The 576,716-nt window shown below is 35.6% G+C and overlaps 7 protein-coding genes and 8 long non-coding RNA genes across 34 annotated transcripts in view; 5 read left to right on the top strand and 10 right to left on the bottom strand.

The window, feature by feature from the left end:
• Positions 1-11,197, bottom strand: part of fam107b (family with sequence similarity 107 member B) — a 50,954-nt gene extending 39,757 nt beyond the window's left edge. The window contains 1 exon segment of the mRNA NM_198372.3: positions 11,022-11,197. The gene's annotated coding sequence lies outside the window, so the exon portion shown is untranslated.
• An 11,980-nt stretch (positions 11,198-23,177) lies between these two features.
• Positions 23,178-38,118, bottom strand: LOC147832766 (uncharacterized). The gene is made up of 3 exons (XM_087292724.1): positions 37,230-38,118; positions 30,438-30,507; positions 23,178-23,314 (listed from the first exon to the last, which is right to left on the bottom strand). Exons 1-3 carry the CDS (start codon positions 37,611-37,613, stop codon positions 23,178-23,180), a joined length of 591 nt encoding a protein of 196 aa, XP_087148850.1. The 5' UTR covers positions 37,614-38,118.
• A 5,624-nt stretch (positions 38,119-43,742) lies between these two features.
• Positions 43,743-45,572, bottom strand: LOC147839665 (uncharacterized). The gene is made up of 2 exons (XR_015514794.1): positions 44,248-45,572; positions 43,743-44,211 (listed from the first exon to the last, which is right to left on the bottom strand). It is a non-coding gene; the product is annotated as an uncharacterized LOC147839665 (long non-coding RNA).
• A 1,612-nt stretch (positions 45,573-47,184) lies between these two features.
• si:ch211-1e14.1 lies at positions 47,185-137,391 on the bottom strand. Of its 5 annotated transcripts, XM_087292996.1 has the most exons (23): positions 137,204-137,391; positions 135,529-135,690; positions 99,987-102,146; positions 99,688-99,776; positions 98,602-98,770; positions 95,671-95,801; positions 93,260-93,452; positions 92,972-93,031; positions 90,023-90,168; positions 83,368-83,545; positions 81,206-81,390; positions 74,573-74,737; positions 73,121-73,288; positions 68,812-69,017; positions 63,265-63,401; positions 58,234-58,439; positions 57,852-58,081; positions 57,483-57,627; positions 54,264-54,590; positions 52,158-52,210; positions 50,530-50,675; positions 49,820-49,947; positions 47,185-48,742 (listed from the first exon to the last, which is right to left on the bottom strand). In XM_087292996.1, the coding sequence occupies exons 2-23, from the start codon at positions 135,620-135,622 to the stop codon at positions 48,503-48,505; spliced, it is 5,556 nt and encodes a 1,851-aa protein (XP_087149122.1). In that variant the 5' UTR covers positions 135,623-135,690; positions 137,204-137,391; the 3' UTR covers positions 47,185-48,502. The 5 variants fall into 5 exon arrangements, with proteins under 5 accessions (XP_087149122.1, XP_087149120.1, XP_087149118.1 ...); XM_087292994.1 differs by lacking the exons at positions 73,121-73,288; positions 74,573-74,737 and adding an exon at positions 59,487-59,501 and having other exon boundaries at positions 47,185-48,700; XM_087292992.1 differs by lacking the exons at positions 73,121-73,288; positions 74,573-74,737 and adding an exon at positions 59,487-59,501.
• On the bottom strand, positions 103,738-107,048 carry LOC147839666 (uncharacterized). The gene is made up of 3 exons (XR_015514793.1): positions 105,468-107,048; positions 104,791-105,198; positions 103,738-104,642 (listed from the first exon to the last, which is right to left on the bottom strand). It is a non-coding gene; the product is annotated as an uncharacterized LOC147839666 (long non-coding RNA).
• A 3,071-nt stretch (positions 137,392-140,462) lies between the features above and the next one.
• hipk2 (homeodomain interacting protein kinase 2) lies at positions 140,463-338,128 on the bottom strand. Of its 5 annotated transcripts, NM_001443906.1 has the most exon segments (17): positions 140,463-142,549; positions 142,588-149,247; positions 149,639-149,802; positions 151,479-151,726; positions 153,783-154,103; positions 155,036-155,215; positions 159,672-159,802; positions 168,449-168,570; positions 171,180-171,402; positions 178,970-179,132; positions 179,219-179,403; positions 186,844-186,930; positions 190,842-190,961; positions 202,639-202,762; positions 230,457-230,584; positions 295,672-296,818; positions 337,773-338,128. In NM_001443906.1, coding segments are annotated over 13 exon segments (2,475 nt in total). In that variant the 5' UTR covers positions 202,717-202,762; positions 230,457-230,584; positions 295,672-296,818; positions 337,773-338,128; the 3' UTR covers positions 140,463-142,549; positions 142,588-148,794.
• LOC141378728 (uncharacterized) lies at positions 202,439-218,865 on the top strand. Its single transcript, XR_015514782.1, has 3 exons — positions 202,439-202,557; positions 214,065-214,187; positions 218,447-218,865. It is a non-coding gene; the product is annotated as an uncharacterized LOC141378728 (long non-coding RNA).
• On the top strand, positions 219,910-225,814 carry LOC141378729 (uncharacterized). Its single transcript, XR_015514796.1, has 2 exons — positions 219,910-220,770; positions 225,390-225,814. It is a non-coding gene; the product is annotated as an uncharacterized LOC141378729 (long non-coding RNA).
• LOC147839667 (uncharacterized) lies at positions 237,645-245,194 on the top strand. 2 transcript variants are annotated; one of them, XR_015514779.1, is made up of 4 exons: positions 237,645-239,755; positions 239,927-239,979; positions 240,061-241,253; positions 243,268-245,194. It is a non-coding gene; the product is annotated as an uncharacterized LOC147839667 (long non-coding RNA). The 2 variants fall into 2 exon arrangements; XR_015514778.1 differs by lacking the exon at positions 243,268-245,194 and having other exon boundaries at positions 240,061-242,369.
• Positions 338,129-339,862: 1,734 nt separating the features above from the next.
• On the top strand, positions 339,863-519,835 carry tbxas1 (thromboxane A synthase 1 (platelet)). 2 transcript variants are annotated; one of them, NM_205609.3, is given in 14 exon segments: positions 339,863-339,908; positions 343,230-343,361; positions 388,621-388,714; positions 409,625-409,677; positions 420,158-420,254; positions 430,389-430,505; positions 460,944-461,032; positions 461,121-461,269; positions 461,460-461,590; positions 464,101-464,424; positions 513,569-513,657; positions 514,407-514,544; positions 517,195-517,357; positions 519,161-519,835. In NM_205609.3, coding segments are annotated over 13 exon segments (1,641 nt in total). In that variant the 5' UTR covers positions 339,863-339,908; positions 343,230-343,260; the 3' UTR covers positions 519,257-519,835.
• Positions 395,221-398,756, bottom strand: LOC147839668 (uncharacterized). Its single transcript, XR_015514765.1, has 5 exons — positions 398,657-398,756; positions 397,919-398,107; positions 397,514-397,671; positions 396,906-397,001; positions 395,221-396,170 (listed from the first exon to the last, which is right to left on the bottom strand). It is a non-coding gene; the product is annotated as an uncharacterized LOC147839668 (long non-coding RNA).
• On the bottom strand, positions 445,622-450,255 carry LOC147839669 (uncharacterized). The gene is made up of 6 exons (XR_015514769.1): positions 450,205-450,255; positions 449,258-449,354; positions 448,497-448,673; positions 447,421-448,103; positions 446,812-446,904; positions 445,622-445,746 (listed from the first exon to the last, which is right to left on the bottom strand). It is a non-coding gene; the product is annotated as an uncharacterized LOC147839669 (long non-coding RNA).
• LOC147839670 (uncharacterized) lies at positions 494,363-497,476 on the top strand. The gene is made up of 2 exons (XR_015514783.1): positions 494,363-497,197; positions 497,274-497,476. It is a non-coding gene; the product is annotated as an uncharacterized LOC147839670 (long non-coding RNA).
• Positions 519,836-523,600: 3,765 nt separating the features above from the next.
• Positions 523,601-543,584, bottom strand: parp12a (poly (ADP-ribose) polymerase family, member 12a). 4 transcript variants are annotated; one of them, NM_001082852.2, is given in 13 exon segments: positions 523,601-524,427; positions 524,470-525,219; positions 525,326-525,477; positions 528,385-528,515; positions 529,461-529,548; positions 529,631-529,727; positions 530,436-530,556; positions 532,966-533,149; positions 535,904-536,036; positions 539,566-539,679; positions 539,812-540,076; positions 542,051-542,186; positions 543,168-543,584. In NM_001082852.2, coding segments are annotated over 12 exon segments (1,992 nt in total). In that variant the 5' UTR covers positions 543,482-543,584; the 3' UTR covers positions 523,601-524,427; positions 524,470-524,962.
• Positions 543,585-548,364: 4,780 nt separating this feature from the next.
• Positions 548,365-576,716, bottom strand: part of srgap1a (SLIT-ROBO Rho GTPase activating protein 1a) — a 197,388-nt gene continuing 169,036 nt past the window's right edge. For 2 of the 7 annotated variants that reach the window (XM_087292999.1, XM_087292998.1), the window contains exons 19-22: positions 574,543-574,723; positions 567,307-567,444; positions 556,876-557,224; positions 548,365-553,710 (exon numbers count right to left, since the gene is read on the bottom strand). In XM_087292999.1, coding sequence (XP_087149125.1) covers positions 553,324-553,710; positions 556,876-557,224; positions 567,307-567,444; positions 574,543-574,723 — 1,055 coding nt within the window. In that variant the 3' untranslated portion in view covers positions 548,365-553,323. Of the gene's footprint in view, positions 553,711-556,793; positions 557,275-567,254; positions 567,445-574,542; positions 574,724-576,716 lie in introns of all 7 variants that reach the window. The other 5 variants (XM_087293002.1, XM_087293000.1, XM_087293003.1 and 2 more) reach the window with 3 other exon arrangements.

Genomic DNA, 576,716 nt, shown 5'->3' on the forward strand with positions numbered 1-576,716 from the left:
GAAACAGGTACTACTGAACAGCTGACTATCTAAATACCAAAACCAAAGCTGCATTAAGTGGAATGTGTGTGACGTATGTGGTCATTTTAAGTACTTGGATAACAAAATAAATGTTATACAGCTCATTTTTTAGGTGCAACATATTCCAAAAGATCTGGGGTTTTTGACAATACATCCTCCCCCTTGCAATGCCACTGTTCTGAAATGACATGAGTGTAAGTGAATGACAGAACTGTCACTCTTGGCTAATTATCGCTTTATGCCAAATGGTGCACACTAAACCTAAAACCAGCATCTCTGTGCTTAGGTCACCATTAAACCCTCTGTCCACATGGAGATGAGATCAGGGGTGCAGCAACTGTCCAGAACTGGTCAGGTGTGTGTGAGTGTGTGTGGATGTATATATGAGGGATCCAGCAACTGTGTGCTATAGAACAAAGAGAGCGGAACAGAGAGGCCATTGATTCTGCTCAGCTGTGGTCAGCACCTGCTGGGTCACAGCTTATGTTAAAGGGTGTGTGAGAGGTGCAGATGTATATTTGGGGACGTGTGTGTGAATGTGTGCAAACGGATGTGACATTTAGGATTACTAACTAATGATTTCAAGTAATGAAACTAGATTGGCACATTGATCCGTGGCACTCATGTGGGCAACATCTTCAAATCTATCTATATTATGCACAAATTTAAAAGCCTGACCTTTCATATTAGGCTCTGTCGTTTCATTTTGTGAAGTCACAAAATACATTGTTTACTGTAATGCTTTTTTCACCATTTATATGAGCGCAATATTACACAGCAACACCTTACGAATGCGGACAAAAACATGAATAACAGAATTATGAGAAATTGTAATCTTGAAAGTACATTTTACACTTTATTTAGCCATTTTTAATGTTGTAACTGCACTAATTTTTGAAAAAGTATTTTTAATTTATTATTTCTACATTTTTAATCAAACATTTAACTTGAGGTTCTTAATAAAGTGAGAAATATGATCACATATGAATGAGTACATCCTTTAAAGATGCTGCTTGTAAGTTTTAATGAAACAGCAACCTCCCGCTCTCCCTTGTGAAGCCAATACGGAAGTAACTGAAACTGCAATTTAAGGAAATTTTGCTATTCCTGGCTCCATAATAGACCAAATTTCTATCAAGCCCAATGTTGAAATGGCTTTATAGCAGAAAAAAAAATGTTTAAAGCCTGGTACAAAGAAAGATTTTGGTTTATATAGCTAATATTACCCTTCATGACAACTTTGAGGGGGTGAATTTTTTTTATAACTCATCCATTTCATTTATATTAAGTTATACATTAAGTCTGCATGATTAAGGGCGGGGCCACTTGAGTGACAGCTAGGTCTTGCTGGTTGCCGTCACTTCACCTCCGGCTGATTAGCTGCTGAACTCAGCATATACATCATATGTTTATTTTGTTTTATGTGGCTTTACACAGTCAGTTGTTATTTGGAATAATTTCTTCCAATTATCAGATGATATGGCATGCTGTGTGCACTTAATTGTGCTTACAAACCAATCACGTGGCTTCCATATCCTAGGTGGGTGATATTATATACTTGTATACCATCTCTATAAATGTATTTATTTTATTTAAGATCATTAATCATTTGTATTTTTCTTTAGACATGTAATGCACTACAGAATCTGACAGATTGATTAGCTGTAGGCTCTAAAACAGTCATCTGAAACGTTGTCATACAGTTTTATGCCTGGATTTCATGAATAGCCTTGCATTTACTAACACAGATTATATATGAAGTGTTTGGAAGTTATTTGCATTTTCCTCCTGTTGAAAAATGTCATAGGAACAATGTTTAGTGGCTAAATGTTTTACAGCAGTGTTTTAAAAAAAGACTAAACACTTTATTGATATAGTGTACAACCAACCACATGTGGTCGTAACACAAACGAGTTGCAGGTAATAAAGTATTAAGTATAAAAACCAGTCTAAGCAAAATGCTAGCAGGCGCCTGTAGCTCCACTCATGCTCCGCCTCTTTGCCCTGGTTTTTGTATCCCCCGGTTGGTGCGATGACGTACATGGTTGGCCATGCCTACTTGTAGCTTCTATTGCATTCTTCAGAAACCTATGTTTGACATCACGGATACTACGTCCTTATCTTTTACAGTCTATGAATTTTACTTTACTAAAGCCTAAAAACACCATAATATGTTTGCAGATATTTAAGAAAAATGCAAAGTGAATATTCTTGTTTATCTGAAACACAATGCTGAAGTCCGTTATTCTGCTTTGAAAATGGACTTTCCGTGCTGAATCGCGGTCTTGTTTTTGGTTTATTTAACCTGCCCAATGCCAGCTTACTCAATTATAATTTAGCACCCCAAATTGCCTTGTTGGAAAACAACATATTTCATTCATTCAGTCAGGAAGACTTAGCATATAACACTCAATAAAGCACATGAGGTGTACATGAGGTGATCAGTTTCCCCTTTTGTTCACCTGTGAGAAATAGAAGCTCTTTCTAATATATCAATTTGAGTTGTTGGTTAGAACAAAAACTCCTTTAATATGGAAAATATTCTTTCTATCGTGTGCTGTTGCTTTTATTTAGAACACTGTTGGTCGTCAATCAGGCAACTTGCGCTTGCTTTTGTTTTGTTTAAGGAGTGTAATACCTAGTATAATCACGGAGTGTCAAACTTATATACTGCACTTTTAAAATGTAGGAAAAATAAGTCATTTAAGTCCTTTTATATCTATTAAAAAACAATATTATATTGGTTGATTAAATTTACAAACTATATCATGACAAATATTGTTAATAGGATATGAGATCCTATTTCTTTATCATTGGTCGCCTTTTCTCTGATTTACTATGAATGAAGCCAAAACAAAACACAAATTCTCTCAAAAAACTGATCTAAATTGAACTAAAGCCTGCATTTAGACTGAAAGCATCAATTTAACACAGAGGGTGTTTAAAACTGGTACTGTCTAAAAAGAAAACGCCAACTGCTGCCTTCATAATGAAGACAATAAAGCCATCAAAGAGACTGCTGACCTAACACTGTCTGTCCCCACAGACAGGTGTATTTAACCCGAATGAAGAAAAAACTACAGGTGCCTGCATGGCATTTGTGTCTCTGCTTACAAACAGACAGTAAGTCTCTCAGTAGATTTTGTGAAGGGAAGTATTGCTAGTACTATTACTCATCTGAGAGGAGTATCAGTATTACTGTTGCTCATGCAAAGGTTACTAGAGACCTATACAGACTTCTTCTAAACTCAAGTTACAGTACTTAAAAAGAGATCAAACAGATTTCTGCCTGATAACATGGGTGCAAGTAACCACCTAGCAACCACAAAACACTAGCAATCACCAGGATGTGTGGTTACAGGTTGCTAGGGTGTTCTGTGACATTGTTATGGTGTTTTGGGTGGTTATTAGGATATTGTAGGTGGTTGTTATGGTATTCTAGGTGGTTGTATGTTGCTAGGGTGTTTCAAATGGTTGCTATATTTTTGACTGCTGGTTGCTAGGGTGTTCTATGTGGTTGTTACGGTGTTATGATGTTTTGGGTGGGTTTTAGAATATTGTAGGTGGTTGTTATGGTATTCTAGGTGGTTATAGGTTGCTAGGGTGTTTAAGATGGTTGCTATGGTTTTCTGAGTGCTTCGACTGCATGTTTCTAGGGGGTTCTATGTGGTTGTTAGTGTGTTATGATGGTTTGGGTGGTTATCAAGATATCGTAGGTGGTTGCTAAGGTGTTCTAGGTGGTTGTAGGTTATTAGTGTGTTTCAGATGGTTGCTATGGTTTTCTGGGTGCTTTGACTGCAGGTTGCTAGGGTGTTTTATGTGGTCGTTAGGGTGGATATTAGGGCATTAATACTAGGGTGAGTGGTTGCAGGTTGCTAAGGTGTTGTGTGACATTGTTAGGATGTTTTTTGTGGTTATTAGGATATTGTAGGTGGTTGCTATGGTGTTCTTGGTGGTTGTAGGTTGCTATGGTGTTTCAGATGGTTGCTATGGTTTTCTGGGTGCTTTGACTGCGGGTTGCAAGGGTGTTCTATGTGGTTGTTAGTGTATTTCATTTAGCTGCAAAAAGATAGGGTGTCCTGTATGGTTGCTAGGGTATTAGTACTAGGGTATTGCAGGTGGTTAAAGCGTTTTGTGTCATTGTTATTGTCATGTGTTTTGGGAGGTTATTAGGATATTGTATGTGTTGCTATGGTGTTCTAGGTTGTTTTAGGTTGCTAGGGTGTTTCAGATCATTGCTATGGTTTTATAGGTGTTTTGACTGTAGGTTGCTAGGGAGTTCTATGTGGTTGTTAGGGTGTTTCATGCAAATTGCTAGGGTGTCATGTCTGGTTGCTAAAACTATGATCTACGTGGCCGCAGTTTGCTAAAGTGTTGTGATCTTGGTTAGTATTAGACTAGCAGTAACCTAGAACACAACACCTTAGCAAACAAGCAACCACACAGGACACCCTATCAACTTACAACAGTTTAAAACATTTTACAGGCAACAGTATATAGAACACCCATTCAAAACACCCAGAAAACCCACAATCATAAATAACCCCATAGCAAACAACCACCCACAATTTGCCAATAACCACCCACAACACCACAATAATGCTACATAACACCCTAATAGTTTTAAACCAGCAAACTTTAGCAAACCATCCAAAAACACTAGTTAGAACACCCTAGCAATCACGAAGAAAACATCTTTAAAAAATGCCTGAGGTTACCAATGTAACCATGGTTCCCTTATTGGAACCAACTACACCACCTAAGCAACTAAAAATCACCCCTAGTAAAAAAACAGCCACCTGACTAGTACTAGTAAATCCAATTTATCCAATTCAACTATACCCCATGTGCTTGGACTCCGGTGGAAATCGAAGAACCCAGAGGAAACCCAAACCCAACCTGGGGAGAACATTTAAACTCCACACAGAAATGCCAACTGGTCCAGTGACAGAATATAACAAAAATATTTGATTACACAATAGGCACGAGACGATAACCATTTTCGAGGTATATTGCGGTTTTAAAACAGTCAACAATTTCTGCAATAAGGTATTTGTTCGTTTTTTTTTTTTTTTATGTTCGCTTTTTTTTAGGTTTAAGGACAATAGTATCTCCAGCAGAAAAGATCTCCAAAGATGGTAAAAAAATCTGTTTTTGAAACAAATGAAGACAGCAGAAGTCAATAATTCATTTAGCCTGACATGTTTTTATTGATTCATTCATTTTCTTTTTGGCTTAATCCCTATATTAAATGGGGGTCGCCACAGTGCAATGAACCACCAACTTATCCAGCATTTGTTTTATGCAGCAAATGCCCTTCCAGCTGCAACCCATCCCTGGGAAACATCCTTAAATTCTCATTCACACACACACATACACTACGGACAATTTAGCTTACCCAATTCACCTGTGCCGCATGTCTTAGGACTGTGGGGGAAACCAGAGCACCCAGAGGAATCCCACACGAACGCAGGGAGAACATGCAATCTACACAAAGAAACAACAACTGACCCAGCTGAGACTCAAACCAGCGACCTTCTTGCTGTGAGGCGACAGCACTACCAACTACACCACCACATCGCCCCTGACATGTTTACTCTTCCAAAATACTTTAAATGTTTCTTAAAATAAAATATATTGCGTTCAAAAGGGAAAAAGGTTTTTGTTTTTTACCCAGACATTTGAAAATATATTTTTAACGCAGTAACCACAATTCTGTGATCCTGTGAAACCGTGATTTTTTTATCCAAGGTTATCATACTGTCAGAATCTTATACCGGCCCATGCCTATTACACAATATATCTATATATTTGCACACTTTCTGACTAAACAAAAACCTGATGTAGCATTATTATAGATGCAATTGTAAACATACAAAATCTCACATTATCACACTACACCTCAAGTATTAGTTCATCCAATAAAACAAAAAAACAATGCTACATAACACCCAAACAGATTCACACCAGCATCCTTCAACAAACCACCCACAAAACCCTAGCTAGAACACCCTAGCAATCACCTAGATTACATCTTTAAAAAAACAAATATACCACCCCAGCAACTAAAAAGGAACCTCGGTAAAAAAAAAAAAAAAAAACAGGTACCTAGAACACCCTAGCAGCCATCTAGAATATCTTATCATGGCTAAAAACATTTATTTATAAATGCAGAATATCTAGTCATGATACCATGTTGCATAGGACAGAACATATTGTAATGTTTCATCCAAGTCTTGACATCCTCATTTAGATCTAAGATTTATCTTGTGGTCATGAATCAGACACAATGCCCATTAGTCCAGCCTTCTCTCTCTGCCCTGTGAGCTTTCCTGGACCTTGTGGGGCGAGAGAGAAGAGGAGGTATCTGATTGTCATGTTTCTTTGTTCGATTTAAATCGATGCCAGCAACAGAATGCCAAGCAGCTATTGGTCAGATCTGACTAAAGGATTTACAGACAGCTGTCTGTGTCTGGATTACACTACAGAGCTATAATTCACACAAACATACACCACTACTCATGAGAAAACAACATGCAAATGCTACAGATTAAACAAATGGCTTCATAAATAGGACAAATTACAACAACAGCAAGACAAAAAGAACATTTCTGCACACAATTTCCAACATCCTCATAGCTCAAATTTGATATCAAACCATGTTAATTAGATGATGCAACTGTCAAATGTTCACTTAATGAGTGCCAGATTTATTCTACTGTTCATTTCCCAACCCCAAATGCATGTGTTTATTCAAAACAACCCCTAATATCTTAACCAACGTCCTAAATCACACAAGTAACTGTATATTATCTCACTTCTCCTTTCTATTCTTTCCCTCACCTAATATTAACTCAAAGACATTAATAACGGGTTTAAGAGAAAACTCTTTGTTCATGCCCCAACAGAAACACAGCATGTGATTTATTTGACCAAATAATAAACGCACATCATCTCTTCAACGAATTCCGATCTTAAACCATCAACCGAACAACACATCCAAACATCGACCCATTTTTAAAAACACGGCCTCAAGCCGTTTATCATAACAACTCAAAAGCCAGCCCCTCGGTGTCAACGTCACCGCTAAAATCCATGGAAACGAGAAACAAAAGAACATAAACATGCACTCATGCTTGATGATTTCAAACCCTACATGAATATTGCATCATGCTTTAATGAGCAGATACAGCTCAAAATCATTTCGTGTGAAAGAACCACACATGCAGTCATATTAACATGATGTATCACCATAATTTGGAATATGTATATGAGATACAAAAGAAGGTATGTGTAATAAACGGGCAGGCAAGGGGAAACAAAGAGACCTGTCAAAGAACAGCTCTGCTACAAGCGAACAAAGCACGCTGCTGAGAGTGACTGAGTTGCACACGTGCTCATACGGACCAAAACAAAGATCCGTATCAATGCGTATCAAGTGTACAGAAGTGGCACAGTCGCATGGCAGAATGAAGTTCCTCTACAGCAACATGTTCATTAGGTTAATCAATATGCTGCGTATAAATGCACGCCAGCATGCACTCAATATGCAGTGTAGACAAAATTCAGTCTAGACCCGAGCCTGCTGCTGACTCACAGCATGTTCAGATAGCGAAAAAAACAAGGTAATTCCAGCAAAAGGACATTCCCAGTGTACCAGGAAGAAAATCAGGAAGCATGAGTATTTAAATGTACTACTTTAAGCACTTTATTAGTCAACATTTTTTGCTTTACATGTCAAAGAAGGGCGATATGACAAATATCACAGTCTGTATTTTGAGACCGCTATGAATAAAGGTCTTCTACGTCCTCGTCATTTTTTTCTTACAACAAATATCACAATGTAAGTCTGGATTTCTATTTCTATAAGTCCATTTCTTTAAATTAATCAATCAATTAATAGATTATGTATTGTATATTAGGGCTGTACGATATTGGAAAAATGTGATATTGCGATATTTTATTTTTTGCGATAAATATTGCAATTTGAATATTAGGGTTGGGCAATGCCGAGCAATTTGGTATCGTACGATGTCTAATGTAAAACTTCATGATGTACGATGGCATCGTCGTCGGAGGCAGCGGTGAATTAATTATTTATGAATAATTAGTTAATTCAGAACAAATTAGTTATTTGTAGCCTACCGTTTCAACTACCTGACCCACATGGTCTTTGTTTTATCCATAACCAAATCAAAAATAACTAAAGTTAAGTTACACACAAATTACCACCTGTCAATCACTTTTTTTCGCGGGACTCTGGCATGAATAGGCAGAGTGATCTTTGTCAATATATTGGTGTCGACAAACTTGTTGCAGCTCATGCCTGTGTGTATGTTTGTGTGTGTGTGGTCACATGATGTGCGTTTTTAGCATCGTGATGTCTATCAGCCATCAGAGATGGATGATGGCATTGTCTATCGACCCAACCTTTATAAATACAGTTTTAAAGGATAAGTTGAATAGCATTATCTTATGGTTTTTGAGTCTAAGCCTGGTTTATTCGTTTGCGTTGAGTGACCGGCGTAAACCACGGCGAATGCTTAGCGCATTGTTGTTCATTTATATTTCTGCAGGCTGTTTGTGTTGCTCTGCAATAACACTTGCAAAATACTAGCAGTCAGTGAGATTTTTATGTTCTTCTGTGATGAATTGCTTCGGTGGTGTTTTTTTTTTTTTTTTGAACGCTTCAAACTTGCTCATTTTTAGGCGGGAACCAACGGGTTCGCGTGGCTCTCAGTCTCGCCCACACTCGTCAATGCTACCAAGCCATCCAATCAAAGAGTTTGTCATTGCGACGTGTAGTTACATTTTTTGAGAGGTGCGCGTCGGCCATGGCGAGGGCTATGCGACTACGCGCAGGCTGTGCCAGAGCATACGCATGCGCTTGGTGCAGAAGTATAAATCTGCCCTTAATAGTATTTAGCTACAGATATTGAAGTACAATAAGACTATATATATATATATATATATATATATATATATATACTTTTTCAAAAAAATTCTATAGAAATACAGTATTTAAATACAATTCTGTAGCTCCGGGTCAACTATTGACCAGCAAACTAATTGAGACTCAACATTGCATAACTTGCGATGTGACTATTACAGATACACACATTGCCATATTGATGCATATACATCATAAGTGAAATTCATTATACTCGATGTACTCATTTATATGTGCTCATATTTAAAATAAATTCATATTTCACTCATTTGTATGAGCTCATAAAATAAATAATTATATTAATAAAATATAAAACACTTTAAAAAAATTAAAGATGAAAAAAAAAATCACTAAATAAAATGCAAAGAGTAAAGATTGTACTTGAAATATTGCAACTTTCGCACCATGCTGTTCATTTGTTTTGTCAGCATCCTTATAATAATGAAAAAGCATTACTGTAAACAATCTGTAATACCACTAAATAAACAACAGAGCATAATATAAAATGATAGACTTCTTATTTTGTCCAAATCAAAAGTACATCCATTGTTTAAGTCGAAGACAAGAAACTGAATAAGACATGTAAAATTAAGAGAATTGCAATGTACCCTGGGTTGACCCCCATGTGTAAGAGGTGATGTGAGAATACTAGTCAGAACAGTTGGACAGGGTGTTACTGCAACACTACTGTAACCAACCAATGACTTAAAGCACTATTTTGTCAGACTGAGGACATGGTGTTACTACCCAGAGACGCTCTAATCACTCAGTCCCTCTGTCCTACCCATACACGGGGGACGAGCATCATCGCATACGGGAAGTCTGAAGTCATGACTCTATCTCACTTTCTCTGTTGCATTCGTAGTTATACCGAACGGAAACCACACAACAGAGAATGATAGCATGGGTGTGAGAGGAAGACACAGATAAAGAGATATGCAAACACAAATAGGAAGAGTTCACTAGCACTAGTCAAGGGAACTGGTTCAAAGATCAGAAAACAGATGTAAAACGTTTGACAAAACAGCCTCCAAATTGCAAACACATGTAGTCCCGATCCAACCCCTCCCTACCCCCAACATCCCCTCCAATACAGAAAACCCAGTTCACTATGATCATACTGAACATTAGACAACATATACTGCAACATCTTTATGAACACGCTGATCTTGATCACTTTGAATATTGCGCTCAGATTATGTGCGTATGAAAATGACTACAGCAGAAGTTATTTAAAATGACATGCATTTTAAAATATATTCAAATAATGTCAAGTTTTGTACAGTAAATGAAAAGGTCTAATGTTTAAATGAGACACAAAAAACATAAGAAATCTTGGAATGTAAATGAGAGACACTGTGTACAGTGAGGAAGACATGACAAGACAAGACAAGACACGTCTCAAGTATTTGGTATTTCTGCTAACTGAAACACTTTACTTTTTTGATCTGTAACTGCATGCGCTAAAATAATATTAACAATAATAATAATAATAATAATAATAATAGCCTAATAATAATAATAATAATAATAATAGCCTAATAATAATAATAATAATAATAATAATAATAATAAAAGTAGCCTAATAATAATAATAATAATAATAATAATAATAAGCAGTTCCATTTTAAAATGTAGCCATTGGAAAATAATGTAAAATTAAAATGAAATTGGATTGTAAATTAAAATATCTTTAAATTTTAAATGAAATAATTGTTTTTATTTATAAAACTATATATATAATTTTTAAGGTTCAAAAACGAATTAATAATTATTTTGACTTGAAAATAGTGCTATCAAACACGCCTACTTTCATTATACCAAACATTTGTTTGCCATTGTTCTGAAGCGCGTGATTTGAGCGCTGTATTGTTCTGTTTGCTCATTGTTTAATCTACTATATCACACATTCAATATATGATCAATGTATCATTAGTCGATGCACATAAACATTGTTTGCAATGACTCGCGTCGCATTTCCACTACTACAAATAGCGCGTTTCGATGCAAAGCGTCCTGAAAACAGACCCACAGTCAAGCACACACATACCTCGAAATCCGTCCTGAGCGATACTTCTCTGAGGCAAGTGACTTCAGATGAACCTCAGCAGAAAGAAACACATGAGTTCACCTCTCCCGTTGTGAAGGTGTGTCTGTTAAATCTGGTTTTTCTCTCTTGGAAACAGTTCAGTCGTAGACAGGACCCTTAGAAATGTAAATTAATATTTGGAGTGGGGGGCGGGCGGACTATATGACCCAACGCCTGAGTCACATGCGATGCTCCGCCTGTTTCCCCTCATGATTATTCATCAGCAAGGGAGACCCCGAAAACGGTCTGGGCGTGGCGCACGTTCTGTGGGCGGAGACTGAGGGTGCAGCGTGCACAAAGCAAATGGGAAAGTGTGTTAAAGATCACCAAAAAATAACTAATATATATTTTCCTATTTATTCACACATGTTGCTGTATTGCTTTCAAACAGGAAGAAGTATTAAGTTATTTCTCGTTGATGATCATATCTATGCTCACAGGAGGTGACAGACGTATTCTTAAATATCATAAAGATAATAAGCAAGAGTTGTTCTTTATATTCGTGTTTTAAGCCATATGATAGCAAATTTAACTCGTTTTCACAGAGAGTTTATAAAATTCATGAACAAACCCTGAACCATGGCATTAAAACGACTTCAAGCTAATTTTTCATTTAGTTTAACAATAACATAACAGTGTAAAATGGCAGAATTAGCATATATCGTCTTTATTTTTCAGATATAAGGCATTTGAGACAGTCATATTTTTACTTTGTTCACTGTTGTCTGCATGAGGATTATTTTAAATAATCGGCTTATGAAGGACAGCTGAACCTGGACCCCCGAAAGCACCACTACCCCCATCCGTCGACGGGGTTCCTGCTTTTTTCACCCCATTTTTATAGCACAGCCCCTACCTCGCATATTCACGTGCTCAAGTGGGACGTGTGCGGTGTGCTGTCTATGTGAAACACCGGACTTCCGCTTACTGGAGCGCGGGTGACAGGCAGCTCTCATACAGAAAGAAGTTTGGTAGTAGGCAAGTGCAGAAAGTAAAGTTTCCTGTCAGAAACATCAAGGGGGTTCAAGGAATGAAGATTCTCTCTGAACCACAAACATGTTTTATATTTAGACTTCTGATAAGATTTTAAATACCGTTGAAATCGTGTGTTTAGTTGAATAAAAAGTAGATCCATACAAAATAGGTCCATTATAAAAAAAATTGTCAAAAAAAAATTAAAAAATAACCATGTTTGTTTGTTTTTTTTTACACTTTTATCAGACAGACATCAGCATCAGTCCTGATGACAACTGCCTCAAATCCATTCATTTGAAAGTTTTTTAATAATTGAACAGTTTGTTAGCATAACACCACTGCTGTTTTTTTTAATAAAAGAATCTGTTATTTTCTATATAGTAAAAGCTATTTTAAATATTTTACACGCTAAAAAGGTTTTTAAAATGTAAACATTTTATTTTTATTTTATAAATATTTTGCTGCATCCACATTTGCACTCTATCCACCCTAAATAGTGTTTAAAAATATAGTAAATTCCAGGAGTTTTCCAGGAGAAATAATAAAACGGGAGGGTGGTGGAAGGTTGGTCTGAACTACAGGGGACTCCCGGGAAAAATGGGAGTGTTGGCAGGTAGACCTATGGTGTGTTTCTTAGTGATGGGTTGCAGCTGGAAGGGCATCCGATGCGTAAAAAATATGCTGGATACTGTAATTTGGCGGGTTATTCCTCTGTGGTGACCCCTGATTAATAAAGGGACTAAGCCGTAAAGAAAATGAATAAATGAATGAATGTCCCAAATAGTTTTATATTGAAAAGAGTCCACTCACTCACTCATTCACTCACACACTCACTCACTCACTCACTCAAATATAGTTAAAGGGTCATATTTCCCAGATATGGTTCACTATTTCCGATAAAAAAAATTAAGTGTAGAACCGTCCATACTCTAACCGCTGATATTGCCCACAATACATTGCGTGTTGGATGTGAATTTGATTAGAACTACAAACGTGGGTGAAAAGTGTAAGTAAACTACAAACATGGCGGACACGCGAGAATCGTAAAGTGGTAAAGTCTAGATCGGATTCCGGCTGGAGCTGTGATATGCACAGCAATATAGCAGCATTTTTTTATGACACTCTATAACAATAATTAATATTTTTACAGTACTGTGACAGTTGGGTTTAAGGTTGGGGATAGGTGTTAAAAAATACAGTTTATTGGGTAATTTAATAGATAACATAAATAATACTCGGTACAACTACTGTTTTTATGTTACTGTGAAGGTTGGGTTTAGGGTTGGGGTGGGGGTAGATGTTTAATAAAATACAATTAATAGGAAATTTAATAAATGGTATAAATAATTCTTGTTAACTTCCGGCCGCAACTGTATCCGATCTAGCAACAACCCCTTCGAGAGGCTTCAGTAAAGATGTTTGTATGACTGTTATTTAATATCTAATCAACTGGAACATGTTTAAACTGCATTTTCTGTGTTTTATATTTCATCTGCAACAACAACGTGAAATTATATAAAGATGTGTGTTTGGACATTAACATCTGAAAGCATGATTATTTAAAGACAGGAGGAGATTTCTCTGAATGAAAGACTCTTATCCTGTTGCTATTTCTGCAATAAGGTAGGAAATTAAATATGACAGAAATGTGGATGGGTGATAAGTGGATGATTGACAGAGCTCATAACAAAGCTACACAACGATCTGTTAAGAGGAAGTAGTATGTCCTAAAGCTTGCGTATTTGTTTGTTGCACACTCAAAAGTATTTACTTTTACTTCACAAGAAAAAGTTCATACTTTTAGGGCGTAGTGTAAGTATGCGAATTGGGACGCAGTAACATATTAATGACTGTTTCCTCAGAAGCAGTTTTGGAATGATGCATTGATGTAATGCATTCCTCCGCTGTGGTTCATGTGAGAGAGGCGAATGAGTCATAGCTACTCCAGAGGTTACACAGAATTCAGTCCCACCAGGCTTTCGGGGAACATATGCGAACTAGAGGTTACGGGAATTTGGGAGGGGTCCTAATGTTCAGATGGGGAAAAAAACAGTCAGGCAATCCCAGGCCATTGTTTCGCAATCTCTGAGTCCAATGAAATCAAAAGGACATTTAGAAAAACATTTATTTTTCCAAGTCTGTTTATTTATTCATTCATTTATTTTATTTTCGGCTTAATCCCTTTATTAATCAAGGGTCGCCACAGTGGAATGAACCTCCAACTTATCAAGCATATGTTTTACACAGCAGATGCCTTTCCAGCTGCAACCCAACACTGGCAAACTCCTATACACACTCTTTCACACACATACACTTCGGCCGATTTAGATTATTGAAATCACCTGTACCACATGTCTTTGGACTGTGGGGGAAACTGAAGCACCTGGGGGAAACCCACACTAACACGAGGAGAACAAGTAAACCACACAGAAATGCCAACTGAACCAGCCGGGGCTCGAACAAGAGACCTTCTTGCTGTGAGGCAATTGTGCCACCCACTGCTCCACCGTGCAGCCTAGTCTGTGTTTACACAGGAATAATAATTTTTAATTAATTTAATTTATAAAATATAATAATTTAATTTATAAATAATTTTTATGTACAGTTATTGCAGCTGAAAGGGCCAGAGTAATTGGTGGTTCATTTCACTGTGGTGACCCCTGATAAATGAGGGACTAAGCCAATGGATAATGAGTGAGTGAGTGAGTGAGTGAGTGAATGAGTGTATATGCATGTCTACAGTCAGATACTATTGAAGTGAGTGACAGCTACAAAGTGTTGGGAATAGCTGATTACATAGCTAGATTATGCAATCAGATACAGTATTTATAATTAGAGCAAGTTGCAATTTAAAATCCTCAAAATTTTAAACCTGAAAAACATTTTTAAAAGTTAGTCAGTCCCCTTTGACCTAAAATGTTGAGAAGGGTCTGGATGCAGACCTAGTGCAGTGCAATCTAAGCTGCATCCAATGCTTTTTAACGCGCTCACCTAACCCCACCCCTAACCCTACTCGTCACAGTGGTCAATAACTCCACTGAGTGCATTGCATCGCTGAGTGCATCCAGATACTATTGAAAATGTTTAGTTAAACTCCCCTTTAAATATATAGTGTTTTGTACAGAGGAGTTAGGTCAAACGTAATCCAAAAGTACTCCAAAAGTAATCCAAAGGCATCAAACAGTACTGTCACTGGTCATGTTACTGTCAATGGTTGTGTCACTAACTAAATTTTTCATCTAGCATATTACAATCAGTTAGGCCCACATAACATAAATGATGAGCCCACACAAGCGCAGATTTCCACATTTATTAGCCCATTGATTTATTTATTTACGTGTGTAAATGTGTGTAAATTTATATTCATTTAGTTTTTAAATAATGTCATTAATATTATTGACAAATATAAAAATGCTCATATGATTTATTTACAACAAAGTTTGTAAAGTAATATTTTCTGTCTTTTAGTAGATGAATTATTTATGATGCATTGCTTTGATTACCATTTAATTGGATCTAATTGGATTTGCATTGTAAACAATAAATAAAAGTTAAAAAGTTTTTTTTTTTTCATATAATATGTTTTTAGTCATACTCCCAAAATCATTCTGCTTAAATCCACAGATTTTTCCACAAAATTCTGCGGAGAAATGTCTGCAAATTCTGGCCCTAAAAATCAGTAATCCAACATGTAGCTTAATATGTAGCACATTTAGCTTTATATTAAAGAAAATATCAATCTACAGCCATTTAAACAACATAATTGGCCTTTTAAGAAATAGATAAATCATGAAACTTTTAGCAGAACAACGATACATACACAATAAATCAACATATTTGCAGAATATTAGTAAATAGATCAATCAAACACTCAATATTTCTGCCACTTTCAGCTTGATATCAGATAATAATTCTGTTATCACCGCAGTCCATCTGCATTATTCATCTGATATTTTCCTTGCGGTTGATTTCCTTCTGCCTTTTTCCACTGCTTTCAACCTGTTTGCTGTTAAACAGGAAATGACAGTTTTCTGAAACCATGGTAATGAGTCGAGCTTCCTTTATTGCAGAAGCCTAAAGGCATCACTTTGAAGATCAGTGTGCCTTTTTACTGTGCACACCAGTACGACAGACTCTAACTTAGTCTCTCTTTTATTAAGAGGGAGAGTAAAATCTCAATCTTGTTTAGTTGAATGTGTTTAGATCTGAACAGCTTAGTTTACACCTTAAGTTCATGCATTAATCATATTTAATGTGTATCCAACTCCACTATGCAGTTACAAAGTCCCTACTAGTACGTTAGCTAGAGTTTAAACATTAACTATATGTCTGCTTTGATCAGGTCGACTTGTTGTCATACAGAAGAACACGGATATAAAAAAAATGGCAATGGACATAATGAATGTCTATGACCTACTTTTGAACAGACTGGGGACACATTTCACCAATGAGATTACATCTTACAGGAAAATACGCCCATACTGGGAGTTCATCTTTATGTGTTTTCCACTGGAATGAAGCCATTTCTGCTGCAGAGCTTTGACCAACAGCATCGTCATTATAAGACAGAACTCACAGATGTCAATACTGTACATGTCATTGAACTTCAGTCAGTGCTGACACACATCTGTGTTTCACTTTCTTTTACTTATCTAGACCTGGGATGGGGCTAATGTGTTATAATGATTCAAGTCTTATTTTTAAAAGTCAGAAAAACGAACAGTTTTAGATAAACTACTCAATAAATATGAAATGAGGGCATACTTTATTAAAAAAAGAAAAAAAAGCAATAGGCTGTAACATCTGCAAACAGTTTTTGCACGAAACTGAGACACCATCTGTTTTAATGAGGCTTGTGTCTGAATCACATAATATCGAATGTACAGAGGCACAGATGTTAGAGCGGTTAAAAACTCTAGGGAAGACCGCGCTCTAGGGAAAATCAAAGCGAGTTGGGAATACTTGACTAGATGCAATTTTTAGAAAATATATTAGACTCTCTTATTGAGTTGTGCAACACTGAATGTATCAGTTTGGAAAGACAATTGTTTTTGCAGTTCAACAGTTTTTAGCGTTTGATCATTTATTTTAAATTATATTCTTGCATGCGGTATGGTGGCTCAGTGGTTAGCACTGTCACCTCACAGCTAGAAGGTTGCTGATTCTTGTTCCGATTAGGCCTGTTGGCATTTCTGTATGGAGTTTGCATGTTCTCCCTATGATTACGTGGGTTTCCACCGGGTGGTCCAGCTCACAGTCCAAAGATAGAGCTATAGGTGAATTGTATAAACTAAATTGGCCATAGTGTTTGAGTATGAGTGTGTATCTGCTTCGTAAAACATATGCTGGAGTAGTTGGCGATTAACTCCGCTGTGGCGACCTCTGAAATAGAAACTAAGCTGAAGGAAATGAATGAATGAATACTGCTATTTCAGATTTGCATTGTATTGAAGATTGTATTTCATGTGTAAAGAAAGCTTTGATGTTACTGAAATGTTTTAAAAGCATAAAAATCTTTCCTAACATGAAACCGCAAGTCAGACTGTATTTTTATTGGGTGCACAGAGAGAAATTAAAAGAAGCAATAAAGCAGGGTAACATGAAAGTTATGCATATGCTTTTCATTTGTTGCCCCAGTGTAATATATGATCAGTTCAGTTCTGTTTATTTAAAAAGAGTACTGCTGCAAAACATCTTGTGAAACATCATCCTGTGCCTGAGTTTTAAATCTAAATATGTGTTATTTTAGGGTGATGCAGTGGCGCAGTGGGTAGCATGTTTGCCTCACAGCAAGAAGGTAACTGGCTCGAGCATCAGCTGGGTCAGTTAGCATTTCTGTGTGGAGTTTGCATGTTCTCCCCGTGTTCACGTGGTTTTCCTCTGGGTGCTCCGGTTAAGTCCAAAGACATGTTGTACAGGTAAATTGAGTATGCTAAAAAAATTGGCCGTAGTGTATGAGTGTGTGTATGAATGAATGTGTCTGGATGTTTCCCAGCGATGGGCTGCAGCTGAAAGGGCATCCGCTGCGTAAAACATATGCTGGATAAGTTGGCAGTTCATTCTGCTGTGGTGACCCCAGATTAATAAAGGGAATATGTGGTATTATTTAAAATACATATATTTCTTGAATGCAGAATCAACATGGGACCTTGGATCACAAGACCATTCAAAAGTGTCCATTATACATTTCCTGAAAGCTAAATAAATATTCATTCCAATGATGTAAGGTTAGTTTAAGATACAACCATTTGAAAATCTGAAATCTGAGGGTTCAAAAAAATCTAAATATTCACAAATTTGCCATTAAAGTTTTCCAAATGAAGTTTTTTAGCTATGCTTATTATTAATCAAACATTAACTTTTGTTAAATTGAGGAAATTTAATGAAATATCAATGGATTTACTTAATATTCTAAAATTATTTTCAGAATAATTGCAATTAATCAAATTCAAAATAAAAGTTTTGGACACAAAATATGTGTGTATTATACATATTTATTATGTATGCACTCTCAGAAATAAAGGAGCTGTCATGGGGCAGTATCTTTTAAAAGGTACATATTTGTACCTGAAGGATCCATAATGATACACCAAAAGTACTTTTTGGGTACATTTGGGCACAAAAATTTACCTTTAAGGTACCACTGTGGACTCTTTGGGTACAAATATGTATCTTTTAAAAAGGTACTGCCCCAGTGACAGCTCCTTTATTTCTGAGTGCGTGATACACACATACATATAAACAAAATATAAAAGTTAATTATATATTTAATTAATAATATATAATTTGTATAATATACACATATACTTTATACCTAAATATAAACAAACATTTTCTTAGATATATGCATGCATGTGTCTATTTACTGTATATATACATAAAAATATACACACCACACACACATATATTATGTCAAAACAAACATTTATTTTGTATGTGAATAATCACTTTTCATATTTGCCCAGCACTAGTTTTTAGAATAAAAGAAAAGATGAAATGAATTATGATATAATGAATTTTTGGCTATTGCTAAAAATACACATATTTTGTTATCCGCAGGGTCACCTATAGAGAATGTGTGATAACAACTGTACCTTTGAGTTCAGTATACAACAAAGATTAGCAGGAAAACTAACAATAGTATTATTATTATTGTTTATTTGACAAAAACAACACAATTAGACTTGACAAACCAAATGCAGACTTGCTAATTCTCAACACCTGTTCAAGAGAAGCTTGAAATAAACTGAAAATAAAATAAATACATATACACAACATTATAATTCTTTACATAAAATTGTTATAAGGCAAAGGCAGCATGATCAAATGAATTAATAGTAGACTATTTGTATAAAGACTTCTGTTTTGTTTTTAACCAGTTTTTAAGTACACTATTAAAAACATTTACATTACTTTCTAATTTTAGGAAAATTAGAACAGGTAAATCATTCCACAATTTGGTTCCCTTAACAGAACCAAACGCCTTGTTGCATAGCCCAAATTAATCAATAAATCTATATAATCTATCCATATATCTTTTTTCTGCCTCTGTTGCTCCTGATAATACCATGAGCAGTGGGCATGCAGTGGATGTCGACTGTAGAGGAGCTCAGCGTCTTTTAATGTAATAAGCCAGCTCTGAGTCACGCTGCAGGATGGGCGGCTCCCACATTTCTGGATGACCCTGCTGCAGCCCTGCTCTGACATCATCATATTACAACCCTGCTGCTGAGCATATGCCAAAATACTCCTAGCATATGATTAAAAGTGCTTTCTCCGAGCCATCAAGCTAGTGTAAGTGCTTTCTTCTTCATTTGACTTAACCTGTGGATTTTATCATTGAAAAGAGCAGAGTGTGCTGATGCTAAAAGTTTTTTAGGGACTTATCAAATTTGTTGCAATTACTCTTTTAAAAATTGCTGGCTTGTTTCAAACCCAAATTTTGTTCAGTTGTGGACAAACCTATGATGGCTGAGAGATCTCAAATGTGCTACAGGTTAAGAAAAAACACATACTGTACAAAGTGACCTTCAAAGTGTGATCAATTCTGTTCTGAATGCACCAACTGTTCAAATTGCATTTTTTTACTCCCTTGAAGGACACTTCAGGAAAGGTCATTTGTATGATCCTTTTAAACAAGAGTAAACATCTGAATCTCTTCATGAAGGGCCAAATCACTGGTCTAATAGGGTAATAATTAGGTCTAAAAATATTTTTATTTGATAATAAAATTGTTTGGTTAGGATTTATATATGATACTTTTCATGCCGTAGTTCAAGATAAATCTTTTCATTACTGCAGCAGCCAGTTTTGCAAGCTTTGAAATCAGTTTTAAACAGCAAGCAAAAAGCAACAGCTCTTTCTGCACACTTAAGCTACAGTTTTGAGGACAGCTGAGGCACTCAAATGGAACTAGAAGCTTGAAATGCTCACTGGTGCTCTTGAATTAAAAACAATGAATGCATTAAAAGCCAGTGAGTGAATGTCTGACGTCTTTACTGTCTTAATTCACTCGATCATTTTCCTTCCCTGCTTCAAGGGGATCATAAAATAGGACTAATGTAGGAAACAGTGTTTGAGTATAGACTGCAGTTTCAAACACATCCCAGGACTGTGTTTTTACATAGAAAAATGTGCAGCCTCATTGGAGATACGTGGCTCAGCCTACTTTTTTGCAAAAAGTAAAATTCATAGCTATTTCTTTGCACTTTTCAGATGACAAATCCACTAGAGGGTGCTGTTTACATTTTCACGAATCTGAAATAGGTTACTTAGGGTACGTTTTTCTTGCATGTTTTAGATACACATGTCCATGAGATGGCAGAGTAAAGGCTGATTTATACGTCTGCGTCAAGCGCCCTCGCTGTGGCTGACGCCAATGCTAACCTCGCAAAATATTTAACTACACATCGCAATGACGTGTAGCGCAAGCTCTGTTATTGGTCGGTTTGGTAGCTGTGATGACTATGGGTGGTGCTGAGAACTGCGAGCCCGATGAAGCAAGTATTTACAAGTGTGGAGTCTTGTGAAAGAGCTCCAGATGGAAACTTTTGTTTAGTGTTTATCTTATGATTAAAGTTGTTGCCTGTCTTCTGGTTGCCACCTCTGAATAACCAAGCTTTAATAGCAAATTGTACATTAGGGTAGCGTTCAGAAAAAAAAACAGAATAAAAGAAAACAGAGAAACATAAAAACCTACTGCCATCTAGGGTTTCGGAAGTGTTATTGCAGAGCAACACAAACAGCATGCAGAAGTATAAATGCAGGACTGCATGCAGGTCAGGCACTGTGGTTCATGCCGATTACTCGACACAGAAGTATAAACTAGGCTTAAGGCTACATCTATACTCATCTGGATAAATTTGAAAATTGTGTTTTCATCTGAAAACTCTCCACACTTTTGTTTTCAATTATTTCCATCATCCATGCTAAACGACTGAAAATGCTTTCGTTTCAGTACTGCGCATGCACACAGATGTAAGCGCACAGACGTCAAGGTAAAATGCTACAACTGTCGTCTGATTAAAAAAAGACTCCCAAGTAAACGTTCCGTTCTTTGAAGAGAGGCAATATGAACTATGTACAAACTGACATTAATCTTTAATAAAGATGTCAAAACAGACAGCATTCAAAACATCTGCTTGAGGGGCCGATCACACCGAATGCGCTTTTACATTCCAAAAACGTGAGGTGCACCACACTGCCTATTTTGACAAGAAAAAAGAGGCGCGGTGCGTTTTTTTATGTTACTAGGCAACGACTAAATCAGCTGCATATTGTGCAAGAGTGTTGCTGTTGATATTGTTATAACTGTAGTATTTAATAATATTGTGATATTCAAGATTTGTACAGTCATACAGCTCTGGATAACTTGAAACAGAGACCACTAGTCTCTCCTCCATCTTTAAAAGTCTCTTTAGTCACCTTGACAAAACAAACACTGCTGCCGCCTCAACGGAAACCCCGCCTTTGCTTTCATTTGATTAGAGATTGAAAGAGACGCGACTGATGTAATGCGCTTTTTCCACTCAGAGTTGACTTTTCAACTGCGAGCTCGCAACGGCAAAAACGTGAGGCGCAGTAGGTGATTAAAACGCGAGGTGCACAGGATGCATAAGCAGGGCACAAAATGCTTGCAGCCGATAGTAAATCATTCAAAAAAGGCGCCTCTCACCGCAAAAAAACGCATGGGGAGAAAAATATGCGTTTTCAAATGAAAACGTATTAGTGTGTACATGGCCTAATTCCTTCACTAAACCCAACCAATAGTGTTTTCAAAAGCAAACTGAAGAAAAAAGTGCACTGTGACCATGGAGATTTACCTTGATTTAACATCACTTATCTATTTTGTGGAACCATGCTTCAACAGACTTGAACCTGATCTCTCTGCATTAAAAACAACACCAGGTGAGCTACTGAGCAAACTGACCATTCCTCAAAAGTCCCATTTGGAAATAGACAGGTGAGGCAAGCATATTTATCTAAGTTGTTTAGTGGCATTTATTTGGAGTTGTGAAAAGAACTCTTAAAAATAATCCTTTATTTTCGATGATATGTAATTACCATTAATGTGAAAAGGAATTAAAGTTGTTCTGCATAGCATTCGTTTAACCTAACTGCAGTCAAATGTATCTAAGTTACATGTTTGCAGTTTTAAAAAAAGCACATATTTCTTTCTGTGTTGAAATACATGGTAAATGTTAAAATGGCAACAGTGACATACATAAAACACCATTTTAGTCATTTTTAAAAATGGGTGTGAATGGAAATCACTTTGCTAAAGTGCAAATTATTATTATTATTTTCATTTTTAAGTGCATTGACATAATTTAAAAGTTGAATGAAAAGTTAATCATATAATAAAATTACATTTAAAAAGGCAGATGTTAACCCACCATTGTAACCGGGCACCTTTAGTGATTTAATTGTTGCTATCCAAATGATTGCCTTTCTGAAAGCAGCTCATTCAGCAATATCTGCATTTTTCTAAAAGGCTCATCCAATTAAAAGGCCTTGATGTCATCCAGAATGTACAATATATAAAACCAAGGTATTTACAGCTGATTGATCACTCAGTATTTCCAAAAGACAGTGCCCAGAATCTGCTGTGTGTCCACGCTGTATCTGTCACTCCGTCTTGGACTAGTCACACACAGAGTCTCTGCGCTTTCCGAGCACTTTAGCTAATGGAGCTGATTGGTATGAATGGACAGGCTGGTGCAGAGCAGAGCCGCTGCAGAGGTGAATGATGTAATAGGGCTTCTTTAATACCCAGCCAGCTAAATCAATGACAATCAATCAGGATGAAGCGCTGAACACACATTAGAAGATGCAGGCGTGGTTGCAGTGTGACTTTGGAGTCTTAACACACAACTAATACATGCAAAACCAGTCATAAGACACATATGTACATAACACATGCGCAACTGTAACTGTAACTGTACTCAAAATACTGTAGTTGAGTAGTTTTTCTCAGGAATTGTAATTTACTAAGTGGTTTAAAAACATGTACTTTTACTTTTCCCGAGTACATTTTCAGTGCAGTATTGGTACCTTTACTCCACTGCTTTCCTTCAACCTGCAGTCACTTCTTTATGTTGTCGTTTATGGGGATTAGAAAAATCAGTCCTGTGATTCCTGTCCAGTAGAATCGCACATAGAAGTAGAAGTAGGTAAACTGCATCATATTGAACTACCTCAAGACATGGGCGATTTATAATTGCAGCAAACTGTGTGGAAGCATTAAAAGTATCCAAGAAGATGTCCAATATCTTTACACGCATTGACCCAGAGACTGTTTAAATGCATGTCACTCATGAAAAAATTACAAATGTTTACTGTATAAAGAATGAAATGGCCTTAAACACCCAGCAGGCACAAGATGCCAACATGACGTTAGAATGACGTTGTAACCCATTGTTGTGGGGACGTTGCATTTTGTTTGGAAATGAAATTTATGTTGACTTCAGAAGTAAATGTCCAACCTAAAAATCAACCAAATATCAACGTCTAATGATGTTACAGCTTGACATTGTGTGGACGTTACCACTATGACGTCTATCAGATGTTAGATTTCGGTTGCCATACCTAACGAATAAATGTCTGTATTTGACGTCAATATGATGTTTGTTGATGAAATGCCTACTTTACTACATCCAATCATTTCCCTAGGAAATGTGTCACAATTCCTAGGCTAGGCGACTTTACTGAGTTGAAGCAAAGAGCTTAGAATGACCAAGAGGCGACACTCTAGTGTAATTTGGGAAACAGCCACTAGAGGGCGCGGCGGCTATTTTGGAATGAAAACTCTAATAGAACTACAGCATATTATAAGTCTGTAAAATAAACTATTAAAAGTGCTGATGATTGTGATAATAAGTGTTGTATTGTCGTCTTTCAGGTTGTATCTCAGCTTTAATGCACTTTTTAAATAAATAAATAAAAAACAAAGCAGCTGCTTGCCATCACGACAGTAATGAGATCCAATGGACGGCCGATCACTTTCACTCAAAAATGGCGGAATCCGGGGCTGTTGCTGGGCGCTGCTGTTGCAATGGAACGTTCTATTGAGTGTCGCCTCTTGGTCATTCTAAGCTCTTTGGTTGAAGTTCACATCACATTGATTCATTTTTGAACAAAGACAACTGTGGTCTCTTTATTGTGTACCATGCTACTCTGATAATTCGGTCTGAAATATGTAAGTATGGCGTAGTAATAAGTGTAATTCCTGCATACTGCAGTAACTACATTTCTAACTGGCGTGGCGAATGACTGTGTTTTGAAGATATTATGCTAACCGGTTAGCATTGTGACAGATCACCTACTGCACCTTTAAGAAGCATTTTCTAGACAAGAAAAACAGTCAAGCGTCATATTAAATGTGTAGCCAGTAGTAAATGTGCACCGTAATCTATTTGAAGAACAAATTTGTTTTTAGAGTTTTTTTTTTTTTGGGCACACAACAGCATTGTAACCCTTTTATTAAACACAAATCTCCTGAGCTGATATGAAGGAGCCAATGGTGAGCAATAAAAGCATACAGCATTGACTGGATTCAAATCAATTTTATTAATATTTTTTATAGCCCTTGACTCATATTCAGCTGACGTTTGCACACGTGATATCCCGCACACGTCAAAATCTGCCATGAGGTCAAAGGGTTTTGTCGACTTTGTTGTACTGTACCGTCCGCTTCCTCACAGATACTCGAGTGAGATATGACAAGAAACACTGAATTAAGGATGTCTGTTGAATCAACCACACACTGATTTCCTCTCATAAGGTTACGCAAACATACACGCTCAGACACGCGGCATAAACAAAGAGGTTTTGTAGGCTAGATCTGGCTCTCTGGGGACGCCAAGCATGTGACGCACTGGAGGTGGACAAAACCGGGGGAAAACAATAGAGCAGTCTGACTTACTGACCAGCTGACTATAAATATGCTGAATCAGCAGTTCCTCTGTCAGAGCGTGCACACACAGACACACAGATGGATACACTCCAACAACATAAAGGAGTTTATGCAGTCATGCCATAGAAGAGCCATTTTGGGTTCCTTATACAACTTTTCAGTGAACAGATCTTATAAGAGCTATTATTTTTCTTAGTGTGAAGAACATTTGTGAATATTTTGCGAATAGCCAAAGCACATTGTAAGAGTCTAAATTATGCAATTTTTTATTAGTAAAATGCATAGAAATTTGGAAAGACTTTACAGGTGATTTTCTAAGCATTTTGATTTTTTGAACCCTCTTATTGAAGACTTTCAAATAGATTTATCTCTGGCAAATATTGCCATATTCCGACTCACAATACATTACACCAATTGATAGCCTTCAGATGTTTTCAGGTGCCATATAGAACTCAATTTCCAAAAATTGACACTTATGACTGGTTTTGTGATCCAGGGTTACATTTTAAAATCCTTTTGTGTAAAATATGGATGTTAAAAGTTCTTCAAGGAACCATTGATGCCATTTAGAAAATGTTATTTTAAGCGTGTACATCTCACAGATACATATTGCTGGTAATATTGAAAATTAATTGGGAAATAAAAATGAAAAAAATTGAAAAAGGTAGTACTATAAATTGTTATTGGCAGAATTTGCATAAAGACTACATTACCCATGATATTGTACTGACAATTTCACATGTGTATATCAGCATAAATATACTATTTGTGTATATTAGGATAGTTTATGATAAATCTACATTAGTAATATATATATGAGCAATATCACACGAGTAGCAGTGCGATATGGCTGTATATCGGCACTGGTGGGAGGCGTGCGTTGAAATATGTTTATACAACAGTTCTGTCTGGTTCTCAAATCTGATTGGCTGATAGCTGTGCGATATTCTGCAATATCAGAACTAGTACAGCCTCTTTACCCTTTGTGTATTAATCCGCCCACATATAGCCAGCAAAAAGCAGACACTACAGATCTAAAGTTTAAAAGATGCTCGCTCAACTGTTTTAACTGTCAGCTTATGATTTGAATCCGGAAGAAAGTAGTTCCTCATACAAAAGGGTTTTTGAGACTCTTCATGTTTGATTTTGTTTTTATATACACAACTATGCCGTCAAACTGTTGTATAAACGCAATATCACACTCGTAGCAGTGCGATATGGGTGTATATCGGCACTGGTGGGGGCACCTGCGGCTTCGTGCCAACGCATGCCTCCCACCAGTGCCGATATACAGCCATATCGCACTGCTACTCCTGTGATATTGCTCATATATATATATAATATATACCAAAATCTTTTAATGAATACTTTTATAGTTTTGTTTTTAATTTAAATGTGTCATTCACAATGCTTCAAAGATTGTAGTTCCTTTCCTCATAAAAGCAATTAACTACACAGTCGTGTGCCTTTGTTTTTTTCCCAATTTCATATACTGTACTTTTTTTGCTTTGAATCAAAAATAATGTATAATGTTGTGATTCTCCTCCATACTTGTTGCTAATGCAATTGCTTTCTTCATGTAAAAATCTACTTAGATATAAGGTATCTATATAATATGCTAAATTGTGACCATATTATATATGTACGTTTATTATTTTTCCTTCGGGGTAGGCCGTTATATCAGGGATCGCCAGAGCGGAACGAACCGCCAACTATTCCTGCATATGCTTTCCACAGCAAATGCCCTTCCGGCAACCAAGCACTGGGTAACATTCATACACTTTCACATTCACACACACACTCATACACTTCGTCCAATTGAGTTAATTTAATTCATCTACAGCGCATGTCTTTGGACTGTGGGGGGAAACTGGAGCACATGGTGGAAACCCATGTGAACACAGGGAGAACATGCAAACTCCACACAGAAATGCCAACTGGTCTAGCCAGGACTCGAACCAGCGACCTTCTTGCTGTGAGGCAACAGTGCTAACTAGGCATGGGTATAAGATTCTGAGGGTATGATAACCTTGGATAAATAATCACGATTTTACAGTTTGACGGTATTGTGGTTACTGCTCTAAAATATATTATTTAAAAAAAAATTCTGGGTAAAAAACAACTTCTGTCTTCTTTATTTGTTTAAAAAAAACTGATTTCTTTACAATTTAAAATGGCATTTTTTGCTATGATACTGTTGTCCTAAAATAAAATAAAATAAAATAAAATAAAATAAATAAAATAAAATAAAATAAAATAAAATAAAATAAAATAAAATAAAATAAAATAAAATAAAATAAAATAAAAGAAAAGAAAAGAAAAGAAAAGAAAATAAAATAAAAAATGTAAATAAAAAATCGTACCTATACCTTAGGAACGGTTTTACAGAAAAGTTTGGCAGTTTTAAAAACCTTGACTTTTCCAAACCGCTGTATACCTTGAAAATGGTTATCGTCCCGTGCCTAGTGCTAACCACTGAGCCATCATGCTGCAAGGTCTTATTTTTGCTTAAACCATTTTATAAAATGTTTTGTCTCTCTAGTGATTATTGTGCTGCAGAATTAACTGAGCTAAAGCCACTAATGGATTTTCAGCATGTATTTCCAAAAACATACACCCACACCCACCCACAAACACACTCCACACTGAGACAGAAGAATGTATAGGTTGAGTTTTGATGCCATTAGTTTTGTGAGTGTTAATCAGGTCTTTATGAGGTCATGATTGTCTGCATGGCATGAACTGACCTATAAAAGTCTCTGCAGATGGATGGGACAGATGTATGTGAATGCTTTACTTTCTTTTGTTCCCTGCAGTTTGGCAAGACAAACACACAACAAATTAGCATAAGAAAACTGAGCTAAAGAGTCCTTAAAAATTACCTAAAATCTATGTAAACAATTTTGCGGTAAAAAACAAAAAATCGAAAGTTTAGTGCTTTATAATGCATGCGTAGGTTTGAGGTGGTGTATGCTGCTAAAATGTTTATTTACATTATATACATATTTAAGTGCAGTTTTGTTTTGGAGGCTTATTATAATTTGTTTACACTCTAACTCTAAAACTTTAATTATCTTAACATTTTATATTCTCAGTATCTAAAATGACTCATTCAAGGATACAGTCTCCTCAAATCCCTCCTTTTTGAGAGTTTACTTTGCTCTGATTGGTCAGGCGACCAAGTCTTTTGTGATTGGTCAACTACTTGCAGAGTGTGTTTGAAATAAAAAGCCCCTTATAGTATATGAACTTCAGCTCAGGAATCTTCCTTAGCTTTTGTGAACACAGTATTACGTAACAACTGACATCTTTACTGCTTAAAGAGAGTTCACCCAAAACCGAAAATTCTGTTATCATTAATCATGTTCTAACTTGTTCCAAAATTGTGTTAGTTTCTTTTTTCTGTTGAACACAAAATACATATTTGGAAAAATGTTGGAAACTGGTAACCATTGACTTTCATAGTATTTCTTTTTCCTACTATGAAAGTCAATGGTTACAAATTTCAAACATTTTTTAAAATAACTTGTTTTGTTTGTGTTCAACAGTCAAAGGAAACTCATAAAGGTTTGGAACATTTTTATTTTTGGATGAACTAACCCTTTAAATTTGCATCCTCATACTTCGCATATGCATGATAAAATGAATATTTTGCACCAAAAAACAGTGACTTAACAATGATTATAATATAGATAACATGAACCAAAGACTGAAAATAGGTAAATTTGTTAGAAACCAACAGTTCATAAGTTTGAGCAGGTGAGACTGACATTATTGACGATTCATTTCAGAAATACATCAATTTAACAGTTTTAATGAAACACGTTGGCAGTTTACATATATTAAAGCAAATTTCAAAAATAATTTTCTAAAAATTCAATTTGGGACACAATTTGTCAATTTTGTGAATTTTTGAACTACCTTTAACCTTTTAAAAAAAAATTTATTCTTCAGCCTGCTTTTAACCAGTTTGAGATACAGACAGCACTCAGACAGAATAAACGTCTTGTTATGCTGCTGTATGTCCTTAAAACATCCTCTCACAGGCCAGCCATAATGATACATGCAAGAAGAAGAAGGAAAAAAAGCACTTCCCCTTGTTTATTAAAGGTCCCTGACCAAGCGGCAGGCTCGGTCAGTTCTCAAAGCATTAGACAGCCCAAAATTCAAGGCCATGATTCAATGTCATTATATTTTCCACAAAGGCTGCTGTCTTTTTTCCACTGTGTGTGCTTGAAAAGATTTCCTCCCTAAATCTCCAACTCGGAGAGGAAAAGGAGGAGAGGAAACCTGTGTTGTGTTTTTGATAGCCGTTCATCCTTTGCCTCATTGTAATTATCTGTCCTTGAGTGTGTGTGTGTGTGTGCAGGTTTTTGCGGTTTACAAGTATGACATTTGCATAATAAAATGGCTATGGCCTAGGAATTACACTGTTGAGGTGGTTTATGAGGACATGTCCTTTGTCCTTGTAATTCAAAATGTTTAAAAATCATACTTTAAGCGTGGTAGGGTAAGGTTATATAATATGCATTTTTTTACAGTATAAAACACAGTATGCCTATGGGGAGAGTCCTCATAAACCACCAAAACCAACATTTGTGTATGTGCTGTTTTATATAGTTTACAAGGACAAAATCAGCATAATAACATGGCTATGACCAAGGAATTGCACTGTTCACATGGTTTACGAAAACGTGCTCTGTGTCCTCATAATTCAAAGCGCTTAAAAATCATACTTAAACACATGATGCCTATGGAGAGTCCTTATAAACCACCACAATAAACATTTGTGTGTGTGTGTGTGTTTGTGTGTGTGTGTGTGTGTGTGTGTGTGTGTGTGTGTGTGTGTGTGTGAGAGTGAGTGTGTGTGTGTGTGTGTGTGTGTGTGTGTGTGTGAGTGTGTGTGTGTGTGTGTGTGTGTGTGTGTGTGTGTGTGTGTGTGTGTGTGTGTGTGTGTGTGTGTGTGTGTGTGTGTGTGTTTGCAGTACCTGATAACGACCCATCTTCTGGCTCAATATAATCTGTTCTGCCTGGCAGGTTGTCTCGGATTGGGTGTTCCTGTTTCCAGAACACAGAGAAACAAACAACTCTGTCAATCAGTCGGATTTAAACACATGACTTTAATGCCATGAACCTAAGGGATATAAAAATCACAAGACTAAATAACAGTCCCCTAAAGACAGCCTAAAAAAAATACGACATTCCTGCTACAATAACTCAGCATGGCTCCAGAGTTATGACTTATGAAAAACTTTCAGAATTAGGAAGGAAACTCGCATTCCTGAGTGACTTGCTGTATAATTTTGCACAAGAAATATAATAGAAAACATGTGGATGAAATTGAAATAAACGCGTAGTGTATCTGAATGCATGTTGTTACAAGTTCAACATTTCCTGTGGCTTAAACAGTAAAACATGGTCCTAGCAATGCCAAGTTCTTGGGCTTGAATTCCAGTGAAAGCATGAACTGATAAAATGAATTATGTCCATTTGCATGAGAGGAAGAACACATATTATTGCATGGAGGTTGCCGTTCACAGGTCAGGACATAAAGACATAATTAGGCATGCAAAACAGTACACAAAATGAAAATAGTGAGCACACAAGCACATTAACTCACACAATGAGGCATGCACCCCCTCCCTCCGCACACATATATAGCTTTATAGGGACTCCACATAGACATAATGATTTTTATGCAGTTCAGATTGTATATTCAGTCCCACTTCCCCAACTTTAAACTCAACCCTCAAATGAAAACAATCTGCATTTTTGCATTTTCAAAATACTTAATTCTGTGAGATTTACAAGCCATTTTCCTCATGAGGACCAAAAGAAGTCCCCACAGGATCAAAATTTACTGGTTTTGCTATACTTGTGGGGACATTTGGTCCCACAATGTAAGAAATACAAGGCACACAGAAACACACAGGCACGTTCAGGATTCCCTTGTTTAGCATGCTTTCCCTCTTTCCTGGGACCTTCACACTCAGATTACTTCACTGGAACATTAGAGCGATCTGAAGTTCTGAATTTTACGACAATGAGATAAGTATAAATATATTCAATTTATATAGTCAATGCAACATATTCAATACACAGCCTATATTCATGTACTATTATTTCATGACTATTATATGAGGCACAGAATATACATACACAGCTTGATAGCTTGATAGCTGCAGCATGATATCTGAATCATGTTTCACGAGAGTGCACACACACACACACACAGGCAAACACACATGAAGCAGTCTCATGCAGAAAAGCGATAGCCCTTTAATAGCATCCATCCCCCCACATCTCTTTAATTGACACACACACACACACATACACACTTTCACTGCGTTTGAACTCGAGACCGTAACTGACCCATCTTTGTGGGTGCCAGGTGTCTTATACTAACATTTTATTTCAACACGAGTGCTCTCTTCAGCATGGGCTGCTACCTCAACGCCATTCGTTTTAAATGTTTATTCATTTGCGTTTCCCCTTTCTTTTTAAAAAAACTGGACCTATTATATCCCTTTTAACAAGAAGTAACAACATATACTGTAAGTCTCCACAGATGTCCCTATTATGTGTCTGCAAAGTTTAATCTCCAAATATCCCAGAGATCATTAATTATACCATGCTGTAGATGGTCTTTTTTGAGTGTATCTCTCTTTAAAATGAGCTGCTACTCTCCTCCCCTTTCCAAAGAAATGCCAACTGACCCAGCCGAGGCTTGAAGCAGCGACCTTCTTGCTGTGAGGCAAGAGCACAACTCACTGCACCACCGTGACGCCTCTAGGGCCGGGCCATATATATTTGCAAAATAAAAGAAAGTTTTCTTTCATTGCATTCGGAGCACCCGGAGGAAACCCACGTGAATGAGGGGACAACATGCAAACTCTACACATAAACGACAACTGAACCAGCCGAGACTCGAACCAGCGACCTTCGTGCTGTGAGGCGACAGCACTACCTATTGCGCCACCGCATCGCTAAAAGAAAGTTTTGCAAATAAAAAATAAAGTATTGAGCAAAAAAAAAATAAATTAATAAACAAATACATGCAAATCTTTAAAAATCATTAAGCGAAATAAACTTTTGAATAAAAAATTTATTTTGCTAACAAAAATAACAAACTACAAAGGGAAAATTATGTTTTGAGAAATAAAAATGAAATTTGCAAATAAAACAAGAATTGCAAATAAAAATCAAGCAGTGCAAAAAAAAAAAACTCAAATATTTGCAATTTAATTATTTGGTTTTTTATTTGTAAATATTTGCTTGATTTTAATTTGCAGTTCTTGTTTTGTTTGCAAATTTAATTTTTATTTCTCAAAACAATTTTCCCTTTGTAGTTTGTTGTTTTTGCTAGCAAAATTAATTTTTATTTCTCAAAAATTTATTTTCGCTTTGATTTATTTATTTATTTTTTGCTCAATACTTTATTTTTTGTTTGTAAAACTTATTTTATTTTGCAAGTATATATGGCCATCTATTGACTCCATACTCATGTTAATAGTGCAGATCATTGCCAATCATGGGCAGGGCTTGTGACATCACAGTAGGGGGAAATCTGGAACCGCATGTATTTAAAAGAGAAGTTGGTAGATTACTAATACACTGTAAAAATGCTGTGTCCCAACACAAATCAATGGGCTATTTGCACACAGGCTTTTAATTATCAGCCAGGCAGCCCAAGGGCTTCCAATGAACAGTCTTTCCATTACAAAATTCTCATGTTTAAGATTTGATTTCTTTAAAAATCTTCACTGCCTTGTAGATTTTCGATATGAAGTGCGTCTCAGATCGGACAAAAAGCACTGCATTAAATTTAATTTCCCCCCACCATGTCTTTAAAATATGACAGTTTATTTTACCCCAGTATTGGAATTTTTGCCCTAGCCTGTTGCTGTTGACGGCACTAGCGGTTACAATGGTCTTTCATCTCATTTTACGCTTGAACAACTAAATGAATGCTTAATTCTATTTAACTGATTGTATTGTGATTATGTTACAACATCGATACTGTAAAAAAAATCTTGTGAAATTGAAAATACTCACATTAAGCTTTCACCGGAAGTTTACAGTTGGCTTTAAAACACTAGATGTGCATAGAGCCCATTAAGTTGACTTATACAAATTAAAGTAGATTGAACAAAAACAATGTCCTGAAAAAAACAGTCTGAACAGTTTGAGGCTATCATAGTCTTGTTGTTTACAAACATCAATGTTCAATCTGTGAATTTTGTATAATACGTTCCCGTTAAATTAAAACACAAAGAAAAGTCTCATGGCAGAGAATCGGTGGTTCACCAGGAGACGTGAAGGACAGGCTGTGCACCCAGAGGTCAAACACAGGGAAGATCAATCTTCACAAGGAGAGACAACACACAGGATTTACGGGCAGTGATGACGTGGGACAAGAGGTATCCATGGAGGTCTATAATACCTGCAGAGAGCTATCCATTAGCATTGCCATTCATCTCAATGTCACAATGAAAGTACATGATTTAAAAACTTGCCTTATTTGCTCATGAACATTTAGTTTTAGAACCTCCACAAAAACACACATGAACACAAACCTTTCTCTAGAGGGGTTTCTGCACTTTGACGTCAAAGGTAATGGTTTTAAGTAAAACCCTGTTGTGTAAACATTCCCTTACACACTCAAATACTATGTGAGAGGGCATATTTGTAATACAGTTTTCTGGGTTAGGTTACCTAAATAATACCAAATAGATATTTGAAAGACAAAGTGCTCCCATTGTGTTTTTTTCTGCATGCTTTTCTGGATATCTTGTTTTGTGTTCTGCATAAGCAGTTTGAGCAATGGCTGTTACTCTGTTGAAATGATATTAGGAAATGTCTGATTAGCATCTTTACAAAAATGTATTTAAAAAAAAAAAGAAATGCCGATTTCACAATAAGACTTTGCATTAATGATCAAAACTGTGCTTTAGCAGTAATGATTTGCTAGTGTGGATTCTTTAACAGCTGTTAATGGACTGAGACCTCAATAAATCCCTAGCAAAATTAAGCTGGTCCTTTACATTAACTGAAACTCCCATTACATTTAAAGGCCAAGGTGACTGAAAAGCCTTCTTTCAATTTATCAAACCAGCTCGATCAGGGGTTACTTATAGTTATCATACGATTAAACTTGCTTAGGTGTAACCTGTTTGACTTGTGTGGAACGACTTGTCTAAACCTGCATATTTACTGATAATAAAGAACTTCATGAAAGAAGAATGAAAGTTTGTAAGCTTTGAGCATTAATTTTGAGATCAACAAATCTATAGAGTGATCATGAAGCCTGACTATATGATTTCTACTGAGGTTCTGTTGGTCAGATGAAAGAAAGCACACTCTTAGTATAATAGCAATAAGTGCATATTTTAATACATATTTTTGTTTGCCCTCAGGAGACTGTGACAGGTTTCTGTTGCACAATTCTATTCTGAGCAGTGAGCAATGCAGCCACTACTGTACATGTGTTAATTTCGTGAACAAAATGGCCAGTTAAAAGTTCTCAAATTTGGAAATTTAGAATTGACACACCCCAATGCAAAGACATTTGCAATGAACAAGTAAATAAGAGATTTAGTGACACAAACACTGTGAAGTCTGCAAGAAAATCATCACATATTTAAATTAGACAGACAAGAGCAACATCACTCAGCCTGATCCGTGCTATTTTGTAGTATAAATAGTGTGAGTAAGTAGTGTTTACAATGAAAAATCCAAATGGCTTTAATGACAGAAAACATTATTTTGTGTAACCAAAATTTTCCAATTATTTATTTTGGAAATCTTCCAGCTTCCACAGTAAAAAGAGAGCTACCGAGCAAACTGACCAGAAGTCATCAATTTGAAGATAAATATGTGAAGCAAACATATTTGATTGTAAATCATAGCCATTATTTTTGTGGTGTTAATTTGGTGTTGTGCAAGGAATTGCATGAAAAAAAATCCTTCATTCACTGATAATATGTGCCTGTAAATATCATTAGTGTGAAAAGGAACAAAAGTTGTTGGCATCAAACTGTCCCGTAACATTCATTTAACCTAGAGACTGGTTTTCATTTTATCTGTGTTTTAAAAAAGGTACTCTGAAGCGTGCATTTCCGATGAGCGTGTGTTGCATTTAGGCATTCTCTACAAGGATTCATCTTCTTGTTGATGGCATCATCCTGTTTAACAAGAATTTTTACCCAATAAAATGTCTAGAATATGAATAACATCTGCAGCTGACTAGCAAGGAACATGACTGTGGGGCTCAAACATCAGCCTAAACCAGGGATGGGCAAACTTGGTCCTGGAGGGCTGGTGTCCTGCAGAGTTTAGCTCCAACCCTAATCAAACATACCTGCTCATAGCTTTCTACTGATCTTGAAGACACTGATTAGCATGTTCAGGTGTGTTTGATTAGTGTTTGATTAGGACACCTCAAGCACCAAGTTTGCTCATCCCTGCCCTAAACCCTTAAAGTCTTTTTTTCTGAGTCTACATTTTTGGGACGTAATTTTCCCTTCAATGTCAGGTACCTGCTTGGAGCTTGCTTTAGTGGATGCAAAAGTGGGAGCTGCAACACCCTTTTGGAAGCAATAAGGATGAATAGGACACACTACAACCTGTTGAAGAAAGGGTCACTGGCCTGCAGAGTTTAGTTCAGACCCTGAATCAGCTAATTAAGCTCTTCAGACTCACTAGAAACATTCAGGCAAGTACATTTGGAACTGGCTGAAGCTAAACTCTGCAGGATGTTGGCCTCTCCTGCCCTACAATCTATACCTAATGGACAAGTGCATGGAGTGGCACGAATGCAAGGGTGCATAAACTCTCATTTGGGATATGGCATGACATAACTCATCAAAACTGCATGAAAGCACACTATTTATACCATATAAGCATATTATCTGCCACATAAATATTAATATTAGCTATGATGAACTTGTCCTAAAGACTAGTGACCATAAAAGTGATTATTATGTTCAACCCAAACTTCAAAACTTACTCAAATACATGTGCAAACATCAAGCAATTTTAGTTCCAACCATAATTAAGCACACCTGATCAAACTAATTGAGTCCTTTAGGCTTGTTTGATACCTACAGATAGGATTGTTGAAGCAGGGCTGGAACTAAACTCTGCAGAGCTGCGGCCCTCCAGCCATTGAGTTTGATGTAACTTTGCCTTCACTGTCAGGTATCTGCTTGAAGCTTGATTTAGCGGCTGCTAAAGTTGGAGCTGGAAACACCCTTCTGAAAGCAATAGGGATGAATAGGAAACACTACAACATTGGTGTCCGAACCTGTTGAAGAAGGTCACTGACCTGCAGAGTTTATGTCAGACCCTGAATCAGCTAATTAAGTTCTTCAGACTCACTAGAAACATCCAGGCAAGTATATTGGTGCTGGTTGAAGCTAAACTCTGCATAATGTTGGCCTCTCCTGCCCTACAATCATGACCCTAATGGACATGTGCATGCAGTGGCATGAATGTAAGGGCGCATAAACTGTGCAATTTGGGATTTGGCATGACATAACTCATCAAAAATGCATGAAAGCACACTATTTATACCATATAAGCATATTATCTGCCACATAAATATTAATGATAGCTATGTTGAACTTGTCCTAAAGACTATTGACCATGAAAAAGTGATTATTATGTTCAACCCAAACTTCAAAACATACTCAAATACATGTGCAATCATCAAGCAATTTTACTGACTGATTCAAGCTTAAACATACAGTTAAAATATTATTAATGCACAGTGCTCTTACCTTTTGTGGTCTAATGATGGATGGACGGGGAATATGTGGTCGTTTTGTGTCCAGAACAGGGCTATTATCCTGGACATCGTCTTCCTCTGAGAGCCCCTCTGAGCTGGGGTAGGAATGAAGCGTGTGCTGGTGGTCCGCATTTGGCTCTTTGGTTTTGGAGTGAGTCCCGTTAGTCTTGGTCTGGATGGAAATGCAACCCATTGAAGGCTGGCTGTCAGTCCTTGTTGGCTTTACAGGACCAGGCTGAGTGAGAACGACTGGGCCCGTAGCAGGATCTGACCCAGTTTTGCACAGTTCTGGGTCTGGATATGGAGCCGGGTCAGCAGAAACATCTGGAGGACCACCAAAACAGTGCTGCAGAGCTGAGCACGGGAGCCCATGCATCACGCCGGGAGCTACAAACCACTCCTTTTTTTAGGAAATACAAAGGCTTTTTGTATCCAAATCAGATGTTGAAACTCCAGTTTATGGATGAGATCCCAATACACCAAAGCATTTCAGGACACCATCATAGCTCCCAAAATTCCATGCAAATGATCCAAGAGACCTTGACCTCCAGAGACCTTCCTGCAGCTTTGCTTAAGTTTTGCAGACGAACATAAGCAAGTCTAGCCCCAGTAACTTTCTCCATAAATGCTTCTGGGAGACTTGTAAACACATCAACTGAATCCTGTTCTGGTTCTGTCTCTTCAGCTGCTCTCTCCGAGGATGAATGTGAGGTTTGGGGCTTTGCAAGCGCTGGGTTCATGGGGCTGTCCAAAGCATCTGGTAACCTGAGCAGGTACTCCCCCTGCCAAGGGCCTGTGGCATTGTCCTTACGCATCCCAGTGTGCCAAGCTGAGGTGTAGGGTTTCAGGGACACAGTAATTGATAGCCCCTTAGTGAAACTCTATTGTGACGGGTTAAGGCAAGGAGCAAAAGAGTGAGAAAGCGGTATCAGAGACAGCAAAATCAATGGAACAAAAACAATTAGATTAAAAAAAAAAGGTTGACATGGTTTAAGGGTCACTGAATTTGAAGTATTAGCATGTTAATAACATGAACTAGCATGACTAAATTAAACTCTTTATTTACATTTAAGATTTTTTTATAAACTATTAAAAGAGAATATTTTGAATAGTGTTGATAACCAACTGTCACTGACTCCTTAAGTAGGCCATCCTGGCCAAATTTGCCCACTGGCCTCTGTCATGCGATATTATGATTGGCTTCAGCACTCTGTCTCCACTCCACCAATCAGCTGGTATGTGATGTGCAGTCTGGTCTAATATATGGTGCCGTTGCGTTGCATATATATATATATATATATATATATATATATATATATATATATATATATATATATATATATATATATATATATATATATATATATATATATATATATATATATATATATATATATATATATATAATGTTCCTAATAAGTGATTTTTTCCTATACACTCACCGGCCACTTTGTTAGGTACACCTTACTATAGTTCCAGATTGGACCCCCTTTTGCCTTCAGAACTGTCTTAATCCTTCTTGGCATAGATTCAACAAAGGACTAGAAATACAAAGAGTTTGGTTCATATTGACATGATAGCATCACGCAGTTGCTGCAGATATATCTAAATCCCCCGTTCCACCACATCCCAAAGGTGCTCTATTGGATTAAGAATCTGGTGGTGACTGTGGAGGCCGTTTGAGTAAAGTGAAATCATTGTCATGTTCAAGAAACCAGTCTGAGATGATTCACACTTTATGTCATGCAGCGTTATCTTGCTGGAAGTAGCCATCAGTAGATGGGTACACTGTGGTCATAAAAGGATGGACTATATCCCCCACACCATTACACCACCACCAACTGCCTGAACCGTTGATACAAAGCAGGATGGATCCATGTTGTTGTTGTTAAATTCTGACCCTGCAGAACTGAATTTAACTGCAGCAGATCGTCTTGACCATGTCTACATAGCTAAATGCATTAAATTGCTTCCATGTGATTGGCTGATTAGAAATGTGTGTTAATGAGCAGTTTGACAGGTGTACCTAAAATTAGTGTAATTATTCGCTTTGATATTATTGCAATGCGTGTTAAGAAACATGGAAGGCTTGTATTTACCTAGTTTCTCAATATACACACAAGATCCACAAGTGACTACAGGTAAATTATAAGAAATATTCGCAAATCTATATCAGAAAATTGTAAAGATCAGTGGATATATTTATTCATAAGTAGCAGCAGCTCATACTAAAATGCATATTTAATACAGTTAAATGCAGAAAAGAGCAGTCTGAAATTCTAGCTGTTCACTTTAGCATTTTTTTGTACTTTTTAGAAGGTGCAATCTTGACATTAGCTAACCAGGGGGAAACTTGCTGGTTAAGCCAGCTAAGCATCATGGTCGTGCACTATAGCATCCAAAAACACAAGCGTGACCAGCCATATTATGTCTAAACATGACATGTGACCGCTATGAGGGTAAATATAGCTCAGTCTGAAAATATGTTCACATTTGACAAGGTAAATATTAGCACTCGCTCAGCACTTTACACAAGGTGGACAAATTGAACAATGCCGAGGCGCTGAAACATTAATGAGACCTTTTGTTAGAGAATGTAAACAGGGCTGGAGTTTCCACTCCACGAGGAGCCGAGGTACCATATGTGCACCAGAGAAACATGAGATCTAGTGTCCAAGCGTCTCAATCGTGATGTGAAGCCACTTTGACTTAACTATAATGCCTGCCTTTTGAAAGGTAGGCTGTGCAGACGGGTGGAATTTTCAGACAAAGCCTGGTTAGGCTTGCATAATTAAAGAAAAAAGCCTGAAGTTATTTTGGTTTGTCTGGTAATCTTATTCAACTGCTCCATCAAGACTAGTTTTTATTAGTGAATGGGGAAAAACCCAAGTAATGTACTAATTAATAATATACTAAAATCACATCCAAATAAAAGTTTGCTACATGTTATGTAAATAATGTGTGTGTGTGTGTGTGTGTGTGTGTGTGTGTGTGTTTTTAAACAACAGTTCTGCCTGGCTCTCGAATCTGAATGGCTGATAGCCGTGAGATATTAACATTATATCAGAACTTGTACAGCCCCTTCATCCCCCTGTGTATTACTCCTCCCACAAAAGTGGCAAGCAGAGGACTACAGTTTGACAAATATTCCAATAGTTAGAGAACATAATGTACATTTGAGGCTTTTTTAGGCGAGAATGTAGTTGTTTAGATTGCAACTATGTTGTTTATAAGAACAGTGCCTTTTTAAAATAATTATAATTTCAGGGGTATAGCACGTCGACATCCATCAGCCTGTCATACTGAGCAGAGCGAAGACGGTTGACACTCCGCCACATGGCGATAGAGACAGAATAATAGGCCCCTAGAGGAGGAAAAACTCAGCGTAATTTCAAACTACAGCTGATCAAATCATTATTAAACAGGTAAATGACTTTCTAAGTCAATTTTTCTCTTTTGTATGCTGTAGTGCTGTATTTGTACTATAGTCCAGTACTGTTTCTAAAAGTATTTGCTTTGGCTTTTTTGGGTTAATTAATTGTGATCTCCTGATTGCAATAGGGAAATCCTGGAAAATCTCTGTAGACTGATGGCATTTCATGCTGTTCAGCCTTCTAAATAAAAATGTTTTTAAAATATATGCATTCAAGTGTGTGTGTGTGTGTGTATATATATATATATATATATATATATATATATATACACACACACACAGACACACATACACACACACACACACACACACGTGAATGCCTATATTTAAAAACATTTTTATTTAGATTTAACTATAAATAAATGATTAACAAAAAACACAAAAAACACACACACACACACACACACACACACACACACACACATATATATATATATATATATATATATATATATATATATATATATATATATATATATATATATATATAAATGTACATACATACATTTACTTATTTATGCAAAAGTATTTCTAAAATTACATTAAGTGTGTTTTACGTATACAAAAGAAATTTAAGTTTCATCTATTGTCAAAACAAACTTATAATTTAGATGTGATTAAACTTTGCCCAGCACTAACATGTGTACTAAATATGTTGAATGAACAGCAAATAAACTTTAATTGCTTGTTCTGGATTAATTAAATTTACCATCTCCACAATCACTGTTCAAACATCAAGATAATAAAAAGTGCATCAACAGTATTTAAATATTGTATTATCAATATAGTATTTAAAATTTCTGTATATGTATGTTTGAACAAGAATATATGTATTTAAAGACATAAACAACTCCTTAAAAAAGGTTATATTTTGCTCATCTTCAAAAAGAAATGTATTGTTTGTACTTATTTTATCTTTCACGTTTCTGAATGAACTAATCTTTAAAGAGAAAAGCTTTTGGCTCCCTCTAAAGGTTATGAGCTGTAATTGCAAAACAAATTTGACAATTTTATTGATGCCTCTGCCCTGTGTATTATGTATATGAATGACAAATCATATAAAAATAAGCAAAAATGTTTTAGAGCAGTGTGTTTTGCATATTTCAGTTGCTATAAAATGTTACTAACACAATATAAAAACATTCGTTTTGCTCAATGCAATACCTTATGAAAGACGATCAGGACAAAAAAATTATTATTAAAGATGGTTTCACATTTGACACAAGTACAGTACATGCCAGTTTACCATTACAATATGCTTCATGAATAAGCACAGGATCTGTATACTTACATTCCAACGTTCCATATGCAATATGCAAATATAGTCCCAAATACAGTAATTTTATGGGCTGTTGTGTTTATTTACATGACCAAACAGTGCCTGTTGACATGATCAAGTTTTTTTTAAAGACATTTTTTGGCCCCGACTGCCTGCCATAACTCTCATTGTTAGTGAATGAAATAAACAGCAGCTACGTTTCATTCAATTTCCTTCCAACTATTCCAGCATGTTTTACGCAGCAGGTGCCCTTCCAGCCGCAACCCAGTACTAGAAAACACCCATGCAAACTGCAGCTATGTTTCAGTTCTGATAAATTAATGATGAATTATTATTTCTTTATTCAAAAGCGAGCACTTCCAAAGTTTCAGTGAACCAAAAAACAGTGGACCATGGTACTGTAATACTTTTTAATTGTCACTTAAATTAAGAATCAGCAGATGTTTAACTACAGGTCAAGAAAATTTCAACCAGACATAAAAACTTAACAAAATCGAAAACAAAAAAACTCATTCCAACAATTAAACGAGGGCAGATTAAGACACAAGGTAACAGAATTGTTCCTTTAGAGCAGATGATATGCTCCTGTTTGCAACATCAACACAAAAATAGTTTCAGCACAAAGGCAAGAACAAAACTTCAGCATGAAATAAAGTACAAGTAGCCGGGATCAGTGTTTCAGGAGTCTAGTACTACAGTTTTATGCTCTTCTAACACATCAAAAGCATGAAGTCACAAAGGAATATACTGCACCCATTTGATCAACAGTAGTTTAATGAGCAATAGTGCATTCTGGAACAAATATTCAAAAAAAAAAAAACATTAAAAAAAAAACCTTTGTGCTATGAAATGTTAAGCACTTGATGTCCATAGTCAACAGATGGCCTAAGAAGTACACCTTCATCATTTCTTTGAGTTTAAATCAGTCAAACTGTAATACCCTTTACACAGTGGTAATACTAAAAGTACTCAAGTGAGCACATTGTGGGTGTCATTTTTAATTTCAAGATTGTTCAGTTTGAAAATGAATACAAAAGAACAGTTTAAAGAATAAGCTCTTCAGCATCTACCATAATTTGTTAACTATCACAATGCATTCCTCAATTTTTAGTAAATAAAAATGTGTTGAGAGTAATGCACTTACAAAAGTGTTAAAAAATACTAATCGCCACAACTGTAATCAACACTGATATTCAGAAATATTCTTGAACATAAAATATAAACATTTTAATGTTTTTGTAACACTAAAGACTTATGTAATTATTCAGATTTATTCTCACAGGGATAAATGTTGTTTTAAAACATTTATTAAGAGAAAATGATTTTATTAAATTGTAGTATTTCACTGTTTTACTATATTTTTGATCAAATAATTGCATCATTTTATTTTGGAAAGCAAGACACCTCTATCATTTTGGTAATGCATTTCACTAAAGTGAGACTGATATTTTAATGATTGTGGACAATTAATTTATTATTATTATTATTATTAATAATGTATTTTAAAATTGGTCAATCACTTACTGTTTGAGAACAGAGAAGTCTTATGTAATTATTCAGATTCAACCTGATAGGGACAAAACATTTATTAAGAGAAAATGATTCTATAAAATTGTATTATTTCACTTTATGATCAAATAAATGCACAAGTTTAGAAAGAAAGACACCTGAAACATTTTGGAAATGTATTTCACTGAAGTGAGACTGATATTTGAATAAATGTGAACAAAATCAGGCATAATTTGATTCAAAATGATTAAATATTTTTGAATTTTTGAACTAATGTGAAGCAATTCTTCTTCTTCTTCTTCTTATTATTATTATTATTGTTGTTGTTGTATTTTAAAATCAATCCATCACTTACATAATAACTTGAGAACCACTAATTTTTTTGTAACACTAAAGACTTATGTAATGATTCAGATTCATCCTCAAAGGAATAAATGGCGTTTTAAAACATTTATTAAGAGAAAATGATTCTATAAAATTGCAGTATTTAATTTTTATTATAATTTTGATCAAATAAATGGATAAATTTGGAAAGTAAAATACTTGTAACTCTTTGGTAATGCATTTCACTGAAGTGAGACTGATATTTGAATGACTGTCAGCAAAATCAGGCATAATTTGATTCAAATTTATTAAATATTTTAGAACTTTATGAAGCAATTCTTAATTTATTATTATTATTATTAATATTATTAATGTATTTTAAAATCAGTCGATCACTTACATAATAACTGTTTGAGAATCACTATTGTACTATTGTACTATTGTACTATTGTACTATTGTATCACTATGTCTTTGTAACATTAAACACTTATGTAATAATTCAGATTCATTCTCACAGAGATAAACGGTGTTTTAAAACATTTATTAAGAGAAAATGATTATTGTAAATTGTAGTAATTCACAGTTTTACTGTTTACTTTGATCAAATAATTGCATAATTTTGGAAAGCAAGACACCTGTAACATTTTGGTAATGCTTTTCATTAAAGTGAGACTGATATTTTAAGTAATTGTCGACAAAATCAGGCATAATTTGATTCAAATTTATTAAATATATTTTTGGTTAAGCAATTCTTAATTTACTGTTATTATTAATGTATTTTTAAAATAAGCCCATCACTCACTTAATAACTGTTTGAGAAGCACTATTGTAAGTACATTACTGAAAATGACTTAGCATGCCTTTACAACCTGTCAAATCATAGTAATCCTGCCTCATTCATGTCAGCCCAGTTTCCTTTATATATAACAAACTGGATAAAACTGAAGCTGTATATCCAGCACTCCTGCAGACGCCAAACACAATAAAGGCAAATGAAGATGAAAAACATCACTACTTCAAATGCTATTACTGGACCCACAAGTAGGGTTCAATACTTGTATCATGAAGGCAATGTGTGCTTAATGGCCGTTAATGAAAATGAAAGGATCAGCATCGCAAGACCACAGGCAAAAAAGAAAAATGTACAGTATAACAAAAAAAAAAAAAAAAAAAAAAAGAAGCAGGTCAATCTGTAGATCAATTCAAGGTATCAAAAGCAGTTCAACTTCTCAGAATCTATACAAGAACCAGTGCAAGGTATAAAGTGATTCGGTACCACTTTACAATAAGGCTCAATTAGTTCATTTGAATATATTTGCTGACACAAACCAATAGTGAATGATTCAGAACAGCATTTATTCATCTTTGTTAACATTAGGTAATGGGGAAAAATCATTTACTGTTACCTTACAGTGCATTAGCTCCTGTTATAACACGACTGTCTGGAATACTTGATTCTGATTGGTCAGTCATGACATTTCAAGGTGTTTTATTTAGAGAAACCAACTGCTGAAACTAATAACACAGATGCATATGGGTACTTCTAATCATCCTGACCATCAGTGAATGTGTTCATATTTATAAGCATGTTTGTTACGCTGCTGTTTTGATTATTTGGCGCCATCTAGTGACTGAATAATATATAGATTAGTGTACGCTCCATTCAGCCGTTTTCATTAGTTTGTTGAAAAAAAAAAAACATTTACAGCTCAGAGCAATGTTTTGCATCTAGTTTTTAAATTTTGTGACAAGTAGTCATGCAAAAAGTAGAATAAAGTACATCCAGATGGCTGTTTTCACAGAAAAAAAGCCCTTCAGTCTTATAGAACAGACTTACAGTAGTCACACAACTGCCGATAAGCCTTTTAGCAACTTTATTCTGATATAACAACCATCTGGATGTACTTTAACCACTACTTAACAAGCACAATTTGCTATTTTTTTTATGCGTTAGTAACAAAGTAAGTGATCTATGATTAATAAATGCTGTACAAGTATTGATTCATTCTCAGTTTATGTTAGTGAATACATAAACTAATAGAACCGTATTGTAAAGTGTGACCAACGATTCAACGGTGAAGGCAGTGACACAGCAAATAAACAACACAATATGAAAAACACACACGCAAACCTTTAAAACAAGACTAATGCCAGGCTCAGACTACACATTGTTTGGTTTCTGAATGATTTTTGACTCACGGACAAGAAACATGGTCACACGACAAACAATGGCTACCAAGGCATGGGTGTTATGGTGTTATTAGTGAGAAAGACCCCTGGTAATTCCATTGCCATCTTTTTGAGTGCACCATCTTTGAAAGCTAATTAAATGGCTTTTGTGCTCCTTTTGTTTAACCTCACAAATATGACAAAGTAAAATTCAATGCTAGTCTTTCTGTTGGGATGTGATCAGATACACACTATTGGTATGTTTACACTTGTGTATTTTCATTTGAACTTTTACTAGGGTTATGCCTGGAATACAAACTAGTTAGAAGTTTTAGACCAGGGTGTCCTGCATAGTTTAGCTCCAACTTCCTACAACACACTTACCTGGAAGTTACTAATATACCTAGAAAGAGCTTGATTAGCTGGTTCAGGTGTGGTTTATTGGGGTTGAAACTAAAATAAGCACTCCAGGACCAAGTTTGGGCAACCCTGTTTTAGACACTCAAAAACTGAGACTTTTGAAAATGCTTCAGATTTGTTTTAATTAGAAGACTTAGTTAGGTTTCGAAGTAGATGACCTAAAAAGACGTGGCTTTATTGGTGCCAGAGGTGTAGTGGAAAGTGCATTGACATATGCACTTCGGTGTTTACAGCGACCGCGAGTTCAATTCCCGCCTCTAGGTCCTATGGCAATTCTTCCCCTCTCTCTGCTCCCCAAACTTTCCAGTCAATACTTTCTACTGTCCTATCCAATTAAGGTGAAAACCCCGAAAAATTAATTATAAAAAAGGCGTGGCTCCACAAATTCACTCCCTGATTGGCTCTTCTGGATTACTCCTATCTTGATTCGTTGAGCTCTGATCATATGATCATTACACAGAGTTTTGGTTTGTTTTTGTTAGATGTTTTGAAAAGATGGCAGAAAGTGCATCTAATATGTTCTCTTAATAATAAAATGTCATAATGTTTTGTTTTTACTGTGAATATGCATGCATAGAAGAAACCTTTACCATTTCAAATGATGTCTTGAAACTTATAGCTTGGGGCAACGCAGTGGCGCAGTAGGTAGTGCTGTCGCCACACAGCAAAAAGGTCACTGGTTTGAGCCTCGGCTGGGTCAGTTGGCATTTCTGCATGGAGTTTGCATGTTCTCCCTGCGTTCATGTGGGTTTCCTCCGGGTGCTCCGGTTTCCCCCACAGTCCAGTGACATGCTGTACAGGCGAATTGGGTGAGCTAAATTGTCCGTAGTGTATGAGTGTGTAGGAGTGTGTGTGATTGTTTCCCAGAGATGAGTTGTGGCTAGAAGGGCATCCGCTGTGTAAAACGTGCTGTATAAATTGGCGGTTCATTCCGCTGTGGCGACCCCAAATTAATAAAGGGACTAAGCCGAAAAGAAAATGACTGAATGAATGAACGTATAGCTTGTTTAAAAATAAGTTATATTTAATATATTTGAAATGATTGATTGTACAGTCTGTGCTACCAAATTATGACATTTTATGCGAATACTGGAACGCGAGTTAAGTACAAGGTCTTTTTTTTCCATAAAATGATTTGAAATTGCACATTTGGTTGCCAAATATTGTGAAAACCATTCCAATTGTTACAAATAGGATACATTTGTATAGCTTTAAATTCATTCAGCAGAACGATTATGCCTAACATGCATACTAGACTTATTATGTTTATAATGAATATTATTACAAATTTTCTATATTAGTTACTTTATATTTTTCAGTTTTTAATACATATAATATTTAAAAGACTTTTCCCTCTCAGCATGATTTAATAGTAATCCCATAAGAACCTTTGTTTTATTTAGTATTTGTATATATGCTGCAGTTTCGTACTTTATTTTTATAGATACTTTTAGCTTCTAACATGGAAAACTATGGGAACTCAACTATAGGTCAATGATCGCTTTCATTTTAAAATGCTATGTTAAAATCAAAACACACCAGTGTCTTTTTATGAAAAACAAATAAATAAAATAGATTTTTGTGTCCATTATCATTTACAAATCGTCAACCCCAGGGGTGTCCAACATCTGTTCTGGAGGGCCGCTGTCCTGCATAGTTTAGCTCCAACTTCCTTCAATGCACCTGCCTCAAAGTTTCTAGTACACCAAGAAAGAGCTTGATCAGCTGGTTCAGGTGTGTCTGATTGGGGTTGGAACTAAACCGTGCAGGACACCGGCCCTCCAGGACCTAGTTTGCACACCCCTGCTCTACACTAAACAAATCAAGCCAAAAATCTGGTAATGTGTAGTCTGAACTTGACATAAACAAATGTGTCGTGGCCAGATTTTGGCTTCAACATCCTGGTCTGCTTCCAATCTTTAAAGAAGGTAAAAAACATTAAACTTCAGTCTCGGCACACAACTTGGGGAACCGGAGAGGAAGATGGAAATTAAGGAGAAATGTCTACTCTTCCTGTCCTAATGTTTTCTGCCACCAGGGGGCAGCAGACGCTACATGACAGTCTTTGACCTCTCGAAAACGCCACTTCCATGGGAAGTACAGTGCAGTGTAGTGCAGTTTGGGCCAGTCTCAGCTGTGATAACTGGGAACTGAGGCCTGTTTCTGGGAGAGGCGCATCAGTTCCTCTCGGATGGCTTTGATGAGCGAGGCGGACGAGTGGTTTGGAGGTGAAGGCTCCTCGAGGGGAGCGGAGGGAGGGTAGCCCAGGCCCAGAGAGTCCAGGTGGGCCGGAGCAGCAGATGGCTCCTTCAGGCCATTTCTGGAAGTCTGGAATACAGAGATGGAGGTGTAGTCAAGAGAGCCAAAATCCTGAACAAAGAAATATGGGAGAGAAAGAAGGAAGGAGGGAAGAAATGAGGCAAAAAAGATTTGATAAGGTTTGGAGAGTTTGACAGAGCCTCTTATTGAGGAAGAAATAAGTGGGAAGAGCTATAGAAGAGGAATATTTGTAGCCTCCCAACTGCTGCTTATAATGTTCATCAAGATTTCAGAATCAGAAAGACACACAAACAAAAAATGATCTCAAATAGAGTAAAAAAATTAATTTAAATAATTAAAGATGAACACAATCTTTCCGTTAAACAGAAATTGGGAGGAAAAATAAACAGGGGGGCTATTAATTCAGCGGGGCTAATAATTCTGACTTAAACTGTACATGCATGCATGCATACATACATACATACATACATACATACATACATACATACATGCATACATACATACATACATACATGCATACATACATACATACATGCATACATACATGCATACATGCATACATACATGCATACATGCATACATACATACATACATGCATACATACATACATGCATACATACATACATACATACATACATACATACATAGATACATACATACATACATACATACATACATACATACATGCATACATACATACATACATGCATACATACATGCATGCATACATACATACATACATACATACATACATACATACATACATACATACATACATACATACATACATACATACATACATACATACATACATGCATACATACATACATACATACATACATACATACATAGATACATACATACATACATACATACATACATACATACAGTAGTAAGCAGTTGAAGTGGATTATTATAGTTTCTCAAAATGGTCCTAAGACAAGAATGTTTTTCAATAGTTTTAGGACAACTTTGATGAAAGGATTGATCCACTTCAAATGTTGACTACTATATAGCAAATTCAATTTAATAAATATTCTGTATAACATGTCAGAGCTTAGCATGAGAATAATAAAGTCTAAAAATAATGTGCAAAGAATATTTTATATATGTATATTTGTGAGTGTGCTCATTTAAAATGTATTTTGAAGAGTATTTTAAACTTACAGGCTCCCTGTTGTTAGCGAGTTTGTTGTCGTCCTCAGGATACGGGCTCCAGTTTGACCCACCGAGCTGTCGGCTGTCATTTATACGACCTGTCAGACCAACGTGACTTAGATGATGCAGCTGTGCACCTGTGAACACACATGCATGTTTCACATATCCATGCATCCATCACTACCACTCTAACCCTTCAGGAGGAAAATAACCATAAACGGTAACTAGGCATGGGCCAGTATAACATTCTGATGGTATGATACCCTTGGATAATAATGTCACGGTTTCACGGTATCGTGATTACTGCTCTAAATTAAGTTCTTTATAAATGTCTGGGAAAAAAAAAACAAAAAACTTTTTCCCCTTTCAACACAATACATTTTGAACAATTCTATTTTGAGACAGTAAACATGTCAGGTTGAATAATTTAAATAAATCATTGACTTCTGCTCTCTTTATTAGTTTCAAAAACACAGTTTTTTTACAACTTGAAAAAGGCATCTTTGGATATCTTTTCTGCTGGAGATACTGTTATCCTAAAAAATAAAACAAACAAAACTTGACTTTTCCAAACCGTGGTATTTCTTGAAACCGGTTTTCGTCCCATGCCTAATGTTAACTTCCTCATCATTGATTAAAACTTAAAAACCCTTTGTTAAGTCATGAAAGTTCAATAATCTTATAATAACCCCAATCACAATCCAGAGTTTTTCTCGTACCTGTAGTGCCCCCTACTGGTCGTGGTCTGGCAGAGGAGGGCAGCTCATCAGTGTGTGTCCCTCGACCAGGGTAAAGTGACTCTGGCTGTAGATGTTCAGCAGGCAGAGATTCTCCTGATGGCATATAGCTGGACCCCAATCCCTGTCTGTAGAGACACAAAAACATCAGATACCCACACTGCACTCCAACAAAAACAAGACTTCACCAATCTCACTACAATCAAGGCAAGTTTATTTATACACCACATTCTAGACACAATGGTAATATAAAGTGATTTACATAAAGAATAATAAAAGAAACGAAACACAATAAGTATAAAAAGTAAGAAAAATTAAAATGATTGAAAAATGTGTTAAAAAGGAACAACAACAATAATGGATACACTCATGCAAAGTGATCGGAAGCACTGTTACTTTCCAAAACATCCCCTAAAATATCTTTAGAGGACGAAATTTACACTAGTGCTTGTCGAATATATTGATAAGGCTGATGTACTAAAGAGCCCCTATTATGGGTTTTTGAAAATGAGCATCCATGCGGTGTGTAACACGGCTCTAAGTGGATAAAAACATCCAGCAGAGGTTTAAATCTAAAATTGGAGCAAAAAACAATTTTTTTTTAGCTAAATATTTGATTTAGAGTCGAATAAACGAATCGAGCTGTGTTCGGATGTTTTGTTTGATCGCATTGACATCGATACGGTACATCACCAAATATATACTTCCAGTTTCATTAAAATGTGCATGCGCTTTCCCTCCACACACTAGCGGAGCGCGCAGGGATCATAGGACTGATCATGACGCGAAGATGACGATCACTGTCAGATGAAGATTTGGTTGCAGGGAATAAAGGGTTAAAGTTCATTTTCACAACAACACCACAGTATAGGCAACCTAGTGCTGTGTTTGTTCCTGTCATTTTTCAGATTTTTGATTCAATAACCTACTCTGCAATGCGGGATTCTTCAGTCGTTTGCAGACTTTGACAGGGACTTTGTCAGTAACTTTTACAGTTCAAATGGGCCAGTTTCTTCTTCCTCCATATCATAACATGTAAGTGTTGTTAAAATTGTTCCTTCGTTTTGTGTAGTTTGCAAAATATGTGTTTAATTGTGTGTTATAAGTTGTAATCAGGGCTGGAGCAAGCTGAACTGGCACTCTAGGCGAACGACGAACACGCTGCCCTCAACCCAAAAGTGAAAAATTAAGTGACAGGTTCACGGATTAAAGGTGAGGACTGAGGGGGCGGGTCTAGGTTGCCTCTATGAACGCGACGACCCTGGTTGTAATCCCCCCGCGCTGCTTGTTATACCGTATTTATTATAAATCAGTGCTTGTACTCTATCTCTTAGGATAAATCTGTATGGGGCTGTTCACATATCGCGTCCAAAACCATGTTAAAAACGTGATTTTAAGTGCGTTTCCGAACTGGCAATCCTTTGCTATGGCCACCATCAGCCTTACTTACACACACGCAGCGCGGTAAATTTTCTAAATAAATCAACTTTTGCCACTCTGTGGATTAATACTGAATGTGTGTCGTTGTCATTACTTAGGTTTATGTTTAGGGGTTAGGTTTAAGAGTAGAGCAATATGCCACAAAAAAATTTAAATAAAAAAATACTCACCTATGTAGTAAACCTTGCACACTGGAAGGAGGCAGACCTAATTCAGCATATCTCTGCAAGAAATACACAAAACATGTGCAGTTGTTGAGCTTAAAACAGGTTGATGATTCTTGACTGGAGTTGTTGCTGTATCTACATATTTGGCTGTCCTACTGTAAGTGTTTCATTAAGGTCTGTGTGGACAGACAAGGCTTCAATTTTGAGTAGTTTATTTTCCATCTGTGGAAAACAGAGTATGGGTTTCTTTGATGTGATTTGCTTATATCGCTGTAATATACACATTTATAATGAAATCAGTCAATAACGGACTCCATTAAACCATCATCAAGTACACATGTTTAAAAATACTAGCAATTAGGATATGTATTTGTGCAGACAATTTTTTTTTAGATTGTTGCTGTTGTTCGATCTTTAAGGAACACAAATATTTTGACAAAAATTATTAAAATATTATAAAAAAAATATTTATTCATTAGTAGTATTTTACATTTAGAAATCAGCATTCAACAAACTGTGGATACTAAACTGCTTCTCATATGCTTGTGTCTCTGGTCTAAATGGCAGTGAATGGAGCGTGAAGTCTAGCGCAACCACAGCTTTAGACAAGGGGAAATCATACAAGTATTGGACTGTAGAAATGAAAACAATAATTCATCATGTGCTTTTTAATCACATGAATACGCATCATCTAGTGGTTTCTAAGACAGGATGTGTTCTCAAAAAACCGGAACATATGATTTTCTTGTGAAAATCATGTCCAATCGCTCAGAAAAGTAATAGTATCTCTCTTCTAAATAAACCACACAGTTTGAGGCATTCATGACTTCATAGCAGGATGATTTAAGATCAGATTTACTGTTTTTTTTTTCATACACAAACAGAACGTTTAAAATAAAAAAGTGCACACAATCTGTTAATGAATTTCTAAGTGATGAGGGAAGATAAAAGCCCAAAATTCTTCAAGTAAATTCGAAGAAAAATTTGGATATTCATTTGGATAAAATCAAGCCAAAAACAAGGGTTGTTGGGGGTTATTTTAGTAGTTGTAAAACAGTTTGCCCAAGCAAAACTTTCTCGAAAAGGTAAACACTTTCAACTATTAATTCATGGCGATGATGTAATAGGTGGGTGTGGCTCTGTAGCTCCACCTACTTTGTATTATAAATCTTTTTCTATTTCTTTTCTACTTTGAAGTAAGTCGAGATGAAACCAACTAAAACTGAAAGCTCCACTGGCATCATTTTTATTCTTTAACCAGTTTATATATATTTTATCTATATGTCACTCTATCTCTCTATCTATCTCTCTATCTCTCTATCTATCTATCTATCTATCTATCTATCTATCTATCTATCTATCTATCTATCTATCTATCTATCTATCTATCTATCTATCTATCTTTCCAGTATTAGCCAATATATTTGTTATATATACAGTGCTTAACATAAATAAGTGCAGCTACTTTTAAAAAACAAAATCTTTAATCCATTTTTTTGTGTTTACAGCCAGTATATTTTGATGCATTTAAATAAAACAGTTTTAGTTAAATCCATTAAAATAAAAGTTTAGTCACCTAACATCTTAAGGATTAGAAAGAAAAAAAAAATTAATTCAAACGAGTTATTGTAAAAAAAAATAAAATAAAAATAATAATAATAATACATAAATATTTAAACTAACCAAACTATATTGCATATTTCTTTATGTTTCTCTTTATTTTTCCTATTTATTATTGTTATTATTATTTAATATTTTTCCCCAACATTTTAGTTTGTGTGTACACATTTTTGGGCTTTCATCTTAAGCTTTTTTTTTTAAATTAGTTCCAGTTTTGGCTTTGGTACTGATTAATGTATATACAAATATATATATTATTGTAAATGATATGTAAATATTTGTTATTATAAAAAAATATTAAACATTCTATATAAAATATTAATTTGAAAGAGCGATATGTGAGGGGTGTACTCTTTTATGCTGGGCACTGTACATACAGTACACACCCACACACACCAAATAAAAAAAAAACTTAAATATTAATATAAATAAAACAATACCAAATGCTAATCAGCCAGTAAATCAGCAATCCGCTACAGTTAATCTTACCCCTGTGTAGGGATTCAAGGGCGGGTATCCTGGGCCCCAGGGCCGTGGTCCCCGTGATGGTGGGCTCAATGGAGGTGGTGGCGCAGGGTTGATACCGACCCCGGGCAGAGTGATGCCAGCGGTGCTACCCTGAGATGAGGGAGACACAAGGGCGAAGGCATCGTCCAGGAGAGAGTGCATCTGCTGCCGGGCCTCCTCTATAGAGGGCTGAGGAGGCAGGTAAGGGGGTGGTGGAGGAGGGTGACCAGGAGGAGGAGAAATCGGACAGTGAAAAACATCATCCGTCGGGGATGGGCTATTATGCTCGGGACACTGGTCTGGGTCCGACTGCAAAACCAAATCAAATGACAAATAATTATCATCTTAAAAACAAGTTACATGTTATTTTATTAAATATACAATTTTCCAGTCTTCAGTCTTCACTGCTTAACAGTTTTGTGGTGTAAGCCAGTGGCCATCAACCTCTTTATTACTGCGGACCAGTCAACGCTTGATAATTTTACCATGGACCAGGGGGGTTGCAGCGGTGGTTCTGAGGTTGCCAGGCGATCATCATTTGTTTTCTCAGAGGATGACAAGCTGACAAAACATTGCTGTCACTCTGATAAAAGTATTATTTATGGAGAAAGTTACAAAGCACTGCAGTGTTTGGGTCTTCAGTGTTTGTCGGAGATAATTCGTCGACCAAAATGTAAATATTCCATAAAAAGTATAAAGCTGATCGATCAGTTGTTGTCACAAGGCTCGCAACATTAATTCAACTGTGTGCGTCTGGAAGATGCGAGCGTGTCATGCCACTTGTGTGCGCACCTCGATTGAAAATAATAAACTTGTGCAAACTCTTAAAACAGACGTGAAATGTAAACAGCCCTTAAAGTCGCCGTCATTTGCGATCTCTACAGACATGGTGAATTCACCTGGTTTGTTGACAAATGGTATGCGAATCTATTCCTCTGCAATTCGCGGGTCCTTCAATGGGCCTTTTCCCCTTTAAGCAAAAAAATTTCCAAAGACTTCTGTTTCTTACTTATTTTTCTGCTTGTGGGTTAAATTTGGCCACTCAAGTGACCGAGATGTAAGCGAGAAAATGTGGTCATTTTTCAAAATAAAGGATCATTCAGACTCATATAATAAATAAAACAGAATGACTCCTTGTGTGGGCCGGTACCAATTGGTCCATGGACTGGTACAACCAGCACTGGTACTAATTAGGGATGTAACGGTATTGTAAATACCGTCATACCGCAATATTAAATTTTTTCGATATTACCGAAGTCGCATGACTCGGTAAAACTATAGGTCTTCTGAGAAAATTTGCTCAGGCGAATGAAGCAAACAGGAGGTAGCTGAAACTTCATTTCCCATCAGCCCCGGCGTGGCCATAATCCTTTGCGGTCTGTTGTCGCTACAGATCCAGTAATGCGGAAATGGAGTGTGCTGCTAGTAGCGGAGATGAAAAAAAGATGGAAATGATCGAACCTAAAGCGGGTGTTGTCGCCGCGCGCGTGCTGAATAGCGGTGCTGTCGCGCGCGTTCTGATCAGCTGTGTTGTGGCGCGCGTATTGAAAAAGCGCCGAGGGGGGGTTGAGCGCGCATACTCAAGAGAGGTGTTATCGCGCGCCTACTGAAGGGCTGGACTGGACGGAGGTTGTGTCGCGTCGCGGGGGCACTTTTGATCGTTTTGGAAGGGCATTTTCTATCCAAGACTAAAAAGGGCATGTGCACTGCACAGGTTGAGCCCTATGTGTGCACGTGCCTGCAAGTTGGGGAATACGACTAATAACAGTCATGGGGACTGCAGAAACACAGCACACTGTTCATATTGATGCAGACATTGACTTGTACCGCAAAGAGATCTCTATCTCACTCATGGTTTGTCTTCTCAAGTGGGGGAAAGACAATGCACAACGTTACCCCACTGCTGTCAACATGGACCAAGTCATATCTCTCTTGTCCCAGAAACCTCAGTCCCAAATGAGAGGGGTTTTTTCTGTTGCAGGGGACATTGTAAATGCCCAGAGATACCAGCTTTTACCAGATTGTAATTATATGATAATTTTCCTTTAAACCCATCTCTATCTAAGTGAGTGATTAAATGTTGAATGTGATGAGTTTTCAACAATACTAAATTGAAACTTTATTTTTTTTACATGGTTTAATAATTTTTTGTTATTAAAATTGAAGTTCCTGTTTCAAAGCTAACAGATAGATGACTAATTTGTATGTCATTGACACTTTTGGCACTTTTTTGGAGTATTTTCAAAAGTTTTTTTTTTCCTGTAAATGATTCAATAAATACCGTACCGTGACATTCATACCGAGGTATTACCGTACTGTGAAATTCTGATACCGTTACATCCCTAGTACTAATTGATCCATGGATTTTTAACCCTCTTGTGAAATATTTCTACATTGATATTTGATGGAGCAAAAAAATTTTAACAGTATGTCTGATAATATTTTTTCTTCTGGAGAAATTCTTATTTGTTTTCTATCGGCTAGAATAAAAGCATTTCTTAATAAAAAAAAAAAAACATTTTAAGGTCAATCTTATTAGCAATATTAGGCAATATTTATTTTTAATTGTCTAAAGAACAAACCATCGTTATACAATGGCGTGCCTAATTACCTTAACCTTCAAGCCTTTACATTGCACTTTAAGATGAATACTAGTATCTTGAAAAAGATGTAGTAAAATATTATGTACTGTCATCATGGCAAAGATAAAATAAGTCAGTTATTAAAACTATTATGTTTAGAAATGGGTTGGAAAAAATCTTTCAGTTGAGCAGAATGGGGGAAAAATAAATATAGGAGGTATAATAATTCAGAAACTGCTAATAATTTTGACTTCAACTGTACATATAAAGAGAAAATAGTAAATGTTTTTTGTCACTTATGAATAATTAATGCTTTCTGAAACAAACCTTTAAGTTAGAGTAGGGCAAATAAACCTTTAAATAACAAAGTTAATCAAATACAGTTAAAATTACAGTTATTTATATTAATACTATTATTATTTTTAAATTAAGAAAATGATCTTTCAAGGAAATTAGCACTTGCTAATTCGCTGCATGTAGTTGATTAGCAATGTCTTAAATTACAAACATGTGGAGAGATCAGGAAAGAAACAGCATGGATTTGATTACACAGTAACATGCAATTGCATTAAATATAGAGTGAGAGAGAGAGAAAAACAAAATACTTCAGGACACTGACCACATATGCTATGTTATTGACTCCTGGGTATTTCCTGTATGTCCCGTCGCTGTCTGTGGTTATGAGCCTGTCTCGGTCAGCATCTGTCAGCTCACCGTTCATCTGCTGTTTCCTTCTCTGTTTAGGAGAACGTTTCCCTCTGTTGCTGCAAAGTAACATAAACATACACTCTCAGGTGAGCGTTAAGGAAACTAATGGCAATTCAAGGGAATTTAAGTCAATGGCTACAGATTTCTTTAAAATATCTTTTTTCAAAAGAAACAATGCACTCATAAAGGGTGAATATATGTTGAGCAAATTTTCATTTTTGGGTGAACTGCCCCTTTAAGTTCTAAACTTTGGGTGAAAACAGGAGCGGGACATCTTTACCTCTTTTTGGGCTCGGTGTACAGCGAAGGCATGTGAATATCTGGATCGAGAATCTTGTCAATCTGCATCTGGGCCTTCTGATAGATTCGGTCCTGCTCTTTGGGGTCGCCGAGACCATCGATGAGATCATCCATGGCAGGGAAGTCATAATGGCCTTTCCTTTTGGCCCTCAGGCGGATCTTATTACGATGGTGCTCGATCTCAGACTTGTGCCTTAAGGCCACTTGAATCTGAAGGAGGAAGAACAGACAATGAGTAGCACATATTGATTATTGCTGATGCTGTGAATCAAATTTAAAATCAAAGCGGCCATAAAAATCGAAAAAGGGCCCCTAAGGAAATGCCTTGAGAAATGAATATAGATTAGATTCACAGAAGGTACCTCTTTGTTAAGCTTGGCATTTTCTGCCGCTTTGTCATTAGCTGTAGTGTTAGGTAGAGGCAGAGCTGGCATTGGCTGCATGGCGATGAGCTGGATTTTATTAGGGAGACGTTTGGGGCCATCAACTGGACGTGACATTCGGTCCACATGCTCAAAAATGGAGGCTGAAGATAATGGCTCATCCATGCCATTCATTGGGGGTGGACCTATAAAGATAAACGACAAAGTATGGAGATCAATATTCGCAATTACCTGATTAAAAGTAATGGTAAAGACTTTTACGATATTAATTTCAAATAAATAATTGAATACATTTTCTTTTCATTGCAGAATAATTGACAAACAAATGTATGATGGTTCCTTCTGAATTAATACAATCAAAACACTGATACAATTTTAAAGGTGCCATAGAGTGCATTTATTTAATATGTAAATTGTTGTGATATATACTGTACATATTAGGTATGTGAGGGGGGTGGGATACGTCATCCTCATTTTTAGAGACAGACTATTTAGAACCATTTAGAAACATACGATTAAGAATCTAAACTTTAGGATTTCATACAGCTGTCCAAATGGGGAAAAAAGAGATGCACTTGAAAATGCTCAGTTTCTCTGTTTTTACTGTATTTATTAGGTATGGATTGAGTATAAAATGTATATTTGTTTTATTTAAGAAAGGTCTGATAACATTTCTTTTATATTAAAAAAATAATAATTCAGAGCATTTTTTCTTCCACAAAAAGGCAACTGTTCAGAAAAAACTAATGTTATGACTTGTTGCGACTGAAAAATCAAGGTTATTCCTCCCAATATTTATATTTTAGCACTTCTGAAGTAAAAAAAAAGGTATTTTGCTGTCTAAAAATGAATATAAACATGAAAATGTAACTTTTTTAATTGTAAGCAACATCAAATGTTTTACATGCCAAGGTTTTTGAAATTCGGAAGAAATGTCATCCGTAGTTTATGGAATAAAATAAATATGACTTTTACTGAATATCAGCAAAACATATCAAAACTAACACAATAATCATAAAAATCCAGAGAAACTGAGAATTTTCATGTAGCCTATTATTTTTCCATCTAAAAAAAACTCTCTGAAGTAACATTTTACACCAGAAGGGGGCAGCATCAGCATCTTCCTGAACCTCATTTTACATCAAACATGAAAGACCTTAAGACTGGAGCATGATAAATCTTTTGAAAATAAAAACATCTAACACTACTGTACCACACAGCATTACTCTTACCAATTCTATTCTTTCCTGTGAGCCAGTAACAGAGGGATGAATGGATGGAAGGAGCATAAAAGAGAGAAAAAATAAATGACAGCTGAAATAATGGAGATGAAATAAAACAAGATGTTTGTAATGTAAAAGCATATTTGAGTGGAATATTTGACAGAGAAGTTAATCTTTATTTAAAAATTTAAATAAATGCAGACATGTAAGCAGAAGACACACAAAAATCATGAATAAATTTTACCAACCCTAATGTTTTGAAAAGTATTGTATGAGAAATTCCATGCAAATGTCAACCTTGCCATAAAACATTTTCACCAAAAAATGAAAACAGTTTCTACGTTTTTTGGGTAAGCAAGTATTTTACAGTACTTTAGAAATACTCAAAAATGCATCTGTCAATGTATTCAAACTATTATAATTGATTAACCAAAGTCACACAAGTGACAATTTCACATCTGTCACATCCATAACTTAGAGATGTCACATCCATTACGACAGTTTTCCTCATAAATGCAAAAATATTATATAAAATAAAATCAGTTATTTTTGTTCAATAGTGAGCCGACTCTTATCCCTTTGATTAGCATTGTTTTTTTAGGATTGAGAAGTTTAATTCACAAAATTTCTACAAAGCAGGTCGTATTCTGTAAAATTGCTAACTTTTTTGGTCACATCCATAACGCAAGCTTATTTTCCTTATTTAAAGTACAAAACATGTTTACAAATTAATATTTTTGTGACCCCTTAACTAGTCAGTTGTTCTGGAAAATATAAAGAGATCTCAGTGAATTTATGTTTTAAGTTTTTACTGCAAAAGTCACATCCATAATGCTGGAATTGCTCAAATATTACTAAAATATGTAAAAAGGATCCAGGGTACACATACACAGCAATGGGGAAAAAATAAGAGACGCACTTAAAAGGTTTAGCTTCTCTGCTTTTTCTGTATTTACAAGGTAAGAAAAAAAAAACAATCATAAGAGAAAACATTTATTTTATTCACTTTTTTAAACGCCATGCCATAATTCCAACGGAATAAAAAATAAATAAATAAATAAACATAATATACGTATTATTAACGAAGTTATAAAAATTTCTGTATTTTTGTGTTTGTTAGTTTATATATATTCATTCATTTCGGCTTAGTCCCTTTATTAATCAGGTGTCGTCACAGCGGAATGAACCGCTAACTTATCCAGCGTGTGTGTGTGCATATATATAATATTATAAATATGTGTATATTTATTTATATATATATATAAATAAATTATAAAAACAAACTTGGAACATAATCATGAAAAGAGGTATTTATTACTTTATTATTTGACTTGCCATTATAAAAACTACAATTATCTCAGATATCAGAGTAAAATATAATATGTAATTAACAAAGCTATAAAAGAAAAACAATCAGTATTTTTGTGTTATTTGTTGCTTTTCAACCTCTGTTTTCCTTTTTTTATAACATGCCATAATCTCCATGGTGACATCAGAATAAAATAAAAATAAAAAAAATAAAAAATAAATAAATAAAATAAAAACAAATAATAATTGTAAAAAATAAAATAAAAATAATATGTATCATATTATATAAAAATGTGTATTATATTATAGTATAAAATACATTTCAGTATTTCTGTGTTAGTAAGTTTATACATATAAAAAATTTAATAAAACAACAAATCTGGAGCATAATCATGAAAAGAGGTGTTTATTACCTTATTTAATGTCTTGCCATTAAAAAGACTCCAATTATCTCAGATCTAAAAAAAACTAACTATAATATTAATAAAATATAAAATAACAATTAAATATATAACTAACAAATCTATAAAAGAAAAAAAAACTGTGTTTTTTTATCTCTATATGCTTTTATTTTGATAAAGAAATTAATTTCAGATTTAAAACTCAATCAAAATTTAAAAAATTTATATACAAGATGATACCTAGGACAAAAGAAAACATTTAAATACACTTCTGAATAAAACCTATTTACAATAAAAGCAGTACTGTGCATTAAAACACTCTTAGCAGTCAGTTTAAGTAAAGCATGACGGTGAGAGGTGGATAAAAAAGTGATTTTCAAAGCAGAAGAGTGTTAAAATGAAAAGAAAGCAGACAGACAGAGAGAAAAAGAAAAAGCCAGGTGCTATGATTGAATTCTGTGTCATTTCTTGGCTAGTCAGACTGCAGCCTATTTAGTCTTCTAGAGCAGAAATGAGTCTTGAGAAAGGGTCATCGCTACAGGCACTGTTTGACAAGAGATGAACACACAGAAAAGGGGAGAGAGAGAGAGAGAGAGAGGGATAAAGGGAAAGAGAGTGACAAAGTGAAGAAGAAGAAGAAGAAAAAACTCCAGCAGCTAAGAGTAAGGACGAGGGTTAGTCATCCTTCACAAAGCAGATGGGATGAATGAGGCTGGACTGACTAGAGAGGAAATCAAGAGGAAGAGCCACAAATCTTCAGCTTTTTATTACTTTCCCTTTGCTGTAAAGCTCACATCACATGCTATTTCTCTACTGGCTATTATGGAGGACTAGGACTGACACTTAATAAAAAATAAAAAAATTAAATGAAAAAACAAAAATTATTTGACTTTATTGGCAGCTAATGTGAATTAGTGTTCAGTCTAAATGTCGTTGGCTGCTCCCACATACAGTGCTCATCATAAATGACTGCACCCTATTTTGAAAATGAATAGTTTTATCTATTTCTCAGTGAATATTGGCAAAACAGATTTATTTAGCAGATACTATATATTTAGTGAAATAATATTTTATTCAACAAACATATTTAGAAATAGAAAGATAATACAATTAAATTTGAATTTAAATTTAAATTTAAATATATTCCATTTGCAGTGTTACTTTAGCTTTATTTACCACAACAGTCTATAAATTACTGTAGTTTTTATTTACTTTGAGCTTTAGTCATTTGTTATTTGCATTTGTAATTTTTTATAAATATTAATTATTTTTTTCAATCAGTTTTTTTACTTTAACTTGATACAATTTGTATATTTAGCTTATTTTCAGCTTTTATTTAAATTTTAAATGACATTGATGGTTTTTATTCTAGTCTCCATTAATAACACTTTTATTGTTACATTTATGTCAATTCTGTCGATTCTTTTTAGAAGGCCTACCTAAATATTTAATCTAAGTTTTAAATCCTAAAAGTAATATGTTAAATATTCATAACTTATTAAATGCAAGTAAAAATGAAAGCAAAGTATAAAACATGTTAATTAAAATTAATAAATATTTTGGCGTTGTATTATAATCCTTAGGCTTAAAAAAATCTAATGATTTTTGTTCTAAATGTGCCTGATATGATTTTTTGACATTAAATTATAATTATTGAATTAAATTATGGTGTTTTTCTAGATTATTTATTCATTTATTTAATTTCAGTGATTTGTATTTATTTTTGGTCAGAGTAAAAGAAAATCAAACCAGACATTTCCGATTATATGAATTAGAAAATAATGCTGTATTTAACTGTATTTGATGCATGAAAACTCTCGTCTTTTAAAATCTTTTTTTTTTTAATAAATAAGGAATCCAATTAATAATTTTTGTCTTTTACAGAACACCATTGGTTACCAACTTCACAACATCATGCATACATACAAGGACTAAATGCTTCATATCCGTCATAAATTGTTCGCAACAGTGCTAAATGCAAAAGTAAGATAAAGTGTGTCTGTGAGACCAGTTTCAGTCTCTCTGCAATTCAATAGGACAAGAAAAAGTATTGTGATATGTGAACATTACAAACTTACCGTTGAGTCCGTTAGCAGCCGATTTACGTGTCTGCTTTGGATCGCTAGGGAGACCAGCGGGTCTCGTGCCCTCCTCAGGTGAGCCTCTTTCACTGGCCGGATCACTGCCAATAGAGTCGCCCTCAGATGGTGAAATCCTGACAAAAACACAAGAAAGATGCTTTCATTCTAAACCATTTATCTTTACCAAACATACATATATCTTTCCCAAACATACATATATCTTTACCAAACATACATATATCTTTACCAAACATACATATATCTTTACCACACCAATATCTTTGCATTATGCAATACAATTAATTTTTTGATAACATTTTACATGTGATAGAATAACAAAAGCAGCAACTCTATTAAATTATATTTGTACCAATAAAAATAAAGCAACCTAATAAAATTTAATGCAACTTTTCCAGAATATTTCAAAAACACTATTACAAATGAAGAAAAATCTTAGACATGTTAACTAAGTCGCAAAAATGCTCTGTTTCTTTTATTGTTAACTATTTTCAAACATTTGTTTTTCTAAATCATTTATTTCAAGAGTTCACACTTAGCTCATGACTTACGAAAGCTCATTTGGCATGCTGTCCCGGGAGAGAGCACTGAGCTCAAGGCATTCCTCGAGTCCAGGGCTTCCTCCCTTTGTGGGGCGAAGGGAGATTGAGCTCAGGGCGATCTCAAAACTCCCCCGCAGCTAGCCAAGGTGAACTTCCTGAGAGTGAGACGACTAGTAAAAGAGACTTAGGTTTAAGAGGTCTATGATGCAGAGCAAACATTTTTTTATTTTTTTAATTTTTTTTATGCTTTGGGAGAGAACTGAAACACCGGGGCGGGGGGAAAAGTGCTAGCACCATGCAGAGATTCCAGAAGCTCAAGTAGGGAGCCGGAGCTAATGGGTTTTGCTGCTGGTTGCTGGGCCGCCGAGCCACCTATTTTTGATAAAGGTGGAAGAAGGGGGAGGAGGGGGGATTCTTCAAGATGAAGATAGTTGTAAGTGGAAAAGAAGGAGATATATATAGGTACTAGGGACCCTTGATTGGAGGATCGTGATTAGCTAATATGAGCCAGCTGGTTTAATCATGGAGTACGTACTCCTCTCGAAATTAGTTTAATAAATTAAACTTCACTTATGAATGTGATGCTACAGATTTCATGTTAAAGACTTTAATGCCGATAAAGGTAAAACTAATCATCAAAAGCTCAATAGCCAATCAAAGTAGACCATGACTAAACCCGTCTCCATGTGAGGTTTGTGTCAAAATAGCGAACGAAAGATGTGCGAAGCGTAAGCAAAATCAGTTGCATCAATATCATACTTGCAAATAATAGCAAACAATATTTAGGAATAGTTAACGAATTCAATATATTGGAAGATTGTTTTATGTTTCTACTTTTTCATAATGTCATTTTGTTTTCCAATATCTTTCCACTATTTTTTAAATGTACATTTTTATTTGCACAAATATAATTCTACACATTTAAATGAATAGCTAATTCACACATATACACCTTTTAACTTCTTCTTTGTGTATAATTCTGGGATATAATTCACAACCCAATTCCTCAAAACACAGCAGACATCCTTGTCTGACAGACAACAATATTTATCACTCATCCAGTTTTGATGAGGCATGTGTCTCCAGGGTAAAAGCAAGAGGACGATGACCTAATCCTGTCATGCTCCAAAAGAGCACTTTCAGATCTAATGTGACCACACAAAGGGTCAGAATTTGGTCATGAGTCCATTACCTATTCACAATACGCTTGTAGTCTAGATAAATAACTAAAACATATATTAGAAATGTATTTATATTTTGTATTGTTTTAGTTTAGATTGGTTGACATCTATTAAAAGACAAAAATATCACTTTTTGCATTTTAACAATATTGAATTTGTAATTGTTTTTACACAATAAAAGAATGTGTACCGCGCATATTTATTTTGTAAATCTAAATACAAACATACATGTAGATATTTGAGTAAATGTTTATTTTTAGTTAAAAATTTATAGTTATAAAAATCAAATAAAAATTATAGATAAATATAAATGTAAAAAATTTGGTTTTGTATGTTTTGTATTATATATATATATATATATATATATATATATATATATATATATATATATATATATATATATATATATATATATATATGCACGCACGCGCACACACACACACACACACACACATTAGTTATGCACACTGAGTACATACACGTTTTGTAAATACAAACTTTTAATCTGAATGCATTTAATCAAGATTAATTGCTTGACAACACTAAAGTAATTTAAAGTAAAGTTATTTTATTCTAAAAATATATTTAAAAATACACATTATTCAATTTGAGCTAATATAATAATGAATGTATCAAAATGACATAACTTTCATGGTCTACATGGTTTCAGCTCTTGTAATCTTGGTAAGACATGAGATCTGTAGTAACTTCACCCCCAAGACCCTTTATTGATCAGAGTGTGAGATGTAATCCTCTTTAAAAGCTTTCTATTGATCACCAATCGACTCACTCTTAGCTAGATTTCAACATTTAAATAAATGAACAAATTATTTTAAAGAGGTTCATTCAGCAAAAAAAGCTACAAAAAAAAAAGAGGCTAGCTTGAGGTTTAAAAATAGTTTAACAAATTAACATTGTAATTCACTATTACAGTGTAAAGTATAAAAAAATGCTTTAAATTGTTGGTACTTTTGATTGCCATTAATAATTGTGATAAGTGTTTTGAGTAAAATGTTAATTTGGGTTTTATTACATAAACTACTGATATCACCTTTTTAATATTATTTGTTATCGTAAAATTTTAAATATCTATATTATTTATAGCATTACAGTATTTATAGTGTTATATAGGGCGGGCCATTTAGATACAAGATGTGCAGCACCTGAAACTACGGATACTGGAAGCCAGTGCTGCCATTTCTCCTGTGGTGTTGCCATCAGTGTGTGAAGAGTGGGAGAAGTGGGTTGCATTGACAATCCAACACAATGGGCAGCACATTGAACACATTTTATAAGTGGTTAGAAACTTGTAAATAACTCATGAAAGAATAAAGTTAAAACCAAGCACACCATTGTTTTTCTTGTGAAATTCCCAATAAGTTTGATGTGTCACATTACCTTCTTTCTATTGAAAAACAAAAGTTGGATCCAAGAAGGCCGACTTCAAAATGGCCACCATGGTCATCCCCCATCTTGAAAAGTTTTCCCCCCACACATATACTAATGTGCCACAAACAGAACGTTAATATCACCAACCATTCCCATTTTATTAAGGTGTATCCATATAAATGGCCCAATCTGTAGTATTTATTTGCAAAAAAAAAAAACCGACAAAAGGTCAAAATAAAACATTTTATGTTTTCACTTCTTAAATTTTGGGGAAAAAATTGTGTATCAACACATTTTATACAAATATAGCTGTGAATCAATTGGAAATTCCCAATTTCTCTGGATTAAGTGAGTATAGGTTTAGCGAAAATGTTTATTTTTGATTTACTCTATAACATTCTGGTAACAATTCTTCTTTTATTTCAAATAAAAATTGTCCTTTAGAGCATAACACATCTGAATTTAAAATATTGACATTGAACTGTCTTTTTTATTTTATGCAACAAAAAAAGCTCTAAATAACAATACTTTTAGTAAAAATTTGGAAGAAATGTAGTTTGCATATATCAAAAGAAGATGTTTCCAGACCTAAATACTATTTATTATATGAAAAAAAACACGTTTTCAGACCTAAATATTAACCCTTGTGGGCTCATAAAGAAGTTTTCATTTAGCACTGGGCGATTAATCGAAAAGTAATTGAAATCGACATTCAGAACCTACAATCAATCTAATTCTTTTAGGTCAATTTTTTCAATTACTTAATTAATTACCCTATCGCTTTTGTAGTCATGTGACCCTGCTCTGTTAAAACTTATTAAAACTTCTGCATCGAATGCACGGGTGTGGTCTGCTGCAGCCTTTGCATGGTCCCTTTCCTCTGCACCTCTCAAAAAATGTAACTACACTTCGCACATTTGCACTACATTGAAGATGATTGGAAGCTGCACTATTTACCATTACAATAAAATTATTATTTACATTAAAATATTTGTTTACAGAAGATACGCAAAATACACTGTTTAAAATATTACATACAGGATATACAAGAGTTTTTTTGTTTTGTTTTTTGTAGTGAATCTGCTATTTTCTACTTTTAATATGAAAAACTTTGAAAATAATTAATTTTGTTTCCAAAAGTGTTTTTTGTTTTCACTTTTTTAAATGAAAAAATTGACTGTTGGTTTTAGGCAATGTGTGTTTTACTTTCAGTTGTTCAATGTTGATGTTCAATAAATCATAATGAATTAGATGGTGTGTGTTTCCTTTAATTACTTTAAAATTAAGCAATGCACCCTTCATTCAGAAATCTCTCACTTGTAATATGTGAGCATATTTACTGTACAAAACTCATCAGTGAACTCTGAGAGCAACAAAATAAAATAAATGAATAAAATAATCGTTCTTTAATCGTAATCCAGTTACAATTTTCAATTAATCGAGATTTAGATTTTAGGCCAAATTGCTCAGCCCTATTTATCCACTCTGAGGTGATTTTGAGTATTAATTTGTTCACAGCTTTCTCTGTTTCAGCAAATGGAATAATTTTTTGGTGACAAATCTTATTTTAACACATATTTTGGGGAAATTATTTGAAAATTTTTACAAACTGAACAATACACTTTGAGCAAATCGACTGCCCTTTCATTATGTTAGAGGCAGTTTTTGCCCCACTGACTTCCATTATAATAATATTTTTTGATTGCAAAGCCATGACATGGTGGTTTTCCTTGTTGGGAAGACGTACAATTTGTAACTGATGCTGTTGATCATCAGTTGCAGTGCAAGAAAGCTTAGTTTCTGGCTATTATGTTGAGTATAGTGTGTGTACATGTGTGTGTGAGAGATACCTTTGTGTACTTAAACATATCAAGGTAAGAAAATCAAAATAAGCACCTCAGCTCTCAGAACACAGTAAACATAGTAAGTATACGTATGCATGCACACTATAATTTGTTGTTATATTCCACAGAACTCCATATAAAAGCCAAATTTAGTTTGCGCAGACCTGTCTAAAGGGTTAATGCTGCCAACTGATGAGCAACAGTACAGAGTACAAACTTGACCTCTTCCTAACAGGAAAAACCAACAATGAAGAATGCATGAATATATGGTGTCATGGCTTTGCAATCAAAAAATGTAATTATAATGGAAGTTAATGAGGCAAAAAAAAAGTCACCAACATAACAAAAAGGTGGTAAATTTAAACAATACACAAGGATTAAGGGGGTGGGGTAACTTATTATTATGTAATAAATAATATTAACATTTAAATCAAATACTACTGTAAATGTGTTGTTCATTGCTAGTTCATGTTACTAATAAAACAGGAACTTAATCTCACAGTGTTATCAAAAACTGAACTGTGGCTAAAACGGTTGATCCTGAACATCAAAGAAACCCATCAGACTTACTGTCCCCTGCGTCTTTGGCCACTGCGGGACGCTTTGGATGAGGATTTGGACTTTGGTGTGGGCACCTCTGCATTTTCAGCTGGGCTTTGCTCCTTTGCAGGGACTGGAAGTGGCAACGGGTCCTGAATGACCATGAGATCATCCTTACTGTGCTGTCCCATGTGCAGCTTGGCAAAGTCGAAACCTTTCACGCTGGGTGCCTGCAGCTAAAGACCACCACAACAAAGAGAGGAGGAAGTGTTAATTTAGATAATCAAAATTAATGCAGAATGTTTCTCTTTTTTTTTGGCAAGAATATTGAAGAACTGCAAAAAGTAGTGATAAAGGTTAAACAAATGAAGGTTTAATTATCACTATTGTGTTCTTTTTGCAATAAAAAACGTTCATGTATTGTGTAACATAGCTAGTTAAATAAACTAGCTAGATGGAAATGTAACAAAAGCCAAAGTAAAAGATAAGTAAGGGATAAAGTACATCCAGTTGGTTATCACAGAATATAGCTAAATAGGTTTATCGGCAGCCCCCAGCGAAGTGCTGTTCTATAAAACTGAAGGGCTATATTCTGCAATAACAACCACCTGGATGTATTTTCCCATTTATTACAGGACTACTTAATGCAAAACATGAAAATTAAGACTCAAAACATTGTTCCGAGCCATGGTAGTTTACTAATTCTTTGATTAAAGGCAAAATTGACAGAAACAAAGTCAGTTGAATGGAGCATACACTAACCTCCATTCTATTCAGTCACAAGATGGCGCAAAATAGTTAAAAACAATGGCGGAGAAAGACAAGCATAAACTGTAAAAAGCGATTAGATACTTTACTTTAAAAAGTGATTAAACCGTTACTTTTAAAAATATGTAAATTACTTTTTACAGTGTATATTGTCTGTAGACGAGAATATGTTCACTAATGTTCAAGTTAATTCAGAGTTCCCAGACGAGCCGATGCTATTCAGCAGTTATTATCTAGGAATAACATACTGGGGAACATCATCACTGACCAATCAGAATCAAGTATTTCACACAGCCTTGTAATAAATAGATTCATTGCCTCCCAAAAAAACAGTAGTCAATAATTCCAGTCTTTGAGCACAAAGTTTGTAGCATCTTTGCAAAATGCCAGTCAATGGTCTTCATTGGGTACTTTGAATGACTAACACTATACTAGTAGATGAGGCATGAAAGTTTGGTTTGTGTGACTGATATGTTGAGACACTGTGCTTTTTGTGCTGCAAAAGCCAATACAGTTCACAAGCACTTCCTAAAGATGAGGACTTGAATGCGATCTTTAATTGAACCATTTCAGACACAGTGAAAAAAGAGGTGATGCTGCAATAAATATTATTAAGACACATTTTTGTTTGGTCTTGAATGAATGTAAACCTATTGCAGAAGACCTCAAGAACAAACGCTGGAGTCTTTTGAATATCATAATAGGGGCACTTTAAAATGAATACAAACGTGTCTGACAAACACTATATTCAGAATCAGGTCAGGATTTGGTTCAAATTTCCTAAGAGACGGGCATGTGGTATGCAAAGCATAAAGAGAGAATATGAATTTCCCTAATCCACAGATTGTCACAGTGTCATTTAAATAAATTGGGCAAGAGGATAGTAATTGACTCTCAAAGAGACAATGATAAGACTGAGCATTCAAAATGGATGCACTTGATTAGAGGTCAGCAGACTGACCGCGGGCCAGGCGGCTGTAATGGCCTGTCTGTCTGCAGCACTCTGAAAGATTTAATGAAGCGAGCAAATACAACAGCAGAGTAAGCTCATTCAAACCAGCTCAGTCAGAGACCAGCAGCCACTGGAAAACCTGTGAAGTTGTAAAGGAAAATAGTTATGTTTAGTTACCTAATAATTGACATACCTAAAAATGTACATGTTTAGGTATCTTCAGGAAGTGAGGTAACCTTTTATTATTAGAAAATCTAAGAAATTTTCAACCAAAGGCTACTGGCACTTTGAGAATCAAAAAACATATATAGACAAAAAAAAGTTGTTTCTGACAGCACGTTAAAATGTATTGTAATGTAATATGTGTATTTATACAACAGTTCTGGTTCCTGAATCTGATTGGCTGACAGCCGTGCAATATTCTGCTAATAACAGCACTTGTCCAGCCTCTTCACTTTTGTGTAATACTCCGCCCACATACAGCAACAAGCAGAGGACAGTTTACAGTTTGACAAATATTGCAGCTGTTGGACAACATAAATGCACTGTTGGGGCTTTTTTTTAGTCAAGAATGTAGTTGTTTAGATTGCAACTATGCAGTTTATTTATTAGAATAGTGCCTATTTTAAATATTTATAATGTCCGAGAGACAGCACGTCAGCGGCCATTAGCTTGCCATTGATTAGAGCAAAGACGGTTGACTTTGTCCATCCACAAGATGGAGACAGAGACCCCATAATAAGCCCTTAGATGAGGAAAAATGGTGTAATTTCTAACTACAGCTGATCAAATCCTTATAAAACTGGTCAGTGACATTCTAAGTTGATCTCTCTCTTTTGTATGTTGTAGTGCTGTATTTGTACCATAGAAACTAGTGTATTGAGTGTGAGATGGGACTCACATATCAAGAATGTGTGTATTTTGTCTTGGCCACTCCTTGTATAACCCTGAGTCTGTTCCTGTTTTTATTAATGGAAACTAGTTCAGTAAACAGAAAGAAAGAAGAAATGCCCACATGTGTTTAGCGTTTTTCCTTATCACAAACACAACAGCAATCTGGTAGGGATTACGTTGCCTTGGCTTTTTGTGGGATAATTATTGTGATCTCCCGATTGCAACAGAGAAATACTGGGAAATCTCTGTAGACTGGTGGCATTTCATGCCGTTCAGCCTTATAATCTTAAAATGTCAGCAAAATCATCTTTTTTATCATCACTTTAAATATTATGCTAGAGAGTCATTCAAATACTAGCTCTAAAGTGAAGTTTGGGAAATAACAACGGTTTCTGCTGTTGTGAATAAATAGCGGAAGAAAGTAGTTTCTCTAACAAAAGGATTTTGAGACTTTTGTGTTTGGTTTTAATTTTTATACACACGATTATGCCGTTCAATTGTTGTATAAACACAATATCACAGCCGTAACCAGGGGCGTAGCAACCATGTGTTTCCATTTAGAATGGTTTGACCATTTAGAAACAGGTGATTAATAATTATATGAACGTAAAAATGTCTGCTACGCCCCTGTTCGTAGCACACCCAAAGCACTTTAAAATCAAGAGGGGGGTCTCTCCGCACCAACACCAGGGTGCAGCATCTGCTTGGATGATCCTACGGCAGCCACAGGACAATGGCACTAGTGCGTTCACCACACACTAGCTATAAGTGACACCAGTGACACCATAATTTACAGTATAAATTGTTTCAAACATGTCCACACTGTAAAAATTGTAATGACCAAAACTCAAGACAACCAATCAAGTTATATTATGAAGCTTAACTTAATATTTTTAGTCATTTTAGTTTGATTAATGTAAGTTGAGATGACTAGAAAACTAAAAACAATTAAGGCAGCAATTCTTTTTACATGCCAGTTTTGTTATTGTAGGACAACTGATGGTATATTTTAATCCTCCTAAACATGACGCTGGGCAAAATGAACTGCAATTGGCTACTAGACATGTCAGTTAGTCATCCTCTGGGTGGTTCTTAGCCAATGAAAGCTGCAAAAAAAATCTGGCTATGCAAATGACAGGATTTTCATTTCATGGTGACTCATTTATTCAATGCTGATGGATCACTGCTGTTTGTTTGACTTTCCAGATCAAACAATGGTCACGATGGGTCAAATTAAATTCTAGGTTTCATATAATGCCAGAAAACACAGACATTTTTGAAAAATGCATTAGCTGAGCGCTTGCAGAGAGCATGGTGGCACAACAGAGACCGATCCACTAAAATATGCTCATCTTCTGGGAGTACGTCTATTTCTCTCACATTCTCACATTCCCTTTCAAATGCAAATGAGGTTGTTCAGACAAATTCTGTTTTTGATAAAGAAAGCTCTTATCTCATTTCTGTGTGCCTGTACTGCTGCTGTAACCAAATCGAGCTCACAATGCAATGCACATGCTTAGACCAAATGGCCCAGACAGAGATTTTCATTGGCATATTCAAATAAATACACACATCTGTTGTTGTGATTACAGACTTTTTTTTCTTAACTGCTGGTTATCAGTGTCATAACAAGAGCAATTAGAGATACTAGGACTAACTGCTGCATTCTAGTAAACACATCACTACGTCACACTACTCCTATTAGATACTGTACAGATCAGATACCTCCGGCCGCCTCAAACTATAAGGCTGTGATTTCTTAACAGCTTTCTTGGGTTTTTCTTTGGCTTCTTCTTCCTCCTCCTCTTCTTCTTCTTCCTCCTCCTCCTCCTCTTCTTCTTCCTCCTCAAAACTTTCTTTTTTCTTAAAGGTTCTGGCAGGGACTACAGGTTTCTGATTTAGATAAGGGCGCCAAGTCAGATTGCAGTGGGTAACCAATATGTCAGACCTTTCATTCATTTGCATTACCACTTTAGCATTCAGGAAAGCGAACAATGCTTATTATTAAACTAATCAATGAACATTTCGAGGTCAAGTTGACTGATTGATTGATTGATTGATTTTTTAAAGGATTAACAATCTGATTGATTGATCGATTGATTGCTTGATTGATTTTTTAAAGGATTAACAATCAAAGACTGATTGAACTAAATAAAAAGTCACATCTGATTTATATTTCTAATAAAGGCTGCTTATTTAATAATAAACAACGCTTTTTGTATCAAATAGCACATTATAAAATCTAGGTTTATTTCTAATCTAGACATGACTTGCAATTCATTGAGATAATCTCAACCCACTCACCAAAGTGACAATAACAATTAAAATTGCAATATTCAAATAATTCTAATTCAAATAAAAGGCAAAACCCACTTCACAACTACTATACAATAACAATGGTATATAGGTGCTCAGGGCCTTTTAATATTTTGTGAATAATAAAATAATATTAAAATAATAATAATAGTCATAATAATAATAAGAGCATTCCTGGTTAGAATTAGAAGTGCTTGAGAATTTAAAGCAGCAGAAAACAAAACTGCAGTACAGTTAACATTACAGTTCTCATTCTTGGTGGAAACGGGCCTTAAAGGGAGAGTTCCCCCCAAAAAATTATAACTCTTTTTCAAAACCATTTTCTCACATTCAACTTGTTCCAAACCTGTTTGAGTTTATTTCCCATGTTGAACACAAAAGAAAATATTTGTAGCAATGTCAGAAATAATAGCCATTGACATCCATATAATAGTATTGTTTTTTCCCTCTACTATGGATGTCGATGGCTAATTGATTCTTTCAACATCCAACAACAACAACAACAACAACAACAACAACAGCAACAGCAAAAACAAACTCATAAAGGTTTGGAAACACTTGAGGATGAGTAAAAGGTAAATAAATGTACTTTTTTGACAGATGAACGCTCTGATTCAGTTAAACTAAGCTGATTTATTTAAATTAATCTCCTCAGAGTCAGAATGAGACGGTATACTCATAGAGATGATTCACAAAGAACCACAAACTGGTCCAGACACATCAGATTTTGACAGTTAAACTGGGGTGGCCATCTTCAGACAGCTAAAGGTCAAAGAGGAAGAGGATTCGGGTACTTGTACTAACTGGAGAACTATTCTATGAACTACAGGATACTGTGACGACTCCTCTACTAGCCTCTACCTTCTTCTCTTTCCTCTCTTCCTCTTCTTCATCTTCTTCCTCCTCCTCTTCTTCTTCTTCTTCTTCCTCCTCCTCCTCATCACTACTATCTAACACTTCTTTACTCTTGACAGGAGTCATTGACCTCTGGATTGCTGGTATGGATTTCTGTAATGAAGAGGTGGACTGCACAGGCATGGGGGAAAGGAGATTGTTAAGAAATGAATGGGTGTGTGTCAGGTAAAGAATAAAGAACAAAGTGAGAAAGAAAAGCTCTAATGTGTTTCAATCATTTGGAGCTATCAAAATAGGCAGCAAAATTAGAGACAGATGAGAAAGAGTTGCACAGTACGGTCCCTGAACAAGTGCACGGGAGAGAGGAAATAATCTCGTTTGCTTTTACAGTTATTTATTCAGCAGAAGCATTTATTTAAAGTGACTAAATTTATCATTTAAATTTGGCAACCACTCAACACTTTGCAGAGTTAAAATAAAAGTGAAGCTCTGGCACTGTTTTTTATTGTACACTATGTAATGTCTGTAGTCAGATTTTTATGGACTTCTTTTTCACCAGGAAAAACAAAACGATGTCACAATTTCTGAAACACATGAAACAAATCAAAATGTATTGTTTCTTTGATGCAACGCGTTGCAGACGCGGACAATTCGATATCGGTTCAATAATAATCATAACCGGTTATTCCATACTGACGTCATTTATCACATACTGTATGGTAGCTTACTATGGTGAGGGAGGAGAGCGTAATTAAAACGCTACAACTACTTAAAGAGCAGATAAATCTGCACAATTCACCGCTTATGTGTTTGCTGGACAGTCTCAGGGTGCTTTTACACCTACACTTTTGTTTCGGAACCTGTCTCGTTTGCCCAGTTAGTGTGGTTCGTTTGGCATATGTGAACAGGGCAATCGCGCTCTGTTTCGCGCCAAAGTAATCGCTCCGAGATCGCTTGAATGAGGTGGTCTCGGCTCGATTGAAACTAACCCTGGAGCGGTTCGATTGCAGTGAGAAAGCAATCCGATCCGAGCGCGGTTATATCACAGTGTTTTATGGATATGTAATAGGCATACGGCTATATGAAGAGAGAATTATGAGTATGGCGGGAAGTTTCGCGATTTTCCGGATGCCCGCAAACGAGTGATGATCTCCCGGTAATCTCGCATCTCCCTCCCGGTCCTCAATTAGGCATCGTCGCGCACCCTTCTCAGCCCACCCCACCGCATCTCTCCTCAGACACGTCGTGCGCGCGCACCCTGTCAATCACCACCAAACCACCACCTCTCCTGACAGCTTAGCGGGACGCTGCAAAATAAACCCTGACACTCTGACCAATGTAAGGAGAGTTTACTCGCACGTGACTTGTTTTAGCTCTTTTGGTCCGATTAGAAACTTTGCAGTGTGAAAGCGAACCGCTCCAAGAGCAAAGAGCAACAATGTAACAATTGTAATCTCTGTTTCGGAACAACTGAATCGATTCACAGGTGTGAAAGCACCCTGCCACATACAGGAAAGTACACCAGAACCCTACTAGGAAAAAATGAAAGCTATAAACTCTCACTCTCCATGGCAGCTTTGACCTGCTGGCGTGTTCGTAAGGTAACGTTTTATCTCCTCTCCCAGCTGTTACAACAATAATGTTACTTGTGGATCCAGACTCGAGCATGTCTGCAGAGCGAGTTTTTTCCACCGCATCTCCATGTATAATGGATCAGCTATTCGCTGCAGCCGTTTAACATCAGTGTCTGTGTCACTATTTGTTGAACAGCTTGAACAGAGCCGAGCTGACCATAAGAGCCAATCGCAGTCTTTTCTGTTGAGCGCATGATCAATCATAGGCATTTAAAAAACTCGCTTAACAAGGCTCAAAAAGCAAGTGGGATAATATTTACATTAGTTTATTTGCTATTAATGCTCATGTTGTTCTGTGCATGTACTTGAGTTTTTTGATGAGTTTAGAAAGAGTGTTTTCTTTAAGCAGGTAAAATTAAAGGTACAGTTCATACATCTGACTGCTTGTATTAAAGGACAAAATTGTATTACAAACACTATTTAAATATAAATACATTAATAAATTATAACATTTAATACAATAATTATTGTGTTGTTAAGTAAAATATCAAATTATGTGTGGAAAGCATCGCCAATGTACCGTGATATCGAACTGAACTGAATCGATGACATTAATCGTAACCGAACCGTGAGACCAGTGTAGGTTCACACCCCTACGGCAAACAATGCTATACTGTCCTATCCTGTCATTGTGTCAAAAGTGATTCATTCTATTCTAAAGCTTAGTTATAGTCTCAAATAACTTTATGGTCAAACTATCATAACAGCGTTTTATTTAATGATTTCATCTGTCGCCATTTGATGTTGGAGAATTGCAGATCTTGTGCAAACGTATCCATATAACTAAGATCAGATGTTTTCCTTACTGTGTTTTTATCAGCACTGTCCTTTTTTGTCCATTTCTTTGGTTATTGAGAGTAAAGAAAAGCAATTAATAGGTATTTACAACATTTTTTTAAACATTAAATTAATTTTAATTGTATGTTCCAACTGGTTTTCATATTACAGGAAAAAAATGACCTTTTTTAAAACAATATCTTGCACAGATATAGAGAAGACATATATAAGAAGATATTAGTTTAGAATAACTTGGGGGTGAACAAATGATGACAATTTAAACTTTTACTGTGACAAATATCTCAAATCCAGAAAGTATCTACTCAATTAAGGAATAAAGTTAAAAGAGCGTCAATTGAAGAAAGCAAGTACACTACTGTTGGGAATGTGGATGAGAGTGCGGGAAGTTCTAGAGGGCAGTGAGTATGCTTTTAAGAGCATGCATGAAGCATGTAATGACTTAAGAGTTGAGAGTTAAAGGGCTAGAGGCGCAGCTCTGGATAAGAACATCACTGCTGACAGTGAACCCAACAGCATTCATTACTGCTGTGATTCTCTGCATGACAGCAGCAGGATAGCAAGATTTAGAATGACTAGTCATGCCCCAATTCAACTGATTTTAAAGAAAGGGTACTCGTAAGCCGTGTGGGATATTATATAACAGCTAAAATCTAAATATAAAGCATGTGTGATAAGTTGTTGATATATATAACTGTATAATTGTAATTATTTTTCAGATTTTTCCCAAGTGCTGTTCAGCAGAGCAAGGATATTTTCACAGTATTTGTTTTCTTATCAAGAAGTATTTCTTTTAATTTCTTATTTCTTTTCATTTAAAAATGTTTTTCAAAGGTCGGTATTATTGGTATTTTTTAATTGGCTACAGAACAAACCATTGTTGTACAATAATTTGCCAAATTAATACAATTTTTAAGCTGAATTTTAGTGTAATAATACCAAGAACTGTCATCCCAGTAAATTAAAACAAAAAGTTATTAGAAACTACAGCGTAAAAAAAAAAATATATATATGAAAAGGACATATAAAAAGAGTCATGACAACAAATGTTTTATGCTACTTTCACTTTTTCAATAGATTAGTCATGTTAATAGATATGTAATATTTATTTTGTCAGTTTGACTGAGGTTGAAATGACAAGAAAAAGGGACTTCGATTTAACAAAAAAGTTTTTTTTTTGTTTTTTTTTTTAACCAGATTTGTTTTTTTACCAGGGTAATTATCAAAATAAAATCTTAAAAATATTCTCTGATCGGTGCAATAGCCCAGTTGTTAGTGCACTGACATATAGTGCAGAAGCACTCCCGGCATCCCAAGCTTAAATCCCAGCTCGTAGACCTTTCCCGATCCTACCCTCCTCTATTTCCCACTTCACTCCGTCAATTTACTGTCCTGTCAAATAAAGGCAAAATTCCAAAAATAAACCTTAAAAAAACTAACCCTCAACCCCCCCACCACCCACACACAGACAAAAAAAAATTATATATATAATATATATAGCAAATAATATTTAACTAGATCCTCATTCATTCATTTTCTTGTCAGCTTAGTCTCTTTATTAATCTAAGGTTGCCACAGCAGAAAAAAACGCCAACTTATCCAGCATGTTTTTATGCAGCGGATACCCTTCCAGCCGCAACCCAGTACTGGGAAACACCCATACACTCTTGCATTCACACACACATTTATACATGACGGCCAATTTACTTCATCCAATTCACCTATCGCACATGAAACCGGAGCACCCAGAGGAAACCCACGCCAACACGGGGAGAACATTTAAACTCCACACAGGAATGCCAACTGGTACAGCCAGGACTTGAACCACTGACCATCTTGCTGTTAGGCGACAGTGCTAACCATTGAGCCACCATCCCACTTTCTTACAAAACACTAATTAGTCAATTCTGAAACATGTAGTTTAGCTCAGGCTTACACTCAACTTAAACAAAATCCAGGAAAATTGGATATAGATAAACATCAGAAAGAATGGATAAACATTTATTTCACTACAAAGATGACGCAGCAACTTGTGGGAATGTTTGACTATTGACTTAATGAATGACTGAATCGAATTGCTGAAATGAACTGTCTGTTTGCTAAATGAATGAGAATTCCCAATGCCAAGAAAAACTGTGAGCCTGAATTCACGAAGTAGCAGATAGCCGACTACAAAACACATCCTCGCGTATCCAACTCTGATCTTTCACAGCTGGCTGGCATCCGGCGAGAGACTCATTTAAAACACTCTGGGAGAGACAAGATAAGCAGCTCAGACTCACAGGAGCCCACAGACTGATTAGCAATATCACTAAAACATCGGCAGAAATGGTGGACAGAAACAAAACCACAAAATGACCATTGATTTACCTCACAGCAACAAAAAAAGTCCCATGAAATTAAAATACTTTTTTTTTTATTTTATTTTATGATCGGTATGTTAGTCTTAAGGATATCTCAAGCTATAGTGTGCTCCAAAACAGAGACAAAATTCAGATTTCATCATCCAAAACTTGGAAGTTTATATCCAAGCAGTTTGTCACTAAATGGATCAAATGGATTTTTCATCAAATCTTCTGGCTAATGAAATGCTCTTTAGTATCTGACATGTCCAGCCCCCTTCAAGACGCTTCTCATTTGCTTTGTATTTGATGCCCTTGAGCTCTCACTGGCAGATCTGTGATAAAAGATAAACGCTATTGGAGGAGCTACCCTGTGTTCCATCCTGTCTTCATGTTTTAGGCCCAATTCTATTTTTTACCCATTCCCCTTCCCAGTACCCCTTGAAACAGAGTGTGAAGGGCAAGGGCTTTAAAATTGACCCCTAACAAATGGGACACCACTACAACACCAGCACACGTCATCAAGTGTAGTTGTGATCTCTTACTTTATATAAGATCGACAACGGCAACTGCTGCAGTTCTAGTTCTAATTCTAGTTGCGTTATTTTTTTTGTTTTTATCTTCAGGAAGTCAACGATATCATGTTATTATAACGATATAATGTGGCATAAGCTTGTAGCTGTAACATTACTGTGCATTTACACCATGGCCACATTCGTCTATGTAAACAGAAGGAAACAATGTAATACCAGACACTGTGAACAGGTCCTTCCAAGCCACTAGACTTTTCTGACAGTGTATTTGAGTGTCACCGAATGATAGATGTGAAAGTATGTTGTGCGACTGCTGTACAAGAGTTATTATTACTATGGATTATAGATAGAGAAATTTAGCAGATTTTTTATTACTTTTTTTTTTACAGCATGACAATAAAACACGAACGCTGTTATGAACGTATTCAAAACATAGACTTGTTTGTTGTAAAACTTCTTAATAATGCCAAAAATGCTAATTTGTGCATTTCCTGACTCGCGCATGCAGCCATGTTGCAGTTCTAGATTAAGTAATCTGGAAATTTTTGTACCCCTTGGTTTCTAGTGTGGTCCTGGAAAATCTCAGTTTCAAGGGCTATCTAACCCTTTGTCTTAGCTCTATGCCTTAGACCTAAAGAGAATTAGGACACCCCTACCCCTTCACATGAATGCGCACAACAAGGGGTGAGGGGAAAAGCTAAGGGGTAGAATTGGGATTGGTGGGGCCTTAGTTAAGAATACGTCAGCCAAAAAAAAAAAAATCTGAAAATCTTAACAACTGGCCCAATCAACCAAATATCTCCAACACAAAACCATGCTTAAGGTTTTAAAGTCTGTGTAAGCTGGAAGTTGCTAAGACTAATATTTCAATATTAGTATTCATTATTCAGTATTGATGTACTTGCAAATTAAACAAAATATTGAGTAGGGGGGTGGGGCTTTCTTTTTGCACATCGTTCCCTAGTAGGGGGGGCGTGGTTAAAAATAATGTGGCTAAATCCTCCAAATAGACACCAATAGAGAAAGACCAACAATTCAAACGGGGTAGATAATTTGAGTGAAGATTACCAAAACAAACTTTTTTCAGTGGATTAACTGGCAAAGATTAATTGTCCAACTGAAGAATAACAATGTGCACTAGCAAAACAAACATTGTACAATTAGATTTCACAAAGACTTTAACACTAGAAAGTGAAGAAATGATCTTAATTAATGCTTTTGCAATATTTCTCCATGGAAAATGACACTGAGAATAATCACAATTTTTAAAATAGTGTATTGAAGTTCAAAATCCCAGCATTGTGACAACACTACTTGTGTTTTCGCATCTCTCACCTTCTGTCTTTGCTGGACGGTGCTCACAGTGTCTGGCTGGAACTCCAGTTTGTCAGTGCGACACAGTTTCCAGTACAAGATGCTTATAATAATGACAACCAACAGCACTGGGACCACCACTCCTATGATTATCCATGTGTTGGTCTTCTCTGTGTCTGAAGGAGGTGAGGCCTGTTTCTCCACAGCTGGACATACATGAGGACAAAGAGGCATACATGTCAGTGACTAGGGACAATATATAAAAAAGAAGAAAAAAAGAAAGAAAAAAAAAACAAATAAATAAATTAAAATAAATAAATAAAATAATAATAATAATAATAATAATAATAATAATGTAAAATGCATATATAATATTATTATTAAAGTGAAGTCTAAAAATAGAAAAGCAAAAAAAAAAATTATGTTCCTCGTTAATATATGCTCCTTTAGCATTTGATTAACTTTTATTAATAATTAAATTAGAAAAAAGTATAATATACTTGTATGTAAATTGATAATTATGTACATTCTCCTTTTATATTATTTTCTTTAAAATAATTCTTTTCTCATTTAATTCTCCTTGTTAAGAAATGTGAAGTGATTTTGTTGTATAATGAAACTGTAGTGTACATGCTGGTTCTTGTTATTAAAGCAAAAAAAGGAAAATATACAGTAATATTATCAAAAACATTGTTATAAAATATTGTTCACAGAAAAATACTACTTTACAAGGAATTCAATTAATAAATTTAAACGATTTGCTTAAAACAGGATTAATTTAAAAACAAAGCCAGTGGATATCATAATAAATGATTTATTGACTTGTATCATAATTAATGATTTGTTAAAAATAGAGGAAAAGAGGAACAAAAATATTATCAGTAAAACTACTATCATATTGTAGTAAAAACCCAAACATTTGTTTATAACAAGCTACTGAAATGGTTTAAAACATCAGACAATTAAAAAACACCCATTTTATGTCTAATTAAATAAAAAAAAAGAAATAGTCACAATTCTGAGAAAACCCACCCCTTGGGGGTGCAAAAAATAAATAAATAAAAAAACAAGGCAAAGCAAAACAAACATAAAAAAACAACAAAAATCAAACAAAAAACAGAACAAAACAAAGAACAAAACAAACAAAAACATAACAAACAAAAACAAAACAACTAAACAAACAAAACTAAGATAAAAACAACAACAAAAAAAAAAACAAACAAAACAAACAAAACAAACATAAACAAAACAAAGCAAGACAAAACAAACAAACAAAACAAAAAACATTTCTGTCTCAATTCTGAGAAAAAAAATTACTGGGAAACACCCATACACTCATTCACACACATGTGCATGTCTTTGGACTTGTGCAGGAAACCTGAGCACCCGGAGAAAACCCACGTGAACACGGGGAGAACATGCAAACTCCACAGAAATGCCTGACCAAGCCGAGGCCTGAACCAGCAACCTTCTTGCTGTGAGGTGTCAGCGGTACCCACTGCGCTGCCCCCATATATATGTAATAATTTCTGGTATAATTTTTTTGAAATATCTGTCTCTTTTCAGTACTTTTGCTGTCTTTTTAAAAAACCAACATCCAAAAGAGTCTGAAAGTAACATGTAATGTAAGAGAAATAGTATAAACAATACATCTATTATCAACAGTACATCTAACATCAGACTGAATATTGATTTACATGAAAAAACATAAACCATCTACCAAAAACAAATAAACAGTATCATCGGTTTTGTGGTTTTGCGTCCACTAAACATCCATAATTTGGGTTAGTTCTGTTTTTCGCTCCACTTTAATTGAAGACCTATTAAGATTTAAGCTAAAGTTCAAAAATATCTATGTTATACAACAGGAAGCTCCTAAATTTAGTCTAATGAATCTAGTGTTTATGCTGTGGGTGATGCAGTTGCAAGCCCGCCACATATAAATGTTACATAAAAAGGCAGAGCTCTCTTGAGATGTCATGTTATCTGAACTCTCCTCTTTGAGGTTTCCAGCAGCAGAAATAAAGAAAGCTACAACAAAAACCTCTGCCTGCTATGTTAGCATCAAATCAAAAACATTACAATGATAACTCCCTCATCTTGTCTTACCATTATTGTATAGTTTATTGCAATTACGGTTTCTCTCCCACTGGTTATTTTGTAGTAAAAGAATGAATGCTCACGCTGTGCTAATATTCCCTGGATGCGGTATCCCATGATGATCGCTGCGTGCTGCACGTCAAGACTGTTCAGCATGTTGGCTGTGGTGGTGGCAGGAAGCCTCTGTCCGTTAGCTCCTTCCACAAAGTAGATGATCTCCAGAGGGTTGTCTGGCCCTACAAGATGGGTCGTCTGTACGATCTAAATGAAGTGGGTAGAAAAAAAATGGCTTGTTCACACAAAATTTATAAGGGGTTTAAACACAGTTGTGTGGCAACAGTGAGTGAATATATTCAGCCTCTAATGGTAAGAATTACTTATCTTTTTTATAATCACACATGATAAAAACAGTCTGCAGAAACACTTTGATTGACATTCTCCCTTTGTACATGTCATCAGAGAAGGAAAGCCCCGCCCATTCGTGACACTCTCTTCCTCATTAGCATAAACAGCCTCGAGTTAGAAGCAGTCATCCGCCATTAGAGTTTTGAATCTGTTGATATACTTATGCACAGGAATTTATAGCTCCGCCCTGTTTCTAAAATAGGACTGGGAACACAATCTCATTTGAATTTAAAGCGACAGTGACGAAAACAGAACAATTAGGATCAAAGCCTTAAATAGGCAGCTTCGAAGGGTTATAAAATATTATTTATGAGGTATTTTGAGCTGAAACTTCACATACACACTCTAGGGCAGGGCTATTCAATAAGTTTGTCATGGGGGCCGGTTCATGAAAAGCATCCCAAATAAAGGGCCTGAGAGATATGACTTGCTATCCGCTTGTTAACTGGTGACGTGTTGGTGACGTATGTGATACTTTTTCCGGGTCCAAGCCACCACTCATTTGAGTTGAGAAATCAATCGTTTATGATCACTTTTTATTCATATCTCACATTAAAGTTCATTTAATATAAAGTCATAGAGTACACAACAATCTCTGGGCTTCCTGCATCACAAACACCAACATTTTAACAATTTATTAAAAAAATTAATCACTTTCTGGCCATCGGATATTAGGCATGGACATATATATTGCGATCGTGATTTTCAAAAATATTAAATCGCTTTGTAAACGTTTATTATTACCATTTCACGAGTCTCCCCATTCAGTAGAATAGAGCGCTTGGACCCGGAAGCCGCTTCGCGTGACGTCACACTTAACAAGCGGATATGAGTGATAACACAACTGCATATAAGAGCACATATGCAGTATTTTTCTCTAAGACACCCACATTGGCTTTTTTTACATTAAAAATGTTAATATATTGTATCTTGAAACTACATAATCATTGCATTGTACAATAGACTTTTTTTTTTTACAAACATATTTAAATGTTGTATTTCAGAGCATAAAAAAAGCAGTGCTTTGTCTGTAGGCTTTTTCTATATTCAGACACATTCTTATGTTTTCCGGTGTGCGTGCGTATTAGCCTCGATGTACATACTTGGAAATTTAAACTAGCGCACAGTTGGCTACTTAGCATAACTTTGTTTAAATGCAGCAGTTTCGTTTTGTTCCGTGCAAGAGAAATGCTGCTTAAAAGCCTTTACGTTAAAACTGTGACGAATTAAAGCGCTGGTTATAGTGAAATCGAAAAACCGTTGCATCCCTATTATCAATGTCAGTGCACAGTATAAAAGACCTTTTCTACAAACACATCCAAATGTTTTTGGCTGCTTGCGTCACTCGCTTATGGTGACTCACGCTCTGTGAAGCCTTCTACTGCAGCTCATGCTGTATTGAACAGACGCACGTCACTTCATAACTATAGCGGCCATTTTTTGACTGAACTAAATTTATTTTTGATGTTTTGGTGATTATTTGGAGGGCCGGAATAAATTGCCTTGAGGGCTGGGTTCGGCCCGCGGGCCACTAATTGAATAGCCCGGCTCTAGGGACATCAGACACTTATTTTGTCTTGTAAAAAGATAGATAGGTCCCCTTTAAAGACCACTTAGATATTTAGATTAAAAAAATAGTTTCTAGTCCAAATATCTAAAAATTCCTAAATCAAGAAGATGATTGTTACGTTTATATGACGTTATTCAGTTTGGATGAGTTGCTGGTTTCGTTTTGCATTGTTAGGATGCGCGGGTTGGGTGTGTTGGATGTCAATGCCTTCTCGGACATTGAAGGTTTACTTTTAGTTGTATTTTGTAGTTCTAGGGGAGGAGTTTAATGGGTTAGTTAGATTTTTGTTTTAATCTTTTCGTTTGTTTGGCACAATCCCATTCTCTTTGTCCTCACTATGTCTGTTAAACTTGGTTACATTTTTTTGTGAAATTGTTATTTCTTATGCCTACTTTTTAAATATCCACAGCTTGTATTTAATAAACAAGTTCACTTAAATAGCACTTTTTATGTCTTGTTGTTCCGCATCCATTATAAATGGCAGCAATAATTACAACTGGCTTAATGTTTTCCTTTTTTCCTTTTTGTTTCCCTTCGACCATAAAAAAGTAACGAAAGGGATGTAACAGCGGGCAAAGCATTTCTAGATGAGCAAAAAATATAGTCTTGTTTTCAGAAATAATAAATCGCAATTAAATACATTTTTCATTTAAAACAAAAAGCTAAATAATCTGCCAATGGGGTAAGCAAGCGAATCTCGTTTTCACTTGAAATAACTTAAAGTTACGAGACAAAAACATTGTCATTGTTTACAAGCTGCTTTTTGTAAACAACACTGAAGTAAAACTAAAATTGTTAAATATAAATTTAATAGAATGCTAAAATAGAAACCAAAAACTACACTGGAAAAGAAAAGCTGTGTGACTTTTGAAAAAACTGAAAATTTAAACAATCCGAAATTAAAACCTAGAAAAAATAAAAACATTCCCAGACTCTTTTGTGTAGGAGTTTATAGAGATACCTAATTTACATTTCATAATAAAACTATTAGTTGAGTTTTGCCTGAATATGTCTTTTGGCCTCTAGAAGTGCAGATAGTACCTGACTTGTATTTATACAGGGAATTAGGATTTCTTTAATGATGAAAACATTACTTACATCTTTAACTCCCATTTAATTTAAAATCAATTCATTTAAGCTGAAATGAAAACTGAAAATATAACAATAGAATCTAATTCAAAATATGAATAAATACCAATGCTACACAGTATATAAATAGTAATACAATCTATTTTTTAAAATAATGGTAACACTTTAAAATAAGGTTGTATTAATTAACGTTCATTAATTCATTTATTAACATGAAAAAACTATAAATAAAACATTTATTACAGTATTTGTTCATGTTAATTCATGTTAGGTAATGAAAATGTAATCATTCATTGTTACTTCATGTTAACTGACGGTGCATTAAGTAACATAACAAGGATTAATTTGGCTTTTTAATAACGCAGAAGTAAAAGTTGAATTATGATTAATAAATACTGTACAAGTAATGTTCATGATTAGTTCATGTTATTATGTACATTAACTAATGAAAGTTAACTGTAAAGTGTGACTAAAACAATTAATTAACAGTGTCAATACACTTGCTTTTCATTCAAAGGAATGTCTGAGCTATTCTTCAGAAGTCAAACAGCTTTGAACTGTCAAAAGAGAGAGTAAATGTGAACTGTCTTTTGTGGTAAATTATTTCTTTAACCTTTACTTTAATTTTTTAACTGCTCTAATTAATTCTAACACACATAAAAACACACAAATCTACACACATATGAACCGGCTACAATTAGCCCTTTAAAATGTAAATGTCTTACCGGACAAAAACCTAAAAAGGCTTTTAGAGGGTCTAAGAAATGAATCTAATATGTTTCTAGTCTCCAGAGTTATTGGGGTGGAAAAAGAGAGTCCATGTGTTGAGCTTCACCTGAGTTTGACCTACATTAAGAGCCCTGAGTAGTGAACCCTCACCGGACAGAGATGTTAAAAGCTCATTTTGAAAAGTGCTGCTACAGTTCCTCATGGTGCATTACAATCATAATAATATCATAATAACATCCAGGTTTAGCAAACTGTCATCATCTACAGTATGTAAAGAAAAGACCCTAGACGTGATGTCCTCTCAAAAGAGCACTTTTAGAAACCAAACATTTGTTGTTTTTACTTTGTAAGATTTCTATAATTTGAGAGATTTTGTTAAATGACAATAATAAAATTTTGTTTATTTGTAAGTCTTGGTGATTTTCTTATGATTTATCTGTCATTACTTGTGGATGTTAACAAATAAATACAAATGAATTATAATTCCTCAAATTATATTATAGTTCCTAAAAATTTGGGCCGCGGGTTGATGACCATGGAAAAAATGTGGGTCCCATGGCCAAACCAGTTGAGAACCACTGCTTTGTCATATCAAACATGCACAAAGTACAGTGTTTGTGCAATGTATTTAGCTGGTTGTTCGGGTCATCACTCAGGCTGTCTATTACAGTGTTATGACAAATAAATCCTATTTATAAAATAAAACTTCATTTACATATTACTCTTAAATACTCACAAATATACTTAAATTAATTGTAGATGATATATAGTACAAACAATCCAATACAGATGCTTGAAATGCAGCTTTCTAATGACAGGTTGATCAAATATCAACCACAATTTTTTTTTAAACTGAACATCTATCACGGTTTAGACAATATTCTAGGTTTTTGCATGAGATATATATATATATATATATATATATATTTTTTTTTTTTTTGTGCAATAAACAAGCCTTTTCTGAATTTGGTTATAGAGTATTAACCATCCAATTATTTATATCAGTTAAACAATCATAGTAGTATTAGATGAACACATTATGTAGCATATTTCTCCCTATTTTTCGAAATAAAAATACTGCTTAAATTGCCAACGAAATGTTTTGCATTTTTTATGAATGGCTTAATTCAGTCATTCTCAAACATTTTTCACCAAGTGCACCTCAGAAAAACTTGTCTCTAAGTACCACCAATGACTGGTATTGAAATACATAGTCGGCCTAAGCCTAAAGCTTTGCACAGTTCACAAACGTGGCAGATTAATTCCTATTTTTATGAATATTTATTATTGTCAGCCACCTTAAACATAATAAATAGTTTGAACAATAAAACACTTACATGTAAAAAAAAAAGGTAAATAAAACTTTGGCGTTTAAATTAAAATGTGATTTTAAAATTTAAATAAAAATGTTCTAAAAAGTTAAAATAAAACTGCTGTACTTAAATATAAAGTATTATAAAGTAGCCTATTCATCAAAACCTTCAAATGGACCTCTTGGACAGTTTTAAATAAATATAGGTTATACCTTATATAGTATTTATATATAACTCTGTTTGATAAATTTTAAAATATATGTTGCATGTATATATGACTTATTTGTATATCTTTGAAATCTAAACGTTAACTTGTATTTTAAATATATTAATTGGATTTACATATTTAATTAGAAATTAGATCTGCGTACTGCTCGTTAAAGTAGGCTATGCGTGTCAGAAAAGCAAGTCATTAAACTGCACTTCTCAACATTTGGATATAAAAATACGGGATATGCCCCCAACAATCGTTACAAGTATGGGGAGGAAAATAACCTCAATATATAAAATACATAACAAACATTAGAAAAAAAAAAAAAGTTTTGCCAATTAAAATCAATTTCCTGATCACATCGTTGTTATTGTACGCGTGTCAAAGGGTTGAAAGGTTGATCATTTTTTTACTTGAATTATTCAGCAATTCCTCCGCATACCACTAGAAGGAAGCCTGCGTACCACTTGTGGTACATGTACCATAGTTTGAGAACCACTGCCTTAATTAATACGCATCGGACTCAGTGTGCAAGGATTGTGCAAGTCACTAAATGTTTGTATATTAATACAAAAAAAAAAAACACATACAAAAAATTCTCACTTTAGTGTGCAAAGACCTTAGGGAGGCTAATAAAATTGACCTCAAAATAGTTTTCAAATTTTCTTAAACTGCTTTTATTCTAGCTGAAATAATAATAATAAAAAAATATTAAGACTTTCTCCAGAAGCAAAAATATTATAGTAAAAACTGTGAAAAAATTCCTTCCTCTGTTAAACAATAATTATAAAATATTTGCAAAAGAAAAATCACAGGTTTATAATGGGCTTATAATTTTATATAATCAATATACGTCCAATTGTAGTTATTATATTTTGCAAACAAGCAATACTACTTTCATGATATTCCAGAATTCATCACCTCTTAAAATATGAAGCCACATCACTGAGCACCATTAACACAACTTCATTCTCAGCTAATTAGCCATCATTAACAGACTACGACTTGCCATATTCAACACATCCATTAGGTCAGTGAGTCTTCCATTGGGTCTCTATAAAATGCTCTCTGTGTAGGCAGAACGAGCAATTAAAGCTTTCAGAATCGCTCTAGCTGTCTGCGGGGCTGTGTTCAATAATTTATCTGTGTTTGCAGCTGGAGCAGGACGCGCCGGCAGCCGATAGGGGTGAAATGGTTGTTTTTAAGCAGCTCTGCGGGCCAGGAATGAATGGGATGGTGTTGCCATGGATACCCGTTGTCCCTGAATGATGATCCGCGGAGGGAGAGCAGGTGTGTGGATGTGCCACAAAGACAGAGACTGATTAAGAAGCCAGAGACGCGTTCGACACGCACACAGGAAGAGCTTTATAAATGAAGCCAATGAGCTCATGCGTGGAAAATAACACAGATGATTTACGAACCTGCAGGCTGTTGTTGCCCACACTGGTTGCTCTCTTAAAGCGGCGGCCCGTACCCAACACATCGCCCAACAGCAGAGCCAATCTCCTCTCAATGGTAATGTGGAAGACCTTGTCAGTCGCTCGCTGGTCCAACACTCCCAACAACACTGAACATAGTTTGTAAAAATATATGTTACTGCATCTCAGAGACAGATTCAATAAGATTCAGGTTCAATAGATGATTTAATAATAATGCTTCATAATAGTGCTGTTTTTACAGCATTTTTACTGGCAAATACATTTATTTATATGAATATATCTGAAGGCAATGCAAGTATTCAAATTTATTTAATGAAATTATTTATATCTTTTTTATTTTAAGGTGTCTTTGTTCCATACAGTTGAAGTCATTATTACCCCCTCTGTATATATTCCCCAATTTCTTTTCAATACATTTTTAAAATCATAATAGCTTTAATAAGTCATTTCTAATAACTGATTTATTTTATCTTTGCCATGATATTTTCCAAGATATTATCAGCCTGCCTGTTGGATATTTCACACTGGATGAAAGATCATCATCTTCAGCTGAACCTCGCAAAAACGGAAATGCTTGTAGTTTCTGCCAACCCGACTCTACACCATAACTTTTCAATCCAGATGGATGGGGCAACCATTACTGCATCCAAAATGGTGAAAAGCCTTGGAGTAACGATTGATGACCAACTAAACTTCTCTGACCACATTTCTAGAACTGCTCGATCGTGCAGATTTGCACTCTATAACATCAGAAAGATCCGACCCTTCTTATCTGAACATGCAGCTCAACTCCTTGTTCAAGCTCTTGTTCTCTCCAAACTGGATTACTGCAACTCTCTACTAGCTGGGCTTCCAGCTAACTCTATCAAGCCTCTTCAACTGCTCCAGAATGCAGCAGCACGAGTTGTCTTCAATGAACCTAAACGAGCACATGTCACTCCGCTGCTAGTTCGTTTGCACTGGCTGCCAGTTGCTGCTCGCATCAAATTCAAAACTCTGATGTTTGCCTACAAAGTGACTTCTGGCCTAGCACCTTCTTATCTGCACTCACTTCTGCAGATCTATGTGCCCTCCAGAAACTTGCGTTCTGTGAATGAACGTCGCCTCGTGGTTCCATCCCAAAGAGGGAAAAAATCACTTTCGCGAACGCTCACGCTCAATCTGCCTAGTTGGTGGAATGAACTCCCTAACTGCATCAGAACTGCAGAGTCACTCGCTATTTTCAAGAAACGACTAAAAACTCAACTATTTAGTCTCCACTTCACTTCCTAATCTGCAATTGCCTCTTTGAATATCACACTAACTGTACAAAAACAAAAACAAACAAAAAAAAAACAACAAAAAAAAAACAAACAAACAAAAAAAAAAACTACTAATACTTCCCTTCTTAGACTTTACAGACCTGAAACTTGCCTTTAGTACTTATTCATTGTTGCTCTTAGTTGTGTAAATTGCTTCCTTGTCCTCATTTGTAAGTCGCTTTGGATAAAAGCGTCTGCTAAATGACTAAATGTAAATGTAAATGTAAAATGTAGTATTTAGCTGAAAGAGCAATTTAAAGGCTTAACTAGGTTAATTAGGTTAACTAGGCAGGTTAGGGTAATTAGGCAAATCATTGTATAATGATGGTTTGTTCTGTAGACTATTGAAAAAACAAATACTTAAGGGGGCTAATTATGTTGACCTTATTGCCTAATACGGAGTTTTAAAAAAAGTGTTTAAATATATTTTATTTAATCTTTTTCTATTTTTTTTTAATACAAAAACAATACAAAGGCAATTCACAGGTATAAACATAGCAACCCCAGCTATAAATCAGAAAATAAAAATAAATCAAATAAAAGTGAATAAATAACAAGTAAATATTTATCAATCAAAGCAATCAATGTTCAAAGGTAATCATCAGAGAGAGTAAAATGATCAATTGTTCCAAAAAATTGTTAGTATAGCATTAATCAGTTTTGAGGAAATCCAGAGAAGGTTGAAACTGGTGTTTTTATTGGATATTTTGGTTCGAGCCGAATAATTTAATACAATTCACCTATCCTATCTTTGAAACGTCTTAATATGGTCTTTAAAAAAAATAAAAATGCTTTTATTCAAGCCAAAATAAAACAAATTAGACTTGCTCCAGAAGAAAAAATATTACAGAAAATACTATGAAAAATGTAGAAAAAAAAATATATGTATATTTTTTTTATTAAATTTTACAGAAGGGCGAATAATTTTGACTTCATCTGTATGTTCCATGTACTAACAATAGTAATTATAAATAATTATGCATAATTGGATGTAAATTACCCTAAACTTAATCCTAACCATATTACATAAATGTTAGTCAGTTTTTTAATTAATAGTATTTAAATAACTATAACACCTTAAGTAAAGTGTAACCTATTTAAAAAAAATACAAATATAATATTTTATATAATTGCTTATTTTTAAAATAAAAACCAAAGCCTCATATTTGGACAAAAAGCACAAAAAAACAACAACATTGTGAAGTGGTATGATAATATTATTACATATGTGTCTATTATTATTTAAATAAATATATTATTTATTATATATATATATATATATATATATATATATATATATATATATATATATATATATATATATATATATATATATATATATATATATATATTAATAAATATTAATTAATAAGTTAATTATATTAAATATAAGTATACAAAATATATTTGAAATGTATTTCTTTTTCAGAATAAATGTATTTATTCTCTAGAACTTATTTATTTATTTTTTTTAGTCTGACCAAGGTTCTCCTTACAATAGCTTATTTTACAATAAGCAAAAATAGTGATACCATTTGTTAAATTGTTGCAATTCCAAAATAACAGTTTTCAAAATCAACATCTTTAATGCTAGTTTATTTTGGAATAAAAAAGTGTTAAGAAATATTACCTGTTCTGACCCATGAGGAACGAAGCAGCTGGGTTGTGTTCAGCTCTGGGTAGTGGAAAGCTAATGATGAAAAGAAAAACAAGATGTCAAATATGAGCAAAAACTTGATTTCTAAGTGTTTAAATATGGTTGAGAAGTTTACAGGCTAGGATACCAGTAGATGGGTCAATACTGATAGCCTACTTTGTCACAGTTTAATCTACATACAGCATAACCACTTGTACACACAAGCACAGTTGTTTTGTGAGTATTTAAATGTGGTCCATCAAAGTGAGAGTGCATACTCACGTTCTGCGATCTGCCGTACAGGATAGCCAAGGTAATAGCTGAACTCAACCACACTGAGCTGGCGGAGCAGAGCACTGACCTCTGTACCGGGCACATACCCGCGCATATCATGCACAGCAAAGGTGATCTCCACTGGAAACTTCTGCTGTTGTGCCTTCACGTCCACGTCCTGATTTACTGTAATATTCAATATCTACAAAACAATTCAGTCTTTAAGGGTCTGTTTAAAATCAACCCAGGCACATTCTGAAAACTTACTTCTATATACATTTCTGGAAAGCGCCAAATACATCATAGGAGCTACGTCTTTTTTTGTTTTCACAAATCCACCAGAGGCTGCTGTGTATGCTTTTTCAGATCTCAAATTTCTTTGGCAAGTGCTATTCTTGCCTGCTGTTCTCACGTAAATACACCAGACGCCCCTGTCAACTGACTGACAGACCGATCAACTGACCCACCCTCTTCCTTTCCTAAACCCAACTAATAGTGTTTTCAAAAGCATCAATTGACCCGCCCACCCACTTCCCTAAACCCAACAACAGTTTTAAAAAGGCAATCTAGAAAAAAAAAGCCCTTGCCTGATTTTACCACGTTTTTTCAGATTTTACCACATCCTCAACCTGTAATTAATTTTTTAATTTAAATTTTTATAAATTTTTATTAAAAAATATTTGTAATATAAAAAAAAAAATTAAAAATTCTTCTGTTTTTGTTTTACCTGCTTTCTGGAACCGTTCTTTGCCAGACTTGAACCACATCTTTGTGGTCAACTCCTTTCTGTGTCTCAAATCCACCGGCATACATGGCAAGCCACTGGACAAACTAGTAATGGCGGGAAAGCGCAAAAAGGGACAGCGATATGCCCTATAGCGTTCATTTTAAAGACAAAATGCAGCCACACGTACTTCTGCCAACATAATTCACGATCTCCAGAAATGTATATAGAGCTACGTTTTCAGAATGAACCCATGTTGGGTAAAATAAAAGCTTTTAGCAAAAAAAAAAAAAAAAAAAAAAAAAAAAGCTTGTATGTGTTTTTACAGCCAGTTTTGTGTTTTGTGTTTTGTGTTTTACCAGACTAAGGCGGTTATTTTTTATTAATCTATTTATTTAATTAGGAGATGATGTCAACAGTTAGAAGTTTATTTATTAAAATGATTATTTTTAAATGTCTCACCAATATTTTGTTAGTTTAGTTAGTCCCTGAAGGGAAATATTATTTGCTGACAATTTTCTGACAATTCACATTTAGCATATATGTAAATAAATCATTTAAAAACAGGGTTCCCCTACTCTAAATAAATATCCAGTCTACTAGCCATCAACAAAATACATCAAACAGGAATACTTTGAAAAAAGTATAATATACTTATATAATATTATTCATATCTATTTAAAAATATTCAATAATTTGTTATATTTTTAAATAAACATCTTGCAGTGTATAAAACAATACAGTAAAAACGTGTACAGTAAAAATGTGTTGTTAAATAATAATTATAAAAGTCTAAATCGATTTTAAAATTCATTCATTCATTTTTGGCTTAGTCCCTTTATCAATCAGGGGTCATCACAGCGGAATGAACTGCCAACTCATCCAGCATTTGTTTTACGCAGCTGATGCCCTTCCAGCTGCAACCCAGCACTGGGAAACACCCATACACACTCTCATTCACACACATACACTACTGACAGTTTAGCTTAATCAATTCACCTGTCGATTTTAAAATGAATCATTCATTTTATATTGGATTTAAGCAGCACATTTTACATTAGATGCTCGATTAATAAAAATATTAAAGTTTTTGCATTTTATTAATCAAATGTCTAATATAAAATGTGAGTAACTAAAATAAAATAAAAATGAATAAATTAATAATTAAAATAATGAGATGCTGTATATATTAATACAATACTGTTATAATTGATAAACCTAAACAAGTAATCTTAATATAAACTCACACATATTCTCAGCTGAACTCTTTTCATTCTCATTGATCTCCTCAAAAAGCTTGTACACTTTCTGAACGTTGAATGAAATGAATAAGACCCATTAGTTTAGTTTCCTTGACAACGGTTGAATTGAGCAGTCCTGCTCTTTTCTTATCCAATCAGAGCACAGAGATGCAGATGACGTCACCCCTCTGCACTGAAGGCAATAAAGCCTTGAATTCACATCACACAACACAATTTAAAACCATCTTTCTAACATCAAAACACCGTATTAAACAGAGAATTAGTTCACATTTGGCTCATTTACATTAAACAGCACTTGTGTGTAATGCTAAAGAAGTCATTTAAGCAAATGACAATGAAACAAGAACTAATTAAGAGGATTTGAAGGGGTTCAGTGTCAGGTTATCAGTGTTTGAGCTTTTAATACCATAAGCTGGATAAAGAAGTCAACTTACATTCACAGTGAAGTTTGTGGACTCCTCTGAGTTCCGCCGGACTTCAGCTAATGCAGCAATTAGACCTTTTTCTGCTTGCTCACTGAAGGTACACATACGCACATCTACATGGCTTGGCACAAACTGAAGCACTGCAGACAAACAAAACACATGCATATAGACAAATGTCGATAATTCCATATATTGTGATATTGAACATGCACAATACTAATATTGTGGCCATTTCAAAATACTTCAAACTTTTAGAGCTCTATTTTAACAATATAGGCGCAAAGTAAAAGTGCATGGCGCAAAATAATTAAGGGCATGTCTGAATCCACTTTTGCTATCTTAAGGACAGAAAAATACACTCTGCGCCCCTGCACATGGTTTAACAGGGTTGTGCTTATTCTCTTAATGAGTTATAAGTGTGTTTTAAGCATAACTTGTATTAAACCAATCAGAGTCTCATTTCCTATTCCCTTAAAGAGTCAGTTGTGTCGCTATGGCACATTTACTATTTACATGGCGGACTTTGTAAGCTTCACTAGTGAAAAAACAGTTAAACCATCTGCAGCGAGAGGATAAAGAACGAACTTCCTTCATTCAGCCTTTTTACTTTCTCTTACACTTTACTTTTACTCTTTACTTTAATCCTTTACTTTCGTGGATTTGAAAACGTGTTGTACGCACTCCACTGAAGACATCTATTAGCCTACATAATTAATTTTCATTTCAAAGTGCAAAGAATTGTTTCAAATTCAGTTCTAATTTCCAGCAAGTAAAAAAAGAACAATAATAACAAAGTGTGGAGTTATATCCAACCATACGTTCTATTCTTAGTGATGCATCTGTCTTCAAAACCCGACAGTTGGACAAATCCAAAGTTGCTTTTATTAAAAACAAATATGCATGTAATAAATAATGCTGCTAATAATAATAACAACATTATATAAATGCAAATTGTCATGAATGAACTGAAAAAAGGGCATGAAGGCATGACGAAGACATAGAGGCAGTGGTTTTTATATTTACATAGTAAATAATAATTTTTGTAACATTTTAATCCTTTAATTTTTTTCATACAGTATGTAAAGATATTTGCGTATTGCTGTTCATTCTGTGTGCATTAAGCATTGTGTAAGCATTTGAATAGAAGCATAACTAATGCGCTCTGCTTTGGACTTTAGACCTGCTTAATTTCAGTTCCTTAAAATAGCAATGCGCCAACAATGTGCCTTAACACACCTCTATTTTAGACTAGCCCATCCATGAGTCTAAAAAGCAAGGAAAATGGATTTGCTAACGAAACAACATGGTGCAAACCATTCATATTACTGTTGTGCTGGTCTGAAAATAGCAACAAATCTCACCAAACACGCCTTGCGCCTTATTGCGCCGGGTGTATGATAGGGCTCAGAGAGTGCATTTTAAGAATATTCAGATTGTATTTAAAGGTGTTCAAATTCCTGGAGACTTAATTGTTTCGTTCAAACATGAACATTCACATGTTAATCTGGCCTATAAATGCTAAAATCTTAATTGAAAATTATTTGATCATGTATATAGGGCTATTGTAGGTTAACATTAGTTCATAGGGCTGCATGATTAATCATTAAAAGACTGTGATCTCAATTCGCTCTTCCACATGATCTCAATCCAGCATTTCTACAATTCGTCCAAATGTATTTAAGAACATGTTGTTACCTGCTTTCTACTCAGATGCTAAGCAATGCTGACAGACTCCAAAAGGCATTGAAAGAGTACTACTGTGTTTACTTCATAGGCTGTTAAAAATACTTATAAATGATTAATGAATAAATAAGTAAATTTACTTACATTCTGCCTTTATGTTCTACATTGCATAATGACTTATTGCAACTGTGAAATCACACGAGTTGACAAATATATGGTTATTTACCACAAAAAGCTTAACAAAAGTTCACCACTCCAAGTCTATACAAAATGTAGTAATTTAACCAACTAGGCCCAGGTTTTATAATACGAGAAATATTACAATAATAGAAATACCAATAATAATACCAATAATAAACGTTTTTAACACACACTATGGAGATAACATTGTATTGTGAGTTCAGTATTGAGATACATATCAAATTATGACTTGAATTTAATGTTCCTCCCCTATTTCTTGCATGTTAAATAATTTTTCAATAAATTTCTTTCAATTTAATTGAAAAAAAGAGTATTATATCTTATTTTATTGTCATTTTTTATTAAAATAAAATGTTCTACTGTACATATTTTTTTATTTGAAGAAAGAATCTTTATTTAAAGCTAAAATATAAAATGTATTGCTTTTTTTTTCAGAGCCATGAAGCCCTATTAGTTCATTTATCTAAACTCACAATGAAAACTACAAACGTTTTTATTAGTCTTAGTCTATATTAACTTCTTAGTTATTGTCTAATAGTGCATTAAAATCCTAGTCATAAATATGATTACAAGTTGTTTTAGTAAATTGAATTAATAACTAAAAAAGAACAGTTGTGTATTTGAACTAATATTACCATAGTAATTGTAATAAACCTGTGTTTTTCTCACTGATGATTTTAATCCATTACCTAACTTTACTAATGAGATTTATTTGTAAACGGTTACCTGTTGTACTTTATAACTCTGTTACTTTTTTTATATTTATATTTTAGAAGTTTTTCACCTTTAATTTATAGGACAGTAGAAAGGGAGACAGGATAATTTCTTTTTTCTAAACTTGTGTATACAACAAAGCAATACACACAGTATGTTTCACTATTATACCTGTTAAAGTAACCTATTGGGAAGCTCAATATTTTGATAATACCGAATGTGATGATAAAATCTTCAGCAATGAATCACAACAAAAGAAAATGATACCATCAAAGGATAACATGAATATAGTCAAAAGCAACATGTTTGATATTTTGCAATCAAATATAAACTGCAGTGTACCTGTGTGTACATGGTACTGCCGGTCTGGTTCTGGACTGATAGGAGACACGCTAATAAATGAGTTGATAGTCCGAGCAGAGTTTTTCAAGGCATTAATGACTGATGCGGCCGTGTAAACTGCTGTTCCAGACACAGCGCGAAACACAAAGTCTGGAGGAGCTTTCACTACCTAGTAAACACAAAAAGCGTATTGTAAACACATGATGTGAAGGAAATGTATAATACATCTTGCTTTTTTTTGAGGCACATTGGAAAATATCTCATAAATTTTGTCGTTTAATGAGCTTGTAAAAAACAAAGCTGATTCTGTATCGTTTTCAGATGCAGAGAATATGTTTCCATTGAGCTAAATTAGGTGTTGTTTGTTCGTGAGGAGGGCCCAAGAGATAAAACAGGAAGGGAGGACTTGATCTGTATGTTCACTGGATTAACAAACATGCTTAAAGTTTCTTCGACTCAAAACAAGAGAAAGCAGAATTAAATAAACATTGCTATGCTACACGTTTAGAAGAAACAAAAAACAAATGCTGCCTTATGTCTTTATAGCTCCTTCAGTCTGAAGAGTAGAAACTACTTTAGTTCTCTAGTTTAAATAGAGATTTTTTGAGAATTTGCTGGAAAGTAATGTGGATAAAAATAAGCATGACAATTTGATTCAAGACCACAATCAATGATTAAATGTTATGTTAATATGTAACTTAACATAACCTTGTGTGTGCAAATGTCCTACACTATTGTTTCCAATGTTTTAGATGAGGTAGAGATTCCTTTAAATGCTTAAAATCAATAATAATAGCTTTTTAACCTTAATTAGTTGTGTTTATCGATATTCTGTATTACGTAAAGTACTTAGGTTATGTCTATAGCTAACAACTTCTAGTACATGTATAGTTAGATTACCTGTTCACTATGTATAGGTTAAAACATTCTCTTATGTCCAGAGTTATATTCATATTTATGTTTATGCTTACTGTGGTAACAACATTTCACTCCACTTTAAGTCCACACATTCAGAGAAAAGACAATAACAACAACTTAAACTTAATAATAGTCAATAATAATAATATATCTATTTTTGCACATTACCTGTAGCTCTACTGAGCGGTTGTACTCTGCTTTGAGAATCTCTCTGACTTTGGCTTTAGCATATCCAACTGTGGAACCTGGAGGAAACCCTATAATACAGCAAACATGAGGCTTAATGTTATTCTTAGAGCCTTAAATATAAAATACCAACAAAATAAAGCAAGCATGGTTAGTAATCCAATTATTTCTAAAGACGGATCAGTGCCTTATGGATAAAGCTGCACACTGATCTTTAAAAACTGACAGGCAAACCTTGCTGGTGCAAATTACTATAAAGCAAATTGATTTGTATGTCTTACCAACTCTGGTTAAGTAGGTGTCAGGTTTAGTGATGCTGCAGAGATACTTCCGGGCAGTGGTTGTTGGAGGGGTTGTGCTTAGGATGGTAACTGTGGTGTTGTTGTCAGAGCTTGTGACGGTGAAAGGCGTTTCAGTAGTGTCATTACGCAATACAGTAGAGAACGTGGTTGTAAGGCTATCGAACGGTGTGGTGTTATCAGTAGCCATGGTGTCAGATGCCGTTCCAGACACGAATCCTTCGTCTGCCATCTCTGTTGCAGGAGGGGTGGAGGTGATGTTGAAGGTTGAGTTATCTGGGTATTCAGAAACACTGATAGAGGTGGTTGCTAAAACACTGGGAAGTACACTGCTAGGTAATACAGTCTCCATTGGGAGTGAAGTGGTAATCCATTGGCTGACATTAACTGAAGATACACTATCTGGCTCCTTGGTCGCCAAAGGTGGCGTAGTCTCCAGTAAGGAAGTGTTGTCAGCTATAAATGGTGTGGTAGGCCAAATAGTGGTTGAGTTCTTATCTCCTAATGAAGTTGAAGGATCTACTGAGGGTGTCAATGTGAATGACGGCTCCATGTATGACACAGTTATATTTACTACACTTGGTGTAACTTCAGAAGGATCCAGGATAGTGGTGTTAAAAGGCTCAAATCCAGAGGTGTCTGTTGAGGATTCTTCAGGCCAGGAGCTGTTACCTTCTGCAGGCTGTAGATCTTCATCAAACAGAGCTGTTAGCATGTAACTTGGGTCAACGGTGTAGGTTCTAGTGCTGACAATATGTGTGTTGCCAACCGGAATGAAAGAGAAAACACTAGAGGTCGTCTGATTGGCAGCGTGCTCTGGCAAGCTATCATTGTCCTTGGTCAACTGAATGGTGTAGTACTCTAAACTGTTCATGTCTGGTAAAAGGACATCCGTGGGCTGGACTGTAACAGTGCCTGGCCAATCAGATGCCAACTCGGAGCTCTCGTTCACAGACTGGTTCTGGTTCAAGACATCTGAAGTTGATGGAAGAAGAGGCAATGAATGGACTCTTGTTGGTTGGATGGCTGAAAGTGATGGAGAAATGGAGGGGCCAAGATCTGACGTCAAAATACTAGTGAATACTGGAGGTGGTGACGTAGTAAAGGGCACAACTGTCGTAGACTCTGAATAGACTCTAGTTAGTTGGATGGTTGAAATAGATAAAGAACTGCTGTTACCAAGATCTGATGCCAAAACACTGCTGAAAACTTCAGGTCTTGACGTGGTAAAGGGCACAACGGTTGTAAAACTTTGAAAGGTTGTTGTGTGAATGATTGAATCAGTGGTGGCTGCAATCGAGGTTGAAATACTATTAAAACTGGAACTGCCGACAAGTTTAATGGAGAAGGGACTTCTAACACTGGTGGAGGGGGTGTACAAGTGTTTACTGGAAAACGACATCACAATTCTTGAGGGGAATGCAGTGTCATAGGTTTCAGAGTTTGAGTCTTCAAAGTCATACGCATCAGAGGGGAGGCTGGTAACTAGTGAATAGTCATTGCCTTCAGATCCCATAAAGGACATAGTTTCCAAGTAATCTCCAGAACCATAGTCCACATCCATTGTATTGGTTGGGAAAAAGTCTTCAGGTGGACCCATAGTTGGCTCAACAGATGCTGAAGTCAATTGATGGTGTACAAAAACCACATGACTTGGCTCCAACTGCTGATATTGTGCTTGGATGTTTGGGTCATGGCTGGGTTGTAAATGAAGGTCCTGGATATTGCTGGACGGTTCCAAATTGTCTCCAATAGGAACTTTAGTGTCATTGATTCCCCCTGTCTCATACTGCACTTGAGGGGAAGGAACTGGAGGCTCGGGAACAGGAAAATCTTGTCCAAGTAAAGGCAAGTGAGAAGAAACAGATGAATCTGTAGCTGATGAGATTTGAGGATCTGGGCTGATAGCGGACCAAGATAAATGCACATCAATGGAGGTAGGCACTGGATTATTTAGCTGTCGAGGATGTCTGATGGAACCCTTATTGGTAGATCTAGTGTTAACATTGGGATTGGGATTCTCTGTGGCTTTGGATGGATCCAAACTATTTGAGAGAGAAGATCCAGGCAAGGCAGTGGATACATTATACAGCACTTCCGTTGAAAACTCATTTGGCATGATTGGAGTGTCCAAAGGCCGCACTGAGGGAGACAAACAACAATAAAATTACATTTTAATGAAATAATTTTATAACGCCAATTACTAAAAACTAGACATACACCAATAAGGAAACTATGGGCAATAATAGTAGGTAAGTAAAGTTTATTTATAAAGCACATTTACTTCAGTTTGGCACTGACTAAAGTGCTGAACAAAACCATAGCACACACTCTAAGAGTAAAAATAACAATAAAAGTAATAATAGAAATAAAAGTATTACTGCAACAACCACAATAAAGATTAAAAGCCTGGGAATGCAATAGAATAAAAATGTGTCTTAAGTCTAGACTTAAAAATAGAGAGAGAAGAAGCACTCGTAATATCCGGGGGCAGCTGGTTCCACAAACGAGGAGCAGCGACTGCAAAGGCTCTATCTCCTTTCAATTTAAGTCGTGACCGAGGAATTTGCAGTAAAATTTTATTTGAGGACCTAAGAGACCGAGGAGTTGACTAAGTTAACAAGCTCTAATATATATAAGAAGCTGCCTGCCCATTCAGTGCTTTAAAAACAATAAGTAAAATCTTGAACTGAATTCTAAAATTAACAGGAAGCCAATGAAGGGATGCTAAAACTGGTGAGATATGAACATGTTTTTTTGTTGTCTGTTAAAAGTCTAGCTGCCGCATTTTGAACCGGCATTAGTTATAATGATAACTAATAAATCTTTATATTTGGAGGTTGATAGGTGATATACAGGCTGATAAATATAAATATGCATTTTTTTCTGCATGAAAAAAACAAAACAAACAAATGTCAAACATATACATAGAACAATTGTTATTTTTATATTCCTTTATATTAGATTTTATTCAGTCTGCACTGGTAGCTTCTTTTGGGTTCTTCAGAAACCTATGGGTGACATCACGGATACTACATCCATATCTATTACTGTCTATGGTAAATATCAGCGTAATCGTTACCCAAGCAAGGTGGGAACACTCACTAGCAGTTTCAATCGCAACCGAGAGCGTCAGGCTTCTACAAAATCGCTGCTAGCGTGAATGAGGCATTAGGTATATCTCAGGATAATAGGTGATCAGAATTTAGCTGAACACAACTACAGTAGGTTAACACTGTTATCACAAAATACAGAATTTTTTTTTAATGTAAGACTTAAAAATCTATATTCAGCATTTATTATGCAGCAAAGAGTTCATAACGCATGTGATCCAAAAAGTAAAGCCATTGGAAATCTGATTGATTTTGAAGACAGACGACTGATAAAAATACAACACTTACCTACAACACAATACAACACAATCAAAGACTTAAGTATCCCACACACATTTTAAATACATTATGACATGATATTATCATACCTTTTGCATTTAAAAATATAAAGACACAATTGAGTTGATCAGAAACACTGTTGGACATTATTTCACACGGTTACATCAAACAGTTTGAGTGCTGAAGACTTTCATCATGCCATTGTGCCCATATGCTCCAAGGCTTTTTCTCTTGCAGAAGTCGCACTGCCATGATTACCCAAGTCACAATCTTGCACATGTGCGACTGGTTTGGAATGTGCCAAGGGTATGAAACAGGAGAGTATTTAAATAATTAAGCATGCCACTTTCAAGGAGGATTCCTGAAAGCAGTATCGGCCTGTCTGGTTTATATTCCGCTACACGTTTTATAAACTTTCCATTTGCATAGCTTTTTTACGGTGGGTGCAGAAGTTGAGCGTAAATGTTTGGCTTGGTATTCAGAAGCAGCTGCACAGTAATGAAATGATACATTCCGAGGCGAAGGATGAAAAGGTGAGGAGCTTCTTAATGAAGCATGAGTGAGCAAAACAGTCTTAAGCACTGTTTGGATGTGTCTAGTTTTTCCTTGGGAGAAATGATTTGATAAAGGTTAAAATAAATGAGGATAAAATTACAACCGACAACTGTCATTGTGTTACACGCTGGCATCTATAGAATATGGATTTAGCCCAATATACTCTCTCACTGTGTTGTGAGGAAAATTGATTGGGAATGTATGATAGAAATGTAATTAAAAAAATATGTGAAGCATTTTGACAGTACACAGATGATTATCTCCAATAATTTTGAAGATCGTGTATTTGCGCTATAGTAAACATACTCACTGGAACTGAAATCTGGCTATCCTTAGGCTTAGTGACACGATATCGAGTTTCATATAATTTGGTATCGATCATTTTTAAAATATTTTTTAACAATCCATTTAGGAATATTAGGAGGTTTATTTAACCACTTTTTTAAAATTTACCAGCATTATTAAGGCAAATAGTTTTAATATTACAATACAAAGAGAGAATTCAACAAAATATCTCATCTCTTTATAATAAAATAAACATAAGTGTTAAATAAACTCTTAAACTTAAATAAAATGTTATAAAGTGTGTGCAATAGTAAAGGGTAAATGGTGAACAATCAAAGCAAATTTTAATGTGTGAATAATAATGATATAGTGAACTTTAAACTCTGTAAACCAGGGGTCACCAATCCTGGTCCAGGAGGGCCGGTGTTCCTGCAGGGCTTAGCACTAACTTGCTTCAACACACTTGCCTGGATGTTTCAAGTATACCTAGTAAGACCTTGATTAGCTTGTTCAGGTGTGTTTGATTAGGGTTGGAGCTAAAATCTGCAGGACACCGGCCCTCCAGGAACAAGTTTGGTGACCACTGCTGTAATCAATACAAATTAATATAATAAAATCTGACCTTTCGAATAAAGGAACCAGCCATCATTATTCAAATACATACTGCAACATTACAAACAGTGAAGTTGAATGACTATATTACCCCCCATGGAAAAACATCTTTCAGATGGGGTGCTAGTGACAGGGATGCACAAGAAAAAAAAACAAAAAGCCACTTTTTACATCCTTTTTTATTTCCAATCTCCTCACTGCAGCTATACGGCACTCATTTTCATGTGTGTTGTTATTCTGACCTGAAGTGGTGATACTGATAACACAACCCAAAACTCACACGTGAAAAATGCGAGCAGGTGGCTCAAGTGATTATCAACCATTTTCTCAGAGGACGACAAACGGACAAACTATTGTTGCAGCTCTGATACAAGTTTATGGAGAAAATGAATAAGCACTGCAGTGTTTTGGTACGCTGTGTTCGTCATAGGTAATTAGTCTGCCGTTATTACTAAAATTTGTGAAGCAGATTGATTAGTTCAACCTACAAGAATCGTGGTGCACTTGCGGCATTCTGAAAAGTGCAGATATTTTTCCACTATGTGCACCTGAAAAATGTGTATGAGTCACGTGTGCGCCGCATGCATACCATTTACGCGTCACTCCCTTTTTGTGCCACAAGTTGTGCGAATCCATTGAAAATGAAATACTTACACCATAAAACGGATAGGCATTACTTCCAAGGTGCACGCTCGGCAGGTACATTTGAATAAAACTACTGTATAGTGCATCATACCAAAACTTCATACCAAACTTTTTTTAAGAGTTATTGACAACAGTGTTTGGTTAATAAATACTGACATCGTTTTTAATCGCAAATGTATGCGAAACGTTTGCAAAATTTTTCATTCATTCATTTTCTTGTCAGCTTAGTCCCTTTATTAATCCAGTGTCGCCACAGCGGAATGAACCGCCAACTTATCCACCACGTTTTTATGCAGCGGATGCCCTTTCAGCCGCAACCTATCTCTGGGAAACAACCACACACGCACACACATACACACACACTCGTATACTACGGACAATTTAGCCTAAACAATTCACCTGTACTGCATGACTTTGGACTGTGGGGGGAAACCAGAGCACCCGGAGGAAACCCATACGAACGCAAGGAGAACATGCAAACTCCACACAGAAACGCCAACTGAGCCAGGGTTTGAACCAGCAATCCAGCGACCTTCTTGCTGTGAGGCGACAGCACTACCTACTGCGCCACTGCTTCGCCTGCAAAATTTTTAAACAGTATATTTTCATAACCCAGATGATAATTTAATATCATTTTGAAAAATTCTGCAAGGTGGCATTGGCCAGTGTGTAAAACTAGGTCATTCCATATCCTCAAAAGACCCCAAACCAACCATAAAAAAAAGAGATGAGTCAAAACTGTTTCTTCTCAGAAACACGATGAACTGTAATTTGCTGATTTCAATTCATTAGATTTAGAATGAAAACAACCGATTTAGTTAATAGTTCACCAAACAACAAACAATACAAATGTCTTCATTAAATCAACCTCAATTGAATGAAACTTGTATGGGTTTTTTTTTCCTGTTAAACACACATTAATGGGATAGTATTTGTTTTCCAAAGTATTTACTATAGATGTCAATGGGAAAACAAAAATATACTTGCATATACTCTCATTATGGTTTGGAACCACATAAGGATGAGTCAATTTTCATTTTGGGGTGAACAACACCTTGAAGTTGTATAGATAAAACAAATTTTAGCATTAAAAGGTTACCTCTATAACTTTTGAATGTATCATTCATGCTACATAATATTCCAATTATATTTAAAATGCTAAAGCAGACTCATTCAGTCATCTGCAACAACTCACATTCAATGCAACTGAGGGCTCTAAGAAATTGCACAAGTAGACATCATAATGAAACTCTAAATATGATTCACAGAATACGTAATAATCATTCAGCATTGTCTTAGATTCAAAGCCAGATGGATTTGTGACTCTGCAATTACTAACATCAGTCAGCTTTCTGAAGGACCCCCCCACCCCAGACACATGGACCTCATACAGACTATTTAACCCACAATTCTATATTTAGTCTTTTGATCTGCCTAAAAAAAGAGAGACAGATATAAGAAAGAACACGCCTTCATATAAAACTCTGGCTCTGTTATCAAAAGAAACAGCATTACAGACAGTTCCATAGCATCAGCCAAGTTCACTGACCACTTTAAAGAAAAAAAAAGAAAGAAAAAATCTGTGACAATAGCAAATAAGAAACAGCTTTTTGGCATTAATTGTTATGTGATTGACTTCTTATCAAATATAAATCACACAAAAGCAGCAAACGAAAGGCATCTTACGCTACATTAATCAGGTCAATATGGCCAGTGTTTGTGCAGGTTCAATAGTTCTTTGATTGTGTATGAGTCGGTGTTACTCACTGCCATGCTCTGAGCCAAGTGTTTGAAGGCCCTATAAAGCAGACGGCAGCGTAAAACAGATGATCAACTAAATAACAGAGAAAGCTCGAAGCAGTAGAAAGGAAAACAGTTGTTAGACCTTAACAATGACAGCAAGAAAAAGTAAACAGTCCTAAAAGTCTTAGGTAAAATCTTAGGGTGTGTTCATAGCTTGGTTCACTTAAATTATAATGGCGTGCTTAGTGTGCTCAGTGATTTTCTTTTAACCAAACCTACAGAAAAAAAAGGCTTTTATGAGGTTTGGTTGCCTATTTTGGTACTACAGGCAGTAAAAATAGAAGTGTATACTGTATTATACAGTACCAACCCATACCACTCGGTGTTAATGAGCCATAACAAAGCACCAAAGTTTGTTTTAATAAAACCAAACCTGTGAACACACCCTTAAAATTCTATTTATTTATCTATTTTTTAACAATGCATAAGTTCAAATTATCATGTGATTTTAATAATTTTGTCTTGCCTTTATAAAAATTGTAATGATGGGTGTTACAACACGGGACAGATCCAAATGCAGCTTTTATTAAAGAATAGTCAGGAAGGTAAGGTTCAGTACTAGAGCAATCAAAAGCATATACAGTAGATCATCCAAAGTGTAATTAATATAACAGGCGAAAAGATCAAGGCGGGAAACAAAACAAACATAAACAGTAAAACAAACAAGAGTCAAAAACATTCCTGACTAGACAGGAAAACGCTTTGCAATGCTCACTACAGGAAAACAAGACTCAGCAAAAATGTGTGTGTGAGGGGTGTGTATTTTGTCCATGTCATCTGTCATGATCAGCTTCAGTTGTGTGTGTAATCAAGAGGTGAATTGAAACAGGTGTGTGATTGCAGGGCAAAATGGGAAATGTAGTTTGGGTGAATGATGAAGTGTATTATCACAACAACAATACAGTTTAAAGTATTTAATATGGACATTTTCTAACAATTATAGAACATTATAATACTTTATAAGCACGATATAAATATTTTATTTAATTTTTTTATAAAAATACTTCTATTTGGCCAGCCTTGACCCAGTGTTTTCTCTGACAGTCTTTATCAACAACTGGCTTTCCCAAATCTTACTCGGACTAGATTATTTCTTTTCACCTCACACTCAAGTATAGTTTTTGTGTTTACAGGCAGTTTAAAATGCTTTAACACTGGCAAAATATTAGCTGCAATTATAAAACAAAAACAAACAAACAAAACTTAATGAATACTTGATTGTTTGGAAATATACATCATGTTCACAACTGATTTATTTTGACTACCAGTTTTTTTTTCTCACCTTTGACTTACTTCCTCTCAATTTAGCATGAAAGAATTAGCAAAAAAGTGTAATTTTTTTTACACAAAAATTCATTCATTGAAATGGAATATTCCTCACCAGTTATATTTAAACAGTTAAACAGCTACAAACAACAAAGGGAAATGTTCACAATTACATGTTGCCTTCTGTTAACTTAAAGTTTTACCATATTATTTGGGATGCATTACCTATTATATAGCATGCAAATTTAGTATCTTGCTGTGAAAATCACACTGAGATGAAGACTTAACATTTAAAGAAGTTGTTGATTTATAATGCAAAACTACAAGCCTAATGCAACATTTATTTACACATTTCAGCTGCATGATTAATGAAGCTTGATGAAGCTCTAAACTCACAGGATCCTTCAAAATCCAACGCTTGATGTTTAAATCTCTTTGAGAAAAATCTCAAGTCATTAATTAGTCTTACTGTGGTAATAAGTGGTTTAAATGACACATGGATGAATGCTAAATCTGTTTTAACCAACTGCAGATCCACCATTTCTCAGGTCATTGAGCGAAACCAAAGCAAACAAACAGGACAGAAGAGGCACAGATTACAGCCTGACCTCTGAACTCATCTGATAAGAACTTGGACATTTAGATTTCTATTCCCTCGGGGGCCATTCAATACAACATTAAAGCCACAACCACTCATGTTTTTCTGTGCTAGGCCAATCAAAACAACTTGTTGACCCAGTTTTCAAAACACTACAACTGCAAGTTGTGTCACAAATCAATGAATGACAAGCCAAAAGAACTCTTCCTATAAAACAAGTCTTTTGTTTACAAGCCTGTTTTGTACATCTTTAATAAATTCCTAGTTTGGCAGATAGTATGTTATTTTGAAAGAGCGGCAGCTGACATATATAGCTCCAGGAGTACTTTAAAGATCCAGTCTTTGTCAGAGATGTTGTGCTACCAGTCATAATATTATATTGTATTTTCAATATTGTATAAAACAATATGAAAACAGTTTGACAAATTTTGACCGTCATGCCCTTTTAAAAACTTCCTAGCATTACCCATTCTTGAAGTTAAAGGGGTTGTATGCAAGTTTTTGACTCTTCTAAAGCAAAAAAATACCATGGCATGTTTCCTAAATATCTGCAAACATTTTAAGTAAACTATCTGAAACTATCTGCGTTAGTCAGATATTCTGCTTTGAAAATGTGCGTTGCGTGCCAAAATGTTGTCTTTGTTTTGGTTCTTTAACCTGCCCGATTCCAGTTTGGCTAATTATAATTCAGTGCCCCAGGTTGCCTTGGTGGAAAACATAGCATTTCATTCATCCTTTCAAAAAGGCTCTGAAAGTATGCATCCGTGACCAAAATGTGACCTCCACTGGACAGTAGCAGACTCTGAAATGAGACACGGAATCAGAGTTCCACATCAGATGGTTATTAATTAGCCGCGTAGCAACAACATGCTATGTGACGAGATTTGCAGTGATAAGCAATTTGGCTTTTTGCACCAGAGAAAACACAACAGAAATTTAAATACAGCCATTCAGAAGCACAGAATAGTGCACTTACTGTATCTCAACGAAATGGTAAGGTTTTAAATCTAATCAATACAAGGCGTGTGGCTTGCTTGTGCAATATTGAGAGCGACGTGCCTGGTGCGATGTGCTCATGCTTTCCAGGCTCACCTAGTTGAAAGAATGGTGCTAGTCACGTGACAGTCACTGTCCGGTCAGCTTCATACATTGTATAGAATATACATATTTCTACTCCAAAGGGAAAAAATACACAATACTTAATATTAATACTTCATTTTTATTTGTTTATTTATTAATTGTTCTGTCATTTATTTTCAGTGTAAATTTATTACTCATATTTAAATGTCAAAAAAGTTTATCATATATTTAAGTGCAAAGAGAATTGGACTATTGTTTGCTTTTTATTATTAATATTTTGTGCTGTATTAATTGGTTACTGAGCAACAATGAATAGGACTTCAAAATATAAGGAGTTTTCATGTGATTTTTCTAAACTAGTAGTGTTTTAAAATTAATGAATACATAATAATCGTGATGACCGTGATTATTTCTCAAATTATAAACGTACAACCAAAATCTATAATCGTTGCATCTCTAGTTATTAAATATTGTTTGAAATGAACCTGACAAACAATAGCAGTTTTGTTTGTTATTTTTGACCATCACGATTAAACAACACCTTTACTTGCATTACTTGGCTCTAACCCTACCATTGTTTCTTTCTTTTTTCTTTTTTTTTTAATATGCTGAATAGGTGTCTCATGATCCTGAAATTTATGCAGACAATAAATAATTTAATTTTGTGGTTATTCAGCATCTCCTTGTACTTTGTCAATAACCCTGAAATACTTAGCATTAGAATATTTGGCATGACAAAGTAAAATAAAAAATATTAATTAAAAAATAAAGAGTTTTTTTGGCCCTGAAACTTGGACTGGCATTTGCTAATGCACTTAAACGTGAAATCAAGGTTACCTCAATTTAATCAGACAGTTAATTTGCTAATTGTGAAAGGCCAAATGTAGATATCCTTTCGAGTTTAATCTATAAAACCAGCTGTCCAACAATACGATCTAGTTCCATTGTTTTACAAGCAAAACAACGACAACAGAAACTCTGACAACATTCAAGCAAAGACAATGAAGCAATTAATGATGGAGTGACTTAATATTGCTGAACGACGGACAAGTTCAATAATTAATTGCAAGCGGGTCACCTTCAGCCTAAATGAAGAGTGTTTATCGTGAGTAATGGGAGGCGTTCTTCTGTCTGACAGACGGACAGCAGGGGAAATACCATGAGTTTGCACATCCACTGCCTCTGCCACCTGCTAGAGAAACGCAACCGTGAAACGCATGAACAACCTGGCAACTGCTGGAGCTATCGCTTTCACAGACAGAGAGATCTACTTGAGAGATACATGTCAGATGAAAATGTAAACGTCAATGGAATGATGCTAAAGGTGATAAATATTCACAAAACAACTTACTAGCACACAGTAAAAAATGCTGGGCTCCACACAATTCCATTATGTTGACCCAACTCAAATCAATTAAGTTGGCTTAATTGTTTCTACTAATTTAGGTGGGTTAAACATAAAACCATTAAGCTTCCCCTCAAAAAAACTTACACTGTAAAAAATGCAGGGTTCCATAGAATTCCCTTGTTGTCCCAACACAAATCGATTAAGTTAACTTAATTGTTTTTACAAATTTAGGTTGATTGAACATAAAACAATTAAGTCGTCCACAAAATAATCTTAAGAATCGTGTTAATTCAGCTCATTATGAATAAGTAGTTTGAACAACTAACAAAAGTAATTTTTTTAAATTGCAGTTTCAAACAGCGGTCATAAAAGAACATAACTAGAGTTTTGGGGTCTCAAGTAAAATTTACATCATATTTAAATATCAAGCACAACCATACATCGTAAATCCAGGGAAACAGGATTTTCAAGTGGTCTCACTTTTTACCATATATTCAAAAGTAAGTACAGTATGCTTGTTCAAATTACTTGCATAAAATGAGCCGAAACATCGTGATTCTTGGGTATTTTTTGGGACAACTTAATTGTTTTATGCTCCATCCACTTAAATTTGTAAAACCAAATACGTTGGCTTTATCGATTTGTGTTGGGACAACATGAGTTAAGTAAAACCCTGCATTTTTACATGCATATATATTTGTGTGTGCAGTATGACACAGTATAAAAAAAAAAAGTTTGGCCGCATTATTGCCACCCTACAATTACAATTTCATCAAATATATATATATATATATATATATATATATATATATATATATATATATATATATATATATATATATATATATATATATATATATATTTATATATATATATATATACATATATATATATATATATATATATATATATATATATATATATATATATATATATATATATTTATATATATATAGATAGATAAATAGATAGATAGATAGACAGACAGACAGACAGACAGATAGATAGATAGATAGATTTCCTAAGAAAAGGAAATCATTTATTTTTGGCATATTGAACATACGTCTATGTAATCACCTGGCAATTTACAAATTATAGCTTTTTGCTTTGAGTAGACTATTCAGTTTTTTAAAAATCAGTTCAAACTTTTACGAAGTTGTTAAAATGAAATCAGCTGTAATAAATAAATAAATATTTTAAAATATTTATATTTATCAGATAATATATCGGTCATCAACCTTCAAATCTTAAAGAGTTATCGGTTATCGATATTGGTCAAAAAATTCTAATCGGTGCATCCCTAGAGTCAAACAAACTTTTCTAGTTATCTCAACTTACTGTACATCAATCTAAAAATCTAAAAATATTAGGGTTAAAACTAAGTAAAAGTAAAAAAAATGTAAACCTGATAAACTTTAAAAACATTAAAAATACATTAAAGTAAAACAAAGAGACTTTTTGACAACTTTTTGTCATAGCATTTTTTTACAGTACATTTAAGGATGTAATAAAAAACAAATGCTTACATGTCTTAGAACTATGGGAAAAAATGCCAATATAACTTTAAGTACATAAAACATAACAATATGATTAAGCACAGAATGCAAAATCACATTTAAAATTAAAGAACATTTAGAATAGATTCACATTTTCCAAAAGAAAAACTTTTACAATTATAATGTGATGGTAAAAATGTTGGGAAACATTGAAAGTCGGATTAACAGCGAAGCCATTTTTGTCAGTGAGACTAAAACCTACAGAGACAGAGAGGTAATTATCATTACAAAAGGAAACAGTGAGCTCCTCTATTTTGAGCTCTTCATGGCCACACTGTTAAAAAACGCTTATGACCAACTGACGACTTCCTTTATGAACAGCAGATGAAGTGTGTTGTGTGATGCTTTCAAAATAAAACACAAAGAGATCTAAAATTAAATGAAACCGTGGCAGCAACAGGATTATGGCCGATGTCAGCCTGTCCTTCTCTCTTTGTCTTTGTGAGCAGAGCAGGAATGACGTCTTAGGATGAAACCACAAGAAGGCTGAAAATGAGATCAAAGCCATATAAATGATTCAGTTTAGCACACCCAAATGTAATTTGCTCCTCCCTAAACTCCTGTCCGGTGTAAGTGGGAGAAATAATGCGATAAACCTGTCCTGAATAAAGCCAATCTGATTGTCTGCCTACCAATCACAGACTCCTGAATCATTTTTCACCACAGTAGTGCAATAAACAATGAGCTGGACAGTATGATACACATACACTCTTAGGCATTTCCTAGTCTCTTATTGTCAAACATTGTTTCAGGCTGATCACGTGGCAGAGTTTATTAATAAAGTCTTACAGATGACTAATTCAGAAGACAATTTAAAGTCAGCAAGAATTCAAAATGTATAATGTATATTTTGCTAGCTTACATTCTGACTTTTAGGGTGAATAATTATTCTGTGCAAGTTTGTCATTCATTCATTTTCCTTCGGCTTAGTCCCTTTATTAATCAGGGGTCGCCACAGCAGAATGAATCACCAACTTATCCAGTATATGTTTTACACAGCGGATGCCCTTCCTGCTGCAACCCAGTACTGGGAAACAGCAATACACTCTCTAATGTGCACACACTAATACACTACAGCCAATTTAATTTATTCAATTCACCAAGACCGCATGTCTTTGGACTGTGGGGGAAAGCGCAGCACCCGGTGGAAACCCATGCCAACACAGAAAGAACATGCAAACTCCACACAGAAATGCCAGCCGGCCCAGCTGTGACTCGACCAGCGACCTTCTTGCTGTGAGGTAGCAGTGATTTTCACTAAGCCACCGTGTCACTCCGTGCAAATTTAATACACACAAAAAAAGTTTGTTTTGGTAATCTTCAATGAAAGTCTGACAATTCACTACTGTGAGTGGTGGTCCTTATGTTGATGTCAACCTAAGGGCTTTCATAGCAACTGCATATTAATACCCTCTTGTACTGTTCGTTTTCTATGAGGTAATGTTGCGCAAAAGAAAGCTCCACCCCCTACTCAATATACCGAGTTTTAGGCAAGGCAAGGAAAATTTATTTATATAGCACATGTCATACATACACAGTGGCAATTCAAAGTGGTTTACATAAACAGGAATAAAAGAGACACGTATAAATAAAATAAAAACAAATAATATAAAAACAGATGTAAACAGCGTAAAGGCCTAAAGATTTTTTCATATTACAAAACACAGATGTATCATATTTTCTTATTTTACTCTGGGACTTACCCATTCTGATGATCATTCTGACGTCTCTAACAGATAAAATTTTTCACCTAGAATTGAAAAGTTAAGCTTTGCAGCTCTAATTACATGCCGCCCAATTTCAATTTCTTCTGGAAGTAAATCGCATGGCCTCTGATTTCTACCCCCTCCTGGGAGTACATCTCTTTAGCTAGCCAAAATAAATAAAAGGTATTGATCTCAGCCAGACGCCGGAGACTTTAACCCCCCAAAACTTTTAGTTGGAAGAATATCAACAAACTGAAATAAAAGTCTCAGCAACTTCCACCTCATGCGGACTTTAAGGAAAGCAACTTGTTTACATCCTGTTCAGTGCTATCAAACTCCCTTTCAGGCAAGTCATTTCGTTCGCCGTTCATCTCGAGCAGTATGCTCAGACATTCTGTCTCACTGGGGAAACATCAAATTCTCCAAAACTGTTTGTCAAGCTTATGATTATATTACATATTTGGAATCACCAATAAAATTAAACAACTGTCTCATATGTTTTGATTCTAAACGTCCAAATCAAACAAAATCTGCATATTTTCAGGTTGCCCCTGCAAGATAATGCGCGTGTGCACTCAAAAGTAACAAAATCACAACACCAACCTCATTTGAGGCTGTACATCCTCTGAATAAATGCTTTGTCAGATCACGCTGGTCTTCAGAAGTAATTTACAACTTGGTCTTGATGGCGAATATCCTCCAGAAATGATAATGACTCTTGGTTTACAAGTTTGTGGGCATATGAGTAGGTAGTTGCTGTCTTGTGATGTGCATTTGACAGGACAGATTGTACCTCGCATTCGTTTCATACAAATTAAAAAACAAAAAACTTGTTAATAATAGTTGCTTCATTTAAAAGTACAGACTTCAAGCTTTATTAATATATATTTTCTTATGTCTGAGGAGCAAGATTTCAGGGTGTTTGTTGACCAAAAAACTGTCGTAAAAACACACGTCTGGTCCAAGCTTCTCCCACAGAGAATCATAAGTCTATAGCTATCGATGACTGGCTCCTGTACTAGTAGGCAGGGCTTCATTTGCCATCGGACAGTCACACTTTTCCCCATTCAAAACTATACGAGTGACAGGTTGTGTATTCTATAGTCTTTGGTGCTATCTAGCATTTTCCAAATCTCCTAGTGCACCTGTAAAAATGTACTTGACGGCTCAGTACTCACTGAGAAATTTATGTGACGTCCTACCTGCTACTTTTAGGATTGAACTACACTGCCTGATTTAAAGAAAGCAGCTGTGAAACACACAAGTAAGACTACAGCCAAACTCTACTAGCTGCAGACACCAATTACAACACCCTAATGATGTCATTTCCTTTCATTTGCCAAGCTCATTCTGGGGAAACTCATTTGATGGTTGTTGCTATTCCAGAAAAAAGGGTAAAAGAAAAAAAACACAGAAAAGAAACGGTCTGTGGTATTAATTCAAACCCCTTTGCCCACACATGTTTCTGTTTTAAGCTGATCCCATTGCGTGACTGCCTCTGCCTAACGCTGGCACAGACTCCCAGTGAACAAGCCTAATCGAACAATCAAGGCAGAGACTGTGCTGACATTCATTTTTATCTCAGAATGCTTTTATGGAGGGACCACTCGGTAATGTAAGACAAACCAGCTAAAATAACATTGACAACATGCAGAAGTGTTTACTACATCAAATGTCATGGTTTTAGTGTACATTTGCATTCTTTTATATGCTAATACATTCAATTTAAAATAAGAACAAGCTATTTACACTAAATAATAGACGTTATATCATTTTGTTTTTAAAGAAATTTTTCTTTTATTGTAAAAAGCCTACATCGTAACGTCCACAAACCGGGATTGAAGCGTCTTCCTTTATAATTGTTCAGTGGGCGGGGGGACCACACTCCTACGTCAAGTTACAGTCGCTTTGAAAACCACTCCAATTGGTCCACCGTTTTTATGTTGTTAAATTGAAAAAAAAAAAAAACTGGGTGTGTTTATATCACCCTGATATGACGGTCTATACACTATCTACACACGTCTGTCCAAACAACTTAAAAAGTAGATTTTTCACCATAGGTGCCCATTAATTGTTTCTTTGATGCACCATGATGAAGACGCGAATAATTCGACATCGGTTCAGTAATAATCATAACCGGTTATTGTGTACTGACATCATTTATCACATATGCGTTATATGGCGGTAGCTTACAATGGCAAGGGAGGAGACCGTGAGTAATCAAAACGCTCCAACTACTTAAAAATCAGATAAAACTGTGCACAATTCACTGCTTGTGTGTTTGCTGGACAGTCTTACACTGACAGGGAAGTACATCACAACCCAGCTAGGAAAAAAGGAAAGCCGTAAACCCTCACTCCCTTTTGACCTGCTGGTGTGTTTGTGAGGTAACGTTTTATGTCCTCTCTCGGCTGTTACAACAATAATGCTACTTGTGGATTCAAACGAGTTTGTCTACAGAGCAAGGCCTAATACCCATTCTATTTTTGTACCCCATACCTCTTCCCCTTGGCCCTTAATACCGAGGTAAAGGGAAAGGGCTTCAAAATTTATCCCTAAGAATTGGGACAGCACTACACCACCTGCACACGTCATCATTTGTCCTCGTGAGCTCTTGCTTCATATGAGATCAGACGATCGTGACAGCTGTAGCTATTCCAGTAGCTTTATTTTTCAGTATTTATCTTTAGGAAATCACTGAAGGCATATATTATGTTATCAAAACTATCTAGCGTGAAAATGGGATCATAATACTGTGCATTTACACAGTGGCCATATTCATCTATGTGAACACACACAAAAACACATTAACAACATAGCAGACACTATAAAAAGCTCATTTACAGCCACTAGACTTTTCTGACAGGGTATTCGAGTGAGCCGATTCAATATAACAAAACGTTTTGTCTGTACAACAACACAGTCAATATTAATTTCCTTTTTTATTTCCTGCTGCATTTATGTTTGCACTCATACTGATATTTTGATCATGTATTATATTCCCAGTCTATAAAAGCAATGCAAATGTTTTCAGTTAAAAAACAGCACATAATTTAAAGGTGAATCCTATAATTTAGTCCATAATAATTTTGTGGTAACACTTTACAATAAGGTTCACTAGTTAATGTATTTACTAACATGAACTAATCCTAAACAACACATGTACAGCATTTATTAATCATAATTGAACATTTACTAATGCATTATTAACATCCAAGTCCATGCTTGTTAACATTAGTTAATGCACCATGAGTTAACATGAACTAACAATGAACTACTGTATTTTCATTAACTAACATGAACAAATACAGTAGTAGATGTATTGTTCATTGTTTGTTCATGTTAGTAAATGCATTCATTAACATTAATTAATGAACCTTATTGTAAAGTGTGACCAATTTTGTTTAACGTTTTGGGGCTGTTAATGGTGCATTCACACAGGGCTTCAGCGTCAATGCTTGATAGAGGGCATGTCTGATGTTGAGGCTGACGCGATCATCATAGTAGCGTCAGCCAATGAAATTAGTCAGCAATCAGCTACTTTCTGAGCTGGTGTATTTGCATACAGCGATCTGATTGGCTGAAGCTTATGTTGGTGCTTGAAAAGTTGAGAAATCCCAACTTCTGCGAGCAACGCCAGTGAATCGGTGGCGACTGATCCACAATGCAATTCGGCCATGCCTGACATTACCCATTCATAAGTGAATGGGAAGAGTTGATGCTGACGCCCTGTGTGAATGGGGTGTATGACATTTATTTTTAATCAAAAAAAGTTGTATGATTACATTTACTTTAATCATCAGTTTCAGAAATGTCTCATATGCTGATTTACTCAAGAATACATTTTTCCCCTCTTACTGAAGTTTTTTTTCTAAATATTTTGATGAAATTTTAGCATTTATGTAATCTGCATGCAATCATTTAAAGTATCTTTTTGTTTACTGTTACTTTTGATCCCTTGTTAAACTTGAACGAAATAATAAATTCCCTAAAAATACAAGCAGTGGTGTGAGAGAGCAGCGTGAGGAAGAGAATCGCCCCGTTTGACACAGAACAGAGCTCTGTTGTTTGTCTTATCGACGGCTAAGTGCTTGAGACGACTGAAATTTACCATGTTCAGCCACACATTGAACTACTGCACAGACAGAAAATAATGAGCAAGAGCAGCATAAACACAGCACACCAGTGGCTTTCCACATGTCAGGCAGTCTTATTATTGCAAGTAAAAAGCCTAAGACACTATTCCAAAGTGAAAAGGTACTATTAGTCAAATCCACCTGAACATCTGGTTGAATGAAGCTGACAGTATTTTGAGTAAATTCAGGCTGGAACGTGTAACCTAACATGGCACAAAGGCAGAGCAAAGTCATGTCAGGCAAAACATTTCTCTGATGGTTTCCATTGATCTGACTGAGATCATGTCTGGAGCTGCTAGTCACCATAAACACTGAAGTCTCTCCTGTGCAGCATTGGGCAAAGATGAGAATTTGTTTCAGAACCGGACAATTACCTTTTTTAGTTTGGGTTATTTAGACATATACAAACATATGCTGTAAACTTAAGACCATGGATGGTAGAGCTTTTCCGTTCAGTGCGCCTAAGCTATTGAATGGTCTACCCATCAGCATCAGGAATGCCACTTCTCTGGACTGTTTTAAGAAAGTTCTCAAGACACCTTTTTCCCGTTGCTTTCAATTAAGGTTGATTTTTTTTGTCAATTTAATCATTCAATTTTATTTTTCATATTTTGTTGTCTTATTGTAGTGTTTTTACTGTTTTTTTTATTGTTCTGCTTTGTTACTGTTTGCCTTGTAGCACTTCAAGCCTGAGAAAAGTGCACTATAAATAAAATGAATATTAATACTTTAAGACCCCACGGACACCCTGTTCATAAAATACCTAATTTGTTCCTTAATTAACATTAAGTTAGTTTAGGTATTAGATTGGGGACGTAGTTGCTAATAAGCAACAACTAGTTAATATAGGGAGAATTGGTCCCTAAAGTGTTACCAAACGTATTAATTTTATTTGACTGGGATTATTCTGTAGAGCAGTGAATCATGCATAAAATGTAATAAACAAGCTACAAGCATAGATAAATGCATCAAATCAAAGATAAAAGTAAACTAAGCAGTGCATGTTTTATGGTTTTGTATATTTAAATTTAAAAAAATACACTACAAAGTCAACTCAACATTGCATGTCTTGTGATGTGATTATTGCGGATACACACAATGCTGAAACTATATATTGTGCAGCCCTATACTCTATCCTGACTAGTTAGGGATTTTTCTTTTAAAAAGTTTACTTACATTTCTATTTCATAAGTAATCATTTAAAATAACATCCAAACAACATCACAAATATTATAAAAATAAATTTGGCTTAATAAATGGAGCTTTTGAGCTTTTCAATGACTATGGGCTTGGTATTAAACTCAATTTGAATTGGAATTCCAAAACAAATCAACTGTAAATGGTGTACAACTTTGTTACTGTGTGCAACACTGAAAAAAACCCAAACAAAAACAGCTGTAACTTGTAAACAACTGTAAACCTGATTGAGGAATACCCCAATTGTGAGGAAGATGAGAACAAGAAAAAGAAAGCCAAAGCAACCGTGACAGGAGGAAATGTGGTGACACACATTAACTCAACACTGGGATCATCTCCAGAGAAACAGACTTTTTCATAACTTGCATATTGTGTAATTCACTGGAGGACACTCAAGTTCCCTGTATATACATATATATATATATAAATGCAGTTAAAGTCAGAATTATTAGCGCCCCTGAATTATTAGACCGCTTGTTTATTTTTTTTCCCCAATTTCTGTTTAACAGAGAGAACATTTTTTCAACACATTTCCAAACATAATAGTTTTAATAACTCATTTCTATTAATGGATTTATTTCATCTTTACCATGATGACAGTAAATAATATTTGACTAGATATTTTTCAGCACACTTCTATACAGCTTAAATGAGATTTAAAGGCTTAACTAGGTTAATTAGGTTAACTAGGCAGGTTAGGGTAATTAGACAAGTTATTGTATAACGATGGTTTGTTCTGTAGATTATCTGTAGATTACATAATCTGTAGATTATGTAGATTAAGTAAAAATATAGCTTAAAGGGGCTAATAATTTTGTCCTTGAAATGGTGTTTAAATAATTAAAAACTGCTTTTTCTAGCCGAAATAAAACAAATAAGACTTTCTCCAGAAGAAAAAATATTATAAGACACTGTGAAAATGTCCTTGCTCTGTTAAGCATCATTTGCGAAATATTTTTAAAAAAGATAAAAAATGTGAATAATAATTTGAATAATGCTAATAATTCTGTCTTCAACTATATATATCCATGCCTAATATCAGAAGACCAGAAAGTGATCAATTTTGTATAAAATGGTAAAATATTGGTGTTTGTGATGATGCAAGTATAGAGACTGTTGTGTACACCATGACTTTATATGTGTGATATGACTGAAAAATAATATTTTTTCAATTCAAATGAGTAGTGGCTTGAACCCGCAAACAGTATTCCTCACGTCATGACTTAACAAGCGGACAGCTCGACTGTTGGAAAAATCAATCACAATTATTTTGGTCATAATTGTAATCATGATTAATTAAAATGATTATCTGTGGGCCATATGACCCACAAGATTTACAGATATATGGTAAGTTCATTCCACTTAAATTTACTGACGTCTGCTGTTTGTTCTTTCTACTTATTTAAAATGAACTGAAACAACACAACTTATTTGGTTTTAAGTTCATTCCACTTAAATTTCTTACATTAACTTGATCAATTTGTGTCGGGACCACAGGAATGGATTGTGTGGAATCTTACAGTTTTTACAGTGTAGTGTTTACATGACCTGGAGGTTTTTCAATACTCTTTGTCCTTACTTTTGATACAATCATTTTAATTGCATTTCAAAAGTGATAAATTAATTCACTATAAACGTGGCTGTGCTCAGATGTAGCCATCTGCTCCCAGTGAGATGATCCAGACGTGTGCTGAACCGTACAGATTTGTGAGCCCAATGCAATATGGACATCCATGTCAGCCTTCTGTCAGTTTACCTCAACTGACTTCGCAACACTGACGCATTAGGCAAAAAACACATTAGTAAATTATAGCTGACATGTGGGTGAATTTGGCACATTTTGTAGATTGCATTTAATGGGGCCAAGTTTACGGTGCAAAAAGGAAATGCCGATATGATGCTAATCAATCTGCAGCAAAGTTACATTCAAAACAAAGACAAGGAGATGAATGATGTATCATTATATAGATCTGTGGTGGAGGTCAACGAGGAATGGGTGGTCTAAAATAACCTGACTGATATTGTAATGGCACTGACACGAGCCCAGCAGTGCTATCTCAGCCTCACAGGCCTCCATTCACTCAGTTGCTTTGACTAAAACCGAAAATAGAGCTCTCTTATCTTTGGGTGTCAGTTTAAATGACTGCTCTACAGAACAATCCCTAGGAAACGTTAACCACAAGTTCATTTTTCATTCATTCATTTTCTTTTTGGCTTAGTCCCTTTATTAATCTGGGGTCGCCACAGAGGAATGAACCTCAAACGTATCCAGCATATGTTTTACGCAGCGGATGCCCTTCCAGCTGCAACCCCACACTGGGAAACACCTATACACTCTTGCACACACTCACATACACTACAGCCAATTTAACTTATTCAATTCACCTGTACCACATATTTTTGGATTGTGGGGGAAACCAGAGCACCCGGAGGTCCATTTTTTTACTCATAAAATTGAACCGTACCTTAGGGCTTATCAAATTTTCTCAAAAGGTATGGATATGGTCAACAACAATACTCAGTTGGTACTGATGGGCCCAAAGTGTGCAAAGAAAATATCCCACACACCATTATACCATCACATCAGCAGCCTGAACTGGATGTCTGAATCCATGGATCCATGCTTTCATGTTGTTGATGCCAAATTCTGACTACCATCCGAACGTTGCAGCAGAAATCAAGACTCATCAGACCAGGCAACGTCCAGTTTTGGTGAGCCTGTGCAAATTTTAGCCTCAGTTTCCTGTTCTTAGCTAAGAGGAGTGGCACCAGGTGTGGTCTTCTGCTGCTGTAGCCCATCTGCCTTAAGGTTGGATGTTTTGTGTGTTGTGAGATGCTCTTCTGCATACCTTGGTTGTAACGAGTGGTTATTTGAGTTACTGTTGCCTTTCTATCAGCTTGAACCAATCTGGCCATTCTGACCATTCTGATGCTCAGTGTGAACCATGTCTACATGCCTACAAGTATTGAGTTGCTGCCATGTAATTGGCCGATTAGAAATTTGTGTTTACGAGCAGTTGGACAGGTGTACCTAATAAAGTGGCCAATGAGAGAACAGGTTCAGAGTAAATTATTTCTGTTCAACCAAATTAAATAGCAAAAGGATTGTAAAGTTTAAAAGGTAACCCTTTACAATGAGGTTTCAATAGCAAATGTTGGTTAATTGAATAAAATCAACGGTTAGAAAACCCAGATGCATTAGTTACTATGGTATCAGTAAAAAAGGAAAAGTTATAAACCCCATTTAAAAAAAAAAAAAAAACGATTGACTTTTAATCAGATTATACCCATTTTAAAAGCATTATTAGACATTTACTAGGCTGCATGTTAGCGCAGTGAGTAGAACTGTTGCCTCAAAGCAAGATGGTCGCTGGTTCGAGCCTCGGCTGGGTCAGTTGTCATTTCTGTGTGGAGTTTGCATGTTCTCTCTGTGTTCCCATGGGTTTCCTCAGGGTGCTCCGGTTTCCCCCACAGTCCAAAGACATGTGCTATAGGTGAATTGGGTAAGTTAAATTGTCCATAGTGTAAGAGTGGGAATGAGTGTGTATGGATGTTTCCCAGTGATGGTTTATATATGCTGGATAAAATATATGCTGGATAAGTTGGCGGTTCATTCCGCTGTGGCGACCCCAGATTAATAAAGGGACTAAGCTGAAAAAAAAAATGAATAAATCAATGAATTAGACATTAACTAAGAATTAATAAAAGCTTTTGATGTTTTTATTGTGAATTTATTTAGTTAAATTAACTAATGCTAACTTATTGGATATATGATCAATAAAACTAACCAATTAAGTCATGAATTTTCTTAAAAAGTACTTTGTATTAGTGTATATATATTTTGTGCAAGTGTATTATTACAATAAATATAATTATTGAAATATTATGACTCATGTGCAATTGTGCATATATTTCCAAAGCACACTGTAAAAAAAGCTGGGGTGCTGGATAAAACTTAAAAATAAAAGATGTTAAATTAAAGAAATTTACAGTTAAGGAAATTTCTGTAATTTATTGACCGCTATTCTACGGAGCTGCTGGGGAAAAAAATTTACAGATTTTTTTTTTTACAGTGCATATTTAAAGAAAAAAAAGTGATTTTTCAAACAATGTCAATAGGGCTATTCTTAAAAAATAAATAAATTAAATAAATATGTAAATAAATAAAAAAATAAACAAACTAATAAATAAACAATCTTATCTTATCCGCAACGGTAGTCATAATGATTACATTTTTAACCAAAATCAGTTAGCTATGGTCAGACTGAATGTCTTATGTTGATTAAGTTTGCTTTGCTTTGTTTTGATGAAAATCATAATGAAGAAAAGCTGTTCACACAAAAATATGCTTCCAAAAAAACAAAAAAGACACAAGCTGTCTTCTCTGAAAAAAAAATCAAATAAAAAGAACAGGACAACTGATTCTTTTCATTAAAGACAAATGCAGATCATCTTTATTTTTGACACTTTGCTGGCTGAGGGGAACCTGTCAACACTGCATGCTAGAAACAAGCAGTAAAAACTCACTATGGATGTCAATACATCCCAGAGCTTTTAGATTTCTGCACGTCAACAAAAGCCATAAAATGAGAAAAAAAAAACTGTTCAATGAGCTTAAAAATCTGTGAGACTGTGGAAAACTACCTTGTTAAAGGGGTTTTACCTTTTTAAAAAAGGCAAATTACTTGCAGATGTTTTAAAACAAAGCCTTCTGCACACTTTTTTTCATCAATGAGAACAAAATGTTTTCATTGCAACTAATTAACATGAAAGTAGGTAAACAAATAGTAAATGTGACAAAAGTAAACAGATGTACAGGGAGGCTAACCAAGTACAACATCATGAAGTAACAATATCTTTTGTTTACAAATATTCCTCGCTGCAGCTTGTAGCGCAGTGATGTCATGCATGCAATACATCCTCATGCACATTGAAGTGTGCATGCGCAATGTAGTGTACTGTAATGTAATGTGTATTTGTATAGCGCATTTATTGTGTATGGCCATACACCCAAAGCACTTCACAATCATGAGGGGGTCTCTCCACACCACCACCAGTGTGCATCATCCACTTGGATAATGCGACGGCAGCTACAGGACAAACGGCACCAGTGCGCTTACCACACACCAGCTATTGGTGGAGTGAAGAGACAGTGATAGAGCCAATTTGGTAGATGGGGATGATTGGGAGGCCATGATCGTAAGGACCGATTGAGGGCCAGGATACCGGGATTACACCCCTACTCTTTACGAGAAGTGCCATAGGATTTTTAATGACCACAGAGTCTGGACCTCAGTTTAACATCTCATTCGAAAGACGGCGCTCACTGACAGTTTAGTGTCCTTTTCACTTTTACTGGGGCACTAGAACTCAAACAGCCCACAGTTTTAGCACCCCCTGCTGGCCTCACTAACACCACTTCCAAAAGCAACCTAGCTTTCCCATGTGGTCTACCTTCCAGGTACTGACCAGGCTCAGCCCTGCTTAACTTCAGTGAGTAACCGGTCTTGGGCTGCAGGGTGATATGGCTCTGGCAAACCATGTATGCAAGCACGATGTTCATTATGTAGACATTGTAACCCACATGCTTACTGTGATGGCTGGATTTAGGGTTGGCGTTGGTGTAGACATAAAGCCATGGTCACACTGCACTTTTCGCCCCATAGACTTCCATTCATATACATGCAAATGTGGTGAACCAGAAACGTAAGCTTATGCGACAAGTTTCGCAGTTGGAAAGTACAAGCTTGGCGAACTCTGACCTGTGAAATTGCCTAATAAGACCAATCGAAGATCAAAATATGACCTCTCTCTGTACTGAATATTAAAATATGGACCGCAATTTTTTTAATACGTCTAATCATCTTGTTTGTTGTCCCTTTTCACAGCAATGTATGACAGAATTTTCCAAACTCTAGTGTGACCGCAGCATCAGACTCAGGGTGCCTTCACACCTACACTTTTGTTTCGGAACGCCTCTCGTTTGCCCAGTTAGCTTGGTTCGTTTGGCATATGTGAACAGGGCAATCGCGCTCTGTTCCGCGCCAAAGTAATTGCTCCGAGATCGCTCGAATGAGGTGGTCTCGGCTCGATTGAAACGAACCCTGGAGCTGTTCGATTGCAGTGAGAAAGCGATCTGATCCGAGCGCAGTTATATCGCAGTGTTTTGTGGATATGTAATAGGCTTACGGGTTTATGAAGAGAGAATTATGACTAGGTCGGGAAGTTTCGCGAGTCTCCGTATGCCCGCAAACGAGTGATGATCTCCCGGTAATCTCGCATCTCCCTCCCGGTCCTCAAATAGGCATCGTCGCGCACCCTTCTCACCCCTCCCCACCGTGTCTCTCCTCAGACACGTCGCGCGCGCACCCTGTCAATCACCACCAAACCACCACCTCTCCTGACAGCTTAGCGGGACGCTGCAAAATAAACCCTGACACTCTGACCAATGTAAGGAGAGTTTACTCGCACGTGACTTGTTTTAGCTCTTTTGGTCCGATTAGAAACTTTGCAGTGTGAAAGCGAACCGCTCCAAGAGCAAAGAGCAACAATGTAATGATTGTAATCTCTGTTTCGGAACAACTGAATCGATTCACAGGTGTGAAAGCACCCTCAAACTCAACTCCTGGAGAGCCGCAGCTCTGCAGTTTTTCTCCAAGCCAATCAAATACCGCTGACCCATCTAATCAAGGTGTTCAAGACTACTAGAACTAGTGGTTAGGGTTGGGAAAAAAACTGCAGAGCTGCAAATGTGATAAAAAAAGATGTGTTTTTGGGGTAGATCCTGTTGTGACATTACACTTGGTTGAGTTGCTCTCCAAAGAATTACCATTAGTTTAAAATCCCATAATTTTTAACGCATATAAAAAATACACCTAAAATGGGTTCGAATTTGGGATTTTTGTGGTCTGGATACACTTCAAGCTAAATCATAGTATCAAAAAAAATTGTAGTTTCATTTCTAACAAAATTAGACCAAAATACAGTTATTTTGAAGGCTTAAAACAGCATAAAAAAACTGTTTTGCTCCTCCTGGTAAACTCTTTGCCATACCATTAATCTGTGATGATTATGTAATAGGTGAGTGTAGCTCTGAGACTCCACCTTCTGTTATTAAAACCTTCAGGATTCTTAAGAGCAGAAAATTGCTGCAAAGCTATTTTGAACATTTTTTTTTCTTTTTACCCTAAACAAGAACGAACTTTCAGAACAATAGATTTACTTTGCATGCAAGTAATCCTTAATTGACCTGACCTTGCCCACAAGCTCTGTGCATTCCCTATTTCCGAAGCCAAATCAGTATCCATCCCACACACACAAACAACTCCTCCTCAACAAATGCAAAGGTTCACCACCAAAGCAGCTGGAATCCAACCGTCCCGTTTTCTCAATGGGACTTTGTTCGCTTGTCCAGCAGCCAGTGGCCTCAGCATCCAGCTCCTGTGGCTTTTGATGGGCCCGGCGTATTGATCTGTTCCCAGTCCCAGAGGCGATGAATAATGAATGCACTCATTGTCATCCCTCACAGATCAGGTTTCACTTGTAAAAGAGGCAACACTTGTAATTAGCCAGTTGTGCACAGAACTTCATGCATTCGCAAAAAACTTCATGGCTCTTCAGGAGGCTCTGACAGCCTGTGTGTCCTTTTGAGAGAGCTTTTCATTTACAAGAATAAGTAGGGCTGCACCTGGCTGATAATGAATACAGTACTCTCATCTCTGCCTGAAGAACATCCTTTTACGCACAAGTTGCCATTGGTGACAAGTCAACAAAAGGATTCTTTCAAAGCCAAATACACAAATGCTTACTTCCATGTATAATTATGTTAACACTATGTTAATATTAATCTAATTATAAATATTAACAACATAAAGTATGTTGCGGGCGGGGCAGTGGCGCAGTAGGTAGTGCTGTCACCTCACAGCAAGAAGGTTGCTGGGTAGCTGGTTCGAACCTCAGCTTAGTTGGCGTTTCTGTGTGGAGTTTGCATGTTCTCCCTGCCTTCGCGTGGGTTTCCTCCGGGTGCTCCGGTTTCCCCCACAGTCCAAAGACATGTGGTACAGGTGAATTGGGTAGGCTAAATTGTCCGTAGTGTAAGAGTGTGTGTGTGTGAATGTTTGTGTGGATGTTTCCCAGAGATGGGTTGCGGCTGTAAGGGCATCCGCTGCGTAAAAACTTGTTGGATAAGTTGGCGGTTCGTTCCGCTGTGGCGACCCCGGATTAATAAAAGGGACTAAGCTGACAAGAAAATGAATGAACGAATGAAAAGTGTTGCATTAAGGGCTTGACATTAAAAGGAACACATCCCTTCACTACATTTTACAACTATCTTAGGGTAAAACTGTTGAGTTTTACCACTTTTTAATCCATTCAGCCGAGTCTGGCAAGAGCACTTTTAGCTTAGCTTAGCACAAATCCTTGAATTGGATTAGACCATTAGCATCTTGGTCAGATAAAAAAAAAGAGTTTTGATTATTTTCCTATGTAAAGTTTGACTTTAGTTACAGCCAGTGTTCTTCTTTTTTTGTAGCTTAGCTTAGCATACATAACTGAACTGGATTAGACCAGGGGTGTCCAAACTTAGTCCTGGAAGGCCGGTGTCCTGGAGAGTTTAGCTCCAACCCTAATCAAACACACCTGAAGCAGCCAATCAAGCTCCTACTAGATATAGAAACTTCTTGGCAGGTGTGTTAAAGCAAGTTGGAGCTAAACTCATAAGGACACCGGCCCTCCAGGACCGAGTCTGGACACAACTGTATTAGACTATTAGCATCTGGATTTAATAAGAAAGAGAAAGAGAAACTCCTATTTAAATGTGGACATCATTTACACCTTGTACTCCTTTTTGGTACTTTTACTTTTGAAATTCTAGCCCCTTCACACATACAGACGTTTCTGGAAAATTTTTAGCAATTTTCCGGAAAGGTCAGTATGTGTGAACAGGCCCTTTTTTAAAATACCGGTAATTTGCCGGAATGCTGCTCTGTGTGAACGCAGAAAGAAGAGTGCCTGAAGAGCGTTCACACTTGGAACACGCTGACATGAGACGTCTACTCCAGCCAATCAGAACATTCAGACGCATTCACATCTGTGCTGTTTATAAAAACAAAACCCTTGGAATATTTTTCCAGACACATGTAGCTGCTAGATGTCTGTCATATATTATATATTGTTTCTATCTTCCTTAATTAATACCAACTGTGTAAAAGATTATCATTAAAGTGCTTATGGTAAGCAGTTGTTTGTTTACCTTCAAGCTCTGCTTCCTTCCTTCCTTGACGCGTGTGCATGTGAAGCAGCCGGTAACACACACATATTATGTGCATCTCGACATGTTCCTGCATATCTTTTCATCGAAGTTGTTCACAATACTCATCCATCCACAGAGTTTGTAATGTAGTCAAATGTTTACAAATACAAGCTCAGCTGTTAAGAGCTCATTTCTGGTTAATGATGTCAGAATTTACCAGTATTTTGGAATGGATGTGTGAAAGATTCCGTAACGTCCTTGCCTGTTTTACCTGTGAACATCGCTTTTTTTAATTTACAGGTAAAGTTGTTCAGGAAATGTTCCGGATATTTACCCGTATCACTGTGTGAAAAGGGCTTCTGATAACGATGCTACTGGTCTAATCCGATTCTATTATTTATTCTAAACAAAGCTAAAAATGCTACATATTCAGAGATTTGCTGAATGGATTTAAACAACAGTAAAACTAAACTCTTTAACTCTTAGGTGTAAAATTAGCCTATCTCCAAAATAAAACCTTTAACACCATAACGATATGACAATGATGATGCCAGGTAACTTGTCATTGTGTTTTTTAGTCTTACTTGAAAAAAAGTGAAAATGACTTCAGATACCATAAAAGCCAAAAAAAAAAAAAAATTCAATTGGGAACCATTTATTGGACCACTTGAGCCACTTAATTCTTTCATTCATTCATTTTCTTTTCAGCTTAGTTCCTTTATTAATCTGGGGTCGCCACAGTGGAATGAACCGAACTTATCCAGCATATGTTTTACGCAGCGGATGCCCTTCTGGCCGCAACCCAGTACTGGTAAACACCCATACACTCCCATTCACACACATACACCAAGGACAATTTAGCTTACCCAATTCTTGTTTCAGAGTGAAGCTTCTGCTTGTTTTAAAAGCTTAATGGACTTGAGCAAACATCTGCCAACCCTATCTGGCATGGGGAAAAAGGCCACATGGATCTGTGGGGCCCAGTGACATATCCCAATGTACAGAAATTACTGCAATGTACAAACATCACTACTGCTTATCATTTAAAATAAATCCTCAATCATAATCATAATATCTAAACTTCTAATAACTAAACTAATTTTGACAATTTAAAGTCTGTGAAGATGTGGTGTGATATTCTGTTCCAAATCAATCAAATATCCAATTCTTGCAAGAACTCAATCTCCTAGAATTATTTAAAAGCGAGTTATTTAAAAAAAATCTGGTAGTAGACTTACAATCACCAACACTTTAAAGAATGCAGGGTTCCGCATAATTCATTGATGTTGTCCCAACACAAAGTTAACTTAACACTTTGAACAAATTTATGTGGATTGAACAAAAAAATCTATGTGTCCTAATGAAATCTCAAGAATTGTGTTGGTTCAGCTCATTTTAAATAAGTAGTTTGAGCAAGTAAAAAAAAAATTTTTTTTGAGTGAAGTGCAACCTAGCATTACTTCTCAAAACACTTTAAAAGCCAAAAAGCAATCACCTGGCAACCATTCAATGCACCCTAGAATCCTAGTGCCAGGTTAGATTGTGGTTATTAATTGAACTGTGTTACAATTTAATTTACATTTTTTTTTTATTTTATTTTTCATATCACACTCAAAAAAAAAAATAGACTTTTGCTGCTTGTTCAAACTGCTCATTCAAATTGAGCTGAAACAACACACTTCTTAATCGTTTTACTTAATCGTTTTATGTTCTATCCACTTAAATTTGTTGAAAAAATAAATAATAATTATTTAACTTAACTCCTTTATGTTGTTCCAGTATAAATCGGTTATTTAGAACATAGCCTTTTTTTTTTACAATGCATGGAAATTAAAGTGCCCTAAAACAAAAAAGAAAGAAGAACTTAACACTGAGATAAGTGACCAAAATTTTGATACTGTCACATATTCCTACATAATCTTAATAAGCAGCTCTGGTCTAATGGCTCCGCCTACCACACTCTTCTGCAGTGGACCACCAACATGTGCTCAATATATTGTAGTATACAGTCAGCTCTTTGTCACAGGTCTGTTTAATGCCATTGATGTTAATAGCCTCTCCCCTCATTTCTACTTGGGGGAAAAAAAAACCTGACCTAGATCACAGCTCCAAGATGAAGTATAAAAGTGATTATGTTGAACTATGTAAATGTCTCTTTATGTACAGACACAAAAGAATGAGGTTAATCACTGTCTGTCGCATCTATTTACTCATGCATGGTACATCACACACAAAAATAAATAATACAACCTTTTGATCATATATTAAAACAACTAAATCAATTTTGATGTTGATTAAAAATGCATGATTCAAATGATTCATCAGAAGCAACAACAACAAAAAACAGCTCACTTTAATACCAATCTCATGCTTTCCATCTTTCAGAGACACCACAGAACTGACGCTTATATCAAGTTGTGACTGACAGATCGAGACTGAATAAATTGATGCAACAGACTGACCCAATTGGTTTTCATGACACATTTTGATTCATTTGAATGTGAGAAGTCTCGATGACGTCTCCTGTTTTAAAAAATAGGTCATCACACTCATGCTTTTCCAAATCTAAATGCATTTTTATCTTTGACAAAAGAAGACATTAAGAAATGTATCTGCCCAACTAATTTGCTTCAATGTTGATATTATAATATTAATAATATTGATACAGGTATATATACAAAATATACATCACTGAAAGTCATACACATTTGAATCGACGAGGTTAAATCCATTATAAAAAAACTTTTACTTAAGGGTGAACTATCTCAGTATAAAAAAAAAACACTATATCATGTTTCTTTTGAACATCCAGAATAGATGTCATCAAGTCTTGTTATCAATCCCAGTTGTAAGAGCAACAAATAATAACTTGACTTCTAGTTAATCATTTGGAAAAGTGGCAGAAGGTAGATTATTTCGACAATTCATCTGTTAAACTGCATCCCAATCATCACAAATACTGCACAAGACCTATTGGAACCCGCATGGAGCCAAGATTTTCACAGAAAACAGTTAAGTTTGGTGAAGGAAAAATCGTGGTTTATGGTTGCATTCAATATGAGGGTGTTCGAGAGATCTGCAGAGTGGATGGCAACATCAACAGCCTGAGGTATCAAGACATATGTGCTGCCCATTACATTACAAATCACAGGAGAGAGCAAAATCTTCAGTAGTAGCGCTCCTCAAGCTTCAGCCTCCACATCAAAGTTTAAAGAAGCAAAGAAGGTCAAGGTGCTCCAAGATTGGCCAGCCTAGTCACCAGACATGAACATTATTGAGCATGTCTGGGGTAAGATGAAGAAGGAGGCAATAAAGATGAATCCAGAGAATTTTGCAAGAGTCCTGCAAGTCATGAGAGTCCTGCAAGACCGCTTTCTTTGCCATTCCAGATGACTTTATTAGTAAGTTATTTGAGACTCTGCAGAGATGTATGGATGCAGTCCTCCAAGCTCATGGGAGTCATACACAATATTATTTCTTTTTCCACTGCACCATGACTTTATATTCTTTACTGTACATTATTTCTGTTAAGTGACAAGACTTCTGTTCAAGAAAAGTCAGACCTAACTGTCATAATGAAATAATTAAAAATCAAGGCATGACCATATTTTATTTTGGTAAAATAATTGTAATCTAGAGGCCTCCTACAGTATAAGCCATTTCTGATACCAAATAATCAACTAGAAGTCAACTTATTATTTGTTGTTCCTAAAACTTGGATAGGAGACAAGACTTTTGTCAGGTAGTGTAAATGGACTGTCAACACCACACACTCTCAATGAAAACTGCATATTTTTAAATCTTCAGCACATAAAGGCAGGTAATAATGCCACCTAGCACTCAAGTTTACTCTGACAGCTGATCTACGATGATCTATTGAATGAATGAGCAACAATTTAAAATAAAGCAAATGAGAAACTTCAATAAGAATTGACAACACAAAACTAATGATTTCAGTCGTTTAAGCATATTTATAAGCATAAGCAGTTTTTGGTTCATAATTATCCAAACCAGCATACAGAGTCAGTGTGCTTCACTTAAAGCACAGGTGTCAAACTCAGTTCCAAAAGGGCCGCAGCTCTGCACAGTTTAGTTCCAACCCTAATTAAACACACCTAATCAAACTAATTGAGTCCTTCAGGCTTGTTTGAAACCTACAGGTAAGTGTGTTGGAGCAGGGTTGGAACTAAACTGTGCAGGGCTTCGGCCCTCCAGTAATTGAGTTTGGCACCCCTGACTTAAAGCATTAGTTAGAAAGCTAACCCCTGTTAAAAAGGTAGTGCCCTGCAACTTATCAAAAGAACAAAATAATGCTGTTTGACATTTCTCATAATCAAAGTAATAAGGCTGCTGTTCTACAGTTAAACACTCATTAAAACATCTGAACAATATTGTCAATTGTGGCAAGTATACAAACAAATATTGACTCTATGCTATTAAATGTACACCAAATGACAACATATTGAATTCAAAGCTTTAGATCAGGTGTTCTCAACCAATGGGTCTCCGTGATCCTGCAGGTAGGCCACAAGATAGCTTAAAATTACCAAATTATACAAAAATTTGGAGATTTCATTATTAATATGCTATATTAAAATGATTAAAGTAATGCACTTCCCCATGTTCACTGATTGATTACTTCAAACTCAGCACAAAAACAGCCTCATAATCACATCTGCAGCTAGTACACGCAAGTCTGTTCTTTCACAAACTATGCGTGAAGTGAAAGTAAAAGTCTCTCTCTCAGTATTTTTGTGTGAACTATTTAATATATCCACATAGTTGTCCAAATTAACGTCCTGTGAGTGTTTTATAACGGAAAAGCACCCATACAGGAGGATATAGCGAGGCTCAATGTGTTTCTGCTATAGAATGTAAAATAAAGTTGTATATGAGCTTCAGACATGCTCTAGCGGAGGTGTTCACTGTTCCTGTTAGAGATCTTCCAATAATATCAAGCTGCAAACTCAACCGCCATCAGATTGACGCTTTAGATTTAGGGTGTTTTACTGTATTTTACATTTGTCTGTATAGTTTTAAATAATAGATATTGATTAGTAGATTTTCAGTCAGTCCAAGTTAAAGCAGAAGCTGGCCTTTTGCAATATCCCTGTTGACCTGTGGTTCTCTCATAGATCGATTAATAAATAAAGGTTTAAATGAGCATTTCATACAAACATTTTAGAGAAAACATCAGACAGGTGGGCCTTCGAAAAATGATTGGAGAAAGAAGTGGGCCCTTAAATAAAAATGGTAGAGAAACCCTGATTTAGATCATTCTGTATGACGCGAGTCTCTTAGTTAAAAAAATCTACTCTGTATCTTTGTTTACAACATACAAAAAATAATTAAAAACTGTCACTAACCGTTTAACTGCATCTCAACTCATAGCTTCAAGTCTTTAATTTTTCATTTTCAAATTGAGTCAGTCACAAAGTATAGGGGAAAAAGTACAAGGAAATAACAAATTCTAATTTCCAGTATTATTGTATATAGTTATGATGATAGCAAAATGAACTTTCTAAAAATGGAAAAAGGTATTCTGTTTATAATAAGTTGTTTTTGATATGCAATAGTTATCCAAAAGCTAATCAAGATAAACATCTGCCGACCACAGTGTATTTTGCAGGAAACTTGCAGCTGTCAATAACCACAAAATTATCAAACAACTTAAAAAGCAAGATAAAACACACACAAACTATTCAACAAATGAAAAATATTGAGGAAAGATTAATATTTTAATAATAAAAACTCCTAAGTAAAAGGTTTTACAATAATCAACCACAAGAAAATGAAAACCCCACAGCTAAGAAAAGTGTTCACATCTAGTTTTTTATTTTTATTTTTATAATTTGTCATCATGCTATTATTCACAAAACACCTGACTCAGAACCTGACCTGTTTTCAGTTTCACCATGATGTGAGAAGGAATTGTTTAAGAGAAACACACACCTCCCTCAAACTTTGCATGGTATTAGAGCAGTTTTAAAGGTCTCTCGCTAAAGGCTAAACTCCCGTCATCTTGCCAATAAACACATCCAGTTACCGGATGCTGATCGCTGATCTCAAACGAAGCAGACCATGACATCACTTACCTGCAGCAGGTGAATCAGCGATCACCACGGAGACGAGCATCAGCAGCGCGCACGCGGTGACCTGACGACGTCCCTCCATCATTACACCCTCCATTTACTGAAACTCATGTTTCTTCCAAGGTGATCCGAGGAGATTCCACGCGTTTCACTAGTCGCTGTGAACTGCAGCAGACGAAAACAATACCACTGTTATATAGGTCATACTTTTCAGTGCTATTTTTTCAGCATGTCTTCATGAACACTCCTCTGACCAGATCTAACGATTTAATCACAAACCGAATAAACTGCATCTTGCACGTTAGGAAAAGTCTAAATTTAAATCACAGCTGTAGATTTTAACCACTGAAAAGCATTGCCATGCTGACGGAGTGACGCTCGTGCAGAGCGCGGACAGCACGGTTCCTTTTGTTCCTTAACTTGTCCGAATCATTTCAACGACTCGGTTCTTTAGAACGATTCGTTTCAAAGACCGAGGCGCAATTACGTCATCGAGTTGTCTGTCACTCATTCCATCGTGACAAACATTTCTTATATAGGCACTCACAGGTGTTCATTACATTTTTGTGAACAAGTTTTATAAATTAAGGATATCTGATGTAAATTACGAGCAGTTTGTGTTGCAATAATGTTTTTATGCGAGTCTGAGTCATACAAACAATGAGTTCGAGAGTAACGGTCGGTTAAGTTTTCTTACGGGGGGAAATATGTGAGGTAAGATAAATAACAGTAAAGTGTTCACTTTTAACAAAATACAAAATTGAATTGAATCTGATAACATACACAAACATGTAAAAGACTGACAGAATCCAGTGGTATAAACTACAATGTTTCTGACAAATACTTGCAGCTTTGAATCAAATTAGAGATACAAGATAAATTCACAACTTACATTAACATTCAATCTGATTAAATCAGTTTTTTTTCGATGTGACTTAATCTAAATTTTCTGTTTTTAACATTTTTTCACATTTTACCACAAGTGTCTTTCCAAATATAATTCACTTACAGGGAAAGACGATTCTCGTTTCAATGACTCGAATGAATCATTTAGAATGGTTCCTTAAAAGATCCAGTTCAAAATAACGATTCATTGACGACTCGGACATCTCTACTGTGAAATATCACACGATCCGAGTCTCCCACAACAAGATCCAAACATTGTTTGCATAATGTGCTGATTTCAAACGGCAAAACTTACATGCTAACACCAACTGCATATTTTAGAATCAACTTAAAGGGTTTGTGAACACACTAGTGAGCGTTAAAGCCCCGGTAAAATGAGGGTTGCACGAGGATTATCGGGATTTCCCGTAACTGTTCCTGATGGTTATGAGAGAAATAGTTGCTAGCCATACGATTTCACGAGGTTTTTATACGTTATTTGGTTAGCTGATAAAAATGAAAGGACGTAACTTAATATTTCCGAAATGGTGCTGTATGGTAACGTTGTATATGTAACAAAGTCTTTTAGACTTTTAACGTTAACGTTATTGATTGTAATCAGCCACCGTCTACATAACGTTATATGTGGTTAATTGATATGGATTTCACTCATATTAACTCGTAGTTACAAACACGTACGTGTAAGTTACTTTATCTTGCGGCCGAGTGTGGTTAAATTGAAAAAAAGATAGACTTTTAGCACATGCATTGGCTTGCAAAAGCAATTCCTTACCTTCAAAGCAGACAGTTACAGCGATGTGAAGTCGATAGCGTTCAAATCCAGGTTTACATAAGAATTAAAACTTCTGCTTTCCATGATTGCACGGCACAACGGGTGCTTTCTTTTTCAATAATGTCTGGATCCTGTCTGAGCATCACTCACTTTCTCAGATGCAACCAGTCTGTGCTCGGGATTGCACTAAATCCTCCCCTGACAGCAAGACTCGGAGTCTCTCGTATGGGCTGTACGGTCATTGGCTCCCCGCGCTGTCCTTCAGTAATCCGGGTTAGGTTGACACCTTCGCCGGCGTCGTTGGTGTCACGGCAACGCAGTTTGTTACCGGATCGTGTGTGGCTGCGTGTTGTTTTCCCCTGTGCTTGGTTAAAAATAGGCTGGGAAGTTTCCAGACTCTATATTTTTCTAAAGTGCGGAGATTTAGATGGTTATAAAATGATTTGATAGAAGTATTCAGTTGAGTTTGGTTATGTTGCAGCGACCTCTAGTGACTATTGAGGGCAACAACAGCAACAACAACTGGGCTCATGAAAAATGCATTTCATTTTTATTACAAAACATTTCTCAATATGCAGGGTCGAAAGACCCACCCCCACTGATACAGTCCAGAATTTGGCCTTTACATGGGCTGGTTTGTCCCAATTTTGACTGCTATGCCATCACAAATTGTAAAAATTACAGATAGAAGAAGGCTTTAAGACAAATTTAATGTTTAATGATTCAAGTGGTCAAATTCTGAAAAAGGAAAGATGAATGAAATGGGCAGGTTTTTAATTGCCTATAGGCTACACTTTTTAGTTTAAAACAAGTTTTACTAGATTCCTTTTTTTTTCTTCTTCTTAAATGATGTATGATAATAAATTTGTATTTAAAAAGAAGTATTTTTTTTAGGGATGCTCCGATCAGGATTTTTGCAGCCGATAGCAAGTAACGATTTTTTGACTCGGTGATCAGCCGATACCGAGTACCGATTCTAATGCTTCAATTTTATAACTATAAAGCTTATAATTAATAATATAACACAAAAAAAGGGTAAGAAAAATTACAAACAATGTAATTTGGAAACATTGTAAATAATGAAGGAATAATTTCTCTAATAAGAAAACATTTGGAGCGCAGATTTGATGCAAAACTGCACACCTATAAATCCACTGCTTCTTTACTAAAAGGAAATAGGCTTATAAACTACTGTTCATTGCAATGATTATATTACGAGAAGTTATATTATTAACTATTTAACCCCCTGTGATCGGTATGATTGGAGAGTACCGATCGAGTCATTAAATGTGATTATCGGCTAATACCGATCTTTGGCCGATCGATCGGAGCATCCTTACTTTTTTCATATTTCTTTATTATTATTTTTAAATTTAAAATGCTAACCTCATAACATTGTATCTAAAACTGTAATAATTTACAGTTTAAATGCAAATTTGTAAATAAATACTTCGTGATAAAATAGTATGGTAAGCGCATATTTCTACTACATCAAAAAGTGTGCTTATGATTACCATCCGACAAGCTGATCCAGCAAAAATTAGTGCCACTAAAATGCAGTATTTAAACCTTGCATGAGGTGAAGAACTGCAAAAAAGGTCCACTTTTTCAGAAACAAGAACAACCTCTTTCAATAGACTGGCTACAGGCTTGATATGGGTGTTGTTGTAAAATCAACGTTTGTTGACTGAGATCTTACATTTGTATTTCCATTTACATTTCATACTTTAATTGTTAAGGGCAACGCGGTGTAGTGCTGTTGCCTCACAGCAAGAAGGTCACAGGTTCGAGCCTCAGCTGGGTCAATTGGCATTTCTGTGTGGAGTTTGCATGTTCTCCCAGCGTTCGTGTGGGTTTCCTTCGGGTGCTCTGGTTTCCCCCACAAGTCCAAAAACATGCAGTATAAGTGTATTGGGTAAGCTAAATTATCCGTGGTGTATGAGTGTGTAGGGATGTTTCCCAGAGATAGGTTGCAGCTGGAAGGGCATCTGCTGCATAAAACATATGCTGAATAAGTTGGCGGTTCATTCCACTGTGGCAACCCCAAATTAATAAAGGGATTAAGCCGAAAAGAAAATTAATGAATGAAATTGTCCGTAGTGTGTGTGAATGAGTGTGTATGGTTGTTTCTCAGTGATGGGTTGCAGCTGGAAGGGCATCCGCTGCGTAAAACATATGCTGGATAAATTGGTGGTTCATTCCGCTGTAGCAACCCCAGATTAATTAAGGGACTAAGCCGAAAAGAAAATGAATGAATAAATGAATGAACTTTAATTGTAGTGTTAAAATTTAGCACCATTTCGTTTATTAGTTTTAGTTTTTGTTAACAGATTGAAATAATTAGACACCATGCTTCAAATCCCCAATAAAAAAAGCAAAATTATAATAATTATAATTTTAAAAAGTACAAATTTATTTAACAAATTATAGTCCCATACTGTCTGTCATTGAGAACCTTAACATTTCAGAACCTGCTGACTAGATTTTCAAAATGGAGAAAGAGACTTTTAGTATTCACTTTACATTTTCTTCTTCTATTTTTACCCATATATCTATTATATCTGCCTGTTTATTTATTTACTTTTATTATTATTTGTTTATTTATTTATCAGTGTCTTGATTAATCTTTGCATACTTCTAGAAGGCCTCAGAAAATAGCGAAGGATGTTGCTTTGAAAGGGTGAGAAATGTTTAGGTTTGATTTAAGAGTTCTACAGTTTTCTTGTTTTTGTTGTTGCTATATATTTGATGGCATCTCTTTGCTAACAGGACTTCTGTTTTTTCATATACATTTATGAGTTTGTAAATTATCTGGAAAAAAAACACAATAAAAATATTGAAATAGGAAAAAGAAAGGACAATAAAAAAAGAAGTATACCTTGAAATACTGCATCACACTAGCTTTGTGATACAAAGTACTGAAAAAGAAACTTACAGCAATCAACAAAAATCAGGGGTCAGATGCTTTCTGAGGTCTCGAAACATTGTAGAAAAATATTTAGTATTTACATTTTGACTGTGAATGTTTGCTGCCTGCATTCTTGCCAATCTGTCATTTATTAGTATATTCAGTAAAGGGAAATAAGATTTGTTTCACTATATTCATTTTTATTGTTGGTTTTCCTGTCTTTTGTGGTTAAATGTGTAGCTTTTTAATGTTTGGTGCACTTGAACGTGAGGCAACAAGAACATAAAAAAAATTCTCTGCATTAAACACAAGAAAGAAACTCACAACGACAGCATGAAAATACAAGACTGATGCCGTGACTTAACAGTTTAATGTAAATCCAAGACAAAGTGTGATTACATTTCTACACATATACAATATGCATATGTGAGCATACAAATTTCCTTTAATAACTCGATTCACCTTGGAGACCGAAAAATGATCAAAAGTAACAGTGAATAACAAGCTATAACATAGTTCACCACGACGCGAGCCCCTTCACACCCTACAGTTAGTAAATAGAACGATTAAAATAACTATATTCTTCTCTAACCCCCAGGTTTGTTAAAAATCCTCCATGAATTTACACTGCTATCATTAGTTGTCGAAGCCTAATAAAATTCACTCAGGTTTGTTTTTTTGCGTTTTTTTTTCTACAACGAAAATCATTAAGAGAAGCACACAACATTTGTAATGGTAACACAAGCGCTTAGAAGCAAGTACTCAATTTTTAGGAGTTAAATCATTCTTATTATTGTCATTATTATATTCATTTTAACATTCTATAAAGCCAGTAAAATATCCATTCTCATAGCATACTTAATAATATTAGCCTAAGGTACAGGGTACATATAATGCTACGTTAACAGATCGAAATAATTAGACACCACACGTCTTCAAATCCCCAAGAAACAAAGCAAAATGATAATAATTATAATAAAAAATAGGACAATAAACAAAGAAGTATACCTGGAAATACTGCAGCACACGATAGCTTTGACAACAACTAATGTGATACACACTACTGAGAAAACCATACAGCAATCGACAAAAATCAGGGGTCGGGGGGTCGGATGCTTTCTTAGGTCTTGAAACATTGTAGAAAAATATTTAGTTTTTACATTTCGACTGTGAATGTTCGCTGCTGTGCAAGTAGAAAATTCCTCGATGGCTGCACAAACGGCTACAGTGCATCACAGCTACATAACAGGTTACGGTGGCGACTCGTGGGATGAAGGACAGTTCTGCACAAAGTAGTTCACTTGCATTCAATGGTGTTTCTTTTCTACGTGCGACTAGGTTACGCTTTACACATCTGTAGTAATGTCACTCTGTAAAACACTCTTGACAGGGACTATGACTAAAAAAACGAGTGTTCTTGGGCATAACGAATATTGTTTAGCTCTTTTTTTGGTTCTAAAACAATATGCAGATGGCCGTGTTGTCGTATTTGGCCTCTTAGCACATTCAAACATAAATTCAATGATTGATTTAACCTCTAATGCTTGCGTATGAGCCCACACATGAGAGAAAAAAATCAGAAACTAGAAGAACAAAAGCAGTTTTACAAGTACTGTGGCCACTTCATTGACATAAAATACAAGCTTGCAAGCTTTAGTTCATGATCATGTGCTTTAAAAGTGTTTTGAGAGCCATTCGACAGGGCTTTGACTGGCAATGAGTGTTTAGGAATGTTTTTCAATCCTTATATTGGCAGAATCCATGGCTTTTCAGTCAAGTCGGAAGTTGGATTTTGATTGTACGTTGTATATTCAATGTGTGACAAAACCCTGGGCTTCACCAAACCACAAATAGAGCACATATTCATGGTTCCTTAAAGCTTTGTGCGTACGATACTTAAGGAATTTCTATTTGACATAACCCAGCAAGCATGTATTGTTTTTAAAAGATGTCTTATAGATGTCTAATAGACATCTAAAAATAGTCGTCTTTGCTAAAATAAGGCTACATTTTTCGGTTTTAGTGAAAATCTAATAGAAGTCTATGAATAGAGCAAAACTAGACTAGTCATCAAATAAACAGAAATGAAAGACTACACATATGAAGTCTGTCTAATCTGTCTATCTGACGACTAGTCTAGTTTTGGGCTATTCTTAGATGTCTATTAGATAATCACTGACTGCCCAAGTTTAGCCTTATTTTAGCCAAGCTGTCTACGTTTAGATGTCTATTAAACATTAGATTGTTTGCTGGAAAGTTGCAAAAAAAAAAAAAAAGGTTAAATGTTTGACAGTAACAAAATGACTGTCTTCATAGATCTTTTCATGATTTACACATCAAACACGATTCTAAACACATTAAAATGCATAATGTGGATGACAATTAAAATTGAATTATTGATTAAAGTAATTTCATTCTTTTGAGACTTTGCTGTGATTACTAACCATAGCGATCGTAATACATATCAGATTTTGTTTCTCTAATTGTACATTCATTTCATAATAGGGACAATTTCATTAAAGGTAACAGCACTGATTTAATTCATAGGCCACTATAAGGAGAACAAATGTTTTTAAATATTTTGGGAGTACGTTTACACGACATTACACTTTTCATTTTAAATACAGACGACTTCTAAAAGGTCTGTGTAGTGCATGCCAGGCAAGTGACAATGTCACATTGTAGTATCTTGAATGTTTCAAACATATTCCTGTAATCCTTAATTGAGTATGTTTACAGTACATGGACACCAATAATCGGATTTTATTAAGAGTCTACCATGTAAACAGCTATTTTTGATTTATTTAATCTGATTAAGGTCATAATCGAACAAAACAGAAATCGAATTGTGGAGTATGCAGATTTTAGAGACATTATTGAAGAGCAGTACAGACATGTAAACATCTTAAACTATTACTGTCATGTAGGATTTTCACAGCATTTTGCAAAAGGATATTAATATCAAATTCCATTAAAACTACACTATTCCAGCGGTTAATATCTTGTTTTTCAAGCGGGGCATGCATGAAATGTTCCCAAATGAAAGTTAAAGTAACGAAATGCAGTTAAAGTCGACAAATTAAGAATGACACATACAAAATTACATGAGGAAATGTGAATAGCGCAGTGACGTTAATTGAACTATGTGCTATAACATGTGAAACTCATGTAAACACCTTAATCATATTATTCTCTTATTCATTCTTATTCATTCATTTATTAAGGCAAACAATTCGATTACTGATGTCCATGTAAACCATTTTTTTTTGCACACACAGAAATTATATTGGTACTTTGAAGCCCATTTTCAAAGATTTCTTTTCAGACCCCAAAAAAATGCATGTGAATGAACGGACAAAAGCATAACAAATCTTCCGTTTTAGTTTCAAACAGTGTCGTGTAAGCGTCCTCTATAATTTAAACCAACATATTAAAGCTTGCAAAAGCCAAAACTTAAAGCTGCAGTATAATTTCTGCATCACTAGTGGCAGCAGAACTGCTAAAATGTTCAAAACGCACCCCAGACTTTCCAGTGGTCAAATAAAAAAAGCCACACCCCCATCTTACATGCCGCTGTGTCATAGTGAAGCCTCTTCAGTACGTCATTCTACATTTAACTTTAGTACAGAATCACACACGGCAGCTTTAATAAACAAAGTGTAGCTTTGACATTTTTCAAAAAACAACAAAAACAAAGGCGTTTTTTCCTACACTAGTCAGATCCAAAAACTGGGAGATTTGTACTCGCTAACACTGATAAAAGATATAAGAACGGTACAAAAACGATGGAGTACACTGTGCTAACAGCAACTGCACTAAGATCATGAGAGTGCATTATTTATGTCATCTCATTGTGTGTATGCCATCTACAGGATTCTTTCTGACACCGACCTGATCTGTTTCTTTTTTTTTTATGCTTTCCAAATATGACTCAAACTCAGTCTATCTTTTCCATTTCAGCAAGAGACACGTCTGTGCATCAACGACATGCTGAATTTCTTTGGTGGGAAGAACAAAAAAGTCCTTGAATGCCAGCGGAGTCCCGATTTGGTCGTACAGGCCGGTCCCTGTGAGGTGAGACAGACTGGAGACTACAGATCAGTGCAGTCAGAAACGGCTCCTTCCGGAATGGAATGTTTTATGCAACTAACATCGAAGGAGCCTTTCTCAACTGTGTGCTTGAATGAGCATCCAACTTAAGCTTAAGCAAACATACAACATTAACAACGTAAGTCTATTGGCATTCTACGTCATAACACGCAGCTTTATGAATCAATCTGACGAGCTCCAGTTGGAAGGCTTGAGTTACAATAGTGTCAGACCTTAGCCGAGCACATTGGACAATGCTTTCTACCAGATGTAGAATACTAAATATCACAATTACACAGTGACCACCAGAAATCAAAGAGACGATGCTTGAAATATATAAAAAAAGACAATTAATGAATAAACATCCACAAACATTATTGCAACACTCTATACGAGAACACATCATAACTAGCAACAGAATAACATAAACTACTTCAAATGCAAGTAGGGCAGACGGAATATACTGTAATTCATACTCTATAACAGGGATCACCAAACTTGTTCCTGGAGGGTCGGTGTCCTGCAGATTTTAGCTTCAACCCTAATCAAACCCACCCAACAAGGTAATCAAGGTTGTACTAGGTATACCTGAAACAACCAGGCAGATGTGTTGAGGCAAGTTAGAGCTAAACCCTGCAGGGAGCCGTACCTCCAGGAACAAGATGGGTGACCCTTGCTCTATAAGAATGTGCACGTTAGACAACATCAAAACAAAACAAGCACTGTGTCCTAACCAGATGCATAAAAAACGCTAAAGCAAAGCCAATCCATATCTGAGGTTTAGCTTTAAGTTATGCAAACTATTCTGAACCAATGAGATTTCAATGAGGGCGGGGCTAAACAGTAGATATTGCAGCAGGTGTTCTGTCTATTCTTGCTTTTATTTTTGTCACTTTATTATATTTATTCCAATCCATTAAATAATGATATAATATTTTTTTTTTTAGTTGTTTAGTTTTTCCTTTTCCTTATGGTTGTACTGATTTTCAAGTTTGTGGGTGCCACAGTTTAATTTAATTTTTATTTATTTATTTATTTATTTTAAGTTTCATATGCTGCATTTATTTGGCCAAAAGTACAGTAAAACAGTAATACTGTGAAATATTGGTACAATTTTGAATATCTGTTTTTTTGTTAAATATATAACATTCTTTTGTTTTCCTGCAATTTATTCCTAAGCAAAGCAATTTTTTAGCATCATAACTCCAGTCCTCAGTTTCACACAATCCCTCTGAAATCATTTTATCATGCTGCATTTGGCGAAGAAACATTTATTACAGCTATTATTATTTTTCATTAACTTAATATTTTTGTAGAAATTGCAACCCAGGCTCATTCTGATAATGTAACTCTGTATACAGCTTATTCCAAAGAGGTGCGCTATCTGCTCTTAGCCTAAATAGACACTTCAAAATCGGCATTTTAACCAGTTAAACTCTATAGTAAAAGATAACACACACAGCTGCCTAAAGAATGGCGTTTTCACACCGTTTACAGGTAGCTCACGTGCTCAGTATATTGGATCAGTTCAGTATGCTTACCATGTTACATAACTGCCCCCTGTTGGCCATGTATTTCTGGTGTAATACCATGTTGCAGGTTCACGCACTTTACTGTGGAGGTGTGTCGTGGATTCTCAGTAGCCATTTCTGTACATTACTGGAGACCGTTAAATACTTCCCAGGAACTACGTTTTTTTGCAGTTTTTTTTTTCACAAATCCACGAGAGGCCACTGTGTACGTTTTTTGAGATCTCAAATTTCTCTCGCGAGTGCCATAAGTGCCTGTTGTTCTCCACCAGAGTGCGCTGTTGACTGACTGTTTGACTGACTGACCCACCCCTTCCTTTCCTTAACCCAACCAATAGTATTTTAAAAAACACAGATTGACCTGCTCACCCTGTTCCCTAAAACCAACTGACAAACTTAAAAAGCAATTCAGAAAAAGAAAAGCCTGATTTTTACCATGTTTTACCACATTTTCACCTTGTTATTTACTTGTTCATTTAATTTTCATGTTCTGTTTTTGTTTTACCCGCTTTCTGGAAGCGTTTTTCACCAGACTCGAACCCCATCAACCTGGTCATCTCCTCTTAGAGTCTAAAGTCCACCGATGTACATGAAGAGCTAACTGGACGAACTGGTAACAGCTAGAAAGCCGTCCATACAAAGGTAAGCAGTAAGCTGGTAAAGGAACGACAACATACTGCCATGTAGTGTTTATTTAAAAAATTTCATGTAGTACGCATGAGTACTTCTGGCTACATAATTTCCGATCTCCAGAAATGTATATAGGACTACGCTTTCAGAATGAGTCTATGTTGAGAAATTGTGAGGCAGTTTTTTCATGATACTTTGAAAAATAGAACGTTTAAAAGAACAGCATATACTTAAAATAACATTTTGTAAAATTAAAAATGTCTCTATTTTCACTTTTGATCAATCAGTGCTTCCTGAATAAAAGCATAGTTTTCTTTCTTTTTTTAATTATGACACATAACACCAATATGTTTAAAGATAGAGTATATATAATATACTATATAATTCTTTCTTATCTTTTAAATAACTTTACTGCAGAGCACATGGTTAGGACACGGTGTAAATGATTGGCTAGCATATCAACTTTAAATTAAGCAGCAATAAGACAAGCATTGGCCCACAGTTTTCTACACTTTCATTATTTCTTTACTGACGTGACACCGGTAGCATTAGTGAGTCCTACAGTAAGACAACCAGTGAAAAAAAGACTAAGCCAATTTTGATTTCCGGTGCATGTTGTTCTTGACATCCTCATGCAGTGGGGCTGTTTGGACCCCTAAAGTGTACGTGAGAATCAAAACCCCACAGATCTTTGCAGAACCTCGACTGAGCACTTAACTCAGAGTGTGGTGTGCAGTCACGCTGCACGGCTTCCTTCAGCATCTACAATACCAACATGCTCAAAGCCAACATGCTAATTCTCATTAAAAATGTGGAATTCGCCCTCTCGCTTCCCAACAATTCCCATCAAAATCCACAAGTTCGCAACCTCATCCACTCCTAACAAGAATCTCCTTCTCGAACCCTCCCAGGTTTCTAAGCCATTTCTGCTTCTGGCTCAAGTCCAGCCTTCCATAAACAGACAACCTCTTTAGACCTGGTGTGTTTTATTTTAATATTAAACAAATTGTGCTCCCGATCTCAAACTGATTGAATGATACTTGGCTTTTTCCGTCAAATATCCTTTTAGTCTCCCTTTCATGACATGTACAGCATAAATCAGGTGTCATTGCATTGATCGCAAGGTGACTAAAACGCATAGCTACGGTATGTACAGTAAATACGCTATATATAATTATATCCACTATCCAGAACAAAAGTTACTTATCTTTAAAATGACGACTTTGGTTCATTACCCCAGGCAAGTACGTTTATCTTTAAATGTAAAAGACCTCATGCACGCTAAACGAGAAGCATTTAAATAACGTTTAGGGCTATCGCTTACGCCTGGAACTTAAAGAACAAAACAAAACACACACACAGGAAACAGCTCGGATGAAAATGTTCAACCTAGGAGCCAACTCTCTGACTAGCATCTGGTTCTAGAGGGTTTCCAGCCAAGTAAACTGTCGTAATATATGTAAGGCACTACGAGGTAACAATGATAAACCTAAGACTGTGGAGGAATACGTCGCACAGATGTGCTGAGCGCACACATGCACGCAAACGCACAACTGACTACCGTGTTGAACATGCCTATGTTATTGTAACCACTTTGTGCAATCACATTGAAAGAGGAAAAACGAGTATCTATTGGTATCAGAAAGGTTCTTCATTAAATCAACGGGTGCAGACTGCTACATTCTACAAAGAGGGGCCCAGCTAACGAACTACGGTATGACAAACATATTTCCTTTTCTAATTGTGAACACAAAACAAAGAAAAGTCTATAAATACACTAAAAAGTTTTGTCGTCCTATTTCCAGAAGATTCCTCCAGGTGTTTTTTTTCTTCTTTTTTCGGAGAGAGCGCAGCGGAGAATGCACAATACCGCTCGTCGCATTTAATTTGGAAACGTTTAAGACAGTTCAAGGCCATCGTTGTTGTTTTTTTCTTTGAAGAGCAGCAGATATCCGTATTTCACCTTATCCAAAAAAAAATCATGTAGGAATTCACAACATCCACGTCGTGACCTCGGCTCAACAGTCAGTGAATGATTTCAAGAAAGCGAAAAGCAAACAAAATCTCCGCTGAATGGAACTCTGTCTCTCCCAAACGGCCTGTTGATGAGACCTTGTTGCGAAAGAAAAACAAAACAAAACTCCTTCTGTTTTAAAAGAAACAAAACCTCCAGATCAAGAAATAAAACGTTAACTGGCCCTTTTGAGAAGGCGAAATAAAACTCATCTGAAAAGAAAGTTCCTCAGTACCCTTCTGTTCCCTCTCAGAGTACACTACCTCTATCCGTCGGCGTCTTCATTGTCTTCAAGTTTAAGCATGACAGGAACAAGGGGATGGGGTTAAGGGTCGATAGGCTTCAGCATGTCTCTCTGTCTCTAGGTGGGATAAGGGGAGAAATGGTAAGCAGCGATTGGCTGGGCTCCAGTGTTTCAGCTTTAGAGGTAAGGGTACTGGTTCATCTTGGTGGGGCTCAGCGGGTATCCAGTGTAGACAGGAGAAGCACTGATGTAGGTCTGGTGGGCAAATTGGGCCTGGTATTGGCCATGGTGAAGGGTGGGCGAGGGCAGCACGCGGTGACCCATGCTTACAGGCACCTGGTGGACAATGCCTGGAGGATAGCTGGCGTGCTGGACTGCGTGACGAGCTGAACCCTGCGAAGCGACCAGGTGGGCCACTGTGCCAGTGGAGCCCAGGGCAGCAGGGGCAGTGTAAGTGTAGAGGTGTGGTTGCCCAGGCAGATGTGGAGCGGCCAGGTGCGGGTGAACGTTAGCCGTGTGGGTGGGGCTGTTGTGGAAGGAGTACTGCGCCTGGGTGGCCATAGTGGGGGTGATGTATGCCTGCTGCCGCCGGTGACCTCCGTTACGCTCAACTGCCATGTGCTGCTGGGCCTAAATGAGGTGATATGACCGTATTACTTTTATAGATTAATATATGATCTATGGCCCCGTTTACACTACCAGTTAAATGTGACCCAGTTCTGATTTTTTGCTCATATGTGACACAGATCGGATCTGTTCTATGACCGTGTAAAGCAAGACAATTTCTTCAATCGAGGCTAGTGTGGCGCAGATGCTAAAACCCACCTTTACGCATGCACAACATTGTAATTTTTATGGTAAGTGTGAACACATGAATTGGTTATGGGTCACAATTACAAGAACGTGTTAATGGACAGGCAAAAAAAATTCAGATATAGGCAACAAATCGGAATTGGGCATCCAGACCTGACAGTGTAAACGGGGCCTAAGAAAGCTGATATAAGATAATCAATGGAAATACCTGGCTGAGATTTAGAGGCTGCTGCTGAAAGGGGTGTGGTCCTGTGCGCTGCTGCCGGTATGCCCCACCTCCTGTCACTCCTCCTGATGTGTGGTTGTTGCCAGAGAAGCCTCCATTGGAGGTTTTGAACTTGTAGGTGGAGTTCTGGTGGTTCATGACATCTGCTGGAATTGATCAAATATATTAAGCAATTTTTTTTTATGAGTAACAACAATAAAGCTGGCATCTCAATTATAACAGTTCCACTTCCTAAAGTAAATAAAAAAATAAACGATAATCGGATTAGAGATGTCTAAAGAAATAAATTGTTTTCTAAAGAAAATTAATTAATGTATTTATTACAATATACTCCTTATAATTGTTTAGATTTTATAAGGTAATAATGAAAACACAGTGTTGCCAGATTGGGCGGTTTTAAATTTGATTGTGCGGGTAAAAAATGGCATTGGCGGATTGACAAAATATGGGTGTTTTTGAAACGTAACTTTTATTTGCAACTTATTCAACAAAACATAACTCTTGTGCTCCTACTCCATTAAGTTAGTAGTGACCAGTGCATAGCGCAAACCACGTGCGCCCACCCACAAGAGGAGGTGAAGGAAAGTTGTATCAAAATCTGACTCCTTGGACAAATCGGTAACACTTTACAATAAGGTTCATTAGTTAATGCATTTACTAACTAATAATGAAATACACTTGTACAGTATTTATTAATCATAATTGAACATTAACTAAAGCATTATTAACATCCAAGTCCATGCTTGTTAACATAACTAGTTAATAAACCATGAGTTAACATGAACTAACAATGAACAACTGTATTTTCATTAACTAACGTTAACTAGCATGAACAAATACGGTAGTAGATGTATTATTCATAGTTTGTTCATGTTAGTAAATGCATTAATTAACATTAACTTATGAACCGTATTGTAAAGTGTGACCGACAAATCTAACTCCCCTCTTGTGCACGCACATCTCGCAACGCCTGCAGTAAAACTCACAGGGGTTCATCATGACATTTTATCAATTTTTTTCCGCAATTGACAGCAAGAACAAACTTAGAAGCATTGTCTGATTGACAAGCAGCACCTAATTATGTTCATAAGAATTTAAAACACCAACCGGGGAGAATTTAACCTATTTCTAAAGTAAAACATACTCTAACATTAAGTGCAGTTTGTGGGTGAGAGGGGGCCTGCTGTGGTTCTGTGACTGCTGGTGTTGGTTGTTGTATAGTTAAAAATATCACAGTCAAAGTAACTAGCTTAATTTAAATACATTACAATTAAATAAAATATTAATCTAATATTTTGGGGATTTTTTTGTGCGCTTTGGCGGGTTTTGGACAGATATTGGGCTGGAAAAAGTCCGCTATATCTGGCAACACTGAACATAACATATATTTAAACATATTTAGATTATATTGTGTTAAATATAAATTAAATAGAAGTGGAATATATACATTTAAAAATATAAAATACAGATTATATTGTGTTAATTGTAGTAAGTGTGTAAATATTATCATTAAAATGTATTTCACAGCAGAATGCTATGACTGACAAATTATAAAGTATTCCTGAACTCTGTATAATACTATTTAAAAAACAATAACAGTCATCCCACTTGAGCTTGCATTGTCATAAAATATTCCTCTGGCAAGCTTAGCTGAATTACCTCTCAAACTATATTTACAACCCATAGATTCTGAAATGCCACATAAATCTGCGCTGCATATCAGAGGCTGTCAGTGAATTGTCACTTTAAATTGATGCTTGATTCAGGCCCTGCCAGAATCCCCTTTTTCTCTGTCATCTTATCAGCCTTTCCCCTGTCTCACCAGGCAAGAGTCTATCACACTCTCCCAGATTTTCGCTGGTCTGGCTCTTCAGCGGGGGGATGATGATGGTGCGGGGGTTCCCATTGCTGTAGTTATCCAGGACTGCACCTTTAGAGTCGTAGCCATTGGCGTTGGGGCCATTGGTCCGGGAGTCCACAGCGTAAGGGCTGGTATTGCTGGAATCAGAGTCAGGGGAATCGTGAACGGTCACACAGCTGATGACATTCTTCCTCTGTTTGGATGATGTGCTGTAAACAACATAAAACCGTAGGTTAATTATAATGCTTGAGTGACTCGTTAGAAATACAAACAAAGTGGTTTGCTTGTGAGGTTATTCAAGCACTTTTTGTGTAATAATACTTCACTGTGTATTTGTTGAGCAGTACATAAAGCTCCCCAAACCCCATAATTCATTGTTAAGGCATTATCTAGTATTTTCCCTGATCTGAATAGGCATTTAAATGTCAAAATGGAGCCTGGACTTGTAGCTCATGATTCATCAGTGATTCCACAAATTGTTTTTTATAAACGTTCATCAAATTGTAATAGCTTTGCCTCTGAAATGACTTTGACAAAATCAAGCACACAGGATGGAAAAAAACATTAACAAATAACATTAATCAAGCTTACCTTTACTTATATAGCACATTAAACAATATAAATTGTTTCTTTTTCCTGTTGAACATAAAACACTGTATTTAGAAGAATCTTTGGCCCTGTTTACACTGCCACTACTTTAAATGAGTCCGTTTACTATACAGTAAACTGCAACTCCATTTCAGGAAAGACAGAGTTAAGATGCCGTTCTTTTATCCCACGTGGATGCTATGAGGATAAACACAGGACCAAGACCTTAAGCATGGGGAGAATCAATGAATGAATGAATGGCAGCTTCTAAAATTGTCTGAGAGGCATCTCCTTTTTGCCCAGTGAGCCTACCTTGTGTTTTATTTGCTATTTTAAGCTATTTTTAAAAGATAAATATAATGTATAAAACTATACATTATTTATATTACTTCATAATACCTATAAATCTGATAAGCTTTTTATAGTAATGCACAATGCACAGATATTGGTGTTTCACAATGTTTTTACACTACATTATTTGACTCTACCAAGCTTCGCTTACAAAATTTGCAATGTTTAAATTGTTTTACTTACATTAAATCCAAATCCTAAATATCAAAAATGACAACAGATAGTAAAGATTTAATTCATTTCAGTTTAATGTTATCGATTAATGCACTTACTTGACAGATTTCATTCATTTTCCTTCAGTTTTTTCCCTGATTTATCACAACAGAATGAACCACCACTTGCATGACAGATTTATATATTTTAAATTTCAGGTGGTTTGTGAAATGTGTTTAATGTTTGGTAAAATAATTTCTAATGGCATCTTCATTTTTAGCTAATTACACGGTCTTGTTCCAATAGGTGGATTTAGAGGGTTTTGCATAAAAAGCAGATGTGGATTTAGCTGGTTTTAATGGTTTATGCAATATTCCCTGTTTTGCGCAAAGTATAATTCGCGTCTTTGGATGGAAGCATAGCTAATAGCTACCAGTTTCAAACATTCTTAAAAATATCTTCTACTGTGTTCAACAGAAGAAGAAAACTCAAACAAGTCTGGAATAAACATAATGATGGGTTCCACACAATTGATTTGTGTTAGGACAACATAAAGGAACTAAGTTACCTTGTTTGTTTTTCTAAATTTAAGTAGATTGAACATAAAACAATTAAGTTGTCCTAAAAAACCTCAAGAATTGTATCATTTCATTTATTCATCCAATCATTTATTAATTAATTAATTAATTAATTCATTCATTCATTCATTCATTCATTCATTCATTTTCTTTTCGGCTTAGTTAGTGGTTCATTCGGCTGTGGCGACCCCAGAATAATAAAGGGGCTAAGCCAATAACAAATAATAAATGAATGATTTTTTTTAAAGCTAATTAATTAAACTAACAAGTAACTCACATTATATTTTAAAAACAGTAACTTAAATATTATTACTTAAAAAAAAAAGTAATGAGTTACTTTACACTTTGAAAATTAAATGATTGTTGATGCTGCAAAATTAATTAATCATTAAACAGCTTGGGTTCATATTCTTTAAATAAAGCAACTCTGCAGATGACAATAGTCTCCTCATCCAGCTAAGTTCTATTCAATAATCCAAACATTAACACAATCTAATCAATTCCTACTGGGAAAAAAAAAACAGATTATGCCCTACATCATTTCCCGCTTTAGCTCACAAATATGTCTCATTACAGCTCGACCCATTTTTCTGACCTGGTGTTAGTGGGTTGTTTGAGGTCATCCTCCTCATCCGTGTCACTGCTGATGGTGATGATGCTGACCGCTGGGCTCGGGGTGTCGGGGATGATGATGGTTTGGCGTGGTGGGTTGTGTTGACCGTGGTGGTCTCGAGTAGTGCTACATGCCTGTTCACCTCCCCATCCACCGCCTGTGCAGGTCTGTGATGGGACGCAGGTGGAGGGAGGGCCATTTTGAACCACGGCACAGCGAGGCGGGGTGTTCTCTTTCACCCGTTTGGAGCGCTGAGGTGACGTCACCGGCTGGGTGGAGGACACGTCGTACCCTGACACGTTCCTGTGAAAGAATATATATCAGTACTTTTGTAATATATTTATTTAATTAGGGTGAGTAAATGATTATTTCAGTTTTGGGTGAACTATCCATTTAAGTGAGCTATTTAGAGAAATAAAAACATTGATAAAAATGACAGAACACTTGTAAATGTACCCGCAAGTTGTTGCTGTTAATCTGGTGTCTGCTGCCAAATTCCTGAATTATCTGACAAGCCCTATTTAACTGGCAGCTTAACTTTCCAGTTTTCACTGACTTGGCAAGATGGTAAGCTGTTCTAAAGTGTCTGAAACCTAAAGCCATCCTAAAGGGACTACAGCAACATGTGGAGTCTTCCCTGTGCATCACTAATGTGAAAGACTAGTAATGTGCTGTGGCTGCAGATGTGCTGTCATTCAAGGGCCTGTACACTTTCTGCTCATGTTTGCCTCCAGTAGTGTAACCTTCAGAAATTTTAGTTGTGTATTCCCTTTTTATACTACAATTGCTTTAAAGGGATAGCTGACCATAAAACAAAAAATTCTGTCATCGTTTACTCTCCCTTCACTTGTCACAAACCTGCTTAAGTTTCGTTTTACTGCTAAAAATAAAAGAAGAATGCTAGAAACCAGTAACTATTGACTTCCAAAATATTATTATTATTATTATTTTAAGTGATTGGTTACCTAATTCCAGCTTTCTTCAAATACTGTCCTAATAGTTCATCAGAATTAAGAAACCAGAGCAGCAATTGAGGGTGAGTAAACAGTATTTTTTCATTTTTAGGTAAACTATCCCTTTAATCCCAGTGATCCTTGTGCCACCCCATCCCAAAAAAGGTTTTTTGTCAAAGTTGAACACTTAAAACAATATCCTGTCTGATTTCCACCGAATCTAAACACAGTAAATCTGGTGCATTTTTGTTGCTTGTTTGTATAAAGTAAGGGATATCTGACCTGTTGTTCATCTGGTGCTGCTTGTTCTTTTTGGAGTTTGATTGGTTGTTGGATGGCTGTCTCATGACATGAGCCACACCCACATTAAGAGGTTGCTGAGGGGGCAGGGTGACGTGACCTGCCAGTAAGGCTGGCTGTTGCATAATGGGATTGTAATGGCTGCCATGGGGATGGGAATTCCTGAAACAAACAAAACAAGCATGATTAAAAAATGTCCTTTTATGAGTGCAGAAATGTTCCAAAGTGTGGAATTGGCAAGATTTTGTAATGTTTTTATAAAAGGTAAAGCATCTTTCTCACCAAGGTTGCAGTTTTTTTTAAAAGACATTTCTGTCTGTAATAAAAAAAAGTAGATTTTTCAGTATTTCTTTACTCGCCAATGTCACGTGATCCAACAGAGATTTTTTCTAATATGCTGATTTGATGCACAATTCACATTTCTTACGATTTTCACTGTTGAAAATGGTTGAGCTGTTTATCCTATACAGTCTTCCACCAAAAAAACATCTTCACAAGAACAGCAGTTGTTGTAAACATTTAAATGTCATAAATGTAATGCATTCTTGATTAATAAAATAAAACCTAATCCCAAACTTTAAGCACTAACATTAAGAACACACTTAACTACAAGCTTTAATCAATGTTAGAAAAATTGAAATGAACTAAAAATGAACTAAAATACTTGTACAGCATTTATTATTAATAACACCTACTAATGCATTATTAAAATCTAAAATTGTGCTTGTTTACATTAGTTAATGCACTATGAGTAAAAATGAACACATTAACTAATGTTGCTAATTAATGTAGATAGAATAATGTCTGTATTCTGTCAACCCTCCTGTTTTTCCCGAGATTCTCCCGTTTTTTAGTTCTATCCTGCTAACATCCCGTAAAGGTATTTTCCCATATTTCTCCCGTATTTTCATTCTTTCTATGAAGGGTGGCAATAAACATTAAGAGCCAATCCTCCCTATATGCAACCCATACCGCTGAGCCACCAGGGGGCGCCCCTTGCTCTTCAATGCGAGTCTGTTCTGTGCATTCGTTTTATTTAGGCAAGAAAACACGAAAGAAAATATACAAATGGCACGATTCCCTTCTTTTTCATTACAGGAAAATGAAAACGCACCCCTCGACGCACTCTATAGTGATAAATAGACGTTTTTTCCCAAACAGATTCTGCACATACGATTTGAAGTGGAGCGAAAGTCTGGGTTTTGGGTGCATGTTTGAACAGACATATCCACATAATTAATAATAATAACATCTAAAGATGTCGATCTTGGTGTTTTTTTTTTTTTCAAAAATCAAAAATCTATATGAATGATATTTATTCGTTGCTGTTTGATCAGAATGTGTAATTTATACAGTGAGGAACAGATTAATGAGATTTGATAACTTGATTATATTTCTTTATAATAGCTATTAATTTTAAAAAGCTAAACTGTTTACTAATTTATTTGCTGCTAATGTATACTATTTATTTTTTCCTTTGTAAATAGTAATAATAAAACTTATCACTTACCATTTAAACTGTTTATTTACAATGAAACAGCTCCAGAAAAAAATATATTTATTGATTTGGGGAAATTTTATTTATTTATTTTATGGTGGGCATATCTCTTATTTTAACATCCCAATGTTGACAGGTATGATCATCATCTTGAATCATGTACAGTATCTAAATGAGGATTAAATGCAATGCAACATTTGGCCAAAGAGGGCAGCAGTGCCTGCAATAAACATCAGATAAGCAGAGAACAGAAGGAGATCTCGGAGAAAAGCTCTATCTCTGCAGTAAAAGTGCGACACTTTTTCAGCTCAGGACTACCGAGCCCTCCAGGCTGAGCTTAAGGCGCTGATGTGATGATCTGCAGATATCAGCACACATTCATCAGTGATACATTCACTTCATGCTGGTCAGCAAGACCTGACTCCATTATCCTCACCTAGCCAGAAAAACTGTTTTAATACAAAAAAACCAACATAAATTACATACCCATTTAGAATATAATGAGAATCAGACTTAAAATATTCTCTTTCCTTCCTTTCAAATGAATAATTCAAAGGCATGTTGGCTTTGTAGGTGCATTTGCAGACTAAGCAACCTGGATAATTCAATCTGCTTTAGTTCATAATCTAGGAGATTATTAAAACCCAGTGTTGCGATACCAAATCACAGTGAAATATATGGATCATCAGATCTGTTGAGTTCCACATGACCTGTTTATAATCAGCGTGCTACAAGTATGTTTTCGCGAGGATATAATAGATTTTTTAAATGCTAATGGAGTCTCTATTAAGCATGATGAAACTAGCAGATCTGCTTAGCTAAATAAAACAAACAAGAGAGGAAAGCTTCTGTGGCATCAACATCTCGAAATGGAATAGAGTGGAACAGTTGGGTTGCAGAAATAAAAAAACTCATTCATTTTCACAATAAAGAAATTGATTTTGTACATTCACATTTATAGGCAGACCTACGAGCTATGAGGTTATTTGATAGTAAGAGCTTTTGTTTTGCCTTTAAAGAACATTATTTCTTTTTTTAATAACAATCATGTTCAACGGTGCTAATGTCAAAGCCACTAAATCTACTTAAATATTTGCATATTTTTAATATTTGAATATTCAAAATATTTTGCAAACTACCAGTTTCAAGAAATCTATATTTGGCAGAATAATCCAGATTTTCAACCACATGAAATACAATTGTAATACAGAGCTATTCTATTTTTCAAAAAAGCTCTACACTGTAAAAAATTCCTGGTTACCTTAAATTTTTAAGCTGAGTCAAATTTCCATTAAACTTATATTATGTTAAACTGACCAAAAACTGCTTGCATAACTTATAAAATTAAATTTAAACACGATTAACGTAGTTTAATAAGTTACAATGAACTAAAAACATATGCTGGCAGGACTAATTGTTCATATATTTTTTTAACAGTGTAAATAACATTTTTGGGGGCAATTTGAAAGAAAATTAATTGAAATAGAATAAATTATAAGGTCAAATTACTGACTTTAGTTTTTCGAGATTTTTTTTTTGAATATTAAGTAAGGAACATGTTCTGTGAAGATATTTAGTATTTTTCCTTCAGTGAATATATCAAAACTAGAAATATGGATTATTAAGAACATAAGTCATTCATTAATTTCCTTTGACCTAGTACTTTATCAGGGGTTGCCAGGGTGCAAATTACGGGGGGGTTGGGGGGGATTGAACCCCCTATTTAACCCTTAATCCCCTCTAGAGGACATGAAAACAAGATGTATGGGGGTCAACCTTTTAATATTGAGAAATAGTTCATTCTGATCTGTGTTAAATAATCATTTTTACCCTTATTAAGGTTCATACCTTTGTGAATGCATAATCGCACCAATCAGTCTAAGAAAAAAAAAAAACAGTTTGAAACTACAAGTCAACTACAAAGCACCAATGGAAAATTTTCACAAATTTTCACCCCGTAAATTTTCACAAGACTTTGTTTGTTTCTACATATAGCCTGAAAGTAAAGTTAAATTAGACATATAGTTTGTATAGTTTGGCCGACAGTAACCTCTGAAATAGCTAATCAGAGAATACTGTAGGTCAGAATACATTAAATATCAAAACACTAAAAGCCTAAATATGTTTTATTAATAAAACAGATTTAACTTAAATAAATACATAAATGACTAAAGCATGTATTACACAAACTAACATTACTGGAAAATTTGACCCCCGCTGATGTATAATTCGCACACTGGGGGTCGCCACAGTAGAATGAACCGCCAACTATTCCGGCATATGTTTTACGCAGCGGGTGCACCCTTCCACCTGCAACCCAGTACTAGGAAACATCCATACACTCTCGTATTCACACACACACTCATCCAATTCACTTATAGCGCATGTCTATATGTGAAACACGGGGAGAACATGCAAACTCCACACAGGAGTGCCAACTGGCCCAGCAGGTGCTCAAACCAGCAACCTTCTTGCTGTGAAACGATATATATATATATATATATATATATATATATATATATATATATATATATATATATATATATATATATATATATATATATATATATATATATATATATATATTTGTATTTTTTGGTAACCCTCTAGATCTTCAAAAAGTTGTATCTCAGCTAAATATGATCATATACTATCAAAACATTATTTTTACAGCTTATATAAAATGTATAAATCTCAATTTCCATAAGAAGATCCTTATTACTGGTTTTGTGGTCAAGGGTCAAGCTTTACCTGAACCTAAAAAATCCACAAGTTTTTATTTAACCAGAATTGTTTTCATGGCTGTATGTATTTAGATTTTTTTGGGGGGAGTGGGTGGAGCTAAAAAATGACTGACAGGCTTTCTCTCAGATTGGGGAATTTTCTGCAAATTTTCAGCACAAATTCCACTATTACACAACAAAAGCATGTACAATCGATTGACAATATCAGAGCTCACAATAGGCCCTTCTTCAACAGTTTATTAGTCACTGTTAAAAATCAATTTCCAAAAGAGAAAATGACTGAAGAACTAATTTGCACTCTATTTTAAAAATAATAACGCTTTCTCAAAACCGAAAGGCAATGGTGGACAGTCAAATTGATGTAGTGCTGTCTCACCTCCAGTTAGCCAGAGGCTGTGAGCTGGTCATGGAGTCTGGGATGACGGTGGCGTGTTGCACTGAAGTGTGTGTGAGCTGCTGCCACGCTGGAGGAAGGAGAATCTGTTGAGTACCAGATGGCCAGGCCTGCTGCAAGGTCAGAATGAAGGAAAAACACAGGGTTAGCATACAGAGGTCAGAGATTCATATCCAGCAGAAGGTCAAAAATCTACAGATAGGAGAGCTTATGCGATCCAGTATATGAATGTCTACTGGCTACTATAATGGACTCCTAAATGGACTCGTGTGATTTAATTGGCATCAGTGTGAAGACCCTGAACGTTAACCTGCTGCATCATATGGCTATGCAGCTAAACAGGCCAGGGTACTGGAGCCACATATTTAGAGAGAGGAGAAAAAGGATACGGCTATTTAGAGAAATGACCGCTAGTAAGTGCTAAACTGTGCCAAACAACCACCAAAGGGGTCATTTAGTTATTTAAGAGACCGTAGCGTCAGCATTTGGGCCTAGATTCAAGAGACACCACTGTTATGAGACATCACACATGGATAAAATTGGTTAGTCTTGTTTTCCACGGCAAAAATCTAAACGTTTTTGATTTAACATGCATTTAGTGGAGACGTGACAAAATATGTTAATTTTTGTTATATTGCTGTTGTCATGGTCACCAGCGATTCAACCTGTGCAGATCGCTGCTAAACACAGATCACATAGAACTACAAATCCGCCAGTTACTGATCCTGACTAACTGCAAACTTACAGCTGAAGCTGCTCATGGACTGATTTCAGGACTATATTCACAGCACACAAATACACACACTTTGCTGGGTCTTTTTGAACTGTGAGTGAACATTAGGTTGTGTTTTCCTTGCCTTGCCGTGTTTTTGACCTGCGCTTTGTTTTGTTTGTTTACGTTTTATGCTGCCTGCCTGTACTGACCATCTGCCTGTTATTTTGACTACAACTCTGGATCGCTTTTACTGTGCGTTCACACCGAAAGCAGTGAGAGCGTCCAAGGTCACTCTGACCGACCTGTCTGCCTTCAGCTTCGTTGGCGAGAGCGTCAAAATTCGCTACATTGATCTCATATTTAAAGGAGCTGTTGCAGCTTGTCAGTTATATTCCTGCATAAAACATGCTATCTACTGTGAAAATGTTGCGCACTTCTTATAAATGTCTACTAATCAACTTCGACTTTAAATATTCTGCTCTTTTGATTTCTCAATCAAATTTAATATGAAAAAAATTATTCATTGCATTGTGTACATCATTAATTAGAGTATATTTGAAATAAATCATTTTAAATTGATTAAACCCTTAATATAGAGTATATATTTGCTTTTGAAAGAGCTGTTTAACATTCATTTAGTAATTTTCCTTCAGCTTAGTCCTTTTATTCATTAGGGGCACCACAGCAGAATGAATCGCTTATACAGCATATGTTTTACACAGTGGATGAACTTCCAGCTGCAACCCAGTACTGGGAAACACCTACGCACTCACACATTCACACACATACACTACAAACAATTTAGTTTAATCAATTCACCTATAGCGCATGTCTTTGGACTATAAAAGAAACCGGAGCACCCAGAGGAAACCCTCAACAACATGGGAGGAACATGCAAACTCCACACAGAAATGCCAACTGACCCAGCTGGGACTCGAACCAGCAACCTTCTTGCTATGAACTGACAGTGCTAACCACTGAGCCACTGTGTCACCCTTTCTGAATTATCAACGACCAAAATTTTTGCTAAAAACATCTGACAGGAAAGTCGTCTACATTTTGGATGACCTAATGGTTAGTAAATTAACATCAAACCTTCAATTCTTACTTGTCTTAAGAGTAAATAGAATCATTTCGGTTAGTTTGTCTTAATATTTTTAGATTTAAAATGTAGTCATTTTGTTCTCAAGTAAATCTTTCTAGAATTACAGTAAGAAAGTTTCAATATTTGTACTTAAGCATGACAAAAATACAGAGCAACCCTCCCAACCAACCAATTAACACTGACTGTAGGTATACATGTTGTTAATGAATACTACTCAGTACTTAAATGTACAACTATAGTGTAATAAAAAAACCATGAAATAAAGTGTAAGCAAACTATATGTGAATCTGTTCGAACAAAACATAAACAGAAGAGATCAATTATACACAATTTCATAACAAATCCATCTTCTGATTATTCTCTTGGTCTCATAAATAATGATGATGTGAGAAGGACGGTCTGAAGAAACAAATTACAGACCAAATAAAAAAATAAATAAATACAAATCTCCCTGTGAAATAACAAAAAGCTTGTGCCACCACTTCTGCAGGAACTTCATTCATTTCCCTCCCTCAATTTCTTGGCACCAATATCTAGATGACAGGGCCCTGCATACTGCATACGGCCTTGGCTCCTGTCTATAAAAAAAGATAAGACCCTGCCTTAATAAAGAGATGTGGCATCTCCCAGGCAGTGCTGATGTGTTAGACATTTTCCAAATCAGCTCCGACTTTAATTAAATTCAGGGGCCCCATTCAGAGGCTTTGTGAGGAGCTGCTTTGTATGGCGGGTGAGGAGTGCGGGGAGTGCCAGGCATAATTTGCCCAGAGACGTGAGCTTGAAGAAGACTGTCTGCAGCTCTAATAGTTTAATGCAGCCTTATTGATTAGCAGTTTAATGTACAACTAATGAATTGTTTCTTTAATACCCTTTGCACATCTATTTACCAGCCCATCAGTATGGGCCACAGCGCTTGCACAAAAGAGGGAGGGCGAACCGTGGAAAAATGCTTTTTAAAAAAGCATGTTTGCTTTTCGAAAGGCTGTGATTACGCATTCAGTAATACAAGAAAAGAAAATAATGGTATTTGTCTGGAATTTTAACTATTTAAGGGCAACTTTATCAGTAGACTGCAGTGCTTTCCACAGGTTTGAAATATACTAGCGGGGGAAACTGGATTGAAACACACCTTTTACCTACAGCCCATAAATCGTTAACTAAATGCGACAAACAAAAAATAACGTGATTTTTAACAATATTTTCATTCATTATGACACTGTTACTTTTTCTTTTCAATGGGTTAAAGGTTTTTTTCCAAAATGAAAAAAGAAATCCACTATTTCTCTTTACCATTCAGGAGCCATGTGATCTTATTGGTAAAAGCTGCTCTATTTCTCTGTCAAGTTCATTTTGTACAGTACTGCCAAAGCATTCAGTACATGTATACAATGTGTAATATATTTACACCATCAAATTATTCAAACATACAGCAAATGAGAAATAAATGACAAAAAAAAGGAATAAAACAAACAATATCTCTGATTATATCTGGTTAACCACTTCTAATGGTGTATATACAGTACATTTTGCAGTCAGTTTAGATGACATTTCATCCTCTGCAGTGTAAAAAGTCATTTTGTGGCCTTGTAGATTTGATTAATATTAATATGTACACTTTATTTAATAAAATAAATTTCCTGATTTTAGGGCTTTTTTTTTGCTTTGAAATTAATTAAAAATGTCTGTAATAAAATCAAATCAATTTTATTATAAGAATTTAGGTGTTATTTTTGAATAATTTCAAAAAGTGAAAATATCAATTAAATCCAACGTAATTAAAATGAGCATTTTCAAATTAGGCAGGGGCACACAAGTCAGTATGTTTAGCCGAGGACCAGCTGCCCTCGCCAGGTACACGAGCGATGAGCGCCCGTCATGACCTTGAGGTGGACATCTCAGCAATTGTCAAAGGACATTTAAAAATATACACAATCTTTAGAAATAAACTGCGCATTTGAGTTTTAAACAACTACATTCTTTAAAAAACGAATTAATTGTTACTCAATCCATATATGTTATATTATTTTTTACAGTGTACGAGTATATTGTAAATTTTTTCTGAGTCGTTCAGATTAAAGAATTCATTCTTTCATTTTCTTTTCGGCTTAGTCCCTTAATTAATCAGGGGTCACCACAGCGGAATGAACGGCTAACTTAGCCAGCATATGTTTTATGTAGTGGATGTCCTTCCAGCTGCGACCCATCACTGGGAAACACTCATACACTTCCATTTAACACATACACTATGGACTATTTTGCCTAGCCAAATCACCTATAGCGCATGTCTGTGGACTGTGGGGGAAACCAGAGCACCCGGAGGAAACCTACGCCAACAAAACTTGCAAAAACGCATAAATTTAACGACAGCTTTAGAAAGCAAAAGCAAAAGTTGAATCCCCGACATTTTAGGAGATTTACAAACCCTGAACGAATCAAGTCTCTGTAGGTCGATGCAGAGCACATGAGACTGTTGACGGTTCTCGCGCACACACAAAAGCGGTATGAAACGTGTAGGGTGAGAGAACATTTTCCACTACTTAATCGATCGTGGATGTTCGTTATCTTGTGCGGATGCAAAAAAGTGTAAAAAGATGATAATAATAATAATAAACCCTTATAATAATAATAATAATAATAATAATAATAATAAGTGGCATCAAATATACTTGGGCGGCCGTTAATATACCTGGGCAGCCAGCCAAAGTAAATTCAATGTGTGGGAAGCACTGGACCCGTTAAATTTCAGTGCGAACAAAGTTACTTTCAAACTACAGTCAGGCTATCATTTGTTGTGCTTTTAATTTGTTACATTTATTGTTATTTTAACTATTTATGTAAATTAAATATACCTTTATTTTTGATGTTTTTGTCAGAGAAGTCAAATAAAACTCAAGCAGTTTCAAATAAATAAAATAATTTGAATATTGGATATAACAAAAATAAAAACATATATAAATACAAAAATAAGTGCATAAATAAATACCCTGAAGGCATGTGAATTTTTTAATTTTAAAATTAAACTTACATTTAAATGTATAAATTCAGCAACCTTCAATCTTTACAGTTTACCTGTGGGGAAACTTTTTTTGTCACTATAATTGTAATTCCCTTTAGCAGCAATAATAAATAAAACTTCATAGGTCACCTGAAACTGAAAGTTTTTTTGCCTCTTACTGTTTAATTAAGAATCAATCAATCAATAAATCAGTCAATCAAATAAATCCAACTTAAGAAATGGAAATATATATTTTAAAATACACACTTCATCATTCTAACCTCAACAAAACAAACAAAACCTTACAGCTGATCTGATAGAAACTGAAAATTTACCAGTTTAACATTTGCATCTATCTCTACATTAAATTTTTCCAGATGCACAAGGCCTAAAAGTGCATACTTCAAGTACATGTCAACACCTCTACATACTTCTTCCTCTTGTGACACAAATAATTTCATCCGAACTATGTCCCTAAAGCCCTTTGCCTACATTCCTGACACTCTGCATCCTCCTTTCTCACTCTGGGCTGGGTTGTGTAATTGTACCGTCTGGCCTGAAACGCTAACCCAGATAAGAGTAGAGTTTTCCATGCGAGGCCATCTCTTCGACCACCCCTCTAACAGCTTTTCTGCCCTCGCAGGGTGAAAGCCTTTTGTCACCCCCAGGGCTCTGAAAGCACCGCCGCTCCATCGCCAATTGTTTTCGCATTTTCTGCATTCCTGTTCCAGATAAAGGCAGAGGCCTTCTAGAAACCCACTCCACTGGCACCAGGAGCGATGTGGCCAGGCTGATTGGATTGAAGGGGGAGAAAAGCCGCTTGAGGCCCTACAGTAGTAATGAACAAGCATCCCAATCCCCAACTGCTTTTCCCAATCCAGCACTGTGATAATCACCAGTGGAATTTATGCACAGGCTTTCTTGAACGTGAGGAACATTGAAGATGTACTCAAGCAACGGTTCCCAACCTTTCTTTGCCTGAAAACCCCCTTTTTTCCCCTGGAAAATATTGTAAGGCCCCCCTCCACATTTATTGACATTATCGCTTATATAAGTTTGCAGTATATGTATGACAACCAAATGTTGTTTCAAACAAATGGTGTGTTTATTACTATATCTAGATATGTTTCTGCACAAATAATAGCCTAATGTAAAATATAAAAGCAAAACCTCACTAAGCCATTTGTTTTGGGTACCCCTTGCGGTATTGGGGATGGGTCATCTACAAATGTCTTATTAATTTGGAGGGCCTCATGCATTCATTAGCAAAAACTTTAGTGCAGATTATGCACTGTGGCTGGGTCAGGGACTCTTTGCTTCGAGAAAAAAACAAACCAAAACAAAACAGGTAGCTATCTTTAATTTATTTTTATTCTATCTTTAACTATCTTGTATTTCCTGCATTTTGTGTTTACAGTATTACTAGCGCTGCGACCCGAAATGTTTGGATCTTCCTGACCTTGATCCAGTATGCTTGGCTCATTAGCTGCTGAAGGCGAATCAATGACTTTCTTTTTTATGGTGGACGAATTACAAATTTGTTCATTTTTTGGTCAGCCAGGAGATAAAATGAACCAAGACAACATGATCAATCTCCCAATTGTCAAATTAAATCAGTAATCAGTGGTCAAATCGAGTCCATTCAGCAAAAATGGTGTCAATTTATCATGAAAGTTGTAGATATGACTCAGGCACCATGTTTTTGAAGCACGCCTTTAAATTTGTTTAAATTAAAAACAACTCAAGTGCGGTTGCTGTTCATTTGAATAACTCTAGTGTACACCAAAAAAAAAAAAAGACTGCAGATAGGATGGCTATTAATTCTCATCCAATAAACTCAGCTGCAGTTCAGTTTAGGGTTGTCGCGATATCATTAATTAATCTTACGATACTAGACCAGCTTAAGTATCACGATACCAAGTAGTATAGCAATACTGTAATTCATAACTCAAATTATATAAAATTTGTCAGATATACTATATTTTATGTTATAATAGGCCTATTTGAATGTAACTCATAATTCCCTTAAGGTCAAAAAGTATTTTTTGCACCCCACTTAACCTAAAATGGATTCATTCTTTTTATTTTGCAGATAACTGACCAAAAAATAAATAAATAAATAAAAATACAAATACAAATTAAACCGAATTAAATTTGTTACAAAAGAGCATTTTCCAACAAAATTTGGCTATATGAAGTGGTCAAAATTATTTCAATGTTTCCTGTTGCTATTTTGGGTTTTTCATCTATTTTTTTCCTCAGTCTTATCAAGTAACAATCCAAAATAATTGCAAATTTCACTTTGTGAATAGTTCTTTTTAAGAGATTGTCGCGTTTGTTGTAGCTACTAAATTATATTGACAGAAACAGAAATGAACCGATTTAGATGTGCGTTAAAAAAATAGAAAACATGCAATAGGCTACCATAAAAGGTGCCAATTCTACACAGTTATGCAACCTTTAAGGGCTCCACAGACTATTCAAATAAAATGGTCTAATGTTGCACAAACGTGTGATCATTTTGGTGACTTTTCCACATCCAGCATTATCTATTCTAGATAAACCATTAAAGGGACTAAGCTGAAAAGAAAATAAATGAATGAATGAATAAATGAATGAATGAATGAATGAATGATAAACTATTAATGACGATACTACCGTTTACAAACCACAGTGGCATCGGCAGTATTTTTTTTTCAGCCATAGTAGTATTGTGATACTACCATAATAATGGTAAACCATGCAACCCTAGTTTAAATTAAAAACATTTTATAGGGGGTTTAGGCTTTTACAATACTTTTGTTTAGTTTTCAGTTCAGTCTACAGGAGCCATGCCTTAATGTATCAATATCTTTTTGGTTTGGATACAACAAACCTAGAAAACTAAACTGAACACACACTATAAAACCCATATAAGCTGACAAAAATAACAAAATTTAGCTTGGCATTCATTCATTCATTCATTCAATATTTTCATCTAGTGGATTCAGCTTGATTTGTTAAGATCTGTTTATACCCAGATCAGGTCACTTTAAATGCTAAAGCTCTTCACAGTAGGATTGATTCTGACTGGCTGTCTGACTGTCAATGATTTAATGTTGTGTAATGTTAATTTCATAATGTCATTATTAGCATTATAGACATTGTTGTGAACAACTAGAATTGATATTAAGAGCTTCAGTAAATATCAACTTAAATGTTTGCCTTTTTTCACTCAACACTACAAGATGTGGAAAATAGACAAATTTGCTGACGAGTCATTATGATTTAAGCAAAATGTACAGCTAGAATATTGTTTAATAAAGAAAGTCGTGTGCCTTCGGAATGGCATGAGTGTGTGTTAATATTCTTTGCCTGAACTAAGAGTATAATCTTCAAAAAAGCAACAAGCGCTCAGCTCAGCAGTTCTGAAAAAGTTGTAGATAAATTACAAATTGGCTAAACAGCTCTGAACGTCTCGAATTTAAAAGCCGTCTGGGCCCTTCCTTGTGGCTCCCGAGGGTCGACAAATCCCTCAGCATCTACAGACCTCATTTAAAGCCAACCTCAGTCTTGCTCATCAAAGCGTGACTTCCTGTTAACTCCAGGAAAGAAGCACAGTTTCCTAGACCTCAGTGGAGGCAGGAAAGCAAAGCATCATTGAGGGGAAAATCTCCGGAAGGGGAAAGGCAGGTCATTGCGTTTGCTACAGCAGAGCATGCTGAGATAAATCCAACCCGGCTTCAATTAATCTATTGGCCATGAAATGAGAGTGTCTTCTGGATTTCGTTGAGGGGAGAGTGAATTATACTTATATCATTAAAACAAAGTAGGTCATGCTAATTGCTCCTCGTCGGAGCCAAACTCGGATGTAATTGAGAATTTGGGAAAGGCTGAGGGGTGTAATTAGTTTTGGAAATGTGGCTTTGTGTTGCTGTGGCGATGGGGGCAATGTCTGGCTGTACCTGTGTCAGAAGGCCTGGCTGGATCTGCAGAGGTTGGGCACCGGGGGCCTGTGTTACTATGGGAACTGCGTTCTCCATCCGCACAGAGTAGCCAGTGTGTTTAGAGGGCGATGCTTGCAAACCTGGTAAGAAATAACAGCGAAGTTATTGGACGGTAAAAACATAGAAATTCAAATTCTGTTACGATTTGCTTATTTTGAGTTTGTGCGACTTTTAGTAGAATCTTTTAGTTTGGCAGCTTTCTTTCATACAATGAACAAATAAACTACCACGAAGAGTCCCTTAAGGCTTATTTATAGTTCTGCATCTAGCGTACATGTATAGTCCGGCGCTGCTCATGAAATGTAACTATATATATATATATATATATATATAAAAAAAACTCATTGGATGAACTCAATTTAATTGAGGGCAGGATTTCCATCCAAAAAAATTGTTTAACTAAACAAACTTGTTCCAACCTGACTTTATCAAATAAAAGTTTAAATACATTTTAAACATCCAGTTGAATTCAAAATTATTCACCCACTTTGAATTTTTTTTTTTTAATATTTCCCAAATGATGTTTAACAGAGCAAGGAAATTTTCACAGTATGTATGATACTATTTTTTCTTCTGGAGAAAGTCTTATTTGTTTAATTTCGGCTAGAAAAAATAACTTTTTAATTTTATAAAAAAACATTTTAAGGTTAAAATTATTAGCCCCTTTAAGCTATAATTTTCATGGAATATCTACAGATTAAATAATCATAATATAAAAACTTGCCTAATTACCTTAACCTGCCTAGTTAAACTAATTAACCTAGTTAAGCCTTTAAATGTCACTTTAAGCTGAATAGAAGTGTCTTGAAAAATATCTATTTAAATATTATTTACTGTCATCATGGCAAAGGTAAAATAAATCAGTCATTAGAGGTGAGTTATTAAAACTATTATGTTTAGAAATGTGCTGAAGAAATCTTCTCTCCGTTAAAACAAATTGTAGAATAAAAATAAACCAAATAATTCTGACTTCAACTGTCCATAAAATGCATAAAAGTTATCCTAAATGAACATTAAAGAGCTATTTTAAGCATATTTTATGAGTTACATCTACAGTTGATTGAGACTGATCTCAGATTTAATTTTAAAACAGCTATTGCTCACTGAGCAAAGCAACAAACTGCATTTTTGCTAATTAAGCTACCAACACCCAAAGCATGTGTGCTTCTGAAGGTGGTAATTTCAAAACTCAAAGCATTACATGAAAACCTACTCAAAACTAAAGTGAAGATTAAACTCTAACACGTCTTATCAACTTTAAACACCTAAGGTTACTTTTACTGTCAGCATTTTTTAAATTCAATCGCACTCAAATCTGGGAACTACACATGCCCTAACCATGTAGTTGGACCGGCCAGATTCCTTCATGTTGTCATGAACCATTGTTGTCAATGGTTAACAAATGTAAGTATACTGAACGTAAAACAAATAAATTGGCCAAAGAAATTACAAGAATTGTGTTGTTTCAGCAGAAGTAAACATTTTTGGAGTATACATGTCGCAACATCGTAAACGTCGCAATGTTGACGAGCGTGGACGTGCTAAGAGCGTGGACGGTGGAGCGATTGTTTACAAGTGTGGAGTCCCATGAAGGAGCTCCAGATGGAAACTTTTGTTTTGTGTTTATCTTATGATTAAAGTCGTTGCATGTCCACCAGTTCCCGCTTCTGTATGAGTAAGTTTTACAGTAGCTACTTGTACATTAAGGTAGTGTGTTCAGAAAAAACAAAACACCCACAAAGAAGAGGAACATAAAAACCTACTGCCAGCTAGCGTTTCGAAAGTGTTATTGCACAGCAAAACAAACAGCACGCAGAAGTATAAATTCACGACTGCGTACAAGGCAGGTGCCGTGGGTCACAGCGATCACTCGACGCAGAAATATAAATCAGCCTTTACACTACACTACTATTCAAAAGTCTGAGGGCAACTTTTTTATGTTTCCTATCTAAGCAATGCTGCGTTTATTTATTCAACAATAAAACTGTAAAAAAAATTACTGTTAAATTATAATTTAAAATAAAAAAATGCTCAATTATTATAATTCTAATATGCAGATTATCTTAAAAACTATTTATTATTTAATTCTGTTGTCAAAAGTTCCAATGAAAAGCATTTATTATGAATATAAACCTTTTATAAATGCTTATTGTCGGTTTTGATTAATCTAAAGCATTAAAACTTTTTATTATTATAGCATATTTAAGTCATTCAACTTTGAACTAAAATAATTTTTTATTGTTGTACCTTGGTCCAAGTAGTTTAAGTAGAATTTTATAAGTGCATGACTACATAATTTCAGCATGATCCTCACATAAATCTTCTGTTTGATGACTTGGAATAGAAACCACTTACTGTATGAATCATTTTTATTATACATAAATGTTGTTTTTCTCCTATTTGTTTAATGCAAATACTGTAAATTGCCATTACATGGAAAAAGCTGGCAGACAGTTTAGAAAACAGATAATTAACATCAAGGAAATAGTGACAGAATTTAGCCAAAAGCGGTTTAATCTTGCTCCTGGAGCACCAATATTCTGAAGAAGTTAGCTTCAAAACATTTTTCTAGAAGTTTCTGGTGAGTCTGAAGATGCAAATTAACATTAAGATTCAGATGTGTATAATTTAAGTAGGAGCCATACCAAAAACAGATTTGGACTATCAGAAACATTTTAACCTAAATTACCTTGGAAGCCAGGTGGGCAGACGATGAGGGCCTGCTGGAAGGGATCGGGTCGGGCGGCACAGAGTTGCGGTGCACCGGGCTGGAGGGGCATCGTCCTGGGTGCCACGGCAGCCATGGGGGCCGCAGAAGGCTGGTAGAGTGCAGATTGGTAATTTAGTATGGAGACATCGGGATTGGTAAGGGAAAGGGTGGCACTGGTGGAAGAGGGAGCCAGGTTGGTGGCCTAAAGGAACGGATGGGATCAAACAAACAAAAGACAAACAAACAAAAGCATGAGGAAGTGGGTGTGGGGATTGAGTGGAGCAACGATGAGGGGCAAAATTTCAAACAATATCAAATAATGAACAAAAATGTTTCTTGAAATGCAGGGTGGAGGTGCAAAAAAATGGTTAGCCAATGGAAACATGCAAAGGAAACATGTTTATTGTAAAATCTTGAGCAATTTCACAGAACGAATACCCAAACCGTGTTGGTAACGAAAACGACATTAGGATTCAGGCATGTTCTATAAAATGACTTATTGAGCGTTAGGGAAGAGGAGGTGAGAGAGCTTCAATCAATGCTCTTGTGTTACAGTCTCCATCAATGCTAGGACCCTTCAACTCATTGAATTTGCCCGGTCTCATTAGCAACAGATAATGATCCCTCTTTGCGCTAAAGCTATGATTAAACATACACACAGATCTAACTGGTGAGGGGAGCGAAAATCTGTTCTTCGAAGCCTCTGTGCTGGATTTGCCCTCCAGTGCTTTTTAATCCGGCCTGACTGCAGCACATTCATCTGTTTATTCATCTATCAATGTGGAATTTGCGCCGTCTAGGAGGTTTGATGAACGAGGGAACTCCCTCTCCTCCATCTAGAACGCTGAACTGAATGTGCTTCTCAAAAGAGCTGTGCAGGTCCTTCTATCATAGTCGCTCTCATTCTCAAACAAAAACGCAAGCCAAGAATATAGCCAGAAGTAAAAATATTAGTGCGGTAACACCGCCAGATGTAGGAAAGAGTGTGATTGCTGTTCAAAATGATAAAGAAGGTCTGGGCCATGGCTTAGCAGTCAGTGCACATGCTTCGCTTTTAACATTTTGAGCCAAAGAGCTTATATGGGAAATCTGAGGTCGAGTCTGTCCTGCTAAAATTATAACAAAAAAGTAAAGAACCATGACTTAGTGGCCAGTGTGCATGCTCAGACATCATTATTTAGAGCTTTGGAGCTCATTTGGAAAGTTTGAATCTGATATAGTAAAGTCAGGGTTCCTAAAGGCAGTTTGAAAAGTATGAAATATGATTTGAGTCATTTCCAATTCTGTAAACGTATGGAAAAAGTGAATCAAAGTATGGATTTGTAGTTTTCTAAATATAAATATCATACAGTATGATTTTTTTCAGGGTGTTTGGAGGAGCAGGCTGACAGTGATGACAAAAAGATTACACTCAATCTGCTGGGGGGACTAGTCAGTCAGGCCTTCAAATGACTTTAACGTTTAGCTGAAAGACTAGAAAGCGAAGCACATTAACTTCATCAAATGATCATCAAATCTAAAAATAATCAAAAAATCATTGCTATTGCTAATACATAAACAGATACAGGATGTTCCTTGTTTTTTAATTAACTTATCTTATTTTAAACATTCAACAACTCTGATGACAAACAGAGCCCTTCTGTGAGGTAGCTTGAACAATTAAGTAATAAATAACATCAATTCTTCACTTTTGCATTTTAGTGCAACAGTAAATATAAGAAATGTAATATAAAAACAAATAGCACCTCAACTTAAAGTACCTGGCAGGCAATCCCAAGTTTACATATCTCACAGTTTGCTTTGGCAATGTTGTCGTCATCAACTTTTTAACACCTCCAGACCGCAGACATGCTTACGCTTTCCGCTTCACGCTGCATCCGTGTTCTACTTTGATCAGGAGTTAACGTCCGATTCCGAACGAGTCTGAAACCGCATAATCAGGCCCCATTGCCGATCATGTGATTGGATCTGGACATACCTAATCCATTTCATTTTAAAAAGCTTCCTGTTCTATTTCAGAAATATATCAATAATAAAAAATATTACACCCAAAAAGGTGTAAAGCAACACAAGATTAAGGGTCAAGTCTGAATAGGACACGTGTAAATGTTAAGACTTTGTAAAAAGTCTTTCTAAATTGTCATGCTGAATTTATAAAATGTCAATTTTTAGTATCTATTTGTCAATTTCTTCTTTATACATTTATTTATGTACAGTTGAAGTCAGGATTATTAAACCCTCTGAATTATTAGCCCCCCTCTCTGTTTATTTTTTTCCCCAATTTCTGTTTAACGGAGAAAATATATTTTTCAACACATTTCTAAACATAATAGTTTTAATAACTCGTTTCTAATAACTTTTATTGTTTATTTCATCTTTGCCATGATGACAGTACTTAATATTTTACAAGACACTTCTATACAGCTTAAAGTGACATTTAAAGGCTTAACTAGGTTTATTAGGTTAACTAGGCAGGTTAGGGTAATTAGGCAAGTAATTGTATAGCAATGATTTGTTCTGTAGACTGTCGGAAAAAAATATAACGCTTAATGGGGCTAATAATTTTGACCTTAAAATGTTTTTTCAAAGAAATTCTAAACTGCTTTTATTCTAGCCGAAATAAAACAAATAAGACTTTCTCCAGAGGAAAAAAATATTATAAGACATAAATTTAATTGCTCAGTTAAATATAACTTGGGGAAAAAATAAAAATAAAAAAATAACTCAAAGGGGGGCTAAAAATTAAGATTTTAACTGTATATAACATTAGTACAGGTAAATAATAATATTGTAGAGTGAGATTAATCATCTACACCAGTGATTCCCAACCTTTTTAACAAATAGACCCATATTTTATCAATCAAAATCAATAATGACCATTGGTAGATTTTAAATTATTGCAAGAACAGGTAATAATTAAAACAGTAACATAAATAAATGAACAACACACATTGTTAACTAATATTTACTATGTTTAAATAAAACAAAAATCTTACTGTATTTATAAAAATATATAAATCCACAATTTTTTATTTATTTATTTTTTTGACTAAAATTTGCTTTTGTGTGATCCAGTCTACGGTCGGAACAAAATCTGCACAGAGCTTGAATGAAAATGTAAATCCACTTTCTGATAGTGTGTAGTACTTAAAAAAAGGCAGAAATGCTTAAAGAAATTAGCTTTATGCTGTAATAAATACACTTTCAATAATTTGTTAAAAAGACAAAACAAACGGTCAGTAATTTTTATCATCAAACTGGTATCTGTTTCAACCTTCAAACTATTAATCACCCCTTACGGATCTTTGGTGGCCCCCAGGCTGGTAACCACTGATCTAGACCACTGATCTTCAATGCTCAAAACTGAACAATACAGTACACAAAAAGGATGCATCCAAACTCTGGTGCAGCATTAAAACCTGTTTGTTTAATGGAGGATTGTGTTATTTACTTTCATCTGTTACCAAAGCAATACTGTTTCATCTCATGCCACCGTTCGTAATTATAGACTTTTCATTAAGGTTTGTAGAGGGAGAATTCAGTACAGGCTTTTCATTTTTCATTTTCCCGTTTAGCAAGGCCGACGAGCACCGGGGGAGAGAGTTAATCAATACACCGCCATGGCATTCATCACACAAAATAAACACTTCAGCCTCACAGCTGGCTAATGCTACACAAGCTTATACCCTTCCGAACACACCCAAGACAGTGTTCGGGATGTTAGAGAGAAGCCGGAATGCTATAACATTACAGCCGTCTGACTTTTTGACTTTAGCCATGTTTATTCGAAGGGGGAAAAAGTCCGGGCTTGAGTCGATCTAAGAAGTCCGAAATGAAGGCATTATGGGATTCAAGCCTGGGCCTCTGTCAGCAGTTTAGACAAACGCTCCCCGGTGAAGCTAAACTGCACTGAGGCAAAACAGGAGGAAACAAAAGGAGAGAAGGAAACAAAGTGGTGCAATCCTTAAGGCTGCAAAGTACTAAAATGCAAGCCAAGCAGGAAGTAGAGGCTGTCATGTTGTTAATCAGCACATTGTGACAGAGGGCTGCAAGGCTGGAGACACGCACTCGCGCAAACACACGCGCACACACACACAAACAGTCTTGTTCCTATATCCCAGTGGGGACTCTCATAATGATGCTTCTACAAACCGTATATTCTATCCCCCTACACTCTCAGAAATAAAGGAACACAATCTGTCACTGGGGCAGTAGCTTTTAAAAGCTGCTTTTTTGTTGCAGTTCAACAGGGTCATGAAACCCCAAAACATATTTTTTGAGCTGTTGACAGTCATATATATGTCCCATGTTGCTAAAAACGCTATTAGGACATATATATTTCACTAAAAAGTTGGAGCAAAAATTCGTTCGTCTGGTTTGAAAAGAAATTTAGAAGCTACGTCATGGCCATGAGATAATTATGTAAATTTCAGCGTGGAAACTGGATGTCTGTACTGGCTGGTACGACATGACATCTTTAGGTTTTTAGCAATAATTCATGAGAAAGACTTGGTTTAAACCAATCAGAGCGCTCTATTGTGAATGAGGTGCAACTTCATTAATATGGATGATATAACTTCGAAGACTTCTTTTACCTGTTACAGTGTTCAGTGAGATGCCACATTGTGTTGCCAACCGTAATTAATACAAGTGAACGAAGAGAAATTGTTCGGAAACATGGGTCGTCAGTGTTGTGTTTATAAATGTGCCGTAACGAAGCTGCTAACATGCGACAACAATATGTTTGTAAGGAACATTTTTTACTCGAGAGCTTTTCGAATATGAAAATGGTGAAATTCAGATTTGCCGCTCGTCTTCTTTTTAAACAACGACACGGCTCCATTGGTGTTGATTGTCCTGTCTCTACAGATTTGGTAGGTGTGCGATCAATGTTTTTTGTTTATGTTTATTCATATGCTAAGTTAGTTAGTATCATCAGGAGTACTCTTTCAGTTTTTTAAAGACATACCTTAGTCTAAATGATTTAGTTACTCAGTTTACAGTATGTTAATATCACTACAATAATATGGACTGAAAGATCCGCTGTAAATTCTGCTCTCCAAATGTGAACATGTAAATACCCTAATCAAACTATTACCGTAGTGTAGGATTTTCACCACATATGATTTTTGCCACATTTTGTTAAAGGATAGTCTATACACACACAGCTGTTTGATAGTTGTAGTGCACTTAATAAAACTCCCTTTTTATGCAAATCCTTCCCTTTGTCGCCACTCAACATTCCCACCTAAACAAAGCTGAACTTACCCACGTTCCTGTTTTTTGTTTTTTTTCAAACTAGAGGTGTGACCCTTTAAAGAGGCATACTTATACTTAAAAAGTACAAATCTGTACAAAATTGAACCTCAAATGCACTAATGTGTGGCTGTAAAGAACAAAAAATATACCTTTTAAAAAAGTACCGCCCCAGTGACAGCATTGTACCTTTAGAGTATACCCTAACCCTAAACCCAACCCTCACAGGAAACATTCTGTATTTTTACATTTTCAAAATACTTAATTCTCTGTTATTTATTAGCTTGTTTACCGGTGGGTACTTCGATTTTGGTCACTAAAGGGACACAAGTCCCCATGTGTCTGTATGGATTCAGGATTAAGTCCTCACCGGGTTATAAAAACAAGCGCGCACACGCAAGCATGCACGCACACACACAGCCTAAATGGCCCATGATTTGACTGGTGTTCTGTCCACTGAAGGAAGCCATCCGATACTGCCAGTGGTCAATGGGGCAATGCTACACTAATTTCTTTGGATTGTCCCGCTGCTAATGAGTCTGTGCGTGTAGTGTAATTAATTATCTGCAGCTTTGAGGGGAATTTAAAGGAAGTAGGGATCAAAGAGGGTTTAGGTTGCAATTGAAAGTAAGGCTTTTATTAACATATGGCTTGTCATTGTTTGGGCTCTAACCTAGCTGTAGATTTGAGGTTGATTTTGCATTAAAAGACATTACGTCATAGCAAGCATGAAGAAACATTTAGTTGTATATGCAATAGTGTTAACATGACAATTGGAAATGTTTTTAAATGCATAAATGTTCTGTCGATGGCTTAATTATTTGCAAATATTTATTTTACATTTATTTAAATACAATTCTAGTCACTTCATTTTTTTTTATTTGAATTAATTATATTTTTATCTTCTTACTAAAATACAATTGTTTTGATAAATTACTATACTGCAGTAGATAATAAGCATAAAAATACAATGCCCTATGAAATCATTTTCTGTTTAATTTAATATTATTACTATTAATTATTATTTTATAATATTTATTATTTTCCTAGATTGCAAGTAATTATTTTTTTTTTTTTACATTTTTTTAGCTTAATTGTAATTACTAAAATAAATGTATTTATCAAAAACATACCCAGTTAATAGAAATCTTCCAAAATTATATAATTAGATAATTTAAAGTATGGTGGTAACCAGAGAGTAGACAGATTCACGATGAGCAAATGAAGACTATTTTTTAATTTAGGATGCAACATACAATCCTGCAGGTAGAGTATTATGTATATATAAATACAAATACATGCATGCATGCACATATACAGTTGAATTATTAGAATGATCAGAATTATTAGCACCCCTGTTAAGTTTTTCCCCAATTTCTGTTTAACGGAGAGAGGATTTTTTTTCAACACATTTCTAAACATAATAGTTTTAATAACTCATCTCTAATAACTGATTTATTTTATCTTTGCCATGATGACGGTAAATATTATTTGACTAGATATTCTTCAAGACACTTCTATACAGCTTAAAGTGACATTTAAAGGCTTAAGTTATATAGACTATCGAAAAAATATACAGCTTAAAGGGGCTAATAATTTTGACCTTAAAATGTTTTTTAAAGAAATTAAAAACTGCTTTTATTCTAGCAAAAATAAAACAAATAAGACTTTCTCCAGAAGACAAAATATTATCAGACATACTGTGAAAATTTCCTTGCCCTGTTAAACATAATTTGGGAAATATTAAAAAAGAAAAAAAATTAAAAGGGGGGCTAATAATTCTGACTTCAACTGTTTAATTGTTTATTTAAGTGTTCTGACTCTATGTTGATTGAATTTTTTTTTTACATTTTAATAAGCAGAAAGATGCTCAGTTAATTGAAATCTTCCAAAATGTTATAATTAGATCATTTGAAGTATGTTGGTAACCAGAGAGTGGACAGTTTCACGATGATCAAATGAAGACATTTGGGTTGCGTCATACAATCATGCCAGTACAGTAAAGTCACTGTTGTAAATATAACTGAAAGTATGAGTAAAAAGTAGCCCTCCAGAGTAGTAGGTATTACACTGTGAAAGGTTAACGTGTTTACGTTCAATTTGTGCGTGTGAAAACGTAACATTCTGTAGTTTATTTAGTTATTGTTTAAGGCAATTTCAGTCATCATACAGAAGGCATCTGTCTAATGATTTTGTGTCTTCTGTGTCTTGAAGTTGTTCTATATGCTGCAATTTTTCTATCTTCAATTTGTTTGGAGGGGAATCACAGGACTGATTATTCTACTTCAACCAATCACCATAGACGAGAAAAAATAAAGCAGTGACTGCAGGTTGAAGGAAAACAGTGGCGTAAAAGTACCTACACAGCACTAAAAATGTATTCAAGTCATAAGTCAAAGTGCACATTTTAAAAATTACTAAGTAAAGAACAATTCCTGTGAAAACCTACTCAATTACAGTCATTTGAGTGTTTGTTTGTAATTTGTTGCTTGACAGCACTGGTGGATACTGACCTGGCTATGCACAGTGTTCAGCTGGTTGTTGAAGGTCATGGTGAGATTGGTCGAGGTGCTGGGGGCTACATGTGTTATAAAGGGGGTCTTGCTCTGATTGACTGTATCGTACATGTTCACCCGACGCTTGCAAATCTCCATGTTCTGGAAGCAGGATTTGACACTGCAACAATCCAAAAAAACACTCGGTCAGCGATTTATTCATAATCCATTTAATTAAACAAACATCACAACACAATGAAAACTGACTGTGTGCTGTGAGGGAAGTCCAGCAAGTGGGTCATGGTGACGAAGGGGTGGTTGAGGGTCTCGATGGGTGTTATTCTCTTGTCTGCGTCGATGGTCAGCATTTTGGTCAGCAGGTCAATGAACTCTCTTCTGTCTGCCTTTTCTGCCAACATATCACTGCCCTCCAGGTCTGTGGTCATATTCACCTGCAGAAAGCACAAAACAAAGGCGGAGTCAGAAACATCATGACTGATATACTGAGACGTGCTTTAGGTATCCTTAAAGGTATCCATGGTTTGCTTTCTTATCCTGGTGCACTATTAGTTATTGCATCACAATGTCAACACAGAATCTGTGTCATAGAATTTCTCAAACTTTGGAATGATTTGATTTATTTATCATTCAGCAATAAAACCGCAAAGTTAAAAAAATAGTGTTTATTAATCGCATCCAAAACAAAAGTTTTTTTTTTTTTTACATAATTTAAATATGCTTTCACAACTGTGGATTGATTCTTTTGTCCTGAAACAGGGATTAAAATGTCACAATGTTGCTTTGTGCTCTTGGTGCGGTTCGCTTTCACACGGCAAAGTTTCTAAACGGACTAAAATAGCTAAAACACATTGGTCAGACTTTTACGGTTTATTTTGCCCAGTCCCGCTAAGCTGTCATGCGTCCTCATTTTAATTTATGACAGTAAGACATTATAAGCGAAAAGCTGCACTTTAACATTCAATAGTGACACCCACAGACATCGTCTCTAGATATAAATCAGAGGTAAGATTTTTTTTTTAATAGAGTCATTGGCTAGAATTATGAATTATAGGCTTTACATTATATAGAGAAATAACAGATAAACCAAGATTGCAGTTCGGTCAATTTTCCAAATGGATAAACAGCTCTCGATAATAGTTCAGCACAGAATTACTTTCGTATGTGACATGAAACGCACATTTACCGGTAGAAATGACCTCCCGCCCTACTGATAATTCTTTCTTTATACCTAATATACCTTTATACCTAAATACATCACAGATATGCTCACTGAATACAAACCTAACAGATCACTCAGATCATTAGGATCATATAAACTAGAAGTTCCAAGAGTTCAGTCAAAGCAGGGTGAATCAGCTTTTAGCCACTATGCCCCTCGCTGCTGGAATCAGCTTCCAGAAATGATCAGATGTGCTCCAACATTAGGCACATTCAAATCAAGACTGAAAACACATCTGTTTAGCTGTGCCTTTACTGAATGAGCACTGTGCTGCGTCCGACAGATTTCACTATCATGTTTTTCTCTTCTTCTTCATTCTTTTATATCACATTTTACCCGTTTTTATGTTTTGTTTTGTTTTTACGCATTTTTATTATTTGTTTTTATTTTTATTTTACTTGTTTCTTTTATTATTGTTTATGTAAAGCACTTTGAATTGCCATTGTCTATGAAATGTGCTATATAAATAAACTTGCCTTGCCTTTATATAGCCATATATACAGTATGTCTATTCACTTGTTAAGTCGTGACGTATCGGTGACATATGAAATACTGTTTCCAAAATACTGTGTCCAAGCCGCAACTCATTTGAATTGAGAAAAAAATAGTTTATGCCCACTTTTTAGTCACATCACTATTTAAAGAGTTTTTTTTTTTTTTCAACAAAAGAACAGTGGTATTAGTATCTCATAACAAGTACAGCAGTTTTTATTAGTCATTCTAACATGCACACAAATGCTTTAAAAAGGCCAAAATGAAAGGACATTATAAAACAAATTTAAAAAAACATATTCACTGAGTACTCTCAAGAAAAATCCAGAAGGAGAACCAAATGCGCCAGAACACCTCAGATTATAGATGTAAATTATAGGTTAATTTTCCACTGGTAGAAGTCTGGTTGCCTGACATGAAATGTGATTATAATATTATTTATTACTATTGCTTACTATTAAATAAATAAATAATAATTATTTATTTAATTATTAATAATAATTAATTAATTATTAATAATAATAATAATAATAAAAAGTAATAAATAATACAATTTAAAAAAACATAAAATAAAAAATTATTTATATATATTATTATTATATATTATTTATTACTATGTTTAATTTATTCATTTAAAGGTAAGTAGTAGAAATAAATAATATTATATAATATATATAAAAATAAATTATATGATTTTTTAAAACTTGTTTTTCACTCAATTTAAATTGAATTTTATTATAATTTTTTCAAGCAGAAAGATGCTCAGTGCATTTAAACTTTCCAAATTAGCTGAATTACTTTGTTGACAAAAAAAATAAGATATTTTAAAGGATGTTTGCAATCACACAACAAATTAAGTTCCATAAACCAGCACAGAAAAATTTTCATGCAAAATATATTAAATTAATAGTAATAAATACTGTACATGTAATAATAAATAATATACAGATATAAATAAATTACACGCACACTCTGGTTTTACAATTTACAGTTACAGTAACAGTATGTTTGATAAAATCATACAATTTTTTTAAAGCATAATGATTTATTCCATAAATTACTGTTTCATGGGCCTCACGGTGGAGCAGTGGGTAGCAGTTTGTATGTTCTCTCCGTGTTGGCATGGGTTTCCTCCGAGTGCTCTGGTTTCCCTCACAAGTCCAAAGACATGTGGTATAGGTGAATTGGGTAAGCTAAATTGTTTGTAATGTATGTGTGTGTATTGATGTTTCACAGTGATGGGTGGCGGCTGGAAGGGCATCCACTGCATAAAACATAGACTGGACAAGTTGGAGGTTCATTCCGCTGTGGCGTGCCCCAGAAGGAAATAAGCCGAAAAGAAAATGAATGAATGAATGAATTACTGTTCCATAAATAAATAAAAACACCTGTAAGGCTCAAACAAAATTCTGAAAGGAAAAAAATCTGCATTTAATGTAAAGCGGCTTATTTGTAGATACGCTAGACTGTGTGCTATTGAATTCAGGAATTGAGAAAACTAGCAGCCATAACTGCAGAATAAGACATCTATAGGAAGTGAATGTGTGTACAATACAAGCCTGGTGGTCTGTGGATGAAGGAATCTGTCAGCTGTTTATTCTGATCCACCGTACGTATCTTAGAGCTCTGGTAAATAATGCATGTGCGTATTTGTGTGTGAAGAACTCCCGCAGTGCTTGACGTGTACAGCTCTATTAATATACACAGGTCTGCCAGTCATTTCTCAGAGGATAGCCATAACCTTTCTCATGTTTTCCAAATATTTGCCCTCGAATTTACAGCTATTCAGAGAGTCTCTGAGGAAAGCTTTAGATGCCGGGTCACATATTCCCATCTGCCTGATGGTCTCAAAATCTGAGACACAATCTTTACACCTTACCCCTTTTTTCAGGTTTTTAAGTCTAAGAGAGTTTGAGAGACATAAATCATACAATTATGAAAATCAAAAATGAATTGTGAGTAAACTGCAATTACATCACAATACTTTGAAAAATGTATTTACATGTGTTTATGTGTGCGTGTATATGAGATATATATTTGAATTATTAACCCCCAGTAATTTCTTTCCCCCAATTTCTGTTTAAAATAGAGAAGATTTTTTTCAACACATTTCTGAACATAATAGTTTTATTAACTCTTCTCTAATAACTGATTTATGTTATCTTTGCCATGATGACAGTAAATAATATTTGACCAGATATTTTTCAGGACACTATACAGCTTAAAGTGATGCTTTGTTCTGTAGACTATTGAAATAAAATTTAGCCTAAAGGGTTGTTTAGCTTAAAAAATGGTGGTTAAAAAGATAATTACTGCTTTTATTCTAGCCGAAATAAAACAAATAAGACTTTCTCCAGAAGAAAAAAATATTATCAGACATACTGTAAAAATTTTCTTGCTCTGTTAAACATAATTTGTAAAATATTTAAAAATGAAAAAAAAAAAAATTAAAGGGGGGCTTATAATTCTGACTAACATATAAATTACACAAACACATTATATAATATGAAATAAATACATTTTGTGTAATTAACTAAAACAATATCAATTTAATAAGAAATTACACAAATACACATTCTAGTGAAGAATAAACTTGGATAATAATACGACTAAAATAAAACTATAATATTATACATTTAATAAAAAAATTGCACAAACACAAATAAAATATTTGTAATATAAATAACTTTTGTAATTACCTAAAAAATGATCAAAATAATAATAAATTACACAAACACAAATAAAATTGAATAATAAACTTGCATAATAATAGGACAATAATATATGAAATAAATAACTTCTGTAAATATTTAAAAATATTTTAGTCAATAACAAATTAAATAAACACGAATAAGACGACGCAGTGGGTAGCGATGTCGCCTCATAGCAAGAAGGTCGCTGGTTCGAACCTCGGCTGGGTCAGTTGGCGTTTCTGTGTGGAGTTTGCACGTTCTCCCCGTATTTGCGTGGGTTTCCCTCGGGGTGCTCTGGTGTCTCCCACAGTCCAAAGACATGTGGTACAGGTGAATTGGGTAGGCTAAAATAGTCCATAGTGTATGAGTGTGTGTGGATGTTCCCCACAGATGGGCTGCAGCAGGAAGGGCATCCGCTACGTAAAACTTATGCAGGATAAGTTTGCGGTTCATTCCGCTGTGGCAACCTCAGATTAATAAAGGGACTAAGCCGAAAAGAAAACAAATGAATAAAAATGAATAATATAATCTATGATATATAATACAATATAATATAATATAATATAATATAATATAATATAATATAATATAATATAATATAATATAATATAATATAATATAATATAATATAATATAATAATTACTTATTTATTAAAAATAACATTAAATAAATGCAACATAAAAAACTACAACACTTTATTTCCAGAATCAAATATAAATAAAGAAGAAATGGAAAAGTTTGCAAGATTTGAATATGACCTCGATGTATCAAAGAAAAGTTCAAATCTGTTTACAAAAATCAGCTCTGGGACATAAAAGCGGCTGTATTTGTAGAAACACGCTGTTTTGCCAGAGGTGAAATGCAGTGCAGCACAGCTTTTTTTATTATTATTATTGGGCATCCCTGTCACAGAGGGCTAACGTGTTTTTCACAGTGCCATGCTGTTTATCTGTGTCCGAAACCTCCCTGAGCTATCAGATAAAGCAGTCAGCGCCGTAATTCATGCATGCTATTTCAGTCCATCACCCTGCTGCATGATAAAGAGAAAATCTCTGAAATAATCACTGAGGACGCTGAATATGAAGCACAGGCGACTGCAGAGCTGCTGTACACAAATCCTGCAGAAAGCACAGTTAGTGAACTGTCTGCTGAAGATGATGAAACCCAGAACAATCATTCTTCTTGCTCTCTGTTTCACATCTGACTGCTAGATTCAAATGAGCTCGATTCACAAGTGCTGCAACAAAATAAAGACAGGTGCAGATCATGGAGACAGCGGTGCAGACGCTCATCATATATACTGCACACACTCTCTCTCTCTCTCTCTCTCTCTAGTCATAGTTTCAAAAGATATAATGACTTATTTAATAAAGTAATACATAAACTGTAATGAATAATGAAGACCATCTTAAATAATTTTTCCTTGTTTGCAACTTTGGGATGAGATTCCTATAAATATTACTACAAAAAATAATAAAAATAAATAAATGAATATATAGATAGATAAATAAATAAATAAATAAATAAATAAAAATAATAATTATTGCTACTTTTTTCCTTGCAGCTATGTGAGATATACACACACACACACACACACACACACACACACACACACACACACACACACAGACAAAATAATTATTATTAGGGGGCAGCACGGTGGCAAAGTGGGTAGCACATTCACGTCAAAGCTAGAAGGTCACTGGTTCGAACCCCGGCTGCGTCAGTTGGCATTTGTGCGTGGAGTTTGTATGTTCTCACCGAGTTTGTGTGGGTTTCCTCATGATGAATAAGTAATAAATAATTAGACTTAAATAAGAGGTAATATATAATACAGTCGGATGTTGGATGATATATATATAAAATTTATAATCACCATCATAATACAATGATATACATAGTTATTGATATTAATGTCTGTTATTACTAGCTATTACTTTCCCCAAATTAAATTCAGATTTACTATTATATAAATAAATAACGATTGCAAATATTTTTCTTGTTTGATAAATAACATTAATACTTTTATTCTAATTTATTATGAAACGATAGTTTAATTTAAAATTAATATTGTTGATGTTATAATTGATTATAAAACAAACATAAAATGCTTTTTTATTTTTGTCCTTGCTTGTTTGCAAGAACTTCATCATGTTTTGTAAAATTAATAATTACCAATACTACTTCCACTGCTGCTAAAAATAATAACATCCACTACTAATTTACTACTGATGTCAGTAAAAAAATCATTAGAATGCATTATGAAACAAACAAAAAAGTAAATATATAACTAATTAAATAAAATGTGTGTTTTTTATTACTGTTATTATTATTATTAGGGTGACACGGTAGCTCAGTGGTTAGCACTGTCACCTCACAGAAAGTAGGTCGCTGGTTCGAGTCCCAGCTGGGCCAGTTTGCATTTCTGTGTGGAGTTTGCATGTTCTACCCGTGTTCGCATGGGTTTCCTTCTTGTGCACCGGTTTTCCCCACAGTCGAAACACATGCGCTATACGTAAATTGGCCGTAGTGTGTGAATATGTGTGTGAATGAGTGTGTATGGATGTTTCCCAGTACTGGGTTGTAGCTGGAAGGGCATCCGCTGCATAAAACATATACTGGATAAGTTGGTGGTTCATTCTGCTGTGGCGACCCCAGATGAATAAAAGGACTAATCCGAAGGAAAAATGAATGAATGAATGAATGAATGAATTATTATTATTATTATTATTATCATTATTATTATTAACAATAATTATATTTTATTTTATCATGCCTGATTCATCCTTGCAGCTTGCTGAACATTTTTTTTTTCATCATTGTATCTCACTGTGATCTTAAAACAGCTTGATGGTATAACAATGAACTAGACTAGTGTATGCAAAAGTGCACTAAGCACTAGTTTAAAATTAACCGTACACTATAGACTACAGCGCTAGTCAGTACTCAGACCAAAACAGCAGAGACCCTGGCCTGAAAATAAGCCTGTAGTTCTGATGTTATTCTACTAAAACAAGGCGTTTGTGAAAAACACGCCCATGAGCACATCACAGATTAGCATATTTCCATCAATTCATCTTAATCTCTAGTAAATTAGATCAGCCATTTTTATCTGATGAACCAGGATAGAGTCGGTTCTTGTGGGAAAACCCAAATTGAGCTTTGCGTCATTGTTGGCAAAAGCGTGACCCAGCCTGTTCAGGCATCTGACGTGCTGATTTCAATAACTCGCAATCAAACTGAAGGTCATAAGTCATGTATCTTATCGGTAAACGTCTCCTGAGGGGATACAGTTTCCATTGTGCTTTTCTGAGTCCTCAGTTACGTAACAGCCCAGTGTTTTTAGTGTGCTGGAAACTCTCCACACAGAGACAGAGACTAAACATTTTTGAGGGTGAGGAAGGTTATTATTAGCCATGAGCCAGATTTCTTGGAGAGCTGAAGAACAAAGGTACGAAACTCCTACCTGCGCCATATCATCCAGGCAGTTGAAGATGTATTTGCGAGCCTCTTTAGATTTGATGCCCGTCTCTGCCTCGTGGTCCTCGGGGGTCTGAGGATTCAAACATGATTATATTGTCAACATTATCCTGGTGATTTTGTGGTCAGTGTCAGTGTTTTAATTAATGAATGCTACAGATCTATTTAAATTTATGTCGCTATACTTGATATATTTAAATAATTGATACAAACATTAATAAAAACTATACAAACATTTAATACATAAACTTTAACTAATATTTCAAACAAAAATGAAAACTTGATGTATCATAATAATTAAAACAAAAATAATAAACACCACACAGGTGTATAAAATAAATAATAAATAAATGATTTACCAAAATAATTAAAACAAAAATAATAAACAGGCATATAAATAAATAAATAAATAAATAAATAAATAAATAAATACTTGATGTACCAAAATAATTAAAACAAAATAATAAACAGGCACATAAAATACATAAATAGATACTTGATGTACCAAAACAATTAAAATAAAAAATAAGAAGGCATATAAAAACAAACACACAAACAAATACATGAAAAAACAAACAAATAAATAAATAAATACTTGAAGTACAAAAAAAAAAAAAACAGGCATAAAAATAAATAAATAGATAATTAAATTAATAAATAATTAATACATAAATAATTAATTTACCTAAATAATTAAAACAAAAATAATAAACAGGCATATAAATAAATAAATATATAAATAAATAAATAAACAAACAAATAAATAAATAAATAAATAAATAAACAAAATTAATACTTGAAGTAATAAAAAAATAATAAACAGGCATGTAAAAACAAACTCATAACAAACAAACAAACAAACAAACAAACAAACAAACAAACAAACAAACAAACAAACAAACAAACAAATAAATAAATAAATAAATGATTTAAGTAAAAAAAATACTGTATAATTCAAAAAGTAACTGAGAACTTTAAAATTGCTGAACTCTAAAAGATTAACCTTATCTTTGGGAAGTACTTGACTACTTGAGTATTTCTACAGTCAGATCTAAGCATTGAGGGCCAAAAAGGTTTATGGGATTATTGACTACGCAGGAAAGAAACTTTTTGTAGTTTTATTGGATCTGTATTATATATTTATATGGGGGGTTGAGAATGAAACTTGCAGGATCACTGGGGTTCAATAACATCAAAGTTTCCCCATCTGAAGCTTTGTGAAGTTCACAGAAAGTTAATCTGAAGAGAAAACTCTATTGACTGTGGGCAAGCAGCCACCGGCCCGGTACGGATGGGGGAATGTGGAGAGAGACAAAAGGGAAGAAGAATGGGAACGGGACGTTAAGCAGGATTTATTCCACATCGCTCCGGTTGCCAAGTCTAACATAAAACTCGTTTAGCTCACATGAGCCTCTCAGTCAGTTTACAGTGTGTTGCGGACACATTAGTTTAGAGTAAAGATAATTCCCATAAACAATAGTCATTTAAATGTAATTAATTGATACATATTTAACCAGAGATCAGTGGTTACTAGTTTTTATAATTCATCCTCTATGGATGCACCAGCCCTAAAAATCAACAGTATCGTACATGTACACAATTGCAAACTGTTTGTGTTACTGTACGTGTGTTATTTAATTCCCAAATATACACAGAATTATGTGGATGTTACTGAAAATCTGGAGAATATGAAAAGGTCAACATTTGCTAATGAATGTTCGTAATATGCTGAAGGCCTATGCCATTAAGTTATAACTTATTAACCCACTCAAATGTTTCATTTTTATTTAACTTAACAAAGCTAAATATACCAGCTGAGTTAGATGATATGCTAATCCATTTAACATAATTAATCAATCTGATAATGGAACAAAACAACACACAAAACACGTACACACACACATACAGCACTCAGCATATATGAGTACACCCCCCCCCCTCAAATCTCTAATTTAACAAATGTTTTCTATAGGATGATTCACAATATTATATTTGTGCATGTACATTAGTTTAGTCAGTACTGAAGCCAAATCTGGAGCTAATCTAACAAAATAACTTTGGCTGCGTCCGAAAACGCATACTTCCATACTATATAGTACGCTAAAATTTGTATGCGAGCCAAGTAGTATGTCCGAATTCATAGAATTCGAAAAACAGTATGCAAGAAGTACCCGGATGACTTACTACTTCTGGCGAGATTCTAGAGTGCGCATCCCATGCATGCTGCGCTATCCCATAATGCCCCGCGAGCGAATTCATGAATGGGAGTAAAGCAACGCAATTGACGCAGGCAGATCATGTGACCATGACAAAATGGCGGATGTAATACGTCCGAATTCCATTCCTACTTTTCACATTCATACTGTATAGAACATACTTTTCTAACGGCCGAGTAGTACGTTTAAGTTCAAATGCAGTACCTACTGAGTAGTAGGCAGTTTCGGACGCAGCCTTAGAGTATTGGTTCAAAAAATAGTAGCCCAAATTTATTGCTAGGGAAAAATATTAAATACGATTTTCAAAAATAGCAGAAATCAAGAGAAGCAAAAAATATATAAATTTTTGTTGAAATTTTGTAGGTTGTAATTATTTTCTTTTGCAATATTTTGCATGAATTTAAATGTATTATCTTTCAATTTCTAAAGATGTTCTGTGACTTAAATACTATTTTAATAAATATGTCTGTTTAATAAATCTGTTTTCTTTAAATGCACAAATATATATTACCCATATTCACTGAGAAATGGATAAAAATATTAATTTTCAAAATGTACTCATATATGCTGAGCACTGTATATACCCTAAACCAGTGGTTCTCAAACTGTGGTACATGTACCACTTGTGGTACGCGAGCCTCCTTCTAGTGGTACGCGGAAGAATACTGAATAACGACAGGAAAAAATACTCAGTTTTAGGCTAATTTATCTGGATGTGATTCAAGTGTAGCGGGACACAGAACATATACTCAAGCAACTTTGCCATGCTTGAAGCTAGAATATAGCCTATTTAAAGTTAGTCTCTGTATGCGGTTAACACAAACTGCGGTCCACTTAAGATGAGATCTTAAAGCTGCACGTATGAATGGATAAATCACGTGTGAATTGGTCAAGCAGTGTATTTATGAATGTAATCGCTCACTTTTCTGACACACAGACTGTAAAAAAACGAGCTGGATCTAATTTCTAATGTAAATATCTAATTCCAAATTATTCATTTTAAAATACAAGTTAATGTTTAGATTTCAAAGATAAACAAATATGTCATGTGTACATGCAACATATTTCAAAATTTATCCAAATGGTTTTATGTATGAATATGATGACATTTAGCCAATGTTTATGAAGTCCAAGCAACATTTCCAGGTTTTAATAAATAGGTTACTATTTGTTAATATTTTACATTTAGTTATAGCAGTTTTAATTTTACTTTAAGAACAGTAGCCTACGATTTTCACTTTTAAAAGCACACTTTAAATATTGACTTTATTAATTTATTTAAATGTTTTACCTGTAAGCACACTAGTGTTAATGTTCAAACTATTTATAATGTTTGAAGTGGCTGACAATAATAATAGGAATTAATCTGCCTCGTCATTATGGTGGTACTTGGAGAGACAACTTTCTTCTGAGGTGGTACTTGATTGAAAAGTTTAAGAACCACTGCCCTAAACTAATTATCATTCATGCTTCATTGGCCGAAGAACCATATATGGTAACTTCATTGACATTGATTACAAAAATAATATTATATCATATCATATCATCAATATCACAACTCATAAAAGTTCAAAAGTCTTGAAATAATCTTTAGCAACTTCTACGTTTTTCCAAAAAAAAATTCTATGAGTGCCCTATAAAGGATTATTGATTAATATCTGGCATCTCTAGTTTAGAGAGAAAAAACAACAACAACAATACTGCATATCATATGTAAACCAAGTCGAAGACAGATTGAGGAAGTGTTAAAGAGCATGACAGAATTTACCTTCAGTCTCCATAGAGGATAGGTGGAGTCGGGGTCTCTGTTGAAAAACCTGGTTGTTTTCGTCCCTGCACTTAACAGATACTCTGCTGGCAAGCCCTGCGTTTGAGAGATGTAGCGGATCTGTAGGAAGACAAAAACACAGGCCATGTGAGATTTACACCTAATGTCACACATCTGCTGCTGCACTAGTCACCGCTTTAGATTTTTTTCTTGTGGTTTTATATATTGTGAGTATGTAGTCATAATGCAAGCTTTCTCCTCAAAGTCATTTTTATTGAAATTAAGCTACAAAAATGGGTTATTATTAGTCCCTGTCATAATGTCAAAGTCAACATGAAGTAATGACATTTTATAAATAATATTTTTTACAATCCACTTCAGTTCAGACTGTGGAAGTAACATTGGGCTGTAAACTATACATTTCATGTACACTGGGAAAAAAAAATTATATAAAACACTTTATGCAATAATAATAATAATAATAATAATAATAATAATAATAATAATAATAATAATAATAATTATTATTATTATTATTATTATTACTATTAATATCATTATCAATATTTGACCTTTTATCAAATTTTAACCTCATAAATTAATTTTTAATTAGTTTTAATGTTAATTTGATGAAAACCATATTTGTTAAATAAACATAAATATAATAATATAATATTAAATATTATTATTAATAATTTTTTTTGACCTTTTATTTTTCGTTTGTCTAATTTTTGACCTTATAAAATAGATTTTACTGTTAAATTGTTTGAATACCCTATTTTTAAAGAACACAAATATAATAATGTAATATTAGATTAAATTATTTTGTTATTATTATTATTATTATTATTATTATTATTATTAATGATGATAATAATAAAATAATAATAAAAACATCTAATATTACATTATTATATTTGTGTTCTTTAAAAATATTGTATTTAAACAATTTACAGTAAAATCTATTTTATAAGGTTAAAAATTTGACAAACAAAAAATAAAAGGTCAAAAAATATTATTAATAATATTATTTAATATTATATTATTATATTTATTTAAAAAATATGGTTTTCATCAAATTAACATTAAAACTAATTAAAAACTAATTTATGAGGTTAAAATTTGATAAAAGGTCAAACATTGATAATGATAGTAATAATAATAATAATAATAATTATTATTATTATTGTTATTATTATTAAATATTTTAGCTGTTTATAATTATTATTATTATTAATAATAATAATTATTATTATTATTATAAACAACGAAAATATTTTTTTAAAGTATTATTGTTATTATTTTTATTATTATTATTATTATTATTATTGATATTTTTACTATTATTATTATTATTATTATTATTATTATTTCATCCCTTTTCTAACACATAGTACAGTAGCAAGCCCCGCCCTACTGTCTTCTGATGATCAGGGAGTGATGGTGGAAACAGTCAAGGAAATGAGTTAATTCACTTTCTGGTGCAAGAAACCTTGGCTAACGCTGTGAGCCGACTTCTGGGAAAAGCAACAGTGAGCTGCGTTAAAACAGACTGATGACATTTTGTCTGCTCGAAAACATATCAGTCACTTGGCTGCCATTCTGATGACACAGCTTCAACATTCCAGCATGAGAAGCAGAGTAAACAGCATCTGTGATGAATGCTGTCTCCAGCAGACTGATTTCCCCTGCCAAAACCTCTCCTTACAGGTCTGCCCGTGCGCTGCAATTACACACAATGCCATTCACACACCTGAAAACGGAAATACAAGAACCTGGCAGCCCAAGGAATGACAAATAATAATGGTAATAACAATAATAATCTCTTCCACAGCCCCTGCCAATCTCATACCCTGAGACCAAACGCAAGAGACCTTGATGAGTGCGTTTGGCTCATTTGAGAAACCGAATCACACATTTGTTTCCATTCACTTTTTTAGCATCTTGCTGTTGATTTCAAAGTGCGGTAATTAGAAACGAGCCAACGGTGGCGCAAGTGCTGAAAATAACTTATCAAGCTTTCTGTTTTATTGGGAAGATCAAAAATATAGTGAGCAACCGAGGTTGAAATGCCAACCTGTGACATTTTAAATTGAGTTTTTGTTTCAGTTTTGGAGCGAAAGGTCCAGTTAGTGGTGTTTCAGATTTAGAAGAAAAAGATAAACAAGACTATGGTAATATTTCCGATTTGGAAATCTCTGCTTTATCATGTTTGAAAAAAAATCTACTTATGCTAAACTAAACCAACATTAAGGTTCAAGTGAAAGATCATTTTACTTGCCCTACTGGACAAGTAATCTGATTAAAACAAACAAACAAACTAGGGCTGTTGTGATTCTGATTTTATTAAATTTGGCCTAAACAGCATATATTAATAATTTAATAACATGTGGGACCATTTGTGCTTACATTTGTAAGACATAATATTGTAGTATAAACATAAAGAAATCATTAATATTCAATCATTACATAAATCAATATCATTTTAAAGCCTTCGTTTTCTTCTTTTTATTTCCTGGGACTGATTTTACATTGATATTATTGAGCAACAGTTATTTATTCAGTTGTGACAAGGAGTTGTAAAGGATTACTTTGCTACAGCAATCCACATCTAAAATCACAAAAAAAAACTGTTACCAAAGATAACTTTTATATATTAGAAAACAATGGCGTAAACATGTTTTAAATATTATGGACAAAACTTTAACAAACATTGCCACAGTTTTAAAAATGTCTTTAGAGGCTAAACTCGAATCAAATATCAAATAAACGGTCCATACTTTAGAATTTGAGATCTACTTCACAAATATTGTGAAAAGTATAAAAAAATATGATTCATATCGCTCAAGCATACAGAGGAATAGGGGACGACCCTTTTATGGTCACCAACGGAAACTGAATACCATCTGGTGGTCGTGTGTGGTACTGCACCCAAATTAAACCTTGCTGAAAGCTTTGTTTAAGCAACCCAGGCTCATTCTGAAAACGTAGTCCAGCGGACGTTTCTGGAGACCGCGAAATACATCCCGGGAGGTACGTATGGCTGCATTTCATTTTTTTAAGCGAATGCTACAGGGCGGTGTGATGCCGTTCCCTTTCACGCTTGCTGGCTGACCGCTTACCTCCGTGTGGAGGGCTTTCCCGCTGCAGTCAGTTTGTCTGGTCAGCTCATCGTGTGCGTTGGCGGACTTCAGATGCAGAGAGGAGGAGTTGATAAAGGAATCCGTGTTCGATTCCAGAGAATAAGCAGTTCCAGAAACCAGGTAAGACAAAAATAGAATCCAAAAAATAAAGCGAACGAGTTCATAACAGGGTGAGAACGCGGTGAAATCTGAAAAACAGATGAGGGTTTTTCTTTTTCTAGACGGCTTTTCTAAATTGTTGCTCGGGTTTAGGGAAGTGAGCGGGCAGGCCAATCGGTAAAACTGGTTGGGTTCAGGGAAGAAGGAGGGTGGGTCAGCCGATTGGCCGGTCGCGCGGTCAATCATTCGGTCAGTCAGACAGCGGCCTCTGGTGGGTTGACGCGAGAACAGCGCAGGCGCGAACGGCACTCACTAGAGACGTTCAAGATACAAAAAAGCGCGCACAGCGGCCTCTTGCGAATTCGCGAAAACAAAAACTGCACAAATACGTACCTCCCGGGACATATTTCGCGGTCTGCAGAAACGTCCGCTGGACTACGTTTTCAGAATGAGCCTGGGTTGTGTTTAAGATATCAATTTCAAGTTTGCAACCCCTTTGTTTAAACTAATGTGGTAAATACAATGAATCATTTATTTCAGTGTTGAGTTTTCGCTAATCTCCTGTAAGAAAGCATGAGAAATTCCTTATACGAAAGTGCTTAACATTTGATAGCTTCCCAAAAACACAAGACCTCATAAATGTGGCAAACGAGAGGCCAAAAAAACCTCCTATTACTCAGTAGAGCACATAAATGACTGGACACAAATCTGCAAAGTTCTCTCCGAGCGTAGAAGCTTGTTAAAGACGTTTTGGTTTGCTTAGAGGCAGAAGATTGGCCCTGGGCTGCTCTATGAAGCCACAATCATTTTTTAAGAGAAGCCCTCGCTGTAGAGCTCAGGATCTGGGCTAATTGGCCAGTTTGTGGCATCTGTCCAGAAGTACAGCGGGGCCAGAGAGAGATGAAAGTCATGCGGACACACACATGTGCACACACAAGCGCACACATACATGGACAACAGTCAGATTTGTTTTCTCTCTTTTAAGCACAAACTGTAATTGAGGGTTGTTTTCGCAGCCACTTCTGGAAGATGTCTCTCTCTGCAGGACCATACATTCATTCCAAAATAAAGACTTCATCTCACTTAAAGAACATTATACACAAGATGTTTCTTAACTCTAATTTCAAGTCATTTTTCCAGTTATAAGACATTATTTTTTTAATAGCGCATACTTGTGTCATTGCTGGCCACTGAACTGCTAAATGGAAAAAGCCCAGGATGGATTATGGCTGGGGTTAATAGGGCATGACACCTTCCAAACATAATGAACATCAAACATGATGTTTGTTTGAACTGTTGTATACAAGTTGAGACTATTGAAACGCATTACAATATTACAATATGATGGATGTAATTCTAGTTTAACTCTGTTTTTATTGAAATATGTTAGTCAGAGAGCCACAGCATCAGATACACAGAATCATTAGACATCAACTGATCCAATGTGGTGGTAGAATACAATTTTGCTCACGTTTTCTTTCTCTCTGAATAAAATATAGTTACATATTCATGCATTAAGGAAAAAAACAAAACAAAAAACAACAACAACAACAACAACAGTGCCGAGAATATATAAATACAAATACTCAAAGGGTACAGCAGTAGAAAATAAAATAATAATAAAATATATATATAAAAACAAAAAATAAAATAAATAAATAAAAAAACACACTCTCCACTCATAACCAAGCCAGGGGTAGGGAAGATAAGTCAGTTATATACTTGCATACAAATACACATACATATATACATGTTTATTTATTTATTATTTTTATTTTTAAAGTGTAAGAGGAATGGTTGCCAGATAGTGTCAAATTTTTCAGTATCACCGCAAACTGTATATCTAATCTTTTCTATTTGCATAGACTGCATCAGATCATGCATCCAATGTATGTAACTGGGTGGGGAAGGATTTTTCCAGTTTAGTGTTATAAGCCTTTTAGCAATTATTAAACAAAAAGCAAGTGCATTTGATTGTGTAGATGACAAAGAAACATTTGTAGGGTTAAGTCCAAATAATGCTACTAGGGGGCATGGCTCAATATCTAAAAGAAAGCATTCAGAAATTGATTTAAAAATTGATGCCCAAAAAGTGCTTAGCGCTGGACAAAGCCAGAAAGTATGAAGAAGAGTTGCTGGAGCTTGTCGACACCGATCACAGATTGGATCAAAACCAGGGTTAATTTTAGATATTTTTGCCTTAGTCCAATATACTCTATGCAATAATTTGAATTGTATAAGGGAATGACGAGCACAAATAGAAGAGGTTTGTACACGAGACAGAGCCTTGGACCATTCCTCGTCTGTGAAAACATGATTGAGATCTGATTCCCAGCTCTGCTTTATTTTTAAAAAGGATGAGGAATCTAACTGTCTAATAAATGAAAAAATTGTTTTATAAATTTTAGAGACTGCACCTTTACAAATTTTTGTATCTAAAACCTGATCGATTTCTTGTTTGGGAGGTGCAAGGGGAAAATGGGAAAAAGTATTTCGTATAAATTCACGTGTCTGAAGATATCGAAAAAAATGAGTTTTGGGAAGGTTAAATTTTTCTGATAAATAAGAAAATGTAACAAATGTATCATCACAAAAAAGGTCATTAATGCTTACAATGCCTTTTCTAAACCATGATACAAAAGATTGGTCTGAGATAGAGGGCAGGAAAGAAGGGTTTTTATATATGGGAGACAGACTAGACATTGTTTGAAAGCCAAAATGTTTTCTAAATTGTGACCAAATTCGAAGACTATTAAGTACTATAGGGTTAGAGGAATAGTTTGATGTCTTTAATGGTAATGAAGAGCATATTAACGCATGCAAAGACACTTGGGTGCAAGAATCGCATTCCATTTCAACCCATTCTGGGACCCAGTGGCAGAGTCCGTAGTGTGACTGGCTCCAATATAAAATACTGTGGATGTTAGTCGCCCAATAGTAGACTAAGAAATAAGGAAGTGCAAAACCACCTAACTTTTTGGGTTGTTGAAGAAATGATTTCTGTATTCTTATTGGGCCACCGTTCCAAATAAAATCCGAAATTACTTGATCCAAGGACTTAAAAAATGACTTTCGTATGAAAATTGGAATACTTTGAAAGAGGAAAAGAAATTTAGGGAGGATATTCATTTTTATTGTGTTTATTCTGCCTACAAGAGAAAGTGGGAGAGTTTTCCATTTAGCTAGATCTTGTTTTGTTTTCTCTAATATTACAACAAAATTATGTTTAAAAAGATCAGTATATTTTCGTGTTATTGTTATTCCCAAATATCGAAAATTTTCTGAGGCTAATTTAAATGGCAATATTGACACTGGAAAGGATCTTGGAGCAGGATTTATAAGAAAAAACTCACTCTTATGCAGATTTAACTTTTAACCAGAGACGTCGCTGAACTGTCTCAAAAGTTCCAGAACATACGGGAGACGAGTTTCTGGGTCTGAAATATACAATACCACATCATCAGCATAAAGAGAAATTTTCTGTTCTTTTCCGGCTCTGAAAATACCAGCAATCTCAGGATTATTGCGAAAGCAAATTGCAAGAGGCTCTATAGCTAAAGCAAATAAAATAGGGGAAAGTGGGCAACCTTGTCTGGTGCCACGGTGAAGAGGAAAATAATCAGAACTATTGCTGTTTGTTTTCACAGACGCCATGGGAGAAGAGTATAGGAGTCTCACCCAAGAAACAAATTTGTCACCAAACCCAAATTTTTTTAATGTGTAGAATAGATAGTCCCACTCGACGCGGTCGAAAGCTTTCTCCGCGTCGAGTAAGACTAAGGCCTCAGGCACAGAGGAGTCAGATGAGGTGTAAATTATGTTCATCAACCTCCTCAGGTTAAAAAAGGCCTGCCTGTTTTTAATAAAGCCGGTTTGGTCAGGGTGTATGATATCTTGGATAACAGTTTCTAATCTAAGAGCAAGAATCTTAGCCAAGATTTTTACATCTACATTAAGAAGAGAGATAGGACGGTAGGACCCACACTCCAATGGATTTTTATCAGGTTTTAAAAGAAGAGAGATTGATGCCTGGCGCAAAGAAGAAGGGAGATTACCACTATTTAAAGAGTCTTCAAAAACAGAGAGAAGCAAAGGTGAAATCTGAGCGGAAAACTTTTTAAAAAACTCTGTGGGAAATCCGTCCGGCCCCGGAGATTTTCCGCTTTGCATTTGTGCAATAGATTTTGAAATTTCATCTAAGCTGATAGGTTCATCCATTTTTGCTTTTAATTCACTACTTATTTGAGGAATATTAAGATTGTCAAAAAATCTACTAATAATGTTAGGGTCTTTAAGGGAGTCTGACTGGTACAATGAAGAGTAAAAAGATTTAAATGTATTATTAATTTCTTGAGGGTCTGAAACAATAATGCCTTCTTGGGTTTGAATTTGGGTGATAAAGTTTTTTGCTGTTTTAAGCCTGAGTTGCAGTGCAAGTGTTTTACCTGGTTTATCACCAAACTCATAAAAAAGGTGTCGTGATTTGAGCAAAAGCTGCTCAGCTTGGGCAGTAGAAAGTTGGTTATATTCAGATTGTAAAAAGATTCTTTCATTAAATAGTGATGTGCTTGGGTGTTGTGCATAAATTTGGTCCAATTTACCAATTTGATCAGAAAGTTTAAAAAGTTTCTTATTACACTCCTTTTTTATATAAGCTGAGTGAGATATTATTTCTCCACGTAAATATGCTTTAAGTGTTTCCCAAAGTAAAGATGAAGAAATCCCATCCGTTGAATTGATTTCAAGAAATGTAGAGATCTTTTCTGAAAGAAACTCAACAAAATGGCTCTTAGATAAAAGTAAAGCATTCATTCTCCAAGTACAAAATGAATAGCTTCCAGGAAGGACCAGTTCAAGAATTACTGGAGCATGATCTGAAACAGTTATAGTGTCATATGAGGAGGAGTTCACTCGAGAAATAAGTTTACTGTCAATGAAAAAATAATCAATACGTGTATAAGTATGGTGCACAGGAGAAAAAAAGGAAAAAACTTTAGAAGTAGGATTTAGGAAACGCCAAATATCAGTTATTCCACACAATTCTAAAAAAGAATTAATTGTTTTAGAAGACTGAGATTGAAGGGTTGATTTGGGGGATGATCTATCAAGAACTGTGTTTAGAATGCAATTAAAGTCACCTCCCATAATCAGTTGATAAAGATTCAGGTCCGGGAGTTTAGAGAAGAGTGTAGTAAAGAAATCTGGGTTATCCCAATTAGGTGCGTAAACGCTTACTAAAGTAACTTGACTATTATAGAGGATGCCTGGCACAATCACGTATCTGCCGTTGGGATCTGAAATAATATTGGAGGGTTTGAACTGTGTATTCTTATTAATTAAAATGGCAGTGCCTCTTGCTTTATTATTAAAGCCTGAATGGAAAACCTGTCCCACCCATGACCTCTGCAGGCTTTTTTGGCACGAGATTTTAAGGTGGGTTTCCTGTAAAAAACATATATTGGGCTTTAATTTGTTTAGCTTAGAAAAAACCCTCACACTCTTCACTTTATTATTTAAGCCTTTAACGTTCCAACTAATTATATTAACCCTGCCCCGTCTATCTTGGTAGGTATCATTTGACATTAATGTTAAACAATAACTTGATATTTCTCAAGTAGTCAAGAGTGTTTGAATGGAGAGCATAAACAAAATGAGCAGACATAACGAAATCTAAAGGAACCAAAAACAAACAAAAAAACATAAAAAGAACCCGTGTCCCCCCCACGTGACCAGAACGGTCACGGAAAGTAACGTTAGCATCCATAACAAACCTAACTGAAAAGAACATTACAGTCAGGTGAATAAGAAACCAGTAAACAGTTTCAACTTTGGCTGTCATTTCGGCAGCGCTCCGTGAACGGATATATGTATATAGAAATGATTCAATAAACAGTAGACAACGCATACATGTATCTGACTTAAATATAGAAATGATTCAATAAACAGTAGACAACGCATACATGTATCTGACTTAAAATCACATACGACTATAAAAAGTAAAGTATTTTTAACGCACAGAAACTGGGTAAATATGCTATGGTATTGCATATTTTATTTATTTTGAGGCTTCACTCGTTTTGCAAAGATGTCAGTTCAGTTCTTAATTTTACTTCAGTTCTTGATTCGGACCATTTAACTGTTACGTCGATCAAACCTGATTCGCTGCATTCTTGATGTTAGCAGTGAAGAATTCCATCGCAGCCTGTGGGGTTTGGAAGAAATGCCGTTGTCCCTTGTAATCGACGCGTAGTTTAGCAGGATGCAGCATGCCATAGGTTACGCCAGCGCTGCGAAATAAAGCTTTCACATCTTTGAACTCGGCTCGCTGCCTCGCCACTTCAGCAGACATGTCCGGGAAAATGCGAATCGTCGCACCGTTGAATTCCAAAGAGCCTCGTTCACGACTTAGTTTCAGAATGAGTTCTTTGGTTTGATAGTGGTGGAGACGGACGAGCATATGCCTAGGATATGCGTTCGGGTGTGTTTTTTGGCCGGTGCGATGAGCGCGGTCAATTTGTAGTGGTCTCTCAAAGGCACTGTCTCCGAAAAGTTCAATAAAAAGTGAAATCATGAACGTAACCGGACTTTGACCCTCTAATCCCTCAGGTATTCCAATGATCCTCAGATTTTGCCTCCGCGAGCGGTTCTCTAAATCATCCACTTTGAGTTTAAGGGAGCCGTTTTCTTTTTTCAGTGTGTTGCATAGTGCCTCAATCGCTGTCAAGCGGCCGTCCGAGTCATTAAGTGCGGTTTCAATGTCCACAATCTTCTGAGCTTGTAGTGAGAGGGTTGATTGCAGAGTGGACACGGCAGAACGGAGCTCGGATAAGAATTCAGTTCGTAATGTTGACACTTCCGTGCGAATGGTAGTCGTAATTATCTCCTTCAGAGAAGCAGGTGTTAGCTCATCCTCCCTCGGCGAGGCGTTAGCGGCCTGCTCGCCTCCTCTTTCAGCCAACATTTCAGCGATATTTCGTCCTGATTTTCCCGGTTTTGGCATATTTGCGTATAGATATGATGCAGCGTTGCTTACTTTATAGATTTAAGACAAAGATAACTGAGATTAATAGAAAAAATACACGAATGTTCACGGAGTGACTTCCACCTGCGTCTAGTCTCCACGAGGCATACCGGAAGTCCGATGGATGTAATTCTGAATATCAGGAATATTGTTCTAATATAATATAATATAATATAATATAATATAATATAATATAATATAATATAATATAATATAATATAATATAATATAATATAATACAATACAATATAATATAATATAATATAATATAATATAATATAATATAATATAATAAAATAAAATATTTTTATGTAAACTATATATTTTATATAGTTAAATATATTTCTATAAATCTAACTATATAAACACAGTTTTTAAGGTAAGTTAATATACATTACATTACATTAGCAAAGCAATTTTATACTATTTAAACTAGTTTGACTTTTTTTTTTTAATTATTTATTTATTTATTTTTTCAATTTTAATTTCTAATTTGCTTGGTATTGGTAATTTTTTATAAAGTCTTTTATTCTCACAAGTGTCACATTTATTCGATTAACAATGTAAATAATAATATTTACATCTAATATAGCTGTTTTCTGTTTTAATATATTCTACAATTACATTTATTTGTGTGATTAAAAGCTGAATTTTCAGCAGCATTATTACTCCAGTGTCACATGATCCTTCAAGAATCATTCTGATATGGTGTTTTATACTGTATATGTTGCACATATTCTTGCTGACAACAAATAAAAACCAAATGGTTTGGGGACAGTGGTAGTATAAAAATAAAAATAAAAACTAAGTAATATTTTGGTGGTACAATCTAATCCTTAAATAGAATAAAGTGTTGTCAATTTATTTAAATTTTATTTGTTATAGAAATTATTGTCATCTTATTGGTTGTCTTCTCTAAAGCATGCTTAAAAAGTATGATATTTTTGCTCATTAAAAAAGAAAACACTGTAAGACACATTGTCCTGGGGAAAAAGCTCTGTTAGTACTGTAAATAAATGAATAAATAAATAAATAAATAAATAAATAAATAAATAAATATAAATATATATATATATATATATATATATATATATATATATATATATATATATAAATATATATAAATATATATATATATATATATATATATATATATATATATATATATATATATATATATATATATATATATAATCAAATTAATGCATTCCTGCTCAATAAGGGCACACAATTCTTACAAACAACCTCCTGATGTGAAACCTCTGAACCACAGTGTACTGTATATACAGTAACAAGTCATATCTATCTTGTTTTGTTTCTATTTTTATGTTGCACAGGGGATCAAGGGAATGTTTGGGCAGAAGCTGGTGTCTCAGGTGTACCGATCCATTCCCTGGTAACAGCCGCATGGGAACAGCAAGGATAAAGTACAACAAAATTCCCTAAAATAGAGGTATGGTAGATGCCGGTGCATGTTTAAAGCTCAACTTGCGCCTTTATTATAATGCATTAAAGAAGTAGCTGAGTGTGTTACCTGGTCATACTCTGATGCTCCGGGATAAAGAGGCCATCCCAAAAACAGTTCAGCGATCACACAACCCAAAGACCACATGTCTATGGCCTCGCAGAACGGCAGACCCAGGATGATCTCTGGAGCCCTGCAGACACACATATACAGGAAGAGGATAAGCTTCAACAGCAAAAAACAAGTCAAGAATTATGCAGATAAAGTGAATCAGTTTGGTGCATTAATGAATAAAGTAAAGTAAAATAAAATCTAAAAAATTATTTGAGAAAATTAGTAAAATAAAAATGATAATAATAGTTCAATTAAGTAAAAAGATAAAAATACAATGTAATAAAGTATAAAAAATAAAATAAAATATAATGAAATTAATAAAAAAGAAGAGAAATTAAATTAAATTTAAAGAAAACAATACAATAAAAATAATAGTACATTTAAACAAAATAAAAAATAGTTAAATAGTACAAAAAATATAAAATAAAACCTAATATAAAAAATAAATAATTACCCAAATAAAATAATTATAATAAAATTAAATATTAAACATTTTATAAATAAAATATAATGAAATTAAATTAAATTAAACAAAAAATAAAATAAAAAGGAAAAGAAAGAAAAAAACAATAAAATAAAAAATAAAAAAGTAAAATAAAAAATATAAGTCAAATAAAAAAATTATAATAATAGTACAATCAAATAGTAAAATAAAAAAATATAAAAAATAAAATATAATGAAATAAAAAAAAGAAACAAAATTTAAATTAAAGGAAAACACAAAAAATACATTTTAGTAAAATAAAAATAAAGAAATAATAGTAAAACAAAACATAAATAACTAAAACAAAAAATATCAAATAAAACCAATTAATAATATAAATAAGCAAATAAGTATAATAAAATTAAATATAATTAAATAAATTAAATAGAATATAAATTCAAATGAAATTCATTAATTAAAAAGGAAAGAAGAAACTAAATTAAAACAAACAAAAAAATAAAAGTACATTTACAAAAAATAATAGTCAAATAAAATAACAAAATTACAACAATTTTTTTTATCTTGAATAAAATAAAACTTAAAACATTAAATAAATAAAATTTAATAAAATTTAATTAAATACAAAGCAAAATAGAAAGGAAAAGAAAGGGAAAAACAATAAAATAAAGAATAAAACTAAATATAACAAATACAATAAAATAAAGTAAAATAAAACAAATCCAATTATACTTTATTAATTAAATGGCAAGTAAAACAAATGAATAAATACATATTTTATAGAATAATAAATACAGACAGTAAGTAATAATTTAGGTTAAAATTACAATTAGTAAAAATGTTAGAAACTTTATTATTATTTATTTTTAAATTTCTTTTATATACAATCTTTAAAAGCACCCTTTTCCCCTATAACATTTGTGTATACATTTCTGAAGCAGTCTCATTGTTTATCTCCACCATGGAGACATTTTGGCCCAAAACCAGTTAATGTGCAACCTGTTCTATTGAGCCTGAAGCTGGCATGCGTTACATTGAAGCCGTAAGCCCTCATTGTACCCATTTAAGTTGACTGAGCAGAGTAATAAAGACAAACATCGAACACCGTTCACTGGCACAAACACAGCGGGTTAGAAAAGAGAGAGAGAGTTCTCCAATCTGAGGACACACACATGGTCAACACTTCTGGACACGGAGATGAAGAGAAATAATGCCAGATGGAGGAAAAACAGAGGAGGAAATGTGTGGAAAGACAAAGAGACTGATGCTCAGAAAGGAAAGAGAACAACACACATTTCAACAGGCCTTAAAAGTCCCGTGAAATTAAAGTAGCTTTTTTTAGATGCTAGTATCAGTATGTTAGTTATAAGGATATTTATAAGCTACACTGAAAATAGTGAAACTACTGTGTCTTTCATTCAAAGTACATTTTATATTGGATTAAGTGTAAAATGACAGCTTCTGATTTGAACCAGTGTTGTTCAATTTGGCTTAAAGCACTAAATTTACTCCCTCGGTTAAATTAAAAGCATTAGTATTAATCACAGTATTTTTTACTTTGTGATGACTTCTTGTTTATCAGGTAGTTTTGCCATCTGTCGTCCCTCCACTGGAATGTGAAGACAATGTGGCCAAAGTAAATCTCGTTTACTGTAGATAAGGTTAGCATTCAAACATCATTTTCATGTAACGTAAGCTGAATTTTTGCCCTAAGCATCTACAATTTTTTCAAAAAAACATGCTTCTATTCCTACTACTTAATGTTTAGAGCAACAGTAACGTTAGCTTACGCTCTTAGAAATAAAGGTACGCAATCTGTCACTGGGGTGGTATCTTTTCGAAAGGTACAAATTTGTACTTAAAAAGTCCATATTAATACCTCAAGGGTACATATTAGTACCTAAAAAGTACAAAAGTGTTCCTCTTAAAATTTAAAGCACTTCACGGGACCTTTAAAGATGGGAGAAATGTGACACACACACAGAAAGAGAGAGAGAGCGAGAGAGAGAGAGAGAGAGAGAGAGAGAAAAGGAAAGAGAGAAAGAGAGAGAGATAATAGGCTGACTCATCAGTTTTAGGGGTGTCAGTAAAGCACATCATATTATTAGTAAAAACAAACACTGGACATTGATAGAAAACAACCTGTTCCAGACTGTGTTGTTATTGCTAACTAACATCTTGCTTTAAAATACAACCTTGAATATAATAATTTTAGATATATTTAGAAAAACACACAATAAAACCGACAAAAGACATGATAAACTATGAAAATATTATAGTGGTCTATAGAGATGCTCCGGATTTTTGGAGCCGATAATGAGCCGATATCTTGTCATGACCGAAGCGGAGTACTGATTCTGATGCTTCAAGCTTCTTATAACTTTAACACTGCATAAAGCACATTTTCCATTTTACGTGTGATACTTAAGTGGAGATTTCGCCCTACCTAGAATAAATGAAGGATGTTGCATTTAATCCATTAAGCACGTATTTTAAAACCATTTAGTGTGGACATGTGATGGTCAGAAACAGCTTCACAGAAAATAATAGAAAAAACAGATAAAAAAACTTGGTAAGAAAAATGACCATCAATGCAATTTGGAAACATTGCAAATGATGGAAGAATAATTCAACGTGCATCAATGATGAAAACGTTTGGAGTGCATATTTGATGCATAAAAAGTTAAAATGCATCTTCTGCTTGTATACTCATAAACAAACACTTGCAATCTGTTCATGTGATCGGCCAAATTGGCGAGTATACTGATCGAGTAATAAAATGTGATTATCGGCCGATACTGATAATCCAGCTGATTAATCCAAGCATCCCTAGTGGTTAATAGTGGCACACACACACCACTATCTTTATGGGGGCTTCCCAAAGACAGAATGACTATTATGAGCAAAAAATATCCAACAAGATAAAAATGAACTGGTTTTGCTATACTTATGGGAACATTTGGTCTCCACAGTGTAAGGATATACAGGGTACATACACACACCCCTGCCACACACAAACACACACAATATTAATAAAAACAGCTTCACAATATTACCATTTAATTACCTTCTAATATTTTATTTTATTTGGAACAATAAATGGTTCAACGCCCAAACATCTTGACCACAACAGATACAAACCATCGCCACAAGTGCAAGAGAGACTCAATCTGGCAGTTTAATCTCTGATTGGCTCTCAGGCAAGGTGTGTGGCATGTGACATCATCTGTCATGATGTCATCACGCCACACAGCCTCAACCTCGATGTCATTCAAACAAGCCACAGCACAGCAGCCGAATGCATCTCTGTGACACGGAGGACACGCACACACACACACATGCAAATACACATCCCACTGCAGTCTCTCCCAATGCCAGATGCAAAGCAGAGCGACAGCTGCTGATGCAGGACTTTCACACACAAACACACACTGCACTAACCATCCTCCTCATTCCCTCACACATAAAACTGCTGCTTGAGATGCAAAAAAATAATAAAAGAAATTTACAGCCTGCTCCATGCAAACACGAGACCTCGTACAGGCAGATGTGACACATTTGGGTTCCTTTGTGGTGCATTTTGCATACCTTAAACGTGTCAGGATGTGACCCTGCAGGTGTGTTTGCGTGCATGTCATTGTGCAGATTACATATAGTGTAAGCATTGGTGATATTCAAGTGCAAACATCCGTTCTCACTGCTGATGTTTGCATGGCAGGACTAATGCACTAATGCTGCGAGAGGCTTATTTTTGTTTTATTTATGATTTATTTTTATTATTTTATCTATTTAATTTTTGTAAAGATTTAACTTATTGTATTTTTCCTTCACCCTCCATCATAAAAGGGTGAATGAAAAATACAATAAGTTAAATAATATTATTAATACTAATAAAAAAAAATAAAAAAATGTATACACACGAACCAATAAAAAAATAAACACAAATAAATAAATAAAATAAACAAACACAAACCAATAACATATATATAAAATATAAACACAAACAAATAAATAAATAAATAAACATGCCAATAAATTAATAAATAAATAAACACAAACCAATAAATAAATAAATAAACATGCCAATAAATGAATAAATAAACAAACACAAACCAATAAATAAATAAATACACCAATAAATAAATAAACACAAATAAATAAATAAATAAATAAACCAATAAGTAAATAAACACAAACAAATAAATAAACAAATAAACACACACCAATAAATAAATAAATACACACAAGCCAAAAAAATAATAAATAAGTAAAAATAATCAAATAATAATACAAATAAATAAATAAATATATGTATACACACCAACCAATTAATAAATAAATAAGTAAAATAATAATAATAATAATATAAATAAATAAATACGTATACACAAACCAATGAATACATAAATAAGTAAAATAATGAAATATTAATACAAATAAATAAATATATACACACAAACCAATAAATAAATACACACCAATGAATAAATAAACAAATAAATGAATGAATGAAATAAATAAATAAATAAATAAATAAATAAATAAATAAATAAATAAATAAATAAAATAGCAATACACACATTTAGGCTGATAATAGACAGAAATAAATTTTACATTTGAATGGAGACACTATTTACTTGCTGAAATGAAAGCGGTTAATCAGACAAATTAAAACTTCATAGTAGAGTTTGTATGTAAGCCACAAAGGACTACCGACTTTTATAAAATTAAAAAATTGAATATTATTATTATAAAAGTAATCAATTATTATAAAATTTAATGTAACATACAGTAAGCCATACTTAATGCACCAAGAGTGAGATAGAAGAGAAGAGTTTTTCCTGCTTTTTTAAGAAATTGCGAGTCATTTCCTGTACACAGTGCCACTTAGCACAGAATCAGCATGTGTTGTTTTCAGGAGGTCTTGGAGTCAATGGTTTTGTGAATGTGGAGTCATGGAAAGGTTATCACACTTGTTCAGCTTCTAACTAAAGCATCATAGTACTTGTAAAGTCCTAAAGCGCTCATAGAGGCCTGCACAGGCTCACTCTGTGGCTATTTGAGGCTCTGACATCATTCTGCGTGAACATGTCAAAAAGCATCGATCACAGCTGACCTTCAATACAGACCAGCACTCAGAAACACAGATGATAGCCTGCGTTTTCATCATCATCCAGGACACAACTCTACCTCTCCCAGAGCCATTATGTTTTTATTTAATAAAAGTTTTTTTCGTTAAGTTTTTTGCTAAAATTCGGAAATGTACAGTATATAAAAATGTACACTCACCGGCCACTTTATTAGGTACACCTTTTGACTTCAGAACTCCCCTAATCCTTTGCGTTAACGAGCAGTTGAACAGGTGTGCCTTATTAGCTTATTAGGTGCCCTCTAGTGTAAGAAATACCAGTTTCAAGGTAAAACACACGAATTGACTGATGTTTTTTGATTTGCAGTGAGTCACATTTCTGACTTTCATTTTTAAATCATTTGCTTGCCATTTCATTTTCAAGATCTGAGGTAAATGATCTGCAGCTGCTTTCAGTAGCATAGCAATAAATGTTGCATATAATAAATGTCAAATATAATATAATGCCTTATAAATGGCAATTAAATGCTCGGTTGTATTCCAAAAATAAAAAAGGAAATTAACTACATCGATTCTTAGCAAAACAATATTGATATACACCAATGAAACTGTATCAAATGATATTTACATTTTTTGCAGTCTTACTGTATCTAAAAATAAAACTACTATACAGTTTAAACATCACTGAATAACACAAACACTGAAATTAATATCCTATTGTTCAATTAATATACTGATGTTTTATTCAAATTTTGTATTTGAGACTCCTGTTGTTAAGCACTGTTTAAACTACACAATCATTTTATTTTTAGATAATATTACAAAGATTTAATTTCCATTTGATACTGAGCCTTGTCATTTATAAGGGATTTATAAAGCATAAATAGTTCTCACTTCAGATTAGGTCACATAGAGCATTTATTAACATACAACTATTACTATAAGCCTGAATAATAGGTTATATAAATGTTGATTTGAATAGTTTATTCATAATTTTCTGACTCATTCTAAATGATCTTAAAAACTACATAGTACTCTTAAATACAAATGCTTTGCAAATAATGCAATACTTAATTTAATAGTGAAACATTAATCATTATGAAAACACAATTATAAAGAACATTACACATGCGCTTGTAAGTCAAGAATACGGCATTTGTATTTGTTGTTATAAACTGCTTACTAACGTCCATTAACGTAGAGTTAATGCTTAACAAAAGATGAATTAACTATTAGCTCATGCATAAATGCTTAATTAATGCAGTTATTATAAAGTGTTACCCACAATCTGTACCTGAGGAGATGATTGCCAAAAAATTTGGCTCATAAAATTTGTTGAAACTTTGCGCATCAGTTTTTTTTTTGCGCAGATGGTAAGGACAAAAACATATTATAACATGAATAGGATACCCTTTGGCGGTACGGTGGTTAGCAAGAAGGTTGCTGATTTGAGTCCTGGCTGGGCCAGTTGGCATTTCGGTGTGCAGTTTGCATGTTCTCCTCGTGTTGCTCCGGTTTCCCCCACAGTCCAAAGATATGTGCTATAGGTGAATTGGATGAACTAATAGGTTAGTGTATGAGTGTGTGTGAATGTGAGAGTGTTTGGGTGTTTCTCAGTACTGGGATGCAGCTGGAAGGCCATCCGCTGCTAAAAACAAATGTTGGCATAGCTGGCGGTTCATTTCGCTGTGGCGACCTCTGATAAATCAGAGACTAAGCCGAAGGAAAATGGATGAATGATGAAGACACCATTTATTACACATCATAGTTTGGACACGCTGTTAAGTGTGTGTGAAATGTATACATTTTTTGGTCATTTTAACAAAACCAGGACAATATTAATAACAATGATATATTTGGCCACTATAATCCTGATATGAAATTTTCATTCCGTTACATCTCCAGTGGCCTCAATCCTGGGTGATTTTCCAGTGGTCAGCATCATCATTCTTTTCCTCTCCTCAATCTGACAAAAGCCCTGATGCTCTGAGCGCTCTCCGACTGGCTGCTCTCGCTCCAGATCACTTTTAATATTCATGTCACTGAAGCAGCCGAGGCCCAAAGTTCCTGCCGCGCTATTTTAATAAACATTGTGTTTGGTGGGCTCACCGAGGGGGACGTGTAGACATCTACCACACACACACACACACCTGCGACTGACGCAAACAGAGATGTAGAGAGAGGGCAAAAAGGACGAGGGAAAATGTAAGCCAGCGTGACAGAAAGACAGCCACAAACAAAGACCCCGAGAAAAGAGGAAAGTAAATGACAAGAGACAAAACCAAACAGTCCAGGAGTGTGAGAACAAGAGTGTGAGGGTGGAGAGAGGGAGTTGTTCACATTTCCATCTGTGTAGGGGTCATCGCTAATATAACTAGGGCTGCACGCTATTAGAAAACAACCGAAATTGCATATCTTATCTTTCTGTGTTTACACTTATACTCTTTATTACTCTATTAAACATCGCATAAAAATAAAAAAAAATCACAGGACTATGAATTTTCAACAGTATATTCATAAACAGAATGAATCTTCCCTAAAGTGACAAACATTATAATTACTTGTGCCTGTATGTTTTATACTGGCTTGAAATACGTGTTCAATCCATAGACTGTAAAATATATGGACGTAGTATCCGTGACGTCATCCATAGGTTTCTGAAGAGCGCAAAAGAAGCCACAAGTAGGCGCGGCCAACCGTCGCCATTTTGGTCACGCGTCATCACACCCACGGCGGGATACCAAACAAGGGCAAAGAGGCGGAGAGTGAGCGGAGCTACAGACACCTGCTGGCATTTAGCTTGGACCTGGTTCAGACACACTTTACTTTGGGAGAAATGCTTAATACTTTATCACTTGTGACTCGTTTGTATTCTGACCACTTGTGCTTGGTTGTACACTATATCAATAAAGTGTTTAGACTTTTAAAAGCACTGCTGTAATACATTGAGCCACTAAACATTGTTCTTATGACGTTTTTCAACAGGAGGAAAACGCAAATTACTTCCAAACACTTCAGATATAGTCTGTGTTAGTTAATGTAAGACTATTGATGAAATCCAGCATAACACTGTATGACAACGCATCAGATGACTGTTCTAGACCCTACAGCTAATCAATCTGACAGATTCTGGAGTGCATTACAGCTCTAAATATAAATATAAACGATAAATGATCTTAAATAAAACAAATACATGTACAGAGATGGTATATAAGTATATAACTTTACTCACATGGGAAACGGAGGCCACGTGAATGGTTTGTGAGCACAAATAAGTTCACTCAGCATGCCATGCCATCTAATAATTGTAGGAAACAAGTCCAAAAGGCAGTTGAGTGTGTAAAGCCACATAAAACAACACAGAAATACGATAAATATGCCGAGATCAGTGGCTAATTTGCAGGATTCAGCTGAGGTGACGTGACGGCGACCAACGAGACCTAGCTGTCACTCAAGTGGCCACTCCCTTAATTATGCAAACTCAATATAACTTAATATAAAGGAAACGGATGAGTTATAAAAAAATTCACCCCCCTCACAGTTGTCATGAAGGGTAATATTAGCTGTATTAACCAAAATCTTTTTTTGTACCAGGCTGTAAACACCTTTTTTTCTGCTGTAAAGTTGGCCATTCTAACAGTGGGCTCAATTGAAATTTGCTCTGTTTTGGAGCCAGGAGCGGCCACGACTAGCGGAATTTCGGATGAATTGCAGTTTTGGTTACTTCTGTATTGGCTTCCTGAGGGAGAGGGGGAGGTTGCCGCTTGGTTCAATCAAAGGCTGATGATAAATTTTTGGTAACTTTTTGGTCAAACTTTACAGCGACTCACAAATAACACGTTTTTAACTTGTGGCTGTGGTCCGTAGTAATCCTGGCTCAACATATGTAGCAGATCTGATCCAGATACTGTGGATGCGCACGTTGCGATATTGATGCTGAAACGATATAGTGTGCAGCCCTAACCAGAAGCCACTAAAACTACCTTGGAAATAGTCCTCCCTTTCATTGTGCTGGTATTGTGGGAGTGAGCTTTGATTTGACGGCTCTCTGAAGCTACGGAGGAAATCGCTGACGATGCTCTCACTCTCTATACTCCCCTTTCTCTGTCATTAGCATTCCCAAGACAGAGAGTAGAGAATAAGAGGGGAAAAAAGCAAACTGATGACCTCCTCTATGCGAATTTCACTTTTATAGACACCTTCCTGACATGACACAGAGAATTAAACAATTCATTTGAAACTTTGATGCTCTGTTTGCATAGAACACTTCTGATGGGCTTATGTAACATGTAGGATTATGACTGATTTTGATATATTATTTGGTATATGAAATATTAACTATGACGATCACAATGACAGCCCTTGCTTTATTTGAATGAAGCTCTACTTCTTAAAAAATGAAGGCTATTTAATTTAGTTTGAAACTTTTTAATAATAATAAATTATATTAGTATGTGTATATAGTGCTGATTAATCATAACTAATTATGTACACAAATAAAGTATGTATTTAATATACAATAAGTACTGTATGTACTGTGTGCATTATATACAGTTGAAGTCAGAATTATTAGCCCCTTTTTGAATTTTTTTCTTTTTTAAATATTTCCCAAACGATGTTTAACAGAGCGAGGAAATTTTCACAGTATGTCTGATAATATTTTGTCTTCTGGAAACTGGTCTTATTTGTTTTATTTCGGCTACCATAAAAGTAGTTTTTAATTTTTTTAAATTCATTTTTGGGACAAAATTATTAGCTCCTTGAAACTATTTATTTTTGATAGTATACAGAACAAACCATCCTAATACAAGAACTTGCCTAATTACCCTAACCTATAATACATATAGTAATATTATACTAGTAATACTATATATATATACATACACACACACACACACACACACACACACATATATATATATATATATATATATATATATATATATATATATATATATATATATATATATATATATATATATATACATAGATACATACATACATACAGTACACACACACACACACACACACACACACACACACACACACACACACACACACACACACACACACACACACACACACACACACACACACACATATATATATATATACATATACATATACATACATACATACATACATACATACATACATACATACACACACACACATATATATATATACACTACTAAAATTTATTATGTAAATGCAAACTTTTATTTTGTAAACAACACTATAATGTATATAGTTTAATTTTCTTTAACAAATGAGAATTCATTTAAACAGCAATTATATTTATTAATAAAATATTAAATAACTTCCAGTATATCTTTGATCTAACAGGTTATTACATTGGATATATTGGATGCATTAAATATTAATTGTAAATGCCTTAAGCTGTTATATTATTAATTAAATATTAACTGTCCTCACTTAATGATTCTTAAAAAAACAACAACAGTGCAGAACAATTATGCCAATTTAATTTCAATTAATTATATTTGTATTTTATTAATACATTTTTATTTAATAATTATTATATAACTTATATAAAGTTAATGTTACATTAAACATTAACCGTCACAGTTCTTGCTTCTTTTACTGACTCTTTAGAAATACAGTGAGTAGAACAATCATTCCAATAATGCATTTTGAAATTGAAAACCAAAATCGCTAACGGGGCAATGAAAGAGTACCGTCCCACCTGAGTGACCCCAGTTCCCCTATCTTTCTCTCTCTCTCTGTCTCATTTCTCCATATGTAAGAGCCTGTAGGTTTTCTCTCTTCTTCTTTATTCTCTTCCGCCAGCGTCTCATTTTCTTTCTCTGTCCCTGTCACTCTTTCCAGCAGCCTGTGTCAGTATGTGGGTCACGTCCAGATCTTTCTGCTGGAGGAAAAGGGCCACAGAACGAGTGTCCTGACGGAGGCTTTCACATTTGCAGTTGGGCCCCCGAGTGAAGAGCGCTACAAGTGAGTCTCTTCCCACAACTTTCTCAGACAAAGCCTGCATGAAACCAGCGCAATAAATGAGTCTGTGTTTGTTTGCGTCTCTGGAATAACACACACACACACATACAGCAGAAACAGCGGCTCACAGGGCTTTCAGAATCATACCGCTGTAGCATCAATATGATTTTAATATTGATATTCTTTTGCAGTTAAGTTGTACAGTGGTTCAATGGTTCTGTCTTCAGAGATTAAATGTTTTTATTTATACAATTGTTTTTTAATATATATTTTCCTTGCCTTGCCTTAAATGCTTTTATTTATATATATTTTAATGAAATGGATTTATGTAAGAAGACAGTAATATAGTTTAAGGTTGGGTCAACGATGGCCGATAGACATCACGATGCTGAGCCGGCATTACGAACCTTCGCCCTGCCCCTGTCGCAGCAGCAACCTACTCACAAAAAATATACGCTCAGGCCGTTTACACTAATACGTCTTAGTTTTAAATGGCATCTTAGAACAAAAACAATCCATGTCCACACTGGCGTTTCATCTAGCATTTCTGAAAAGATTTCCGTCCAAACTATACCGCTGAGAACAAACATCATTTAGCCACCCACACACATTGGCAGCATATGCGCACGTCTGAGCTCCAGGCAGTCAGCGGGTGCTTTGAGCACAAAACCTCAGAGAGCAGCATATATGTCAGACAGTTTATCAAGGATGTACCGCTGGATTGCTTCTTACTATTTTTTTTAAACATGATATTTAATTAATCTGGTCTCTATCTAACGACTTTTCTGTCTGTTGAATCTATCAGGTAACGTGTCACAGCGTCAGTACACTGCTTCAAACTTTCGCTTTCACACTTGTACTAAGTAATTTTAGTGAAAACCTCAGATACTGTTGGTTGGTTGCTGTTTGTTGTGCACCTTTTTTACCAACCAAGTTTGTCGACGCCTTTATAATGACACAGAGCACTCTGCCTATTCATGCCAGAATCCTGCGGAAAAGTGGATTGACAGGTAGTAATTGTGTGTAACTTATCTTTATTTATTATGATTTGGTTAATGGTAAAACAAAGACCATGCGGGTCAGGAAACGATAGACTACAAATAATGAATTTGTTATGAATGAATAAACTATTCATAAATAATCAATTCACCGCTGCCTACAAAGACGATGCCATCGTCCATCGCGATGTTTCACATTAGACATCGTACAAAACCAAATTGGTGGACATTGCCCAACCCTAATAGTTTTAGTAGTTCTGATCCGAAATCCAAGTAAATAGTTCTATATAAAAAGTAAAAACTTGAAACATAAATAAAACAACGAACGAATAAATTGATTGATTGATTGATTGATACATCAATTGATTTGGCAGTCATTTTTATTAAATAAAATAATAATAACAATAATAAAAATATTAATTCTTAACATTATATAGCACTTTTCTGTTTACTCAATTTTTGTCATCCACCACCAGTGTGCAGCATCCACCTGGATGATGCGACAGCAGCCATGTTGTGTCAGACCGAACACTAGCTGATTGAGAGGAATGTGAGGCTACAGAGTGATGAAGCCAGTTATCATATATGAGGATGGTTAGGAGGCCATTGGGTAAATTTAGCCAGGATGCAGGGATTAAAGCCCTATACATCCTGTGATTTTTAATGACCACAGAGAGTCAGGACCTCAGTTTAATGTCTTATCTGAAAGACAGCGCTCACTGAGCAGTATAGAGTCCCCTTCACTATACTGGGGTGTTAGGACCCACACAGACCTCAAGTTGAGCACCCTCTGCTGGCCTCACTAACACCATTTCCAGCAGCAACTTAGCTTTCCCATGTGGTTTCCAATCCAGGTACTGACCAGGCGCAGCCCTGCTTAGCTTCAGTGGGTGACTTTGTGAGAGGTGCAGAGAGATAGCTGTCGGCTATACTCCATTCAAATTTATTCACTGAAAGAATCTTGAATTTTTTTTTTTACTGTTTAAAAAAAAAAAAAAAAAAAAAAAATATATATATATATATATATATATATATATATATATATATATATATATATATATATATATATATATATATATATATAAATTCTTTCTTTAATTATTTTAAGTAATTTCTTAATGATCACGTTATAACAAAAAAAATATATTTTACATCTAGGAATAAATTACAGATATTTAAAGTAGTAATAATAATGTTTTCGACATAATCCAGTCAAATAAATCCAGCCACTGTGAACACAAACGCCTTCATAAAACCTTACAACCATAAACGTACAGTTTTTCTGCGATTACCCACACTTAATTATGGACGACCCATATTAATCACATTATATATCTGAACATAATGCAAAAGTGACATTATATTGGCTAATTATATCCAGCATCAACCCCCATTTAACAGTTTCTCTTCAGAAATATTGAAAACATTCATTATCTGTTCACAAGCAACATGGCAGAGCTACTTCTGACACTCAGCCAAATGGAGCGATGATCAGCCAAAAAGGACCAAATTAATCGTCCTGGCTGATATCTATCTGCCTATCACGATCACCCAAACCAGAGTGGTCTGAAAGGTGTTTGTGTCTGTGGGCGGCTGCCGATTTGAGCCATTGCCTCTGGAAACAAAGAGAGGGAGAATCGCTGAGAAGATAAATCAGTAATGTGACAGCCTTATCTGTCCTCCTCCTCTACAGTCCCGCTCTCACACCTCCACACAATCATCTGATTGCAATTCAAAATTAACATAATGTCCAGCTTGTATAATATGGTGAAAATAGTATTTTTTGCGGATTATTCCGCCCCCGACCCCCCATTTGGCTACATGCTAAAGCTAACATTCTAATTCACTTACCACACATATAGTATCATTGTTTTTTTCTAACAACAATAGTTAATAGTTTAGCTATATGTCAAAGCTAACATGCAAATACGTTTACTGTTTAAACTTTGGATATTTCTTTTAATCATTTTTAAAGTAATTTGACTATATGCTAAAGCTAACATGTAAATACACTGCCACACAAAAGTTTAGTATCTAGCCTATTTTTTTACCAATAATTAATATTTTATCTAAATGCTATTGCTAACATGCAAATACACTACTGTTCAAAGTATTCAGAAAATTTTCAGTATTCACTACTGAATCAAAATTTGAAAGTAATTTGGCTATATGCTAAAGCTAACATACAAATCCACTACCACACAAATTTAGTATTAATACTATTCCTTAAAAAACAATAATACATAATTTAGCAATAGCTATATGCATTAGTTAACCAGCAAATTCACAAAAACGTTTAGTATCGATATTTTTTTCCAAAAACAATAAACAATAACATAACTATATGCTAAAGCTAACATGCAAAAAAAATACTGTTCAAATGTGTGTGGTCAGAATTCATTTTTAAGGTACTACAGTTTTAAAATTAATTTGCTAATGCTAAGCTACATTTATTACCATTTAAGTTAGCAACATTAGCTAAAACAATGATAAAAATCCATCACTAATACATTCATTAATTTTCTTTTAATGAATGACCGAATGAGGAATGAACGGCTAACGTATCCAGCATATGTGTTATGCAGTGGATGCCCTTCCAGCTGCAACCCATCACTGGGAAACACCCATACACCCTCATACACTATGGACAGTTTAGCCAACCCAATTCACCTGTACTTTGAATTGTGGGGGAAACCAGAGCAACTTGAGGAAACCCAAGCAAAAACAGGGAGAACATGCCAACTGACCCAGCTGAGACTCGAACTAGCAACCTTCTTGCTGTGACACGGCTACCCACAACGGCACCGCATCGCACATTAATACATTACATTTTTGAAAATACACATTATTATTGAGATAATGCTAATAATTCCAGGCCAGATGCAAACGCTATCATGTGATCATTCTAAAATCTCCAGTTCATTATCAGTTGATGCAGAGCTCAGTGAACAGACAGTTTCTACATTTAAACATTCTCTGAACTCAAACCATGTCATGTGTCAGGCAGATATCCTCTCCTCTGTATAAACTTGACTCTGTGTGTATGCTTCATAGTGTGTGTGTGTGTGTGTGTGTGTGTGTGTGTGTGTGTGTGTGTGTGTGTGTGTGTGTGTGTGTGTATGTACATGTGAGATGGCCTGATGTGTCCTGGCTTCATCCCCGTAGAGACAGATGTGCAAATGCATTGTGTGTGTACACATTAATTCTCCCTCTCCCTCTCTCTCTCTCTCTCTCTCTCTTTCTCTCTCTCTCTCTCTCTGGCAGCTGCGTGTAATCAGGATAATGCATCTGCAGCTTCAGAGTAACTGACCCTGGAACTGTGCTCACTGTCCATTACAACACAGACTTCACTGTGCCTACATTCAGCTGGAATAAATTGCTTTATCTCACCATCAGTACAAGGCAGTGAACGGGGTTCTCACAATCATTTGTTAAGGGTTTTATTTTATTTGTGGTATTTGCTAATACATTTTCTTCTAGCTACACACTGACAACCACTAGAAGGTTCCAGCAACTATAAATACATCACTCTCAGGTATAACTGCAGTACATGTAACTAATATTGGCACACCTGGCTAATATGATCAAATAAGAAAAATCTTTGTTGTTTAAACTTGTGATTTTTGCTCAAAATATCAACAAAAAGCTCTGCTCTCCTAAAAAACAAAAAAAAAAAAAAACAATTGCAAACACAGCACAGTTCTATCAAAAAAAATAAAAAGAAAGTTAAAAATGCTGGGTTCCACACAATTCCTTCATGTTGTCTGTAACGACTGGGGGGAGTGACACTCACAACAGAAGGTAAGATCCAATATGCAGGTTTATTCAATGTCAGGCAAGCAGTGGTCATCAGGTGCAAACGGGTATCTATAGACAGTCCAGAATCATAAACGATAAACAGGCAAAAGGTCGAAAGGCAGGCGGCTAAACTAGAGAACAAGGGTGACAAGGCTAAGGTCTAACACGGAGAAAACAAGACAGGGAAACGCGTTGTAATGTCACAAAAATGCAAACAAGACTCGGCAACCTGGAAGCGTGAATGAGTGGCTTATGAATGGAGTGATATCAGTCTGTGACAAGGTTCAGCTGGTGATTGCAATCAGGATAGATGAATGAACAGGCGTGCGTGTTTGGGAGCAGTGCATGTATGCAAATGTAGTCCTGGGAAATGCGGAAATGTAGTTTTGAGAGTTCGTGTGAGAACCAGCGATCTCTGAAAAGCAATCGCTGGTTGTGTGACATTGTCCCAAAACAAACATTCATTCATTCATTTTATTTTCAGCTAGTTCCTTTATTAATATGGGGTTGCCACAGCGTAATGAACCGCCAATATATCCAGCATATGTTTTACGCACTGAATGCCCTTTCAGCCGCAACCCAACATTGGGAACCACCCATACACTTTCATTCACACACATACACTACGGCTAATTTAGTTTATTTAATTCACCTGTAGCGCATGTCTTTGGACTGTGGGGACAACTGGAGCACCCGGAGGAAACCCACGCAAACACGAGGAGAACATGCAAACAGAAATGCCAACTGACCCAGCCGAGACTCGAACCAGTAACTTTCTTGCTGTGAGGCGATCGTGCTACCCACAGCGCCACCATGACTAACCCAACAAAAAATATTAAACCAAATTAATCATTTTTAGAAATGCAAATAAATTGAACATAAAACAATTAAGTTGTCTTAAAAAATGTGTCATTTCAACTGGTTTTAATAAGTAGTTTGAACAAGCAGCAAAAGCATTTTTTTTTATATTGACTGTACAATATATATATATTTTTTGCCAATTTAATTTCTTTAGTTGAATCAAATAAACTTTTCTAGGCACCTCAACTTTCATCAAACTGACTAAACATTTTATTGTTAAACCTTGTATAACTTTCAAAAATGTTGTTGAAACCTGATTAAAATAAAGTAAAAGTAAGTAAAATAAGTAAAAGTAGCATAAATACATTAGTTATCATAGGGCTGGGCGATAAGGAAAAAATGCAGTCTCTAGAATTATTTTCCATATTGACCCATAACGTTATATATTTTGATATAAGTTGTTAATATCAGATTTAAGAGTTCCTCAACAATGACTGAAGCCACAGAAATTAGAGGGTTCATTGAATGGCATAACATATTTTTGGATGATAAATTTTCTGTGGCCAATCTCTAACATCAACACACTTTTAGATTCCCATTGTTGCACATTTCTGCTGTGTGATCGGCTCTTTGATCAATATAGAGTAAAATATCCAGAGCTTATCAATGTTATTGACATATTTTATCGCGATTCGATTTAATATTGTTTATCAGCCCAGTGCTAGGTTGTCATGACTTTGTCAAATCATTTTTTACAGTGTATGACCAAAATTTCCCATTGATATATGAGATTTTTTGTACACCTGTGACTAGGAACAGAAAATTGTTTACCACAACTTCCTGTTTCATGTGGATATAAAAATGAGGAAACACATATTCCAAACATAACTGATTTTATAAAATAGATGTGGCTATGAGAAAATATGTTTTTACAAATTTCCACCATTCATTCATTCATTTTGCTTCAGCTTAGTCCCTGATTATCAGGGGTCGCCGCAGCAGAATGAATCAGCAACTATTCCATGCCCTTGCAACCGCAACCCAGTACTGGGAAACACCCATACACACACTCATTCACACACACATACACCAAGGCCAATTTTAATTCATCCAATTCACCTATACTGCATGTCTTTGGACTGTGGGGGAAACCCATGCCAACAAGGGGAGAATATGCAAACTTCACACAGAACTTGTGTTTGGGACTAAAATCAGCGACTTTTTTGCTGTGAGGCAACAATGCTACCCACGGAACCACTGTGCCACCCTATCACCATCATAATTTAGAAATTCCAGTCAACAGAAGTGCTATTCATGGGGACTTTAAAATCTACATCAAACACTTGGGCTCCATCCACACGAGTACAAAGGCAGATTACACCCCCTTGTTTAATTGAGGTTAGCAAATGAAAACGCTTCATTTATTACGACTCATTTATTTCTGCGTAGCAGAGGAACGAAACAATGGGGTATTGTTATGGAGAGGTGATGCTGGGTTGTGTAGGGTGAGTTAATCACCTGTCAGAGCAAACGGTAATGAAGAGATTCCCCTCTGTTCTGTTCGGCATGTGAGAAAGACACAAGGTCACAGAGATAGTATTGTATGTGCATCTCTGACATGTCTGAGTGATGAACAAATCATTCTTTTCAACTGCTTCAACTTAATGACTTAAAACAAACCAATTCACCGTCAGTTGACTTTGAGAACTGTGACAAAGCGAAACAGAATACCAAACTATAAGTGGTGTATCTAGTAATTAACAATTGTTATTGATTCTTAGACAGATTACACAGTAAAATACAGAATACAACAGTGAAAAGAACCAATATTTTATCCTGTTAACAAACCCACCCCAGGCTGCTACCTAGTACTCAATTAAGGTCATTAAAATCCTGACTTGGCTAACACCGCTAATAATAATAATAATTAATAATTCTTTACATTTATATAGCGCTTTTCTGGGCACTCAAAGCGCTTTACACACAATGGGGGGATCTCCTCATCCACCACCAGTGTGCAGCGACGGCAGCCATTTTTGCGCCAGACCGCACACCACACACCAGCTGATTGGTGGAAAGGAGACAGAGATGAAGCCAATTGGAATATGGGGAGGGTTAGGAGGCCATGATGGACAAAGGCCAGTGGGCAGATTTGGCCAGGATGCCGGGGTTAAACCCCTACTCTTTTCGAAGGACATCCTGGGAGTTTTAACGACCACAGAGAGTCGGGACCTCGATTTAACGTCTCATCCGAAAGACGGCGCTCACTGAGCAGTATAGCGTCCCCGTCACTATACTGGGGCATTAGGACCCACACAGACCGCAGGTTGGGCGCCCCCTGCTGGCCTCACGAACACCACTTCCGGCAACAACCTAGCTTTCCCATGTGGTCTCCCATCCAGGTACTGACCGGGCGCAACCCTGCTTAGCTTCAGTGGGCGACCATGTGAGAGTTGCAGAGAGCTAGCTGCCGGCTAGCTGCTACAATAAAAGTCTTCATCTTTAAATGAAGAGAAGATGAATAAGATGAGATACAACAACAACATAGTTTTATCAAGTTACTCAGGTTATTAAGATCTGATGTTTTTGAGACAAACTACAGTTTAACAACATTTTGACATTTAAGTAATTTGAAATAATATAATTAAAAGAAATAATGTAGAGAGAAACTATAAGGGAAACAAGGTTAACAGTTGTTAGAAGAAAGATCATGGTCAGAAAACAGGTATAAATAAAAAATAAAAACATGAATCACAAAAGACAGAAAAGTGCCAATTTATGGATATTTTAACAGTATGGATATTTTAACAATAGTGTAATTTCAAAGCAACTGAGATTTTTTACATTTGGTTTCCATCGCTGTACATAAGCACAAATACACACTTTTGAGTAGCACACATTGACTAACTGTCCCCAATTAGAAACTGTCCACATTTATTAATGTATTTAACTTAAAAGCCAAATGAATGCATTTGTATGGTTCAGACGAATCAGTGCTAGTGTTTGGAGCGTGGGTGCTTTGAAACCTTTCTGGTCCTTTTTTTTTCTATATTTTCGCAGCGTATGACAGCAAGATCTTCCATTCCATTTTTATTATTAATTACAATCCCTCTTATCACCCCCGTGTGTGCGAGGGGGAGCGAGATAAGGCGAGATATTGTGTTTGTGTGAAGGCAGAAGAATGCAGCATGGCTAATTGCGTTTGGCCGTTTGTGCTGTAACGTATCTGCAGGCAGATTAAGTGCTCAGTCCTGAGCAGCACAATAAACGCAAACACACAGCCTGTCTCTCTCTCATTCCATACTGCTGTCTGCCCTTTTTTGTCTCAGAAAAATATTCTCTCTGACAGAAAAGAAAGAAGAAATGACTCTTGTTTGGACTGAGCAATTCTTTTTGTTTTAATTTATTTACTCTTTACTACAACACACAAATAGAGGTACATTTAGATACAAATGACATCATCAGAAGATGCTCTAATAGTATTTACTTCATCTCGTTTTTTAAGTTATCCTAAATGAACTAAAAGAGCCATTTCTAAGCATATTTCATGAGTTACATACAGTTGATTGAGACTGATCTCAGATCTAATTTTAGGACAGTTGTTGCTCACTGAGCAAAGCAACAAACTGTATCTTTGCTAATTAGGCACGGGTGCTTCTGCAAGGTGGTAATCGCTAAACTCAAAGCATCAAATGAATGTTTTCTAAATCTTCAATCTAAAATGAAGATTAAACTCGAACAAGTGTTTCTATAAACTTTAAACCCCTAAGATTAATTTTATTGTCAGCATTTTCCTCTTAATTCAATCCCACGCAAAAAGCATGCTGGGAACTACAAATTACCTAAGCAGGCAGTTGGACCGACACAATTCCTTCATGTTGTCCCAACACAAAGCAATTAAGTTAACTTAATGGTTTGCAAAATTTAAGTAGACTGAACTTAAAACAAATAAATTGGCCAAAGAAATCACAAGAATTGTGTTGTTTCAGCTCATTTGTAACAGGTAGTTTGAACCAGCAGGAGGTTTTTTTTTTTGTGTGTTGGGACTAGAATTTTGTTATTTAAGACTTAAAACGTAGAACGTTTCTACATTTACCCCAAATCCCACCTACCCTGTACAATGCTAAAATAAAAAAATACACTGAAAAAAACTATTCAAAGTTGCTTCCTTGGATTTACAATTTTCTTTTTAAAGATAAGTGGTTGTAAACAATTTATTTGGGTTCAATTTAAACAAACAAATGAAGTTGAAAATTACTTCATTGAATTTGTTTGTTTAAATTCATGCTGTATAAATTGTTTTATAAATCTTTTTTTTTTCAGCGTAATGCCAAAATAAAAAAAAGTGCATTAAAAGGCATAAAACTTTCGTTAATCAAATGTATGTAACATTGTAACTTTTACAACTCATATCAAATTTGAACACTGAAAATATGATGTCTGAAAAACTGTTGCAAACTTTTTATGTTAAATTTAAACAAGCAAATTAAGTTGAATATTATTAAATTTAAATAGTTAGCTAGTCAGGGAAAACCTTTTTTATTTAATAATAATAATAATAATAATAATAATTAGTATATAACTTTTATAATATTGAGTTGCAGTCACTTCTTTCTGCCTCCTCTTCTTAGGTTTTATTATATGGAGACTGTACTTTATCAGGAAAATATTGTGTAAAAATTGACAGAAAACCTCATCGATGACATAGAGAGAATTTATTTGGGTTGAATTTAAACAAACAAATTAAGTTTAACATTACTAAATTTAGTTTGCTTAAATCCAGCCCAAATCAATCGTTTGCAAAAATTTGGCAGAAATCAGTTTCTTCAGTGTAGTGCTCAAATAAAATATAGTGCATTAAAATGCATTTAATTTCCGTGAATCAAATTTATGTACCATTGTAAGATTCACAACTCATAACAATTTTAAAGTTGCCAGTCAGTGAAAACCTTTTTTATTTAATAATTAAAAATAATAATAACAATAAAATAATAATAATTACAATTTGCACACAACGTTCTGAATATTGAGTTGCAGTCACTTCTTTCTCTTAAGTTTTAGGATATGGAGGCTGAACCATACCATGAAAGCATCATGTAATAAATGACAGAAGTCCTTGTCAGCAACATGGACAGAAAGTTCATCTCTTTAAAAAAAAATAAAAATATTAAAAACCTTATATAGAACCCCAGATTATAACCAGCAGTGCATTTAAGAGCATAAAAATTCCTAATATAATTAACATGGATTGATTGACATTGACTCATTTCACTTTAAACTTTTCACCAAATTGAAATATAATAAATTTTTAGCACTGTCGCCTCACAGCAAGAAGGTCACTGATTCGAATCCCAGCTGGGTCAGTTTTCATGTTCTCCTCATGTTGGCGTGGGTTTCCTCCGGGTGCTCCGGTTTCCTCCACAGTCCAAAGACATGCTATAAGTGAATTGAGTAAACAAAATTGGCCGTAGTGTATGAGTGTGTGTGTAAATGTGAGGGTGTATGAGTGTTTCCCAGTACTGAGTTGCAGCTAAGGGAATCCACTGCATAAAAAATTTGCTGAATTAGTTGGCGGTTCATTCCGCTGTGGTGACCCCTGATAAATAAGGGACTATGCTGAAGGAAAATGAATGAATGAATGAACACACAGAATAACAGCAAGTTTAATTAGGCCAGAAACAATTTGGGGGCAGGGCTAAATGAAGAATCCTTTTAAATCATGCATGATTGGCCACGCCTATAAACACTTCTCTGATTGGCTGTGATTTGCAAGACACATTTCAGACACACCCACAACTGTTCGTTTGTGTGTGTCAGTCTTTTGCTCTCACACTCGAGGGCACTAAACACCTAGACAGATTGCTTTATCAGGTAAACATTGAAGAAAAACGACAGAATAAAGCAGCCGGTATCGCTCTAATGGCACTGATAACGGCATCAAAGCGTCCTTGAGCAAGTAATGACAAAAGCAGACACGCCGAGCCGCTCTGGGAACGACGACTATAAAGAAAAGGCATTAAAACGGTGACAAATCACCCATCATCTTAAACAAGGGCCCTGCGTTGGCAATCTCGCAGCTATGACGTGATACAGGCAGGCATGTGACAGCTCTAATTTAGAGATTTGTGGAGAGAACAAACCAGGTGTCAGTCGTGTATGGATACACCTCCACGGCCTGCGGGAACTATCAGTCTGGCGGACAAAACGTGCAATAACAAAGACTCCCGGAGAGCGGACACTCACAGCCCAATGCTGCACTCTTTTCTATTTTATGCAACTCTTTAACATTTTACAGAATATGCTTACAAAGTCTACAGTGTTGAGTAGCTGATGCAATTCCACTGACATTTGGATGGAGACGAGTACAAAATAATGCACAAGTCATTTTGGCTTGCTCCGATAGTGATACCGCGCTTCTATTCAGTTTTATTTTATGCATTTATTTAATCGGGGCATATGGAAAATGGTTGCTGTATGCACGTTTTTGACTTTTCTAAAGCATAAAAATACCATCATTAAGTTGTAGATATTAAAGAAACATGCTGAGTAGACATACTTGATTCTTAAAAAACTAAAGTGTGTCCTCGATGCCTGTACCATGATGATGCTCTAGATCAGGTCATTACGTACTGGACGTTGCTTGTGTTGTTGCAAAAAATGACTTATTTAAATTAATAAAAAAAAATAATTAAATGTATCAATAAAATTAAATATTAAATTACCCATTACTTTGTGTGTTATCTACACGTACCCTAATCGTCACAGATGTTATTATCTAACCTTCCCCCAACCCCCAAACGTCACATTAGCATGGGTGTTAAACAGGGCTTAATCTGTGACTCCTCAGGCCCCGTTTACACTAATGCGTTTTAGTTTGAAAACGCATAAGTTTTGCTACGGTTACGCCAACCGTCCACACTACGCCGGAGTTCTCGAGCGCCGAAAACGGAGCGTTTCGAAAACGCTGGAGAGGCCGTTTTCATTTTGAAACGCTGCTGCTCCGTCTCAGTGTGGATGATGGAAAACGGAGACATCTGAAAACGGAGGCGGGGCTGCAGACGTTCGCCTCTCTGATTGGGGCTTTTCCTGAATATTAAGTAGCCTAACACACAGTTCAGTCCTGAATCTTCTCCGTGTAAGTTCAGACTTCGCAAGTTTGATCAAGGCTGCAGTCTCTTCTTCTCAGTTTGATATGGAAAAGCAGACTATACCGAGGACACGGGTAAATCTTCAAAGGGAACAGTGTACTTTATAACTTCATTCACATCACTCTGGCTTCGTTGTTTCACTTTCTCAACAATAAAATGTAAACATGATTTAAGGAACTGCCTATTTTCATTTTAATATTAGCAACTTAGACAGCAGACATGTTGAGGCGCCGTGCTGTATAAGATGAGCGTCATCTTCACTGTCTGGATATTTATAACAAAACGGAGCCGATAACAACTGCCTCCTTTCAATTTCAGTGAAAATACGAAACATCCCCTCTCTTTTGCTGAGTATCAGTTTTAAGAATCGATAATGGCCATTTTAAAAGTATAACATACAATAAGTTTATACATTATAGGAAATAAAGGCAAGCGATAAGTCAATATACAGAATGTACGTGGTTACATTAATCATTAACTTATCTTTGCGCTCAGCCAAAACACGTTACCTGAGAACAAGTAATAGATTCCAATGCCCAAAGTCAGGGAATATGTCGTTAGATAAAGACAACAAGATAAATGAAATATCCCGTTTAATAAATATAGTGAGATTAGATCCAGCGGGAGATGCTTGATGAGAAGTCCGACTAGCAGAGCTCTCATCTGGGTACATGGGCTGCAGCGCTTGCCCGAGAGCGTCTGTGTGGTCATGTGATGTGCGTTTTCAGCGTTTTGGTGTGGACGGAGAGCAGTTCAGAAACGCTGGGTAAAACGCGAGTGTGGACGCGGATCGTTTTCATTCTAAAACGCCGTTTTAAAACTAAAACGTACTAGTGTAAACGGGGCCTCAACCATTTTGCCCGCGACACTTCCTCATCGCTCCTTATCTTCATTTGCGACACCCCAATATCACCCCCCTCCTCTCCAGGGGCCTCATGTATCAATGCTGCGTACGCACAAAAACTTTGCGTACGCCAGGTTTCACGCTCAGAATCGCTCACGTTTGGATTTACTAACAATGAACTGAACATGGGAATGTGCGCAGGTTCACGGCAGCTTTCTGGCAGGCGTACGCACATTTTTTGTGCGTGTCTGTTTTATTTCCATTGGCGACTCCTAGAGGCAGTTGTGTTAAATTCCTCTCTACAAAGTGTCTGAGCCTTGCAATGGCAGCTGTATGAGACGGGTTCAGCAGGTATATAAGGTTTCCATACCATACAGTTGACCAGCTAAACATTAAAGCACAATTTGCAGCAGTCGCCTGTTTTCCCAATGTAATCTGAGCTATCTACTGCACGCACATTGCTATAAAGACACTATCTGAAGATGAATTTGCATGCGTGAATCAGAAACATTTCCATTCCATAAATGTGCAAATAAAATATGATGCTTATTGATATGAACTTATTGATGATTCCTACTTGTCTTTCTCGTGATAAATAGTTGGCAAAATCTGATATGTTGCGGGGGAAAAAACAAGAAAGAATTCATCAGACGCTGGATTCGAGCCGAGTTCATGTTCGAACGTATCAATTCATGATCACAAGCGTCTTACAAGGTGCACCACTGAGACTGATAAGGGTACTGCAACATTTTACAGATATAAACCACACTATTTCTATCTTTAATGCACTCAGTGCGATGTTCAGACCCAACTGTGTTAACCGCATCAGCTAAACTCTCCCACTCTATTTTTTTCTTTTGTTGTTAATTCCGGAGAACAAACTTGCAAATAACACCGCTTTTCTCCGGTCTACCTCCGAAAGCAGCAGCTCCAATTCACATTCTGTTCAAAGTTTCTCTTTTTGCTTGCTTTTGCCATTGCTTTTTCGTTGGGTTTTCCCATTAGCATAGTCATTAGCATATTCATACGGGGGAGGAGGCAGGGAGGGGTTTTGTGCTCGTGCATGTTGCGCTCAGTTTCACGTTCATTCGGATGTACAAAAGAATATGCGTGAGATTCGGCGTATGCAGTGTTTCATACATCTGAATTTTTTCCTGCGTACGCACATTTACAGCTTTGTGCGTACGCAATGTTTTAGTAAGATTTCTACGCAAGTCTTCGTACATGAGGCCCCAGGTCTTCACTTCCGGCAGTGACAATCCCTCTCCCCTGCTCTTTACTTTCGTCTGTTCGCAACATCCACCTCCAAAATTTATTTATTTTCTTGTCGGCTTAGTCCCTTTATTAATCAGGGGTCACCACAGCGAAATGAACCGCCAACTTATCCAGCACACGTTTTACGCAGCAGATGCCCTTCCAGCCCAACACTGGGAAACACCCACACACTCTTACACACATTCCCATACACTACAGCCAATTTAGCTTATTCAATTCTCCCATAGTGCATGTCTATGGATTGTGGGGGAAACCGGAGCACCCGGAGGAAACCCACGAAAACACAGGAAGAACATGCACACTCCACACTGAAACGCCAACTGACCCAGCCGGGGCTCGAATCAGCAACCTTCTTGTTGTGAGGCGATTGTGCTACACACTAGGCCATGTCAACATGAAGAGAACATGCAAACTCCGCACAGAAATGGCAAGTGACCCAGCCAAGGCTCGAACAAGCGACCTTGTTGCTGTGAAGCGACAGCACTACCCACTGCGCCAACAACCTGCCAACAATGAGAAGAAAAAAAACAAACGTATTTTTTCAAATAATCAAATAACATTAAATTAAAAATGTGAGATGAAATTACGTCATTTATTGTAAATGCAAAAATACAGTTTTATGTTGCACATGTATATAATTTTGAAAATAGCCAAAAAATAAAAGACATAATATGGGTCAAAATTAGATATATTTTTTTCTTTTATGCCAAAATTGTATTAGAATATTAGTTAAAGATGAAGTTCCATTAAGATATCTAGTAAATGTCCTACTGCAAATATATCAAAACTTACTGGTTAGTAATATGCATAGCTAAAATTTTAGTAAATGTAATAGACATTTTCTCAGTATTTAGATGTTTTAAACCCTCAGATTCCAAATTTTTCAAATAGTTGCATGAATATTAAAGCTATATGCCAAATATTGTCTGATCCTAAAGTTTACATAAATGGAATAATAAATAAATAGATTTATTTAACTTTTAGAATATGTATGAACCTCTAATTGACACTTCAGCTTTGTTTTTTTTAGTCACACATTAAAATAAATAATTTTAAACATAAACATCCCAGCAAAATCCCATTTTAAGGAAATATACTGAACATATTATGTGATATTTTACAATATTTTTGGAAAATAAAATATATATACAGAATTTAATCTCAATGCTACGAACCCTATCTTATACCCCCGGTTTCCTCTCATATAAACACACAGTCAGTGAGATGACAGTACTGTATGTGCTCGAGAGAACAACAGATGACTTTGGTATTTCCAGCTGTTCCAGGAACAAGGGTGTGATGATGTCTCATCTAAACACGGCAAAAAAACAGTCCAGCCAGGTCAGGACAACACCCCAAACCCAAACACACACACAAATCTTCAGAGACACGACAAAACAAGACAAACCTAATAACAGTGAGCAATCCTCAGAGATTCACCTCTGACACCAGATTCAGCAGAACTGAGAGAAGATCAGCAGCAGGAGTTCACATCTGAGTCTTCTGGGCTTCATTCAATCTTGAGTTTAAAAAGAGCTACAGTAGATGAAGGACAACAGAAGTGAACGAGTTCATAACAAACTTTTTCTTAATAAGAAATACTGTGAAACAATTCAATTTTGACAATATAAATAAACAATGAAAACGTCAGATAAAATATAAATATAAAAAACAATTAAATAAAAATACCAGAAAATATAGAAACAGTTGTATTATACATAACTAAAAATTATAAATAATATATTATAAAATAATACAAATACAAAAAGGGGCGGCGCAGTGGGTAGCCCTGTTGCCTCACAGCAAGATGGTCGCTAGTTCAAGCCTCGGCTGGGTAAGTTAGAATTTCTGTGTGGAGTTTGCATGTTCTCCATGTGTTGGCGTGGGTTTCCAAAGTCCAAAGACATGCGGTGTAGGTGAATTGGATAAGCTAAATTCTCTATAGTGTATGTGTGTGAATGAGAGTGTATGGGTGTTTCCCAGTGATGGGTTGCAGCTGGAAGTGCATCTGCTGCATAAAACATATGCTGGATAAGTTGGTGGTTCATTCCACTGTGGCAACCCCTGATTAATAAAGGAACTAAGCCGATAATAAAACGAATGAAGGAATGAATACAAATAATAAAAAAATAATTGTAATATTTAATATGAAAGTATTGATGTACTTTATCGTTTAAATAATTATATAATAAAAATATGAAATATGAAAAATGCGAGAAATAGAAAAAAAATGAAAAATTTAAAATGCGAAATTACAATGGAAAGTAAATCAGAACAAATACTAGTAACATACAAACACAAAAATAAAATATATTAAAATACTCAATATGAAATATCTTAAATTAAAAAAAAATATTTAAGTGAAAAATACAAAAACATGCCATGGAAAATATCCAACAAATAATATCACAAATTACAAGTATTAATATTAGATTTAAAAAAAAGGTGTAGGGGTTGTTCACATAGGTAGATAGCTAGGTAGAAAAAATGTAATAATACACTTATTTGAAAATGAAATATTCTAATTATATTATACAACAAAATTATTTATTCCCAGACATGGGTTGCGGCTGGAAGAGCATCCGCTGCATAAAAAAATGTGCTGGATAAGTTGGCGGTTCATTCCGCTGTGGCGACCCTGAATTAATAAAGGGACTAAGCCAACAAGAAACTGAATAAATGAATGAACAAATTATATAAATAAATAAAATCTATATTAAATCTATTTAATTCCAAATAATATTTGTATTATATATTAATATAATAAAAATAGTACTGCAATATTTTCTATCTCAAATTTGTATATTATTTTATATTATTTAGATGTATATTATTTATTATTTATTATTTATATGTATATTTTTTATTTCTTATTGTTTTTTTATTTAATTATTGTTATTGTTATTGTTTTATTATTTTTTATTGTTTATTTATATTTCAAAATTGAATTGTTAATCCTTTCATTTTACAGTTTTATCGTAATAAAATCTCAAATAATAACATATAATAAAAACAAAATACATATTTAACTAATACAAAACTTACAACATAAAAAATAAAAGATGTTATCCTTAAAAAGACTTTTTCTGTCTTGTTAAAAATACATTTTCTGACATATTGAAAGAAAAGCAGGTAGACTGAGTTACTAATATAAACACTTGAGCTTCGCGTCCCGCCCTCAGATTCATCCGACTGCTCTTTTAAAGCGGACATTGATCTGCTGTGCTGCGAGTCATAAGGTGAGCTATTTTTAACCCCACGCAGAGTCTTAAAAACGTGCAGCACATGGCATGAGACAAAGCAGACCCATCTGCCGCGTGCACAATGACCAGCACATGAAACAAAATAATGATGTGAACGACCCTTTTCACTCTTATATAATGACATAAGCCAACACTCATGGAAGAAGGAGAGAGACAGAGAGAGAACACAGTACAGATAAATCAATCGACGGGACACACGTTGAGCTGCTTTTTTTAAATTCAGCTAAACTCTGTTTTGGAGTATCACACAAATTGCATTGCAATGGACAATTTTCTCAAGACGCTGATAATTTAACAGTCATCAGCTTCTTAAATACTCAGAAGTTATTCATTTAATATATTTGTTAAAAAACAAAAACAATGTATGTACATTTATAAAGCAATACATTGTATTATATCACTTTAACGCTAATGTGATGTTTTTAATACATCGTCTATAGATGGGACAGTAAGGCCCTGACCACACGAACACAGGTATTTTCAAAACCACACTTTTTTTTTATGCAGTTTCGCTGTTTTTCCACATGAAAACGCAGTATTGGCTGATTAAAACTGAAACTTCTGAAAGTGAAGTGACTGAAACTTTCTACATTGTGGTTGTGTGGACACTACTGTATAACCAATTCGTTTTCGCCTCATGACTGTTTTCTCCTTTTTGATTGGCTGGGTTCACACCGAATGCAGATAAAATTTTGCTCATTTGTGGGAAATGTATTGCGTATCCTGAATTGTTCGACCATGTGACGGTAATGCTCTCACGTTTCCATCGACATGTATGCAGTTTACTAGTGAAATATACTTGATTTTTTGGCGAAGCAGTGGCGCAGTAGGTAGTGCTGTCGCCTCACAGCAAGAAGGTCGCTGGGTCGAGCCTCGGCTCAGTTGTCGTTTCTGTGTGGAGTTTGCATGTTCTCCCTGCGTTCGCATGGGTTTCCTCCAGGTGCTCTGGTTTCCCCCAGTCCAAAGACATGCAGTACAGGTGAATTGGGTTGGCTAAATTGTCCGTAGTGTATGAGTGTGTGTGTGAATGTGTGTGTGGATGTATGCCAGAGATGGGTTGCAGCTGGAAGGGCATCCGCTGCGTAAAAACTTTCTGGATAAGTTGGCGACCCCGGATTAATAAAGGGACTTAGCTGAAAAGAAAATGAATGAATGAATGAATAAATATACTTGATTTTCAGTTGGTGTGAGCTCAGCATAAAAGTGTCATTATTGCCACCTGTTGGTTTGTCGTGCGCTTAACAGGCATCACAGTGAGGTTTTGAATTTTTGAAGTGGACGGAGATTTTAAAAAATAAAAAAATGAAAGTGCATGGGGAACACCAACACAATCTCACGACAATTTGTAACTTTTTGATTTATATTTTTGATTTGTAGAAATTCCTACATTCTCATACACTTTAGCAAGATTTGCTCATCCCCCAGTGACGGTTGGGTTTAAGGGTGTGGTTTGGTGTGGTGGTTTCCAGACCTTTTTAAAATCATACATTTTCATATGACTAAACTCACTTGTACAAATTTGCCAATAACTGTCAAAACGTTTCCTTGTGAGATCAGGCTGGAAAAACTTTATAAAAATCCCCATGTACAGTCGCAATCAGAATTATTAAACCCCCTTTGAATTTCTTTTTTTAAATATTTCCCAAAATATGTTTTACAGAGCATGGAAATTTTCACAGTATGTCTGATAATATTTTGTCTCCTGGAGAAAGTCTTATTTGTTTTATTTTGGCTAGAATAAAAGCAGTTTTTAATTTTTAAAGCCATTTTACGATCAAAATTATTAGCCCCTTTAGGCTATATGTTTTTTGCGATAGTCTACAGAACAAAACATTGTTATACAATAACTTAATTACCCTAATCTACCAAGTTAACCTAATTACCCTAGTTAAGCCTTTAAATGTCACTTTAAGCTGTATAGAAGTGTTTTGAAAAATACCTAGTCAAATATTATTTACTGTCATCATGGCAAAGATAAAATAAATCAGTTATTAGAGATGAGTTATTAAAACTATTATGTTTAGAAATGTGTTAAGAAAATCCTCTGTCCATTAAACAGAAATTGGGGTAAAAATAAACAGGGGGGCTAATAATTCTGACTTTAACTGTATGTAAATTTAACATTGTTTTCTCTTCTGGCTGCCTTTATCAGTCTCACACAATTTTCTGAAATTCGTGAAAACAATAATGTGGAGTTTTTCTTTTGTTATTTGAGCATAAAAAGGTCTTTATCAAGACAACTGCACAAGCTTAAAAAATGAATTGAGTGAGAAATCAGTTCATGACAGCATGTGGAATACATTTAGAGAATCAGAGTATATACAAGGTCAGATTCCATCAACTGCACAAGCTTAGAAAACATTCATTCATTTTCCTTCGGCTTAGTCCCTTTATTCATCAGGGGTCGCCACAGCTGAATGCCCGTTCCAGCCGCAACCCAGTACTGGGAAACATCCATAAACACTCATTCACACACATACACTCATACATTACGGTTCAATTTAGTTTATTTCCTTTATTCATTTCAACTATACCTGTGGGGGGTAACCGGAGCACCCGGAGGAAACCCATGCCAACATGGGGAGAACATGCAAACTCCACACAGAAACTGACCAGCCAGGGCTCAAACCAGCAACCTTCTTGCTGTAAGGTGACAGTCCAAACCACTGAGCTACTGTGTCGCCACTTCAAAAACAAAGAAGACTAAAACGTAAATTATAATATATGGTGCATATAAAAAAATAGTCATTATTTGCCATGAACATTTGTGATATAATGATTAACTTTTCTTAAATATTACATTTTGAATGTACTGTCTCTAAAAGGTCCTGCTTGACTCAATAAAGAGTTCATAATTGAGATAATTAAACTAATTAGCATCCCTACTGTCTATGCATTGATATTTATATGAATTTTAGGTTGTGTTCAGTTTTTTAGTTTTTAGACAAAGTCCATTAAATACAGTATTATTGATGCAATTATTAATTAATGACCTTTTCGAAGTAACTCACCCAACACTGACTGCAACCTTATTATCTAAAGCAGTGTTCTTAACCATGTTCCTGAAGGACCACCAACACTGCATGTTTTGGATGTCTCCTTTGTCTGTCACACCCATTACAGGTCTTTCAGTCTCTGCTAATGAGCTGATGATCTGAATCAGGTGTGTTTTGTCAAGGAGACAGGGAAAATGTGCAGAGCTGGTGGTCCTCACGGAAAGTGGTTGAGAAACACAGTTCTTTTAGCTAAACTTTAAATATATATATATATATATATATATATATATATATATATATATATATATATATATATATATATATATATATATATATATATATATATATATATAGATCCTTTAATTAACATTTCCTTATTTTGTGATTCACATATGTTTTCCATTAATTTACAGTTAGGAATGACATTACAGGAGCTTGATCTCTATTCTGTTGACTTTTGACATTTAAAATTCAACACTATTATAACAAATTGACTTTTAACATTCAAGTAGTTTAAAACAATAAGTAAAACTGCAAATTTACAGATAATAAAAGTGAAAGTTATAGTGAAAACTCCTAAATTGAAATACAGAAGACACTTTTGGGTGTAAAAAGGTGAGAAAAAAAAAAAAGGGTGTTGCTGGCAGAGAGAGCGGAAATGAGCTTCTCTGCCTCTCATATATAGCTCAGGACAGAGCGGATGATGGCAAAAAACACAGCTGCATTTCCTCTCTGCCCGCATAGTTTACTCTGTGATCTGTGCCCAGCTGCCAGCTTTAGACATGGACTGTAAGAATACAAACAGTGACGGATCGGCCTGAGTTTTCTCTCACGCCGTGTGAAGTTACGATTATCAAATTACCCCTATTACCGAAAGCCTCCGTCATAAAAGCCAATAGAAGAGACGAAGGCCACACATGTTGACCCGCTGCCTCGCTCTTCCATAAATCACGTCATGCTGTATGTGTGCTGAGAAAATGATATTGCCCAGGAGTTTAGTTTTACTGTGGGGCAAGAGTGTGTTCAAATCAACGCTTTACATTTTATATGACATTTATGTTCTTGGCAGATGGTTTTCTATTAAAGCAACTTGTTGCGTGTCCTTGAGGAAGATTGTGCCAATACTGTGTCTGTGACAGTTGCTCGGAGGAGATATTTGTTTTCATGATTTGTGTTTATCATCAGGATTGCCCATATATTAATTGCTTTTTTTATTTAGAGTGTGAACAGCTCGCAAAAACACTTATAAGTGAATTTCTCTGAATTTACATGAATATTATTGAATATTAATATAATAAAATATAATATATTAATTATATAGAGGGCGTCCTCTATATAATTTAATATAACATAAGAAAAATAAATATAAGAGAACAATATAAGAAAATAATGTTATATAAAACATTAATGTTTTTATTGTTCAAATATTTCACAAAATTTTGGCTTTACATTTTTATAATATAATATAATATAATATAATATAATATAATATAATATAATATAATATAATATAATATAATGCAATACAATACAATATAATATAATATAATACAAAATAATATAATAAAATGTAATATAAGTTATTATAATTTAAAATAATGCAAATATATATGATATAATCCAACTTTTTAATAAAAACAATATAAAATATAAAATGAATGTAAAATAATAAAAAATATAATACTGTGTAAAAGAAATTGAACAAATAATAAAATAATATAATATAAAACATTTATAATATAATAAAAATAATTAAATATAAATATATATAAATATATATATATATATATATATATATATATATATATATATATATATATATATATATATATATATATATATATATGGTATAAAAAATAAAAAATGGTATAAAATGAAATAAAATGAAAATGAAATAAAAAATGAATATAGTTTGATAAAACTTTAATATAATAAAAAATAAATTAATATAATATAATAAAAATTATGTAATAAAAGTATGTACTAAATATATATAATATATTTATTATAATATAATAAAAATAAATATAAAAAGTATATAAGAAAATAATAATAAAAATATGTATTTTTTTATTGGTAAAATATTTTACTAAATTACAGCTTTACATTTTTAAAAATAACTTATTACAATTTAATCTTATTTACTATAACTTTTTTCTCATGTGGGGTCAGAATTCTAATTCAAATGACATTTATGACAGATGTTATCTTTTTACTCGATGTTATTTTCTGAAATATTTTTGCAATAAAAAATGTTCAATAAAAGCATATTTGATTGTAATTTTTTTATTATTATAATTTATGGTGGTTATAATTTTGTTATTTATTTTATTTTTTAAATGCAGTATTGGTGATTTCATAACAAAAAACTATGTAACCTTACACTTTTTGACAACAATAGCAGAAAGTTTGTATCTCTTTCATTTTATCCACTCATTTTGAATAATAAAGCTAAGATCGCAGGGCGTCCTAAATTGTCCATAGTGTATGTGTGTGACTGAGTGTGTATGAATGTTTCCCAGTGATTGGTTGCAGCTGGAAGGGTATCCGCTGCGTAAAACATATTCTGCATAAGTTGGCAGTTCATTCCGCTGTGGCGACCCCAGATTAATAAAGGGACTAAGCCAAAAAGAAGAAAGCTAAGATTGCTACAGTTCTTGAGATTTAAACAATGTATCTGGTGTGATTCATAAAACAGGCAGGTCAATAGGCAGCAACCTCATTTTATTTACTCTCCCTAGCCAATTTGTCACATTTGCTGCTTGGGGATAGTTAATTTTGGCCCCTGACTGTACAAATCGAGTGCAGACGCAAGATTAAAGCAGAAACTATCATAAAAACAGAGACGCACAGTATCGGCTCTCCTCGACGCTTGCTTCTTTTTAATTGGACAGCACAGCCATTCTAATCATAGGTGCTATTATTTACACAGCTATCAATCTGAGCTCGGGCTGACTCCCTCTGCTGCTTATAATGACTCAGATTGATTGCTCGCTGTGACATAGGATGAAATAACATCCAGCGAACGCGTCCCCCATTCCTTACACCTCTATGACCCTCCTCAAACACATCCATGCCGTCTCTCTTTTCAACACACTCGTTATACATACTTGAAGCTAAAAGGCTTTCTGTTGAAATGGACGAAAATTATAGCTCTAAACTCCAAACCTATAGCTTATTTCTTCCGTTGAACACAAAAGGAGATGTTTAGCTGAGTGTTCATGCTGCTCTTTTTAAAGTGAATGTGAATGGAAAAAAAGAAAAGGAAAAAGAGTTAATAAATAATCTTCTCTAGGGCAGATTATATAAACAGTGATTATATAACAGATTATCACTGTTTATATAGTAAACAAAACGGATTAAAGAATAAATATTTTCTTTGAGGTAAATTTTGAAATGCTATAAGTTTATTTTATGTAATGTTCAATTAAATAACAACAAAAAAGAAAGAAAGAAAGAAAGAAAGAAAGAAAGAAAGAAAGAAAAGAAGGAAGGAAGAAAAACGCCCATGCCGTCTCTCGTTGTTGAATCTCTGAATTCCAAACCAAGTTTTCCTTCTTTCACAAAAGAGATATTTTGATGAGTGTTCATGCTGCTCTATCACCATACAGTGAAAGAAAATAAAAATACTTTTTAAGAAAGATTTTATTGATGTAAGTTTAATATAGACTTCAACAACAAGAAAGAAAGAAAGAAAAAAAGAAAGAAAGAAAGAAAGAAAGAACGAAAGAAAGAAAGAAAGAAAGAAAGAAAGAAAGAAAGAACGAAAGAACGAAAAAAAGAAAGAAAGAATTTCTTGATGGTTTGGTAAACTTTAAATGTCAGCAACGGAAATAAAGTTCAAACTAAAGATTCTCTTTCTTTCATGAAATACAAAAGCAGATATTTCGCTGAATGTTCGTGCTGCTCTGTCATACAGTGAGAGTGAATGGTAAAAATGGGTTTTTGAGGTAAAAAAGTAATATTTGCAAACTATTTGTATCAGGGTATGTGCATACCATATTAAAATCTGCATCACACACTGTGTATGCAAAGCAGTTCTGAGTAAACCTCTTTACGTAAAATGTGTATTATGACAATCTGGTTTAGAAGAATCAAATCTGACAAAATTATTTAAAATAAACAGGATCACATTGGTAATAGCATACATTTTAGCTAAGCAAAAATCAATATGAGTTGTATATTACAGCATTGCTGAGGAAAGTTAAGGCTATATGCGATGATGCAATGCACCCTTTAAACCCTTTAGATTGTTTCTATCCGGACGCTGCTATAGGACAGTAAAGGCAACTGAAGCAATCTATAAACAAACCTTTGTGAAGTGGAACTTTGATATTTATTGAGAGGTGAAGGACTTATTAAGTATTACATATTTTGAGACTGTGTTATGTTAGTTTTGTTTATTGTGTGTAAAGCGAGACAAGGACCAATTTAAGTAAAGTAAAGAAGTAAAGTAAAGAAGTAAAGTAAAGAAGTAAAGTAAAGAAGTAAAGTAAATTAAAGTAAAGTAAAGTAAAGAAGTAAAGTAAATAAAGTAAAGTAAATTAAAGTAAGGTAAATTAAAGTAAAGTAAAGAAGTAAAGTAAAAGTAAAGTAAAGTAAAGTAAAGTAAATTAAAGTAAAGTAAATTAAAGTAAAGTAAATTAAAGTAAAGTAAAGAAGTAAAGTAAAAGTAAAGTAAATTAAAGTAAAGTAAATTAAAGTAAAGTAAAGAAGTAAAGTAAAAGTAAAGTAAAGTAAAGTAAAGTAAAAGTAAAGTAAAGAAGTAAAGTAAATTGAAGTAAAGAAGTAAAGTAAAGTAAAGTAAAGTAAAGTAAAGTAAAGTATTTTGATCGTCAACAAACAGTTTAATCACACTAAAGGAGCAATGTTACGGAAGCCAAATACTGTACTGGAATGTCTGACATTTGCCTATGTTTATGCCAGAAGACAATCGTCTGTAAAGTATAGACATCTGATGTCTGTATATGTGCAGTTAAGGTCAGAATTATGAGCTGTGTGGTTTTTTCGTGTGAATTCTTATTTTATTTTTTTATTTTTTTACAGTAATAAAAGCCCCCTTAAGACATTATTATTTTACAGAACAAACCATTGTTGACAAACAACTTGCCTAATTAACCTAACTTGCCTACACTGTAAAAAAGTTGACTCAGCTTAAAATTAGGGCAAAAAACTTCAGGACACTTTTGAGTTTACTCAACTTAAATCGAGTCAAGTGCAGTAATTGGGTTGAAAGTTGAGTCAACTAAAAATGTCCTGAAGTTTGTTGCCTTAAAATTTATATTGAGTCAACTTTTTTTTACAATGTACCTAATTAACCTTGTTATGCTTTTAAAATATACATTAAGCTGAATACTAGTATCTTTAAAAATGACTAGAAAAATATTAGGTATTGTCATGATTGTGATAAAATAAATTATTAACTGAAAAATTTGATATTAAAACTTTTGTTTAAAACTGTTGAAAAAACGAAATCCTATCTACGTTAAATAACACTTGGGAATTAAAAAAAAAATGATTTAAATGTTACAGGAGGGCTGATATTTCTGACTTCAACTGTATATCACAAAATACCATTTGAGTTTGAATATCCATAAAAACAAGAGTATACTTTGGGCTTTTTTTTTGTCAGTTTAGACCTTGTTTTTTTCTCCTCACATCTTCTCTTTCTTGTCTCCTCTTGTCCTTCAGAATCTACAAGCGCCCTTGAAACAAAAACACAGGTGGTAAAAGTTTTTCAAGCCTCTGTTGACTGTAAATTTCCATCGCACCGCCAGAGGTATGCAGTATATAGCGTAGCATGTCGGCTAACATTGGTCCATTACACACTGCCTGCATGAACTGAGAGACATAAAACACTCTCAGAATGTGTGTTTGTGCGTTAGGTGGGAGTTTCAGTCTGCCAGCTTAAACACACACACACACACACACACACACGCAACTCACGTAGCCAAATGCCTTTGCCTGAATGCTTGTTATGTCATCTATAAGAGACGTTTGAGGGGAAAAAAAACATGTTTATAATCCAGATCTTGTCAGGGCAGGTAAGAAGTGAAACATCTGTGGCAATTCATTCATCTAAATTAAAGATGTCAAAACATATGAAGAATTCAGAGATAGCAAATGTGTTTTAAGAAATGTAATTTAAGAATTAAGCACTCGGTTGACCACTAAACTGACATATGTCATGCTCTGAATCTATACCGACGCTTGCCCTAATTTGAATAAAGTTTAAATTATGTAAAGTTCCACATTTAAAAATTTTGCTAATAGATTTGAATCCAGTGTTCATATATATTTATATTCCTGCACCCCCAAAAGAACTTCCTCCCCCCCGAACACACAGATGCCAGTTTCAATTAGTCTTACAAAGCGTTTCTTGCACGGCTAGTGGGGGAGATGGGGAACTCATTACAGAATTCCTTTCCTCACACTTTGAAATATAGATAGGAAGCTCAGCGCCATCATTCCAGCGGTGTACAAGAGAGAGAGAGAGAGAGAGAGAGAGAGAGAGAGAGAGAGAGAGAGAGAGAGAGAGAGAGAGAGAGAAACACAAGGAAGGGGAGATAAAGCTCTAAAATGAAAGAAAACATGAGAGGTTGTTAGTTTAAATGTAGCTCTTTAATCATGTTTAATATTACAACTCCATATTTAAACAAGCAATAGAAGTTGTTTTAAGGTTTGTTTAATTTTTTTACAGTAAACAAACATTAAGAAAGAAAGAAACAAAAAGAATAAAGAGAAACAGAAAAATACAGACAGAAAGACAGACAGAAAATAAACAAATAATAAAAAGTAAGAAAATATATGGGTGACATGGTAGTGCAGTTGGTAGTGCTGTCGCCTCACACCAAGAAGGTCGCTGGTTTGAGCCTCGGCTGGGTCAGTTGGCATTTATGTGTGGAGTTTGCATGTTCTCCCCGTGTTCACGTTGGTTTACTCCGGGTGCTCCGGTTTTCCCCACAAGTCCAAGGACAAGCGGTATAAGCGAATTGGGTAAGCTAAAATTGGGCATAATGTATGTGTGTGAATGAGTAATTTGGATGTTTCCCAGTGATGGATTGCAGCTGGAAGGGCATCAGCTGCGTAAAAAAACATATGCTGGATAAGCTGGCGGTTTAAAAAAATTAATAAAGGGACTAAGCCGAAAAAGAAAATGAATGAAGAAAATAAATATAGAAAGAGACTGACAAAAAACAAAAAAGAAAGAAAAAGACAAGACAGAAAAAATAAAGAAAGAAAAAATAATGAAATAATTATAGAAAGACAGAAATAAGAATGAAAAGGGGAAAAGGAATAAAATATGAATGAAAGAAAGAAAAAGAATGAAAAGGAAACAGACAAGAAAAAGTAATGAAAAGAAAAAAAATAATGAAAAGAAAAAATAATTAAAAGAAAATAAAAAATATATAGAAAGAAACAGACAGACAGAAAAGAAAGAAAGAGCGAAAAAAAGAAAGAAAAATAACAAAAAGGAATGAAGAAAAATTAAGAAAGAAAGAATGAATGAATGAATGAAAAGGAAGAACAAAAAATAAATAAATAGAAAGACAGAAAGGGACAGACAGAAAGAACAACAATGAAAAGAAAGAAAATACATTTAGAAAGACAGAAAGGGAAAAATGAAAAGGGAAAAAGATAAAAAAGAATGAAAGAAAGAGAAAGAATGGAAAGAAAGAATCAAATAGAAAGACAATGAAAAAACAGACAAAAAAAAGAAGGAAAAAAGGAAGAAAGAAAGAAAGAAAGAAAGAAAAAGAAAGAAAGAAAGAAAGAAAGAAAGAAAGTTTTAATTAGTTATTAAAATAATCCTCTTTTTCTTGATGTGTTTTTTCAGGAGTGCAGTTCTGGCCTAAATCTTTCCACACCTTCCTCACTAAATTAAAAGGGATGTATGTGACTTTTTACACACCTACACTTCCTCTCCCTTAGGACCATCCGGCACAAACACACCTGTTAGAAGCCACACACACCTGTTAGACATCCACACACACAAACACGCACACACACCCATATGCACTGCAAAAACCTCCTAAAGCAGCACTGGCACGTCTACAGCAAACTAAAGATGTGTTTCAACCGTTACTGCTGCATTCTGGAGCTGCTCTGACGGATCGTAATTGATAATTGCTTCTAAATGCCATCTCAGTTCTGCACGGGTAAAAATAATAACACTTAACAATAATAATAAAGCTATAATTAAATGCTGAGGTAAAAGTCATACATCTTTATTAAAGGGATAGTTCACCCAAAAATGAGAATTTGCTCACTTTTTACTGGCGTGAAATGATGTCAAACATTTCTGAGTTTCTTTTTTCTGCTAAACAAAAAAGAAGATATTTTGGAGAATGTTAGAAACAGGTATTGACTTCAATAGTGGAAAAAAAACTAATACAATGGATGCCAATGGTTGCTGGTTTTCCAACATTTTTTTGACAAATGGAGGGTGCATTTTTGGTGAACTGTGCCTTTAAATATTAGTGTTTGTATTTGCATATAGATGATTTAAATGTAGTCATGTAATTGGCCCATGAACATTTCCTGTTTGTTATCAAACTCTTTCATAACTCTAACAAGAGACAATTCAATCATAGCTTGCACTCAAAAAATATGTTTGCTGCTTATTTAAACTACTTATTTAAAATGAGCTGAAACGATACAATTCTTGAGTTTTTTTGGAACAACTAAATTGTTTTGTTCAATCAACTTAAAACTGTAAAAGTTAACTTAATCCATTTGCAATGGGATTACGAGAAACTTGGTGTAATCCAGCATTTTATACAGTGTGTTAAAACAGCTATCATAACATTATTTGTCGATATGTAACTCTTTTTGGATTATCTGAAGCAACAGAAATTAAAAATGTAAAACAGGAAATACGTTAGGACCATTGTTGTCGTTTACGTCCCTCAAAATGATCTGTATATTTAAAAGATTAAGTGCTCTATTTTAACGATCTAGGGGCAAAGTTTAAAGTGCACGGCGCAAAAGCACTAAGGGTATGTCTGAATCCACTTTTGCTATTTTAAGAATGGAAAAATCACAGAGATGGGTTGCAGCTGGAAGGGCATCCACTGCATAAAAACTTGCTGGATAAGCTGGCGGTTCATTCCGCTGTGGCCACCCCGGATTGATAAAGGGACTAAGCCGACAAGAAAATGAATGAATGATTCAGAATACAGTGTGTGCCCTAACAGGGTTGTGCTCATTCTGTTAATGAGTCATGGGTGTGTTTTGAGCATAACGTGCAATAAACCAATCAGAGACTCATCTCCCATCCCCTTAAGAGTCAGTTGCATCGCACCATGGCGTATTTGCTATTTACATGCCAGACTTTGTAAGAGGAAAAACTGAACGCTTCACTAGAGAGAAAACAGTTAAACTGACCATCTGCAGCGCGAGGATAAAGAATGAGCCTCCTCCAATCAGCCTCTTCACTTACTCACGCACTCCAAAGACATCTCTTCTAAAGACATCTATTATCTACGTGTTTAATTTTGCTTGTTAAGCGCAAAGATTTGTTTCAAAACTATTTCTAAATTCAGTTCTAATTTTCAGCAAGCAAATAAATTAACAATAATAATGAGTTATATCCAAACACACGTCCTATTCCCTATATGGTCCAAAATCTGACAGGTGGACAAATCTAAACTAGTTTTTATTAAAAAAATATATAAATATTAGGGATGTAACGGTATTGTAAATACCGTCATACCGCAATATTATTTTTTTTCGATATTACCGTAGTCGCATGACTCGGTAAAACTATAGGTCTTCTGAGAAAATTTGCTCAGGCGAATGAAGCGAACGGGAGGTAGCTGAAACTACATTTCCCATCAGCCCAGGCGTGGCCATAATCCTTTGCGGTCTGTTGTCACTACAGATCCAGTAATGCGGAAATGGAGTGTGCTTCTAGTAGCGGGGATGAAAAAGAGCTGGAGATGATCGAAACCTAAAGCGGGTGTTGTCGCCGCGCGCGTACTGAATAGCGGTGTTGTCGCGCGCGTTCTGATCGGCTGTGTTGTCGCGCGCGTACTGTAAAGCAGAGAGGGGGGTTGAGCGCGCATACTCAAAAGCGTTGTTGTCGCGCGCCTACTGAAGGGCGGGACGGAGTGTGTGTCGCGTCGCGGGGGCACTTTTGATCATTTTGGAAGGGCACTTTCTATCCAAGACTAAAAAGGGCATGTGCACTGCACAGGTTGAGCCCTGTGTGTGCACGTGCCTGCAAGTTGGGGAATACGACTAATAATCAGTCATGGGGACTGCAGAAACACAGCACACTGTTCAGATTGATGCAGACATGAGACCTCTATCTCACTCATGGCTTGTCCTCTTAAGTGGGGGAAAGACAATGCACAACGTTACCCACTGCTGTCAACCTGGGCCAAGTCATATCTCTCTGTCCCAGAAACCTCAGTCCCAAAGGAGAGGGTTTTTTTTTGTTGCAGGGGACATTGTAAATGCCCAGAGATACCAGCTTTTACCAGATTATAGTTATAAGATAATTTTCCTTAAAGCCCATCTCTATCTAAGTGAGTGAGTGATTAAATGTTGAATGTGATGAGTTTTCAACAATACTAAATTGAAACTTTATTTTTTTACATGGTTTAATATTTTTTTGTTATTAAAATTGAAGTTCCTGTTTCAAAGCTTACAGATAGATGGCTAATTTGTATGTCATTGACACTTTTGGCACTTTTTTGGAGTATTTTCATAAGTTTTGTTTTTCCTGTAAATGACTCAATAAATATCGTACTGTGACATTCATACCGAGGTATTACCGTACCGTGAAATTCTGATACCGTTACATCCCTAATAAATATGCATATAATAAAAAATACTGTTAATAATAATAACATTAAACAAAAGCATGTTGTCATGAATCAACTGAAAAAGCCCCCTGAGATGAAGAAGACATGGAGGTAGTGGTTTTTATATTTAAAATAGTATTTTTTGTAATATTTTACTTCTTTTTAAAATTATTTTAATATATTTTTAAATATTATAATTTTCATTTCAATTTCAATTTCAATATTTCAATTTTCATTCACAAAACAAGAAAATTAGGGTTGCACTGGTCTCAAAATCGCAGCACATCATGCTAAACACAAGTACAAGTAAATTTCCAACATTAATACATCATTCATTTTATTTGGAATAATTTATCGTCACTTCTGATCAATGTAATTGCTGATTGAAGCGTCCCGGTTAAAAATGTTCTATAAAATAAAAAAAGCCAGCAAACTGACCCCATTGGGTTTCTGAGCCCTGAGCTCTCGCAGCCCATGTGTTTATTGTAGTGGACAGAGTGGGTCACTTAGCAACTTGACAGTGGTTAATATCCGACCAGACCGTGACCAAGTGTGACCACGTGTACGTGTCTAATTACATGTGTGCACATCCGTCTATTTCGTGCCTAATAATCAAGCCGTTCAATTAGCGCCACCGTCTATGGAATCCTATTGCCGTGGTAACAGTGTAGGAGGGGGGCACCGCGGGCACAAAAAAAGGGGCACTAAATCCTTCCCACAATGCTGTTCTAACATGTTAGCGACGGTTGCTAGGGCACTAGACGGTGAAATGCGTGTTTGGGCGGGGATTGGATCCTGGTTCTGATTTGTTCTATGTAAATGACATCAATCACAGGAAACACCGAGGCCTCTGCGTAAAGTTAATTGCGGTGGCAATAACAAAAGCCTGCCTTTGAGCAGGAGGCAAATTAAACATTAGTTTAGATTTTTTTTCTTCTTCTTCTTCCTTGGAACTGGTGGGATGTTCTAATTACAGAGAATGAACACATCAGCACTTTGCTGCATCGCACATTTTCGTTTAACAGCCAGAGCCTGGAAAACAACAATCTGGACGCTCCCGAGGCGCTCTGCTTATTGTGTGTGTGTGCAAGTGTGAAACCAGCATGAGAATCAAGCGGCCTTATTAGCATGTCGACCTCCGACCCAAAAGATGACCGTGACACCTCCATTAACATAACAGTCGCACCTGCAAGGCCATTTCCCCCCCCATTCGTGCTGTTATAAGTTGGATGTTTATTTTGTGCTGAAACTTTTACACTTCTCCTCTCATACAAGCTTGTGCTATTCTGGGTAATGATTGAAGCTCTGTATTGCTAGCAGTTCTCGTGTTATTGTTGTGTTAAAGACAAGCGCTTGTATTCCTCATCTGTAAGTCGATTAACGTATCTGCTAGATGTTAATGTAAATGTGTTCAGCTGGAATAAAACCAAAAGTGCAATATTGTTTAGTGCGGTTATTAAAGTGCAAAAGCTGTGCTTTAATTCGGTAACTCTATGCACCGTGTGTTACATACTGTAGTGCGCCATTTTGCAATGTTCAGTATTAATATCAAAATTACATGCAAAATATTTTTTTTTATTATTATTTACAAATTCGCCTTAATTGTGCAGCTGTTTAAATTGGCTGGAAACAATTTATCTTCTACATTATATAATAGCCCCTTTCACACAGTGATACCGGTAAATACCCGGCAAATTTCTGGAACGACTTTACCTTAACGACTTATCGAAAACTTTTTCCACTGTTGGGATAAATAAGGAGCATAAAAACGTTATCTGACTAACATCTAAATGTGTCTGGAAAAATATTCAAAGGATTTTATTTTTATAAACAGCTCAGATGTAAATGTGTCTGACTGTTTTGATTGGCTGCAGTAGACGTCTCAAGTCAGCGCGTTTCCGGCATTTTTTTGCCTATGCATTCACATAGAGCAGCATTCTAGCAAATTACCGGTAATGTTACAACTTCTCTTTTCCAGCAAATTACACACATTTGCCGTTAATTTACTGGAAAAGTCTGTATCTGTGAAAGGGGCTGATGATGCTGATAAATGGAAACGTAATACACTATGTGGTATCCACACATGGAGGATGAGAGAGCTCTAGGATTTCATCTAAAATATCTTGTAGTAAATAATAACAGAATTTTAATTTTGTGTGAACTAACCTTTTAAATTACCCATCCTCTCTCTGATGCTTGGTCTTAATTTATACATTTTATAATGATGCCGATAAATGGAAAAAAGTAATAAACTATGTGGTATCCACACCAATAGGTGTCAGTATAAAGTTTAAGAATGTATTCTGGATGAAATCCGAGAGCTCTCTCACCCCCCATCGACAACAACAACCCTTAGACATTGAAAGTCTGAAGACAAAGGCAAAACAAAATCATCTTTACAGGCTTTTTGGTGCAAAAAGTGTTCTTGGAGCTTTGTATGATTACAGTTGAAGCACTGAAGTCGCATGTTTTTGATTCATTTTAGGGACTTTGAATGTCTCAGGACAGTTGCTGTCTATGGAGGATGAGAGAGCTCTAGAATTTCATCTAAAATAACTTGTACTAATTAATAACACAATTTTAATTTTGTTTGAACTAAGCCTTTAAATCACCTGTCTTCTCCCTGATGCTTGGTCTTAATTTATATATTGTATAATGATGCTGATAACGTAATGCACTATGCAGTATCCACATCAATCGATGTCAGTATTGAGTTCAAAAATGTATTCTGGATGAAATCCGAGAGCTCTCTCTCATCCCCTATCGTCAAAAGGCAAAACAAAATCATCTTTACAGGCTTTTTGGTGCATAAAAGTGTTCTTGGAGCTTCGTATGATTACAATTGAACCACTGAAGTCATGTTTTTGCTTCATTTTCTGAACTTTGAACGTCTCAGGACTGTTGCTGTCTACGAAGAATGAGAGAGCTCTAGGATTACATCTAAAATATATTTTAATAATTAATAACAGAATTTTTATTTAATTTTAAACCCTTTAAATCACAGTTTCTCAACCACGTGCCTGGGGGACCACCAGCTCTGCACATTTTCCATGTCTCCTTAACACACCAGATTGAGATCATCAGCTTATTAGCAGAGATTGAAAGACCAAATGGGTGCAACAGACAAATTAGACATCCAAAACATGCAGTGTTGGTGGTCTTCCAGGAACGTCTTTGAGAAACACTGCTTTAAATCACCTGTCCTCTCCCTGATGCTTGGTCTTATACTCTACATTTTATAATGATGCTGATAAATGCAATAGGTGTCAGTATAGAGTTCAAGAATGTATATGTAACCAACCCACACACACACACACACATGCACACAAAAACAACTGTAATGAGCTTTAAACCTGTAAAGACTGTTAAAAGTAGTTAGACTGGCCACAATTTATAGATGATACACTCAAATTCTTTCTTTGAGGAGTTGACATGAATGTGAGGATGACATTGCTCTTAGTGATCAGTTGAACACAGAGACTCTGAAGTGACGTTGGCCCTGCCTTTACTTTAAATCCCCAAAAAAAAACACAAGCTGAGTGACAGTTTGCGTGTCTAGAGTTTAGCGTCCACACCCTTCCACTCATTCATCAACATTAGGAGTGTACAATCAATGACAGGCAAATATTCTTGAGGATATTATATTTATTTACTTGACCCTTAGAGCATTCGAACAACGTGTCAAGTATTTTAAAAAGGCAATGCATCACTAGAAGCTGAGATTTGTATAGCTTATTATCCTAGTTGAAGTAGCTAACGCAACATGAGTACTTTGTGGTCATAAAGTGGTCAGCAATAATACTCAGGTAGGGTGTGATGTTTAGATGATAATAAGTAGATACAAAGAGTGCCAAGAATATCTCCCCCAAAATGTATATACCCCCAGCATGAACTGTTCATACAAAGCAGGATGGATCCATGGCTTTCATGGTGTTTTTGTACATTTTGTCCAAAAAACTGAAAAAAATTAATAAATAAATAAATAAAATAAATAAATAATTAAAGAAAGAAAGAAAGAAAGACAGAAAGAAAAATTCAAATTTTTTGGACTATTCTCTGTGTACAGTTAGAATGATTGAGTGTAAAAATCCCAGTAGATCAGCAGTTTATGAAGAACTCAGAACAGCCAGTTTGGAACCAACAACCTTACCACGTTAAAAGTCACTTAAAGCATTCAGAATAAAGAAGACAGGTGATTTAAAGTGTTACTTCACCCAAAAACGCCTGTGAATTATGAATTACTCTCATATCATTCCAATTCCCTGAGACCTTTGTTTCTCTTTAGAGAACAAATTCTAATACTTTGGATGAAATCCAAGAGCTCTCTCATCCCCCATAGACAGCAACTGGCCCTAGACATTAAAAGTCTGAAGACAAAGTCATTTTTAAAGTTTTCTTGGTGCATAAAAGTGTTCTTGGAGCTTTGTATGATTACAACAACTGAAGTCCCATGGCATATTTTAACAATGTTTTTGGATAACTTTGAATATATCAAGACTGTTGTTGTCTATGAAGAAAGAGAGAGCTCTTGGAGTCCATCTAAAATATCTTGAAGTATCTCGTAATTAATAACAGAATTGTAATTTTGTGTGAACTAACCCTTTAAATCACCCTTCTCCCTGGTGTTTGGTCGAAATCCAGAGTGCCCAAAGTCAGTCCTGGAGGGCTGTTGTCCTATAGATTTTAGCTCCAACTTGCCTCAACACACCAGCATGGATGTTTCTAGAAAGCCTAGTAAGAGCTTGACCAGATGTGTCTGATTGGGGTTGGAACTAAACTTTGCAGGGCGCCGGTGCTCTGACGATCTGTGCTACCTCCTCAGAATGTGCTACTGGTAGCTTAATCGGTCATGTTTCATCTACCAAAACAGGGTTAGCACATCTTGTCAGCTTCAAATGTCATTCAGAAAGAACTACCACATTAAATAAGGATGTAAAAACAGGGATAGCACATATTGTCAGCTTCAAATATCTATCGAAATTAACTACTACTCATTTAAACAATGTAGAAAAAGGTGTAGCAGCTTCAAATGCCTATCGTGTAAACTAATGTCTTCATTTAATTTTATTTCATTACTTTTATATTTAATTAGTTTATTAAAGTGGTGGTTCATTCCGATTGACATTTGAAGCTAACAAAATATGATACCCCTGTTTTTTTTAGATGAAATATGACAGATTGAGCAACCTGTAGCACATTCTGATGAGGTCGTAAAGATCATCAGAACACAGGCCCTCTAGGACTAAGTTTGGGCACCCCTGGTCTAAATGAACTGACAGGGCTCAACAATAAGGACTGCCCGATGGCCCGGGGCCAGCTTGAGAGACGCTCGGGACAGTAGACAAGATCGTTACTGGCCCCATTGGGCCAGTGCCGCCCTGTCACTAAAGTTTAATTTGTCTGTAACAGTGTGACCATTTGTCAATTGTTTAAAATCGAGAAACAGTTTGTGCTTTTAAGCCTTTAAATGCTACCTTCTTTGTGATGTCGTAAACACCATATTGCTTTTTTAGTTCACCTTATCTGATTGGATTTTGTGAGCGTGTTATTGTTGTCTGTAACTTGGTAACAACCAGTACAGCGAAGAGACAGCAACATGGCGGGAGCATCAAATTATGAGGCTAATGTCTTGGAAGCAGACATTTATGTGGGTACAACACGTTGAAAAAATGAAGTGGGATTTGCCACAGTTTGTCGTCAGTTTGGCAAAGCAGCCACCTTTTGTTAAATAAAAAACCTGCATATTTTCCATACTGCACGATTTGTTTCCATAATACCTAATTATTAATTAATACATAAAAATACATTAAACACATTAACTTCTAAATTCACAGACATATTAACTTTTTTTTTTTTTTTTGGTGGGACCACTGAAAATTTTATCAGGGCAAGTAAAAATCTGAAGCACTGGCCCGACTGGGCCAGTTGAAAAAAATCCTTAGCGTTGAACCCTGACTAAGCTGCTGCCGTGTGATTGGGTAAATAGATATTTACACTAACAAGCACTTCATACTAAAAACTAGTGGTATAGGTGAACCATTAGACTTTGAATATTCTTTGCATACAAACGTCACTGTGAATTACCTTTCAAAAGCATTTATCAACCAATATAATGTCTGGTCATTTTTCTGTGAATACGTCATTTAAAACATTTTAGAAAAGTAATATTTAAAAGTAAAACTTTATAGTGGAAAAAGTATGAAAACTCCCAGGAACAGTTTGTTCAATTACAGCACTAAGCACTGGTCTTCTCTACCCAGTAGACCGAGCAATCTTCAAGCGCTGATGGTCGATGTATAATTTCTCAAGTCCCCACACAGAACTGAGTGTTCCCTCCTGTCGGCGTTGAGGGACATTACTAGCGCTTCACAGCCTGCATTTTATGGAGGAGGTCTCGATAGAGCGCTAATGCATATAAACAAAGTACTGATTAATAGTTCTGTGGTCAGATATAACAGTATATCAAGAAGCCAAGGCTAAACAGAAAAGCTGCATTTTCAGCATCATTACTCCAGGCTTCAGTGTCTCACGATTCTTCAAAAAACATTATAATATAGTGTTAAAGAAACAAGATGCTCAACATATGATCTGCATCACTTATTTTTATTAAAGAGGCCGTTCATACAAAAAATTTTATTCTGTCATTATTATTAATTTATAAACTTTCAAGTCATTCTAAAGCCACAGTACTTTATTTTTTACAATGAAGCATAACATCAATCAATCGAATGAATGAATGAATGAATGAATGAATGAATGAATGAATGAATGAATGAATGAATGAATGAATGAATCAATCAATCAATCAATCAATCAATCAATCAATCAATCGATGAATCAGTTAATCAATCAATTAATCAATGCATCAATATATCAATCGAATGAATAAATGAATGAACAAGTCAATCAATAAATTAAACAATCAATAAATAAATCGATTTATAAACAAATCAAGGAATAAATAAATCAATGCATCAATCAATCAATTAATCATGCATCAATCAATCAACCAACCAATCAATCAACCAATCATTGAATTAATCAATAAATTAATAAACCACAGCACTAACCAACCAATTAATCTATCTATCAATCAATCATTGAATAAATCAATCAAATCAATGCATAAACGAATCAATCAATCAATTGATGAATCCATTGATGAATCAATCAAACAATCAATGCATCAATGAATCAACCATTCAATCAATCAATCAAATCAATAAATCAATGCATCAATGAATCAACCATTCAATCAATCAATCAAATCAATGAATCAATGAATCAATGCATCAATGCATCAACTAACCAAACCACCAACCAATCAAACTGTCAATCAATCATTGCATAAGTCAATGAATGAATCAATCAATGCATCAACAAATGAACCAACCAACCAACCAATCGATCTGTGCATCAACGAATCAATCAATCAACCAACCAACCAACCAACCAACCAACCAACCAACCAACCAATCAATCAATCTTTCCAACAGTAAATGAATCAATCAATGCATAAACAAATCTACCAACCAACTGATCAATGAATCAATCAATCAATCAATCAATCAATCAATCAATCATTTCATCAATCAATGAATCAATCAATGCATCAGTGTATCAACCAAACAACCAACCAATCAATCAAGTCACACAAACAACAATACCAACCCATGTAGGTTTGAGAGATTTTTAGCTGAACTGTCACTTTAAGGTTCTTATGTCCTTATATAATTTGGAATTAGAAGGAAAATTAAATTGGCTAAGAAACAATGACATAAGCAGCTAAATAAATAAATTACAGACTCAGCGTGTCTGTTGCCAAGTAAAAAGCTCATGACGTGTGTGCATGAACGGATGTGTTCCTGTCTCTATTGAGTCACAAGAATTACATCACCAAATTGTTACATAAAGTTCTGTGGATTAAAACTGAAATACAATCACATACAATCATAACGAAGAAACAATTTATTTTGATGGTCCCCTGTTGGACATTCTATTGACCAAGTTACTTTACAAATGCATGTGAGCTAGCAGTCACTTGAGTATTAGCAGACCTTGTGCTTAATATCTGCTAACACTTTATTTTGATGGTTTCTCAACTGACAGTCTAACAGTGTTGCCAGATTGGGTTGACAATTTCCAGCTCACCTCATGGAAAAAGGTTTCTTAAAACCATTTAATGCCAGAAAATGCCATATGCACTTTTATTGCCATGTCATCCAAGGTTAATATAAACCTTTAAACATATAAACATACCTCGAACGTTTAGATTTGGTCCCTTCTCATGCTAAAAACTAGCATCAACATAGAACAGCAAACTAATGGCAGGATCCCACATTAAGAAAAAAATGCATTGCACAGCATCCTATTTTTCTTCTAGACAGTCAAATCCAATAAGTGAAGTTAACTCAAAGAGTTTATAGAAACCGATTGTGTCAAACCTTTTAAGTTTTGAAAAAAAAGTGGTTTAAATAGTATAAACTTTATTGTATATACACTGAAAAAAATGGCTGTGATTTCAACAGTAAAAAACAATAAAAATGCTACAGTACAAATCCGTAACCTGGTTAACAGTATGTTTCCTTAATATTTACGGCGAATAACCGTAAATTGACTTTCCCAGAATTCCCTGCATGGCAAATAACTTTTTATGCATTTGGTTGACATTAATATGGATCTTTTTAGTTGTTTGTTATGTACATTAGAGATTTATGTTACATCTAATGTTGATAAGCAATGTTTATTTCATGACTTTAATTTTATGCGTGTTACCATACTAGTGTTTAGTAGCTGTGTGAATGACACTGAGCACCTTCTATGTGCTGATACTTTGTTTTGCTTGTGGGAAAATGTGATTGTGATGAGCATTGGCTCATTATGTAACTTTCTCATCACCACCTGCATGTGGGTGTGCTAACGTGTCTAACTGTAACAAAAGATGTGTAGATGTTGATCATTCAAAATACATACATATTACGTCTATAAATTAATAAAATACGGTACTTTACCTTAAAAAAGAAAAATTACTTTTACGGCTTGTACCGTGTTTTTAACTTTTACGGATTTATTTTTTACAGTGTACTGTTTTAAGTCATAAACCTGGAAATATAAATATTGAACATGTCATGTTTTTTTACTGGGAATAATATTTCTAAAGGAGCTGTTGACATGGAATTGAACCAGATTTTGGTGAAAACCCAAACAATACGAAAAAAGTCTGAAAAACTAGTTATGTATAATAACAGAAAGTTCATTTTATTTTTTAAAAGGGAGTTTTAAACAGATCTTAATGTACTATGGGTCTCGTCTATCAAATCTGATCTTTATTTTACATTTTCTATTGGATTCAAGTCAGCTGATCGGCTGGGCCATTCTACATCATGATTTTCTTTCTCTGAAAACATTTGAGAGTTTTCTTGGCTGTGTTTTCTTGCTGAAATGTCCACCCTGGTTTCATCTTTATCATCCTGCTAATGTAGACGTTGGACTGAAGCTGCAATTATTCATTTACAATGATGAAGGGCAGAGGATTGCTGAATAACCACTGAGAGATTTCAGCTGCCGTCTGGGCTTTCACTGCATTTCTACACCTCTCTTTCTTTGTGTGTTTAATACTTTTTCCCTGCGCCATTTCATTTTATTACGCATACTTTGTAAACATTCAGTGTTGATATTTTCAAAAATTAAGAGTATTAGTAACTTAAACATTTTAAGCACAGTTATCAAATCGGTATGAGTTCAGTTAATAGTCTGAAAGTCCAAACACCTATATAGCTACTCAAATAGTTTGCCACTGCTTCTAGCAATAGAGTTTAACACACAAATATAATTAATTAATTCAACCCAGGCTCATTCTGAAGATGTATCTCTACACACATTTCTAAAGACTGTCAAATACGTTCCAGGGGGTAAGTTTTTTTTGCAGTTTTTTGATTTTGCGAATCCACGAAAGACTGCTGTGTATGATTTTTAAGATCTCAAATTTCTCAGAGTGCCATTCATGCCTGCTCTTCTCTCATAAATCCACCAGAGACCGCTGTTGAGTGACTGTTTGACTGACTGACTGACTGATCGACTGACCCACTCTCCCCTTCCCTAAACCCAAACAATAATATTTTAAAAAGCATAGATTGACTCATTTTTAAAGATGAAATGCAGCCAAACGTACTTCTGGCTACATAATTCACAATCTCCAGAAATTTATTTAGGGCTACGTTTTCAGAATGAGCCTATGTTGAATTAATTCATTACTCATTAGGTTTGAGTTAATATAATTAATTTATGAGTCACTATCACTCTTTTACATCAAGTCAAAGCAACTTTTTAAAACTTATTTCGTTTAGTGATTTTCGCTGTGAGGTTTTACAATGTATAAGCCTACATTCGATAACTCATACCTCAAGTCTTTAGAGGTACAATACAATTCATTTTAGCTCATTTTAACAGTCAACTTTAAAACTGTAGTTAACTCGAAATTGACTGAAAGTTAATTCTACTCATTTGAAAAGAGTTTTGAACTCAGTGTTGAAGGTAATGGGTTAATTAAATACCTCATTACTTCAACTTAAATGGAGTAAGTTCACAGTGCTCATATAGATTAGGTTTTTAACTCAAATGGTTTGTAGCAATTGTTTTTCTCAAACGGGTTTTGAGTTGCCTTAACGAACTGGGTTTTACAGTACTCAGTTGATTTAAGTTCTCTTCATTTATTGGGTTTTACAGCCTGATCTCAGGAGGAAACGTAAGTATTTTACGTTTTGCAAATTTAGTGGCTAAATCGTACAAATTCGTACGAGTTTAATTTTACGAATTTGTAAGATTTTAAAAAGCAGGCTTGGCACCTAACCCCACCCCTAACCCCAACCGTCATTGGGTGATGTGCAAATCGTACTAAGTTCATCATAGATCGTACAAATTCATACGAATTAGCCACTAAATCAAAAAGTTACGAATAGCTGTGAGATTGCATTGTGTTTTATTGTGCTCAAATTGCTTCGTTTACTTTAAAGGATTCAGTTTACAGTACACATTGGGATTAGTTTTTAACTTAAATTATTAAAGGTTTTTAACACAAATGGTTTGTTGCAATCGTTTTCCTCAAATGGTTTAAGTTACCTTGACTTTTTGGGTTTTACAGTGAAGGTAAGGCATCAGCTTTCTACGTAGCCCTTACAACCACAACAATGCCATATAACAAACCTTGGTTTTCATGTAAATGGTGTGTACGTTTGAATCCAGCAATTCTTCACTCTGTAACTTCCACTGTTCCGCTTAAAAATAAGAAATAACCCGAAAAATCACAGTAAAAGATGAAACGTACATCAGCTTGTCTGTTTACTGTTTTACACGCTTCAGTTGCATCATATTAAAAGACCCGCAGAGATGTCTACACTGATACATCACGTCCAGATAAGAAACTCCATCTAATATTCCAGAAATGTTAGGTCAAACAGTAACATAAGAAAGAGGAACGGCTCCATTTCCCACGTATAATTCACAAAACAGACCAATAGGGTCTTAACCAACAATATATTCCTCCCTCCTCCATACACTATAATAAAAAAATCCTTTCATAAGGCAAATGGAAAGTGTTTAGAGAAGGGGCTAGTTTCCTGTGAGCGCTGGCGTCAGTGGAAGCGGCATTTAGTGAAATCTACCCTGTTATTACAGGACGTGTTGCGCTTTACCAGCTCATGCGAAAATAAACTGCACTTCTGTCTCACCTGACATCATGGTCAACCCTCTGAGGAGCTCTTGTCAGATCAGTTTCTCGCTAACTTTGAGACTTTCAAAGTGGGTTTGGAAAACAAGTTTTGAACAGCTTTCAGACCGTAAAGTTTTGTATAGACATGTATGCAGTACATCTAACTGTTTACGGTCTTTCTGCCTATTTGGTTGAAGACTCAATTTCTCTTTTAAAAGTTGCCCTGAAATGTGCAGCTTTATTCTTTGTGTAATGTCCTTTCAATTAAAACATGAAGACAGAGCAGTGTGTGGGTTACTGTTTATTATAGGTGAACCCTTGAAATGAAAGCTCATTAGCGTGTCAGTATAAGGACCAATTTCTACTATTAAAGCAAATCGATATGCTTTTGTAAATGAAGTATTGATAATGTTTTTAAATTATAAAGCTCAATCACTGACTTTTGGTGTCATCCGAATGAATGTTATTCATGACTGACATATACAATGTATGACGTATTATGGGTAGACACATGTACGTGGCATTGTAAATGTAAAATACTCTGAATAATACTAAAATACTAAAAACACTAAAAAATAATCTTATACAATAACATCAAGCCAACTAGTTTTCTTTTTCATCCTTGTCTTCTGTGGTAAACACACCGTGTGGTAACTAACTAGAGCATCCGCTACTTCATATTCATCAATCAAACATAAAGTGTATACGAAAGTCTGTAATTGAAGTTTGTAATTTTAAAATGTCAATATTTTTGTTACTAAATCTCACTGATTTGCTCCATAAGCCATTTGTTAACCCCCTGGTTGCATGAGTTAATTGACATTTTAGAGTAAACTGTACCTTTATCATGTCTATTATTATTATTATATTGACTGTTTATTTGTACCGTACGTATTATCAGGGAATATGCAGGAACCCTAAAGGTAATTTCAATCTTTTTAAAGACCTTCTCAGAATATTTCAAGACCTCGTCACCACTTCAAGTTCTAATCAGCATCAAACCTTTAACCTAATAAACAGTTGTTAATAAACAGTTGTAGTTTAATAAATCAATGGAGAACCATGCAACTCAGATAAGCTCGGAAGAAACAAAGCTTAAGAGAATAAATTACGCAGTTGTTTTCAGCAACTGGCTTCAGCCACTGTTTAAACTCGTCTTACTCCAACCAGGAATATCCAAACTTACATTTTCCCATTTTGCTATCTTGCTCTATGGTTTCACTACATGTGGAGAGCGACATATCACAATCTCGTGTTTGTTGGAAATTAGGCTACATGACATCACCTGGAAGGAGGAGCTTGGCCAGATGCGCCCCAAGCCGATTTAATCGCATGGATCAAGCACATCGTTGTTAATATTAGAAGAAAAATAAATATATTTATGCTTTTTTGGAGTGAAACACTTTGGACAAAGTTTAAGACCTCGTAAAAATGTGACTAAGAATTTTAATACCTTTTAAGGGCCTTGGTTTTCTCATAATTGATTTATCAACTTTTAACACTTTTTAAGATCCTGTGGACACCCTGATTATGAATGTCCATATTCCTAGTACTACCCGATATCTGAACCCAATACCTTGTTGACTACATATTTAAAAGCAGCTTATTGAGGATAAATTTATAATAAATTAATTAAACTGACAGTTACAATCAAGTCTTAATGAAAGCTCAGTCATATGTGACCGATTTCAGACACGTCTAATAGGGAGTGGGACACTTCAAATACTAGGAGGCATTTGATTGGTCAGAAGATCAGATGAGAAGCTGAAGTACACAGTGATGTCATAAAAAGTTGTTGATTTTTATTGGCAGAAGGGATAAACCAAAGCCTATTGCAGGCAAGCCTTAAATTGTAGGCCTAAAAAGCATATTGGCTAATGCTAACATTGCCTCTATGACAGTATGCAGGAAAGGAGACTAAAAACCAATATGTGATTGATTTATTGAGGCTGATTTATCCTTCTGCATCAAGCACACATATATGCTCTGGCGCAGCCTTTGCGTGGTTGCATAGCCCTCGCCGTGGCTGACGCCGACGCTGATGCACACCTCGTAAAAAATTAAACTACAAATTGTAATTATGCGTAACACAAGCTCTGTGATTGGTCGACTTGGTATTGCTGACGAGCGTGGGCGGGGCTGAGAGCCATGCAAACCTATTGGAGCGCGTGTTTACAAGGGTCGAGTCCCGTGAAGGAGCTTCAGGTGGAAAGTTTTGTTTCGTGTTTACCTTATGATTAAAGTTGTTGCACATCCACTGGTTCCCACCTCAAAATAAGCGAGTCTGAGCTACTTGTACATTAAAGTAGCGTTCAGAAAAAAAACAAAACGCCAGCGAAGAAACTCAACAGAGAAACATAAAAACCTGACTGCCAGCAGGCATTTCAGAAGTGCAGATCCACACAAACATCATGCAGAGGTATAAATGCACAGCAACGCGCAAGGCAAGCGACATGGGTTACGCCGATCAGTCAACGCAGAAGTATAAACCAGCCTTACAACATGATTCACATGACCAAGTTAGCTTTACAGGTTTTCCAGTGATAAGTAACAGACATTTCAATCTCCACTATAGTAAGAAAATCTATGGATGAACTACAAGTTTTAAATCATGGGTGCTGGACTCTGTGCTGGAAGTCCGGTGTCCTTCAGAGTTTAGCTCCAACTTGCCTCATCACACCTACAGGGACATTTCCAGCAAGTCTAGTAAGAGCTTGATTAGCTAGCCCAGGTGTGTTTGATTGGGGTTGGAACTAATCTATAGTATGCAGGACACCTCAGGACTGAGTTCGGGCACCCCAGATTTAAATGCCTTTATCTTCTAAATGCAAATGTTGTCTTTGTTTTGAAGAACATTACAGCTCATGAACAACATTAAGAATAGCATTAAGATTTGCACCCAAAAAAACTTTCATTTTGATTTGAGGGAGACTTTAATGCCATCGAGCTGAGATCCACCAGCCTTATTCATGCGCCTATTATTGCTCACAGTGGCTCATCCCCTATCGTCCTTTCACATTCAACCTCTATTCACGTATACGAGTCTTTTTTTTCCTTCCCATTTCTCTATTCACACAGAAGGAGTGCTTTAGGTGCTTCCCACAATGCACTATTCATCATACACCTGGCTAACACAATTAGCAGCCTTACCCACTATAAATCACACAATAAAAAATACAAGAGCTGAAAACTCCCAGGAATAGCCGGAAATGCGACTGGCCTGGAATGCGGCGCATTTTCCTATCTCTTCTATAGAAAGACAAACATGCAAACAGACGGGCTGCCATTTGCCCTTTCCGCCAATAGCAGTCTGGTGGGAAGTGTGCAGGATTTATGATAGATGCCTGTCGCGGTGTGAAAACTCAAATCATATGGGTCGGAAGTTACACAAAACGCAGGGGGTTGAGGATGTGTCTTTATATGGCAGTGCTCTTGTAGATCAGAAAGTGTAAATGCCGTTAAAACGTCCCACAACATGAGCCATATTAAAGCAATGCTGTTCTTAAATGAGGGGAAAATGCAACTTTTAAGTACTTTGAAAAGTTGAAACATCAAGCAGCCCCAGTATGACCGCTCACTGAGTGTGTCTAATTTAAAAAGCAGAATGTGTAAAGTAGACTAGTAGGGTAAAAACAGCAAAGATAGGTCCTGCACCGCTCTGCATGAGGGAGAAATAGGGCCTGCTTGCTAAAATAAGCTGAAAGACTGCGCGGTTCTCACAAGAGAGAGGAAATTATACACTGCATATGTGTTATACTTTAAAAGACCATTTTGATTCTCTCTCTAGATTGCTACCTGTAGTAATATACAGTTGAAGGCAAAATTATCAGCCCTTCTGTGTGTGAAATTGTAATTCTTTTTCAAATATTTCCTAGGCGCTGTTTAACTGAGCGAGGAAAATGTTCACAGTATTTTCTATTACACTACTTTTAGTCTGAAGAAAGCCTATTTCTTTTTTTTTTGCTTGATTTTTATTATTGTTTATTTAGTTAAATGTAAAAACCGCTAAGGTAAATATTACTCGCCTTCTTGAGATATTATATTTTTTAATTTGCAACTGAACAACCACTGACATGCCTAATTAATGTAACTTACAGTGAGTGACAGTTCAAAATGACCACCACCACAGGACAAGGGATTAGTAAAATGTTTTCAGGTGTAACAGCAGTTTGCGACAATGCCACCAGGGGGCACAAAGGGATGGAATTCGACTGACAGAAATATACAGTATCTGTAAATACTCTGCAACTAGTAAATGAAGATGAAATAATGAAACAAAGCATTAAAATTAAATAATAAATCATTAAATAATAAATCATTAAAATCTTGTTAATAAACATTAATTATTATCATAATCAATTATTATTTATTTATTATCATTCAGTTTATTATAATAACTGTACCTATTATTAAACTGAGTTAAGCCTTTAAATTGTACTAATATGGTAGCTAAACTACTAGTATCTAGTCGCACACTAAGAATTAGGCTGCATCCAACTGCATACTTCAATACTTTTTAGTACGCTAAAATCAGTATGCGAGCAGAGTAGTATGTCAGAATTCATAGAATTCATAAATCAGTATGCGAGAAGTACCCGGATGACGTTCTACTTTCGGCGAGATTCTAAAGTGCGCATCCCATGCACACTGCATTATCCCATGATGCCATGCAAGATAATTCATGAATGAAAGTGAAGCGACGCAACTAAAGCAGGTAGGTCACGTGACCATAACAGAATGGCGAATACGTGCAAATTCCATTCATACTTTTTATATTAATTCTGTGTAGAACGTACTTTTTTAACAGTCAAGTAGTAAGTTTAAATTCAAATGCAGTACCTACTGAGTAGTAGGCGGTTTCGAACGCAGCCTTAGAATTTTACAGGAGGGCTAATTAATCTGTCTTTAACTGTATGCTAATATTTATTTCATAATAATAAAATATGTAATACTGTATATTTTTAAATAATACTATTTTTAATTAGAAGGGACTAATTAATTGAATTCGAGACAGTCATACAGAGACAGTAGAAGAAATGCATAAATGCAATAAAGTAACTTTGATTAGTGATTAAATAATACATTCTTCTGAACTTTTTTTTTTTATAAAAATTCCACAAGAAAATCACAACTTATTTTTAGGAGTGATAACTATTTCTTGAACTTAATTTCAGCACACTAGAATAATTAGTGAATGATCATGCGACCCTTGTTGTTTTTGTATAACTGAGATAGATACTATTTTAGAGTTTATTAATTGTTTGTTTTCTTTTATCAGGCATTTTTAAGGTGTCACCATCACTCTTTTTCTAAAAGTCAAAGCAACTTTTTAAACGTATTTATTTCATTTAGTGATTTTTGATGTGAGGTTTTACAATGTATAGACCTACATACTATAACTCATCCCTCAAATCTTTTGAGGTGCAATACAATCCGTTTTAGCTCCCCTTTGTTTATTTTTTACACTGTAAAACCCAACAGTCAACTTTATCAAATGAAATGAGTGTAGTTAACTCAAAATTGACTAAAAGTTAATTCTACTCTTTTGAAAGAGTTTTGAACTCAGTGTTGAAGGTAATCGTTGTAGCAATCGGTTTTCTCAAACAGTTTGAGTTGCCTTAATGTACTGGGTTTTACAGTACTCAGTTGGTTTAAGTTCTCTTCATTTATTTGGTTTTACTGTGCTCAAATTACTTCGTTTGCTCAAATGTATTCAGTTGACAGTACTCATTAGGATTAGATTTTGAACTTAAATGTTTAAAGGTTTTTAACTCAAGTGGTTTGTTGCAATCAGTTTCCTCAAATGGTTTGAGTTACCTTAACTTTTTGGGTTTTACAGTAGGTAAGGCATCAGCTTTATAAGTAGCCCTTACAAGCACAACAATGCCGTATGATTTCAGTTGAATGGCAAGGAGAAGGTCATTAGTCAATTACTGAAATGTCTTAATTTAAACCCAGGCTCATTGAGGATAAATACCAAGGTCTACATTTCTGGGGCAGTGAAATACGTGACCACAGTTTTTGCTTTTGCAAATCCACTAGAAGCGGCTGTGTACGCTTTTTGATGATCTCAAATTTCTCTCAAGCGACCTCTTTTGCATAAATCCACCAAAGGGCACAATATACACTTCAGCTAACCGGGCCAGCTTGCTGTCAACTGACTGACCGACCGACTGATTTACTGACTGACTGACCCATTCAACTGAAATCACTGAACATAAACTTAGGACACCCTAAAAATGCCTGATAAAAGAAAACAAACAATTAATAAACACTAAAATAGTATTTATGTCAGTTATACAAAAATAACAAGGGTTGCATGATTATTCACATATTATTTTAGTGTGCTGAAATTAAGTTTAAGAAATAGTTATCACTCCTAAAAATCAGTTGGGAAAAGCTGCCATGCCCGTGTGATTTCCCCACGTTTTTAACTTGTTGTTTATTTATTTATTTTATTTTTTGCTTTTGCTTTACCTGGTTTCTGGAACTGTTCTTAAGTACTATTTTAAGAACCCTATCATCACTGTCAACTTCGCTGTTTTCTTTTTTTTTTACTGAAAATAATGCATTGAATTTACAAACAAATTGTTAAGGTAACGGATTCCAAACTATTTATATAGGCTGCATTTAATCAAACAAGTTAAATTTAGTCATGTTTAACTTGATTTGTTTGTTTTAATTCAGCCCATATAAACTGTTTGCAACTCACCCTAAAAAAAAAAGTAAATCCAATTAATCGTTTTTTTCAGTGTGAGCTGTTCTCTCTGAGTCGACCCATAATGCACTGCTGGCCTGATGACAATAACCTCTCTCTCTCTCTAGCACCACCTCTCCAGGCCATCCCATTGTGTCTGTGTTGCTATGGAGACCCTGAATGATGCGCAGCGGTGATGATGTCGAGGGGGTTTGTGTGTCTGAAGCCCCTCTGAGTGGAGAAGAAGAGGACGAGAAACGAGATCCGCCACTTTCTGTTCAACCTTTACTCTCTGCTCACGCTACAGACAGATGGAGAAACCGTACGTGTGTTTTTATTTCTTGATTTGGCAGGTATTGAGATATGATCCATGTTATTGACCAGACACAACATAAAAATACATTGTAGGCCGAGTCAAACATATGAATTACCATCTGAACATTATAACCGGCAACAACAGGCTAATTGAGGGATATATCTGCCCAGGAGCTGTTGTCATTACAACAGAGCCATTAAATAGAAAGGTTCTGGAGGCAGTTATTAACAAATAGCAACAGAACTGACAACTGCGTACAACTGCAGAAAGGCAATTAATCATTACAGATTATGTCTATATAGGAGACGGCTCTGAGAATGAGAAAACATCTTGAACTTGAACAATTTAAGAGAAACATTTTTATTAAATAGTGTTCATTTTCTTATTTGTCCAAAACTACCCAAAACCACCATGGTACTGCTGTTTGATGGGTCACTGTATTAGGATAAAGTCACAAACATTCAAATAATAGATTTTTTAGTCTCTCTGAAGGTTCCCTTCTGAATTTATGGGGGGCAAAAAAAATATATATCATAGAATAACTAATGCTACTTTATGCTTATACATGGTAAATATTATTTTTTAGTAATGTTATAATTAGTTCTGGCATATTCAATTATTGTTCAATTTTTTTGTTTTACTAGTTAAATAGTTTATTTAATTAATTCAAAATAATAATAACAATAATTATACTAAATAATAATTTTGTATTAATTATTGATGATATTAAATGTAATAATAAAAATAATAATAAATTTTGTATTAATTATTGATTATACTACTACTACTACTACTAATAATAATAATAATAATAACAACAAAGTTTGCATTAATTATTGCTGATAATAAATAATAATAATAATAATAATAATAATAATAATAATAAATTGTATATTAATTATTGATAATAATAATAATAATAATAATAAATTGTGTAATATTAAGTGATAATACAAATATTAATAATAATAATAAATTGCATTAATTATTGATAATAATAATAATAATAATAATAATGTTTGCATTAATTGTTAATAATGATAAATATTAATATAATTAATAGTAATAATAATAATTATTATTATATTAATTATTGATAATAATAATAATAATAACAACAATAATAATACAACAATAATAATAATAATAATAATAATAAAATAATAATAATAATATTAATAATGATAATAATAAAAAAATTATTACTTATTGATAATAATAATTTTCAAAAGTTTGCCTATTCAAGTTTACAAAACTCTATTGTTATGTAAATGAACAGCTAAGTATGACCAAATTGGTGTCCATTACAACAACAAAAAAAAAAGAAAAGCTCACATTTTTGTTTTTTGACCGTTTGCTACTGTAAATATTCCTCACGCAACGTTTGCAGACCTACACAACAGCCAGGCATCGGCTCCTGTCAGCAAGGAAACAAACGAATCTTCATCAATATGCCCAACGTGTCTTGATGGCAGAAAATGAGAGCGAGTGAGAGAGAGAGAGACTTAGTGATGCATACATTCATTTCATTTAGAATTTCATTTGCCCCACGTCTTTTACACATTAATGAATCCAAAGTACTTAAGCAGGCTGCCCGGGGAGGCCGGCGGTGATTTGCAAGGAAAAAGAGCAGTGCATGCTGGGAAGGAAGGGTTAGTTAGGCCGCCCTTTCAGCAGCAGTGGCAAAATCCAGGATAAAAGAAGAGCGAAAGGCCAGAGCTGAGACCAGAGAGAGCGCTTCTATTAACAATGCATTACTGAGGCCAGATGTAGCATTCGTAAAAATAGAAACAGGTAGTGAGTTCAGACAAATGTATATGGGCTTAGGACGGAGCCACAGGCATGAAGTTAAATCAACTGGTCATGTATAATTCAGGGTGGCTTATATAACACCACAATCTATGCATGGCATAGATTCAGCAAGGTACTGGAAATATTCCTCAGTAATTTCGGTCCATAGTTACATGATGGCATCACGCAGTTGCTGCAGATTTGTCAGCTGCACATCCAGATGTGAATCTCCTGTTCCACCACATCCCAAAGATGCCCATTTGAATTATGATCTGGAGACTGTGGAGGCCATTTGAATACAGTGAACTCAATTGTCATGTTCAAGAAACCAGTCTGAGATGATTCGTGCTTTATAACATTGCGTGTTTTCCTGCTGGAAGTAGCCATCAGAAGACGGGAACGCTGTGGTCATAAAGGGATGGACATGGTCAGCAAAAATACTCAGGTAGGCTGTGGCGTTGAAACGATGCTCTATTGGTACTAATGAGCCTTTATCAGCTGGAACCAGTCTGGCCATTCTCTTCTGACCTCTGACATCAACAAGGCATTTGTGCACACAGAACTGCTGATCACTGGATTTCTCTTTTTCTGACCATTCCCTATGGTTATGCGTGAAATCCCAGTAGATCAGCAGTTTCTGAAATAATCAGACCAGCCCGTCTGGCACAAACAACCATGCCACATTTAAAGTCACTTAAATCAGCTTTCTTCCCCATCCTGATGCTCGGTTTGAATGTAGCGGATCGTCCTGACCTAAATGCATCGAGTTGCTGTCATGCGATTGGCTGATAACAAATAAGTGTTAAAGTGTAGTTGGACAGGTATATCTAATAAAGTGGCCGGTGAGTGTATGTTATAAGCACAGTTATAGGTCTAGCTATACATATAGGTCTAGCTAATCTAGTCTAAGCTAATTTTCAATTGATTGATCTTTATTTTAAAAAAATCCTAGTCTTCAGTAATGTAAAAAAATTAGGTTACATTAAATGCACTTTACCAGTTATGCCAAATTACTTAACGTTAAATTGACATCCAGTTAAATCTTAACTAACCTAAACATTTAAGTTGAAACACTTTCTTAATGTAAAGCGAAAGTTTACAAAAATAACTGTCATGACTTATTGATCATATTTTTTAGTGTGCTCACATCCTTGAAATGGCAGATCTCAGTTTCATTCATGTCCTTTATAAATCAATGAAAGTCATGAATATTTCACAATTGTGTCCCGTTGTGCATTTTGACAAGAACATTAAAACATAAAGATAGAGTCTCAACAAGTGCCATTCAACCAATGACAGATACACTAAACATGAGCTAATTAATGAGTGTGTGTGTGTCCTTCCAATCTCTGTGCCACCCTTCTCTAAGCCTAATGAGGGTAATATTGTGTTGATAGAAGCTCGGATGACGATTTCATAGAGGGACGCTGTGTTCCCCTGTTATTGATTACCAGTTTCAGCATGTCAGTGTTTTGAGAACAGAACGGCCAGCTGAGCTTAAACAAGCCAATATCATCCATTACTGTTCCTTTCTGAATCATGTTTAAAGGGACAGTTCACCCCCCAAAAAAGTATGTTTCCTCACCACTTACTCACACTTAAGTGGTTATGAAGTTAGTTTCTTTCTTCTGTTGAAGTCTTGGAAGTTTATGGAAGTCAATGGCACTTTTTAATATATTCTTCAATATATCTTTCTTTACAGAAGAATGAAAATAAAACATGTTTGGAACAAGTGGAGGATGAGTAAATGATGACATCTCTAAAAATTGTTAGATCAAAAAGCATTTTTTACACTGTAAATAGTGTTTAGTTGACTTTACTTTTAAAAAGTGAGTAAACTCATTGCCCTAAAATAAATTAGCAAATTTCCATATGCATAATTAGAAAAAAAATAAGTGAAGTGAACACATCTAGGTAGGGATGCACCGAATATTCAGCCCAAAAGTGCATTTTTTTGTTTTCGGCCGAAAGGTTTTTATCACCAAAACAATGCAGCCGAAACAGTTGTGATGATATAAACTAAAACCGCGGCCAGTACATAGATGGCTAAAGCAGAGTGTCTGCGGAGTGCCAATTTGCGTCCTTTGCACTTTATCACGACCGTACTTGTTCCTCGTTATAAAGATCTTTACTTGGATGCGAAATAAAGCAGCGTGCACGCAAAATGATCCAGCTCGCGGAGAACTCGTGGGGAGACAGAGCGCACGCGCAGAAGGGGAAGATCAGGGCACAGAAAAAAAGACTCCTCTCAGTGCACTAAATTATGACCTGTTAAAAGTATTTAACACCCACAACATCATATTTCAGTGGATTTTTTAAGGCCTTAAATATAGTTTTTGAAATGTAAGAAATTTTTAAGATCCCACGGACACCCTGAAAAAAACTAAAACTTTTTTCCCCTTTGAACACAATATGTTTTATTTTGAGACACATTCAAAATATTTTGGAAGAGTGAACATGTCAGGCTGCTCTCTTCTTTAGTTTTTAAAATCACAGATTTATTTACAATTTAAAATAGCATCTTTGGATATTTTTTCTGCTGGTGATACTGCTTTCCCAAAAAGCTACAAAAAATCGTACCCATACCTTAGGAACAGTCTAGCAGAAAATGTTTAAAAACCTTCACTTTCCAAGCCACGGTATACCTTGAAAATTGTCCCATGCCTAAACTACACACAATCCTCATTCTACGCATGATTCAGATGTACAATGCACATTTATTATGCACTGTAAAATCAGCTGATGACTGTTTTGATTACTTTTGTGAAGATCACTGAATGGTGCTAATAGTGTAATGTTCATATGCAATTGGGTATGAGTAGTAGCATGCTAGTAAAAGAGCTGAATACACTTTTCTTCACAATACCCACATAAATAAATCCATTAACCCTTCAGAAAAGTCCTTGTTCAGTCTAAAAACTCTCCATCATTATCTGACTCTGGTTTCAACACATAAGATATTTTGGCTCCGTGAGATTTGTTTGTTTTGTTGTGTCTGGAGTGTCAGAATAGCGTGAAAAGGCTAACAAGAAAATATCATCCACTACAGCTCCTTTCTGAATCACATTTAAGCACATAAAGCCTCCTGCCAACATCTACAGGTGCTTTCCTGCAAAAAAAAAAAACACCAACGACCAACACTCAGCCTTTTTTTATGTCTTGACACTTCTCTAAATTCACCTAAATCCAATTCTCAAGATAACGTTCTCTGCGGAAACACAATGTTAGTAATACAATGTTCTCAGTTTAAAAAAAATACAAAGTTTATATCATTTGGCAAAGCATCAAGAGGAAAAAAGGGAACATTGTGAGATTTTGCAGACATGGAAACTTGAAAGTTGAATTGTACTCGATTTAACAAGCGGCAATTTATGCTCCGACAAAAAAAGATAAGAAGCTGTTCCAGATCGACCTCGCTGCACATGGTACATTGGGAATGCTAACCCCCTTTAATAATTAACAAGGATTGGATACATGAGTAATTATTTTTCCAAACAAATTACACCTCAGGCCCAAACCGCTGGAACTTGATACACTGATATAGTTCAGCTCCATAAAGACGTTTAATCATCTTTCATTATTTATTAACCTCGCTCAGGAAAAGATTTCACAGCTCTGCGTTTTAGAAAATCGACAGTGTGGAAGCGTATGCCCGATCGTTTCAAAGAGACACACTGAACGCGAGTGTTAAAGCTAAATTTGAATAAATTTAGACACAATTACCACTGACAATAATGTGCAAAATAAAAAACGCATCAAAATTGTAACAAAAAAATTGTATTAAATACCTTAATAAACTAATTATATAAATATAAAAATCTTAGTGCTGTGCAAAAATAAATATTGATTAATCACATCTAAAATAAAATATGTTTGTTTTGACATAATAAATGTGTGTATTATCAGCGGCAGCGGAACCAACAAGCGAAGTAAGCAGCTGCTTAGGGCCCCAGGGAATTAGGGGGTCCTGAATAAATGTCAAGAAGCATTTATTAATCATACAGTATAGCTCTTTTATGAGTTTTCTATCATATGTTGTAAAATCTGTCTGTTACCATTAAGATTTTAACGTTATTACATATTTTCAAAACCAGGGGTCCCCATGAATAATGGAACATTCCTGCCGTACTGCACATGCATGAGGTGTGAGTGGTTTAAGACACTGCCAGTGCCAGTCTGCTGCCAGGGATCAGGGTGGAACTACTAAGGTGGAGGTTGGGTTAGTGAGAATTTTGAGAAAATTTGGGGAAAATAGTAGAAATAACACAAACAATTAAACGTATCTCCACGATCCTGCTTTCTGGCCGAAACACCTGTCAGATGGTGAGCGCTGTGAGCTTGTTAAGAGAGGGCCTGTTCAAATCAAATAAAACTTCCTAGTGAAAGGTAACGGCTGCTGACTCACAAACAACAATTATTCAATTCTTATAAAAAATGAGGACAAGATTAGTTTGATTTATCGTGAAATAAATTAGTTAAAATGTTTTTTTTATTAATATTAAAATATAATCACTAATATGGCTAATTAACTGTACATTGTTAGTTTGTGAACTTGTTTTTATTTGTGAATTTTTATTTTTTAATTTTATATTAAAAAGATAAAAGTTTCTTTAAATATAATATTCTATAAAATAAACTTCACATTGTTTCATATACATTGGTCAGCAACACGGACACCTCCAAATGGTGTTAAAAGTGTCACATATTGTATTTATAAGGTATAATTCAGCCGAAAATGGGTTATTTCACATCTATAGAATCGTGAGAAAATCGTGATCTTGATTTGCGGATGTGATTCTCATTTTAGCCAGAATAGCTATATGAGAATATACATTTAAATACTTTTTAACATGCAGTCTATTTCTATAGAGAAAGAGAATGTTTTGAGTTTCAAGGGCCCCATACCTGGAGGTCCATCCCTGTGTACTTTTATTATGTATATGTGAAACACACACATATAAAAACAAACATATACAAAGCAATTATGTTACCTAGATAATTAATAGTATATATATAATTTACATCATATACTATACGTATGTCTTTTATATCCAAGTATAAATAAACATTTCAAAGCATGTGTGTATTTACATATACATAATAAATATATACACACACATATAACAAACTTTTATTTTGGATGCGATTATGAATAATTTTTGCCCAGCACATAATAGACATTTTCTTAATAATCATTCATTCGTTTTCCTTCAGCTTAGTCCCTTTATTTATCAGGGGTCACCACAGCGAAATTAACTGCCAACTTATCCCCTTCTAGCTGAAACCCAGTACTGGGAAACATCCATACACTCTCGTATTCACACATACACACTACAGACAATTTAGCTTACCCAATTCACCTATACCACATGTCTTTGGATTGTTAATGAAATCTGAGCAACCGGAGGATACCTACGTGAACACGAGGAGAAAATGCAAACTTCAGACAGAAACGTCAACTGACCCAGCTGGGGTCCAGCCAGGGTCCACCAGGGAGCCACCATGTCGACCACATTTTTTAATATTTACAATAAATATGCAGCATCATATACAGTATTTTATACTACTTATTATTCATCAACAATGCAGATTTTAGTGTCATCTTTGCGATCATCGATAAAACATTTGTATCTTTATTTTTATTGGCGAGATTAACAACACTGAGAAACTAACGCTGGGAATTTATTGATACAACATTGTTTGACAACACGCGACTGAATAACCGCTCTGTCAGTGACGAATGTGAGAAACGCAAGGAGAACAGGAGAAACCAGTGAATAACAGCATTGATTATAGCAAACCACGCAGAACACTATGTGAAAGGACTGAATGGAATGAACGAAACAGTTTAAAACAGCAGAGAGAGAGAGAGAGAGAGGGAGAGAGGGAGAGAGAGAGAGAGAGAGAGAGACAGAGGGAGAGAGAGGGAGAGAGAGGGAGAGAGAGAGAGGGGGAAACAGATAGAGCAGGGCACTGAAACTGGATAAAAAAAAAAAGGCCTCAGCTGGCACGACAAGCTGGGTCCGGCCTGGCGGAAATTAGCCAAACTATTTACCCTCGTACGCGTATTAGCAAATTCTTCCAATTGAGAAAACAAATGCATCTGCTTCGTTCAGGGCAGTTCATGGGAAACTGCATGGCTGCCTGGAAGCCAGATATTTACTGTGACCAAGCTGAGAAAAGAGGCGAGAGGGAGGAGTGAAGCCACTTATGTTCACAAAACACATAATGCCCATAAAACCAGTCCTGCCTGGCTCTAATACAAGCCACAGCAACACTGGACACTGACCCTTCAAACTTGACTTGTTTCTGTGGAAACCCCAAACAAGCAATTCTTGCTGATAATAAAAGCCAAATCCACCATTACAACATACAGTTGAAGTCATTTATTAATTAATTTATTTATTTAATATTTCCCAAATGATGTTTAAAAATGCAAGGAATTTTTCACAGTATTTAATATAATATTTTTTTCTTCTGGAGAAAGTCTTATTTGTTTTATTTCGGCTAAACATTTTAAAGGGCACCTAGTGTCTTTTACCTCTTTTACAAGGTGTAAAATTACCCTTTGGTGTCTCCAGAATGTCTCTGTAAAGTTTCAGCTCAAAACACCCATCGGACTATTTAATATAGCCTCCAGAATGTGCTCATTTTGCTGTCTCACACGGTTTAGCTGTTTTTGTAGCCTGTGGCTTTAAATACATATGAGCTGCTTCTCCTCTCCCAACGTTCCCACATGCGTGTCTGCTTCTCCTCCTGCATTAAGTCAGATAAACAGCAGTCAGTGATAGAGACAGACATAAAGTTGAAATAGAGCTTATTAGTCAAACATAACAAGTAAGTTTATTTGATGTGTTTGTGGTAGAGTTTTTTCAAGCCTTTCTGAAATGATGAGTCTCGTTCCAATGCAGTTTGCAGTACACACACACACACACACACACACACACGTATATATATATACACGTGTGTGTGTGCGTTTGCTGACACCATGCGGCCTGAGTGATTATAGTGGTTAAGAATTACATAGTGATTTAACTGTAAAACTCAAATATAAATAATTTAAAAAATTGTTTTAAAAATCCCAAAGAGTTTTAACAAATATTTTAATACGAGATTATTTGCAAAAAAATGTTCTGTGGACATGTGTATACATGTTATAATAGAAACATAGTGCCTGTAAATCAATTCGGTGGGTGTGGAAAACCGCACCTCAAAATCACTGAGATTTGGGTCATATTTTAACGTTAGTCAATGTTAAAAAAGAGACTTGTTGAGTTTGCATCACTCCAATATGACTGAACACATTACACCTACACACTTCTGTCTAAACAGCTTACAATTTTTTTTTCGATTGTCTACAGAACAACCTATTGTTATAAAATTATTTGCCTAATTACCCCAGCTTGCCTAATTAGCCTTTTAAATCTCACTTTAGGCTGACTATTAGTACCTTAAAAATATCTAGTAAAATATGATGTGCTGTCATCATGGCAGAGATAAAATAAATCAGTTATTAGAAATTAGGTATTAAAAATATTATGTTTAGAAATGTGTTGAAAAAATCATATTTCCATTAAAAAGAAGTTGAGCAAAAAATATACAGGAGGGGCTGATAATTTAGGAGGGCTAATAATTCTGACTTCAACTGTAGTAGACCAGTGGAATACTTAACGTGGACATATCGTAAAAAAAATATTTTGCTTTTTTCAGTTGGCACGATATCATAAGTGTATCTAGCAACCCAGACTACATGAAAAAGAACAACCAAGTAACTTTTTTTGTTGCTGAGCCTTTCTCTGCAAGCAAAGAAAGGGAATTTGATTATATATTACCACCTCAGCAGTCAGTTTTCTCGCAGTAGCAGCTAGAGATATACAACATCTCTGCGTCATCTTGAAGTTGTAACCTCTTCTTCTCCTTTATTGTTTGAACATGTAAATCCTTGCGCACACGGGGACGGCTTTTCTCAGCGTTTGAGACGCTTTTCCGCAATCATACCCAAGTGGTTTTCACTGGAGATGAGCAGAGTGAACGTGCAAACTCACTCCCTGATGTTTAGACGATACTTACTTCACACTTCTGACACTCGCTTGTTGCAAAGAAATAATCCTTATGCTTTTTCTATGTGTATTAATCCAGCCTGATCTCACGAGGAAACGTAACTATTTTATGTTTTGTCAGTTTAGTGGCTAATTCGTATTAAAATGTATGATTTTGGAATGGATAGAATAGTGCAGAGAATTGACAAGAAATTTGAGAGCAAAAAAGTTGAGAGCAGAGAGAGGGGTAGGGTCGGCAAAGGACCTCGAGCCAGGAATCAAACTCGGGTCGCCCTGAGCAGCATGGTGCTATATGCACCTTTAACCACTAGGCTATTGGCGCCAACAAAAATGCAGGTTTTTAAAAAAAAGAGGCGTGGCACCCAACCTCACCCCTAAACCCAATCAAAAAGTAATGAATTGCTGTGAGATCATGTTGATTATTTAAGACACACAAACACGTAAGTGTTGGGTCAATAGACGATGCCATCATCCATCGCTAATGGCCAATAGACATCATGATGCTGAGCCGGCATTGCAATCCTTTGCCTATCATAATATGTCCCCTTTAACCAAGTGCACCAATTCACTCTGCTACTAGCAATTCGCATAAACCAAAGAGGACAGAGGAGTTCAGGATCTTCAAATACTACATTTGTGTGTGAGCCACTAGAAAATGGTTTATAAAGCCTGCGAGTGCAAACGGCACACTTGCAAAGAGGGATTATGGTTTATTTAGTCTGGGAAGAACACAGGCTAGATGTCAGCAAGCTATGCTATATACTCAACACAGTGTAATAATAGCACTGTAGGCTACAGTATAGTGTGCTAGACGCCACTAAAAGTCTTCTAAGTGACAGCGGATGGAAACGCCTTGGCAAAAAGGCATCATAATGGGCAGGGAAGATCACAGGCTACAATTTTTATGAAGCACAGAGCAAAGTATAACTGGTGAATTAGATTTTACTTTCCTCTAAACCACAGATAATTTTCTGCACATCTTTGTTTCCACAAAAGGAAAAGTGGAATGTTTGACGTAATCTCAATGGAAACATGAAGAGAGGGTGGGACATAGTGTAGCCCCTCCTCTTGAAAAAAAACAGCCAATTGCATTTTGTTTTATCACCGCTCTTCCAGTGAGTGTTAGTTTTTCAGGATATCTATAAGCTCGTGCACACCAAAATAGTGACAAAACAGTGACAAATATGACAAATACATTTGATAGCTCAAGCATATCAAATGTATAATGTTGGTAGGGCATGTTAGATACTAGAGAGCATTTGATTGGTTATGATTTGCTGAGAACTACAAGCTTTACATGTTTATATCAGTTTTATATCTCATATTTGTCACTGTTTTGCTTATAGATATCCAAAAAAACTAACAATACTGATACCAACATCTAAAAAACATTATTTTATTTTCATGGGATCTTTAAACACGATAGTGAGAAGCAATAACAACTTTGTGCTGATGTAAATATTTAAAAAGTTGATGTAATATTTAATGTGTTTTTCTAATATGTTATAGATACCCATTAATAATTTTATAAATTAATAATTACAAAAGACGAGACAGAGTGATGAAGCCAATTATGATATGGCGATGGTTAGGAGGGTATGATAGACAGAGGCTTGTGGACGAATTTGCCACGGTTGCCGGAGTTAAACCCCTACACTTTGGACATCCTGGGATTTTTAACGACCACAGAGAGTCAGGACCTCGGTTTAACATTTCATACGAAAGATGGCCCTCAATAGAGTCCCCTTCACTATACTAAGGCCCCCTGCTGGCCTCACTAACACCATTTCCGGCAGCAACCTAGCTTTCCCATGTTGTCTCCCATCTCAGTACTGACCGGGCACAGCCCTGCTTAGCGTTAGTGGACGACCATGTGAAAGTTGCAGAGAGCTAGCAGATTGCAAATTATTATTTTTGATCAAATACATTCATTAATTGTACCTAGTATTTAAAAAAATGAAGAGACCATCTTAATGTAATCCACCGATCATACTACACCCAACTCCCTCTAAACTGGTATCAAACTGGTGATACTTTGTATGGGAGTCGGTTGCTCTAGTAAGGAGGCTAAAGACCATGGTCCCTAGCGTTTCGCGCGAATCACTCAAGTTCAAAAATCTACACTTCAGCAGACATTCGCACCACTTTAACCAATCAGGAGCTTGCTCTTGTGGGGGTGTGATTATGACGTAGCGCCTGTTGTTGGTGTCCTAGGGGAAATCCTCCACCCGACACCGACAACAGTTCCTCAAACTAGGCTAGGCTCAGTCAGAAGCACCGCTGAAGTTTCTGGAGGAGTTTATGAGCTCACTGGATGCAGCTCTGAAAGGATCTAGTGGAGTAAAATCCATGTTAGCCATTTAGCAACGAAGCTACAGTCACCGGGCAGACAGAAGCCCTGCCCATCATGCAAATCCACATCTGTTCTGAAGTGAATATGACATGTGAATGAAGCGGATTTTGACGTGCGATTGAAGTGGATTTTGATGCGCGAATGAAGCGAGTGAACTCAAATGTTATTGCGTCTATTTATGCATGAATAGTGTGATTTATCTGGGTGTTCAACGTCTGGTGTGAACACAGCAATAGAAGTCAGAGAAGTGAGGTTTACCTGCACAGCACTTCACTAGCTGGCCTCCATTACCCCCTGAACATCACTACCATCCGGGTCATGGCACCAATGTAACCCACCAATCCTACAGTCCCAAACCCCTCTGAGCCGGGATCAAACCGGTAAACTTTTTAAAGACAACAGCTTCGGACAAATAATGAGAATAGTTCAAGTGACCAAATGTATCCTATTAGCACTATGCTAAATTAGCATAGCAAAAATGGCAAAAATTAAAGAGACACTGATAAAAACAACCACAAGACAGCTCTGCAAATAAACTAAAATAGTCAATATCTTTCAAACCTTATGTGGAATGAGTTTCCAGACTAAAATGACTTCGGCTAGGTGTTAGGATGCTCAAGTAGCAGGAGTTAATTAGCTACTTGTCTCTTGCTCCGCTGAGAAGAAAGTAAGACGCTATGAAGCAGCGAGCCCCACAGGCAAATCTAACCAGCGCCTGCTTATTACATTTCTGTCACTCATCTTCACAAAAGGTTGAACGTCTCATAAAAAGTAATTCTTGAGAGGTCTGAAGAAAAGAGTAAAAAAAAAAGGTTTCTTTCATTACCACAATGCACCTCGATGTCCATCGCTAGAAAAAAAGAAACCCCCTGAAATAGTAATCTTAATAACAAAGAAAATGTCACGGTTGACATTTGTCAAAGAAGTGTTGTACGTCCTCGGCATTATTATATTAGCTTCTATCTGAGCAGTACAAACAAACCCTTATTCTCCAGTGGAAAGCATATCAAAGACCCCAGTGATGTCTGTTGCCTGTTTTTGTTGCATTATGGGTAAACAGCTCTAGTTTTTGCTTGCTACAGGCCAGCCTAACTCATATGCAAGGCTCTGTGTAAGTGAATCCCAGCGCTCAGTGGCGTCTGTATAAAAAGATGCCTTACGTACGCTTGAGAGAACAGTAACTAGTGGCAACCTCATTCATTAAAGTGCTTCTTAATGCCTGCCACGGAGCCACAGCAAATGTCCTGGAACGGTAGTTCATTTATAAACACCAGATAGGCAGGTTCTGACTGCTCACATCCAGGCGTATTGTTTTGTGCCAGAAAAGGATCATGTTCCCTGTGATGTTCTTTAGATCGGCAGATTGATAATACTGGTTTGTCTTCTTTATTTTGCAATGAGGGGTCCCTGCTTAAATCACCATTGTGGTGATACGTGTTCTCTGAATGGTTTCTAAGCTACTGAATTAATATTTTCATTCAGCAAGGATGAATTCGTTTGATCAAAGAGATGGTAAAGACGTGCTAGATTGTTACAAAAGATTCAGTTTCAAGTAAATGCAGTTCTTTCCTCTAAGAAAGCTGTTTACAGGTTTACACAAACATATTAAGACGCAAAACCATTTCCAACAATGAAAAACACAAGTAATAAATTGTGCGATTTGAATTTGGCTACTTTCTCAATCACATTCTTAAGTGTTTGGGACACAATGTTGACATGCATTAGCCTGCGCATATTTCAATAATTGCATGATAAAACATGTAAAACCGCTGGCTTTCTATTTTCATTAGGCTGCTTAATAAAGCAGTAGTTTAATTTAGAAATGCGCTGTAGTCTAAATATAAGATTAAATTAGCCTGATAAATAATATCATTAAATACAATACATACTAGGACCGCACAATATATAGTTTCAGCATCGATATTGCAATGTGCGAATCTGCATTAACCACATCCCAGGACCTGCAAAGTCAAGTCGGGATAATAATCAACCAGAAAACACAGTTCAGAACATGCAGTTTATCTCTAATCTAATAATGAAAGACTTTTATTTGGATGAGTTTTTAAAGGACTGTGGCTGTAAAATGTCAAGCAAATTTAAACCATTTGGGCTCAAGAAATTATACAGTTTGCCGCTTTAACAAAGATTAATTGTGTTTAATTTGTTAATACAATAAATATGCATATATATTTGTTATTTTATGCTTTACTAACGAATTTCTGCACTTCAATGTTTTTTTAACTCCAACAAAAACCAAAAGTTTTATTTCATTTTCATCTTAGTTCTGTTGTTTTCTTCTGTGCTTATTCATTTTTATTATGTGTAATTCTGAATATTTTATGCAGATGCACTCTCCCACATCTTATTCCAGTCAATATAAAATTAAGAATAGTTTTCAAATAGAGACATCTTGTGAAATTATCTTTTATATATATATATATATATATATATATATATATATATATATATATATATATATATATATATATATCAGAAAAACAAAATATTGCAATGTCAATTTTTTCAATGTTGCACTTGATAATACATACATTTTCCTTCAGCTTAGTCTCTTATTTATCAAAGGTGGCCACAGTGGAATGAACCGCCAACTTATCCAGCAGTATGTTTTACACAGCAAATGCCCTTCCAGCTGCATCCCAGCACTAGGAAACACCCATACATACACTCATTCACACATGCATACACTATGGCCAATTTAGTTTGTTCAATTCAGCTATAGCGCATGTCTTCAGACTGTGGGGGATAATTCGTAATTCGTTTGACAGCACCAATAAAGATTATATACAGACCTACTGTAGCTATGTGTATAAATATGTTAATGTGTAGTATAAAAATCAGATACAAACATCACCAAACTAATGTATAAATAATATAATAATATAAGTAACGTACCCTGCCATGTAATCGCTGTAATGAAATATCCATCTTGCTTTACAATAATCCAAGTCTTTATTGGCGTTTTGGCAGATTAAACAACCAAAACGTGAACGTCTATATGAGCAGCAGCGTTGAATGTTTGTTGATGGTAAGTTCATCGACAGAACAAAAAAGAAATGCAACTCTTGCGACAAAACTAGACGGTTATTATTGTGGAGCACTTTTTCCCTCCTACATAAATAAATAAATAAATAAATAAATAATAATGTAGACCATGCGTATACACTTTTGAATGCTTATCTGTTATGTTTTGACGTCTGGAAGATATCCGCATGGGAAAAACATTGGGTAATTTATAATAAACATGTTTTTGAACCACATACTAAAGTGTATAATGTGTACAACTCTTTGTTAATAGTAAACTTATAAACTGTAATTAATACTGTAATGTTATTGTAAACTGTGGTGCCCTGTGATTATAGCATAGAAAACTTAAGCCTATTGAATCATTTGTTTATTACTACAGTTGTGTCATACAACAGCAACAATATAATTACGACAATTTAATTCAAGTATTAATCTATAGTATTCTTTCAAACACTATATTTACTATAGTATTTTTAATGTAACATAATTATACATTATCTACTGCCTCGTTGACAGGCAAATATATTTTAGTTCGGTAGAAAAATCGGCCCTCTTCATGATATGAGGATTGTCCCCAACATATGTGCTTATTTTCTATTTATATCTCCTCAGAAATATGGTATAAATCGCAGAAATACAGACTTTCCTCTATGTCTCCTATTCGGTTTTTTACTTCCTGCTCTTTATCTGAATTTTGCACGTCAATCAGAACCACATGACTAAAAACAACCTGTGCACATTTGATCAAATACATGCAAAGTGACTTTTTAAAAAAGGGAACACAAACTTCCTTTTTCAAGTATTTGTGTGAACAGGGATCTTATTTGTATGCAAAATATTTCAAAAATGCAAACCAATAGGGTTACATTTTTAAAAAAGTATTCCAGGAATGTTTCATGAATCAGGCTCTGTGTCATAAAGGACACCGATTGCCATGTCTTGAGGGTGAATCCTTCACGTTACGATCAGAGAAGAGGTCACATTGCATTCTGCGCAGTACAGCACTTCAAGAACACACAGTAAAAGGCGCACTAGCCCATTCCTGCATTATAGCACATTCAAGCTGCGTCCTTATGATCGATGTGTCTACTAGATAAATAGACTCTTGGATGAGATCCCTCAGGTTATGAGCTCTAGCCATTAGCGCAACGGCCGTTCTAAAAAAAGCAAGGTCATGAGCTCCGGATGTGCATCTTTGGGCTGAATTTCAACCCATCAAAGAAAAATGTGCAAAGCATGCTCCGTTTCACTCAAGATCTCCTATATTAAGGCTGTGATGTCTGGAGAGAGTATTGACTGACAGACTGAGTGGTCATGCTGTCTCTTCATTGGTGACCTCCACCCGCTGTGACTCACACTGGCCATACTAGCAGACTTGCTGGACCGATGACAAATAGAGGTTTTGGATGGGGCAGGAGTGGGATTCACAGGTTAACTCATGATATACCGTATTTTGCACATGATAATGATACATGATTCTGTGACAGATTTTATTTTGCGAGAAAATCCTCCATAATATAGCACAAAATCTTTAAATGAAGATAAAAGCGTCAAAACGTTACCTGATGTATTTAATTTATTAACAGTACATCTATTTTATAGAACAGCAACAATGCACAATAAGTGCAAAATTGCATATTAGGGCTGTGCGATTTGGGGAAAATATCTAATTGTGTTTTTTTTTAAAAGATACTTTGATTTCAATTTGATTTGTAATTTAATTTTGTAGTAAAGATTCAGCTTAATATTCTGTACTCTACAGGGCTCGAATTAGCATGTTACTTCGTAGCACTGGTGCTTCCAACTTCAAATATTTAGGAGCACAATAAATAATTATGAGCGCTAGAAAATATTTAGGAGGACTAGAAAAAAAATTAGGAGCAATACAAAAAATTTAGGAGCACTAGAAAGAAATTAGGAGCACTAGAAAGAAATTAGGAGCACTAGAAAAAAAAACTAGGAGCACTAGAAAAAAAACTAGGAGCACTAGAAAGAAATTAGGAGCACTAGAAAGAAATTAGGAGCACTAGAAAGAAATTAGGAGCACTAGAAAGAAATTAGGAGCACTAGAAAAAAAAACTAGGAGCACTAGAAAAAAAACTAGGAGCACTAGAAAGAAATTAGGAGCACTAGAAAGAAATTAGGAGCACTAGAAAGAAATTTAGTAACACTAGAAAAAAAATAGGTGCACTAGAAAAAATGTAGAAACACTACAAAAAGTTTAGCAGCACTCAAAGAAATTTAAAAGCACTAGAAAAAAATTTGGAGAACTACAAAAACAATTAGGAGCACTAGAAAAAAATAGGAGTACTAGAAAAAAATTGCATTAGTGGAAAACAATTAGGAGCACTACAAAAAAAATTAGGAGCGTTCGAAAAATAAACAAAAAAACTGGATCACTAGAAAAAAATTAGAAGCACTAGAAAAAAATAGGAGCACTAGAAAAAAAACAGAAGCACTAGAAAAAAATTTGGGAGAAATAGAAAAAATTTAGGAGCACTAGAAAAAAATTAGCAGCACTAGAAAAAATGTAGGAGCACTAAAAAAATAAGAAACAACTAACTAATGCTGTGATGAAAATGATATTTGTGCAATAATTTCAAAATAAATGTCTAATAATTATAAAATGTTAATTATGATAATGATGTCAATAATACTAACAATGAATTACAGTTCTCATCAACATGCTGCCTTCATTGTGCTTGAATGTGAGTAATTTGCTATATAAAGTCCTGTTAATATGTGGGCGTTCCGCATAGCTCGGTTGAGCAATTCTGATTGAGCAGAACGAAAGTGTGCTCACTCAATTGGCTAGTAAGACTGTCACACACAGACAGCAGTCACGCATTTGCTCTGGGGGGATTATATAATCTATAAACATATTTCATATCACATATCGATTAGCTAATCGCAACGTTTCAAATTGCGATTTTGATTCGATTTCAATTAATCGCACATCCCTAGTGCATACACAGTTGTCAAACTGTTGTAAGCCTTTATCAGCCTTTCAGTCACCTCTGTTTTACATTTAAACTGCATATACTCCAATTATAGAGTATCAATGTTTTGTGGCCAGAAATATTGGGATTTTTTTTAACCCAAACCTAGCACATAAGGCAACATATGCTCCGCATCTGCTCTGCTCTTTCCAACTGCAGCTATGCAACACTCAGCTGACGATTCTGTAAACCTCGAGTACATTCTATTCATCATACACATCATTTCATTTAAGTTAAAAGGGGTAAAGGCCCAACTGGGACAGGGCTCTAATCTGCTTTATCTGGTCCTCAGTAAGCTAGTCAGATTTACCTGTTACATCATTAGCTAGTCCACGCCATGGCTGGGGCACCGAAGTTAAGCTGACGTAACCTGAATAAACAGAGTATTAGGAACAACCTTAGACCAATGCAATCATGCTCTTGTATATATATATATATTACATATCTTATATATGTAATTTTAACGTCAATATGCAATCACAATTTATTCAGTACTGTCTAAAAACACACACAATAATTACTGTGAAAAGTGCTATACAAATAAACTTAAACTGAATTAAATGGCAGTTTAAAATAAAGATTTTTAATCAGTGTTGATGTCGGTGTTGCCAGATCCTTGATTTTCTACTTTTAGACTGTTGTTGGTGGATTTAACCAGCTTAATACAGATGAAGTCAAAATTATTAGCCGTCCTGTGCTTTTTTTTTTTTTTTTGTCTTTTTCAAATGTTTGCCAAATGATGTTTAAAAGATCAAGACTTTTTTCACATTATTTCTTATAATATTTTTTCTTCTGGGGAAAGTCTTATTTGATTTTTATTTTAGCTAGAATAAAAGCAGTTTTAATTTTTTTTAAGGGACACCTGTTTTTTTCAGAAATCTTTGAATGTTTAGCGCTGAATACAATGTAGCTGTTTTTGTAGCCTGTGCCTTTAATGCTGGTTCTCCCTGCCCACCATTCCCACGTGTCTATCAAATAAACATCACAGTGACAGACATGAAGGAAGCAGATCTCACATAATGTTTGTAAGAAATACTACAGTGATAACTTTTACAATGATTATTTGATGTATTTGTAGTGCAGTTAATTCAAGCCTATCTGCAATGAGTCACACACAATGTCAAAACAAAGTTCACGCACACACACACAGCGCACGTGTTTAACTTTGCACTGTTTTTGCATGCAAATATGACAGGATATACGTTAATATCCACTGCTGTATGGATATCCGTTGTTTTAATGTACAAAATAAACCTGATTTAACGTTCACATACCGGGACTGAAGCGTCGTCTTTTATCATTTTACTGTCACGCAGCTGTGGTGATGAAGTAAAGCTGAAGTGTAATTCATTACAAACATGAACTGTTTTAAAAGCGTTTTAAACTTGTAAAATTCAATCTTGATCACATTTGATGATAACTGAAGATCACAGAGAGCTGAACAGATCTTTTAATCCTGGTTGCTTTGAGCATGTCCTGTCTTGTTGATATGATTAAACGCGTTACTATTTAAACATGTTCAAATGTGGCAGTCAATCAACTCAGTGGGCGGGAAAAGTGCAGTCCTACATAACGTTGTGGTGGGCGTCAAAATGGGAGGGATTTAGATCCTATTTTAACATCAGGAAATTTAAAAAAAGAGACTTAATGTCTTTAGATCTACCCATTATGACTGTCGACACACTATACCTACATATAGTTCTGTCCAAACAGCTTACAAGAGTTGATTTTCATCATAGATGGCCTTTAAACCATTTTAAGATCAATATTATTAGTGTCCTTAAGAAATATTTGTTTCGATTGTCTACAGAACAAACCATCATTATATATTAGAAAAAAATATTTAGGGAAGCTAATAATTCAGAAGTGTTATAATAATTCTGACTTCAACTGTAAATAAAAAGAATAGTTGTGTAGATTGCAAAAAGATGATAACTTTATTGTTTTCAAAACTTGTGAAAGTGTTCAAACGTTTGCTTGAAAAGCCAAAAATGCAATAACATTGTATATTTTTAGTAAAAAAAAGTCTCATATAATAGCCCCTAAAACTGAAGTAAAAAGAAATACCAGTTCACAATCCACTTAATTAACGATAATAAAGTTCATTTTCTGAATATCCACTTTCACACGTCACATTACAAAACACTTCACAAACAGCAATTCACGTTGACATTAATAAGACATAGTGCAGACTCACAAAAAAAAAAAATCACACTTAAGCTGCATAAAACTGCAGTTTACTACTTTAATAAGGCTGTAAACGTCTAGTTCAACACAAGCAACATACCACGGCTGTTTCAGAATTTTTTTTTCTATGGCTAGCACGTACTCTATATGCTTCTAATACGCTTTCTAATGTTTACCATAATTATCCCTGCTTTGTTTGCTTATCACTTAATCCTACTGAAAAATCCATACGATCACAAGAAAAGCGAGCGACACCTACGAAACACAAGCTCCTTATACAAGCATTTGCATTGAACGGATCAAATAGCAGCAGAAGCGACAGACTGTGGCAGTAAAGATATGAAGAACAGCTGATGGGGTCTGCGCTGCCAGTGCTGACATCCGTTTGTGGAAGCTTTCACGGGGCGTTTTGCAGTAAGAGAATGACACCAAAGTCATCGGCAAGCTGCTGAGACTTTGGAAATTTCCTCCGCCTTCCACAATAACTTTTACAGCTGATGGCATCTTAAAAGCAGCACAGATACGACAAGGGGAGGGCTTTGGTTAAAAATATGCAAAGGGAACATTTTGTGCATCCTGTCCTATCGAAGGTCGCGGGGTAATTGTCCCTCCGATTTAAAAGCCGTGCCAAAACAAATAACTGCAGGGAAGGGAACAGAATGGAAGATGCATGAGCGTTGAGAGAGCGTGTCTTTATATAACACTTCTGTTAAAAGCCTTTCAGCCTTTCACAGAAACCGTTGGTGCATTCTCAAGTTAATTCTCAGTCCAGATGTGATATATATACAGACTCTTTTCTTTTCTTTCACTTTATAGAAAGGTTTGTGGTCTTGTTGTGTTAAGGTGTAGGTGCTATTTCTGTATTAATGAATGATATTGGAGGAAATAATGATAATGAAGGGAAGTGCTTTCATTTTTTCCTTACCAAAACAGATCACCGGCCACAGATTGTGTCATTGGTTGTCTCATTTCTGTCTTATTTACATAAATCTTTTTTAAACTGTTTGTGAACAGATTTAGTTAAAAGCAGTGTTGCTATTGTTTTAAAACTTCTTAAATAAAATAAAATGTAAATAAAATAAAATAAAATTCATTTTCTTTTCGGCTTAGTCCCTTTATTAATCTGAGGTCGCCACAGCGGAATGAACCACCAACTCATCCAGCATATGTTTTATGCAGCGGATGCCCTTCCAACCGCAACCCATCACTGGGAAACACACACACTCACTACGGTCAATTTAAGCATACCCAATTCACCTGTACCGCATGCCTTTAGACTTTTGGGGGAAACCAGAGCACCCGGAGGAAAGCCATGCGAACACAGGGAGACTATGCAAACTCCACATAGAAATGCCAACTGACCAAGCCGAGGCCACAACCAGCGACCTTCTTGTTGTGAGGCGACAGAGCTACCTACTGCACCACCACATCGCCCTGTTCAACCAACCTAAAATAGTTTTAAAAAAAACTAACTTAATCTATTTGCGTTTTCAAACAACATAAAGGGATTGTGTGGAATCCAGCGTTTTTTACAGTGTAGTAAGGTGTTTAAGCTTTTTTTGTGGAACTGGCTCAAATGATTTAATCTAAAAATTCAGGTTCATAGAACAAAACATCACCAACTGCATATCACTAAATCAAATCCCAGTGTTTATATTCTGGAACATGATTAAAAAGACATATTTATTTACTTGCAGTTTAATATACAGTTGAAGTCAAAATTATTAGCCGTCCTGTATTTTTTTTTAAACATTTTTTTTAATATATTTTCTAAATTATATTTAACAAAGCAAGAAATTTTTCCACAGTATTTCCTATAATATGTTTTCTTCTGAAGAAAGTCTAATTTGTTTCATTTCGGCAAGAATAAAAGCAGTTTTTTAATTTTATTTAAACCATATTAAAGTCAAAATTATCAGCTCACTTAAGGCCGGCTCACGCTGTGTCATTTTTTTATAGTCCTGAGTGATTGTAGCATGTCAGACTGCACGAACATGGCTCCCATGTCACAATGTAAGATCTCAGCTATCATAATGTCAGACTGAACGACAATGAAGACGCACCAAACACGGAAGAAAACTCCCTCGAAGTTTGACATCATCCACCCGTCACACTTTCACTATACCGCCTTCTGAAATGACTCCTCGCAGCAAACAAACAATTTTTAGCGCCAATTTAGAACACAGCACACGTTTTTTAGCATTTCCCTGTGGTCATTTGAATTGTCGCACAGATTGCGTCATCAGATTCTGCGCTCCTATTGGTTCTTGGATTGGCGCTCATCACAGCTCATCACACTGCAGGAAAGTGTGTTAAAACTTCCGACACTGTCAGAACTTCATTGGAGGGAAAATCTGTTCGCAACTGTGTCTGTGAACGTGTCAAACCAATGATCAAAAACCACATATTTTAGCCTAGGATTTGAGGAATCTTTTAGGATTTCTTAAATTTGACAAAATGGTGGCTGAAATCTCACAGTGTTTGCAGGGCTTTATGCAATTTCTTTATTCGATTGTCTACAGAACAAACCATCGTTACACAATGATTTGCCTAATTCCCCTAACTTGCCTAATTAACCTAATAATTCTGACTTCAACTGTATATTAGTGAAATACTAGGAAACACACTTTAAGTTTAAGCTTTAACACTAAACACACGAAGTATGAAGTGTAAAAGGAGATCATCGTTGTATTCTCTTTACACTGCAGATGTACAAGCAGCAGCCATTTAGAAAAGTGTCTGCTGATGATCCTTTCAGAAAGCCACAATCTTTTTCCACTTTCCATTATGAGATTTTCCCCCAATGAGAGACAGAAGCCCCCCGTTTTGAGCAGAAGCCTGTATTAAAGAGCCAGAGCGTTCCAGGAACAGTGTGATCCTCTCTCAGGGCTGTAGAGCGCTGTGGGAGGCCTCTACAGGTGGGTCGCTGCTGGCTACGTTTCTGCATGTGTGTCCTGTTACTCAAAAAATGTGCAGAGAGCCAGTTGGTAACAGTAGGCCGACGGCTGATTGAGGGATCTTGTTGCTTTCGGTGCAGAGCTGCAATGCATCGATGCAATGATAATTATAGGTCGCAAACGACAGCCCTGCAATCATACTGCATGCATGAACTGAATTCATCTGATTTCTTTGGTGTGTTTTCTCAAGTGGAAACTCTATGATGCCAAGGAGTTATGGAGTAGGTGGTTGTCAGGTGTTCATTTAAAGGGATAGTTCACACAAATATGAAGAAAAAAAAAAACAATAGTTCAGAAAACTTCTGTCATCGTTTACTCACACTTCACTTAATCAAAACTTGTTTGACTTTCAATTATATTTTGAAAAATGCTGGTATCTGGCGGCCATTGTTTTCCATAGTAATCTTTTTTTCAAACTTTGCCAGCAGGAACCTTGATGTCAAAACAACATCAAAGAACGCCTTAAAAATGCTAATTCAATTTGAAGCCAATTCACTGTCAAAATGACTAACACGGGTGTCAAAAACACATCAAAAATCAATTAAAAAGACAGTGCTATAATCGATTTTTGACGTGTTTTTGACACTAATGTAAGATGTCATTTTGACATCAAGGTATTTTTAGTGCATTGTAGAGATACACAAATCAGAGTAAATAGTGAATTGAAACTTTCAGATGAGTGAAACCTTTCTTATTACAAGAATAAAAAACCTTTTTTTTATTAAAAGTGTTTGTTTTTTTTTTTGTGGTCAAAAGGGCATCAATATGAAGATGTAAATAGACAAAAGGCCCAATCCCAACTCTACCCCTAAAGGCTGATTTATAATTCTGCATCAAGCGCACACGTATGCTCTGGAACAGCCTACACGTGGACATATAGCCCTTGCCATGGCCGTTGTCGATGCTGATGCGCACCTCTCCGAAAATGTAACTACACGTCAACAACACATAGCACAAGCTCTGTGGTATGTCGGCTTGTTAGTGCTGACAAGTGTGGGTGGGGCCGAGAGCCGTGCGAACCTGTTGTGCTTACAAGCGTCGAGTCCCGTGAAGGAGCTCCAGATGAAAACTTTTATTTTGTGCTTACCCTATGATTAAAGTTGTTGCACGTCTGCCAGTACCCCCCTCAAAATGATTGAGTTTGAGCTACTTCTACATTAAGGTAGCATTTAGAAAAAACAAAACACCAGCGGAGAAACTCGACACAGAGTAACATAAAAACCTCGCTGCCAGCTAGCGTTTCAGAAGTGTTAATACAGAGCAACACAAACAGCGCACAGAAGTATAAATGCACGGCAACGTGCAAGGCATGCGTTGTGGGTCACGCCGATCACTTGAAGTAGAAGTATACTTATAAAACAAGCATTTAGCCCTTCCTCTTACACACATGAAGGGGTAGGGGTGTCCCGATTATCTTTAGCTTGAAGGCGTAGGGTTAAGGGGAGGGGCTAGATAGCCCTTGAAACTGAGATTTTTCAGGACTACACTCAAAACCAAGGGATATAAAAATTTCCACAAATACACCATCTACAACGGCGGCATGACTACACATGGAAGTCAGGAGATGCACAAATTAGTATTTTTGCCATTATTAAGTTTTTACGTGCGTTTTTTTTTTACGAACAACATGATTAAGTTTTAAAACAAACAAGCACATGTTTTAATTCACAACCGCGTTCTTTTTTTATCATCACGATAAAAAAAAAAACTATAAAAAAACTCGCTAAATTTCTCTATCTATAATCCGTAATAATAATAATAATTCCTGTATAGTAGTCCCACAACATACCTTTACATATGACACTCGATGACACTTGAATACCCTGTCAGAAAAGTCTGGTAGCTGGAAATGACCTTTCAACAGTGTCTGCTATAATGTTATTGTAGTTTTTGTGTGGATGAATATCGCCACGGTGTAAATACACAGTACATTTACTAACTTTTTGCCGCATTATATCTTTATGATAACATGATATAAGCCTTAAATAATTTCCTGAAGATAAATACCAAAAAATAACACAACTAGAGTAATTACAGCAGTCGCCATCGTCCATCTCATATGAAGCACGAGCTTGCGATGACATATGCTTATGTGTGCAGGTGTTGTAGTGGTGTCCCATTTCTAAGGGATAAAATGTGAAGCCCTTGCCCTGCACACTCTGTTTCAAGGGCCAAAAGATAGGGGTAAAAACATAGGGGAGAAAAATGGGACTGGGCCCAAATTTTTTATGCCATACATGATGCCAATTTGATGTCAAGGTGCCCACTGGAATGGATGTCCATGAGTACTGTGTCAAAATGTCTATTGTAAATACCTTAAGCTGCATAAAATGGTAGTTTTCTACCTAAATAGATATCTGTTGTTGTACAGGTTTAAAATCACACAAGGAAGAATGAGGTAATTATCATTTCTGAGTGAACTGCCTCTTTAAAAATTATTGTAAGCCATAAACAATGTGTATAAAGTTACACCAATGATACAACATATTGAGCAATTAGCAGCCGCCAGGGCATCACTATGTGGTTCCTAAAGAGTGGTTTGCTATATGTTGCTAAGGTGTCTTGGGTGGGTGAGTCCAATCCAAAGTCTCTAGAAATATGGTTTAACCCTTCCTTCTATGCTAAGTTTTCTAATTAGTTTTTAATAAGTATTTTTTTCCAGTAAAAATGCATCAGTTTATGTGTAAAATAAAAAATAAGCTTAGAAGCAACACAGCAGAGCATATTAAGACTTTTTTCTCAAAGTGTATTGTGAATATATCATTTTAAAATGAATTTATACTTAACACAAGTGTATACACATCTGTGATAAATAAAGAAGATTAAATGAACTAATTGAAATATGCATTCTCTAAAAAGAAGTTGTATGTTGCAGGAATCATGTGGTTAATGTCAAATGCAAAACCGAAAAACAATGGAAAACACTGCAATGTGAACATAATGTCATCATGTCAGATACCGGATCAGTGATACCATTTTAATGACTTGGTCACTCTTTGTAATGATTTTTAAAAGCGTTTCTAAATGAAAATATGAAAAAAAGCCTAGCCACAAGCTTAATATTTTTTCCGTTTGCTACACTTTTAAAAACAAAAGTTCTTTGCATTGTTGGTTCTACGAAAAACATTTTCCAACTTTCCATTCTGTAAAAGTTTCTTAGTGCAGTTATTACGTATAATTTAAATGGTGCAGTATGAGTTATGAATCAAAGTTTTAACAAATCCTTAATACGAAATATGCACATTAGCAATAGGCCTCCCAATATACTATTCTCTCTCCCTCTTGCTCAGTGTCTCCAGATGTACAAGGCTGACAGATGATGTGACTCTGTTCATTGTCAGCTTTTTCCCCCATTCGTTCCAGCTGGGAGGAAGAGGACTCAAAGCTCAGAGTAATAGCAGCTCCTGTATTACTTTTTGCTATAAACTCATCTTAATTCACAGTCCAAAACATTGACAAACGCTTCTCAGTTATATCTCATGGGCAAAAACACTCTATTAGAATGTACTTTTTCCAAATAGTAACAACTTTCTACAGTTTGTTAAGAATATAAAGACAATTAGTGCAAAAAATGATTATTATTGCAGATTATTAGGAAGCAAATGTTCTTTAACATGTGATAGAACAATAATGAAATGCTTATTTTGTGTGAGACTGAACCAGAAACCGTCTTTATCTATTTTCATCTATTTCTCTATGCACAAACCAATCATATCAGCAAAATCAGTCCACTCATTTCAGCAGATTCCCAAACATGACCAAGGGCCAATTTCAACTCAAACTTTACAAGCTACAAAGCATTTGCAAAATTAACAACGATAGTTAATCTGCCCACATTCATTAATGGAATCATAAACACATCTGGCAACATTCATTCATTCCCCCGTGTTTGACTTCTCTCTGGCTGTGTGGTCATAGAACTAACCATAACCTAACCTGCTTTCTGCCCAACAGAGCAAGCTTCTGTGTGAACCAGGTTTACTTCTTTACAGAACGGCCCGAGAACCCAAACACGGCTACAGGTAAATGAAAGAGTTGACTGGGGGGGGGGGGGGGGGGGGGGATAAGCAGCTTTCAAGTGAGGCATCTGTTTCTAATGTTGGCGCTCTGGTGTGGATTACAGGGAAGTATTGCCGGGGAACTGACGGTGACCCCATATCTTCATCCCAAGGGAGATGGTAAGTAGTGATGAGAGCGCTGGATTGGGTAGTGAACCAAAATGAAAAAGACCCCCTTGTTTACAGTCAGCTTGCTTCTGCATTTCTTTAGGCTCTTTTTCCAATAGTACAATATATTGCTTTTCATACTAGGCACTCCAAAGGAGGAACGCAAAAAAATAATAAAATCAGCTGCAAATATCTCCCAGGTGCTGCTGCCACCATGAAGCTGCACCATGTTGTAAAACACAGTAAACGGTCTATTTTAATCTTCAAAGGAGAACTCAACAACATGTTTTATCACATTAAAAAAGATAAGGAAGCAGGTTCTCAGCAAGCCATTCAATTTTATGACTCCATCTAAACACACATGTTGAGGAAGTTCTGTGGAATTTTAACATAAACAAAACCAGGGGGAAAAAAATATGTGCACTTCCTCACTACAAGGCATGATAAAAGAAGGCAAAGCTGTAGGATATAGAAAATATTTCATAATGCTCATGGCAAATCATGGTAGTGTAGACAAACAATACAGCGAATGCATAACACTGTAACACTTAAAGAGATAGTTCATGCAAAAATGAAAATCTACTATTAACTTCTCCTTACTCTCTTTTTTTACATTGAACACAAAAGAAGATATTCTGAAAAATGTTTAAATCCAGTGTGTAGGAATAGTAAGAAAAAATAACACTATAAAATAACTTTTTTTGTTCAATAGGCAGGTATGGGTCTGAATAAATGATGACAGAAATTTCAGTTTAAAGTGAACTATCCCTTTAATTCTGTTTAAGTAGCCTCAGTGTCTTTTTAGAGCCAAAAGCAAACAGATTCTCAACTGCAATAAAAACATGATGAAAACTTTGTTAAATAAGTACTGAGAAATAGTTCTGCGTGTTAAAACTTTTCTTTCAACACCAAAGTAAATTAGCAAAACTAAAAAAACTCATATCTATGAAACAAAAACTAGTCACAACACCATATGTAGAGTTCGCAAGGTAAAAAGAGAGATACAAAATGCAGCCAGTGCATACTGGATATAGAGAATATTTCATAATACTCATGGCAAATCATAGTAGACAAACAATACAGCAAATGCATAACACTTTAATATTTAAAGGGATAGTTCACGCAAAAATAAAAATCTACTCACTATTTACTTCTCCTCAAGTGGTTCCAAACCTTTTTTCAGGTACTAAAAATAGTTCTGCATGGTAAAACTTTTCTTTAAACACCAAAGTAAATTAGCAAAACAAAATAAACTCATATACATGAAACAAAAACAAGTTGAAACACCATTTTTAGTGCTTACAAGTAAAATATTTAATTCAAAAAGAGAGATACAAATCAAAAAAACGCAGTTCATAGGAAATGATCATAAGATATACTGTACACTAGATATAGCATACGAACCCTGAGCATGCGTTAATAGCGCTGCAACATTTGTACAATATTCCTAGGACAAATGTCATTCAACCGGACTTAGTCAAGACTAAAGCCAATGTGAAGATGCTGGACTTTTGCGCTGCATATGCGTGTAGCGATGAGCAAACAAAGAAAACAAAGTATACAGGCATCACATTACATAGGTAAGATTTTGCTTTTCACGTTTTTGTATGTTACAAACTTTTGTGCTAATAAGTATTGATGATAAAACAGTCCCTTACTGCTTTGACCATAAGGAAAAGTAGCACCAACTCACACTGAATACTAGGCTTATGCAAGTTTTGTTGAATAAAATAAGCAAACAATGTAAATGAAATATGACAACAAGATGCTGCGGTGCCAGAAACTTGTATTATTGTCTGCTAAGTGAACAAGCCATTCATAACGGGGACTCAATCACAAACGAATCACTCCCTCTGTTAGAACGAGAAGTGAAAGCAGGAGAGGAGGTGTGTTTCAGGACACAGATTATATCAAATTTAACAGGACAATACATTTCCATGAACACAAATACACGCTCTTTGTCAGGAATGCCTGTGCGATCACGTATCCATCGACATAGAAAAGTGATGTAAAATTATAATTTTTGTAATGTAAAAAAATATTTGCATACTGGCCACCGGGATAACTGCCGATCATAGATATATGCAAATATGTGCATATATCTATGGCTCTGGATGGCCAGTCCTCCACTGCATCTTGGTCCCACATTCATTTCAAAGGAGCGCTACCCTGTACTAAAACGGTGGCTCTATTAATGCATTCTAGAGCTGCATTTTGAGATGAGAATCGTGATTATTTTTGCTCAAAATAAAGATCACGATTTTCTCATGATTCTGTAGATGTAAAATAAAGGTATGGTAAAAACAAACATATGGCAACATCGATAATAATATTATGTGTGGTCTACTGGTTTTTATAAATAATTCTATTCTACTTATAATAATTATGATGTTGAATTATTATGTTTGAGATATATGCTTGCAATCTGTCGTGTTAGACAAATTTATTCACTGGTAAAATCAGACATTTGCCATTATCAGATTATATTCAAAAATTTATAGGCTATACTGACATTGTAAACATTTATTTTCATGCACAACTGTGGGTTCGCTATGAAAGAAAAAACATACCAAATGCTTGCCGTAATCATAACTCTAAAATGCGATATGATCATTTAAATGAAGTGCACACTTTCGGTTTCATTTTGACTGCTAAGTGCTTGTTCATACTTCGCACGCGGCTCCCAAACGATCACTCTGTACCACAAACAGAATATTATTTGCAACTGTATTACCTGTTATCCGCAACATATGCAGGTTCTGTTCACTAAAGTAGACGTGCGCGCGTCCATCATTAAGTAGAGTGCACGCGCGGTCACGGTCAGCAGCTTACGTCATGTGTGATTTCCCGGCCGCGAAAACATCATTATATTAAGACAAAAATGACATTTTTAGGTGAATGATACCTTATAAATACAGTATGTGACTCATTCAACATCATTTGGAGGTGTCAATGTCACTGAGCAACGTATGTGAAACAATAAAAAGACTCGTGCAGCCGCCTTTGCTTCTCCCCTGAACTTAAAAAAAAATATGATTGGCCGAATCGTAGAAATGCTGGATTAAGATCCTCTAGGGGGTCGAATCGAGATCGCGATCTTTTAACGATTAATTGTGCAGCTCTAATGCAATCCTTCCAATAGGCAACAATAGCGTAGGTGACATCTAATGTAAATATCTATGAGGCACAAGAATCTTGATCCAGCCAAAATATCCATTCAGAAACCAAAACAAAGCAATGATTCTGATAAAGGGATGACAAGATCAGCACCTTACCTATAGTATCTAGATTGCAGGTAGGTGGAGCACACCGCTTTGGAGACGTGACTAGCAGATCCGAAGTCGATCACCTTGACCCTGTAGGGTTGGCGGGCTGGGTCTACAAGCATGATGTTCTCAGGCTTCAAGTCAGCGTGGATCAGTCCTAGGCTCTTGAGCTTCATCAGGGCAGTGGCGACCTGCTGCAGGATCGGTCGGATGTACTTGAGCGGCAACGGGCTGAACTTGTTCTGTTTGAGGAAGTCGTAGAGGTTCTGCTCCAACATCTCGAAGACCAGGCACGTGTGGTTCTTGTGCTGGAAGCACTCGTACGCTCGAACAAAGTTGTAGTCGTCCGCACTCTCCGTGCTCAGCCGTGCCAGTATGCTCACCTCAATCTGGCCCTGCCTCGCATAGGAAGGGTGGTTCTTCAGGATCTTGATGGCCACGATCTCACTGGTGCCCCGTTTCCAGCACTTCACCACTTGCCCGAACGTCCCTCGACCCAGGAACTCCAGCACCTCGTAGGTGTTGGTCATGGAGCACAGCACTTCATGTTGTAGGAGCTGATAGTCGCCCTCGCTGTTGGCTCCACTGTTCTTGGATGTGGCCGTGGTGGAGGCAGTCGCGGTCGCGACGGTGGCCCCGCTCTGCACGTTGTTCTGGATCATGGGTGCCGGCGGCTGCTGCTCCTCAACCACATGCACACTACTCCCACTACCACTGCCGTTGTTGTTGTCAAGTTCCTCACTTTTGCGCTTAAGCCCGCATCGCTGGTAGGTGTCCAGCAGACTGACGGTGCTGCGGCGCGTCAGGTTATGGCCTCCGCTGCCGCTTCCGCTGCTACCAGTGCTGCCCAACAGTTGACCAGCTGCCCCAGACGTGCTGCTGGCTGAGGCCACAACAATGTGCCCCGAGCCGGCCGGGAAGAGTAGGGCCTGTTCGTATGACAGGGAAGAGTTGGAAACCTGGAGACTGGCGCCGTTGATGCCCACAGGGGCGACTGACACACTCTGCTTGCTGTTCTGACTGTAGACCTTGCTGTGCGTGCCGTACCCTGTCATATCCCAGTTGCAACTCTGCTCCACCTTCAGTTTCTTCACGCTAAAGAAGGCACTTGACTGGAGAGTGTGAGGGGAGAAGACTTGCACTTGCGAGGCCATACCTGAAGGAAGAGAGAGGGAGAGGGAATGTGAGACTTGGATTGAAACTCGAGTATAAGCTTTAAATAAAAATCCTACAGGTCATGGCAGGCCAGTTTAATAGAGTCAGAGTCCAGATGCTAACTTATAAAATAGCCGCTGTACAAATACCTTGCACACTTTTGATTTGATTGCTCAGCAGTGTTGAGACTTGAAACCAAAGTTGAAGGAGTCAGCTTCAGGGCAGCACCTGGACTGATTTCACCACATATATACGCATATATATTTATGAACATTTCTACATAAAGTGAATCCACGTGGTGAGAAAATCCACACATGCACATGTATTTTTCCAGTAAGGTTTGTGGCTACTCCTGTCGCAAATCCAGCTTTTTTTGTAAAACCTTGACAAATTAAATGAAAAATATTTTCAGAAGAACATTCCTGACAAAAAATTTTCAATACGCTTGTGTTAACCTGTATAATTTGAATATGTATTGATATCCTTTAATTATTGATTCTTTACTGTCCCCACAGACTTTCTATAAAAACAAATGTACTACGCATGTAAGGACCACCAAAAGTCATGGTCATTTGCGTGAGTCTCAAGGAATGATTGCAATTTCCCCCACAAAAAAAATGCAGCCTATGCATGCAATTGCATGCTATGCATTGCGGCGTTAACCTCAGAGAGATGCACATCACTTTTCCAGAGGCATTTACAAAACAACAAGAGAGCACTTAAACCTGAAATATCTGAATAACATCTCAACATTAGATCCTCAAAACAAAACAACAGAAGCAGAACTGAGGGGGATTTGTGCTTCTGGGAACTCAGAAAGGACAACGCTTCTCGAAGCAAACAACAGTCCAGAAATAGCCGTCACGAACAGCACAGTTTGTAGTGCTAAAATAATGATTACAGTTCGGAGAGGATTACATTCAGCGTGTGCTGTAATGCACTATTTACAGAATCTCCAAAGTGGCCTGAATTAGTGCACTAGGAAATAAAAAGGCTGCAATTCTCACCACACATGCAGATCAGCTCGCAAATAAACCGCTCAAAAGAACATCTTAATTTCATAATCTGCCTTAAATATGAATGAAAAAGTATCTCTGAGGCTCAAATATACAAACAGTGTTTTACCATTTTCTGCTAGTCATACAGTTGAAATCAGAATTATTTAACACCCTTTGAATTTTTTCTTCTGTTTTAAATATTCCAAATGATGTTTAGCAAGGACATTTTCACAGCTTAGTTGGCGCTTCTGTGTGGAGTTTGCATGTTCTCCCTGCGTGGGTTTCCTCCGGGTGCTCCAGTTTCCCCCATAGTTCATTCACATGCGGTAAAGGGGAATTGGGTAGGATAAATTGTCCGTAATGTATGAGTGTGTGTATGAATGAGTGTGTGTGGATGTTTCCCTGAGATGGGTTGCAGGTGCAAGGGCATCCGCTGCATAAAAACGTGCTGGATGAGTTGGCCTTTCATTCCGCTCTGGTGACCCCGAAATGATAAAGGGACTAAGCCGACAAAAAAATGAATGAATTATTTTAATATTATTATTTTAAATAAAATTAAATAAATTATTACATTAAAATAAATTAAAACATTAGAGAAACTAAAGTTACATATTCTATCATTTGAACCAGACAGGCTTAGCCTACTTTCATTGTGTTATGATTATCAGCGATCAAGCGGCTGCAGATCAATAACGAACTACAAATCGGCAATTACATGGTCGACATATACTGTCATGCACCACACACACCTGTTTAGGATCAACATTGATTACACACACACAGCCGGATGACCAATATGAACCATTTACATGGACTATACACAAAGCACACACGCACACATCAGTGCTGAGTCTTGTTATCTGTTTTTGTGACATTATAACTCGTTTTCATTGCCTTGTCATGTAAGACCCTTGCCTTGTTTTATTGTTTACTCCGGTCTGCTTCCTGCCTTTTGACCATCCTCCTGTTGTATGACCACAATGCTGGATTTGTCTGTATACATCTAATTGCCCCTGTGTTGACCGTTGCTTGCCAGACCATTCTCCTGTATTAAACCTTCATTTGGATCCGCACTCCTTTGTCAGCGTCCTTCACATTACACATTGAATATGCATAAAATTACGTGAATTCGCAGTGTTATTAGACATTTGTCATTAGAATAATGTCATTGTTCGCCGCCAAACTTCTTGCTGCTATTCCCCTGATGCTGAGCAAAGATAGCCATTTCTGAGCAGCACCTAGTTTGCATGATTGTTTCAGAGCTAGGCCTAAATAATAATAATAATAATAATAAATAACATAATGATGAGTAAGTGATGTCAAATTCTCATGTTTTCAGTAAAAGCTTTAAAAATGTTGTCCCTAGGGCTTTAAAACCCTTATAGCTGAAATACTTTTATGATTCTTTCTGACCTTTTTAACCCACGTTTGGGATAACCATAAACTGTCACCATAAAAACGTTGAATGTTCCATGGAAAAACGGTAAAAAAGGTTTGTGATGACATTATGACAGCCTGACCGGAATATATCATCCCTGCAAAGGATATACAATGGATCTCTTATGATGTTTTCCACACAAACGAACATCTACTGTATAAGACGAACCGCTTTTCCTTTGTGGGCTCATCTTACAAACAGATAATGAATCTCATTTAGTTTCAGGAATTCCTTGACGCAACACAATTGCCAAGACAGGAAAACATAGAGGAAACTTACATGAACACTTCATCATTGTCTTGATAGTAACAATTTAAAAATGACCTTCCTGATTCTCTGCTTTCGTTTACTTAGATTTGACAGTGTCGTTGAATGATTTCAATCTGGCTTCGGCTTTCCAGTGCAGGAATTCTTGGGGTTTTAAAAGTCGATTACACACTCAAAAGATGCTGACTGTACAATCTACACAGCATATGCATTCACAATCCATATAAATCCTAACATATGCAGTGTTCATAATCTATCCCATACAAACCAAAACAGCACACACTATGTTGAATTTATACAGACCAAATGCAACATTTATTTACCACAGTATCTTCACATGAGATAATATACATTTTATAATTTAATAGAACTTCCCAGGCAATTTGTTGATGGAGCAAGCAATGAGGAACATCCGCTATTGCTATTAGGAGCAAGGGCCCTATGTTAATCCCATAAGCTACTAGGCCAGATGTCACTCCTTGGATTATGCTTTTCTTTGCCAGCTCTTTAAGCTAAAAATAATTTGTACATGGTCAGTGGCTCTCTGTCTGTCTGCCTCTGTGTGTGTGTGTCTGTGTTTGTCAGAGGTAGGGATGGAGCCTGGAAAGTAATAAATCTCCTGTAGCATCGGCTGTAGCATCAGTTGGATCGTCCCTGGAATTCTTTGCGTCAGACATGAGTGGTAATCTAGTCTGGAGGACAGCTGATGCTTTAGATTACCCCAGCGCAACAACTCCACTACTCATCACAGCTAAGTTATGAGTGTTTTTGCCACGAATTGGTCTAATCGAGTCCCACCCAGTATCAGGTTATGCTCATCATTGCATTATGGAAGGGACAGAAATTACTATTACAGAAACTACATCCTCCTAGCCAACGTTTCAACCGGTCAGAAGGCCTTTGAAAGTTCCTGCATTTAAATTAAAGGAATAGTTCACCCAGATTTTATCTTACTTCTGTTGAACACAAATGAATACATTCTGAGGGATATATGGGGTACAAAACAAACATCTATAGTCAAAAAAAAAAAAACTGTGGCGGTCAATGACTGTTTTAAAATAGTTTGAAAAAGTTGAATCCAATCAGATGGACTTATTTTTGCTGATTTAGTCCAATTGGGTCCCTCTGAGAATCGTAAGGTCTTGCCAGATTATGCTCATCATCACATCATGAAAGGAACAGAAATTCATGTCTACATCCTCCAAGCCAAAGTTTCAACCAATCAGAATGCCTTTGAAATTTCCTTCATTTGAATTAAAAGGATAGTTCACCCAAAAGTCTAATTTTACTTTCCATTTTCGTTTTGTAAATTTCTTACTTCTGTTGAACACAAATAAATATATTCTGAAGAATATTCTGGTAAAAAAAGCCCCTAATGCCAGTATTTAGAACATAAAACACAGTGGAGGCCAAAGTCAAAGTTTGAACCAATCAGATGGACTCATAGGGCTAAATAGGTTTTTTTTGCTGATTTAGTCCAATTGAGTCTCACTGAGTATCGTAAAGTCTTGCTAGATTATGCTCATCCTCATATCATGGAAGAAACCGAAATTCACGTCTGCATCCTCATGCAGCCAAAGTTCGAACCAATTAGATGGACTCATTTATTTATTCATTCATTCATTTATTCATTTTCTTTTCGGCTTAGTCCCTTTATTAATCTGGGGTCGCCACAGCGGAATAAACCGCCAACTAATCCAGCACGGTTTTACGCAGCGGATGCCCTTCCAGCCGCAACCCATCTCTAATCTCTAGGAAAATCAGATGGACTCATCACGGCTAATTTATGGTTTTTTTTTTGCCAATCTAGTCCAATTGGGTCCCACGGAGTAATGTAAAGTCTTGCCAGATTATGCTCAAAATCACATCATGAAAGGAACAGAAATTAACGTCTACGTCCTTCTAACCAAAGTTTGACCCAATCAGAATGCCTTTGATATTAGGGATAGTTCACCCAAAAGTCAAATTTTACTCTGGATTTTCGTTTCGTGAATTTCTTCTGTTGAACACAAACATAGTCTGAAGAATATTCAGGTAAAGAAAAGCCACTAATGTCCATAGTCAGAACATAAAAACACAGTGTTCTGTTAACACAAAAAATAAATAAATTAAGGAAGGAAAGACCAAAAAAAGAAACAATGCAACAAAGAAAAAAATAAAGATTTTTAAACAATTCCATTATTAACTTCAGATGAGATACAAAATCATTATTTGGCAGAATAACACTGACTTTCAATCAAAACAAGTGAAAATCTTTGTTATTCTGATCAACTGTCATTCTTTGAAAATACAAAAAATGACATATAAATATAAACTATAAACTATAAACTATAAATGACATTATTTTTATTGTAAATTTGAAAATAATGTTGGAGCTCATTCACACTTTTTACTTCTCCTGTCTTTGAAGCACCACGTTTGTTTAGAAGTTGTGTCAAGTTAAAAAAACTCAACTTTCACACTCAGCCACGTCAATGTCAGTTCCAAAGCAGTGAACCAATCAGAAGAACTCGGAGGCGGAGCAAGCAAGGCAACTCTCTGGGTACCTTCATGATCTACTCAGCACTTATTTAAAAACCTTAAGTTTAAGACGTGAATGTGAATCGTGAATAATCCCTTAACAGTTCTTCATAGAATAAAACAAATATTAACATCTTAGGTTAAACTTTTACTCAATGTTTTTTTTATTGCACAACAGCCATGTTTTTCATTCCGAATGCTGCACAACCCTGTTTCAAACACAGACACATTGTTAACCAAATCGCAGTAATTTAATTTAAAGAGAGTTCAAACGGTCAGAATGTTATCTTCAAACAACAATGCATTCATTCCCACTGAACCTCAGTAACTCTGCAGCTGTTCAGCGCGAGTCTGATCCAAGCGTTTACAGCCTGGAGACGGCAGCCACCGTGAGAATGATGTTTATGCACTGATATCGTAGAAACTCAACTGTTGACGTTTTTTGGAATTTCTCAACGCTGCAGCGAGAACACAAGCAGTCTGCGCTATTGTTTCGTATTTACAATGCTGGAATGCTTTTGGCAGTGCCAGCCAGCTTTCAGCATACACACACACACACACACACACACACACGGTGGGTCGGTTTAATGCACTGCCTCCAACATACCAATGTGCTATTCATCTGCCCTATACAAGCAATGTGTTGAAATGCTAATGGTCAGTTTATTGCGGGATGAACCATTACTCCATTTGTTCACGACTGAATAATCTACTTTTTTTTTTCTTTGGAAGGAATGAGGAGATTTCAGATTAAATAGAGGCACCGGTCCAAACTTTAAGCTTGTTTACTCTATGGAGAAGAAGTACATGGAAAAATGATTACGAATAAAAAAGCCTATAAATTATATAAACATGGCTGCTGTCAGGCTAAAAGGTTGAGCACAAGTGCCTGTACTACGAGAGCTTGTTTACTATTTATATATTCCTATTTTCTCCAATAGGTATCTACCTCACAATCCTGAATGCATGTCTTGCGATTGTGAGTTCATTTCTCTTATATTGCCAGTAATTCGCAGTTTACATCTTGGTATTCTGACTATTTTCTTTTATGTTCGTGTCTCTTCTTTTCGAGTAATAATAAAAATATGAAAATTATGTTGAAAACTTTAAATTGCAAGACAAAAAAAACAATTCCAAGAAAAAGAAACTGAATTTAAAACAAATGTCACGATTATAAGATATAATTAAATTCGAAATGACAAGAAAACAAGTCAGAACTGATGTACATAAATTGTGAGAAAAATATATATTTTAAAAAATTCAAAATATACATTTTAAAAACAATTAAACAAACAAGCTAATGAATGATAAGTGTATAATATGCATAAAGCTATGTACACTCACAGGCCACTTTATTAGGTACACCTGTCCAACTGCTTGTTGACGCAAATTTCCAATCAGCCAATCATGTGGCAGCAACTCAAGTCAAAATTTCAATTATGGCTAAACAGAAATATTTAAACGGTATAATTACATGACATATAATAAAACATTAAATAATAAAACCTAAAATATTTTTTTCCAAGTTTAATTTTATTCATTAAAAAATGTTTTTAAATATTGTTGCAATTTAAATATTGTTGCAAATGAAAACTAAATATAAATATTTCAAACAAAAAATACAGAACTGATTCAGAATTGCAAGAAAAAAAGGTCAGAATTCCAAGTTTACATCTCACAATTCTGAGTTTTAGTTTTGTTTTAAATCCCATCTCAATCCCATTTTAGTGTTTTAGTGTTAGTGATGTGCTGCAGAGGTCTGCTTGTTCTCCTCTGTGTGCTCCAGGACAGAAGCACTGGGGAAGAAATCAGTGGTTAATGAATTGACCTCCGCTTGTCTAGACAAAGCATTATCCCCCGTGGCTCGAGCGATGCCCACTCCAGCACACCATCAGGGGGGAGAGGACGCACAACCACCGGCTCTTCACAAAACACTTTTTCTACTTCCAAGTCCTTTACAGTACATACCTCTCTCTATGAGATATAGGCATTTGCTGGCACTCCTGCGGTATCTCGTTTCACCAGGTCTGGACTGATCTTTTCCAGCTCTCCAATCCTCCATTTATTTTGTCCTTTCTGTCCTCTCTCTAACAATCAAACCATCTCTGCTGACAGGCTCTCTCATCAGACTTTGAGTTTTGTGATTTTTCTGACATGACAAATGATTTTGTAGTCATATTAACATGCGCAGCTTATAGATGTTTTGTAGATAATGTAAATAAGAGAAAACATGCGGAGTAATTAGTATTTTAGGTCACACTTTATTTTAATGGTCTAATTGTTGAATTTAAGTTGCATTGCATCTACATGCCAACTAATTCTCATTAGATTATAAGTAGAAGTTGGGGTTAAGTTATAGGGTTAGTGTAAGTTGACATGTACTTGCAAAGTTTCTTATAGTCAGTTAAATGTCTGTTGAAGGAGCAGTATTAACAGATATTAAGCAGACAGTCTACTAATACTCAAACAGACCATCAAAATAAAGTGTTACCGAACTTTATTTGGCGTCACTGTGAGATTGCAAAGATGTAGTTTTGGCCTGATTGTTATATGGTTACTAGGGTATTCTGCATGGTTGTTAGGTTGTTATATGAAGTCCAACGGCAAGCCTTGTTTTTGACTGCAAATTAATGGTATTTTACCAATTTGCTGAGATATTTCTAAAACTGTTAGAAATTAAAGAAAATATCAAATTAGAAATTAAAAAACAATTAAATTAACAAAGTAACTTTTTACTTATTTTTATTTATAAAATTTTTAAATTTAAAATATCTATAATATAAAATAATAAAGGTTTTAATAAAATAAAAAAATCTAAATAAAAATATTTACATTAAGTCTAAATTTAACATTTAAAATAGGGGCGACACAGTGTCTCAGTGCTTAGCACTGTTGCCTCACAACAAGAAAAGTTGCTGGTTTGAGTCCCAGAGTCATTCCACTGTGGTGACCCCTGATGAATAAAGGGACTAAGCCAGGGGTGTCCACTCGGTCCTGGAGGGCCGGTGTCCTGGAGAGTTTAGTTCCAACCCTAATCAAACACATCTGAATCATCTAATCAAGCTCTTGCTAGATACACTAGAAACTTCCTGGCAGGTGTTTTGAAGCAAGTTGGAGCTAAACTCGGCAGGACACCGGCCCTCCAGGACCAAGTTTGGACACCCCTGGACTAAGCCGATTGAAAATGAATTAATAAATATGATGAAGTACAATAAATAGAGCTATATATTTAAATGTTTAATTATTGTTTTCGAATATAAAATATTTGTATTTAAAAGATTTATTTTAAAATTTTAAAATTCAAATATTGACAATAAGTCTAAACAGAATATATTTATATATAAACAAAATAAAAAGATTTTAAACAAAAAAATGTAAGGAAATATTGATTAGATATTTAAATATATACTACTAAAATAACATCTCTTAATGAAGACAAATGTTAAATCAATTTCAAAATCAACGGTACAGCAAGAATAAGCAAAGTTTTTTATTTATATTTTCGACTGAAATGAATAAAAAAAATTATATAAAACCAATACAAAAATTTTTATTCACAAAACTTATTAAAATATCTATAATATTATTTTAAGGGCCGACACGGTGGCGCAATGGGTAGCGCTGTCGCCTTACAGTAAGAAGGTCGCTGGTTCGAGCCTCGGCTGGGTTAGTTGACATTTTTGCGTGGAGATTGCAAATTCTCCCCTTGTTCACGTGGATTTCCTCCAGGTGCTCCGTTTTCCCCCACAGTCCAAATACATGTGGTACAGGCGATTTGGGTAAGCTAAAATTATCCATAGTGTATGTGCCTCAATAAGAGTGTATAGGCTTTCCCAGTGAGGGGTTGCAGTTGGAAGAGCAGTCGCTGCGTAAAACATATGCTGGATAAGTTGGCGGTTCATTCAGCTGTGGCGACCCCTGAGTAATAAAGTGACTTAGCCGAAAAGAAAATGAATGAATGAATATTATCCTAAAATAATGCACCAAAAAACCTCTGAGAATTCTAGATGTTATACAGCTGCGGACACTCACAACAATATAGCATCAATTTTGTACCCCTGTACAATAATAATTCATATTCTTACTTTACTGTGAGAGTTGAGTTTAGAGTTTGGGTAGGGGTGGATGTTAATAAAATACATTTCAATGGGCAATTTAATAAATGCTGTGAATAATACTCTGTATGATTACTGTTTTTACATTACTGTAAGGGTTGTGGTAGACGTTAATAAAACAATTTAATGATAATTTAATAAATAATATAACTGCATCCCTTTTAGCAACAACCCAAACCCGCTCTAATAAAAGCCTGTATCTCCATGATAATGAAAGCTCTGTTATTTCCCCATTCATCAGCTGCTGTTGAGTATATCTCTCACCTCCAGACCAGAGAAACTGGAGACAAAAAAAAAAAAGAGCTCCAGGATGTTCCTCATCTCCTCCACGCTCTCACTGAAACAGCACGGGCTCATATTGATCAGCCGGGCCTCGTTTAACAATCACATCCAAACCTATTTCTGGAAAGGAAACGTTGAAGGCGGCTGCAACATAAATAAAGCATTAGCACTTAGTGCTAATGTTTGACTGGCTGCTAACGCAAGCTGCTCGCTCACACCTGATAAAAACCCGTCTGTCTGCCAACCAAATCACTAGCTGAGCCGTTTCAAATCAGTCACAATCTAAACTTAGAGCAAACTGATGCTTTTCTGTACTAGTATGTGGAGATACATGTCCACAAAGTGGGATCAAATTAGCTAATGTGTCTGTCGTTGTTTAAATATTAAACTTGTGTAACTCGTATTGATATATAAACATGAATTGTTAATTAAACCGTTTAGGAAATGTGTAATTTAGTTATATTAGTGACTGGACTGATTAGCATTCTGCAGAGTTCCAGCCTCAACTAGGACGGAGCTTATGATACAATGTTTCAATCAATCTCATGTGCGTGCGTGTGGTAGCTGGTCACGTGACACGATAGCGCAAATTTAGGCGCCAGTGTTTGAATCCCATCCTAACGGCATCATCGTGACCTGTGAAGGCAAGTTAATTTCCTTAATATTTGCATGTAAGACTATTCATTACTCAACAGAGGATATTGGTTGTAATTTCATGATAGATCCGTTCAGTAAAATCCTCAAATAAGGCATAAATCATTTGAAATCCTCGTCATTGAGGCCATTATAAGCACCGTCAGACCAGAGAGAGAGCTGTTTTTTTTCCTGTGATATATTATTATCAATAATAATGATATGATTATGTATGTATGACCATTATGATTATTTATTTATTTATTTATTTATTTATTTTTATTTATTATATATTTTTATTCATTTATCTTATTTAAATTTATTTATTCATATTTAATTATTTATTTATTTTATTTAAATTTATTTTTTATTATTTATTTATTTATTTATTTAACTATCTGTCAAACTATCTATCTATTTATTCAATTTAAATTTATTTATTTATTTTATTTATGTTTGTTTTTATTTATTTAATTAAAATTTATTTATGTATATAATTTTTATGTATTTATTTATTTTTATTCATTTATTTATGTATTAGTTTTTATTTTTTGTTTTGTTTATTATATATATATATATATATATATATATATATATATATATATATATATATTTTTTTTTTTTTTTTTTTTTTTTTTTTCCCCTCAGATTGTTTTAGAATTTACCTGTCCAGGGACTGCAAGTGGAAAATAGCAACCTTGCTAAAAACCTAGCACAAAGCATCTTTCCCTTTTTCGTAGTTAGTGTAATTTTCATATCTCTGTAAAAAATAAATAAATAAAAATAAAACACAGAGCAATAATCATCCATCAGTTAAATCCTTGTCTGATGTGGCGTATATGTGGGCTACTCATGAAAGTTTGTTTTGCAGCAGGTTTTCGCTGCACTGTTGGCACATCAAAAGAATAAGACCTGAGCAACATGCCAGAGTTAAACCACAGAGCCAAGCCAGACACAGATGAAACAAGATTCACACACACACACACACACACACACACACAAACACACACACACACACACACACACACACACACACACACACACACACACAAACACACAAACACACAAACACACAAACACACAAACACACAAACACACAGAACATCCTGCAGCTCAAAGAACAGATAAATGTGGTGCCCCATGACTAAAGCGATCCTCTAACAACAACAAAAAAAAAACTCTTCTTTACCGCAAAAATACAAAAAAACAACATCTTAAAATTACCCAGAGCTCAAAGTGTTACCAAAGTGCAAAAGAGAAGTTTTAGCCCTGCGTTTAAATCTTAAACAAAAAACAGCAACAGCTCATGAAGCTCTTCAGCGTCATTTAAACACAGCGTGGTTTTCTGGAATTCTGCACATCTGTCATCTGCCAGTTCAGTTTGTGTTTTCCATCAACTATAATCTTTACACAAGTGACGGTTCTGGAGAATACCAGAGATAAACAGACACGGCTAATACGCCAAAGTCCACGCGGAGGATACATTATGAGCGCTTCTTCCTGCACATGCATCACACTCCATGTGTGTGTGTGGCCGACCTCTGTAACCGAACAGCACAAACTTGTACAGAATGATGGGAAAGCATTAGAGGACTCTTAAAGGAACACTACACCTTTCATTGAAAATAGGCTCATTTTACAGTTCCCCTAGGGTTAAAGAGTAGAGTTTTAGCTTTTTTTTAGTCCCTTTATTTAATTTTGCTGTCTTGCGAAAGCACTTTTAGCTTAGCTTAGCATAGATCATTAAATCAGATTAGACCATTAGCATCTCACTCAAAAATGACCAAAGAGTTGACATAATGTTTCTCTAATATCATAGCAAAGTTGCTTGATTATTGAACTAGATTGAGCTAAATATGATACTGAATATTAATTTTGAGCGATATTAATACAGAAGAGTCAAGCTTTAAATAGAAAAATTATGGAAACTCTTCGGTCATTTTTTTGCTAGATGCCAATGGTTTAAATCTGATTCAATCAATCCAGGCTCATACTGAAAACGTACTGCTACATACATTTTTAGACAGAGCTAGATATGTCCCAGGAGCTACATTTTTTGAAGTTTTTGTTTTTCGCGAATCCACCAGAGACCACTGTGTATGCTTTCTGAGATCTTGCGAGTGCCATTCTTGCCTGCTGTTCTTATGTACAGTAAATCCACCAGAGGACGCTGTCGACTGGGTGACTGACTGACTGACCAACCAATCAACTGACCCACCCTCCTTCTTTCCTAAACCTAACCAATAGTGATTTCAAAAGCACTGATTGGCCCACCCACTTCCCAAAACCCAACGACAGTTTTAAAAAGCAATCGAGAAAAAAAAAACCCTTGAATGATTTTTTACCATGTTTAACCTTATTCTCACCCTGCTATTTACTTATTAGTTTTATTTTTTGGCTTCTGTTTTTGTCTTAATTGCTTTCTGGAACTGTTCTTCGCCGAATTCGAACACCGTCATCATCTCCTCTCTGCGTCTCAAGTCGGCCAACATACATGGTGAGCTACCGTACAAACTGGTAACACCGGAAAAGCCGTTCATACGGAGGTAAACAGTCAGCTAATAAGCACAAAAAGGAATGGCGTCATACCACCTCGTAGCGTTCGCTTAAGTATGTATTTTTCGCAAGCGGGTTTGCGACAGGAGTTGGGCGGAGGATCGGCGATGCCGGCTCAGCATCGTGTTGTCTATTGGCCATCGGCGATGGACGCTGGCTTCGTCTATCGGCCCAACCCTACTGTCAATGAAACATACGAGGCAGAATTGTTCAGTTCAGTTATTTACTGCTGTATTAAACAGAAACAAATGATAGTATATAACAGCAAAAACAAAATTATCCAATAAAATTAGGTGATACTATAGTTGTTTATAGTAAAGGGAAATATTTAGCAATAAGAATTATATTGTATCTACATTTACAAATCTTCATTACACTACATAATGTATCATTAGTAACAATCCTGAACTAATAGTAATAACCATAGTATACTTTAGCCTTTACTATAGTAAACTATATATATATCGTGAATGTCGATGTCGTCACTTATTGATTTGCTATCAGTAAATGTAGCTTTTATGGACGCTACTGTGCTACTTGACTAAAAAAATTGCTTCCCAACTGGAAAGCTATTTGATTTCGAAAGTAGCGACACTACCGCCACACTACTGAGAAATGTAATTAAGCGAGTATTGCACTACTTGTAGCGACGCTACTGCCCAACACTAAATATGCATAATATCACTGGCCATTGTGCAGCAGCAAAGTACCTTGATTATTAAGATAGATTGAGAGTGTAGTTATAGCAACTTTTCATTTTCCTTTGGTCTTAGTATACAACTACAGAAGATTTAAGCTTTAAATAGAAAAATTATGGAAGATCTCATTTTTAGTAAGATGTTAATGGTGTAATCCGATTCAATGACATCTGCTAAACTAAGCTAAACATGGTCTATGAGCGATTGGCTGAGGGGATTGTAAAATGGTAACTCTTAACAGTTTAACTCCATAGGAAACTTGTAAAATTTGCTTTTTTTTTTTTAAAGTGACATTTTAGTAGCTTAATATATTGTTCAAAATCAACTTTTTTTCAGTTAACATTTTTAACCTCACAAATTACATATCATTATACTAACCAACTGAAACCAAATGAAGTCCTGTTTTCTTCAATCTACAATTCTCACTCATCATACAGTACGTCACACAACTGATGTCAAATGACTTTGAGTCACTGATGATGAAGATCAGTATAGAGCTCCATAAACAAAGCCTAGAGTCCTGCCAGCCAGTGACGCTGGTGATAAGTGAACAACATATACAACATATTAATACCTCAGCAAAAGCCATAAACTATGAGTAATCTGATTACTGAACAGTCTGACATTTCTAGGGAGGCAAGAATGAAATTACAGGTCTGGATGGAACAATGGAAGCAAATAGAAACGTGTATATAGACGCACACAAGCGGCGCACAAGAAAATAAAGTTTCAAAATAATGCAATCTGTGACTCCGTCAGAGTCTGTCTAGGCGGATTAATTGGTTTTGGCTCTAAGATGATGAATGACTTTGTACATGGGCCACAGTTTTTTTTTTTAATTCTCGTTATGACCTTTATACCAAGACAAATTAAATGGTAAAAGCATTTACATGTTGTGCTTTAATTAGCTTTCCTTCAGAAGGGCTGAAAATATGGGTGATTCTTTAAGGGATATTTGTGGTTTCGTCTAATATACGGTACTAGCATACACTACCTGACAAAAGTCTTGTCACCTATCCAAGTTTTAGGAACAACAAATAATAACTTGATTTTTAGTTGATCAATTGGTATCAGAAGTATGAAAGGCAAAGGCCTCTAGATTACGCTTATTTTAATGAAATAAAATATGATCATGGCTTAATTTTTAATTAGTTAATCAGGACATAAGGTCTGATTTTGCTTACTGTAAACAAAAGTCTTGTTACTTATCAGAAATAATGTATAGAATATAACGTCATGGTGCAGTGGAAAAAGAATAGTGTGAATGACTCCCTTGCCATGAGCTTAGACGACTGCATCCATGCATCCCTGCAATGACTCAAATAACTTATTAATAAAGTTAATACAGTTCCTCCTTCTTCATCTTACCGCAGAAATGCTCAATAAAGTTTATGTCTGGTGACTGGGCTGGCCAATCCTGGAGCACCTTGACCTTCTTTACTTTCAGAAATTTGATATGGAGACTGAAGTAAGAGAAGGAGTGCTATCCTGCTGAAGAATTTGCCCTCTCCTGTGATTTGTAATGCAATGGGCAGCACAAATGTCTTGATACCTCAGGCTGTTAATGTTGTCATCTACTCTGTATTCTACTGTGATCAACGTAATCAAGTACTGCTACTGTAGTTGAAAACAAAAATGTGACAAAAAAAAATTTGTTTGGAATTTAATATAGTAAATACTATATATAGTAAAATTTAAATAAATTACCGTAAAAGTACTGTTAAAATTGTTATACTGTAAAATGAAAATGTGGTAAAGGGCTTTTTACCATAAAAATATTATGTATACATAGACAGATGGACACATTTATGCATGGATGGATGGATGGACAAAAAGATGGATGGATGGATGGAAGGATAAATTATTGATGGATACATAGACAAATGGACAAATTAATGCATGGATGGATGAATGGGCAAAAACATGAATGGACAAAAATATGGATGGATGGATGGATGGATGGATGGATAAAAAGATGGAGAGATGGATGCATGGATGGATGGTTGGACAAAAATATGGATGGACGGATGGATGGATGAACGGACAAAAATATGGATGAACGGATGGACAAAAATATGGATGGATGGATAGACAAAATTATGCATGCATGGATAGACAAAAAAATGGATAGATGAACAGACTGATGGATGGATGGTTCAATGGATGGATGGATAGATGGATGGATGGATGGATGGATGGAAGGATGAATGAAGAGAAATATGGATGGACGGATAGACAAAATTATGCATGCATGGATAGACAAAAAAATGGATGGATAAACAGACTGATGGATGGATGGGTGAATGGATGGATGGATGAATGGATGGATAGATGGAAGGATGAATGAACAGAAATATGGATGGACGGATAGACAAAATTATGCATGCAAGGATAGACAAAAAATGGATGGATGAACAGACTGATGGATGGATGGATGGATGGATGGATAAATGGATGGATGGGTGGATGGATGGGTGGATGGATGGATGGATGGATGGATGGATGGATGGATGGATAGATAGATGGAAGGATGAATAATCAAAAATATGGATGGACGGATGGACAAAAAGTTGAACAGATGGATGCATGGATGGAAAAAAAATGGATCAACGGATGGACATAAAAATGGATGAATGGTTGGACATAAATATGGATGAATGGATGGATGGACGGATAGATGGACGGATGGATGAATGAAACAAAAAAATAGTCAATGACAAGAAAAACAACGGTGGATAGATAGATGCAAGAAGCGATAAATGCAGCCATGGAAAAATAAAATATGATTGGTTGGTTGGATTCAACAACATACTGTAAATGTATTGTTCCATACAACATGGAAACCTATATTTCATTGCAGAAACTATGCATGGAATACAAAAATGACACAAACAGCCAATTCCGAGCCCATGGTAAAGCATGTTTTGTGTCATTTGTTCCTCATGTCCCACTTTGCATACATTATTCTTGCGGCCCTGTAGTGCTGTGGAATCCATTACCACTAATATGTATATCTGTGACGGCTGTGCCATTTGTTTCATGCTTGGGCAAACACACGAAAACGTGCCCTTCTGAGGTTCATATTAACAAACACACATTAAAACATATTCTGAGCGAGGATGTCTCTCAGGATCAGATCATGCTGAAGTGCTAAAGAACCAGTCAGACCCGATCGCTCTTCGCGGCAGCTAATGGCGAGCCAAAGAAAGCTGTTTCCAAAACATGTTTGTTTTTGAGAGCAGGCCTGTAGAAAGAGGATCAGCACTGGCACCACACACACATACACTGTCCATGTGTCTGATTGTGATAAGCATTTAACCCACCCGCTTTCTGCTTTTTCTTCACCATGAGACTATGGTGTGTGTATGTGTGTGTGTGGTTTGTTCGTATCCTCCGTTCTCAAATGCAAGAGTTCAGGCACATGGCTCGAGCAGTGTCAGCCACATGAGACATTTAAGGCCACAGTGCCAAACTGACCCTCGCACAAACACACACCTTAAAGAGACAGGCACCCAAAACGAACATTCTGTCAATGTTTATTCATTATTTTTTAAATAAAGAATAAGTATTGAACACGTCACGTTTTCTCAGAAAACATACGTCTAAAGGTGCTGTTACACATGAAGTTATGTGTAATAAAAGAAAATGACGCAGGGAAAAGTATTGAACAATTGAAGAAAGGAAGGTGTAGAAAGCAACTGAAATCGCTTAGTAGTTATTCAGCAACCCTCAGCCCTTCGTCATGGTAAATCAATATCAGCTGCTTAAGTCCAACATCTACATGGCCAGGAGGATGAAGAGGAAGCCAGAGTGGACATTTCAGCAAGACAATGATCCAAAACACATTCAAGGAACGCTCTCAGAATGCTTTCAGAGAAGAAAACCAAGCTGTAGAACTTGAATTCAATATAATTTACAAATTATAGATCAGATAGACAAGACCCACAGAACATCAATATTTTTACACACTGTTAAAGTCTAGAAAAAAAAAAAATCACACCAGAGCAATTAATGTGACTTCATTCTCTATATAAGAGGCATCTTTAAGCTGACATAATTTTAAAAAGCCTTTTAATGAAAGTATTTATATACATATATTATACATAATTCTATACATAATTAATTATATACATAATTAATTCATTTTTCAGATTTTTTGGTTTTGTTTTATTTTTTAAGTTTTTAGTTTGTTTGGGTTTTTTGGTTCAATTCCACATAAACATCTCCTTAAAATATTATTCCCAGAAAAAAAGTGCTCAATCATTATTTTTCCTGCTGTATACATTATTTTTTATAATATGCAACTAAAACAAGTACTAAAATGGAAAGTACAAAAATAAAAACCAGTTGAAATATACTATAAATATACTATACCATATAACAGTGTTTCTCAACCACATTCCTGGAGGACCACCAGCTCTACACAATTTCCATGTCTCCTTAACCAAACACAACTGATTCAGATCATTACCTCATTAGCAGAGATTGAAAGACCTGTAATGAATGTAACAGACAAATGAGACATCCAAAACATGCAATGTTCTTGGTCCTACAGGAATGTGGTGGAGAAACACTGTAATATATTAAAAGTGTTTTTAAAAATGAACTTGAAGTGTTAGATGAAGATGAAAAACATTATCCTAATGAAGCAAATGATCATTTAATACACTGTAAAATGCAACAGGCAACTTTGTCAAATGAAATGAGTGTAGTTAACTCAAAATTGACAGAAAGTTAATTCTACTAATTTGAAAAGAGTTTTGAACTGAAGGTAAAAAGTTAATTAAATACCTCATTACTTCAACCTAAATGGAGTAAGTTCAGAGTACTCGTATAGATTTGCTTTTTAACTCAAATGGTTTGTAGCAATCAGTTTCCTCAAACAGTTTGAGTTGCCTTAACATACTGGGTTTTACAGTACTCAGTTGGTTTGAGTTCTCTTCATTTATTGGGTTTTACTGTGCTCAAATTGCTTTGTTTACTCAAATGGATTAAGTTTAAAGTACTTATTAGGATTAGTTTTTAAACTTAAATGATTTGTTGCTATCGATTTTGTTGCAATCAATAACTTTTCGGGTTTTATTGAATACACAATTAATTAAAATAATATCAGACAATATAACAGTAAAACTACACAAAGTACATAATTGTTAAGGTACAATACTGCAGTGCATACTAGGCAGATAAACTATATTTTTCCATTTAAAATGAGTTCATTCATTCACTCTGTAAATGTAAAATCCCTACTAATTGACATTCCAATCAAACATTTGAAAATATTTTTTCTTCATTCACATTTCTTTCGTATTTACTTGAACTTTTCCCCTGCAAGGCTGATTTCAAACTGCTTCTTTTATAAGCATGACAAGAACACTGTTGCATTCACACATGCACACACCACAACATGTGACTCACATTCTTATTGAAAGTAAAAAGGAGACATAAATACATTATTGACGGGACATGTCATGTTTCTAAGTCAAGTTAGAGGTCGTAATGTCTCTGCACAGCCATCCCAACGGCTTTCGTCAGGGATTGAGACACACTGATGTCATATTTTCTCAAAGAAAGAAACCTCTAATCAGTCAGCGGCCCATGACACCAAAGCCAACACGTACTTTCAAGATACATGAAAGAGAGTTTCCAGCCTCAAAAAAAAAAAAAAAAACCCACTATCCTCAATCCCACACGACTCATGGTCCTATTGTTGACGCTCTATATCCATTAAGTTCTGCGACTGCTCAATTATGACCCCCGATATCACAATTATTTTGATCAATACTGAAAATGTAACACCATTAAGAGAAAAATCGACTTTTCAATAATTCATTCAATTCAACTCTCAATAATTATGGTTCCAAAGCAGCCTTACAAAATGTTCAGTGTTAAATGTTAGCAGTGTGAGTTTGAAAACCGTTATACATCACTTTTATTGCCATACAGTAATCGACAACCGACCTTAAAAATATAAATAAAATGGGTAAAAGATAAAACATGCGTTCGAAATTGCATACCACTAAAGTAAGTACTACATTTGAATTTGAATTTACTTCAGACCGTTTATCATTAAAGTACATTACATATAATATGAACATGAGTAATGTGAATAGAATTCAGACATACATAAGCCTGATTATCATTATCACATGACCTACTTCTGACCCCGACACATGACCCTGTCTTCGTGGAATAGCAAAGTGTCCAGTGTTTCTCACATACAATACTATATAATAGGGGAAGTATGCAATTTCAGATGCAGCTGCAGTATAGGTAAACATGTACCTTTGAACTGTGACCTCAGTGTTAAAAGGTTTAATAATATTAGTTAGATTATTAAATCTGAATGAGATACATCACTTGTCTGCGGTATTTAAATGTTTCTGCTGTGTTGTGTCTTGTGCGGATAGCTAAATTGCTTGTCACTCACTTAAAGGGTCATGACACCCCCCAGTTTCGGTTCAGGCCTACCTCAAATTTTTTTTCAAAAGATGCATCATAATGGGCGTGGAGCTCCACGAGCAAAGGGAAGGAGGGGCATGGCCAGCAGAGCAGGGGAGAAGGAGGGGAGCGAACAACTGTTGTCTCACAAACCGTGAGGAGACGCATGATTTTATAGTTTACAAAGTTAAAATGCAAAGAAATAAACCATAATTGAATGCCCTGCTACATTTGTAATTTCATCCGCCATTTCTCGTACTGCTTTCCCGACAAAAATGGTTGCTGCACACAAACAGTTTTGCTGTATCGACCCTAACAGCATCGCGGGGAAAAACGTGCAACAAACTGTGTGGTTCATGGAAGCAAACACATACGACCCTGAACAGCTAAATACTGTGTGCCGTGGGTCCGTGTCTCACAGCTTGGCACTGGCAGGTCTGCCTTGCCTTCGGAAAGCACATGCAGTCATAAATAATTAATAAGCAGGCTCTTCTCGTAGGATAAGAAAACTCTGCTATATGAATAATAATGAGAAACCGACAAATCATCTTTCCACTTGCGGTTTTGTGCTACGTCACCGATTTTGATCCCGCCCCTAAAATCATTTTAAACCTGGAAGCTGAAATTCGCTGACAAAAGCTCAAAATTATCCAGTTTTTACCACAAATAAAGCTGACAGGTGCTTACATTGTCTTAACTGATGCTCAACACACAAAACCTGTTAAAATCTCAAAAAAAAGTACTTAAGGGTTTCGTGAACCTTTAAAGAATGATTTTTGCTGCTTGTTCAAACTACTGAATTAAATTGCGCTGAATCAACACAATTTGAGTTTTTTGGGGGAAAACTTAACTGTTTTATGTTCAATCCATTTCAATTGGCAAAAATAATTAGATTAATCGATTTGTCTTGGGACAACTTGAAGGAATTGTGTGGAACCAACATTTTTTTACAGTGCTGGAATCTTGTCACGTGTTGTTAGGAAACGAATATTTTTTTTTACTAAGACCCTTTCGTGCAATGGAAAGGTTCTATTGACAACGTGGTTCTTCCGGAAATGCCAGTAAGGAACCTTTATATTTTCCCTACATCGCATAGGAACCTTGACCTCATTGCTTGTGCTCCCAGTCAAAAAGTTTGCAGGGTAAAAACAACAATCCCACAAACGGCAAAGGCCATGCTTTCATAGCAAAAGGTCAGCGTTTGGCCTTTTTTTTCAGAGACAGACCGAGGAAGGAGACAGATTCTCTAGGCTCTGGGATCGTGGAGCTGCTCTGACCGGTCATGGGATACACAGAGGGGAGAGCAGGCCCACGTGTGTCATTGATCTTGAAAGAGGGGAGGCGTCTCTCACACACACACACACTAACAAAGGTTACAGCCTACGCACAACTACACCCTGCCAACAACCCACCAGAACCCTTTCAATTATTAACCTCCAAGATATCAGCCCTGCAAAATGCACCCCAGCAGAGGAGAGGACGGAGAGGATGGAAGATATTGCATCCATCATCAGCGTCTCTTTCACTCTCTGGAGAGTGTGTTGAAGGATAGGTCAGTTCAGAAAGCGGTCGGAGAGAGCCAAATCTATAGCCTACATCACAAACCAACGGCCCACAGCACATCTTTCATCTTCTCTATCTCTTATAAGAGGTTTTCCAAATGTTAATACATAATTGTGATGAAACGATTTTATTAAAAACACGCTGTTGACAAAACTATGCTCTATAAATTGCTGGTTGTTTAAACCCAAATGGGGCTTTGTCCATTTTGACCAACATTTGTATTGAACAGAGATGAAAAGAGTACTAAAAAAGTACTAAAACAAAAAAGGTAACCCTTGAAAAAGCCAAGATTGGTTAGTTTAAAAGCACTGCCAATCAAAGCTCTGCTTGGTTAAACTTAAGTCCAGCGTTAACTGATCAAGCTTCCCTGACAAAGAGGAGCTGTGCGCAGGCATGAAGGCTTTTGGAGCAGAGCTCATTAAGGGCCAATGGGGCCGCTCATCTCCGGCTCTTAAGTGCGGTCTGGTCTGTCGGGGCGCCACTGTACCTTTCTCTCTCCTCCAGGCGCACATCAAAAAAAAAAAAAAAAAAATGGGGCAGACTCTCTTAGCTCTGTTCTGGCTGTCTGGGGCTTTGAAGTCCTTTGGTTATCAGCCAAGCGTGTCCCGCTACCTGCAGCCATCTGTGAAGAGCCCACAGTCGAGCTGGGCCAACCAAAGCCTACAATGACTGTGTGTGTGTGGAGAGAGAGAAAAAGAGTTTTACCTGCAGCTTTCAGTACATGAGGCATAAAACATGAGAATGAGAGGGTGGGAAGTGACCGTTTTGAAAAGCCCCGCAGTGAAAAGATTTCTTTATTGACAATATCTCTCTCAGGGCTGCTCTTTTATGCTCCTCACTGTATTCACTTAAAGGAAGATGTGGAGCTACATACTCATGCGGGAAATGCTAATTCCAATCCAGCAAGTAATGATCTTGTCATCACTATTCATGTTATTACAACTGGCAAAGAACTTTGAAATAAAGACGTTAAAAAGGTTATTTGATTAATACATGTCACTTAAATCCAACAGTTTGCATGCTAAAAAAAAAAGTTTTTTTTGTATTTATTTAATCATTTTAATAATCATATGTTTTTTTTGTTAACAATATTTATAATAATAATTTTATACTGATATTTATATTAATAATAAAAATCTATGTGTTTATTTAAATATTTATAATAATAATTCTATACTAATATTTGTAGTAATAATGTTGTGTTTATTTAAATATTTATAATAATAATTTATAGTCATATTTATACTAATAATTTGATATTAATATTTATAATAATAATGTTGTGTTTATTTAAATATGTATAACAATTTATACTAATATTTATAATAATAATTTGATACTAATATTTATAATGATAATGTTGTGTTTATTTGTATATTTATAAAAATAAATAATTTGATACTAATCTTAATAAAAACATGTTAATAGGTAGTGTTTATTTAAATTCCTAAAATAATAGTTTTTTACTAATATTTTTAATAATAATAACAACAACAACAACAACAACAACAATAATAATAATAATGTTGTGTGTATTCAAATATTTATAATAATACTTTTATATTAACAACAACAACAACAAGAATTTAGAATAACATTTTTATACTATTATTTAAATAATAATAATATTAATGTTGTATTATTTAAATATTTTTAATAATAATAATAATAATAATAATATACATTTAAAAGACTAAAGCATTCAACATTTGAAGTGGATCAAAATAGTTTTTCAAAAATTGTCTGGAGACACGAATGGATGTAGTTGAATAGTTTTAGGGCAACTTTTAGAAAAGGTTGTCCAATATTGACTATACTTTATATTGATTATCATTGTAAAGTTTAAAATTAATACGAGTTTTTCTTTCTTAGACATTACAGTAATCATTGTATTTAGAATTATTAAAAGGAATGGGGTAAAAATATACAGTTTCTTTTTAAGTAAATAAATGCATGCTATATAACGATAAAATTAGTAATGTTAAGATATTTGTTTATCCCAGAAAACACCCAATCAGAAAACACTGTTATATGTAGATTTTCGGTTAAAGAAACAATAACTGATATCAATATTGAAAACAATTGTGTACATTTTTCATCCAGGGTTTTTAAAGGGATAACTCACCCACAATAATGACAAATATGCCATCATGTGCTCTCCCTTCACTTGTTCCAAACCTGTTTGACTTTCTTTATTTTTCTAATCACAAAACAAGCTATTTTGAAGAAAGCTATGGAAGTCACTGGTTACAGGTTTCCAGCTTTCTTCAAAATATCTCAACCGAAAAGAAAAGAAACTCATAAAACTACACTGACAGTTCATTTTCATTTTTGGGTGAACTATCCCTTTAAATACACGAAAAATTAATAAGTACAATAATAAATGATATAGCATTTTTATATTTATATAACAAATTAATATTTAAATAAAAGTTTTTCTACACCTCCAGTGTAAAGGACCACCTGCGCTCCCATTGGCACTGATGGCATCACGTCCCTTCTCATTTGCATAATGTTGAACTCTGCTCAACTCTGTCACATCACCGCTTCTCATTTATAATAAATGACTTCCACTCGCTTTGGCACTATACAAATCACTGTCGTCACGTGTGCACCCCTTGAGTTTCACATCGGAGTGTGGCCAATCGACTATATACAGTACGAATAATAGTCAATGTAACCCATGAAACACAACCTATCTTTCAGGTTGTGGCTAGCTATGGGATATTTGTGGGCAAAGTTAATCTGTCTGTCACATCACAATTGGACTCGACATTAACCCCAATAAAGCGGAATGGGCCTCGCCATGCCAAATGGCCTAAGTCATGGGGGTTTCTCCACAACAAAAGGATTATATAGGGCATAGACAATGTGCTTTCAGCAAGCTGGCATAGCATGGGCAGCACAGGGAGGGGGAGGGCATGCTGAAAGACCAATGAATGCATTGTATACCAATTTAACCCCCGGATTCATCCATGTATGCTCATGCACAGTAACCCACATTACAAAAAAGCAGCACACGAGACTTCAAAACCACATGTTATCAGCTCAGGTTAAATATGTTGTCTATAAACTAAAGATATGATCACTTGCAATCATGCATTTTACTAAAAGCCCTGAGATACACGGTAAAAACAAATCATATAATGCACTAAAAAAAAACGAGAAGACCACCACATTTTTGAAGTTCAAAACACAACAAACATGACAAAAACACAACTATAAGCAGGTATGGATGAGAAAGTGAACCAAAGTTCAACACAAATAACATTTTCCACCAGCAGAAAAGAAACATACTAATATTTAGAAGGTGATCAGTGTCATTCACAACACACTATCATGGTATTAAAATAATGTAATACACATTATTTATCAACATTAGATGTTACATACAACTATAATGCGCATAATTAAATAGAAAAAAAATAAATAATAGTAATGTCAGTAACAAACATTAAAAATGAAGTGTCTAATTCTGGCAAAATAAATGTATGCCTATTTAACATATACTGTATATTATGGAAACTTACTGTTAAACGGGTTAAGCATTTTTACAATTTTTTTTAGCAATATTACACAGATTTCAGATAGAAAGAAAATTCTATGTTATAAAAATGATTATCATTAAATCATTATAGCTTTTGTTGTTTTTTCTTATTTTGTCAATGTGGCAGAATCAAGCACAATTGGACTACTTTGGTTTTTGTGAGATTATATCTCTCAATTTTGACTTTTATTCTCACAATTTAAAAAAATAAATAAAAAGAGAAGCAAGCTTGACTTTCTTTACAGAATGCTATTTTATCAGCTCAGGTCAAATATATTATTTATAACTGAAGATACAATCACTAGCGATCGTGCATTTTACAAAAAGCCCTGAAATACACACACAAACAAAAATCATAATGTACTGTATATAAAAAAATCATGGCAGCTGTGGCTACTGGAATTTATCCGATAAAAATATGGTATACACTCTCAGAAATAAAGGTACGCGATCTGTCACTGGGGTGGTACCTTTTTGAAATTTCAAATTTTGTATTTAAAAAGTTCATAATAACACCTCAAGGGTACATTTTAGTACCTAAAAAGTGCAAAAGTGTTCCTCTTAAAATTTTTAGGTACTATCATATACATTTAAGGTAGCAATATGGACCATTCAGGTACAAATGTGTACCTTTTGAAAAGGTGCACCCCAGTGACAGCTCAGGTAACTTTATTTCTGAGAGTGTAGAAACTTTTTTTTAAAAGTCTAGATTTTAAGGTAAATTACAATACCTTTTGTCATACACCAGATTTTTGAAGTACTAAACACAACAAACATGAAAAAAACACAACTAATAGCAGGTATGGATGAGAAAGTGAACCAAAGTTCATCACAAATAATTTTGTCAAGCAGAAAAGAAACATACTAATATTTAGAAGGTGCTCAGTGTCATCACTACTAAACACCATTACAGTACAGTATTAAAGTAATGCAATTCACATTATTTATCAGCATTAGATGTTACATAGAACTCTAATGAGCATAAAATCTAATGAGCAAAACAAAAACTAAGAAGAACCAACAAACGTAAAACATGTGCGGGTTAAGTTGACAGTTCATTCTACTGCGGTGACCCCAGATTACTAAAAGGACTAAGCCAAAAAGAAAATGAATGAATGTTTCTTTTATTTTCAATATTTTCTAATGTTTATGTATTCTATACTTTGAAGCTAATTTCCTCCACATATTTGTAACACTTTCAATATAGGCTTATATAATTACACTGCTCTAAATGAACAGATCAAGGAGATTGGGGTCATTTTGTGTGATGTTGTGGGTAGGTTTGAGTTTAGTTTTTTTTCTTAGAGGGGAGGTGTGTTAGGGTTACAGGGTCCATATTTTTTACATAGGGCTGGCCGACTTGGGATGTCTCTACTTGCATAAATCATAGTGCGCACACAGCATTCTAAAATGTTTTCAACTAGGTGCGCCTGAAAAAAGTGTGCTCATTTGAACAAAGCTATAGCGCTTCATACTGAAAATTCATACCAAACTTTTTTTTTTTTTATCGGTATTGACAATGGTGTTCGGTCAATAAGTTTGATAGCATTTTATCGGCCCAGCCCTATTTTTACATCACATTTTTTTTACAGGTATGTAAAAATCCAATATACAACCACTCGCAGTCATGCAAAAACTGAGATAAAAGCAGGATTGCACTATTCCTTATGTGCGACAGAAACAAGTACAACTGCACATCTTTGTTTTTGTAATAGTGAGGTTATTGCTCTCAATTTATGTTTGGTAACACTTTATTTTGATGGTCCATTTGAGTATTAGTAGACTGTCTGCTTAAAATCTGCTGATACTGCTCCTTCAACAGACTTTGCAAGTACACGTCAACATACACGACCCCTAATCCTAACCCCAACCTAACAGTCTACATCTGAGAATTAGTTGGCCTGCAGATGTAACGTAACTTCAATTCAACAGACAGACCATCAAAATAAAGTGTGACCTGATGTTTTTGTTCTCAAAATTTAAAAAAAAAGACAATCTTGACTTTTTCTTTACAGAATCCTATTTTATCAGCTCAGGTCAAATATGTTCAAAATCCAATATACAACCGCTTGCAGACAGTTGTGTATTTTACAAAAATTCATAACTGCGACGCTGAGATATAGGCATAAGCAGGATTGCATTGCACATAAGCTGAATTCCATCAGTCAGTGGCTGGAGATATGAACCCTGGTGCCAGTAACCATAGGTGTGAAGGCAAAATGAATGGTGCCCTTCATGAAGGAGTAATTGCCATGTGATTACAGCCCGCAAATCCAGCGGCTGTGAAAAAAGCCCTCCTTTCATTTCCCTTTGTTGCTGGAAGAATGCAGCAGGGAGAGACCCCAGCGTGAACTGATCCTCTCATATCTGATCAAAGGAAGCATGCCAGTTGGACCCCCACCCTTAAAAAAAGAACATCCACCAGACCTGGAAGAACGAGTCAAAACAGGACAGGTTTATGGCTGATTTCCGCAAAGAATTAAATAAAAATTGTGACTTTAAAATCTTGAAATTGTCTTGAGAAAAAAAAGCTCAGAATGGCGAGTTAAAAAATTTAAATTACAGCTCGAATGAAATTAAAAATAAAGTTTTTTTTTTTAGATGTTAGTACCACTTTAAACAATATAAACCTAACATAAACACCCAAAGCATACAGTTTGTCAAACTGCCTAAATGGATCAACAAGTTTTTTTCACGTCACCTACTTCAGTTTCTCATCAAATCTCAACCATTTAAAAGCTCTCTAGTATTTGACAAACTCTGCCCCCTTCAAGATGCTTCTTATTTGCTTTTTATTTGAGCTCCACCTCTTACTGGCAGAGCTGTGATAAAAAATAAAAAAAAAACGCTATTGGCTGTTTTTTTAAGGGGAAGGGCTACTGTCTATCCAGCCTCTCTTCGGGTTTTAGTTGAAATGATGCTAAATTTTTTTAAAAATGCACATTTCCAAGCACTTCACGAGACCTTTTTTATTTCTATTTAGATTATTTCATAATAGAATGAAGCTTGACTTTTTCTTTGTAGCTAATTCTGACCTTTCTTTGTGCAATTAAAAAAAGGCTTTAATGTATTGTTTTTTTCATTCCATGGCAAAAACGAGTGGGACTTTTGTTTTTTATAATTGCGATTTTTTAGCTCACACTTTTGACTTTTATTCTTGCAATTCTAAAAGAAAGAAAGAAAGAAAGAAAGAAAGAAAGACAGACAGACAGACAGACAGACAGGAAGAAAGGGAGAAGGAAAGAAAGAAAGAAAGAAAGAAAGGGAGAAAGAAAGAAAGAAAGAAAGAAAGAAAGACAGACAGACAGACAGACAGACAGACAGGAAGAAAGGGAGAAAGAAAGAAAGAAAGAAAGAAAGAAAGAAAGAAAGAAAGAAAGAAAGAAAGAAAGAAAGAAAGACATACAGACAGACAGGAAGAAAGGGAGAAAGAAAGAAAGAAAGAAAGAAAGAAAGAAAGAAAGAAAGACAGAAAGAAAGAAAGACAGAAAGAAAGAAAGACAGGAAGAAAGGGAGAAAGAAAGAAAGAAAGAAAGAAAGAAAGAAAGAAAGAAAGAAAGAAAGAAAGAAAGAAAGAAAGAAAGAAAGAAAGAAAGAAAGACAGACAGACGGACAGGAAGTACGGAAGAAAGAAAGAAAGAAAGAAAGAAAGACAGACAGAAAGAAAGAAAGAAAGACAGACAGACAGACAGACAGACAGACAGACAGACAGACAGGAAGTACAGAAGGAAGGAAGGAAGGAAGGAAGGAAGGAAGGAAGGAAGGAAGGAAGGAAGGAAGGAAGAAAGAAAGACAGACAGACAGAAAGAAAGACAGAAAGAAAGACAGACAGACAGACGGACAGGAAGTACGGAAGAAAGAAAGAAAGAAAGAAAGAAAGAAAGAAAGAAAGAAAGAAAGAAAGAAAGAAAGAAAGAAAGAAAGAAAGAAAGAAAGAAAGAAAGAAAGACAGACAGACAGACAGACAGACGGACAGGAAGTACGGAAGAAAGAAAGAAAGAAAGAAAGAAAGAAAGAAAGAAAGAAAGAAAGAAAGAAAGACAGACAGAAAGAAAGAAAGAAAGACAGACAGACAGACAGACAGACAGACAGGAAGTACGGAAGTACGGAAGGAAGGAAGGAAGGAAGGAAGGAAGGAAGGAAGAAAGAAAGAAAGAAAGAAAGAAAGAAAGACAGACAGACAGAAAGAAAGACAGAAAGAAAGAAAGAAAGACAGACAGACAGAAAGAAAGACAGAAAGAAAGAAAGAAAGAAAGAAAGAAAGAAAGAAAGAAAGAAAGAAAGAAAGAGACAAACTATACAGATTATACAGACAAATCTATACAGAACAAACCATCGTTATACAATAACTTGCCTAATTACCCTAACCTGCCTAGTTACCCTAATTAACCTAGTTAAGCATTTAAATGTCACTTTAAGCTGTATAGAAGTACCTTGAAAAATATCTAGTCAGATATTATTTACTGTCATCATGGCAAAGATGAAAGAAATCAGTTATTACAAATGAGTTATTAAAACTATTATGATTAGAAATGTGTTGAAAAAATCTCTCCAATAAACAGAAATTGAGGGAAAAATAAACATAAATATATAGACTGATTTGTGAGACCACCTTCCAGTACTAAAGTAAAAAGGAAATTGACATAGATAAAGTAAAAAGGCTAATCTGAGGTTGCAAGGTGAAAAAAGCTTCAATTGCACATAAATACATATAGTCTATGATACAGTAGATATAAACAAGATCGTAACAAATATTACAAGATCGTAACAAACAAACAAACAAATTATCGTTAAAAATGCGGAAAAAATAATAAAAAACCTTTATTGACATGGCCATTCCTTAAAACTGCTTAATGTCAGTTTTAAGATACAGCCATGTCAATAACTACTTGATATTTTTTGTTCGAGTGCCTTGCACTGATTTTTGCTATTTATTCCGATGAATGCATTACTCCAAGAGCACTGAGACAATATTTAAGCTTCCCCTGAGCACTTGTTTAATTTTGAAAAGAAATAAATATCTTGTGTGTTCGATTTCCTTGTGATATGTTGTTTCCCTTTTCATTTTCATAGCTGCTTATTTACCTCACTAAATGACCGTGTGTTGACACAGCCTGGCAACTGAATGCAAAGCTTTTGTTTTCCGTGTAAACATGGCACATATCCCAGAATGCATCTGTGCTGCAGGATAAGTGTGGGTGTAGAAAGGTATGACACTCAGCATTGTCTGAAAATGCCCTTGGTGCTGCATCATATCTGACGGTCGCGGCCAAACAAACAGAGACGCTTGCAGCTGGATCCTTCTGTGTTTCCGCATGGCTGCGAATCAGTGCTGAACTCACCTAACCTAGCATAGCCCATGTGGCGAGAGCTATCGGGCTAACAATCGCTGGCATCGCTCTGCCTCAAACCTTATAGAGGCCTAATCGTTGGCAGTCGTGCCCAAACTTTAGTAAACAGAGAACCGCAAATTAGTCGTTTAAACTGGGGGTTACATAACTAATTATTACATAAGTCAACATGAGCACAGCAAACAGGCTAATTATGAAGTAATAAAATCCCATTATGCAGCCTGCAGGTCATGTGCTGTGGTGCCCATGGGGACATACAGACAAACACAACCCAATCTGAAGGGAAAGATACAGCAGTTGTCAATGCTTTGTGATGATCTAAATAATAATATTTAAAAACATCCATTAGTAAATATTGGTTACAAACACAAGCTGATGCATTGTCTGACCACATGTCTTTGGATTGTGAGGGAAACTGGAGCAAACCCACGCAAACACGGTGAGAACATGCAAACAACCGTGACTCGAACCAGTGACCTTCTTGCTATGAGGTGAGAGTGCTAACCACTGGGCCACTGTGCTGCCCTATGAAAAATACAATAAATATATAAATTATAAAATGATGAAAGTACAACAACACAATCAAAACAAACTACAAGTAAAGTGAAAAGTTTATTTAATTTCTTTACAATTAAGAATTAATGCATTTGTGTCAATCAATCAATCAAATAATTTTTGATTAAAAAATTGTCTGCCTTTTCATCTAACTTAAACCAAGTATTAAGGAAAAATTAATAAAATTAGCCAATAAAATTAATAAATAATTTATTAATAATTTAAATGTGTAAAATAATTTAAGATACAAAATTCAGTATTTACACAAAATAATAAGTTATTATACATTATATATATATATATATATATATATATATATATATATATATATATACAGCAGTTGTCAATATATATATATATATATATATATAATACCTGTATAAGAAAAAAACTTCACAATGATAAGACCATGTAAAATAACATTTGTTTATTGCCCAAATTCTCTGCTGACCTCAACTCTACAAAAATTGGGCAACAAAAATTATTGTGGATGATCTGTACAAAAGAAAAGAAATAAACAAAAAATATTAAGTGGTTAGTGAAAGAAAAAAAGTGAAAATATTTTTATTCTTAATAAAAATATAAATAATAACAATATAACATAGATAATATTTTTTTATAATGTAAATAAAAATAATAATAACATGTAAAATATTTTATTTAAAATAATTAACACGTATTCCCTGAAATCTCTGCTGGCCTCAACATACAAAAAAAATTAAGCAACAATTATTCTGAAAAGTATGTACTTACAAAACTTACAAGAAAAAAAGGATACAAAATTAGTGATACAACAACTTTTTATTAAAATAATAATAATAACAACAACAACAACAACAACATAATAATAATAGCAATAATAATAACAACAATATATTAACAACAACAACAACAACAACAACATAATAATAGTAATAATAATAATAATAATAATAATAAATATTATTATTATTATTATTGATATTATTAATAGTATGTTGTTGTTGTATTATTATTATTATTATTATTATTATTATTATTATTATTATAGAAAGTAAAATATTTTATTTTACTTTTACTGCTCAACTTCTCTGCTTGCCTCAACTCTACCAAACATATATTTGCATACAATGAAACAAACAGCATGTGAAATGCAAACCCTTTTTACAAATAAACAACTTCAGAAAAAAGCGAGTGTTTGTATTCTGTTAAATGAATTCTCTGAGCTTCCCAGAATAATAGGATTCAAAGTTTGCTTTTACTCTATTTATAGGAAAAGAGATGAATTAAACATTAAAAGTCACGTTTAACACGGTTTACTTATTGTGACAATGAAACGTTTTCATTCTGTAAGACTTCTTAGAGGTCAAGAATCACTGTGACAGCACCCCCACATGAATCACTTAATGAGAGAAACATGTTTTGCCAAAACATGCACTGTGTTTACATTTCATAATTGTTAAGCTTTGAAGATATAATTGTAGCCATGTACACGGAGTGCAAATTACTTTAGTTTTATTAGTCGTCTCTGGATTTCATTCATAAACGTTCACCATTAACTGTTTCTCAGAGAGCTTCTCCATCATTTATTGATAAACCAGCAAATGAGTGCAGATATAAGATTAAATCAAAGTCTTATTTTCTTATTCCAGTTCCAATTCCATGCAACTGAGTTCATTACTGAGAGCAAGAGTATAAATTCAGAAAAACTGTTGTTGTTCAGCATTACAGAGATATTTATGCAAAAATTAAGCTAAAAAAAGATTAAGCATACAAAAGCTTACTACATCATAAAGTCAGAATTATTAGCCGCGCTTTAATTGTTTTTTTTTATTTTATATATTTCCAAAATGATGATTAACAGAGCAAGGAAATTTTCAAAGTGTGTCTGATAATATTTTTTCTTCTTGAGAAAGTCTTATTTGTTTTATTTGAGCTAGAATAAAAGCAGTTTTTTAATTTTTAAAAGCCATTTTAAGGTCAAAATTATAGCCCCTTTAATCTATTTTTTTCGATAGTTTACACACAAACCATTGATAAAAAATGATTTGCCAACTTACCCTAACATACCTAGTTAACCTAGTTAAGCCTTTAAATGTCACTTTAAGCTGCATAGAAGTGTCTTGAAAAATATCTACTAAAATATTATTTACCGTCATCATGGCAAAGAATAAATAAATAAGTTATTATAAACGAGTTATTAAAGCAGTTATGTTCAAAAATGTGTTGAAAAAAAAATTCTCTCCATTAAACAGAAATTGGGAAACAAAAATAAACAGGGGGGCTAATAATTCTGACTTCAACTGTAAGTGATCAAAAATGCTGACAAATTGGTCAAACCTAGTGATTTGAAGGATAATGGCAAATAGGGCTGCACAATTTATTGTTTTAGCATCGATATCGCAATGTGATCATTTGCAATAGTCACATCGCAGGATAAGCAATGTTAAGTTTGTACACTCTCAGAAAAAATGTGTTAAATAGTGATATTAGGAGTTAAGAAATGCAATCCAAACATTTTTTCGAGGAGTACCTAAAGGGTTAAAGCTTTTATTGCACATTAATTTTTGACCATTGAAATGCATCGATAATACACTTATAAAAAATGTGTTCAAAAACTACTTATTCAGAATGAGCTGAAACAATGTTTTGGGACAGCTTAGTTGCTTTATATTCAATCCACTTAAATTTGCCAAAACAAATTAACTTTAATGATTTGTGTTGGAAGGAACAACATGAAAGAATTGTGTGGAATCTTGCATTTTTTACAGTGTACACACATCAGTTTCTAGATGAAAAAACTGGTCAATATCTCAAACACCCACCAAAAAAAAAAAAAAAAAGGAATGAGCTCACCTTGGTCTGTAACACAAAGCCCCGTTTCCCCCCACATTTTTGCTTTCCATCAGTAGGACAGACCCCATTAACTAACCAACCCCCATAACCCACTATTCTTCTCCCCTGGGCACCAAAGCACACCTGTGAGCCATTTCCCCACCGAGGTTCTGAAAGCTCAAATGTCCCTCAGGCTTCAAAGGGAGCACAAGATGTGGACAGCATAATCACATTCAGTAAGACGACGGTTCATTCGCTGACCTACGGTGAGGCAGAAAACCCCAGTGAGGACTAATGGACTAAAAACAGCTATTTCTGAAAGCGACCGATGACCTGGACAGCCATTGTGGTTTTTAAAAACGTGGATGTCTATGAGAACCAGGCCAAACGGAGACCGCTGTGACAATGTTTCTGCGTCCTCACAAAAAAGCACTTCCTTTGGAGTGAGGGGGGCAACAATGTAAACTCAGTCCAGAGTAATGACCTCCAAACTTATAGATTTTCCTGCAATTCTCAGCTGACAACGACCTTGGACCTTGCGCATGGGTTAAGATCAGTTAGGGACAATCAATCAAGCTCACCAAAATAACAAAGACAAAACATGTTAGAGCAGTTGCTTTAGGAAATTTATGAGATGGTGACGGGAACTCAAACTCAAGGGAAACAAGGTTTCCAAAGGTCTGAAAAGCAAAAAACTGTTGGTGGAGATCATGTACAGGTCAAAGAAATGGAAAGCCCAATCACATGGTTTAGATCTGATGGTGCTATTAAGAGCTAGACAGTTTTTGGTGAGCAATTTCTATCAATCATTTGATCAAATCTCTACGATCGAACTGCATATTATATATAAATAGAAAATGTTTCATATGTTAGTGTTGATGATTCAATTTGTTTGGCTGACATCTCTACAGACTTCACTTCAATTTAATTCAATAGATTGATAGAATAAACCCTGGTTTGCTTCACATTCATGCTCCACATTTTAAAAACCAAACCTACCAAACAACAACAACAACAAAGATGCATTTATAAGTATGAGTCCAGTCAAAAAAATGTGAAACGGATTGTCAAACAGCTATCCAATCAATATTGAATTTAAGTGCCACTGACTGAGCATTGGGGGTGTCAAAATGAATCGTTTCTTCAATGCACCGCAATGTAGACATGATCTATTAATGAACTAATAAAGAATTGTTCATCTCGGTTGTTACGTACTGACGTCATGTCATGGTAGAATACTATTCAAACGAGGCGAGGACAGGTAAAATGCTCCAACTACCTAAAAAACAGACAAACAATTCACTGCAAGCCAGTTTGCTGGACAGTCTTTCACTGACACTGAAGTACAGCAGAACCAGGGGACACTATTTCACTGCTAGGGAGAAAATGAAAGCTCTCTCTCTCTCTCTCACTTTGGATCTTTGAACTGCTGGCATGTTTGTAAGGTAATTTTTCCTCTCCTGTATCGCTATTAAAGTGATACTTGTGGATCCTGACACGAGTGTGTCTTTAGAGCGTCTACTACGGATCAGCTTTATTATGCGCATGCAGATTGTTACTGCGAATTTTTCAGTGTCCGCGTCACTTATCGTTGAACAGCGCTGACAGTTTCTGTTGAGCGTTTAAACAATGACCAATCATAGAGATGTAAGAACCATAACACTCACTCATTATTTCTGGGAGTCTCCCGTATTTCAGACCCATCTCCCACCACCCTCCCGTTTTGTTATTTCAACCGGAAAGCTCCTGTAATTTCACTCTGCCCCTGGTCCTCAGCTTTTTGGTACAGTCTGTAACACCCCCGGCTCGCCAAATTTGGTATAGTATCTGATCTCAGCGGCGGCCAGAAACCCGTTCTATAGTAGGCTACTTACACCACAGTACTAAACCGGTTCTGAGCTGTGCTATTCAGACAAACACACACCGACACCTCCTCCGCCAAACGATGCCATGATAATCGTAACTGAACCGAATCGGGAGACTGGTGTAGGTTCACACCGCTTCTGAGCATGTGCTTAAACACTGCTGATTGGCTTGTTTATGTGCTCAACAGGTTATTGGCTCTGAAGATCACCGCTTCACCACTCTTAAGTGTTGCTCACTAAATGCAAATACACAAACACTAGTACTTTCAAATAGCCTAGTGCAGGGGTGGGCAAACTCAGTCCTGGAGGGTTGGTGTCCTGCACAGTTTTGCTCCAACACTAATCAAACACACCTGAACATGCTAATCAATGGCTGTTTCTTAATATGCGTTCTTCAGCGGTCTTGCGTCCTCGTGTTCTCGTGCAACGTCATCATCAGCTGCCTAAGTTCAGTTCCAATACTCAAGACCGCAAGTACGGAGGACGTGTGAAACTTCCCGGATGTGTTCTTGATATCGAGGACGCACTGATGCAGACTTGAGCACCGAACTCGCTCTTTAAGTCCCAGAAGTCATTGCGACTGGAGATGGGAAGCGCAGCATTTTATTTAGATTTATTATTAAAGTTCAGAGATATAATTTATTTACCTCAGGACTTTCCCTAAATGAAACGGTGAAAGTAAATATTAACATGAACATCTTAATAAAGGAATAAACACATAAGGGTGTTTGCTTGCTGAAATTCGTATTAAAATTTGTTTTATTTATATTGTGCAGGGTATATTTATAATGCTTTTATGCAAAGTATATATTTTGAAGAGGGGAAAAACAATAAATCGTTGTATGAGTGCTGTAATGTTTAAATATTTTACCATTTAAAACGCATGAAGGTCACATGACCATCAGGAAGAACGCAGCATCTCATTTCTCAAAGGACGCGTTCTCTGCCCTCTCGGTCTCCTAAGTTCGTTCTTCCGAGGACATCTGGCAAGACCGGTCTCCACAAGAACGCAAGTTCATTCTCTGCGTTCTTGGAATTGAGAAACAGCCAATGTCTTCAATATCACTAGAAATCTATAAGCAGGTGTGTTTGATTAGAGTTGGAGCTAAACTGTGCAAGGCATCGACCTCCAGGACCGAGTTCGCCCACCCCTGCACTAGAGTATTTGAAAGCCAGGGGTCTGTACTATGAAGCTGTATTAGCTAGATAGCTAGTTAAGTTTCAGTTTAGTTTGCACCAATCTTGGGTTTGAGGTCACAAAGGCAGCTTGACTTTAACCACTCTTTGTTGCCATGATATTATGAAGCACCTGAGATGAGCTGAGCTGCCATCACAGTAAAAACCCAGAATTGGTGCAAACTTAACTGGAACTTGATAGCCAGCTAACTCAGTTGTATGATACAGGCTCCTGCTCTATCTACTGATCCATCAATGAGCAGAAACCTTAGTGATCTGCTGACGGATTTGTAAATACATAATGACAGAATGTTTACTTTAAAAAGAGAGTTTCAGCTCCAAACATGCTGTTTAATAATCACCTCACAAAATCCCACCAATTCGCTTGAAAAACCCAGACAGGCCTGTCTCAAGGTGTCTTTCCATCTCCACATTTCAAGGCTAAACATTTGCTTCCTACTGCCTCAGAGACAGGTCGTCCTGGTCCTCACATCAGGCATTTATCAACATGTCAGTGTGGGTTACGGGGCCAGGAGCCAAGACTCCTCTGGCCCCAGATTACTCTTCCGTATGGGATTGAGCCAGAGCATTTGGGCCTGCACCACAGCGCTCCACAAAGACACATCAGTGCAGGGGAAAAGGCAACAACAAAGAGCTCTCACTATGGACTGGCATTACAAACGTCTCAACGGACAGTCTGTACCCTAAACTGGAGCAGTAACAGATATTTATTCACAAACTGAAAGGTTTTTTACTCCTGATTTTCAAAAGAGCTCAAGGCAGCTCACACGTGCTTTTAACAACACAATACATGCATCTGACAGGCATGAGATGCGCAGAGGAGTCTGTAAATAAACCATAAACAAGCATGACGGTACATTTAATCTAGTTTTTAATGCATGTTCAAATGCACCAAACCACAAAAAGCAATATGTTAACCAATTAGTGAAGGGATAGTTCACACAAAAATGTGGCTTAGCACTGTCACCTCACAGCAAAAAGGTCGCTGGTTCCAGTCCCGGCTGGGCCAGTATGCAGTCTGTGTGGAGTTTGCATGTTATCTTCGTGTTCGCGTGGGTTTTCTCCGGGTGCTCCAGTTTTCCCCACAGTCCAAACATTTGAGCTATTCGCCTGCTTAGTGATGTCGTATGGAATACTTTTTCCGGGTCCAAGCCGCTACTCATTTGAATTCAGAAAATATTTGTTTCTGACCACTTTTTAGTCATATCACACATTAAAGAGAACTTTATATAAAATAATGGTGTACACAACAGTCTCTGAACTTGCTGCATCACAGACACCAATATTTTAACAACCTATAAAAAGAAAATGAATCACTTAATTTTTTAACTCTGTTACCTGAGGGTGGTTAAGTTAACAACAAATGTTCAATTTTTAGATTACCAACCCATTAAATCATCTATAAGGAAATGACAAATAAACTCCCAATTTTAAAACTCACCTAAAAAAGCACTATAGTCTATGAGTGAAACAAAGAGTGATAAACAGTAACAGAAACCATCCAAATCCAGCCATCGGGAGTGTAACAACCACATAATTACATTCATAATATCACACGAGACATATGGACAGTAAAGAAAATGTGTGATGCTGCCCCACATTTCCATTCTGAGCGCATGCATCTATAATAAGCAAGAGCAGAAAAAGAGAAGCCAGCAGAACAATGTCACTTCTACTTCAGCGACTACTTCCAAATGACAGATCTCTTTTTGCACCTTATAAGCACCACCATTTGACTAAACAATGACGTTAAAGTTCTGCAGACTGGTTCTAAATTGAGCTCACTCGGTTTTGTTTGGGATCTTGGTAAACATCCCCATAGGAAAAGCTGTTTACACAATACACAGAGCAAACTTCAGGAGTAACGATAAGGCTAAGACAAGCCTCAAGGGTCTTCTGATGTCCCATGAGGTTGTAACATTAAAGTCCGCTTGAACTGGAAGTTGCTGAGACTTGTATTTCAGCATATTGACGTACTTTCAACTGAAAAGGAATTTTCAGTAGGGGGCGGGGCTTTTGTTTTTGAGCATCATTTATTTGCAGCAAACTAACGGTAAGAGGGGCGTGGCTAAAAATATTGTAGCTGAAGCCATCAAACTGACTCAGAGATCAATAGAGAAGGACCACCACACCAAACACAGAAGCAAATACACAGACTGTGATTAAAGATTACCAAAAAAAAAAGTTAATTGTTCACCTAAAGAATAATTACTAGCAAAATAAACATTGTACATTTGATTTTACATGGACTTTAAAGATTTTCAAAAGTTGTATTCTAACAAAATAAATCTATCTATCATCTGTCTGTCTGTCTGTCTGTCTGTCTGTCTGTCTATCTATCTATCTATCTATCTATCTATCTGTCTGTCTGTCTGTCATCTATCTATCTATCTATCTATCTATCTATCTATCTATCTATCTATCTATCTATCTATCTGTCATCTATCTGTCATCTATCTATCTATCTATCTATCTATCTATCTATCTATCTATCTATCTATCTATCTATCTATCTATCTATCTCTGTCTGTCTCTCTGTCTGTCTGTCATCTATCTATCTATCTATCTATCTATCTATCTATCTATCTATCTATCTGTCTGTCTGTCTGTCTGTCTGTCTGTCTGTCTGTCTGTCTGTCTGTCATCTATCTATCTATCTATCTATCTATCTATCTATCTATCTATCTATCTATCTATCTATCTATCTATCATTTGCATAGTAAAATCATCCGAGCACCTAATAAGTCAAAAAACTATTTGAGTAAAAGTTTGCATATTTCCCACTTCCCTTTGTTTGTTAGTTCATTAAAAGCACTGCTTATTTGTTTGCAAATAATCACAAAGACATTGATTAACATTTGCTATGGTGGGATTGATACCACCAGCAGAGGGAGCCTGGGTAATCAATCAATCAAAAATACTTTTCAAAATTCAAGCATAATCCTGCAGTTGTCTGAGGGAGGCATCATGGCACCTCTGACATTTTCAGGGCTTCATCTTTAATTATGAACTAACACCAACAAAGAGGATTTGTTCTCAATCTGAAACCAAACTCAACCACAACACAGGCTCTGCCACAAGACCTACAGTAGTGAGCTGCTTACACAGACAGCATTTTTATAGCACTGAATAAAAGGCTGCATATGCACTGATGATGCTGTCTAGGTAGGAAGCGCACAGGTTTCAAGACAGCCGTAAGGGAATAGTTCATCCAAAAATGTCAATTCAAGCATATTTGCTCACCCTCATATCATTCAAAAGCTGTATGACTGGAAAAGATACCACTGTTCACTTTCAATTCATCTTTTATGAAAGTGAACAACCAGACTGGCGGACACTAACATTCTGTCTAAAATCTCCACAGAAAAGGTGAGCAAATGATGACAGGATTCATTTTAGGGTGAACTGGCCCTGTGAATGACCTCGAGACACTCTATAGAGAACAAAACAGTATTTTAGGCTGATGATGAATCGATTTCACCACTCGTGGAGAACAAATAAATGCTAAGAGGGTACAAAAAAACTGCACTGTATTCGCTTTATGAAGCATTCCTGCACAAAGATTAGTCACCACAACACTGCAGTGTATTAGTTAGTATAAATTATGCTAAACCATTACAACATGAACGCTATTGTGCAGCATGTCAAGTCCCATAATAGTTCAATAAGAAAATAGAAAGCAAGAAGTACATCTGTATGCACAGTGTTTGACTCACATCCACTTTTCCCTTTCTGTTTCGTACGCTAGCAAATAAATCCAAATAACCTAGGCTATTATACACAGAGCATGCACGACAGTCTATTTTAAACCTTGTAATGGCACCATTTAATGATAAACGTTAAGTGAGGAACAGCATTTGACAATTATAGGTATTGTTAATGCATTTTAGTCACACATTCACAATTAATAAAGCAGAACGAACTCAACAACTATATGTCAGACGCTTTGCTTTTGATACATACATTAATATAAACAAATGCATCCTCTCTGACACAAGTAATAGATAGGTAATGAACCTCAGGACCCGACGGTCTCTCTGCGCAGAGAGTGAATAATGTTGCTTAATTACGTGCAGGTCTGACATCAATTTCACCATGGTAAAGGCTGTGGATCTTACCTTCGTATACAGGGGCCATCGGTGCAAGGGTTTCTGTTATTCATGGCAAAAAATGAAGCGACAGCACTGTTCACAACTCAATAAAAATCTGCCATCTTGAGCCGCGGACAGAATCGCTGCTATCTCCTGCATTACTAACCCAGTTCATCGGGGGAGAGAAAAGGGATAAAAGACTGAAAAATCACATCCAGAATTTACATTTGATGATCGGCCCGGGGTGCGTGATGAGAAACGGACGTCTGCAACTTAACTCCACGGGTCTCGGTGGTGTTTGGCTCCAAAACAGAGCCAAATTGCAGGTCTTGGCTTCAGCTTGTGATCATGTCTGTGGAGTGAGTGCCTGCAAAAGTTGCAATGAGAGATACGAGCGAGCGAACGGAGCGACTTTGCGTTATAATCGAGCGACGAGAGAGCTGATCGTGTTGAGCAGGGAGTTTAAATCAAACGACGATCTACTCGATCACGCAGTACACTAGCTTTATGAACAGAGCTAGTTCTGTCAAAATACTACTGATAAAGTGCCTAAATGTGTGCTGGTGATAAGATGGTATATTAATATTACATTTTAATTAAATGTTAATATTGTTGTAATTTTTTAAATTTCATTCATTTCCCTTCGGCTTAGTCCCTTTATTTATCAGGGGTTGCCACAGCTGAATGAACCGCCAACTTATCCTAAATATGTTTTTACACAGCAGATGCCCTTCCAGCTGGAACCCAGTACTGGGAAACACCCATACACACTCATTCACACACACACTCATACACTACAGCCAATTTAGTTAATTCAATTCACCTACAGTTTAGCCCATGTCATATTTTTTTAATGTCTACCTCCACCCAACCCTAAACCCTACCGTCACAATACTAAAAAAAGATTAATTGTCACAAAAATGATGCTGATGTGTGTATCCGCAGCCGTCCAATCTAGACATTACCCACCCAGAGGAAACCCACGCCAACATGGGGAGAACGCCAACTGACGCAGCCGGAACTCGATCCAGTGACCTTCTTGCTGTTAGGTGACAGTGCTAACCACTGAGCCACCGTGTTGCCCCTATTTTTGTAATTTGATACACAATGTACAATAATATTCATGTGAATGAATGGTATTTTTAAATAAAGGCATTTTAAAAATTACCACATACAGTTGAAGTCAGAATTATTAGACCCCCTGATTATTTTCCCCCAATTTCTGTTAATGAAGAGATTTTTTTTTCAACACGTCTAAACATAAAAGTTTTGATAATTAATTTCTAATAAATGAATAGATCTTTTTCATGATGACAGTAAATAATAATTGATTCAATATTTTAAGACACTTCTATATAGCTTAAAGTGCCATTTAAAGGCTTAACTTGGTTAATTAGGTTAACTAGGCAGTTTAGGGTAATTAAACAAGTTATTGTATAATGATGGTTTGTTCTGTATACTATCGAAAAATATATATTGCTTAAAGGGCTAATAATTTTGTGTTGAAACAAGGTTAAAACGTTTTTTATTATTTAGACATTTAAATGGACATGCAAAGAGGTAAATAAACTGGATTAAAACATTGTAACAAATGTAAACAATAAAAGTAAAATGATTAATAGAAGAAAAAGTATGATTTAAAAAATAGTAAAACAATAAATAAATGACCATTAAATTAGTAAATATAATCAATAATACTACATTCAAAATTTATCTAAATTAATAATAAATTTTAGATTAACAGGTAATGGATGTGGAAAGAAATGAACACAGCCCTAAAATGGGTACACAAAATGTTAAAATGCAACTTGATATAACTAATTCCCATATTATGTTTAAACATTTATTATATTAAAAAATTGAATTCAATATTATAATTATTGTACAATGATATGATATAACTATGATTCTTTGTCTTCTTCTTCTTCTTCTCCTTATTATTATTATTATTATTATTATTATTATTATTATTATTATTATTATTATTATTAATAAAAAAATCTTCTAACAGCCTAATAATAAAGTTAAAAAAAAAAAACTTGAGCACTGTGCAAACTCCAAGTACCACAATTCATTGCGTGGGAAAAGCGCTTATTGTCAGCGCAAAACTACAAGTTCCAGAACGCCTCTGTGTCATCGCAAGCGGTTGTTGTCAAACACGGGGTAAGCGCGTTGTTATTATTATTTACTATCATGGTTAACTAATACGTTCATAACACTACTACACAGCATCTCTGAAATACCAAGACTAACACATATTAGCAGAAGACCATTAGATTAGATGTCTTCTTCCGCAAGGCTAAACTGCTGTACGCATGCTATTTCAAAACAATAGGTGAAAGGTGACATGACATAACATTGAAAGTGTTGAACTTATTCATCGTATTTGTACTGGTGCAACAGTAACACAGTGTTGACATTTAATTATAAATATCCCGACTTTTAACTTTAATTTTGTTAGAGAACGTTAATAATTACGTAATAAACACAGAGCGTTAGCAGAAAGGAATCGCTGTCAAATGGATAAATCTGTTTCTTTCTTGTAGCTATATAATGACTTTCCAGAAAAATCTTTCCATTGTATAACTGCATCTTTGATATTATGTATGTATCAATAATACTGAAACAAATCTAGTACAGTAAACTCAAGTCCTGCGATGTCCTTAATGTATACTTTTATAGCTCTGATTTCTCCTGTCTTATCAAGTGAGCATGAGATGGTTATCTAATTTCTCATTTTGCTTTATGCAAAGTATACAAATCACATGGGTAGTGTCAGTTTTATTATATCTAAATGTTTCCCTGCATGGTCTATTACTGTGAAATTTATAATATTGGCCCTTTTGCACACCTTGATATTCTTATATGCTCTTAATCTGTTTGACAGTTGATGATAATATAATGTCAGCCATGCTAGACACCAGTAATTTTTTAATTATTTGTATTGTGTATTTTTTTTAAAAAACATGTTAACTAACATTATGTTCACTTTAACAGAACGTTATTAGCTGGTAGACAACTTTACGATTCTGGTAATAACATATAGAGCTCTGCATGTTCAAGCCCTCCTTTATATTCAAGATCTTTTACATGGTCACTCCTGTGGCTGGTCTCTGAGGTCTATTGGCAAAGACCTTTTAGCCATTCACAGAACATGTCTTAAGACTAAAGATGGCCGTGCCTTCTGTGTTGTGGCCCCAAGGCTCTGGAATTCTCCCTCTAGCACTGAGAACTCTGGGATCTGTTGACCTTTTTAAAAAACATTTAAAGACACATTTTTGGTCAAGCTTTTAATTAACATTATGGTTAGCTGGTTTTATATTGGTGTTTCTTTTTTTGGACTTTTAACCTGTTTTTATATATTTTGTTTAATTATATGCTTTCTTTTACCTGTTTTCCAGTTTTCTTTTAATGTGAAGCACTTTGTGGCTTATTGTCTGTAAAAGGTGCTATATAAATACACCTTTACTCACTTACTTTGGGGATGCTGTCCATTTTTTGAGCTTATATTTTTTCATAGTAAAATTCTATATAATGATGTATGATGATAATTTGGAAATATCAAAAATTATTAAATAATAATTAAACATTGCAGTACCTAAAATCATTTTATTCACAATTGTCATTGTTGTTTTTTTAATAAACAGCTGGGATTAAAACATTTCTCCCCATAATCAATTTTAGTTTAAATCATCCTGAATTCCATTTATTATTATTATTATTATTATAATTATTTTTATTTTTTTTTATAAATTTTTTTTTTTTCATTTTCTTTTCAGCTTAGTCCCTCTATTAATCTGGGGTTGCCACAGTGGAATAAACCGGCAACTTATCTAGCATATATTTTACACAGCGGATGCCCTTCCAGCTGCAACCTATCACTGGGAAACACCATACACTTTCATTCACACACATACACTACAGACTATTTATCCTACCCAATTCACCTGTAGCGCATGTCTTTGGACTTGTGGGGGAAACCGGAGCACCCACGCAAACACACGGAGAACATGCAAACTCCACACAGAAATGCCAACTGACCCAGCCAAAGTTTATTATTATTATTATTATTATTATTATTATTATTATTTCTAATAATACATTCAATTATTTTCCTCCAGCTTAGTCTCTTTATTTATCAGGGGTCACCACAGTGGAATGTACCACCAACTTATCCAGCATGTTGGTGGTACCGACAAGTGACTGTTTATTTCAACATATAGCGAGCTACTTCTGGCGACCGCTGTCTAAGTGAACGACAGTGAGCGCTGGCGACCAGGTAGGCTTGTTGAGCGATGTGACAAGGTTGAGAACTTTATGCAAATAAAGAAAACTCATGCCAAAACTGGGAGAACATGTAAACTCTATTTAGAAATGCCAATGGGCCAAACCAGCAACTTTCTTGCTGTGAAGTGACGGTGTTACTCAACGAGCGATCGTGTCACCTTTTTCCTAATTATTATTTTTCTAATTATTATTATTATTTCTATTTTTTTATAATTTCTAATAATTATTATTTTTTAAATTAATATTTTTCTAATTATATTTTTTTCATATGTTTCAATAGCTAAAAATAAATGTTACAGATCTAATAAATGAAAAAATTTCAGCACTTAGTACAATTACACATACAATTTAACATCTTTAATTTTTAGAACGTTTCTCAAATTCTCAAAAGGTAAAACGGATAGGAAAAATTGTGATTATTCGTTAAAAATGTAATAATAATTTTGTCAAATAATGTATTCCATAACTTTCAGCATCACAGAAATCAGAGGGCCCTTTGGTTGTCATTCATTTTTACAATTCCTTCATGTTGTTTCAACACAAATCAATTAATTTACCATAGCTGTTTCTACAAAATTAAGTGGATTGGACATAAAACAATTAAGTTGTGCCAAAAAAAGAAAAAAATGCATTGATACAATTTAACCTAAATAAGTAATTTGAACAAGCAGCAAAAAAAAAAAAAAATACATTATTAAGTGTATGACAGATGATCGTATAATTTAATGATATTATGGTTAATTGGAGGTATCACGGTGGCACAGTGGGTAGCACGATCGCCTCACAGCAAAAAGGTTGCCAATATGGTTCAAACCGTGGCTGGGCCTGTTGGCATTTCTGTGTGGAGTTTGCATGTTCTCCTTGTGTTTGCGTAGGTTTTCTCCGCGTGCTCTGGTTTCCTCCACAAGTCCAAAAACATGCGCTATAGGTGAATTGGGTAGACTAAATTGTCCGTAGTGTATGTGTGTGAATGAGTGAGTATGAATGTTTCCCAGTGATGGGTTTCAACTGGAAAGGCATCACCTGCATAAAACATATGCGGGGGCCGAAAAGAAAATGAATGAATGAATATTTTAATTGACTTGTCTGTTTTTAAAGATCAGATAAAATTGTTCATCTAAAGGATTTTTTCACTGTGTAGTGCAGTCCTTTTGAACATCAAGTGCATTTAGTTTGTTGTCTCCTCTTTATGTGCAGGAAGAAAACGGTGAGATTGACAGATCCCATCATGCAGCTGTTAGTGGACGGTCTGAAGTGGTTTGGGGTCGAGGCGAGTGGACTCTCACTGACCGTGTGCCTTTTTCTGCTCTCCCTCAGCCTCCTTTACTGGTGAGTCAAACAGTTCGATCTTGAGGTTTCATCACAAACACTGTTTTTTACAGACTCCAATGGCTGTTCTTGTGACCAGTGGTGGAAAGTTTGCACTATTGTCAGATCCAAACAGCTCAGACTTGTTGTTTTTTTTTTTTGGAATGACCTGATCAAATTCCAATCACATGTGTCTCTGCACTTATCTTTTCAATTTCTTTCCATTCGTATGCAGACAGTCCACATTCAGGTTGTATTTTAGAGTGGCGCAAGGCTAGGTTTGAAGGAAATATTCACTATACAGTATTTAAATATTCACTCAATATTCTTCTGAATTCTTACTATGTTTTATTGTTGCCTAAGGAACACGATAGTAAAGACAAAGGTAAATGACTTTAATAAAACCTTAGAAGCTCCATGTGTCCCTGACAGCACATGATCATAGCTATAAAGCATTCTGTAAATATCTGTGTAGTATGAATTCCAAAAAAAAAAAAAAATGTTGCATTTTTCTTTGTGAATTGATTTTAGAACATCAACATGCTCTTTTTAGAAGTGTGCAATATTTATAATACATCATTAACTTACTAAAAAGTATAGCCCAACAGAATGTACTACAAAATTAGACGATTCTTTAGGACAACAGAATTGGTCTTAAAAAAACTGTGATCTTAAAACAAAAGTGCTCTGCATTTAAATGAAGGATTATTTAAAGCGCTGCTTTTATAAAGCAGCGACTCGGGCTTGTGAGACGCTGATTAGAGTTGCAGGTCTGTATTAAGGTTATATTTAGTTTTCTTTATAAGAACAACTTTATTACAGCGTTGGAATCAGTGAATTTAATTACAGCCATTTTTACAGGGCTTAGTCACACCCTTTCTCCGCTGAAACATTTATATTGTCAGCTTTAACAGAGAAAGTGCACCGGATAAAAAGACTTTCTCATGTTATCTATGGTAGCACAAGGCCTCTGGACGCCGAATAGCATTAAGGTTTATGAACTTTAGCCAGCCTAATATATTTATTTATTTTCAATTTCAAGTCCAAGTTGAGCTTTATTGTCTTTCAACTAGACGTGTGGAAATTCAGTGGAATGAAATAGTGTGTCTTGCAGGACCATAGTGCTGCATCAATAAACATCATCATAAATATGAACATAATTCTTGAGGTAGAAGCTATTTTACATCTGTACAGAAAGGACATAGCAGAGCGGTAATCTAACTACTAACTATGCATTTACTGTAACTATACACACTCTGTTAACAATTTCCTGTTGAATCTACAATAAACTACTAGCAGCAGATTGCCAATAATTTACTGTAAATCAAATACAGCAAAAACTACAAAATTTGCATTTGCATTATTTATATTGCTGTATATGTATTTACAGTACAGTATGACTTTACTGTGGAATATACAGTAATTTTTACAATGCTACTTTAAAATACAGTAACATACCAGATAACTGTCCTACAGTAAAATTCAGTTCATTTTGCTTGAAGTCAACACACAGCTAGTTTCATTTAAGGTGAAATACTTCTAGTGATAAATTACTGGAGGCATTTTGTCTTGGTTATCAAGGAAATTCAATTATAGGTTAAATAATGTTTTGAATAATATTTTAATTATTTCAGTATCAGGGAAATATTATAGAGACCTGGCATCTTCCATAAATGTTTTTATCAAGTATTTGAGAAATTATTCTGTTTCTTTCTATTATTCTCTCTCTCTCTCTCTCTCTCTCTCTCTCTCTCTCTCTCTCTCTCTCTCGTAATCTATATTAGCAGAAACTTGCAATCTATACATCCAAAAATGTTAAAATGTTAGCGATTTTAAGGATTTTAGTTGATGAATGATTTATTATCCTTTGAAATGTTCCGGTGCTATATATATATATACATACATACATACACACATATATATATATTAGATGGAAGGGGACTTACTCAATTGTTAACTGTACTTGCTAACGGTAAAATTAATTGTTTGGAATAAATTGTTTGGAATTAAGTTAAAATGATAATTTAAAAAAAACTATCTTAATCTCTTTGTGTGTGTGTGTGTGTGTGTGTGTGTGTGTGTGTGTGTGTGTGTGTGTGTGTGTATGCGTATATGTATGTATGTATGTATGTATGTATGTATGTATGTATGTATGTATGTGTGTGTGTGTATGTATGTATGTATGTGTGTGTGTGTATGTATATGTGTGTATGTATGTGTGTATGTATGTATGTGTGTGTGTGTGTGTGTATGTATAGTTGATGTCAAAATTATTAATTTATAAATTATTTTTTTAATATTTGCCAAGTTCTGCCAATTAAGATATTTTTCAACACATTTCTAAAAATAATAGTTTTAATTACCACTTTATTTTGTCTTTGCAATGATGGTGGTACATAATATCTTCCAAGTCATTTTGCAAGATTCTAATATTCAGCTTAGAAATTAATTCAAAGACAAAGTTAGCTAAGTTGATTAGAAAGTTAGGTTAATTAGGCAAGTTATGGGACAACAGTGTTTTTTTCTGAAGCCAATAAAAAACTCTTAAAGCTTCCGTGAAATAAAAACGCACAATGTTTATTTTGCTAGCTCACATTGTTATTCTTAAGGTGAATGATCAATCTGCAAGTAAATTCACAAAAAATGTGTTTATTTTGGTAATCTTCAATGAAAGTCTGACCATTTTCTTCTACGTTTGGAGTGGTGGTGTTTCTGTTTATGTCAACCTGAGGGCTTCCATAGAAATTGCATTCATTTAGTCCTCTCTTACCGTTAGTTTGCTACTAGAGAATGAAGCGCAAAAGAAAGCCCCACACCCTACTCAATATTCCGTTTCAGTTTTAAGTTCATTAACATACTGAAATAAAACTCTCAGGCACGTTGATCTCTGCTCTGTCGGCTTTTGATGTCGAAAATTTAACTCAGTTTAACAAAGTGACTTTTACTGACATTTTAGTAGTTTGAAATAATATGAATGTATAAAAAGTAATATATAGAGAAACAAGCCTGTAAAATAAAAATAAAAAAATGTACTGGTAGTTTATTACAAGATTATTGTACTGTAACATACAACACCAACACCAGACAATCTAGCACTTTATTAAAAATGTTAATAAAAGTCACAAGTTTTCAATGTTAAAAGTTATTGAAAGAAAGATCAAGGTTTGATAATGCAATTCAAAAGCAAAAATAAATGGGAAAAAATACCACCATCACAAAATACAGAAAACTGCTAATACTGTTTCATTTACAGGGACTATAAGACTTTGAAAAAGTAAATAGAAAGAAAGAAATATCTTAATATGTGGGAATCAGACCAACTGCTTCTTTTCCCCCTATGGGGTACCAATGCTTCCTTGTTTTTTTAACTTTTAGTAGTCTTACACACACACTGTTTTTTCAGAACAAGTAAATTCCTGTCTGCTGGCGAAGGCACGACTGTCATTCACAGTGGACTAAAAGAGGCTGGTTATGTAAGGGCTCACTCATTCTGTCACTGTGCAAATGGAGATTTATATCAGGGGATGAAACCTTTCTGCACAGGGTAGCTTTGACAAATTTGTATTTTTTTTTTTAAATCAGGATATCAATGAGCATTCCCAAAGCACAAATAAGCCATATTAGAGGATTAAAACCTGATTTTAGACTTGAATGCACTGTTAAATATAAGCCTTGTTGTGTCCTTGAGAAGCTGCTTGTCAAACACTTACACTTAAAACACAAAAGACACACTGTTTTACAAATATAAAAAAAAATCACTTTTTAATCAGTAGAGGAGCCAAGACTTTCCTCTGAGGTCATCCCTGTGTAAATGAGACGGCTCGCAAACATTATTTATTTGCGTCAAACTTGCAATTGATACGGCAGAAATTGCAAAAACACATTTCTTTGCCAAGCACTTTTAGCTACTCCAGCTCGCTCCCTTTACCTTTAGACAAAGAATTGATCTTCAGTGCAAAAGGTTACAGCTTATATAAGAAGCCATCTTGAATCAGTAGATGTAAGGGTTTTACTGTGACGGTCTTCAGAGGGTTTGCATTTGCCAGAATAGTGCGGAAAGCGTGATTAGCAGTGAGCTGAACTTCTTCTGAACTCTGTCCCCTTCTGCCTCATTATGCATAAACGCATGATGAGAGGGGACTGGAATCAGCCACTGCGTCACCTACTGGCAAATAGACCTGTTAGGTTTTTAAAAACGCTTCAGAAAAAAGGGATATTTGAATTGACAGCATGAGCAGCTAACCATCTGTTGTTCTGTAAACTGGATGCCAACAAGACTTCATTTTGACAGTTTTTGCTGTCCGCTTTAAAGAGAGTGTTTTAAAAAGTTCATGATTTTGTTTATTAGGTTTACTTGGGGTATATTTTAGCCATTAATTAAATCTGTCATCATAGCTTAATATTTAATATTCATAAATAAAAAAACATATATATATATATTGGAACACACATACAGTTAAGTCAGAATTATTAACCCCCTGAATTATTAGCCCCTTTGTTTATTTTTTTCTTAATTTCTGTTTAAGGGAGAGAAGATATTTTCAACACATTTCTAATTTCTAGTAACTGATTTATGTTATCTTTGTCATGATAACAGTAAATAATATTTTACTAGACAATATTTTAAGTGACATTTAAAGGCTTAACTAGGTTAACTGGGTTAACTAGGCAGGTTAGGGTAATTAGGCAAGTTATTGTATAATGAAGGTTTGTTCTGTAGACTATCTGAAAAAATCTAGTTTAAAGGGGCTAATAATTTTGACCTTAAAATTGTTTTTAAAACATTAAAAAATGCTTTTATTCTAGATTAAATAAAACAATTAAGTCTTTCTCCAGAAGAAAAATATTATCAGACATACTGTGAAAATTTCCTTTCTCTGGTAAACATAATTTGTGAAATATTTAAAAAAGAAAAAAAATATTTAAAATAATTAAATAATTTTGACTAATAATTTAGGGCTAATAATTTTGACTTAATAATTTAAGGCTAATAATTTTGACTTCAACTTCATGTCTTTAAATTAATATCTAAGCTGAATACTAGTATTGTGTTAATAATTCTGACTTCAACTGTAAAAATATATTTTGAAACAAATAGGAGAGATTTGTGAAGACATAAAAAAAATTATATGACTTGACTATTTTTATTTTGACTTAATAATTTAAGGCTAATAATTTTGACTTCAACTCCAAGTCTTTAAATTAATATCTAAGCTGAATACTAGTATTGTGTTAATAATTCTGACTTCAACTGTAAAAATATATTTTGAAACAAATAGGAGAGATTTGTGAAGACATAAAAAAATTATATGACTTGACTATTTTTATGTTTATTGGACAATATTTAGTTGTCCTGTATTCTTTTCATATTTTCATTACTTTTCACAATTCATTAAAGGTGGTTTTGTGGTTCAACCACAAAAATGAAAATTCCATCATTATTTACTATAATTGTTCCAAACCATCTGGCACGGTGGCTCAGTGGTTAGCACTGTCGCCTCACAACAAGAAAGTTGCTGGTTCGAGTCCCGCTAGACTAGGAGACAATTCTGTGTGGAGTTTGTTTGTTCTCCATATGTTGGCATCAGGGCTTAACTTGTGCTGGAACACGCGGGATCCGGAACTTCTGAAATCTGATCTGGCACCTTATTTTACAGATCTACCTCCTCAACCACCCTCCTCCCCTGTCCGCTGTTCACTTTCACTTTCACTTTCTTCCACGACTCCCCAACCCTCTTCATTTCATCCCCGACGCTCTACCATACTTACGCTATGGGTAAACTGAATAAAACTAAATTGTCTGCAGTGTGTATTGATGTTTCCCAATATTGGGTTGTGGCTGAAAGGGCATCCGCTACGTAAAACATATGCTGGAATTGTATGAAATAGAGACTAAAGGCTGATGTATACTTCTGCGTTGAGCGATGCTTATGGTCCGGCGCAGCTTTCGCACACGTGGCAACAATATGTAGCGCAAGCTCTGTGATTGGTTGGCTTGGTAGCGGTGACGAGTGTGGGCTGGGCCGAGAGCCACACAAACCTACTGGAGCGAGTGTCAAGTCCCATGAAGGAGCTCCAGTTGGAAACTTTAATTTTGTGTCTACCTTATGGTTAAAGTTTTTGCACGTCCGCTGGTTCCCACCACTAAATTAACGAATTTTAGCTACATTAAGGAAGCATTTAGAAAAAACAGGACCCACAAAGAAACTCAACACAGAGGAACATAAAAAAATCTGAGTTATTGCAGAGCAACCCAAACAGCACACAGAGGTATAAATGCACGACTATGCGCAGGACTACGCGCACAATGGAAGTCAATAGTTATGGGATTTTAACATTCTTCGGTATATATCAACAAAAACAAAACTCAAACTGATTTGAAACAAGTAAATACGATTAATTTTGGGTAAAATATCCCTTTGTCACGGAAGGGGACGCTAAAAACAGAGTTGCGGATTCAAATGTAAGATTTATTGACAAGAAGCGTCATACAGTCAAAGGTCGATACAGCTACAAACAGTTTCAAACAAGCCAATCCAAAAAAGTGTTTAACAACAGGCTAATAACAAATAACATAAAACAAACAAGCAAAGTAAAGATTAGTGCACAACAAAATGCGTCGTAATATTAACAGCTCACAAGACTCAGCTCTGATGTATGTGCGGGCTGTGTAAATAGTCCTCGTACTCAGTCCTTGACAATCCTCTAGTTATGTGTGTGTGTGTGTGTGTGTAATCAATGGTGATCCGGAACAGGTGTGTCTAAAGTGCATGACAGGACTTGTAGTTCAATAGTGTGGTGTGTCTCTATGGCTCTCCGGCATTCTGCAGTTGCTGGATCGCTTGTGCTTGTAACACCTATTAAGTCAAGTAAATGCTGTCTTTTTCAAATCTCAAAATGTAATTTAATATTAAGCGTTAATCAGCCTAGGTTTGGAAAGTAAAAAAAATACAGATTTGTTATTAATGTATTTATTAATATTTTTTTCATACATCTCTTTTAATATAATGTAATAGCAGACATGCTGAAATATAATTAGATGCATTTCCTTGATCTTTGTCTCATTTCTCCTTGCCTAAAGGACAACATCCGCTAAAAGTAACCCAGTTTACCCTTCCCTTCCCTCAACGAAGATTAATGCATACATTCCCATTGATCTTTATCTGTTGTTCCTCTGTCTTCATTGCATAAGAAAAAAAAGTGTCTCCTTTCTCATAAAGACTGTGAATTCCCCCATCTGTGAAACCTGAGAAGTTTGTTTTCCTCTCTCATTGAAAAACTTGCTAATCCCCCTCACCTAACGCACTGTGGATATACAGGGGCCTTGTGACCATGACCGATTCTCTCCACTGGCAAGGCTGACTGGAGACGATGACATATTCTAATAGATCCTCTCGTAAAATTTAAGAGACAGAGTCGAGTGCGAACCCATCTGTCACCCTTTGGACCGACTGCATAAACAACAGGCAGCGCTTCAGAAAGGTCATGCACTTACAGTATATATGTGACATCTGCCGCAATATCATATGGATGCTTTTTTTGCTTTACTTTACCTCCCCTTCATAAAACAGACTCTTCTGGATTCATTGCAGGAGCCTATTAAAACCCTTAATCCTCGTGCATGACGCTATTAAATCATTTTAAACTTGTGCAAGCTGCCATGGATGTTGGGTTGTGATTCACACAGAATTAAAAATCACCCCCTGTGATCTGTATTTTATTTTTTACACGTTGAAAAGATTCAGATGTTAGCTTTGGCTAAAGTTTTGCCTAGTAACTGAAATGTTATTGACTTTATTCTCACAAGAATGAAGTGATCACTATTGCAAGCTTGATCAAAACACTTATAAGTAGGATACACTTTTAAAAAATGGATTAAAAAAGCATTTTTTTACAGATCACTCAGATGATTAGGATCAAATAAATTAGAAATTCCAAGGGTTTAGTCAAAGCAGGGTGAATCTGCCTTCAGCTTTTACGCCCCCCGCTGTAGTGATGGGAAGTTCGAATCATTTTACTGACTTGGATCTTTGAGTCTCGTTCATCAAGATGAACGAATCTTTTTTCGAGTCATTTCGTTCATTTGGTTCAATTTGCCAAAATAATATTAAAATGTTACAAATTGCTTCCAAACACTGCTACAGCTAGCCCAAAAGGTTGATCACAGGACAAATAAGTCATAAATAGAATACTATAAGAAGGAGAAAATAATCATTCAATGTTTACCTGCTCTTTTGTCTATAAAGGTAATGTTGTCTCCTTGCTCAGCTCACCTCTTCATGTCTTCAAATGTCAGGGGTTCATTCACGTTACACTGACAGTCACATATAATCTTAACCAATGCACAGTCTTTGCCGATAGGAGCCATGATCGTTCGTTCATCACGTGACAGAATGACTCAAACCCGAGGACTCGAGAGATGAGCGGTTCAATTCTTTTTCCGGCTCTAAACGCGTATGATTGGCCTGTGATGAACAAGTAACTCAGACCCGATAAAGGACTTGAGAGGTGAGCGGATCAATTCTTTTTCCGGCTCTAAACGCATATGATTGGCTTCTGCCAATGTGGTGAAGACTTGAAATTAACGATACTACCTGCACAAATGTGCGCACGCGCGGATGAACGAATCACTCCCTGAGAGGACTCATAGTTCCCGAGTCATATTGAAGATTCTTTCAAAATGAACGAATCGTTCATGAACGACCCATCACTACCCCGCTGCTGAAATAATCTTCCAGAAATGATCAGATGTGCTCCAACATTAGGCACATCACATTAGCTATGCCTTTACTGAATAAGCACTCTGCTACGCCCGACTTTTTCATTCTTTTATAACCTGTTTTAACACATTTCAATCGGTTTTAATCATTTTTAATTCTTTTAATAATTTGTTGATTTCTTGTTTCTTTTATTCATGGTTGTGTAAAGCACTTTGAATTACCATTGTGTATAAAATGTGCTATTTAAATAAACTTGTAGGTTATAGGTTTGCTGTGGCAATATTGACTGAGTGGTGCTTTATTGTAGATTCTGTTCTAAACTTATAAGGCAAATAGTTCTGGTTGGGATCAGTTTTAGAGTCAACAGATTTCCTACATGATTGCTTCCATCTCAGGGATGGTTGCTGTATTCCAATTCACTTACCATGCCCTAAATATAAGCACTCTTTTCTGAAGCAAAAGTACCTTGCCTTGCCTTGCCTAATGGTAGAGTTGGCAATTTTAGGACATATTATGTCATAATTGCTGAACAGTCCGTTCAGTTGCTTAGTTACATGCATCTGTCACCGTTTAAACAGCCCAGTCAATCATCTTGTCACACATTTAACATCCCTCACTTTTTTATTATTGAGTTCCCTATTGAAATCAAGAAGCTTGTTGTTTCGTAGTTAATATGCAATTTCATGCAGATAAATGTCTTCATGTGCTTGTGTAATGATGCATTAATTAATAATCATTCAAACTCCTTTAACAAAAACCTCTGTACTTAACTGTTGGTCTTGCTTTATTCATTCATTCATTCATTCATTCATTTTGCTTCACCTATTTCAGAGGTCACCGAATGAACCACGAACTATTCCAGCTTATGTTTTATTCAACCGCAACCCAGTATTTTGAAACAGCCATACACATTCATTCAGACACATACACTTTGGACAATTTAGTTTATTTAATTCACCTATGGCGCTTGTTTTTGGACTGAGGGGGAAACTGGAGCACACAGAGGAAACCAACATAAACACGGAGAGAACATGAAAACTCCACACAGAAATGCCAACTGACCCAGCTTGGACTTGAACCAGCAACCTTCTTGCTGTAAAGTGACAGTGTTGACCACTGAGCCACCGTGCCGACCATGCCATGTTTGATGTTTCTTTAAACCTTTTCTAAACTAATGGAATCTTCGTCCAATCAACAATGTCTTATGAGTGCAGTCAAAAATTATGTTTGCTGTTTGTTTAAATTATTTATTTAACATGAGCTCAATCAAATTTTTTGTGGGGTCAACTTACAGTTTTTCTCAGTCGCTTTGGTGCGTTTCTCACAACACCAGTGCATTTTTGCACAACAGTTAATGCATTTCTCAAAACTATTAGTACAAACTGCAAAACCTAGCTGATAACCTGCAAAAGCGCGTCACATGCTCAAAATGGATAGTTCATTCCTCAAAAGCAAGTATTCATGTCAATCAAAGTGTCAGTGTCATCAAAATAAAAAGTCCTGACTACATTGTTTATGAACAAGATAGTCAAATGGCTTTGTCATGTTTTCATTGTAATAGTTTACTCTGGACATTTTTTCAATGCAAAAAAGTCAGATTTTGGTGACACTTCCTGAAAATGCTCAAGACAGCACTATATACTATTAGCACAGCCATTTGAAAACTACAGCAAAGTTAGACATCACTGCATTTAGTGAGGTATCTTGAGTACAAGACACTGAATATGTATGTTTCACACTTTTACTGCAGATGCTTGTTGCAATTCTAATTTATTCACAGCATTGTGCAAAAGAATTAATACACTCTTATTTTCAACAAGCATAAGCTTTCTTTGGGTAGCGCTGTGCACAACTGTAAACAATATTGCAGGACATATTGGAACTGAACCTACAACATACACAGGTTTATAAATCATTCATGAAATTGTTCAATTTAGAAGACATTTTCAGAAAAATAAAGATTTAAATTTTTTATATAAAATTGGCTTGACAGATTTTGACAACTAGTTCAACATTTTTGTATGTTTTGACTCAAGTAATGAAATGAGAACTATTAGTTTTATATGGGATGACTATTCAGCATTTACAAGTTTAGTTAATTTTGACTGACGTGACATAAGCAAATGATAATGTTATAAATAGCAGAGAGCGGTATGAAAACAATTGATGCATGTCCAAAAGCATCTGCAATTTGTTGGAAGGAATGAGAAACTGCTACTATGATGTGCACAAATGACTAATTGTTTTGAGAACTGCATTAACTGTTGTGCAAATGTAAATAGTGTTGTGAGAAATGCATCAAAGCCACTGAGAAAAACTGTAATTGCTTTATGTCCAATCTACTTAAGTTTGCAAAAACGAATGCTATTTTAATTCTTTTATGTTATCCCAACATAAATTGATTGTGTGGAACCCATTTTTTTTTACAGTATGTGTGTGTGAGTGTTTTACAGTGAATAAGTACAATTAGTGCATTAACACAATTTATACCGGAAGTAGCAGTCACTGACTGTGCATTCACACTGAAGGCAGCGAGAGCGTCCAAGTTAGCTTTGGCCGCCCTGTCGACAACACTGTCTGCTTTCACAACTCCAGCGGCGAGAGCGTCAAAATTTGCTACATTGATGTTGTATTTAAAGGAGCCGTTGCAGCATATCAGCAAATCACTTACATTCCCGCATAAAAATGAACTTTCTAGTGTGAAACGCCTTTTTATCAAATTCATATAACTTGGGAAGATCCAGCTGTAGCATGTGCTGTGGCATATATAACATAAAAATATAAATATATAAAACATATAGAAGATTTAATTCACATCAGTAACTCACCAGTAACAGTTTTTTTATTTAAATCCATGTAAGAAAACATCGTAAATAATTTTAAATCTGGCGCTTATCACTGTCGGCTCCCATTGAAAATTAATGAATTCTGGCTCCTTTTACATTCTCGCCACCTTCGGTGTGAACACACGGTTACTGTGAAGCGATCAGTACCCTATTGAGACTTGAAAATACAGTATTTGAAAGCATAATTCAAGATGGCTAACATAGGAAAATTGTCATTCATTTGATTGAGTATGACCCTCTGAATCAAAAGAGACCAGTCTTTTCATTTGCAATGCTTTTAATTGTCAAACGCTTTCAGAAATTCACTTTCGCTTTCAGAAATGACACAGAAAGTCACTCTTCCACGATTTGACTGTCCAATTTGTATTCTGTAAATGTTGTCTGCATAGTCTAAAAACGATCTAGGTTGAATGTCTTAAAAGTTGTACAAACGATCTTGGAATAGAAAATTGTTTTTAAAATTTGAACTTTGAAATTTGACTACATGTGTAAAAAACATACATGCAATTTTGGACGGTTACTGGCAGTAGAGCGATTGAGTTAGAAATTCAATTTGCTGTGATAAATGTTCAGACTATTTCTATCTGGGGGGGGATTGTGTAGAACCCAGCATTTTATTCCAGGTTCATTTGATTTACTCATTTGTTTAAAGCAGGTCACACACCGAATGCGCCGCTCAAGCCGCCTTTCCACTGCACACGGCAAGCGAAAGACCGGAAGTCATTCATTTTCAATGGAGAGTAGTCAGGGAGCTGCATGGAGTTCCGATCATCTCTGTATGCAGAAAATTCAGATCTGATTGGAGCTGCGGATTAATTAAAATACTAGAATTTCTGTGACTTGACTGTATGCGACCTGCCGACCGGATGTGATGTACAGTATTCCAGTGTTATCCTAGCAGGTCTGTGCATACGAGATGAGAAATACTAGCTTTTTTAGTTATTTTTGGACTAAAAAAATAACCTTTCCACTGCACACGACATTTGGACATGACTGTCGGAATACGCCCCCTTGTGGCAGTCGCACAGAATTTTCAGTTTTGTCGTGTACAATGAGAGGGAAGCTGTTTTCGCAATGTCCGAAATGAAGGAGTGCAAAAGCAAGAGACTTTATTCTCTGTGCGTTCACCATGGTTAAATGGATGAATAGAAACTCATAGACCGCTAAAAAATTTTGGGAAAATGTGGAGACAACATAAAAAAAATATTTTTTATTACTCATTTCTGAACACAAATGTTTTTTTTTTTAATATAGACTTTTTCTGATTCAAAAAATAACAAAAAATAAAAGAGCATTTCTCATCTTGCGTGCACGGACCTGCTTGGACAACACTGGAATTCATCACATCCAGTCGGCTGGGTGTATATGGTCTAGTCGCAGGAATTTAAATATTTAAACAAATCCACAGCTTAATTCAGATCCGAATTTTCCGCATACGGAGATGATCGCAACTCCACACAGCTCCTGGACTACTCTCCATTGAAAATGAATGACTTCTGTTGTTTCTTGTTTGTCGTGTGCAGTGGAAAGGAGGCTGAAGGCAGCATCAGTGCCATGCTGCGACGTGCATATGACAGTTGGAAGTAAAGCACACCAGACGCGCACATTCGCATGTTATTTAAAATGAAACCAGATGGCGCTCTGTGGCGTTGCAGAAATAAGAAGTGTCCTGAGTTGTAACTGGACGCCATGTACAGCTGCTGACTTGTGCCGCCGGTGTGCGTACCCTGATAGAAATCAATGTTTAGATTTCTAAAATGCATTTTATTCGTTGTGCGACACGCTTAAGGTAAGTGCTTGCAAACTATTTATATGGGCTGAATTTAAACACACAAATTAAGTTGAACATTAGTAAATTTAGTTTGTTTGTTTCAATTCAGCCCATATAAATTGTTTGCAACCACTTACCTCAAGAAAATTTTGTCAATCCAATGAATCATTTTTTACTGTGTGCATCCCTAAATGCTAGTTTCAGTCAGTCTTTCTCTCTAGCCTCACTGCAGTGAAATCCCACAGTGCTAGATTGTCTGTTCCCTCTGGGTTCCCAGCCGCCCAATCTGACTATCTCTGCCCTCCGATGTGAAAGTAGAGGCTGAGCGCCGACCATTCTGTGCTGATTGCATCAAGCTGTGGACAGCTGACTTGGCAGCAAGGCACTTGCACACACTGTTTGACTTTCTTTGTCATTGGCCAGCCCGTAGAATAGTTATTGTTTAATTGAGGGCCGTTGGACAGCTCATCCATCACAGATGTTAATCATATCAAATGCTCGCACCTCCCTGAGAAGCTGCTACGCTCCTCCGTTTCCACAGTGACGGGCACCTAATAAATCTAAATATGGTAATCTACTCTAATTTCACCCAGATCCACCCTCTGCTGTAAATGAGCTCGCCGTGCAAGACCGCCGCTAAGATAGGCCCGCTAATATGGAAATAGAGTACCCTAGCATACACCATTAAGGTCTGTAACCAGATTGTCTTGACACCTCATGCTGCATTTATGCGGAGGGAGAGTTATGCGCAGATTAAATCTCAAATTGCACAATTGTTATTTGATTATTAAGTGACAAAAATCAGCAGTTGCTTTCGTCAGGTTCTCGCTTCAGTTTGTGTCGTATGTAAAGCGACTTACAGGCCCTCCCGTAGCTTGCATTAATTGACTGGCGTTATATGACTTTACATTCGATCATCTTTCCTTCGCTTTGATTTATTATAATTTTTTTCTGCCTGTGGAGTCTTATGGGATTAATGAAGTACCAGTGGAGTCTTGGAGATATTTCTACTGTAGCCATAGGATTTAAATTATGAATAAAAAGAGAGACTTTTCTCTTTTTAAAAGAGCTAGTTTATCAAAAAGAATAAATAAATTCAGCCATTATTTACTTGCCCTAGTGTATTTTTAAACCTATACTGTATGACTTTTTTGTTATAGAGGACCACAGAAAGAGAGGTATTGAAGAATTTTACCCATACATCTCATTCAATCATTAATTTTCTATTCCCCTTTATTAATCTGGGGTTGCCACAGCGAAATGAACCGCCAACTTATCCAGCATATGTTTTATTCATAAACCAGAAGTTTACATACACTCTAAAAAAGGAACATAACCATTTTTTTAAAAATGCCTGATGGTAAATCATACTAAATGTTTACTATTTTAGGTTCCGTTAGGATTATCTAAATGATTTACATTTGATAAATGCCAGAATATTGAGAGAATTTTTTTTTGAGAATTTTTTTTATTAATTTCCAGACAGTCAAAAGTTTACATACATTTCCTTCGTATTTTTTTAGCCTTGCTTTTATACTGTATAACTTTAGTCAAATGTTTTGGGTATCCTTCCACAAACCACAATAGTTTGAAGGAATTTTGGCCCATTCCTCCTGACAGAACTGGTGTAACTGAGTCAGATTTGTTGGCTGTCTTGCTTGCACTAGCTATTTCCACTCTGCCCACAATTTTTTTAATAGGATTGAGATCAGGGCTTTGTGATGGCCACTCCAAAACATTCACTTTATTGTCCTTAAAGCACATTTTAACTAATTTAGCAGTATGCTTAGAGTCATTGAAAGACCGATTTGTGGCCATGTTTTAATTTCCAGGCTGATGTCTTGAGATGTTGCTAAAGTATTTCTACATAATGTTCTTTCTTCATGATGCCATCTATGCTGTGAAGTGGACCAGTCCCTCCTGCAGCAAAACAGCCCCACAACATGATGCTGCCGCCCCCATATTTCACAGTTGGGATGGTGTTCCTAAGCTTGTAAGCTTTCCCCTTTGTCCTCCAAATGTAACACTCTTCATTATAGCCAAACAGTCCAATCTTATTTCCACCTGCCACAGAACATGTCTCCAAAAATTATTCTTTTCCCCAGTGTAATTTAGCATACTGTAATCTGGCTTTTTTTTTTGTTGATTCTGGCTTGTTGATTTTCCCATGTTGTCACAAAAGGAAGAAGTGTGTTTGAGGTTTTCCTAAAATACTATTCTACAGTTGTGCCTCCAAATAAATTAAATGTTGTCAATTAGGCAATCAGAAACTTCCAAAACCTTGACACCATCATCTGAGCTTTTTCAGATGCATAATAATCGCATGCTTTGTAAACTTGACCTTAAAGAAAAGTAATAACAATTTCTCCAAAAATATATCTCTCATTATTCTGCTATTAAGTGTAATAGAAACAAATTTGATAATCCTAACTTTCCTGAAAGAGAAAAAGTTTAGTCACATAAACATCTGACTTTTTTTTAAATGTGCCTTTTTATACCGTGTCTGTAAACTTCTGGTTTCAACGGTATCTTTTCATGAAATTATAGTAGACGCAATTTGAAGTTTCAAAAATATGAACAATCATGCTATTCTGCTGTGGCCAGCCCTGGTTAATAAAGGGTCTGAGCCGAAAAGAAAATGAATAAATATGACAGTTTTGTGAGACAAAAATTGAAGTTGTTTTTCACTTTCAGCGGGTTGTTATCTGACAGAATCATGAAGTCAGTGAGTTGTAAATGATAGAAAATCATGAATAAATCATCCAAGCATATTTGACCGAAAAAAAAGCAGTAAAAAGAAAAGCTTGTTTACAAATAAAATCTTTCACTAAAACTGAATTTAAGAATTTGATTGAACATTACATCTTCAGTATAGAGTTGGCATTATAGATTGGAATAATTATGTTTAAAGTGTAAAGTTCTCTCATATACTTAATTCTAATAGGCAGTTAAACTAAAAAATTAAGATTACTCAATATCTTTCAAAAACGTACCTTTTTCTGCAGTACATTAAATAACAACATTTTTCTGATTTTGATTGTGATGTAAGAATGCACTCCTTTTGAAAAGCTGCTTCAGAACAATAATTATAATGAAAATCGCTATACAAATGTAACCCCACCGGTCCTACGCCACCCAACACTCTCCGAGCTGGTATCGAACCGGCGACCTTCCGCATGGGAGTCGGTTGCTCTAAAAAGGAGGCTAAAGACCCTGGCCTCTAACGTTTGTCTCTAGAGCACCTTTAGAGTTCAGAGGAGTGAGGTTTACCTGCACAGCACTTACTAGCTGGCCTCAGTTACACTCACCCCCCTAAACCTCAATTCCATCCGGGTAATGGCACCAATGTAACCCCACCGGTCCTACGCCACCCAACCCTCTCCAAGCTGGTATCGAACCGGCGACCTTCCGCATGGGAGTCGATTGCTCTAACAAGGAGGCTAAAGACCATGGCCTCTAGCTGGCCTCCTTTACACAAATAAACTTGAAATGAATCAAAAGGTTTTAAACAATTTCACTGGTTGCTTAATGCAGTTACACTTTGGAGATTAAAGTTAAAAAAATTACTTTAACAAACGTCGCAGTATCATACATATTGTCTCTGACTTGTGCGCTAAAAGATTTTTGAAGTTTAAAGAAAACCCAGAAAACTACATTTGCTAATCAACCTTTAGTGAATCATTGAGTGCATTTTTGCCAAACATAAGATGAGAAGTTTGAAAGAATTGTACTGGAAACTTCTTTTCATGCAAATACACTGAAAGGAGATTGAAAAGGGACTTAAAAGTACCAAGTATCATAACATGGTCTATATGACTTGTGTGCTATATTACACGATTTAATCTGTGATGCGTTTTGTATTTTTTATGCAATCTCAAGTGGAGTGTTAACCAACCATAACATTGTCAGTGATTTGTAAACCAAATCATGAATCAATCATTTATACAATAGATTCATAGAGAAGATCAAAAGAGTAAAATACAAAAAACAGTTTGTTCACATATCCAATCTTTTGCATGATCTTCAGGAGAATTAGGGCATATTTAAAGTGGTCTTTAGGCATCATTTTAAATTAAATGAACTAAAAAATACATTTAAAAAACTATTTTTATTGGCAAAGTAAGTTCTTTTCCTTAAAATTACATAAAAATCTAAAGCTTTAAGTTAATAAAAAATGGTTCATACATTCATAAAAATAGTTTGATGCTTGTTTAACTATTTATTTAAAATAAGCTGAATCAACACAATTTTTGATTTCAGTTTTTTTGTGATTACTTAGTTATTTTATGTTCAATCCACTTAAATTTATAAAAGCAACTTTAACGAGTTGTGTTGGGATGAGGAATTGTGTGGAATCCAGCATTTTTTAAAGTGCATGACTCATTTGATATTTTGAATATTCACTTAAAAAATTACATTTTCTGTTTGTTAATACAACTTAATTAAAAAAAGCTATAACAACACAATTAGGGAGTTTTTTTGCCGGGGAGGACTTAATTGTCTTATGCTCAATACTAGGGATGGAACAAGATCTGGTATGATGAGATCTTGTGAGATTAAATCGTGACAAGATTTTTCTTTGAGGTGAAAAGTTGTCTCATGATATTATGATAGAGCATGAGGGTGTAATTAGCATTGAAAATTGGATTCAGGATTGGATTTGATCTGCAAATCAAGTGCTTTGCACACACCTGGCAACCCAAGCTGGCCTCAGAGTTGCACGTGTGACGTAACCGCTTATTATTTCACTAGAGTTCAGTGGCTGCCCTGTCTAACAGAGGCTAAAACTGCCGCCACACACATTATGGTTCGTAACCATTCGATAAAATATCACTTCCGATATGCTTAAAGTCATAATCGTCGTAAACACAAATGGAATTTAGGCATGAAGTATTTAGTCGCATTATTGAAGTGCAGATATGTCAATCGCATAATCAAACTATTTACATTGTGAATAATATGTATTTTGCATCAGGATAAGACATACACACACATCTATTTGACACCATTCTCTGTACCTACCAAGTCAGTATAGGTCCACAAACAGACACATCTCTAAATGTGCACACACACACACACACACACACACACACACACACACACACACGCACGCACGTACGCACCCACGGGCGTCCGGCTGGGGGTTTTATATCTCTTTTACTAAAAACTCTGAGAGAACAAATTAGCCTACATCTATATTGGTTGCAAAAAAAATTGTACACCATTTGTACCAAAAATTAAATAAATCTTAAAGGAATTTTTTTAAGTTCAATTTGTGGAAAGGAGTTCAATTTCTCCTGTGAAACTGTACAGGGGGTAGCCAGTCAGTAGAGTTTATAGATAAATATTTAGCAGTGTTTGCATGTGCTTTATGGCATGTAATTCATCAAAATAGAAGTAAAATACCGTTCATTACAATGTTTTTTAAAAGCACCTAAGTTGTTTGTGATTTATTTTTTGTTGAATAAAAAATTATTTTTTATTTATATATTGGCAAATAGTTTGTTAATATTTAAAATTATATGTAAAAAGACTATTTTCTATTCACATAGGCTATTAAAAACTATTTTGCAGTGTTTTCATGAGAAATGTACTTTACTGCGTATAATTCATTAAAATAGAAGTAAAATAACATTTTTAAAAAGCACCTAAATGGTTTAGCAATTTGTCTTTTTTTTCATTTAAATAAAAGATTTTTTCCATTCATATATTTCATCATTGAAGATTTGTTAACAATTTTGTAAAAAATCTTGTCTCGTTCTCGTGAACCCAATCTTGTGTCTCGTCTTATCCCGTGGAGTAAGCGTCTCGTCACACCCTAACTCAATACACTTAAATATGTAAAAACGAATAAGTTAGCCTAATTGTTTCATGTTGTCCCATGTTACAGTCATCAGCGAGCTATCTACAGCAGATCACTGGAGAACCTTCACTTGCACTCCGACTACAATTCTGTCACCACACAAACTACAAATCTGTTTTTACATTGATTGCATTTACACAGCCAGAGGACCATGATAAACTGATTACATGGACTACACAACACTTGCACACACACAGGGCTGAGTCTTGTTCCTATAACCATTATGAAACAGTCTTCATTGCCTTGTTTTCATATGCCGTGTTTGACTGCTTTGTTTACTGATTTTTGATGTTAGCCACCTCAACAGATCTCTTGCCTTTTTTTGATGACTCTTTTGGAGCCCCATCTGTTTGCTCCTGTGATTGATTGTGTGAAACCCAGCATTTTTTTACAGTGTTCCCAAGCCATTTGATGAAACAAAAACTGAAATTATCGACATCAATTACTAGCAGTGGACTGTTAACCAACATGATCGTCGAGCTCAGAACTGAATCAAATCAAAAATGACAGCAAAATGCTTAAGAGAGTCAAAATCATGACTTAAAATTCATTCTGTTCCTCCCATGGCTTCAGAGGACTTGGAATATAGTCATACTGATTGTTTATATGAAACTACATCCATTTTGAGACTCATTTTTAAAGGCTTACTACTTTTCCACAGCAATTCAGTGAATCAGTACAGCTTCACAATGGCTCTCTCCGACGTCTTTAGCGAGTCACTGTGGCGAGATATGCCGTAGTCCCTGCTGAGGGCTGGAAATAGCAGCATGTTTTGTGTGGAAAGGCTCGGAAGAACAGGAATGGGTTCTGGGGAGGTGTTATAGAACCGGAGGGACTCACATGACTAATGCCGACGAGAGAGATGTCACAGCAGGCCCGTTCACACGTCTATTTTAGCGCCATTTTTCAGACTATTTTTGGTTATTGTTGTCTCACAGCTGGCTACACATGTGCACCTGCACACACAATGGCGGTGAGAGGGTGACAGGGTTAGATACACTCCTTTCTATAGCTGCATTCACCCTCTTGGTTTATTCTTTTATTTTGACTTTCTCACTTTGTTCATCTTTAAGAAGCGCTTTGATGAACGGCTGATGATGATGGAGATTTTTTTACCATCATGGTACCCATCATGGGATGTGTTTCTCCGACCCAGCAGTCACAGCAGTTTTGTCTTGATTCTGTTTGCTAAATCCATCGTTCTAGTGAACATTCGCAAACAGCACTGCAATATTGTGCATTTCTTGGCTGTGTTATCTCCACTATGCCCTATTCCTCTCATGCACTTCACCAACCACTTTGAAAGATTTTAAAAGATTAAGGTTTTCTGGTTCACATTTTACATTCAATCAAGGCTGGGTGATTTAACTGAGGCGTTTTATGCACATTTTGTCAGTAAATTGGATATTGCACAGTTCACTGATATGTTCACTAATTGGCTACACAACAAATCAGTTTAAATTTGAATTCGGTTTAATCACTCAATAATGACATCAAGACAATTGTTCTTCAAAAATGATGACAATCATGACATTGAACTATGGCTGTTGTAAATGCTGCACATGAAATGACCACATATAGCAACATGTTTCTAAACTCACCTAATAACTACAGTTGAGTGTTTGAGATAAATCCTTCTGTGAGAAGATTCCATAGTCATGTGTTTATCAGTTACGTTGAATCGATGAAAGCAGTTAAATCTTTGCTATTTTCCACAGGGCATTTTCTGGGTTTCTTTGTGTATATTCTAGCCTTTGTAAGGAGATTTACAACAAATCACACTGTGATATGCATGACAATCACAAAACCTCTAAAAATTATTTTATTACAGCTTAGTTTAACGATTTCAGTTGTAACACGTTGTTATTTGAGTTACTGTTGCCTGTCTATTAGCTCAAACCAGTCTTTTGAGCCATTGTCCTCTGAAATCTGGCATCAACAAGGCATTTGTGCCAACAAAACTGCCGCTCATTGGATATTTTCACTTTTTTGGACTATTCTCTGTAAACCCCAAAGATGGTTGTGTGTGAAAATCCCGGTAGATCAACAGTTTCTGAAATACTTAGACAACCCCGTCTGGAATCAACAACCATGCCATATTCAAAGTCCCCTTTCTTCCCCATTCTGATTCTCGGTTTAAACTGCGGTTGATCGTCTTGACCATGTCTACATGCTTAAATGCACTGAGTTGCTGCCATGTGATTGGCTGATTAGAAATTTGCGTTAACAAGCAGTTGGACAGGTGTACCTAATAAAGTGGCCGGTGAGTGTATGATACAGTATGTCTTCAGTAGACATAATGTCAGATTTAACTTGCATTTAAAGTTTAAAGGCCTATTACAGATAGTTTTACATAATGCTATTTTCAGGTGAACTATACTATGTCATTACATGCTCAAACTAAAGTTTACTGTTAGCTCTTTACCTTACAATTACATGGGATGGCAATTCCTTCAAGCTCTCCAAAAGATGCAAAAACACTATTAAACGTCATGAAAGTCGTTCACATGACTTAATATGATCAAAAAATAGACCTCCTTCCTCTGTAGCCTGACACGGACTGAAGCTATAATGAGAGAGAAGCGTTTGTGTGTTTATAAAGGCTGGTTTTCGGAATTGTAAATGCACGTCGCATAGTGATGAGAGGAATTAGAAGTCATTAAAAAGCCCTCTGAACTCAGTGAGGGGCTTTTAACATGCAATCATTAGTTTGCATAGCACAACGGCACGGTTCTGTAAACAAGAATATCTTACATCATCAAGTGTGTTGGTTGGATAGCAGGCGACACACAGCTATCCCCATGGGGACAGTAATGCCACAAAACTTTGTTAACATAGATATGTACATCATTGGGTCTCCACTTGAGCACAAATCAAATGTAAATGCGGTGCCATGCGGTAAATGGTCAATAATAGCTATTTACTGACTGACACAAAAGCTGTCTGGCGTTCGTTCGATGATATCCATCAATAGCTGGAGAATACATTCATTTGAAAGAGGTTTATAGATCTACATTCGTTTGTGCAGGATGATCAAAAGCTTATTTAACTATTTTCAGTGGTGGTAATGCTTATTGTGACAAATGTTAAAGCACTTGATCTAATTTGATGATTTTCCGCTTGTGTTCATAATAATATACAGCTAAATAAAATGTATACAGCAATGGAATAATGAGTCCACTTGAAAATTCGCAGTTTCTTTTGATTTACTGGATTTATTAGGTACAATTTAAGAGTAAAATGTATTTATTTTATTCGATAAAAGGGCTGATTATATTTGTTTTAAATTGCAAGAAAAAAGTTTTTTTTTTTTTTTTTTTGTAAATGACAATTTATCAGAATTGGTCAGAAGATGATGAGATATTTTTTGTCTCTGTATTGGAATGTTTGGTACACTGTAAAACCCCAAAAGTTAAGGTAACTTAAACCATTTGTGAAAAGCGATTGCAACAAACCATTTAAGTTCAAAATCTAATCCTAATGAGTACTGTAAATTTAATCCATTTGAGTAAATGACGCAATTTGAGCACAGTAAAACCCAATAAATGAAGAGAACTCAAACCATCTGAGTACTTTAAAACCCAATAAGTTAAGGCAACTCAAAGCATTTGAGGAAACTGATTGCTAGAAACCATTTGAGTTCAAAAACTAATCTATGAGTACTGTGAACTTACTCCATTTAAGTTGAAGTAATGAGGTATTTAATTAAGTTCAAACGTCTTTTCAAATGAGTAGAATTAACTTTCAGTCAATTTTGAGTTAACTACACTCATTTCTAGGGATGTAACGGTATCAGAATTTCACGGTACGGTAATACGTCGGTATGAATGTCACGGTACGGTATTTATTGAATCATTTACAGGAAAAAACAAAACTTATGAAAATACTCCAAAAAAGTGGCAAAAGTGTCAATGACATACAAATTAGCCATCTATCTGTAAGCTTTGAAACAGGAACTTCAATTTTAATAACAAAAAAATATTAAACCATGTAAAAAAATAAAGTTTCAATTTAGTATTGTTGAAAACTCATCACATTCAACATTTAATCACTCACTCACTTAGATAGAGATGGGTTTAAAGGAAAATTATCATATAAATATAATCTGGTAAAAGCTGGTATCTCTGGGTATTTACAATGTCCCCTGCAACAGAAAAAAAACCCTCTCATTTGGGACTGAGGTTTCTGGGACAAGAGAGATATGACGCGACAACACAGCTGATAAGAACGCGCGCGACAACACAGCTGATAAGGACTCACGTGACAACACTGCTATTCAGTACGCGCGCGACAACACAGCTGATAAGAACTCGCGCGACAACACCGCTATTCAGAACGCGCGCGACGCATTACTCCGCATTTCCGCATTTCCGCATTACTGGATCTGTAGCGACAACAGACCGCAAGGGATGATGGTCAAGCATGGGCTGATGGGAATTGTAGTTTCCGGTACCTCCCGTTCGCTTCATTCGCCTGAGCAAATTTTCTCAGAAGACCTATAGTTTTACCGAGTCATGCGACTTCGGTAATATCGAAAAAAATTAATATTGCGGTATGACGGTATTTACAATACCGTTACATCCCTACTCATTTCATTTGATAAAGCTGACTGTTGGGTTTTACAGTGTAATGATTGCTTTTGTTGTTTTGTTATAGATCCTTTAATGTTTCAAGAGTTCAAACTCAGCTGATGATTGATTTATAAAGCTTGTTTGGCATGCTATCCCGGGAGAGAGCCCTAAGCTCATAAGATCCTCAAGCCCGGAGCTCCCTCCCGTTTGCAAGGCGAGAGGGGAGTTTAAGCTCAGCTAGATCTCGAGAACTCCCCTGCTGTAGTAACTAATGAACAGACAGTGATTGCTCTTGAGATATAACTATTAACTAGGAGCATGTCTATGGTGCTGATTTGGATTAGACAATTAACTTAGGTTGCATGTTTATTTTGACAGTGGGAGGAAACCGGGGAACCCGGGGGAAACCCGTGTGAGCACGGGGAAAACGTGTAAACTCCACACAGAAATGTCAGCTGGCTTGGTAAGGACTAGAACCAGTGACGTTCTTGCTGTGAGGCAACAGTGTTAACCACTGGGCCACCGTGCCACCCATTTAGGTAAGGAGGAGAAGTAGGGGTGGAAGGGGGAATTCTTCAAAATGAAGATGGCTGTCTTATGGAACTTATGGTTTTTATAGTGGCTTAGGAATCGTCTGATTGGTGAATCGTGAATTGGCTAACGCAGAACCAGCCTCAAGCAATCATAAGCACATGATCCTTTCGAAATTAGTTTATAAATAATCTTCACCTAGCAAGGTTGCATTTATTTGATCAGCTCTATAATTTTGTTTTGCCATTTTGTATGTTTTTTTTACTCTCAGAGTAAAAATCTTTTTTACAGTTTCTCTCAGTCGCTTTGGTACATTTCTCAGATCAGAATTGAAATCTGCAAAACAGTAAGTGCATTTCTTAAAACAATGCATACAAATAGCAAAACACCATGGATTACCTGCAAAAGCCAGTCTCCTGCTCAAAATTCTTACTTCACCTCTCAAAACTAAATTTCTGTGTCAATGAATGTGTCAGTGCCATCAGAATGACAAATCCTTATGTGAGTGCGTACAGATAGAACAGTCAAATTTCTTAGTCACGTTGTCAATATATCTTTGTTCTGGAGAGGTGTTCTGATGTAAACTATGGCTTTTCTTTTTTTTGCAATTAATAATGCAGGAAACATCAAAGAAATGCGTATAATCATTTGCATGGATGTACAAAAGCATTTGCAACTTGTTCAAAGGAATGAGAAGCTCCTTTTTTGATGTGCACAATTGACACAATGATCAAAAGATTGAACAGGTACAGTATTGAGATTTTCAATTCTGATCTGAGAAATGGACCAAAGTGACTGAGAAAACTGTAAAGTTTTACTGACATAAGGCCCTCTTGGATGACTTTAAGGTATGGTTGAGAACATACATGACTGGTATGTACTTCAGTGACACTTATGCTTAGATGTCAACTGAATTCAGCAGCATGGGAAGTAAAGTATTGGAAACTTTTTTATTTTTCTTCAGAGAAAGCAAATATGTTCATATACCAGCAGGCTAATGGCTAAAATGTTAAGCTGATTTGTAGAATTAGAACAGCTTATTTAGTGTTTAAATATTGTAGTTTGTTTAGGCGACTTATCAAAACATTTGCGTATATACCTGAATTGAAAATAGTAACATTTGTCAATACAAAGTTTGATTCTGACTTGAGAACGCTCATTGGAGGCAGTTGGCTTTGAAATAGAAATAGGTAGGTAGGTAGGCAGGCAGGCAGGCAGGCAGGCAGGCAGGCAGGCAGGCAGGCAGGCAGGCAGGCAGATAGATAGATAGATAGATAGATAGATAGATAGATAGATAGATAGATAGATAGATAGATAGATAGATAGATAGATAGATAGATAGATAGATAGATAGATAGATAGATAGATAGATAGATAGATAGATAGATAGATAGATAGATAGATAGATACATAAATGGATGCATAAATGGATGCATGGATACATTCATACATACATACCAAGGTTATTATAGTTAACGAAAACGAACAAAAAAACTTAAACTAAAATGTAAAAATATTGTCGTTAACTGAAATAAAAATAAAAACGAGAGTTTTTTAAGAAACTAGAACTAACTAAAACTGTATTGTGTACATACAAAACTAACTGAAACTAACTAAAATTATCCTTCGTTTTCGTATTTGTAACTATATTTAATACACAATCTTACTGTAAGCCTTTTTAAAAGTAAATCTAATCCCCGCTGCAGGTGTTTGTGTTTGACCCTTTCGCACCTCAGAGTCTCCTGCTGCCACTGGCCAGATCGAGCCGGTTCTTCTCTAGTCATCCTCGCTGTTGCTCCTGTGACAAAAACAACAAGTGGACATGACAGCAGCACGGTGACAGCATTAAATACAGAGACTTAAAACTATTACTTTAACACGTTTGTGCCCAATAATGGGTTTTATTTCTGTATCGCGATCGCAAACGAATCTTTGCTGTTGCATTTGAATTTAAGGATGGGTAGATGGTAGTGGTAGATGATAGTGTTGATGTGTTCTCTGAATACATGTTTTTAAAAAAATGTATGACCGAGTTTTTATTAAACAATATTTATTCTGTTGATTTTTAATCTTGCACCTAACAAATATCCTTATTTAGAAAAAAAAATGAAACTAATACTAAAACTAATAAAACTAAACTAAAACTAAGACATTTTTAAAACGTAGAAACTAATAAAAACTAGTAAATCTGCCTCTAAAACTAATTAAAACTAACTGAATTTGAAAACAAAAAGTCAAAAAGGAAATAGAAACTAAAACTATTGAAAAATCCAAAACTATTATAACCTTGATACATACATACACACAAACATGCATACAGACATACATACATACATACATACATACATACATACATACATGCATACATGCATACATACATACATACATGCATACATACATACATACATACATACATACATACATACATACATACATACATACATACACATACATACATACATACATACATACATGCATACATACATACATACATACATACATACATACATACATACATACATACATACACATACATTCATACATACATACATACATACATGCATACATACATACATACATACATACATACATACATACATACATACACATACATACATACATACACATACATACATACATACATACATACATACATACATACATACATGCATACATACATACATACATACATACATACATACATACATACATACACATACATACATACATACATACATACATACATACATACATACATACACATACATACATACATACACATACATACATACATACATACATACATGCATACATACATACATACATGCATACATACATACATACAGACAGACAGACACAATGCCCTAGTTGAAGGTGAAGGGCAAATTTGGATTTTGGAGTCAGCTATCTTTAACATAACCATAACCATTAGAACATTAGTTGACAGACCGTGTGCACTTTAAACATCACATTCACGTTTAAACAGATGTGTATACATTTGTAAAGGATGTTTGTTGTTTGCTAGCCTTTGCAGCAGCAGACTGTTTGGTGTTGTGTTGGAGCGTAGAGAGCTTCCTCTTCCACAGCTGATCAATCTCAGCAGCTCTCTGCTCTCAGAGATAAATGTGCGGTCTGAGCTCCACTACCGCGGCGTGACCGCCAAGCGTCTGATCCAGGTCTGCGTACTGCACAAAACTCCACAGGGGAGCTCGTCCTCTGCCCACCACCAGACCGCCTAAGCAGTTCTGGGCATCTCTTTCCCCCCATGCACACGTTTAGTCTGTAGGCCACCCAGGCCCACAGCACCATCAGCAGACTATTGAGCGCAGAGCTGGCAGATCACGCTCCATGTGACTGCAGCTGTACACTGCGGGGCATATGTGTGTGTGTGTGTGTGTGTGTGTGTGTGTGTGTGTGTGTGCGCTTGTTTTTGTCACATATCAGGTCTTGAATGTGTATACAGTAACTACATGGGTATGGCACACACTGTAATAAATATCTGTTAATTAATTGTTTCAGTATTTTGTGATTCATAAGTGTTTTTTCTGTTTATTTACGATGTTGAATTGCATTATGGGGGCTTGATCTCTTCTCTGTCTACTTTTGATGTTAAAAATTCAACTTTTATGGACATTTTAATAATGTGAAATCATATAATCAATATTTCCTCTAGGATTTTTTCCAGCTGTGGCGTAAGACTCTGTTGGACCTTTTACACAGATCTACTAACTACTCCGAGCATGTGAATCTCCTTGCTTGCGAGCCGATTTCCTCTGTTCGTGCACAAAATTTCGTGCACGGCCTCAAATATACACTGCTCAACATACTCTGACTTTTTTGTGCGCTGTCAAATAATGTAAATGCTGCTGAAGTGCGATTTTGGGTGTTTATGTAACGAGTATCTCACCAACATTTATTAGATTTGCTAGGAATACTTATGTCTCCAATAGACCTACAAAGCGGCATTAATGCTTCCTGAAGTACAGTGAAACGGCTATAAACTCCAGCAAAATAAAGTCGTCGTGTGCACAGCCATGGACCTTTATCTATAATTATGGAAACTGTGTTCATCTTAACTGAAAGCTACGATACGTCATGTTTGCTGGCCTCAAGCATTGCGCCGCCCTGTCAGTCAGTCAGCATGTCACCTTAAAGTCTTTATCAAAACTGGTTAAAAACCGGTAGAATCTACATTCAGGCAGTTTTATCCTTACTACACCAAGTCTATCTTGAATAAAAAGTAGAATCACTTTAAAAGAATTAACCGTGAAAATAGCAAAATCACTTTAGACATTTTAGACAGTATTAACTCGTCGAAATAACAATAGAAACAGTTGCTTCCTGTCCTCAGCCCTCAGTTCCACTCAAGGTCTCCGTGACCTCTGACCTAGTTTGGTGGCTTCTGAAAATAGTTATAAAGGGACAGGCAAATGCACTGAACATTCTTATATTAAGCAATGTGTTAACTCATTCATTAATTAAAATCAATTCACAATTAAATACTGAGAAACAGGATGATGAAAAGGATAAACGTTGGTCCATGATGAGATGGACTGGAAAGCAGAAATCCAAATCCTTCAAAACAAATAAAGCACTACTACGATTACAGAAACGTTTGCGTGGTTATAATTTGCTTACCTTTCAATATGTTTTGGTGCAATTATAACCGGCTAATAATAAAAAAAATGACTGAAGGTTTTGAATGAGAAGCTGTAATGTAGCCGTAGCGGGATAAATTTTGGTGTGGCGCCCTGCCATGGAAGAATGAATGTAGCGGGAACCATGATAATGTGTTAGAAATAATATATAAAGAAATAAGTCTGTAAAATAACAGAGAAATGTACTGACAAGTTATTACAGGGTTTTGTACTATACTTTCCATCACCAACACAGACAATATATCTCTTTAAACTATTGAAAATGTTCATAAAAGTCACAGTTTTAAACTTTTCAAGGTTAAATGCTGTCGAAGGTAAGGTTAAAGTCCCATAATGGAATTCAAAAGCATAAATTAATGTAGAAAAATACAAATAAAATTAAAACATGAATCACAGAATTTGTGAAACTGCTCATTTACATTTTTTTTTTTTACAGTGCAGGTATTACAGAGAGATAGTACATTATCAGTACATTGTGATGTCCCCATATCCCAAAAAGCTTATAAATCCTACAGAATGATGAATTTTTCAGTAACTATAAAACTGTACAGTTTCCAATGAAGATTGGGATAGGGTATTAGAATCCATTATGAACAGTATAAAAGCAATGGAAATTTATGGAATGTCCAAACTATTCACACGAAAAAAGGGCTGCAAGATATAAGAAAAAAATGATGTTGCGTTATTTTAAGAGTTCACACTTAGATATTGCTTGACGCTAGTAGCAGGTTTGGCATGCTGTCCAGGGAGAGAAGCCTGAGCTCGGAGATAACTAGTTTGGTCATTTAGCATCTAGGGGGTCCGAGATCAAGTGGGTCTTGAGAGCTCCCCATGAAAAAGGAGGAAAAGGAAGAGATTGGGTGGAGGGGGGATTCTTCCAAAACGAAGATAGGAGTGAAATCGATCTATTTATTGTAGGCTTGGATCGATCTGATTGTATTATTGCTGATTACAGATGAGAGACCAGCCGCGATCAATCATATCACGTGCTCCTCTCGAAAAATTATTTCTATGACTTCACTTAGTTTTTTTACACTATATATTGCAACTTGAATGATTTCACAAGATGACTATACAAAGAATTCATAATAAATTGACTGGCATTATTTTGTAATGATAGGAGAGTGCATCTGCCTAAAATAAACAAAAACAGGAAATAAATGAAAAATATCCAACTTCCTGTTGAGTTTTAGATTCTGCTCCAATAGACTTTTTTATAGGTATTGGCAATTTTGATGTGTGTGCTAATTTTCATATATGTGCGTAAAACGTAGCTCGTGGGGAACTTCATTGAATGTTTATAGGTGGTGCTGTCAAGCCATTTTGCCACACCCATTTCTGAAAGCCATATAACACATTTTCAGCAGTTCTAGTGTGTGTGCAATGTTTCGTCAGCAGAGATGGGAAGTAGGAGGTACAAATACTTTGTTACTGTACTTAAGTACATTTTTCTGGTATCAGTACTTTGCTCCACTACTTTTTTTTCTGACAACTTTTTACTTTTACTCCTTACATTTTTACACAAATATCATTACTTTCTACTCCTTAGATTTTTTAATCGGGGTTGTTACTTTCGTTTTAAAATGTTTTGTGGCACAATCTATATTATTTAATATTATACATTATCAACATGAGTATGACTTTATCCATCAATAAAATATACACAAAATATAAATATACAAAACAAAAAAATAATTAGTGAAATCATAGGAGCTGCAAAAGTGTGCTGTTTGCAGAAAATAAAGCAACTTTGGCATACTGCAAACAAAGATCTGTAGTCAAATACATTCATTTTGTACAGGAAAAACCTGAAATATATTTTGGACAAAATGAAGTGTTAAATTTAAGACATTTATTAGTTATGAATATATAGACCTACACAATTATGCTTTAGAATATATGAACTACTATGGCAGCTGTTGTTCTTAAACAAGTTAAATTTTGTGTCCAGTTGATGACCCACAGGGCAACTTTTTGAGCAGTGTTGTTGGACAATATTAAAGTGATGTTAGTTGGCTAGTTTGCAGCTGAAAATACAAAAAATATATAGAAATTTAAGTTATTTTGTATAAATGTATACATGATGTGCGGTGTGGTTACCCCAGTAAAACTAAAACGTAGAAGTAATGAATACTTTTTACTTAAGTACATATTTCAGGCCGTACTTTTTACTTGAGTACAAAAGTGTAGTCAGTTCTTCAACTTTTACCAGAGTCGTTTTAAATACAAGTATCTACTTGACTAAAGAATGTGTGTACTTTTGCCATCTCTGTTCGTGAGATTTTGAGCATGTTCACACCCTCAAAAATGCAGTAATAATAATAATAATAAATTGAGCTATTTCAATAGGGCCTATGCACCGTTCTGGTGCTCGGTCCCTAATAAATAAATAAAGCACAGATGAAAACAACAGGGCAAAGATGAAAATGAAAGTCATACCACTTTATGGTTTTTCGGTGAAATCTAACTATCAACATAAAAAAATTCAATAACCAGATCTAAAATTACACTGTGTAGTCTTCGTTGTGTAAATAAATAAGCACAATTATTTTTTTAGAGCGCCATAGTTTATTTATTATGCATCTCAGGCTCATAATGAAAACATACCCCTGTATACATTTCTAGAGAGAGCAAATTATATACAATAGCCAGAGGTACGCATGGCTGCATTTCATCTGTAAAACGAACACTACGGGGCAGTATGACGCCGCTGACAGCTTCTGTTTCTTTTAGCTACTGGCTGACTGCTTACTTCCGTGTGGTTTAGGGATAATCTGTGCTTTCGAAAATACTATCAGTTGGGTTTAGGGATGGGGGTGTGTGGAGAGATCGGTCGGTTGGTCAATCAGTCAGTCAGTCAGTCAGACAGTCAGTGGTGTCTGGTGGATTTACGCGAGAACAGCAGACGCAAATGCACTCGCAAGAGAAATTTGAGATTTCAAAAAGCGTAAACTGCAGCCTTCTGATGGATTCGCAAAAACAAAGACTGCAAAAAACATACCTCCTGAAATATATTTTTAAAAATGTATACTGCGGTACATATCCATAATAAGCATGGGTTGAAATCATGTGCCCAAGTGGTTTAAATCCATTGGGAGTGTTACATTCCTTAAAAACACATCCAAATAATTTTTTTTTACACTATTAGATTAAAATCAAACATGTTATAACCTTTGGTTCATAAGTATAATGTCAACTTGAGATTGCAAATTCTGCCATCTGTCTATTGCAGATTCGCACATTGCTATAACGACGCTGAAAGAATATATAGTGCAGCCCTTGTGTGTGTGTGTGTGTGTGTGTGTGTGTGTGTGTGTGTGTGTGTGTGTGTGTGTGTGTGTGTGTGTGTGTGTGTGTGTGTGTGTGTGTGTGTGTGTGTGTGTGTGTGTGTGTGTGTTTATGTGTGTTAGGGAGCGACAGAAGGGAGTTTGTGATTTTGTGGCCATGATAAAACCCCTGTCCGACAGGCTAATCCTGCATGAATCAATGCGCTTTTATTGGTGCCCATTTTTAATAGGCTCTTAGAATAGAAAAGAAATCAAATGTGTCATGGATGATCAAGAGAGACACTAGAAGCAGCTCAGAGCAATTATAGCCCGCGCTTTTATGCCCGGCAGGATCAATGTGTGCGTCTGGAGCTGTTTGCTGATACTAACTTAAAGTGTGTCTCTGAAGCGTACAGACTTTCTGCTACATAAACGCTTTCGGTAAACTGAACTTCATGACTGAAATCAGGTTCATGCTGTGGGATGATGTATTGTGTGATATGAAAATAAAGCAAGTGTTTTTTATTTGGAGCACAAAGCCTGCAGGTGATTCTGATGATAATATTAGGCTGATTGTATACACTGTAAAACCCAACAGTCAACTTCATCAAATGAAATGAGTGTATTTAACTCAAAATTGACTGAAAGTTAATTCTACGATTTGAAAAGAGTTTTGAACTCAATGTTGAAGGTAATGGGATAATATTTTAACCACATTTATGTGCAATGTATATACTGTAAATGTTCTTTTTCTTAAACTCTACTATTTTTTATATATATTTTTTATATTAATGTTAAGCACCTTGGTTCTGAGAGTAACGCAATTTCGATTCTCTATATGTCTTGTACATGTGGCTGAATTGACAATAAAGCTGACTTTGACTTTGATAATTTAATACCTCATTACTTCAACTTAAATGAAGTAAGTTCACAGTACTCGTATAGATTTTTTATTAATTGTTTTACTCAAATGGTGTGTAGCAATCGGTTTCCTCAAACGAGTTGACTTTACTTTATTGGGTTTTACAGTACTCAGTTGGTTTGAGCTCTCTTCATTTATTGGGTTTTACTTTGCTCATATTACTTGGTTACTCAAATTTTCATATCTAATTTGTTGTTTTAGAATTGTTATTCTCCAAAAGAATACATTTTAGATCAGCTGAAATAGGTGAGCTTGGCTTGATGGAAAAGACCTTTTGTTTTTTGTGGATTGTAGGTAAATATCCACCTAATTAGGGCGACAAGACGTCCCATTTTTCTTGCGACAGTCTCATATTTCAGCTCTATTTTTAGTGTCTGAACTTGTTATGAAGTTGTTTGTCCTGTATTTTACTTTTCCTAAAAATTCTTAATTGCTACGTGGTAGGAACAGTCTTCTGTCACATAAAAATAGCCAAATCAATGGTATAACAACAGCCAGTCTTCTCAAAGTATATATTGAAGAACAAAATGACTGAACTAACGACATGAAGCTGGTTTCAGTGTCAATAACAGAGAGTGCAAAGGGGATGAAGTCGGATACAAACACAATTTACAGTAATTATAGCAGGATGAAACAAAAAAAAAAAGAGCATTACAAGACTGAGGACATTAATAAAGCATATTGTAAACTATTAACATAACTTTTACCTCAGGAAAGCCAATCAGCATCCAAAACTTGTTAAAAACAACACAAAGAGGAATGTTTTGTATAGTAAGTCTATGCACTGTATATTCATTTATACATTTTCTTTTCAGCTTAGTCCCTTTATTAATCTGGAGTCACCACAGCGGAATGATTCGCCAACTTATCCAGCATAGGTTTTACGCAGCGGATGCCCTTTCAGCTGCAACCCATCTCTAGGAAACAGCCATACACACTCATTCACATACATACACTATGAATAATTTTAGCTTACCCAATTCACCTGTACTGCATGTCTTTGGGCTTGTGAGGGAAACCGTAGCTCTTAGAGGAAACCCACGCGAATGCAGGGAGAACATGCAAACTCCACACAGAAATACCAACTGACCCAGCCAAGGCTCGAACCAGCAACCTTCTTGCTGTGAGGTGACAGCACTACCTAATGTGCCACCATGTCGCACACACTGTATATTACAATTAATTTATCATTCATGTCTGTCTGTATTCCTCTTAAAAATATACCATTACTACACTGTAAAACCCAAAAAGTTAAAGTACCTCAAATCATTTGAGGAAACTGATTGCTACAAACCATTTAAGTTCAAAAACTAATCTCAATGAATACTGTGAACTTAATCCATTTGAGTAAACAAAGAAATTTGAACACAGTAAAACCCATTAAATGAAGAGAACTCAAACCAACTGAGTACTGTAAAACCCAATAAATTAAGGCAACTCAGACCATTTGAGGAAACCGATTGCTACAAACCATTTCAGTAAAAAAAAAAACCTAATCTGTATAAGTACTGTGATGTTGTAATGAGGATATTAATTTACTCATTACCTTGAACACTGAGTTTTAAACTCTTTTCAAATGAGTAGAATTAACTTTCAGTACATTCAATATAAGGACTTCAATTAGTGTAGGACTAACCTTAAACCTTTTCTCTGAAAACAGGGGGAAATGTTTATGAGGACTTTGTATAAAAGAATTGATGATTTGGTAGTGATGAAGAGATGCATTAGTTTTACTAATATCAGTTTGTCTTAATACGTTGGATTGTATGCTGCCTTAAAATAATGTCAGCAAGGAAGTTTTTGCAGGTTTCATATGGGTGATGGAAATCCTTGGAATTGCTTGAATTGGTGTTTTCAAGGTTTGAAAAGTGCTTAGATTTTGGATAAAGCACTTTCAAATTAATTTGAAACTAAATAGGTTTATACTAATTAATATATATATACACACTACCGGTCAAAAGTTTGGTTTAGTAGGATTTGAAAATGTTTTAAAATAATCTTCTCTTGCTCACCAAAAGTGCATTTATTCAATCAAAAATACAACACACATTGTTAAAATGTGCAATAAATGTTATTGCACAAATAAAAACTGTTCAAAAATAAATAAATCATTTAATTTAATTATTTATTCCAGTGATTTTAAAGATGAATTTTCAGTGTCATTACTCCAGTCTTCAGAGTCACATGATCCTTCAAAAATCACTATAATATTAATTATTGTTGTTGTTGTTATTATTATTATTAATATTGTTATTAATGGTCATAGTAATAAAAGCAATAATGACTGAAGTAATAAATTCATTTGAAACTACATACAATAAATTTGAATAAATATTTGACAATTTAACATTTGTAAAAAAAATTTTTTACATTTGACAAATGCTGCCTTAAAAAACATGAAAAAAAAAAATAAATAAACTGACCCCAAACTTTTGACCGGTAAGGTTGTTGTTTTTTTTTCTTTGCATAAAATTAAAACTCAATAATTAATAATAATAAATATCAAAATCAATAAATATTAATTTAAGAGGAAAGATGACAAATTTAAGATTTCAGTCAGCATCACTTTTGTCAAATATATGTAGTTATATTTAGCCTGCACTTACTTTTGGCAGGATGGTTCTGTTCTGGGCAAAACTCTATTTACTGTTCTTGCAGGCATGGATGGACAGAGCAGAAAGAACAGCAGAAAGTCAATCCCCCATGGGGGTAACAGAACAAAACCCAAGAACCCGTTCATAAACAATTTCAACTGATTTTGATCTAATCCAAATACCAGAGACATGAGGCTGATTGCTATGTACTTGGCTAATACTTTGAACAGATATCAGAAATGAGCTTGGAGCAGTTGGTAATGGAAGAACTGTTGAGCAGCCAAACACTGAACAGAGACTGGATGTATGATTTAAATAGACCACTGTGACATATGTCAGAACCGGATTGGTACGTGTCATGAACAGCTGACTATCAGCTTGCTTGACGTGTCCACCTGTACTAATGCGATGCTCCTTTTAAGAAGGTAAAATACAATAATTCAATGTTGGGGTGGGGGCAAACATGCCATTAAAAAAAATCTTAAAATACTATACTACGGTGGAAGTCAGAATAATTAGCCCCCCTGTTTATTTTTTTCCCTAATTTCTGTGTAATGGACATAAGATTTTTTCAACACATTTCTAAACATAAGTTTTAATAATTCAGCTCTAATAACTGATTTGGGGCGACGCGGTGGCGCAGTGGTTAGCACATTCGCCTCACAGCAAGAAGGTCGCTGGTTCGAGCCTCAGCTGGGTCAGTTGGCATTTCTGTGTAGAGTTTGTATGGTCTTCCATCTTCTACACCCGGTTTCCTCCGGGTGCTCCAGTTTCCCACACAGTCCAAAGACATGAGGTACAGGTGAATTGGGAATGCTAAAATTGACCATAGTGTATGTGTGTGAATGATGGGTTGTGGCTAGAAGGGCATCCACTGCTTAAAACATATGCTGTATAAGTTGGCGGTTCATTCTGCTGTGGCGACCCCGGATTAATAAAGGGATTAAGCTGAAAAGAAAATGAATGAATAAATGAATAATGATAACTGTTTTATTTTATCTTTGCCATGATGACAGTAAATAATATTTTGCTGGATATTTTTCAAGACACTTCTATACAGCTTAAAGTGACATTTAAAGACTTAACTAGGCTTAACTATTGTGTAAAGATGGATTATTCTGTAAACAATCGAAAACAAATAAGGGGCTAAGAATTTTGACCTTAATAATGTTTTTTTTTTTTTAAGCTGCTTTTACTCTAGCCAAAATAATACAAATAAGACTTTCTCCAGAAGAAAAAATATTATCAGACATACTGTGAAAATTTCCTTACTTTGTTAAACATCAATTGAGACATATAAAAAAATAAATAAAATTCAAAGGGGGGCTAATAATTCTGATTTCAACTGTATATAGAATATTAATATCTGATATAATGTGATGAAGTATGTATATGTATGTAAATATGTATTTTGTCACACTTGTAGAGTGCTGGAGAAGTTTGAAAATGCACCTGAGGTGCTTTATTTTCACATTGGAAAAGGTGTAGGAACCCTGTTTTTGGAGCAAAGCCGGTTTAAGCATTTTGATTCTTCACCTTTTTCCTCTGCAGAATCTGGACCGAAGCTTTTTAGTTTCTCGCTCTTCTTCCAGCTCACAATGCATCTTTCCTCCTTTATGGCACTTTGGGCCCTAATGAGAACATTGGCCTGTTCCTTCCAACCTCTTTCCGAAAACAACACAGCAAGTGCCTCGCTGTCACTCAGACTTGATTATCTCAATCTCTCTTTTCCTTCCAAGGACTGCTCGTTCACCCCAAAGTTACAGGTCACCCCAAACTCATCCATTTTAATGACTTCCTGATGTGCAAGTCTAAAGCTCAGCAAACTATAATATCAGCCTTGGAGACGTTTGTGTTTGTGAAAATGTCTAGCAGCGCTTGTGTGTACATCCATTTTTTAAAGTTGAAACGCGTTTGATTTGTTTGTGCTGGTGCCAAACAGTGATCCTTTCTTACATCATTCTCGAATTTGGGAAGGACAGAAAGTAAAGCTGAGGTAAATATTTAACATGGAGGCTGAGTGTGAATTTTAGTGGTGTTTTAGCCTGGCCTTTTCCCAGTATATTTAGCCTGTGGCACGTCTCTGTCTCTCTCTCGTTCCTGGCACACGGCTTAGGAACGGCCGGGCGTATTCACTGATAAGCTACATCAACATCTGTTTATCTAGCCTGGAGAGACACGCAGAGGAGATGCCTCGCTGGATTTGTCAGTCAGCTCAGGCTCGCATTGAACTCCAATTGATCGTCATGCAGTGTGTGCTGTCTTGTGTAAACTTAATTATTGTGCTGTATAGGGTGTTGGCAAATAATAAAATGCACATATACTGTATTATATACAGCTATTGGGTAATTTGGGGGTTATAATGGATTTACACTGTGAATAAATACTTTATTTACTTTTTGTCTTGTTTGTAGTCTAAATATCTAAAATAATAATAATAATCAGGACGCTGGACAAGAAAAAAATAATGCTGTTTTTCTTTTAGAAATAATAGCTAAAAATCTGCAAATGGTGTAAAGTAAAACAATCTTGTTTTCAGTTTGAAATAAGTCTTACAGAGGTAGCATGGTGGTTCAGTATTTAGGGATGGGCATGATCAACAACAATACTCAGGTAGGTTGTGGCATTGATACGATGCTCAATTGGTGCTAATGGGCCCAAAGTGTGTAAAGAACCGTTGTTACGAGGCAGGATGGATCCATGCTTTCATGATGTTGACACCAAATTCTGACCCTACCATCCGAATGATGCAGCAGTAAACAAGACTCATCAGACCAGGCAACGTTTTCCCAATCGTCTATTGTCCAATTTTGTCTCTGTGAATTGTAGCCCCAGTTTCCTGTTCTTAGCTGACAGGAGTGGCACCCAGTGTGATCTTCTGCTGCTGTAGCCCATCTGCCTAAAGGTTGGACGTGTTGTGCATTCAGAGATGCTCTCCTGCAAACTCTGTTGTAACGAGTGGTTATTTGAGTTATAGTTTCCTTTTTATCAGCTCAAACCAGTCTGGCCATTCTCCCCTGACCTCTGGCATCGATAAGGCATTTTCGCCCACAGAACTACCGATCACTGGATATTTTCTCCTTTTCTGACTATTCTCTGTAAACCCTAGAGATGAAAATAGATCAGCAGTTTCTGAAATACTCAGACCATCCCGTCTGGCACCAATAACCATGCCACGTTCAAAGTCACTTAAATCACCTTTCTTCCCCATTGTGATGCTTGGTTTGAACTGCAGCAGATCCTCTTGACCATGTCTACGTGCCTAAATGCACTGAGTTGCTGATTAGACAGGTGTACCTAATAAAGTGGCCGTTGAGTGTAGTTTATAACAAAGTATACAACATATAAAATGTGTATTATTGATAACATTTCTCTATCAAAACAAGAGCACATTAATGACTTTGAATCTATTCAGTGTTCATCAGCATGATCAGAACAGCAGTGTCAGCTATGCCAGTAAACAGAGGTAGTCAATCGTAATAGCCATCCATATATTGGGCCAGTTTTACTTGCACCAGCACAAACCCTCTTTTGGCTCTAAAAAACTACTGTCAGGATGACAGCTAGTGCTGAAGACAGCTAGTGTTCTGAAACTGCACTGATGCAGGTATTTTGAGGCTGACCTTGGGATAACATAAGTTTTTTGGTGCATTTTGGTGTTTACATCAAATGAAAGTCAAAGGGAATTTAAATTCATACACTGTAAAAATAAATTATATCTAATTAAAACTTGCCTCTTTTTCATGATTCATGGATGCTTTCCATTGATTTACATTTTCAAATTGCATTACAGGATCTCTGCTACAACAACTTTGTATGTTGAAGAGTTTACAGTGACTCTTATTGACCTTCTTTGTATTTTTCAAGGAGAATAAACATATACTGTAATACGCAGTCTGAGTCACGTGATTTACAGGATATATAAACCGGCACCAAATTCAAACAGGTCAATTATGTCACATAAATACACTCAGTTTATAAAAAAAAGGTGCGTGTTTTCTTTTCAAATTGTCCGAACTAGCTCACACAACAGAAACCGAACTAAAGAAAAAAGTGCAAATTTATTCCGACGTCACCTTTAACCAATAACGAGCTGAAAGACTGGAGGATGTTTGGTGAATATGTTTGTGCTGAAGTGAGAAATGGTGTTGAATGTGGACGTGGATAGATTGGGTCTTTCAGTGTTGGGACGCGACGTGCTTCTGTGTAATTAAGAGCGTGTCATAAAATGAGTTATCATTCCAGCATTTTTTACAGCATGTGTTAAGACCCGCTCTCTAATCTGACAATTAATATGGTAATGAACTCCTGCCGAGCTGGAGATTATGAAAGAGATTGATGTCAGAATCTTTCAGTTACTTTTTTATTATTTTTGAGGAAGATAGGTGGTTATTTTTTTCGCCACAGTGCGGAAGTTATTTCCTGTCACTGTACTTTTGGACTATAAACACAGTCGGATTGACATGCACTGAATTACTTTAAAGTCACACAAAGAAAATGTATTTAAATGTATTTAAAGTGAATTATTCATACATTTATCTTCAGCTCTCTATTTCAGAGGTCGCCACAGTGGAATAAATTACCACATTTTCTGACATAATGTTTTGTGCAGTGGATGCCCTTCCAAGCAGCAACCCATTACTGGGAAACACCCATACAAACATTCACAAACACACACACACACACACTCACTATATACAGCAATTCACCTATCGAAAATGGACCAGAAATGCTAGGACTCAAACCAGTTGACCTTATTGCTGTGAAGTGACAGTGCTAACCACTCAGCCACCGTTCTGCCTAAAGCAAATTTTCTTTGTTTAAACTATAGCTGTGTTTTTTTATGAAGATCAAATGTATGTAACATTGCTCTAGCAACAATAAAAAAAGTTATATATCAAAAATAAAAGTTTTAAAAGCAGCTACCAAATATAAATGCAAATAAAACACTGTTAGGGGCTAGTTAAACAAGAGACAAATGAATATATACAATTGAAGTCTGATTGGGGGTATATTTGCTTTGTTGATACTTTATATGCATTTTCTTGATCTTGAATAAAGTAATAATAATAATTACTTGACATTATATAGCGCTTTTTTGGGTACTCGAAGAGCATTACACATTTTGGGGTAATCTCCTCATCCACAAGCAGCACATGCATAAAAAATAAAAGTAGAAATAAAAAAAATCTTTTAAAATATAGTTGTTGAAATCAGTAATTATTTAAATACTAAATTATCAAAGTAAAACCTAGTTTATTTATGTCAACTCAAAATCAGAGTTAGATTGAAACATTATCAATGGATAAAATAATGATGAAATAAACTGATTTTTATTCTTGTCACAATGGTAAGCTAGTAATTTCAGTAACGGTTATGAGGCAATATGGTTATGAGGCCACAACTATATATAAGAGCAATATTACACTCGTAGCATTGCGATATACTTGTATATCAGCACTGGTGGGGTGGGAGGCGTGCCTTAGTGCCCCACCAGTGATGATATACAGCCATATCGCACTGCTACGAGTGTAATATTGGGTTTATACAACAGTTTAAGGACATATTTGTGTGTATAAAACAAACAAACAAACACGGAGTCTCAAAAACCTTTTTGAAAGAGGAACTACTATCTTCAGCCATTCATTCACATCTGCAGCTGACGTCAAAACAGCAGAAACCATTGCTACTTCACCAACGTCACTTTAGAGCTAGTATTTGAATGATTCTCTAGTGTACTGTCTAAAATGAAAACAAAACAGGTGATTTTGCTCACATTCTAAGATTATAAGGGTGAACAGCATGAAATGTTATCAGTCTACAGAGATTTTCCAGTATTTCTCTGTTGCAATCGGGAGATCACAATAATTAACCCCGAAAAAGCCAAAGCAGCGCAAACACTACCAGATTACTGTTGTGTTTGCGATTCGGAAAAAACGCTAAACACATGCAGGCTTTTCTTCTTTTTTTTTTTTTTTTTACTTAACTAGTCTGCAGTAACAAAAACAGGAGATGCATTAGAAACAAACAGATAGCCAAGCAAAAAGTAACTCAGGGCTATACAAAGAGTGGCCAACACAAAATACCTACATTCCTGATATGCGAGTACCATCTCGCACTCAATAAACTTCAATTACTGTATAAATACAGCACTGCAACATATAAAAGAGAAAGGTCAACTTAGAATGTCACCAGTTTAATAATGATTTGATAAGCTGAAGTCATCTAAGAGATTTTTATGGTGTCTCTCGCCAGCTTGTGGATGGACAATGTCAAACGTCTTTGCTCTGCTCAATGACAGGCCAATGGCCGCCGATTCGCTGTCTCAGAAATTATAAATATTTTAAAATAGGCACTGTCCTTTTAAATAAACGGCATATTTGCACTCTAAACAACTACATTCTCGACTAAAAAAGCCTCAAAAGTACAATATGTTGTCTAACAGCTCCAATATTTGTCAAACTGTAGTGTCCTTTGCTTGTCGCTGTATGTGGGCGAAGTAATACACAAGGGTGAAGGGTTAGGAGGCTGGATGAGTGCTGTTATTTGCAGAATATTGCACGGCTATCAGTCTATCAGATTCAAGAACCAGACAGAATTTAAACATTTAATTTTTTTAATCATGAATTAAATTATAAATAATTAATCATTATTATCATACGTTTTCACTATTTTTGCCAATTCACAGAAACAAAATTATGCTAGAAGGTCTGACGACCGGTTCTCATAATGCAGTCTGACTAAAAATGTTTTGCACACAAGCTGTTTTTTTGGCCAGATATTCCCTTCATATATGAAATAATACATTTTTCCTTTGCGTCTTTTGAAGATGGATTTAGTTTCATCCCAAAAAATTTTTTTATATGACCTTCATATTACAACTTTTTGGACGTTAAAATGCCTGTAGCTGAAAAAAAAACCCAATATGTGTTTCTCAACTAATAAGGGTAGGGTTTTCTGAGACGCACCCGCGATAATGATTACACATTTGAATAAAGTACCCGTTGTTCTCTTTCTCTACTGGATTAAGACATTTGTGTTTAACTTCTAGGGGACAGAAATACACTTTGTGAGCAAATACAGTCTCGTCATGTCCCACGGCTCGCTTCAAAGTTGAAAGCGGTCGAAGCGCTGGTGTGTCAGCAGATGCAAACCTCATGCATTATGCAGATCTCCTTTTCCATACTCAGAGGAGAAGCAGCACTTCCAGAGCGCTCAGATACAGCTCGTGTCATCATGCATTTGCACCAACCATCACTTACACCCGTCTACAATAGGAGCGGGGCTGTGGTCTGTGCGAGACAACATTGGGAGCATTGTCTTGTCCTCTATGACAAAGACAGACTACTATAGTGCGTTACTCAGTGGACCCAGTAAAGACAGGACACGACCTTAACAATTTTCTTTGTCGGCTTAGTCCCTTAATTAATCCTGGGTCGCCACAGCAGAATGAATCGCCAACTCATCCAACAAGTTTTTACGCAGCGGATGCCCTTCCAGCCACAACCCATCACTGGGAAATATCTTAAAAAATTGTAGTAAAATATTATCATTGCAAAGATAAGAGAAATCAGTTATTAGAAATTAGTTATTAAAACTATTATATTTAGAAATGTGTTGAAAAAATCTAATATCTAGGAGGGCTTATTTTATCTGTATTATTCACACTGCATTACTGGCTTAAACCAGATATATCTCAGCATCTAATGCAATTCATATATTAAAAGCATAATAAATAAAAATGCTATTTTAATTCTAAATCTTGATGTTGATTAAAAAGAATCAATTTACATTGCTTAACCATGATTTTTGCTTTACTATTATCTTAATAATAATAGTTCCTTACATTTATGTAGGGCTTTTTTGTACCCTCAGAGTGCTTAACACATTTTTGGGAGGAATCTCCTCATCCAGTGTGCAGCATCCACCAGGATGATGTGACGGCAGGCATATTGCATCCGACCGCACACAACACACAGGAGAGGAGGAAGAGTGATGAAGCCAATTATGATATGGGGATGGTTAGGAGGGCAGAGTGGGCTCACCGAGCAGTAAAGAATCCCCTTCACTATAATGGGGTGTTAGGACCGCTGTTGGCCTTACTAACACCACTTCCGGCAGCATGTGGTCTCCCTTTTAGGTACTGACCAGACTCGGCCCTGCTTAGCTTCAGTGGGCAACCATGTGAAAATTTCAGAGGGCTAGCTGCCAGCTCACTTTCTTGTAGCTTTATAATAATAAGGTGCTCAATCAACTCCTAAAGTCCTAAATCATTAGGTCATGTGCACAAATGTGGGCACTGGACAATGAGGACATTGTTTATTGGGACACTTATGTGACATTTTATTGTACAACATTAATACTGGAACTTAAAAGCAACAGCAGAACTGTGGTGGTGCAGTGGGTAGCGCTTTCGCCTCACAGCAAGAAGGTCGATGGTTCGAACCTCAGCTGGGTTAGTTGGCGTTTCTTTGTGGAGTTTGCATTTTGTTCCCACGTTTGCATGAATTTCCTCGGGGTGCTCCGTTTTCCCCCACAGTCCAAAGACATGGGGATGGTTATCAGACCATTGTCCAGTGCCCAAATTAGTCACATGGTCGCCCACTGAAGCTAAGCAGGGCTGATTCTTGTCAGTAACTGGATGGAAGACCACATGGGAAAGCTAGGTTGCTGCTGGAAGTGGTGTTAGTAAGGCCAGCAGGATTCCTAACGCCCCATTATAGTGAAGGGGACTCTTTACTGCTCAGTGAGCACACTCTGTCCATCTTGGCCTCCTAACATGTGGTACAGCCGAATTGGGTAAGCTAAATTGGCCGTGTGTATGGATGTTTCCCAGTGATGGGTTGCAGCTGGAAGGGCATCCGCTGCATAAAACATACGCTGGATAAGTTGGTAGTACATTCTTAGTGGTGACCCCAGATTTCTAAGGACTAAGCCGAAAAGAAAATGAATGAATAATAAATGTATAAGCTTTTTTTTTTGTTGTTAAAAATTAATAATCCCCTTGTTTCGTGTACCAGCAACATTTCAGCTATTAATCAACTATAAATGTTTTTTAGATTGTTCTGTACTTGTCCAACTATGTTTGTTCATGGTTAAATGTAAAAACGGTTTCTTTATTTTAAACTTCTCTTGTTTGTTGTTTCACACTTTAAACGTCCGCTAAATTACTAGTGAGTATAGTCAAAGACTATAGAATACACAAGACATGTCACTCGTATAATTTTGAATGGGGAAAAGTGTAACTGTGAATATGGCAAATGAAACCCCGGCTTTTAGTACAGGAGCCAATCAGCAATCGCTATATACTGACGATATTCTGGGGGAGGGGCTCAGAATAGACGTGAGTTTCTGCTAATTTTGTGTGATTTGAACGTTTATAAACATTGACGCTTCCTGACTTTCACAGTGCATTGTGAGACTTTTTTTTAGAGCGTGAATGTTTAAATACACAATTGATTAAGGCAGCTGAATTCGATGCAATAGTAGTCGTTTACACTAAGCTCAAACTGAACTGATCTTGTGTTTGTGTTAACAGGTACTCTATCTCCCCGTTCTCCAATCTGGAACGATGTGGCATCAAACACCCAAAGCCCTTGCCATTTATTGGGAACCTGATGATGTTCCGAAACGTAAGAATTTTGGTTATTTTATGAAGCACAAAAGTCATTCTCTCCTATATGCCATGTACACACACACACTTTTCGTACCGATGTTCTGAAGCAGGAATAATGTAATTTCTCTCCGCGAGACTCACTTCATTAGATGTGTTCATTAAAGATGACTCACCGCTAATGACATCTAATGCCATCTGATTCCCAAACAGATTATCCTCTGTGCTTTTACCAGCACAGTATAAAAGACGGACGGGAGAATGGGTGGCTTTAATATTGCAGAATTAATACTTTTTAATTCCTCATGTATTATCATTTTTCAAAGTTTAATCTTTGTCCTGAGCAATAATGTAGCAAATCAACAGCTGCAGTACTTCAGGAACCCCTCTTTGTTTTATGAGAAATAAAGGTCAAGATTTTGATGCTGTGGGGCAGTTCATGTCCAGTGAGAGTCTTTAGATGTATGAATGTGAAATGCCTGTATTCATCTGGCAACCAGTAAACGTTTTTATTTATTTATTTATTTATTTATTTATTTATTTATTTATTTATTTATTTATTTATTTATTTATTTATTGTTGTGCATGCATTTTGCCATATTATTTTTTATAATATTTTTATAATTATTTTTAAGTAATTAAATAATTTATTAATTTATTTATTATTTACCAGTATTTATTTATTTATTACCAGTATTTAATAATTTATTTATTTGTTGTTGTACATGCATTTTTGTCATATTTGTATAATGTTTTTAATTATTTGTTTATTTATTTATTTATTGTTGTGCATACATTTTTGTCATATTATTTTTTATAATATTTTTATTTATTTATTTGTTTGTTTATTAATTTATTTTGTTGTTGTGCGTGCATTTTTTGTCATATTATTTTTATAATGTTTTTGTTTTTATTTATTTATTTATTGCCAATATTTATTTATTTATTGTTGTGCATGTATTGTTGTGCATGCATTATTTTTATAATGTTTTTATTTTTTTATTTATTTATTAACAATATTTATTTATTTATTTATTTATTGCTGTGTTTGGATTTTCTGTCTTATTATTTATTTAAAAAAATCAATTTATTACATATGCACAGTTCCCAGCATTAATAAGTACTCAGCCTTACAAATCTGTACATTACATTAGTCAATACCAAAACTGAAACTATAACAAATATATTAAAATACCTTAAGATCACGGTGCAAAAATGTGTACAACCCCAATCAATATGTTAGGGGAAAATAATAAAACAAAAAATGTTGTAGTTTGTATTATTTTTATAATACTTGAATCCAGATGTATTACTTTTCAAGTCTTAAAATTTTAGGTGAATCATTTAAATGAGCACAATTGATTAATAAAACTGTTATTATCATATATTGTGTATATTCACTGAGAAATGAATAAAACATTAGTTTACTCATTTATGCTGTCCACTGACACTAAAACATATACCATGTTATATTCTTTAAATTGGTTTGTAGTATTATTTATGGATTTATAATGTAATGTAATGTATAATTTGTAAACGTAAAACAAACAAGACCTATATGTTTTGGTCTCAATCAATCACACTGACCCAATCAACTATTAAATCAAACCTGTGACATATACAAGCTTTTTTCTTTTCTTTTTTCCAGAAAAAAAATGGATGTTTTATTTTCATGGCATTCACCCTCTGGCAAACTAGAATATTTGACCTAAATCTTTGATTCCAGTTGCGATAGCCGAACAGTTGCTCAGATCAATATGTTACTGTCAGGCAGCGCTGGTCGACTGGACAGCCTGTCGTTCACAACACACGTTTCATTCGCTCTTTCTATCAGCCGCTTATGACAGGCCTCCCTCTTCCTCCTCTCCCTCTCTGTCTGCCTGTCGGTTTGCCTTTATCCAGGCATTTCATCTCAATACACATCATCCTCGTTGCGATTAAATGTTATTAGCTGGAAGTGAGAAAGGCGTAAATGAATATGCATGCGTGCATAATTACGGCATGTCTAGATGAAGCTCCCAGGTGAACCAAAGGTATGAGCTGTTTTTAGTGTGTGGGTTTTTGTGCCCTTTGTCTGAGCGCATTAGTGTGTGTATGTGTGTGTGGATTTGTGCACACGTCAGCACACTGAGTCTCACAAACAGTGGTCTCCAGAGCATTGCTCCAGCAGAATCCTCTGACCCATTTCTACAGGCCAGCCTCTCAGCTAAATCCTGCAGGTCTGCATGTGTGTGTGTTTGTGCCACTGTGTGCACATTTTATGTTACTGGCACCAGAGACAGACGCAATCCCCTCTCGAGAGGCAGGTGACTGCATATCAGCTTAGAAATTTGACGAAACGCAAAAGAGGAAAGCCGAGATGTTGAAAGACAAAAAGCAGAAGGAAAGAAAGCCATAGGCTACGTTAGCAAATTCAGCGCTTGGGATTGATGACTTTGTTTCCTGATGGACAAATAGTGGAAAATGTGTAACCTTACACCCAGATGTTGCATAAAGTCATCCAGCGCTGTTTTTCAGTGCTGTAGTTTAGTGTGCATTAGTTCTGAAAACTTGGTTTTGGTTCTTTACGCATCAGATGCGTCAAACAATGCATTATGACTAGAAATTGCGAGACTAATTGATTTGTAACAGTTGTATCAGATTAACTCTAACTGTATGAATGTCATGATTATTAGCTGGAGTACCCACCAGACTCACTAGAGGGCACTTCAGCTAGATAAATACTCCACTAGTCACTCACCGAGACTACACCTCCCATTGTGTATCGTGCCCCACAGCTGAAACTGTTTACCAATCTAGACACTGACACACACACAGCTGTTGATCATTAACATTAGCTTTGTTTCCATCCAAAGATCACGTCTTATCGTAACAATGAAGGTCACGCCTTATCGTAACAATGAGTAATGCTTGAAACGTTATTTTAGTTTTCGAGTTGCTACTGTTGGGTTTTTATCAATGCTGGGATTCGTTTTTAGGAAAGTGTTTTATGTATTATCAATTTAGTTAAATTAGTCCATATGCAATCAAAATTTACAATGTTTATTTATTTACCTGTTGCTCTTGTAGGTTCTGTTTAGCAATATATTTGGTAACATAGGCCTTTATCAGCATTTGTAAAGGTTACTAACAGTCCCGTTACTTGCAGCAGTTTACTTTTTTGAATTTTGACTGTAGTTTGGTTTAATGAAGTTTAATTTCATCTCAGTGTCATTAATGCCTTTGCTAAATGTTTTACTAAAATAAACAAGTGTTTTGGTTAAGTCTATTCTCAACCCTGTGAAAATAATATTTTTTGGAAAATATAATAAGGAAAACAATTAAATATAGAAAAAATCTTGCTCAGTACCAGCCGCCATATTAAGGCCTAACATTATAAAAATGTGGTTTGAATAAGACATATAAATTTACAACTTTTTTAGAAAAATTAAGAGACCACAGAATGCATAAATTTTATAATCGTAACTTAAATCACTTTTAAATCTAAAACTTATCAAAAATCTTATATTTTAGCCATTAAACTGTTTTGAGAAACATATGAGCAATAGGTAAATGTTGGTTTTATAGCAAAAGCTTTTTAAAATACTAATATTAATAACTCATAGTTATGTCCGTTACGTGGTTGAGAATAATGGGTCTCTCAAATAAGAATAAAACAAAAAATAATATAAAGGCTTTAATGCCTGATGTAGGAAAATATTAATTTTTTTGACAATTTAAATTGTGCCTAATTATGTAGGCTATTTAAAAATATAATCAATACACTTTTAAAAGTAAGTTTGCTCAAGCTGAAATATTGCCAAATGCAAGCTGAAATATTACCAAATGCAAATTCTGACCCTACCATCCGAATGACAAGAAATTAAGACTCATCAGACCAGGCAACGTTTTTTTCCATCTTCTATTGTCCAATTTTGATGAGCCTTTCTATCAGCTCGAACCAGTCTTGCCATTCCCCTCTGACCTCTGACATCAACAAGGCATTTGTGCCCACAGAACTGCCGCTCACTGGATATTTTCTCTTTTTCTGACCATTCTCTGTAAACTCTAGAGATGGTTGTGCATGAAAATCCCAGTAGATCAACAGACTCAGAACAGCCCGTCTGGCACCATCAACCATGCCACGTTCAAAGTCACTTAAATCACCTTTCTTCCCGATTCTGATGCTCGGTTTAAACTGCAGCCGATCGTCTTGACCATGTCTACATGCCTAAATGCATTCGAGTTGCTGCCATGTGATTGGCTGATTTGCGTTAACAAACAGTTGGACAGTTGTACCTAATAAAGTGGCCGGTGAGTGTATACCCTATTTTACAATGATGGCAACACTGGCTACACAGCATCATTACTCCTGTCTTTAGTGTCATGTTTCTTTAGAAATTAATTTGATATACTGATGCAGTAAATAAATATGCATACAAGTAGATTGAAAGATGAAGGTATAATTATTTTCTCAATAAATACTTTGCGATATATAGAAACTAATTTAAGTTATTTTGTTGTTTATTTTTGTGCATCCTTCTTAAACAAAAGTAGTAATAGACTGGCAGATAACCAAAATAGACATAAAAATAGGATATACTTGACCATAAATGTACTTACAGTCATGAGAGAGCAAGGTGTCACACGTAAACTTAAAAAACAAACAAAAAATTATATATATTTGCAGTGATTTAAAAGGAAAATAAACATCCAGGTTGTAGGGGAGGATCATAGGTAACAGGAAGTGATGTTCAGAGACCAGCAGTGTGTGCGATACAGGGCAGATTGAGTCAGATTTAGAGACTAGACGACAGAGTCTCTCTCAGCGCACAGCAGCACATTATCATGACACACTCCATTACCAAATACAACACTCGCAGACATGAGATCTGCTCCATTTAAGATCCTAAACAAGCTAGATGCACTTCCTCTCTTTCTCTCTGTTGCCAGAACACACGCACATGCTTGCTTTCGCTTTATCCATAGGGGACGTATCTGGAAAACAGGATTCGTCTTGCTATTTTGAAGCACAAGAGCTGCAGTATAGACTTACTGTAACTTTTACAACATAAAGCTGACTCCCCAGTGTCAAGATAAATATATATAAAAAAATAGGAAATATTGTTTTAGGAGATCTGATGTCCACATTGACACTGATTAATTGATTGATTATATTTAGTCTGGATCCACAGACTGGTTGTTTAATACTTGATAACTTGTTTTGTACTTAATATACTTGATGGGTCAACTTTTTCGGTAGTAGTTTGGTAATACATGCTTCAGTAAATCAAGTTTATGATAGTAATTAAATTACATCTAATTTATCAATAAAATGTGTACAATTTCAGTGTTTTGAGGGATATTTAGGGACTATTTTAGAGGTTACGGTAGGTCAAACTTTACAAATTATGTCTAATGTTTTTCTTTTTTAGGCTACATGCAAATATAACCTATATATATAACCTATAAATATAACCACCTATTTTACAAGAAATGTGTTTTGTGTATTCTGATGTATGTCTGACTAGCTATACTAGATGTCTATTGCTCTAAAACTGCCAGTTTCAGACTGTTGAATGATATTTTTCCTAGCATTGATTGGCACATTATGCTTTCACAATGGTATAAACTGTTGTAGTGGGGACCAAATGTATATTTATATTATACATTTTATTTATTAATTTTTAAGATATAGATTAGAGATCAGAGAGAGCTAATTCTTACTATTAAAGGGCTGACCCCCCGCCATGCATCTGCTTTTGATGTCCTACAGGTAGAATCTAGCGTTAATTAGGGGGGTCAATCACCCCAAAACCCACCTGAAATTCACACCCTGCTTAAAACACCTCCTTAATATGTCATTTCTAGTTTACACATGTTAGTTTTTGCTTTATAATACTATAAACTTATACAAACTGAGTCATATACACACTGTAAAAAAAAAAAGTTGAGTAAACTTAAAATAATTAGGCAACCTATCACACATAGCTTTTTGAGTTAACTCAACAAACTGGGTTTGAAGACCAGTGAACTCAAAATATTTTGTTGAATTCTTTAGTTCTCTGAACAAAAAGTATCATGTTCACCCAACAAGATATTTTTGTTTGCTGAACAAAAAATATCATGTTCAACCAACAGGATATTTTTGTTTGCTGAACAAAAAATATCATGTTCATTCAACAAGACATTTTTGTTTGCTGTACAAAAAATATCATGTTAACCCAACAAGACATTTTTGTTTGCTGAACAAAAAATATCATGTTCAACCAACAGGATATTTTTGTGTGCTGAACAAAAAATATCATGTTCAACCAACAAGATATTTTTGTTTGCTGAACAAATATTATCATGTTTACTCAACAAGATCTTTTGTTTGCTGAACAAAAATTTTCACGTTTATTCAACAAGATCTTTTGTTTACTGAACAAAAATCATTATGTTTACCCAACAAGATTTTTTTAGTTTACTGAACAAAATAAAACAAACTGATTCATTATGCATTTACTATTAATTTTTAGGATTCAAATTAAATACACAAGAATAGTCAATTCACTTTTTTTTATTTTTAACTGTGTTCAAATCACAATCCAAAACATTTGCATACAAAATCAGCATTTGACATTAGCCGTGTTCAGCATTGGGCTAGTTTGTACACAACTAGTACTGAATGTTTCCAGATTTGAAAAGATTGTACACTGCCTCAACATAAAATAACTGGCAACCTTACTAAAACCAAGCTATTAGTGTGTCTAAACACTCAAACCAGGTGAATATACAATCATCTAATCAGAGTAAACCCTAAAAGCCACTCCATTCATACAGTCTTTAAAGTGTACTGCACTTTTGTCAACAAAGTACATAAAGTCCAAAAACAGACCTCAAAACATTCAAACAGTGGCACATTAGGAAGTGGTCACGGGTCAGTTGCCGTTACTGTGTGGTTTGTTTGAATGTTCTCCCTGCGTTCACGTGGGTTTCCTTTGGGTTCTCCGGTTTCCCCCACAGTCCAAAGACGTGTGGCACAGGTGAATTGGGTAGGCTAAAATTGTCCGTAGTGTATGTGTGAATGAGTGTGTATGGATGTTTTCCAGAGATGGGTTGCAGCCAGAAGGGCATACGCTGCGTAAAACAAGTTCATTGCGCTGTGGCGACCCCAGATTAATAAAGGGACTAAGCCGAAAAGAAAATGAATGAATGAATGAACTGAACTCTCGCAGATCATGTGCCACCAACCTCCATAAAACATGCTGAATCACTTAAAAAGTATATTTGAGTTCTTTTGGGTGTTCCATATTCAGTCTATACAAGAGGCTGAACAAGTAAGCGAAGGCTGCAGGCAGATGTGTGATTTCCTGAAGTACTATGGCCTCCTCCAAGATTTTAGCGAGGTTCATCACATATTGCAGGGATGCAGAAGTGCCATTATCATCTTCCACCACAGTGAAGATTCCAATCCTTTAATCTCTGGTGCTGTGGTCTTCAGGGTCCGTGTCCTTATAGGAGATTAAGTAATGGGAAAATTAATTGATGTGTAATATTAATTACTACTTATTAATGTTATTACTATTATGCAAAGAAAATAAAAACATGTAATACTTTCGTACATACAAACAGTAACACTTTGAATAGTCTATAATATATAATAATTGAACAATATATTGACAACTTTTTAATATTTAGCAATTTTTTAAACTTTTATTTTACATAAAATTGCAAAGATTTACTTTTATTTGATACAGTTTCAATTGTGAAAGTTGTTTATTGTCCTGTTTAGAATATAACTGAGCCTTTAATTGTCATTCATAAGGGATTTATAAAGCATAAATAGTCCTCACTTTAGATTAGGTCACAACTGGATGAAGTTAAGCTCATAAAGCATATACTAACATACAAAGTAACTATTATTACATACCTTAATATTAGGATATTTAAATGTTAATTTGAATAGTTTATTAATCGTGTACTTAAGCATTCTGAATGATCTTAAAAACACCAAGTATTCTTAAATAACTGGTTTGTAAATAATGCAATACTTAAATTAGTAATACAAATGAATCATTAAAGTTAAAAAAATACAATCATTGAGCACTTCATGTAGAGTTATGCTTAACAGAAAATAAATTAACTATTCGCTAATACTAAATAAATTATTTATAGCGTGCAGCTATTATAAGTGTTACCAAGCAGACTAATAAATGTAGAATAGGGTATGAAAATGGGTAACTTACCAGACATATCTTGAGAAAGCAAGCAGAATTTTTACGAAGAAAAATTGCCAATCCCTCAGAAGCTGCTCTTTCTCGATCGGTGACAATATCAGTGACCTAAAGGAAAGTCATTTACAAAGGGTGTTTTACAATCTTATTGTTTTGTAAGTAAAAATGTACTTAGTACATTTAAGTGAGCATAGTATTTTATTCATGCTGTTGAAAAAACACATGGCTTTATTTTTAAAAAAGAATTTTGTGGTTTCCATACAATGGAATTTGATAATGGTTGTGTTGGCAAATTTAGAAAAATGTTTAGTTTCATGTGACAATTACTTTGAGTTAAAAACTACAGCTATTATTTTCTATTTTCCTCTTTGAATGTATTCATTTGAAATGGTCACTCAAAACAAGTGAAACATCTGTTATTTATCTTACTTCCATCTCACAATCAAAACACAACTTGACACAATTAAAATTAATGCAAAAGGGCTGGACAATTAAATTGTTGCAATTACGTTTTATTAGACTGTATTACCTGAGCATGAAATTCTTGACAGGACAAAATATGTTGCACATGTTAAAAACATCAGACGGGTGTATAAGAAAAAAAAAATCTTAATGAGTACCTGCTCATCCATCTTGTTTAAAGTTGTATCCATCTCTGGACCCATTGAATCCCTTCTTTTCTGTAGAGTTTCAGGAGAGGTGCTGTATATTTATCAAGTCACTCGATTAACTGTCTCAGGAGATCTACATTACAGATCTGAGAAAACTCTGTGCAGATCTACAATATACAAAAAAAACATACATATTAATTTTTACACATAATATATATATATATATATATATATATATATATATATATATATATATATATATATATATATATATGTAAATGTAAATATTTAAATGTTCAAATGCTGAATACAGATGTATTTTGAATTACCTATAATAATAATGTTGTTTGTTATTTTTAGCATTATCATTACTACCTTGAATGAAACCAAAGCAATTGCAATATAGTGACTTACCTCTTCCTTAAAGTCCAGGTTATCTCTCTCTAATTTCTTCCTGGCTTAATCTCAACAACTTCTTTTGGGCAAAGAGAAAAGGTTTCTTGCATCTGCTGGTGAATGACCGTCAAATTTCACTGATGATAACAAGTCTCACCTCCTCAAGGAAATCTTGCATTGAATTATGTCATTGTCAATATTTCAGTCCTTTTGAGCAAAAAGAAAGAAAAATATATATTTAGCCCTTTATATTTTTTATGTAAATAAAAGCTAGCTGACTGTTAAAGCAAGTTGGTCTGAATATGATAGACATTTAGTCGAGCTAACAAATCAAGCAATGAATTACATGAAAATCACACGATTTTCACACAAATTACACAGTTAAACACGTCACCGTTTGTTCCACTGGCTCTGGTTCGAAGGGAAAAAAGGTTATGATGTGCGCAATGCTGACAGCAATCTAGATAAACAGGACATAATTTTATATTTGACTTGGATACCTGATCTGGTATGTTATATGATACTCATTGTATTAATCGTGAGTTATTAAAGCAAATGACTCGATTGAAATCGCTATTTGTTTCAAATACATTCACTCTAAACTTTTATTGATGTAAATAGCCAAAACCAAGTGCACAAAACAAGTAACTCACGGCTAAATTATAACAAATAGTTCCGTATTAGGATACACGCGCACATCAAAGCCAACATATCAAATAATATAACGTTAGATGACAACAAAAAAGACATACATACCTATGATTTAGCAGAAACGTCGTTGGCCTGCTCTTAACTAGGGATGGCTGACGTGAAACTGATGTTTTGACACAGTGTCGAGATCCCGAAGCGCAAGTGTTTCGAATCACTGCACCGAAGCATGATCCGAAGCACCCAAGTCACGTGACTAAAGTGTTTCGAAACACCTAGTCACGTGACTAAAGCGATTCAAAGCATCGATCAGCTTAGAAACGTTTCGAGACCTGGTGAATCCTAATTTGACTGCTAAGGTCTCCAAATTATCTCTGTCTCAAATGGCTTAGAGCACTGTGGGTTTGCTGATTGATTCTATGCTAAGCATGATGTTTTGGGTTCGAATCCCGACTTCGAAATCATGGTTTTATGTATTTTAATCATGTTTCTGTTTTGTGTAGCCTAAATAGGATACAGCTACAGTTACGCCATCAATTTAGCATCATTTTTGTAACACTGTAAAACAATAATAAATATTTTTACAGTATGGTTGGGTTTAGGGTTTGGGTAGACATTAATAAAATACAATAAATGGGAAATTTAATGAATAATATAAATAATTCTTGATAACTTCAGGCCACCATTTTTGATCTAGCAACAACCCTGTTTTAAGACAAAAACAAGACATATTTATTCACAAATTGTTTATTCGGATATCAGACCAATGTTGAAACAAAACGATACAAGAGCAAAGCATTACCAACTGGTATTAAAGCATTTTAAAACAACTTCTACTGACTAGCTTCGAAACCTACTACTCTTGCATGGATGTCTGACACCTTAACCACTGTTACTTGAAGGATTCCACTTTCACAAAGTGGGGTTTAATCCCTCAATTTGTTCAATCGTTCTTTGCTGAAGCTGTTTCAGTGCAATATATATAAAAATGACCACTAAATGTCACTGTAGAGTGAGGTTTCGAAACGTTTCGAAGCTTCGACACATTTGCTTCGACTGTTTCAGTGTTTCACGAAGCCTCGCTTTGCCCACCACTACTCTTAACCGCTCTATCACGGTCTCTCACATCATTAATACACTGGTAAAATAGATCGGGCAGTCAGATGGGTAGCACATCGCACAAAAACATGTATACAATTATATACAATCGATTATGAAAACGATTGACACGTAGCTCCGCAGAAAGAAAGATGGTTCGTTTTGTCGCGCGCACGTGACAGGTACCCCCTGCAGTGAGCTATGGAAGTATATTGCGCATGCGCCAGAAGCTTATAAGGCGCATGCACCAACAAGAAGGGCACGCATCAACGCAAAACTAAGAATTTTGTATTAGTTCAACGAAATATTTTAAGTTTTTCACATTGAAGCACCATATTTGTTGAACAAACTAACTATTATTTGTCAGCATTTCAAATGAAAATATTTAAATTCAGTTAACTTAATAATCTTTGTTCAGAGGACTTTTTGAAAGTTGGCGTTTTTACAGTGCACTTTTAGGAGTGCAGGGCACAAAGTAATGGCATGGCATGCTTGCAAGGTTTTCACCACAGTGTCGGCAGACATCTTCCTGCCAATTATTGAAAAAGTTTGGTGAAATTTGGATGAAAAAAACTGGAGAAACCATGTTTGCAGCACATATGTTTATTTTCAAAAAATCTGTGAAAGTATAAAATCTTATATTGTTGTGTCAAAAGATAAAACCTAGAAGACAGCGACTATTTTAGAGGTTACGGTAGGTCAAACTATACAAATTATGTCTAATTTTTGTCTTTTTTTAGGCTACATGCAAATATGAACACCTATTTTACAAGAAATGTGTTTTGTGTATACTGTACACTGTGTGTAAGTAAAATACACAGTGACTGCAAACCAGTTTTGAGGAAACATGACACAGCGGGGTTAGTTACAATTAAGGGTTTTTATAATTAAGCCACACACTGTTGGACACCAATTAAACCAACAAAATACTTTTTTTTTTAATGTAATGTTGAGAACCTTTTATACTAAAATGTTTTTTAATATATATTTTTTTATTAAAAAAGTATTTTATTGCTAATAATGCAAATAAATGCATTGTATCATAATGGATAAATGGATAATAATGCAAATAAATTCAAATGTGTATAGCCAATACATAAATAAAAAAACACTGTTTTATGTAGAATAAAAAATAAATGAGCCAATTACTGAGGAAATATAGCTACTATTTAAAGTAAACAGAAATTAAATTAACTGTGTGAAATCTGCCTTTTTAAGCATGTGTTACAACTAACCCTCTGACTGTTACAACTTGCCCCACAGGTGAGGTAAATAGTAACATTTTTACTCCTGGCTCTTCTGGCAATACTGCACAGAAACTCTTGGTCCGGCGATCATTTTGTCAGTGCTTATTTGTAGAAGAGGCTTGTGTGTTATTAGTATTTAGTATTAGTATTAGTTGTGTGTTATTAGCCACTAGTTATTAGTGGCTATTACTTTATTCATTATTCGACCAAAACCAAAAAGTGTTACCTTCTGCCCCATATCATCAAACATTTAGAGTATTAGTAACTTAAATAATTTAAGTTCAGTTATCAAATCTGTTTGAGACCAATTGCGGCAAACTATTTATGTTGACTAAGGTTGCTTTTGCACCTATATGTTTGTTTCGGAACCCGTCTCGTTTGCCCAGTTAGTGCAGTTTGTTTGGCATACTGTATGTGAATTCATCAATTAAGCTCTGATCCATGCCAAATTAATCGGTCCGACATCGCTTGAATGAGGTGGTCTCGGTTCGATATAAACAAACTCGGGAGTGGATCGGTTATAGTGAAAAGGCAATGCAATCCTATGAACCAGGTATATAATACAGCTATATGAAGAGAATAATGAGAATGGTGGGATGTCATCATTCCTACCGGTAAATGTGTGTTTCACGACAAATACGAAAGTGAAAGCATGCTGAAATAATACCGAGTGCTGTTTATCCATTAGGAAAATTGACAGAAATTATATTTAACTTAAAAATTTAATTTTAATCTTATAATATTTTGTATTTGGGACTGTTGTTTTCTTTGTTTTTACACTGACACCTGAACAGAAAGATCAACATTTATCTGCTTCATGATCTGACTGAAGTCTCGGTTTATCTGTTACAATTTTTTTGGATGTTCACAAAAACAAAGAGAAGCAAACTGCTCATCAATAACCAAATGATCTCTGATGCACTTTGCACACAGAACCGTTAAGTACTTGCGAAAGTTGCAAGATCCAGTTTGCATGATTTATCAGTGAGTGCAGACATGCTTAAACCGATTTGCTTCATTTAGTGCTTTTGGGAAAGGAATAATCACTGGATTTGGCAAGGTTAGCCAGGTTCATGGTACTGAATCATTGAACGTTGTGAAGAGGTTTGTTTGAGGCACTTAGCAACTACATATCTGATATTTCTTTTCAGAGTAATCTCTCAACATAAATGAGTTACTTTTGGACAAACAGATGTGAGGGTTCAAAGTCTAGAATATTTATTTATTTATTTTTTTATCTTAGTCCATTCTCTTTCAGAATCACGAATTTCAGATTTACCCTTCTGCAAAGGTGATTGACACAAAAAGATGATCTAAAATACTTTGTGTTACAAAACAACATGAGAACACAAATCATATATTTCTTGGGTGGCCTATACTCTGAAATAAGTATAGCATATTCACTGAGTAAATGTTGACTATTGTGCATGAAGTATATGTTGAAATGTTCTCTTTAGGAAAAATAGGTTATAGTGGAAACAAATTTTGATTTTATTTAGTTTTACTTTAATTTAATTTGTAGATGTTCTCTTCAGCATATAATAAGGTTGAATAGACATAAGTGTGAATAGAATAGAATGAGAGAACGATAATTAGTAAATGATTATGATTATATTTTTGTAGGAAATGCCCCTGTAAATATATTAAAAAGAATATTAAAGAATATAATTTTTTTACATAATGAGGACAAGTAAACTGACAGTTAATGTTTGTATGAAATATGCCTTTAAATATTCATCTTAGTGAGAATAGAATAGAATAGAATAGAATAGAATAGAATAGAATAGAATAGAATAGAATTTTAGAACAATATTAGAAGTGAATGGTGAAAAATGTATTTTTGGGTAAGCTTTTCTTTCAAATGTTCACATTAGTACATAGATTGGAATGAGAATATGAAAATAAGAAAATTAATACGAAATATTTTTCTGTGTGAACTGTCCCTGTAAATGTTCACTTAAATGAGGAGGATAGAATAAAATAGAATATATATATATATATATATATATATATATATATATATATATATATATATATATATATATACTGTATGTAAAACTTTAGTGGGAATGAAATAGAATAGAGAACAATATAATATTGGAAAAATATAAGGAAGAGTAAATATATATATATATATTAGGTACTCTTTTTCCTTTAAATTGGTCACATTAGTGTAAATAGAATAGAATAAGAACATGAGAATTAGTGAATGATTATGGAATTTGTGTGAAATGTAAAAAAAAAAAAGTGAGGACATAATAAATAGAATATAATTTTACCATAATGAGGATGAGTAAATTGTGACAGTTCATCAATCTAATAGAACTGAACAGAATATAATTGAATAGAACAAAATATAATAGAACCGAATAGAAAAGAATAGAACAGAACAGAATAGAACAGAACAGAATTGAATGTAATAGAACAGAGTAGAACAGGACAAAATACAATAAAACAGAACAGAATAGAAATGATTTGAACAGATGACAATTGAACAGAACCAAACAGAATAGAAAAAAACAGAACAGGACAGGACAGAATCAAATAAAACAGAACAGAATATAATAGAATTAAATTGAACAGAATAAAGTAGAACAGAACAAAACAGAATAGAATAGAACAGAACAGAATCGAATAAAACAGAAAAGAATAGAATTGAATGTAACAATAAAATAGAACAGAACCGAACAGAATAGAAAAGAATGGAATAGGATAAAACAGAATAGAATAGAAAAGAATTCAACAAAATAGAATAGAACAGAATCTAATAGAACCGAACAGAATAGAAATTGAATAGAACAGGACAGAATAGATCAGAATCGAATAAAACAGAATAGAATTGAATAGAACAGAATACAATAGAACAGAACCGAACAGAATAGAAAAGAACAGAAAGAAAAGAATAGAATAAAACACAATAGAACAGAACAGAATAGAATAGAATTTAATAGAATAGAATTTAAAAGCACAGAACAGAATAGAACAGCACAAAATAGAATAGAACAGAATAGAAAAAATAAAATACAATAAAATAGAAGAGAATAGAATCGAATAGAACAGATCAGAATAGAATAGAATAAAATAAAATAGAATAGAACGGAATAGAATGGAATAGCATAGAACAGGATAGAATAGAAAAGAAAAGAATAGAACAGAATAGTATAGAATAGAACAGAACATAATAGAATAGAATAGAATAGAATAGAATAGAATAGAATAGAATATGGCCACTTGAAATGTCTTTTTTCTCAGTTCTGTCTTCTAAAGTGCACACCCTCAGCAGAGCTTCCCTCACATTGTCTCAGACACACGCTGAAGATCTGAGTGACATGAGCGATGATTAGTGGCTGAGACAAAGAGAAGCAGTGAGCTGTTCAGACCTGCAGGGGTCAAGGTCACAGATGGGCTTGAAAACAGCTGAAAGTGCCTAATCTTTTTAAGAGAATTCCAATAGGATTGCCGACCGTCCTCTTCACTCCAGACCCGCCGTTATTGATCGCATCCATTCGTGATGAATCCCTGAAGAAGCCAAAGGCAGGAGCAGCTCATTTGTTTGAATTGAGCCTCTGGTCTCCTGTTTAACTCGTGTCACGACGCTTCTGCCAGATGCATGCTAGGTATGCTTACTATGCTATAATTTATCATTTAGAATATACCAGTAAAAATTATCTCCACAAGAAGAATTGGTGTTCCTGCAATTAAAAACAATTACACCTAGAATCTGGAATCTGCCTCTACAATCTGAAACTGGTTTGTTTAGTGCTGTACAGTGCCATATACTAAATGCAATGAAAATGAGCCTTTCTATAAATAAAAGAAATTACTGGCATAGTTTATTTGAAAGCATTGTTATTTGAGTGTTTGAACAAAACTTTTGACCAGATGTGGTTTCACATCATAGATAAGGAAGTAATCACACTACTTTATAGCATTCTGCACTGCAGTGTTGATAAGTATTGCATAATAAATAAAATAAAATAAAATAAAATAAATACCCAGCATGTCATGAGGAGCACCAGATAAATAAACCAGATATTAGAACAATTATGCTTTTAGTGTCTTTAAGTTTTATCAAGCATCTTCTTTCTTCTAGGCTTCAACAGTAGCTTGAATAAAACATGTTCCATTATGAACACACAACTTTATATACATTCAAACACATTGACGTTGGTGTTGTAAATTACGCTACGAAAACCTTGTAATTAACTACAAGTACATTAACTGTTATTTTACAGACTTAATTCTCTTTATAGTATACATATAATTTTACTACTACTAACATACAATTTCACTTACTACTCAATACTTAAATGTCAATAAAAGTGTCTTTGTTAAACTGTAGAGTTGGATTTTCAACATCAAAAGTCGACAGAGCAGAGATCAAGAACCATAATGCAATACACAACTGTAAATAAACGGAAAACACCAAATTACAAAAATTTTAACAGATATTTTTTAGATTGTAAATATAATTTATTATACAATTTATCAACATGTAGCTCTATATATGTTTCTGGAGATCGCAAACTATATGTAGCCAGAAGTATTTCATCTTTAAAAGAAGCGCTACGGGTTAATGGGACGCCATTTTTTTTCACGCTGTTACCAGTTTGTCCAGTAGCTCGCCATGTACGTCGGTGGACTTGAGATGCAGAGAGGAGCTGACCATGACAACAAGGTTCGAGTCTGGTAAAGAATGGTTCCAGAAGACAAAAACAAAAGCCAAAAAATAAAATAAACAAGTAAATAACAGGATGAGAATGTGGTAAAATCTGAAAACGTGGTATAAAATTAGGCAAGGGCTTTTGTTTTTCTGGATTGCTTTTTAAAACAGTCGGTTGCCTTTAGGGAAGTGGGTGGGCGGGTCAATCTGTGCTTTTGAAAACACTATTGGTTGGGTTTAGGTAAAGAGGAGGGTAGGTCAGTCGAACGGTCAGTCAGTCGACAGCGGCCTCTGGTGGATTTACGAATGACACTTGCGACAGAAATCTGAGATCTCAAAAAGCGTATACAGCGACCTCTGGTGGATTTGTGAAAACAAATTGCAAAAAAACTTAGCTGCTAGGATGTATTTGGCGCTCTCCAGAAATCTATATAGCTGTATATTTTCAAAATGAGCCTGGGTTGCGATATATTGTTTTAAGCTAAACTTAAATGTCAATAAATGTCACTTTATTAAAATACAAAGTTAAATTGGCAACATTAACAGTTAATTCTAACAATTAGTTCTAGTTTTATTTTTAACAATGTTTTGTTTTTCGGTGTGGTAATCGACATTTAATAGCAATTATTGGCTTCAGTCCTTTTGCAGAATTCGCAAATAACACACACCCAAAGTGTAACACCCACTCTGCTCCAAGCCATGACCACATTTCCACCTGAGGTGTGCATTACTTCATAATAATTCAATGGCCCGTTGTTAATTATTCCTTACATAGTTTTAAAGCCACATCGCCAATCACTAATGCCCACGCAGCCTCTTCCATATGACAGAGCAGTAATAAAAGGCTGAAGGAGAGGACATCAGGACAGAAGGGCACACCCCACTGCTTAATGCTCAGTGAGGAACACACACACACGCGTCCCTGCCTAATGCCCACCAGGGAGACTGCAGGAATGGTGGGATGGAGAAGGGAGGGCAGGCGCTCTGGTGCCAGCGCTGTCGACTCCTTCATTAGTAGAGACAGCAGAGCCACCGGCTGCCATGCATACCAAACTAGCACTTTTTTCCTTGCATGCATGTACTGTATGCGTGTGTGTGTGTGTGTTTGTGTGTGTGTGCATTTAACAGTCAGATTTGATGTTCATTGTTTGCTTTGTTGTGTAACTTATCTCCACTCTATAAACACAGTGCAATCTCAGCAGCCCTGTGTGCAGAGTTTAATACATTCTTCAATTTTAAATGGGGATATAATGATATTCATGTTATTGTGTTATGGTTCTGGATATTTCAGGATAATATTCTCAGTAGACCTCAATAAACCTTTAGAGAGCCCATAAACCTTGAGAGAGAGAGAAAGAGAGGAGTACAGTTAATGATTTTTGCTCTATCCTGTCTCCTACTGGTAGATGAGTGCAGTTGCGCACTGTTGTTTGTGTTCAATCTGTAGTAATACTGTAGAGAATGATCTATTTTGTGCAGGGAGGTCTAGTCTTATTTAATAGATGATAATTGCTTTAAATTACATGATGGGCACTGGGGATACATTAAAATGTGTCCTGTTTAGTTGCTTTCTTTTTTTTTGTAGCAAACGACTGGATAGAACAGCAAACGACTGTCATACATTTTTGCCATGAAAGATTTAATGTAACAATATTTTACATATGAACAACTACAGTAAAACAAGCAACACCACTTACTACTGACTTTATTACCTGCCTAATATTACGATAATAACTGTTTATTATAGCACTTATTAAGTATGACCACATCCTACCCAATACTAAATCCCAACTACTACATTACTATCTTTTATTAAGGAGCTAATTAATAGTTTATTGAGCTTAAAGTCTTACTGAATGGCTTGTTAATAGCATGAATTGTACGTTATAGTGGGATCACAACTACTCTCTGGCCTATTGACAGCAAGAATCATCAGAACACTTTTAGGTACCGTTCCCACTAATAACTAACCTACCTGTTAATAAGATATTTATTGGCTGTTTATTATAGTAGTTAGAAAGTCTGATCATTTTCTACATCTCTAATCCTACCCAATACCTAAACCCAACTACTACCTTAATAACTAGTAATAAGCAGCAAATTACTAGTTTATTGAACTAGTTAATGGTGTGCTAATAGTAATAATTATACTTCAAAGTAAAGTGTGATCAAATCGGTAACTAGCAATGAACTATACTTGTTCTGCATATATTAATCATCGTTCAAGATTGTTTAATGTATTATTAAACTCGCTAAGACTTTATTTTGATGCTTCCTATTGCACATTTTGATGACTAAAGGTACATAAATGCCAATGAATTTGAGTATTAGTTGACTGTCTGCTTATACTGCTTTTGCACAGGGAGCTCTTGTCTTATTTATTTATTTATTTATTTATTTGATACTTATTTATTTATTTATTTGTTTGTTTGTTTATTTAATTGTGTGCCTTAATAAGTTATAAGTTATTAGAGCACATTAGTTATTAGTGCATTAGTAATGTACAATTACAGCAAAAACAGATATCAAAAACTAAAGTTCCAAAGATAATTGAAATTCGAATAAAAAGAAAAAACTTAACAAAATAAACACAACAAAAGGAAGAGATTCACAAGACGGCAAATACTGATTCATAATAACTTACAACAGACAGAGCTTTTACATCTTTCACAGCTTTGAGAGACTTCATTAACAGAATAAGTTCTGGTCTAGTCTTATTTATTAGATGATAATAGCTCTAAATTATGTGATGGGTGCTGGGGATACAGAACGTGTCATGTCCTGTTTTTTTTTTTTTTTTTTTCCTTAGGCAAGGCAATGCAAGTTTATTTATATAGCACATTTCATACACAATATTAATCCAAAGTGCTTTACAAACCACAATAAAAGAAACATAAAACACCAGAATAAGAAATAAAAACTTAATTTTTTTTTTTTTAGCTAAAATGATTTTTTCTACCAAAACAGATGTCATTTAGTGTAATACTTGTTTGTAAACAATTACTGTCTGGCCTTTTTACAGCAAAAATTATCAGTAACACTTTAGTTCAAGTACCGTTCCTACTATTAAGTAACCTACCTATTTATAGGATATTTATGGTCAGTGTATAATTATAAAGTCTAATCTTTTTCTACAATCCTGATTCTACCAATACCTAAACCCAACTACCACCTTAATAACTATTAATAAGCAGCAAATTTGTAGTTTATTTAGTTAATAATCATAGGTAATGGTTTGCTAATTGGAAAAAGATTGTTTCTCTTAAGAGAGAATGGAATAGAATGGAATGGAATGGAATGGAATGGAATGGAATGGAATGGAATGGAATAGAATAGAATAGAATAGAAAAAAGGACAGAATTCTCATCAACAGGAGGATGAGTGATTGATATAATTTCTGTTTCTGTTTTTAAGTACTATTTCCACTATTAACCAACCTACCTAATAATAAGATATTTATTGTCTGTTTGTAGTTATAAAGTCTAAACTTTTCTACATTCCTACATTCTTCATTCCTGATCCAATACCTAAACCAAACCACTACCCTAATAACTATTAAAAATCAGCAAATTTGTAGCTTATTTAGCTAATAGTCATAATAAATGGTTTGCCAATAGAGAGAATTATACTTCAAAATAAAGTGTGACCGAATCAGTAACAATTTAAAATAATGGTCAGTTTACTAACATGACCTAGGACTGAACAATAGTTGTTCTGCATTTAATAATCACAGTTCAACATTTTCTAATGTGTTACTACACTCTAAAGTTAACAGTCTGTGTGAATAAAGTAGAACTAACAATAAACAACTTTATTTTCAGTAACTAACACTAATAAATATTGTAATAAATGAATTGTTCATGTTACAAAATACATGTAATACATGGACCATTACTTTAGGTTTCACCATTAAAGTAATACTTTCAATGCAAAAAGGAATTGGTCATTCAATTTATAATTCTCATGGTTGTGGAATTTAATAGTCTCTAAAATAAAATAAATCACTTGTGTAACTTGAATATCAACTTGTCTTCTAACGTTTTCATAAACTTTCTGCTTTTTGCACAGGGTTTCTTTAAGTCTCAAGCTGACCTCATAAACAAGTACGGACGAATTTGTGGGTAAGTCTCTTTTGATTGTACTCACAGTTATCAAACTGTCCATCAAATGCAGAAATATGAAAGAAAACAGATTGAATTGTATTTTGCTTTCTTTGTTAACAATAAAAACTGAAATTGCCGTCTAAAAGAAACCTTTTGTCGAAAGCATTAATAAACACAAATATGCGAAACCTATTTGTTTTGCCAAGTGAAACATGAATGACTTCTCATTACCCCCTGGGTAATAGAAAATGATTTTTTTCCCCCCCTGATTATATTCCTGATGAAAAGTGCCCGACGTGATTGCTTTAGTCATTTCCACATTTATAGAATTACTTTAACACCACAGCGTCTCTGCGTAACACCCATCACACATGAGGCTCTTGTTCACCATCCTGTCATTCATATTCAGACAGCATGAGCCTCTCAGTGAGCGCCCAGTGTCCTCTAATTTAGTCCGTCGCTTGCCAGACATTGTGTTTTAATATGCCTGCTTCTGAGAGGCCGACTTCTCCTTGGGGAGATCAAAGCAGCGAGTGCCACTGGCCTTCCTGTGTTTAATATGAGCCCAATGGAGAGGAAGGGAATCAGAATGACGCTAGTTGTCTGTGTGTTTCTTGGTATTCATCACGTTGTGGGGACTAAATGTCTCTGCAAGTATAGCAATAACAGCAATTTTAGGCCTTGTGGGGACATGTTTGTAATCCCCATGAGAAAAACAACATAGGCTCATAATGAAAATTTAGCTCTACGGTATATAAATTTCAGGAGATCGCGATTTATGTAGCCAAAGGTACGTATGAATGCATTTTGTCTTTAGAACGAACGCTGCGGGGCCGTATGACATCCTTTTCACGCTAGCAGTTGACTGCTTACTTCCTTATGGACGGCTTTCCCCACTGTTACCAGTTTGTCTAGTGGCTCACCTTGTATGTCAGCGGACTTGAGATGGAAAGAGAAGTTGACCATGTTGACAGGGTTTGAGTCCGGCAAAGAACTGTTCCAGAAAGCGGGTAAGACGTAAATCATTAAACATTAAATAAACAAGTAAATAACAGGGTGAGAATGTGGTAAAATCTGAAACTGTGGTAAAAATCTGGCGATGGCTTTTGAAAACTGTCAGTTGGGTTTATGGAAGTGGGTGGGCTGGTCAATCTGTGCTTTTGAAAACACTATTGGTTGGGTTTAGGGTAGTGGGTGTAACGGATTACAAATCTTACAGTTCAGATAACACCGCGGTTTTTGAGTCACGGATGGGACCATTTTTCGGGTCAGCAAAAAAGGAAGGAAACAAATGTCATTTGCTTTCCTTTTCCACAAAAATTTTACTGCAAAAACAATTGCATCTAACAAACAATGTAGAACCTGTAATTTTAATAAAAATCAAGAAAGAATAAGCTGAAAAAAAAGGAAATATTGAAAACAAAAAATGATCCTTGCTACGTTTGCTGATAATGCTAAATATGGAAATCTAACATCTTGTACGACAGATCATATTTATCATCAATGAATATATCAATGAATAGGATTTTTAGAGGATGAGTGAATGAATAAACCATCCCTTTAAAAATTATTATTATGGTGTAGAATAGAATAGATTTGAATTTTTCATCAAGATGATGAGTGATTGATATGATTTATGTTTAAGTGAACTACTTTTAATTGTTATCTTAAGAGACAATAGAATAGAATAGAATATTTCGTCAACAGGACGATGAGTGATTGATACAGTGTGATTTGTGTTTAGGTGAGCTGCTTTTAAATGTTATCTTAAGAGACAATAGAATAGAATAGAATAGAATAGAATAGAATAGAATAGAATAGAATAGAATATTTAATCAACAAGAGGATAAGTGATTGATATAATTTATGTTTAGGTGAACTGCTTTTAAATGTTATCTTAAGAGACAATGGAATAGAATAGAATAGAATAGAATAGAATATTTCGTCAACAGGACGATGAGGGATTGATATGATTTATGTTTAGGTGAGCTGCTTTTAAATGTTATCTTAAGAGACAATAGAATAGAATAGAATAAAATAGAATAGAATAGAATAGAATAGAATAGAATAGAATAGAATTTTTCATCAACAAGACGATGAGTGATTGATATGATTAACGTTTAGGTGAGCTGCTTTTAAATGTTATCTTAAGAGACAGTAGAATAGAATAGAATAGAATAGAATAGAATAGAATAGAATAGAATATTTAATCAACAAGAGGATAAGTGATTGATATAATTTATGTTTAGGTGAACTGCTTTTAAATGTTATCTTAAGAGACAATGGAATAGAATAGAATAGAATAGAATAGAATAGAATAGAATAGAATAGAATAGAATAGAATAGAATAATGGAACAAACTATGGAACAACAAACGTGAGCATGAATATATGATGGCAGTATACATTTTGGTGAATTATCTGTTCTTGTTTTTAATACTTGAAATGCTCTCTTCCAGGAAAATTGAATAAAATACAGCAGAATCTCATAACAAGGCAAGCGTGAGTATAGAATAGGATTGAGTAGATAAGTACAAAATAGAATACAGTAAAAATTTAGAACAACTGGTGGTGTGTTTTGTTGTGTTTAATAGGCCTGATTCTCCTTGGGGGATCAAAGCAGCGAGTGCCATTGGCCTTCCTGTGGTTAATATGAGCCTAATAGAGGGGAAGAGTGTGTGTGTGTGCGCCTGTGTGTTTATGGGATATAGGGGTGTTGGGACCGGAAAAGAGGATCTAATTCAGAGTCATGTGGATATATGTCAGGAGACATTACGACATCCTTCAGTTAGAGTAATTCAAGAGCTGAGCTTCTCTCCAAAATCAAAGGGCTTTGAAATACATATCAGTGCTCTGCATGATCCTTAAAACCCTTGTCGGTTTCCCAAGTACAAGACATCAGTCATCAGAGTTCAGACATTTCTGTGCATTGCAGGAGCACTCTTAAGGCGCGTGGAGGCTTTGCTCACGAAGGTGATTTATTTTTTTGCTCTGCCCAAAAATATCCTTGTGATATGGTGTGAGAACATCTCGAAATGACATCTAACCAGACTCTTTAATGCTATAGTGTAAGAAACTTGATATAGGGGTCAGCTGATATTTAAAAGTGTGACTAATAAAGTAAAATCCAGCTATTTTCAGTGTTGGGGGTAACGCATTACATGTAACGTGAGTTAAGTCTTTATTTAAGTAACGAGTAAAGTAACGCATTACTTTAAAAAAAAGTAATAATATTTAAGTTACTTTTGGGAAAATGTAAATGGGAATTACTTTTTAGTTTAATAAATTGCTGCATTGATATTAAAGTAGTCACAATGAATCACACAGTCAATGAGAGAATCAAAATTTTGAACGCATCGAAGAAAAGAAAAAGGGGATTACAGTCTCAATGGACAGTGATTTTTCCTTAAGATAAATAGTAAAAAGAAGCAAACACATTGCTTTAAACTATATTACTGTATTAAATGTATTTAATACATTAATATGTATTAAATGTATGCATTAAATTATCTGTATAAATGGCATGTATAGCTCTGGGGTCAGGAAGTTCTCAGATAACACGATCCTACAGTTGAAATCAGAACTATTAGCCCCCCTTTAATTTTTTTTCCCTTTTAAATATTTCCCAAATGATGTTTAACAGAGCAAGGAAATTTTCACAGTATGTCAGATAATATTTTTTCTTCTAGAGAAAGTCTTATTTGGTTTATTTCGGCTAGAATAAAAGCAGTTTTTAACTTTTTATGAACAATTTTAACATTATTAGCCAATACAATAACTTGCCTAATTCCTCTACCCTGCCTAGTTAACCTAATCAACCTAGTAAAGCCTTTAAATGTCACTTTAAGCTGTATAGAAGTGTCTTTAAATATATCCACTCAAATATTATTTACTGTCATTATGGTAAAGATAAAATAAATCAGTTATTAATAATGAAATATTAAAACTATTAGGTTTCTCTCTGTTAAACAGAAATTGGGGAAAAAATAAACAGGAGGGGCTAATAAATCAGGGGGGTTAATAATTTTGACTTACACTGTAAAATATTTTTTGATATGCTTTTTAAAGGTAAATGTAGCTGTAGGATAGACAGTGCTTTGTTAATTGCAGAACTCTTCTATTAAAAAAAGAAAAAAGCCTCACCCAGCTAATAAAAAGAAATGCAAAAGTAACATAAAAAATGCAACTAGTTATTTTTTGGGGGGGAGGGGAGTAACTCAATATTGTAAAGCAGTACTTTCAAAATTAACTTTCCCCAACCTGTCATTTTTATTGTGAATTAAGCATCTAAAATTTTTGGGGAAACTGATCAGTGATTTTACAAGCATTGCAAATAAAAAGAAATATTTCAGTGGCGCAGTAGTGCTGTCCCCTCACAGCAAGAAGGCCGCTGGTTCGAGCCTCAGCTGGGTCAGTTGGCGTTTCTGTGTGGAGTTGAATGTTTTCCCTGCGTTTGCGTGGGTTTCTCCCGGGTGCTTCGGTTTCCCCCACAGTCCAAATATATGCAGTACAGGTGAATTGGGTAAGCTAAATTGTCCATAGTGTATGTGTGTGAATGAGTGTGTATGGGTTTCCCAGTGATGGTTGTGGCTAGAACAGGACTTGCTGCGTAAAACAAAGGATAAGTTGGCGGTTAATTCCGCTGTGGAGACCCCAGATTAATAACGGGACCAAGCCAAAAAGAAAATGAATGAATGAATGAATGAATGAAAAAAGTCATCTGCAGTTGATGAAAACAGTAAAAGTCTGTTTTTGTCACATAAGTTAAAAAAAACTTATCCAGCAAGTCAAAGAAAACTTGTTTATGGTTAATCTTGTTAAATTGATTGGAGTTGTCATAATGATGAGCTACAATGCCATTATATTTTGAATTTTCTCAGAGTTTTCATTATGTTGAGAGAATTACTTATAATATAAATATATAAAATTAATGTCTTATTTAAATGAGAATATATGTTCCATATTGGGGGCAACACGGTGGCTCAGTGGTTAGCATTGTCACCTCGCAGCAGCAGGTCACTGGTTTGAATCCTGGCTGGGCCTGTTGGCATTTCTGTATGGAGTTTGCCTGTTCTCCCCATGTTGGACTGGGTTGCAGCTACAAGGGCATCTGCTGTGTAAAACATAAACTGGATAATTTGGCGGTTCATTCCACTGTGGCGACCCCTGATGAATAAAGAGACTAAGCTGGAGGAAAATGAAAGAATCAATGTTCCATATTACATTTTCATGATTTAATAATTAATAAAACCTTCCGAAAATAATAACTTTGTATCTTAATATTATCATAATATATTAAATACTTCATAATAACTATTAATAACCATAACAGTTTTGTACTGCATCATAAGATTAAGAAACTGTATCATAAGATTAAAAAACTGTATCATAAGATTAAGAAACTCCATCACAATTAGTTAATCATGATAAACTATTATAACATTGTAATTGTAATTTTCATTGTATAGAAATGCTACAGATGTTAGCTCATCTTATCCTAAAAGTATGTCTTATGTTGAAAAGCTTTCCATAACAAAACTGTAGTTTTCCTAAATACTGAGGTTTCTCTCAATAGTAATTTATTATATTAAAATATTATTGTCTTAATATTGCTAAACTCTTATACTTTTAAAATGGTATGCCATTATGTTTGATGGAATGTAATCAAATGCCTTAATATATCATAAAATTGATCAACTTTAGCATAATTACCCGCAGCGGCCACTTTATTGGGTACACCTTACTAGTACCGGGTTAGACCCTTTTTGACTTCAGAACTGCCCTAATTCTTCCTGGTATAGATTCAACAAGGTACTGGAAATATTCCTCAGAGATTTTGGTCCATATTGACATGATAGCATCACGCAGTTGCTTGCAGATTTGTAAGCTGCACATCCATGATGAGAATCTCCCATTCCACCACATCTCAAAGATGCTCTGTCTATTGGATTGAGATCTGGTGACTGTGGAGGCATTTCAGTACAGTGAACTTATTGTCATGTTCACTAAACTAGTCTGAGATGATTCACACTTTATGATCCCGCTGGAAGTAGCAATCAAAAGATTGGTACACTGTGGACTTAAAGGGATGGGCATGGTCAGCAACAATACTCATATAGGCTGTGGCGTTTACACGATGCTCAGTTGGTGCTAATGGGCCCAAAGTGTGCCAAGAAAACATCCCTCACACAGTTAGATCGCCAGTTTGAACCATTGATATTGATATTCATTGATACTATTGAATGTCGCAGCAGAAATCGAGACTCATCAGACCAGGCAACGTTTTTCCAATCTTCTATTGTCCAATTTTTAGTGAGTCTGTGTAAATTGTAGTCTCAGTGTCTGTTCTTAGCTGACAGGTGTGGCACCCGGTGTGGTCTTCTGCTGCTGTAGCCCATCCGCCTCAAGTTTCGATGTGTTGTGCATTCAGAGCTGCTCTTCTGCATATCTTCGTTGTAACGAGTGGTTATTTGAGTTACTTTTGTCTTTCTATCAGCTCAAACTAGTCTGGCCATTCTCCTCTGACATCTGGCATCAGCAAGGAATTTGCGCCCACAGAACTGCCGCTTACTGGATATTTTCTCTTTTTCTGTAAACCCTTGAGATGGTTGTGCGTGAAAATCTCAGTAGATCAGCAGTTTCTGAAATACTCAGACCAGCCCTTCTGGCACCAGCAACCATGCCACGTTCCTAAATCACCTTTTTTCTCCATTCTGATGCTCAGTTTGATCTGCAGCAGATCGTCTTGACCATGTCTCAAGACGAGTTGCTGCCATGTAATTGGCTGATTATAAATTTAGATTAACGAGCAGTTGGACAGGTGTACCTAATAAAGTGGCCCGTAAGTGTATATCAAGTCATGATGATATAAAAAAAAATGGTAATTGCAAACTGTTTATACAGCAAAAAATAAAAAATAAAAAAATCTAAGAAAAATAATAATAATATGTTGCCTGTGAACATTATATCAGTGTATCTTGCATATCATTTTGTATTGCCAAGACTTTTTTTTCACAGGTCTTCAGTTTGTGAACAGACCGGCGGCGCAGATGCATAGATAAACCAAAACATACTAATGAGATCAGTGTTTTATAGGTCACTTAGCTGCAAGCTTAATTAAACTCATCCTGCTCTTAGAGCCATGTGCACTGCCAATGTCAGCTTCATTAGCAGGAGATGATATGAAGAGCCGATCCAGCTTTTACAGTACCAGTACAGACGCTGCACATGAAAGGAGAGTACAGTAAATGATAAGAGTGATCCGTCTCTGCTGCGTCTGCCTCCAGCTGAGCTTCAATGTGCTTTACAGACACTGGACACGGTAATGAACCTTTGCATAGCCGTCTGCTGAGGGAAAAAATGAAGCTTATGGTTTTCACGGTTTTCGTACTTAGAAACATAAAACTTTATTTGTATTATGAATGGCTTATATAGAGCAACTGATCAAAGTGTGCTCCCTTTATGATCAGCAGAACTGCTCACTGATTAAGGTACTATGTTAATAGAAAAAAAGAAAAATATGCTGGTAATGATAAAGGAGTCTCTTAAATTGCGCCAATACTTTTTGTTGGTTATTAATGATATCCACACTGATTCTGACTAAAAACACCAAAGATCTCAAGAAGTGGCAAACACAAATAGAAACCTTTGATGCTCATACAGATTGCTTAAACAGATATGGAAAATGATCCGTGCCAAAAGAATTTGCGTGTAATTTGATTGTCAACACACACACGCAATTTGACTGTGTCAACAAGCACAGCAGCCAATGAGATTTTGTACTAGAGACTATATATTTGCATATGTTGTGTAATATTTTGTTGTGATATCATGTGTCGTGTTTGTGAAGAGTATTGCACTGGTTTCCTGAGATGTACAGTGCATCTGAAAAGTATGCCACATTTGTTTATGATACAGCCTTTTTCCAAAATTAATTAAATTAATTTATTTGCTCAAAAATTCCAATAGTATCTGGATGCAGCCTTTTTGATGCAAGCTAAGACTGCATCACTCAGCGATGCAATGTCAGACACAATGCACTCAAATGGAGCTAGTGACGTCACTGTGACGGGTAGGGTTAGGGTTGGGGTTAGGTGAGCCCATTAAAAAGCATTGAATGCAGCGCAGATTGCACTGCACCAGGTCTGCGGCCAGACCCCTCTCAAAAATTCTGCACACAAAACCCCATAATGACATTGTGAAAAAAAGAGTTTTTTAAATTGTTGCAAATTTATTAAAACTAAAAATCAGCAATTACAGCCTCTAGTCTTTTTGAATATGATGCCACAAGCTTAGCACACCTGTCTTTAGGGATTTTTGCTCATTTCTCTTTGCAGTACCACTTAAGCTCTATCAGGTGGGATTGGAAGGGTCTGTGTACAGCCATTTTCAGATCTCTCCAGAGATGTCCAATAGGATTTAGGTCTGGGCTCTGGCTGGGCCACTCAAGGACATTCACCGAGTTGTTGTGAAGCGACTCCATTTATATTTTGGCGGTGTGCTTTGGGTCATTGTTTTGCTGGAAGATAAACCATCGTCCAAGTCTGAGGTCAAGAGCCCTCTGAAGCAGGTTTTCATTCAGGATGTTTCTGTACACAGCATGATGCGGCCACCCCCATGCTTCACTGTTGGGATGGTATTAGCCTGGTGATGAGAGCTGCCTGGTTTTCTCCAAACGTAACGCCTAGCATTCACTCCATAGAGTTCAATTTTAGTCCCATCAGACCAGAGAATTTTGTTTCTTATGGTCTGAGAGTCCTTCAGATGCCTTTTGGGAAATTCGAGGCTGGGAATGGCTTCCGTCTGGCCACTCTACCATACAGGCCTGATTGGTGAATTGCTGCGCAGATGGTTGTCCTTCTGTTAGGTTCTCCTCTCTCCACAGAAGAACGCTGGAGCTCAGACAGAGTGACCATCGGATTATTGATCACCTGCCTGACTAAGGCCCTTCTCCCCTGATCACATAGCTTAGATGGCTGGCCAGCTCTAGGAACTGAGTCCTGGTGGTTCCAAACATCTTTCACTTTCGAATGATGGAGGCCACTGTGATCATTGGAACTTTCAGAGCAGCAGAAATGTTTTTGAATTTACCACAGTTGAACTCTAATTAAGCTGCTGAAACATCTCAAGAATGATCAGTGGAAACCGAATGTTCTTGAGCTTAATTTAGAGCTTCACGGCAAAGGCTGTGAATACTTGTGTGATTTTTAAGGTTTTTTATTTTTTATAAATTTGAAACCATTTTTTTTTTAAATCACAATATCATTATGGGGTATTGTGTGTAAAATTGAGGAAATAAATTAATTTAATCCATTTTGGAATAATGCTGTAACAAAGAAATGTAAAAAAAAATGAAGTGCTATGAATACTTTCTGGATGCACTGTATGTATGTGTATATATACTGTATATATATATATATATATATATATATATATATATATATATATATATATATATATATATATATATATATATATATATATTCAGGAAACTCAGAGTCGTGGTCAATGCAGGCAAATGGTCAGTACAGGCAGGCAGCAGGCAACGTAAACAAACAAACAAGGCGAGGAATGAGGAACAGGTGTGTGTGAGTGGTACATGACTGGAACTTAGTCCATATGCTGGCTGTTTTGTAGTCTTTTAGCGATTTGTGTGTTTACCAGTAATCTGCCAGGATTAGATCGCTGGTAATTGTGACAATTGTCATTAGACATGTACAAGTACAAGGCAACGAAATGCAGTTTGAGTCTAACCAGGAGTGCAATAGCAGAAAGTGCAGGATATAGTTAAGTTATAAGTGAATATAGAAAACTATAGGTAATATTTACAGATGGATGTGCTGTGAACAAACTGTGGAAAGGCTGGTGACTTTATTTATTTATTTAAGCACAACTTGTTATCACCTGTACTTTTCATTACACTAGTTTGAACTAGATTAATGACTTCAGAATACTAAAGGTTTTCATATTCAATTATTAGTGTGTAATAAAGCTGTTAATTATCTGCTTGTCGTTGATATTTCCTATTAAGTTGATTCTAATGAAAAAAAAAATGAAAAAAACTCAAGTGGTGTTCAGAAAGGTGGTGGTCTCTCTTGCTGACACATACAAGCCAAGGGCACACACACGTTCGCGATCCTCCATTTCACAGCATTGACGATACGACCTCGCCACATCTCAGCAGTGAAAGCTGCCATGCGTGACTACAAAAGAGGAGCTACCCAGCAGCCTCATCAAATTTCTCTTTACTGAGCTGACCTTGACACACACACACACACACACGCATACACACAATGCGTGTCTGTTGCCTGTCAGTGATATGACAGGAAGACTTTGTCTGCGGGGTCTGCAGCCACAGATGTGTGACTCTATCTGTGTGTTTGTCCTGTGTTCTTTTGTCTCCTGCAATTCCCCTGAAATTTGACTGGAGCGCTGATATTTATTCATTTCGTCTTGTTTGTTTGCTGTGTGTGTGTGTGTGTGTGTGTGTGTGTGTTAAGTTATTATATAGGCCGGCGGTCTACAGTGATCATAGCGGACCCGGATATGCTTAGACAGGTGATGGTGAAGGAATTCAATAAGTTCCCCAACAGAATGGTGAGTGACAGTCTAATATCATACACACACTAAAACAATCATATCAGGTTACATAAGTTGTTAAATTCCAAATTAACTTCTTAATTTGTTTAAAAAATATATTTTATTTTATTTCTTGTAAATTCTAAATAATTTCTTTTGTACTTTTTTCCCCTAAAAATACTTAAAACACAACAATTTTACTTCAGGAGCAATGCTGAGAAATAATTAGATATTTTTTATTGCCACAAAATATTCTAAAATATTAAATTAAATTAAATTAAATTAAATTAAATTAAATTAAATTAAATTAAATTAAATTAAATTAAATTATTATTATTATTATTATTATTATTATTATTTGTAAATGCTAAATAATTGTTGGTATTTCTTTCTAAAAAAGCTTAAAACACAACAATTCTTCAGGAGCAATTCTGCATTAGATATTATTTTTATTGCCACAAAATATTCCAAATTATTAAATTAAATAAGAAAATAAATAGGTTTAAATTAAATTAATTCCTTATTTTTTTCCTGTAAATGCTAAACAATTATGTATTATTTAAAAAAAAAATGCTTAACACAACATTCCAAAAAATTTAATTTAATTTAATTTAATTTAATTTAATTTAATTTAATTTAATTTAATTTAAAATCAAATACTAAAATTAAATACTAAAATAAAAAATTAAATGAAATACTAAAATTAAATTAAAATATTAGATGCAAAATCTTTCTCAGACAATTTAAAATCTGACTTAAAGTATTTTGAGCAAGTTGACATAATAACTAATTAAATCCAAGCTAAATTTAAATATTTTAACTGTAATACAAATAAAAAAGCACAAAACAAACCTACTAAAACCACAAATAAAATAAAAAACTAATTATATAAAATAAATGCTAATGAATACTATATATATATACATACATACACATATTCATACAAACACACACACACACACACGAAAATAAGCCTAAAAGCACATTTTTACTGCACTGAAAAGCATTGACTTATTTCCTGATAGAGTTTCATATGATTTACATGTTTTGTGTATATTTATTCTCTTGAATTGCATTATCAAGATAATCTCTGATTTGACAACTATTAATGTTGAAAATTTAGATTATATTATATATGGCTTCTATAAGCTTATTCACACATATCACCTTGATATTATATAAATAGCCTGAAAAATAATCACAAAGTGCACATTTTACAACACTGGTTTGCCACCATATTTCAGATCCTCATCACATGCTTATGTCTCATCTAGATGTCACATTTTCCCCCTTGTAATTATGACTTCCCCTTATTCATGTGCCCGAAACTCGTAATTACAATACTTTTGGTTCAGCTTGAAGGCCACATTAGTATAGCAATGACACTATCAATTTCCGAGTGCTGTCGTAACATAACTCACCAATTGTGTGTCAACGACATCATCATTTATTACACTGATACATGTGTAGCTTCCCCAAGAAATCATCAAATCAAAAGTATGACAGGGTCAACTTGATGTATTACCAGCCATTTCACCTGCAGTCTATGGGATTTACTGTATGCTTGAATCGATACTAAATTCCCACCATGCTTAGGTAAGATCCTGCCACCAAAAGGTTTACAGATTTAAACTCGTTGAGGTTAGAAAGGCCACAAACTAATGATCACATGACTTATGTATAAAAGCAGAGTCAAGGGTCGTGAGATAGCCTTGCTGCTGGAGCTGAGCCTGCTGGGTAAACGATTATGGCAAGGCCAGATCAATACTGGATCCTATGCGCACTACAGGGGCTTATCAACTGTCTCTTGACCTGTTTGTGTGCTTGTATAAATGCACAATGTAGAGCACATCTACCCAGTGGGAGAAAACTCAAAGTAAATTGCCATGGCACCAGAAAACAAACAAGTAGTATGTTTTGGCGGCCGTTAGCACATATATCTACCTCAGAGAACACACACATATGATCAAAGTCGGCCCAACACAAAGATCTGCCACCTGGCCTTGGTTCCCTGCACAAACTATTTACTCTAACAACCTATTCCTGGCCAACCCAACAGTGGGTGTACGAACAACAGTAGTTTTAATGAATCCGAAAGTTTTATTTATCTAGTGTTGCCAAGTTGAATGCAATGTTGAGCCTTTCATAAACACTTTCCGACAGTTTGGACTTTGAGAAAAGCCTTCACAACCTTGTTGTGGTTCACACTTTATTTTGATATTCCGTTTGTTGAATTAAAGTTACATTGCATCTGCATGCAAGCTAATTCTCGTTTGAATATATGTAGACTGTTAGGTTGGAGTTAGGGTTAGTGTAAGTTGACATGTACTTGCAGAGTTTCTTATAGTCAGTTAAATGTCTGTTGAAGGAAGTGGCCGGTTAGCTCAGCTGGTTAGATTGTGGTGCTAATAAATGTCTGTTGTAGGATCAGTATCAACAGATATTAAGCAGACAGTCTACTAATACTCAAATGGACCATCAAATTAAAGTGCAACCCTTAAATGTTATTTGGGAAATATGTAAACCTTTAGTATTGTATATTAAGGCTACAATAGTCATCATTTAAAGTGGATCAAAACCTTGCATCAAAGGTGTCCTGAAACTATCGAACAACACCCATTTTTGATAGTTTTAAAGACATTTATTGATCCACTTCAATTGTTGACTACTGTATATCTTGCATACAATGTACATATCATAGTCCACAGTTCCTAAACAGTGTCCAATTCAAGTTATCTTCCGTGCCACTGCATACAGCTAATTGTGCATGTACACTGTAAAAAGTTATCCATTACTTTACTTTAAAAATGTGAGCAAACCCGTTGCTTTAAAAGCAACAAGTTGACTTAAGAAAGTGAGGACTTATTGTAACTTGGAACTGTTAAGTTGAGTTGAATTATGCACAGTTCATTAAAGCACCTATGATGAAAATTTATTTTTGTAAGCAGACGGAACTCTGTGTAGGTTTATTGTGTTCACAGTCATACTGGAGCGATAGAAACACAATTTACTGACATTAAAATAAGATCCAAATCCCTGCAATTCTAAGGCCCACCACAATGGGATATAGAAATGCAGTTTCCCCGCCCACTAATTTGATTGACAGCCACGTATCATGTTCACAAGACAGGAGGTGCTCAAAGCAACTGGGATTAAAAGGTCTGTTCAGCTCTCTGTGATTATCTGGAGCTCAAGAATGAGCTTAAAACATTTTTAAAACAGTGCATGTTTGTAATAAAGAAAGTAAAATCACTACGTAATTCATCACTACAGCCGCATGTCAGTACAATTATAAAAGAAGACGCTTCAATGGCAGTTCATGGACTTAAATCAGGTTTATTTTGTACATTAACAAAACAGATATCCATGCAGCAGTGTATATGACCCTGTATCCTGTCACATTTGTTGTGCAAAAACTGCGCAAAGCCAAACATGTGTGCGCTTGTGCATGTGTACTATAAACTTTATAAAAGACAGGCTTGAATTTACACCACAACAAAGTTACCAAATAACAGTTGTGAAAGTTCTTTCTGTGATAAGGAAGATCTGCTTCATTCTTGTCTGTCTCTGTGCTGTTTATATACAGTTGAAGTCAGAATTATTAGCCCCCTACAAATTTTTTTCTTCTTTTTTAAATATTTTCCAAATGATGTTTAACAGGGCAAGGAAATTTTCACAGTACGTCTGATAATATTTTTTCTTCTGGAGAAAGTTGTATTTGTTTTAGTTCAGGTTGAATAAAAGCAGTTTTTAATTTTTTTAACACAATTTTAGGGACAAAATTATTAGCCCCTTTAAGCTATATTTTTTCTCGATAATCTACAGAACAAACCACTGTTATACAATAACTTGCCTAATTACCCTAACCTGCCTAGGTAACCTAATTAACCCAGTTAAGCCTTTAAATGTCGCTTTAAGCTGTATAAAAGTGTCTTGAAAAATATCTATTAAAATATTAATAACAGTCATCATAGCAAAGATAAAATAAATCAGTTATTAGAGATGAGTTATTAAAAAATTATGTTTAGAAATGTGTTGAAAAAATTTGCTCTCCATTGAACAGAAATTAGGGAAAAAATAAACAAGCGGTCTAAAAATTCAGGGGGGCTAATAATTCTGACTTCAACTGTACGTGAAGGCTACACTCATCAGAGCAATACAGAGAATCTCTATGGCTCTGACATGCATGTGGGAATGGTGGGTATAGGGAGAACCAGCTCATTTGCATTAAAGGCACTGGAAACAAAAAGAGCTACAGTGTCCTAGCAGCTCAAATTTCCCAGATTTAAAGTGGTATAATAAATAATCTGATGGGTGTTTTGAGCTGAAACTTTACAGACACATTCTGGAAACACAAAAAACTTATCATAAATATTGAAAAATGGGTAAAATAGGTGCCCTTTAATATCTTAGGCCATAGGTTTACTCACTTTTTTTTAGGTTGTCAACTAGCAGTTTACCATGTAGCTAACTATAAGCATGTGCAGAGTTTAAATCACTTGCTAATGCCTGCTATATATATATATTTTTTTTTTACCAAGTTTAAAATATAAATTTAGTTTTAGAAATGAATAAAATAAAAACATGTTTGTTTGTTTGTTTGTTTATGTCACGGTTGCAGGTTTGTGCGCTTCTCCGGAGTGTATGTTTGATCACGTGGGTTTGTTTTGTTTGTCCATGTGGATTTGTTAGGATCACGTGTTATGACGACACCCAGTTGGTCTGATTAGTTCGCCAGCTGAGGCTCATCATGGTGCCTATATCTGTGCAACGCTTTTGTGTGTCTGTGTCAGTTCGTTACCATCACTTATGTTTGTGCTGTCTGTGCTCAGGCCCTGAGGAGTTTGTCTGGATCTGGTTTCTCCGTTCTGTTCCTGTCCTGTGTTCTACGTTCATCTAGCCTGGCACTAATTGTTTTATTGTCAGATTTTATTAAACATTGACACTTGCATTTGGATCCTCTCTGACTCTCATTCGAAAACGTTACAGAACGAACTGACCTGTTCATGGATCCAGCGAGTGTTTCCCAGATCTCCGAGTTCGTCTCTCAGAGCAATGCTCGGATTGATCGACAGGATGAGGCCCTGGCCACCACGGCTCAGGCGATCCAGGCCCTGGTTGGCCAAGTTTCATTGCTTACATCCCAGGTCCAACAACTGGTTACCCGTGCTGCACAGGCTGATACGACACCAGCCCCCGAGACTGCACCGACCCCGGAAGTGTTACCAGCGCCTGCGGTCCTTGGTCGCTCTGTTGAGCCGCGTCTTCCACCTCCGACCAGCTACTCTGGAGAGCCTCTCTTGTGCCGATCCTTCTTGTCTAAGTGTTCCCTTTACATCTCACTGCAGCCGTCATTATTTTCCTCCGAGCAATCAAAGGTGGCGTTCGTCATCACCCTCCTTTCGGGCAAGGCGGCTCAGTGGGGAACAACAGCTTGGGAACAAAAGTTACCATGCTGCTCTACGTTTGACCTGTTCTCAAAAGAACTTAAGAAGGTCTTTGATCGAGCCGCTTCCGGGAGAGAGGCCGCCCGAGTCCTCGCTGAACTCCGCCAGGGGAATCGGAGCGTGGCGGAGTACTCGATTGAGTTCCGAACACTAGCCGCTGAATGCGGCTGGAACGCGGAGGCACAATGGGACATGTTTCTGCACGGATTGTCTGATCGTCTGCAAGATGCGATCTATTCCTTAGATCTTCCTAAGACTCTGGACGAGTTGGTGGATTTGGCCATCCGTGTGGACACCAGACTGCTTCGGCGTGAGACTCGCCTGCAGCAGAGCAGGTATTCGGATTCCGTCCCTGACTTTCCGGCATTGGCTGCGACACCGGAAGTGGTAAGCGTTGACCCGGAACCCATGCAGTTAGGGAGATCCCACTTGTCCGTGCAAGAAAAGCGCCGACGGAGAACGGAGGGACTCTGCCTCTACTGCGGAGGGGCGGGTCATCGGGTGGCTTCCTGTACCGTAAAAGACAACACCCATCAGTAGGTAAGAGGTTACTGATGGGTGAAATTAATTTGGACAAATCCTCTACGACTGTCACTTTACTGCCCATCACTGTATCATGGGGTTACGGAAGTCATGACACCCATGCCCTCGTCGATTCCGGGGCGGAGGGAAATTTCATTGACTCCAGTTTCGCTTTCAGTTCTAAACTTCCGGTTATAGCTCTGTCACAACCCATTGCAGTACGCGCCCTTAGTGGGATTTCCCTTCCCACTATCACTCACTCCACCAAACCCATAAAACTTATCACGTCTGGAAATCATGTTGAACACATTTCATTTTTTTTAACAGACTGTTCTAATTCACCGGTGGTTTTAGGACATCCATGGTTAATTCTTCATAAACCTCACATTAACTGGGGTCTTAATTCCATATTTTCGTGGAGTGAGAAATGTCATGAGTCTTGTCTTTCGTCTGCTCGTTCTGCTGTTTCTTGTTCTGTGTTTCAGGAGGAGCGCATGGACCTGTCAAACGTGCCCAGTGAGTACCTCGACCTGAAGAGAGTGTTCAGTAAGTCTCGAGCTGCTTCTCTGCCTCCTCATCGTCCCTATGACTGTGCAATAGACTTATTGCCAGGTACCTCTCCGCCTAAAGGCAAGTTATACTCTCTTTCTATTCCTGAGAGGGAGGCCATGGAGAAATATATTTCTGATTCTCTAGCGGCCAAGATCATACGGCCCTCTTCTTCTCCGGCGGGGGCGGGGTTCTTTTTCGTGAAAAAGAAGGATGGGTCTCTTAAACCTTGCATAGACTATCGAGGGCTGAACAGCATCACGGTGAAGAATACGTATCCTTTGCCGCTGATGTCTTCAGCGTTCGAGCGTCTGCAAGGGGCTTCGTTTTTCACGAAATTAGATCTCCGCAACGCATATCATTTGGTTCGCATGAAGCAGGGTCATGAGTGGAAAACCGCGTTTTTAACCCCCAGGGGGCATTTTGAATATTGTGTTCTTCCTTTTGGGCTTTCTAATGCTCCTGCGGTTTTCCAAGCACTCGTAAATGACGTGTTGCGAGATATGATAGATCAGTTTATTTATGTCTACCTGGATAACATTCTGATTTTTTCTCGTTCTCTCCAGGAACATGTGCAGCACGTCAGGCGAGTGCTTCAGCGGCTGCTAGAGAATGGGCTTTTTGTCAAGGCGGAGAAATGCGTGTTCCATGCACAGTCTGTTCCCTTTCTAGGACACATTGTGTCAGTCGAGGGGGTGCGCATGGACCCAGAGAAAGTTCAGGCTGTGGTGAATTGGCCAATCCCCGAGTCTCGTAAGGCCCTGCAGAGATTTCTGGGCTTAGCTAATTTTTACCGGCGTTTTATTCGCAATTTCAGCCAGCTCGCCGCCCCTCTGACGTCCTTAACCTCCGCCAAGACGCCCTTCAGGTGGTCGAGTGCAGCACAGGTTGCATTCACTAATCTAAAGAGCCGCTTTGTTTCAGCTCCCATTCTGGTGACACCTGATCCCTCCCGGCAGTTCGTGGTGGAGGTTGACGCGTCAGAGGTGGGGGTGGGCGCGATCCTGTCCCAGCGCGCAGCCTCGGATGACAGAATTCATCCGTGCGCGTTTTTCTCACACCGATTATCTCCCGCAGAACAAAATTACGACATTGGTAATAGGGAGTTGTTGGCTGTCAAACTCGCTTTGGAGGAGTGGCGTCATTGGTTGGAGGGTTCGGGGGTTCCCTTTATCGTTTGGACCGATCATAAGAACCTCGAATACATCAGGTCCGCCAAACGACTTAACTCCAGGCAGGCTCGGTGGGCATTATTTTTCGGACGTTTTGACTTTACCATCTCATATCGACCGGGTTCTAAAAACATCAAACCCGACGCGTTATCCCGTCTTTTTGATTCTTCCGAGCGCAATACGCCTCTTGAGCCCATCGTTCCCCAGAGGATTTGTATTTCTGCAGTAACATGGGAGATCGAGAGCAGGGTCCGCACAGCCCTGGATGGGGTAACGCCCCCGGTTGGATGCCCACCCAGTCGTTTGTTTGTGCCGGAGGAGATTCGGTCTGACGTCATTCGGTGGGGACATTCCTCCAAAGTGGCTTGTCATCCTGGGGTGAGTCGTACCTTATTTTTGGTTAAACAGCGATTTTGGTGGCCAGCTATGGCACGGGACATACGCGAGTTTGTTTTGGCCTGTTCCGTTTGTGCTGTTTCTAAGACTTCTAATCGCCCCCCTGCTGGACTCCTTCAGCCGCTGTCAGTGCCTTCGAGACCCTGGTCGCACATTTCGCTAGATTTCGTCACTGGTCTCCCGCCATCTGGTGGCAATACGGCTGTTTTGACCGTTGTGGACCGGTTCTCGAAGGCTACTCATTTCATTCCTCTGCCTAAATTACCCTCAGCCAGAGAGACAGCGGAGGCTGTCATTAATCACGTCTTTCGCATTCATGGCCTCCCGACGGACGTGGTTTCTGACAGGGGACCCCAGTTTGTCTCTAAATTTTGGAGAGAATTCTGTTATTTATTGGGAGCGACTGTAAGTCTTTCTTCTGGCTTTCATCCTCAGAGTAACGGACAAACAGAGAGGGCCAATCAAGATCTCGAGCGCATGTTACGTTGTTTGGTTTCCCAAAATCCCTCCTCTTGGAGTCAGCAGCTCCCATGGGTGGAGTACGCACACAATTCATTACCAGTGTCGGCTACGGGCCTCTCTCCGTTTCAGTGTAGTTTAGGATACCAGCCACCAGCTTTTCCCAGTCTGGAATCCGAAATCGCGGTCCCCTCTGCCCACGCCTTTGTCCAGAGGTGCCGACGCACTTGGAGCAGAGCCAGACAGACCCTCCTCCAAGTGGGTGCGCGCACCAAGGCTAAAGCCGATCGCCACCGGTCGAAGCCTCCCGTTTACGTCGTCGGTCAAAAAGTGTGGCTTTCAACTAAGAATATTCCTTTGCGTTCCGTATGTAATAAACTTGCACCTAAATTTATTGGCCCATTCACTGTCATCAAGATCATTAGTCCGGTGGCAGTCCGCCTCAAACTTCCTCCAGCGTACAGGAGAATACATCCCGTGTTTCATGTTTCCAAATTAAAGCCCGTTTTTCATACGGCCATTAACCCGCCCTCACCGGTTCCCCCCCCGCCGCGTCTCGTAGATGGGGAGACCGTTTATTCGGTTAAGCGCATTCTGGACTCGAGACGGAGGGGACGAGGATTTCAGTACTTGGTGGACTGGGAAGGTTATGGTGCGGAGGAGAGGAGTTGGGTCCCTGCAAAAGACATATTGGATCACTCTCTTATCGATGATTACAATCGCCAGGTAAGCTCTTCTGGGAGCACCAGGAGGTGCTCGTAGGAGAGGAGGTAATGTCACGGTTGCAGGTTTGTGCGCTTCTCCGGAGTGTATGTTTGATCACGTGGGTTTGTTTTGTTTGTCCATGTGGATTTGTTAGGATCACGTGTTATGACGACACCCAGTTGGTCTGATTAGTTCGCCAGCTGAGGCTCATCATGGTGCCTATATCTGTGCAACGCTTTTGTGTGTCTGTGTCAGTTCGTTACCATCACTTATGTTTGTGCTGTCTGTGCTCAGGCCCTGAGGAGTTTGTCTGGATCTGGTTTCTCCGTTCTGTTCCTGTCCTGTGTTCTACGTTCATCTAGCCTGGCACTAATTGTTTTATTGTCAGATTTTATTAAACATTGACACTTGCATTTGGATCCTCTCTGACTCTCATTCGAAAACGTTACAGTTTAACTATACCATTGTCATCTCCATTTAAACTGCAATAGCATGATTATTATTAAATATTATGAGCTCAGCTTATAGTCATGCGCACATGCTGTACATTTCAACCAAAGAAAAACAAAAAAAAACTTTAGGACCGAATGTGCTCTTTTTAATAATGTTTTGGTCTAATAGTATTGGTCTGTCATGCATAGTGAATTATTATTACTATTATATATATTTTTTGTAATCTTCCTAGAACCATGTCAGTAAAAATTGTTTAATCAAAAATGTTGTCTCTATGTAAACAACATACCAAACTGCCTACTACACAACACTGGGTCCATTTATAACTAAATAACTTAACTAAATGTAAAACTGGTGTAATTTTCTTTAGGTTTTGTTTCATTTATGTTCTTAAACATGTTTTTTGAGACATTTGACCTGTACAAACCAAAGCTGTGTCCTCAATTCAGACAGCCAGAGGCATCACTAAACCTATGAGCGACAGTCTGATCATGCTGAAGGGTGAACAATGGAAACGAGTGCGCAGCATACTCACGCCAACCTTCAGTGCTGCCAAGATGAAAGAGGTGAGCTCTGTTTTTATACCTAAATGTTTGCTACAAAAACATTTAAGCTGTTCTCAGAAGCAATTGTTCTTGTTATGTAATCACAATTTATGGCCTTGAGTTGATAAATCAAGTGCAGCTCTATTGGAACAGGCTAAAGAACTAAAATCTGGACCCGCAGAGGATCTCATATTTCCATAACAGCCATTAAAATAGTTTTACAAAGTTGCATAAGATGCTCATAAGATGTGTAGATAAGAATGGATTCCCAAGGAAAGGTTCACACGATAAAAAATTCAATTTGGTGTGATTTATTCAAATAAGTGTACATAAGTGTGAACGATGGGATATGAACCGCGTTGAGCTCCAAACAAGTGCACTGTAAAAATAAAAATAAGTTGACAACTCAAAATTGTAAGGCAACCTGCTGCAGAACTTCTTTGAGACTTAACTTTCAACCCAAGTACTGCACTTGACTCGATTTAAGTTGAGACTCAAAAAAGCTCTGCAACAAGTTGCCTTGCAATTTTTAGTTTAGTTAACTTTTTTTTTTGTGTGGGCAGATACTGCTAAAAAGATGGGTTTCGATCTGCTTCCAGACAAACTCAAAAAAAGTGCAGTGAATAAGGACTCAACATGGACCAAAAACATCGCAATAAACCAAAAACAGAACATGCCAGCCCAAAAAGGGCAGAATGCTCAAGCATACCTCGTTTTTTTCATCATAGTTATGACGCTGCTCATTATACAGTGGCTCAATATAGAGGTTTTACCTTCTTTCTAGTAAAAATATCTAAAAATTTATTAATAATCTGCCAGTGGCAAAAGAAAAATTATTTTAAATCTTGATAATTTTACATTTTTTAAAGGAAATACAATTAATTTAGATAATAATTGCTTTTGCAATTTTTATTTTGTTTGCAGTGAGGCAAAAGATGCGTGTCTCTCTGCAGCAGATCTTTATTTGTGTGCATGACCGAAGATATTCTGATGTGGTTTTGACCCATTAATGCTTATTTTATAAGAAACATGGGCTGTTTATTGAGAAAGTTGGCAATTCTGACACTTACAGGAAGTTTCATATAGTGATTTACAATGACCACGTGACTGTTAAAAGATAAAGATAAGTTTGATTTCCCTAACCACTTTAGAAATAAAGCTTCTTTATTGCCCTTGATGGTACATTTTTATTCCACAAAAGGCTGTATTCTTCAAAATATTCTACAAAAATGATTATTTTAAGAGCTCTTCACTGAAGGATTCTGTGGAGAACTTACATATAATGTAAAACCCCTTTTGTATGTACACACCGGCCACTTTATTAGGTACACCATACTAATCCTAAGCCATTTGCCTTAATCCTTCGTTGCATAGATTCAACAAGCTACTGGAAATATTCCTCAGAGATTTTGGTTCCAATTGACATGATAGCCTCATGCAGTTGCTGCACATTTGTCGGCTGCACATCCATGATGCAAATCTCCCATTCCACCACATCCCAAAGGTGCTCTATTGGATTGAGCACTATTGGTTGCTCATTGTCATGTTCAAGAAATCAGTCTGAAATGATTTGCTCTTTACGACATGGTGTGTTATACTGCTGGAAGTAGCCATGAGAAGATGGGTACACTGTGGTCATACTGTAAAAATATGGACATGGTCAGCACCAATACCCGGGTAGGCTGTGGTGTTGACACGATGCTCAATTAGTACTAAAGGGCCCAAAGTGTACCAAAATCTCCCACACCATTACACCACCACCACCAGCCTGAACCGTTGATACAAAGCAAGATGGATCCATGCTTTTATGTTGTTGATGCCAAATTCTGACCCTACCATCCGAATGTCGCAGCAGAAATTGAGACTCGTCAGACCAGGCAATGTTTTTCCAATCGTCTATTGTCCAATTTTGGTGAGCCTGTTCGAATTGTAGTCTCAGTTTCCTGTTCTTAGCTGACAGGAGTGGCACTCGGTGTGGTCTTCTGCTGCTGTAGCCCATCCGCCTCAAGGTAAGATGTGCTGTGCGTTCAGAGCTGCTCTTCTGCATACCTCAGTTGTAACGAGTGGTTATTTCAGTTACTGTTGCCTTACTTTCAGCTGGAACCAGTCTGGCCATTCTCCTCTGACCTCTGGCATCAACAAGGAATTTGCGTCCACAGAACTGCCGCTCACTGGATATTTTCTCTTTTTCTGACCATTTTCTGTAAACCCTAGAGATGGTTGTGTGTGAAAATCCCAGTAGATAAGCAGTTTCTGAAATACTCAGACCAGCCCGTCCGGCATCAACAACTTTGACACATTCAAAGTCACTTACTTCACCTTTCTTCCCCATTCTGATGCTCGGTTTGAACTGCTGCAGATCGTCTCGATCATGTCTACATGCCTAAATGCATTGAATAGCTGCTATGGCTGATTAGAATTTTGCGTTAACGAGCAGTTCGAGAGGTGTACCTAATAAAGTGGCTGGTGAGTGTATGTCTGTAGTATCAACATGTTCCTGGATCCTAACTCTATGCACTTAAATTCTTTCCAGCGTTTTCAAACGTTTTCAAAAAATCTGACTGAATGTTGGTCCAGGAACATCCTGAAAAAAATACATTAAACCTGTTTCACATAGTGCAAAGAACACCTTCTTCCTAAAAGGACGTGAACTGGTGGATAAATGTCCTTTTGAATCCTCATCTGGGAGTCTTAACAAGCCTGTGTGTATCTTATCCTGTTCTCTGTCACTGGAGATTTGTTGTTAATGGAGGCCATATCAGGCTGCTTTCACAATGTGTAATTTTGTTGGAGCCTATTTGTACATTGTGTTGTCATTACCTCTTTCAGCATTTAGGTGGGGCAGCTTGATGATACCAGACTATCAGTTTTCCCACAGTGAGCTATAGGAACTGAGAGCTAAGAGGGTTTGACATTCCGTTTTTTTCCCCCCGCATTACATATGAGAGAACAAAGGAACTTGTTTCCTCTACAACAGCCCTGCACTTTACATGCACTCTTTTGTGATCAAATAAAACATTGAATAGGTGTAATAGTCACAGGCAGACAGGTGAGAGAACAACGAGGTTGCAATTTATAAAACTATTTAAGAGAGAAAACTATTTAAGGGTAACACATCCTGAAAATCTGACTTTTTGTGCAACTGTATAATAGAGCATCTGCAACCCAGAAAATGTCAAAAAAGACAACCCAGTAACTTTTGTTTACGCTTCTGTTTTCAAGAATGTGAAAAAAAATAATTGCTCAGAATTTGCTCCTGTAGTGATGTAGGAAGGCGGTCTAATTACATATTAGTGCCCCTTAATCTTCCCCTTAATCTCCACCCACAGCACCCCTGCAACAGTAACAGTGTTGACCCACTGTAGCAGCTAGAGGTTTACAATGTCTGCCAGAAGAAAAATAAAAACATTATAAATGTTCTGTTGTTGTACTGGTCTCCAAAAATTAGAAAAGTGCAATGGATTTGCATAAAATATATTTAACATCAGACTGCTTCACAAATGAGGGTCAATTTGGCACTGTTTCTGAAGATGAGCCTATTCTTTGTGCTCAATTTTAATATCCAGATCTGTTTTGTGATTGTTCAGACAGACATTTCTGATTGTGCACATTAACATGCTGCTATTGTGGCCCAAAGTTACCATCGTCTCTGACTTCACTCACAGACCCCAGAGTTATTTCGTTTTTATTCCAGAAAACGCTAACACAGGCTCATTGTGGATACAGACCCCTGTCTACATTTCTGGAGAGTGCAAATTATGTACCCAGAGGTACGTCTGACTGAAGTTTTTCTGTAAAACAGATGCTATTGGGCAGTATGATGCCTACCAGCTGACCACTTACCTCCATGTGGACGACTTTTCCAGGGTTACCAGTTTCCCCAGTGGCTCGCCGCATACATCGGCAGACTTGGGACGCGAAGCGCAGTTGATCATGATGACAGGGTTTCAATCCAGCGTTCAACTGTTCCAGAAACCATGTGAAATAGAAGCAAAAATAAGAAATAAATAAATAAACAAGAGGCTGAAAACATGGTGAAACCACACAACAGTTTTTCTTTTTTATAGAATGGTTTAAAAAACACTATCGGTTGGGTATAGGGAAGGGTATGGGTGGGTCAGTCATTTGACAGCAAGATGGCCTGGTCGGCTGAAGAAGTTTGAGATACACAGAGGCCTCTGGTGGATTTGCAAAAACAAAAATTCTGAGCAGGGATGTCTACTTCTAGTTACGTATTTCACTGTCCTCAGAAATGTAGACCTGGGTATATATCCGCAATGAGCCTGGGCTGGAAAGTGCTCAGAATCAACATAATTCAAAAATGCACTTTTTTTCTCCTTATTTAACCAGGAAGTCTCTCTGAAATTTAAAATCTATTTTACCTGAGAGACCTGGCCAAGATAATAGCCATACAGTAAAACTATTTTAAAATATAGGAACACCACATTGCAACATTTCATCAACATAAACAATCACATGCTTGAAAAAAAAAACACACTCTTTATAATCCTTTTAAATTCACCGAAAGACACGATTTTACCTAGTTTGAAATCTTTTTGCAAATTATTCCGTGCCCAAAGTGCACAATAAGATTTTATCATGTACTAATTTGGCTACATGATTTTAACTTTTGTTGTTTCTGGAATATCAGAATAGTGTATATAAAAGCTCCAACCTCTGTTAGAAAGCAGCAGCTCATTAATGGCCCATTTACACTGAGTGGTACGGTACGGTTCAGTATGCTTTTATGACTGTTTCCACTGTCAAAAGTTATCTAAAAGCGAACGGTATCGTACCGCTATTTGGGTACCCTTTGCAAATGGTTCCTAGCACAACAAAAGGGTACCAAAAGGCAGAGCAAGACGTGCAACTAAAGATTATTGGTTTACACTGATACGTCACTCGCTCGTGCAACAAGCCAGGAGTATGAAAACAAAGGAGCCAACATTTTTAAAAACATAGCCGAGATATTTCACTGTAGTAATACATACATATAATAACGAGCCATGGTCGACCCGAGCTCAAACAAACCTCGTCAGCCACAAAGCCAAGAAAAGCAGAATTACCCTGTGTCCTGTAGTTTTTTACAAGGCCATCTAAAGTGTGAGCGGTTGCGCTTTCTCGTGATCAATCGGCAGGCGTATATATATGAAATACCGAACTTCTTGAGCTGATTATAATAACATGCGCATGAATATTGAAGTTCTTCTGACATCCTTTTAGAAATGAACAAGCACGAGACTGCCGCACAAAAAAACAAAGGAGAAGCTGAAAAAATATAAGGAGCAAATGATTGTTTCAGCAACCTAAAACATGAACAAACTGCCGTGTTCAACTATTATCATCACCTTTCGCACTATTATGAACTCGGAATGATGGAAATACTTTCTAACAGAGGTTACATATGCTGGTGAAGATTACAGATAAAGATGAGAGGTTTGCACTGACTGGGCTATATGTTGCTTGTTGTTTTTGAACCCAAATAGGGACTAAATCTATGCTGTGTGTACGTTTTCTCTAATTGGTAACATATTGGAGAGTGTAAGGGTCTGTGTGTGTGTATATATATGTTGCATTTATTTATATATTTTATATAACAGCAGACGTAACAATAAGCTCTTTCAATATATATCATATAATTATTATTATTATGTTATAATCAAATCATGTTCATAGAAAGGTTAGTAATGGACACAAGTATTTATGTGTAAAGCATCTGTTTTGTGAGAAATGATATGTGAACGACCCGTACAGCTTTACTTTGACATTTCCTCAAGGGAGAATGACGTCAACTGAAACTTTTTGTCATACACCACGCCCATCAAAAGAGTACCATTGGTACCCTTGTAGAAAACGCAAACGCAAGCCTAATAAAGGTGACCTGTACTGACCCGTACCGTACTGTACCACCTAGTGTAAACGAGCCATTACATTTAAAAGGGACACACACCAAAAAATGTGTGCTTTAACTCACACCCAAATAATGGGAAATTTGACAGGTTGTACTAAATGATATATGGGTGCATTTTGAGCTCAATCTTCACAGATGTGTTCTGTGGACACCGGAGATTTATTTAACATCTTATGAAAGGGGACATAATATGTCTCCTTTAATTCACATGACATCATCCAGGTTAAGATAAAAGGCTGAAAATAATTGGCTGTTCCGTCCTGTGATTGGCTAAGACATATGATAGTCGTGTTGTGATAGAAAGGTCTTGGATGACAGCAGATCATTTCTGTTCGTCCTCTTGTAAACATGTTTTGAAGTGCCAGTCATCAGATCTCACATCACAGAACGGGATCGATTCTCAGTTGTTCCCTGCATCTCATGTGACTGCTTATTCATTTTTAAGCAGGATGATTGAATGGGATTAATAAATTGCAGATTAAACAAGACCTGGTTTGAATTATGCTGTCAATGTCGATTTCTCTACTGAAAACACGGTGTAGTCTGGAGTGTGATCTGTGTCTTGGAAACGAACCCTGTGCTTTTTTTTTTTTTGTCTTCTTTTAGCCTTGCCAAGAATCTCAGATGATTTCATCTCCTAATAAAGAAAGAATCTGCTTTTGGGATGTGTACAGTCATAAATGCTCCTTTTTCCATAGTGTAATGCAACTTAGAGAGAGTTTTTTTTTCTGTCTGTGTATACGTATCTATTATATATTACTTTATATACTATATGCATACATTTACACCACCTGACAAAAGTCTAGTCGCCTATGTAAGTTTCAGAAACAACAAATAATAACTTGACTTCTAGTTGATCATTTGGCATCAGAAGTGGCTTATTGTAAAGGCATCTAGTTTACGCTTATTTTACCAAAATAAAATATGATCATGCCTTAATTTGTAATTATTTAATTAGGATAGTAAAGTCTGACTTTACGGGTACAAAAGTCTCGTCACTTAACATAAATAACGAAAAGTATAGACTATAAAGTCATGATGCAGTGGAAAAAGAATTAATATTGTGAATGACTTCCATGAGCTTGGAGGACTGCATCCATACATCTCTGCAATGCCTCAAACAACTATAGTATAATAACCTATAGTAATAATAATAATAGGTTGGCCAATCCTGAAGCACCTTGACCTTCTTTGCTTTCAGTAACTTTGATGTGGAGGCTGAAGTATGAGAAGGAGCGCTGACCTGCTGAAGAATTTGCCCTCTCATGTGGTTTGTAATGTAATAGGCAGCACATATGTCTTGATACCTCAGGCTGTTGATGTTGCCATCCAGTCTGCAGATCTCCTCGCACGCCCCTGTACTGAATGTAACCCCAAACCATGATTATTCCTTCACCAAACTTGACTGATATCTATGAGAATTTTGGGTCCATGCTGGTTCCAATAGGTCTTCTGCAGTATTTGTGACGATTGAAATGCAGTTCAACAAAAGATTCATCTGAAAAATCTACCTTCAGCTACTTTTCTAAATTGATCAACTAGAAGTCATTTACATAAAAAAAACAAACTTTATTTTTTAAAATTAACTAAAAGGCTTTTAAAAAAGTATGTATATATATATATATATATATATATATATATATATATATATATATATATATATATATATATATATATATATATATATATATATATATATAAATGTGTATATATATGTATAAAAATGTATATATATATATATATAAAAATCCTTTGCTTGTGAACTAGACTATACTGGTTTCTCTGTATGTACTGTACTCTGCATGTAAACATTTAGACACACAATTTTTTTTTTCTTATTTAACTATATAATTTTTTTTTTAATCCTAACTAGGACTGCACGATAGTACAAGAATCTGATATTGCCAGACTTTATTTTTCTGTGATTCACAGGCACAGGACAGTTGCTAGGGTGTGGCTAGTAAGTTGAAAGGTCATCAGTGATTGGTAGATTGGTAGTCTAAGTTACATGAGCCCAATCTTAAGTCTGTATGACAGTCTGGCACAAAGTTATGAGGTCACAAACGTTGGTCCAATGTTAAGTCAATAGGATTTTTCAGAATTTTCCGGGTCAGTTTTCGGAAAACCATAAGTCGCATCATTTGGAAAATATATAGCAACTTACATCAGTATAGTTTGGAGGTTTAGTGGTGGTAGTATGAACAGTCTAAGAGGCGATGCATTCATAAAATAGTCTAGGAAGAAAAAAAAGAAGATGGAAAAATAGTAATAAGTTTATGTAGTACAACTGTATGTTGGCTTTCTCAAGCCTCCATAATAAAGATAATTAAGAGTTTTTTTCCTTAAAACAAGTAAAATCATCTGTCTGTGGGGTAAGTTGGATTAGAAACAAGACAAAAATGTAAAAAAAAAAAATATATATTATAAAAAAGAAAGAATTTACAATAATTTTGCAAAAACACAAATTCCAAATAAATACAGTAACTACATACAATTCTGTAGCTCCTGGTCAACTAATGCCGAGTTCAGACTGCATGATTTTCAAAGTAGTCGTGTCACAGATGTGTTCACACTGCATGACCATCTAGGTTAGCCTTCTGTCTGTGCTGTGTTCACACTGTAGGATGGATCGGCGACAGGGGAGTTCACACGGCATGACTTTAAAATAGGAGGAATCACATACAACTGTTCAAACTACGTCTCACAACCAAACAAATGCAAGAAGTGACATGGTAACAACGCAAGGTGACGTAATTTATCTTTCGTTATTAACTACATAATGGAAAAAGAGGGCTTTAGCTTTAGAAACGTATGATGATAATCTGGCTTTTAAAGAGAATTAGCAAACTCTCCTCAACTTTTTTTAACGTTTGCTGGTACTTTTACCAGTGAATGCTGCCCTGTCATTGGCTGTATGATTGCGGATGTTATTTTCAGAGACACATTTCACACGACATGATTTGAGTCGCCGACAGCTGGCCCGGATTGGCTAATCGGGAGGACCGGGAGAATTCCCGGTGGGCCGGTCCGTTTTTTGGCCGCGAGGGCCGGTGTCCCTAGCTTCAGAATCTGTTGCTTTTTAAATTAATTTATTTATTTACTTGACCACAGTCTTCTTAATCATTATTTTACCGCAGCTCCGCTCTTTTTATCTATTTTCTCGCTGTCTTGTGAGCAGGATGCAGCCTGCAGGTTCTTGTGGTCCAGTGGTTAGTACGTTAGGTCATGACGCTGCCGACCTGGGTTTGATCCTTGTCTGAGTAATTTATTTTTTTCATTTTTATTGTTAAGACATATAATACTGTTAGGGTTGTTGAACATTTGAAGTTCTAAAGCAGCTGTTTTCTCAAAAAAAGACTTGATAGTGTAATTAGAAACTGAATTGGAAATGACCTTATTTTAATATAGTCGTGAACTGAGGTGGGCCGGTGTGAGGCTTGAAACTTCAGGGCTGAAAAGGAGTCCCACTCCGGCCCTGCACGGGCGTCAGCGACTCATTGGCGATTCTGTCATATCTCGTCCTTGTCGTTTCATACTGTGTGATTGTCACTCACGTAAACGAGCAGCGATTCGCCTGTGTCTGAACTCGGCATACGACTCAACATTGCACTGCATATCTTGCGATGTGACTGTTGTCTAATGTGCACATTGCAATGTCGACGCTAACTATAGACGATATAATGTGCAGCCCAAATCCTAACTGTAAAGTCATCAAAACTATGCCACTAATGGAAAATGACCAAAAATTACCAAAACCTTAGTCTAGATCTCAGTTCTTTGCTCTTCTCAACCATCATGAGAAGCAAATTCTGTCGAGCATGTCTACATTTTCACTGTGGGTAACAAATATACAGTCTTGCATTGTAGAACATTGCAGACATGTTGCATGATTTGCAAAAGAAGTATGCAAAGCTGCTGATATATTTGGCCTCAACCTCGTGTATACATCTGCCCATGAGCCCGTATCCATTAATGATGTCATTTCCCCTCTCAGGCTGAAACTGTAAAAAACATGTCCGTCAGGGATGTCAGAGGTGCGTGTGCTCTGCTGTGAGAGGAGAAACAGTGTTTGCACTTCTCCCATACACACAGACACTCAGAACAGTGGAGTGACATTCGCCCAAGCTAAATCCGGCATGCTGTGACATCATTCAGGAGAAATCCGCACACAATCACTCTCTATCCGTCATCTCGAAACACAGTGTGGGAGAGAAACACTGCACAGTGGCAAAGACACAAACTTCTAATGAGCTCATAAACGGCTTTACAATCTGCTGTAATCCAAGTCTCAGAGCTGCGTCTTAAAGCATGTCCATTAACTTAATTGCAGTAAACAGAGCCATTGTGTTTGCATTTTGAAAACCCACAGAATAGAGACGTTCCACTGTTAAATATTAGCTGCATCTGGCAAAGGATTTTATGGCACATGAAATTGGGATCAAAATTTGCCCAAAACTTGCCCGAATGTTTAAAGTGCCCCCCTTATGCTGTTTTGGATGTTGGCTTTCATGTAGTGTGTTTAACATCACAATTTGTGAACACAAGGGTCTACAAAGATCAAAGTGCATGATAAATAGAGTTGGTCTCTTCCAAAAGACAAAAATAAAAAATAAAAAAATACTGAACAGTGTCATAATTTTTGATAATACTGGGTATGATAATTTTTGGTCTTCCGCAGATAACAAGCTTCTAAAATTGTTCGTCATTCATTCATTTTCCTTCGGCTTATTCCCTTTATTTATCAGGGTTCGCCACCCCATAATGAACGGCCAACTTATACGGCATGTTTTACACAGCGGATGCCCTTCCAGCTGCAACCCAGTACTGTGAAACATCCATACTCTTTCACATGTACACACTAACACTCCGGTCAATTTAGTGTATTTAATTCACCTATAGTGCATGTATTTGGACTGTGGAGGAAACCAGAGCGCTCGGAGGAAACCCACGCGAACACAGGGAGAGCATGCAATGTAACGGTGAGAGTAAGCAAGACAAAAAGGATCCAAATGCAAGTGATTTATTATAGTCAAAAGGTGAACACAAGAAAATAGGGAGCTAGTAGCGAGGACGAAGATAGTCATTGCTATATCACCAGGAACATCTAGATTCAGACCGACTATCCTGACAAAACACAGAAAGATCATAAACAGAGCAAGAGCAACAAACTGACAATGATGTCCTGGCTTTCCGCTCTAATACAGGTGAGCAAAGTGACATCAGCTGGAACTGCTGATAATCCCGTTGATCACGTAATGTAAACAAAGCATGCCTCAGAGCACATGAAACCATAACACAGAACCACGTGACAACACCAAACATGAATAAAAAAAAAAGAGCGCATGTACTTGACAACCGTGACATGCAAACTCCAAACAGGGCCGAGACTCGAACCAGCGACTTTCTTGCTGTGAGGCAACAGTGCTAACCCCTGAGCCAGCATGTCGTTCTCTAAAAATGTTCTCTTAATATAATTTTTGAATGTTCTTGAATTTCCAGTTTATTAGATAAGAATTAATGTAAATTTTTGGCTTATAATGACATTATTCAAAGGTTTTTATAACGTTTCAGTTTTGTATTATATTAATGTTCTCAGAATGTTATTTAAAACATTATTAAAACATTCATTTAGCATAATCACAATGTAGTCCATATCCTAAAGATTAAGCTTTCTTGAGCTAGAAACCAATAAACACTCCAATAGCAGTGATTTCTAAGCTAACACTGATAAGCATGAAAATATGTAGTGCATTGGGCAAAACTTTAAGTTTATAAATCCCTAGTAAGTAAAAATACATATAACAAGCTGAAGCTAATATAAAACTATATGAAGCTAAAATGCTAACAAACAAAGGTATTGACTCTTACAGACACAGCTGACATAGCTAACACTATGATAAGCATGGAGATACTTTGTAAACAATTGTTAAATAATAAAACTGTTCATTTTAAAAAGGTCTGCTAGCATAAAAACTAAACCATCTATAGTTGAAACCAGCAAACAATGTATACTACAGTTTGATGTTAGCATACTGCTAAGCTAACATTACAATAAGCATGAAAATATATGTTGCATTGGGCAAAACTATAAGTTTATAAATCTCTAGTATACATACTGAAAACATATAATAAGAGCTACACTACATGAAGAGGACTGTATATGCAAACAAACAAAATTGACTCTTACAGACACAGCTGAAACCAGCAAACAAAGTTACTGCAGTTTGATGTTAGCAGGCTTCTAACCTAACACTACAATAAGCATGAACATATGTTGCCTTGGACAAAACTGTAAGTTTATAAATCTCTAGTAAGTAAAGAAAACATCAAAAGCTACTCTATCTTTAACAGGCATCATAACCACCTGGTTGACCTTTAATCCATTGGCTATCATTAAAATTTTAATTGCTTATTACTATTTATAAGATGTGTGTCAGTATATTATTTAATGCAAGACTTGGACCAAAACATTTTTTTTAAGAAGTGCACGGCCATAAAAGCATACCAAACCGAATCGTACCCGTACCACTCAGTGGAAATGGGCCTAAAAGGGTTAAGCTTATATGCTAACAAACAAACAAACTTATTAACTCTTACAGATACAGCTGAAACTAGCAAACAAAACTACTACAGTTTGATGTTAGCAGCTGCTAAGCTGCCACCACAATAAACATGAAAATATATCGCATTGGGAAAAACTTTAAGTTTATAAATCTCTAGTAAGTAAAAAAATATATAACAAGCTACACTATATGAAGCTTATATGCTAACAAACAACATTATTGATTTAAATATGATTTGATTTATTGCTTTAAGCTTTCTGCTAAGCAAACATTAATCTGCACAAAATGCATATAGTGTCCAGAAATACTTGGTGAAATTGTTAGTTTATAGATCCCTGCCATTTTAAACAAGGCAAACCTAAATAAATACTAATACAGTTTTATTTTAGCATGTTGCTAGCCCTGCTGAAAAAACCAGCATAGACCAGCATTGCTGGTCACCAGCAAGACCAGCATATGTTGTGTTTTGGTGCTGGTATGCTGGTGACCAGCATGGGATGCTGGTGCTGGTATGCTGATAACCAGCATGGGATGCTGGTGCTGTGATGCTGGTGTTATGCTGTGATGACCAGCATGGGATGCTGGTGCTATGCTGGTGACCAGCATGGGATGCTGGTGTTATGCTGTGGTGACCATGGGATGCTGGTGCTGTGATGCTGGTATTATGCTGGTGACCAGCATGGGATGCTGGTGCTGTGATGCTGGTGACCAGCATAGGATGCTGCTGCTATGCTGGTGGCCAGCATACAAGCACCAGCATCCCATGCTGGTCACCAGCACCAAAACACAACATATGCTGGTCTTGCTGGGATTTGGGTGCTATGCTGGTGACCAGCATGAAATGCTGGTGCTGGGATGCTGGTCACCAGTATGAGATGCTGCTGGGATGCTGGCGCTGGTATGCTAGTGACCAGCAATCCCATGCTGGTCACCAGCATCCCATGCTGGTCACCAGCACCAAAACACAACATATGCTGGTCTTGCTGGGATTTGGGTGCTATGCTGGTGACCAGCATGAAATGCTGGTGCTGGGATGCTGGCCATGCTGGTCACCAGCATCCCATGCTGGTCACCAGCACCAAAACACAACATATGCTGGTCTTGCTGGGATTTGGGTGCTATGCTGGTGACCAGCATGAAATGCTGGTGCTGGGATGCTGGCCATGCTGGTCACCAGCACCAAAACACAACATATGCTGGTCTTGCTGGGATTTGGGTGCTATGCTGGTGACCAGCATGAAATGCTGGTGCTGGGATGCTGGCCATGCTGGTCACCAGCACCAAAACACAACATATGCTGGTCTTGCTGGGATTTGGGTGCTATGCTGGTGACCAGCATGAAATGCTGGTGCTGGGATGCTGGCCATGCTGGTCACCAGCATCCCATGCTGGTCACCAGCACCAAAACACAACATATGCTGGTCTTGCTGGGATTTAGGTGCTATGCTGGTGACCAGCATGGAATGCTGGTGCTGGGATGCTGGTCACCAGCATGAGATGCAGCTGGGATGCTGGCGCTGATAGTGACCAGCAATCCCATGCTGGTCACTGATAGCAAATTACATCTGGCCCAGATATGGCCCACATCCCCCACTTTCTTCTGGCCCACATACAGCGCGGAATGACGGCGATGTCTCAACCTGATTGTGGCTGTCATAAGGATCCAAAAGTCAGCCACAACTGAACCAGATCTGGGCCATATCTCAGAAAAAGCTTGGTCCATATCTGGGCCAGATGTGGCCCATACATTTTCTTAGATCTGGCCCAGCTGCGGCCCATGCAAATTCTGAAATCTGGCCCAGCTGCGGCCCATGCAGTTTCTCACATCTGGCCCAGATGCGGCCCATGCAATTTCACAGATCTGGCCCAGATCTTGTTCAGTTGCGGCTGACTTTTGGGTTAGATGTGGCTGACATCTACATTTGGTAGCTATATAAATCACATTAAAAGGAATGCTTAGTTTAAATTGCTTTATTTAAAAAATTGCTTCAAAGGAAGCATATAAATTGATAAATACAAATATATAATTTATATAAATTATATAAATAGATGCATACAAAAAAAAAACAACAACAGATTGATCAATGCAATACATATAAATATATGAATTAGATAAATAAATGCATACAGAATAATCACAAATTAAATGCAAATAAATATATATATAAAAGGTAAAATTAGGTAAGTGGATATACAGAATAAGAAGAACATACAAACACAAATGTATATACAAATTAGATAAATAGATACAGAAAAAAACACAGAAAATATATTTATATGTATTTTTTAATATAATGCATATTAATTAAATTAACAAATATTTTATAACCATATAACTAGAACCAATAATTAAAAAGATATATGAAGGGCAATCCAAAAACAAGATCAGAGGCGAGGCAAGGGTCAAATAAACAAATGATAATTACAGAAACCAGATAAACAAGTTCGAGTAGACAGAACAAACACAGAAATCGCATATTTAACAAAAACATATTATTTAAAAAATTACAACGAAAAATTATTTGTCTGATGAAGAGCCGGCGGCTCGAAACATTTTACGCTCTGTGTCAGCCTTTTTAATTTAATAAATTTGTATTTTTGGAGCCTTGGTGTTGCCGCCTTTGATTTACATTAAATAATTACAATTAAATATTTATTAGCATCTACCCAGAACCAAAAAAAATTTTTTTAATTAAATAAACTGAAATTCCAACAGGGCAGTCCAAGAGTGAGGTCAGGGGCAAGCAAGGGTCAAAGCCAAAAAAAAAACAGTCCAATGCAAAACATCCTGAAAATCAGAGAAGACAACAATTAAAAGGTGCTGTTTGCAGAGTACATACAGGCACAACTCGATTAAAATTGAGGACTTTTAAGCACTTTTTTCAGCACCTATTTTTATTTTTAAGACTGACAAGCAACGTATTGAACACCTGAAATGTATTCTCAGCGATACATAAAAACATTCCATAGGAACTATCTATCAATTTATAAAAAATAATATTAATATAATATTTCATAGTATTAAACCTATTTTAAATGTGCTTGTGAAATTATTTTTTTAATGTTTTTGTAGATGGAAAGAGAACTGAAAATTAAATTACATTAAATTAAAGGACTAGAAATACTATTATATTGCTAAAATAAAACAAATTTTAGTAAATAATACCAATACAGAGTAAAAGTACATGGTACTATTTTAGCTAGTTACATTTGGAAAATTCAAAACTTGTTTGAATGGTTTAATTGTTTAATTACAAGACTACATAAAAAGGAATTTGCACTAACAAAGGAAGTTTATTTCCTTTAAGGAAGTTTGGTATATTTTCAAGCTTAGGAAGGTTTTATACTTCCTCATAATATTATTAATATTATAAAATATTTGAAATATTTGTTTTACATTTTCTACATTTTTCAAAGCAGTGTTTTAAGAGCCTTATTGTTTATTTTGATAAATGTAACAACAGATTGCTTTGACCTGTAATGCCTGTACAATTTAGTGACGCTTTAAGACAGACTATGTATAAATCATACAAATACCTCATTCAAAAACGTTTCTAGCATACCAACCCCGTGACGTCAGACACAGCAATATTCCAAGATGGGGGTGCCTTTGTGCTAAAAGCTCTAGTAAAACATGCCCTTTTCATCAAAATTTTTACATTAATCAAGTTTGGTTAATATATTTTTTATTAAATCAGAAAGCAATTTACGAAATAATGTAAACTCGATTGACTACATCACTTCTACTACAAGACACTGGGAAGAATTTTTGCTAGGCGATGTAGGAAGATCTGACACTCAAAGTTTTCTCCATCAACTCATAGTCTGAAATCTTGGTAATTAGTGAAAGTACCTTTGAACTGACCGCAGATCTTGATGTAGTCTTTCTTGATCTGGTCTTCTCCACTTTCGATCCTTCCCTGGGTTAATCTTTACAAGGAACCTGCTGAATGGAAAAAAAAATACTTAGTGATAAAAACCTGGACTATATCATGCTCTAAAATATTTGAAATAAAAGCAACATAAAAGGACAAGCTTGTGGTGGAGGTTTGCTAGAAAAATATGTGGCAGAGGATGTTGTGTGTGAGTCAGACTGAGACAGACTGTTGTATGAATGTGTGTTTTTGAGTGTATGAATGTGAGAATGCATTCACAAGAGTGTGTGTTAGTTTGAGGATTTTGCTATTTTAAATATTAGGGTCCAACAGAGTAATTTGTTTAGTTAAGTTGTTTAAAATTATTTTCATTGATTAAATACTTGCCCATATATAGATGTAAAGAATAACCAAAAGAAATAATGCATTAAAATGTCATTATATTTTATATTCAATCTGCAAATCATTTGTTGTGAAATTTGAATGACTTCAATTCAGTATATGAATAAAATAAAATTAGAATAAGAATAAAACAATAGAACTCTATAAAAAAATACTTCCTATCAAAATAAAGCAGGTGCTTTTACCTTAAGGAACTTTATTAGTATGGTTCCCTGCTTCCAGTTAGTTCAACTTCAGATACCTCCATAATCTGTACTCTGGTGCTTCATTTGGTTCTTGACTTAAGGCTGATTTATACTTCTGCGTCAAACGCCGGCGTATGCTATGGCGCTGACGCATAGCCCTTCGCCGTAGCCGTCACTGACGTGCACTTCTCAAAAAATGTAACTACAAGTCGCAACGACGCCTAGCGTAAGCTCTGTGATTGGTCGGCTTGGTAGCGCTGACGAGTCTGGGCGGGACCGAGAGCAGCGCGAATGTGAGCAAGCGATTGTTTACAAGTGTGGAGTACCGTGAAGGAGCTCCGGATAGAAAGTTTTGTTTTGTGTTTACCTCATAGTTAAAGTTGTTGTACGTCCACCGGTTCCTGCCTCAAAATGAGCGAGTTTGAGCCACTTGTACATCCCGGAAGTGTTCAGGAAAAGCAAAAAAGCAGCGAAGAAACTCGACACAGAGGAACATTTAAACCTTACTGCCAACTAGCGTTTCGGAAGTGTTAATGCAGACCGACAGAGACAGCGCGCAGAAGTATAAATGCACAGCCACGCGCGTTGCATGCGCCGTGGGTTATGCCGGTCCCCTGACGCAGAAGTATAAATCAGGCTTTAAGAGTAACTGGTGTCGCATTCCAGGTCCATCACAATCTGAGCTAAAAGGACAATATGACAAAAGACAAGACAAATATGAATACACATAACATACAGAATAAAACATTTAAAGATATAGTTTACTATTCTGCCACCATTTATTCATCCTCTACTTGTTTCAAAGCAGTTTGAATCTGTTAAACACTAAAGCAGATATTTTGAAGAATGTTAGAAACCTGTAACTATTGATTAACATAGTAGGAAAAACTGGGTTTGTGTTCATTCATTTTTTTTCAGCTTCATCCCTTTATTAATCTGGGGTCACCAAAGTGGAATGAACAGTCAACTTATCCAGCATTTTTTACGCAGCAGATACTCTTCCAGCTGCAACACATCACTGGGAAAAACCCATACACTCTCATTTACACACATTAACTAAGGACAATTTAGCTTACCCAATTCACCTGTACCGCATGTCTTGTGGGGGAAACAGGAGCACCTGGAGGAAACCCACGCCAACACGGGGAGAACATACAAACTTCACACAGAAATGCCAACTGACCCAGCCGAGGCTCGAACCAGAAACATTTTTGCTGGGAGGCAACAGAGCTATCCACTGTGCACCGCACCACCTGAGTTTATGTTCAACAGAACAAAAAAAAAATAATTTGAAACAAGTGGAGGATAAAAGATGTCATTATTTTTGGGTGAACTATCCCTTTAAAATTTAAGTGTCAAGCATTAGTCTTAAAAACTTATGTATCACTACAGGAAAAATAAATCAAGTACCTCTTGTGAACAAGCAAAATCATTATGCCATTGTTTTCAATGGTTTTCTTTTACATTTTTCACTCTGAAATTATAACTGAAACATGCGATCCAAGGTAAATTAATCTACTTTTAACATAAAATAAAAAGATAAGATAAAAATAAAAGTTACGTCAACAGACTGTTTTTCCAGCTCACCAATACTTTCAAATTTTACATTTTCAGAAAACAGTTTAATAAATTACCTTGTGGAAAAATTTAGACTTTCTTTCAAATTAGATTTTTTTAATAATATATATTTTAAATAAGCTATGACCTCACACAGTGATAAAATAGCAGCAATAAATCTTGTAATATTTTAATAATAAATAAAACATAAAATATATTATTTTAGTTCCCAACAACCAGTCTGACATATACAAGTTACAAAATATGTACAATATTGTACCTGGTGTGCTTGATGATGAAGTCAAACAATTAGTAATGCACTGATGTGAGAGTTGTCCTTTACTTCAGCTTGCATCCTTGCATGATTCCTTTCTTTTCTGTAACAAATTAATACAATACAATCAATTTATAAAAATATTATTTTTACTTGCCACAAAACCATTTGTTTGGACTTGATACATATGTACAAGATTAATGGTGCAATTCAGTTTGCAGGCCGTTTTAAAGTAATATATAACATAAGATATGGATTTTAAGCTTATTTAACACAATTGATTTTATTTTTTAACAAGGTTTAATATTTCATAACACACTTAGCCTTCTTTTTTAGCTAATTAATTTCCTTCATAAGTCATTTAACACATTATGTTTCAACTGTGGATTTTTTTTTTCAAACGTTTTTGCTTTAAATTTTTTTTAATGCAGACCAGTCTCAACAGTGGCCAGCATGAACCACATAACGTTACTCTGTAAACGTTTGCTGAAACTTGATAAAACACACATTAACAAGCAAATCAAGATCATTAGGATTAACGTTACCAAAAAGAGACTGTTCGTTCAGTGTTTGAGCTAAAACCAGTACAAAAGCAGAACTCGGCACCAATTACAACTGTATAAAACGGACAGCATTTGATTCATTCATTCAAGCTCCCGTTTCGACGCTGTTCTTCATATAACACGTCTTATTGATCATTTAATTGGGAATGACGAGCGTAAAAGGACAATTGTAACTTAAATGAATTTGTTAAAACCCCGAGCACAATCAACTTAACAGATTAACGTTACTGAACTGACGGCTGCCATCATTCTTAGCCATCAGTTTTTAGCCATATTATCCACATATAAGTTACAGTTTTATCACTATTCAAAACAGGGGCTTTTTTAACTAATAAAAACATTACCTGACGACAAATATCTCACAAATATGATTTTAAAATAATAACTTACCCGATAAAAAGAAGAAGATGAAATGGCGGACTTGACTTCACTTCCTCGTTTGAAAAATTAACCGTCATTCACGAGGCTCCGCCCACTCCACCGTAATGCAAGGATGAAGCGAAACACATATTCGCCACCAGGGGGCAGTTTATGATAATGTTTTTAAATAAATAAATATATATATATTAGGGTAAGGGTAATTAGGCAAGTTATTTTATAACAATGATTTGTTTTGAAACTGTCGAAAAAATATATAGCTTAAAGGGGTTAATAATTTTGACCTTAAAACACTTTAAAAAAAATTAAAAACTGCTTTTATTCTAGTCGAAGACTTTCTCCAGAAGAAAAAATATTATCAGACATACTGTGAACATGTCCTTGCTCTGTTATGTAACATGCTGTAATTCTAAAATATTTACTGTTATTTTTAATATTCAGTAGCTTGTTATATAAAAACTATAACACTTTAAGATATATTTACAATCAACTAATTGCTAATTAACATGCTTATTGATAGCATATTGTCTATAAAATTTGTTGACGCTGTTACAGGTGCACACACACAGAACCAGGATAGACTTTTGGGCCTTTCTATGTTGAGTTTGCATGTTGTTTCTGTTGGTTTCCAGTTTCTTCCATAGTGCAAAAATTTGCAGTATAAGTGAATTTTGGATAAACTAAATTTGCTGTAGTTTGTGATTAAGATAATGTGTGGTGTTTCCCTGCACTGAGGATTGTACCCTCAGGGCTGTGTTGCAGAAGCATTAGTATCTGATTGCAGACTTGCATATGCAAGCTGAGATACACAGTTTGACATGCAATGTCAGAAACAATGCACTCAAATAGAGCTAGTGACATCAAAGTGAGGGGTCGGGTTAGGAGCGGGGTTAGGTGTGCGCATTAAAATTGGTCAGATTTATTTTTATTATTTTTTGTGTTCTGTAGAATAAGTAAATAAAACTTGTTTTGTTTACAAAGATCAGCTTATTTACGAACACATTCATGTTATTCACATTCTACTGCTCAGTTCTCTGACATTTTTTTCTATATAGTTATTTTATTCATAAACAAAACATTTATGTCTATTTAATATTCAAATAAAAAAAAAGAACAATGTTGTATGTGGCATTTAATCAAACAAAATCATTATAAAAATGTAGAATTGCAAAAAGTAACACCAAGAAAACAGCACTTTAATTTAGTATTATTAGATTATGAATTCATTTGTAAAATTGTTCATTAAAAAGTAGTACTAATAGCAAATTAAATCCACCCAGTAGGAGGCGGTAGGACACTGTCTTAATTCATTCAAATGGAGAAACTGAACAAAACATTAATAGATCAAAGCATAATAAATGATGAAACTCATTGCATTTATAGACATTTATAGACATACCAGGTAATATGAAAAAAAAAAAATTTACTCATGCTGGAACATTTACATATAACAGATAATATAAATTTATATTCATAGCAGCCTTAAAGTAAAAATAAATCCATTATTGAGGAAATAAACTGAATTAATATGTGATAAGGTTACAAACATATACTTTCCCTGATAAGCAATAGCTTATTCCTATTCTTAATAACCTAAAGAATCATTTTCAATCTCAGAAAGTCTTATTTAGAACATGCAATGTTATTATTTTCAGAGAAGGTGTAGCGCTCTCACTGCCTGATGAGGGACAATAATGTTAATAAAACACAGGAAACACAGAACTGCTGATGCTTCACATCAGAGTCTGTGTTTTGTTTGAGCAGCAAGCCCCTCCCACTCATTAGGTATGCAGTCCACAGGCAGAAGTAGCCAATCGGAAAAATGTAAATCCTTGCATCACAGTACATTAATTTACAATATTTATTTTCTATTTTCTACTTCATAAAATGAAAGTGTACAGACTTAGAAAGACAAATTAACTTTGATTTTCAATTTCTAATAATTTGTAACCACTTCAAAGGCTCCCGTTAATTTAAAGTTAAACCGGAACTAAAAATACACAACACGCACTACACCCGATGTGTCACACACGGGCCACATCTGGCCCACATACAGCAGGCCACAACTCACACTACACCCGGTGTGTCACACACGGGCCATATCTGGCCCACATACGGCAGGCCACAACTCACACTACACCCGGGGTGTCACACACGGGCCACATCTGGCCCACATACAGCAGGCCACAACTCACACTACACCCGGTGTGACACATACGGGCCACATCTGGCCCATATGTCTCCTGCCATTGCCAGAAGTGAGCCATATGTGCCTTAGTTGGCCCAGATGTGGCCCAGAACTGTATGCTATCTGGGTGGTAGTTTTGTCTTGCTTGTCCACCAAACATAGACCAGCATCACCAGCAATACTAAGCTGGTAGACAAGCATGACCAGCAAGCCGAAGCTGGTCAACCAGCATAACCAGCAAGACCAAGCTGGTAGACCAGCATGACCAGCAAGACCAAGCTGGTAGACTAGCCTGACCAGCAAGCCGAAGCTGGTCTACCAGCAAGACCAAGCTTGTCTACCAGCTTCACCAGCAAGACCAAGCTGGTCTACCAGCATCACCAGCAAGACCAAGCTGGTCTACCAGCATCACCAGCAAGACCAAGCTGGTCCACCAGCATCACCAGCAAGACCAAGCTGGTCTACCAGCAAGACCAAGCTGGTCAACCAGCAAAACCAAGCTGGTCTACCAGCATCACCAGCAAGACCAAGCTGGTAAACCAGCTAAACCAGCATTGACCAGCATAGACCAGCATGAAAATCATGCTGGTCTTTGCTGGTTTTTTCAGCAGGGAGGTTTACACAACAATACAAATGGACAACTTGCACACAAAACTTGCCTTTTCTGTCAACATTACAAGAATGTTGCAAAAACATTAATTTTATCATTTTACATGCAAACATTTACACAACTTTTAAGGAATGTTATGGGATGTTCTAAAATGTTCCCTGTTAGCTGGGTCATTGACTAACCCATTCATAAACCCTGTCTACATTGACCCTCAATTTCTTTACTTGTAGCTGGTTACTGGGAGAGTTTGTTCTGTGTTGTCAAAATGTCAAAGATGCTGTTTTCTGTGTTGTGAAAGCAATTTTCGCTTTGCATACACAGATGTTTGCGTTAGACTTTATCATTTAGCACACAATTTAGCTTTAGGCTACTTAGCGTTGCAGTCTGTAATTAAGGACAATCTTGCACCATAAAGTTGGCGTGTTCTCAAATTGGAAAGTTAAAGCATTCAAATGCATGTGTTGTGGTGAGTTTGTTATGTACCGTGGCAGATGCTTTTAAAGGGGTGGCTCTCTACTATATCATATTTTAAATTTTAGTTGATGTGTAATGTAGCTGTGTGAACATAAACAACATCTCTCAATGTAATACGCTCAAAGTTCAATGCAAAGGGAGATATTAGCTTTTACAGAGTTAGCTTAGCAAAGCCTCAGCAAACAAATTCCACAGAGCTTCTTCCCTCCTAGTGTCAAACAAAAACAGAGGTGCTTCGGTTTAATTTTATTTATGTTCCAGAAAAATAAATAAAAAAAAAACATAGCTCTAGCATTTGACAAAGGACAGCTTCCAGAATCTCTCCTAGTTCAGAGCTGGGTTCGGCTAAAAACTCCTCAAACCATATTAGACTAAGCTGTGAATTGTGAGCCACAACCTGTAAGTATTTTTATTTGTTAAAACTGATCTGTTACATGCACAGTTTCTAGCGTTAACGGTATGTTGTAGCGAGGATGTAAACAAGGCTGTAAACAACAGGACATGCTGTTTGTCATTGTTAACAATTAGCTACAAATTCATATTTATCTATCAAACTGCTGTAAACTCTCACAATCTTCACCAGCACTGCAATGTCTCTCTATTCGGCCGCTTTCCTTGCTTTCTACATCTCAAATAACCAACTTGCAAAAGATTTATAAATGTTTCATACACATACTTATAACCCAAATATATGTGAAAGACACTTGTGAGATTTTATTGTAGAGAGCAGGCGTGATGTTCAGCTGTGTACGTTTCATTTTCTGTCTGATTTAGATACAAACTGATATGGCTAGCAGCTACTAACTGACAGTATTTACACAGCACAAAACTTGCTTGTAGGGGTATGATGCTTTTTCTGGTGACATGGAGCCGATCTGCGAATCACAGGACATTATGTTAGCTGACCAATCAGAGCCTCTTGAGGGCAGCCTTTCAGAGGAACAAAGAAATATGACAGTCATTTTCATTTTAGAGTAGCAGCATATCCTGAAGTAAGATATATGAAAAAATAACAACATTTTCTACAAATTAAGCATGAGCACACATTGCTTTGCGTGTTATAAACACAGCCAAACCTTAAAAATACACTGTGAACCACCCCTTTAAAACTGTATTGTGCATCAGTGCTTTAAAAAAAACAGAAAACACCATTGACTGAAGATCTTCGATTAGGGCGACCTCTAGTTTAGAGTGACCAGGATCCCGAGAAAAGAACTGATATTGCAGTGTATTTTATAACAAAATTAAAGTGTTTTCTTGGTCTTGGGTGGCTATAAACCAGTTATAGTAGGCCTCGAAAACAAAATTAGAAACTTTTAAAATAGCAAAATAGGGACACTTTAATGTAAAACTGAGTTCCAGGTTGCGAGTGTATGTGTGTCCAAATGTGTAGGCATTTCAATTGCTGCCTGTATTGATTTTCATTAGCTGCGTTGTAGTGGTAGAAAGAGACAGTAGACACCGCTCCTGTCGCTCTACATCAGCCTTTCCAGTCGTCTTCATCTGCCTGCCTGCACCGAGTCAATATGCATCAACAAACACACATGCACGCACACACATCTATTCATCTTATTTACCACCAAGTAAGGCCTCACGGAGATGTAATTTGTTCCAGTAAAACTGAGATGACTCGACCACTGGTGAATACTAAACGTGTTGAGTAACAAAGCTTTTGCTTGGACTGTAAAGACAGAGTTTAGTTGTTTTTTGGTGACTCGAAGAAACTGAATAAGTTGTAGTGTAAAATATAGGATCGAAACCTTTAAGGTGTAGTCAAAACTGCCTGCATAGATGGTAGTTTAAAGGCTATTAAGTTAAAGAAATTTTTGTTTATACGTTTTGTTCAAGACTACATTTCAAGCAATGTTGTGTAATATTCTAACAATTTCCTTTATTAATTAATTTATTTCTGTAAAAAGTCTAATTTCAGAATCATTGCTCAATCCTGAGTGTCATGATCCTTCTGATTAAATATATTTCTGTTTATTGGACTGTCAGCTTAGCAACATGCTTACATCAAACTCTATTGGTTTCAACAATATTGTATCAGCTGTTTAATTTTTACGTTTATAGCATATACCTGCTTTCTAAAATTAACCTGTTTAATTTGCACATTTCTAACATATACTGGTTTGACTGGTTTTAACAATTTTAACCAGTATCTATATCAGTTTTGTCATGCTTAGTTTTAGCATAGCAGCATGCTCCAACCATAAATCAATAGTTGATTGTTTTAATGTTGCTTGGTTTAAGAGGGATTTTGGCCATTTCCAGGCTGGTCTTAGCTGGTCAGGCTGGGAGATGACCAGCTAAAACCAGCTTGATCAGCCTAGCCAGGATGGGAGCCCAGCCAAAACTAGCTATGTCCAACTTAAACCAGGCTGGTCAAGCTGGTTTTAGCTGGATTTAGCTGGTCATTTTCCAACCTGACCAGCAAAGATCAGGCTGGAAATGGCTGGAAATGGCCAAAACCCCTCTAAAACCAGGCTGGTCAACCAGCCAACCAGCTTAGGCTGGTTTAAGTATTTTTTTCAGCAGGGGTTTATAGCATGTACCTGCCTTCTAGCATGGTTTGACTTGGTATTAACAATTTTACTTAGCAGCTATATCTGTATGTCATGCTTGTAGTGTTTACAAAGCAGTATGGTCCATTAAACCCTATTTGAGTCCATTTTTCAATATTTTCTAGCACATAAGCTTAAAACTGTGTATCTTTTTATTTACTATGGATTTTAAAACATTCAGTTCTACCTAATGTATGTTAAAGTTACAAAGTGTTAACCTAGCAACATGCTACTATCAAACTCTGTTGGAGTCATTTGTTTTGTTTGCTGGTGTCTATAACCTTTATATGGTTTGGCTTGTTTTAAAGTTGGCAAGCATTTATAAACTAACAGTAACAGCATGGCCATTATACATTTCATGCTTATTGTAGTGTTAGCTAGCTTAGCAGCACACTAAAACTATACAGAGTCGATTGTTTTGTATGTTTGCATGTAAAAGCTGAAGATTACATAGTTTGTTTTTATTTACTAAGAATTTAAACGCTATGTATTTTCTTGCTTATTGTAGCGTTAGCTTAGCAACATGCTAACATCAAACTCTGTTGGAGTAATTTGTTTTGTTTGCTGGTTTCTATATAACCTTTGGTTTGTCTTGATTTTAAGTTAGCAGGCATTTACAAACTGACAATTGTATTTATTTGCATTATACATTGCATGCATTTTGAAGTGTTAGCTTAACAGCGTACTAAAATTATACATCATCTGGGTCCTATTTTCATGCTTATGGAAATATAGTGTTAGCAGCGTTAGCTTAGCAACTTATGCACTCAGTTCTATTGGAGTCGTGCATTTGAAACCATAGCGTCTGCTTAATTAACCATCAAAACCTTGCTGGCTTCAGTGAAAAAAAGCTATTTAGATCAGCTTAGCTACTTCTAACTAATTCAACTCCCCAAGCAAGACTAGCATGGAAATTAATTACGCAGAGTAGTCTATTAGCAGAGTAACCAAAAGACAGAATTGATTAGTAGAGAGGACAATAATCAGGTTTGTCCGCGTAATTGAACGTGAATTGATATTTCCCAACAGAACAAATACCTACTATACACCATGTTTTCTTTCTCATACATCCATTTCTTCCTATATCTCTTTCTCTCCTTCCCTCTTTCCTCCTATACAAAATAGTCTTTCTGTGGCTCTCTCTTTCCTACTGAGCAGACAGGATCAATAGGTCTCGTAAGAGCTGCTGGCTTATCACGGCTGCAGTCATGGGTGTCAGGTAGAGAAGCCATAGCATTGAACACAGAGAGTGTGGACAAGCTCTCATCTCACTGAGATACAGAGGGAGATATTGCAGGTGTGAAGAAGTGCAGTTCCAAGAATCATGCGTCGAGAGCAGCTTAATCTGTCTTGAGCCCTTTGTGTCATTTTTGGTCTTCTGCTCGTGAATGAATAGACCAAACTAAATAGGCCAACCGGTGTAGTCGGTTTCTTTCAGGTACATATAAAGCAATGCAGTTTGAATGGAAGAGAAATGGTTTAGAAGGTGATAATCTACAAGAAATGTTATTTGTTGAATGCATACATGATGTTCTTTGATATGGTTAAGAAGTATGCTCTCTTAAAACAAACTTGCATTGATGGATTTATAAAGAGATTTCAACTAGAACTTTTATATTGCACAAAAGCGTCTTTATAGTGAGCAAAGGTTCATCTTCATTTGTATTATTAAAATATCTACATAGTAAGTTCAGGTTCTTTTCAACAAAATATTCTGTTCATGGAGGAAAAAAAAGCATCTTTTCTGAGTCAAAGCAGTCTCGAATGTCTCACTTTGGCTTACTTGTAAAAGGAAAGAAAAAAAAAATCACCCTATTTTGTAAATGCATGTTATAGATTGTATTGTGAATGATTCACTCGTTTGTTTAACCTTGTAAAGCTTATTTAAATAGCTTACCTAAAAATGTAAAGTTACTCACTATTTAGTCACAATCAAGTGGTTTCAAACCCATTAGTTTCTTTCCTCCATTGAACACATAAGAAGATACTTTGAAAAATGCTGAAAACCTGTAACTATTGACTTCCAAAGTCAATAGTCAAACAAATATTATGGAAGTCAGTGGTTACAGGTTTTCAGCATTTTTTAAAGTATGCAACAGAGGAAAGAAACTTTTAACAAGTTTGTGACAAGTGAAGGGTAAATAAATTATGACAAAATGTTCAGTTTTAAGTGAAAATACTTTTTTTACCTGGCAAATTTTATTTAAAAAGATAGATTACCCATTCATTCATTAATTTTCCTTCAGCTTAATCCCTTATTTATCAGAGGTTGTCACATTGGAATGCACTGCCAACTATTTCAAGTGGTGCTCGCTGCAGAGCCATTTGGGCGAGCTGAGCTCCAGCGAGGGGGAGCTTGAGCTTGAGCTCCACCTTTTTTGCACTATTTCTATGAGTGATGTCACAGGGGGTAGGGTTAGGGGTGGGGTTGGTGTACGCATTAAAACAGCTTACAGGAGGAGGAGCGAGAGCTCATGCTCCCCCTCGCTGGAGCTCAGCTCTGCTCAAATGGCTCTGCAGCGAGCACCCTCTCAACTATTTCGGCATCTATTTTTTACGAAGCGGATTACTCTCCAGCCACAACCCAGTACTGGAAAAAGGATACAGTAGCTTACCCAAAAATGTAAATTTACTCACTATTTACTCACCATCAAGTGGTTTCAAACCTTTACGAGTTACTTTTTCTGTTGAACACAAACAATGTTATTTTGAAAAATGTTTGAAACCTGTAAACATTAGTCAAATGTGAATTACTATAAAAGTCAATGGTTACAGGTTTTTAGCATTTTTTAAAATATCTTCTTTTTGTGTTTGTGATAAGAATTTTCAGTTGTGGGTGAAATATCCCATTACTAACTATAATTATTCAAAATTAATAACAATGTACACATTTTGGAGGAAGTTAATGTGTGCTCAACTCAAATTTTGTAGTCTTTTAGCAGAGTAACTAAAATATAGAATTGATGTATACACCGTAAAACCTAACAGACAACTTAAAGTCAATTAAATACCTCATTACTTCAACTTAAATGGAGTAAGTTCACAGTACTCATATAGATTAGGTTTTTAACTAAAATTGTTTGTTGCAATCGGTTTCCTTAAACGGCTTGAGTTGCCTTAACTTATTGGGTTTTACAGAACTCAGTTGGTTGAGTTATCTTAATTTATTAGGTTTTACTGTGCTTAAAAGGCTTCATTTACTTAAATTGATTAAGTTCACTGTACTCATTAGGATTCGCTTTTGAACTTAAATGGTTTGTTGCAATCGGTTTGAGTTACCTTAACTTTTTGGGTTTTGCAGTGTAGAGAGCACAATAATCAGGTTTATCCAAGTAATTGAATGTGATTTGATATTTCCAGACAAAACAAACAGAAGAAACACCCTTTATATATTGCAGTATATCACAAAATTTAACAGTGTATATTGTGTAGCATAAAGCTTGTTTATAAATGTAACTGAATTGTTCTTTTGAGTCATTCAGAGGCACAAATCTTTTGAATTATTCTGTTTGTCAACTAATTCATAAACTGAATGGGAGTTTCAAATTCTTACTTAGTAACATCATAAAATCAGTTGCAGATTGCTGGAGAACTACATTTATGCCACTGAACTAAACTACAAATCCCAGAAATCTTTGCTCCAATCACTCCTGCCACAGCTGACAGTCATCTGGACACTGACACATACACACACACAGCTGAAACTCATCTTTATTGATTACATGGACTATATACAGTATGCATGACACTTTCACGCAAACTGGGCTGACTGTTATTCTGTAGCATTACAAAGTGATCTTTTGTCTAACCTTGCTTTGTTTCTCGTTTACGTTGTTTTGCCACTTGAAATCAACCTATTTGCCTCTGACCACGACAACGATTTTGGATTCTCCTCATGATACTGTTTGCTCCTGTTTTGACTATTGCTTACATGACTCTGAGTTTATAAACTGCATTTGGACCCCTTGTACCCCAACTCACGTTACAGCATACAACATATACAGCATATACACCCCCCCCCCTGTTATTTTTTAGAATATTTAGCAAATTATGTTGAACAGAGCAAGGCAGTTTTCACAGTATGTCTGATAATATTTTTTCTTCTGAAGAAAATCTTATTTGTTTTATTTTGGCTAGAATAAAAGCAGTTTTTAATTTTGTAAAAACGCATTTTAAGGTCAAAATTATTAGCCCCTTTAAGCTATATATTTTTCGATAGTCTACGGAACAAACTATCAGTATACAATAACTTGCCTAATTACCCTAACCTGCCTCGTTAACCTAATTAACCTAGTGAAGCCTTTAAACGTCACTTTAAGCTGCATAGAAGTGTCTTGAAAAATTTCTAGTCAAATATTATTTACTGTCATTATGGCAAAAATAAAATAAATAATTTATTAGAAATGAGTTAAAACAATTGTTTAGAAATGTGTTGTAAAAAAATATTATCTTCGTTAAACAGAAATTGGGAAAAAAATAAACAGAGGTGCTATTAATTCAGGGGGGCTAATAATTCTGACTTTAATTGTATATGAATCCTGTCTTTTCTTTTCACTTCAGTGAATTAATTCTTCATGCTGTTGTGTAATTCTTAATGAATACATGAATTAATTAATGAATTGTTTCTTGAAATGCTAAAATTAAGCTTTTTACTCACTGGGTAAAGTTTATAATCTGCACCAGAACATACAGTAGATGTTAAATTAAATTTCTATCAATAAATCCTACAGTATCTTTTTAAACCCAACCAAATCTGTCCAAACAGCCCATTTCCAACATTTTCTGTGCATTTCTGGTTCATTAGCTACATTTAGACTGCATTTATTCCTTGCATTTATCGTCTTGAAATCTATCTCCTTTGCATTGGTTTGTGGTGTTTGCAGATTGCTGATATCTGTAAAAAATTGCTTTACAGATGGTTCCCCTGATCAACACAGCCACAGAAACATTACTGAGAAACCTGAAGAGCCACGCTGAGTCTGAAAACAGCTTTAACATCCACAAGTATGGGTTTCTCAGAATATACATGCACACATCTGTTTTTCTTATTATTCCAGAGCTTTTATTAATAAGCTAAACGTCTGTTTCGCAGGTGTTTCGGCTGCTTCACTATGGATGTGATTGCCAGTGTCGCGTTTGGTACGCAGGTGGATTCTCAGAATAATCCAGATGACCCTTTTGTTCACCAAGCATCCAAGTTTTTCGCCTTCTCCTTCTTCAGACCCATAATGATTTTCTTCAGTACGTTCAGCCCTCACATGCAGGACAGCATTTATGTCCGTCTCATTAATGTAGAAAGGATATCACAGCTAGTGCTCCCGACAGACGATGATATGAAGCTAATTTTTTATCACGCAGATATTGCGATTAGCATATTTATTGTACAAGTGAAATGTTCTGACCGTGCCCATTTTTCATGGATTTTTTTCAGTGGCGTTCCCGTTTCTCCTTCGGCTTCTTGCTGGCCTTCTTCCTAATAAATCCAGGGATGAGATGAATAGCTTTTTTACACAATGTATTCAGAAGATGATTAAACAGAGGGATGATCTTTCTCCAGAACAGGTATGAATGTACGAACAACATAATGAATCAGTGTGTCACATAACCAGCAATCTGTTCCTGAAAGATCGCTGGCATACTACACATGTCATTCATGAACTACATATCCCAGCATGCCTTTGCACAAACCAGTCACCATTAATCACACACAGCTGAATATCGTCATCATCAATGGTTTGGACTATTTATACACATTGCACACACCAGTCAGTGGGAATGTTTGTCAGTACCTGTATGGTTTCAGTGAGTGTCGTCCTGTTTAGTTTTTCTAGTTATGTTTTGATGATTGTTTTGTAACTTTTTGTACTTTGATCATTGCTTTGTTTTTGCATTTTTGATGCCCTTCATGATACTTGAGTTCTTGTTTTTTGACCTCATTTGTTTTTGCCTGCACGAATAATCTTTTTCATTAAAAATTGCATTTGGATCCAACCTCTTGTCTTCGCTCCCTTGACATCCGGTGACACAGTGAAGCATCCACACTTACTGTCACAATCAGTCTTTTTTTTCTGTTCTAATTTTATGATTATCTGAAAGTATATAATCTGTGGGAAAGAAAGACTGTGGAAGATTGAGATATTAATGAAACTATTAGCCAACCGTACAATTTAAAGTGATAGCTCAACCAAAACTGTAAATTGACTCACCATTTACTCACCCTAAAGTGGTTGCAAACCTTTACGAGTTTCATTCTTCTGTTAAAGAAGATATTTTGCAGAAAGCCGGAATCCTGTAACCATTGACTTCCATAGTAGGAAAAACAAAAACTATGGAAGTCAATGGTCCAGCTGTCTTCAAAACATCTTCTTTTGACGTTCAACAGAAGAAAGAAACTCGTACATAACAAGTAAAGGGTCAGTAAGTGATGACAATTAAATTGTTGGGGGAACTGTCCCTTTAACACATTAATAATTCACAAATTACTACTACATGCCAGACAAGCTAATCAGGACAAACACTTTAAGCTTCTATAGCCTTGATATGTTACAGCATGAATTTACAGCTGTTATGTTTCTAATAGTCTTTAGCACATGACTAATGTGTTTACTATGTTTTAGCATGTTTTAACACTATAATGCAGCATGAATTAGCATGTTACTAACATTTAGATAGGACATTCACATTTAAACATTGTTAGCACATTACTAGCATGTTTTAGCACATGGTTGACAAGTTTAACAGGTTAGCATGGTTTCACATATTGTTATCGCTACTTAGAAAGCTAGAGCTTTTAGCGTAATTAGAAATAACAATGCGAGTTGTGCACATTGAAAATAACTTCCTTTAACCAGACATTTTATTAACACATTGGTAAATAATCAACCTGTCAGTAAATGATGACTTTTTTTGGCTAAATTATCCTTTTAAGACACTAATAATTCACAAATTACAATAGATGGGATATGCTATTAGAGACCAGATAAGCTTATTATGAAAAACACGGATATAGCCTTGGTATGTTACTAGCATGAATTAACTGTTGTTATGTTTCTAATAGTCTTTAGACCATGGCTAATCTGTTTACCATGTTGTTAGCATGTATTAACATTAGATTGCAGCATGAATTAGCATATTACTAACATGTTGCCAGGACACTGATGTTTAAACATTGTTAGCACATTACTATATGTTTTAGCGCATGGTTGACAAGTTTAACAGGTTAGCATGGTTTAGCATATCGTTATCGCTTCTTAGAAAGCTACAACGTATGGCGTAATTAGAAATAGCAGTGTGAGTAGTGCATGTAAAAAATAACTCCCATTAACCAGGTGTTTTATTACATTATTAAATCATCATTGGGTTAGGAAATGATGACAAACTTTTGTAGTTTTGGGACAAACACTTATATAACCTTGATATGTTACTAGCATGAATTAATTGTTATGTTTCTGACAGCCTTTAGCACATGACTAATGTGGTTGCCGTGTTGTTAGCATGTTTTAACACAATAATGCAGCATGAATTAACATGTTATTAACATGTTGCTGGGAGGTTCGTGTTTAAACATTGTTAGCACATTACTAGCATGTTTTAGCACGTGCTTGACAAGTTTAGATTAGCATGCTTTAGGACAAACACTTTTATAGCCTTGATATTCACTAGAATGAATTAACTGCTGTTATGTTTCTAATAGTATTTAGCACATGGCTAATGTGTTTACCATATTGTTAGCATGTTTTATCACCATATTGCAGCATGAATTAGCATGTTACTAACATGTAGCTGGAAGGTTTATGTTTAAATATTATTATTAGCAAGTTTTAGCACATGGCAACAGGTTAGCATGCTTTAGCAAATTGCCATCACTAGTTAGAAAGTTTATACTTATAAATAACAGTGTGAGTGGTGCATGTAGAAAATAACTTCCTTTAACCAGTTGTTTCATTAATACACTATTAAATCATGAATAGCGAAGTTTTAAAAAACAATGGAAAAAAGCAAATCATTAAATTGTCAAGATTTCCTCAGTATTGAGTACATTAACATGTTTGTGATCTGTTTGTTTCCCACAGCGGCGGAAAGACTTTCTGCAGCTGATGTTGGATGTCAGGACCAACAAAAAGTTTTTGTCTGTGGAGCATTTTGATGTGGTCAACGACGCCGACGAGGAGGCCTATGATGGACATGAAAACAGCCCTGCTAATGAATCCACCAAGCGCAGCCAACAGAAGAGAATGATGACGGAGGATGAGATTGTCGGTCAGTCCTTCATCTTCCTGGTGGCTGGCTATGAGACAAGCAGCAACACGCTAGCATTCACATGCTACCTGTTAGCAGTTCATCCAGAGTGTCAGAAGAAACTACAGGAGGAAGTTGATGAATTCTTCAGCAGACACGTGAGTCCAGATTAAACTGACTTGTTTTTGGTGTGTGTTTGCGAATACATTCTTGTTTTGAGAATGCTTTTTTATTTGTTCTGCATAAATGTGGAATAACTGGCATTCTGTTCAATGTTTTCACAAGTCTTTTTGTCATATTTGTCGTGTCGTGGGTGCTCATAAATGCCATTATGATTCAGAAAATGCTTTTTTTGACAATGCATTCTTTGCTCTTCTAGAGCGTTTCATTTTTTATCCGATTTTGAAGGTCTGTGTTATTTGTGTTTCTCACAAACCATTTACCATCAGGGCCTTTAAATAAATAAATTTACAAGGTGGAACTTTTTATTTTATTTTATTATTTGGGAATGGACCTCCTACTAAAAGGATAGTTCATCCACAACTGAACATTCTATAATCATTTCTTTTCTGTTGAACACTTGAGGAGATATTTTGAAGATTGCTAAAAACTTGTTACCATTGACTTTAACAGACTCATTCTTTAAATGTAGCCCAATATATATTTCTGGAGATCACGAATTATGTAGCCAGATCTACATATGGCTGCATTTCGTCTTTAAAATAAATGCTGTAGAGCAGTATGACCGCTTGTCTCCGTATAGATGGCTTTCCGTGCTGTTACCAGTTTGACCAGTAGCTCCCCATGTATGTCGGTGGACTTGAGACGCAGAGAGGAGTTGACCATGATGACAGGCTTTGAGTCTGGCAAAGAACTGTTCCAGAAAGCGGGTAAAATAAATAAGTAAATAACAGGGTGAGAATGTGGTAAAACGGGGTAAAAATCTGACGAGGGCTTTACTTTTTGGTCAGTTGGGTTCAAGGAAGTGGGTGGGCGGGTCAGTCGGTGCTTTTGAAAACACTATTGGTTAGGTTTATTGAAGGAGGAGGGTGGGTCAGCCAATCAGTCAGTCAGTCAGTTGACAGCGGCCTATGGTGGATTTACACAAGAACAGCAGACACAAATGGCACTCGCGAGAGAAATTTAAGATCTGAAAAAGCGTACACAGCGGCGTTTTAGGGATTCACAAAAACAAAAACTGCAAAATAACACAGCCCCTGGGATGTATTTGGCGCTCTCCAGAAATGTATATACAGTAGGGGTACAGAATCAGAATGAGCCTAGGTTGAGTGACTTCCATAGTATTTTTTTCCTACTATGGATGTCCAATAATTACAGTTTTACCGCTTTCTTCAAAATACCTTCCTTGTGTTCAATTAAAGAACAAGAAACTCAAAGGTTTAAACCAGTTGAGGGTGTATAAATAGTAAGTACATTTAAATTATCAGATGAACTTTTTCTTTAATGAGAAGCTTTATCAAAGAGCAAATGTTTTCAAATTTGTGTCCACAAAAGGCACTTAAGGTGTATATAAATAATAGTGCAAACATTTTTTTTAAATACAATCTCTGGTGCATTTGCTCTGTTAGTGCAGTTCACTTTAATAAGTGTGAACCCTTCCATCTGTGCTTTGGTGCACATCAAACAAGCAAACACATACTGCTGAAAAGATGGGCTATTCTGGAGTTGATTGACTGAAATATGAATGTGACAGACCAAAGATAAACCAGCTAAACCAAAAACAGCACATAATCATCACAAGGTATGGCCCTAAAAATGACAGATTGCGCAAGATTTTCTGATCAAATTCATGATGTTTTTCACTAAAGTTCAATGGAAACGCATATCATTGAAGAAAATCTTTATGTGTGATTTCCTGCTGTTTTGATTCCTTTACACATTTAAGCTCTTTACAAGTTGTCAACTAATTAAAATACTATACATGCATTCACATACAGCAAACAAATGAGTTTAGTCCAGCATGCAGAATTACTTGTTTGATGTTTGGTTCAATCCAAATTATACATCATGAAAGCCTTTTGTTTGTTCTATATCTTTGAGTTTAAGGCCAAAAAGGAACACTCAAAAAATAAATAAATAGGCTCATTTTACATGTCCCAAAGAGTTAAACAATGGAGTTTTACCATTTTTTAATTCATTCAGCCTATCTTCATATCTGACGGGATCATTTTTAACTTAGCTTAGCATAGATCAGGGGTGCCCAAACTCAGTCCTGGAGGGGCGGTGTCCTGCATCATTTAGCTCCAATATCCTTCAACACACCTGCCTGGAAGTGTCTAGTATACACAGAAAAAGATGTTTAATTGAGGTTGAAACTAAAATATGCAGGACACCGGCCCTTACCAGCATATGTAATTAAATCAGATTATCATCTTGCTCTAAAATGACCAAACATTTTTAGTAGTTGTCCTATATAAAGCTTTTGTAGTTACAATGTGTACTAAGACCAATGGAAAATTAAATGTGGCTATTTTCTACCACACGCTCCCTTTGCAAGCAGGTGGTCATGTTGGAACTTTCCTAATTGGGGACTAATTTCAGGCACTGTGTACTATAATGGTTCCTTCTGCAAAGTGCACAAATTGTACTGCAGAATTTTTTTTATTATTATTTTATCATGCTTAAATGAGAGTAAACTGAAGTTCCTTTCCATATCAGCCAGCAAAACTAGTAACTTTTGATTTTCTGTCAGTCTTGAGATTTGCAAAACTCTTTAGTCATTTGAGCAAGATGTTAATGGTGTAATCCTATTCAATTATCTATGCTAAGCCAAGGTAAAATTTTTCTATTTTCAAAAAGAAAAGTTCCTTTAAAAGGCCCACACCTTTACAACAAATCCAAACAAATACCGCTGATGAAACCCAACCGTGTTGTCGCCTTACGCCTCAGCATTTAGTACCATTATCACAGTACTAATAATTATCACTCACAAGAGAGAGGTTTGCTTATTTAAATATGTCTAATAATCTAATAATTCATATTGTATCCAAATATTTGAGATATGTTGTGAAATTACAGCCAGCCACTTTGGTGTTCCATCTTGACTTGAAGAGTTTGCTTGCTACGTCACTTCAGTTTTTGTTCTTGTGCTCTAAATCATTCCTAAATAACTAAATCAGATCAGTCTCTTCAACCAATGGCTCAACTCTGATTATACATGCTGAATTGGTCCAACGAGCATTGACATCAACTCGACGAAAAGTGACATATGGAACTAGGGCTGTGTGTTATGGGCAAAAGAAAATTATCACGATTTTCTTGAACAATATTACGATTTCGATTTTAATCACGATTCTGTCACAGAGACACTGAATCTGTGTTTACAGTCTGAATCTAAAACATTTAAAAAAAACAAACAATTGGATACTTAATAAGCAGGTCGCACACCAGAAGCGCCGCGACACGGCACGCACATGACAGTTTAAAGTATCACACACCAGATGCGCACATTCGAATGATATTTAACATGAAACTAATCAGATGGCACTCTGTTGGGCGGCTGAAAAATCAACTGCGTCCTGAGCCGTGGCCGGGCGCAGCCGACTTGCGACGCCGGTGTGTGTATCCTGATAGAAACCTATGTTTAGAATTCTAAAATGCATAGTGCTGCGTGGCGCTGCACAGCGCGCCGCCGATCGGCACTTCTGGTCTGTGACCTGCTTTAAAGACCTGTAACATGTCTCAAGACATAAAATAAAAAATAACCTAGTACAGCTGTAACAGATTGTCTCTAGGATAGACCTATGGCAAAACAACTGTGTATGTGTGAGCACTCGTGCCGTCAAACTTATATAAGGCTCCAATGTTCTGCTTGATCAAATATCAGGAGTAGTTGCATGTGTGTTCAAGGATTTGTTTTGTAATGTAATGTATAGACCACTTTGTGACACTGCCGTGAAATAGGCCATTCACATATCACGTTTTTTGCACTCACAAGTTCATTATTTCCAATAAAGGCGCGTGGATTGCATGCACATTTTGAGAGCGGCACCATACCCGCCAACACTCCCGTTTGTCCCGGGAGTCTCCCGTATTTCAGACCCATCTCCCGCCACCCTCCCATTTTGTTATTCGCCCTGGAAAACTCCCGTAATTTCAACCATTTCCCCCCATCCAACCCCACCCCCTGGTCCTCAGCATTTGGTACAGTCTGTGAAAACCCCAGGTCGCCAACATTGGTATAGAATCCGAAACACGCTTCATAATACAGTTACTACACCTCACTCCCGAACTTTTTAATTCCATCCATACATAAAACTTGTATCGCATCTGCAGCAATGTTTTGTTAGTTTATCATTCTCTGAGAAAAAGATTGATTGTCACCGAGCAATGATAAAAAAATAAATAAACTGCTGAAGAAAGCAACACGCTCATGCTTTACACATGTTTTTGACTCAATACATGACTGACTCACAAATTACCTGGTTTTGCCATACATCAGTCTTCCTGTGTTCGAAGTAACCTTTCCCCATACCACAGATGTTGACTTTTTTGGCACCAAGTCCTCCAGAGCTAAACTCATCACGCCTGTATACACAGGCTATTCAGTCTCCTGTTCTCACGCTCTGTTTTGGTGCGCTGCGTTATGATTGCTTCAAATACCATACTGCAGTAAAATTGTGCTGTAAGGTGATTTAGAAATTGTGCATGTCCAAATCATGATTTCGGTACAACTTCAATTAACCGCACAACCCTATATGGAACACAACAATCAAACTTGCCTGTCCAACACTGACCAATGGCCTGACAAAGCCCAATGGCTGAGCTTTGAGTGCTAAGTGAACCAGGACTTTTATTAAAGAGATGGTTCACCCAAAAATGCTGGGTTAATAATTATTTATTCAACAAACCTTGCTTTTAATGAGCACGAAGGAAAATTTTATGAAAAACAATAGAGAAAAACATCTATTGACCCCCTTAGTAGAAGTCAATGGCTATCAGTTTCCAAATTTTCTTCAAAAAAAAAAAAATAAATAAATAAATAAATAAATATATGTGTATATATATATATATATATATATATATATATATATATATATATATATATATATATATATATATATATATATATATATATATATGCTCAAACAGAAGGAAACTCAAACAGGAACTACTTGAGGGTGAGTAAATAATAAGTAAATGTACATTTTTGGGTGAACTTTCCCTTTAAACGCTGCAGGATTGTAACAGTTATGAGGCGGTACAAGCGCTCCGTTTGCAGTTTTTCTCCTCACATAATTTACTTTCCCCTATAAATGTAGCGGCGGGTTGCAGTGATGATGGTAGTTCTGCTGATTTGATGTCTTATGTTTGTGCATAATGTGCATACTCATGAGAGAGACAGAGAGGGATTCTTGATTGATTCCCTGAAACCTTGTAATCTGTGCCGTGAAGCGCTGGAGTGTGTGGATGATGAGGAGGAGGAGGGTCAGATGCAGAAAGAAGAGCCTCTAAATCACGAATGTTATTGGGGGACGACTCTGGCTCTCTCTCATGTTGCTTTTTCATGTCTGTTCCCTCTCATCTCACAGGAATCTCTCTACCCTGCAGTCTGAGTTTCTACCAAATAAACAAAACACTTTACGAAAGATTCTGCATAATATGGGTTTAATGAAATCCATGAAAGTGTATTAAATGTGCAATGAACTGCTAGACACGAGAGTAAAGGAATAGACTTGAAGTATTTTTACTTCAGTTTTAGCAATCTTTATATTTACAATTGTGCTCCCTTCGGAGTGCACTTTAAAAAGATTCATGTCATTTTGAACACAGCCATGGCTCATGACGAAAGCTATAGGCGACATAATATTTAAAAAGCAAAAATTACGTTACATCTCTAACGCTTGTGAAAACAAAAAACATAGCTTACATTAATGGTTTTAATTTAAAGTAGATTATTTATTAAGAAATGTATCTGCATATTACATAGACCTGTTGGTTAGAACATTTTTGCAGTGGTTTGCATGTGTAAAAATGTAAAGGTAGAAAAAATGTCAAAGTTTCAAAATGTTTAAAAAATAAATAAACAATATCCTACTTAATATTATTAATAATAATAATAATTATAATAATAATAATAATAATAATAGTCATCATCATCATCATCAATATAATTAATAAAGTGGGTTTTTTTCATTTCCTAATAAATAATATTAAATTTAATTTCTTTATAAATAGCCTCATTATTTATTTATTTATTTATTTATTTATTTATTTATTTATTTATGATATTTATTTGTTTATTTATTTATTTATTTATGATATTGTAATACGTGTTAGCTTTTGTTAGTGATTATGTTTTATGATAGAATATGTAATGTTCTCAATAATATTTGTGAAGGAAACATTGGTCCTCTATGAGCCATTTACATATATTTTAATTAATAGAGAAAACAAGTGCCTGTTTTTACCAAAACTAATATTGCATTTTTTTTTTTTTTTTTTAATGTATGTGCATGTAAAACAATATAATTTGCACAAAGAAATTATGGGGTTTTTCTTTAAGAAGTGGGGTTCCCACTCCGTTTAGAGCATCATTATGGGCGTTTTACATTATAACTAACATGGCTCTATGGATAGATCTGCGACAGAAAAACTATGCGTTTTGGAAAACACTCGTCACTACATCGCTCTTTTCCCAAATGATGAATCATATTATGATAGTGCAGCCGCGAGTTACGTCATTGTTTGGGAAATCCACCCCAGGATAGTCTGCGTTTTATTTTCACTTGAATTTCTTTGACCTAAATTATTAGTCTAAAAAATAAAATGTATCACCACATTTGAATCATGTTCATTATTCTGTAATGTTGGTTAATAGTTGCATAATACGCAAAGTGCTTTAACGTAGTTAAAAATAAATATTTGTATCCATTTCTCAGTGAATAAGGGTAATATATTTTGGTGCATTTGAACAAAAAAAGATTTATTAAACAGATTTATTTAATAAAATAATATTTTACTCACAAAAATCTTTAGAAATAGAAATTACAATTCATGCAAAATATTGCAAAAAAAATACAATCTGCATAATTATTATTTTTTTTTTCTTTGTTATTTTATCTAATATTTTTACCTAACATATAAACTTACACTACTAACAAAGTTATTTTGTTACATAAGCTCCCAAATTGACTTCAGTACTGTCTGAACTGATTTGAAGCATTTGAAGTAGTTGTCCTAAAATTAATCAACAATTAATTGTTGATTACTGTATATGCACAAATATATTATTGTAAATCATCCTTGTGTGGAGGTAGATTTGTGATTATGCTTTCTTTTAAAATAATAATACATTAAATATATATATAAGAATATAAGAATTTATCCTCATTTCAACAAGTTGTTTGAGAGTAACCAGTCTCATTCATGAACAGAAAATGCTTTTCTAAAAACAACATTACAAACTCATTGACTGAGCTCTAAAGATTAGATTAAGTTCTTAACTTTTAAATATATAATAAGTAATATTAACATTGGCTGAATTCTTTAAAAAAAAACTCCCAATTTAGTTGATCAATTAGCAATCGCTTAATTTATTCACACAGTTAGATGGCTTTATTAGTTAGGACATTGAGTTAAGATTATGACACAGAGTATCTGCAATGGTGGTTTTCAGTCCACTGATCAAGGAAGTGAATGCATTCACATGGTCAGTCCAAAGCAGTTCTCATGTAAAGAAAGCCAGTCTGATTACATCAGAGACCACAGTGACTTGTGTCCATTTTTCAGTGAAATTGTGTGTTTTGCTGTAAAACATTATAGTGTTGTGTGACTAAACGGCTCATCAGTAAACCTCACCGCTGTATGGAAAGGATTACATGCAAACTGTGTTTCTTGGCTTGATAAAGCCAACCAGCATCTCACTAGTGTATTTTTAATAGAGAAGGACTGCAATTAAGATAAAGACAAACACAGCAACATACTCGAGTAATGCAGTAAGCACACAGGTCAGCACAATCAAAGCTGATCACATAGCACATCTTTCTCTTTTTTGACAAATCTATTTTTGTTGTTGTCAATTTACAAAAGTTTAATGTTTTTTTTTTTATTAATATAGGTATGTTTTACTATAAAAGTACATCCATTATGCCCCATTTTACAAAATAGGTCTCTGATGTGCCAAGATTGTGTGAGAAGTTGCAGCTCGAAATACCACACAAATAATTTTTATAACACTTTGAAAATGCTCCAATTCGACTTTGATCCAAATTGCGATGCTTTAGTGACTTTCGCTTTAAATTCAAATGAGATTTTGCTCCCAGCTTTCTTTTCATAAGAGGGTGGAGCTACAAATGCCTATGTGTCAGCATAGTGGCAGATTTAAAACAGGACTTATGTTATCTCTGTGAAAAACTGAAAATGTTGTCAGCCTGTGGAGACTACAGCTGCTTCTCATTCAGGTCCGTTTGCTAATGAGGGAGAGATCGTCACTAATGGATGGGGCTTTTCCCTTCTGATGACATGTACAACGTCAAAAGTACAATAAAATTATTTCTGCAGACTGTTATTATATAAAAATTTAATTAATGTAAACACAACATTAATTCTTAATATAAATTTTGCATGATAGGTCCCTTTTAAAACTGCGTTTCATTTTAGCTATTGCCAATACACACTCAAATTAGCATTGCACACCAACAGCCATTACAATTCATCACAGAATTTCATAACACAGCTATATTTTGTTGTCTGTCATCCTATCTATCAGCCACGGTGTTTCTTATTTTTTCCTTCTAATGGCGTACACATAAATGGCGCCTTCATGAACCTGCACCTCTTGAATCCTGATACCTGCAGTCGGGTTCTGGCAGCCGCCCACAAGAGAAAGGGATCAAACGTGGCATTAGTTCAGCTCTGCGTCCTTCTGTCTACTCTTTCATCTCATTCGCTCATTCTTCTTCAATCTCTCCTCTGCTGCTCTTTCAGTTTAACCACTCCGATTTCTTCTCTCTGGACATCTGCCTGTTTTGTTTTTTTTTTCAAAGTAAATGAAGATTCACTGGTGTGTTTTGGAGGATTGCTCATCTTTGAAACTGTTTAGGATTATGCATTCTAGCATATTATGCATCCTTGGAAAATGTAATTTTCTACTTGCAAAGATCAGGTCATATGGGTTTCTGAAAAAAAAAAATATCTTACTTGCAGTTTGTAACGTAGCTACGTTACAAACCGCAAGTAAAATAATTTTCAAAATATTTTTCAAATGTAAAAACGTTTTAAAGTTTTTTTAAAAAAAGAAAAATTACTATAGCAATTTATAGCAAATATAGTTTTTTGAACCATACTATAATGAAGTATATATATATATATATATATATATACATACATACACTCACCGGCCATTTTATTAGGTACACCTGTCCAACTGCTTGTAAATTTTTAATCAGCCAATCACATGGCAGCAACATGGCCAAGACAATCTGCTGCAGTTCAAACCGAGCATCAGAATGGGGAAGAATGATATTTAAATGACGACTTTGAACATGGCATGGTTGTTGGTGCCAGATGGGTTGATGAGAAACTGCTTATCTACTGAGATTTTTACGCATAACCATCTCCAGGGTTTACAGAAAGTGGACTGAAAGAGAGAAAATATTTAGCGAGCGGCAGTTCTGTGGGCGCAAATGTCAGAGGAGAATTACCAGACTGGTTCCAGCTGATAGAAAGGCAACAGTAACTCAAATAACCACTCGTTACAACCGAGGTATGCAGAAGAGCATCTTTGAAAGCACATGTTCAACCTTGAGACGGATGGGCTACAGCAGCAGAAGACCACACTGGGTGCCACTCCTGTAGGCTAAGAACAGGAAACGGAGGCTACAATTCACACAGGCTCACCAAAATTGGACAATAGAAGATTAGAAAAGCGTTGCCGGGTGTAATAAGTTGGCATTCAGATGGTGGGGTCAGAATTTGGCATCAACAACATGAATGCATGGATCCATCCTGCCTTGTATCAACGGTTCAGGCTGGTGGTGGTATAATGGTGTGCAGGATATTTTCTTGGTGCACTTTGGGCCCATTAGTACCAATTGAGCATCGTGTCAATGCCACAACCCAACAACATGACAATAAGTTCACTGTACAATGGCCTCCACAGTCACCAGACCTCAATCCAATAAAACACCTTTGGCATGTGGTGAAATGAGAGATTTGCATCATAGATGTGCAGCCGACAGATCCTTGTTGAATCTGTGCCACAAAGTATTAAGGCATTTTTGAAGGCAAAAGGGGGTTCAACCAGGTACTAGTAATGTGTACCTAATAAAGTGGCCGGTGTGTGTGTATTATAGTATTTACAACACTTTGTTAATGAACGATTCAGCATAGTGTAGTATTAACTATAGTGAACTGATAAAGTAGTATACTTTAGTTTATACAACAGTAAACTTTGATGTAGGGGCAGCACAGTGGCGCAGTGGGTAGCACAATCAAGCAAGAAAGTTGCTGGTTCGAGCCCCTACTGGGTCAGTTGGCATTTCTGTGTGGAGTTTGCTTGCCCCCCCCCTTTGATCATGTTTGTTTCCTTCGGGTGCTCCGGTTTCCCCCACAAGTCCAAATCGTGTGGTATAGATAAATTGGGCAAGCTAAATTGTCCGTAGTGTATGTGTGAGTGAGTGTATGGGTGTTTCCCAGTGATGGGTTGCAGCTGGATGGGCATCCGTTGCATAAAACATATGCTGGATAAGTTGGCGGTTCATTCCATTGTGGCGACCCCGGATTAATAAAGGGATTAAGCCGAAAAGAAAATGAATGAATGAACTTTGATGTACTGTATAATATACAGTACCCTATATAGTTATAAAAATAGTTAAAGAAAACTACAATATTGAGTCATTTGTTTATATTACTATAGTTGTAGTGTTATTATAGCAACTATAGAATTACCACCACAGATTAAATTCAAGCACTTTAGTATGGTTCAAAAACACTAGGATTTACTATTGACCTTGTTCTAAAATGCGGAAGTGCGCCTGTTTTCGCGATTGTCTTAGAACTTCCGATTCAGTCGTCTATGGGAGAAATGACTAGGAATAATAAACGGCAGAAAATGGCCAAACTACTTGCCCAACAAACAAATGTTTGCATGACTAGTACACAGACCAAGTAGCATAATATAATAAGAAAATATTAAATTGCAACATCAAGCAGCGTAACGAGCAGTTGTTAACGTCAAAAAATGAATGGAAGTGAATGTGACCGGAAGTCGAGAGACAAAAAGATTCATATGGCAGCGCCCACTCGTCAGCTGAGAATAAGGTGAATACATTATGTAGTATTTTTTCATGTGGGATCTCTCAAAGAAAAGACTTGGCTCTGAGTCGCATTAACGAGTCATTGTATTTTTTACGAATCTTGCCTGCCACTGATCTACGTGAACATGAATAAAGTCATACAATTGCATAATCACCACCTGCCCACAACATTAAATCAGACTTGGCCACCTGACCAAGCAAAGTAGAGTTGGCTTATGAAAGGGAAGTGTTAATAAGGTCTGATTCAAATTATTCATACCATTGCAAAATGATTCTTATGATAATTGCATTTACTGAGAAAATTGCTATGTTTTCTGATATTTAACTCCAGTACTGTCACTTTAAAATACCAAATGACCTGCTCTAGTATATATTTTAAAAATTATTTAAAAAAAAAGTGTAGTATAAAAATTTTTTTTATTAAACTGCATAATTTATTCGATGGTTGATTTACAACGAGCGAATCACGCTAACTTGCAATACTTTAGATTTTGAAGTTAACTGACAGAATCCCCAGGATGGAAAATAAACCGGAGAGATGTTTATAAACCCAGTTGCCGTGAAAGTTTTCAAATAAAAGAGCTTATGGCAGAAGTTATAAAAGCAGTAAGCATTACAAGCAGCACAATAAAACTCAAGCTCAGCCTTGGCCTTGTCTCATGACGCCTCATGTCTTAAGCCGACTGTATAGCCAGCAATAACTTAATACTCTCTTTATATCGAGCAGCTGGGGATCCATACACAAAGACATCTGGCCCGGTGTATACCGAAGGTCAGCCTCATCTAGCCTGCTGTTATAATGTCTATCAGCGTTTGGCTCAGAGAGAAAGTGTCTTCAGCTCCTCCTTCAGAGCAGTTTTTATTCTCTAAACGCCCCTCACCGTGTGTGTGCCGCTCTCAGTTTCGACTCCTAAAAGCTTCTCAAATGTCACTCTCCTCACACACCCTGCTTGAGGGCGCTGAAAGTGTTTTGTGCTAAAACGCACCAGAGTGTAACCACTTCTGTGCAGCGCCAAGAGTGTTTACCTGAGAGCCACAAACTGTTTCTGGCGAAAAATAGTATTTAACAAATCTAGAAGCAATTTGGAGTTTGTTTAAGATGCAAAACGGCTCCATAAGTTGACAGTTCAGCAGCTAAAAGTGATCTTTTGCTCACCTTGATCTCACGTTTTTTTTTTTCCAGCCGTAGCTATCAAAAATAATTTGTGCTGTTTGTGTGTTAAGATTTAAATATGGTGCATCAAGACCAATTATCATGCAGCGTGTTTGACTCTGCTGAACTGCAAATGAGATTGAAGAGTAAGCCCAAAGTATGCTTCTGGATTTATTTGTGCACTAGTGTAAGAGAGAAAAAGCTCAAATTGACTGCATGTAAAATAAATTTAAAAAACACACACTCAAATAGAAAAACACTAACAATTTAAGAAAATATCATCAATATTTATTGCATATTTTAAATGTTGTTGTGTGTTGCCTGGCACAGGTATCATTTTCACATCATGCATCATGTTGTTTATATAGCAAATGAATTTGTTGGCCTAAGTGAGTGCTGTTCTGAAAAGTAGGTGTTTTATGATGCATTGCTGGCACATCGCTATTTTTTTAACTAAAAGCTGATCTAAATTTAATGTTTTTTTATTATTTTTTTTTTATTTAAAGAGTGCGTTAATAATAGATGGATCCAAAACATGCATACAAGTTGCTTATTACACACACAAGGATGCACAGCAGTACAGAAATATGTTTAAAGGTGCCCTATACTGCATTGGTTAAATAAGTTAAATTGTTCTCTGATATCTGTTTAGTAGGTAATAATAATAATAATAATAATAATAATAATAATAATAGTAATAATAACGCATTTTATTTTTTATGCGCTTTCCTCAAACTACAAAAAAAGCGCTATAAAACAATAAAAACAATAATACAAGAAAACAATTGAATGCCAAAATGCAACAAATTGAATTATTAATTATTTTTAATCGTTAATTAAGAAATCTTCATAAATTAAAAGGAATTTTTAAGTGAGTCTTAAGCGGTTTCTTAAAACAGTCCAGGTAACCGGCGTTCCTACCTCCTATAGTGTTGAGTCTGTAACGAGGATGAAACAGAGTGAGACCCGATGCAGTACGTAAACAGCGAGTAGAAAGTGATCTTCACCATATCACAAATAAAACCAGGAGCAAATCCATGAACTGCTTTGTTTGTAAAAATCTGAGTTTTAAAAGCAACACATGACTTGACAGGTGTAGTTGGCTAACCCCAATTAAACACACCTGATCAAACTAATTGAGTTCTTTAATGCATGTTTGAAACCTACAGGTACGCGTGTTGAAGCAAGGTTGGAACTAAACTGTTGACAGCCCTGAATGAGGGCATAGGCGCTGAAGAAGCCCAGATGATCTTATAAAATTCCTTTCAAAATAACTTGATTCTGGCTGCAATAGCAAGAGAAATGTAACACAATCAAGAAAGAAAAATAGATGTTAAATCTATAGCATATGAAGAATAATATTAACTATTTACTGTATGGTTTGTTTATGCAGCTTTTGTATTTTGTAGCATTTTGATCATATTACGTGTACACTGGAAAAGAGCACCCAAAAATGAAACTTTACCCACCCTCAGGTCATCTAAAATATATGTGACTTTTTTTATTAAACATTTTTTGCTGGATTAGATTTAAAATCAACGCACACAAACAAGTCCATATCAATAGTCATAACTTCTGGCCACACACTGATGTACTGTGAAGTAAAACGTAGGAAACTGAACTTTATTTATAATATTACTAGCTTTAATCCACAGCCTGGACAAACAGATCTGGTGCATGCACAAGTGTTTCACAAACGACCACTACATTTGTGTATGTACTGAGAACTGTTTGCTCATGTGGATTAAAGCTAATGTTCAATTTCTTGCACAGATGGGGCAATTTCCTTCGCAAGACCTCAGTGTATCATCAGGAGCCACATGGACTGGTTTGAATTTGTTTGTTTGTGTTACTTTTTAATCCCAAAAATGGGTGACCATTGACTTGCATTATGGGACTCACCAAGGACAACAGATTCAGTTGAAAATATTTAATTTAATACTGTAGAAATGCAAGAGTGTATGGATGTGAATAATTGCCGGTTCATTCCGTTATGGCGATTTCTGATAAATAAACGGACTAACCCGAAAGGAAATGAATGAATAAATACTGAAGAAAAAAATTCACCTACATCTTCGTTGGTCTGAGTAAATTATTACCAATTAATTAATCAGTACCAATAAAATAATAGCTTCTTTTCATATTATTGGTGAACTATTTCGTTAGGTAAAACGTATTTTTGGCTAGTGTTCCAAAGCAAAAAAAAAAAAAAGTCATGAAACAACAGGTGCGAATAAATGACTTAAAGTACAAGCAAATGATGAGTACATGCCCCATGAGTAGGCCCACACGGAATCTGCCCGCGCAGAATTCCGCAGATATGTAAATCTAAGTGAATCTAATTGGATTTGCATTTTAAACATTAAACAAAAGTAAAAAAAATAAATAAATAAAATGTTTTTTAGGTTTTGGTTATGATACCTTTTTAAAAAATTCAGCAGAAATCCGCTGATTTTTAGCAAAATTGTCCGCGGAAATAGCAAAAAGCGTCCGCAGATTCCGTCTGGCCCTACCCAAGAGTCACGCAACAGTCTGCTTTGTGTTCCGATTGCACGGTTTTTACCACTGGGGTTTAACACTCATGGAATTTATTTGAAAACAAGGAAACAATTATGTCTGAGGCTCAAGGTATGGCCATTTCTGAGAGAGAGTAAATTAATTGATATATTATGAATTATAATATTTAAATTATATGTAAATTATTGGTGAACTATTCCTTTAAGTAAAATCTAGGTTTTGGCTTGTATTCTAAAGCACAAGAAAGTCATACAGGTGGAACAGCATGAGAATTAATAATTAACTAAAGTTTAATTTTGAGTAAACTATCCCTTGAACAGGGGTGGAGTGGAGTTTGCATGTTCTCCCCAAATTTCCCCCACAATTCCCCCAAGTCCAATGATGTGCTAGTGGTGAATTGGGCAAGCTAAATTGTCCGAAGTGTAATAAAAATTAGATGTTAGGAAATACTAACATCGTGCAGCTAAATAAAAACCTTTGATAGAAACGGCCCTGGTAGTAAGTAAGTATCCCTTTAACAATCCATGGAGATAATCGTGATAAATGACCAAGTTCTCGGTTACACTCCTGTGACCTTAAAAAGCTATATGTCAAGGGTGAATTCTGGAAGGACTGTCATCGATTTGAGGATTAGATTTTTATTTTATTTTTTACCCACTGGGACAGTTTAAGCAAACAGTTTTTGGCAAACATGTAAATGCTTTGCTCCACTGACTTGGTGAATGTGTCACAGGCTGCACACATTGTGTCTGTCGGTTTAGCCTTTCTTTTTGCCTTTCCGTGCTGCATGGTGCCTCCCTGGGTGCCCGTCGTTAATTTGCCTTTTTTATCTGCATAAATAACAGGGAGCTGAAGCGGAGAGCTACCTAATGAGTCATCCAGAGGTGGGAGACGGGGCAAAGGGGCCAGAAACTGAGTAAAATTACATGTTTCCAGCTAAGACCTCTACCACTGAGAGAGAGAAGTGAAGGGTGGAAGGAAGATGAAAAATACATGTGATTATGTTCCTCTCCTTTTAGTTTTCAGAAAAACAGATACTATTTGGTGGAAATGTGTGTGCGTCATATTTTAAAACAATCATTTAAAATATATGTTCAAATGTTTGGGTTGTTAATTTTTTAAAACATTTATTCTGCTTACAACAACAACAACAACAACAATTATAATAATAATAATAATAATAATAATAATTATTATTATTATTATTATTATTACTATTATTATAAAAAAAAATAATAATAATAATAATTATTATTATTATTATTATACTAATTTTAATTATAAAATAATTCAATTAATCGAATATTTACATAATAGTATTATTTAAAATCTAGAATTTAATTTTAATCTATCTTATACATAAATAATAAAATTGTATATACTATTTCAGTATATTAAACAATTTTTTTTAATATATATTTTAAAGTGTAATTTATTTCTGCACTGTAAAGCTGTATTTTCGGAAGCATTAGCCCAAATTTTAAATTTATAAATCATTTTAATATGCAGCTAAAAAAACTACTTCATTAGAGATCATAGTTCATATTTTTATGGACAATTTTTCAAGATTGATAAATAGAATAATTCAAAAGATTAGCATTTATTTTAAATAAAATATTATTACATGTCTGTAACAATTTATCAATGTAATGCATCATTACTGTAATATTAATATTTACTGTATTGTAGTGTACAGTAAATATTAATAATTATTCAAAAAATCATTTTACACATCCAAACAATACATAATAGTGTATATGTACAGATTTTGTGACACAAAAAATACAAAATGTGTTATTGGATATAAGGCTTAGCGCTTATTATCACCTATATATATATATATATATATATATATATATATATATATATATATATATATATATATATATATATATATATATATATATATTATATATATATATATATATATATATATATATATATATATATATATATATATATATATATATATATATATATATATATATATATATATATATTGCCAACATGTGTGTATTGTTTAAATGTGAATTTAACATAAAAAAAAAAAACATAAATTTGGGAGGCAGTTTTGTTATTTATATATTTTTTTCCATGAAAAGCACCATAAGTATGGTCTGTTTGACTGATTCACTGTATTAACCCTGCAGGCACAGGACGTCAACATGACCTCATATTGACGTCGTACACCAACATCATGGGGGACGTTAGATTTTGTTTGGAAATGTACATCGGGTTTATGTCAGAACGCAACGTCTGGCTGAGGTCAATGTCCAATGCCCAACCTAAAATCAACATCTAATTATGTTACACCTTGACGTTGTGAAGACGTTGCCACTATGACATCTATCAGATGTTGGATTTTGGTCCAACTTTAACACAACCAAATATCAACCAAATATCAATGTAATTTGACAATTTTATTGGATGTCAAAATAATGTTTTCCCTACACGCTGGCTAGACATTGGCTGTTTCTCAATATGCGTTCTTCAGCGGTCTTGCGTCCTCGTGTTCTCATGAACGTCATCATCAGCTGCCTAAGTTCAGTTCCAATACTCAAGACCGCAAGTACGGAGGATGCGTGAAACTTCCCGGATGTGTTCTTGATATCGAGGACGCACCGATGCAGACTTGAGCACCGAACTCGCTCTGGAAGTCCCAGAAGTCATTGCGACTGGAGGTGGGAAGTGCAGCATTTTATTTAGATTTATTATTAAAGTTCAGAGATATCACTTATTTACCTCAGGAGTTTCCCTAAATGAAACGGTGAAAGTAAACATTAACATGAACATTTTAATAAAGGAATAAACACATTAAGAGTTGTTTGTTTGCTGAAATTCGTATTAAATCTGTTTTATTTATATTGTGCAAGGTATATTTCTAATGTTTTTATGCAAAGTATATATTTTGAAGAGGGGGGAAACAATAAATCACTGTTTGAGTGCTGTAATGTTTAAATAATTTCCATTTAAAACGCGTGAAGGTCACATGACCATCAGGAAGAACGCAGCATCCCATTTCTCAAAGGACGCGTTCTCTGTCCTCGTGGTCTCCTGAGTTCGTTCTTCCGAGGACACCTGGCAAGACCGATCTCCACAAGAACGCAAGTCCGTTCTCTGCGTTCTTGAAATTGAGAAACAGCCATTGTATTTTGGTCACCTGATGTCATGACCTAAATCTAACCTTATATTAATGTGTTATGATGGTGTGTGCCTGCTGGGAAGTCATAAGAGATATTTCACCTACATAGAAACAAAAAAATGAACTCCTAAAGGTTTGGCAGGATGAGCAAATGACATTTTTGGGTGAACTATCCATTTAAAAAGTCATACAATAGCCAGTTTAGACTATTTAAATATCAACTACAAGGAATTAAACAACATGCAATCCCTTGCAATATAGTTCAACAATCATACAGTCCATTTTTATGCTAGTGTGTCTTTTGTTTTGAAGCCTGAAAGTCAGACAGTCATCTGGGACAGCACAAGGGTGCGTAAATTATGACAGAAATTATTTTTGGATGAACTATTCCTCTAATGATCTGGTCAGCGGAGTGTTTTGTTCGCTGGAAGAGAATAAGAGAGTAAAAATCCAGCATCCATTGGTGGTTCAGAGCCACAATACGGAAGAAGATGGAGATAATGAGCAAAAGATGACAGAATGCTGTGAAAACCCACAGAAAGGGTGAAAATAGCTAATAGAAATGGAAAAAGGAGGAAATAGATGGACTCTTGAGCAGCCGGTAGCTAGCCGTTCCTATGTGTGAATAATTCATTGGTGACGTTCCTCCGAGGCTCGGCCTCCAGGCGGCTCTTTGCCTCATTCAGAGCAGTGATGGGCTCCTCTCCCCTCCCTGATGGAGCTCCAACCTGAATAAAGAGCTTGATTCACCCCCGCTAAATTCAATAACACAGCCTTTGATCCTTCCGGAACCACAGCGCTGTATCTGTCGGTTCCCATTGATGTGGCTTTTGCCTCTCTCATTCCTAATGCAACAGCCTCGCCTCTCGGATTTGGAACTTAGGAAATTATGTAGACGCCGCTTACTCCAATGAATGTAAATAGTGAGCTTCCTAGCACAGCTCGCTCTGTTTGTGTCCTCTTTTATCTTTTATTTAATGCATCGTGAGCAGATCCGTGAAAACAACAATGGAGAGAGATGGTATAACAAATGTTTGTAGCAAAACCTAGTGAGCTGCCTTTCTAGAATGCGCTATTGAAGACATCATTCTGTATATGCGCCCTATATTAAATGGATAGCATCACATGTGTGGTCTATGGATACACAATGTATTGCGTTTAGAACATTTAAATAGGTACTATTGTATTGAAGACGAGATTTCCACAGTGTTGGCAAGAAAAAGATGACTTTTACACTGTGTACTCTGCCATCTAGTGTGTGAATATAATAGTGTCATTTCAAAAGTCATTGAACACTTGAATGAGTAGCAGTTTTGCAGTGATTTCCAAGCTTCTTTTTCTTTTAGAGAATTGCATCAGTGGAATTTGATACCATAAAACGTTAAAGATAGTCTATCATTTAAATCATTTAAGTATAATTTAAAGAAATAGCTTCTTAATAGTCAACATTATGAACAGTAGATTTCTGTTGTGTTGGTGTTTTGTAGTTCATTTAAGTATTGTAAGTATTATACTATTATTGAATTATATTATAATATTATTTATAATATTATTGTTTATACTATTATTGAGTATTGTTTATTCTAGGGGTTCCCAAACTTTTCAGCCCACGACCCCCAAAATAACAATGCCAGTGACTTGTGACCCCCACGTTCCTCTGAGGTGGTTATAAATATACAAATGTTGCACACACAACAATAAACACGAGCACACAAAAAAGTACAACATTCTAACAACCATAGGCTAAATTTATATAGTCATTTGTTAATTTTTAAAATGTAATGTTTACCTTATCTATGAGACTGGTGGGCACAATGTTTTCAGCACAAGTCTATTGTTGGTTTAATTTTGGAGACAGCCACTCAGAGATCATCTATTTTTTGGTTGTGCCTGGATTTGTTTTTAAATATATTTGATTGCAATAAAGGTGTCAGAATTAATTTAACCTGGTGCTTTAAAATCAATCTGCTAGAGCTGACGCTATTGTGTTGTTAATCTAACGTAAACAAACAATCCTACAATGAAAAAAAAGGATTCAATGATGATTGCTTGGATTTACAACATTTTTTAAAGTTAACGGTTGTAAACCATTTATTTAGGCTGAATATAAAAAAATAATTTTATTCATTCATTTACTTTTCGGCGTAGTCCCTTTATTAATCTGGGGTCGCCACAGTGGAATGAACCGCCAACTTATCCAGCATGTTTTACACAGCGAATGCCAATTTAGCAGCAACCAATCTCAGGGAAACCCATACACACTCATTCGCACACATACATACACTATGGACAATTTATCTTATCCAATTCACCTATACTGCATCCACGCAAACACTGGGAGAACATGCAAACTCTATACAGAAATGCCAACTAATCCGGCCGAGGCTAGAACCAGCGACCTTCTTGCTGTGAGGTGACAGCATTACCTACTGCGCCAACATGTCGCCAAAAATTAATTTAAAATGACAAAATTTTATTTGTTTCAATTCAACACATATAAATAGTTTGCAACAATTTTGCAGGCATCATTTTTTTTCAGTGTATGAAGTTAAATTGAAAGGCTGATAGCTTTTAGTTTGCATGTTGCTTTTTTATGTTACTACTATATCTTCTGTGGGTTATGGATAAAATGTGGTAATTCTAATAGTTTAATAAAGTTTATTGAATTTCGGAAATCACCAAGCAATCCAGTATCATTGTCCCGCGACCCCTACTTTGAGAACCACTGATTTATACTATTATACTTTAAATCTGTATTTTTGTATTGGTACAGTATATGCCTTTAACATCTGGCAAAGGAACCACCATGTATGTCTTTGTAATGTTGATTACTGTACACTTGTCCCTTGTTGTGAAAAATAAATAAATAAATAATTGAGAATGAATTGAGTATTCACATTTCAAATGAATATGGCTTTATTTAAAGAAAAAAAGCCTAATCAGCACAACTGATTTAAAATAACAACAACAACAACAACAACAAGAACATGTTTCCCAAGCACAAAACACAAAACAAATTTAAAATACAAATTTTACCATATAGACCTTTGTTAAACTGTAACAATATTTCTTAATGTTCTTGTAGTTTTTTATTTAATAAATCAAGTCTAAAATAAAGACTGTTTTTAGCAAAACTTGTGAATGGTTAACTGCGTTAATGCTTGTCTAAAGCTTAGTGCTTATGCAATCGTAGTGACAACAGCCAATCACACACCACTTTACACACCATATTCCTCACCAACCACCTTTGCCACCTTCTTCCATGCTTGGTCCCTCTAGAGAGAGTCCCGCGATGTACTTAAAAATTCATCATCACGGGGTGATCAGCAACTGCAATAATTAGCATTCGCTAGCATGATAAGCTAACATCTGAACTAGTATATTTGCATAACACAATCTGGGGTGCATTTCCGAAAAACATTGTTAGTAACATCGTTATTATTATTATTATTATTAAGTAGGATTTTTTAAATAAATACTCTACTGTAAATCAGGCCTACAACCATTGATGATTTATGATTTATAAAGGAGATTGAAATACATGGCAAGGCATTGGCGCAGTGGGTAGCACGTTCGCCTCACAGCAAGAAGGTCGCTGGTTCGAACCTTGGCTCAGTTGCCGTTTCTGTGTGGAGTTTGCATGTCCTCCCTGCCTTCGCGTAGGTTTGTTCCGGTTTCCCCCACAGTCCAAAGATGTGGTACAGGTGAAATGGGTTGGCTAAATTGTCCGTAGTGTATGAGAGTGTGTGTGTGTGAATGTGTATGTGGATTTTTCCCGGGGATGGGTTGCGGCTGGAATGTCATCCGCTGCATAAAAAATTGCTGGATAAGTTGGTGGTTCATTCCGCTGTGGCGACCCCGGATTAATAAAGGGACTAAGCCGACAAGAAAATGAATGAATGAATGAATTAAAATACATGTTAGCTTAATGATTTTATATAGAAAATTCTCAATAATATTTGTAAAGGACACATATATACGTAGGTCCTATGTGCTGTTTACATTTATTTCAATAAATATGAAAAACGAGTCCATGTTTTTACCAAAACTGATATTGGATTTTTTTTTAATGTGTGAGCGTGTAAAATATGTTTCTTTATTTAACCAGATAAAAACCCACTAAGATCTTATTTACAAGAGTGACCTGGCCAAGAAGTTCGCTACACACGAAAAAAATAAAAATAAATAAAAATAATAATAGTAAATAGAAAATTAAGATTTAAAAAATACAGTTCAGTTGTTCAGTTATACCACATTACAATATGTTAAAAACACATACATTGCTTGTCAAAAAGGATAGAGCAAAAAGATTTGATTGGGATGAGCTCAGATATTTTTTGTTAACAAGCCATCTAATATAATTTGCAGAAAAAAGTATGGGGTTCTTGTCTAAAGAAGTAGTTACTCCACCCTGTTTAGAGCATCATTATGGACATTTTACATTATAACTAACATGGATCAAACGATAGGTCTGCGACAGAGAAACTACGGTTTTGGGAAACACCCGTCACTACAGCATTCTTTTCCTAAATGATGCATCATACTATGATAGTTCAGCTGTCAGTTATGTCGTAGTTTGAGAAATGCACCCCTGATTGGCCCTCATTGAACTTTTTCAACTACTGCTATGAGCAACACATTCAATACTTGACATCACTCCATTCAAAGTAAATTACAAGTGTTAATGCTGATGGCTTGTGTGAATGGAACATAAGGCCACATGTCCATCAAAGATTTTTTGCACTTTTTTTCTAAAAACGCTCAGCTGTGAGCACTTCACAAACTGTCGGAGCACTTAAAAAAAAAATCACAGTATGCACAGTACTTTGCATAAAGCAAAAGCTAAACTGTTGCCATATAAAAAAATGTGGTACTCTCATTAAAAACAACTGGGGGAAAATGCTCCGCTTGGCAAAATAATTCTTTAGTGACTGTGCACTCTAAAGAACTAAATTAAAAGTAAAAACAAATCACAAATGAAGCTTCGTGTAATGATGTAAGGCCTACATTTACACATGTACAAGAAAACCACTACAAGTAAATGTAGACAATACATCAGCGCTAGTACATCAATACAAATAAGCACATACACTCTTCTGAAGGAAGAGTTTATTTTAGTTAAACTTCAATTTGAGCAGTATTCTCTGAACATAAACGATAGAAAACCATTCAAATACTGCACACGTCAGACTAAAAGTGCCATCTGGCTGCTACTGAATCAAGAAAATATCAAGATCAGACATTAATTTAAAAAGTTTGTATGTGTGAAACCACTCTATCCAACCCCTCAAGGTAATGCTGCATGCTTCTATTGTGCTCGAGGTTAAAAACAACAGAGAGAAATAGAGAAACAGCCCCTCTGGATGTGGAAAAGGAAAGGCAACGTGAGAGCATCAAGTTTTCTCTCTGTTTTACTTTCCCCCTCTCGTTCTTTCTCTTTCCGCTCCTGCTCTCCCCAGGGCAGAATAAGCAGAGCTACAGTTCGCGAGGCTGTGTACGTCATACTGAGTCCACAGACCGAGATATTTCAGTCCCAGCTACAGGCAACAGGTCATCTGTAGTTTTTCCAAGCGTTCTACATGTCCCAAATGACTTCAAGCACACAAACACACATAAGGCATGTGTATTGATGCACAAACAGTCAAGCTCCACTTCATCGTTATCTAACAGGGATTTCTAGCATCAACTAGCATTGTGATGGTCTGTGATGGAGTTGGTAATCGGGGGTGTTCAATCCTGAAGGACATGCTGGGTCATAAAAACTATCACAGACATGGCCGTGCCATGTGAAGTATTTTAAGTAATTTAATAAAATTAATGCAACACAAGTACAACTTCTAAAAATGTGCTCTTTTTGGCACAACATAAACTATTTTGCTAATCTAAGAGTGCTTTCAAATCTGTAGTTCGCTTCATTTGGTCTGCACCAAGAGCAATAAATGATACATTGTAACACTTTCTGCCGTCTTTGAGTTGTTTTCACACCACTGCTGGCTTTGGTTTGAATCAGATGAAAAGAACCAAATTGCAGTCATCTGACAAAATTCATATCACTCATTGGCCAGATGTTATTAAAGGTATTTCCTAAACTGCTTATGGATTGGTCAGAATTCATGTGTGGGAAAATGCTAATGAACTCCCGCAAGTAAAAAATGTCGCTTTTACTATGGAGGGACGACTGCGATGACTGATTGTATCCTTGCTCATAGGCAGGGCCAGACGGAATCTGCGGATATTTTTTGCTATTTCTGCAGAGAATTTTGGTAAAAATCTGCGGATTTCTGCGGAATTATTTTGGGAGTATCCAGCGGAGTATCATAACTAAAACCTTAATATATGAAATAAAAACTGAATAAATTCTGATTTACACATTTACTCAAGTAAATAAACAGAATTAATGATGGGCTAAATCTGCTGAAATCTGCGGAAAATCTACGAAAAATCTGTGGAATTCTGTGTGCGCAGATTCCATGTGGGCCTACTGATAGTATACTATATAGTTTGCATACATCACTTTAGACAAACTATACATTTCGAGAATGAAGTGCGACTGCGGATGGAAAACAATGTTTTAATGCGTCGCACGACATTTCAGGAGGAGGCGTGAATTAATTTAGCTAAACTGCGACATGGTCATCTTGCGGAAATATTACCAACGATCCATCAGGTAAAGTTTTTCCCTCTCTCTCTTTGTTAGTAAAGGGCTGTCAACAAATATTTTTCCTCCATATCTTATAATGTACAGCGCATCGGCCTACGGCAGCTGGATTAGTCTAAAATGCGCAGTACTTTTTGTGGTTAGGTCTGTTTTAGTTCGGATCATATTCTCACCACAAACGAACCACTCCAGGGTTCGTTTGAAAACAAACCGAGACCACCTCTTCAAGCAGGTCTCAGTACGCTTTTTTGGTGCGCACTTGAGTACGATTGCTACGTTCACACCTGCCCAAACGAACCGCACCAAAAGGGAAAACAAACTCAAGTGCGATTCAACCGAACTAAATAAGGCAGGTGTGAAAGCACTCTTAAATATGTTACCTAAGCTGCGTGTCCACAGATTTTTTTTCCTGAGCTGAGCTTTTGTTTGCTGTTGTTGTCAATAGTAGAGTTGTGTTTTTTTTCGAGTGCCTGCAGCATAGTGATACACTGAGAGGGTGTGTAACTTTATGGTTAGTGATGAGTGTTCTGTGTTTTAGGCACCCATCAATGTCACATTTGAGCTAGCCGTCAAATCACAGTGGAGGAGGGGCGGGACTATACAACGAAGCTAAGCAAAGTTGCAAAGCAAGCAAAGTTATCCATATGGAGATACACTCACTGGACATTTTATTAGGTACACCTTACTAGTACTGGGTTGGACCCCTTTTGCCTCCAGAATTGCCTTAATCCTTCATGGCATAGATTCAACAAGATACTGGAAATATTCCTCAGAAATTTTGGTCCATATTGACATGATAGCATCGCAGTTGCTGCAGATTTGTCCGCTGCACATCCATGATGCGAATCTCCCATTCCACCACATCCCAAAGGTGCTCAATTGGATTGAGATCTGGTGACTGTGGAGGCCGTTTAAGAACAGTGAATTTAGCGTCATGTTCAAGAAACCAGTCTGAGATGATTCACACTTTGACATGGTGCATTATTTCGCTGGAAGTAGCCATTAGAAGATGGGTTCACTGTGGTCATAAAGAGATGGACATGGTCAGCAACAATACTTAGATAGGCTGTGGCGTTGACACGATGCTCAATTGGTACTAATGTGCCCAAAGTGTGCCAAGAAAATATCCCCCACACCATTACACCACCACCACCAGCCTGAATTGTTTATACAAGGCAGGATGGATCCATGCTTTAGTGCTTTTGATGCCAACTGACCCTACCATCCGAATGTCACAGCAGAAATCGAGACTCACCAGACCAAGCAAAGTTTTTCAAGATTTCTATTGTCCAATATTGGTGAGCCTGTGTGAATTGTAGCCTCAGTTTCCTGTTCTTTGCTAACAGGAGTGGCAGCCGGAATGGTCTTCTGCTGCTGTAGCCCATCTGCCTCAAAGTGTTGTGCATTTAGAGCAACTCTTCTACATATCTTGGTTGTAACGAGTGGTTATTAAAGGTTACCATTGTTGCCTTTCTATCAGCTCGAACCAGTCTGGCCATTCTCCTCTGACATTAACAAGGCATTTGCACCCACAGGCAGATATATTCTATCTTTTGGACCATTCTCTGTAAATCCCAGGAGATTAGCAGTTTCTGAAATACTCAGACCAGCCCGTCTGGCACCAACAATCATGCCATGTTTAAAGTCACTTAAAATCACCTTTATTCCTCATTCTGATGCTCGGTTTGAACTGCAGCAGATTGTCTTGACCATGTTTACATGCCTAAATGCATTGAGTTGCTGTCATGTGATTAGAAATTTACATTAACGAGCAGTTGGACTGGTGTACCTAATAAAGTGGCTGGTAAGTGTAGATAGGTGAGGCAAATGTTTTTGATTCTGAATCACAGACAGTGTTAAAGTTGTTATTTGCTGTTGTTCAATGAAATAAATGAATGAAAATAATCCTTTATTCGACAATGTGTCCACGTAAATATCATTAGCGTGAAAAGAAACAAAAGTTGTTGGCATCATACTGCCTCATATTGTTCATTTTTCCTATAAACTAATTATATTTAAACTTACTTTAACATTTATTTTAAGTTTGAGATTAAGTTGAGATTTAGGTTAAAGCACATCTTTCCAATATCCGTGTTGAGTACATCCTTACAAGCAAACAGCTTTAGGTCAATTTAAGCAAGACAAGTACAACTGCAACAAATCATTTTAGATATCACAACACAAGTACATCATTACAGTTATATGTAGTCAAAAACAACTCAAGTACATCACTCTATGCAAACTGATACAAGACTTAGAGAGCAGAGCAACACTTAAACTACATTATTATTACAAGGAATCTGCTAGAAGTCAGTTTTTGAGCTTGCATATGTCTACAAATCGAATTATTTCAGTCCCACCTACAGGCAGCAGGTCATCTGTAGTTTTTCAAGCGCTCTACATGTCCCAGATGACTTCTCAACCAGACACACACACACACCCAAACACACATAAGGCATGTGGATCCATGCACAAACATTCATGCTCCACTGCATTGGTTACCTACTGTAATAGAGTTTTCATTTCAACCAGCATTGTGTCGTACAGAATAAAGAGGCACTTTCGCTAAGTTTCCTCCAAACAGATGCCTCCATTGTGCTGTTACGCTGTTGATGCTGTGGAAGGAGCACTACGAGTCCCTTGTTTGCTATTTGGTCTTTGTGTCAGCCGTTTCAATCGCATGTGTAATGGAACGGAGCAGATGGAGTCATCAAACCACTGCTGCCAGTGTCGAAGGTCCGGAGAATATGGAAGGCCTCTCGGGACAGGAAGGAAGGAGACTTGTAATGTGCCTGATTTAAGCAACCATAACAAATCCTCCAGCAGTCAGCTGCACCTCAAGCTGACGCGTGTGTCGAATGTCAACAGCTATCAGATGCTTGCCATTGTTTGAGAAGCACCTTCACCGGGACTCCTTTGGGATATGCAAATGACAAAGCCACTGTGGCAATGAAAATGTGCTTTATTATTTACCTGCCGTCATTAGGCTTAATTCAAACACAGAGCCCATGCATTATACATGATATCTGTAAAGTGTGTAGGGATGTACTCACTTGTGTCATTAAAAACAGCTTTAGGTTGCTAGGCCACTAGTAAAATTATGCACCAGCTTTGAATGTCATCAATCAATTGAATGGCCATTATCAGTGGTTATCAGCTGATAGATATTGGCCAGTAGGGGCCTTCTGTGCCTACTAGTAGGCTGTTATCATCCATCCACATGGCTAATCAGCTACACTAATAGACAAGACTCCAGATCCAGATCTTTTTTTACATTACTGTGATGGCTGGGGTTGGGGTAGATCAGGGATGTCCAGACTCGGTTCTGGAGGGCCAATGTATAATAATAAACATAATAAATAAATATAATATATAAACAATAACATTTCTAATAATAATAATAATAATAATAATAATAATAAATCATCATATTTTATCTTTGCCATTATAACAGTAAATAATATTTTACTAGATATTTTTCAAGAATATGTATAGCTTAAAGTGACATTTAAAGGCTTAACTAGGTTAATTAGGTTAACTAGGCAGGTTAGGGATATTAGGCAAGTTATTGTATAGCAATGGTTTGTTCTGTAGACTATAGAAAAAATATATAGCTTAAAGGGGCTAATAATTTTGACCTTAAAATGGTTTAAAAAATAAAAACTGCTTTAATTCTTGACGGGAAAAAAACAAAGACTTTCTCCAGAAGAAAAAAATTATTATCAGACAGACTGTGAAAATTCCCTTGCTTTGTTAAACATCATTTGGAAAAAAATTTTTTTTTAAGGAAGAAAAAAAAATCAAAAGGAATATTTCTGACTTCAACTGTATCCATGCACCTCAATATTTTTTAATAAAAATTAATTGATGTTCTTCCACCTCGAAATGACTTTTCCTCACTTCCGGTCACATGAAATGCATTTTAGGGCGGGGCTGTCAGGGCGTGCCTTGTGCCTTCATCAATTCGGCAATCTCCCTTCATTTTGTTAGCAACACCTATCTTCCAACAAATACAACCAAAGTTTCCCAAAGAATAAAATCATACATTTCCTCATTATAGAATTGTTTCAATTGGATGTACGTCACAAGGAAAAACGGACTTCTATTTAATGGCGACATTAAAACAGCTAGACACATTCTTTTTAAATAAAACTTGTAAAAATTTACTTTTATGATTTTTTTAAATCTAAAACATAAATTTAGTAATAATTAAATAATAATAAGAAGAAATGATTTGATCCATCTTAATTTGTATTATATAAATGTTTAACTATATATATATATATATATATATATTCAATTCAATTCAATTCAGCTTTATTTGTATAGCGCTTTTACAATGTAGATTGTGTCAAAGCAGCTTCACATAAATGTTCATAGTAACTGGAACAGTGTGGTTCAGTAACTGGAACAGTGTGGTTCAGGTTTTAGTGTTTAAGTTCAGTTCAGTTCAGTTCAGTGTGATTTAATCATTACTGAGAGTTCAAACACTGAAGAGCCAATTCATCGATGCGTAGCTCTACCAATCCTGAACCATGCGAGGCAGTGGCGACAGCGGAGAGGGAAAAAGAACTTCACCTGATGGGAGTGAAGAAAAAAAACCTTGAGAGAACCAGACTCAGTTGGGCACGACCATTTTAATTTCTCCGCTGGCCAAAAGTCTTGTGCAGAACTTCATTCGCCGTGGTTTATGCTGGAGATGGCCTCAATGAAGACTCGTCTGTCCCTGGAGCGTCGCTGGAATCAGACACATGTTCTCCACTCCCCACGACCATCAGCGCAGCAGCAGCTCAGGATATGGCCTGGTCCCGGATATGGAATCCTTGGGATCATCTTGGATCTGGTCTTGGATCTGGTCTTGGATCCAATCAGTGACTCCGCCTAATCTGAGGACCTCGGGATGAGTATCCCCAGGTGAAAATAGAGAATAAAGAGAATAATTAGCGTAGCTGCTGTTCATAGTGTATAAGCAAGATGCAGAAGCCAGTGTGGAAACCGCTAGGTTATGCATTGAGTGTATGCTTTACTAAACAGATAGGTCTTTAATCTAGTTTTGAACTGGGAGAGTGTGTCTGAGCCTCGGACGTTATCAGGAAGACTATTCCAGAGTGTAGGAGCCATGAAAGAGAAGGCTCAACCTCCTTTACTTGATTTTGCTATTCTAGGTACTACCAGAAGCCCTGAATTTTGAGATCTTAAAGAGCGAGTTGGTTCGTAGCGAGACAGAAGGTTGGTTAGATAAACAGGAGCTAGATATATATATATATATATATATGTGTGTGTGTGTGTGTGTGTGTGTGTGTGTGTGTGTATATTAAGTTATACATATTTGCTCAGCATTTATTTTAAGATTATAAAGCTGAACGCCATGAAATGCCATCAGTCTACAGAAATTTCCCAGTATTTCTCTGTTGCAATCAGGATTTCACAATACTTAACCCTGAAAAAGCCAAAGCAATTACTACCAGATTAGTATACATGCAGCACTACAACATACAAAAGAGAGAAATCAACTTAAAATATCACTTGCCTGTTTTATAGTGATTTGATCAGCTGTAGTTTGAAATTTATGCTGAGTTTTTCTCCCCTAAGGACTTATTATGCAGCCTCTGTCACCATCTTGTGGCAGAACGTCAACCATCAATTTCTTAACTCTGCTGATGGCCGCCAACGTGCTGAAAATTAACTGCATAGCTGCAATCTAAGCAACTACATTCTCGCCTAAAAAAGCCTCAAAAGTACATTATGTTGTCCAACAGCTGCAATATTTGTAAAACTGTAATGAGCTCATTCCTTTGCTTGTCATGTGGGTGGAGTTATACACAAGGGTGAAGAGGCTTTAGGAGTGCTGATATTGTAGAATATTGCACGACTATCAGCCAATCAAATTCAAGAAAAAAGACAGAACTGTTGTATAAATAAATAAATATAAACTTATTTATAAATAATTCAGAAAATAATTCTGTCAATTTGTCTTTAAAATCTCAAAGTTTACTACTGCAACACTATTAATGTATACAACCTTGAACTAGCCAGACTAACTAATTGATCAGTCGGTTGGAGGACTAGTTAACCACTGCGACCCATCCCCAACAGCCTCCTTAAAGATCACGGGATGTACAGTCTGTGCTCTTTGAGAAGCACCGAATAATTTAATAGACAGCAATGCTTGCATAATAAGCGAAGGTAAGCATTTCTGTCTGGCGAAGGCAAAGGTGACCGAAAACGTGTGGATTTGCATCTGCCGTAATGAGCATTTTAGCTGCACTCTCTGGCAGAATCATGATGGCTAAAACCCCTCATAATTGCTTTTGCGGCAGAGAGCCTCATGACCTGTCATTTGATTGTCCATTACGCCTGTGTTTTGCTGCACATCGAGTCAAATTGAATAAAAGGTGTCCGGGTCTGTGTTGCTGGTGTTGGGGGTGGGGGGATGGGGTGTTAAATTCAGAAGGCTGCACAGGGCCATAATAACGCCATCACAGGCACACGGCACATCCATGTGAAGAACATAATGAGCATCAGGCACATGGATGAGATGCATGGCGAGTTCATGGCCCAGTTGAACGGCAGCACTGAAGGGGAGAATAATGGGGCTGAGGGCACTAGGATGCAGCCTTGATGGAGCCCAATCATACCCTTTTCCACCAAGGCAGTTTGAGTGCCTCGAGTGAGCTTCGAGTTTCAAATCAGTTTTTTTTTTTTTTGTCTTTCAACACCAAACGCAGCAGCTCTGAATCAGAAAAAGTGCTTCTTGAATAGCATTAAAACATTGCTAGAAGCAAAACCACATGGATCATGAACAGCGATCAACAAGACGAACAAAACTTTTAAAGGGGTGGTCCAGAGGGTATTTTTAAGGCTTGGTTGTGTTTATAAGATGCAAAGCAATGTGTGCTTAAAAATCATGTAATTCATATGTCTTACTTTGATTATATACTGCCAGTCAGGTAATATGAAAGCGACTGTCATTTTGTAGTTCCTCCGAAAGCCCACCCTCAAGAGGCTCTGATTGGTCAGCTAACATAGTGTGCTGTGATTTGTGGATTGGCTTCACGTCACCAGGAAAATCACCTCTAATAGCACGTGCTGTGCCGCTGCTGTGTAAACACTGCCAGTCAGAGTATCTGTTAGCCGTATCAGTTTGAGCCTGAATCTGACAAAAAAATGAAGAGGAAACAGCTGAACCTCACGCCTGCTCTCTAAAATAAAATCTGACAGGTGTCTTTCACATATATTCGGGTTATAAGCATGTGTAAGTAATATGAAATGTTCATATATATCTTTTGAGAGTTAATTATTTGAGATGTAGAATGCACTGAAAGCATTCACAGAGACGCTGCAGCGCTGCTAAAGATTGTGTGTTTACAGCGGTTTGACGGATAAATATGAATTTGTAGCAAAATTGTTAACGGTACCAAACAGCATAACATACCATTAATGCTAGAAACTGTTCATGTAATAAATCAGTTTTAATAAATGAAAATACTTAAAGGTTGCGGCTCAAAATCCACAGCTTCTTCTACTATGGTTGGAGCTGGTCCTTTTTTGAGGACTTTTTAGCCGAATCCAACACTGAACTGGAAGAGATTCTGGAAGCTCTCCTTTGTCAAATGCTAGAGCTATACATTTTTATAATTCTCTGGATCATAATTAATTTAAACTTTAAGCACTTCTCTCTTTGTGTCGTGTCCTGTGGAGGCCAAAATACAGAAACAGAAGAAGCTCTGTAGAAATAGCAGCATTTGGACAGCATTTTAGCTTTCACTGCTTTAACATTACAGCGCCACTGGCCACGCCCCTTCGCGGAGTATATGCATGTGGTGAATGCACGTAACCTGAAGCGTTTGTGATCTTACTATCCCAGATGTATTTTTTTTTTATTATTTCCCAAACTTCGTTTGCTGTAGGCTTTACTAAGCTAACTCTGTAAAAGCCAATGTCTCCCTTTGCATTGAACTTCGAGTGCATTACATTCAGAGATGTTGTTTATGTTCACACAGCTGCATTACACATCAACTAAAGTTTAAAATATGATATCATAGTGGACAACCCCTTTTCACCAATAGGATATAGGCATCTTATTTGAACTTTTTAACCTCATATATACAAATTATGGCATCCGTTACTCTCAATTTTAATCTCCATCTATACAAATTAGGACAAGCTGCATGAAGACATTGTTCTTGCTTTTAATCTCCATCTATTCCCCTTTACAAAAACAAACTTTTACTTATGAATTTCAAAGCAAAATTTAGGACTTTTTTTATTATAAACATTATTCTAAACATTTTTTGAAGTGAATTTGCCCAAAAGTTCTACTTTTAAATAAAATACAAAAATTTATTCTTATTTTAACTGATATTTAAGGCTTGCTACATCTGTTCAACTTTGTGTTTCTGCATGCATGTGAGGGCATCTTTAAAATGTATAATAAAAAATAAAAAAAAAAAAAAAAGAAGTGTAAGGGGCGACAAATGGCATCTATAAGCATGTGGGGTCACTTCCTTCACAAGTTTTAATGTGCTTCCATGCGCTCCCGCTCCTTTGTCGTCTGCCGTTGCAAGGTGACCATCAAAAGACACGATATATGAACAGCCCCTAAATATGCACAATAAATTAATGGTTGTGTTTGCTTTACGCTCATGCACTCATGTGTAGAGCAGTTTCCCATACTGATTATTATATTAATTCTTTTTTTAAAATGTAAAATGGCCATGAATCTTTCAATATATTTAAATCGAAATAATTGAAAGGTTTTAAAGCTGATTTATACTTATGCGTCAAGCACACGCATAAGCTCCGGCATAGCCTCCGCGTGGTCGCATAGCCCTTGCTGTGATTGATGCTGACGTGCACCTCTCCAAAAATCTAACTACACGTCACATCTGCTCGTAGTGCAAGCTCTGGGGCTTGGTAGCGCTGATGAGTGTTGGGGACTGAGAGCCACACAAAACAGGGAGCAAGTGTCGAGTGCAGTGAAAAAGGTCAAGATGGAAAGTTTTATTTTGTGTTTACCTTATGATAAATTTGTTGCATGTCCGCCGGTTTCCGCAACAAAAAAGCGGGTTTTAGCTACTTGTATATTAAGGTAGCGTTAAAAAAAAAAAAAAACACCAACGAAGAAACTCGACACAGAGGAACATAAAAACCTCACTGCCAGCTAGCATTTCAGAAGTGTTTTTGCAGAGCAACGCAAACAGCACGCAGAAGTATAAATGCACAACACATAAGGCATGCACAGTGTGTCACGCCGATCACTTAATGAAGAAGTATAAACCAGGCTTTAGAAGCAACTAGCGTCTGGAGATACAGTATGTTCCATGATTTTAAAACACAGGAAAAGTAATGACCATATATCTATACAAATTATGACAAGCTACACAAAAACATAAACTCTCCAGGACAGAGTGTGGACACCCCTGAATTAAACTGAGCCCAGCATTTCTTTCTATAAATGATAAATATTCAGTATCAATTCTCACAACATTTCTTTAACAATAGGTCTGGAATAGTTCAGACTGTTTCATTAATAAAGGAAGTGTACACGGAAACCCCACTCTATAAAGCTGCTGCTGGAATTCCAGACCACAATGCCAGAGTTATTGCAAAAATGTGTTTCATTTGGGGGTTTGGTTTTGTGTGTATTCGAGTACATCTGCTGTGGCTTTATTATAGCTTGTTTTCCCCCATTATTGTGTTTCTGAGGCTCTAAGTCAAATCAAAAATGGAATATGCACAGTACCTTTAACATGAAATAGGAGCCTCATCATTGGGGAAAATGATGATAATAATAATAATAATAATAATAATAATAATAATGATAATAAAAAATAATAATACAAACTCGTCTTCAGTCATCATGAAAGTCCACAACAGCATCCCTCAGGGCTTTAAGTCCAAAAGTGTGCACATTTGGAGAAATATTAATGCATTCTCGCAGGTTAACATCAAATAAATATTTACAACATTTTTAACCCAAAAATAAACTAAGTTTTAAGTTTCAATCTTATCCATAGTCAGGGCCAGATGGAATCTGCAGACGTTTTTTGCTATTTCTGCGGAAAATTTTGTTAAAAATCTGCGGATTTCTGCGGAATTATTTTGAGAGTATCCAGCGGAGTATTATAACTAAAACCTTAATATATTTAATAAAAAAGTAATTAATTACTGAATAAAAACTGAATAAATTCAGATTTACACATTTACTCAAGTAAATAAAAAGAATTAATAATGGGCTAAAAATCTGCAGAAATCTGTGGAATTCTGCGGAAAATCTGCGGAATTCTGCGCACAAAGATTCCGTGTGGGCCTACCCATAGGGTGCGAATTACAGAGGGGTTTAGAGAGTAATGACCCCTTTAAATAATGCTTGACCCCCCCACCCCCCCTACCCCCAAAATACATCAAAACAAGATCTATAGTGGGTCTGCCCTTTAATACTGCAAAATAGTTCACTCTGATCTGCATTTTAAATAATAATATGATTAGTTAAAATAATAGATAATATAAATTTGACCACTTCTATAAATGGTTCATACCACTTTGAATGCATCATTGAGCCAATCAGTGTTTGCCAGAAAAAGTTCATTAAACACTGAAACTGCAGATCTAAAATCACAGATAGACATTGTAAGTGTTCACAATGTTTTCTCATTTGTGTTTGTATCTTTATATGAACTGAAAGTTGTCAAATTAGCTGCATAAATTTGTATAGTCTAACCTTGTATAGGTATAAAGAGGATACTGTAGGTCAGAATACACTAAATATCCCTCAAAACACTGAAAACTTAATTATGTTTTATTAATAAAACAGATGTAATTAAAATAAATACATAAATGACGGAAGCATGTATAAACACGAACATTGAAACAGTTGAGTGTCACATTATAGATCCAATAGTTTTCACTCCAGCTATGGGCGATGTGCAAATTATTCGATCGTCAAAAACTATATTGGGACTTTAATATGACAGTGTAGGAAACTCCTTATATGGATGAAGGCATGCAGAGATCACTGCAGGAGAATAACATGATGATAAAGACATTTTTGCTGATGTGATCAGGCACAATTACACAGTTATGATGATATGTATTGTTTGTGTTCTTCAGGCCATCTCAGGTATCTTATAACAGTACTATGTGTACTGGAAGGTTAATCTTGTGATTTATTCTCTATCTCATTTTGTAAATGGTAGCCATATTTAATCACAGATCGCAATTTGACACACTTAAGTGATGTTATACATTTACAATCCACAAAAGTGTTCTTCGTATTATTAAAATGTTCTTCACAAAAATAAAACTGTGGTTCTCGAAAGCAGGGGTTTTCAACCTGTGGGGCGCCAGCGCCTATTAAGGGGGGCACAAGAATTTAAGGTATGAATTTGAGTAAATTATGATGCTGATTTTTATGCATTCACTAGAGTGAATCGGATTAACGTTAGATCTACAGCTAACTATCAGGCACCTGTAGAGTTAATGAGTTTGAGTAACATGGACTGGGAGCTTTTTAAATGAATGACGGTGAATCAATCGGCAGTTTCACTTTCACTCATAAACATCTCGTTTATGCCACAGTGACAAACTGGGGTATTGGATGCGAGAATGGAGTAAGGACTGGTGAAAGGGTGTTGTTATAATGGAATTTAATACCGCAGGCCAAATGGGAAGAAAAAAAAAAGAAAAAAAAAAACAACTTCTGCATTTTGCGGTGTGTGTGTTTGCGGTCCTTTACTGACAGCCATGTTTGTGGATCTTGTCGCAAAAAGCAGTGAAATGTTATACATGATGGTGTTTTCTTCAATAATGCCACTAATATACGCATACTCCACATGTCTTAATTCCATTTCTGTTTAGTTCAATTATGACTAGCCGGATTAAGGTAATCCAAAAAAAAAAAAGGTAGTCTCTTAATCAGAGTATTGTCTTATCATTATAAAATCAGAGTATTGGTGTCCATGTAAAATGCACCGTGTTCGATTCAACCACACCATCAGGGCTCTGCGAACTTTGCTTAGCGAAGCAGCATTTTCTGTATGCAAGTACATCAAGAGCAAGTAGGCTGTGGTTCAAGCTTATTAGAGAGCAAGTGAAATTGGACAATCTTGTTGTAGCGCGTGTCCTAAAAGGTTGAAAACCCCTGCTCTAAAGAACCGTTTAGTAAAACAGAAACTTTAGAGAACAAAATAAATAAATAAATATATAAAGAGAACAAAAAAAAGTTCTTCTTTGGCATCACTGCAAATCACTATTGACCTTTATCTTTAGAAGTAAGTTTGCACAACAAAACATGAATTAAACTGAGCGGTAAAAAACTCACCATATAATTGTAATGTCATGTTTATTTAAGTTTGAACATGGCTTTAGTTTTATTGCATTTCTATGCAACAAAGCCAATTTCTTTTTTGTTTCCATAAAATACATTTTATGGAGGTCTTAACCCTCTACTGCACGCATTTTGATAAATCTATAAAATTATATGACTGTTTTTCTTTACTTAGAGTGGCTTAACCTTAAGTGCTGTAAAAAAAAGAAAGTTTTTTTTTAAGGTACTTTATGATATGTTGTCATATGGCAACAACATCCAATAATGGATCCAACTACAAAATTTCTCATTTAGAATTTTCCTCATAATAAATAATTTAGTTGTTTGAAATTATTTATTTTCCCAGAGGGGTTGCAGCTGGAAGGGCATCCTTTGCGTAAAACATGTCCTAAATAATTTGGCGGTTCATTCCGCTGTGGCGACCCTGGATTAATAAAGGGACTAAGCTGAAAAGAAAATGAATGGATGAAATGATTTAATTGGTGTTATTAATGAGCTTTAAGCAGTATTATAAGCTTTAATACAGAACTTATAAATGACACCTTAAACATGCTTTCCAACAACTCGTATTCCAACAGCTTTCATTTATTCCATTCTTTTTTGTTGAATATTATTGAAAACAAACATAATTTTGTATTATCATGTATACAGCATAAAGTACATGTAAATATTTTCTCCAGTAAATATTACAACAAATAAATAACAAGTCTAATAGATCCAGATGCATCAGAATAATGTCGCTACTAGCTAACAATGTTTATATATTTTACTATATACTATACTACACCTGTCTTATCTGCCTCAGAGCTAATTTACTTGAACTGTCTGCATCACTGCTCTTATCAAATGTTCCATCTGCATCATTCCCATGGTCACTAAAACCCATCTCATCCTCACTTTCATCTGCAGGAAGAGCCAGTTCTGTCCTTTTCTTTTTTCACTTACCAAAGAACATGGTGGTGCTCGCTTAAACACTGTTCTCTGTATTTATATCTAATCAAAAGTTTTAAAGACATTAAAATTGGATTCGATCCAATCCAATTCAAATGCCATTACCTTATGACTTATCAACAATACATTACTAGCATTCATGTTGTTATTGTTACAACAAGGTCAGACCTGACCTTGCTAGCTAGCTAAGCTATTGCACAATCAGCTGTTGTCAAAGAGTGTTGTCATTTGGCAACACAAACATTTGATCGATTTACAAATAACTATTTTGATAAAAACTTTGACTTGTGAATATATCATCATATTTTACTGGAGGTGATGTTTCAGATATTTTTTTTTTGTGGATCTGACATAATTTGATCCCTTTGTTTGACGTTTACATTTGCATTCAGCAACTACTAAATAACTACTATCTACTAACTACTAACTAACTAAATGCCAGTCTGTCAGAAATAGTGCCACAAAAAAAAAAAAAAAAAAAACTGCATGGCATGTGACTTAACCAAAGCACATCAATGGCTAGGCTAAGGTCTTCTCTTTCCAACAAAAAGTTACAACGTTGGTCTGAAAGAAACAGTGGCAGAGAAATGAACATAAATATCATGTTGCCATATGGAAACACCATGCGGTAATAGAGGTTAAGTTGGTTTTATATTCTGATATTCAGACATTCTCCTTAATAATACAATTTCAGAATAGTATTCTTTGCAAATTCCAAATAGGAAAACCATATTAGCAGCAAATTAATATTAAAGTAAAACATTATTGACAGTGAGTGAATTATAGTGTTAATGTTGTTTAGAAGTCATACTTGCATGCTAATTTCCACATTGACATTGAAAAGAAGCAAGCAAAATAAAACTTAATACTCATGGATCTTAACAGTACATTGAGATTTTATAAAGTGAAACAAATCAGACAATTCATTAAACTGAACAATACAACATTGTTATTTAGAAAATACACCTTTAATCTACCACCTGGGTATGTTTACAACAGTCTGTAGCGCAAATAACACAGACAAAAACAAAATTTTATAGCAAATCTTACCTTGGGATACGTTAGGATGCTTTCATGGGTGAACTTGACCTTCAGTCTCCACATCCTTGTTAAATTATCCCCTCAAAACTGTGCCAATGCTGATTCCAAAGTCTTTCTTTCAGAACTCACATTCAGATCTGACACAAAGCACTCACTTTACACGATCCATTCACTTCACAGAGGATAAAGTCTGTCGTTTGTCTTGTTAAATCGTTAGTTTCACCTAGAAATACGTCAGTGTGTCAGCCAAAACTGTCTAATTTTTTGGATTTTTCCGTGCCTGCGGAGGCCTTGTGATTGGAACTGGGACAAGATCTCCTCCGTCAACTATTCAGACCATGACAAAGTATTGATTTTCTGCTCAGGTGATTTTAATTAGGCATTTTTAATTAGTTCCCCCATTGTTCGTCCTTCATTCTTGCGGTTCAAGCTTGGGCCAGAACTGTATCATTCATACAGCCGGCCGCAGTCTTCTGACATAGGCTGTCTGCAGTTGATAAGAGCACAATCAATGTCTGTGACACTCCCTGCAATTAGCTTTCCTAATTAACCATTTGGCCAAGGAAATAGTCACTGCAGGGGGCTGATTTCCAGGCTTGAAGGAAACCAGAGGTGTTGATTTACAGGATTTACAATTCTAAAAGGCCAAAAACTTTTTACTTTTGTTAAATTGAAAAGCACAATTTTACTAATTACATACTTGGTTCTAATATTATTTATAGTCTGAATAAAGATTATGAACTTTACAAAATGGCTTCTTTTCTTTCATGTTTTCGAATGTACTCAACGGCCACTTTATTAAATACACCTTACTAGTAGTGGCCCACAGAAATGCAGCTCACTGGATATTTTTTTTCTTTTTTCTTTTTAGGACCATTCTCTATAAACTCTAGAGATGGTTGTGAGATCTCTATAGATCGTCTTAACCATGTCTACAAGTTGCTGCCATGTGATTTGCGTAACGAGCAGTTGGACAGGTGTACCTAATAAAGTGGCTGATGAGTGTAGATTCATTCATTTTCTTGTCGGCTTAGTCCCTTTATTAATGCGGGGTCGCCACAGCGGATTGAACCGCCAACTTATCGAGCACATTTTTACGCAGTGCAGCCGCAACCCATCTCTGGAAAACATCCACACACACACATTCAGACACACACTCATATACTATGGACAATTTAGCCTACCCAATTCACCTGTACCGCATGTCTGGACTGTGGGGAAACCAGTGCACCCAGAGGAAACCCACGCGAACGCAGGAAGAACATGCAAACTCCACACAGAAACGCCAACTGAGCCTAGGATCGAACCAGTGACCCTGCGACCTTCTTGCTGTGAGGCGACAGCACTACCTACTGCACCACTGCGTCACCAGTGTAGATTCCCTCAAACTGAAATGATGCACAAGTCTGTGGTTTTATAAACAGAATGGCTTCCGCGCTATCAGAAAGTGATGCAAGATGAACCTCATTGTGTTTGTGCAGTAACGGCACCCTTGAGTCATTTCATGTCTGAACATGATTGCCTTCATCACTATCAATAACAACAAATATATCTTTCTGTGAAACGCCTTAAGGGATGGGCGAGATAAAGAGCTATATTAGCTGCTCTCAATTCATAGGTATCATTCAACCTGCATTACCCGTATACAGCTACACACACCATTTAAAAAGAGAGAAGGGGCCCTAATCAGGAAAATGAGAAATGTGAAAAAATGTTCAGCTTGTTTGGAAAGATAACGCATTACAAAAAAAAAAAGATATTTAAAAATATTAATTATATTTATGAAAAATATTATGTACAGAAATGTTCAACACTGCTCCAGGGGATCCAGAGTCTTACAAAGTTTATCATTTTGTTTTAATATTACTACATTTAAAAAGAAAATGTCATTTAGAAAATTTCTAAACTTGGGTGGCACGGTGGCTCAGTGGTTAACACTGTCACCTCACAGCAAGAAGGTCACTGGTTCAAGTCCCGGATGGGTCAGTTGGCATTTCTGTGTGGAGTTTGCATGTTCTCCCCATGTTGGCGTGGGTTTAAGGAAGATGCAATGAAAAGAACATGTTTGCAAACCCACCTAAAATTACAAACAATGGCGCCGATGAGAGTGACCATGTGGTATGGTAGCCAAGATCAATCGAGTGTTTTCAGAGAGAGTGCTGAAAGACTCTGTGGATCAGCTGTTTTTAATGGCCCGAATCTCGATATGTTGCATTCACTGCGTGTTCAGTGCAAATGGCCGATAAATGTAAAATATCTGTTGCTCATTGGCAGGAAGACGATGGAAGACTCTTGTGTTGAGTCTATTGAGCCTTACATCCAAAAATAGAGCATGGGAGTTTCTTTGGTGACATCTCTTTGACTCAAACACTGAAAAACAACAAACTGAGGATGTGGTATTGCGCACCTGTCAATCAATAGGTGGGCGGGGTGTCCGCACTCTTACATCAAGTTGCGGTCGGTTTCAAAACCGCTCCAATTGGTCCAAAAAAAAAGGACAGGGTGAGTTTATATCAGCCCCAATATGACCATTTATACACTATACCGACACATGTCTGTCCAAACACCTTCAAAAGTAGATTTTTCACCGTAAGATCCCTTTAAGTATAAATTAGAGCTTATAGAAAAATAACAATGGTCCCAAAACTGACCCTTGTGGGATGCCACATACTACGGCCTGTAGACTGGTGCCTAGATTGATCTTTATTGTCTACTTGTCAAGTCTTATGTGGGCTTTTTGGATGTTTAAACTGTAACACTGTGTCCTAACAACAAGCTAAGTTACAAGATTCCAACAACAAGCGTTTTGGCTGAAACATGACAGAGATATTGTAATAACAGACATTCTGAAGCAATAGTGCAATATCCTCCCATCGAAATGGACAGGTTTTGAATCGAATTAATAATTATCAAACCTCATTAACATTGTTACAAGTACATCCTTAGTAATGATCACAGTCACAGATTTAATACTCATGTTTAAACTATGTTTGCTAGTAATTTAATTTTAAGACCTGGGGTAAACAGTCATTTATTTATCTTCCTTCGGCTTTGACTCTAATTCACAGGTCGCCACTGTTGAATGAAATGCCAACTATTTCTGCATTTGTTTTACACAGCAGATGCCCTTCCAGCTGCAACCCAGTACTGGAAAACACCTACTCATTCACACATTCATACTGTGGTGGAAACGACCCAGATGAAAACCAATGCAAAAACACAGGAAGAACATGTAAACTCCACACATAAATGCCAACTCGCCCAGCCAGGACTCATACCAATAGCCTTCTTGTTGTGAGGTGACAGTGCTAACCACTGAGCCACCATGCCACTTTCAGTATGGTAGTAAATGTCATGTAAAATGGTATTTAAACTCACATCAGTAGCATTTAATACTGAATAAAGCTCATAATCAGCACTTGAGGTGATCATTGTCATGGCAGTTCATGCTGTAGTTCAGCTGTGTCATTGCAGAAATACAAACCATTTCTAAAATATAAAATTTGTTTGTCACCGTCACTGTTGGTGTTGTCCCACGCTGGCCATTACTTCACGTAGTCTATTGTAATCACGAGCGGTGTTTTCTCTGTTGGAGATTACTTCCTTATAAACTACAGCTCCCAGAACTCTCTGCACTCATCAACTCCTACAGCACCTGACAATAATCTGGACACTCACCCACAGACACAGCTGTAACTTGTTTCCACTGATTACATGGACTATAAATACTTGTCAGTTTTTTTTTTTTCCTGTTTTTAAGCTTTTCCTGCACAACCTTGCCTCAATAAACTGCACTTGGATCCACAAGTCAGTTGTAAGTGTCCAATTCGTAACAGTAACCAAGTGGTTAAGACATAAACTCCTTTTAACATGGAACAGAAAGCCTTTATCACATCCCAGGAAAATGTTGTGTAGTTAGGACATGGGTATCAGCTGCATGAAACTTATGGCTGTGTAATTGGTGGTTCATTCCGCTGTGGCGCTGTGACTAGGCCGAAAGTTAGCAAGTTAGGACAGTATACTGTAGTGTTTGTTGTACTGCAAAGTACACTCACACAAGCATATTGTGTGACTGTAATGGAAAAACGTAAAGCATTTCTACTCTGATAGCCACAAAACTATTTAAAGTGCTGCAGGTTTGTGTTCGTATTAGAGAACTGTAGAGAGAATATTGTGCTTTTGACTTTTTTCAAACCGATTTCATGGCAAAGTTCTAATGCATTCTGAAGCAAAGCCTGTTAAAGACCACCGACATACCAGAGTCTATACAGTATGTGCATCTATTAATGCAAAAATTCCAATCACATACAGCATGCACACACATCATGTGCAGCTAGCCGAAAACAGGAGGTTAAATGTCTCAAATTCAGGCACTGATTGATTGCCTGTCTCCTGTATGACGTGAATGAAGGCAGAAGCATAAATAAAGAAGACGGGTGGACGTGAAGAGGCAGCCTGCTTCTGCTCCAAGGCCTGCCAAACACTTCACACACACACACAAGAGAAATGAATCCCATTTTCTGAAAAGAGGCTGATATTAATACCAAGGGGCACATAAATATGCAGGGAAATGAGTTGTTTTAGCAGGGTGCTACTTTGAACACAGCAAGGTTTTTTTAGTCTCTCTTAAAATGAATTTGAAGGAAATGTTTGAGCATTTGTGGGTCAAAGCTCTACCGCTGAGAACACATTGCTTGTTTTATTAATTCCAATAATACAGCCCTTTGGATTTTAATAATATGTTCTGTTACTTTTTGACTGTTTTTTTAATAGGCTTAGGTTACTTGTGTAGTAGAATGAAGCAGAAATTTAACAATTCAATTCAAAGCAGTGTTGGGTAAGTTACTTTAAAAAATTAATGGAAATTACATTTGTATTTAAATTACTTTTCTAATTACTTTGTCTGAATAGTATCTTAGTTACTAAATACAGTTGAAATCAGAATTTTTAGCCCCCTTTTGAATAGTTTTTTCTTTTTTAAATATTTCCCAAATAATGCTTAACAGAGCAAGGAAATTTTCATAGTATGTCTGATAATGTTCTTTCTTCTAGAGAAAGTCTTATTTGTTGTATTTCGGCTAGAATAAAAGTAGTTTTTAATTTTTTAAAAGCCATTTAAGGTCAAAATTATTAGCCCCTTTAAGCAATTTTTTTCGATTTTCTACAGAACAAACCATCATTATACAATAACTTGCCTAAATACCCTAACCTGCCTAGTTTACCTCATTAACCTAGTTAAGCCTTTAAATGTCACTTTAAGCTGTATAGAAGTGTCTTGAAAAATATTTATTTACTGTCATCATGGCAAAGACAAAATAAATCAGTTATTAGAAATGAGTTATTAAAACTATTATGTTTAGAAATGTGTTGAAGAAATCTTCTCTCTGTTAAACAGAAATTGGGGAAAGAAATAAACATTGGTGCTAATATTTCAGGGGGGCTAATAATTCTAAAAACTAAAAACCACCGGAAAACTTCCCTCATAACAATGACAAGAGTTGTGTATAAATTGAAACTTATGGTACAAATAACAATGGTCACAAGACTGACCCCTGAGAGATGCCACTAAAGCCTGTAGTCTGGGTATTGCACCAGCTGTTCGTAAGTTCTTTCTTAAACTGGAATGTAGTCTACACTAGGGGCCTAGTAACTACTGGAAAATTTGTAACAAATTTTTTCTCAGCTCGGTTGCACCACATGTTCTTAAGGCAAATCGTAGTTAGTAGGTCGTGAGCTTTCCGTGAAGTCATGCGTAGTCGCATTGAATTACGTAATATTCAATAAGAAGCATTTAAACCGTTAAACTGCTTTAAAATTCTAATGCATCTATATACAATTGAAGTCAGAATTATTAGCCCCCCTGAATTATCAGCCATCTTGTTTATTTTCCCCCCCAATTTCTGTTTAATGGAGAGATTTTTTTCAGCACATTTTTAAACTTGATAGTTTTAATAACTCATTTCTAAAACTGATTTATTTTATATTTGCCATGATGACAGTACATAATATTTAACAAGATATTTTTTAAGACACTTCTATACAGCTTAAAGTGACGTTTAAAGGCTTAAATAGGTCAATTAGGTTAACTAGGCATGTTAGGATAATTAGGCAAGTTATTGTATAACAATGGTTTGTTCTGTAGACTATCAAAAATAAATAGCTTAAAGGGGATAATAATTTTGACCTCAAAATTGTGTTTGAATATTTAAAAACTGCTTTTATTCTAGCCGAAATAAAACAAATAAGACTTTCTCCAGAAGAAAAGATATTTTCAGACATACTGTGCTTTGTTAAACATCATTTGGGAAATATTTAAATATTAATCATTCCTAATAATTCTGACTCCAACTGTATAACTGTCCTCTGAAAATAAAATGAAAAATTACATATTTATAGTCCAGTACATTACAGTCAGTCACCTGCATCGTGAGTCGTGGCTTGAACGCACTCAAAATACACATTAAGTTATCAAAACATTAAACTTGAATTTACTTTTATATCCTGCACATGAAAGAGAAAAGAGCAGGGAGGAAGCCATGACGAAATTCTCGTTTTAATTGGTGGAAAATTAACACAAAACACTCCTTGAACAAAATTCAACTCTACTTTCACAAACCAAATAAATGCAAACTTTGAGAGGAATTTAAGGCTGTGAGTAGAAGGAGATCATTCTTCATTATTATCATGAGCTCCTTGATGTAAACTAATCTCGCTGTCATCTCCTTTCTACCGTTATTTATAAGGGGACTTTAGTGTTACGTTTAAACTAAGTTCAGTGGTGCAACACCAAAAATATTTAGTAGTGTGTGAGTTGTAACTTAGTGTACCTTTAAATCACAACTATAGGCTACATTTTATCTTACGCACTGCTGGTGCCACCAGCCCCTGGTGTCTAGATTGGTCTAGTTTGCCCACTTTTCAAACCTTATGTGATTTTTCAGATCTTATATTGTAACACTGTGTTAAATGGTTAAAATGAATGACACTATATTATATACATACCATTTATTGGTCTCAATTTCTAAAGTGTTAAATTGTTTCTTAAGCATGTGCTGTTGTTGAACAAATAAAACCTTTAGTTAAAAATGATGGAAAAAATAAATATATATATATTTATACAACAGTCTCGAATCTGATTGGCTGATAGCCATGTAATATTCACGTAATAACTGTACTCATACAGCCTCTTCACCCTTGTGTATTACTCCGCCCACATAGTGACATATATATATATATATATATATATATATATATATATATATATATATATATATATATATATATATATATATATATATATATATATATATAAATATATATATACACACACAATTACTCTGCATCTCTGAATTTATACCATATATTGTCATGAAGTAAATTCTGAATTAATTTGTTTCTTATTGCAATTGTCTGACAAACGATTTTAGGTGAAAATTTTGATTTGATTGTTCTGCAAAATATATATTAATCTGCTTCTCTGAATTGATTTATATAAAACTGTTAACTTTACATAGAGTATTTATGCAAGTGCATTATAAGTAACTAAAAAATTCCTACTGTAAAAATGAAAAGTAATCCCTTACTTTACTGTATTATTTGGCTAAAATTATTTAATTAGTAACTAATTACAACACTGATTCATAAACACTTAAACGTCTGAAAAGCATCTTGATCTCTAAAGAGGGCCATATTCAGCATATTTGAGAATCAGAGGACTGTAAACCAATATTGAAGCTTCCTTTGCCATATTTCATTCCCAAAATGCCTTGTTTGTGCTTTCGTCTGTGTCCTGTGAGCTTGTAAACATTGATCTCTGAAGCTTAACTAATGTTTATCGCACTTATTAAACCAAAATATTCACCAATTTGCCCTGAGAATTAAAACGAACCGAGTTTACTCTATCAACCACTTGCTTGGTTTTATTTGTGATCTTCTTTGGCCACATGAGGTCAGAGCTTCTTGCAAATAAAGTAGTATTCAAGCTCATACAAGAAGATATTGCACATGCATTATAACAACATTGTGCAAGACCTATCATTACTGAGAATCTTTGTACTGGGCTTTTGTTTGATGAAAGCAGGAGGAAAAAAGAAAATCAAGCGAGACATGAAACATTGGCTAGTCTGTCTACAGGGCCGTCTGACCTTGCGTTGTGATTTGGGAGGCATCAGTGTGCATTCAGTAGACTTCAGTTTAGTCATACTTGAGGCTGCGAGACAGAAAATAAACAGAGGGGCTGTGCTTTCGGCAGAGATACGGTGAATAGTTCACATTTTCTGAAAGCAATGATTGAAATAGCCAAAAGCCTTGCCAACAGAATCAGAAATTCCTCTGTTGTGCTGGAATAAATGGCGGAGAACGGTAACTGTTGATTGCGTTGTTGTTTTGGATTAAAGGAAAGAATTATTAGATATGCAGATTTGCTGTTCTTAAATGCAAAACTCATTATTTCTAACGTTTACCAGTATGGTTTGTGCTTAGACATCTCTAATAATGTTATAATGACTTCAAGAGTGAAGAAATGTTCAGAAATACAGTAGGTGTCATTACAAAATATGGTGCAAAATATTTATTATGTTGAAGATATTTCAAGTTTGTTTTTTATACTAATGTGTTTAATTAAACCTTTTTATTTTATATTAATGTTTATTTATTTATTTTTACAAATTAACTGTTTTTGTCACAGTCCACTAAGCAAATGAAAAAAATATATCAATTTTTCTAATTTTTCCAATAGTAATTTATTTATTTATATAGTAATGTGATTAACAGAGCAGGGAAATTATGTTTAACAGAGCATGGAAATTTTCATAGTATGTCTGATAATAAATTTTCTTCTGGAGAAAGCCTTATTTGTTTTATTTCAGCTAGAATAATAGCAGTTTTTAATTTCTTAAATACAATTTTAAGGTCAAAATTATTAGCCCCTTAAAGCGTTATATATTTTTTCAATAGTCTACAGAACAAACCATCATTATACAATAACTTGCCTAATTCCCCTAACCTGCCTAGTTAACCTAATTAACCTAGTTAAGCCTTTAAATGTCACTTTAAGCTGTATAGAAGTGCCTTGAAAAATATCTAGTAAAATATTATTTCTCAATATAACATCTCTCCGTTAAACAGAAACTGGGGAAAAAAATAAAAAAGGGACTAATGATTCAGGGGGGCTAATAATTCTGAATTCAACTGTATACACAGGTTTGGTTTATATTTTGCCCACACCCCTTAATTGTTTTTTTGGCCCGTTATAAGAAAATAGTTTGGGCACCCCTCTTCTAGTGCATATGTGTCGAGTACACTGTTTAAACTATGAATGTTAAGCATTTATGATGTGAGAAATGTGGGTTTAAGTTTCAGTGATATATATATATATATATATATATATATATATATATATATATATATATATATATATATATATATATATATATATATTTTTTTTTTTGTCTGCCAATTTCGAGATTTTAGTCTTTTATTTTTATTTTTTCCAGTCTAAAATGAAGTACACAAAAAAAACTTTGTCTTTTTAATGTTTAAATTATTCTTTTTTTAAATGTCATTTACAATACAAATATTTTAAGGCCAATTTTCTCCTGCACTGAGCCATAAATCACTTCAGGAGCAACATAAAAATGTATGGTTTTATTAATATCTAAATTCTGAAGATTTTTACAGAGGTATAAACTTATGTTTGCCCGATTACATGTTAAATATTTCTTATAAAAGAATTTTAAATCTGACTTTTCAGACTATTCCGAATTTAACTATTCAATGTTCAGATTTTTTTGTTAGAAATATTTTCAAATTAGCAGATATTTAATTAAATAATGCCTCATTTAAACATTTAAACACATTTTAGAAAACTTAAGTGACAAAAAAAAAAAAAAGTGTAAACATGAGTGATTTATGTTGCTGTGCTGCCACCTGTTGGCCATACTGTATATATGTTAATTGTTAAAATGTTTTTTTGGTCAAATAAGTTTCATGAAAGAAATAAAGATTCAAATAAAGATTTAAAATTTGACATATTTTGTCCAAATATTACATACAGTATGCAGAGAATGGATTCAAAATAGAAAGTGTAGAAAGACATGACAAAACCATCCCTTACAAGACCTGTTTACAAACATCTAAGAGTGTGATGAAAAATACATGTTAAAAAAATGTACAAACAACTGAGGCATTAGCAGATTTGTGTCGTCTCTTAATTAGTTTAATTCTGTTTTTCAGGAGACGGTGGATTATGCCAATGTCCAGGAGCTGAAGTATTTAGACATGGTCATCTGTGAGTCGCTCAGACTTTACCCTCCTGCATTCAGGTATGGCAAATATTATCATGCTTAGAACTAAGTGAAGATTATTTATAAACTAGGCCTAATTTTGAGAAAATCACATGCTTATCATTGACCATGGCTGGTCCAACATTAACTATCATATGTTTTACCAATCAGACGAATCTAAAGGCGAATAAGTAACCAGATTTCCTTACCTTAGTTATCTTTACCTTGAAGAATCCCCCATCCACCCCTAATCCTACCCCTCCTTCTTTGATTAATCCAGGACAGGGTGGCATGGTGGCTCAGTGGTTAGCACTGTTGCTTCACAGCAAGAAGGTTGCTGGTTTAAAACCAAGCGTGGCCAGTTTTCCCCCGGTAAACATATGCTGGTATAGTTGGCAGTTCATTCTGCTGTGGTAACCTCTAATAATCAAGGAATAAGCAAATTGAATGAATTCGGAGGAGCTCTCGAGACTTATCTGAACTCAGACTCCCCTAGAATGGGAGGAAGCCCCAGACTCAAGGATCTTCTGAGCTCAGGGTTCTCTCCCAGGACAGCATGCCAAACGCTTTATTATCATCAGCTGAGGACAATCTCTTGAAAAGCTGTGTTTTTTAATAAATCTAAATGGTTTTGGGTATGTTGTATGTATGTATTTTTATATTACTGACCCTTGAATTGTGTGTGTGTGTGTGTGTGTGTGTGTGTGTGTGTGTGTGTATGTGTGTGTGTGTGTGTGTGTGTGTGTGTGTGTGTGTGTGTGTGTGTGTGTGTGTGTGTTTGGACACAGAGTTGCTCGAGATGTTGAGGAAGACACTGTGTTAAACGGTCAGTTTCTGCCCAAAGGAGCATCTCTGGAAATCCCTACAGGATTCCTTCACTATGATCCAGAGCACTGGACTGAACCCACCAAGTTCATCCCAGAGAGGTGAACAGCACTTTCTCTAGAGATCATTTGCATCTGTGGTAAAGCTACAGTTTTACATCCTCTAAATTCATGATTTTTTGTTTTACTGCTGACTGGAAATTTTGAGTTTTTTAATAGTTATTTGTTCTTCATTACATATTTTGGTAGAATGTTGGGGGGAGAGAAGCCATTGGGACCCATGGTAAGAACAAAATATGTTATGGAGGTCATTACTGTGGCTGTTTTTCCCCAGCATTCTTCAGCATGTCTTCCTTTGTGTAAAACAGAAAAAAGAAACTGGTGGAGGACGAGTAAATTATGACAGAGTTTTCATTTTTGTTTTGTTTTCATTTAAACTGTGCATTTAGTTGTTCTTCTGAAAACTGTTTTGACTCATTTTTATTCGAAGGATTCAGATTTTTTTTTTTTTAATCTTGACAAAATGAATATCTTTGAAAGGTTTTTGGAAGATTTTATTTTTGATGATAGTATGATTTATATATATGCTATTGTGTGTGTGTGTGTGTGTGTGTGTGTGTGTGTGTGTATACACAGTTGAAGTTGAATTATTAGCCCCCCTGATTATTTTTCCCCCAGTTTCTGTTTAACGGAGAAAAGATTTTTTTCAACACATGTCTAAACATAATATAATAACTCATTTCTAATAACTGATTTATTTTGTCTTTACCATGATGACAGTAAATAATATTTGACTAGATATTTTTCAAGACACTTCTATACAGCTTAAAGTGACATTTAAAGGCTTAAAAAGGTTAGGTTAACTAGGCAGGTTAGGGTAATTAGGCAAGTTATTGTATAATGATGGTTTGTTCTGTAGAAAATCGAAAAAATTGTGTAAAGGGGCTAATAATTTTGACCTTAAATGGCTTTTAAAAAATTAAAAACTACTTTTATTCTAGCCGAAATACAACAAATAAGACTTTCTCTAGAAGAAAAATATTATCAGACATACTATGAAAATTTCCTTGCTCTGTTAAGCATTATCTGGGAAATATTTAAAAAAGAAAAAACTATTCAAAAGGGGGCTAAAAATTCTGACTTCAACTGTACAATACAGTATTTCAACTGTATTGTATCTGGAAAAAATAGCTCAAAGGGACTAATAATTTTGTCCTTAAAATGGTTTAAAAAAAAAAAAAAACTGCTTTTATTTTAGCCAAAATACAACAGACTTTTTCCAGAAGAAAAAATAATATCAAACATACTGTGAACATTTTCTTGTTCTGCTACACATCATTTGGGAACTATTTAAAAATAAAAAAAAGTGGGCTAATAAATCTGACTTCAACTAATATATATATATATATATATATATATATATATATATATATATATATATATATATATATATATATATATATATTTATATATATATATATATATATATATATATATATATATATATATTTATATATATATATATATATATATATATATATATATATTTATATATATATATATATATATATTTATATATATATATATATATATTTATATATATATATATATATATTTATATATATATATGTATATATATATATATATATATATATATATTTATATATATATATATATATATATATATATATATATATTTATATATATATATATATTTATATATATATATATATTTATATATATATATATATATATATATATATATATATATATATATTTATATATATATATATATATATATATATATATATATATATTTATATATATATATATATATTTATATATATATATATATATATATATTTATATATATATATAAATATAAGAATGTCTAAATCAAATCAATTTTATATCTGTGTTTGTTTTTTTCAAATTTCAATCATTTGTTCAAGTTTTGCATTTTGACCTCAATTTTAAATTGAAGATTTAAGAAATAAAGTGAAAATTATTCATTTTATTAAGAAAGGATGCATTACATTTACCGATGAAGACAGCAGATAAATAAATGTGACAAAAGATTTCTATAGACCGGGTTTCTCATTAGCAGAAGTCGTCATATTGTAGTTAGGAAAAGTTAGGGTGCTTTTACACTTGGTTCATTTGCGTACCCCAGACCGGTTCACTGGTCACACTAGCTGAACATACCTACTATGACGTCAAACTTTAAAGGATTTAAGACGCTGATGACAGTTAAACTTATCATAACAGGCTTGTGAAATAAGTACACAAAATAAGTAGATAATGCTAAAAAAATGATACACTGATATTTTTTTTTTTTTATTGAAATGAAAATTAATTTAAAAACAAATGTATAAAAATCAAATAACAATAATAAGTAAGCAAGCAAGTAAATGAGTTAACACTGTACATACTGGAAGTAATGACTTCTGGAAATTCACAGGGAATAAATTACATTTTAAATATAGATTCATACTCTACATAAAACAGTTACACTGTGCAATATTTCTACAACTAGGAATAATTGTTGATTTTGATCAATCTTATGCAGTCTTAAATTGTAACTTAAATTGTCATACAAGAAAACTTAACTTTTGAAAACTAGTGCACATCTAATAGAATACCTTGTTATTATTTCGGATTCACTCTTGTTATTCAGCAGACATCGTTTAATGCACTCTACACTCTCTTCATTTTGTTTGCGTTCCTGTCCTGTATTGTGTATTTGTCTCAGGTTCACTCCAGAAGCCAAGGCCAGGCGTCACCCGTTTGTGTATCTGCCGTTTGGAGCGGGGCCACGCAGCTGTGTGGGCATGAGACTGGCCCAGCTGGAGATTAAAGTGGCTCTGGTTCACATATTCAGGAGGTTTAACGTCCTGGCCTGCGAGGACACTGAGGTTTGTTATTGTTTGTCTGGAAAAGGGAAGATTGTGTTTTCCACAATCTGGAGTTTACAGTTACAGCGGAGATAAAAATGAGAGAGCAACTTTCAACATCCTAAATGTCATGGTCACTGTTTGGTCTGATCTGAAGTTCTCTAATGGGAGGTAAAACAGTATATTTCCAGAGGGACGTATATTCTGAAGCAAAGTAAATCTAAAATTTAATTGGATAAAAATTTAATTTGAAAAAAAAAAAACAACAACAACACTGATCCAAATTAGAGAACACTTTCAGATCCTTACGGTTTATGGTGCACTGTAAAAAATGCTGGGTTCCAAACAGTCAATTCGTGTTGGGACAACAAGTATGAATTAAGTTAACTTAGTCAAATTTAAGTTGATTGTACATTAAACAATAATGTTTTAAAAACTCAAAAATTGTGTTATTTTAGCTCGTTTTAAATAAGCAGATTGAACAAATGTCAATTATTTGAGTGCGTCAAAGTCTGTGTGAAATCAAAATTTACAATGTTTAATTTACATTGTTATTCTTTAGGTGAACAATTAATCCAAGTTAATCCAGAAAAAAAAAAATTCCGCACCAGACGCTCCTGTGCTTTCAGTATTCGTTCACTCGCTGCCCGCTTAGAATAATTTTCTACTCGTCCTGACTGTTCCTGCTCAATTTAGATCTGGTTTCCAAAATCTTACTGTAAGTTTACACTGGGTACTATCAAAAGAGAGAGATAACAGATAAAACTGTAAGTTGTGCAAGGATTATAGGCCATGTCAGTTATGTCAGTTTTGTTTGCCCCTTTGTGATGAGACATGAGTGCCGCCTTAAACCTGAGGTTCCAGTCTTCTGCTAAAAAGGATAAAACTTCGAGGTATTATCACATCGCTCACAAGGTAGTTATTTTTCTATTTGCGTCAATGATGCTTGAAAAAGACTTGCCGGATGTGGGTTCACTTTGCTCTCCCATTGGTAAATCTTGCTCTGAGGATCAATATGCAGATGATGCGTGCACAGACTGTTCAAATAAAAAGCATGTGCAGAAAGCACTGGTCATGCTTTCATCATGTGTAACAGTCTTGAGCTGTAGCAGTGCTCAATAAGAATGTGGAAATCACAGATATGCTGTTCCGAAATCAAGACTTGGGACCCGCCAGCTCCCGTTCAAATTACACCAGTTACTGACCACTACCACATTTTTTTCAGAATGCAGACCTCTACTTTCCAGTTTTACATTTTCCAGATCATTTTTCTGATTTCTGAAGCGATTTTTTTTAATACACACAAAAATTTCCATCAAGTTCTTAGAGTGTCTGATTGTAGTATTGGTAACCTAGCAATCAACGGTAAACAAAGCAAGCATAATGGGGACTGCTGTGGGTAAATGATTCGGGATTTGTACAGCTACACATCGATGGATTTACTCAGTGTTTGGACTCTTAGCAGTGGATATTAAACCAAACTGAACTGAACAGAACTTAAACTCTTAAAACTGAACTGACCCTGTTTCAATTTACTATAATCTTCCATGTGGAGCTGCTTTGACATGATCTACATTGTGAAAGCACTATAGAAATAAAGGTGAATTGAATTGAATAACGTTTGCTACGTCAGTTCCATCACTTTAAGTCCAAAATCCCCTCAAGTGAATGTACTTTTTTTTTTTTTTTGCAAACTAAGGGACTTTTCTTCAATACATGTTGTTTCCATTACTCCTAAAATATGAATTAACACGGGGTGATGTTAACCCAGTGACTGACTTTGATGGGAAGCCTTAATAAAGAGATTTTTCATTTGTCACACAGATTCCTCTGGAGTTAAAGTCTCACACCACCCTCGGGCCCAAAAACGGTGTTATGGTCAAAATCACAGAGAGGGAGAACTTGGAGGATGCGTCCTGATAAGAGTTGCAGTTCTTGGAATGTTCTTCTAAGTTTTTCAAATGATGTAAAACTGATCGCACTTATATTCTGGAATCATCTGACTAAATCTAATGTAAATCTGTGCTGCTCATTTGACTGAAATCTAATTCAGCATTAACTGTGAATTTGTTAAAGCATATGTATAACCTCAGATCAGCAACATACTGTATACATGACCCAGTTATTTTTGGAAAATTGAGATCTATTTGAAAATGTGGAAGGAATAAACTGAGGGATGAAAATCTCAATTTAAATATTAAGAAAATCACCTTCCAATATGACCAAATTAAGTTCTATTTACTATAGGAAAAACAACATTATTACAACATTAATACAACATGATGTTTTCTCAATATTCAAATGATATTTAGCTAAAGAGAATATTGTGACTCATACAAGGTCTTGCACACAAATAATCAGATGATTACCTTAAAATGTGACATATATATAAATACATTCTGTACAATCAAATGGAAGATGATCAGTTTTGATTGATACTGTATAATATTTCATAAGAAGTTCATTCTGTTTGCATAAATGATTTGCATCCTGCCTTAATGCCTGTGGGATTGATTTATTTATGCTTGGTTTATGTTGATTATACTATTGTTTGATGTACATTATTCTGGAGCCCCAGCGCTTTACTGAATTCATATTATTATTGAGTTTAGCAAGAACAATATGATTAATTACTTTACTTTGATAATATATTCCACTAATTTGAAATGACTAAATAACAGTTTGATATATTAATCATGTATTTATCTTTACTTACACCATTTAATTGTTTCATTTCCAACTTCTTAGGCTAGAATAAATGCTATGATTAATGAACAGAGCGTTGAGAAGTGTGCTTAAGAGAAGCACAACTGTTTGAGAGCGTCTTTTAAACAAAACCTTCTTGGCCTGAAAAGCTCAATTTTTGTAATTAATTAGTAATCACAAGACTAGTTTTCCGAGATTTCACTTCTCGGTTTCACCAGCAGGGGTCATACAGACGGACTGTGACGAACCTGCTGCTTGTCTGCGAACGATTTCCTGGTAAATGTCCTACTTCCCCTTTACTACATTACTTACAGTAGTTGGCGTTAGAGACTTTTGTTTGCATTGTAATTAAAAAAAACAAATTTGGTTTGGTAGATCTCAGAGATTCCAGCTGTATAAAATAAACATAAGAATAACAATTAATCTAAACAACAGCAGGTCCGTAGTTCGGGTGATCCCAAACACCCACTCCTGACTGACAAAGGTCCATAATTTGTCCCAAACATGAGCTCATTTGTCCTGTTTTGACAGCTATACCATTATAATAAATGAAAATAACCCATTGAAAAGGCTTAAAAGACTGAGAAAATCCTCTGTTGGCTGCCACTTTGGTGTGGCTTCAACTAATCAGTTTTGACCAATGCGATTTTTCATGAGTCCAACATCCAGCAGCTAGAAAACCCATAGTCTGACGAAAGTGAAGTCAAGTGAAGTCTTTCGGTACTGTATTGTTTTTGAATAGAGAAAACATTTAACAGGTAACTTTTATTTTAAATCTTTGACCTTAGTCTTAAGACAGAAAATGAGAAATAAAAAGGTGTGAAGCACCAAAAGTGGCCCATAATTTGACTGCTATTTTGACTATTGGTGTATGAGTTTTCAAATGAATTTTTTTTTCACAAGAGAGGCTAGAAAGCTCTACATTATTATTACTTTTTTATTATTATTTTATACAAATGGTCAAAATCTGACAGAGGAAAGATAAATGTGCTGGCCAGTTTTTTGCTTAAAATTTGCCTTAGAAATGACTAAAGGCTTGTTTTTAATTTAAAACGGATTGATATATTTTTATATTCTAATGATATATGATGATGTAATAAATTTGTATTTTACAAATAATTATTTTATCATATTTCTTTATTATAAATCTTCACTAAATATTTTTGGTACCTCAATAGGTTTGGTTATGATGACCATCTGATAAGCTAATTCAGTTAAAAATAGTACTTAAATATCATAATTAAATAGAAAATGAGGTGTATAATTGCAAAAAGGTCCAAATTGTGAGAAAAAAGAACCAACCACTTTCACCAGGCTGGCTACAGGCCTGATAAATATAGCAAACAGTGTATAATATTTAAAAGATATTGAACTAATACTTATAATGCTATTGTATAGTTCTGCTTAAACCTTTATCAATAATGTTGCATGTATTTCGAAATTTTAAGCTGCAATTTACTCTTGAAATGACAATTATGTTATCATTTCCTCACCCCACAAGTTTCAAACCTTTTTGACTTTCTTCTATTAAACACAAAATGACAATAAAGTTTTATAGAAAAATGCTGGAAACCTGCACCCATTGACTTGCATAGTATTTGTTTTTCTTACTATGGAAGTCAATGGTTACAGGTTTTAGCTTTTATCAGAATATCTTCTTTAGTGTTCAACAGAAGAAAGAAACTCATAAAGGTTTGGAATCACCTCAGGTTGTGTAAATAGTGGATGCATTTTTAGTTTTAGGTGAACGATCTCTTTAAATGCTTCATAGTTGTCAAAGTTATTTGTTTTTTCCCACTTTATTTTTTTATAGCCAGGCTGTAATTTGCATATCAGCTTGTTCCCAAGAATGCGATGGGAGGAAACTGTGAGCAAAAGTTCAAAGTCAAATACTGTCTGTGAGACTGTGAGTTAAAGGGATGGCAGTTAAAGGCGTAGATAACTCCAGAAGTGAGTGTCTTTCTGCACGATAAAGAGACCTATATAAATTCTAAAACCATACTCTTGGGCTAATCCACTTAAATACACTCTTTAACCTTGAGCTGGATGTGCATCACTGTTGCGCCGTTAACCCTTGTGCCAACAAGGGCATTCATGGTTCTAGGAACTTAGTTATAGGAACCATCTACCAGGCCAGTTCCAAATAAACTCATTTCACCTTGAACCTGGATGCATTCGCACTATCCACAGGAGTTTGTAAGTGACATAAATTGTCTGATAGCTACTATAACTCAAGCACAAACAACTGAAGGATTAAAAAGAGGACGCTGTGATTTTATTGTGTGTCTTGTATTTCTGTAGATGATGAAGAAATGCAACTGAAATAGCAAATCCCTAAGAAAGACAATAACCGTGTTGTAACAGTTTGAAATACTCGCCCAATCAGCACACATTTAAATCACTGTTGAACCTACTGTATATTCCTAGATTAGACTTTGCTCTAAAGTAGGAGCAAATTTCTGTAGTTCCCCCAAATGGCAATCTTAGAACTAAACTTGTAAGCAGTTCATGCAATGCAAACACACAGAAACTGTTCTGCCAATAATTTTTGGAACTCTGAAAAATGTCCTAATAGTGTACAGTGTGAAAGATGCTGTGTTAGTATGTTTAGGGCTTTTCACACTGCTTTTCACCATCCTGAGTTATTTTCGTTGTAAACATAACTTTTAACCCCCAGGTTTTGCACTTGTTATTTAAAAATAGAGATTAAACGCAGTGTTAACACTGATGTTCGATACCACAGATTTCCTTTCCGATGCCGAGTAATTCATGTCTTTATGCAAATACACATTATATGTCTAATAAATGTAAAAAAGTGTATTTCAAATCATAACCTCAAAACTGATTTACTTTTAAACTTGGAAGTATATTGAGGTAGCGGCCTCATTAACAATGTAGCTGAGCTAAGAAAACAACAGAAAAAAAGAAAATAGTTTAAAAAGAATAAACAAATCATTAAAGGGCAAAACATTTAAATTTGCATCTTGGCTATTCATGGAGTTGAAATAGCTTGAAACATGTGACTTCGTTTACACTCTCGCTCTGCTATTGTTAGGACTGCGTGTGTGTGTGTTTGACTGATGAGTTGCCACTGGCTGAAGAAAAAGAAGTTCCCACTAACCGCATATTGTTTAAACAAGATCTCAATAGTTTGGTTAACTTCCACTGTGTTACAGTTAATAATATTAATTTACACAAATTACTGATATATCAAAAGTCTTGATGTTTTTATTTGAAAACTGGTCTTAGAGCATATAAATCCAGTGTCGCAGGTATTGGGTATATGCACAGCTACTGTTTCTTCCCATACCAATAAACGTCCGGTGAACGGTTAATGTGACTTTTTAAAATTTTATACAGTTCCCTTTTACAGCATCGATGTTGTCATGTAACTAAAATACAAGCAGTTAAATAGACTTAAGCATTCAGTTAATTGTTCAAGTGTAAAACGAGATGAAAAGCTGTTTACAAGCACGCGCTGTCAGGATCAGCAGGTAACCGCAGAAACACCATTGAAAATACAGCAGTAAAAGAAATGTTCTTATTTTAAAGACATGATGTGGGAAAACAGAATTTAATTCAGTGTTCCTTTTACAATCTGAGACCCACTTTATATCGTATATCAATCAGGCAGTGGAGATCATTGATTTTTAAAGAAAACAGACCTTAAACGCGCCAATTTTGTAACTGCATACAGTTCACCTTAATCGCTTGACCCAAGTTACGGCACAATAAAAAAACCCTTCTGCATTTTCCTGCACATACCTTATGACAGTGTCAATACATCTATGCCAGACATGCAGTGGGAAATGCAATAGTATGTTTTACACTTGTTTTAGCATCTAGAGTAAATTGTGTACCTTAAAATTGTACAGTCATATTATTTGGACAGGTTAATTTGAGATGTACAGCTGTTTCAATTCATTTTGGAGTTGAAGAAAAACAGGAGCACTTTATTCTTACATTTATTATCCATCAGGAACATTCAGGAAACCAATATAATAGATGTAGGCAATATATAATATACAGATATGCAACACTAAAGTCTGCATGGAAACGGGTCCCATTCTTTATTCATCCGATAAGTGATAGCAACATGTGCAAAAGGCTGTTAACCCAGGATTTACAGTTATGATTTACTAAATAACTCTACTTATAGTGGTTATAATAACAAGAAAAGTGCTGTCCAGAACAGAATCAGTACTTAAATTCTATCCCTATCATTAAACATGAAATACGTCATAAACTAAATAGAACGGTTTTGAGTTTTGCGGAGTGAATATTCAATTGACTAAATCAATGTTTCTAAATCACATTACTGGATGTTTTGGATGCCTCTTTTGTCTGTCAAACTCATTACACTTCTTTTAGTCTTTGCTAATGAGCTGAATCAGGTGTGTTTGAATCTGAATCAGGTGTGTTTGAATCTGAATCAGGTGTGTTTGGTTAAGAATACATGGAAAATGTGCAGAGCTGGTGGTCTTGCAGCAACATGGATGAGAAACAATGGACTAAACCATTTAGTTTTCACGTTTTTATAATCTTGAGCAATCAAAAACTGTTAGTTGAAAGCTACTGGTTAAACTCTTTTTTTTTTCTCTCAGCACAAAAGTCAATAAGGAAAATAACATAATAAATCACAATAAAATTCAGATATTTCGTTTTTTTACCAGTTTGCCATTTCCATCACACATAGATGATTGAATAGAGACTGAAACTAATTAAATTTACTCATCTAACTATCTACTATGTAACATCCCATTAGTATTCACTAAAGAAGAAGCTTAAATGCCCTAAAGTTGAAGATTTTGGTTGTTCAGCGATATTAACCGTTTCAGAAGGATTTCGAGAAACAAGTAGATCTGCTTAGAATGTTTGAGTGCGTCAAATATATCCAAACATAATTTGACACGGCACATATCAGGAGTATTCAATGATGTACTCCGGATAGATCTGAAATTTCTCAAACACGACAAAAATGGCCGGGTTTGCCTCGTTGTCGACACAGCTGTCGTAAAATCTTTGGCTGTGTGGTTTTTGTGGTGGACGAACTAAACTATTGTTACCCCTAATGAAGTCTCCAACCAGCACAAGCGCCATGAACATCTTCTTGGTCTTTCCGTTCCTAGATCTGGCGTATCTGTCCGAGTATGAAGCATCTCTGGCAAAATAGCTTCCTGTTGAACGTGATGATTTGAATATTTGGTTAAACGTTCAGTAATGTCTCGTTATTGTAATTGTCATGGTAAAAAGCTGCTGTAGTAGAAGCAAATGTGTAAATACCTTTCCCATAAAGTGTCCCGTTACTTCCGCAAATCCTCCAGTCAAAGTTTTGATCACAAATGGCATCCATGTGAGATTCATCTGTACCATGAAACAGGTAGCGCTGGTCCACTACCTTTCCTCCACTCTTTAAGTTCATTTGCTCTTTTTGCCTAGGACAACAAACATGGTATATGATAAGTACAGAGTTTGTGCAGGTTTCACCAAGTTAAATTTAAGACTTTTTAAGACATTTTAAGACAATTATGAATGAAATTAGACCTATACAGGGCTAAATGCTAAGGATTTTTTCGCATATCCCACTAAGAAAAGATTTTCACTTGCCCCATAAAAAAATGATTAACATTTAATTAATTTTATAATACAATAATATTAATTTAGTTTGAGTATTTTTATATAAATTTTCAAATATATCCATTTAACCCAAAAAAATGGATCCAAAAATCCAAACCATATAACCCTTACCAAGAATAGAACAAAACATAGCTGTCAAACACTTCAGTCTACAATAACAATTCAATAATAAAAAATAAAGGTCAGGTCATCGTCCTCAGCAGTGAATAAATAGAGAACTTTTAAGCAAATGTTGCTGTAAGGACAGTAAATAAATGCTATTTTTAAATAAAAAGTTAAACATTTTATTGGGATGGATTGTTGGCGATTGTGTGGGTGTTAATGTCCAGACTGGGTAGCTATACTGTACATGAACAAAGGAAAATTAAGACCTGTTTAAGAACGATTTAAGACCTATAAAACACATTTCAGTAGATTTAAGACTTTTTAAGGCCTAAAATGTAGCTTTTGAGATTAAAGATATTTTAAGACTTTATTTATAATTATTTCTTTAGGGTTTTTTTTTTTTAATCGAGATAGGACAGTTGAGGTAGGGTAAGCAAAGGAACTCGGGTCGCCGTGAGCACCATGGTGCTATATGTCGGCGCACTTAACCACTAGGCTATTGTCACCGACATTTTAAGACTTTTTAAGACCCAGCGAATACCCTGAAGAATAATAAACTGTGTATCATATGAAAAGGATTATTTGTATTTGCTTGATTTAAATTAGGGCTGTCGATTTAACGTGATAATGGAACTAATTAGTTATGGTAGTTTAAATGTAATTAACACACACCACATGTGACAAATGCAGATAAATTATTTAACAATCACAGGGTAATGACAGGTAAACAGCCCTAAAACTTAAGATACTGACGTAAAAATATCCGATTATGAGGTTTGGGCTCATTTGTTTACAGTAAGATACAGTTATTTCATATGAGCAATGAGTTTAGTCTCACACCAGGGCTATTTTTGTCCTGAACATCACAAGTGCAAATATGATAATGATTTTTACCATTCAAGTAAACAATATGATTGTATTCTGTTCTATTTTAGACACAATATTGGCTGGTTTAGCACAGATCTGCCATGGGAAACATTATAAAAGTAGAGCAAAACTGACTCTGATCAGAATACAGATATTCTTTCAGTATTAATCAGTGTTTTGAACAAATTAGCATAATGAACTGTTTACTTAATTGCGGAGTTGTTTGAAAGAATCAAATGAATAGGGATTCAATGACTCATTTATTAAACATTGACAAATATCTACTGGCAGTTTTAGTTTCTTATTTACCCCTTTTCCAAAGTCAAATCTAAGCACTTCTCAAGCCCTTTCAAGGTGCACTTTCAGACTTTACTAGCACTTTATAAGTGTGGCAAACAACATTTTTACATACATATTTACATCCATATACAGTACATTTTTTCATCACATTATATCAGATGCTATCTGTTATAGTAGTATTAGGAACAATTTTGATGGCATGTTTGCCTCAAACCCAACACTGAATTACTTTAGTTTGCTCTCTTAAATGTCATCTTAAATTTATCTTTAATTTAATTTCTAAGGGCACAGATAAAATAAAAATAAAAACTACAGGCAGATTATGCAACATGCACATGCACAGACTCCAGAGTTATGCAAAAGTAAAGAGTTATGTTATTTTATTAAAATAGTTAATCATTATTAGCATTTAGTAAGCTAAATTATTTAAAAAGCATAACAATTATATTTTTCAAGCAGTTTCAAACAATCATTCAAAAATGTAGGCAACTAACCTTGAAACTGTGGATTTAAACTCAACCTTTTTCACGGATTTCCAGCACTTGTATAAACCCTGCATTTAGGTTATTATTTCATTAAACAAAACAATTGAAATGTTTTATATAAATAAAACAATGATAATAATAGTTGACTCAAAAATGATTTGTGTTGTTTTAACACAAAAATATTTCTAATATGTTTGATACATACAAGGTTACAGTTTTGTGCAGTAATAAATGGTCTGTAGGTATATTTAAATAGAAGTTAAGGTGCAAACAATTGGCCATTGTAATGTGTAACAAATTCTGGAATTGAAATACTACACACACACACACACACACACACACACACACACACACACACACACACACACACACACACACACACACACACACACACACACACACACACACACACACACACACACACACACACACACACACACACACACACATATATATATATATTCATTTATTCATTTTCTTTTCGGCTTAGTCTCTTTATTAATCCGGGGTCACCACAGCGAAATGAACCGCCAACTTTTCCAGCATATGTTTTACGCAGCGGATGCCCTTCCAGCTGCAGCCCATCTCTGGGAAACATCCATACACACTTATACACTATGGACAATTTAGCCTACCCAATTCACCTATACCGCATGTCTTTGGACTGTGGGGGAAACCGGAGCACCCGGAGGAAACCCACACGAACGCAGGGAGAACATAAAATCTCCACACAGAAACGCCAACTGACCCAGCCGAGGCTCGAACCAGTGACCTTCTTGCTGTAAGTCGACAGCACTACCTACTGTATATATATATATATATATATATATATATATATATATATATATATATATATATATATATATATATATATATAAATAAATAATACTACACACACATAGACACTATTGTTGTTGTTTTTCTAGTGAAATATAGAAAGAAACGTACCACTCAAAGACTTTCCAGAGTGAAGGATTCTGCACTCTGTCAATGCGGTGAATGATGCTTCCAGGCAGAGTTCTATTAAACATTGAGCTCACTCTCTCATACTCCTTGCAAGTTTTTTGCAGTGAAACAATCTGAGGAGATATTAAATTTGATTAGTGAAATGTCATCAGTATTTTAAAGAATAAAAGGTAGTTGTAATTTACTCAAACAGATAACTTTCAATAATAATAAATATAGAAAAACTGGTGCTTTTCAGCAATTGTAAAACACAGCAGTTCGTAAGCTGGGTTAGATAAAATAATATACAAGTAGTAGCATTAGATGTAGGGCTGCAGAGTATATCAAAAATTATTGTTATCGCAATAATAGTATATTCAATATCTATAAATTCAGTGCACTAAATTAAGCTAATCTTATGTGCCAAGCAGTTGTGTGCTGCATGCATAGGTTGTTTATCAACATCTGACCAATCAGATGGGGCCTTTACTATCTTCATCCCCATATCTTCAGTAGGTTCTGTTAGGTGGACCTAGAGCTAAAAAAAAATAAGCACTGATGCAAGGAGACAAAGTCATTTCAATCATTTGTGCTGTTTCAAAGTCTTTTTTTTTATTTAGCTCAGAAAAATATCTATTACCGTTTATTTTAGTATGATAATTACATTAAAAAATTGACAGTATCTTATTCCTCAATGCAGAAGTGGACTCATTTTTGTGATTGTTTTAGAACTTCTGATTTAGTTGCCTATGGGAGAAATGACCAATAATAACCCCAGAAAACGGTCAAACTACTTGCTATAGAAACAAGTGTTTGCATGATTATACAGACAAAGCAGAATAATATAAAAAAGAAAATATAAGTTTGCAACATCAAGCAGCAGAATGAGCTGTATTTTACATGTAAAATTGAATGAAAGTAAATTAGAGCGCAAGTCTCGAGCCAAAAAGATTCAAACGGCTATGCCTGCTCGTACGCGAAAAAGAAGGTGAATTTAGCTGCTTTAATTAGAAGTACTAATCTATAACCCAAAGTACAATGATTCCACAGCTACTTGACCAGCCCGCATGACTATGTACCTTGTAGGTGCCGGTATCAGGAGCTCCTTTGTCCCAGTAAGAAGGAACATCTGCAGAAGAAGATGCTGAGCTTTCTGTAGAATCACCTCTAATTAAAACACCACACATTAAAGTGAACAGCAGGTCAAATGTGTGTGCATGTAATGGACAAATGGCACAGGATATCTTACCCCTTGATTTTACTCTTGACGTCTTGAGCAGATACAAAACGAGGTCTCCTTCGAACATCTCTCTCAGTTTTGTACTTCAGATTTTGTTGGCACATCTCTGAAAATGAATGTCAAACTTTACTCTCTATAAAAAGATCATTTCACTGTTGGATCATTTCGCTTGCATGATTAGTTTAGTCTTATTTATATTGTATACTAACCCAATCTTATAGGAAATCACAATTTTTTTTTTTTTTTTACATTGACAATTTTATGGCTAATTTAATTTTTCACTCTAAAATGCTAGATAAATAAATAAATAAATAAATAAATAGTCCCACCCCTTAACATAATATATGACAATTAATTTAATTACTGGGAATCATTCATTCATTCATTTTCTTTTTCGGCTTAGTCCATTTATTAAACCGGGGTCGCCACAGCGGAAAGAACCGCTGACTTATCCAGTATACAGTATGTTTTACGCAGTAGATGCCCTTCAACTGTGAGGAAAACTGGAGCACCTGGAGGAAACCCATGTGAACACATGCTCATGTGAGAACATGCAAACTCCACACAGAAACAGCATCTGACCCAGCCGAGGCTCGAACCAGCGACCTTCTAGTTGTGAGGCGAACGTGCTACCTACTGTGCCACCGTGCAGCCTTTTTAATTAATAGATCTATAACAGTGTTCATTAATATATTTAATAAGCTTTTAATTGAGTAAATATTTTTATCTAAACAACATTTTGAACATTTAGTAAAAATTTTTAGCAAATATCTACGTTTCATTTTAGCTTAATGCTACTAACGTTTTCAAATACCTTTAAATTTGAGCACATACTGATGGTTCTGGGATGTGAATGAGATTTCCTTTTCACTGTCCGCCAGGTAGAGTTTCTCTAGGTCTTCTGAAGTGACCGACGCCACGAGTTTTGCATCCTCCTAGAAGATTCAAACTACTGTTGTGAAATGAACTGATTATTTGTATGGCATACTGACACACATCTGCTGACACACACATCATTTAAAGGTTCAGGACACCCAGGAGAACTTTTTTTGAAATTTTAGATTTTCAGATTTGTGTGTGTTGAGCATCAGTTAAAACAACGTTAGCACTTTTCAGCCTTACTTGTGGGGAAAACTGGATAATTTGAGCTTTTGTCAGAGAATTTCATCTTCCGGGTTTAAAATAATTTTTGGGGCGAGATTAAAATTGGTGACGTAGCGCAAACCTTCTAGTGGAGTGATGACGTGTGGGTTTCTCATTATAATTCATAGCGGAGTTTGCTTATCCTATGAGAAGACCCTGCTTCTTAATTATTCATGAGAGCTCATGCTTTCCGAAGGCAAAGCAGACCAGCCAAGCTCTGAGACCCAGTGACTGGGTGGACCGCGTCCGCACGGCACGGGTTGTTTGTGTTTGTTTCCTTGATTCACGGGGTTTGTTGCATGTTTTTAACCCGAGATGCTGTCCGTGCCGATACAGCAAAGCTGTTGGTTTGCAGCAAGCATTTTTGTCGGGAGAGCTATACGAGAATTGGAGAATGGCGGACTTTGTGTTTTATCAGTGGAGTTCGTTATTAAGACACATCGCCTAAATCCGTGCTGCTGTGTTTGCCATATGTTTAAAATCCTCAGAGTTACTAGTAGGGTTAATGGTTGAAAAAGACAGGTCAAGAGACTTGCTGCACTGCTATCCACTGTGTCTGCATTCAGACCCGTGGATTGAGGAGGAGAGAAATCCTCTTAATTTATAGTCTTTATATAAACACAATTATCTTTATAATGATAGAATCAATTGTGGTTATGTGTTTATGAAATGAAGACTAACATATGTAGCAGGACATTAAATTACTTACTGTTTCAAGAGTTCACACTTGGCTGATGATTGATTTTAAAGCTTGTTTAGCATGCTGTCCCAGAAGAGAGCCCTGAGCTCATAAGATCCTCGAGCCCGGGGCTCCCTCCTATTTGCAAGGCAAGAGGGGAGTTTGAGCTCAGGTAGATCTCGAGAACTCCCCTGCTGTAGTAGCTAATGAACAGATAGTGATTGCTCTTAAGAGATAACTACTTACTAGGAGCATGTATATGGGGCTGATTTAGATTAGTCAATTAACTTAAGTTGCATGTTTTTGGAAAGTGGGAGAGAACCAGGGAACCCGGGGGAAACCCACATGAGCACAGAGAGAAAGTGTAAACTTCGCACAGAAGCGTCGGCTGGCTTGGTGAGGACTAGAACCAGTGACGTTCTAGCTGTGAGGCAACAGTGCTAACAACTGGGCTACCATGCCACCCATAAAGGAAAGAAGGAAGAGTAGTGGTGAAAGGGGGAACTCTTCAAAACGAAGATGGCTGTTCTATGGAACTATTTATAGTGGCTTAGGAATCGTCTGATTGGTGAATCATAAATTGAATAATGCGGGACCGGCTGCAAGCAATCATAAGCATGTGATGCTCTCGAAATTAGTTTATAAATATTTATTACTTATTTTTCTGCATTTTAACTATGTGAACTATAAAATCATGGGTCTCATCATGGTTTGTGTCTCATTTTTTGTGTCAACTGACAGTTGTTCGCTTCCCTCTTTTTCCCCTGGTCTGCTGGCCATGCCCACTCCTCCCTTTGCTCGCAGTGCTCCAAGCCTATTACAAAGCATCTTTTAAAAAAATTCTAAGGTAGACTTGAACCGAAATAGGGGGGTTTCATGGCCCTTTAAATAAACATTGCAGATGATTCTTTAAGTTTTGACAGAAACGTGACAGAAATATTCTCCTATTTAAAACCTGATTATTCTGTAGTTACATTGTGTGCAACAAAAATGAATATAGCCTTTTTGTAAGCCGATATGTCTAGGAAATATACTCTCATTCCGGCATAATAATCAAGGAGTTTTGCTTTCATACCACAATGATTTTACGCAGCACTGCTACTTAGTTACTTACAGTAGCTAAGGGCTATATTCAGGCACTGTGTAATACTATAGCGCCTGCTGCGGCTACATTATGGCTGCAAAGTTCCTTGATTATGAAATGAGAGTATGGTTCCTACCCTTACTGACCTAGAAAATACAACTTTTTATTTTTCGTCCGTCTTAGAATTTGATGCAACAGCAAATGAGTCAAGCTTTAAATATGAAAATGATCAAACGTTGAAATGTTTGAGCAAAATGCGGTCTAATATGACTCAACTATCTATGCTAAGCTAAGCTAAAAGTTCTCCTGCCAGACCTGGAGATTGAATGAATAGATTCAGAAATGGTAAAAACAATTAATTAACTCTAGGTGATTTGTAAAATGAGCCTATTTTTATTTAAAAAAAGGGAGAGTGTTCCTTTAAAATGCATCACTGACCCCTTTGCCGTACTCCGTCCAGCCACCCTTGTCGTTCCTCCAGAACCAGATCCATTCAGTGGTGAGAATGAAGTGTGGTGGTTTAGTAACAGAAGATGCTGTGGACAGACGACGGACATCTGATACTCCACATGTCATTGACATGAAGTCCACTACCATGTGCCCTGTGCTGCTATCAGTAATACTGCATTATGAGGAAAGCAAAAGATGGGAAAATAGTGCAAACAATTTACTTCACATACAGACACTGTGCTTGCTTGGTAATGCAAGTGCATACTAAGCTTGCTTGACAATTTATGCATACTGTAAATCTGACAACCATTGTAAAACAATGTATACTCACAGGTTCTATCAATAACCATATTGTTTATATGTGACCCTGGACCACAAAACCAGTCATCAACATTTTTGGAAATGAAAAATTATTTAATAAACTGGATAAATAAGTTTTCGATTGATGTATGGTATGTTAGAATAGGGCAATATAGGTACAACTATTTGACAATCTGAAATCTGAGGGTACAAAAATTGCCTTTAATGCTGTACAGATTAAGTTCTTAATTTCATATTAAGAAATGTATTGATTTGATGTATTATAAATTTCTGATGATCGCATTACTTTCAGTTGTATGCTTATTTGGATGACTTCATTATTATTCTTTTTTTTATGTTGTTTTATTTTATGTCATTACCTTATTATCATCCTATATGCAGTTGAACTCAGAATTATTAAACCCCCTGATTTCTGTTTAACGGACAGAAGATTTATTTTAACACATTTCTAAACATAATACCTTTACAAACTCATTTCTATTAACTATTTTATTTTATCTTTGCCATGATGACAGTAAATAATATTTGACTAGATGTTTTTAAGACACTTCTATACAGCTTAAAGTGACATTTAAAGGCTTAACTAGGTAATTAGGCAAGTTATTGTATAACAATAATTTGTTCTGTAGACTATCGAAAAAATATAGCTTAAAGAGGCTAATAATTTTAACCTTAAAAATGTTTTTTTTTATTAAAAACTGCTTTTATTCTAGCCAAAATAAAACAAATAAGACTTTCTCCAGAGGAAAAAATATTATCAGACATACTGTCAAAACTTCCTTGCTCTGCAATTACATCATTTGGGAAATACTTTAAAGGGGGCTAATAAGTCTGATTTCAACTTTATGTTGTATTATTTTTAGCATCCTTTGTATGTTTGACCTTTATACTTTTATGAAGAGGCCATGTTCAAGCAGACTGTAGTCTGATAAGAAATGCAGAGATACTATGCAAACACAGTCAAAATTTAAAGATTTTTTATTTCTGCTTAATTGCCACATGAAATTACTCAATTGGCCATGGGTATAGAGCCTCTGGAAGAACGAAGATCCTAGTAGTGAAGAAACTAATGGAGGTGTGCTAATGTTTAAATTTGGGTGGAGTGTTAAGAAAAATAAGTGTATTTAAACTGTGTACTGGCCTACACTCATCAGACCTTCGGCCGATGGGCTCTATGCACACAGCTAGAGCTTTAAAGCCAACACTAAACTTCCAGTGAAAGCGCAATGTGACTATTTTCAATTTCACAAGGTTGTTTAAACAGCATTGATGTTGTAACTTGATTACAATACATTCATTTAGTTGTTCAAGCGTAAAACGAGATGAAAGACCATTGTAACTGCTAGCGCCGTCAGTAGCAACAGGCTAGCATAGAAATTCCATTGGAAATACTGGAGTAAAATTAATTTCCATAATTCAAAGACATGGTGCGGAAAGGTTGAATTTTATGCAGTGCTTCTTGTTTGGTCTGAGACCCACTTCATATCGTATATTGTTGGAGGGAAGCTAAAAAAAACATATATTAATCATGGACAAATAGATTGGTTGTGTTCATTAGGAATAAGGTTTTGACTAACAACCAATTAACCAATCCTTTTCTTTTTGTGTGATACGTTATATTAACTGAAGTTCTTCTTATATTATGAGGTTATTTACTGGAACATTTTGTTCAAGTTCTGCTAACAGGGGAAGAACGGCTACAGGATATTGCAAGAAGGGGGCCTTGTTTCAGACTTCCTCTCTACCAAAAAAGATGTGTAGGGTCACAAGAAGAGGATGGTTGTCACGAGTTGTGAAATATGTTAAAGGTGCACTTAACTATTTAAGTTTTCTTTGCAGAAAGAGAATGGTGAATGAGGAAATACCAAATATGCAGAGAAGCAGACCGGAACTCATCCCCTTTTACTCCTTCTGTCTATAAAACTGGGTTTCTAGATACCGGGCGTTGCAGAAGCACCTGATATAAGTTCCGGTTAGCATTGTATAATGGCTAGACTATATCTGTGTATGCCCAGAGCTCTGGACATCGAATTATTCATTTGTATTCAATAAATTACTAATTTTTAACGATTACTTCTGAATTTGAATTGAACACGCATGAAATAGAGGAAAAAGATTCCAACAATATCTAACAGGCAGTGAAGATTGCTTACTTTTAAAAAAAATCTGATCTTAAACATGCCAATTTTGTAATGGAAAGAACGTTTATCGGAAGCCCTTGGGCTATATATACTGTAGCCTATTGTCTCTATTGTTATTGTTTGCTGTGACAATAAATGCTTTTGGCTAGCAACTTTGAAGACTTCAGTTCGTTATTTTTTGAAGACTTAGAAAAGATTTTTTGCATTTTAGAACAATTTTCCACAACAATCACTAATCAAACATGAATTTGTTATATATTTAAGAAAAAGTATAAATGTCTTCACAGAACATGAGCTTTACCTAACATTTGAGTGATTTTGGGCATAAAAGTAAAATAAAAACATTTGACAGATTTAAAGTTTTTTTTCCTATTGCCAAAAACATATGTGTGCAACATAAGACTGCTTTTGTGGACCAGGGTCATATACTGTATATCATAATCACTGAGAATGCATCTTTATACCACAAAACATTAGCAGGACTGCAATACGCCTTCTCAATCTCCTCTTCATTTGGCAAGTCACTCCATGTCGTTCCATCTTTCTGTAAGATCTGCCATTTGTAAGGTAGATTGTGGTGAATACGGGCACACTTGTCTAAAGGAACACAAATGATGGGATGTCAAACAATCAAATGTTTCTTGCCTAAAGTGGGGCATAATAATGACATATTTAAATACACATCAATAATGTGCCTCTCTTCTGTTTTGTGTGGTTAAAAAAGTAGATATGGCAACAGCTGAAGATGAACAAACAAAAAACATCGACTGACAGTGATTTGATTGCACTGGGATGAAACACTGCAGTTTTAATAGGTTTCAGCCGGAAATGTTTGTATTGTGTGTTAAATAGATTTTGGAAAGTGAGGGAGAAATAATATTATGATTTTAATAAAAATTCATTATTTCGCAAAAAAACTGATACCGTTTAATTGACACAGCTAAAACGCTTACAAAAACTCAAATTAAATAAATCAAAACACACACATACATATATATATACTCACCGGCCACTTTATTACTCTATCACCGAGCTGGTCTGAGTATTTCAGAAACTGCTATTGGGGTTTTCATGCACAACCATCTTTAGGGTTTACAGAAAATGGTCCGAAAAAGAGAAAATATCAGTGAGTGGCAGTTCTGTTGGCGCAAATACCTTGTTGATGCCAGAAATCAGAGGAGAATGAACAGACTGGTTTGAGCTGATAGAAAGGAAAAAGTGACTTAAATAACCACTTGTTACAACCAAGGTATGGAGAAGAGCATCTCTGAATGCACAACATGTCCAACCTTGAGGCAGATAGGCTACAGCAGCAGAAGACCACACCGGGTGCCACTTTTGTCTGCTAAGAACAGGAAACTGAGGCTACGATTCGCACAGGCTCACCAAAATTGGACAATATTGGATTGAACAATCTTGATTTCTGCTGCGACATTCGATGGTAAGGTGAGAATTTGGCATCAACAACATGAAAGAATGGATCACCTGCCTAAAGCGTTGATACAAGGCAGGATGGGTGTTGGTGTAATGGTGTAGAAAATATTTTCTTGGCACACTTTGAGCCCATTAGTACCAATTGCGCATTGTGTCAACGCCACAGCCTATACCCAAGTACTGACCATGTTCATCCCTTTATGACCACAGTGTACCCATCTTCTGATGGCTACTTCCAGCAGGATAACGCACCATGTCATAAAGCACGAATCATCTCAGACTGGTTTCTTAAACATGACAATGAGTTCACTGTACTCAAATGGCCTCCACAGTCACCAGTTTTCAATCCAATAGAGCACATTAGAGATGTGGTGAAACGGAAGATTCACATCATGAATGTGCAGCCGACAAATCTGCAGCAACTGCACGATTCTATCATGTCAAAATGGAGCAAAATCTCTGAGGAATGTTTCCAGTACCTTGTTGAATCTATGCCACAAAGGATTAAGGGAGTTCTAAAGGCAAAAAGGGGTCCAACTTGGTACTAGTAAGGTGTACCTAATAAAGTGGCCGGTGAGTGTATATGGTTTACAAAACCACTAAGACTTTAGGTTAGGTAGATGTAAGTTGTAGTAATTTACAAATATAAACAAGATCAAAATGCTTAGAAAAAGTGGATATGGCAACAGCTGGGGTCCGTTCTTCGTTAGTGGATTACTCAGTTAGCTGGATTTAGATGTTGACGATTTGACACGATCCAGGATCGTTTCGTTCTTCAAAGCTGATCCGAGAGTTGTTGTCATGGCAACAGTTCTGCTAGGTCAAACCTGATCGGGAGCAGGTTCAATTCATATAAACAGGATTAGATCGGCTCAGTTCAAGCAAAGAGAATACAGAAAGTTTGTTCAGAATTCTGATATTTTCTTACAGTAGTAGTTATATACACTTGGTACATATTTTTTAACTATATATATAAAGTTATAGTCATTAATAAAATAAATAAAGTTATACATATTAATAAAACTTATGCAATCTGCACCCTCGAAATGAAAGTACAAAGACTGCCATCTGGTGCAAAGAGAAAACTTATTGATATGAACTTTTTAGATCGCTTTAGTACAAATTGTGTATAATAGAAATACACAATATGTGACTTTTTTTAAAGCAATAATACATTTATGCAGTCATAAACATATTTTGATAGTTAATATGCCAGTGATTTGATGCTTCACAAAAGTTGCAGACACCTTTACCAATATGAAAATGCTTTTGTAAACAACCAGTTATTCTTTACACCGATTAAAAAACGGCTACTATAATAAAGAAAATCTTTTCTAAATGTAGAACTAAATACATTGATTTGCATTGAAATACATGATGAATACTCTTGTCTTGACAAATGAAAGAGTAAAGCCTGCAGCTCACAACAAATGTGTAAAGTTCTTGCGTGTCATATTTAACAAACCGTTTACTGCTAATTTGATGTAATTTTGCTCACATGGATAATTGAATATTAATCAGATGATGTCATTACGCTGCTGTGCCGTCAGCCAATCGTTGCATTGCTGATCATGATTTCGAGGATCGATAGATCTGTCCTTCATAACACACGCAGCGATCTTAGATCAGTTCATCCAGACATTCTAATCTGATTTGCGAACTTGTTTGAAGAACCAAATTAGCGAGAGATCAGTTATCAAGATTAAAAGATCCAGGATCTGCCAAATAATCTTAGATCATTTCAGCGAGGTACGAAGAACGGACCCCTGAATAGCACAATGACCATAAACAAAACACAACAGCTTTACTGACAGTGATTTAGTTAAAAGTGCTAAACACAAGTTTTGACTGCGGTTCATTTTGTATGTTAGTAACAATGGACACCACACACAAAGCCAGAGTATTGCTATGGTGTCAATTCTCCAAATTTAAGGAAGAAACTCATTTAGAAGATTTACTTACATATTGAAATAGGATAATCACCCCTTTAATTTTACAATGTATATGTGGCATTTGGTTGCCTTTTTTGTTATGTTCAACCTTTCAAACCTATTAAAGATGCAGCAGTTCCTTCAAGAGTTCACACTTAGCTGATGCTTTATTATAAGCTTGTTTGGCATGCTGTCCCGGGAGAGAGCCCTGAGCTAAAAAGATACTCGAACCCTGGGCTCCCTCCCGTTTGCAGGGCGAGAGAAGAGATTGAGCTCAGGTAGATCTCGAGAACTCACACACTTATTTGTGGCTAATGACGAATTGCTTTACGAGGGAAAAATACTGTTGGCTAGGAACTTGAATATGGTGAAAATTTGGTTTAGTCTTTGGACTATAGTATTTATAATGACTTAGGAATCGTCTGATTGGAGAATCATGTATAAGCTTATGCGGGTCCACCCGTGGTCAATCATAAGCATGTGATCCTCTCGCAATTAGTTTATAAATAAACTTCACTTAATGCAGTGTTTAAAAACGAACAACTGTATATTTATTTGTGCATTAACTTAAAGCATCGAAGCGATAATGATAATGTTTTGTGTGGTTTACAGGCTGGCAAAACCATGCACAACATATGCTAATTTCATTGAATATAATGGTGTATTTTTTATGCTTTTAACTTTGATGCTGTGTGAATAATGTAGAATGTTATTTGCGACTGAAAATGTGCACATAGATGATTACTATTCATTTACATCACCTTTAAAACTGCATCCAGTGCGTATGAAAAAGAGGCAGATTTCATTGTGGTCCGCTTCACTGACAGAGTTACCGGACTTGTGTCTGGTGCGTCCTTTTGCTGCAGGTACAGACACTGTCCAGATAGAAAACACAATAGAATGATGAGACATAGAGGAAAATAATTAACAAATAGAGCTGTTATTTTGATCAGTGCATAATAATGTGTGCAATAAGCCAACCGAATAAGTGGCATTATTTCATTCACCTGTCTCTTTCTTCTTGAAAGCTGCAGAAGCAATCAATAACCTGTTCTTGTAAAGCTTGAGGAGTCTGCGCATGTTTTCCGCACTGAGCCCACGGGCACTAAGGATTTTCAGAGCACTCGCATCGAATTTGTGGGCTCTTTTGCAAGTCGCTCCGAACTTACAGTCTTCCTGCAGGAAGTGCTGGCAGAGGTGCAGGTTGGTACAGGACGTCTTGTATTTACAACTGCCAAAATCACCGTTCCCCTTGTTGTAGTGAAAGCACACCTATACACATAAACAGATTAGTCACATATTATTATGTAAACAATGTAGATGTTTTTTTTTTACTTCATGAATTTGCATAAATTGAAAGAGTATAATCAAACACACATAAAGATGTGTTCAGACCCCCCTAATTAACACTTGATCCTCCCCTGAAGGACATCAAAACAAGATGTATGGGGCGTCTGCCATTTAATAGTTAAGAAATAGCTTGCTCTGATCTGCATCTTAAATAATATAAAAAAAATAAAATAATAGATAACTTAAATATACATCTGAACACCCCTGTAATGGTCCGTACCATTGTAAATGCATGTTTTTTTTCAGCCTCGCCTTCTCTCTAAAGTCCACAACTCTCAAAAAAGCCATCCATGCTTTTGTTAGTTTACATTTGGACCAATGTAATGCACTTTATGTTGGAGTTAACCAGTCATGTCTTTATCGTTTGCAGCTTGTGCAAAATGCTGCTGCTCGCATGTTAACTAACAATTGGAAAAGTGAACACTTTACACCAATTCTCCGCTATCTCCACTGGCTCCCTGTTAAGTTTAGAATTGATTTTGATGTTTGTTTTTAATGCTGTCAATAGCCTTGCTCCTGCTTATTTGTGCCAAATTTTGCACAATCACAAATCCAGCAGAGCTTTACGATCTGTTGACCAACTTCTGCTTGAAGTCCCTCAGACAAGATACAAGCAGTAGGGTGATCACTCTTTTGCAGTGGCAGGACCTAAACTTTGGAACACCCTTCTTACTGAGCTTTGTACAATCACTCACCTGCCACTTTTTAACTAGAACTGCCGGAAGTCGCTGTATACCTAAAATCGCCAGTGCGGGTAAAATTTAGCCATCACAAATTTTGTTTAGAAAATGATTATTTCAGGATAACAAGATTATTTTAGGAGTAGGTTATGAGTAGGTTAAAATGTCTAAATATAAGCCATCATACTCTGATGCATAACTTATTTCTCCATATTCTCCATCATTCATTGCATTTGTGTTTTTAATAGCTCTACAAATAGTCTTCTTTTAGTCATTGTGACTTTTTTCATTTATTATAACCACTAATTCGGTGAATGAAATTGAAAGTAAAAGTCATTGGTGAGTAATTTCGAACATAAGCAGTGCATAAATACAAGCATTTTTTATCTAAAAAAATCTATTTTTATCTAAACTACTTTTAATATCTGGGAATTGTAAATAATGCAATTTTAGTAAACTTCAATGACTGGGAGGCTTGAATGTTTTATTGAAGGTCTGTTATGTACATCTGAATAACAGTGATGGGTAAAATTGACCCCATGGCAGGTCAAGTGTTAAAGCCAAGCTTAAGACCCACTTTTTAAAGTGCCTTTTAATGCATAGCACTGACACTTTGTTATGTTTTAATGTTTGTTGTATTTCATTACCATTTCTTATATTGTTTTGCATTGTCTGCTTTTTTGTTGTGTTGTATAACTTGCTTTTACTTGTGTAAAGCACTTTGGTCAACCTTGGTTGTAGTAAAGTGCTTTATAAATAAAAGTTAATTGATTGATGTGATTTATGTGGGTTTCCTCTGGGTGATTCGGTTTCCCCCACAAGTCCAAAGACATGTGGTATAGGTGAATTGGGTAAGCTAAATTGTGTAAGTAGTGTATGTGTTTCAATGAGTGTTTATGGATGTTTCCCAGTGATGGATTGCAGCTGGAAGGGCAGCCGCTGCTAAATCATATGCTGGATAAGTTGGCAGTTCATTCCGCTGTGGCAACCCCAGACTAAGCCGAAAAGAAAATTAATTAATTAAATCTATATATTTGGTTCACTTAGGCAGATTACAGAACATAAACAAAAAAAATTGACCCCCCCCCCAAACATCAATGTATAATCCGCAATCTGCGTTTAGGTGAAATATTAATGTTTATACATTAAAAGTAATTTTCAAAATGTTGTTCACAGTCTGCTGTGACTTTAGCAAACCTGTTTTATAGATATTGACCTCTGGAAGTAAAGAAGGGTCATTTTGAAGCAGAAGCTGAAACAGTTCTTCACTTGTAAGCTCAAGGAGATCGTTTTTCTTCAGCAGGTCAGAATTATGTGCGGATTTCAAGTCATGGGAATTCTTGCATTTTCCCCTAAAAAAATGACAAATATGGAGAATTACAATTAATTACTGTGTATGAGAGAATCTACCATAAACATCATATAAAAATGAATCTGTGCCAAAGATGACAAGCAAAAAGTAACACTATCATAATTCATTATATAGAAGACACCCACTAAAATGTAATTCTGGGTAATAATATTTTAGATACACAAATAATCTTGTCTGGCATTTTAAAAAGTGTTTTTAATGTATGTATAAATCATGTTAACTGCAAGATAAGTGTATATTTCAATGTTTAAACTTTGCATTTAAACTAAAGGTTAAAAGGAAACACTTTATTTTGATGGTCCATTTGAGTAACGTTATAAGTAGACTGTCTGCTTAATATGTTGATACTGCTCCTTCAACGGACATTTAACTGACTATAAGAAACTTTGCAAGTACATGTCAACTTACATTAACCCCAATTTAACAGTCTACTTATAATCTAATGAGAATTAGTTGGCATGTAGATGTAACTTAAATTCAGACCACCAAAATAAAGTGTGACCAGTTAAAACATATGAGGTAAATAATGTTAGATTGTCTTCCACTCTGTTCACTAAATAAATGTGCCATCAAATAATCTTTGCTCTAAATATTACTGGCGTTATGTTAGATAAAAATCTATTTTAAAACGAATCGTCCGAATCTTCATGTAAATCAGGTAAAACAAGGTTAAATGTAGGCTAGCCATAATTTTTGCAACTGTAACGGAAAAATGTAAAGCTGTTATTATTTTGGGTCTTAAAAATACCTCTTTTAACTCAATTAGTAGACTAGTTAACTGCTAACTTATACTAGTATCGGAAATCTACTAACAGTCGGTCCTGGATTGATTGCCACCAGATAAACAAGGCCTACCACAAACCTTACCACAAGCGACGAAAAGAACTTACAATATATCTACTTCAATTTTAATGACAATTTCCCAAATTACTTTGAATAACAAATTTTAAAACGTACTTACTCGAATCTGCAGCTCCCGCACACAAAGTACCTGCACAGGTGTAAATCTTCACACCCGGAGCATTTGTCGTGTTTACACACTCGCAGTGAGGTTTTGGCCAGGATGAGGCTGTCGGCAGCTGGTATGGAGCTTCTGGGATTCGGGTTTTCATCATTATGAACTATAACAAATTTCTGACTATCATCGAGCACCATAGACAAAACCTGATCCGCCACCGTGAAACTCTTCCGCAGATTAATCTCCACTTTACCATAGTCCGAACTGCCTTCTTGTTTGCAAACGAAGTTATATATGTGTCTAGAAACGATATTCATTTTCGTCGATGCCGTCAACGACAGTAAGTAGATTTCACTGTTTCTTGGGTTTGGTCGATGGTTTGAGTCATTTGAAAGGAAACGAAAGCGAAACCGATGCTAGTCTTTGGCGCCCTCTCCTGACAGACGGATAGTTTATTTATTTAGCCGACTCACTGTTAGAGAGCACTTGTTGACTCTTTTTAATTGCAACACCATACAATTGCAATGAAACTACTGAAGAATAAGTATAATACAACAATGCAAATATTAGGCTACTCTTTGCACAAAAAGAGAATGACAAATTTTAAGAAGTATTACAATGGTAAGACAAAGAGAAAGTGAGAAAGAAAAAATATAATAAAAAGGTAAAATAAAAATATATAAAAATAAAAAAGGAGATAGAGGGCAAATGAAAAATAGCACAAATTAATGCAGATTATTAAATAAAGCACATGTTTCAGAAGTTTTAATTTCTTTCTTGTTATGAGACTCTGAAATGGTATTCAAGTAGCCTACAGATTCAATTCTTGCTTTAAAATACAACATTTTGTTTATATTTAGTATATTTACACTTACGTATAAAACCCTTTCCATTAAATAATATTACGTTAATACAAATACTTGAATTAATTGTAAAATGTAAAACCCCAAAATACTATGTCAAAGAAAAATCACCACAAACCTTTTGGACAATTAGTATTCATTCATTCGTTTTCTTTTTCAGTTTTGTCCCTTTATTAATCAGGGGTCGCCACAGCGGAATGAACCACCAATTTATCCAGCACATGTTCTACGCAGGGGATGCCCTTTCAGCCAACACCTAAACTGGGAAGCACCCACAAACTCTTGCACACACTCACAAACACTACGGCCAATAGCTTATTCAATTCACCTGTACTGCATGTCTTTAAGGGAAACTGGAGCACCCGGAAATCCTCACCAACACGGGGAGAACATGCAAACTCCACACAGAAATACCAACTGACTCAGCCGAGGCTTGAACCAATGATCTTCTTGTTGTGAGGCGATTGTGCTACACACTGTGCCACCATGCTGCCTACAGTATTCATATCTGACCACATTTAACAAAGGGACATTCCCAAAATAAGTGAGCAACAGATTCAGAAGAAGTCTCACAAAAAAACAAGAGACGTTAATGTCATATTTGAATTTCTGTAAAAAAAATTGTTTAGCTGGATAAAAATCTGTGAATAATTTTAAAAGATATTTCTTTAATTTTTTTTGTTCAAAAAAAAAAACTTCTTGGAGAATGACCAAACATAAGACCATTTATTATCATTAAAAAGGTTGGAAGAAATGGAAAATTTATTTGAGATGACAGGATCTAAAAATTAAGACTTGATTTTATGGTTGGATTTTTTTTTATTGGAGAAACTGTGACATACAGAAATCAACTAATTATTACTATTTCTAAAAAGCATACAAATCTCAGAGGAGATAACCTTACAAACAATATTAAATTATTTTCTAGATATGGACAGAGTATATCAAAGTAAAATCAAAGTAAATAAATGATCACTGACGCACTGCTGACTTGTTCCAAACCAGTTTTAGTTTTCTTTTCTTCTGTTGAACACAATAGAAGACAGAATAGAATACACAATATATATTGAGTAATGTTGGAAAAAGGTAACTATTGACATCCATAGCAGGAAAAACAAATACAATGGAAGTCAATGGTGACAGGTTTACAACATTTTTCACATTCTTCTTTTGTGGTCAATTAAATTAAAACTGGTCTGGAACAATAGTAGGATGATGAGTAAATAAAAAAAAACAATCCCTTTAACAATTATTTAGAGGTATTGCAAGGTTTCAGTTTCTTTATCAGTTAAAGTGAAACCTTTGAGTTTCTTTTTTCACAAACACAAATGAAGATATTTTGAAGATGGAAACCCATAGACAAAAATGGTTTTCTTGCATAACAAGTATTGTTGACACTTTACATTTATTTCCATATACATTAAAACTTGTTCAGTTGATTTGCTCTTTTATTTGCTTTCTGACTTATTAGGGCAAAATTTATTTTGATGACATATTAAAGGATTACGTTCACTCATTTACTCAACCTTCACTTGTTTCAAACCCTTATGAGTTTCTTTTTTCTGTTAAATACAAAAATGATGAAAAATGGAATCCTATTACCAATGACTGCCATAGTAGGTTTCTTTTCGATATCAATGGTTACAGGTTTTCAGCTTTCTTCAAAATATCTTCTTGTGTTCAACATAATAATAAAAAAAACTTATAAAGGTTTGAAACCTGGTTTTAAAAGGGTGAGATTTGTAAAGGGTGAGTAAAAAGTGGGTAATTTTTGTTTTTTGGCTAACTATGCCTTTGACTATAGCTTTAACATTTGTGGTGTGCCTAGTGGTTATTTACTTAATAGTAATCAATCCAGTAGTGACGATTTATTTTTAATTGCACATTACATTAGTAGGTCTGTAACAACTAGAACTGATTACATTCAGTTTCCATATACATTAAAACTTGTTTTAATATTTGATTTGCCTTTTTTTTCTGGGGTAAAATGAATGACTACATTTTACTTGTTATTTCTTTTTTTTAGGGCAAGGCTTATCCTGATGACATATTAAAGGATCCAAAGGTCAACATTCAACCTAAACATGAAAAATATCCAATAAAAACACGTTAATGCTAATAACAACGTAGATTAAAAAGTTTTGAATTCTTATTACTTAACATTGTTGTCCCAGACAAATTATTTCAATTTTTCCAGTTTCAAGTTTGTATCTCACCACCTCTTCACACATAAAGATGTATTAAAATAACCTTTTTACATGTCTTTTGTATTACTTACTTGTAATTAAAGATCAATTATTCTGCTTTTGTTACACTATGTAATACAATTTTAAAGATATTTTACTGTGCGTCAACGTTACAAAATATATTTAGCATATATTACAGAAAAAAATACATTTTAAAAAGCATGCCAATCCTGTTGGATTATTAAAAACTTTTGTATAAACTTCACATCCATAATCCAAACCTATTTCCATCGGAGACTGATTCCCCTTCTAAAATAACCCTGAAATTACACTTGTTATTTTTGTATAATTATTTGAATATTGATGATAATAATGAGCAGCACAGTGGCTCAGTGGTTACCAGTCACCTCACCGAAAGAAGGTCGCTGGTTTAAGTCCCAGCTGGGTCAGTTGGCATTTTTGAATGGAGTTTGCATGTTATCCCAGTGTTGTCATTGGTTTCCTCTAGGGTTTCCCTCAGTCCAAAGACATGAGCTATGGGTGGATTGAATAAGCTAAATTGGCCATAGTGTATGTGTGTGAATGAGTGTGTATGGATCTTTTCCAGCACTGGGTTGCAGCTGGAAGAGCATCCGCTGTGTATAACATATGCTGGATATGTAATCGGTTCATTCCGCTGTGGCAACCCCTGAAGAATAAAGGGACTAAGCCGAAGGAAAACGAATGAATGAATAATAATAATGATAATCAAAGTCAAACTCCAACAGACCCAAAATGCAACCATACTTTATGTCAGCACCATTTATATACTGTAGTTATTATTCATATTATTAATTTATTCAGGTAAAACAAGTTATATGCATGGTTATGTATTTATAATGTATACTGTGAGTCACTGCAATATTTTGCAGGGTTTTTTTTACTGAGGTCACATTTTGTACAAATCCCTGCGCACTTACTCACATGAAACAAAACATTGATCTAACTTTTATGACAATGCTTTTGTGTACTTAGAAATGCTGTATGCAAAAGAGTGTCAATGAACCAAGGTTATTATAGTTAATGAAAATGAACGAAAAAACAAAAACTAAAATTTTAAATCATTTTCGTTAACTGAAATAAAAATTAAAATAAAAACAAAAGTTATTTAAAATAGAGAAGCAGTGAACTGATAATACTGTGCATGCGTGAATCAGCAGATAGTTAACCGAACACAAACACTACATGACAGCTTACTGTGACTGAACTAAAGAACAACTGCAGCACGGATAAACTGGGAGCTTAAATAAGAGGATTAAATGAGTTTATTTCATAACAGAAATTCGAAATGGAATTTAAACAAGTGAGTTCAGGTGGGTTGCAGATCTTCACTGTAAGACACTTTCCAGATCATGATGATGTTTTAACTAACTAAAACGATAACTGCTGACTACATATTTTTGGTATGTTAAGTCCATGGGAAGATTGTAACAAAAGTGTCCGGTTCACGTTAAAGATCTGAACCTCCCATCACTACTGTGTATATAACCTCAGAAGCAGCCTTGCACACAGATTGTACTCAGGGCTGCTATCTTGTGGGCTGTAGTATTTCAATTTGAGGATGAGTATATGGTAGTGGCAGATGATAGTGGTAACGTGTGCTGTGAATACGGTTAAAAAAATTATCTTTGCTTGAGTTTTTATTACACAATATTTATTTTGCTGATTTTGAATCTTGCGCCTAATAAATATACTTATTTACAAAACAAAAACTAAAACTGTAACTAATAAAAACTTAGCAATTTCAAAATATAGATATAGAAACTAATAAAAACTAGTGAATTAAAACTAACTGAATCTGAATACAAAAAAAAAAAAGTTATACGATTATAATGTTGCAATGAACATTGTTGATTCTCACCTTGAAAAAACTATGTTTTTACAGCTGCAGATCCGGGTAAAGCATCATTTGCATAATTTTTTATTTCACCAAATCCAATGTTACCTTTATTAAAAAGCAACATGATCTGAAGATGAACAGCAGATACAAGTCTTAGTGAACTGACCAAACTATGTCCTTTATTAGAAAGACGGCGCAGTCCTCCAAGAGCGCTACAACTTGTTAGGATGTTACATGCCAAATATACAGTCTTACATAAAAGTGCAATGTCACAATGGATAAGCAGTATCTTTATTATTTGATCATTCTTACAACTTAATAAACAGAACAAAGTTAGTAATAATTTATTTACCATAACCCCTAGCCACTCTCTATGCTGAATCTGAAGTAAGAATGCCACGGCACAGAGGACGTTTGTATGAAGTTCCTCTAAAACAGTTTTTAAAGGCACTTTCACAAGTACATAGTACAGAGATGTGCATGGACACACTGATTAAACAGCAAATAAGAACAGAGATTCTGCTACGGTGTGTAGATCAGCGGGGAGAACATTTCTCAAGGCTTTAGCTGAGAGACAGACCATCTCAAACATCAACGTAACGTACATTCTTAAAATAAAGAAAATAAAAACACTTGCTTGTAATATAAATTGGTAATTAAAAGGCTTTTCGTATTGTATGTTCTTTATAACGTTGTTTAAAAACAGGCATTGCTTATATTTCTCGTAAGGTTAGGTACATTTTGGTTCAGAGATGGACAATTTTGTCATTATCCACACATTTAGCATATTCTACCTAAATATGAGTAAACTGTTGTGTAACTATCAGTGAATACAGTACACACATACATACACGCAGACACAGTAAGTTATTGTCATTATAATGTAAAAGATAATGCGAAATCCTAGATCTTTTATGTTGGAGTGAAAACACATTGTAGTTATATATATATATATATATATATATATATATATATATATATATATATATATATATACATACAGTATATAGTGTTCTTTGTCTTTGGATACCTTGAGTGGCTGACTAACTTAAAGGAACAGTTCTCCCAAAAATGACAAAAACTTTTCATTTTTCATCCTCAGGCCTTTAATTAGGTAGGTGAATAAAACCATGGTGCTCGGTTGTTTTATATACACAGTATATAATGGGAAGACGTAAGATTCTTATTTTTATTTTTGAAAGAGAATGTCTATACTCACTGGAAATCAAAACTGATATCCACCCTAATAACAATAGCAAGGCTTCTATGGAACAAAATCAGTGCCAAAAGTACTGAATTAAAATGCTTGTTGAGTAGCACAAACTGAACAAAACAATACACTGAATGAGACTGCTCTGAAGTGCTTGCATTTTAATGAATTGCCAGGGTTTGTATTTTTAGGTCCTGAAATTTAACATAGCTGTTTATTTAAGCTGTGAATATTTCAACTAAAAATATTTCAAACACATTTCCATACTTTTAAATTCAATAATTCATAATCAATTACCAGATTTTACTAACAAAATATTCAATACTGTTTAAAAATATGATGTATAATATTCAAAAGGCAATTTTCAGTTCATTATTTCAATTCAAAAATTTGCTTCCATAAATTCAGTGGTTCAAATTAGACTGTTAAATTTGACACTATATCCAGGAACTGCGGGGAAAGCGATGGATTGCAAATTGAAGATCTCCAGCAGCCTTTTCACCAGCAGGTTGAGTTGGAATCATTTAAGATTTTTAAACCAGTAAATAGGCGAGAAAAAACTAATAACGGCAAAAGCGTAGCATTTAATATTAATAACAGTGTCTTGGACATTTACTCAATCATTTTTATTATTTACAATGTCCAAGACACTGATATTAATATCAAACGCTATGCTTGTGCTGTTATTAGTTTTTTCAATCTTCAAAATGTAATTGAATATTATACATCGTATTTTTAAACAGTATTAAATATTTTGTAAGTGAAATCTGGAAATTGAATATGAATTATTAAATTTATAAGTATGGAAACGTGTTTGAAATATTTGTAGTTGAACTATTCACAGCTTAATTAAAATTTTATTTCTAAATGTTAAATTTTAGAACCTAAAAATACAAACCCTGGCAATTCATTAAAATGCAAGCACTTGTTAATTCAGTGTATTCTTTTTCTCAGTTTGTGCTATTCAGCAAGCTTTAATTCAGTACTTTTGGCATTAATTTTGTTCCATAGACTTCTTTATAACTTACAAATGGTTCCAATGCTTACCCCTGTGGGATGCTGCATTTTAAGACATGCTTTCACAAGTACCTGGGCGACCCTGAAGATGTGATTTAAGAAAAATGTGGCTAATAATAATTCCTTGCATATCACTTTGCTTCTCAATGTATCATTAGGAGTCATGCCTATTCCTTTAGTTTTGCCTGTTTATGTTTTATTGACCTTCAAAGTGGCAGGTTGGTCTTAGCCATTCATAAAATGGAAGTCAATGGGTGATTGACTTCAATTTTATGAATGATAAAAGACCACATTTACAGCTACAAATCTAATTTAAATGTTGACCATTTAAATGTGGTGATGCCATTGGCCTATGAACATGTCCTGCTTGTTGTCAAACTATTTCAATCAAGATGCAGTTCAATCCTAACTTAAAATTAAAATAGCTATAATAATATTATTTATCAATATGCAGACCTTTTTGGATTCTCAGAAGCTATAGAAATTAAAAACGTAAAAAAGGAAATACGTTAGGACGATTGTTATTGTTTACATCCCTCAAAACAGTTTATTAAAGAGTCACCTACATCTTAAAAGGCCTAAAGGTGAAAAAACGAACAGAAAATGTTTATTTTTGTGTGAACTATCCCTTTAATTTGAGCACCGTGCTGTATGTGACATTATTACAAAGGGTTCAATGAAACAGCACTATTTCGTGAAAGCACTGCAGTAACAGTCTCTGAGTCCATGGCTATTGGCATCATTCCCTTGTTTGGAGAAACAGCAAGAAATATTGCCTCGAAAGTTTCTAGAAAAGTACTTGCATATGACAACTACAAGGATTATCGTTCATGCTTATAGGACAGAACTGAGCCGAGCGTTTTAGACAGCTAAGCAGACAAGGAAAAGATCCTCAAAGCCTATCCGCATCAAACTCTAAGCAGCACTTGAAGAACTTGACTTTTTTGGCAGCTAGACTTTACTATTCACATATTACATCTAATTAAGCAGATAGATACTAAAAAAATATCGTTTATAGTGAGTGGATGTTCCAAACTGACAAGAAAGTACATAAAAAGAGAAATGAAATTTAAAAAGTGTACGTTTATATACACTATATATATATTTCTTTCATTCTAAATAAGAAAAACAAGCTCTTGAAATAAGTAAATGGCAGGGGAAAAAAAGTTCTTCAAAAGTAAGCAGATGTGGTTCTTTTACACAAACTCCCTGGGCGTTTATTCAAATATTACTATCAAAAATATAATATTCAAACTAAAAGCCTCGCTGATACAACTTAACATCAACAGCCAATCAGGAAGGGCAGAAGATGTGACATCACATGCCCTTATATGGCAGTGTGCTTCCAAACCTCAGCAATCCACACATCCTCACTTCAAATAGTCCTGACGAATTAAACACTCTGAGATGTAAAGACACATTTCCCACAATCCTAATGCTGTAAACAGAGAAACCAAAGACCCTGCTTAGTTTCCGTAATTATTATTATTATTCACATTTAGCAGTGTTTCTAGTGGATGCAAACTACTGATATACAGAAAGTCACCTTGAAAGGGATAGTTCACAGAGAAATGAAAATTCTGTCATCATTTACTCAAGAGGTTCAAAGCCTGTTTGAGTTTCTTTCTTCGCACAAAAGAATAGATTATGAAAAATCTCGGAAACCAGTAGCCATTGAAATCCTACACCGTAAAAAAAAATCTGTAATTTTGCGGTTTATTTGCGGAAAAAAAGTCAAATAACGGCTGTTAAATTACAGAAATTTACTGTAAAATAACAGGTTAAATTAAATTAATGTCTGTTATTTTATAATAAATTTCTGTAATTTAAAAGCTGTTAATTTAAGCTAAATAATGTCAATAAACTGTAAAATTACAGATTTTTTACAGTGTACTGGTTTCCAACATACTTCAAAATATATTATTTTGAGCAAGAAACTCAAAGTGGTTTCTTCAGTAAATAATGACTGAAATTTAATCTTTGGGTGAACAACCCTGCTAACAACAAAGGAAGCTGTGGTGAATTTGTTGCTTTCTTTAAAATCATCCTTAATCACTAGACAGAGGGTATTAAAGTGTCGGATAAGCATGCAAACGTTTTTGGATACACATACAGTACATTGCTTCATTAAGTTGCAGGTGTCTCTAAAATATCCACTTGAGCACAGAAACTGAGACAATCGAACTCTCTGAGATAGCAAACAGCAGTTTAACTAACTCTACCCTTCCTCTGAATCATGCTTATTGGCCGACGTTATTCTAAGTTTATTAATAATCCCTATAATAGTGTTGGAATATTACACACACTACATTCAAAACTACGGTTCACCCAAAAATGAAAACTGTTTATTCAACCTTCACTTGTTTTAAGCTTGCATGAGTTTGTTTCTTCTGCTAAGCACAGATAATAGTTTCCAAGATAAAGAAAAGTCTTACTATTTACTCTCCTTTGAGTGGTTGAATGGGTTTTTTCTACTGATCTGAATAGAAGAATTTTTGATGAAAGCTAAAAACCGGTAACCATCGACTTCCATAGTAAAAATAAAAATAACTAGATGGAAGTCAATGGCTACCGGAGTTACATTTCTTCTTTTTTGTTGAACAGAAGAAGGTCAAACAGGTTTGTAATAAGTGAAGAATGAGTAAATGATGACAGATTATTTCCTTTTTGGGTTAACTATTACTTTAAGTAGCCAAAGAACTGTCTTTGAATCCCCATTGACTTCTACAGCATTCTTATGGAATTTCAAGAGCATTCTTCAAAATATCTTCTTTTGCGTTCAGCGGAAGAAGAAACCTAAATCATACAGGTTTGAAAGACGAGTAAATATTCATTTATGGGTGAACTATCCCCAAAAATGGCTGAACCACAGTACTTTAAATACCTATATTTGCTTAGTCTACTTTCCAAATCGAATGAAATGTCGCAGAATGAAGAAATGACTCTGGCTCTGACTGCAGTGGTCCAAATCTCACGATTTCTCCTCTCCGTCCCTGAAAAATCCTCACATGGTGCAGGATTTGTCCAATGGATCCTGTGGCGGAGCTGCCGGATGCTGCGCCGCTCCAGTTTTGGGCACCGGCACCATGGGTTTGGGCCTCAGGGTGGGCGGTTTGAGCTGTACCCCCATACGAGGCGCCACCGCAGGCTTGAAGGTGCTCATGGTGTCGCTGGAGGAGCTGGTGCTGCGGCGCATGTGTAGCTCAGTGCCAGCAGGCCGCAGCAGGAGGCCGTGGAGTTGGCTGAGGGACTCAGTGGAGCTGGCCGGGGTGGGAGCGTTCTTCATCTGCTCCAGGGTGTCCAGCACCACGTCTGGGGCGTGTTTGGCAGAGCTCTGGCGCTCCAGTTCCTTCAGCTCATTCAGAGCAGTGTTCATCGTCTCCTCTATGTCCTGCAACCCAGAGAATGGATGTTAGAGTGAAAAATCCTTTTGTTTTGAAGCAGTAGTTTTGGAGCGCATATCAAATTGACAGGGTCATGTTTTCAAATGGGAATTTGTTATGTCATAAGTGTTTCGAAACATTTAGAAAATTGAATGGTTATCCACTTGAGAGCTGTAATACCTGCAATGCCATGAAATACACATTAATATTGCAGGTTCATTCAGATCGCCCCCTAGTGGGAAATCACCGAACAGTTTTTGTCAAGTTCAGATCAGTTTTACAAGTTTGCAGACATTTGTAAAATGAATTTAGATGATGAGCTAAGTTCATATATAGGTTCAACTTTCAATTTCAGTTTTCTAACAGTAATCATGCGACTTGGCAATACAAGCAGACAATACAATGCTAGGAAGGCTGAATTAAATGTACAGCACTTTCAATATGAAATGAGCAGACTGTTAGTATTAAAGATGATTTTAAGTTAAACAATGAGTATTAGAGAAACTGTAAATGTTGTAAAGCTAGTGGGGTCATATTTGTTTTAGAATAATTTTGCCTTTTTTATATTTGAAATTATTAATATTGCATATTAATATGAATTGAATATGCCTTATTCATGAAGCACAAGCAGAATAAATTTGTTTGTAAACCTATTTGTACTGCAAGATATATACAACACTTTTCCAATATCCCGGTTTGCTTTTTGTTGAGTTTAAGGGGCCAGTAAACGTTTTCTTAAACAATTGTTTTAGATTGTTTTTCTCTTAAAATAATTACTTAAGAAGCAGCTCTAATTTTAAGATAAAGATTTTGTTTAATCAACAACAACAACAACAACAATAATAATAATAATAATAATAATAATTATAATAACAAAATGTTAAAAAACAGTATGATAAAATAATATATAGTTGTGGATGTTTTTTTTACAACAAATATAAATGTCTTTAATTACTATTTATTCACATAAAAGCCCTCATGAAACTATATTTTTTTACACACACTCACACACACACCCACACACACACACCCACACCCACACACACACACACACACACACACAAACATAAATACAGTTGATTTGACATTTTCCTTCAGCCTAGTTCCTTTTCAGGGTCGCCACAAAGGAATGAACCAACAACTATTCTGGTATATGCCCTTCCAGCCAAAACCCAGTACGTGGAAACACCCATACACTCACACACATACATACACTATGGCCAGGGCTTGACATTAACTTTTTTGATCACCAGCCACTCTGCATCTTTACTAGCCACAATTTTGTTGTTGGGAAAATATATTCATTCACTTATTTTCTTGCCAGCTTAGTCCCTTTAATAATCCGAGGTCGCCACACCGGAATGAACCAACTTATCCAGCAAGTTTTTACGCAGCGGATGCCCTTCCAGCCACAACCCATCGCTGGGAAACATACACACGCACACTCATACACTACGGACAATTTAGCCAACCCAATTCACCTGTACCGCATGTCTTTGGACTGTGGGGGAAACCGGAGCACCCGGAGGAAACCCACACGAACGCAGGGAGAACATGCCAACTGAGCCAAGGTTCGAACCAGCGACCCAGTAACCTTCTTGCTGTGAGGCAACAGCACTACCTATTGAGCAACTGCATCGCCCCCGAAAATAAATTTTAGATGTTTAAATTTGACTTTGGCATGTTAAAATTACTTGATTTAGATGTTTTGTTGTGTCTACATGCCGCTTTATTTATTTCACTGTGTGTTGTGTATGAGCTTGCTCAATGAGCATGAGCAAATGGATTCTGTCACAATGCAATCAGTTTTTATTTCACATGACTTTTTATGGCTTAAAATTAAGGATTTACCAAATTGATCTCTGACCACACCAAACATAAATGACTATTTTATAGCCACATATTTTAAATAATGTGTCAAAACAAGCTAAATTTAGATCAACAAAACGTTTCTTTAAAAAAAAAAAAAATTGACATTTAAAAAAGAATTATTGTCATCTAAAATATACACTGTAATCTGTCCTGGCTAAAGATCCCAGACCACCAGTTAACTACACATAAATGGGGAGTTAATCTCATATTAAAGCAATGTTATTCTAAAATAAATAATAATTAAACCATATTAACAAAAATAACTGTAAGCCAAAAAAAAGCAGGTGAAAAGACATACCGTGTGTGATGATGAAAGGATGATCACACGCACACGGTTCATGTCAGGCCTGTTAATAATCTGTTAAAACAACAATTAAAGTGAAAGCAGCGACTGCTATATATGTTTTTTATTTTAAATATTGAGCTCTTGAAAGCAGCAGGACTGTGGGTGCATGATCATTGCTTTTTGTCCAGTCTATTTCAAAGAAAACCGATGCCACTAGTTGTGTTTCCACTAGTAAACAGGAGCTTGCATGCTTTTTTAACAGTCGTGTGCATCACATCACCTGTGCCCGGAAGTGATCATCCTCTCATTTGGTATACACCTGCTTTATTTTGCTCACGCGAACAGTTATTTTTGTTAGTCATGCTGCTTCTCGATTCTAAGGTCACATTTGCACAAATATAGGGCCATCCTTATCGTCGAACCCTGCTTTTAAGAAAACTACAATTTGTAAATTATTTTCAACCAGCCAAATTGGCTAGTGGGAGTGTCTGTCTAACCTGCCACAGCTGAAATGTACCTGCATTTGGCGAGTTGGTGGATGTTAATGTCAAGCCCTGACTACAGCCATATTACAGTAGTTCATTCAATTCACTTATAGTGCATGTTTTTGGACTGTGGTGGAAACCGGAGCACACGGAGGAAACCCAAGCCAACACAGGAAGAACATGCAAACTCCAAATAGAAATGCCACCTGGCTTAGCCGGGACTCGAATCAGCGACCTTCTTGCTGTGAGGTGACAGTGCTAACCACTGAGCCACCATGCCGTCTCCATAACTTAAAAAGTGTAATCAAAAGTAATCAAATGTCATTTAAGAAAATCCCCTTAAACTAAATGTTGACTAATTAACCAAGTAGTCTCTGCCTGTGCTTCATTAATGAGGCCCAGTGTGTGAGTATGTGTGTGTGTTGCAGATGTTATTAGTCATTAGTACCAGGAGGCAGTAACTGACTATGTTACAGGGCAGGGCCTGCAGCGCATGGTGTGAGTGGCGTCGTCGCTCGCCTCCCGCTGACCTGTGCGATGCTCTCGGGGTCCAGACTCTTGACATGAGGCTCGTTGAAGCTGCTGTACTGTCCTGAAGAGGTGGACCGGCGGATGGGTGGACTCTCCATCTTCTTAATGGACTCGTGGCGGCTGATGTTGGTCAGGCTGCCATGGCCTGTTCGCCGTCGTCTCTCTGGACTGTCCATGGGCATGTGTCCTCGGCCCCTCAGCATGTCCCGCGGGCTGTAGTGGCCCATCACCGGAGAGCCCAGATCTGGGTTGGTATGGCTGCTGTGATGAGATGGGTGGACGAGGCAGTGGGTGTCAGTTGGGCGAGCCGGAGGTCTGCGGGTTGGAGGGTCACTTCTCTTTCTGTGCCTGGTAAATGGAGAGAAATATGTAAGGAGTAATTCAACAGCCATCTCATCCTGTTCAACAGGGTCATGTGATTGGAGAGTGATTTGGGTGTAAAGCAATATGACGTTTTCAGTTGAAGTCAAAATTATTAACCATCCTGTTAATTTTGTTTTCTTTTTCAAATATTTCCCATATGATGTTTAACAGAGCAAGGAATTAACACAGTATTTCCTATAATATAGTTTTTTTCTTTGGCTAGAATTAAAGAAGTTTTCTTTAAAAAAAAAAAAAAACATTTTAGGGTCAATATTATGGCCCATTTCCACTGAGTGGTACGGTTTGGATCGGTTCGATATGCGTTTATGGCCGTTTCCACTGTTAAAAGGTACCTAAAAGTGAATCGTACCGTACCACTTTTTGGGTACCCTTTGCAAAAGGTACCTAGCACAGCAAAAGGGTGCCAAAAGGCGGAGCTAGAGGCGCAGCTGAACACTATTGGTTTACAGAGAAACGTCACTAGCGCATACACAAACGGGAAATGAAAATAAAGGAAGCGCCATTATTAAATACACAGCCGAGTCATTACACCATAATAATATATACATATAATAATGAGCCATGGTTGAATCGAGCTTAGACAAACTTTGCCGTTGTCTTGAAGTACAGTCACAAAGCCAAGAAGAACAAAATCTGCCGGGTGCTGTTTTTGTTTTTGGAGGCCGTTTAAAAGTGCGAGCGGTTTCATTTTCTCCAGGGAGCTCGCGATCTCTCATGTGAACGTCTATATTTGAAATAGCGAACTTCTTGAGCTGTTGATAATAATGAGCGTGTGATTATTGAAGTTCATTTGGCAGCATCAGCATGCTTTAACCTTCAGTGCTGATACATAAGGCTCTACACTACAGAATGTCTGTGGTAAGACTTACAGGCTGACAAGAAACAGCTTAGCAGGAGTCATAATGATGAATTATGGCTGAGAATATGACAGGATTAACTGCAAGAGCTACTCAGATGATGCCTGGTGCCAGGAAAACAAAGAGGTTTTTAAAGTGAAAGTGTCAAAATTTTGGCATATACAGTAGTCCATCCATTTAGTCTATATACGTCATGTAAAAGTCAGAATGTGTTTTTAGAGATAACAGTATCAGTAAAAAGCATCTAACTTACAGTTTTTCTCAATTGCTGAAACACTAAAACCCTTTGAATTAAGTTCTCAGTTTCCTGACCTCATTTAGCTAATTGTGCAGTCTGTTGTCAATACCAGGGGTGTCCCTGCAGCTTTTAGCTCCAACTTGCCTCAACTCACCTGCAAGCATGTTTCTAGAAAGGCTGATAAGAGTTTGATTAGCTAGCCCTGGTGTTTCTGATTGTGGTCGGAACCAAACTTTGCAGGACACTGGCCCTCCAGGGCCGAGTTTGGGCACCGCTGCCTTAAACCATTCAACATGGTAAAACACAATGTGCAGATCTGACTTAAACTTTTCAGCAAAACTTTAAACACATTCTCATTCACAAAACACATTCTACACTCTAATGCACATGTCATCCAAGCTGGTAAACACAAGTAGCAACAATCAAATACAAACAGAGAAAATATGTCATTGATTAAACACAACCACTCAAAAGTGACGTCACGTTATTCAAATGATGTGACAACCGATATAAGCAAACAGGTTGTTGAAGGTTGGAAGGAGAGTGTGTAAGCACGATTAGAAGAAACAATGTCAGAGGACGAGTGCAATGGGCAGTTTTTCACTATACGACAGACTGTCCTCTTAAACCACCAAAACCAGCAAGCGTGCCACACACAAATAAACACAAACACATACAGGTATTCGTGGTTTATTCCATATCATTACACAAAAGACTGTCCAGGTAAACCACTAAAACCAGCACACACACAGAGGGTTGTTTCTGTGAATTGTGGGGACATTACATAGGTTTCCATTGTTTTTATACTGTAAAAACTGCACTCAAAAATGATGCTTGCAGAAACAACGTACATAAGTCAAGCTGAAACAACACAACTCTTGAGGTTTTTTGTAAAAACTTAATTATATTGCAACCCAGGCTCATTCTGAAAGCGTAGTCCCGTGAATGTTTCTGGAGATCGCGAAATATGTCCTGGAGGTGCGTATTTGAGCAGTTTTGGTTTTCGCGAATCCGCTAGAGGCAGATGTGTGCGCTTTTTCACATCTTAAATGTCTCTCCCGAGTGCCGTTCGTACCCACGCTGTTCTCGCATAAAGCCACCAGAGGCCACTGTCTTACGACCGCCTCTCTGACTGGATGAATGACCGGCCACCCTCCTCCTTCCCCAGACCCAACATCAGAATTATAAATTTGCAATGACGAAATTACATTCTAACAAGAGGTAACAAGTGCTGGTGAAGATTAAAGATACAGATGAGGTTTGCACTGACTGTAGGCTATGTTGCGTGTTGTTTTTGAACTTAAATAAGGACCCTCCTCCTTCCCTGGACCCAACCAATTTTACCGATTAACCCACTTACCCGCCTACTTTCCTAAACCCAACCAACAATTTACAAAAGCCATCCAGCCCTCGTCGGAATTTTACCATGTTTTTGGATTTTACCACATTCTCACCCTGTTATGAACTTGTTCTAGGGATGCTCAAAATAATCGATTAACCGTTAACCGAAAGGGTGTGTTTGTGACCGATTAATGCTATCAATTAAACGATTAAAATTATTATTTTATATATTTTTAGTTTGGCTGCATAAGTGGCCGATTGAATGCGCCTTTGCGTTAAGAGGGGTATCTTTTGCACGCGGCTCATCCCAGAGCAGTAGTTTGTGTTGTCAAGACAACTAAAAAGAACTTTTAAAGAGCTTGGTTTCCGATACATTCATTCTTCCATGGCGGGGACCAAAATGCATTCATCAACAACTACATTACCCATTCAAAACATTCAGTTATTGCTGTTGTTTTTAATAGCGGATTATAATCGCATCAAAACGTAATAAAAGGTAAGTGGATTATAACAGCACAAACTTTTCTGTAACCGTATAGTGCTGTGCGCTCTCTGTTTAATCCTTTGGCGTTACGCACTGACAGACTAACTGACAGGTGCGCGATGCGTGAGGCCAGCAAACACGCAGAAGCTTTCAGTTAAGATGAACACAGTTTCTATAGTTATACTTTCTTTATAGATAAAGTATAACTCTGTATATAATCACTGTATCTTGCTTGAGTTTATAGCCGTTTCGCTTTACTTCAGGACGCATTATTGCCACTCTGAAGGTCTAATCGCTGTTTTAAGTTATCCAGAGCTGTATGAATGTACAAATATTAAATATCATAATATTATTAAATATTACAATTTTAACAACATATACAGCAACACTTTTTCACAATCGATACCCAGCTGATTCAGTCGTTTCATAAGAGGACCGCGCTTCTTCTCTTCTTTTTTCCTTGTCAACATAAAGGCAGTGAGGTGCGCCTCGCGTTTTTGGAATGAAAAAAGCACGTTAGCTGTGGTCGGCCACTTGTTCACCTGCAAGACATACTTAACTTGCGGGACGATAACGTATAACCCGTGCCTACAGGCACATTTGCCAAAGAAGCAAAATGGAAGAAGAATATTGCTGTTTAACAGACGCGTTGATGCCAAAAAAAAAGCGCTGATATTGACCTGGATCTGCATCATAAACGCAACAAATAGGCTTAAACTTTTATTTTATAGCATATAAAGCATGTATGCACATTAATGCAATATCATATTTAAACAACACAACTGTTTACAAAAAGTCAACATGTTGTCTTTTCATCACGCAGCGCGCGCACTTGAGCCGCGATGGAGAGAAAGGAAACCATAGCAAGACATAATCTTTAAAATAATGATTTCTATTAAAAATGTAAAAGGTTTTGTGATTATAATAATAACAGCGGGGCATTAAATAAATGCATATTTTCCGTGGAGCGAGCGATTTGAGGAAGTCTGCGATTTTATTTGATGGAAGACAAAAATATGATTGGAAAAAAGCAGCCTATGCCGGTTATTAAAAAGAATCAGTCAGTGTTTTCGATTTGTTATAAAAATTAATTATTTAAGTGAAAATAATCTAGGGCAGTCCTATTTGTTTTATTCATTTTATTTAGCTTATTCTGTTCTTCTGTGCTAAACACTGCAGGTGCGTGAAAATGCTCTGTTGTATTGTTGTATTATTAATATGCTAGCATATAAAAATAAATCAGTATTTTAAAATGCAATATTTAATGTGTCAGACACAAAATAGACATGTCAATTTGTTTAATATAAAATTAATAGTAATCTGACGAGTTAACCGTTAATAACCGATTAATGAGCGGCAGTTGTCGGTTAGCAAAATTAACCGAAATGAGCATCCCTAACTTGTTCACTTTATTTTTTGTATACCTAATTTTCCTAATTTGTATTTCCTATTTTTCTAACCTAATTTCTTTAACCACGTCGTCGTGTTAAGCTCCTCTCTGCGTCTCAAGTCCGCTGACGAGCTAACTGGACAAACTGGTTGTGGCGGAAGAGCCCTCCACACAAAGATAAGCGGTCAGCCGGTAAGCGCTAAAAGGAACGGCGTCATACCACCCTGTAGCATTCGCTTAAAAATGAAATGCAGCCATACGTACCACTGGCTACATAATTCGCGGTCTCCGGAAACGTCCGCGGGACTCGGTTTTTAGAATGAGCATGGGTTGTTATTTTTTTGTTCAGTCCACCGACTTTAAAAAAAAAACTAATCAATTAACTTTAAGTTTCTTCATGCTGTCCCAACACAAATCGATAGTGTGGAACCCAGCATTTTTTAATCGTCCTACCCCAGCCGACCCCTAAACCCAACCCTCACAAAATATGTGTACAGTTTTACCTTCAGAAAAAAAACATCATTCAGTTGGATTTATAAGCTCATGTTCATCAGCAATGTCCTCATAATTCACCACCTTCTTGTAATACATGTGTCATACCCATGTAGTTATACAGATTTGCGTCCTGATATGCCACAAACACACACCCACACACATGAAACAACCTCATTTCAAATATTATTAAATACTAGTGTATATAATAGCTATAATCTCTAAATTTCAAATCTCTTAATTTTCCATCATTACCATGAGTTTCCTCTTAATGAGCTCTCACAATGCTTGTGCAATCGTTTTGACAGTGCGTGATGGATGGAAATCAGTAATGAGATGCTCATCTGCGAGATCATAAACTGCATAACCAACATAATGACTACAGTAAGACCAGAACTAAATTTGTGGCATCTACTCTCAAGCATTATCTGTCCAGCAGAGGGCAACCTGCACTACATTAAAACCAATGCAACTCATGCACTTCAGACAAAATGAAAGAGTCATGAAAACACAGAAATAAACTCTTATGACTCAAAATGATTCAAACTCATATTCACACATGATGTCATTTCTTTATCATTTATGAACTAACGCTTGACATCCCGATTTCTGGTGAAGTGAATGCAAACGTGGAGAGTTCATGCGTTTGAGCTGCTAGAAATAGTGCTGACATTCAAAGAGAACATTTGTGTTTAGAAATCAGCACTTGTGATTTGATGGCCAGAATGTCACTGGGTTTACAGTCGCAGAGGAAGCGATCCTCATCCGCGAGGAAGTATGTGTGATAAACGCACTTATAGATGGAGGAGAACGTCTAAATAAAGATAAATGCACTGAAAGATTTAAGAGGCAGGAAAAATAACCGCACGACAGGGAGAAGGAGAGGGAGAGAGAGAGATGGAGAAAGAGAATCAACAGAACAAAAATAAACCCACACCGCGACTTCAGGGTATTTCTTTCTTCGCTGTGTCTTGAGAGGTATTTGATCGTTTTCTATAAAGCTACTCAAGTAAAGTTTTGTTGGAAGTTTTGCCTCTTTGTCTCCAAGCAAATGCAAACTGCAGGAAACTTTACATTTTGCTTTACTACATTTACAATTTACTACATATACAATTGTTATTTTCTTTGTGAATTGAACAATTCACAGATTCAAAATGAGTCAAAAACGGGAGATCTTTAGCACTTAGGTTTAATTTGAGGGTTTATTATTATTATTATTATTTTATATTATTAATTTATTATAGTTATTTTGGTTAATAATAATAAAAATATTTAAGATTATAATGTATTGATAACAACAATAATACTATTATTAAAAGTAATAACATATCATATATATATATCAGTGCTGTCAATCGATTAAAAAAATTAACTAATTAATCGCACTTCTAAAAAAATTAATCGTGATTAATTGCGATTAATCGCATTTAAAAGACTGAAACTTGTAATTTTGGCTATTCGAGTGTAAAATTAATGTAAACGCAAGACAAATACTATTTAAATTCAAAATATAATTCATTATAAGAATTTTTGTTTACTTGTAACACAGATTTCTTCATGTAAACAACATACCCACAATAAACCATCAAGATCCTGGCTTGACAGCCATATTTATTACAGAAATAAAAACACAGGCATGTTAATGCCATTTGAATTTCAAAACAATCAATGACAATAAAAAAAAAAACTGATTTCCATGTTAGATTCTAAGTAGACTGCAAAAAAATGCCGAAATACAGGCATTGCAGATATGGAAAACTATAATAATAATAATAAAGTATTGAAAATCTGTGCATGCCCTTGAATATGTTTACCAACTCCTATTCTATAAAAGCACAAAAGACATATATAGGAAATAACGAAAGTTGACTAATTAAAAAACTACATTTTTTTATTTATTATTAAAATAAAATTATAATCCACACTGGAAATGTGGGTGCCTGTGTGTTTTGAGGGAGCCTAGAAAATAATGAGCATAACAAAAACTGCCTGCTGATGCACACAGTTAATGTTGATTAATAAAATAAAGATAAATAATAAAAGCAATGTATCAGAGACCCTTAAAAAGCATGTTTAACTCAACAATGAAATGTCAATCAAATGAACTTAAACAATTAAAAAATGCAACAAATATTTGTTTGGGCAGAACTACAAAACTAAATGTAAAAAAAGTTGCTTAAGTTGCACACTAGTTTGATCATGTATAAATATCATTATATTAACCATATTGTATAAATATTATTGTCACTATAAGCCTACATCATGCTGACGATCAAAAACACAATGTCATGATATCTCTTGCGCTTGTCTTCTGACTGAGTGCATCTTAAAATACATGAATGGCACCCTTCATAGAGCGTGAGAATCAGACATTCTCTATCATTTGTAAAATAAAGACTTGCAGGTTAAGGAAACAGCATTATAGGAGGAAGTTGCCGTGGCCGTGGTGCAGATTAAAAGTTTAAAAAAGTATATGTATATGGACAGATAGGTAACTAGATAGAATAGACAGGAATATATTGATCTGTGCCCCGCTGCAGAGTTCAGACGCAAAAGCCTGCTCTCCCGCGGGGCGGACCTGCGCGTGAGAAACAGGCGTGACTCTCTATTTTGACAAATACACAACTACGTTACACAGAGCCCAACATGGAAAATTGTGATTGGGTCAGCCCAATGTCAATAAAGAAAAGAACCAATGGGATTATGTCACCCGGCTCTGTCCGGAAAAGAAACATCTCACTTTCAGAGCGTGCATATATGTATATGAGCAATATCACATGAGTAGCAGTGCGATATGGCTGTATGTCAGCACTGGTGGGAGGCATGCCTTGGCATGAGTGCCTTAATGTCCACCCGTGCTAATATATAGCCATATTGCACTGCTACTAGTGTTTATAAAAAAGTGTTTATAAAAAAGAAAATCAAACACGAAGAGTCTAAAAACCCTTTTGTAAGAGGAACTACTTCCTACCGCCATTCATTTACATCTGCAGCTGACATCAGAACAGCAGAAGCCATTACTAATTCACCGTCACTTCAGAACTTTTCTTTACATCACTTTATTATTTGAATGATTCTCTAGCGTAATGTCTAAAGTTATGACAAAACGTGATTTTGCTCACATTTTAAGATTATAAGGCTGAACTTGACATGAAATGCCATCCATCAGTATTACAGTCTACAGTATTTCTCTGTTGCAATCGGGAGATCACAATAATTAACCCCGAAAAAAGCAGCACAATCCCTACCAGATTGCTGTTGTGTTTGCTATAAGGAAAAACGCTAAACACATGCGGGTATTTCTTCTTTCTTTCTGCCAACATAACACACATTCCTTATATGCCGGTCCCATCTCACAGTGAATACACTACAGTTATATAGTATAAGTAGAGCACTATAACATACAAAAAAAAAAAGAGAGATCGACTTAGAATGTCACTTACCTGCTTAATAATAATTTGATCATCTGTAATTAAAAATTACACTGTTTTAATCTTCTAGGGGCTTATTATGCGGTCCTGTAGCCATCTTGTGGATAGACAACATCAACCGTCTTTGGTCAGCTCAGTATGACAGGCTAATGGCTGCCCACACGATGCCAATCAGAAATGACACATTTTTACAAATAGACACTTTCTTAAATTATTAGCACTATATACTTTTTTTAGTCTGGAATGTATTTTAGATTGCAACTATGCAGTTTATTTATAAGGATAGTGCCTATTTTAAAATATTTATCATTTCTGAGAGACAGCGCATCAGCGGCCATTAGCCTGTCTTTGATCAAAAACTCTTGACGATGTTTGTCCACACGATGGCGACAGAGACCACATAATATCTCTAAGAGAAAACCAGCATAATTTTAAACTACAGCTGATCAAATCATTATTAAACAGATAAATGACTTTCTAAGTCGATCTCTCTCTTTGTATGTTGTAGTGCTGTGTATATATACCAATATTATGATCTCCCAATTGCATAAGAGAAATACTGGGAAATGTCTCTAGACTGATCACCCGTTCAGCCTTAATCTTAAAATTTGAGCAAAATCACCTGTTTTGTCATCACTTTAGACATTATGCTAGAGCAGTGGTTCTCAAACTGTGGTACGAGCTACCTTCTAGTGGTACGCGGAGGAATCAATTAAGTCATATGTACATGCTACATATATTTCAAAATTTATCAAAAATGATTTTTATATGAATATGATGACATATAGCGTATATTTATGAGGTCCAGACAACATTTTCAGGTATTGATGAATAGACTACTATATGTTAATACTTTACATTTAAGTACAGTAATTTCTTTTTACTTTTTAAGAACAGCAGCCTACCATTTTTCACTTTTAAAAGCACATTTTAACTAAAATGTTAATTTTTTTGTTTGATTGTTTGTTTACATATAAGCACAGTACAGTCCTAATGTTCAGACTATTTATAATGTTTAAAGTGGCTGACATTAATAAATATTCTTAATAATAGTAATTAATCTGTCATGTTTTTGAACTGTGCAGAGCTGTAGCTTAAACTGGTCTACTGCGCTACTGTATTTCAATACTGCACATTATGGTGACACTTGGAGTGTTTTTTTTTCAGAGGTGGTACTTTTGAGAACCACTGTGCTAGTTTGAGAACCACTGTGCTAGAGAATCATTCAAATACTAGCTCTAAAGTGACGTAAGTGAAGTAGCAACAGTTTCTGCTGTTCTGACGTCAGCTGCAGATGTGAATGAATGACGGAAGAAAGTAGCTCCTCATACAAAAAAATTTTTAGATTCTCCATATTTGATTTTCTTTTTATATACGCGATTAAGCCATTGAACTGTTGTATAAACGCAATATCACACTTATAGCAGTGCGATATGGCTGTATATTGTCACTGGTAGGACACTAAGGCAATGCACACCTCCCACCAGTGCCGATATATAGCCACACACACTGCTCATGTTATGTTGAACATTACTTTTGAACATTCTATTACTACTTCTACTACTATTATTACTAGTACTATTACTAATAATAACAAAGTAAACTGAGCAATATTATTATTATTTATTACTATTCAGATAACAACTGCTATTTGTTTGTGAAATAATTCTGCTATAAAGTTTGAGCTGTCTAAGCCTGTGTAAATGCTTAAGCGACGACATGGCCAGATTGCATTATTGTCTGAACAGGGTAACTTAATACCCTCAATGTCTTGGAGTGAGTGGGATTGTGGAATCTGTATTTCTCCACTCACCTGCTAATGTAGGCATCAGGCAGTCTGCTGTCTGTCGGAGAGCCCATGTCTCTGCTGGAGCACTTCTCCTCTCCTCCATGTCCACTGCTGGCCTCACTGTCCGCTTTCTGACTCAAAGTGTCTGAGAACGTGTCGTCCCTGTCAAAACCAGCACACAAGAAGTCAGGAAGGTATACGTATTCATTGTTTCAATATTTAAAACTCAATTATTTTATGACACCAAACAAGATGATCTCAAAATTCCACCAAAACATCTCAAAATGGCCAAAACTCAGACAAGATGAGCACTTGTTTGTCTAGTTATTTATTTGTTGATAAAAATGAATAGTGTCTGAAATTTAACAGCAACAACAACAACAAAAGAAAACCTGTAGGTGATTGTTTGCAAAAAGCTGAAGGAAAATAAATGAAGGACTGAATAATATATTAAAAAAGCAAAGCAGGGCAAGGCAATTTTACTGTATTATATAGCACATTTCATACAGAGTCATGGTTTCCGCTACAATCATTCTGCCATGGCGGGGCGCCACGCCAAAATTCATCCTGCCACTGCTACATTACAGCTTCTCATTCAAAACATTAGATTTTTTTATAGCGGGTAATAATCACACCAAAACATATTAAAGGGTAAGTAAATTATAATAGCGCAAACTTTTCTGTAACTGTAGTGGTGCTGTGCGTCATTTGTTTACCCTTTAAGGTGACGAGCTGACTGACTGACTGACAGGCTGACAGGTGCGTGAGGCCAGCAAACATGACGTATAGCCATTTCACTTTACTTTAGGATGCATTAATGCTACTCTGCAGGACTATTGGAGACATTCATAAATATTCCTAGCAAATCTAATAAATGCTAGAGACATACTCGTTACATAAACGCACTAAATCGCACCCAGCACCGTTTGTTTGAGAGCGCACATGAAGATCTGCGCACTCTTGAAGCGGCTTATATTTGAGGTGGCGTGCAAGAAGTTTTGTCCACGAGCAGAAGAAATCGGCGCGCAAGCACAGAGATTTGCACGCTCGTAGGCTATTACATAAATGCGATCCCGACTTATAATACTGCGCTCACAACATAAAATAATAACGCCACAGTTAGTCGGTAGATCTGTGTAAAAAAAAAAAAGGCCTGCCGCCACAGCTGGAAAAAGTCCTAGAGGAAACACTTAGAGTGGCATTTCAAATTGCTTTACACAAGTAAAAAATGAGAATAAAAAGCTCTACTGTACGCTCAGTACAGTTTAGATTGCAACTATGCAGTTTATTTATAAGGATAGTGCCTATTTTAAAATATTTATCATTTCTGAGAGACAGCGCATCAGCGGCCATTAGCCTGTCTTTGATCAAAAACGGTTGACGATGTTCGTTCACAAGATGGCGACAGAGACCACATAATATCCCTAAGAGAAAACCATAATTTCAAACTACTGCTGATCAAATCATTATTAAACAGGTAAATGACTTTCTAAGTCAATCTCTCTTTGTATGTTGTAGTGCTGTATTTATACCATAGTAATTTTGTGATATGCCGATTGCATAAGAGAAATACTGAAAAATGTCTCTAGACTGATCACCAGTTCAGCCTTAATCTTAAAATGTGAGCAAAATCACCTGTTTTGCCATCACGTTAAGCATTACGCTAGAGAATCATTCATATACTAGCTCTAAAATGGTGTTAGTGAAGTAGCAAGTTTCTGCTGTTCTTATGTCAGCTGCAGATGTGAATGAATGGCGGAAGAAAGTAGTTCCTCACACAAAATAATTTTTAGAGCTACAGGTTTGCTGTGCCTGATCAATTATTATACTTATTTTTTTTAAACATTTTTAACAAAACATTTACGGTGAATCAAGTCACTTCAAGATGCTTAAATTAAAATATTATGAGCTATTTCTGTGTAAACATACACACACACACTTTTTTGTTCAAATCACTTTTCTTTTTTTTTGCAATCTGAACTGAGCCAGATCACCTTTTCACTTTTATTTAGACTAATTATCCACATTTGAATATGATGCTCAAAGCACAAATATTATTGGTTGTGACCTTATGCAACAAAAAACATGCGCGTGCGCACGCGCGCACGCACGCACGCACGCACGCACGCACGCACGCACGCACGCACGCACACACACACACACACACACACACAAACAAACAAACAAACAAACAAACAAACAAACAAGTACAACACAACGAAATGCAGTTTAGGTCTAACCGGGAGTGCAATAGCAGCAAGTGCTGGACATAGGTAAAAGTGTAATTTAAGAACACTATTAATATTTATTAATATACAGATGGATGATCTATGAACATAAAATACAAGTTGTCAGAGATTTACAAATAGATGAACATATTGTACAGGTTGCTATTATTAACCATGAATATGCAAATAGATAATACACATAATATAACAACATAATATATAGAGGTTGTTATTTGCTATAAACAGGAATTACAAATAGATATGCGGATATATATATATATATATATATAAAATACATTTACAAATGTATATGTCCAGTGGATATGTACATTTACAAACGGGTATGTGCAGTGTAGTGCAACGATTATGCTCTATATTAAGTATGCAATATTAAATAGTGCAAGCATATGGGATTAAAATCCTGCCAAATGTATCATGATCACAAATCGAAATATAATAAGTGTATTTTATGTCTACATGGACCAAAATGCCTGAGGAATATTTCCAGTACCTTGTTGAATCTATGCCATGAAGGATCAGGGCAGTTCTGAAGGCAAAAGTGGGTCCAACCCAGTACTAGTATGGTGTACCTAATAAAGTGGACAGTGAGTTGCATCTTTTGGAAATGTAACTGCACCAAATTTATTTGCAATTAAGACAACTTTGAATTCAGGTTTAAGTTTTGTGCAATGTAATTCTAAACGTGTTTCCATTTTTGATTCACACTCATCTTTCTGTACACAGCCTCGTCGTTTCTTATTCTGCATTTAGCTTTCAATTTTACGCGGAATAATTTTACACACAATGTCAATATTTTTTATTCGTGCTTGTTATTTTTCAATCTGCGACCACAATACATTTGGTGGGATTTTGATCCCATACAAGCAGCAACACAATTGTTTTAAAGGACTTTTTCCTCTGGCCCCAATGATAATGTTTCACTTGCTGCATTCACCATTTTATGATATATACTGTTTCTGGTGCTTTTAGGCTAATTCACAACCTCATAACACTTCAGCGCATTGATGTGAAGGTCAAGCGGTACGTGATGCTTGTGTTGAGTGGTGCGTTAAAGCCCTGACACGAGGCATGTGAAAGAGGCTTCAGGGCACATAAAGCTCTTCAAGTCCCGTGTAAAATCACAGCTGTTGATACGGCTTATTGGACAGCGCATTAAGTCACATGCGCATGTTTCTGAGCACCAAACACACATATTTATGAGCTGAAATGTGCATTCTCGGTGTTGACAAAGGATATCCTGCGTATTTGAGCTGCTCTTCACTGTCTCGCTCTGGTACTGGAATGAGGCTCAAGGGCCTTTTAAAGGGGTCCTGTTATGCCCCTTTTCATAAGATGTCAAATAAATCTCTGGTGTTCTCAGAATGTATGTGTGAGGTTTCAGCTCAAAATACCTCACAGATCATGTATTATAGGTTGTCAAATCTGCCCCTATTTGGGTGTGGGCAAAAACACACTGTTTTTGTGCATGTCTCTTTAAATGCAAATGAGCTGCTGCTTTTTAGAAGAGGGCGGAGCCTTTACACGCTATTCTGACACAAGCAACTTATGCAGACAAAATGTCAGAAATGATCAGTGGAGGATTAATATTTAAATCTTCAAACCACTCTCAAACAGTTATGGAGAGGAAAAAGTTCTAGGCTAAACCAGTATGATTTTTAATGGTAAATGAATAAATTTAGGTTGTTGTAGAGAAAAATGTATTAAACTCTGACTAGTGTGTTACTACTCTGTCCTGACACATGGACCATACAAATAAACATTACACAATACAATTTACTCTTATCTTTAAAGAAAACATACAATGTTTTGATGCTTTAAAAGGTAAGCTCACCCCCCCCCCCCCCCAAAATTACTCCATAATTTACCCGCTCTCAACCCATCCTTGGTGTATACCTGATAGATATAAAGTGACTTTTTATCTATCAGACGAACACACATGGAATATTTTTAAATTTTAATAACAAACGTGTCGTGTAGGAACCACTTATCACTGAATATGTCAACAAACTAAAAAAAAGTACACTCAACGGCCACTTTATTAGGTACACCTTAATAGTACCAGATTGGACCCCCTTCAGCCATCAGAACTGCCTTAATCCTTTATGGCATAAATTCAACAAGGTACTGGAAACATTGCTTAAAGATTTTGGTCCATATTGAGATGATAGCATCACACAGTTGCTGCAAATTTGTCGGCTGCACATCCATGATGTGAATCTCCCATTGCACCACATCCCAAAGATGCTCTATTGGATTGAGTCCACATGCCTAAATGCTGAGTTGCTGCCATGTGATTTGCTGATTCGGAATTTGTGTTAACAAGCAGTTGGACAGGTGTACCTAATAAAGTGACCGGTGAGTGTTATTGGCTTGGTATTACTGTATAACATTGTACAGTATATTACTCTTTCAATGCTATATACATGTGTCTAGCCGTATTACATCATGCATCATACAACGTATATGTCAGTCGTAAATAACATGCATTTGTCAGCCACTGGAAGTCAGTGATTAGAGTTTATAATTCAAAAATGTGAAATATTTCTGTTACAAAAACACACTGATCCGCTTCATAAGACATGTGTTAACCCCCTGGCGGCATATGGGTCAGTATGATGATGGATTTATGTGCCTTTGCCCTTTGGAAGCTACAAAATAAAAGCCCCTCTCCAACACCTTCACAAAGCATAAAAAAAGGGTCAAAATAAAACTTAAACTACTCTGACTGTGTTCGTCTGACAGAAAAAAGCCTATACTCTGAGGATGGCTTGATGGTAAGTAAATTATAGAGAAACAAATTTTTTGGGGTGAACTAAACAACGAATTACACTGACGGTGAGCATTTTCAGGCTAAAATAAAAGCATAGATATGATCTCTGTGAATACAAAGGAAACTTTAGCTATATTAATAAGAACATTTAGCTATATTAATAAGAACATTTGTAAAGTAAAAGCTTGAAGTTAAAGTTATTTTGTTGTCTTTTTTCAAGTTTTCTGGGTTGGTAGATGCACTCCGATGTCTCATTTTAATGTTATGTCCCCTTTAAACTTCCTCTCTTACGCCAGGCTGTAAATTCTTTGTGCCACAAGCCAAGAACCCACATCAGCAGAGGGTCATGATGTGAATTATTGACACACCCAAACACACACACATACATACACACACATAGAGAGAGTGGGCTGGTATGGGCTCTGCTGTTGGTGTCACTCAGCGCTGTGCCCGATCCATTAGATTTGCCCTCTTTATGAGCCATAATCTGTTCTACTAGGTGCCAATGGTTGCCCAGGCGGAACAAGTTGTCATGACAATAAAGGGATTTATAAGGGCAAGATGATCAACTGTGGAAGGCTGGTGCTTAACTCAGATATGAGGTTCATTTATGGCATCTAACAAGGTGCCTAGTAATTTTTCTATTAAAACTGTGTCTACACCAAAAGCAAAAATTGTCACATGCACTGAAACGTATAGAGTCTGTCAACACTGTAAGGCACCATTAAAATGTTCTTCCAAATTTACAGATGTGGCTACTGAGAATGCGCCAGTGAATGAACGTGACCACACATAATGCTGCAGTACTGCGCGGTACAGCACAAAACGGTCAAATACAAGAAAGACGTGACCAGCAGGGGGCAGTTATGTAACAGTGAACATGATGAACTGATATATTAGCAGTCAGAGCATGTGAGCGGAGCTGAGCATTCCGCTCTATGGTCATGCAATTAGTCGCCAACCGCCCAAAGTAAGATCTCCATTAACATTACGCTCACCGGTAAACCAATACCGCTCAGATCCTGCTTCAACATAAACTTTCTCTAGTAGGCTAACCCTAATTTTTTTGTAACAAAACAACTAAAAATAACTGTCTAAAATTAAAGCACGTTGATAAAATAAGTTTGTTTCAAAACGGCATTCTTTCTTGTGCTTTTTTTCTTTCAGTACAGTTGTTTTTAATAATATTTCAATAGGCCTAAGTGATCAACTACTTATTTTGTAGCCTATTTATTTAGGCAGCTGTCTGTGTTATCTCCTATAGTTTAACTGACTGTTAACCTATTTTAAACTATATAGCTCTGAACATATTTCGAATGACAAATTTGCTTCCACGACCACGACTTATTTATGCGTGTCCATGTTTTAATTAATGTTAGACTTTAATAATTAATAATAAAATCGAATAATTCATTCCTTGATTAGTCCTACTAAATCTATGAAAAAACATTTGGAAATGTACAGTTTTTAAAAATAGTACTTATAAAAGATTCCTTTTTAAAACTTATTTTCGTTGTATTTAAAGTGAGATCACTGAACAGGAGCCGAAGCCTAGTTTCTCTCAAGGTTTTTTTCCTTCACTTTCGCCAATTGGTGAAGTTGTGACCTGTGAACTTGTGGAGCTGTGCATCGATGGATTTGCTCTTCAGTGTTTGGACTTTCAGCAGTGAAATTTATACCAAACTGAACTTAACTAAACTCAACTTTAACTCTGAAAGCTGGACTGACACAGTTTTTATTTATTAGGACTTCTATGTTAAGCTGCTTTGACACAATCTACATTGTAAAAGCGCTATAGAAATTAAGATGAATAGAACTGCAGTGAGAAAAATGCTCATTTTAAAGAAAATTTCAGATGGTACTTGAAGGTTTTTGTATCTGTACTCTTCATATTTACATTTTTCCCTATTTTTTACATTTAATAATTTAATAAGCTCAAAACTGCTTCAACAAAGCCCTGAGTTAGAAAAAAAATTAGGTGATTTTTTAGATTTCAAAAAATATTAATTGAAATTTTGCTTAAAATGTTTAAAAATGTTAATAATACCAAATTTAAAAAGTGATGAAGATATGTTATATTGTATTCAATGTAAATTTAATTGTATATTGTATTAAATGTAAAAGTGTATCAAACATGATTTAAATTCATTTTAGTTCCTTCATTTCATTCCTTGAGATATGAATCATTACAGTCATTACAGTGAAGTTTTATTTTGCTGACTAAACAGTTCAGATACTCACATATCCTGAACAACAATGTACTGGTGAGGCACGAGTCCATCTATGCCATTGTGTCTGCCCTCCCACCAATCGTCGGATGCTCTCTGGTACAGCAGCAGAGATGCCCCCTTCTTAAATGACAGCTCCCGCGCAGAGCGGCCCACGTAATCGAACTTGGCGATGGCTTCAATGGGCTCTCCCTCTGTAAAACACACAAACACAAAGCATCGTTTAAAATAAATAAATAACAATTTTATCTTTGGTGTCCCCAGAATGTGTCTTTGAAAAATCAGCTCCGTGCTGCAAATGAAAGCATTCTGGATTTTGACTCTTGCTTGTACACTGTAAAAAAAATATCTGTAAATTGACAGTTTCTGTATTTTGTGTTTTCTGTTTATTTACGGTTGTGAATTGCATTATGGGTGCTTGATTGTAGCTCTGTCGACTTTTAATTTTTGTTAATTTTATTGACATTTTAGTAGTTTGAAGTAATATAATGTAGAAAGAAGAAAAATATATCCAGAAATAACATAAATTGTACTGGCAGTATATTGCCAGGATTTTGTACAGTAAAACCAACCCAGACAATATATATTTATCACTATTAATTATTAAAAATCTTAATAAAAGTCACTTTTTACACAACTTTTAAAGGAATAACCTTTAAAAGTTAAAGGTAATAAAGGAATAAAGGAATTGCAATAACCTTAAGCGTTACCTTGTTAATACAATCCTCACATCAAAACACACACACACACATGCACACGCACACACACACACACAAATAGAAAACAGTCAGATTTTTATGATGTACAGATGAAGTCAGAATTATTAGCCCTTCTGTATGTTTTTTCTTCAATTTCTGTATAACAGAGAGAACTCATTTCTAAAAATAATAGTTTTAATAATGCATTTCTAATAACTGATTTATTTTATCTTTGCCATGATGACCACACATAATATTTCTAGATATTTTTCAAGACTTTATGGATTACAGCTCTATTATACAGCTTAAAGTACAATTTAAAGGTTTAACTAGGTTAATTATGTTAACTAGGCAAGTTACGAGTAATTTGAATAAAGATGGTTTGTTTTGTAGACTACCGGAAAAAAATTGCTTAAGAGGGCTAATCATTTTGACCTTAAACTGTTTTTTTTTTTTTTTTTTACTGCTTTTACTCTAGCTGAACTAAAACAAATAAGACTTTATCTAGAAGAAAAAATATATTATAGGAAATACTGTGAAAATGTCGTTCCTCTGTTAAACATCATTTAGGAAATATTTGAAAAAGTAAAAAAAAAAAAAGGAGGGCTAATACTTTTAACTTCAACTGCATGTAACATCATCAGCTTGTGTGATCAATCAGATCTTCCGAATGGACGGCCAGCACACTTTGGACAAAGTACAGTATGCTGCAGTTTATGAAATGCCTGAAGGGAAACGACATGTGTTGCTATTATAGTACCAATTAAATGGATCCATTCAGTGCACATGCCTGAGCTACTGTAAATATGACCGTTGGCTCATATGACTGATAGCATCTGAACGCACCTCTGTGTTCATGGCTTTGCTGTGGTGACCCTCTTTATGTAAGGACTCATTAGAGACACTACAGGCTTCAATGCATGCAAAGTAGCTGCAGTTCTGGCAGAACGGGCTGTTCTCATCTTTCAGGACAATCAGGCAATGTGGACTTTACCAACATCATCACAATGTCTGCCAACAAAGCGCAACAACTCTTACAAAACAGCTCTGCGGTGAGAAATAATTCAGTTCAATTGTATAATGTGCATAATGCGCAAGAGGCTTTGATAAATTAAAAATGAATAAATTTTCGTTTAAATTAGTAATACTATTAATATTAGTTTTCTAAAATAGATATATTTAAAAGAAATTGTATTACATATTAATTACAATTTAATATACATACAAGAGCTATAAAAAGTATTTTTCATTAAAAATATAGTTTATATATATATATATATATATGGCAATAATAATATTTTACATTATTAAATTATTAAATCATTTTTAACATAGATATAAAAATATATAATATATATAATCTTTTATTATTAATTCATTTTCTTTTCGGCTTAGTCCCTTTGTAAATCAGGGGTCGCCACAGCAGAATGAACCGCCAACTATCCAGCATATTTTACACAGCAAATGACCTTCAAGCCACAACCGAACA

This window comes from Danio rerio, chromosome 18, assembly GCF_052040795.2.
Source record: "Danio rerio strain M-AB ecotype USA chromosome 18, GRCz13ab, whole genome shotgun sequence".
Taxonomy (NCBI): Eukaryota; Metazoa; Chordata; class Actinopteri; order Cypriniformes; family Danionidae; genus Danio; species Danio rerio.

Coding starts and splice junctions, on each gene's coding strand:
- LOC147832766 (XM_087292724.1), bottom strand. CDS start 37,613: ATGCATGGGCTCCCGTGCTCAGCTCTGCAGCACTGTTTTGGTGGTCCT. Junction 30,508..37,229: donor CCATCATTAGACCACAAAAG/GTAAGAGCACTG, acceptor TTCTGGAAACAG/GAACACCCAATCCGAGACAA. Junction 23,315..30,437: donor AGAAGATGGGTCGTTATCAG/GTACTGCAAACA, acceptor TCATTGATTTAG/CTGGCTGGGTATTAAAGAAG.
- si:ch211-1e14.1 (XM_087292996.1), bottom strand. CDS start 135,622: ATGGAGGGTGTAATGATGGAGGGACGTCGTCAGGTCACCGCGTGCGCG. Junction 69,018..73,120: donor ATAGTTTGAGGCGGCCGGAG/GTATCTGATCTG, acceptor GGTGGTCTTTAG/CTGCAGGCACCCAGCGTGAA. Junction 52,211..54,263: donor CCTTGAATCCCTACACAGGG/GTAAGATTAACT, acceptor TATTTCTTGCAG/AGATATGCTGAATTAGGTCT.
- tbxas1 (XM_087292693.1), top strand. CDS start 460,944: ATGGTTCCCCTGATCAACACAGCCACAGAAACATTACTGAGAAACCTG. Junction 513,658..514,406: donor CTTTACCCTCCTGCATTCAG/GTATGGCAAATA, acceptor GTTTGGACACAG/AGTTGCTCGAGATGTTGAGG. Junction 517,358..519,160: donor TGGCCTGCGAGGACACTGAG/GTTTGTTATTGT, acceptor TTTGTCACACAG/ATTCCTCTGGAGTTAAAGTC.
- parp12a (XM_087292430.1), bottom strand. CDS start 543,481: ATGAATATCGTTTCTAGACACATATATAACTTCGTTTGCAAACAAGAA. Junction 540,077..542,050: donor ACCCTTCTTTACTTCCAGAG/GTCAATATCTAT, acceptor TTATGTGTATAG/GTGTGCTTTCACTACAACAA. Junction 529,549..529,630: donor GTCAAGAGTAAAATCAAGGG/GTAAGATATCCT, acceptor TGTTTTAATTAG/AGGTGATTCTACAGAAAGCT.